The sequence below is a fragment of the Lonchura striata genome, chromosome 6, assembly GCF_050655825.1.
Source record: "Lonchura striata isolate lonStrDom1 chromosome 6, ASM5065582v1, whole genome shotgun sequence".
Taxonomy (NCBI): domain Eukaryota; kingdom Metazoa; phylum Chordata; class Aves; order Passeriformes; family Estrildidae; genus Lonchura; species Lonchura striata.
This window is the reverse complement of record NC_140708.1, coordinates 28902677-29461690: the sequence shown is the minus strand read 5'-3', so window position 1 is coordinate 29461690 and position 559014 is coordinate 28902677. Positions and strand designations below refer to the sequence as shown.

The 559014-nt window shown below is 43.1% G+C and overlaps 5 protein-coding genes and 1 long non-coding RNA gene across 30 annotated transcripts; 3 read left to right on the top strand and 3 right to left on the bottom strand.

Annotated features, from left to right (window-relative positions):
• The first annotated feature begins 17107 nt into the window (after nucleotides 1–17107).
• On the top strand, nucleotides 17108–56426 carry COL17A1 (collagen type XVII alpha 1 chain). Of its 2 annotated transcripts, none has more exons than XM_085583661.1 (57): nucleotides 17108–17248; nucleotides 21639–21704; nucleotides 22392–22436; nucleotides 23263–23361; nucleotides 25283–25420; nucleotides 25791–25838; nucleotides 26761–26796; nucleotides 28384–28431; nucleotides 28749–28892; nucleotides 30066–30209; nucleotides 30927–30998; nucleotides 31411–31482; nucleotides 31819–31884; nucleotides 33144–33305; nucleotides 33673–33762; nucleotides 33902–33946; nucleotides 34518–34667; nucleotides 35113–35328; nucleotides 35638–35676; nucleotides 36601–36627; nucleotides 37113–37139; nucleotides 37629–37691; nucleotides 37865–37969; nucleotides 38457–38519; nucleotides 38901–38936; nucleotides 39070–39123; nucleotides 39504–39539; nucleotides 39739–39774; nucleotides 40150–40212; nucleotides 40566–40601; nucleotides 40970–41041; nucleotides 41394–41420; nucleotides 42077–42112; nucleotides 42652–42687; nucleotides 42915–42995; nucleotides 43670–43705; nucleotides 44433–44513; nucleotides 45755–45808; nucleotides 45929–45970; nucleotides 46666–46728; nucleotides 46883–46942; nucleotides 47444–47470; nucleotides 47547–47588; nucleotides 47750–47806; nucleotides 48154–48201; nucleotides 48709–48822; nucleotides 49096–49233; nucleotides 49827–49910; nucleotides 50588–50716; nucleotides 51743–51832; nucleotides 52365–52478; nucleotides 52743–52895; nucleotides 53683–54090; nucleotides 54279–54419; nucleotides 54994–55056; nucleotides 55280–55351; nucleotides 55518–56426. In XM_085583661.1, the coding sequence occupies exons 2-57, from the start codon at nucleotides 21650–21652 to the stop codon at nucleotides 55565–55567; spliced, it is 4533 nt and encodes a 1510-aa protein (XP_085439787.1). In that variant the 5' UTR covers nucleotides 17108–17248; nucleotides 21639–21649; the 3' UTR covers nucleotides 55568–56426. The 2 variants fall into 2 exon arrangements, with proteins under 2 accessions (XP_085439787.1, XP_085439785.1); XM_085583659.1 differs by having other exon boundaries at nucleotides 31411–31494.
• Nucleotides 56412–105786, bottom strand: SLK (STE20 like kinase). 6 transcript variants are annotated; one of them, XM_085583662.1, is made up of 20 exons: nucleotides 105106–105786; nucleotides 84854–85018; nucleotides 82504–82552; nucleotides 81938–82087; nucleotides 79373–79445; nucleotides 78970–79164; nucleotides 78227–78308; nucleotides 77118–77246; nucleotides 73911–75293; nucleotides 72496–72626; nucleotides 72108–72231; nucleotides 71658–71837; nucleotides 69612–69704; nucleotides 68442–68513; nucleotides 66418–66547; nucleotides 66053–66177; nucleotides 64924–65112; nucleotides 63670–63795; nucleotides 62027–62140; nucleotides 56412–61523 (listed from the first exon to the last, which is right to left on the bottom strand). In XM_085583662.1, exons 1-20 carry the CDS (start codon nucleotides 105253–105255, stop codon nucleotides 61377–61379), a joined length of 3807 nt encoding a protein of 1268 aa, XP_085439788.1. In that variant the 5' UTR covers nucleotides 105256–105786; the 3' UTR covers nucleotides 56412–61376. The 6 variants fall into 6 exon arrangements, with proteins under 6 accessions (XP_085439788.1, XP_085439789.1, XP_085439790.1 ...); XM_085583663.1 differs by having other exon boundaries at nucleotides 73911–75290; XM_085583664.1 differs by lacking the exon at nucleotides 68442–68513.
• A 205-nt stretch (nucleotides 105787–105991) lies between these two features.
• STN1 (STN1 subunit of CST complex) lies at nucleotides 105992–144354 on the top strand. Of its 4 annotated transcripts, none has more exons than XM_021536302.3 (10): nucleotides 105992–106123; nucleotides 119021–119160; nucleotides 123663–123758; nucleotides 127991–128062; nucleotides 129857–130018; nucleotides 131261–131372; nucleotides 132108–132270; nucleotides 138823–138945; nucleotides 139475–139547; nucleotides 143391–144354. In XM_021536302.3, the coding sequence occupies exons 2-10, from the start codon at nucleotides 119028–119030 to the stop codon at nucleotides 143546–143548; spliced, it is 1092 nt and encodes a 363-aa protein (XP_021391977.3). In that variant the 5' UTR covers nucleotides 105992–106123; nucleotides 119021–119027; the 3' UTR covers nucleotides 143549–144354. The 4 variants fall into 4 exon arrangements, with proteins under 4 accessions (XP_021391977.3, XP_021391978.3, XP_085439811.1 ...); XM_021536303.3 differs by lacking the exon at nucleotides 105992–106123 and adding an exon at nucleotides 107028–107051; XM_085583685.1 differs by lacking the exon at nucleotides 105992–106123 and adding an exon at nucleotides 110882–111088.
• A 625-nt stretch (nucleotides 144355–144979) lies between these two features.
• Nucleotides 144980–148036, bottom strand: LOC146767066 (uncharacterized). Its single transcript, XR_014956323.1, has 3 exons — nucleotides 147901–148036; nucleotides 146036–146153; nucleotides 144980–145118 (listed from the first exon to the last, which is right to left on the bottom strand). It is a non-coding gene; the product is annotated as an uncharacterized LOC146767066 (long non-coding RNA).
• Nucleotides 148037–156169: 8133 nt separating this feature from the next.
• SH3PXD2A (SH3 and PX domains 2A) lies at nucleotides 156170–392703 on the top strand. 12 transcript variants are annotated; one of them, XM_077784680.2, is made up of 16 exons: nucleotides 156201–156341; nucleotides 158544–158611; nucleotides 197921–198001; nucleotides 224598–224673; nucleotides 255157–255233; nucleotides 262559–262650; nucleotides 308503–308531; nucleotides 323070–323117; nucleotides 331996–332127; nucleotides 365137–365250; nucleotides 369399–369482; nucleotides 380586–380703; nucleotides 384806–385140; nucleotides 386007–386056; nucleotides 388126–388245; nucleotides 388378–391463. In XM_077784680.2, the coding sequence occupies exons 4-16, from the start codon at nucleotides 224598–224600 to the stop codon at nucleotides 390271–390273; spliced, it is 3171 nt and encodes a 1056-aa protein (XP_077640806.2). In that variant the 5' UTR covers nucleotides 156201–156341; nucleotides 158544–158611; nucleotides 197921–198001; the 3' UTR covers nucleotides 390274–391463. The 12 variants fall into 12 exon arrangements, with proteins under 12 accessions (XP_021391979.3, XP_021391980.3, XP_085439792.1 ...); XM_021536304.3 differs by lacking the exon at nucleotides 158544–158611 and having other exon boundaries at nucleotides 156170–156341; XM_021536305.3 differs by lacking the exon at nucleotides 158544–158611 and having other exon boundaries at nucleotides 156171–156341; nucleotides 388135–388245; nucleotides 388378–392703.
• Nucleotides 392704–404690: 11987 nt separating this feature from the next.
• Nucleotides 404691–549826, bottom strand: NEURL1 (neuralized E3 ubiquitin protein ligase 1). 5 transcript variants are annotated; one of them, XM_085583672.1, is made up of 7 exons: nucleotides 549132–549826; nucleotides 544291–544373; nucleotides 466070–466311; nucleotides 461331–461652; nucleotides 421464–422144; nucleotides 408387–408533; nucleotides 404691–407645 (listed from the first exon to the last, which is right to left on the bottom strand). In XM_085583672.1, exons 1-7 carry the CDS (start codon nucleotides 549809–549811, stop codon nucleotides 407404–407406), a joined length of 2397 nt encoding a protein of 798 aa, XP_085439798.1. In that variant the 5' UTR covers nucleotides 549812–549826; the 3' UTR covers nucleotides 404691–407403. The 5 variants fall into 5 exon arrangements, with proteins under 5 accessions (XP_085439798.1, XP_021391986.2, XP_085439799.1 ...); XM_021536311.4 differs by lacking the exon at nucleotides 544291–544373 and having other exon boundaries at nucleotides 549132–549350; XM_085583673.1 differs by lacking the exons at nucleotides 544291–544373; nucleotides 549132–549826 and adding an exon at nucleotides 501554–501665.
• Between the last annotated feature and the right edge of the window lie 9188 nt (nucleotides 549827–559014).

Sequence of the window (559014 nt, the reverse complement as noted above, 5' to 3'; positions counted from 1 at the left end):
TGAGTTTAGAAACTCCAGTTTAAGCTTTATGGGTTCTTGTCTTCCAGAGTGTCAGGAGCATCATAAAACTTCCATTTAACAGTTTGCTGGGCACAACAACCAGGCCTTTTCCCCCTAAACATTGCCACTGAGTATCTGGGATGTTAGTTAGCATACTGTTTTAAGGCATATATGTATTACCCCCTTCTCTCATTTTTCTGAAATCTGTTGACCTCGTTTAAAGCCAAGCGATGTATCCTGATGCATGAAGTACACTCTGCAATGTCTGAGTATTCTCTCTTGCCTGGGGCACGAGGGTGGGGTGCTTTTATGTGCCTAAACACTAACTGCTGCAGAAAGTTTAAAAACCCTACCCACTTCTGCATCAGCCTAGGGCTGTGATTTGGCTGTCTGCAATTCACTTCTCTGGAAGGTGTTCTGACTTGCTAATGGCCGTGTAAATACACCAAGGGTAGGACTTTATAAACCAGCTGGAGTAAAACCAGTTTACTACAACAAAACCTGTCCTTGGGAGATGGATTCTGCTCTGATAATGGTGCAAGTGCCCAGTAACTAAAAGTGAAGTCTCTAGAATGACATCAGCATAAACTACACCAAAAGTAATTTTTTTTTGCCTTTGTCTGCTTTATATCTCTGGCTTGCAATTTTTGAGGTAGCTGTCTTGAAAATAAAACCTTCCGGGATTTATTGTAGCTGAGGGGCACTGCAATTTGCCATTACAAAAGATAATGTAAGAGCCAGGTGAGATGAGCAGTGTAGTTCTCACTGCTGCATGTGTGAATAACCAAGGGGGTGAGGCACGGTGCTAATAAAAGGGGTTGGCATACAATTGCCTCTTATTTCTGTGTCTGTGGGATTTTCTCTAACATAACAAGTCAAAGATTACAGTATAAAGTCTTTATGAGACTGTAGCAGATAAAGGAAACATAAACAGACCTTCAATGTTCTTGTCTATGCTGGAGAACTGGTTATTATTTTAAGAAAATTGAAGCCTTTTAAATCTAAGCCCTTGCCCAAACTAGTCCCTGGTACAGCTTTTGTCATCTCTGATGTCCTGAGTATATTTTCCTGTTAAAAGTATTTGAATTGTAGCAGAGCTTGAAGAGTTGTTTCATTTTCTCACATACTTGCTATCAGGTGCTGTGCACATAACTCTTTGGTTGCTCACATTTATCTGTACTGCTGGAATTGGTGAAGCCGAAAAAGTGAGTGTGGATTATTTGCAAGTGCAGACAAGCTGGTTTTAGCAGCTACCTATAGTTTGGAGGCCTTGGCGGGACCCAGTGGATTAAACTGGTGTACCAAACAAGTCATCCAGTGAGCATGTAAGCAGAGATGGAGGCTTCTCCTGTTTCCTGAGCTTATGGGGGTTTCCCTGTTGCTCTGAGTGCAGACATGAGTGACTAGTGTTTATCATCACCTCAGCACTGGTTATTTTTTTGGTTTAGAGCAAATAACCATTCTACTGAGCACACCCTACCAAACTGCAGCATCAGCAGGCAAGGTTTAAAAATACACTTCCTCCCTGGAAATGAATTAGATCATTTACCTGAGGCTAGAGAAAGCCTTATAAAGTAAAATTTTAGAAGTCTTTTCCTAAGGATGAAATATTAAAGTGTTCATGGCAGTTTTCCATCTCTTATACTGCTGAGAATAAAGCCATATCTAGAGGGCTGGGATTTCAGTGTGGCAGTGTTATCAGGCACTGCCACCGCCTTATGTGGCAAATCAGGCTCACAAGTGAGTGAGAGCTGGCTTAAAGCTCTCTCCTGGTTTCTGTACAGTTAATAACTGATGTCACATTTCAAGTGTGCATGATTGTTGTGAGATGGGGGATATGTCTGTGGAATATTTATGCAAACCGATTCACATGTCTAAGGAGATCTGCCTCAGAATTGTGAGGCTGGCAATTCACCAAAATATGAACAGATATGAAACTGTCACTTCTTTATGTAAAGGTTGAGGCAAATTCTTAAAATTCAAAAGATTTAAGATACTCAAAACCAATGGAAACTCAATAAATACTCTTTTAGCACCTCATCTCCCAAAATACTCAGCTAAAGGGAAGACAACATGATTGTCTTCAGTGCCATTTCCTTTAGCAAGTAAAAGGAAATGGGCAGTGAAGCTTCTTTCACTTCTTCATTTTTCTTGAGTGAAATATACTGTTTAAGCTAGTCATGGCTCATTAAAAAATAAATTTTTCAGTGTTTATAACCTGTATTGCTTTTGTTCCAATTATTTCTAAAGCAATTTCAGTGCAAATTTTCTAATAATATTTCTATCTGAAATAACTGTGTTTTGAGTCTTTCTCTGTGCAGAAGTGTACAGAAAGTGTACAGAAATATACAGAAAGCTTTACTGACGAGTGTGTAATATTTTCTTACAACCTCTGTGGTTTCAAGTGATTACTGTTACATTATTTTTACTGTTGTTGTGTTGTCTTCCTCCAGAAGGGCAGCTTAGCCCTTGTGACATTGAGAAAGTTCCTGCTGAACCGAAGGGAAGCAGAACTCTGCTGTCCTGATGGAACTTTAGTGGAAGTGTGGCATATGGAGTCAGCTAATGGTATTATTTCATGTGGTGCTGAGGATACTGGAATTGCAGCTCCCTGCATTACTGTGTTTCACACTGTGTGGGGAAGCCACCAGTCTCCCACTCAACACATTAAGGCAACTGTATTTTGGGTGAAGAACATTTGTCTTAAGTGGAGTGCAGAAACACTGAACTGTTGCTAAGTGAACCAAGCTGGCAAATGCCAACTGCTTTAGGTGATGGGATGTTTTCCCTCCAGTAACCCTGGTGACTTCAAGTCTGTGGTCCTGGCTGCAGTGACCTCCACCACACACATCAACAGACACTGAACAAGCTCTTTTTGTCATCAACCCCTTTGATGACAGCCATGCCATACCATATTACATGACACTCCTGAAATGAGAAGTCTTGCAGTTCATTCACAGCTGAAAGGGTTATTCTGGTTTTGATGCTTTAAAGTTTAGTGCATTTTTTCCCTTGAGTTAATTACAAGTATTTCATGGGTAACATATGCCAAAATAAGCAATTTCATCACTGTTAAATGCATGGTGGTAACTCAGCACATGGGTATTCACTGACAAGTTTTCTCTTGAAAGGCTCCTCAGGATTTAGATCAGCAGATAGACCACTCTTAAATTTTACATGGTGTATACCCTGCCTATTCTTAAGACTGTGAAACTGGGCATGGATAGTCTTAAAACTGTTGACATGATGTCTGTATAGGAAGTCTTATGTGGGATTCATTTTTCTAGGATCAACAGTGCACAAATGAGTGTACACGACTTACCCATGTGTGACATGTGGGTGCAAAGATTAATCACGCATATCATCTACTTCCTACAGTTTACTCTGTGACATGTTTCTTTTCCATCTCAGTGAGGAATTCTGGGTCAGACATTTTTTTTCCTTAAAGCAGGACTCTTAACTAGGCAAAATCAAGCCTAGAAGCTGTGAAACTCTCTGGTTTAACACTTCCTAGTCCTGAGGTTTTCTCTCCAACCTAGAAACCTGCTTTCTCACAAATACCACTATAATGCAAGAACTACTTCTGCTTTGTTTAACCAGTTAATGTGCCTAGCTGTAACTGCTGATTTTCAAAAGATCTGTTTAACTACACAGCAGGAAAAAAAAAAAAGAAAAACCAACCAAACAAAGGGCAATAGGCAGAGGTGAGAAATGACAATGAGAGGAGGATCTCCAGAGAGAATGTTTGTGCCAGTATCTGTTACTGAAAGGTCTTGGTGTTCTACCTTCTCAAGGAGTTTCAGGTTCCATTAAGTACAACTAATTAGCTCTCCTTACCTATGTCCATCTTCTCAGGTAAACATGGGTACATCTTGCAGGCAAGAAGTATAAATACATCTCAAAAGCCAACACTGAGAGATGCTGCAAGCTTAACCTGGCAGAGTCCCTGCATAGCAGTGCCAGTGAAATTGCAAATGAAGAAATTACCCTTTCTGCTCAGTGCTGCAGCCAGATCTCCATCAGCTCTGCCAGCCTCTTTATGCTAGAGTTTTCATTCAAACCTGTAGTCTGATTTTGACAGCAGACAGCCAAACTGAGGTACAGCACTCTGAAGGGCCCACCAGGCAGTGGAGAGGCTGAAAGAACCTCAAGAAGCTAAATAATCAATATTTTTTCCTTTTATTATAAATTCCAGTCCACCAAAGATTGATTGCCATGCATATTGCCAAGCCTCAGGAGCAAGCCAGAGAAGTGAAGTCATTTTAAGACTTGGGTGTGTTACCAGGAGAATGGGAGCAATACCACTGAGGAGGAACAAAAAAGGAAAGATTTACTTCTTTAAGTAAATCTATGTGCAATAACCATCCCCACAGATATGATGGAGAAGTTGCCATGATTTACCATCCAAATGTGGAGGATCAAACCTCACACTCTGAGATTACCATGACAAATGCCATTGCAGCTGTTAACTATTGCTGCATTTATTTTTTAAATAGGAAAACCACATGGGCCAATTTCATCTTTAGCTTAGGTGATTTCATGGGAATTGATGATTTTATACCAACAACTAATTTAATTTAATTAATTAGTAAGAATTTTGTTCATCTGCATAATTTGGGTGGAAGAAAAGTAAGTAAAGTGAGATAAGACTGAATGCTCACGTGCTTTCGTTGTGGGAAGTAGCTATATAGGAGATGCAGCCTTCTCCAGTGTTTTGGTCTGTTAAAGCCATTACTAGAATTAATGCAACTACTCCAAGATTCCCTTTACATTTATGCCCCACAGACATGTTCAAACTGGTGCTGTAGGTAATTAAACTATGAATTCATCAGCTTAGGTGAAGGAATCCCAAGGGGTGGTTACCAGATCAGGAAGTTTTTTGTGAAAAGATGGGTGTGTGTTCAGAGCATCTTTAGAATATATTCCACACAGGAATGTTGAGTGTGTTTTTCCACTGATTTTGAAAAATACAAATCCTAAGTAAAGTATTAAAAAAATGCATTGAAAGCACACTCTTAGTACATTCTTCCTAATTCTTTAAAATACTGTTTGCATTTGTCCCTGACAGTTCCTGAACACTTGACACATATTCTATGAATATTGCACATTCACACAATGCACAGCAAACAATTGTCTTGTATTGGATCATACACTTGCTTATTGCTAAGTTGTTTATGTGTTGGGAACTGTAGATTTTTATCATGCACTTGACTTGTATTGCTTCTAGATGCTGGTCTTTTTTTACTAATTTGTTATTCTTTCATTGTGCAAACACTATGCATTAGTTTTAGGAAAAGCTGAAGGATTCTACTGATGCTGCAAATAGTTAAGTAAACAGAGGAGAAGTAGCAGCATGTAATTCCAATAGCACCTTTAACACCAGCCCAGCCATGGTTCACTGCCCTCCCACCTGGGAGCTAGTTGCTCTTGACTCTGGCAGTTGCTTAGTCTCTGTTTCCATTCCATTTTATTCCCACTTGGTCTCTGTCTGCCTAAGTTTTCATTATAATATTTTATGCACATGTATTGGCTTGTTGATTTCTTTATCTTTTGCTTGATTGCATACACTTGGCATATGTCAGCTGCCACAGATGCTGTTCTGCTACATTTTGGGTACTCAGATGGGGGGGATTGAACCTCTTCATGGATGAGGATGGGGATATATTTGTATATCAATGTCTCACTGTGCATTAGGTATTGGGCATGGCTGTCTATTAGCAAATTAATTTGGTTCCAGGCATATTAAGAAGTTAAACACTGCCTGCTGGTCAGGTAGATAAGGTTCACAACAGTTTGGCATGGTTGTTCTTAATTAGCAAAATAGGGTAGTTTTTACCTGCAGTTACAATTTTAAAGTCATTTGCAAATCTGCCAGATTTATCATCAAAACAGTAATTAACTGAAATGTCATGCAGTTAAACCAGAGCAGCATGTGTTTGACAGCCTTGGGCAACACTAGAAATAAAGTCCCCAGCTCAGCACAGTACTTAAATATGTGTGTAGCTTTAAGCACATGGGTACTCCTTGCGAACGCTGGAGATAGTTCCCAGTAGTTGTAAGTCTAGGAAACTCAATGTCTGAGGAAAGCTGCAGGAACAGGAAGAGCTTATTTTTGGTGTTGAAAACTGTCATGGCATATGTTACAACAGCATTCAAATACATGAAAGGTGTCAGCAAGAAAGGAGATGAGTTACACTGAAAAGGGAAAAGAGAAAGTGATTGTCGGCTCAAAATACTTGTCTGGAACTTCAAGACATTTTCTAACAGCAAATATGGGAGTTATGGAGCAGATAACATCAGGAGGCTCTGAAACATCATGGAAAGTTTTAAGAGTGTTTTAAAAAAAAACTTGTGAGGAATGATTAACATAGAGGTAGGCTTTGGACAGAGAGACAGACAAGAAACCTAATTGAGGGCCTTTTCAGCCTTAATTTCCACAGTTGTATGATTTTATGGGCTTAAAATTACGTATGTACCATCAAATTAAGTGTATAAGACTCTTACAGTGTTCTTCTTTATAGGCTTAGAAAAATGCTGTTCTGATTGAAGTGGGAACAGTGGATCAGGGCTCTTATTTGGCCTCATCTTTTAAAATGAAATCGCTTCAGTGAACTCAGTATACTGAATTCCAAAAAATACAAGCACTTGTTAGTGAGGGTACTTCAGATCACCACCTATACTGTGTTTTATCCATTAGTTGTATATTGCCATTGTGCCTAACACAATGATTTCTTAGTACAAATTTTAATATTTGGGGAGGAGGTATAAATATTTTGTTCTGAACTCTTTAATTTATGCTGAAAACTAAAAACACCTTTAGGTATTTTAGTTACAAAGCCTTCAGCTGACAACTTTAATCATGGATATTATTAAAGTAGAATCTAAAAAGCACCTTTGCAGGCACTGGGTAAGGAAGGCAGCCACCATACCATGCATCTGGCAACCCTGTGATAACAATAAAAATATCCAAAAGGCTCCATGCCAGCAAGAACATGTGAAATACACAACATATGGAGTGAGAATGAGCCCAGAATGCCTTGATTTTAATAAGAGAAAGCTGCGTGTTATCACAGGTCTCACAAGACAAATTTCTGATGGAAGCAAATTAATGAGAATCTGAATGGCTGTGAAATGAAAAGTTTGAGTAACAACTAAGTTTCCAGCCAGTCATCTTCCTGAGAAGAAGTGACAAACAACAGACCTGGCTTTTGGAAAAGGCAATACTTTTGTGCTTTGGATAAGAAACAGGATTTTTCAAGCAGAGACATGAAAATTGAGGTGGGCACAGTCAAAACGTTCAGAGCCAAGTCAGAAAACCTGCCAGAAACTGGAAGCAGATGCAACTTAAATAGCTTGGATCCAAGTTTGAGTGTTCACTTGTGAATGTTTTCCTCAGAACTATTTAGAAAAGATAATCTGATAGTCTGAAGTCAGTGATCAAGTCCTGGAAAGGAAAGCTTCCTTTTTCACCAGGGTTCTGCCCTTCCAGCTGAGCAGCTGGAACACAGTGCATTTGCCATCATGCCATCTTTCATCCTTTTACTTTTGATTTTAAATACCCTCTTGGTACTGGAGAAAAGCTGGTTTGTAAAATGGGATCCTCTTACAGGTGACGTTGTAAGAAGGAGTGATAGAACCACTGCTGTCCCTGACTGGGGAGAGCAAGGAATAAAAGAGTCACTTGCAGCTTGGGAACCAGATTATGTAGAGGCTTTCCCAGTAAAGCCAGCTGCTGGTCATTATGTTTCTCTGAATGTTCCTTGTTTATATGTTTGTTGTTTTGATCATTGCAACTGAAATTGTAATACTTGTTTAGCAAAATGTAATACTTGTTTAGCAAAAATAGTGAGCTATTCCAGGAAAATCCCCCTTGTGCAAGGCAATGTGACCCTCAGCCAGCTTGAGATCAAGAGAAATGAGTGAAAGAAGTCAGGAGGGAAAATGAAGAAGTGTTCCTGCCTAACTCCACAGAAATGAGTCCTGATGAAAAGAAAAAAATCTCCATCAGCTCTGGCATATTGGAGAGCTGGTCCTACAGTTGTCACCTTAACATTGTATTTTTAATCATAGCAAAGAGTGACAGCTCAATTCAATTAATTGTTATAGATGCTGCAATTCAGGATTGTCTGAGTTCCTACTACACATGAGCTAACTGTAAGACTGCCATGCATGAAAGAGCTGTATGATTTCTATAAAAATAATATTAGCTCTTATTATTGTTATGTTATTATTACTACTCTTTTTACTACCACTACACCAGCAGACATGGACAGATATTCCACAGACTGCATGGCTGAGAATGTAAGGCTGTGAGATGACTTTAATGATGGCATTCCAGTACCTGAGGCAAGCCCATAAGGGAGCTGGAGAGGGACTTATGACAAGCACAGGCAGTGACAGGACATGAGCTGAATGGCTTCAAACTGAAAGAGGGCAGGCTTTGATCAGATGTTAGGAAGAAATTCTTTACTGTGAGGATGTTGAAGCACTGGCACAGGTTGCCCAGAGAAGTTGTGGATGCCCCAGCCCTGGAAGTGTTCAAGGCCAGGCTGGATGGGGTTTTGAGCAGCCTGGTCTAGCGGGAGGGGTCTCTGCCCATGTCAGAGGGCTGGAACTAGATGGTCTTTAAGGTCTCTTACAACCCAAATCATTCTGTGATTCTAGGATTCTACCTCTGTTCTTACAAGGCAGAAGTAAATAGTATGAGAGAGTTCACACTCATCTGTTTTTTTCTGGGTCACAAATCTTCTCTTTGTTTATTCTTGAGAACACTTTTTTGGGTTGGAGTTAGCATATCACTTGTGGTTTGTATGGCAAAGGTGTGTCTGGCTAGAGATTTGCTTGCAGAAGCATGATCTCTAATGAAAAGTGAGAAATTTGGAAAGGTTCCCATTCTAAGAGAATGGGAGCATAAACAAAATAACTATGATTGGTGCTGAAAACTGCTTTAAACCCACATGAGAAGAAAGCTGCAAACTAAAAGATTGTCCTAGATTAAAGAACAGTGAGAGAACATTAAAAAAATGGAAAATACTTGTTAATGAGCTGTAAGCTATGATTTTTTGCTTCTGTAATATTGCTCAAATATTTATTCTTATTCTAACTATTGATAAATGGTGTGTTTCTAACTGCATTGTAACTCCAGCCACAGTTTCCAGCTTTTACAATTTTCTGTTCTTAACTGACCCAGAGTCAAGGCAAAAAAAGAAAGTATCAGGTCTGGCTCATTTTAACACTTTTATTTTTATTTTTTTTTCCAAATTGTTTCTGAAGGGAAATACTGTGTCTGTGTTGTGACTGTTCTCTGTGGATCTGGTCTGTTCTGTTTCTGCGGTGACATTTGTATGGTCAGGAATTCTGTGTCAGGGTCACAGATGTAGATGAGAAACTTAATCGAGATTGTTGAAGTGCTGCATGTCAAAATAGAAGCAAGTCCACAAATGCTATAATTTTAACACAAGATACAGGTGAAAGAAACTGTGAAAGAGATAATTACTATTTATAAAAATCCATATTTAACAGCAAAATTTGAGACAGATAGACCTGCACCTTTTGGCCAAGATCATAAAAATAAATCCCAGTGTAGAGAAAAAAAGGATTCCAATTTCAGCCTGTGCCAACTTCTTCATGAACAGAGCAAAGTTCTTTGTTATCTCCAGTATAACCATCAGGGAGCAGGCAGCACACTTGACTCTCTCCCAACTTTTTCAATGACCAGTTGAAAAAAGAACACTATGCAAACATCATATAAAGGAGTCTCTTTGTAAACAGCCAATTGACCCAACAAGTCAAGACAGAAGTATGTTCTGGTGAAGACACCTATAACTCCCTTATGGAAATACAGGCACAGTTGAAGTACTAAATTTGAAAAACTCACGAATCTCTGTTTCAATGTGAATTGAAATAAAATCTCTCCTATGACCACAAAACCTAGGAATTAATAAATTCCCATAATTACTTGCTAAAAAGAGAAGATGAGGAAAATTTGTGAAAGAAGTAGAAAGAGGACTGTTAATATTTCTGTCTTGAGGAGGATTCTGAGAAATTCTTGAAGACAGGAAGAGGTAGAAAAGTGTTGGAAACACAATTTTGACAATGTAGGAAAATGTTTCCACTGAAGAGACAGCAGAAGAAATGAGAGCTACTGTCTCAATAATATTGACTCATTCATTACTTCAGTAATTTTTGCAGTGTGAGAGAGAATTGTCTCCAGCCTCAGAACTGACAACACGTCCAAAGCTTCCAGCTGCCACGTGAGGTGTGCTCTGGAGAGCGATTTACCAAGAGTCTCATGTCCCATCTTGTGCTTGCAGTCCTGCAGGAGATCAACAGTCTTCTAGTCATGTGTATTGGATAATAATATTTTATGCCTCTGGAATGTATCCTCTAATAAAGGAGTGCCATTTAAATTGGGGCTTTGCAAGCCTGCACATGGCAGATTGAGCCTGTGTGCCCCAGGAAAAGCAGGTGCAGCATGACAGCAGCTGAGAAGGATTTAAGCCTTTCTGAGTAGAAACAGGAATAAAAGCAGTTTCACACACTTTCTTGACACAAGCAATTATAACAAGTGCTATGTCACCTTCAGAACCAAAATAAGATCCAGACTGCTATTTTATTGTGTGTTATTAATCCAGATCTAAACAAATGTAACAGGAACAAGCCCAATCCAGCTTTATGCTAATGGAAACCAATCTCTTGATTTGAAAATGTTTTGCAATGCTCAGATAAGCATATGTTTGGAAACTGATTTATGGTTATGAAGAACCCAAGAGAACAAAAAGCTGGTGTGAGCTGAAATGCCCATCCCTAATTCTAACACCAGGCTGTACAGTGATAAATTCCAATCCATGATGAATCCATAATGATCAGTGGCAATAAACAGGGCTTACAGCAGAGCATGTTCCCTTAGAGGGAGCACTGTAGTAACTCAGCAGGGACTTTTCATTCTGATGTTTACATTGGCTGTGAAAAGTGAGCACCACCCTGAAATGCTTGAGAGCCTAATCACAGGAAGTACCTTCCTAGCAAAGAAGAAGGATGATGTTGACAGAGACCATCTCTGAACAGAAATCTTGCAGAACTCTGCAGCCTTCCATTCAAAGTCTGACTAAGGAAATTTGCTGAATGGCTTCAGTCTGTATTTTTCATGGAGGATAGCAAGAACTTCCCAGGATATACAGAGAACATCTGTTCTAACATGTTTGTACAGCAACTCTCCCCTCTATGCCCCAGAAACTTTGCACCTAAGCTTGACAATTCCCTCAAAAACCTCATTATTTTAAAGGAAGTATTTTCTCAAAGCCCCTTCAGCTCAGGACAGACTGTCTAATCACAAGGTTGGAGAGAACAATGTGAAAATCACTGGCTTAAATCACTGTACAGTTCATGTTTGCAAGTCCCAAGTGACTATATTCACCATTGGGTTGACCTTCTCTTGGTTCTCCACAAAAAATCAGTGTTTTGATTTCATTTTGTTGTAGGTTTCAGACTAAGGTTGCAGTTCAACTGTCCCTGCAGCAGCAGGCCTGGGTGCTTTTCTTCACTTATTCCCAAGCAGTGATCCCAAATGCTTGTCCAGATTCCTTGCACTGGGTATGAGCTGTGGGCTTTAAGCACAATCTTGTGTTTAATTTCTTCTCAGTGCCCAGGTACTTCCAGGAGATATTCTTATTCTATGCACAAACTCACCTGGGCGACACAGCATCAGTTGCACTTCTGTTCCTAAAGATTCCTGGATTGTGAAATAATCCTTGATCCAAAAATGACACTTTGAAACTTAGCAGGGAAAAGAACTTGCAGGGCAGGAATGTAGAGGACTGGAAAAGGGAAAAGCAAAAGAAAACTGCCCTTGGAGACCCTTCAGGCACGGTCCCCTGCATTTGCCTTCCTGCTAATGAGAATCCATCTCTCTGTATAGGAGGTGAGCTGCTACAAACTCTAGCTGAGCCTGCCTGAGATTTTTCATCAGGATTTTTTTGCCATATGTGCTTTGAATTTTCTGTTAAGATTGCAGACAGAAATCACGCTTATTTGCCAACACCCATAATTTTCTGAGGCAGATCTCCAAGATAAGCAGAGCTTTTGTCCAGCTTTTATCTCCAGCTTTTGTCCTGTATGCAGTTTGCACTGCAATTCTCCCTGTGTTGCTTTTTGTAAGGGTGCTTAACTTGTAGGCTTTGGACTGGCACAGGTGGAACTGGTAGATTTGTTTGAAGTACTAATTGCTTGAAATTTCAGCCATGGATGTGCTGGTGAGGTGTTCACAAATCATATCTTATTTTCTTTGGAGCTGCCAGAAAGACTTTTTTAAAGTATTTTGTTTCTGGTGGGTTTTTTTTGTTTGTTTGTTTTTTTTGTTTGTTTGTGTTTTTTGGGGTTTTTTTTGGGTTTTTTTGTTGGTTTGTTTTGTTGTTGTTTTTTTTTTTCCATGGAGAGAGACAGTTTTTTGTAAACAGCTTGCTTTGACTTTTCTCCACTATGTGTATTGGCAGCACCACAGCCGGGTTATCTGGCACTGGTTGTGTCCCTTTGCTGTCTGCCTGAAACATTTGATATGTGAGGTTAGCACACACAGTTTTTGTCTGAAAGGCACTGGTTCTAAAACTGTTTTAAGGGTTCAGAGGTGGACTTTGAAACAGGCAGGAATTCTCTAAAAGCCAGGGGACAGGAAATTATTTGATTCTGTGAATGCAACTTGCATAGTATGGTAAGTAAAATAGTCAAGGACTGGTTCGTTTTGAACAAGCAGATTGGGCAGTGGGCTCATTTGGAATACCCACCAGCATCAAACCAGCTCATAGCTGTGCTGCCATATGCAGCATGTGTTGCAGGCAACTCTTACCTAGAGGACAAAGTGGAAGGGATTATTCATCATGACAGCACTGTGAAGGAGAAGAATCTTATGGATGCAAATTGCTTCACTTAAACTCACAGTGAAACCCCTGAAAAAGGCAGAGATCAGGCTCATCTGCTTCACAGCCCTGTTCTGTGGCAGATGTTGTGGTGTGCTGGACAGCTCGAGGAGTTCCCTAATTTCTATGGGGACAGTGGGGTGGGGTGTGGAGAGAGGGGGAGGGAAAGATAACAGCAGGTTACCTTTGCACACAGATCTGTTTACATCGCAGCCTTGATGCCATTAGAGGTGAGTCTGACATGGATGATAACTCCTGGTTCTGCCAGCCAACTCCTGCTGTACAGCCTGACCTGTACTGAGATGTAAAATGTGCTCAAGCACTGATGTGCATAAAAAGCAGCATGGGGGACAAGGGGGCCTCTAGGAGATGTGTTTTGTTTGGATCTATCTGTCACCAAAAATTACATTATCAGGAGCAGTCCCAGACACAATAAAATGCACATGTCCTTGGACTGGGCTGCTTGCTAGTAACTATTAGGGAGTTGTATTGCAGAGCACCATGGCAGCACCAGGGCCCTGTTGTCTGTACAGACTTTTCTCTAAGCAGAGGTACACAGCTGTCTTCAGCTGCTGAAAAGATCCACTCCTCCTGTCTACATGGTGATAATAAGAGCAGCAAGCCCAGGTCTTCAGCAACTTCCTCCCAGTTGCTGTGCTCCAGCAGAACATTCCAGCCCCACCTCTGGGCCAGTATTCAGTTTGTCCTACACTGTTGAGGAGCTGTGTTTTGTAATACTCCATAATATGAAGGTATAACCTTATTATAAATATTATTGTTTATTGTTTGCACTAAGAGGCTATGTGGAATGCTATATAAAGCCAGAAGGAGAGAGAAAAGGCAGTCCTTAGCTGTACAATCTTTGTATTAATGAGTACAAACAGACTATTGATCACTGAAGTGTCCTGGGACCTGAGAGATGGAGTTAGCAAAGTTTTTTTGCATCCTGACATTACTCACCTCCCTGCACCCCAGAAAAGATGATCCATTCCCAAAAAGGTTTTTATTCATGCCTGAGGTTACTCATGGTGAGTTTCCCAAGTGATGTGCAAACCATGGACTCAGGGCATTGAGTCAAGGTGTGACTCAAGAGGCTCTGGTTGGTTCAGTGGCTGCCTGGCTGCCTTGTGTAAAACCAAGGCATGGAGGCAGCTACAGTTGCTATACAGAAATAGGTGTGGTTTCTTCTTCCTTGTGCAAACCATCCTTGTGTGGGCCTGTGCTATTCCAATCAACTTCTTGGCTGATTCACAAGTTGTGTAATTTATGTTCCAATCAAGACAGAATTATGAGACCAATGTGCACCTTATTAATTCCTCCACAGCTTCCTTTGAAGGTGACAAGTTATCATAACTTGTCTGCTTCTAAACCATGAACATACCTTAAGCTTTTAGAGAATGGCCATGACAAAACAAGCTGGTTCAGCTTTGAGAACCTTTATATTTGGACTTCCCTTGAAGAATAAGGAGTGATTCAGATGTGCTGTAGCACAGCCCAGATCCAAAAGCAGTGAATGGGCAGAGTTCTGCCTCATCTTCTCAGTTTTTTCAGAGCAAGCATCAGGTGCCATAAACTCTTGGAGCATCATTCACCAGGAAAATGGTCTTCAACTGTGACTTGATGTCTCTAACTGCCAGACCAAGGCATTGATGAAAGCTCAGTGTCTCTGAAGCTTTTTCTTGAGATGGGAGCAGGAAAAGCAGCAAACTCTGCATCTGGTAGAGCATTCCCAGCTACATCCAACAGGAGTGTGTCTCTACCTCAGCAGACTTCTGGGGCTTCTACAATCAAAATTGAGCAGGACAGATGGGGGATGGGATGATGGTGATTGTTACTCCAAAAGGAGCTCACTGTGCCTCCCCTGCTCTAACCACCAGTCCACACACCACTGTTAGTGCAGGAGTGGCAGCTGATGATCTGAAGCTAGGTTTGCTGCAATTCTTTGCACTCTGCCACTAGACACCTGACTTACAGTGACTCTGAGTATCTGAGGCAAACATTGACTTCAGTAAAAGCTGTGGAACAGCTCAGGACCTTTCTAAACTATGTCATTGATGTTGACACTTGCCCAGCAGGGACCTGAGTGAACTAATCAATGTGTTTCAGCAGGCAGCACTCTCAACTCCATCTTGTCTTATATTGTCCCTTTGAAATGCAAAGTCAGTTCTCAAGAGGCTCTCAAGATGTGTTTTATTTTCAGTTTCCTTATAAATCACCTTCATTTTATACCCTCCCTCCACCTTCTTTACCTTTCCAGTGAGAAATTGGCAAAATGTCTCATGAAGAGATGTTCCTTGAGCACTTTGTTCTTAATAAACTTTAAACCAGGATCTTTGTCACAACATTGCAGGGATTAAAATACTGTAATTTTCTTATTTTATTAAAATTGTGATGGCTTCATTTTGTTTAGAAGTTAAAAAAAACCTGGTAGACAGAGTTAAAGGAGGGTGGAAATTTCTCCAATCCTGAGAACTTTGTCTGAAAATGTGAGGTCCTGTCATTTGCTCCAGTGAAGTCTGGGTGTCATTCCAGGAAGTCTCCTTCATACTGTAGATTTTACAGAGCTAGAATATCCCAGTGCATTCAGTGCTGTGTTTCCTTGAACAACGTGTGTCTGAAGCACACGCTGGATTGTGCTGAAAGTGAATGTAAAATGAGGTGAATGAACTGCAGGTTTTAGGTGCAGTTGATGACAAGAGGGACAGTTTTGTGTCATGTTCAAAGAGCATGAAGTTCAGAAAGCTATAGCCACCTCTATCCTTTTGTTCAAGGCATAATGCCAAGTGCAGTTTGACCGGGTCTTGGGCTGAGTTCTGCACCTCTTAATGACTTAATTACCACATGCAGCTTGTTTAGACAACTAAATGTTCTTTGATTAGTGTTCTAAAAGCAGAGTAATAGATGCTTCCTGAATGCAGGGAAGAGATTATGTTGCATAAATACCTGACTAAAGATAAATATAAATACAAGGTCTTGGCTTTAGGAGATGCATTGATCATTTCTGAAGAGGTCCTGATCCCCATCAAAAACACAGGGCATAGCCTTTAGAGTGGAGTGCAGTGCTGTAGAGCATCCATGTCCCTGCACACCTTTGGAAATTTCCAATATGGAACTTAAAAGAATAGGGTACCATCTTGACAGTACAAGGCTATATCTCCTCAAAAGGTCTGAGCAAAAATCCACATGAAGTGTTAGCTTCTTTCCTGTTCAGCAGAACAAACTGTCAAAATCTGTGTAGGGTGGGAAAATACAAGGTGAATTCTGATTCTTCCAAAGAAGAACGGGGCTCTGAATAGCACTGTTATGTTCAGTAGGAGGGAAAATATTTACACAAGGTATAGTTAAGCTATTAAAATCTTTGCTGTAGGACACTGTACATATAAAATGTACAGTTCAAAAACTAATTGAACAAACAAATGGAAAACCATCTGTCAAAAAAATGACTGCAGTGCTGTCACTTTTGACTCTGTACGCCAGGAAGATATCTGCATGTGCTTGTCCTGTTCAGCTGGTGTTCCCAGAGCTGTTACAAAGAGCTGTGGTAAGAAAGCAGGGTTCTGAGCTGGATGGAGGTTTGATTTAACCCACCATGGCTGCCCTTCTGCTTTAGTTCCTATGCAGTGAGAAGTTTGCAGATAGTATGCATGGAAGAAATTTTGTTTCTTACTTAATTTGGTGTATTTTTATTTATTAATATTGCTGTCTTCTGAACAGAGATAAATATCTGTGGCGTTGGCAAAACACTTCAGATCCCTGACCTGAGTAGTTTTCAGCCAGTTTGTAGTAGGTGGTAGTTCAGCCTGTTGTATTTGCAAGCAGCAGAATATGCTTAACTTACAGGCAGCTTTGCAGTGGCATCAGCAAGTGCTGTGTAATTTCCTGCAAAAAAATTCCCAAACAGATCTCAGATCATGTATCAGAAAGTACTGCTATACGTATTCATGTTCCCTGACATAAGCCTTTATGGCTTTGGTATCTTAATAGTTAATCTACCTGAGTGAATAGGAAGGAGCATTTTTGCTTTCAATAAACTTTGATTCCTGGAGGCAGATCTTTTTTTTTCACTGAGTGTCAGATAATTTGAAGGTTAGGGTGAGGCAGGAAACAAACGACACGCCTTTGTTGGGACTTGTATAAGAGCTCAGGAATAGAAAAGCAAAAGAAGGGCAAGAATAAAACAGGAGAAACAAAGAAGAGGTGAACATTTTTGGATGATCACTTGGGTTCCACACACCTTTGGAAGGACATGATATAAAGTGTAGGTGGCAAATTTTTGGTAGAAGGGAAGCAGTTGAAGAGAAAAAAAGATTTTCATTTCAGTAACCAAAGCACTCCAGGTAAGTTACATTACTTTAAAAAAAAGGCAGAAAAAGGTATCCTTTATTTTCTGTATTCCAGATTCCTTTGAGAAAAAGGCTGACTTTTCAGGCAGGATAAAGCAGGTGTTACATTTTCCTATGGGGAATACAATATAAAACCAAATTTGCTTAAGGGCTGGATCATTTTGGATTTCTGTTTGTCAGTGAATACTACTCGTTTGAAGCGAGTATCCATTGAGAAGTATTTACCAGCTGGGAGAAACGAAATGTGAAGCCAAGTTATGGGTACATTTTTAATGCCTTTTGTGAAACGACCACAAAATTGATAAAGTTTAGCTAAATTTCTCTGTTTCATAAGCGTATTGGCATGGTGAAATGCAGATCATCTGTTGGCTGTTTTTAAAAGTGAGCAGAGCTAGAATATGCTGAAGGAGTACCGATTGTAAATTGGAGCTTCAGATGTTGGGTGCAGGGTGTAATATTAAGGAATAAATCTCTAGTTGTGAGAATGCCTAAAACTGCTTCTGAGTTAAAGTTTGCGTTGCCATGGACAAACTGCTTTGTCTCAAAGAAGTGAGTTTGTTATCAGCAGTGACTCACTGATCATGTATTTTGTGCTGTATTTTTTTCATAGGAGATTATGAGGTGTTTTGGTCACAGTAAGTCAGAAGACTGTGAGTTGAGAATCAGTTTGAATCCTTTCTACAGCAAGTCCAGCAATTTGACCATAGTGGCATAAAGTAAAATATTTGCCTTTTCCTGTCTTTAGACTGACATGAGTGACTTTAGAGAAGGTACTTTTCCATGACTAGTTGCTTCATTAGTGAAATGGTGACAGCAGATCTTTCCCATTCTGCAAACACTTTTTCATTAATACCAGATTGTTTGTCTCCTTTTCTGTGCCACAACCAAGAAGTTTGTGCTGGTCAGAACAGCCTATTTCTTTTTGAGTAGCATACTTGAGATGGGGAAGACATATTTTTGAAAGGAAGGTGTCTGGCTGAGCAGAGTGAAGTCTGGGCAGTGCTGCTGCTTGTGCTCTGAGATTGGAGCACATATTGGTATCAAAGAAACCAGGACAGGCTGTAGGCAGGGAAGAGTTTGGTTCCTACAGCATATCCAAGCTTTGGCTGGGCATCTAACCTGCTTTCCAGACATTTGCTTCATTTCAGCCTACAAAATTAGCAGATTTGGAAATATTATTTGGTTTATTAAATTCTCACTGTGTTGGTTTTGATAAAGTGACTTGAAAGTAACAGCTTTTAGAGCAGAATGAGAAGATCGAATTCTTAGTCTGTGGGATCAAAAGAAATAAGGGATCATTTTTTAACCAGTTCTTTTAATTTCAGGCCAGTGGCAGCTGAAAGGCTTGGTTAAGAGGAAGGGGCACCTAAAAGACAGGTAATATGATGGGAGGTATAGTCAGTGGTATCATTTGGAGACATCTGCTGATTATCAGAGCATTCATGATCAAAAGATTCTGCTGACATTAAATATTATTAATCTCAGCACCTGCAGGTGCCTCTTTCTCCTAATGGAGTGTTTCACAGCAGGAATCACTGGAGAGAGAAGAGAGCTAAAAGGATGTGCTGTGAGTGCAACAGCATTGTGAGATGAAAACTGGGAGAACATTGTGAAGGGATAAAAGTCTCTGAAATGTGCTTGCTTTTATTTTTCCACCAAAGGACACCCTTAGGGCTATTCTACTCCCCTTTGAAAAATACCAGTAAAAATCTTTATTACCATTGCATACAATACCTAGATTCTAAAATGGTAAGAGGGGATTAAATGTCCCATCTCAGAATGGCTTAGTGTCCTTGCCAGTGTTGCACTGCAGTGAAGTGGAACAGGGGATGCAAGAGTTACCCTGCATTGTCAGGCTTTTGTGGAAAGCACAGATCTGAGCACAGTGCTGGGCAGTTTTACCATCCTCCAGCTTTCAATGCTGTACAGAGCAGAAGCAGCCTGCACAAGTGTGGCGGTACCACACCTCTCCTGGTTCCTAGTGCCAATAATGGCGGCAAGTTCTCAGTTTCTGTGGGTGCCACAAGCACACTACAGCCCCTGAGTTATGTAGAAAGGGTCATAGTGCTGATCACCTTTCTGCACTGTTTGAGTGACCCCACTTCACAAGCTGCTGCTTGTTGCTCCGAGATGACTGCAGATGACTTCTCTGATTCAACCACACTGTGGCTGTGCCACAGACATAGCCCACAGCTATGCCTTTGTGACTCCAGATAGGAGCTGGGGAGATGAGTCAGGCCTGGTAGGTAATGCAAATGCAGCACAGTCAGCCTGCTGGCATCCATGTACCAAGCACACATACACAGGCACTGTCTGCTGGGTCATGGCTCCAAAGATGGACTTTAACTTTTTTTTTCCTAATATCACAGCAAGATACTTCCCTTTCTCAAGGGAAGGCAAAGATGCAGAAGATGCATTCACTCCATGGTGGTGCTAGCCTCTTCCAACACTCCTAACCAGCACCACCTCCCTATGGCAGAGAGAAAGCAGTAGGAAAGCAGTTTCCAAATACAATTAGTGCTCCTTGCCAAAAACACTGATAAAACCAACAGTGCTGACATCTAGACAACAGCTTCCAGCATCTGTTTTTAGGGAGAGAGCTTGAAAGAGGCTTCCATTGTTGATGCAGTAAGAAGAGTTGCAGAGATAGTTCCTTTCCTTGGAGTGAATGACCAGAAACCCTTGTGTTGCAGGGGAGTTACCCAGCTGGGGAGGAGAAACTCTCCTAATGCATGTAGCTCAAGTCTTGCTTGTATGTTGTAATCAACACCCTGGAAAATCCCTTAGAAATCCCTAATGTTAGTGAGCATCATAAGGCTTGAACAGCATCCTGCTGCTACCAAGTTGTGTAAGGGTTGGATGTGGCCTCAGGAGCTCCACTTACAGGGAAGCTTAGACAAGCTCAGGGTCAGCAGTGCAGAGTGAGGGCTGTGGGCACTGTGGTGTTAAGTGCAGATGAGTCTGTCATGGGGGCTAAAGTGGCATGCCTAGTACTGTGCCTTCTCCACTCAAATTGTTCCTGTCCAGCTCTGGGAATAGCAGTTAAAGACAGAATTAATCTGGTTAAAAACAGAATTAATCTGAATGTTGGATATTCCTGCAGACTCTCTGATGTATCTTGCCTTGTGTCAGTGTTTATACCTGGGCAGTACAAGTGTAACATCAAGGGAGCTGCAGTTTACAGAAGAGTAAAAGGAATCATGAGAATCAAACTCAAATTTAGCAGAACTGGGGGACATGGTCTTGGGTTCTCCATCAAGCTGAGCTTTAAAACTTGAAAGGGATTTTGCCCAAAGCTTTTTTAAGACTCAGTATCTTAAATGTGTTGGTTTTGGTACAGCTGGGCCTTCAGTTTAAAGGCAAACACTTCAAATCCAGTGAAAAGTTTTGGCCTATGGTGAGCTTGTGTGTAAATTAAAATCTCTTCCTTCTCATTGTCTGTGGCTGCACAAGATGAAATGTTATCTTAGCAAGACTAGGAGTGAGCAGTTGTGTGGTTCCTTCTGACAGAAGTGTTTTCTCTTCTAGATGAAGTCTCTTTTCCACAATTATGTCTTTTTGTGATATTCCTGCCTTGGCAGACAGTCATACCTCTAGTAGAGATTATAATTTTGACTAGAGAGGGATCCAAGTAATGAAAAAGAATGTTCACAGCATCCACAGTATCAATTCCAGCACTGTGTAGACTGACCTGGCGTTAAAGTAGATAAGATTCCAAAGCCACAGACAGGGTCTCCAAACTGTTGCTGCACTATCTGTAAAACAAGGTAAAGGTTAAGCTCCTTGCTGTCAAAAATAGCAAAGGTACCCCCGGTAGTTTTTCTGCTTTGCTGAAGTCAGTGCTGTGGCTTTAGCATCAGTGTACCCTGAGAATGCCCTATTACTGTTAGAAGTATTTCTGCTGAGGTTTATCTGGCAGTACTGGCAGGGTGCAGGGAGCCCTGCAGCTTTGCCTGCACAGTTAATCCTGCACTGTTTAGTCTTGCCCAGAACAGATGTGTGGGAGTAGTGTTTTGATCCACTGGTTTTCATCAAACCTTTATAGGGGCACAGCTAGAGACCATAGTAGTCTGGATATAAATCCAGGTCTAAAATCTATCACTGCATGGATTTGCTTCAACTGCCTCTATCTCACCTGTTGGCTTTACAGACCCTCCTGGTGTTTCAGCTCTGCTGCCTTGTGCAGCATCCAGTGTTGTAGGTGGCAGTCCATCAGTAGTATTCACATGGCTCTGGAAGGGCTCTGTAAATTCCCTGGTACAGACATCTTCCAGGCAGTCTGGTCCCCATCCAAAGTGAGCAGAGTGGTGGGACTTGTGGGGGGCTATTGTCATTTCTTACTCTTCACAGAACTCTGAGTGCAATCCCTCTGTTTTCCTTGCAGGTGGCAATGATATGGATTCTGTTACAAAGAAAACGAGGCAGGATGGATCAGAAGTTACTGAAAGACGTAAGGAGGAGATTTTTCATTTTTATAGCACATCCCAAAAATCCCAGAAATGAATGGCCATTTCTGTAAGGGATTAAATGTTGACCAGAGGTCCAGACTAAATTCTGCTCCTGGCCCTGGTCTCTGTGTTGAAATCAGAATAAGGAATGGAATGGACCAAGATCAGACATTTAGAGATGTGTATCATTACCTGATTGTTTAACCAGATGATTGCCCTGTGATAGCATTTCTAACGAGTAGTGTAGACATTGGGATGCTGCTCCTACCTCTGGTATCAATGCCCTGAGTGTCCTAGAAATTGTCTGGTGGCTTTGTGTAAAACTGGTTGATTTTCTGCTGACTTTATGAGAATTGACTAGTAGGAAGCTGCTACCGTGGGCTTTGCTGTTACAGCAATGGCTGTGGTTCAGAAGTGCCCAGAAATTTTACAGGAATCTTGTACAGAAAAAAATCTTTCATGGCAGTAATATTCTTATTTAGATCTAGAAAGACCAGCAAAGAAACATAGCATTGTGTGATAATGAGCCTACAGCTACAGCCCCAGGCAGTGTTATCTTAAGGGACTTTTATTTAAATGAGTCAATCTTCTTTGAACAAGTCATACTTTTGCATGGAGAATAGGTAGAACATTGATCCACTTTGGCTATATTAACATGCCATTAATTCTGCACCCTTTTCTTCCCTCAGTTATTACAGAGACTGTAACCACAAGACTGACATCCTTGCCACCCAGTAAGTAATTGTTAGTCATTGCATTGCTTCTGCTTGGTGTTCTGTGCCTATCCATGCTATTATTTGTCTGCATTGTTTCCATTATTTTCCCTTGGTGCAGCAGAGCTCAGTGCATAAAGATCTACACCCAAAGGACAGCAATTTTCAGAAATGCCTTTCTCCCAGAAAACTTGTTATTGGAGAGGTGTAGCATTTGAGGACCTGTCTGGGTCAGAAACAAAGCCACATACTCTACTAAGACTAGAAGACCAGACTCTGCAAAGATTTAAGTCCATATATAGGGTCTCCAGTGGTGACTCTCTGTTGGGAACAAGGATCAAAAGTGATGGGTTTGCAGGTTCCACTGCTGGGGCTGCAGTGTATTATTTCCCTGTCATCTTACCCAACTGGCAACAGTGGGTGAATCTTTTCAGTAATATCAAAGGTCACAGGACATTTCTACCTCTGCAGAGAAGTACAAGCTCCAAATAGGGAAGAATCCTCCACACTCTTTATCCCAACATATCCTTGATTAGTTTGCTGCAGCTGAGTTGGCAAGGAAATGCATTATCATCTCATTTATGATGAGGGTTAACAGGAGTATCCTTCAGTCTGTGCATGAAGCAAAACTTGTCTACAAACCTGCTGGCTGTGGAGTGTGAATACATGTCTGCTCTGCCAAGATACTTCTCTGTACCTCTGATCTCTCACCAGATATAAAGCTGTACTTGTAAGAGTGTGGGGAACTTTGGGTCCCTCCTGCCTTCTCTTGCAGTGTCCTTGCTCTTCCTATCTCTCCTATCTCCTGCCTAGAGAGACTGTCTCATTTTGTGCTCATCTCTTTCAGAAGGAGGGAGCAGCAGTGGGCTCAAAACATCATCCCACACCGGAGGGAGTGGAGTGGAAAAGCGGTCGTACACCCATGGAAGCAGCTATGTGACCTCAAGTAAGGAAGGAAAGCATTGCCCAGTTGGAAACAGAGAGCAAAGGCAGCAGAAATGGGCTGAGGAGAGATTCAAGGCAGGGAAGTAATGTGAGCCAGGGGTAAGGAAAACAGGATTTATGAAAGTAGAAGTGCCAAATGCATACATAAAGCAAAGATATTCCTTCCCGAAAGCTGGGTTTGAGAATGGGTGAGTTAATGGCAAAATCCCATTTTCCACAGGGAGAACTTAATTTCAGGAGAACAACAACAAAAAATATCATTCCTACTATTTTTGAGAAGTCATTCAGAAACTGAATTTCCTTTCTTTCAGGTTTTCCAAATCACAGTCTTTCTGACCATTTTTGTTCTAAAGACAGTTTTGATCAATATTTTTGTTGATCTTGCTACCGGTAGAATATTATTAAAGAAATTCCTAGAAAATATTTTCTTATATTTGTGTGCCCATGGCTTTAGCACTTTGAGCACTTTGCCAGATTTTCTGGATGTGTTAAATTAGTGTGTGCTGCCTACTCCGTAAAACCAGGATTCTTTTTTAACAGCATTCTTTGCCCAGCTGTTAGATTGTCATACCAAAGACTTCTAAAGACTAAGCTTCCTAGCCAGGTACCTGGCACACTTCTCTGTCCCTAGTGAGACTGACAACTCTCCTTATGGAAAACATTCTGTGCTCCAAGGGAGCTGACAAACAAAAGGGAGTGAAGTGCACTTTGGAGGGAGAGTTAGCTGTACCGAAGAGATCTGACAGGCACCTGCATGCCGGTTAAAGGCCAGAGTGTGGAATCACCTTGCCTCAGGCCACATGTGAAGTAACTTCACTGCAGACGTTGGTCTATTTGTCTGGACTGGCACCAGTGCTGCTGAACCCAGTCCTGCAAACTCAGAGGACCATGGAGGATTACTGTCTTACTTTTTTCAGTCTGGAAAAAGAGAAAAAAATCTGAACTTCAGATATACTGAGTTCTTGAAGTTTCACAGAACATTCTGTAGTTTCTTCTTTCCCACTTTCTTGCAGAATGCCTGTAACAGAGGCCTACTTGGCACAGTAGTTCTTTCTGCTGAATTAAATGGAAAAGTTACAGAACAAAATGAGTCCTTTTAGAGGGGAAGTTGGCATAAAAACACTCTTGCAATCAGAAGGACATACTTTTTGTTTGTAGGGATGGGTAAACAATATCCAGTTTGATCCTGATAATCAGCATAGATAGGTTGCAGTTTATCACAGGACTCCTTTTGTGCTGCATCCTGATCATATTCCATCATTATATTTTGTGCAAGAGTATGAACACAATAATTATGGCTGCTCTCAGTTCTTTCTCCACAGCACTGATGTGAATTAGAAGGGAAATTGTTTCTTCTGTCTACATATAACAGGTACTAATAATGTCCAGACTGTCTTGGGCCTGGCACACACCTCAATCACTTCTCCAGAAAATGGACTAAGTGGGAGTGTGGATAGCTGCTTTATGGGAAAGTGCACTCATCTCTGCTTTCCATTATATCATAAACTGCATCCTTCAGCACGTTGAGTTTGGTTTAATAGTGTCCTAGTTTTTGTAGCCTATGTCATGTAACACTTGAGTTTACAAGTGAATCTATATCCTAACCAAAACTCAGCATCATCCAGAGCTAGATTTTTTCCCGCTCAGGGGAGATGGTTCACTATTGCCCTAGAACCTGGTTTCATGCATATCATTGACAAATCTGTTTTGAAGCCATAGTGATAACAAATACTCCTCTCTGCCCTGAATGCTGAGGACAGCCAGAATTAGATGCTGATATTGTTCTTGTCCATCTCTCAGTGTGAAACATCAGTGCAAAATTTTCCAGCTCAGAAGATAGTAACATAAAGCGCGCAGGGCATCCAGAATGTACTGCCAGGACTTCTCTTCCATTTGCTGATGGTGTTTTGTTTTAACCATAGGTGGAAGTGGTAGATTGCATTCAACATCATCATCCTCCAGCTACAGACAAGCACAGTCTCCCAGCTCTACTCTCACCAAATCACCTGGCTCAACATTTGAAAGAAAAACCTATGTCAACCGCCATGCAACATATGAAGGTATCACAGAACATTCCATAGAAGGGAGGCAATGTGCAGTGGAGGCAATCTGCAGTGCACTCTGAGGTCACTTTAGTGCAGAATTGTCCCCATTCCCATTGTGGTTTTCCTAGGAAATAAACCATCAGGGACAGAATTTCATTATTAAGTCCTACTTATCCTAAGAATAATGCTCATTCCTAAAAGGAGTTGTGGCATATATTTGTTGAAGGACATTAGCAGCTCTTTCATGTGAAACCTGAAGAGCTCTTTTTTTTTTTGTAAATGGAAATGTTTTCTGGGAGATTAAACAGTTGCCAGGAAGACATGTTTTGAAAACTTTTAATGATCTTATACAAAGTATTAATGTACATCTTTCTGTTCTTTGCAGGGAGCTCCAGTGCCAACTCTTCTCCTGAATTTCCCAGAAAAGATTTTGGTATGTCCTTTTTAGAGCCGTTCCTCTGAACATTATGGCAAGGTCATGTGAGTTGCTGACCATAATGGCTTTTTGCACATTGCTGCGTCCTGATTTACCTATGCTACCTCTGTATTGGGCCATCATGCAACTCCCTCAGAGGAGTTATTTGGGATTTACATTAACAGCTGAAAGTCAGGTTTCTGGCTGATCATGTTCAAACAGAGGGTGGATACTGTGTATCTGCTGCTCTCAGCTGCATTTGTGATATTCCCTGTATGATAGAGGACATGGACAGGAGAAGACAGACATGGGATACTTCATAGCATTTACTTCACCCTTCCAGAATAGCTCGGAGAACAGCTGCAAGCAAGAAAGTCCAGACTCTTAGGATTTTGAGTAATTGCTGGATATACTTTTCCAGTAGCTCATTTCTAGACTTCATCAAGTATATATGGAAAAATGAAGTGGCTATCAAATTATATATTTACACTAAACATTGTCAGCAGTTATTGTCTTGCCCTGTCCAAACTCTGAGCTGCTGATTTTACTCAGTGAAGACAGTGGAACGTTATGATCAGGTCTCCTTTTGGCTCATAGAGGAGGCAGGGTTTCACAATATCCAGCATTGGTCAGTAGGGTCAACAGGCCTCTTTACTTCCTTTTGGTCATTTGAAATGGGACATCACCATCTACAAACAACATTATATAAAAAGAAACAGTATCTGGTTCAGAAAGGCTAAAGGTGCTACTGATTCTTTGGAATACCTTATGGTCTAAAGGGGGCCTGATAAAATCTCTTAATGGTTCAATTCTCCCAGCTGTACTCCAAGAAGAATTACTGTCTGAATATAAGCACCCTGAGTAAGATCAGTGTGCTGATTTTCAGAGATGCCACAGCCAGTAAAGATTATTACAGATTTTCTCTTATTATTGTTCACAGCATCTGCCTCTACGAGAGGGAGAAGCCAAAGTCGAGGTGAGTGACACTGTTCTTTGAGAAGCCTCCTTTTTTCAGTTCAGCATAATTCAGGTGTGTTAAATAGACCTATTCTTTAGCTGGAATCCAGTTTAAGTGTAGAGCAATCAGATGAGGTACGTGGATCTGCACAACTTCAGATGTGAACCATGCATCTGTAAGCAGTTGTTTAAACAAGTTAGGTGTAAAAGTTTACCTTAGTGAACGCCATGGTAGTTTGGGACTGTGTCAGAAAGAAGATATTCTTGGAAACCTGGATGTCTAAGGGTACAGAACATAGTCTTCCAATTTGTCTGTTCACTACAATAACCTTAGTCCATCCGTGCTCTGGGACCAGCCTCTGACATTTTCACAGTAATTGCATTTATGCTTCTCCTACTGTGATCTGTCTTGCAAACCATAAAGCAAACCCTGAAATAATCTCATGCTGATAGTAAAAAGATGGTGAGGAAATTTCAGACTTACTCTGGTCTGTAGCCAGCTCACTGTAAAGTTCTGCATTGTTTAAATCATTCAGTTCTTCTAATAATTTATTAACGGTGTTGGGGAAAGAAGGATTATCTTGGTCTCCAAGAATGTAGTATCTGTTTCCAGTTTTTTGAAGAGGAAACTATAATGTCACTTTATTCAAGTTAATTTTAGCAGTAGTTATAAATCACAGCATGGTCTTGCACAGTCCTCCTGGAGAGTGTCACATTCCCAATTATTCTGCCTCAGATCGTCATAGTCTCCTCTAGCACACTACATACCTGAGCTCCCAGCAGAACTAAGCCATGCATAATAAAGTAGACACCAGAGAATCAGGTCCAGCTTCTCATATTACTTCAGAAAATAATTCCAATCCATCATCTTCTCCACATGAATGCCAAGATAGTATTTCTTTTCTAGTGCATGCACTGTCAGATTTCATCATGAGGAGCATGTATCACATGTTCTGGCTGGCCACTTTGCTTGTGGGAGGCAAGTTTAAAGGCTCACCCCAGACAAATCACATTAACTTTGCAGTTTCTTGTGCTGGACAGTAAAGGTCCAGTAAAAATAAGGTAATAGCAATTGAGTACCTGGTGAGAATGTTGACTGAAAACTGGACTGGTTACATTCAGTGAGCCAAAAGAGAAGTCAGTAACTAGTAAGAGACTGAATCATACAGCCCACTGTAGAGATGTCAGTTGTACCCAAGAAGTAGTAGGGAATTTGTGTATTTAGTAAACTTCTTTTGGCTCTCTAATTTTTTTGTTCAGAAGGACAGTAAAAAATAATATTTGTGATGAATGAGGACTGCATAATTAGACCTTCTGTATATCCAACAGCAGCAGCATTATTGACTTCAGCAGAGGCCATCAATGAGTGAAATATAATTCCCTGGAATTTAAAGTAACAAAATATGACCCCAAAACAAAAAGTCACCCAGGCCCATTTGCTACCAATTCACATGGGCCATGAGTACTGCTCAGACTAAACAGTCAGACAGCAAGGTGAAACAGACAGCAAGAAGGAAGGAATTCACTTCAGCCTGAAGTTTCATTCCCAGCCCAGGGCACAAATGAATCTCTCTCCATATTCATGATCTGCTTTTTATCTTCCCAGAGAGTGAAATACGTGTCCGACTGCAGAGCGCATCTCCCTCTGGCAGATGTAAGTTATTCCAGGGGTATCAGGGATAAGGTAGAGGGTGTTGCTGCTAGGATTATGTCTTTTCCTGTTAAGATCATTAATTTGAGTCCCTTTTCTGGACAAAGAAACATTCTGTGGGTTAGGTGGTGCTCTTGCAAATATGTAAAATGGTTCTCCCAAAAACATCCTCTGGAGCTTTGTCATTAAGTGGCACTCCCAGGAAGTAACAACTTCATAGATATGCAGATAAATTCCACTGAATTATTTAGATCCAGAGCAAGATTACAGATCAGTGAAACATGGCTTTTGGGTGACTCTGGACTTGCTTTTCCTGCTAGGGACGGAGTTGGATGATGTGAAACGTTTGCTGAAAGGAAGTCGATCTGCCAGCTGCAGCCCTACTCGGTCACCATCCGGTACACTCCCGATACCGAAAAAGGCTGTGGTGGAGACAAAGATGGTCACTGAGAGCTCTCAGTCAGGTACTTGGCACTAGCAATGTTGCAGTCATTCCAAACAGCATTTGCCATAAAAAGTACTCAGATGTTAAGAACATGCAGATAAGAATACATGGTGTTCCTGTACTAAAAAGGGGTCAGAATGCTGAAAAACTGTCCAGGTGTTGCTGTAACAAGAGCCATCTTGGGTATCTTTCTAGTGACTAGTCTAATTTCAAAAAAAATGAGTCCATTCTTTCTGCCACTAGTTTCAATTCAGAGGTATTTCTAGCAGAGATAAGAGCTCTAAACAAATGTGTCTGAGAGTAATTTGATCTCTTATCTCCAAGTGAGACAGAGAGATAGGACTGAAGACAACATTTCAGTGAGTGATTTATTAACCTTACCGTTTGATAATGACTCATCAGGAACTGTATGAGAAGACAAGGGGGAATGGCTTCAAACTGAAAGAGGGAAGGCTTTGCTCAGATATTAGGAAGAAATTCTTTGAGAGTGGTGAGGCACTGGCACAGGTTGCCCAGAGATGTTGTGGATGGCTCATCCCTGGAAGTATTCCAGGCCAGAATGGATGAGACTTTCAGCAACTCGGTCTAGTGCAAGGTGTCCCTTCCTATGGCAGGAGGTTGAAACTAGATGATCTTTAAGGTCCCTTTAATCCCAAATCATTCTGTGATTCTATGATTCTGTGATTCTATAACTGAAGTGGTACTTAAAATACTACAACCTTTTTTAGTTTTTTATACACCTCATGACAGGGTTTGAGGAAGTGGTATTGACATTGACTCCATTGTCTTCCATAAATATCTAAAACCAGTATCTTTTATCTTACTCAGAGTTCCAATCCTGTCTAAAACAGAATTTTAGTCTAGTACATTGGTGAACCAATCAGAGACGTATGTGGGAAGCAAAAGCCATATATCCCATAGCCCAGGGTGATTTATTAATGGAATGGCAGACTGGGGTGGTTTATTGTGAATGATCATGCTATCAGGTCAATCTATACTCCATTGGTTAAAATTTGTGGGGGCTGTAATCAGCTGATGTTTGAGGTCAGTTATACCATACTAAACTGGAGTCATTGGGTTGACTCTAATTGGTAATTGAAATGTAAGTTGTTTGCCTTATAAACCTGCAGGGCATGCTGAGCCACAAGCCTGGCCTTGTTGAAAGCCACTTCTGTCTGCTTGGTTTTTGCAGTGTCAGGGACATATGACACAACCATACTGAATACTGCCCTCCCTTCATACATGTGGTCCTCCACTTTGCCTGCTGGGTCTTCCCTTGGTGGATACCATAACAGCTCTTCCTTGATCAATGCCATGTCTCACTCTACAGGATCAGGTATGCTCACTGGATTGCCCAGGTTTGAAGGATGGAACTGTCCTAAAACTGGGTCAAAAGCAGGTTTTTTTTGCACAGCACAAACTAAAATGATGAAATAATCAAAATGGCAAGGGATAGGCTTGAATTTTCTCTGGTTTTCTGTAATTTGGTGCTTTCTGCTTCTCCACTGAATGTATCTTAAAATCCTTCTTTGTGAGGATTTATTGTCCTGACTCTCGGACTGTCACTAAATTTTGATGACATCTTTGTCAATGAGGTCTAGCTCACATTCCCTGTAAAAACTAGTTTAGACTCAAACTAATATTGGATTATCCTGTCCCATTGTAAGAATGGCTCATATACTAAAAATGAGTAACTTTTGTGTGTTCTTATACCTGGTGAGGCCCATTTCTAAATGCCAGAGATTCTGCATTCCCTAGTTGCAGAGAAAAACCACAAGAAGCTTTATGATGAAATACTATTTAAAGCTTTACTTTCTCTCACTGTCATATGATCTCATCTTGTCTGAGGTAGGAATTTTTTGCCTTTGTCAGTTCAATAAAAGGGTGGTTTGTTGTCACAATTGTCAAGATTTTTCGTCTGTGCAATAATTGTGCATTATTATTAGTTGCATTTCCAAGCTGACTCTTGATTTCTAGGATTATGCCACTGACCTTTGGATATTAGATTTATGATTTGAGAGGAGTAATAACATTTCACTTCCTCTTTTTGCAGTTTTTGGTGTTCCAAATAACCTGGCTCCCAGCAATCATACTCTGAATGCGGGCCTCAGCTCTTCCTCTACAGGTCAGATTTTCCTTCCCTTCACATTTTGACAGCACTGCATTTCTGGCAGACAACTACAGTGAAATAATACCAATATAACAGTTTCTCTCCTATGCCTTATCTGAGTGTCAGCACCTCTTTGCCCCACCTGCAGAAATGTCCATGCAGCCATGAGACCTCACAATGTGACTCAATATAATGTTTTAAAATATTATTATCATCATTATTGTCCTGGGCCAACAATAACAATACAGCAAGGTGAACTAAGTTACAAAACATTTTGTTGTAAGTCCTGTGGTGCCTCCAGAAAGCTGGTGAAATTCATTTGAAGAGGTCATTATTTTTGTGTCACTGGTTTTGTTTGGGTTTTAGCCAGAATGCCAGCTGCACTGCAGGACTCACATAACCCTCATTGCAATGCTTTTCTTTGCAGTATTTGGAGTTCAAAACAACCTGTCTCCAAGCTCTTCTTCTGCAACCCAGAATGCTACAGCAGCTTCTGCAGGTCAGCAGCAAAGTAAGCCTAGAGAAAGTGTGAGAGTCACCAAGTCTCCCACCTTTTCTGTAGTGACTAGAAGGTTCTTCTTGACAGAGGCCTCCTCATCACCTTCTTCTTGTGTAGCACAGTGTGGTATGAAGGGATATTGAGGAACATTTCCTCTGCTATGCATGTGCAGGAACAGCTCCCAGTGCTGATGCACTAGAAATTTGCTTGCTGGGGAAATCCTTGGTTGTTTGAGTTGTCCAAGGAAAAAAATAAAAAAAGATTTTTGAAATGTTTGCTGTGTGTAGATCCCTTGTTATTCTTCATCTCTGTCATTGTTGAATTTCTTCTTTGCAGCATATGGGATGAAGAACACTTCTCAGAGCAACACCATGGCAAGTACTGGTGTGTCTGCCTCAGCAGGTGAGTGTGTTATTCACAGGTGTTTGGGCATGGCCTCATACAGGCATATCATAGAAATGAGTTAGAGACTCAGTGAGTCACACTCAGATGCATAACTTGTCACTAGCCAGTACCTTTCTGAAAAGAAAGAGAGTCAGAATCTAAGAACAAGCAAATGAGCTAGTCTGATTCAGTTCTCTACAATCATTTGGATTGTTTAATTCTGAGCTATTTCTGCTCAGCACGCAGGAAGCTGGATAGAAGAGCACACGTGAAATTGTACTTCATTTGAAGCCAAAACATTTGCAATGTTGCTCTTAAAAATAATTTTTCAATTGTACCAGCTTCAACCACTCAAAAATTAAGGAATTTGCTTATACATGATCAGAATACATTTTTTTAATGAGAGAAGCCCTTTGTCCTTGAACAGTCAGGATTCATCCTTTCCAGCTCTTTTCTGCAACTCTGAGAGTTATAAATTACACTTTCTTCTGTGTATGTAAAGAAAGCCAAGTTTGCCTTGTAATCCAAGGACTCCCAAAGACAAAGCTTAAAAATAGATGTAAAGACCACAGAAGTTATGATAACATTTCTAATAAAGGTTTATTCCATGTTCTGCTAGAGTAATGGAATAATAACATCCTGTTTATGTTGATTTTCAGTATTGTGTCAGTATACAAATTCATGTTTGTACATTATTCCAGACATAGTTCATAATGTCGAGTGGCACAGGAGTCACCACAGTGATGATTTTGAACCTTGTTTGGTCTGTGCCAAACCTCAGTAAAGGGCAGTTCAATGTCTCCTAACCCTGCCTGGCTCCCAGGATATGCAGTGGTTTGGAGTAGCTTGAATAGTGCTTGACAGAGGAGCTTGGCAGTGCTTGATGGGCTCCTCAGCTTGAGCTGTGCTGGTTCTGCTGACTCCTGAATATGTCTCTCAGGCTGAGTTTCTTTGACTCCACAGGAAGTGTGTTTGAGGAGCAAAGAGCTCATTGAGCAAATCACTTCTACATATGATTGAATTCCAGATGTTCTCAATTTCTGGCAGCAGGGCCTCCTCTGCTAGTGAAATGCACATCTCCAAAGAAACCTAATGACATGCACATCTCTCCTGTTACCTTTAGTGACCAGTATATCTCTTACAGGACTCTTATTGTAGTTGCAACCCCAATCACAATGTGACTACCTGTTTTTATGAACAAAAGTGATGTGGCTTGTAGTTATGGACTCAATGGCCCACATTCATCTCCTCTTCACCATCTTTTACAAATATTCCAGGAGGAACTGTTTTGAGCTCCCAGGGAGACGACATTCTGCGCAAAGACTGCAAGTTCCTGCTGGTGGAGAAGGAGAAGGCACCTGCAAAGGAGATGGAGCTCTTGGTCATGACAAAGGACACTGGCAAAGTCTTTAGTGGTTCTAACACTGGACTTAATGGAGGTAACATCCCTTTCTCAGGACATGTGGTTATTCTGAGGGTAGAGAAATGGAGACTGACCATAAGGGAAGTTCAACATTCAGGGCACTACACCTAACTTGTAAATCATACAAGAACCTCTGACAGGCAGGCAGCTTTTAACCATGCCAGCTGAAACCTGGGTCTAGCTTTTGCATTTGAAGCTCCAGAGTGTGCCTCAGGATATTTCACAAAGCTCAGGAGCTTTGAGAGAAAAAAAGCCCTAGATCTGGTTTAGACAAGCAGAGCTATTGTGTCTTCCCAAGAAAAATACACCTTTGCCAATGAAAGAAGATTAGCCTGGTTTAACTTCTGGAGTAATGTTTCTAATTATATTTGGTTCCTGTTCAGGATCTTTTGTAGAAGACACCTTGAAGAAAGAGAAGCAGGGATTTTCCTCCTCTTATGCTACAGATACTGGCCTAAAATCAGATGCAAATGGTAAGAATTTGTTCCCATGGAAATGCAACACAACTTTCTCGTTCTGCCTCCATTACTATCTTTCCCTTTCAAGCCCACACTCTAAACTTTATCCTGCACAGAAAGACTGGTAAAATATCTTTTACTGTTGTTAAAACAGGAGGGCTGAAATCCATGCCAAAAAGGGACAAAGAAACTTATGCAGGTAAGTGATACCACTCAGACTTTCATTGGAAGAAGCACCAAAGCACAATACACAAAAAAGCAATTGCTCTTGAGGGACATGAGTGGTCTCTGAGCAATGAATCAGAGCAGGGGAATGTTCAGGAGGCTACCAGAGAAATGGGTACCAGTGATTTGATTGTAGATAAGTGGACAGTTGGGTTATTTTTTCATGGCTAGAGAAAATCACATAGCTGACAGGCCAGCTGCATCCTGCTACTTGGACAGATTTATGGGGAAGAGAGGGCTCAGACAGACCATGCTGGCTATTGCTGTCATTTATGGTGCAGATCTGTACAAAAAACTTACCCTCTTGTGATCATGTTTTACAGCTGTTATTTTTTTTTGTCCCCTGTTTGAATTCCCTTTGGAAATTTTTCCCAAATTCTACAGGGACTAGAATTACACTCACCATGTGCACAGAGTGGCATAAAGATTTTTCCACAGCCCTTTGTATAATGGATCAGGCCCTGATGTCCTTATTGTAAGAGATTCTTAACTCCAAAGTCAAGGAACTCTTCAGTAACCAGGATATTCTTCTTTCCCTCTTCCAGAAATACGAAGTGGTGATGCAGGGGGTGCAATTGGATCAGCACCATCCTGGTGTCCCTGTGGTTCCTGCTGTAGCTGGTGGAAATGGCTCCTGGGTTTGCTTCTAGCCTGGTTGTTTCTCCTTGGATTGCTTTTTGGACTGATTGCTCTGGGTAAGAAATAACGGAGAAAAAAATGTTGAATGGTATAGAATGACAAAGAGTTGTTGGGAACAAGCCCAAGCACCAGAGATACTAAGCCAGAGAACTGAGTAAAACATTTAGCTTAATGGTGACTTGCTACTGAGATATTATAAATGGACAGAAAGAATAGATAAGGAATACAGTCTTTTTTGAGGAGTTATATAGTCTTGGGGTGAGTAGGATAGAAAGCTCCTGAGATCTGAGGTCTACTGCTCCAAGACTAACAGATTCCAAAGCTGTCATTTAAATTCCAGATATCCCTTCTGGGAGAAAAAAAAAAGATGCAAAGAATTCTGCAAAACTCAGTGGCCATAGCCATTTGACACAGTGTTGCCATGTTCCTGTGATAGCATTAGATATTTCAGGCATGCATATCTGGGAGCATGTTCCCTAGCATTTTCCTTTAATCTTCCAGCTGAAGAAGTGAGAAAGCTGAAATCTCGTGTGGAAGACCTGGAAAAAATCAATGGTGGCCTCCTGGCAATTAACCAAGGGAATTCAAAAATAGAAAAGGATGTTTCAAGAGTAGACTTCCTTCATGGTAACTCACCCTCCTTGACCTTTCCATATGAAAATGAAGAGTCAGTCTGGTTGATGGTGAAGAGCAGACTGAATAAGGAAATAGAACGAGGTGAGCAGAGTCAGAAAATGAATACTTTATACCTTATACCTTATTTCTCATGCTACTTTTGTTAGCAAGGAAAAGGTGATTTACTTCTATTTAGTGCATGATGGAAAGAGATTAACAACAGAGGAGCCAACATTCTCCCATCTTTACAAATTTCATGTATTTGTGAAAACAAATTTACAGCGGAAACTCACAAAACTATACTGTGCTGCCTGTAGCCTCAAATCCAAATAGCTGGATTTTTTGTTCTGGAAATAAGTATTTACTCTGCTGTATAATGAACTCTAACAGCCCCTTCACTTCCTGTTACAGGCTACTTCCGAGGGGAGAAAGGAGAACGTGGTGAGAAAGGTACAGCCATATAGTTCTTCTCTTCCCCTGTCCAGCTCCTTGGCTCTGGCAATACACAATTTTGTGGTGGTTGTTGCTTCAAGGGGCAATTAGCAATGAGAAAGATGAAGATGATTTATACTTCAACAAAAAGAATCAGAATTGTTTTGATTGAAAAAGATCTTGAAGATTATGGAGTCCAACCATAAGTGTAACACTGTCCATGTCCATCACTAAAGCAGCTTCCTAAGAGCCACATCTACATGTCTTTTCAATACCTCCAGGGACAACTCTTCCCCTGGACAGCCTGTTCCAATTCCCCATAACCCCTTTGGTGAAGAAATTTTTCCTAATATCCAATCTAAACCTCTCTGGTGTAGCTTAAGGCCATTTCTTCTTGTCCTGTCGCTTGTTACTTGGGAGAAGTGGCTGACCCCCAGCTCACTGTCCTCCTTTCGGGCAGTTGTAGAGAGCAATAAGGTCCCCCCCCGAGTCTTCTCTGCTCCAGGCTAAACATCCCCTGCTCCCTCAGCCACTCCTCACAGGACTTGTGTTCCAGACCCTTCACCAGCTCTGTTGCTCCTCTCTGGACTCACTTCAGTACCTCAAGACCTTGTAGTGAGGGATCAGAACTGGATACAGCAGTGAGGTGCAGCCTCACCAGTGCTGAGTGCAGGGGCACAATCACTGTCCTGCTCCTGCCAGTTTGCCATGTAAACTGTAGAGACCCTGATCCCACACAGAACAATACAGGAGGCTCAGTCTTGTATTGTGCCAGTGTGAAAGGCCAGACTGTGTCTGGTCTTGTACTATTCCAGTGTGAAGTGTCCTGTTTGGCCATAATTCCTTTGTATTTAATTAAAAGTGGGAAAGCAACTAGAAGACAAAATTAATGAGTAATCATAGGATGTCTCTTGATTCAACTTTTTTTTCCACTTTTCTCAGGTGACATGGGAATACAAGGTCCCAAAGGTAAGTTTGTAGTTACCTGCTTTCTCAGGAAGATTGGTAGCCTGTTGTAGGGCCTGGGTAGCAAATGGTTATTTGTTACTCCAGAATTTGGAGAAGCTGATGCTAGTTATCTGTTAGTTCAGATAGTGTTGTGAAGGTTGGGGTTTTTCCTCTCGTTTTCTGGTCAAAGAAAATTTTAGAGTTCATAGTAGAAGAGATAGCACATCTCACTTTGAATCTAGAAGCTCCTTTTGCCTGGATGAAAGTAATTCCTGAAGCCAGGCTCTATGTGTTTTAATCACAAAGTGCTACAGTGCCCAGAGGATTTTGCATGGTGTGAACGATGCAATTATTTGCATGAATACAAGGGAGACAATTGCTGGAGACACTGGAACTTGTAAATATTCCAGGAACATAAACTTCTTTTTATGACGGTGAGGGTTAGCCAAAAGGACAAAAAGAGAAGACTTATTCTCCACTGACTGTCTTTTTGTTTCTGTCTACAGGTGATCAAGGACTTCCTGGTGCTCCAGGTGAGCTATAGTTCAGTTCCTCTTTGAGGGAGGACATGTACTTACATTACTGTGGGCAAGAACAAATTTTGCACTTTCTTGAAAAATTCCTTGAACTTAGCTCAAGGTGGTTCTCTGAAGAGTCAATATTTAGTATAGACTAAGTCACTTGATTAATATCTTGACCTACAGACACAGCTCAGAGATTTGGTTACAAGCAAAGTCTTTGCCAGACTTCCCCTTAGTTGAACATGCTGAATTTGGGTTTGTGAAGATTCTAGTCTAGCACTGAAAGAGTCCTACAGATGCATAAATACTTGGTTCAGATTTCTTGTGCTTTTATATGTATTGTGTTCTTCTAAAGACATCAAGTACCCACCTTATGAGTAATATATTCTTTACCCCATAGAATTAATCTCTCCAGGCTTGAAGTTCCCCTAAGTTGAATGTTATTCTTTTATGGTACATAGTCAAGAACTTTACTGAACGTTTACTGTGTTTTCTTTCCAGGCATTCCTGGTCCAATTGGGCATGCAGGACCAGAAGGACCAAAAGGCCAGAAGGGAAGCATGGGTGAGCATCTCTGTCAGTGCTGAGTCATTCACAACTGACTGGCACATGGCATGGGAATACAGACACTTGGCTGATGTGAGCATTGCCTTTCCCGGTGGAGCTGGCCATGGATCCTTTCGTCCAAGCCTCCCTCCTACAGACACCTGGTTTTACAAGGCATTTCTTTCCTGTAGGTGAGCCTGGCATGGAAGGTCCCATGGGACAAAGAGGTAGAGAAGGGATGCCAGGGCCTCGAGGGGAGCCAGGACCACCTGGATTTGGAGAAAAAGGAGACAGAGGTAGGAACCAAGTGTCTTGTTGGATAAACCAGAGATGGACAAAAGCAAGAGTTTGGTTCGGATTAATAAAACACCTCAGTGATAAAATTTTATTTCAGTGTTCAAATCCAGATTTCATATCTATACATTTCCCAGTACAGATTAATATTAAAGGGGTTTTTTGGGCAGACTTATAATGGGTAAATAAGGATTACTTTGGTTTCCCAGACCTTACGGTCAAGTTTGAGTCTGACAAACCAAAATCACTTCACTACTAAGGTTATCTTCTTCCCTGTTATCCAGATCATCAAAGCTGGGGAATTCATCTTGCTAAAGCCCAGTGAGCTCATATTCTTTTCTTGGACAATGAATATCTATTTGGGTGTTTTGAACTGATGAGCAGATTATTCATGGCACTTACCAGAGGAAGAATAACAATAGATGGAATAATGGAAAAATGGGATCATGGCTGTATTCTACCATGTCTATTCTTGCTCTTATTTTGCAGGTGCTGTTGGTGAGCCAGGTCCTCCAGGGCCACCTGGACCCCCAGGTTCTACTGGCCTAAAAGGTAAATGTGAAGATGGAGAGAGAGTACCTAACAGAGAGGTTAGGAGTAAATGGGCACCCCAGCTGTCCCGTTGAGTTTCTCTGCAGTAACTAGAAAAGTGAACTGATGGTCTGAAGCACATATCCCAGCATCTCAGCAGAGATGGATGGCTTGGGTCTCTTTACTTAAGTGAAAAGCATTTCCTCAATGTCACAAGGACTAAGTTCTCTAAATTTGTTGTCCTGGTTTTGAGCATGCCAGTAATGCAAATCTTTCTAATGGCTGGGGAAATTCCAATCCACTAAACACCTGTTGGGTTGTGGATGCTGATGGGCAAACTGAAAGAAATTTGATCATTTTGTAATTGTGGTGTTACTAAAATAAAATCCATGTTCCTTACAGGCCTGATGGGTTCTCCAGGCCCACAAGGTCCTCCAGGTGAGTGCTGCATCCCTTTTTCCTTTGCTGTGGCATCTAGATACTGAGGAGAACAAAAACAGAGTGACAGCTTGTCATGGTTTTTCTGAGTGAGTGGGATGAATGAAACCCCCCCCATATAATTTTTCTGCAGGTCCTCCCGGCCTACAAGGATTTAGAGGTGAAGCAGGACTCCCAGGTGCTAAAGGTAACTTTCTCTTCCCCCTGGCAATTAAAGCACTAGTTGAGGTGCTTTTCTATCACTGCTCTGAGCAGCAGATATGTGACCATGTCACATTTTGTTTCTATGGGCAAAGAAAAGCATAAGACTGAAGAAAATGAGGCAACCCAAAACTTAGTCAGTGATTGCTAGCAAATATTGAGAAATGCAGGAGACATAGAGGTAATAGAGCAGTCTAAGAGAGGAAAAAGGGATGCATGGAGCTGTGTTACAGGAAAAGAATTTCCAGTTTGAGTTTGTCTGGTAGCACAGAATCTGTGTTTCCCTTATGATTTGTTGTGATGCATTAAATGCCTTTTCCTTATGATTTGTTATTTCTATTGTTCAATCATCCACATATCTTTCAGGTGAAAAAGGAGCCAGTGGACCCCCTGGACCCAAAGGTATGTTGACCAATTAGGTATATTTTGTGGTTATTTACTTTAGATTCCTTTAGATATGGATACTGTCCATGGGTTTTACCCTTATCCATCTTTGGCTTTTTCTTCTGTACTTTTGTCAGAAAGCAGACTTTATTTTCTCTGATGGAAACATTTTACAATGAAGCAATCTCACAGAATGCATCCCTTTTTTGTACCACAGGTGATCAGGGTGAGAAGGGTGCTCGTGGAATGACAGGTCAGTGGATTGAAATACTGGAGTAACAGCCAACCTAATAAAAGTATAGCCCAGCCAGTCCCAGTTAGATTTCTGAAACACTATAATGATGTTAGAGGTTATAGGAGTTTTATTTTTGCACCAAAATTATAAACAAATGGATCCCATTCTGGATTCCAGTAATTTTGGTAGCAATCTGTGTATTTAGCTTTAGGAAAATCCTCTCTCACATGCCCTGTATTCACATCACTTGAGCATTTCTAATGCTTGGAGACAGTCATGAATCATGAGGCCTGTACATCCTGTCAATGCTGGTTTTTGGTTGCAAAGCAGCAAATGTTGCTGACAGAATTGTCCCAGAGTTGTTTGATTCATTTTAATACTATTTTGCTACAGGTGAACAAGGCTCAAGAGGAATACCTGGACCTCCAGGAGAGCCAGGGGCTAAAGGACCTGTAGGTGGGTACCAGAAAGCAGCTGTATTTATATGTGAGGCAATGTCATTGCCACCCAGATTGTGTTTCTGTGAGCACAGACAAAGAAACAACACGGGAGTGGAATCATGCTTGTTGTGGTCCTAGATCTTTCCTTTAGACAGCTGTGATTAGTCTGTACACTCAGAAAAAAAATGTCCTACAGTTAAGTTTTGAATGAATGCTTCCTGGACCTTCAATAACTGCAGCTAAGGTTTCTCTCAGATTCAATGTGATAGAAAGCCACTCCTAGACTTAGGGCTGTGCTCCACTTTGGAGGAAGAGAGGATAACTGTGGTACTGTTTCAGAAGTCCCTGACAATCTCTTTCTTTGGACAGGACAAGCTGGTCGTGATGGACAGCCAGGTGAAAAAGGTAAGGGCTTCCTTTGAGGTAGAAGTGCAGGTACATTCTGAATTAACAGGAGGTTGATTTGTAAAAGGGGTGGGATAAAGATGGCAGCAGATTCGTGTTCTGGGATCTTCTGTCTCAGAACTCTAGAGTCAGCCTGTAAACATGGAACTGAGACATATAATGGAGCAGGCTGTAAACTTGTGACAGAGATACCTCTCTACAGAACTCTTCTGTCATTAATGTTCCCCTCCCAGGCACTGATGCTGGAGATGGCCACTTGGCTGTGAGAATACAATAGGTAGAAAGTGCTGCAGGAATGTTGTGTTTGAAGGGCTTGGTAGATTGTATGTCAGTGACTTCTGTCTCATTAGTGGTGATTGTGTCCCTAGGTGAACCAGGTCTTATGGGAATGCCAGGTGCCAGAGGCCCTCCAGGACCCACTGGAGATGCTGGAGAGCCAGGTAAGAACGTACAGAGAACAACAATGCTTTTTGCTCAGTCAGGAACACAGATGTATGTGTCAATTTCCAGTCTTAATTTGAATTTAAGTCTGGCAGAGGATCTCTGTATTCTTAAGGTGGTAATGAAAGGAAAATACATAGAGAATCTAGACCCTTTATGATCCCAAAATTGCCCATAGTGCAAGCGTCAGCTGCTGTGAGCTGATTTACATACCAGTTGCTAAGCCAGTTTCCACCACTTGAGAATTGTGTGCTATAATTTCACAAAAATGTAATATTTTTCTCCCTGTCTATCCTTTTCCCACATGAAATTTTTTTAGAGATCTTAACAGTTTTTGCCTTTTTCTAACAGGTCTTACAGGACCTCAAGGACCGCCAGGTAGGCTTTTCCATATTCCAATGTATCAATGGCACACTTTGATATGGGTTCAAAAAACCCTTGTAATTTTCCCTCTATGGTGCTCAGAGTTTCCAAAGTGATATCCCAAGGTTTCCACATCTCCTTTGGCTTTTGAGACAGGTTTTGTGTAAGATGTGTGATTTTTGAGCAGTACAAGGCTTTTGAGTGTTGAAATTTTGCCTTTCCCCAAAACACAACATTTCCCTATGTATCATTGAAAAGTCCTTCTAATCAGCAGCAGAAACAGAAGGGAGAGGATGTAGCAATAGAGATGTAAACAGAGGATGTGACATCTCTAAGCAGAGGTAGTTATGGGGGGACAGTTCATTAGGAATTCATCCAGGAGCCTCAGGACAGGTAGCAGTACCTAGAAGAAGCTACAGGTAAATCTGTGAAGCAGTGTCATCGGCCAGTGAGCAGTGGGATCAGGGAAGCCTAGGGACACAACCAACTCAGTCTGTTCCTCCACTTGCTTATAAAGTCCTCAGGGACTTGCTTATAAAGGCTGAAAACTGGCTCTTGAGTAGGGAGCTCCTTCTATAAACCCTCAAGTGAAACAGCTGGGGTGCCTGAAAAACATACAGCAAACACTATTTGCACTAACTATTTTTAATTATTGATCTACCTCGTATCAGGACTTCCAGGCAACCCAGGCCGACCAGGGGCTAAAGGTGAGTTTTGTTTTTTCTCTAATGCTCATTTTCTCTTTAGTGATTTAATTTTAGCAGGGATTAGCTGCTCCACTGAGCAGTCCCTGGATCAACAGTGGCATCTAGTGGCTTTGGGAAGGGAAGGTTTGAGAAGCACGCTAGGCAGAGCTTCCCTGAATGTACACGGAGGGCAGTGAGGGCATCTGCTGAGGGAGTTGGCATGACAGCTCTCCTCTGAGCAAGCCTTTGAAGCCCGGTTCTGCCCTGAGCATAAGATGCCTGGTGACTGCAGTGGAAGCTATGTGCCTGCCTCAGATAAATCAAGCTATTGCCTATGCTGGCAGATGTAGTGCTTGGAAAGCTGATCAGAGGGCATCTCTGGATTAGCACAGCACTCTTGCTTCTCCCCTGACCTTCTAGTGCTGTGACTTCTCAGACAAGAGATCAAGAGCAGAAAGAGCAGAAACTACATGCTCAATAGTACAATGTTATTGAGCTTATTATAGCTCTTACCTGTCCCCCTAAAAAGAAGCTCAACTTTTGTACCTTTATTTTCCTAGGAGAACCTGGAGCTCCAGGAAAAGTAGTAAATGCAGGTATGTAGTGCTGTGAGGGGTCACACTTCTGATTTAGGAGAGTTTTCTCTGGGGTTTTTTTGTGCCTCCTCAATTCATCTTGACTGTGTGTCAGACCTGTACTGGGGCTCCCTGTGCTGGGAGAATATGTATGTCATAGATGTGGTATTCCTTAAGCACAGATTTGTGCACGTTCACTGGGTGTGTGAATATGTGTCTGTGTGCAAATCTATGTCCTTGTTTTTCAGAGGGTTCATCAACTATTACTCTGCCAGGCCCACCAGGTCCTCCAGGCCCACCTGGCCCCACTGGTCCCCCAGGTGTTCCAGGTGAGTACTGATGAGTACAAAATAGTGATAGGTCAAATCCAGGGACTAGAATCAAGCTCTTTCACTGCTCAGGAAGGCAGCCTTGTGTCTAATCCCTTTCCCAGCACTGTTGCTGAAATTAGGAAGTGCTTGTTTTTCAGTCTCAGCTTTATGCTCAAGGCAGCAGAACTCCCACTCACACATCTGTAAATCTTTCTCACACACACACACTGGCTGTACATGGGCTCAGGCCTCAGACTCCTCTGTCCCAGTCAGACACTGCCCTCCAGCATGCTGGCGTCAGGCAGCAGAGTTCCCGAGCCCTGATTCTCATGGCACTTCTGTGCCTGGAGCTAGTCCTGGAGCTGGTTTGGCAGAGACAGTCTCAGTTTGCAGTATGGAATGTGAGATAAGAGTTAGGCCTTTTGCATTCCTTTTCTGTTGTGGTCAGTGCCATTCTGGTTATTACCCCACTCCAAGAGGCACCAAGCATTTTAATTGCCAGGTGGTGGAAATTTAAGTAATATATGGGGCATTGATTAATTCATACCCCATAGCAATTCCATTTAGTTGTGTAGAAAAATGCTTTTTTTATAGTCTTAGTTCTTGTAAAAGTCCTATTTATTATTTTCTGCTATTGTAAAATACAGCCAGTAAAATCTAATGAAATTTGGGGTTTTTTCCTTTGAAACTAGGTCCTGTTGGACCAGCTGGTCTCCCTGGACAGCAAGGTACCATTTTCCTTCAGCTTTGATTATGCTTCTTAAAAAAGGAATTAATTAGGCTTTTTTTTGTTTCTAATTCTCTAAGCCCTTGGCACATTCCTTCTTCCTTTTGTTTGCAGATTTCTTCCTTTCAGTTCATTTTGTTGCATTATTTGGATTAATTAATCTAGTAAAGAATTTTTATAATTATTTGTTTTCCTGGGGAAGAAGGAGGGTGGTAAGAGGGTGATAAGAGCCAGTGTAATGTGGATGCTGCTAATGTCTTTTTTTTTCTTATTCCATTTTTCCAGAAGGCTGGTATTTCTAAGGCACTTCTCAAGTGCTGTTGCCTTTCTGTGACAGGGGATATAGCCCAGCTGGATACCTCCTGCCATTTTGAAAGGCAGCAGAATAAGCTAGAGTCAAATTGGGATTAATGTGACTGTGAAGGCACTGCCAGTTGGGCAGACATCTCTTAGAAAGGGCCTGAACAGAACTGACCCCTAAGAACCTTTCTTAGCTCGTTTTCTGTGATCCTGTTAGAGCAAACTGAGCATAATTTGAACATTTGAATGCAGTGTCCCTCAGATCTGTGGACTGAGTTCATGCTCCCAGTTCTCATAAGAAAAGTCTGAATCTCTGAATCTCTTGCAAGAGTAGGCACAGAATGTCACCCTCTCTCAGTTACATAACTCCCTTTCTCTTTTGCCTTTTTTTTTTTTTTTTTTTTTTTTTTTTTTTTTCCTGTAAAAAGGTCCACGGGGTGAGAAAGGATCCCCAGGTGAAGCTGTGATAGAAACCATCAGAACAGAAGTCTCATCATTAGCATCTCAAAGTAAGTGGCCCTGCCTTTCCACTCCTTTGCCTGGAAATTTGACAGAGCTTCAAGGCCTGCTCACAGCTACCAAGAGATGCCTCTAACTCTTTCTTCTCAATGTGACATGGGGCAAGTGTGTGTGTGTGTAGTGGTGTGTCTGCAATGCCAGCTACCTCTTCTTCCCTCCTCATCTGTGCATCCCAAAGTGCTTTCAAAAGGAAGCAGATGGCATCAGGCCCACATCATAGAGAATGAAGCTGAGGAATGGTGCCTGGTAAGCAGGCACTAACAGGGGAGATAATCACAGAGCTGAGAGCTTTCAGCCACTGAGCTCACACAGGGCAGTTCCCTGTGCAATATGAGCATGGAGCCCTCTGTAAAATGAGAACCAATTTGAAAAGGCATGTTAATCTAAGCAGCAGAATAATCTCACTTCAAATTAAAGGATGAATTCACAGGTGAGTCAACAAATAAATAAAGAATAATAAAAATAATTAAAATAAATAATAATAAACCTTAGAATAAATTTAATTATTTAAAATGTAATATTTTGTAAAAATTTTAAATTTTTAAAATGAAAATAAGTGGAGCAGAACAGAATGGTTTAACAACATTCCAAGAAGAGTGCTTGCTCTGTGCAACACTAGATGTGTGATGCACTTAGAGTTGCTATTCCTAGGATCTGGGACCTCTGCAAGTTTGCAGCAAGGTAGAAGAGGGCATAAAATTATAAATTATCCTTACCTGATCACCATCTGAATGAAGCTGTGTAGATTCAGACCATTAGTTCCCCATTCAGGCACCCTGGATCACAGCATCACTGAACTTTGAGCTTGTGCCTCAGCTTGGAGGTGAGGATACATCACACAGTACAATCAAGACAACACAGTGCAGCTACTTGTAAAACAACATCTGTGTTATGTTCTCCTCCCAAAACTTGCATCTTTTAAAGAATCTTTCCTCTCCTTGAAGTTCTTTCCTTCCTTCTTTAGCCTTTAAGTCCTTTGCTCTTTCTCTCAACAACCATCTCTCCTTCCTGTTCCCAGTATCCTGCTCAGAGCTGTATTTTGCTTCATGTCCTAATCAAACACATCTCTCCTCTCCTTCCTCTACTTCATCTTGGGCTTAGGTCACCCAGGTCCCATCGTAGTCCACCTTTGATCGTAAGAGCTTCTATCAGCAATATATTGACAGTTTCCATAGCAGCAGTCGCTCCATAGCAACGATTTTCCCTTGTTTGTGTTTTTTCTTTTACTCAGTGCTGGGAGATTTACATGGGCGAGCAGGACCCCCAGGTCCCCCTGGACCACCAGGTATGTAACATACAGAGCTCAGTGCCTAAGCAAGGAATGCTGACACAACATGGCACGTTTCTGGGCCATGCAGTTGGCTGAGTAAATGTTCCCTAATATCCCTGTTTCTTTTGTCATCAGGTGAATCTGTACAGGGACCTCCTGGACCTCGTGGTCCCCCAGGTAAGAGCTTGTTCCTCTGAAACCCAACTGGAAAGTGGGAGGTTTTTTCCAAGGCCTAGAGTTGGAAGCAGAATGTCACATAGCGAGTTTCTACCAACACAATTTCAGTGCAGCAAGATGCTGCCCAACGAAGAACATTTGCTTTTGCAGAGGGTTCTAGCCAGAGTATTAATTAGTAAAATCCATACTTTTTGGGAAGACACTCAAAGTTTTCAAAGTTGCCAAAGGAAGTAACTGCATTCAATTCCATATTTACTTCTTGCTTGTCCAGCCTTAACTTTCAGCTGTGGACATATGGGGAGGTTTTATCACAAGGCACATATCCCCATGCCCCACCCTGTAACATAGATCTCCCTTTCTCAATCAGAACAGGGAAGGTGTTGGAGGACATGTGACAGGAACAGAACCCCACTCCTTGCTCTCTGCTCAGTAGGAAAAGGGAGCAGGTTAGGTGTGTGATGGGATAGGCACCCAGTACCACAAAGAAAGGAATTTGTCTGTCCTTTTCTGCTGTGGCAAATGATAGTGAAAAGTAACTACCAGGGATAGATGTGTGAAGGAAACAGTGATAAGGGCCTCCACTGGGAAATACTCAAGCTAAGGCCATGGCTGGAGATGTAGCGGCTCTTATGTTCATTTACTTACACTGCTGAGGCTGATCCTTCCTGAAGTCTTTCTGTGTACCTTTTGCCTAGGAGAAGGATTGCCAGGACCTCCAGGCCCACCAGGGAGACCAGGATCATCCATGTCCACCTCAGGTAGGTTCTTGCCCCTCATTCTATCACCTGGTCCTGGGAATGTCCTGTTGGGGCTCCAGAAAGCACATATGTGGCTTGGACCAAGTAGAGCCAGAGAAACCTTGTTTCATGTTCTGTTGGATGCCATGAAGAAATCTCTTTGTTTGAATTGCAGAAGCATTCTTCACAGGCCCACCAGGTCCACCAGGTCCACCAGGCCCTAAGGGAGACCAAGGTGGGTATATTGTGCTGCCTCACCAAAGTGCTAGAGGGATCTCAGCACCTTGACTGAAAAGAAGGAAGGGCTTAGGAGCAGAAAATCCTGCCTTTCTCTGTTTGTAAGAAAGCAAGCACAGTTGTCATTAAGTAGGACTGCTGTAAAGCAAATCAGTCTTTGTCAAAGAAATTTATTAGTCTCCAGTACTGGTGTCAAGGCAGTCACTGTATTCAGATCCCAACTTTGCAAGCCCACTACACTCAAGAACATTCAGAACTTCAGATTTGTCATTGAAGGGGACAGCCTTTTGCAAAATGCACTGTGGACTAAGTCAGTGCAAGGAGGTGGCCCTGTGAAGTGTAGCTCAACTCAGCTGTCAAGAAAACATGGACCTGCTCCCTTTACCCATTTCTCCCCTACAAACTGAAGGCCAAGATGATATGCTGCAGTGTGGGCTGGGAAGTTGCTGAGGAGAATAAAGCAAATCCTAACACTGTTCCTCTCCTTCCCTGTTCACAGGCGAACGAGGTCCCCGGGGATTCACAGGTAAGGAGATATCAGTGGGTTTCAGGGTAGCTTGCCTGGGTGTATGAGTGCTCCTTCATTTCTTTGTCTCATGCAGGAGAACCGGGTGACCCTGGCCTTTCAGCGTTCTCCTCCCATGGTTAGTCTGTGTCCCCCTTTCCTCTTTTGAATTCATCATCCCTGGGCTGAAATCAGGCCAAAATCCTGCTCTAGTCATTCTAGCTTAATTTTACTGGAGCTGGGATTTTGTCTACATACTTTATTCCTGTGAATCTCTGACTCTCTTTCTGCAACTGGCAGGTGAAAGAGTCACCATACAGGGACCCCCAGGTCCACCTGGCCCACCTGGACCAAAAGGTGAAGTTAAAAATCTTCTTTATTTTATTGGGGGTGGTCTCACACATCCAAGCATGGTTGAGACTAAAGGATGGAACAACCCAGTCCTTTGGGAACTAGAGCTGTGCTCACCCCTGCCTTTTCAGAAAAAGCAGGACCACAGCAATAGAATTGGCACTTGACAAGGTCACAGAAGGCTCAGGAAAGCTGCCATGGTCTCTTATGCTCTTTCCCAACAATGGCATTTCAAGACACTCATTGCAAGGGCTGGGTAGTTGCTTCTCTGTAGCTCAACTATTTCACATGACCAAGTATGCAGCATGCAATCACACCCATTACAAGTGTCTGTCTCCATCACTCTTTTCCAGGTGATGCAGGTGTCCCAGGTGCACCTGGCATCCCAGGAGCATCTCGAGGTAAGAGACCATCATTGCTCTGATATTAAGAAGGAATGTTGATATCCTGGTGGAGGCTTTTACAAATCTCCTTTGACTTTTACCAGTGTGGGTGCCAACGTAATGCTGATGGGATTTGTGTTCAAAACCTTTTTTTGCACAGCTTGCCTTAAGTCAGAAAATTTAAGAATTGAGAGGGAGTTTTTTGCCAACTTACTGAGACTCGTTTAGGCCAGAATTTTGCCTCTGTGTGGATAGGTTCTTGAACTGGTGCTGCCCGGGCTGACTGGGATTGGGAGCAGCAGGGCAAAGGTGTTAGACTAATGAGCCTGAGCTGTATGATCTCCATCTATATTCAGCACAGCACTGCACTCTAGTGCATATTCATATAGTGCAATATCTTCATATTCAATTTCCAAAGGTCTTTCCAGGCCTGTGGGAAGGGCTTAATGCAAATACACTTCACTATCACTTGGTCTAATGCAACTGTGCCACAAACACTCCTTCTCCTTACAATGCTTTCTGTAGGTGGCTCCAGACAAATTCAGGGACCCCCAGGACCTCCTGGGCCACCTGGTCCTCCTGGCCCAAGTGGAGGTTCATCTCAGGAGATTCAGCAGTATGTGACTGACTACCTGAAGAGTGAGTATAATGAGATTTTTGCTGTGGGTCAACAGTTTCATGCCTATCTCTGTTTTGCTCTCTAGGGCCTTGTCTCTCTCTATTAGAAATAACAGCCCTGCTACTCTGGGCTTATTTCTGCTGAATACTGTGAGGTGCTGTTGTCCACTGTGGCCTCTGTAGAACTGTCCTTCTGTTGTCCCATTCTTTGTCAGAGGAAGAGGGTCTGGTAATTGTGCATATGGTCAGTCTTCCCTCTTAGTGACGTGGGCATATCTTGGGTTTTCTACACAGGTGACAACGTCAGACATTATTTCACTGGTGCCCAAGGCCCACCAGGCCCTCCAGGTCCACCTGGACTTATCACCACTGCAGATGGGATGACCTTGGATTATGCAGAGCTGGCTACCCGTGTCATGAGCTATATGACAAGTAAGCACCATGCTGGTAAACTCTGTACTGAGTCATTCCCTCAGCTGAGCTTGTGCAGCACCTAGGAGGTGAGAACCAGAGGAAAAGTCTTTCAATAGCTGCACTCCAACCAGATAATTCATCTTCAGCAGTCTAGGCCCAGGACTCTACATAGCTGAGGTGTTCTCTGAGCTTTGTCCTTTTTTAATGGTTAGATTAATTAGCAGTTGCTGCTGTTTAAAAAGTCTTACATTAAACATTTATTGTTAGACTCTTTGACACCCCAAAGACCCCAAACAGAGATGGCTTTATTTAGTATATGTAGTCTCAAGTATTTGGGGTTGTCTTGTGTGCTTGGGGCTCTCCTAAAGTAGGTGAAGTCCCCAGAACTTTTGGACGTAGCCTGGAATCTCAACCAGAAATGCACAGAGCGCACAGCTGTGTATGATGACCAGGAGATGACCAGGATGTATGAGAGAGCAGCTGTTTCATAGCTGGGGGCATGAGAAGCCCATTCTACCAGTTAATTAATTCATCATTCCTTTGTTCCTTCCTGACACCCCCCTCACCTTCTGTCTCATACCAGCAAATGTAAAACCTTTTCATTTCCACAGGCTCTTCAGGTCGCTACGAGTCGTTGTCTAGCTCAGTATCCACTACATCCATTTTGTACCAAGAACTTCTGGACCTGCTGCAAAGTAAGTGACCCTCAAGGGAAACATGGGATTGAGGGTAAAGCATCCTGGAGATCTCCCTTTCCTTTCCAGTCTCCAGTCTGCAACTGGAGTTATCTGCAGCTGTTTCAGAGTGTTTTACTTTCCAGCTCCCCCACTCTCAGTGTTCCCCCCCATAGCCTTGATATGTTGTTCTTAATGTGAAGAGGATCTCCAACTCTGTATTCTTTTCTATATATACTGTTACTGTGGGCTGACAGGTAAATCTCCAGGATGTAATTTGGCTGACCCTGAAGGTATTGATGATGCTGGCCAGCACTGTGCTCCAAATGGCTCCAAAGTGACACAAAGCTCAGCATGGTCTTTCCCAGCTGAGTTGCTTTTCATTGCCTTTACCCAAAAAGTTGTCCAAGGTGTCCTGAAAAAAACAGAGGAAAAAAAAAAAAAACAAAACCGTAAGCAATCCAAATTCTCATCCTCCTCATACCCTTATATAGGAGGTTCCCAGCCTTGTCACAAATGTTTCTGGCACCATATACAGGACAATTCACTCAGAAAAGAGGGAGGAAAGGAGCTTTGCATCCATAGATTTTGATGGTTTACCTGGTGGAGGGGGCTCAGCTCACAGGCTGGGAACTCCTCACACTTGGTGTCTGTGCAGCAGCTGGACAGCCTTAAAAGATGCTTTTCTTCATTTCTAGGAGAAGAAATTCGTCAGTATCTCATTGGACCTCAGGGCCCACCGGGACCTCCTGGGCCAGGGGGAGATGGAATGTCTCTGTCACTGGATTATGATGAGCTGACGAGGCGGTTTATCAGCTACTTGTCAAGTAATGGTTTTATTAGTGTGTGTTTCCCTCTGTTCCTTTGGGAGCCCAGCACAAAGCTCATGCTGTCTAGTCAGTAGAAATTATTCCAGTGCTAGTTGTGTGAATCCCTGTGTAGAGAGATCTCCTCACAGGGACTGTGAGACTTGGAAGAGAACAAAGTTACCCTGTAGCTAAGATACCACTGGCAGACTAGTAATGAATCCTTTTTTTGTTAAAATTGAGCTCAGGAACAAAATTTCATCTTAGCCATCTTAGAAGTCACATTAACACTTTTAAGTGCCTTTCTAACCTTTAACTCTATGGTTAAGACATATTTTCCTGTAAAACAGTTGGTCTATGCCCACTTTGTGTCAAGCAGCTCAGGCAACAAAGTCTTAGAAGTTAGTTGAAACAATTTCTATGTCGCTGCTTCATTTTCCCATCTGTAAAGGGGTGATACGGCATACAAGAGCTGTTTGACAGAGAATACTCTTTGAGCATCCCAGCAGCAGTGCTAAAATACCTAATCCTGGTAGCTGCAACTGTCTGCTTAAAAACACAGCCTGGTCCACGCTCAGTTTCTCTGAACTGCTCTTTGAGACCAGATGTCACTAGTGAGTACTCCTAAGATGGGGAGAATTTTCAGTAGGAAACTGCAGTATAATGGCAGAACTTCAATGGCTCAGGCAGGACAGCTGCCTTTTGTCAGCAGGGACATTTAATTAACACAAATCACAAAGTGCAGAGTGTTGCCCCAGAGTGTTGCAGCTGAGCTGCAAGTCCAGGGGTGCCCCCACCATGTAACAGGTTCATGAGTTGCAGAGCTTTTGCCAGGAGTAGAAGTCTGCTGCCTGCTTGTCTGTGGGTGTCCTTGGGATTGTCAGGGCAAAGTCACAAGTCCAGAGCAAGGTTTGAGCTCTGGCTCCTGGCACAGCTTGCTGATGGGGCCACTCCACTCTGCAGGAGCCCCTCCAGACAAGCCCTGTGGCCTGTCTACTTACACTGTAACAGCCTGTTCTTATAACGTGAATCTGTTTGATTTTGCAGGTTCTGGGATGAGCATTGGACTGCCTGGACCACCTGGGCCTCCAGGATCACCTGGTATATCTTACAGTGACCTGACAGCTTACCTGCGAAGTAAGACAACTTCTTCACTCCCTGCCACGGAGCTCTACATTCCCCCAGGATCCTTTTTACTGTCTTAGTCACAGAATTTCCCTTTTTGACTCTGATCATGAATGACCCTCAGATGGTCCTTTGTCCTTAGCAGCATTCCAGGCCTCTGTTGGCACCTGGACACTCCACAGGGGGCTGCAGCTTCATCACCATGCTCCTGTGAGGAGCAACAGCAGTGGTGCTGTCTTGGAGATGGGCATGAAGGAGCCCTTTGTTGTGTCCAAACTCTGCAGCATAAAGGCATCATTTCTTACGCCTCTTTAAAAGTATATTTTAAAAATAGGGACTTTACACTCTTTGGAATCACCTGACTGTCCAGTGTGATATCTAAATGCAGGGAAGTGGGGTGCACCAAGAAGGCTGCAACCAGGAGGTACTAGAGAGAAAGCAAAACTTCTGCTTGGCTATATCTGGCATAACCTGTATTGTCAAGGAACATTCATTAGGGTTGTGGCTGTTTGGGTGACTTCTTTTCTTCCCTTGTGTCTTACAGACTCTGAATTCAGTGGCATTGTTGGGCCCCCTGGTCCTACAGGCCCTCCAGGACCTCCAGGGATCCCTGGATCACCAGGCACCTCTCTGGAGGACATCTCTGCCTACCTTCAAAGTAAAGCATTTGTGTTTCTCACAAATGCCAGGGTGATTTTTTTTTTTTAGCTGCTGGGGGGATTTGAGGCTGAGATTTAGCTTAGCAGGGATGTGACTGCCCACTGGAAGCAAAGTCACTATAAAGAAAATATTTTTGTCAGTGTTGTCCATAAAGGGATGGAAGTTGGGGTTAGAGCCTCTAAACTTTCAAGACCCCCAAATATGTGAAATTTTCTTATCTTCTCTTTCCTCTGATGGAAAATAATTCTTTTTCTCTCTCAAGATGTTGGATACTCTTCCCTTTCTGGAGTTCGGGGCCCACCTGGCCCTCCTGGCCCTCCAGGACCACCAGGTTTCTCTGGAACCGGCCTCCTGTCCTATGCTGACATCACCAACAATGACGAGTTCAGGAGTGAGCTGATCCAGTACCTGAAGAGTAAGGGAATACCATCCATCCCTCCTACACACATCCCAAGACATGCTTTACCTTGTGTAGGTCACTGGCTCTGCCACAGCTGAGACATTCCTGTAGGAGCCTTCCCTGAACTGGGGCTACAGCAACACCTTCCCTCTACAGCCAGGTCTACAGGAGTGTGCTGCACCCTGTAGGCTTTTCTCCTCTCAGTCCAACTGCCAGCCAAAGTCTGTGTTGTGAGACAAAAGGGACAAGCACTGGGTAGTTACAGTTGGCCTGTGTTGAAAATGGGTCCCTAGAAGGTCACCAGCAGAGTTTTAGCAAGGGAAAAGCATTTTCTTTGGCAAACACCTGCCCAGAGAGCCATGGATAATGGAGGGGTTGGAAGGCAGCTCTGAGCTGGCTGTGAAACACCAATGGTCTGAGCTCATCCTGGCAAGTCGTCCAGGGCAGGCTTTGAAAAACATTTCAGTTTTGGCAAACTGGTCACAGAAGGGCTCTTCTGGCAGAAGTGCTGAAATTGGCCTAAGGAGTGCAGCCTTCTGAAAAATCATTGGGCATTTTCCTAAGATTGGGTACACAAAATTGTTGGAGAGATGGGAAGGAGGAGGGTGTCTTGCCATCTGTGAAATACAATGTTGACATGTGCATGCTGCCTGAGAAATGGCACTGGATGAGGGTCACTGATAGTTGGGTTGGTGGGATGGATTGGTGGGACAGAACTTCACACTCCAGTCTTCATTCGGGTGGTAGCACAGGATCTCTGTCAAGCCCAGTGTCCCTGAAGTTCCCTCCTTGTATTTTGTAGGTGATGAAGTTCGAAGCTACATCTCAGGACCCCCTGGGCCTCCTGGGCCACCAGGACCCAAGGGAGACAGTGGCTTTGTGTCTGGGTCTATGTCTTCATCATACCAAGGCTTACGAGCTTCTGAGCACTTGCATGGAGGATCCCTTGGTGCTGAGGGCTCCCACGGGGGCTCACTGGGCACAGGCAGCTCGTATGGCAGCTCCATGAGCAGCAGATCCTCTTACCATGCCTCCATGGGCAGCGATGGCGCTTACGATGCCTCCATGGGCACAGACAGGTCCTTTGATGGGCTGCTGACAGAGGAGGAAACACTCAGATCAGCGGGGTCGAGCAGATCCTACAGCAACTCCTTCACTGGTTCCCTGGATTACAACGAGCTGGCACTCCGTGTGTCAGAGAGCCTGCAGAGTGAGTGCAATGCCTGCTCATCCTGACCCTCCCTATCCCAGCCTCCAACTCCAAACCCCCTCTGCCTGGACATGCTGTTCACTTCCTTCTCCTTCCTGCTGCCTACATGTCTCCCTTACACCTTCTGCCTCAGCATGCAGCCACAGCTCTCCCAGAGCTCCTTTCAAATGACATCTTTCATTCCACAGGCCGAGGTATTCTCCAGGACCTGATGTCTTACACAGCACAGGGACCTGCAGGTCCCCCAGGCCCTCCTGGTCCCCCTGGCATCAGCAAGATCTTTGCAGCCTATGGCAATGTCACCGCAGATCTCATGGACTTCTTTAGAAGTGAGTGACATTTTGGTTTGGCATTTCTAGCTCATGCATATTAGATCTCCTAAGCCTCTCACAAACCTATTGATCTTCTCACACTGCAAAAGTCAAGGTGCAGAGTTGAAGGTGGATGGTCTTTACATCTCCTTCCTTCCTTGCTGGGGAGGTGCAGTCTTATCATTAGGAAGGACATTAGTTTTTCCCACTGTTGGTAGGAAACTCATCCCAAACCCTGAAGGCCTCTGTGCTTACAAGCTCTGTGGCCCATTTTAACATGGCTAGGCTGCCACACATACAGAAAAATGAGCCAGCTGCTCGCTCTGCTCTCAGATTCTCCACCCTGAGCATGGGCCAGCTCCAGCCCTAGTGACAGCCAGGACATCCAGAGAGAATGACTGAGCACTGCTGGTGAAATGACATTACAGCCTGTCCTTGAAACTTTGTTGGGACCAAAACCCTGTTTGAAAACCTTGCTGTCAGTCTAATCCCATCTAACCAAGACAAATGTCCTTCAGTGTGACTCACAGCTTCTCTGAATGGGCAGTGGTTTCTCCTATTCATTCACTCTCTCCTTCATCTCCCTCTCCAGCACATGGTGCCATCCAGGGGCCACCCGGTGAAAAGGGAGAGAGAGGTTATCCTGGACCCAAAGGTAAGGCTTGCCATCCTTTCCCTCTTCAGCCTTGTGATGCTCAGGAAGAAGCAGTGTGACCCAGAGGTCAGCACTGCTCGAGGTCACACCCTCTCACAGTAAAGGTGGCACCTTCAGGATCTCAGCCAAAACACTGTCCTGATTTGGTGTCCCTTCCTGTGGCCTGTCCCTGCCTGTGGATCACTTGTACTCAAGGGCAAACTCGGTCTTCTCATTCCTTCAGGTGACCCTGGGCCAATGGGCCCACCAGGACGACACGGGCAAAGGGGACCAAAAGGAGAAAAGGGAGAGAAAGGTAGGAACGCCTGCCACCCAATGGAGAGCAGGATTTGACTGCCACAAATTGCTTCAGCCCATCCCTGGGAATAGCTGGAGAACACAGCCTGAGTTTTTTGGTTTGGATCTTTTCTTTTTACATGGTCTTTTCAACTAACCCTCCTTTTGATTTTTCTGGTCTCCAGGTGAACAACTGTATGTTGGCAGAAGAAAAAGAAGAACTGTTGGTGTTTAAAGAAAGAGGTAGCTCAGTTCTGCACAGCGCAGCATTCCCAGCAGCCTGAGTCTTCACTACCTTAATGCTAAAACATTCTCACTGCTCAGCTGACCCCTTAGAGTTGATAGCTCAGATCTGAATGTCGCTTGTGTGTGTCCAGCATGGCCCTAGTGTGGGTGTTTGCTCCTGTTACTGATGTTTGGCTTTGTGCCCCTGAGCTCTCAGGCTGATGTCCTTGGGCTGACAAGGGCTTTCTGTCTCACCTAGTCCAGGCTTCTTGTACTGCTCCCAGATATACAAAAACCTGGGGTTTTTAACAACTAGCCAGCTATGCAAGGAAAATAAAACAGTCCTATCCCCACCAAATGTATGGTTTGTCAGGGATCAGATGCAGCCCACAAGGTCCCCTGAAAAACCCTGGACTTGCACCACGCTGGGATTCCCTCTCCACAAGCTCTGCCAACCCCAAGTGGACCCCATTTACAGCAGCACAGCAAGACAGGACATATGGGGCTGAACCAAAGCACTTTTAAACATAATTTGTTTATATTTTGAAAATATTTTTGTATTTTTTTCTGGTTTTTAAATACTGGTGAAAAATAATCTTTAATGTAAACAGCCCAATTAAAGTGTGTTTTTAACCTCATCCCTGAACTATTGAGGATGGCCATTCTGTGCTTTCAGGTTGTTGTGGGGCAGGGTGAGGCAACTGAGATGGGTCTGAGGTACAATGGTAAATACAATGGCACAGCATTAAATACTTCTATACTCCATCATTTTAAACATTGTAAATTATCCCCTTCACTCAAACGCTTGTACAAACCACTTGTATTTCCTGCAAGTTTTCCATCAACAAAACTGAGGCGATCTCAGCAAACTGATTTTATTGTATTTACAGCAGAATTATTACAATATTCTACAGAAAGCCATGAAATCAAATTACTTTGAAAAACAAGACAAAAAAACTCTCAAAACTGTTGTATGGCTGCTACTGCAAGTTTGCTTCCACAAGCTGTACAGAGACCCTTAGCCAATTATTCATCTCATGATTTTTGGTTGCTTTTTGTAAGGCAAAAATAACTTGGTTTGCAGTTAACACAAAACATTCAACAAACTGCTGGGAGAACACGAGGCCAGCAGTGCCTCAGGCGCATTTTGTCACGGGATACTCCTGCTCTGCTTGGCTTCCTACAGAAAATGGGATGACAGCTCAACATTAGATGCCACTCCATGTCCCTTCATAGTTTCTGTTCTTTCCACCATTTTAGGACTGATTCTCATTACCAAAGAAGCTTTACCACCTAACTGTGAGTGTGGAAGACTCTGTTAAATCATGGTAACCCTAGACTCAGCCATTTCCTTCTGTTTTCAGTACAGGGAAAGCACACAAGCCCTTTCTCATGGGTTGGGCATGAGCATGTTTTTGTTTAAGGGGTTTTCCTCTGGCACCACTGCCTGCCCACACACCAGATATGCAAAGGAGCTACAGGAAACAAAGCATGTGAGGACTGAGCTGGAGAAAGGGAATGCAGAACAAGTAAAAGTTCTGTAAAAGAAACACTATAATTTCCTTTGTCTTCTACCCTTTATCTGTTCTCATCTTTGGCAAGACTGAGAAATGATGGGGCATCCTGGCCTTAGCTTGCCTGTGAACAAGGAAGGTTAATTCTCTTTAATCCTACTTAAACTGCTGTGAAGATGGCAGAAGTAGCCTTGGAATGGGAAATTTGCATGGACACATCAATGGAAGGAAGTTTCAGAAATCCAGAAGAACAGATTTTGATGTAAAATGACCTGAGCATAAATGCTAACATAGAACTTCCTAACACACTGATGGTCCTAAACACTCCACCCTGCCTTTGCCTCCAACAACCAGAGAGTCACTGTCATCAAACTTGCCCCTCTTCCCCACAGCAGATGAACCAAGAAGCAGTAGATCAGTGGAAACAACTAGTACCAAGCTTAATTGTACATTTCAGTTTTCAGCAATGATGAATTTCTGAGGTCCTGGGAGTTATAGCTGTACAACAGCTCTGAAAATCAGGCTGCCTAAAAGTGGACTCAAGTGCCTGAATTTAAACCACCTATTTGAATCTTTCCTATACCAAAGCAAGCTTGAAATACGTGCAAGGCAGATACTATTTCAACTGGAGAATTAACTTAAATTTCCTATGTGATACTACTGTCACAAAAGACATGGTGTGACAAAAGTGATTTCATTGCTGCTTTGCTTAGCTTTTAGTTAAGGTGCTATGTTTCCAATTTTTAAGGAAAATAATTCAGTAGAATAGAGTTATCATAAAGTCCTCTATGACAGAAGAATTATTTCTTTAACTGTGTGATACATCAGATATTGATATCTGATATTGATATTGAATGCAATTTTAAAAGAATATTAGCTTAAAAGATTTCCTGGAAAAAAGGATGCAGATCAGACTGAACATCAGTTTTTAATGTGATGTAAAAAATCTGAGTGAATGCTGATGGTCAAGACAGTGCAGCCCTAACAGCAGGGAATCTGAATTCAGGTGCCAATTCAAATAAAGGTTTTCCTTCAGAAGGTGTTTATACATCAGGACTTAAATAATCAATCATATGAATAACAACTCCAGTTATCATACCTTTACATGCTGTATACAGTTCTCACGTATACACCAGCAACAGCAGAGTGCCTGAAGAAAGAAAATGTGTTTTATGGGGATCAGAGAGGATCAAATGCTGGAGTATTTCTTCTTCATAAAACAAGCAGCAAAGTTCCCCTGGAACTTCAGAAAATCAAGAGCTGCCACAGCCCATTTTCCCCTGGGTTGGTAACCCCTCAACCAGAATCTCCTAAAAAACAGGTAGCAGGTGCACCCGAAGACCTTTAGCCCCGATCTCCTGGATGCCTTAAGCAGTGCACAATGCACTTTCAGAGCTTGGGAAGCACATGGTGTGAGGCTGAGGCCCTGCAGGCAAGTTTTCCATGAGGATCAGTTGTAAACACAGGAGGACAACCCACACACAGTACTGCAATCCAGGGATTTATTGCCTTTTCTCCTTTTCCTGTGGACAGAAATTACAATGTAGTAAAACACAATGGTGAGCAATTACTGATTTGTGGTCAGCTTTGGAAGAGCATGTGGGGACAATGAGATCTGCCAAACTAAGAATTTTAAATACATTGTTTAGGCTGCAGAAAACACACCTTGCCACCTGGAGATGGAGCTGCTAGCATTCATTAGGGAGGTGACGTGTGATAGTACCAAGATTGGATTTCACATCTCAGGAGATGTCTTTTAGGTCTATGTGAGACAAAATTTAATTTGAATCGAATTTTCTGACACTGATACAATACTGTAACACCTGTCTCACATTCTGCAACGCTTAAACCAATTTTATCAGTCTAGATGTGTAAGTACCCATGCTAGTTCTTGTTATCACTCAGTAAACATATTTTTGTGCTTGGTATCAATTCTCAGCCCAGTTCACAAGGCTGCAAGTGCTTCACAGGGCTCCACACCTGGAGACCTGAGCAAGGCTTCCATCACCACATCTGATCCCTCCTTCATCCCAGAGCTCAGTTACAGTTATTTGTGCAATTTACAATGAGATCAGATTGCAGGGCCTGTGTGAAAAGGATCTTCAAATAAAAGATGTAAGAGATTCAGACAGAGGTAAACAGAATGCCAATACATATTAGTAATGTATCACTGAAACCTCAAAAATGTAAGGAGAAGATTATTAACATTTCCCTGTGAGGATTTACTGGGGATGAACGTTGACATAATCCAGAAGAGGAAATCTGCCTGCACTGCCTATTCCCCAGGTAAAGCACTGAGCCTACTTCATATGAAATTGCAAATAAATTCTGTTAAATAGAGATGAAGATTATTTAATGTTATCTTAGTAACAGTCAATTTATGAAGGTGGAGCTTAAAAAGCAAAAGGTCTTCAAAGACTTGTTTCTCCCTACTAAACAAACAATTCAAAAAACTTTGCATTTAGCAACAAAGAACATTCTAGAGATACGGTGTGTGAATTTACAACAGTACACAATACACATTTAAAATAATAAAATGCCAGAAATTAAGGCTAGCTATTAAAGTAATTATGCTATCAAAAAGTTACAGAATTTAAATTAAAACATGCATTTTCCAATTTTCTTTTTACTGTGCTGTAAATTAAGTGTCTTCATTGAGAAGATACTGGTTCAATGTCCAAGGATTTCAGCATCCAAGGTTTCAACCACAGCTGATTAAAGTCCTATGTTAATTTCTGAGTTCACTGCCATGCAGCAACACTGTTCCCATGAAATGAATGCCATGGAATGGGCACCAGTTGCATGGTCAAAGCAAGCAAACAAATGGGTGCAGTTGATGCTCAAAGATAACAGAGGAAGTCAGGCCTCAAAAGACAGAAAGCAAATACTATTTTACAAATGAAGCTCCAACATACCCAAGTACAGCTTGTAACACTGTCTTGATATGACTCAACCCCCACCCAGCAAAAGGAGTGACTTAATACAGCTGTATTTCCCTACCCCCCTATAGGAGACACAGTTCAGATTTCCCACTACAGATCAGTCAGGCAAATAACTTATGGTACATCTAGGAACTCAAAAAATAAAAACTGCCTATGTTAGTAGGTGGCAACACAAAAGAAAAACACCCAGTTTCATAAAGGAGTTTGTCTGTATATTTAACTTAAATCTTTCCTTAAAATAAAATGACTTAAAAAAAAAAAAAAGGAATCTAACACTTCTAGTGAAATCAGACTTTAGCCATGGTTATTTATAAATATGACCATCCACCTCTACTTCTGTGATGGAGTTCAAATGAACAGGCTTTGGTAAGAACAGAACAATGGCTCTACCCATTCCAGGTACAGTTAGAGAAACCACGTGCATTTTGCACACTGTTTTCTAAAAAATACATTCTACAGTTTTTCAATTTGTAGAACTAACCACCTGTATGTAATAGCTAAAGAAAATAATACACTGTGCATTTTAAAATTAGCATTTCTTTTCACCTCTACATATTTTAGTGCAAAATATTTTAGGGTGAGGATTTACAATAAAAATGGCAGTAGCAGCAAGAAATCTTGTTTTGTACAGTAACAGCAACGCTAAGGAGTTTTGTGTTTTTAAATGACAAAACAGTATCCTGTTGCCAGGATCAGCATATCTAAGTGTTTCAGGCACTGTATTAATTAAACTAGCACCCCATTTCATTATGGAACTAATGGACAAAACATGTCATGGAGATCAGCTCAGTTTAATTTATGCCAGAGGTTTCTTTCGAAATAAGTTGCAAAGGCTTTTGCTAATTGTGTTTAAACATAAGGGTTTGTTTTTCTGATAACTGACATGTTCTTAGTTTCAGTCTTTGCCATGAAGACACTACTCACATTATAAAATTTTAAACCTCTCATGGCAGTTTCAATTGTGGAATTCTCTCATGGAGAAATCTGATGCTTAAAAACACAGCAGCAGAACTAATATTACACCATTTAAATGTTCAGATGAGAAACCATTTTTTTGTGATGAGAAAGAGCATAATTAATATTTCAGGCTTAAAGTCAAAACTGTAGGTAACATACTTTTAGAGACTGGGATAAAAAGCCCACTTAGTCTTGAAACATCTGAAGGACGTAACAATACCACTGTACACCAACACTTGGTTTGTTTCTTCTGTTCAGGGGAGTGAAGAAACCGCTCCTGACACTGATTGTCTCCACTGAAAACAAGACACGCGAGGTCCCCGATGTTCATACACCATGGGTAAGTCGGGTTAGGCCGTAAGGAGGGAGAATTCCAAACACCAAAAACCTACAGAAGTTCCCAGAGTTATGACCCAGTGGAGTGAAGGCTGGGGATTGGGTAGAATTTGGAAATCCGGCTTTGTGTTGAAGGATTAAGGCATTCAGATTCCCCAGTCATTTTAAAGAAAACTTCCTGTTCCTGCAGTTTTCTGGCGAATTCTTCTTCCAGCATCTAAAACCAAAATCAGATTGTCACAGGATTAACAAGGCAAAGTACAAGAAACCCATTATTGTGGAGACATTTTGTCTGATCGATCTCTGAACTGTGTGAAACTCTACTATGCTCCTTCCCATTTAAAATAAAATAATCCCCCAAGACCAACCTCCACCACAAGCTGTATGTCTGCTATATATCACTCAATTTTTGTAGTAACCTACTGGGTTCTGAAATAAAATCCTAGCCCCAGATTGACCTCCAGCTAAGTTTTCCATGCAAACCTGTACACACGTGCTGCAGGTGGGAGCCCTGCAAAGAGACTGGTAACATCCAACCTGTTTTGGTGCACCTGCCTTTGCTCAGCTTATGCAATTTTTTAAACATCTTTTATTAGACAGTGAACTCCAACAGCTTTGTACAGCAGCTTGACTGTCCTCCTCTGCAATACTTTTGTACTGTCTGTATTTTCTAGATCAAACCCTTGATAACTTCCTGATTCATTAACTGCTCCCATTTACCTTTTTTCTCGGTCTCAGTTTCTCTCTCCATTCCTTCAGTTCTTGGCTGTGCTCTTCATCCAGCTCTTTCAGCTTCTGAGTCTCATGCTCAACCAGTAGATGGCATTTTTCATTCTTAAAACAAGATAATCCTTATGTAAAACTAATTCAGATTAGGCAACTCAACATTTGTACAGTGACATATGTTGTCCTAATTCTTTCTAATTAGCTTATTCCGTGTAAATAGTGACGTGAATAATTACAAGATGAAAGTATGTTACAAGGCTGTGTTTTCAAAAGCTGATCTTTCCATCTGAGCCAATTGAGATAAGAAACACTCATAAATCCAAATACACTGCTGAGTATCATTAAGGCAGCTGCTGAGAGTGTTACTCAAAACTGTGTTTCACTGCCTAATGATGCTTTTCAAGGTCATGCAGCATTTCTGCTTTGCTTTTTAAAGACAGTCTGTATAATTTTTTAAAACCAATTACATTAAAAAGGAAGCTGTTTTTTGGAAATATTTCAACTCTTGATGCCAAGAGCTGAGACAAACAAATGGAGCTTAGAGAAGAGACAAAGGTGGTTGCAGAAGCAGCCTCAGGATTGCCCTATGAAAAGGCTCAAACCACACCTCAGCTTCACATTTCTCTCAGTAAGGTACCTAGGCATCTGCCTCACTTTCAGAGGACTTTTGAAGCATGGCAAGAAAAAAATAAAATATTTGGCTTCAATTCCCTGCACTTTTTTAAGAGCAGTTGGCAATGGCTGTATTTCTAGGGTTCCAGTCCCAAATGGGTCTGATGCAGAGTACAGAACCACAGCAACACAAACAACAAGCACTTGGTTAGACTTGAGCGCAGCAAAGAGCCAGTTTTCCTTGTGAAGCTCAGAGCAGCCCTAATCTGCCCTACTTTACTGGAGCTGAAACTCTCACAAGGCTCCCACGGTACTTGGGGATTTACTGGGGCATATTAGTGGCACAGGCAGAGACTGTTTTTGCAGGATGTAAGAAAGTGAATAGAGTAGCATGAGCTTAACTGGTCACTGCATGATTCCTCTAAGCAAAGGTTATCAGCAGATGATCATTTAATGCTTAAAAACTGCCTTGTGTCCCTGAAACTGGCAAAAGCTGATTTAACAGAAAAGGAGATCTGGCCTCTGGTATCCAGCAGAAACTTTTACAAAATGCATACCAAAAGAGACAAATCAGAGCTCCTTATCACAAGAAGAGAATTCCTTCTAAGTACCTTCCAGAAGCTCACACGCAAGTGGCAGCTCTTGGTAAAAATCTCTTCATTCCTGTATTGCTGCAAATTACTAGTGAGTAATGCCTGGTGCTCCCTACCTCTGTTCTGATTAATGACATTCCAACAAAACCAAGTTAAAAGGAAATGCTGCCCACAGAAAATAGCCCCAGGAACTTGACAAATATTCCAGAAGTGATCGTCTGCTTCTGGTTCATGCTCTTCTTCATTTAAAATGATTCTTCATTAATTGATGGGAACATATGAATCTGGAAAGCAGTGCACTGCAGGCCTTTGAAAACAAAGTTGAAAAAACTATACAGTAAAAATTAAGGAAAGGTGTTTCTGCTTTGCCTGCATCTTGTATTAACTTAAGTCTTCTCACTGAATGGTTATTTCATATCATCTATTTTTAACCTGTAACTGATGCAGTTCCCTGATGTTTGCTTCACACTGCAACTGAAGGTCCCGCATTTGGTTTTCGTGTTTTTGATGCTGCGCCAGTCTCTCATTCTTCTGCCTCTTTTCTTCTTGAATAGCAAACTAAAATTAAAAATAAGAGATTATTTATATTGTGCCTCTGAATAAAACAGTTTGCATTAGTCAAATAACTGTATCTAACAGAATGAACACATAATGATAAGAACAGTTCTAGAAGATTTAAGTAGCAATTTTCTCTATTTTTTCCTTTTTAAATTCTTACAAAGGAAGTTCCCTACAGTTTTAATTCCATTTCTCTGTCTGCACTCTGATTTTTCCTTAAAATGCAGCACATTTCACTTCCAGATTCCTGAAATTACCTCCCTCTGCAGCTGTGACACAGCAGTGCAGCTGCAAGCATTGGTTTAGGCTAGTGTTAAACAGCTACAGGAGACCATATTTTCCACATTTTTCATCCTTCCAGTGCTCACCATATAAAACCATGATTTGTGACTGTAGTGCATTAGAAAGCAAACCTCTCAACCTCTGCACAGCATTCCTTTTTAAAGAATGAGGGAATACCTACAGCTTTAGTTCAAAAACTCACAAAAATCAAGCATCCTTAAAAATGTTTCACAGAATCACAGAACAGCTGAGGTTGGAAGGGACCTGCAAAGATCAACCTCCCTACTCAAAGCAGGTTCACCAGGAGGAGGGCACAGGCCTGTGTCCTGTTGGGCTCTGAGCATCTCTACAAGCTCTCTGGACAGCCTGCACCAGTGTTTGACCATCTTCCCACTACAGAAATGTTTTCTCATGTTGAAGTTGGATTTTCTATATCCACTGGGCACCACTGAAAAAAGTCTGGCTCCACCTTCTTTGCTCCCTCTGTCGGGTACATATACACATGGATAAAACTCTCCTGAGCCTATTCTCCTCCAGGCTGAAGCAGCCCAGGTACCCCAGGTGACTCCTCGTGTCACAAGACACTTGAGTCTCTCAGCCATCTTCAAGGCCCTTTGCACGACTCGCTCCAATAAATCCGTGTCTGACTTGTACTGGGAAGCCCAGGACTGGACCCAGCACTTCAGAAGAGCAGCAGGGAAGGATGATTTCCTCTGCCCCCATCCAGTGCATCAACCCGGTCTGGTACCATCTGAGAACTCAGGAGAGTGCACTCTATTCCATCCTCACATTTACATCACATTCAGCATTTACATTAAAACTATTAAATAATAATTTATTCATTACCTGCTTAATTTTTTCACGATCTTGGTCTGGAGAGGCAAATGAATTGATTCTTAAACTTTTCTTAAACATGGCCATCCTAGTCTTTGCTTCACTTCGCTGGATTTTAGGCAGTCTGGCTCTTTCCTGAGTTTGCTTGTTCTTTAACTCCTCTATAAGGCGTTGATTATACCTCTGCATTTGTTCTGTTTCCTGAAATGTTAACCATGTGTTAGCTGTGATGTTATGCAGTGTGCATCTCTTTTCATTAATAAGTCCCTGGTGTGAGTCAGTGCCTCCCAGCAGAAACCATTCCCAGCCCCTAGAGTGACAGCAGGGAGGAGAGGCTGCTTCTAGAGAGCTCTGGATCTTGCCCAACCCAAAGAAAATTCCCTAATAAATGCAAATACACATATGTTTTACCAGTGCTTACTCAACTCCTGCACTGCCTTTTACAAAGACTGTTATTCAAAAGGAAAAACTCCTTTTTGTTTAACAGAACTTCTGAGCTACAGCTATGGATGGGCAGTTTGCTGAAAAAAGCTGGGGAAAGCAACAGCCCACATGGTATAAACCAGAGTGGACAGAACAAGCCTTCAGTGAAGGCTGCTCATGCCTTGATCCCCAAGAAATCCTCAAACACCTACCTACTGGTTTACATTTTCAGAAATTGAACTATTTGCTTTCAGGTATTCTATTAAAACCAAAATGCCTTGTAGAAAATAAGGATTTAGCTATAAAGGGACAGTTGTCAGCTACTTGCCCAGAAGTTAATCCAGTACATTCTGCTCATTTAATTCCAGGATTATTTACTTCTGAACAGATTTGTTTAAACACAAATCAAAATCGGTTTTGCTGGATAAGCAGAATTTGGTATTTTTTATAGTAAAAGACTGATGTTGTGGTCAGTTGGTGTTTCTTTTTAAGAATCAAAAGGGTAAATATAATAATTTATACTTCTATATATTACTACGGTATTCAAGTAAGGTGAGTAAGATTTTTTTAAAATTTCAATAGGGCACATAACATCTTCAAAATACTTGTCTGGGTCTTGCCTGTGCAAACATACAGCACCAGGAGCAATCCTAAGATTACTTGATTAAAAAAATGGATATTATAATGCACAAGAGAAAGTGCCAAAGTCAACACTAACTTTTTCATGCCTCTTAAGCAGCTGGTGCCTCTGCATGAAGTACTGATCCTTGAGCTGCTGCTTGAGGAGCTGGTGTTTCTCCTGTAGGTGCCGCTCCTCCAGCTCCCAGAATGCAGCTTCACGAGCTGGAAAAAAGAGAAAGGTTGGTTCAGGAATTGCAATCCCATCCCATACTTCCCAGCCACCTGGTCTATATTCAGGAGTGGCTTAAAAATGCATTTTAAAAACAATGCTGTTTCATACCAAATGTTTTTGTTACAGTTCTAGATTAGTAATGAAGGTTTTTGATTCCATAAAGTGAAGAAAGACCATTGCTTTACTGAACACCAGTGCCTGTTTTGAAGGGAGAGCCTGGTGCTGGGTACCTCTCATGAGCTGCTGTTTGTTGTTGAGGCAATCTCGTTCGATGGTGGCCAGTTCTGTCTTCTGCTGCTGAATTATTTTCTTCAGAGATGCATCCAGTTCTTGTTGCTGCTTCTGCACAAACTCCTGCTCCTGGTAAAAACCAATAGAAGTAAATTAATTTGAGTTCTTCTAACCACATTACATGTTATTGAAACTCCCAGTTCTCTCAGCATTAGCTATATATGAAAACAAATACATCTATGAAATTTGAGCTAGCATGCCTTGGCTGTCAAATTATCCATCTTTTGTATTTTTTGTGTACTGAGTAGGTAAGAGCATATTCATGTTTAAATAATACCTTCAGAAATAAGACCAAAGGTAACAATCTAGCCAGTTATCTGCAACTCATTCCATCTCTTGTCTCACCTCAGAACAAGTTGCAGATTCAAAGATAGCAAAGACAATACTCAATATGAAGTTGATCTCATTCTAAAAAGGGTTAATTATTCATGTATGTAAGAAAATAAAGGTATGTATGGTTATTCCGCTTTGGGTGATTAACTAAGGCCTATTTATTTATACAGCTGGGTTTCAGATCTGTGTGGTTCATCTTGTCCTTAGGGCAGGGCTGTTGAAGCTGGGAGTTCTGCAGGACCACTGCATAGACACCCCATGGTTCTGCAGAGCCATAACCTGCTCACACCTGAGCTGAGCTGGCTCCTGACAAAGGGATTTATCACCTGCATCTTTCCCATTATCCAGGCTATCACTGTTACATCCCATTATGAAAAGCAGACAGCATTGAGTCCCCCCTCCCATGCCCCAAGACCTACTGCTGCCTTTCTTCTTTGCAACTATTAAAAACCACAGGTATGAGCATGCAAGCATGCACATACACACACACACACACACACACACTCACACCTGCCTTAAAACAAGAAATTGAATCAGATGCTTCTAGCATGACATCAAGGGCAAAAGAAAGGACAATGGCCATGGTCTTATCAGAGCCAAGGTGGGCTGCTCAAGTCCATAACAAATGGAATTAAATGTTCATTAAAAGTACTTTATATTTTGACCATAAAAATCCTGGTTTTCATCTTCACATAAAGTTATTCATAGATGAGGCTTTCATGTCTCATAGTGGACAGCAGTTACACTGAGACAGGTAACATAAAACCAGAGGTGAATTAAGCTGACAGTAACAGACCTCAGGGTACAAAAAGAACTGGAAGGTGATGTCTCTAAATTAAGTCAGACACACCTAACCGAATTTATAGAGGGACAAAAAAATCCTGTTTTTTCCCTTTATACCTGAAAAGGTTAAAAAGACTACTACAAGTTGAATATTCTGAGGGTGCAGACACATAATTAACACTATGTTTAATCTGCTGGGAGATTTTTGATTTGGAGGGAGTGGGGGAAAGCTGTTCTAGAGTAGTCATGGTCAAAAAGTGATTATGCTTGAGCTTTACACATTTAATCATTTAAATATCATTGCTGCTCTCTACAGAGTAAGTCTTATGAAGTTTTATACCTGCTAGTGCTGTAAGATAAACTAGGCAATCTCAGGAAACACAGTGGCCTTTCCACTTCTCACAGCTACTCAAGTATCACATAAAATAAATGTCACTGACTTTACTGAAGAATGTGTTGGGTGGTTTAAAGGCAGACAGTTCCAGGCAGCCAACCTTTTTCAAAGTACCACTTGGTTATGCCCAGTACGTATCTTAAAATAAACTCGGACATCTTTAAAATACATGGTTTCACGGCACACACAGCATACAAATCACACAATGTTTCTCACATGTGCTGAACAAATATCATGTTGCATGTGTGAACTCTCAGTGTTTTGCTCAGACTGAGTAACTACTACTATTTTTTGGAACTTTTGACAATGGATAGTGCGCTATTACCTAAATTGGTGCTAATCAGTTTGGAGACAGCAGTGACATTGATCAGCACATATGAACAAAAGAAGAGAAAACACACATCTGAAAAATTAGGAAGATAAACTTGCACTGTGTTGCATTTTAAGACTTACATCCTGCATTTGTGCGTTGAAAAGCGTACATGAAGACAACTGAAAAGACTGAATCATAACCTGAGCAACACCCTGTGGGACACAATGTAATTCTGTGTCACAATATAGTGAAATGTATTTCTATTCTTAAAAAAGGGAAGAAATGAGATCTGCAGTACATTAGTAATAAACATTTGAAATGTCAAGGCTAATCACGCAGGTAGATGCTGATGGAAGTTCTAGATATTCTAAAACGAAAGAGCTGCACCTTGTTTAGTACTTGTCATTCCAAGTAAGGATATTTCACATTTAAAATCTTCTTTCATCTCTCTTCAATGAATTGAAAGCAGCAAAGGAAATTAACCACGTCTCTACAAACACTATGAAAAATTAAGATTTTTAATTTCAAACTTAAAAAGTTTAAAGACAGGTATCTTTGGTATGGGGGAAGTGCTGCAACTCAATCACCTTCTATCCTGAGAAATCTCCTCTTAAATTAAACACAGAATAAAGTTGCTATTATTTTCTACTAGGTCACTCACAAAAACTTTTAATCTTTAGGTTACTCAATCCAAACCTGATGTGCTGTGTTTCAAATTCACAATGTACAAGCTGTGGCCATCACAAAGCCAGTATTTTTCTAAAATACTAGCCCTCTTTCTAGCTAGGTCATAGAAAAGCAGCAAGTCTGAAGACATAAAATCACAGATGATGTTTTGTAAAGTTACTATACACCTACACTTTGACATTTAAATAACATTCTACCTAATCTGTTCTGCTCCTATAAACAAGATGTCTCATGCTTTCATATTAGATAAATTTTCCTCCTCTGCACTTGTGTAGTTCAAAACTTTCTCCTCACTATAACCTTTAAAAACTGAAGGACCCATGGAGTACTTACCACTCATAAGAATAGTGTAAATAAACTTGCTGTAGAAAAATACCATTCTTTTTCAGTAGAGCACACAAAATCCTACACTTGACAGTACAAACCTGGCAACCGCTGCTCTTACATTTCTACCCATTTAAGTCAAAGATGTGACATGGGAGTACTTGAAGAAAGAGAGCAGTTTGTAGGGTTAGTTTGAGTTAAGTTCCATATTCACTCAACAACAACAAGAAGTGAAACCATCAAGCTGTGTGAATACTGCTGCCTTTTGTATTTTAGTAGCTTGAAGCTGCCGTTGTTACCTGAGCATGCTGGCTTTGTGCAAGCTCCTCTTTCTTGCGTTTCATGAGCTCTTTTCTCAGCTCTTTTGGTGCTTTCTCCACTTCACATAAAACCTACAGTGTATATAAGCATGCAGAAGGTGGCAAAAAGAACACTTTGTCTCCACAGCAAGCACTACTGTGAACATAGGGACATGCAGGTCAAGCACTAAAGATAGTGGGAAGCATGCATTACTTCAGTGGCAGGGATGTTAGTTTAGTGAAAGAGCTTAATGAAAAGAGAAAGAACAATAGGTGCTTTATGCATGCCAGCAGTGCAGAGAGGAGGGATGTGCCATTGCTTTTTGCATGCAAATGCTGCCCGGTGCCCTCAGAAATGGCAGTGCCTCACTTGTGCTTCCATGCAGCTGCCAGAAGAGTCAATAGTTAAGAAAACCACCACCTGCAAAAGTGGTATTTTCTTGAATCACTACGGCAAAAGGACTACAGAGTATGTTACTTCACACAAAGCTGTGAAAAACGGTTGGAAGCTTAAAATAACTTCCATTGAAAACCAGCTATTTCTGACACTGTCTCTAACTTGAATTTACAAGATGTCATTATTAGTGTCTCTGACCATAAATGACATCTACACAACTGGTGTCTCAAAATAATCATACAAGCAAACAAAACATTATTTTGTAGTGTTTGGTCCTGAAGAATTTAAAGCAAAACCCACCAATAAATAAGGGTGTTTTCAATAAACTTTTTGTGACACGTATGCTGGGATGGAACGTGTTTCAGTACACGGTGAGTTAGACAAGATTAGCAGAAAGATTCTAAATATAACCTGGCTAAATCAACTGACTATTAATCTGTTAATTTGCTGATGAGTTTTCTTGTTCACAATTACAAAAATGTAGCATTGTACACTCCAATATAACATGGATAGCTTTAGAGCAGCAGCTGCATTTTCCTTTAACCTGTGCATCGCCTTTTTAAGCTTTAAACACAAAACTATGCACCCAGAGACAAATGCCTGTTTGTTTAATAGTGGAAGCATCATCAGAAAACAGAGTCCAAATCACCACATGCTATTCCTGTGTCCATGAAAGAACTGCTTTTAGCTCAGAGCAATATGTAAAATTCTCCCAATTTCCCACGTAGGACCCAATCACCAGTGAACAGAGAGAGACTCAAAATGCAAGAGGTACCGCAAAAGAAGAAAAATTGTTATTTACATATGGGCATACAGTTCAAACTGAATACAACTTATTTATCAATGTAATTCTGTGCTACAGGATCATTCTATGCAAAAGCATTGACAGTTCAGCTTTCTAAAGAAATCTGAGTCTAGTAACTATCAGAGCAAACACCAGAGACATTTATATACAAATGGGCACTACGCAATTGAACCAAAAATGAAATAAAATAGCTTTTAAGATGCAAAATCCATATGGAAACATATCACCTTTTCTTAATCCAATGCAAGTAAATTAATTGCACCAGTTGTCAGTGTCAGTCTTTTTGCCTAAACTGTATGATATTGATGAAATTAACTGTAAAAGATTTTAGGTTATCCAGACCTCTCTCTCTTGGCTTTCCTTTTTAAGCTAACAAACCAAATTCATATAATTGCTATCACTTCATATAAAGAAATTCTAAACAATTACAGCACATATTCAATTAAAGAAATCTAACAAATTAACAAGAACAAAACAAAACTGAAATTAATTGTCTTCAAAATTCCAATCTGTTAAGTATTTACTAACTAATTATAGCTGTGGGTTTTTTTCATAATCTTTATGAAAATACTTTTTCTTGATTTAGTATTTGAGAGGAATTATTTTATTAGATATTCTGTGAAAAACAAAATCTTCTAACTTGATGATCTTTTCTAGATTAAATCAACACCTGTCAGCTGTTTCTATTTCACTTTAGGCAGCTAAACAAGAAAAACAATTCTGACTGGTAGTGACACTTCTAAACCTCAGTACAGCACAGGTTTGACAAGGCTTCTGGGAGACCTAATCTCAACTGTTTGCTATGCCCATTCTCCTTATTTTCTATATCAGCATTGTCTCTTACCTCTTTTTTTTTGTTTTTCAGCACATTCTGGAATTTGGACAACTCCTTCTCCTGCTCAGCTTTGATGCGCTTTGCTTCATCCCGTAAGCGATTTGTGTGCTCCTGCTCCAGGCGCTCGATCGTCTGCTTCTGCTGCTTTTCCAAGTTCTCTATCTCTTGATCATACTGTCGCTTTTTACTCTGTAAAAATTATTTGACACCTTTTTTTAGAAAGCTAAGTCCTGTTAAGTGAAGTGCTGTAGCACAGCAGGGAAAGGCCTTGATGGACTGTTGTGGCAGGCAAACCCCAGCACAAGCTGGGCACCCCACAATGGCAAATATTGCCTTTTATTTAAGAATGAAGGCTAAGCTAGAGCCACCATGGCAGGAAACACCTGAGTGCTGTTAGCACTATTCTGCCTACTCCATCAAGATGCCATATTTTAAGAGCAGCAAAATGCAGAAACTCACTGTCATTTCCTGTTCAAAACGTCTGTACATCTGCTCTCGCTGCTGCAGAAGCTTATTGCTGAGCTGCTGTTGAGCTCTCTGCTCCTCTTTCTGAAGAAGTCTCAGCTCTCTGAGCTCTTGACGTCTAATAATGACAAAGAACAATTAATACTGATGGGAAAACAAAAGAAGTGGAAAATAACAAAAGCCAAAAAGGACCATTGACAACTTGAGCCCAGTAAAACTAATTTTGAACTGATTGTCTTATTAAAAAACACTTTACATTCACGTCTACTAAAAAAAAAAATTAATTAATCCCCAAATATAACTGAAATAAGAACATTAGCCACCTTGTTTTATTAAAAGAAAAAAAAAACCTCCTGAAAATTTTACTTTTAGAAACACTTACCGTAAAAATCGCATTTCTTCACTTTTTGAATCATTTTCAGTAACTATTTTTGATGTGGTCACACTCACTTCTACTCCATCAACAACAAACTTCCGAGTTTTCTTTAATGTTTTCTTCTGCCTTCTCGTTTCCTAAATTAAGCATTGGTAAGTTGTTACGTATTTATTTAGGTTATATTCTTTTTTCCTCCTTTTTCTTAATGTTGAATTATATCAAATATATCTGGGAATGTCTTCTATACAGTAAGAGTCCTTCTCATTTACCAGGTGCCTCACTAATCAAGTGAGAATTTGAAAAATTCCAATAAATGGAAACCTTCTAGTAAGGAAAGGAAAACTGCAATTATTGATTATCCAAAGTACCAGAAGAAAAAAAATTAAGCCAGAAATTCTGAAGAGAACTGATGAAGTTTTATTTTCAAGAGCTGAAGACAGCTACATTTACTGTTTGCTTTTGCCCATGATTTCCCCAGACGTCAACAGGTATTTAATTCTGAAACAGGGTAACAATTTACTCACCTACTTCCTCCTGCTTTGGACATAAAACAAGTGAGTTTATTTTTTTATTGATACATATTAGCTAAAAACCATATAACGATTTGCTGGCAACTGGAGAAGTCTCAGTTGTCAGAGCTGCTGCTGTTTCATTGCAAGACGAGAGGGACCCCAGCTGAAACTGCACCATCTCCATTGTGTCAGGGCAACTGCAAATACCCTCGTGTTTAGCACAGCTATGCCAATCTATGATTTTTTTGTTTGGTTGTTTTTCTAGCTTTGTTTTTCCTCCACTCAAGCCCACATTACACAGTTAATACCCTGATATGGCTATATTCATTTTAATACAAAGACTACAAATAAAGTTCATAGTCTGGAATTTGCTTCCTCCAAGTAAACTCATTCATAGTGACATAACTGCATGGACAAAGTACAACCACAGGAACACTGACTGGAATAAACAAATCCAGCAGAATGTCTGCCTTAGGTGTCCCAAATCCAAACAGAGAGACAGAAGATGGAAGCAATAGGAATTCAGTATAAGATCAGATGTTCCATGAGATTTTTCCCTTGGAAAAATGCACAAGAATTCTGTGCATTTAGCTGGCCTTCTTGAGTATCAGCTCTGACCTACAACCTTCACAAATCTTCATTTTTAGTATTACTACACTTCCTTTTATGGGCTATATTATTATGCAATACAGCACTTAACTAATTAGCCATAATACTAATAACTGCACATAATCCAGACATTGTTGTATGGTGCAATTTAGAATACTTTGGTTTCTACAAAGCTTTGTATATGTGTCATACTGGTTTCTCCCTCAATATTTTATTTTGTAGTAAAGGTAACACTTGGAGATAATTTCAGGGTTACACTCACATGAGATTTTATATTAAAAAATATATGCTTACACTTACCTGTAAAGATATTGATCCTGTCTCTTTGTTTTTACTAAGGAAACTAGAAATGGACAAGTTCAAATCAATGCTGCTGTTATCAGCTGTAGACCCAGTGCCTGAATCCGCATCATTTTCCTTCAAATTCTCCGATTCCAGTTGCTGCAAAGTCTCAGTATTGCCTTGATTATCTGTTTTGACCTTCTCATTTTCTTCAGTGCTAATACTAATACTGGGGACTGGAGTGACTTCAGAGTCATCAGCTTGTTCACTGACAGCATCTTGAAGTTTATTCTTCATTATTTCATCTGAGGTAACGGCCGGATGTTCTTTGTCTACCTGGATGTTGTTTTCCTCTATATTCTCAGGTCCATGCTCTCCTGAATTTTGGTCCATATCAGTCAGTTTATCCACCAGTTTATCAGGAATATCCTCAGGTTTAGTCTGTAATGCCTTCTGGTCTACAATATCTTTTCCAGAGTCTTTGATTGTTGTTTCCTCTGTGCTGTTTATAATACTGACACCCTCATTTTCACTTTCTGCCAGTTTCTTGTCTACCTCGATCACTGTATCTTGGCTTTCTGGTAGAGTTTCTTCAGAGCTGATAATCTCATGGACCTGCTTAGCCTGACTTTCCACTGGCTTATCCTCCACCTCAGGTATTTTATCCCCATCACTGATGGGTGTTTCAGCAATAGCACCTATCTCTTTAATGTTGTCAGTTCCATGCTTTATTAGTTCCTTTTCTTCATCAGACACTTTAACTGTAGCATTAGGCAGAGCGTCTGCAGTGGTATCTATTACTGCCTCTTTCTGAGCTTCACCTTTATCTTCCTTTTGCTCCTTATCTCTATTTTCTGCAGGGACTTTTTCTTCCTCACCATCCAAGAGATCCATTCTCTTATCCTCTTCTTTTTCACCAGTTTCCTTAGAAATGCCTTCTTCAGTTTCTACCCTATCTTCAGTTACAGTTACAGGTACTACTTTCAGTTTGTCATCTTCTATCTGTTCATCTGCCATGGAATTTTCTTTCTCTAAGTTAGGTTCATTCTTTATTTCCACATCAAGTTCTTTACCTCCTTTATGGGGTTCTATATCCTCAAGCACTTTTTCCAGGCTCTCTGTATTCTTTTCTGCTGGCACCATTTTGCCTTGTTCATCTTCACCAGTTGGCAAAGAACCGTTCTGCACTTTCACTACACTAACGGGAGCATCATGTATGTTCTCAGCTGTTTTCCTAAATTTAATGTCCTCAGATTCATCTCCAGTTGTTTTGTCCTCAATTGCATTACTTTCTGTTTTCTCAGAGAGAGATTCCAGGACAGAAGCATTCTGTGAAAGTTTATCCTCTTCAGAGCTGGCAATACTAAGGTCAGAGGATGCACGTTTCTCTGCAGGTAACTGCTAAAAAATTAAAGCAAGAAAAACATTCAATTATTTTGATTTTGTAACTTAAATCAAAGCACAGTTTTAAGGAAGAATATGTAAACAGAGATCAATATTGTATTCACATGCAGTTATATGAATTTGATAACCTCAGAGTCCTTCCCTTGGACTATCACAGAACAAGCACATGAACTGCAGACAGGCTCTGAACAGAAAGATTCCCTGTAATCAAGGGAGAGGGATTGTGGTCATCAGCTACTCTTCAAGGCTCTTTTTCTTTTCACATCTCTTTTTTTTTTAATCAGTTCAGCTCCTCAACAGTCTCAGCTACAGCTGGATTTGAAAGACTTAACTTTGTGCCAGCTGGGCAAGGAAGAAACTGTAGCTTTAGTTAGCACAGCACTGATAAAATGCAGTATTAAGTTCTTCTTCTGCTTTACTTTGTGTTCTTGGCTAAGAATGCCTGAAAACTTTTCATCTGGTTTTAATAATGTTGAAACCCCATTAAAATGGTGAAACCTCTAGCAGATCTGATTAAGTGGCAGTAGAGAACTAGAACAGAAACAGTTACCTCACTGTAGAAACTGCCACTGCCAGAATATGAATAAATGTTATCAGATTCCATAGAAACATCCAAAAGAATATAGTAATAAAGCATCATTTTAACCACAATTGCCCTTTCACTCTTCAAAGTGACTGTGATATCTGTCTGTCTGTATCTACTGCTAGAACCCTGTAATTTGCAGGGTAATCAGCCTGTGAAAAAAAAAAAAAAAAAGCCTGTAATCAGGCTTTTGATTTGCCATAGGGAGCATCCTAGGTTAGCTGTTGCAGCAAGCACAGGTTTGATTGTGCAGTTCCTACCTTAAGTACTTCCCAAGCATACAGACTTTTCTGTTTTAAGTCAAAACTGCATTTAAGATATTTATTTGTGTAACTGCTCAAGGAGTTTAGTGTTGATCTCCCAGGAGTGTTTAACACTACCCCAAGGAAATACCGTGAAGGGCTCTACCTCACACTTTGCTACAATGCCACTTGTGAGACACTTGACTGAGTCCCAGGGTGGACTTTACTCCAGCCCTCCTGGGTGGATGGCTTGGCAGCTCATCCATGGGAGGGGAGCTGCTGGGGATGCACGTTTGGAGCCTGTGGATGGACTGGGAAATGCAGTGAGAAGCCCAGGGGCAGTGAGGAACGTGCAGATGGGTGAGGGGGGAATGGAGGCACCTGCTTGAGTTCTTGGCTTCTCCAGCAGTGCAGGAACAGCAGCTCTGGGAGGCACAGGGAGCACACAGCCTGGGCACTTTCCAACCTGCACCCCCTCCCTGGACATCACAGCTTTCCCTCTCAGCAACCATACTCACACTCTAAGATTCTTAAAGCATCTTTAGAACTACATTCATTATAAAATATGTGGTTTTTCCTATTCTTTGATAGTCACACTGTAAAATCACAAATTTAGTTTCCAGCATAATAGTCAAATACTTTTCTTAATCTTTTAAACACTTTACGAAATACAAACACACATTTCCTCATTCACCCAATCATTATGACTTAAAACCATTTACATAAAAATCAGTATTCCATTTTTTAAATATCACATATACATGTAAAAAATTTAAGATGTTTGTCTTTATTAGCTATTCTTTATCAGTAGTTTTTAAGGAGTTCAAACATGCTAATTTTGAAATTGTTGGCTACCTATTTTGTAATAAGTTTAGAGTATGCTTATGATGTTACTCCTAGAAGATCTGATGTCAAGGTTGGGCTAATACACCTGAAACTGAATTCTCCATGGGAAATTTGTGATGGCATATTGAAAAAAGTAAATTTTAAACTAACCAGAGAATTTTCTGTTTCTTCTTCTTCATCCTCATCTTTACCATCTTCAACTTCTTCTGTAACTTCAGCCTTAGCTTCTGCAATCAATTCTCTTATTGGTTTATTTGAAGTAACAGTAACAAATGGATGCTTGTGAAAACAAAAAAAATAAGCACAATTTTAAGTGGTGGCTTCATAGTATACAGTGGGAAAATCATAATCTGAAAGAAATATTAACTTCAGAGACGTGTTACTTTGGTTGCCTCACATTTGAAGAGTCACAATTAACATAAGTGTTCCAATGTGTTATTTCTGCAGAAGTCTTAAAACAAAACATTTGTATTCAAATATACTGTATAAGTAGTCTAACAAACTTGCTAAAAATACAAATGATACATTTATACTGACCTTTTTCACGATCCAAAGAACAGAAGTAGAAATATTTTTAAAAAGGTTATTTTTCTTGGAATTAGGTTTCATTTCAGTTCCACAGTTAAATTACTTCTTGAGAAACTTTATCTAGAAAATATATTTCCAGGAAAAACAGTGCTTTGTCTCCACTACAACTTTCCTTAACGTGAACTAGAATTCTACCTTTTTCTTTAGGAACAAGCAGCTACCTGTTCTTCTCCTACTGTCTGAATCTTCTTTCTCTGCTTGGCCCTGCTACTTAAATCTATTCAGCACATGCCAGATGGATTGTGGATAAAGCAAATGGGTGCTGACGTAAAACACAATCAAATGTACCTGGTCACATCTATTCCTGTTCAGCTGTTCTGCAGTGACAGCATTACAGAGGAGGGCTGAGCACTAAAGCTTTTAAAACACCTGTCAGCAACTGGCCACAGACCTAAACAACTCCTTCACCATTGTAAGTATCAAAGTATAGTTACTTACACAAAGCAATTAGTTGAACATATTTTGCTGTAATATAACTAACAATCTCACCTGTGCTTGGTATCATGCAATCAAATTTTACCAAAATTTTACCAAATTTTATAAACGGATTGTGGACAAATACCTTATTTGAAAATATTTAAGCAGTTATTATAATACCACTCTACTTAAAAAAAAAAATACAAACTATGCTTGCCTTTAAACAACAGTTCTGAACAATTAACTCTTCCTACCTGTAAAAGCTGAGTTGCACTCCACCTTGCATCTACATTCTTTTCCAAACATTTCTTCAGAAAATCTTTAAAATCTGATGACCTACACAACAAACAAACAGGCAGTGGTTGTTCTTCTATCTTAACATCAGACTAGCATATAAACTGAAATATTATTTAGGTTCACATGAATCTACACTGAAACTCCAAGTCCTGCTATTGACTCAGGAAAACACAAAGGGAATACCAAGAAATGCCAAGACCAATTCAGCACAAAGACAATCTTTACAAGGTTTGTCCATTATCAAAAGAATTTACTTTTTGCTCTGGATTATTAACACCTGATCTGCTATATCATTAACTGAATCTTGTGAAGATATTAAATTGACCAAATAGATAATGGCTTTTAAAAATACTTTCTTAGTATAAAAATACTTTAGTTTCCTTTCACTCAATCTTTTTGAGATGGCCTTCAGATCTCCTACTACATTTGTAAAAAAGCTATTTCACATACATTTTAAGGCAAAGCCTGTAAAATACTTCTGTATAAAAGCTTCTATACAGAACTATGACCAAAAAAAAGTTCAAATTGTGTCAGAAGATGTATACACACATGTACAAACATATATTGGGATTGTATGGGCCTGCCTCAATGCCTAAAACTACACCACAAAGTTCCACAGGGCTGTGCTCATCAAATTTAGCAAACAAATGACTTGGAATGCCTTACATGGGGGTGGGAAAGCTGTCAGTAAAATACAAACCACTTTGAAGGCTGTGCCAATGTTGGCGGATCAGATTTTGCGATTTTCAGCAGCACTCGCATGGGATTTAGTTCATGATGAGGTGGCTCTATCTGAGCCATTTCTATTAAAGTAATGCCAAGAGACCAGATATCAGCCTTGTAATCATACGGTCTGTCTTTAGAGGTCTCACACATCACTACTTCTGGAGCCATCCTGCAAAGAACAACAAAGTTCCAGATGAGAAAATGCATTTTGATCTGTTCTGAGAACAGTTCTAAACACAGACATTCACTGAAGCATTGCTAAAGCACATTGCACCATCAGTATGTTTACACAGTATCTATCAAGCTTCTAGTATCAAATTAAAAGTAACATTAAGATACTAGTTCATACAAAAAAGTCAAGAAAAGAGTGCACTTACCAATATGGTGTGCCAATAAAGGAGTCTCTTCTTTGTATTGTTCTGGTGTTTTTAGCTGATACTCCAAAATCCGCTTAAAGCAAGCAGTAAAATACCATTAATGTGGTGGTGGAAAACATACTATATATTTTTTGCTTTACAATTGTCTTTTAAAATGGTGTATGTTCCAGAGCAAACATTCTTCAGTATTAAAAATTCAAAGTGAGGTAAAAATATTTGTGTTCTGATAGCCGAGTGCCAGAGTTTTATAGTATTTATAATAAAAGATCCCGTATAAAACATATTCTACATTTTTTTAAAAAAACCCCAAACCATAATGCTACTGTTGAGCTGTATGGGGCAAAAGCAAAATATGTATTTACTGCAGGAAAAAGTGTATTAAATTCTTTTAAGTAGAAATTAATTTATTTAACCTATGAAGTCTGAATTCATCAAATATGACATCAGCTATTCTTGTTAATTCAACAACTCATTCAGTTTTTAATTTCAGGACTCAAATTTTCACAAAGTTACATTTCCTCTTCCATGTGATTTTTCACTTTATAGTAAATATCTGAATGCTTGCATATGTACTTGTCATGGAATATCTACCCAAAAACCCCCTCTACCTCTTTGCAATTAGCTATCTATAAAGCACTACGTCTCTCACTTTAAAAAAAAGAGGACATTTAAATAAGTGTCATATGCTTGTAACAGAAATAATTTTGTTAATGAAGATCAAGAGATTAGAGCAAAGGGACAAAGACCCATATGTTGCCATCTTTAATCTGTACAAAATTACTTGATGGGCTCAATACTTCAGAAGTCTAATTTTGCTCTGTGAAAAAAAATCAGGACTAAAATCTATTGGCTCAAAGGTAAAAAACTGAAATTTTGAGGGACTACAGGTGTTGAAATAATAAAACTCATATCTATATAAAAACAAAATGAAATAAAAGAAATTTACTTGCCATTCACACATCTGTAAAACAAGGAACTACCCATTTCTTTGTATAACACAATCCAAATACAAATAGTTTATAAGGAGTAAAACTCTCCTTCAAAGAATGCTGTACATTTTTCATAATTACATCAAGTCTTTTTTTAGAAATCTTAATTAGCAAACCTGAACGCATCACCAAATGCACGTGTGGAAGAAGTCTCCTGTGGTCTGAACTGTTAAGTAGTATCTTGACAGCCTGCAAGGTGCTGTGTACCAGCTAAGCTTGACAAAATCTTAAAATAGTTCCAAGTCTGTGTGAGGAGAAGCCAGGTCATGTGAGGAGATGAACTGAAACAAATTACTCCCTCTGACCATGAGACTCCTGCTATGATCTGTGGTTTCTTTTACAGCAGTGCCAAGAAACAAAGACAGTGGTTTAGACATCAGGCCTATGACCCTGAGTGCATCACTAAATGTTCAGGCTCCAAAGAAAAGCTACACCAGTAAAATTACATGTATTCTGCAGACTAAAAGAAAGCCAGATGCAAGGATTGTGTGTTCAAGAAATCTTGTACAGAAGGGATCCATGGAAAATCACCATCACACTGAACTGATCAATGCAGCAAAGCTGGTTCTTAAATATTCTCAGTTTTCCAATAGAAAAGGTGCACAATACATTGCTGAGACTGTGATCAATACGAGTTAGGCAGGAGATATATTCCTGAATTTGGACATATCTTGATTACATTTAAAAGGAAAGTCTGTATCAAGGCTGCAAATTTAGAGCCCCAGTTCCCTGTGGCAATATTCTAATTTTCCTTACCTCTGCCCTCTGTGCATCCAAAGAAATGATCACACTGATCCCGTGCACAGGGAAGGCTTTGAAACCTGAGCGTGGGTGGGGATGTCATGGAACTATGCCATGGGTAGAGCCACTGTAAAGGCTCTCAGCTTATACACATTTCCCCCTAAAACAAAGTGGATCCAGATAATTCCTGCTCTTTCCTGGCTGAATGAAGGGATGCTATTCACCACGAGCAGCCCTTTGTCAGTTCTGCATGGAGGAATCCTCATCAGACTAAAAATGGGGATGACTGCTTAAACTGAGATTTAAAAAAACCCAGAAATCAATAGTAAGCTGTATTTTGTTCCAGACTGTTCTGTCTCACTTTCAGTGCAACAAACAAATGAAAAAGGAATAGAAAATTAAGGTGGGTAATTCAGATTATTACATCTCTCAAAGAAAGAGACAACAGTACAATGTACTGTTTTTTGGTGATTGTGAAGAATGTTCCCTTTCTAAACTACAACTTCAAAGGGAAGTTCTGATGTTATCACAGTGAAGGTAAGTATAATCAGGAACTTTATACCAAGGAACAGTAAGACCTATGATGACAACTTGTGCTAATTTTGAAGTATGAAAGATGTGATAAGTGTAGTCAGGATATTTGCTCAAGTTTTCTTTGTTTTTTTTTTTTTTTTTCCTTGATAGTAACAAACCACTTGCTTCTGAAAAACCTCTCATTATTAGATTGGTATTTCAATAGGTAAATATTGAACCCTGACAAACCACAGCTAAAGCAAAATACAATTACAAGACCATGCCAAGTTCCAGGAAAGAGTTTTATTTGCTACAGGCTTACCTAGTTTAATGTCTCCATCTAATGTGAAAAGAATATTGCCAGCTTTTAGATCTCTGTGGATGATCTTATTCTCATGCAAGTAGTTCAGTGCTTCCAGTGTCTGCCTGCACACCACTTTGATCTGTGGCTCTGTTAATGGCCTTTCAAGCTCTACAAGAGAGAGATAGAAATAATCACAACATTTTTGCATTGTACGTTACATGTTCATAGCAAACACTGTAGTAATATATGGGGAAACTAATTAATCTGACAGATTCTAAGCATCACACGTCAGAAAAAAATTCTGTCTTAGAATATTTGCTCCTTCCAGTAAAGATTTTATTCCTTGAACCCAACCCCCTTCTTATTATGAATTATGTATACCTACCTATCTGAACTGTGAAAAAACTAGATAGCTTAGAGACTGGTTCTTTTGTGTTGTACATAGAGATGCTAAAGACCAGATCTTTTACATAAATATTTGCATATCAAAACAACAGACATGTGAAATAAGTCTTACAGTATATATTATCACTTTCAGGTATTAGGATGATTACTATTATTATTAGTTGGAATAACTTATTTACCCAACATTACTGCATCTACTGCTCCTCCTGCACAAAATTCAATCAGGATCTGTATATAAACAAATAAAAAAATACAGAAATTAGAAATTAAATAGTTCTACTGAACTGAATCATTGATTAAGGGAGCATTACTGGGAGATCAGAGTTTCAGACTATTTGGCCTCAACAAGTTATTTTACTAACCCACAAAATACTGGTACTGTTACCAAGCTAAAAGTAGGGCTGTGCTGCTCAAGCAAATTATTTGAAAAATGCCTCGAGACCTTCAGACAAAAGTTTTAATCCTATAAAATAGCATAATAAAACTTATAAAACATAATGACACAGTCATCTTAAATCTATTCCTTATAATGTGATTTACATAATCCCTGCAAACTCATTTCTCAGTTATTAAGCTCTACTTCTAGACTATAATTTCTCTGACTGAAAAGTCCAAGAGCTAAATGGTTTTCCAGTAGCTGATGTTATCTCCTATATTGTTTCAGATGAGATGAAAATACAGAAAATTGCTCTTAAAAGCTACATAAAATTGCTAAATTCAGCTGTTTACATTAATTTTCCTTTATTTTCATTAATGCCTACAATACTTCAAGGCCTTTATGCCAGAATGTAATAAAACCAGAACAAGTCCATCCCCAGTTGAGTTCCCATGTGAAATAAAAATATACTGCAATTATTTTTGAGCATAAACTATGCTGCTATGAAGGACAGAAAGAATATATACAAAGGAGAAAGAGGGGAGCAAATAGAGTGAAGAGATCAAGAAAGAGGAAATCTCATCCAAGACTGACACCCCACTCATCCTTATGTGTTTTTTCTTTCTTTAATTTGAACTTTAAATATTATAAATTATAATCTTCTGCCTGAGACCTAAGAAGCATTTCTTGTCAGAATCTCAACAGTCGAAATGCTTGGAAATAGTATGTTATTTTTTTAAATCAGCGTATAATTGCCCATAAAAGAGGAAACCTCAAAGTATACCTTTACCACAACACTTATACATGCACCACTTATGTCACATATGCTTCAAATTATTATTGCAATTAATCCCCACAACAATGGTACCAACAAATATATTATATAATGCAATTCTTTGTAAATCCTGTAAACATTATTCCATTTACATGCTTCTCTGTGCCAAGTAGGTAAGTGTGGGAAATTGTACATAAAGAATTTATTTCTCAAAAATTTGTAGTTGGGTCTGACAAAGGTCTCTTTGCAAGCGAAATAATGTTTCTAATCTTGGAAAGCGAATGTGTATTTAATATCCAATTTCTATTCCTCTCTTTTTTTGCCCTCACTAAATTCTGTTTATTTACCACATCATTAGCCTTGTGGCTTATAAGCCCCTGTATTTTACCGTAACTATGTAACTCCAATTTTATTTTCAAAGTGTTTACTTCTATCTTTATTCTGCCAGTGAAGCCTACCCACTCAGTTTCAGATTGTGCCTCTATGCCTACTTGCTTTCCTGCTGACCTTTATGCATAGAAATTTTTTCACTATTCCACTGTTTTATATAATAATTTACTCTTCACTGACACCAACAACTTTTGAGCTTAGCAAAACAAATGTGCATCAGGAAACATGGTATTACACTTCCACCATTTGTTCAAAGAGTAAAGCTTATTTATGAGACTCCCAGGAAATCATCTTTTACTTGATTTAGGTATCTTTTTGAAGTATAAGCTCTTAAAAAAAACCCCAACCCATGTATTCTTTGTACCATTCCAAAAGCACCTATAAATATTGGACTGGACTACCTACAAGTGCCAAGTGTTTTGTCACAGCTAAAGCTGTGCAAGCAAACACCCAGGATCCAGCACCCAGGGACGTGCAGCCCCATGGACGCTCTCTGCACATCAAGGTACAAATAGCCAGGCTTAAGTAAACTAATTATTGTTCAAGTCCTGGTAAACTGTCCTTCCTGGGAGTGCCAATAAATTTGCTGGCATCTAAAAGTATGTACTTCACAGGCTGACCTTTCCAGCACTTTAATTATTTTTCGGGTGTAGATTCTGAATTTCACTTAAAATCATGTTAATGTAATTGAAATCTGAGTCCTGCTGTTACAAATAAGCACCAGCTGAGAACTATCTCAATACACAAAATGAACTGTTAATTTCCACATTTTAGATTCAAACCCCTGACCAAATGACTCAGGGTAGCACAATTCTGCAGTGACAATTTCCTAAGTCACAGTTTACAAATTAGTTTTGAAACTGAGCAATCATCCCAACAGTGACAACCCAGATGAAATTTGACAAATATTTTTATAAAGAAAACAGTGTAATTTCAAAAACCTTTTGAAATAAGAAAAAAAAACATTTAGAAAATGAAAAATACCTACCCAGAGATTGTTTTCATAGTAGAAAGCATCTAGGAGCTTGACAATATTAGGATGATCACAGGATGCTAAAATATCAATCTCCACCATGTAATCTTCAAGTTCTTCTTCTGATTTAGTATCTATCACCTTTGCAGCAGCCAGAACTTTCGTTTCTTTGTTCTGAGCCTGTAAAAGAAAATTCACAGCAAACATAAATGAATTTCACCAGAAAACTGGCACCAGCAAAAAACACCAGAAATAAAGCAACTCTCTCTCAACACTTCTCTATAATTTTCCTGCCTCCAGTTTCCTCCTCTACAAAAAGAGAACCTTGGCATATTAAAGAGGAGATAAAATCTAGCAGAAAAAGAGTTTAATAACTTTTCTCAAGGCGAAGAAACAATGAAAGACAAGAATGTAAAAATACTTAATTCTCATCAATATGAGATTAAAAAAAAATTATCATCATCAACAGCTCATGATAATTGCTGCCTTACTAAGATAAAGTTTTGTGCTGCTCCTCAAGCCCCATCTATGAACAAGTGGCCTTCTGACTCTCCCCACGCTGTGGCAGCAGCGCTGTTCCCAAAGCCAGGCAGAGAACCAGATCCTCGCCAGGAGCCAGCTGCATGGAGCTCCTCTCCAGCCAGGGGCTCTGTGCAAGCTCCCAGCTCCAAGAGCTGCCAGGCCATCGTTGCTCTGTCTGGCATTTGGCTCCCTCTGCTTCAGCCTGGGAGGACTCCCACAGGTGGGACCCATGGCAGGTGGGGCACTGCAGATGCTGCAGCCTCTGCTGCATTACTCCTCACCCTCTACTGCTGCAGTGCTAGGGACAAGTACAGAACGAGTAAAACAAGCAATGGGAAAACAAGATTTTGGGTACCCAAGGGAAAAAAAAAAAAGGCATTTCTGCTGTGCATTTAAATATTCTTTGGCTCTTTTTCAAACATAAGAAATTACAGACAAGTCGGGTGACTTATTTAAATAGCAAAACATTCAGAAAACAGGAAATAATACTTATTAACAGAACGCTGCTGAAACGTAATCACAAAAAAATATATAAACTCTCTAAAAATTCTCTTTTAAGTTATGTTTGAAGGAATGCTGAATTTCAAGCTGCAGCAAGCTTGAAACAAGTGCATTTTTCTCAAGCCATCATAAAACCACTATTTTGTCAAGTAGTGACATTTCCAGTGGTTACCTCTGGCTAAAGGAAGTGCAGGACTGAAGTCCACTTCACCCATTGTATGTGAAGACCATGAAGCAAAGTCCTACATTTACACCATTGAGTTTTTGACATTCAAATGAAATTAAATGGCAAAGCAGGGCACAGGCTCTCTCTAAAGCAGCAACAGACAAGGACCTACAAGGGGAATTACAACTTCTGATGTGAAGCGTCACAAGGTGGCTCATCCTGTCTCTGCTGGATTGTGCATGGCCCCAAACCTATCTGGGATGATCCCAGGAGAGGACACAGCAAAAATCCCAAAACCTAAACTTCATCATCTAATGACTTTATATCAACATCCGACAAAAGCTGGTATCAGAAAGCAAGTAAGAATTCTTAAGAATAGGTCTGAAGGTATAAATATTATTACTCGCACAGCTATAAATAATTCTCTCAATGTGGCAAAAGATAATAAAATATTTAAAGATAAACATTTATATTAACATTCAGTAAAACAGCAGTAACAGCAAAACATACTTATAAAGCATAGTCCCAGCTGATTCATCTCATGTTGAAGGGAAAGGTTTTCCATTACATTTCTTTTTATCTCAATATTCTTTCCAAAACAAAAAACAACCAAATCTTCCCAACCTCAATATTTGCCCTCCCATGTTTAACAACAAAGATAAGTAATCTGTATAACATCATTTGAAAACCAACTACTGAGAAGTTTTCCAACAGACATTCTAATAATAAAAAGGAAAAGGTCTGCTTAGTAGCACAAACAACATTTGTTTTGGTTTCATGCTTTGTAGCAAGAATGAAAGACCAACCTTCCTATTCTAGAGCTGCACCATAAATTGAACACAAAAAGTGAAACAGATGTCTGACCACAACAGAATTACACTTGGTAGCTTTACTTGTGCAGAAAAATGATTTTTAAAGCACCTAGCTAAAGAACTCAAATTTTAACTGTAAATGTATTTTTTGAAGCATGCATGGCCCCACACTCTTCACTGCACCCTAACGAATACTTAAAAAAATAAATCTGAAATTAATTTTTACATAGATTTGCTTACAAACTATATAATGGCAATAATATTTTGTTTAAATAAAACCATCTACATCAGGTAACAGATGTTACTGCTTCCAGATTTAGTTTCACCTTTGAACAAGAAAGGCATTGCTAAGTTAGTGTGAATGATTACATGCTAAGGAGTTTGCTGTATTTACAGCATATATTGTTTTCTTCTATTGACAGAACACTTTGTATTTTGATTTTTCCCAGATTCTTTTGCTTAAAGTAATTTGGAATCTGCTTTGAGTAAGCTTCTATAATTTCCTCCTTGTGGCAGCTCTATTAAAATACCTCATTACAAACCATGAATTATTATAGACAGTGTGATTATCTTTATGAGCATCTTAACAATTATAAACAAAACAAATGTTTGCCTTTGTTCTGATTTAAAATAGTAAAATTTTGTAGGTCTAGATCCAAACTTCTTTTCCAGCTCTTAAAAGAAAAAAGCTTTAGAATTAGCATATTTCCACTGGCTATTTCTGTGGAATGATGAAACATTTTAAGTATACGCATCTACTTACACCTGAAAAAAAATAGATATCTTTTAAAGTTCTTTTTGAATAAGACATTAGTCATGTCCACCCCACAATGCACTCTACGAAAAATACCCATCTATTTCACTTACTGTAAGTAATGTGCTCTTTTGAACTGTGTAGGAAAGGGTTTTACTGTTCATGCACAGGATTTATGAATCACTGTACTGTACAGTGGAAAAAAACCTCTTTGGATTAGGAGGAACAAAAAGCACTTGCAACTTCATGTGGGTATGTTTGTTTTTTTTTAACTTGGCTGAAGTCTTTCTCCTTCCACAAAATATTCTCCAAAGGTCAGAGCCAAAGCAAAAATGATTGTGTAGAAGCAGTCTTGATTTGCACATGGAAATTCTGCACTTGGGTACACCACTTAAAGTCAACCTGCCATTTATGTTACAGGACATATTTTGAAAGGGCAGAACTTCTGAGTAGCTGTAGCCCAGCAGTTTCTTCCTGATTTTAGTTCTCAACTACTAATTCAATTTATTCCAAATGCTCTGCTTAAATACATTTGATTCTGCATCTATGATTAAGTGACTTAAACCTCAGTCCTATGCTAAGAAATCCAAACTGGCATTTTCAATGGTTATGTGCAGACATGAAAGAAAGGAGTAGAAGGATTCATTAACAAAATTTGATCTTTTCCAAAGATGCATACATAATAGATGAAAACCAAGTTGGAATAACTCATTCCCTCAAGATGTGACTAATGCAAGATGACATGGATATTATTAACTGTTACATGCAACAACACACAAATATTGCAATCCTTTCAGTAAAACTCCTACTTGGATTATGTATTGAAGGTTACTACAGCAAACATTTTAATTTAAGGAGAGAGAATGCACAAGGAAATAACCAGCTGAACATGGCAGCATGGTTCTTGCAAGGGAGGGCACAGTCTCATCAGCTGTCAATGCACAGAAAAACACAATTCTAATACTTTGAAAAAGATGGATTGAAGGCTTGTATAGAATAATTCATCTTAAAAACTACAACTTGCAAATTAATTTCTCTGAACCTACATCCCTTACACTGGAATGGCAATGTACATCTAATGCACAAAAGTGTTGCAGAAATCTGAAAACGTCTCAAGAAAGAAAAATAACTATGCCACACAAAACCAAGGCTTACAAGTATATGAAATTAGTGACTCCTCCCTAACAATGCTGGATTTTTGCATGGTATCATATAACTAAATGCAAGTTCTAGAGGCAGAAGCTTCGTGAAGAGACTGACAGCAGAATATTAAAAGGTAGTTTACTATCTGGGCACTAGGCCAAGAAGTTGCCTATTCCCGGCCCTGGACAGCAGGGAGAGCAGAGCTACTGCTCCAGAGTAATAGGATTACAGCTCAGAGATAACACATAGCCTTTCATCTTCTGATGACCAATATGAAGTTTCAGTCTGGCTTGTGAGGAGCTGTTCCAGTTTTGGATCGCCAGCAAACACTGCCTTCCCAGCTGTGCATCTCCTCTGCAATGCAGCTTTGAAAATTAAACAGTATTTACAACTGAAAAAAGTTAAGTACACCTTTCACCTCTTGTTCAGCCAGCCAGGAACAAAGCTGAGATATGAGATAGAAAATTGTTTATCACCTTTCCTCCTGATGCCTGATCTCTTGTGAGATGTTACATAACCCACTGCATGTTTTGCAGGCAGCAAAACAAATCAATTAAGAAGCTTTTCCTTTCTGACTCATTCTTCTCAACAAAACCATATAGTCATAATCATGGATCATCAAAGTTGTCAAAAGGGGAAAAATACACACATCCCCATTCAGCAGAAGATGTTTTTCCCACATAAAAAAGCTCCACTTTTGTGTAAAATTTGGATTGTCAGATCTAGCTCCACATAAATTTTCTGACAGTACTGAAAGGCTGGCCTTGTACAGCACAAAGGCAGGAGCTGTTACTCTGAGCTACTGCAAAGCAAAGATTTCAATCTTTCTTAAAACATATGAATTAAGGGGGAAAATTGCTCTCATTTTAAATTTTAGTGGCTCTATCAAATTAAAATAACAGAAGTAGTGTTATCTACTGAAAAAACTCCAGTGGACTTTTGTTTTGTCACCGTTTCCTATAATATATTTAACACTGTCCTGTACATTTCATAAGTAAAAAAATCCTGCATGATTGACCAGGATCAAGTGTTCAAAGTTCATTTCAAAAACATGGAAAGGTGTTCTTCATCAGTGAATTTTACAAAAGAAATCTACCTTAGTCAGATAAAAGGAAGCATTAATTATAACACTAAATGTTAAAAAATATAATTAAAATTATCAGTTTGAATTCAAGAGCAAATAGCTACTCTTGCAATATTAAACTACAATTTTAACAATAAACCATAAGTTTAGCCAATGAAGAAGACAGCAACCTCCACAGATTTCGGGAAATTAAGATGAGTCAGTCATTTCAAAGAAATTGTTTTTTGCAATATTCACTGCATGATGTTTGAAAATATAGTAGCAATAAATTTTTGAAAGGAGATCATTCCAATTTTTTGTTCAATTATAGCTATGGTTGGCCAAGGAATTAAAGAACAGATAACTTCAGTTATACCTGCTGAAATTTGTTGAAATGATGGATACAGAAGATTTACTCCAAAGATAATGAAAGGAAGTATCTCCCACAGAAGATGCTACACCCTTGAACTACAGCTGATCAACCAAACATTTTCCCAGCCTGCAAAATGTATCACAGCTACTCTACTATACAGTTTCTTCTACTTAAAAAGAACTTAATTAAATTCAGTTTCCCTGTTTAATGCTGGGGCGGGAGGGAAGAAAATACAACAACCCTGAAATAGAAATACAGATAAAAGTGCCTCTATTTCCTACAAGCAAATGCTATTCCTATGAAAGTGGAGGCCAGGGTTCAACCCCTGCTGCTGAAGCATCTTTATGATCCTGTGGTCTGGTGCTGCCTTTGTGGCCACGCTCGTTTGGGAGCTGTTTCCATGACAACTTCACTCTTTTAACATTATCCTCGTACTTCGTACTTACTGTGGTTCTTCTGCTTCCCCCACAGTTGGTTTCTGAGGATTCCACAAGTTATTTTTGGGAGTGGTATGAAATATAATTTTCATGTTTAACCTCATGTTTCCCACTAAGTATTCTCATTAATTCTGTGGTGTTTTGTGTACTAGTTAAGTAGAGTTCCCATCCTGATTGCACATGCTTTGTGCCATTGAAATTAGAAGGAATACTTATATTCATCTTTGAAAAGTACATGAGCTGAACTGGCAAATATGTGCAAAATAACTGAAACAATTCTTTAAAGCAAACTTACCAGATTTCAGCATAATTCTTATTTAAGCAAATACATTTAAAACACAGAGTAAAAAATAAGAAAAAAGTGCTAAATACTGGCAAGAAAAAAACAGCTATGCTGTTCTATAATAACATGTTATTCTCCCTTATCTTGCTGCACGATGGCCTTCATAAAAGCAACAGGGAAAACCAGCTGACAATATTGGGAATGTATTTGTAACTAAAGCGTTAGCGGTATGAGAGGTGTATGTGCAAAGGAGTGGCATTTTTTCCCTAAATTTAGTTATAATAACTGTACATCCTACTTGCTAAAGCAGCACTAAAGCACACAATACTGCTTTACAATCAACTCCTAAACTTGAGAAGGGAGAGGTGTGACAAATTGAGATTTATCCCCACAGTGCTAAGCTGCTTTGCCAGTATCTTTCCCCTGCAGAGGACACTAACAGTTGCTGGCAGAGGTTCTCTGTTTTATCCAGCACCAATGACAGCCTCAAAATTACTTAAAACCTCCCAAAAAGACAGTAACACAGTGGATCTTCATCTTGGATTACAAACATCCTACAGCTATTTATTTGGGTTTGTGGCATTAGGAAAAAACCCAACATAATGCTTAATGATTACCAATTTATTTTAGTGACTACAGCTTAAAATTCAGTGTATTCCAATAATAAACACACCTTTATTCCAAATGATATAATTAGGAGTGCTTCCAAGAAATAATGCTACCAAGAAATAATTTTTAATCAAACCATAATTACTAACTTCAGCTGTTCCCTAGAATTAAGACAAACAACAAGTCAGAGTTGAAGCTGTGTACAGACTGTTTTATCAGAAAATTACCCCATTACCAGGCTGAGAATTTTATTTTATAATTTGTCTGAACAGAGGACTTAAAAAAATTCCAAGTCCTTCACCTGGGAAGTTTTTGCTGTAATCTTGCTTCTGATCATTAACATCTGTAACGAGCTTTAGTTCACTGGAGCTCAGAGCCAGCATTCCCTCCTGCTAACCCTTTTCCCAAGGAGAATCTGGAGCAGCTCAAGCTCACTCTGGAGCCTTCCACAGACACAGACACCTCTGAGTCTTTTGGCTTCACGCAGCACCAAGTCACTTTGTTTACTCACACTTTGCAGACTAGTGTACATCCACAGATGTACAAGTACAGATCTAGTATACTCTTTTTCTTCCTTTTTTTTAATAGAGTGGTTCAGTCAACCCACAGCTCCTCAGAGTTATGTTACAAAACAAAACTGGGATCTGCTTTGCCCCAGAGCTTTTTAGCCAGATCAGCTGCAAGATGGCTACAGCTGTTTGCTGACCCAGCACAGCCATTCATTATGACAAAACAAGAAAAAAACAGTGCATCTGACTTGAGCATGGAAAATTCTGTCCTTCCTAACTGGATATCAACAAGTCAACAAAATAATAAAGAAAGAAAAATGACAATCTCTTTGGGCTTTAAGAACCCTTCAACAAAGGCCTTCTGACATGTTACTAGGGAAACTACATAGTCCCAGAAATGCATAGTCATTAAGTTAAAAAAACTTGCTGTCAAAAAAGTAAAGAATATCATTAAAAACTCTACATTTCTTATAGCATAAGGAAGGCATTAAAAGACCTGCACTAAGAGAATTTATTTAATGTATTTATTACAGAAAATTATGACCTATAATAGATGTAAGTTAACTGTCATTTAAAGTGGAAACATCTTACTAGCTCAAATATATGGCCAATTTGAGAAAAGGTTCTGTATAATTTGATACTCCAATGTGAGCCATATTTAAATTTCACAATAAGCACAGCTAAATAGCCAGAGGGGAAAGATGAAATTAAACAAGATTAATGAAGCATCATCACCCCTTTTAATTCTTTGCCCTCCTAAAATGAACAACAAATGCAGAATATTTCATACATTTTAAGGGGAAAATCTAAACTATATAGGCAGTTTAAGATCCAGTGTTTTACAAAGAGATACAGTTGTAGCAGCAGGAAAGGAAATGAGACAATGCATGAATACCACACTAAAACTGGCAACAGCTCTTGCAAAACTATCAAAGCATATATTCTGTTGCTTCATGCTAACTAGTCTGTTAAAATGAAACTTCCTCTATTTCTAAAGGGGTAAAATAAAGAAGTAGAGTAGCTTTAGAAAGTTTTAACAAAAAAAGCTGCACATCATTATCCCTCACTTTTAAGTAAAATTGTTATAGAAACGAATTCATATTCTATTTATGGTATTAATATATTTTTTAAATAAAATTTAGAATTCTAGCAGGGAGTCATTCATTCCTTACATACCATCTCTAAGACAATCTAACAGAAACCAACTGCAAAGACAGTAACAACTTCAAAGAAATCGACACTTAAGCCAGTGTCATTCACCAATCTGTAATGTAAACAAGTTATTTTCAAGTCAGTCCTACCATAATAAACTTTATTAATAATAAAATTCACTCTGCTGGTATAAGCTATTTAATGCCAGTACATTCTATGACTTGCCAGTATCTTCTCTTGTGCTGTAAATCCTGACCCTAAAGTTACACAGCACCTCACAAGAACAAAATGAAATTTCAAAAGGTGCCTCACAGTTTAGATGAGGTGGCTACCTTTGTGCTGCAAGTACGGTATCTCAGGAGATGAGAAAGAGCCTTCTCAATAAACATTTGGTATTCCTTGACAACTGGCTATTCAAGTACCACAAAAATAGCATCCTGGGTTCTGTAAATGAACTTCATTCATATTCAACACAGTAGTGGAATATGCTGCTTTCTGATGCTGCCTTCCAGATTAACTATTTTGTTTGTTGGGGTTTTTTTAATTGTTGAATTTAAATAACTAACCAATTATGAAAACTGACTACTCTGAGAAACTATATGAATGCAAATCCTATTACTTATCGCAATTCTCAAAGGAAATTTTAATTTAGAAGCATGCTACTGATGATATTTTTCAAATTCTCACATTTTATGCACTTGCTGTTTGACATTTTACTGATTAGTGCAATTTGTTCAGAATTTACCTAGAATGCTACTGATAAACAATATGGCCATAGGAATAATTGCATAACTTGATAAAATTATTTTTTAAAAATCCAGATAAATCAAGACAGATGAATCAAGACAAAATTCTTCAAGTCTTTGAAAAGCTCAATGCACAAAATATGCAAAAGAAAACCTACTGCTTTACTCAGACATTTGCAACTAACAAACATCAATATAAGGTTTTCACATAATGTTGGAACAACGTTCATCTCTGACAGACCTGTTGAGAGTTTGGTAACACTGAACAGTTAAGCACACAAGATGTTCAGGAGGAAGCATTGTTCTTGCCTCATAACAGTGAGGCAATGTTACTTTTCATGGAATTATGGAAGCTTTATTTTGTCCATGTCCCCAAAAGTGATGTTGCATGGCCCCTAGGAGGAGCTTAGGGGCACCTTCTTGTTAAGGGAAAACTACTTCATTTCCTTATTCTTCTTCTCCCTGTTTCTCTCTCTTATGTTTGGTGTTTTTTCTAATTATTAAGCTGAAAGCTTTTTGAAGCAGAGGACTATCTTTTGTTGTATATTTGTACAGTGAGAGGGAATGAAGAATTCCATTCCCTCTGGAAAATTATCAAAGCCACTTCTTGCTTCGAAACACCTTACTCACTCTGAAAGTCAATTCAGTTTCTGTACTTTCCTCATACAAGGTACATTTAGTGCCAAAGAAGTCTTAGAAAATTTTCAACCTTTTTTGGCAGGTATTGAGCATACCCTAAGTAGAAAAGAGCACCACCACCTGAACTAAACCTGAGATCATAGGCTTATAGTCAATTTGCAGTTAAAGATACGCCTAAATAATAAAATACACCTAGCATGAACATCAGTGGCGTTAAGGGACAGAACCACTGACTGATAAAAACACCACCAGCATTTCCCACAAGTACCTTTTTATTACTAGTTGCTAACAGCAAATGGCCCCTACAACAAGAACAAGTCTATTTTTTTTTTTTTGTCCTGACAAAATGCATTCATCTGATATATTTTAACAACTCCAGAATATTAACATGCAACCCTCTGACAGCTACTGGAGCCAACGCTGACACTGTGCTGACAATTTTCCCTCACATTAGCAGCGTCACTTGTCTGGCCCTCTCGTGAGCTGGTCGGGGCAGCCAAGAAGATTACATGGACAATCAGCTTTTGCCTGGCTTAGTCCTTGAACCAGATCAACACGGGGTTGGCAAGCACCAGGCCTGTCACAAGGAAGGATGTGGGAAGGACAACACGCTGCCAGAACCCTGCCCGCACTGTCGGAAACTGCTGTGGAAAAGAGTCACGGTAAGACCCTGACACTCATCATTTCAATGCCACTCCTGGACTTACTAAAACACACTATTTTGGACAGCAATGTGTTGTTGACTGTTTCACTTAGTAAATATCACAGTTCCACACTGTTTTAGTGCTTTTTAGGGATTCAGAATGATCTTCTTTATATTGCACTGGCTAAAAGTGAGGTCCTCTGTTGGGCCACTAAGGCCACAAATTTACAACAGCATCAGTAAGCAATGAAACAGACACCACAAATAGTAGAGGCAAACAAGCCTCTACATAACCTCCCTTTTTATATTACACTTTTAAGTGCTAAGGCCAGTGTGTGGGTTTTTTGTTTGTTTTTATTCAAATGGAACATGAAAATCAATAACCAGCTTACTGGGTTCTTAAACTGGCAAGAACACCTATATTTGCTACCAAGAGACAGTTTGAAATTCGAGCTACAGCCAAGAGCAAAGGGGACATTGTCAGGTGGCCCAGCTATCCCTGTAAACAGGAAACACTTGTCAATATTGTTTAAATGGTGATTTTTAAGCTTTCACACTTTCCTTCCCACAGAGATGAAAAATAGAAGACAGGTTACTTTTAAATTTGGCTAGTACATCTCCACTAAGAGCAAAAACTAGTTAGGAAGAGTGAAAGAGTAAAAAAGCTCGGGTTAACTCTGAGAGTATCCATTTCTTCACATTACCGGGATGATTTGAGATTGTTTTGGGGATAATTCTTGTTCCAACTATTCTGACTGTATTTCCCCATGATGATCACAGCTCACAGTGTGCTGTAGCTGCACAGACCTGAGCTTCTGACCCTTGACTATCCAGCAACAAAAATCAGAATTCTTTGCCTGAATAGTGAACTCAAAGATTCATGGCACCCACAGAAGTTAATCAAGTATGAGAAGGACAATCAAAATTATTTAAGGGTCAAGCAGTTGTCTTATAGTACGCAGATTAAAAAAGTTGGGCCTCAAACAGGAAAAGCTGAAGGTGGGGCAGGAACATGACTGAACTCTACAAAATAAAAATAAGGCAACATATGAATTGAATAAATCCTGATTGAGACAATGGTTGTGAAGGAGATGAGGGTTAACTGCAACATTTTAACTTTTGCTGAGGCACTCAATTAACATTTCTCCATTAATGTTTTACTGCCTTTTGATTACAAAGGTATTAATTCTTTTCCTGGTAAAATACTATTTAGAAATACAAGTGAAAAGTTCTTCTATAAGGCACAGTGTAGATGTGTTCTAGAAAACCATTGTTTTTACAGCATAAACCTGTTTCAGGAGAACCATGACCTAGGAGATAAAGAAATAATAAAATCCTGCCTAGGTCTTGCCAAGTTATTACACTATCAATGACAGAGTTACAGTAACTTTCCTCAGAACACTTTCTGAATCGCAGCTATGACAAAACATTTCTAGAGACAAAACCCAGTTTCTTAAAGTCCTCCTGAAACAAGGAAGTCTCAGATCTAAAAGGCCATTTAAAGAGCTATGAAGAAAGCAAAGGGACCATTTCCAACTCATTACTAAATTGGATGGATTAAAACCCAATTCTGCCTTAGGATGGGGATTCACCATTGCTTCCATACCAAGTAAACCAATTGTGATATAGGCACAATTTCAGTTCTGGGGTAATGGTTCCCCCACAAAAAACTTTACTTTCATTCACCCACTCATTTTAAATAACTCCATAACTGCAACTTCAGAAAAAAAAAATCATCCTGAAAATAATAAAGTTTATTTATTCATGATGGCATTCTTCGTTTTCAAATTTTCTAAACAGACCAATTTTCAGGATGGACATGGAAGGTAACAGTCAGTCCTCTGTAGTAACAAGAGAATTAGAAAATTTTAAACACTAATCAATACATTGACTTGACTATTGCAATATGGTCCAAACTTTTTACTTCTTCATGTTCTTCTCCAAAGAAAATAAAGTAAAATTTGAAAATCTTATCATAGAATAGCATGCCTTCGGTAGTCAGAATATTCTTAAAGTTACATTTTATGTGGAACTTGATTCAAGCATGACTCTAGGTTTGAGCAATTTCTTGCTCTAGGCTATAGGCAATCATCTAATTAGAAAATGGCTAAAAGATATAAACATGGAAGGCAGATGGGAAATACTTTGTGTCTCACTCAGCTTCCAAATTAACCATTCATATTCAGCTGCCTTACATTAACCTCTCTATATACACACATGAAATCCCACAAAAAACTGAAAAACCCAGTCTTAATCCAAAATACTTAAAAAAACCTGCAACACCAGGGACAAATCTATAACTTTAATATTTTAACTTGCTTTTACATACATTGAAAACTCCTTCAAGAAACACCATATCCTCCTAAAACCAAGTTGGTAGTTTAAGCAGGTGAATTAAATATGAAAAGAATCTTACATCAACATTTTATTGCAATTTTTTTGCTTCAGGTAAATCTTCTGCAGCATATACTTCATTTGGTTTGTCTCATGAATGCAGAGCATGTTCTACAGAAAATCTGAAATGTCAGTAGAAATGAGCATTTCCAGGAAAGCCTTCATTTTCTGTTGATGTGTGAATACCATTACAAAGTGGTTTGGGGTAGCGTACTGGCTTTTATTGAATATTAGGCAACTTTTATTGCCTGACATACTTCAAACCTATTCCATAAATTTTGGGTCTTCCTTCTCTCTAATAAAAATTCCTTCCCAGTTGTGAGTGAAGAAACTGTATTTCCACATTACATATTTGTTATATCTGAGACTTGAAATTTCTTTCAAGCATTCCATACTGTAATCATGTTATAAAGTCATTAAATATGAATTAGAGTGGATATTTTATATGATTTTGGAGAAAAATTATAAAACATCACTTTTTTTTTACTCTTTGCTCTTAAATCCACAGATTTCTTTGCTATTAATTCCATCTGCTTTGTTTTCTAACTGTAAATTTCATGGCTTTTCCATCACTAAACACAGAAGACTGGAACAATCCAAACAGTATCAAAAGAAAAGATAGCACAAGCACTGTAGTTGAGTAACTTGGCAGCTACTGTAAAATAATAGGCAAAAGAGGTGAGACACTGAATTTGTCAACTGTGTGTATAATCTGACTATAATTAAAGGTTATTGGGGAAGTACAAAGAAGCAAAGACTGAAAAAGTATTTATAAATGACACATCAGCCACCAGGGTCTCAAGGAATGTATTTAAAATCTCAAATCAGAGAGTTTAATTACAGAGTTCTCTTGAACACAGACGCAACTGTCATTGAAGGAAAATGATGTTTACAATCTTAGGAGATTCTCAAAACGTGGGTCATGGCCAATGAAACATGGAATTATAAGTGTGTTCAATTTAAACAATGACAAAATCAAAAAAAGAAATCTCAGACTGGGAATTGGGATATTTGCAAATACAAACAAAACAAATTATTTCTAAAATATTGTTTACAGGGTGGTCAAAACTATAATTTGAGTCATTACCAACAGAAACCTTTCAACTACTGCTCTGCAACACTGGTGTGTGTCACTACTTGAGGGATTGTAGTTCTGGAGGACCCTGCCAATGACTACAAGTTTAATCACATTGTCTACAAAACCATTAACAAACCCCAGAAACCAACAAAACCCCCCAAAAAACCCAGAGCAGAAATATTTCATTAAAAGGACTGCATGTGATTTGAGATAGAAGAATTATTTCACTAAATCAGAACAGCTTAAAGAAGCTTCATGCTGCAATCTTTTTGACTTGAAACAGTCACATTTAGCTTATGCCTGAAATCTGATGTTTTACTTTCCAGATAACAAACCACAGTCCAAACAGTTACACAAACAGTTAGCTAAGAAATATATCAGATGACATGAAAAAAACAAAAGGGAACTTAATATGAATAAAATCAAAGAATGAGTTCCTATTTACTTAAGAGTTTTAAACAGTTTACATAACTATGCTCACACCTTGGAAAAGATGACTGACTACCTTACCAAGAACTGATCAAAAGCATTCTATAATTATCCTCCACAAACTGTCTGCAGTTTTAGTTCCAAATGCAGCAGACAGACAATACATTACTCATAAGTTAAGTATTGTGATGCTGATTTGAAGCCAAGTGATGCAAATAAGTCCAAAATATGAGGCACGTGCTTTGCTCCTTTTGAATATTTCCTTGCTACAGACAAAAAGGAAAAGTAAGTAACAAGTAGCCATTTCAGTCAAAAAGTTATCTCAGTCCACAATTTACAGATGGCTTTCTGGCACTACCATTGCTTCAGAAAACTTAGCTGGAGTGACAGTAGGTGTAAAGAGCTCTGTAAAGCTTTCCCTTTGACAGATTCCCAGAGTTTAAAACAGCGATACTGCCTTTTCCTTATCTGCTATCTTCTCATCAGGCTAAAACTGCAATAGTGTGAAAATAAAGATAACATTGTAGGGCAAGTCACCAAGCTGATCAGCAAGATTACAATCCTTTGCCTTCTATGAACTGTCGTACATCTTTTTTCATCATTCACGGCAGCCCTACAAGACTCAGGCTACTTTTACAGAGATTACTGTTCATAGCAAGCTTTAAGTAAAGTTTAGTTCTATTTCACTTAGACTAAATATTTAAAACGTCATATTGGCACCTTATCCATTACTCTCTTGAGAGTAAATCAACTCTCATATGCCCTCTATCTACTAATGCCTCAACAGCTAAACAAAGCAACACAGCACTTTAGAGAATATTATTAATTCAGATCTCCTGAGGGAAATTGCTCCACTTTAATGAGAGGTCAACTTATATAGTCAATTATGAATGAAAATAAATTAGAAGAAAACATATTTGGTATAGCAAACAATTTTAATCAAAGTTGCCAAGAGTTCTACACCACTACGATCCATTCTTCTGTATTGAACTTCAATTTAGAACATTTTCACCTGCTATTTTTTCCAGGTCTGGGCTCATGGCAGAGTCATGTAAAACTCGTTTGTGAAATACCGTGTTTGACTGGAAACTTTCAAATACGAGTTTATCTTCCAACTAGTACCAAACATGTAGGACTTCAACAAACTCAAGCAACATCCTTCCACAGGGAACTACATCATTCATAAAGGAAGGTCTGCAAAGTTTCAACAGCTCTAAGAAATTCTTCTAAATAGTTAGTGCAACTAATGACACCACGTAAGTAAAAAGATAAAGAGTAGAAGAAACAAAATCTATCTGTGCTTCAAGCTTAGACATTAAGTAAGTGGTCAAAATCTCTTCCTGGCATTCCTAGGTTACAGATGTAAAAGATATCTGCCCTAGGAAGCAGCTACACATTACTATAATCTGGTAACTGTCAAATTGAAATTTGTAGGAATTTAGAACATAGAGCTGTAAGACAAAAGAAATTAGAAAGTGTAAATTCTTTTTGCTCTGTCCTTAATTTGTTTATAGGTCAGACTAATTAATGCATTTTCTAGGATTAGAAAATAAGTTATTATGTTAGTGGTACATGAAAAAGTACTTCTAAGCAGCTAACAGCAGTCAGTTCATATTTAAATATTAAAAGGAATTAAGAACACATAGTAATAAAATTATATAATTGGTCCAGTCTTATTAAATCACTACTTTAAAATTCTATTTGTTTCTACCTGCTGTAAAAGACATTAAAACAAAACCAAGCTGTCCTGTAAGTTATATAGGTACATTACAGAGAAGACGGTTTCAAATACAGATACAAAAACTTAAATGAAGCAACACCATTGGGTTATTTGACTTGAAGAAACACTGTTGTCAAAAGTCCACCATGACCAGCCAGAGATGAGTTGGTACTGGCCACAACTACCAATAGAATTAAACATGATCACTTAATGTAGTCATAATTTTCAGAAGATAGTGCAATTGGTTAATGCTGTTCACCATGATTACGGTTATCAGCTTGCATAACAGTTCTTCTCTAAACCTAAAGAAAAAACAGATTTTTTTTTTTTTTTAACAAAGCACCAGTTAATTGCTCAGAGCTGGAAAACTTGTGCTAGTAACTTTGTATCAAGTTTACATTTTATTTTCTGAACTCTTATGACAATTTTGTATACAGAATGCTTCCAACATTTTAGATTTAGTGTAATGGATGAGATATTATAAAGGGGCACAACACTTCAGTTCAAACAAAGAAGGCTGAATGAAATTTCAAACCAGACAAGTTCAAGGGATTCCTTAGTAATAATTAAAATATATATACGCTATACTGTCTCTATATACACATACCATATATAGTCTGTCTTATATTGTATAGTGCCACATATGTTTTACCTTTATAGAATGTTCCCATAGAAGACACAGTTTTGCAGATGGTACCCATAATAATCATAATCATGGCTGAAAGTATATTACTTTCTTGAAGAAGTATCCTCTAGTAAAGGGCTCAGAGATGCCAACAACTAGACACTATGAAAATGCCTTTCTGCAATCTAAATCTTCAATCTGAGTGTACAATGTTCTTACTGCCAAAAGAGGCTGGCAGATTTTACTGAAATATAGGCCCAATACTTTATTTAATTCAAAAGGTTAACTGAGGAAGATAAACATCATTAATTAAAATGCAGATATCTGCAGCAAGAAAGAGGCACACATCACATCAGGCATTTGAAAGGTCTGTTTCCACATCATCTGAATATTTACTTCTGGGAATTCAGAAAATAGTTTAAAGCTGATGAAAGTCATGAACACACTGATCTACCTTACAGCGATGTTTATAATGTTCACAGGACTGCGATTTGACACAATAGGGTACTAGAACACACAATACAGCAACATGATATAATAATGTAACTACTTTCTAAAGCAAACTGATTATAATTACAATAAGAGCCCATGTTTTCTCAGGGCACTTAACCTAATCAAATCAAGAGCAGTTTCAAACTGTCCCTTTGTTTTAGGAGTTTTTTTGTGTCTGACTGCCAAATTTCAAAGTTAAAATCAGCCTCCAGTGCTAATATTATGTATCTCCAGTCTGTCAGAACTCTAGCAGTCCACTCAGTAATCCTGAATAATCCATGAAAAGCACATGAAAGAGATTGGAAAAAAATTCTATCATCAGGAAGCTCGAAATTCTCTTCAAGGGCCATCACCTGACACTGAAGTACTGCAAGGATCTATAAATTGTAAAAGAACAGAAAACCACACCATTATTCATTAGCCAGAGCAAAAAGAAAACAGCCTAAAAGTGGCCTCTCTGAAGAGCCTGAAAAGGGCCAGAATAAAAAGTCCTACATGTCTATAAACCTTTGCCATCAGTAATCTGCAATTACCGAGCTCCTCTGATCACAAGAGACTTGCAACAGCAGTTAAAACAGAGTATTTCTAAACATTACTTACAAGTCCGTGAATACAAATGTATGAATTGTCAGAACTCAAAAAGCCTTAGAATGCTGCAACAAACAGCTTCAAAGGAAACAAACTCTTCTAGAAGTTTGGCTAAGGTATTAAAAAAATAAGCAAGATCTTTGTACTTGATTGCAAAGAAAGAGAGTGAATCACAAGCTTTCAATGACCTTAAGACTTCTGTACACAAAACTAATTATCACTGGACAGCATTTTTAAGTAAATCATGTAATCAGGAAGTCTTCCCAGTACTGACAGAATCATTTAAGAATTGGTTTTTGAATTTTTACTTGAATATTTGACACTTTGTTCAGAAGATAAGTTACACAACTAAACCAATTACCCCTCTATGGGAAATCATAGCATGCAACCAATCTAACCTACTTTTTAGAAATTCGAAGTACACAAAGATTTATTTATATGGCAATTCCATTTTAACATGCATCTGCCAAAACACTGTCACACACAGATCCCAAGATCTTAAACAAAGGCAAATGTACTTTTGGCAAATGTAACTGACACTAGGGTAGGTAATGGGGGATTGGCAAATAAAACAAAATCCATTACACAAAATGAAAACCCCAACCCCCACGCTTCCATTACTTAAAGACAGTGTCTTCAAGCATTTTTGAGAGCTTTGTTCTGGCTTATAGTTTTAAATTCATTCTTTGAGAAGGAATTGAATGTCTGCTCCTGCAGCTTCTCATTTGAGGTGTATATCCATGAAAGAACAACCTAACCTTTCCTGCTTTCCACACTGTTTCTTGGGAAGCACGCTCAGGTGCAGGAACACAAGTACAGTTTGCATCTGAGTGTAAGCTTCCTTCTCAAACTAGATGGAAACAAAAAGAATGCTGATGAACACATGCAGTAACCTACTTTTTTTTTTAATGGGGATTCTTTTTTCCAGGAATACTACCCGTTAATTCTCATTAGTTGAGCAGAGAGTTGATCAGAGTAATCACATCTGTAATTCTGCCTACGATCAATTTCAACAGTGAACTCTATCATTTCAGTCAGAAATAAATCTCGAAGTGAAAAATGACATCCAAGTGAAAAACATTCTCCTGTTTGTGTAGAGTACACTGAAATGCCGATTTTACCAGCTGCCTTGCTCAGACACCTTACTCAACTACTATTGCTAATACAGACATGCCTACAGATGAAGTGAGAAGAGGTTTGAGGATGGGAGGACAAGTGCACGTGGGGGAAGAGGAAAACACATTCAGTATTCTGAGGTATATTTTCAGAAAATGGGAATCAAAACTCCACTATGAAGCTCAAACTAAAAGTTCAATACTCTGGAAGCGCTGTTAGAGATATTATGTTTTTGTGGTGAGAAAGTTTTATAAAGAGCAACTTCAGACATATTCATAGCCATTTAAGAAAAAAAACCCAGAACTCTTAATCTTCAAAAATGACATAAGAACCACCATCTAGACCATGTATTACACCAGCACCTAAATAAACTAGACGTTCTTAATATAGAACATTGACACGAATTCCTCGGGTGAAATGACCCCACCTAAAATTCTGACTGCACTGTGGCACTTCTGCTCAAATATACAAATAGGTGATACCAGCACAGTACAACAGAACCTAAAATAACTTCTACCAAAAGTAACACAAGTTTCATGAGTGCCCAGATTTCATAAACTCTCGCATGCAGTACTCTAAATATGTTTCTTGACCGAATTAGCTCTCAGAAACACTGTAAATGCCATCCTCTTGTGCTGTTTTTTCTTAGTCTCCAGAACCTGCTCCAGAGCTTCAGTTCATGTCAGTTCCCAATTCTCTCACGCTTATCCATCAGGATGTTTTTTCCACCCTATCCAAACCAAACATGGTGCATTAATACTTTTTAAGAAAGGGGCAACTGTAGCTGAAGATTTGCCTGAAAGTTGAACTCTTGTCAAACACTAGCAGGGCTGTATCTATGTCATTGTAGTCTACTTGGCTTGATAAATTCTAGATAAGCATCCTTAAAAACCCTACTTGTACAAGAACACTTGAAGATTTAAAAAGCAAACAACTGAGGGAATTTGGGAGATCCAACACATGGATTCCACCACACAGGGAAAGCAAAGAGAACACAGCTGTTTAATTCGACTCCACATGGAACAAGATGGGAGAACGCCCATTAAAGCGACGACACACATGAAGCACAGAAGTCCGCTTTACTGTTCATGGGGTTCCTTCCGTACAGGCGGAAAAAAAAAAAAAAGTATGAACTTCGGATCTAAGAAAATACAGTCTTGGTAAGGTTAGGAGCTACACTGTACACGAGTCCCAGAAAAACCCAAAACACAGAGAGAAGTGAGCAATCCAGCAGCGGGCAGGGTGGAGCAGAAGGCGGGACAATGACCTAATAGGTCTTTTCTATCTTTAGTTTCACGAGGCTCCGTGGCCAAGAGGCGCCGGGATGCCCCGCTCTGCCTCCGGCCCCGCACTCGGCGCTGCCGGCAGGAATGCCGGGGCGCGGAGCCGGCACCGGGCGCCCGAGGCGGCGCCGCGGGCAGCAGCAGCGCTCCGAGTCACCTCTCAGCTATGGGAACACGAGCCCGCCCTTACCTTGAACACTTTACCGAAAGCACCATCGCCCAGCTCTCCTATGATTTCCCAGAACTCCTCAGGGTTCAAATCCCTCTTGACGTGCTCGTATTGTTTCTTCTTCTTCTCGCCGCCCAGCTTGAAGATCTTACGAAAGTTGAAGAAGGACATTTTGGCTGCCGCCGAGGGACGGGGCGGGCGGCGGTGCCCCCTGCGCCCGCCGGGACCACCTGGCGCGGGCGGGGATGCCGGGCGCGATCCCCACGCGGAGACCAAAGTCTTGGCGTCGCCCGGGAAGCGCCGTCAGCGCCGGGCGCTGCGGGAGACAACACCCGCGATGCCCCGTACGGGGCCGGGCTCGGCGCTGCTCTCCCCGACGGGCTCGGCGGTCCCTACGCGGCCGGGCCGGTCACCATCGCGGCAGCAACAAGTGCCGGGCTCCCTCCTCGGGACGGGCGGCGGCGGAGGGGTCAGGGCTCCGCTGGGAGGGCGCCGGGCAGCGGGGAGCGGTCGCGTCCCGCCTCGCAGGACGCGTTGGATGCAGGGAGGGGCGGAGGCTGCCCCGCTCCAGGCTCCCGGCCGGTGTCCTCGCGGAGCGGCGTCCCGGGGTGGCACAGCGGCCGAAAACGACGCTTCGCGGCCGGCCTCTCTCCCGCTCGCTCGCTCCCTCGCCGTGCCGCGGAGCGGGGCCCGGGCGGCTCCGCTTCCTACGGGGCGGCACCGGCGGCGCCCCCGCCCCCTCCGCCCTCGCTCCCGCCCGCCGCCGGCGCGTGCGCCCCGCGCTCCCGCCCCTCTTCCCGCGCTCCCGGAACCGCCTCGCGCCCCTCCCGCCGCTCCGCCGCCGGCGCACGCGCGGCAGCGCGCGCCCCACCGCTCCCCCCCCTTCCCCCTCCCCTCCCCCGCGCGTGCGCACGCGCCGCACCGGCAGCACGCGCGGCCCTCCCCGCCAACGGCGAGGGGAAGAGGCGGGGCTTGCCCTGCCCACGTGACGCGGCCGCGGCGGCCTCAGCCAATAGGAGCGCACGGAGGCTCCGGGCGGGTAAGTCGGTGTGGGGCTCAAGATGGAGGGGCCGCCCTCGCTCCCCCCGGCTCGGAGCAGCGCTGGCGCGGGGATCCGGTGCTCCTCCCGCCCTCTGTCCCTTTAGCCCGCTGCGAGCCCTCACGGAGTGGGCGTGCGGCAGGGGGACCCTTTTTCCTCTGGTCGCGGAGGACACCCCTCGCCTCTCTCCGTGCCGTTGTCCGTGCAGGGAGGTGTCCCCAGCCTGTGGCGCAGGGCGGCGTTCCGCAGCGGGGCACAGCTTCCCTCAGGGCTGCCCGGGTGCCCTGGGCCGAGGGGCCCTAAGGGGCTCCCCCTGTGTGTCAGGAGCCGTAAGGGGCAGGTGGTGCCTCCTGCGGGGCTGGGGCTTGGACGTGGGGCCCTGAGGAAAGCGTTGATAGCAACAGACGATGTTTGAAGACTTTTGTTTGTTTGTGGTCCGGTGATGTCCCTAGACCTGCTACTTGTTTGTCTTCTGTTTTAGCAGGGTGTGATGTTCTTGTGCTGCCCACTTAGTATCTTCTGTATCTTATTTAATCACTGGGACAGGCCTGGATTTCCTTATCTCACAACCTTCTCTTGCCACAAGTGATTCCTTCCTCACCCTGAAGTGTAATTGTATTTTAATAGTTGTGTTGTGTACACACCACGCCGTGTGGGGCGTTTCCTCACTTGAAAGCAAGAGGCGTTCCCGTTGCCTGGATTAGGGGCAATTAGCAGGCAGAGGCAGTAACCGGGACAGAGTTTGGGCTGTGACAGGCTGGAAATCCATCCAGCAGCAGCTTGGGCGATGCTGAGACCTCAGTGACATCTGACAGTGAGACAAACACCCAGGGAAAATCGTGTAATGCCGTATCCTCGTCTGAACCCGAGTGCCTGCAATTGCCATTAACTTAAGCTGCATGATGAGCTTCTGAAGATCAAGCCTCTGGTGCGCATCATTCCCCAGACCATTTTATTAGCGTGACAGTAGCTTCCTATATAAGGAGAGTAGTCCGTGTGTAAATTCAGTAATAATAATGAGGCATTGAGATGCCCCTGACACAAAGCGTTTATGAATCGAACAACAGTGTTCTGTCATGAGTCAATTTCTTTAAACTGTATAAAATCAGTTTCACGGGTAGTCCCACCCCATGAATAGAGAGCCTTTCGAGTACTCTTGCTGAACTGATTTGTTGTAATAATCAGCGTTTGTTTTTCAAAAATTATATTTGGCTTTATGGGTTCCTTGTACTGACTGCTTGGCCACAAAAGGTAAAACTGTTCAGGAGGGTGTTAAGACCAAGACTCTTTATATGTGTGAGGGCAAAACCAAGAAACAACTGCAATCCAAAGGAGCTGTTTTATCTTCTGTGATCTGGCTGGCTGGCTCCACCTATTAATTTCATATGCAAGTTTCATTCAGATAGCTTGAATTAAATACAATAATAGAGTGTTACCAGCAGCAATTTAGTTTCTCATATCTTAAAGTTCAGTTTCTTTTTCTTCTCTAATTTTTCTTTTGCCACTTCAGGTGGAATGATAGCTTTGATTTGGATATTAAAATACAATTATGACTTAAATAATATTTTTCATTAATATTTGTAAATTAATATTTTGATTTTAACTTGCTTTCTGTTGGATAAAAAGTGCTTTTTAAAAGGGACTAATTTCTGCAGGTTTATTTAAACTGACTGGTTGATAGAGGATGGGGGAATAAAGGAATCCAAAGCCATAGCATGAATTCCTTGTATTGAGGCAAGATTATATTTTCTTTAGCCTCAGAGTTAATGGAGGTGGAGTGGGAGGGGCGCAGGGGGGTGTGTACATGTGAATGTTAGAGTTTATAATAACTGGAAAGAAATGCAAAACTAAAAGAAAATTTGATAAGTTATATGTGAAGAAGAGAAATTGAGCTGGCAGTTGTGGGATGGGGCAGCAGGGCCTGGTTGTGCCTCAGCTCAGCTACAAACGCTGGGCTGCGTGGAGTTCACATGCAGCAGCTCTGCCCTGCGTGGGTTCTGTGTGACAGAAGAGGCAGAACCTCGGTGCCATCCTGCCAAGGGCTCAACCTTAGCAGGTACTGCATGTCGGCTGCTTTAGACTTGTATAAACAGTCTTCCTGTTCCAGAGAGCTTTTACTTCACCTAACGTTGAAAATATAAGGTGAAAGTCTGGTAGGAGAAAGGAGCGCTTTATCTAGTGATAAGGCTTTGCTTTTAACTTCTTTCTTACTCTTGAACACGTAATTTAAGATAAAACCAGGATATATGAAAAGGAAAACTATGACTCCATCTCATTCTTTTTCTTACTCTTTCACTCTGGAGTTACAGCTTACCACTCAATCCTGAAAATAAACTCCATAAGGTAAAGTGCTACTAGTAAATCCTTCCCAATTTGCTGTGACTTCCTGGTTTGGAGGAGCCTGTATGAAGCCTGGATTTTGTGTGTATGGGTTTTTTTTGTTCCTGATAGCATTTCTTAGGGATTGTAAATGTTTCCAGATGGTAAGGATAAAAAGGTAAAAGTGAATTATATTAAAATTTCTCCTTTAGGAATTTAAAGCAATGCTTTTTGAAAATTCATTGCTTCCTTTAAATGTCAGAGGAAGATGATAAAGTGAAGATGTTAAGGAGCTATCTTGATTGTGCATCAAATATATGGGCTTAAAATAGCTGTAAACTCTTTTTGGCAATCTTTTTCATCTCTTTGTGAATTAGAAATCTCCTTTATACTTTCTGCTGCTTAATATCACCATCCTTTCTCATTGACTTAATCACTTACACTTGCCACTGTTCCTAACTCCCTCTTTAAGTTGTTTCTTTTAAACTGCTCCAATTTCTCTTAATTGAAAGTAAACACTTCAGAAATTGAATTTGAAATGTGTTCTTCACAAGATTTATTGCCCTTTTGCTGCAGTCCTACAGTCTGTCTTCAGTTCTTTCAAAATATTTAATGGTATATTTTTATACTGTCTTGACTTTCTGTCCACCCACACTTTCACTGATCTCCAAAATTCTTTCTGGTGATTGAGCTCATTGAACTGCTGTAAGGTCACAGGTGGCTTGTTTGTGGTTAAATCTGGAGTGTTTCATCCATCTTAATCTGTCTGTCACCTTTGGCACTCAGCACTGTCCTTTCTGTTTTGTTTAATCGATGTATCCCATGCTTTTATTGATGTTTTGTAGTAATGTGGTGGCATCTTTTCATAAGCTCTGCCATTTCTCCTCTGATCTCTTTGCAAAATTAACATTTTGGGCTCATTTCAGTTCTAAGCACCAATGTAGCTTCCAGATCAGTGTAGTAATCCCCAGTGCAGGGGCATGATCGCTGTCCTGGTCCTGTGGCCACACTGTTTCTGATGAAGGCCAGGATGCCACTTGCCTTCTTGGCCACCTGGGCAACTCCTGGCTCATGATAAACTGCTGTTGACCAGTGCCCCTTGGTTCTTTTCCTCTGGGCCACATTCCAGCCACTCTGTCTCAGCCTGTAGCCCCTGCATGGGGCTGTTGTGACCCAAGTGCAGGACCTGGCACTTCCCCTCCTTCAGCCTCACACCCCTGGCCTCAGCTGATTGATCCAAGCTGCCCAGACCCCTCTGCAGAGCCTCCCTGGCCTCCAGCAGATCAACACTCCTGCCCAGCTTAGTGTTGCTTGTGAGCTTGGTGAGGGTGCACTTGATCCCCCATCCAGACGATGGATGCAAATATTAAACATATTACAAGATATTAAACAGGGCTGTACCCAGCTCTGATCCCTGGGCACAGCCCTTGTGGCACCGCTCACCACCACGCTCTGGGCCTGACCCCTTTGCTGTCCTGTACATGCTACATATACAGCACTCCTAAAGCCTTTCTAATAAATGTGCCATTGACAGAGCTGTGTCCTAGGGACTTCTCTTTCTGTTATGCAGGGCAAAAAGAGACTTAGTTTTGTACTCAGTATTTTATAAGCATTTATGATACAAGTAACTGGAATAGTTCAGTTATAAATAATACAAAAAGGAAAAAATTAGAATACCAGAGGTTGGACACTCAAGAGCTTGCCCATATCTTAGCCAGAATCAATACTCAAGCTCCTATCAATAACCTGGGTATACCACTATTTATTATATAGTTTGGGTATTTTTACTGCCTGACTCCAGGACCAGTTAATCCAAGAATTGCCAAAGAAAGATGTGGCATTTGGAAGCTTCAATATATGAGGATATTACTCGATGTTTGAAGTAAAAAGCATTGAATATTAAAATGTTTAGGAATAGGATTAGTCTAATTTTGGCTTCAGAAAAGTCTGTGTGTTTAAATTTGCCGTAATTTTCAGCAGTCAGTAGGGAAATGTATCTTCACAGGGCAATTCACCTTTCCCATTTTAGATGCTTATCTTTATCACAGTATTTATCTGTGTAAGGTGAATTTTCCTGGTAACATATAATGGGAGTTCTTCCTACCTATAGAGACTCCACTGCCAGCAGAACTCTTGGAATTCATTTCTCTTGTTGTCAGCAACACTTCTGGGAATGATGACAGAGCAGATATAAAAATTGCCAAATTACCTGAATGTTTCCAAGTAAATATGTGATTGTTTATTGAATACACTTTATCTGAAATTAAGTGGCAGAAGAAAAAAACAATCATGTAAATATCAAAGTCTGAATAAGGATCAGATATTTCAACAAAAAATACAAGAATATTTCTTGGAAACATAGAATGTCAAAAGCATTGAAGTTTTAACATGTTGACTTTATTGAGGCTATAGCAAAAGTTTTTTTCTTATTGCTTCTAGTTGATCTACAAGAAAACCCTCTTCAAGACTGATATTCAGAAATAGTCATATGTCTTTGTAAGGGAGTGAGAAGCAAACCTCAGATTTAATGGAATGCATCAACAACTTGAAACTTACATAGCTGATTCTCTTTGATTAATTGACTACTGCAATTAAGAACTTCAGATCCTCATGATAAAGCTTTTCAAGAAGACTGCACGCTTTTTGGTTTGTATTTAACTCAAAAAGCTCCTTTTATAGGAATTTTCAGTTAATATTAAAATACTGTGCTGCACTGGTAGATATTTCCATTTTTTTCATACAGTAGTTCAATAAAAGTTCTCTCCATATTGTGATGACTAGTAATGAGTTCCATCTAGAACAGTCTTTTTTTTAAATAATAATAATAATATCCTTTTAAATACTACTACTCTTAGCTACATTGCAGTATTCCTTCTAACCATTTTAATAATTTGAGGTTATATTTCATTTGAAATGGGATTTATTTGATCAAAACTGTACATGAATGCAAAGCAAATTATTTAGAACTTGTGGAGCCCCCTCCATCTGATAGCTGTTAGAAGCTTTAGTTAAATCACATGAAAGCATGTCTTGCACACAGTGCACCATGATTGCCTTTCCTCCAGATGGTAATTAGACATTTTCCTCTTGCATAGCAGTCACGAGCTGATTTGCTCTTTTTGTTTGTGGCTTTCAAATTTGCATTAGTTCACATAGTAGCTAGGATTAGAAATTTATTAAGGGATAAAGATAGCTTTGCATCTCAGTATTGCTCTCAGTCAATACTGGCACAAAAAACGTCTGAACAGAAAGCCCACATGTATTGCTGCTTTTCTTTCTGTAAATCCTGATTTTCTTTTCTTTTACTGTTTCCCAGGAGCCTTTTTTTTCCAGAATGGACTTTGTGTTCTCTTGTGATCCTGATCAGCTCTGGAATCTTGAGACCAAATAACTTGTTCTGTAATATGAAAATTAATTATGTTTTAATATTTTTTTTTAATTATGGCTGGCTGGCTGGCCAGCCATCAAACCCAATCCTGGTTATGTGGTAAGGATAACCAGGAAGTTTATTATGCCTTCTACAATTATTTAATAATATATCATCGTGTCAAATAGGGAACATTTCCTACATGCACAATAAAGGAAAATTTGACAATACTAAAGACTTGATTTCTTAGTAATATCCCAAAAAGAGACATTTCAGGGGGATAATATTGCAGATATGTCTACTAGCAAAGAAGGGAAAAAACATAGAATATGAGATTATTAATGTAAACTATTAAATTATTTTACTGAAAAAAGCGAAGTTTTTCATTGCATAATGTTATTTTTGTATTACAACCATGTCTGTAATAATTTCTGTGTGTGCAATGTTCTTTTTACCTAGAAAATGAGGCAAAAAAATAGTGGACTGTTGTACAGTAGAATTTGGTCTCCTGTGGATCTCATCTTGATGCAGCAGCAGTGAGTGGAGCTGCAATAATGTGGCAATTGTTAAGGCAAACAGCAGCTGCTGTTTGTCCAACAATAGTCTGTGCAAACTTTGGCCACTAGCACTTGCTTATGACAGAACAGAGTATTGTGATGTGATGCACTTTTTGTCTCAAGTGCCCTGAAATGTTTATTTTTTGACAGAAGGGATCTTTAATAGCTAATCCTCAAAATTATATTTTATAGTACACTGTGTGAGATTTATGGATTAAGCCAAAAAAAAAAAGCTCATTACATTACTTGGACTGAATTGTATCAGGAAATAAAATTTTACATGAAAAAATAATTCCTGTGACTTCTGACTGAGTACTAATACAATTTTCTGGATAGAGTATACAGCAGTGACTTCTTTTAAGAGCATGAGGTAGGAAATGGCATTTATTCAAATTGAAATGCAATTAAGGAGACAATTTAGTTTATGAAAGGCTGTTGCTTTCTTTACATACCAAGAAGTCAGAAATAGTAATGAGTTTATCATGTTAACTGTGACAGTGACTCATGGAAGAAGTTACAGCCACAGGGAGGTATTTTCAAGTATCTAAATAATGTTCTGTCCATTTCGTGCCTTTCAGTGGGATTTGGAACAAGGTTTTAAAGATGGGAGAAAACCAAGTCATAGGTTAGTTATTTTGAAATCTCAGGTTGTAATGGAGTGCTCTGTAGTGCAATGAATGTTCATATAAATTCTGACTTATTCCAGAAGCTGTTCTAATTTAAACCAGATGCATAAACCAGTTTAAAGGGGAGGGAGGGAAATGAACAGGAATGCTTGCCTCTAGAAATTTAGTCAATCTTGTGGAGTTCACAGGCACAGTAGCCTCAGAAAGCTATTAAGAAATGCTAGTCACTTCTATGCAAATTTCTAAAAATTGAAAATGTTCATTCAGGAGGTGATGCTAAATCTATGTTACACTGCTAAAACAGAGTAGGAAAGGTAACTTTTTATAATCTTTTCTCTGTTAGTTAATTCCTGTGTATTATACCAGTAAATTACAGAATCACAGAATGGATAAGGTTGGAAGGGTCCAACCTCCTGCTCAAGCAGGGCCCCTTAGACCACATTAGTGAGAATTCTGTCCAGACAGTTGTGGAATGTCTCCCGTGAGGGAGACTCCACATCCTCTCTGGGCAATCTGTTCCAGTGCATGTTCTCCCACACAAATTTCTTGATCCCTGGGAAATTGTATCTAATGCATGGTACAAGGACCAGAAAGAGCTACTTCTACTGGTTTTTTTGTTACACACTTCACTGTTAGTTTTTTCAGAATCATGCTTTTGGAAAATTGAGTTCCAAAACCTTGTTACAAGGTTTAGCTTGCATATAAAACAAGTCTCAATGCCAAAATGAGGTAATCTAGGACTGTAAGCTTTGTCCCCTTCCTTCCATGGCTGTGGATGTTGGAGGAGCCAGTTTGGGAAACACGTTACAAGTTATGACATGGAGAAATTAACTCCACTGGAAGACTGTTACACAACAACCATGTCAGTTTATTGATAAAACAAGGCTTTTTTGCCCCTACCTGTATTCTGCCTTATGGGCATTGTGGGCAATGCCTTTCTGGGTTGTTAGATTCCCCACTGGCTAAAGGTTGCAGTGATGGCCCTCTTGTCTTGCTCTTCACTTACCAGTATTGTGATAAAAACTAATGTAAGTAAAAGACATACAATGTTTGGAATTTCAAGGAGTATCTTTAAGAAAAAATCTATAGTTCATTCTTTGGTAAATTGTTATCTGAACAGCGTACACAAATGTTAAACCCTTCTACAAATAACATTTCAGGAAGTGCTAAACTTCTGGAAGTTCAGAGGAGTTCTAGATTTCTTAATGTTGTTTTGAAACTATGTCTTTAAATTGGACTTGTATTTACATATAAGAACTACAAGACATGCAGCATGTAGCATCACACCTGACAGGACTTAACATGACCGAAGTAGAAGGTGGTTTGTTATGAAAGACTGAAAGTGCTTGCCCCATCTTGATTTGTAATAGAATAACCAGGAAGGAGGTGTATCCAAACTGGCCTTACCTTACTGTTTGATAGTTTTCCAACAGCTGTTTTCCAGGAGACTTTTTTTTTTGTCTTTCAGTAAGTCACTGATGGTGTTCATCTTGTAACTGGTGTTGGAAACTTTCTTTTAATTATGTATTTTTTAAAAACCTCTGGGTGAATTTCATGTCTAGAAGCTTTGTTCCATATTAACTCTAACCAAAAGCTTTACTTCACAGTTCAGTAAGATTTACTTGTATAATAATACAATGGGTTTGTTTGGTTTTAATTTAAAATGTTGTATGTGGCTGTAGGTAATTAAAAACATTTCCTGAAAAATTGTGGATTTGACTGTACCATGCTGGAATTGCCTCTGCTGATCATGAAGAGTTGAATAATAGTCATTTGTCACATAGGGTGTTGACTCAGACACAGATGATTTCAATTCAGATGATAGAGGGTGTTACAAAACCCAGCTGTTGACTCTGCTCCTCTTTCCACAAGTTGCTTTGTCTGTGGCAGGAATGACTGACCTGTGGAGCAGTTTTTGACAGCCACAGTTTCTGGCCTAATTTATTCAAGTAAACCAGTGATGACTTTTAAGTTGTTTTAATGCACTGGGTTGGCAACTCCAACAGTTTAGGAGCTGTTTCTAATGTACATTGTGAGTGCTAGCATGGTAGTGGCAGCCTTTGGAGAAGAGTGAAAGGCTGGTAGGATGTTTAAGTTGCCTGTATTAGTGCAGAAATTCTCTGTTTCTGATTCACATTCACACTCTTTTTCTGATTGAAAAAGAGTTTTTGCAGCAGTGTGCCAGCACTTACACAGCAGTTGCAGACAGCCACTGGCAAGACATTTTCTTGGCTCAAAATTATTAATCTCAAACTAAGGCAATTTCTCCAAGAGCTTTGGTTGTTAATCAAATTTGGAGAAAAGACAACAAGAAACATTAAAACAGATACTCTTCTTTGAGGTTTAAATTGCATTGAGATTGGAAGAAGAATGTTTACTTTTTTAGAAAAGGTACATGGTGGATTCTATTGAATAAATCAATAGGGTGTTAAATAGGAAACTCTTGAGACAAAACTACCAGGTAGGCTGCTTAGAAGGGAAGAATGAAAATAGGTTTTTGGTTGGGAAGGGTGCCAATTTTCCTTGCTATCCTTCTAGGATAATACCTTGCTGAGCTTACAAGGGAGCTCTGGTGGTTAAGGACTTGGTTGACTTCTCAGTAGAGTCAGGAAAGCTAACTTCGATAGCAGTAGGTGGAAGAGACAGCCCAATTTTAATGTTAGAAAAATATCAAATAGAGGCTTCTTGTTTATTTGTATCTAGATACCTACTATATAAACTTTAGATTTCTGCCCTTCAAACAGAGTTGTTTTCCCAAGAAGAACTTAATTCTTCTTTTGGTTTTGATTATGCCTTCATAGCCTTTTTCTGGAGTTAAAAATAGAATACTGATATCTTCTGTCTAATTAACTTGTGGACTAGATGCCTCTGTTGCCTTTTTTTCTCCTGTAACATGATTGAATTCCTTGCACTGCAGCAACCCTGAAGTCATTACACTGCACTTAAAACAAAATGCAGCAAGGAATGACCTTTTGCTAGGACTCTGTGTTGTTTATATTGCGAAGCCTGATCACCATCTCCCAGCAAAAGCCAGTTTAATCCTTAAACATTAATTAGATAGTATCTGTTCAGAATTGTCTATTGTTTGCTGTCTGCTTCTCATTGATTATAACGTTGTGCATCTCCACAATGCCCCTATTTGCCCCTTGGCTCTTCATTGTACAGGGCAGCTCTTATCTTCCTTGCTGATAGCATATCACCAATGGTACCAGTTAAGAGCTGAAAACACTTGTAGCATAATGGAAAGTTCCACTTTTGCCAGGATGACTCACTAATTAACCCCGGGATGGGGAGGCTTCCTGTGCCAACTTAGGAAAAAGTTACGGGAAGATACTATTATATATCAAAAGATAAATGATTGGAAGAGTTTTGTCAGCATTATAGGAATTACATTTTTTAACTCTCAATCTTAGAATTGAGAGCTTGGAAACTCACTGAATAGATACTTTGGAAATAATTTACATCTTGCTTTGCTTTAGGAGCAGATAGACAACTGCTGAGAAGAGTGGACTGGTACTAACAGTATTGGAGGCAAGCTGTACATCCATGAGGCACTAAATACCTTTTCTTTCCAACTGAACACAAGCTTTTGGCTTTAAATAGGCCACTGTTGTAATGAAGCTACCAAGCTGACCGCTTGGGAGGGAAGGAAGAAAATAGGCTTGGTTTTGGGTGATGTCAGGGCTTGGGAGGGTTCTTGGGACTGTGAGGAGGCCAGGGAAGACTGGCTGCTGTGCAGAATGCTCTCGTGTGCCTGTCAGACATTGCTGAAAGTGAGTGGGTGGCTGGGGTACGGTTTCACTGTCCCAGCCTGGTGTGGATGGAATGTCTGTAATTCAGGACTTCAGCAAATTTGTCTTGTGGACTTCAAGGAATCCTGTGATGCCTTCATAGTGCTGGGGGCACAATTTAGTTTTCGTCAAGGAATCTTTGCCAGATCTGAAAGATAAAACATTGTGTGTCCATAGTAGGCTTGAACCAAACAGTGTGGTCACTACATAAAGACATATGATGGGTGTAAATATCTCTAAAAGTGTGCTTGGACTTGTTCTATTAACATTTGGGGATTTCAGGCTTGACAAGTGGCTATAAAATGCCAGAATACAGATATTTTTAATCTCCAGTGGAGCTGCTTCATTGATTTCCCCTCAGATGCATACATGTGCAGAGGTGACTTCTGCTTTTTGCCCCAAGGAGCATCTGTTGTTTATCCAAAATACAAAAGATTAGACAGACTTGTTACCTGATTGTCTCTTTTTGGCTGGTTATCTCAGTCTGCTGCCTGTCTAGAAGGAAAAACAGGTGCTGAGCTGTGACAGGCTTTGTAACCATGCAGAGCAAATTGAGGGGCATGAAGCAGAAAAGAATGGAACTTTGTACTATAGACTGAAAGCAAAAAGAGATGAGGAAACTAATTTTGTTAAGAAAATGAGCATGCCAAGTAAAATACAGGTTCAAACCATTTGTTCTCTTGAGAAACTTTATGGTCTAAATTTGACATAGACTGTAGCAAGTATCCAAAGAACTGCCATATGGAAGAATAGCAGCTTGTGTTAAAATCATACACTTAACAGCTTAATTTCTAAATCTCTATTGAGCAGTGTCTCAATTCAGCAGTAGAAAAAGGGTGCTTCATGGGGAGACTGGAGTGAGAAAGGAATGGTGTGACTTTTTGAGTAGATCTTGCAGGTGAAAAAGGAAAGACTGGGAAGAACTGTCTGTAGTGAGGAGCGAGACATGAATCCAGGTGTAATCAAAACAATTTCAGTTTATTACTCAATAGTGACGTTACTGCTGGAACTGACTAAATCAAATATTTTCAACATCTCACCAAAGAAATGACCAGTCCAGGGAAGGGTAAATAACACTGCCTTTTTTCTTTTTTTTTTTCACTTAAGTAATTTTTTTTTAAAGTTGGACATGAATTATCAACTGCAGTTCCGTACACAGTATAGAGTAAATGTCAGCAACACTCTGTTGTGCTAAACCCTTTTTCATTTCCCTTGCCTCAAATTAAAGCTTAAGCATTAGAACAGAAACCAGATAGAATCCAAGCTCTGTAATTTCTCATGAGGCAAAGTGCTTTTGTGATGGTCATGATGTGTTGTCATTACATCAGTAGCTCCCAGTGCTTCTCCCAGAGCGCAGAGATCCCTGGGAGCTGCTCCCTCTCAGGGGGCTGGAGCTGCCAAATCTCAGCCCTATAGCAAGCACGCTATTCAAAATCAGTCCACTTAGCACCTTTGACTTAGAGCTGCAAGGGGCTGACACCCACTGGAAGGTGACCTGGAAAGCCTTTCTGGAACAGTGTACCTGTCCATACAGGAGAAGCTGATGGAAAGTATTTTCAGCTTTCAAATCTTTATGAGGATCTTTCTGAATCGAGTGCTGGGGTTTTTGACATCAACACTGTGATAAGCAGAACTGGATCTGTAATGGCAGAAGATGGCAGGTATTAAACTGTGAAATCTGAAAGGGTAAAAGTAACAATTCAAAGTTAGTGGAGACTACATGCCCAAAATAAAAAAGGGATGGCTGCTTTTGTTTTAAATAAAGTCATCCTCCCTCAACTCCACAATAAAGCACAGGACAAACAATGAGCATGTTGGGGGAGGGAAGGAGAATGATGGGAGAATAATAATCATCTGTAGAGAAAGTAACCACTTAGGATCCCAGAGTCCTGCTCTTTTAAACAAATGTTGACTTTAGTTCTCTGTTTATGGATTTGGAGAGGAAAAGTCTCTGAAGTTCTATTTCATTTGAAGTTACTGGGGGAAATGTTGCTGGATTCTCAGTACTTCAAACAAATCACGAGTATTGATACTTTGAATATTTCATGTGGTAACACATGAAATATTGATAGATAAATATAAAATTTTATTTGATAAACTCCAGTGTCTCATCCTCAGCTCTGCTGTATTATTGTGTGTATACTCATGAGCTGTTTTTACATTTATGTGAAAAATAATATATGTGAACAGTTCTTCACCTTTGTAGAAAACAATTTCAGGTCTTTCTGTGTTCACAGGTTTCGGATGCAGTCTGAGTCTGAGAAGTATGAAGAAGAGATGCCTTCTCTGCACTGGGGCATAGATCCTGTATTTTCTGCATTTGCAAGACTTTATATAAAAGATATTACAGAAATGAGAGAATCTATACAGGTGCCAGGTATGTATTTATATGTGCTGATTATGATGCACACAGTATTATAATTGATTTATGTTGTGCTTTTTTATGAAGGGATTGAAGAATACTTCACAAACATCAGTAAAGTAGTATTCCATTATCTTAAGCTAAGTGATTTTAGTATCTTTTAGCAGTTCTAAGAACATGTGTGTATGTGAAATGTATGTGAAAAATAAAATATATTTGTTAAAATGGTTTTCTTTTTTCTCCAGAACCTCTTTTACATTAAGGTAATGTTGTGTTTCCTCTGTGTGGTGGTGCTTGTTATATTCTGATAAGGTTAATTCTAAAATATGCTTGTCCTTTCTGGCTATATGCATTGTTATCTCTCCACTGTCTCTACATTTTTTGCACGATTTTGACAGCTGATGACATTGCTGGATATGTGATTTTACTTTTTCCTATGGATATTAATACATTATAAGACAGATACAAGTTTTGAGGTTTTGTCTCCTTCATTTCTAGATATCCTGATAAATTACATTCTTCATACATTGGAACAGCCTTATTGTAAACTCTGGCCTCCGTGCTGGACCTCACCCCACAAGTGTCTGCTTTGCAGTCTGTGTCCTGCTGGTCTGCAGTGTCACCCACGTGTGAGCTTGGGCTGAAGCAGCACAGCTCTGACCTTGAGCTGCTGTTTTCTTTACCCAGGCTGTAAATAGACTGCAGTGTGTCTTCTGCTGTGGAAGGGTTCATTACTCCCAACTGAAGCCTGACACAGTGCAAGATTATTAGGGAGGAACCCAGAGAACTTAGAATTAATGAGGAAAAGCAATAAGCTCTAAGCACAGTGTATGTCTTTGGTTTGGTTTTGATGTTTTATTTGTGGTTTTTTTTTTTTTCTGTCCACAGAGACTAAGTACCCATGTTTGGCTTTTTGAATATGCTTTGCCTTGTAGGTTTTGTTATTATTTTTCAGTTTTGTTTAACAGCAAGGATAGCAGCAATGCTGTTTTTGGAGAAATGAAGGACTGACAGGTTTTTTTTCTCTTGTTGCAGCCATTTTTATGTACATAAGGACTTCATAAACCACAAATACCAGTCTATCTTGGTTATTTAACATAGCGAGAGATTTTGTCTTGAATCCAATAATTAGGCTACATCAACTGTTGTTGATGTTTGTCCTACAGTAAGTTTTATTTACAGGCCTTTTTCAACTGTCTTATAAATGTCTTCTAGTAGTGCTGCTGTGGGAAATGCATCTGGTAAAAACTGTTCTTCATCAGTTACAGATATTTTAATTGTTTTCAAACAAAATACAACACAATTCAATGCCAGCAGAATTGGGCTGTAGTTTGGACTTGAACATTAGTACATACACATGCTAAATTCAGAATAATTAACCTTATAAACACCAATAAACATTTCATGATAGCAGGAACAGTCCTAGAAAGTACAGTCGTGCTCTTTTTTTCCCCCTCCAAAATACCTGAATTTCCCTTCTTACTTCTCTTCCTGTTCTTTTACTTAAATGAGTTTGCTTCTGCTTCAGGAACTTTTTCAGTTTTATTATTACCTGTGGGGTTTTTTTTCCTAAGATCATCTTAAGGAGGTGGTATCTGTCATGTCAAGATATCAGCTTTACAGTTGGAACATTTGAGCTTTCTCCACTTCCTGTGCATCTGTCACTCTGCTTGCTTGCAATCCTGCCTCATTTTCTAAACCACACTTCAAATAAAATGGAATTTTCTACAATCAACATCCTGAATTGTGTTCATTCTCCTGGTGCTGTGTATACACCAAAGCAGACATTTTTCAGTGTATTTTATTTGTTGGCAACAAATGATAGCACAACAAAAACACTAAAATTAATACCTTTTGGGGAGGGAAGGATGTAGGTGTTTGTTGTCAATGCTTCCTGCCTTTAATGGGCTTTTAAAGACCAGCTGAAGCTAAGTATATGGTTGATTATAAATCAGTCATTAAGTAATGGTAATTAAGAATGAATGAGTGCAAAACAAAAAGTTGTAACTAGGAAGAATGGAAAGAAACACAGTCTGAATGTCAGGAAAAACATCCCTAGAATGACATCTGTTAGACCATGGCACAGCCTTCCCAGGAAAAAGGGGGGATGCCCTTCACTGGGGTTGTTTATATTCTGACTGTACAGATTGCCAGGAATTTACTGTACAAAATGGTCTTGTATTGGCCCTGAGGAAATGGACTGAATGACCTAATGAGTTTTTTCTTTCCACTTTTAAACATTAGGATTTGATGCCACAGTGACTAATCCCTTAAAACAACAAAGAGGGAAGCAGCAAACCTGGCCAATTACTCTGCTGCTATAAATGGTGACAAGAAGGCTGGAAAACCTCCCAGATAAAAACAGCAATTGTGTTGTCTTAGCAGCCTTGCAATGAGAGTGGGTGTCAAACTCAGTTGTAACACATAATCACATCATGGAAATGAGCTTTTCTCAGAGTTATCATGCACCACTGCTTTGTGACAGTTTATCAACAAGGAAGGGAAGCCACAAATAGCATAAAAGGAGGTAATAATAATTAAAGGAATGGCAGACAGCACAGTAATGCTGGTACAGACATGACCAGCACTTGCCCTAGAGAGCTCTGTATCTGTAGCCCCCTGTAGCACTGCTGTGCCTGTTGTGGTAGTGGCATTTTACTCTCTGTGTTGATTACTGGGGTATTAGGAACCTCACTGAATGTGTTTGACTACAGCTTCAAATATTTAGTATATATTTATTGCTATCAATATGGACTTAATTTGAACAAATGAACTGGCAGGAAGAGTAATTTACACCTTGAAGTCATCAAGTCCAACAACTTTTAATAGGTTAAATATAATTTCATTCTTCAAATTAATTTGGGTAGTTTCTCTGAGAGTAAGGGTGGAGTTCTGCGTGAATTTATGGGGATGGAGAGAACCAGTTTTATTTGGTCTCTGTCATCTGCCAAAACTCAGCTTGCTAACTGGGAAACAAACATAATAACATGTTGCTTATTTGCATAATTAGGAGCTTGGAGTCTCTGCTCCACAGCCTTCTCTGAAACTATCCCAGACCTTTTACATAGATGTTGTAAGATTCAGTGAGTGATTACATACACTGGGAGCATCTCCACTGGGGGTTTCTGTAGCAGTGTTTATTTGTGCCCTGGTAAATGAAGTGAGGGACAAGTGGACAGACCTGCTAAACATTGTCTATGCCAGACCTGACCAGTGACTGCACAATTAGTATAGCCAGATCTGAGATGATAGCCATAGATGCATCCTCAAAACACTGCAGTGGATTTTTATGAGCAGAAATTCTGCTCATGAGCTGTTTGGCTGATCACCTCTGATTTCATCTGAAACTTTTGTGTTTCCTCTCTGCCTTGCGTGAAGAAAGTTAATTCTAGGCTCATTTAAGGATGCTAGCTATGTAGGACAAGTTATTTTTGGATTTTGGATTTAGGTTTTTTTTATAGAGAACATTTTTCTGACTCCCTTGCTGCTGTGTTTCCCTTTGTAAGAATAACACTTGCCACGGTGTATGGATCCAAATGTTCCCTTCTGAATCCCTCGAGTTATCTAGTTTTCAGAAGACAGTTATTGAACATCCCAGATGGCTTATTTCAGTAAAGCAGCAGTATTTGAAAACTGAAGAAAACACATTCACTGAAAACTAGCCAGCCCAGGGAATATTTGGAGCTTATTGCCCTATTTTCCTCCTGCTGTTGGACTGTGAAGCCTCAGTATATGATGTTTACACTAGTGTTTGTTAACAACATTTGTCACTCTCTTGAAAAGGGTGACAGAGCAAGGCAACCTCAGTGCTGTCAGAGTCCACTGGGCTGTGATTTCTCACTGTTTCCTGGACATGTTTCTAAGTGTTATTTAAGTTATCTTTATGGATGCACAAAAATAGCTTTGAAGGGATGCTTTTAGAGCATGTGTTTTCAGAAACTGAAGTTCAGGATGCAGTCCACAAGGACTGCAGTAGTTTACTCTGCAGTCTGAGAGGACTGTTGCTCTCCCCCTGCCCCCACGGCTCCTGTTCTTCTAGAAATGAAAGACAGAATTATGTTAGTTTTCCTTTCGGAGGCTCTGCCTTAATCAGGAACAGCTGCATTGTGAGAAGCTCAAACTGCTTCCTTTGTGTTCTATTATTTATTCTGAAGCCTTATGAAGATATAAAAAAACCCCAAAGCAAAGCAAAACAAAAACCCAAATGAAACAACAAAACAAACAAACAAAAACCCCCTAATGCTTGCAGCATTCAAACTCTTTTTCGATGTGCAGGAAAACAAGAGGTTAATAAGATTCTGACACTCTACAAAAGCAAGCTTTTGTATCCAGCTGATACTTTCTCCTTTTAGTGTCCCTAGTCTTCAGTGATACAGGGGATTTTTCCTGTGCAGGCACTGTATAATTTAAGATATATTAAATATGTAAGAAAGTATGTTTTTTATTGACAAATGTGACTGTGTAGGGTAAGTTGTTGAAAGAAATAGTTACACTAATCCAGCATGTTTTGTTTCTAGGTGTATTCTTTTATAATGGACATCCAATAAGACAGGTGGATGTTGTTGGGATAGTGGTTCAAACAAAGGAGCGAGATGCCTTTTATAATTGTGGAGGTAAGGAAAATGTCTTTCTTTCTTCTTGCACTTCTCAGCCTTTTATCTTAGTTACTGTTACAACTGAAAGGTTTCCTAACATGGTCATTGTGGAGTCTTGAAACAAATGTGCTCTTTTCCTAAGATATATATCTGTGTGTATATATATATATCTGTGTATATATATAAAATATATATATATATATATATATATATATATATATAAAATATATATATATGTAATGTATATATCCATATATATACATATATATACATATATATACATATATATACATACATATATATAGTTGTAGATATACATTATATATATACAATGTATATCTACAGCTGAGATTACTTAGCAAATGTAGGGAAGCTGCTGTTTATCTCTGCTTCAAAAATAGAGAATTAAATAGCACAGAGTAATTGATTAATGTTGGGTCATGCAGCAAATCTTAATTTTGGGTGTTGCTCTGTCACTGGACTCTGCCACCTTCCTCTCCTATTTGCAGTACCTTTGGTTAGAAGCAAACATATTTAACAGTGGCCACAAATGGGAAATCACTTCTTCCATATTTGAACCTTAGAAATCCCTTCTTACTTTTTGTATGTCTTGTCACAACTTGGAGCCAACTTCTAATAGCAGTAAGGAGCTTGTTTATGTTTAGATGCACAAGAGTTTTAACAAATGAACTCAAGCATCATAGTACCAGTCCTTCCAACACCAGCTGGGAGTTGTCTCCTCCATACTGCTTTTCCCAGTATTCAGTTTTATTAACATGGAAACATCTGATTGTCATTTTGTTCAGCTGTCTTTTACATCTGGAGAAAAAGCAGAGTGGAGCAGTGGTGATGTGGCAAGTTTCAAAAGGTGGGGGGAGGTCACCTCACAGTAGGAAGAGGGAGCCAAATGCACAGATCCTATTGAAGCCCTTATGGGCAGTGTTTTCTTCTGCCATGGATTTTCACCTGGTGGAGGTGAGTCACAGGGTGCCTCTCCTTCCCAGTTCCCTTGCCTGTAAGATTGCAGTTCCCTGAGCCTCAGGAGTACTGTGAAGATACAGCTGATGAATTAACCAGGTCCCAGGTTCCACAGCATCAAACTGCTGCAGGGTGGCAATGACTGCAAATGCATTTATCACTTCATGAGAAGTGAGGAAGACAGAATCAAAATGACCAAGACAAAACCAGTTCTATGGGTAAGGGTTTTCCATGCTGTTCTCAGCATCAGTTTAACAACTAAACTTGTTGAAAATGTTTGACTGGAGCAGAAAGTGGAGGAATAGAATTAAAAGGAACTGCCGAGTAGTGGAATTAAGGCCTTAGATCAGCCGACCTTCAAGTGCAGCTCACAGTAAGCCTGGCTTTCTTTCCTGCTGTCCTTTCACATCCAACTCCACTCTTTGTTCCAGCAGTTCCTGGTCTGAGTTTTCAGGCTACCTGCCAGGGTGTCCCTCCCCTGCCTGCCCTCCCTTTCAGGCAGGCCAACTCTGCCAGCACAAAGCTGTAACTTCTTAGACAGTTTCCTGCTTGTAACTTCTTGCATCTCTCGGTTCAACAGACTCTGGTGAGTCACAGGGGTTGCATCAGTTGGAGCGACACACACTGCTCAGGGCTTGCTCACTCTCCATCTGCTTAAAAGTGACTTACAAAGCAATTCCCCCTTTGTACTTTCCCTCTGATAGGGAACTGAAATGTCTTTGTGTCCCTGCCGTGATCCTCCCCCCTCATTTCCTATTTGTCTGTTTCAGAATACACTTCACTCACTTTAAAGATTCTTAGGTCCTCTGCTGAAAACTACAGCCAGAACTGATGACAAAATTATAATTGTAAAAAAAAGAGTTAATATACTCTTTCCTGGCTTAAAAAATAAAAATTACATGCTGTGTAATTTCTGATTTTGACACTTTGTTTTGTTTGTTTCTTGCTATTATTATGATAAGTTAGGAGAAAGCTAATTAAAACATAGCTTTGATCAAGTTCATATTTTACCTAATGCACCTTTCTGACCTCTCTTGTCCCCTTTCCTTTTTAATGAAACCAAACATCACATGTAGTTTTCTTTGTACTCCAAAACTGACTTGAAAAGCTGAATGGCAGTTGACTTAAAAAAAATAATTTTCCAGCATCTCAGTAGGTTCATGCAGACCTGACAAGACCCACACCCTTTTTGTCATAAAGAAATAAAAATTTAGACAATTATCTCATTTAGCAGGTAGCTTTGAGCTACCCCTCAAATAATTAAGCAAGAATCAAAGAAATCAAAGTCAAACAAACAAACAAAAACCAGGGAAAAAATGCAACAAACAAAAAGTAAACCCACAAAAAACCCAAATAAACAAAAGTTAAACCAAAAGAGATGAGGAAGGGCGGCACAGGGAGCACAGGAAGTTTTCAAAAGTTTGTAGACCCCTTGTGCATTTAAAATAGATCAACATTCTCATGTCTAATTAGAATACAATTGCAAGGGTTCTCATTCATCTGTACTTCAGGAGTTACTTGTCTTTTTACTCAAAGCTTTCATCCATGAAATTGCAAAACTTTGTTTCAGAACCTTGCTCTGCTACCAGATCCCTTCTGTGGTCAAGTACAGGTCAGTCTGTTTTCAGCTGTTACATTGAGGAGGAGGAGTCTGGCCTCCTAATCCTTCAGTCTTACTTGGTTTGTTTCCAAGCCCTTGGTAGGAAGCCTGTCTGTCTTGGTTGGTGCAAGCTGGAACATCTAGAAACTGCGGGAATGCAAGAGTGAAATGTTATCTGCCCTGCTTCTTGTTGCCATTGCTGGCTTGCATGGATGGCTTGGCCAGGGCTTATGAGGGTTCTGCCTCCGACTAAAATAGTTGCTGTCTGTCTGTACCAAGGAGAGGAAATCCTACCAGCAGATCATTATCTGTGCTCTGGTACAAAATTAAAGCTGCTGAAATAGTTGCAGACACAGCAGCTCAAAACAGAGAGAAGAGAGGAGCATATTTTTGTGATGGAATTTGGAATTGCCTGCATTTTATAAGTGCTGTTAGTTTTCTAATAGGAATGTGCAGCTAAACTGCTTGGAAACAGGAAGGCAAAACAATAATTTGCAATTAGACCCCCCCCATATAGGGAGATTGTTTTAAAGCATGTGAGACAATGCAAAGGAATTTTGCTTTGATACTATGGTTCCCAGAGGAAATTACTGCAGGTATCAATCAGCACCTTCGTGTAAACATTGCTGATACTTTTTTAGTCATGGACCTGGTTTAAGGAGCAGAAGAAAATTGCAGGTTTCCATTTGTGAGGAGTGGAATCTCAGTCTTGGAGATGTTACATTCAAGAAGCAAGGTGCATTGGCTGGATGATCCTTGACAGACATTTAGTGTCTTTCTATTTAGAGTGTTTGTTGCACAGGCCATCTATATACAGTCCCTTGATTGACAGAAAATTGATTCTTCAGACAGACTTTAGTTTCCTTTGAGTTTTGTCTTTTCCTGCTGCCATCAACACTGCAGTGCCTGGAGCAGAAATCGTCAAACTTATTTTCATTGGACACTGGCCGAACAGGAAGAGCAGCTCGGTGCTCAGGAGAAGATGTTGAGCCTTTTCAGCAGAGGAAGTGGCATGCATGCCACCAGCACCTACACTCTGAACTAGGAATTCCTTGCTTAGAGTAGAACCACAAGTATGCAAGTCTTCTGTCCTTCCTGCCTAGAGGAGCTGCCTTTCTGCTCCCTGGACATCATCCTATATTGCAAAGACCAGCAGACTTTGAGCATAATATTGGCATGGAAAACAATGCAGCTGCAGGTAGCTGCACTCCTGGTTTATTCACATGGTTTTATCCTCAAATGTTGAAGTTATGTTTTCTCACTGTAACAGTAATGCTTCTGTAGTTTGTGCCTGGTTTCCTGTTTTAATTTGTCTGACTTCAAAACTGATTCTTCTCCTGGCCTTATCAACAAGATTGAAACCCCTTAGTATCCAATATATGTACTGAAGCCTCATCATTTAAATTATTATATGATCTTTCTTTGAGAATATACCTGTTATTTTGCTGACTATGCACATAAGCACATCTGGTGCTGAGCTACTTCCATGTCTGAAACAACTGTGGAAATTATTTCAAATATGCAAGTAGAGTTTGGACATACACTTTACCTTCCAAACTAGTTGGAATGAGATGTCCTTGACAGTTATCTCCCTACATATTTATATATCTTCACTTCTTGGAACATGACTGCCTTCTTTCCTAGTCTGTAATTCTTGAATTTTTTTTTGCAGTGGATGATAGTACTGGAGTTATAAATTGTGTCTGCTGGAAAAATCCCATGGTAGCAGAAACACCTTTATCAGGTAATTTATCAAATAAATAAGCCTTCTTTTGACTGTATGTTTTTACTTATGTCTATCTTAAGTAATTTAGTAAGTGATCAAACATGCAGAAGAGCAAATTCAACTGTTCTTTTCTTTTTTTTTTTTTTTTAATTTTAACCCACCACATCATACTCCCTGGGCCATTTTGGGAATTTTCTATTAGTTTTTGTGCTGTGTTCAAGGGTGATGCCAATACAAGCATTACATTATGTCCTGTCCCTGCCTTTTCCTTATTTGAGTAATATGATATTTCAGTTCTGTGCTGTGACATTGTTGAGAGAATTTGCCTGTTAAGGTTCTTTCTGTGACTTCATCTAGTAAGGAACTAGGCTGGAAACGTGCCACAACTTCTGTTTCCAAAGGCAGCCCATTGACCTGTCCTTGTGATTATGGTTTCAGGATTTATCCTTGCTTTGTTTGTATTCACATATTCCTGCTCATACAGACACTGTACCAATGAACTTGAAAGTAGCTTCAAACACAGTGGGAGGATGCCAGCTGTCTTTTACAATTTGGGCAAGGCCTAAATGTGCAGCAATTGTGCATTTGAAATTAATGTAATATTGCATTCACTAGCAGAACAACTCACTAGTGTCTGGCTGTCTCTTTGCTTTTTCTCCCACTGATTCTTGTAGATCAAAGTCCAGAATTCTTTCTACTTTGAATCTTCTTGGAAGCCCTTGTAGTGGATTGACAACCCTAATATGGAACTGATCAAATCCTACCAAAATAAATCTTACTGGTGTCATCTGCAGTGTTAGGGATACATATTAATAGAATGGAGAAAGGAAAGCTTGATGAAAAAGTTAAAAACTCTGATATCTGTGGAATAAGCCCATTTGTACAGACAGATAATTCATACTTATATTTAATGATCCTATGACAGGTGGTACAAATGGTCCCAACTGTAATGTAGAAGACAGTTCTCACTTTAGAGAGGTGATGATCTGGCACAGCTCTCAAAAAAAAAAATAGGAGACACGCAATCAAATCAGTTTTAAGGAACTTAAATGAGGAACTTAGATGCATTAAAAGGAATTGCATGAAATACTGCTTGAAATAGAATGAGGGTCAAGAATGCTTTTCAGCCTTGTGTTCTTATTTTACACATACATCAGTAGTGCTTGGATGGACACTATGCTAAGAATGGCAATTCATTCATTTGTACCTGCTAAAGAAAGCTCTTGGGGGGAACAAGAAACTTTCTTCCAGCCTTTTGTAATTGTGATCAGGGATACTTGGAGCAATAATTAGGTTTTAAATTATGAAGGATTTACTGTCCTACATAGCTGTGTTATGTAAACCCTGAAGTTCTGTCAAGTTGCATTCACCTCACTTGCATTCCCCTCAGTGTAGACATCAAATTGCATCACATGAATGCTTTGGCCCCACCTCAGATGACTCATTCTTCTTTTGTATAAAAAGTTCAGCTAACTTTTCTTTTCCCCTCTCATCCATCTTAGCATGATAAAATCAAAAAATGACAAAAACTATTTCAAATTTATGTTTCAATTTTGCAACCTATCTATGACATTTTCAGTGGTAAATCAGTACCTTCTCCCTTTTGTATTTTCCCCAGATGAACAATTTAAATAAGTATAATACAGTAATCTAATTTTGTCACCCAGAAATTTTCCTACCCAGGACACATGGTGCCTGGGACCTTACCCTTTTTTAGTGATAAGACTCCTCTGGTGCTTAGGTGTATACATGCAAAAGGATAATTAATGCATTGACTTTAGTGTCTGACTCCCTTTCCCTCACTTCTTGCAGGTCATCCAAGCACACCCAGCAGTCTCAGTGTGTTTGAACAGCTGAAGAAACTCCAAGAAACAGTAAGCCAGAGAACCAAGCTGGAGATTGGAGATGTTGTCAGGGTCAGAGGTCACATCCGAACCTATAGGCAAAAAAGAGAAATTCAGGCTTCATGTTTTTGTGAGTGTTATGAATCTGTGATATAGGTAACTGAGATGTCTGAATCTGTGAAAACATATGAGCTGTATGTAATTAATTGAATGTTTTTCACATTATTTTCTGGGATTTCATTTTTCTAAGGATTTTCATCTGTATATCTTTATTTCAATTGTAGCAGCATAAGGTTAGAAGACACACTATGTAATGTGTGAGATTAGATTGCCTGTAAACGAAGCATTCCTGGAAAAACTGTAGAAGCTGATTAGCATGCATACAAGAACACCACACAGATAGTGTGGTTGGGTGTCTGCAAGAGTGATTTGCTCTTCAGATTTCTCTGTGTTGAAGCAGAGCAGCCACAGCCTGTGGAGAGGGCGCTGGTGACCATCTGTGTCCCACTTCACTGAGGGCTTTGGAGAAGTGGCTGCTGTTTGTCACAGCCTGTACAATCCATTCCATGGGCAGGCAGCAGCATATGGGTAGTGTCCCACTGAAGCCTGGCTTCCCTCAGCTCCCTGGCTCTGCAGGATGAGGGAGAAGTGTTCCTCAGTCACAGATCTGCATGCAGGTGCTGCCTCTGTGTCTGACAGCTCTTGGAGCAGCAAGGCTCTACAGCCCACAGCTCTGGGAGCTTCCAGTTACATAACTTCTTCTCAGCTCCATGTCTGTGCTGTTGTGTAAGAGTTGGTTTTCTCCAGTGAGATCTTACAGAGATAATACTGAAATTATTTCTTTAGTGAAGAAAATCCCGTCTTTTAAAAACCCTGTGTAAATCAGATAAAAAGTCTAGATTTTTCAGCTCTAGCTTAAATTTGCAAGGGAGTTCAACCCTCCTTTCCAGACAGAAGATTTATGAGTATATACAACCCATTCATGGGTTGGTAATAATACCAAAGAGAGCCATGCAAGTCAAATAGCCTCTAAATTGCTTTCACTTTGGCCCAAATAAAGCTCCTTACTATGTGTTAACTTCATTTAATGGATAAAGGCTGCTGAAAGGTAAAATAGAGATCATAAATTCTGGTTAAATAAGTTTTCAGACAAAAGCATAATCTGTAATGCACCACAACAGGCTATTTTACCTCCTTGTAAACTGTAAAAGAAGGATTGGCGTTTGTGGTTTGTTTTTATAAAAACCACAGTGAACAAATTTTGCCAACTTAATACTGGCTGTGAAGCTTTGTTGTGCTGCCTCAGGTTTGCTTGCTTAAGAAATTGTATGGCAGTCCTGGCCAGGTCTACATGTTCTCATTGCTTCTCCAGATAAAGTGGATGATCCTGTGTGTGATGTCCAGATTTCAAGAATGCTGGAGCTCCCCTGTCTCTATAGAGAAGTTTATGATAAACCTTTCAAGGGCCCTGAGGAAATACAGAGGTAAATGCAGTATGCAGAACTGCTCCTGGGGCAAAGTATGGGATATTATTATTGTTTACTTGTAATAACTCTGGAAAAAAAGAGAACAGGGCCTGGCTGTGATTTAGACTGCATTAATATACAGTGTGCTTTTCTCCCAAATAATTGATTATACATAGAGATGAGATACTTGTCCATAATCTGAGGAAAGAAATATAATGCTGAACTAAAGTGAATATTAGGAAGAAAACAAAATACAATAAAAGTGTACAGACCTATTTCATCTAGTGAGAAAAGTTGGGATTTAGAGCAAGATTTGGGGCTGAGGTCAGAGAGGATGGAGAAGTATCCTTGACTGATGCTGTTTTATGTGTAAGATTGAGGAGCTATCCACTGAAATGCTCTCCTGCCCTTGTCATTGTCAAATCACAAATACATAACCTCAATAAGCTGAGTTAAACACCCACTCCTGTATTCAGTTTCAGGGAAGCTGGATGCTTATTGGGAGGCTTGGTGCATGTAGTGTTGTTTCAGAGACTGCAGATCTTAAATTCACAGAACTGTAATAGCAAATGATTGAAGAAGAACAGTTGAATGTTTATACTTATAAAAATTATCTGGCTTAATTAAGGAATTAAATTCTTTAAGGACAGTAAAATATCCTTTGACCTTTGAAACCTGTCCAGTGAATTGACTTTATGTGATTGTTCTAAAACCCATTTCTTACATTTTGGCATGTTCTGTGTATGCTTGTAGTGACTTGGAGGGTCAGAATTTCTCAGTTCATATGCTGCAGGAGAAAGTGCAAGGCTTTCTATTAGAAAACAAAATTCAGACCTTTTACCAGCAGGAGTTGGAGACAGTTGATTCTCTGGTGTCTCTGATGGGTGTGCATCTACCCAGCCCCACCTGTGAGGAGGTGAGTGAATGCACATGTTCCTTGCTTTTAGTGGGGGGAAATAATACCATGTACTTTTTTAAAGCATAAACAGATAAGAGATTGGTGTCTTCAGAGGATTCAAAGAACACTAGTGCTTTAGCTTTACACATTAATTATTTACAGAGCTTGAGGAAATCTTGTTACTTTAGACATAAAACTGGGCTGGAAAAAGTAATGTAAGAACATTCTGTTATTAGGGGTAATCTTGTGTTAGGGCTGAGCAATCTTACAGCCTGCAACAGTCACTACTTTATTTAGATTTGAAGTAGTAGCAGTGTCAGAAAAAGAGATTCCTTTAAGGTGCTTGAGTTTTTTCAGACAGAGGTTGGAGACCCTGAATCTGATCAGGAGAAGGGAGCACAAAATCTTTGTCTTGTTTCTCATTTAAAGCTCAATATATTAATAGAGGTGCAGCTTTCAAGAGGAGGTTATGATCATGAGTGGATGAACAGTGTTCCCTGCTACATGTTTCTCACATTAGAAATGCCTAACTGTGAAAGGCCATGATTGAAAGGATGAGAAGGTGGGATTAAATTAAAATCAGTTTACAGGCAGTTGCATGTAATGAAACTATTAAGAAACTTTCCAATGAGTTTATAACCTTTTGATCAGCTGCAGAATGGGAAACAGAACAAAACTTGTTTTGTAAAATGGCATTATATTATTCTGTATTAGTTGGACAAATTATAAACCAAATTCTGAACTGGCATGAAGCGATAAATTTCTGCAAAGCTTACAGTTACATCTTTTACCATGAAAGCAATGGCAGTTGGAACTTAAACTGGACTGTTGTGATTCATTTGTTTACTTTTTGCTTTTCTGCAGAGGAATAAATCCCTGGCAGTCATTTTCACCCTGATTTTGATGTGCACTGTAATGTTAAGTGCTATGTTCTGTTGACTTCTAATATTTGCTTAATTCTTAAGAAACCCCGCAAAAATAACACAAAAGCCAGTCTCTTGCAGATGAGGTCAAATAAGAATGAAAAGTAGCTCTTTTCTTGTTGGCCTTGTTTAACTGCTGCTGATAGCTGTTCTTGATAGCTGGGTTGGGGTGGTTTGTTTGTTTGTTTGTTTTTATTTAAAGCATTTTTTCCTGGTTTGCTTTAAAACAAACATAGATATTAGCACTAGCAGGAGCTATTCTCATTTTAGACAGAAAAGTTTGCTAGTAGATTATCCAACATGGCACCTGGTACTTTCTAAACCAGCTGGAACAGTATGAAAAGTTCCCAAATACTTTACATTAAAGGAAGTAGTGGCCATTGTGTCCAATACTGGAAACTTAAACGCTTCAGCATTTATAGAAAGACCAAAATAAATAATTTACAAAGCCATTTAAAGTAGCAACTAGTGCAGAACAAACATAGAAAGACCGAAAAAATCCCCCAAGATAACTCAAACCAAACAAAACATCAACCAACCAAAAGAAAAACAACTCAAAAACGCCAAACCAAGAAAAATACTGTAGCATCAGTGTTGTTGGCAGTCATGAAGAGCTATCATAGTAATTAATAGTTGCTCCTGACCCTGATACAAGGATGTGAGTGTATGTCCCAGGAATTGGGGCACACAGATGCTTATTTAGAAATTGCAGTTCTCCTTATTGTCCTTTACTATTAATTTCTTGCAAATAAGGTTATCTGTTCTTGCACAAGAAAGGACCTGTAGTTGTCAAGTGGCATGAATGCCTTAGGAGTGCCTAGTAATGCTCTGGAAATGTATTTCCTTGTTCAGCTACTCTGTCTCTAGAAGGTGTCACTTTTAATAATTGGCAAAGGGTCAAGTACCCAGTTCTGTCCACAAAAGGAAGTGTAATAGATCAGATTTCTGTCCCTCTTCCTTTCTTTTCTCTTCAGTAGTCTTTTGTTTTGCACTGCCCTCAAACCAAGAGGATAAATGGTGCTGGTGATGTGGAACAATGCTATTTTGGGCCTGTTTGGCAAGGCAGGAGTTACAGAGCCTACTCAGCTAATTAGGCTATGCCAAAATATACACACTTGTTCACTTCTTGCACTTTTCCTGGATCTAAAAGGAGGAGTTATTTGGATGTATAGGTAATTTTTAAATCCAGATTCCAGTGTTCTAGAGCACAAGTTGCTGTTAAACTGTTTGTTTCCTTTCTGTTCCTCTCCCCCTTTCCCCCTTCATCTCTTTCCCAACTTTTAAAGCACTTGCACGGTATTCACCATAGTGGGAGGATTCTCCCTGTGGAATATTTTCTCCAGGGAGGTGATGAGCTGCTGTGGAGTGGAGCAGAGGGTGAAAATGGAAGGAGTTAGCTGGGATAGTTTGAGGTAGGCAGCATCTCTGTGCTGCTTTTCAGCATTTTTGTGTAGCTGAGCCCTTTCCACAACCCATACATGTCCTACAATAAATACTTTGTTCCAGTCCTGATGCCTCCCTGGCACTGCAATCTTCTGTCTATCCAGAATAAATTTCCCTCTGGCAAATGCATCTGGCAGAACTGAAATAATTTCCTCTTCTCAGACATATACTAGGGAAAATTTAATTTTATAGTCTACAGATGATGAGGAAGAGGATTTAACTGCTTTTAAAAATAGTTAAAAATTAACAAATCTTTTATGAGTTTTAAAGCCACTGGACCTTTAATTTGCATAACCAGTTCCCCATCTATCCTAAAGGTGTAGACTTTTCCCTGCTCCTTAAAACAAGTGACTTTTGAGTCTGGTGGGGTGGGTGCCCGAAGGAAGACTACAAGTAAAACAAGAAAAAGTAATTTTGTGCTTAGAGAACCTCCAGACTATATTTGCTGGACTTAGGCAATTATGTTTGGCAAACAGACAAGCCTTTGGTCCCTCTTTTAAAGAAAGCTACGTTAAGTGGATCCATCCAATTTCTCAACTGAAATGCTTTAAACCAGCCAGTCTTGATTAACAATATTTCTGCCCTTCTGCCATGCATAAGCTATAGTGTGTGCTATTTTAGTGCTGCCATTCCAGTTCATGAATGTCACTGGCTTGGACACGTAACTTGAGTTGTGCTTTCCAGAGGGTGCTCTTTGTACTCCTCTTGATTTGAGTATTATCTCAAGGTCACCAACAAGAAGTAGTTAAAGCAGGAAGTTTTGCAGTGTTGCTCACACTGTCTGTGTCTACCCTGTACATTGTACTGTAGGTGTAACACGGTTCATTGTAAGTTCTTGATGCAGTGTCTTTGTCTTTCTGCCTCTTGAGGAAGTGTCACCACTGCTTTAAATATGTATATTGCAAGGCTTATTATAGGACTTCAGGATTGACATGTCCAGGATCACTATTACTAAAACTGTCACATGCCTAAGCCCAGGATTAAACATTGCATTAGAAACTGCAAAAGGTGATTCCATGAGTAGAATCAAATGTGTAGTTATACCAGGAAACTTTAACACCACCAGGGTGTGATTAATAATGAGTCAAAGGTTACATAGTTCCAGTGTTTTGAACAGACTCACTGACTCCTCTGCCACTTCATTTCTTTGACCTATTATTGATTGTGCAGAGAATTTGTCTTGTTTTAAAGATCTGAGAATAACTGGTTGCACAGCACCAGCCCACTGAGCTATCAGTGAGGCCTGTCAGTTGGAACATATTGATTAAAGTACCAACTTAATTCTGGATACATAGATTCTTCTGTTGGCTGTGCCACAGAGCCCTTGGCCATTTTTGGGAGTGAGGGTAATGATAGTAAAATTATTATTTAATAGCTGCTTCTTTGTCAGGTTACACACATACACACACACAATGTGTTTTACAAAAGGGATGACTGATCTTTGAATGCTCCTGTTTTTTGGATGTACAGTTTTAATTTATTTGAAAAGGACCTGATTTGGAAGACAGGGGGAAGACTCTGCTGTCACTGCTTCAGAGAATCTGAAATGGTGCACCCTGAAACTAAGGCATGCCCAAGGGGGGCACTTTGCAAAAGGAGCTGTGAACACTGTGAGAGATGCTGGGGAGAAGTGCTATTGACCTGTGCATCTGCAGGATGAGATGCTGGATTTATTTCGGGTGGACCAAAAGAGAGACTAAGCAATTTTAGACTGTGTTGACAAAGAAACTTAAGTGCTGTTTTACCCAGAGGAATGGAGAGGATGATGCAGGTTCTAGAGCACACTAAGAAAAAAACCCAAATTTTTCCTGTCATTTTATGGTACTATTAAACACCAATAGTACATAATATTTTTGTATTAATATACAAAAATATGGTATTAATAAAGTAGGCAGGAGCCTTATTTTGGTTTTCAGAAACAGTCCTTCTGCCATGAAGCCCTTTTCTGTGGATTCTGCAGCACATACAAGAGCGCTGATATGGAGCAGCTGCTTACTTATATTAAGGCCTCGCTGCTTTCACTCTGTCAATGCCTTGACTTGAATTCTTAGTGATTCTGTTTCAGTATCCATCCAGGCTGAGCTGTGTGTCAGTTCACACAGAGTCTGTTTTTAATTATCTCCCTTTTCTGACAGTATTTCAGTGGTAAGCCAAACTGAATAATTATTGTGCTTCTTTGGAAATATTTTTATCTTTTTTTCTCCCCAAATGTTTGCTTTCACATTAAAAATTGATCAGAGTCTTGAGTTGGTTGCTTTGCTAGCAATTTCTTACATTCTTGAGGATTTATTTACTGCATTGAGTGAAAGGCAAAGTCTCTTCATTTTACATATGGCTGTGAGAGTGTGCGTTTCTGTGAGCAAATATTCACTCTTCACTTAATCCTTCCTGGTGCATTTTATGTTTATTTCTTCAGTTCATCAGAAGAGGCACAATGAAGAGAAATACCTTAGTGCTATTAATGCTGTGTCTGGAACAGTGTCCAGATGCATGGCCAAGTTTGTAATTAGAAGTAGAGTCTGTTGTTATCCAGATTGATGCTGTGGTGGACAGGAGGACAGACAAGGTTCAGGCACTGAATCATTCAGTCTGAAACAGAGGAAACTAAACTGAGAATAACAGCCATTGTTCTGTGTTAATTATCTTGAAGTATTCAGCAATTATTTTTACTAGTGATTTGAGAGGAAAAAGAGAGCTGTTGTGGGACAGAGAGATGTGATTATGGCCTGTTGAAATCCTGAGGGTTATCTGGAGGAACAGGAGGGAGAAACTTGTGATGCATGTTAACACCAATATCCCTTTTGGATCCCAGTACTATTCCCAGTTATGAACATCAGCTTCCAGGCTGTTGGAGTGTCACTTGAGAACAAATGGATTGAATGAATGTTTTGTGAGGAGATATTCTTCCTTTGCTCCTGTGGTGTCCATTTTGCATATTCATGGACTTCCTTTCTGGTTCATGATGATTGCCTGCTTCACTCCCGAGGCTCTGAGCTGCTTCTGGTGAGTGAAGTAGGATATGTGAAGTCTGATATTTTTGTTCAGAACAGGGTGGGAGCATTTATGGTGATAGTTGAAGGAATGGCTTGGCAAATCTTGCTCTGGTTGCTCTGGTGTGGTTCTAGTTATCTCATGGTGGTTTGTGGGAAGGAGTTTAGCTCCCTTCTCAAAGAAAACCACAGGGAGCACAGTGTGCTCCCAACAGATGAGAAAACAGCAATTGGGAAACTGAAGCAGTGTGTGTAGATAAATGGGAGGTTGAAGGACACAGTAGGACAGATGGAGATGGAGAAAAGTAAATTACAGTCTTGGTCTTATCTACACATACTTTCCCTTCTCCACAAGGAATTATTTCCTTCTACTTCCCTAGCTGTCCTTCCACTCTCTTAGCGCTGCTCTACTTCCAAACAAACACTACTTTTCCCTAGTTTTTTTTCCCCTTCCTTCCTTCTACTCTGTTAGGTGTGTGGCAAACACAGAACCCTGTGTTCTAAATAACCTCAGTTATGGACTTCCAGACACATTATTCTCCTTTCACAAAAACTGATTTCCCACCTGCCCTCAAAACTGAATCCTTTGTTTCCTTATTTTGTATACTTGTCTTAATTTCTTGCATGCTTTTTATCCTTTCACTTAATTAGGCTATGGAGAAGCTCCTGAGAGCATGACGAGAATGTTTGTAAAAATTTGGAACAAGGGTGGCAAGAAACAGATACTGGTTTTGTCAGTTTTCTCCTTTTCCTGAAATCAGGAGATGGGATTCCTCCTGAATATCATCCTACAAAATACTGATTTCCCTACCTTCCTACCTTTATTACCAGGAAAACTCTAAAGTGAACAAAGCTTGATTAACAAAAAAGTCAAATGATCTGCAAGCATCACAAGTATATTCCAAAAAAAAAGATTTCTCTGTGCATCACCAAATAGCTGCTAATCACAAAGAAGGCAGTTTAGAGGTTGTGGTTCCTTAAGATTGGTAAAAGTTTCTGCTGTTTGGGTTTTATTTAAAGCTCAGAGATACTGGTTATTTCATACATAACAGATAGGATTTGTAAATTACTAAATGAAGAAAAATGTGTAACAAAATTAATGTTAAAGATAATCTGAAGTTATCTTCTTCTTGAAAGCATCTGTAGCTTTTGCTGGTAACTTTGGTTGATCTGAGATTTCTCACCATCTGCTTCATTCCTTTTTTTCTATCCAGGTGAAGTCAGAAAGTAACTCCAGTTCCAAAAGGATTCATAGTGTTTTTAAGGAAGCAATAAAGATGCTACAAGAAAAAGGAGTGGTTTTCCAGAAACCTAGCAGCTCCAAGGACTTATACTATGTAAGGAATTGAGCTGTTGTTGCAAACAAGTTCAGTAGTATGACTTTCATAATCAGTAAAAACAGTAAAAATATTACAGAAATAGTGGAAATGTTTCAGAAAGAGAAGCTAGACATCCAGGTGCTCTCAGTTTACTCAGAAGTATTTTCTGCAGCTTACTTCACTGTTGGTTGTACCTCTGTATCACCCACTGAGTTGTTCCAGGTTCTGCCTGTGTTCACTGGGCTGCCAAACTGCTCTGATCCAGCTGAGCCAACTGAAACCTGGAGCCCAGGGCAGTTCTCCTTATCAAAGTGGGTTCAAGCTTGCTGTTCTGCTAAGTCAGTCACCCTCCTTTGGGTCAAACTTAGTTGTATTATGTTCTTCACCTAACTCATGGATGCTGCTAATAGTAGTAAAAATATTGCCTGGAGATTTGACATTCATTATTAGTCTTGGAGGCAGCATGAAATGCAGAGTGTAATTATGAATACACTGTGGCATTGGATTGTTTTTCAACAGCAAGGCCAGTTTCTCCTTTTTTCTTCAGGTGACTGAGCATGATAAGGAGCTGTTTAAAGTGACCCTTGATGTGATTAAAGAAGACTGTCGAAAACCCAAGCGTAAGTAGAGTGATCAAGCTCTGTTGAGCTGGTGCTGATATACTGATGACAATATCTCCTCCTGCTGCTGGATTGGATATGCTGCTTGTCCTCACCCTCTAACTCAATCTGTTGCTGGTGTAGCTAATCAGTATAGCTAAAAGCAGGAGTGCAGGAGCAGCCTCCTGTGAGCATGGAACGAGAAAGAGCAGGTGTGCCCAGCAGGAAGCAAACTTCTGCTGCAGGAAGCAGCCATTATCTTAGATCTGTATCTTTTGAGAATACTTGGATTTTGGGAGGAACCAAATGTAATGAAGTCAGGTCACCACCTAGCAGGTGTTGCTTTGCACTCTGGAGAAGTAGCAAATCTTGCTGGTTCAGTTTCTACAGGGGAGTTGACACAAAAGTGACCATGCAGAAAGGTAAAATCCCCGCCTCCTTTAAATCAACAATAAAACTTGCTTAAGTCAGGAGGGTATTCTCTGGAGATTTTAAGCTCAAGTAGAGCTCAGATGGTATTTCTTTGTAGTTAAGGATTTCAGTTGAACAAAGTTTATTTCTTTTCAGATAAGGTGCCTCAGGTGGCTGAGTTATCCCTGTTCCTCAAACTACTGTGTCTTATTGCCAGAGAGATAACTTGTGCCTGACTTGAATGTGTTCTAATTACACAGGTACATTGCTACAGTGTCTTTCAGTTCATGGGATAGAATGTGCCAGCAGGGATCACTTGCTGCCGGAGTGCAGCTATTTGTGGGACAGAATGTGCTTTAGTACAGAATAAATGACTGGCTGGAACATAAGGCATAAAATCTTAAATTGCTCATATCCCTATACTATCATAACTACAATAGCACTTGCAAGACCTGGAGTATGATGGTTATCCTGCAGTGAAAAAAAGGCTAAGTCAGGAAAAATCAAGTTTGAGTTTTAACTGTCTCTCATAAGAAGTCACACAATTGTAGACAAGGTCTTGGGGTTACTACTGGGCATGCAGGTTAGTATGGGCTTGTTTGCCTGAGGGTGTTTCAGTGCAACAAATTGCTGTATCACATTGTTTTATTGTCTTTTATCCAGTTAACAAACATAATTTCTCTAAGAGTCAAATCATTCCTTTGCTCATTTTATACATCAGCCAGTTCTCCTGGTAACCTGATTTTTTTAATATAACTATACCACTATCAAGGCCAGAACCTCTATACAGCTGACAGAGGCACTGAGTGACTGCCTCCCGTTTGTTCCCTTGTGCATTGTCACACTGGTCAAGTACTCTGTGATCCATGACAAGTTGGGAAGTTCTTTCGGTCAGGAAAGTCAACAGCAGAGAGTAATTTGTAGATCAGCCACAGAAAAGACTTTGAAGAGACCTGAGCCCTCAAAGCCATGTTTTCCATAATAAGCAGTTTAAAATTAGCAACTGTTTTACAAACCCTCTTGTTCTCCTCGAAGCTTTCCTCCTACTTAGTTTCCCGCTGTAAAGAGGACAACTTCCAGGTCAGGGTCCCTTTGCTGGTTTCCAGAAGGACCATTTCGATGTCCTGGTGGTTGGCAATAGACGCAAAGGCAAGAGGCTGCGCTGGAGCCCAGCCGGCGGGGCGGGATTTGTCGTGCGGGGCTGATGCAGGAGCGCGGAGCTCGGCGCGGTGTCCGCCCCCTCTGCCGGCGGCTCCAGCGGCACAGCAGCGCACGGGCATTCACCTCCAGGGCTGCTTCTTGTGTCTGCGAGAAATTCCTACCCGCTTTCCTCCAAGAGTAATAGCAATCTTCCACGACAAGAAGGATGATTTATGGCAATTCAAACTCTTCTCTCCGATGAGTTACTTCTCTGCCAGTTTTCCAGGCAACGCCTTGCCCCATTGCTGTAGTCGTGACACATTCCCAGGCCCAACCCAGCTGTCTGAAACTATTGTACAAATTTAAAAAAAAAATTTGCCTGCTTACTCAGAGCTGCACAAGCCCTGATCTGTAATGTGCCTACATGACAATCCTAGTCCTTGGCTCCACTTATAATACCTGATCTTAAATGCACTCATGAAAGACCACTGTGGGTCCATCTAGAAACTTAATATAGCCAGATAGCACATTTCTACTCCAGACTGAATTGCAAAATGGATTTGGGTCTTGGTTTGTTTCTTTGTTATATAAATTGGCCCTGTTTCTCTGTTTTATGAATTTTAGGCTTAGATCAGGCTAATGGAAGAGAGGACAAAAACCAGAACCACTTGACATTAAATTTAATATGTCAGAATGCACCCTGTGTGAGATGTCTGCAGTGAGCAAATGGTAGTTGTTCTAAAAACTCTGTCCCCTCTGATGTTGGTTGTCAGGCAGGACAGTTAATGACAGCCTGGCTTCCCTCAGCTGCTGGACAAAAGCAAGAACCCAGGATGTCAGTGAAAGAGGGACAGGAGTGTTTTGGGTCTACTTAATCATTGTACACATCTGCAGCTTCCCCAAAGTGCTGTCTTCGACCAGCATCTAGGGGGTAGGTACACATTGTACTGTTAGGTAACACTTGAGTCATTAGTGTAATTCACTGAGATTTAAATTACTGTATATCAGGGATGGGCAATTTGACTTTCTTATGACAAACCTATGACAAATGCAAAGTGCAGCTACCTATTTTGTTTGCAACAACAATCACTATGACCAGGTAGAGGCATTGTTCTGTTCTCTGCAGTTATCTCTCCCAGGGTAGTGGACACATTTTTGGCTACTGGCCACAAAGGTCTTTTTATCATGCTGGATACTTCTGAGGAAGTATTTCTGCCTGATTCACAGCCTAATCAGAATTAGGTTGAACTGTTTATTTACTGTTATCTACCAGTGACTTTTCTCAGCAGGTTCTAAGGCAGCTCTGGAGCTTAGCAGATTCTAGAGTAGAGAATTAACTAAAAAAATAAAAAACCCAACAAAATATAGACCCCCTTCCTGGCCCATGGCAGTTTCTCAGTACCCTTATCAAACTTGCCTTGCATCATGTGAACTAAGGTGAAGGAAAATAATTTGTCCTGATAAATCTGATTTATGTCTGTTTTCCATTGTCAGCTGATGTGGAAAAATAGGTTGTGGACCTCAGCATATGGGGGACTGAGAGCTTGCTTGTATTGGGTTACAGGCTGTGTTGGAGGAAATGATGCCTGGGACAGCTTGAAACAATGCCCCACCTGGCAGAGAAGAGATGTGTTCAGTCATGAAAGACCTCTGTGCTTGCCCCTAGCAAAGGGGGTTATTTTAAACTTCTGTTCTCTTGTACATTGCAGGGATAATTCCACTTAAAAGGAGACAAAATCTGATACTGATGGTTCCATGACTTTCTACTCCCATAATTGCCTGGGTGGTCTGCAGGGTAGGGGTAGGATAGCATTGTGAGGTGAATGCAGTTGCAGTGCAGCAAATTTTCCACAAGATGCCAGCGTTGGGCCAGCGGTTACAGGCCCTGGCAACGCACCTCCCTGCTGTGCTAGAGGTTGTGAAGGTGGGTCTCAGTAAAATGACTTCCATTTGGTTCCTTCTGAAGTTGAAAAAACTGGATGGCCTGCATAGGTGGACAGTAGAGGTACCCTTACATTATTAAACTCCTCACCAAGTTCTACTGAACCTTGTATGTTAAGAGTTGTCAAGACTGAGCTATCTTTTCCCCTCATTACTACTGTTACAGCCCTGATACTTCCCAGAAAAGTCACTGGGAACAGTTGATAATTGGAGAACTCTAGGCACAGAGAGGATCTCTTTCTTCTGAATACACACCTGTTTCTGTATCTAGGGCTCTGGTATTTTTCATGATTGATCTGTATTATGATAGCTCAAAAGAGGCAGACTGAAATACTTCCTCCATGCCTGGCTGTATTTTCCTTTTTCCTGCAGATGCTGAAAAAGGCTGCCATTTCCTTCATGTCCTGAGTTGTGTTCGGCAGAGCTACAGCCCCTCGCTGCCTGAAGTGGTGATGCACCGTGTCTTGGAACTACTGGAGAGTAACAGTGATGTTGTCAGCACTATGGAAGGATATTTCATGGTATTTTAAAGAGAAAAGATAAGAAAGAGAGGTTGAGAGACTGTGAGAAGCTGTAATTATCTGGTGTGATCTAGATAGTGGATAAAAAGAGCCTTTTGATTCTCCAAATGTTATTTTTGTCCAGCTTCAGAGAAATTGTTCAAATACTTGTTTTAATGTTCTTCCTGACAGCCTTGCTATTCCTAGTGAAAGTGATTCTGGATATTCTAATCTAGCAGGGAAACTGGAAAAGAAACTGTTCTCTTGGAGTAGTATGAGACATTCACCATCCTCACATCTGCATCCAATGGGCCTAAAGAAAAGTTTCTGCTAAAGATCACTGTTTACAGCAGTGGTCATCTCAGGAGATATTTTTCTGGCTTAAAGACTGATCTTGCTAGGTTTCATATGGTAATAGCTGTGGATCTTTCTTTTTATGTGAACTTGTGACACCTAGAGAAAGGACACACAAACAGAGGGATTTGCCTGTCCTTCCTGGCAGTGCTGGTGCATCTTTGTCTGTGAATATGTGTTCCTCAGTCTGGACAGCTTTCCCACTACTAAAGCAATCCTTACCATTCTTTGTAAAGTAATGTTCAGGAATGGGGTCCTGCATCCCTTCCCAATCCTGCATCCCTTGCCCACTGGTTGTCAAGCATGTGTGTGTTCCTCTGCATTCTCATCTGTGCCACTGATACCTGTTGTGGTTTCTCTTCAGACAAGAATTCTCAAAATCAGCTACAGTTTTCCTGTTTCAGTTGCTTCCTAGATCACAAATGGTAAAGCATAAATTAGATTGTAAAAGAAAATACAGAAGCCAATGAGACCCACTGTAATTGCCTCCGCCTGCTATTTTTTGTGTCTTTTATTCTTTGGCACTTTTGTGGTAAAATACTGCCCATATCTGTGCTTGCAGAACACAAGGCACAGATGAAAGAACACTGGCCTAAAGAAGGTTACCATGCAAGATGTTTGATCTGGAATAATAACTCTGTTATGTGCAACAGTTAAAAAACAAAGTTCAATATTTATGCTTAGAGAGGGCTTGCTACTGCAGGGACTTGTCTGTTTAATTAATCTGTTTAATTTATGGCGTGGAGGTGAGATCTTTAACTTGAAAAGAGTACAAAAAGATTGAATTTATCCTTTCTTCCTCTGCACCTTCCCTGTAACAGTTGAAACAGCAGACTCCCAGGAGACAGCTGTAGTGGTAAAGCCCTATATAAGGATTGACATAGCAGGGAAAAATAAACCATATGCATGAGGAAAGCCAGTGAGTAGCCCCATGTGTGCCAGCTCTCTGGTTTGTTATATTATCTGCCTCACTCCAAGCCCTGGCTGCAGTGAGATATAGGCTAAGAGAAAGGCTTGACAAAATATTTGGCATTTGCATTCAGAGGCCCATGGAAAACTCTGGCCTTAAAGAGACAGTAAGTTTGTTCATGGTAGAGAACTACGGATAAATCATTCATTTGCTGTGTGTTCCCTACTTGCTGCAGGACTCAGTAGTTGGTTTCCTCACATTGCTGGTCTGGTCTGAGTCAGGTACCTTATAGTCAGATCTTAATATGGGCCCTGAATGGATGCTGAAGGGATGTACCTGTGCAGAAGGAAATAGAAAAGGATTAAGGAAAAGCTGTAGAGTGTTTGTTCCCCACTCCTTCCCCACGCCCTGGATAGCTCTATAAATCAGAGAGAGAAGGCAGATGCTGAGTGAAGTGCTACTGAGGGGAATTGAAACTTTAATTTATGCCTATGAGAAGATCTGGTTGGCCACTGGGGAGATTTGCTTTTAAATTCCTGCTCTGTTGTTGATGAGTTTGAAGTGATGCTTTAAAAAAGGCTGTCTATGGAAGAAGTAGCTTGGAATATTGATCCCTAAATTCAAATTCACTTCAGGAATTGCCCATAGTTAAACAGTACATATGGTTAAGTTGCTTATTTGGAATTAATTTTAGGATATTTTAAAGGAAAGTATGATGTGTTTCAGACCATTTGGAAGAGCATGGCATCTAATTTACAAGACTGTCTTGGCCACTTTCTTGAAATGTTCTATATTAGCAGAAGCTTATTTTGCTGGGAAAGGGTTAAAGGAACAGTGCTAGCTCAATGGGAAAGGTGATCTCCTCTCTTAAGTTAGAAGAAAGGCCCTGGTTCTCCTGAGGATGACAGCTGAGTGTGTGGGCTGGATGAGTTCAGGGAGAAAGAGAGTTTGGAGATCATGTTGCTCTTCAGGATCTCTTTAAAATAAATTCATACCAAAATAGGATTAAATCTTCAGCTTTGCAGTTTGTATAGTTACATGTGCAAATTATGTTGCCTCCAACTCTGAGGCTGCACTTACTGTGTTTTGGATGTGTTTCTTTGTGTAAAGTTTGCCTAAAATCCCTGTCCAGTGATTTTCTATGCTTGGAGGTAGAAAGGGCAGACACTTATATCTGCATCAGTCTTGCCCTGTTGCAGTTCAAAAGCAGTGAACATCTGCAAAGCCTTGGAGATGAGGTGGAAGAAACTTACCTCAGGAAACATGGTAAATTATTCTGGAAAGAACCTGTCCCTGGAAGTTTTTAAGTTGATCCTTGCTGGGAGTACTCAACTCTTGTGATGGAGGGTGTGTTCTGATGGTATTTGTTACCTAAGAACAGGAAAAAGGGATTTTTCTCAGATGAGTTGTCTCAGGGAAATAAGATGAATAAACACCAGGGAGCCTATAGTTTTTACAAGAGTGAAAGGTTAAGCTAAAGTTAATGGAGGAGGCTAGGTTTAAGCTACACAGATTTCCGACTGTCTCTACAGAATAGTTGTGTCTTAAGCTTGCATGCTTTATTTTTTCCACAGTAGCCACCCAGCCCAGGTTAGCAATTACTCTGGTTGAGAGCATTCCCTCTTGCACCTACAGGGAATACAGGATGCATATGCCTGCACAGCAGTGCCCTGAGGAGCTGTGGGAGCACAGAGCTCACTGTAGGCTGATTTACCCATTCACTCAGTATCTCTACAGTGTGCTTCTGTGACAGCAGTCTAGACATACCCATGTTGGTATAAGTCACCTTTATGTAAGTCAGACTACACACACTAGGGCTTTTACTGCAAATAAACTGTCTCTCTGTTTAAATATCATATCCTTAACCAACAGAGTCATATCATGCACACTGTTAAAATTCTTAGACCACACCTACGAAATATTGTGCAGACCATTCAGTGAAAGCATGTTTTCTTGTTTTGTTTAATTTGAAAACTCATTAGGCAACGCAATTATTACTGGTTTATTAAAGAACTTAGAAGGTGGCACTTTAAAGTAAGACTGACAAGTGAGAATTCATGTTGTAGAACTGCTTCATGGCCAGTTCCAGTTTCCATAGTAACAGTTATGGCAGTAAATGGTAGGTAAGGAAAATGGAATTTTTAAAAGCAGTTGGCATTTCTACGTTATCTCAAAAAAGTAAGTTTCTGTAGAAATTCAGCACCTGAGAACAAAAATTACCTAAGAATCTCAATATTCTAGGAAAATGCATGGTGATTGCTTTTTTGGTGAGGAAACAAAGAAACAGATTTACCTTTAGTCCCTGCCCCCTGCTTATGTGAGAGAAGAGATGAGGTTGCTTCATACCTCAGTTTCCTCCTTCTGTAAATTGTGAATAATACAACTCCCTGTGTAGGTCATAAGCCTCAATTTTTTTTTTAGTCCAAGTCATTAAAAGCTCTATGGGAGCTATTAGAGAAAAACTGTATGGCTGTGGGGGAGAGAGTGAATGGATAGGTGTTGGAGTGGGACTTAGGAAGAGTTGTTCTTCTATTAGTACTAATAGCTTTGTATTTTTGTGCCTCTTTTTCCATGCATATTGCTTTGCTTGTCTTGTCATCTTTCCAACGCCTATGAGGCAATGATGATCTCCGTTTTTATTTGTATCATATTTTTTCTGGAATCTTGTTTCCTCTTATGACTTCTTAGATGACTTCATAAAAATAGAAATCCAGATAAATTAGTTCTGAGTATTCTTGTTCTGAAATTGTTGGATTGTAAATTTGGACCCATGAGGACATGCATTTTACACAACCTGCCTGGGAAATGAAGATTTACTTTCAAAATAATAAATGACCAAGTTAAATATTGGTGACATGACTAAAAGCTGTTACTGTTTTCAATCTATGTATACTTGTGTATTCCAGTGATGAACAACATAAATAGGACTTGCTAATTCATTATTCAAAGTGGGAATTCATCAATGAGCAGCCAGTGAGGCATGGAGCCACACAGAGAATTACGAGACAAAGTACTGGAAATCTGTTTGTCAAAGAAATGCTGTTTGGTTTACTTTGAGAGTAAGCTGATCCTGTGGGGAAAAGATGTGCCTAGCAAAGATTTGTATCTTTATACTTACCTCTAAATGGGAAAGGGAGCAAGTTCAGATCCCATGGGCACCCTGAATTTTGAAACTTCCTGTCAGTGCAGCGCTATGTTCTTTATTGCTGTCTTTCAGCACAGTCTCCAGTCCTCCTGCCCCAACCCTCCAGGCTAGAGCAGAAAAAGTTCAGCCACAAAGATAAAAGAATAGTTACAATAATTGGTTACCATTCTCCAGGAGTCCCAGCATTACAGCAACATTTTTGTGGATCCTTGTGGGCAGCAGGGAAATGCTGAGCCAAGGATCTTGGGTTTCATTCCCAGCAGTATACCCTGTCAGGAACAGAAGACTTTCTCCCTAATTTCTTTCATCTATTCCTGAACTCCACTCTCCCCTCTGACTTGATTCTCAGGCCCTTCGTTTCATTCACAGTCACAGATCCTGTCAAAATCCCTTCCTCTATTTTGTTTCCTTTATCTTTCCTAACTCAAATATCCTTGTCAGCATTTGGCAATTGAAACTCTCAGAATAATTCCCTTGCCTAACTGACTTGACACTGTTCAGAGCCCATTCTGATTCCAGCAGTCTGTCCTTTGCTCCTTGTCTAGGCACCAGAAGAGGCAACTTTCTTCCCAGCAGGAAAGAGCTGCAATTTCAGGAAAACAGCACTCCTTCCACCCCACCCTCCTGAAGATTTAGTAGCACCCTAAATATTCTAGTGGTGGTTTTTTTTTGCAGGTATCCAAGCACAAAAAAATTATAATTAAAAAATAAGAGTCATGTCTTGCCCAAACCTGAACAAGCGGAAGTCACGCCCCTGATAGAAGCTATCTGCCTCTCCCTGCCACTTTCATGTCCTTGCAGATCTCATTGCAGACATGATTTGTAAAGTTGATGTGGACTTCTAGTTTGTATGTCTCCCAGTTAGTGTGTCTCTTTTTAGCCTGTTTTTTTCTGAGAAACTGTGACTCTATTCTGATGTGATTATACTATGTGTCTGGGCATTGGTCAACTTCTGTCCCACCACCCCAAGTGACTTTGGCTAGTTAAGAGGTGTGAAGGACCCTGACCTGTTATGGTCTGGCACATTTGTAGGAAATGGATGCACTGATAGAATAGGGAAGCCCAAATCAGTGCCTCCCTGAAAGGGAAGGAAGAAAGTCAGACAACACCAGAGAAACCACACATGGGACAATCCCAAAGAACCTGTTCCTGTAACTTAAGCTGCCACAAGAAGTACTTGCTCTGCAAGTCCTCTTTTAAGAAATGATTGGACAGTTTTTTGCAGAAGTTTCCCCACAGAGATTGCTCTAAGACAGTCATGGTGGCAAACTGCAAATCCATTAAAATCTGGTAAAGCTGCATTGGGGTGCAAAGTTGAGCAACTGATTGTTAATGATGCCACCAGCCCATTTCCACTAATATCTTTTAATGTGCAATGGAGGCTATACTAATCTAGTCACAGCAATTTAAAGCTGAAACCAGCCCAGATCAACAAGATTGCCTGAGAATAACACAGCCAAGAATCTGCCAGTGAAAGAAATTACCTAAAGGAACGATTTTCAGTAAGTGTTAACTACTGAACACTGCAGTGCCAATTAACCTGGCACAGCATGTCTTACAGCTCTTGTTTTAGCTTGCTTTTTTGTTATTCACTGGAAGAAGGCACACTTCCCTACCAGCTAGAACTGGAGCTCTCTGCCACCTTCACATCGCTTTGCTGGAAACAAGGTAAGATAAATAGCAAATGTATGTTACTGCATAGCAACATGATTATAGACAGTATGTGCCAAGTCTGTTATTGGCCTAGAAAGTTCATGGTTCCTCCCGGGAGTAGAGACTTCAGCCAAATATTCATGATACTTGAAAATAGGAGGGAGGAATCTATTCCCTCAAATGGCTTCCCCAACAATGGAGTCCTCCAAGTCCTGCAGGCCTAACAGATTTTAACATGTGTTCTTCTTGGCAAGGAACAAAGGTGGTACAAAAATGAAAAAAGTGCTTGGGGCTGGGATTTTCTTTTGTTAAAAATATTGGTAATTTGCTTTGAGAGTGTAGGGTCTGTCCTTGTGTTCACGTAAAACTCTTTGCTATATTGTCCACAAAAGAACCTCTGAGCTGTTACAAGCCAGCTGGTGTTCTGAACTACTGCCTACACCACTGACTAATCCCTCTCATTGTTTTCTGTTCTCACCTTGTCTTTTTTCCCCTCAATAAAATCTCTTGAACTTAATTCCTGATTCAAAGAAGTTATGGTCTCTGTCCTCTTGTGAGTACAGCGATCCAGGACAAACATAACAAGAGCAAACTGATATAGAGAAGAGTTTTTGTTGGAACCCTGAATTTAGGAAAGGATGAGAAATACAGAGGAAGCTGAAGGAGGATTTAGCACAAAGACATTTGAAATTAGTCCTACTGAAAAAGGCTAAAGAAATACTTGCCTGATTCTGTAGACATCTGTTTCAGAACAAGCAGCAGGTGTTGCATGTAATGAAAGCAAGGTCTTGTACTGTTTTATTTTCTGCAATTAGAAAGCAGAAGAGGAAATGAGGTCAGGAAAATGGAGTAAGAGAACATTTAGCATAAACAGCTGGGCAAATTTACATAGAGCACAGAAGTATTTATATGCTTTTTCTCTGCTTTCCTTACACTATCCTTGAACAGGTCTGTTCTGCAGAGTATTTTGTCCTTCCTAAAAGACCAATGCCTTGGGTGCTCAAAGTTAGATGCTAAAATGAAAGTTGGTCACCAATATGCCTTTGAGGACCAAAATGTTCAGGATAATGTAATTGTCACACAGATGTTGTCATTAACTGATGAGAATGATCCTGAAGGTAAAGCTGCCCTTGTCTGACAGGTGGTTTGTGTGCCTCAGTCACCAGAAAAGTGGCTGAGAAAGCATCCATTAGTGAAATGGTTCTTTCAGTTTGCATTCCTGGTGCTGCACGGCCAGAGCTTAACACATGTCTGGATCCAAATAAACACCTGGAATTATGTGGATGGTGTGTCCACTGCTCTAAGCTGAAAAGCACACCTGCATCAGGCCCTGCTAGAGAAACTGTAACTTCACTTTCCACAGGCCATTTTTTGTTTTGGATGATCTCATTTCTTGTTACAAGTAATTAACATCCTACAGGACATTTTATTTTTCAAGCATTTCCACCACTGCTCTATGAAGTCTAATGACTGGGTGGAAAAACCAAACTCTTTGTGTCTACCCATGGGATGATGTCTCTGTTGAGGAGATCCAAAGTGCTTTTACTACAGAAGTCTCTCAGTTGGGAAAACCACTCTGCTTTTGTATGAAGATAACAAAACAAAAAGTTAATGCACGCCACTGCTGAGTGGTAGGGGTTGGATGTTACAGATTCTTCTTACAGTGCCAAGCTTGTGTGCTCATCACCTGTGTTCAAACTGCAGTTCCATGAGCAACCTTTCATAAGGTTTTATTTATATGTTTTTATAGTTCACAATCTGCCAGTCAAATATTTTCTGGTTTGGATGCTGGCAGATAAATTCTCCTACTTTCTCCAGGGACTGTGCAGCCAAATAAAATTACTGTTTGGTTTCAGAAAGGGTTGAATGAGTAAAAAGAGTGAACAAAGAAATTCAAATTTCAAAAAGGGTTGGCAGAAATTTTAAATCTCAGTGTCCATTAATGTATCCATAGAAGTAACATGGGAAGAAAATGCAAAGGAACACTATTTCTTCCTAGGCTGACTTAATTTTAACAAGCCCATGTTATCAATAATGGAGATTACCATGTTTTTTTGCATAGGATAAAGCAGAAACCAGTCTCAAAATGTGCTATTTTGAGAACAGTGAGCATACTGAAGTCAGGGATAGCATCTGGGAAGAAACCTGAGGAATCTCAATCCAAATCTGTGATCAGTTTGGTAAACGTCAGCTGTCTCAAATGTAAGCCTGGCAGGTATATCATAAATAAAGAAAAGTGTGGCTTGGGCTTTCTTTATTTTTTTAAGTGCTTCAGGAGATATCTACAAAGCCTCTGTAAAAATGGAAAAGTACAAGGTGTACATGGATGAAAAGCAGTGTGCAATGTGCTGCTACCACCCTAAATACTGTGCAGGGCACACACCACAGTGGGAAATCCTCCATCCACAACTGCTAAGAGAGGACTGAAAATTAATGTTAGTCATGAAAGGGTTAAACTGTAAGATAGCTGCTTCAAGGAAAGGATATCTATAATTTAAGTCCAGAGGGTGAAGCAGCTCTTTCATAATGTAAGTAAAAGCTGTTATGCCGTTGGAAAAGCATGTACACTGCCTGCAGAAGGAAAGATTATTTTGGTTTTTCCATTATATTGGATTGCACAGAGGGGCTGACAAAGCAGCACTCTCTGCTGAGGAGGCTGGGAGGGGAAGGGGCACAAGATACTGTGCTAGAGGAGAGGGGATTTGCCCTGCCAGCACTGCTGCTGGTCCCTTTGGCTGCCTTCTACCATATTAGCTGAGCCTATTTATCTCCAGAGTGAATTTCATTTGAAGAGCAGTAATCCCCCAAGAAGATGAAATGCAATTGGCTTTTAAAAAAATAAGAAAAAAAGATCACACCATGCTTTGTTTCAGAGTTTGAGATTTGAATGCCAGACAGGCTCTACCATTCCTGTCATTCCTATCAAAAGCTGTGTATGTTGAAATGCTGAAGTGGAAGGACTTATGGAAAGCAGCCTTTTTAAGAAGCTGAGGTTTTGTAAGTACAGAAGCTGAGATGGGAGTGTAACAAAGGCTCTGTGTTGTGCAGTTGCACATCAGAGCCAATAAAACCCTAAGGGGCACATCTCTAGTACCATGTCTAGCAGATTATGCATGCAACTCCAGTTGCCAGTAATGAGTTGTGTGGCTAATCTGTCATGCACAGCACTGCACAGTTCCCCTTCCCCCAAGGGGTTGAGCTCATGGCATTTTACTTCCCCCCAGGGTGCTGAGCACCATTAGAGTCTCTTCAGTTAGTGGGACAGGAAAACACTGTGTTCCACCTGGCTGCTCAGTCAGAAAACAGAAAGGAAAATCATCTTTAACAACAACTCTAGCCAGCACAGACAGAGCTGTTAGACCCCAGCATGGTTAACATTCAGGGGCAGTCACCTATCTACAGTGACATGCCATGAATTAATAAGAGGCATTAGAAATGGCCCTAATGGAGCACAGAAAAGCCTGACCCTTGTTTTATTTTCTCACTGATTTAACGTTCCAAGTGTTTTCAATTTATAACTCAAATGCTTATTTACAAAAAAACTGCCAGCATGACAGAGTCCTCTTGAAATATGAAAACTCAAGTCATGCTCCAGCTCTGACAACATCACACACACACATTCTGTCACGCATCAGCTTTTGCTGTAATTGGAGCAGAGTCCAGGCTGCTGGGCTGTAGCTGCACTAGGTCTGTGAGGCTAATGTGATTACCTGCTTCTTCAAAAAAAAGTGAAAGAAGAATCTTTACCCCAATACTCACCTAGCAAAAGAGGAGGAAAAAAGGTTTGAAAAATGGCTGGTTTATTTCAACCTTCAGAAGCTAATTTCCCAGGATGCTCCTCAGGTGAATTTTATCAGAAGCATGAGTCTGTATATAAATGAATGAGTTATTAAATCAGCAGTTAATATTTATACTAATATGTGTGTTAAAACTGTTGTAACAGCACTGATATTCCCATGAAATGATAGGACTTTGGTAATGGGACCTTTAAGGAAAAAAAAAAATATATAAATACTACTAAAATCTCCAGAGTTATTTTCCTACAAATGAACAGTGTCTCAGCCTCATGCTCATGGCCTTGGTCAGGTACATTCTGCACGTGGGGCTGGGCAGGCACCCAGCCTGCTGTGCTCCTCACTGGCTACCCAGGCTCCCTTTCACTCAGCCCCAGCAGCTGGAGCCCAGCTCTCCAACACAAGGCTGGGAAGTGCCATCAGCTTCTATTTCCCAGCTGCTGCCTAAGACAGGAGCAGAGAGCAGATTTTCCCAAGCCTGCAGCATAATAAGAGGTTTTGGTTATTTTTCTGCCAGCTTTGCAATACTTGGAGATTGGACTCCCACTAGACTGGGTGTTGTACATGTTTTAAAAGAACTATCCATGCCTCTGGCAATGCACATTTTTCCTACATGCATGGACAGATGCAGCAAGCAAACAAGGAGAGCAGGAGGTGGCTGTGAGCACAAACCCATCAGATAATAGAGGAGGAGGGGGACAGAGGTGAAAAGTTGGCCAGGCTGCACAGGTGGCATGGGTTGTGTGCAGCAGAGGAGAATCAAATTGTGTTGAATAAAGGGAAGGGGAACAGTGCAGCAGATGTGTAAAAGAACAGGGTAGACACCAAAGGGCACAAACCCAAGGCACCGGCCTCAGGTTTGGTTGAAAACAGAAGCTCCTTCCTTAGAAGAGCAGATGAGAAGGGTATCAGGAAAAAGATGCCAATCAGTAAGAATGTCAGGTTGGGGGAGGGTGTTTGGAGAATGATGTATTCTGTCTCTCCCTCACAATGACATGTTTTGAAGGCTGTTTTAAAACAGACTCTGAGTGTTTTCAACAATGGAGGGAACCCTTTTTTTTTTTTTTTTTTTTTTTAGACAGGGTGATAGGAGAAGGGAATGGAATGTGTGATGTGTATTGATAATGGTTCACAGGGAAGAAACATCCAAGACATGAAACACTGGCCACATTAGGAATTTTTTAATCAATGGATTATTTGAATATTTATATTTTGAAGAAAGAATCTTCTTTGTTTGCTCTGCACACCAGGGACTTCTTGGCCAGTCTAAACAGCAAAGGTTTCTAATGTAAATAATTGTTCTTCTGTGTTGTGTCATGCATGAGGATTAAAGGTGGGAAGTTCCTCGAAGAGAAGAGGGTGCCTTTAAGAAGATAAGCCTCAAAAGTGCCGATGGAAGTGGGTACATGAGGTTTTCCCCTCTGTCACCCTCCTTGTCTCATGTATGCTTGTGCACCTCCTTGGGAGGGATGCTAGCTAGGATTTTAGCATTTTATATCAGGTCATTTATTTTGGTAAACTGTGTATATTAGCTGAGGAGAGAGGAGAAGGCTGGCTCAAAGCATCTGTCCTTGTCACTATGCCAGCGGATACCTGGTTTCCACCTGGCATTTGTGCACTAATGGGCTGCTCCTGCTTCTTTTTTTTTTTTTTTTTTTTTTTTCTTAAGCTCCTTTTGGAAACCTGCTATGTTTTGAAAACAGATACTTTTTTATGCCAGCCTTCTGGCCCAAATACCTAAGGTTTTGTGACTCTGGTGTCTGTTTCATGATTATTGTTTCAGGGCTAGTAACATTGTAAAAGTTCTGTTTCAGAAATTGTGACTAGAGCACATCAAAGGAAATCACACTGAGATGGACTGTTCTGACTGTAAACGAGAAGCTTATTTTGCCAGGAGCTGGTCCTCTTTGTACTCCTGGGCTGGCAGGTCTTAAGTGGTCAGCAGCATTCTGGAATCTTACTGGAAAAATGCACGGGCTGATCTTCAAGAGACTTCAGAGGAAGGAGAGATCTTAGTAACTTCAGTTAACTTGGTGAATAGCCAATGAATGTCATAAAACAAGCTCAGGGCTGGAAGAGCACACTGAAGTTCCCATTTCTGATGTAACTTTAAAATAATCATATGCAAAGTAATGATGCACTGTTGAAAATAAAATAAAATAAACAACCTGAAATTTCTGGGGCAAGCTCTTCGTGGCGCAGGACTGAGAAAGATGATACCCATTTACCAGTGCATGTATGTACAAAGAGCTGAAATAGGTTTACAGCTCTAAAAACCCCTCATAATAAAGGGTCTGTGCAAGCTTCCTCCAGCCGTGATACCTGTGTGTCCCTGAGGGTCGGGGCACCGGGGACCTTCCCAGGCGGTGGCCGGCCTTGAGCTCGCCGCTGGAGCGCGGTGCCAGCGGGCCCGGCCGTTCACCCGCGGGCTCCGGGTGGCCTCGGCCGCTCGGGGACGGCATTTCGGACCTTTCTGCGGAGATGGAGGCCCGGGCTTCCCTGCCGCGGGCTCCCCTCCAGCCCGGGCCGCGGTGTCTCGGCAGGGAGCGGGGAGCCCCGGGACAGCCGCCCGCCCTCTCCGGCGCTGGGGGCGGCGGCTCCCGTCCCGCCAGAGCCCCGCGCTGCCGCCCGGGGGCGGAGCCGCCGGCCCGGCCCGGCCCTCCCGCCGCCGCAGTGGCCGCGCAGCCCCGGGGCAGTGGGCAGGGAGCGGAGCCGGGCTGGGCAGGGCTGCTGTGAGCGGGGAGCCGCCGCCGCGGCAGGGGCGGAGCCGGCACCGGGGCATCCTCCCCTGCCTGTCTCCCTGCCGCCCGCCCGGCATCGCCGCGGCGGGCAGCGCGGCGGAGGGTGCTGCCAGCGCCGGCAGGGAGCGGCGGAGCCCCGCCGGGGTGCGCGAAGATGCTGTCCTACAGCGTGCTGGACGCCAACGTGGTGGACGTGGAGAAGCGGAGGAACCCCTCGAAGCACTACGTGAGTGCCGGCGGGGCCCGGGGTGCGCACGTGTGCGGGGGGACGGGCCGGGCGGGGAGCGGTGCCCGGAGCCGTGCCCGCAGCCGTGCCCGGAGCGGAGCCTGGATCCGTTCCCGGTGCGGTGCCCGGAGCGGTGCCCGCAGCCGTGCCCGGAGCCGTCCCTCGCCTCCCTGTGGGCGAGACGCCGGCTCCAGGTGAGGCGCCCGCGGGGCTGCCCGCGGCTTCTTGCTCTGGAGGTGCGGCTGTTCTTCCTCACCCTCTTTCACCCCGTTTGGTTCTTGGCTCGTTTTAAGGTTACCATTCTGAAGTTTCCTTCCCTTCCTCCTCACTCGTCCCAGGGCAGGATGGCGCAGGTCTCCCGCAGGTCTTGGCCAGGGTGCTCGGTGGGGAGCGGAGCAAGGTTCGGCTGCGGCGGTGCTGAGCGCATCTTTGCTCCTTCTCACCCCTAAGTTACATTCAGACCTTTTTTGAAGGGGCAGCCTGTCTGCATGCTTACCAAGGCAGACTCAGCTTTTGGATCTCTTTTATCTCTCTTTCACCTTCTTCCTTTCACACCTTACTGTCAATAGCACAGCATTAGAGGAGTTTTTAACAGTTTTCCCAGACTCCTGTGTTGCAGGCTGTCATGTGGAGGTGTCTTTGCCTGAAGGAGTTTGCAGCATACAGTCAAGTAGCTTTCCTCTTTCCACATTAGTAGAGAAGTATCTTTGCTTCTCTCTCTCGCTGTTTCTGGGTTTTAGTTGCACCAAATCCTTTAACTTTTTCTCAAGATTCAACATGTATTTTAAAACACAGAAAGCTGGATTTTGTCTATAGAGATGGTAAATCTTCCAGCTTTGGTAAGGAAAAGCTTGAGGGAGTATTGCATCTGGTGTGAAATTGCTCTGAGTATACTGTGTTTCCTGGCATTGTGTGTCTGCCAGATTTCTCTGGGCTGATCAGCAGCTGAATGGATTGTTGAAAAGATAAGGCCAAAGATTGGACATAAACCTTTATGTTAGTGTTACATATCACTGAGGTTTTTCCTCTGAGGCTTAAACCATAACCCCGTTTAAGGCTAGAGGGCACTATGTTGCTGGGAGATGCAGTCTTCTAAAGCTGAAGCGCTCATCTACCATGGAATTAAGCATCTTGCAACCAGTTCATAAACTGGAAGTTTTAGGTCTTCTATCCTCTCAGGTTGCAGCTGTTCTGTGCGTTCAGTCTGTCATGCCCTCACTGCTTCCAGGTGGGAAAGGCTTCTGTGGCTGACACAGCTGCAGGGTGTTACCTCACATGAAAGGTGGTGGCAATTCAGCATCAGAAAAGTACATCTGCCAAGCACCAAAATATGCAAAAGAACTGGTAACAATATCTTCCAGTCTCTTGGATTGCTGAGAGAAATTGCCACTCATTTCTTGTTTGCTGGAAAATGACCACAAAACAAGGATTTAAACCCTGTGTTTACAGAACTTGAAAGAAAATATTTCCTATGCTTACCTGTAAAATACATATTTTTCCTTGATGGTTGTTGTCATTGCATTTTAATAAACAGTAACCTAGACTATTGCAAGAAGGTCTCTTCAATGCTTCTAGAGGCAAATTTGTTTCTTTCCCATCACCCTTCTCACTTCTCACCTTAGCTGATATGCTCTTCTGCACAATAGTTCCACACTTCCGTGTGCCCAGTTCTCAGCCAAAACCCCACAAATGAAATGGTTTGTTTGGATGATGTTATGTGTAGTATAACAGTGATGAATGGTGTTTTCTTTGTCCCACTTAGTTTCCATCTGTGGCTGTACAGTATTCAGCACAGTGGGGTAATCTCTCTTTGGCTGGAGTAACTCACTGAGTGTGAACCCATGCTTTCAAAGAATTTAATTCCCTGGGTCTGACCCATTGGTTGCTGTTACTTTGGTTCTGTGCTCTTTTTTTTAATGAGTATTTTCTTCTAAGGTTAATATAAGCATCACTTAGGATTTAGCTCTCTCCATTGCCTGTGGATGGTTTGGAGAGTGCAAAGCTTTATGTTCTTTGCTCTATGTGGCTTTGAAATATCAAAAAGCTTTTCTATCTCCAGCATCCATAAATGTCTTAATTCCAAGCCTTCAGGCCATGCAAACGTGCCTTGGCATCAGATTAATGATGTGTTTCTCTGGTAGATGGTGACCTAAGTATTGCAGGTGTTTTAACATGACTCTCCTTTTAATTGTGATCTTTCAGGACCATAGTGGAACCTGGAGAGATGAAAGCACACCTTAGGCATTGTCAGCACGTGGAGAGGGCTAAATGTGAGTAGCACATAAGCCCCTGCATTGCTTGGCTTAGCTGCCAGGAGTCATTGCCTGCAGCAGGTGTCTTTCGTGACATGAGCACAGCTTTTGTGGCTTTGACTAAAGCAAGTTAAAGAAAGAGACAGCTTTACGTATCCTCTGCTATGACCCCGTGTGTGTGAAATCTCTGGAGAGTTTAATACCTCACTGGAAGCTGAATAGGGCTCTGCCTGTGGGAATAGATTAAAATCTTGGCTCCAATGCTACTTGATAGGAACCCAGCCAGCTCTCTACCCTCTTCTGGGAAATCCTTGCTGGGAAGGAGTCTGCAGTGCTTCCCTCTGCATCTTTCTCAGCAACTGGGTAGCACAACACCACCTGGCTGGCTGGGGGCCCTGGCTGGCAGCCTGTGAAAGGATAAACAGAAGGTTGGATCAATAACCACATGCCTTTGTATGGTGTATCCCCAACACAAGCTACTGCTGCTCTTAGAGCTTTTGACTTCCTAAATTAATCTCCTATTTCTCCATACTGATAATCTTTTAAAACTTTATTTTCACTTGCTAATAATTTAAAAAAATGTTAATTCTCCTTGCTTTCTCCCTTCCCTTTTCTTTTAACAAGAACAATATCAGGAAGGTCAAGTCTGGGTTTGTTGGAAAGACCCCTGATGCAATGGGGGTCACACATTGGCTGAGCAGTGCTGCAGTGAAGCTGGGTGGATTAAGATAGTGCTGTTAGTGGTTGAAGGTGCCAGTTAATCATTCTGAAGAGAAAAAGCTGGTAGCAAAATCTAAATCCCCTTTTCCGGCCCCTGCTAAGCATTAAATAGTCAGAAACCCTCTTTTCTCACTTGATGAGGTTTGATCTGTTTATGGAGTAGCTTCTTTGGCTTTTGGTCTGAAATTGTGCTTGTTTGAACTAAGCATGAAATGATCCCAAACCAGAAGTGCATTCTGTATTTCAAAGGATCCACTGTTGATGCTTACCTCCTTCAGCCATCCATCGTGGAGTTTAAGGAGGACATCTCCCCCTCTCTCTGCTCCCAGCTTATCTTCAGGCAGATAGCTTACCCTTTACCCAAATGTCTATCTCCTTAGCAGCCCTGCAGGGAGCCTCTGCCTACCAGATGTGCTTGATCTTGCTCCCAGGGAGATGAGATTGGCTTTGCACCTTCACCTGTTCACTGCTTTGCAGACCTGGGTGATGGCAAACATTCATTAGGAGCCAGATAAAGAGGATCCCCCACCCCCTCTCTTACCACTTGCTTTTCTGCTGGGGATTGAGCACTTACTGAAGTGCATTATCTCACCAGACATTTATATGCTTGAGGTAATTTCTGAGGTCTCTTAAGTGTGCCTGTGTTATCCCAAGGGCAAGGATGGATGCATCAGTAGAGATTTTCTCTTTCAGCACTGCTCTACTCCTGTTGCATTTGGGCTCTGTGTGTTTTTCAACTTTGTCTAGCACAGAAGTAAGGTCAAATGCTCTTGGCTTACAAGTGGCTGTTCTGCCTCCTTCCAGATAGACTGAGGTGCACTGCTGATTTGATCAGTCATCTGAGATGCCGGTATACTGTCCCAGTTCCTCCCCAGGGTAATTGTTTCCTAATGCCACCTCTGAATGCCTCGAGATCTCTTGCAGGAGTGTCCCTGCTGCCGTGGATATGGTTGCTGACCCCCTCGGGGTAGTGGCATTGCTGACTTTTAAGGGACTGAGTTCTGCTGTGTAGGGTTTCAGCACTGTTCCCAGGAGAACTTGAGTGTGCTTGTCACAAATGACCTGTTGTAAAATGTCAGCATGCTTTGAAGAAAAATCTTGTACTGCTAGGGTCAAGCTCTGCTCCTTGTCTCTTGGCTGCTCCTGCTTTTACTGCTCAGACCCAAGCAACTCTGACACAATCAGGCATTTTCGTGGCTTTATTCTCTTTGTTGCAAGCTGCTGTTTATACAGTGGCCAGCACTGATGGGGAGGGTCTGGACATGGTTTGGTGGCAAGGATCTTTGTTCCTGTGTTAGTATACCTTGGAGAAGGAATTGCTGCTCTGGAAGAAGGAACTGCATTCCCCCTGCTTGGCTCAAATGAGTTGTCCTGTGCAACTTGAGGCTGCTTCAACGCAGTCAGGGAGCCCAGCAGATCAAGGAGCACTCCCAGTTCTTTCCTCCAGCAGAGCCAAGAGACAGTGGTATCTAAATTCAACAGTTTGCAAAGCAAATGGCTGTCTCCAGCCTTTGGAATAGATTATCTACTATAGAGAGACAAGGTAGTTATCCTGATGTGTTATGGTCAAGGCAGGATGAAATAATCCAGAGGCTTAATGTCCCAGCAGGCTGCCTGCACAAGCTCCCCTGTGGCTGAGTGTGCTGGGAAGGCAGCTACATGAAAGTTCAAGGAAAAGCTTTTAGCAAGTCCATGAGCTGGGGACAACAGCTTCAAAGTCCAAGTTCCATTTTAAAAATTATAAAGATGCTACTGTTGACTTTCACTAGGACTTGGTTGCCAGGGAGATGATGTCCTAGAGACAGCACAAGTGCTGTTGGCTGCTGACAGCTGCAAGTGACCTCTGGCTTCATGAGAGCCCTGCCTGGGGTCAGTGTGTGGGTGCTGGAGCCCACTGGTGCAATTCAGCTTGATGGGTTGTAGTCAAAATTACACCAGTCTCACTGCTTTGATAAAAGTGAGAGGAACTGAGACACCAAATCATGGAGAGAGAAGTGCACAGACATCCTAAGGAAGCAATTGTTGGAATAGGAAAGGGAGCCCAGACTTCCTGCATCCCAGAGCAGCTTGTGTGTTCATCTCACCCACACCCCTAGCCCTCAGAGAGCCAGCTCCAAGGCATTGCCTCCTCCTGTCCCTGCAAGGTAGGATATGTGCTGGTACCCTCACTGGAAACACGAGGGAAGAAGTTAGTAAAGTGGTTGACCCCAAGCCACCCATGAAGTGTGTGTAGCATTTCATGTTATTTTCTTTGGCTTTCAAAGCAGTCTTGCAATTACCTGATAAAAAGTGCACAATCTGAAAAAATACTACTCTCATATTCAATCATTGTCTTCCTCAAAACCCATTTCCCATTTTATATGGATTAAACAGGAAGAGGGATTCAATGTGATCCTACCTGAGGCAGGAGGTGACGTACAAGCTCTCTAATTTAGTCATTTGGGAGGAAGCAGCTGGACCTTCTAATGTGAAATAGTTTTCTTTTTTTTTGGTCTTCCTTTTTCATGCTGTATCCTCTTAATCTGTGCCTGCTCACGCAAAGGGAGCTGGTCCCCAGAAACCACGGGGAAGAGCAGGAGCATGAGAGGGGCTGGCAGCACCGTGTGCTGTGTGACACTGTGAGGCTGAAGGCTTTCATGTAGCCAGAGCAGACACCTCTCCTGGAGTGTGCTGTGTAAATATTGCATGGAGAAGGCAGAGAGCAGCACAGTAGCATACTGTTTGCAATTGGTGCTGTCTGCTGTTTAATCAGGTAGTGTCAAAGCCAAATACACTCAAGCTGATGGAAAAAGCCCTCCTAGTAACTTTCCTGGGCTTTGGTTCACACCTCTAGAGAGGCTTTATTGAAGCTTTTACTGAGAAGTTTGTAATTACTAAATTTTTTAATATAGTGCATTTTCCTTTGTCTTTACTTTAAAAGCAAAAATTCAGTCTCCAGGATCTGTTTGTTATTCTCATCTGGGCAGGGACATTTCCACATTTGGGGTGTGGGGTGGTAAAGCAAAAGGGAATCAGGTGATTTTCTTCACCTCAGAGGACTTTTAAGTGGAGTATCTTTCAGTTAGTTAGAGCCTTCCCACTTTAGTGCTCTCACTCTTTGCTCCACTAAAAGATAAATATTACAGTAATAATAATAATAATTTACTCCTTCAAACTCACATTCTTTAGATGTTGGTTATATGATATTCTGATTATATGTATTTATAAATACATACAATGGGGTAAGGGTGGGAATGCATAAGAGTATTTATTACAAAGCAAGGATGCTTTTGCACTAAAACATGTGCAGACAGACCTGAAAGGTGGTGTCTGCACTGGGCTGTTAGGGACAGGTGATGACACCCAGGGACAGGCAGGTGAGGGCAGTGAGACAACCTCAACCAGCTGAGCAGGTGTGATTGTCTGGGCATACTGGTAGCCCCAGCTACTGTCTGGTCAGCATTTAGGCCTTGTTGCAAAAAATGGGCATAAGAAAGGATAATAACCTTTAGATTACCCTGGGGTGAAGGCAGAGCAAAGAAATACTCTATTCATTGTAGTAGTACCTGTAAGTGCTTGAGTGTAGTGATGGTCTTAATTGGTGCTCTCATGCTTTTTGATTTTGACAAAGCTCCTTCTTATTCCAGTTTTTGGAAGAGGAACTCAATGTGTAGATAGCCAACCAAGTCCTTGGAATGGGAGCATTCTATGGGCAGAATACACATCCCCAACTTTGTGTCTCCATCAGAATATCCCAGCTTGCACTAGTTTGCTGCAGTGGATTCCTACTTGGTCATAGCACTGCTCCGGGTGTACCATGGCTTCACAACAAAGCTCCAATTCTATATTGTCATAATGCAACTTCTTCAGTTTCTTAGCGTTGACTGACTGGATAGAATAAAATAAAATATTCCCAGACTCTTAAGTGTCCCTAAATGCATGTGTGGTCCCACACCTACGGCGTTTGAAACCTGACTGGCAGCAATAATGTTTTGATACGTTGCTGGCACTGTGTCTCTGACCGATGGGGTGTGTTTTGTTTTCCCTGTAAACCACGCTGGCTGAACGCAGGGATGCACTGGGCTCTGATGCTCTCAGTAGTCAGTAGCATGGTTTTATGGGCTTGATGCAAACTTGTTTACAAGGAAAACACCCCTATCTCTGTTCAGAGGGAGAAACATGCCAAATCTCTGCTAACCATAGCTGTGTTTAAGCAGGAGCTCCACACTGCCATTCTGTCTCCTTTATAGAAGTCTTCCAAGCTGCCCCAGAAATACTGGAAGCCTGGTTCTCCACTGTCCAGGACCTGCCTATGAATGCAAACTTTAATGCATGGACTTCATAAATCACCCAGAAAAGTTTGAACAAACATCCAGTGTGATACACACAGGACATTGTGCAGTGTGGTAGAAGAGCCTTTAACCAGTGTGGCCTTTAGGCTCTCTGGATCTCAGTGTGCTCTGCTGCAAAGCCAACAAGGTTTACTCACCTTTATAAAGTGTAGGGATGCAGATGTTACCTCAGGGCTGACTTCTGGCATCAATTTTGGAACCCCCAAGTTTGGGCCATGTTCCTCCCCAGGCACGGCTGCTGGAGCAGAGGCTGTGGGATGGCCAAGGAAATGGGAGCAAGGCTGAGCTTCCCTGACAGCGCTCGGGTCCAGAATGGGATGATCTAAGAGTCACATTCCCTCAGGAAACACACATCTAGGATGGCAGCCATGCTTGTCGACTCTGAGCCTTTCCCCATGGGCTTTCCTGCCTGTCTTGGAGTCCCAGGGTCTGTGGAAGCAGTTGAGGTGAAGCATGGAGTATTCTCTTTCTGGGAGCAGCCCTTGGCAGTGGGCTGCTGCTGCTGCTGTCTGCTCTCTCTGGTGTCTCCACATTACCTGTCAGAAAAGCTCCCTGGCACAGGTGAAGTCTTCTTTGCAAGCATTCTTGTACCCTCGGGGCTTGCTGCAACAGAGAACATCTCAATTACTGCTTTCCTAGCTCTGTGAAGATGAGATTTCTAATTGCTCCCTCAGCATCCTGTGAGATTTTTTTACTCTTTGACTAAGGTTATTTATTATTTATACATTAATTCTTGCGTGTATTTTTTGGTGCCTAGAAGGTTATTCCTGATTTTCCCCTCTCCAGCAAGATTGCCAGTAAACCCCTCTGACCCCAAGCAAAATACTTTGAAAATCAGTTTTAAGTATTTTTCAGTTCCCATGCCCTGCAAGTGCTCTGCTGCTTTGAGCTCAGTATATATTTCCTTTGTCCTATATTTTCCTTTGAAAATTTGATGCTTTGACACCTGCGTCATCTTGAGCAGCCTGAGCTGAGGGATGTTTTTTCCTGTGGTGGATGGTAGAAGAGGCAGCGAGCTCCTGGACTTCTGCAGAATCAGGGCAGCTGGCACAGCCCCTGCTAATGCCTAAGTGGGAGGCCTGCAGTTTCCCAGAGCTTTCACTCCAGCAACTTTCACTGGCATTAAAATCACATAGAATTTAAAAACAAACAAACAAGGATATGTGAAGTATTTTTCTGGAAGAAAGCCATGGAGAGCAGATTAAGTGCATGTCCCTCCTCCCATCTCCCAGACGTGTCACAGGAAGACAGTTCAGCATTTTCCTCAGTGGGATGAAAACAGGCTCTGGAGATGGCTTTTGGGATGGGGCAGAGGAGAGCCAGCAAGAGGAAGGAAGCTCTGTGTGTGTGTTTTATAAATATGTCTATATCAGGTGAAACTGTCTAGAAACCCTGAAGCAACACTGATGGTAATACGGCTTTTTATGAACCAAAAGGCTGCTTATTTTCACTTAATAACAATATATTGTTAGAGAAGAATAAAAAGTGACTGGTTCTAGAGGAACATCCATGCTGGTTTTCCATGTACCAGAAGGTAGCAATCCTTTACCTTATGCACTTTACAAGCCCTGGATGTCCTTAACAAGTTTTTTTCCCCACCCCTCCCAAATTCAGCTAAGTTTTCCCCTAACCTTTCAGCAAAAAGTGTTTTATAAAGACAACCCAGGATGTTTTACTCAAGAGAAATCTAGCAGTAGCCACCTCTGAATACTGTCACTTGAAGCATATGGAGGAGTGTTTTGGCTGTTACTGTTCAGGAAGAAATTTTCTGTTTAAACTTTTGCTGTTGTCTTTGTGAATATAACAGTCTGTGTCAAAACTCTGGGCTGTTTTAAAGAAGCAGCTTTCCACCTGTTTTTGAGCTGGGCAGCTGTAGCTTGCATTTCATCCTTTAATACAGACATCCCCAGTATAAATAGTTCAATTTAAACTAAAAATATTGTCAGTGAATTTTCCATGGGTAAGAACCCTTGGAGACTGCAGGCGTAGTCTGTGCAGGAGAGTCTATCTGTCTGTCCTTAGGCATCCATCTGTCCTCTGGCTGTAAGGACCAGGGGCCTTCTGAACAGCAATTTGCTGGTGGCACTGGAGGGTGACTGTGTACAGGTGTGTCAGGCACTGCTGTCCTGGTGTGATCTCCTGTGGTGAAATACCTGGGCCCTGGCCTGAGGGTTCTGAGGACTCGCAGCTGATGGTGTTGGCCAAACTGCTTGGCTGCGATGGTGTTGGGTTTTCTATCAGCCCCTGAGCTGTAAGACTGTACATCTGCGTGCTCTGGTGTTGCCCAGAACCACTGGGGTTTCTGTTTCACAGAATTCTTCTCTTGGTACGCTGAGGGAGTGTGCAGGTGTTTGGTAGGGATTGGGGTTTTGATGTGAGATCTTTGTGTGTGCAGATGTGCGCTTTGCTATGTTTTGATTTCTGTACTGCTCTGCACTGGAGCAAGAGGAGGACATGGTCAAAGAAATGAGGTGGAAGGAGAGGTTTGCAATTGGTTCCATTAGAGCTGATGCCACAGTCCTAGCCAGACACTAAGAATATTCTTTTATTCTTCCAATTTTTTTCCTCTCCTTCTGGCAAGCTCTAAGAGTGCCCACAGCATGGGGTTATTTCCCATTGTCTTAATTTTGGAGTTTTAGCTGCTCTGCTAAATGCAGTAGTGCTGGACTGAAGAGCATCTTATGGGCAATCACCAGATCCTTCCTCTGGGATTTGAGGGTCTGTGGAAGACTGAGAGCATGGCACTGAGGTTTTTACCACTCCTGAGGAAAGGTTACCCAATGCTTTCCCTGTGTGCCAAGGGCTCTGTGGGACTCTGCCCATCATGTTATCCCTACAGTGATTCTGAGCCATCAGGAACCTGATTCATCTGGTAACAGTGAGATTGATCTCTACCCAGCACTGGCATTTATGGGGTTTCAGGTATCCTTAGTTGGGATCATGTGTGGAGCTAAAACTTCTTGGCTGTTGTCTTACTGTGTGTGAGAGGCGTTGGCTGGGTTACGATAAAGGCTTTGACTCAGATGAAGGTGAGGGTGCAGCTGGCCATGTGATTTGGTTCACAGGTGACTTGAAATGATCCTAAGGAGTCAAATGAAGAAATAATGTCCACTGTTTGTATTCATGGAAAGAGAGAGACTTTAGTTAGTACTAGCAAAGGTCTGACAGCCAAATGTGTGTTTTATCTGCCAGCAGCCTGTCCTGCCTGGCCCTTCATCGACCTTCTGCATCTGGGCAATGTGAGCTGTAGCAGTCTTTGTCAAACTTCTGCTTCCTAAAGGCTGATATGTTCCCTACTGTAGATTGTGGCAGAAAGGGTTAAACAGAAGTGGTGGTTTCAGGCAGTAGCACTGCAGTAAATGCTGAGCTGACATGGGAACGCTCTTCAGCTGACGTCCTTGTGAGCCTCTCAGTGACATCAAACTCCTGGACCATTTCCAGTGGAGTTTGGCCTTGCCCCAGTGACAATAGATGTTAATCTGTTGGCTTGTCAAAAAAAGTGTTAGTGGTTTTTTACAGATCCATTTCCAACCCTCAGATTTCCCTGCTAGTAAACACAGCATTATGTCATTGTTTTACCAGGAGCCAAGCACCAAAGCCAACTTTGCAGTGCTCTCATCAGCAAGGTCCATTCACTTTGGGGCTTTATCTGAGTTCCCAGGCTTTTTTCCCACTGTTGCCCATGTTCTGGTCTCTGTGTCCATCAAACACCTATGAGGGTTTATGGGAAATGTATAGGACCTAGAGTTATGGGTAGCCCTTTCCAGTGCATTTGTGTCAGATGAAGCTCCTGTGCCTGCTTAGCAAAAATGCCTTGGTTTGTAAACCTTCATCTTCTGGTTATGTTAGCCAAGACAAACTCTTGGATTCTACATGTAAAACAAGGTGAAGGGTTTTGCAGCCCAGCCTTGCTTCTAGTTGATAAAATAATAGCCAAGTCACAGGCAAGGCCCTGCCCATGCTAGATCCTGTTTGTTTCAAAGCACAATAGCCGAGTTCCTACTAAAAGACTGGTTGTCAAATTGCTAACACTATAAATTAACTTCCATAGCTTTCAGAAACAACACTCACCACAGATCAAATAAAATAATTTATTATATTCTTGTAACTCTTGTTACTTGGTTTGCTTCTAGATTTATTTCCAGGTGTTTCTGTGAAGGATGTGGAAGAAGAGATTTGTAAAGTTATCTTCAGTGATCAGGAGCCAATCTGCTTAAAACAGACAAGCCTCCCTCTGTATCTCTGCTTGGTCTTTCTGGGGCTGGGAACACTCAAATTTTTTCATACCAAACCTGTCTGAATTCATATCCCACATCAGCTGAAGTATAGAAGCAGAGGAAAGAGGAGAAAGAGTTGCTCATCTGAATGCAGAGCATGAATTTTTCTCATACAGGCACAGGTAGATGATGAACAGGTTCGGGCTCTTGACAATAGTGAGGAATTACAGCATTCTTGTGTACAATGTGGAATACAATTAAATTTTATTTATGTGATTAGGTTTTTAACACTTTGTTGACAAGTGATACTAAGACTGAAAGGATGTGTGGTTCAAACAAGGAATTGACAAATTTCTGGGCTAAAGACTGCTATTAAAACAGCAGTCAAGTGTTTGGGTCAGAAAGTCTGTTACCTGCCATCTGCTTAAGACTAAGCACACTGAGTTATCTGTGCTGCTGTTAAGCAGTTACCATATAAGTGTGTTAAAAACATTATGCTGAGCTTATGTACACCTTCGTTCTGGCTCAGCCAGTATTTTCTGCTGCCCTCCCAGATGTCCCTTAGGTGTAGGGCAGCAGCTCAGGCTGCTGAGCCTTGCTTTATGTTCATAGCAGTGAGAGCTGTTGAGTCTTGACCAGATGAAGTCAGGAAGCACAGTGCATGCTGTGAGGAAGAGACCCTGCTATCATCACTTCCAGCTCCCTCCTCTGCTCCATGCACTTCTTTCTGGATCCCATCACATGTTTATGGGCTAGTGTTACACATCTGGGCTTGGCAGATCACTTTCTGTTTCCCAGCTCTGGGTCAAGTGGCAGTTGATTTTGTAGAGATACCATGTCTGGTATTACTATTAATATATATTCAGGCTTTGTACTTATCTAATGCCTTTCATCCAAGCGTCCTCCAACACTGTACATCAGCACCTCTTTGCAAGGTGGGCAGATCAGACAGAGAGAGCATTGTGTTTGCAGCAGTGTGTCTGTCTCCTGCAGAAGTGACTTCTCAGAGCTGTCACAAGACTAGTGGATAATATGGGCTGATGGAAGAAAGTGTGTCTTTTATGGCTGAAAGTACTGAGTGGGTCATGGAACTGTGGAACACAGACCTGGGACAGATCTAGGCCATTAATGCTGTACAAGCATATTGCATTCCCACATAAGAACCTTCAGGATTGGGTTAGCTTGAGTGGAAGCTTCAAGAAACCGAGCTAGTCCCAAATCCTTGCAAGTGGCACTCCACTTACAAAAGCAAAGGAGAGAAAATGTGGTGGATTATGTTCTCACGTTAGCTTTAATGAAGGTAATTTTAAGCAGATGGTGTCTATTTAATGTTCTGATAGCACCGATAAACTTTTTCAGCAGGTCTTGGGAACAGAGTGGGAGAGAAGGGCATGGTTGTAGAGGGCAGCAGGTTGCCTGATGACACTTTTGGCAGGGTTTCTGAGCACTTGGGTGAAGCCCCCTCTCACTTGGACAAGCTCTGCATGTCCTGCTTGGGTGAGATGAGAGGTGGCCTGTGGTTTCTGTCTGCGCTTCAACAACTGTAAATAATTCCAGATTGACGCTGTGGAAGCGTGCTGTTTTTGTGGAGGGAGGACAAGGGGGGAGCCAAACATAACATGGATTGCTCAGTGCTTGGGGAAGGGAGCCAGGGTCACATTTGGAGCTTGTAGTGTTGGCAGACACAGAAATGATGTGCCACATCTTACGTGTATCAGCAGAGATAGCTGGGGCGATTACCAGCAAGCTCCTTTGTAGGCTGGTTTGTGATGCTGATAAACCAAAAATGATGCTGGGATGTTTCATACAAACACACTTTTTTCAGCTTTCATATCTGCTACTTTTTAATATTTTTGGCATTTGTCTCTGGGTAAGGACAAGGCCATAGAAACCCCTGGGATTTCAGTCCTCGTGAGTTTTAGCTGTGAGTTGTAGACCTACTGCCATTAAATTTAGCATCACTTGAAGCTGTCCCCTGAGCAAAGCTGGGTGCTGACTCTATTCCAAAGTAATGAGCTCCTTGTCCAAAGCTGTCCTTGACCCTGGCTGTTTGGTCAGCTATCTTGCTGGCTGGTGTCTCTCCATCCCCCTGTGCTGGGGAACATTCCCAGGACCTGACATGAAGATTACTCAGTGTCCTCTCTGGCACTCTTAGTGCCTGTTTTTTTAACAAATCAGTCCTACAAGATGTGTCAGTGAACTAAGGAGGCTTTAGGATGGCTGCAGCCTATTTCATCAAAGCAGCCTGAGACGTGTTTGCCCTTCAGATGTTGAACTCTGTCGTAGAGGCTGTTTTCTTTGGGAGACCCGAGAGGGGAACATGGTCCCTTATGTTTTAAGGCAGTTTTCACACTGAGCTTTGTGGTCTGTTTCAGAAGTGCTGGTAGAAGTAACATAGGCTTTCTTGGATTTAAATTCACTGTTCAGTGGAGGAAAACTGTGCAGAGACCACTTGTTAAAATGATAGTTGGTACCTTTTCACTTTTCCACAAACATCAGTGAAACTAAGGAAGCACTTAGGAGCCTGTGCTTACTGTGACAGTGTCACTAATAGGTAGCAGCTGGGGGATCAGAAGTGAAGCTCTTGCAGTTCTTGAATGTAATTTGCTAAAGGCAAAACCAGAAGGTTACAAACCATCCTTCTGCATTGAGGGGAGCATTTGAGCCGGGATAGTGATGATTGTTTGTTGTTAAGTTTCTGTCAAAAGGGTTCATGTGTAGAGAGACGAAAAATGGGTGGTAGGGAGGAACCAGGGCTGGTGAGAGTGCAGTGATGCTTTGTGCTTCCAGCTAACTGCTTCTGCAAGACTTGTGAAACACTCATAGACCACTGGTGAAACCCATGCAGTCCTGCATGGAAATGGTGTGGATCTTAGTGGGTGTTTTTTATTCCTGCAAGGTGGGAGATCTGGTGCAGCTTGCCTGTTGTCACTGAGCAGATCTTAGGAAAAAGTGGCCCCAAGAGAGTGGATTTGGGATTTGTGTGGGGTTTTGTAGGCCTTCCTGAGGCCGTTTTCTCAGGAGATAATGAGTACCTGTGTATTAGAAATTGCACTGTTTCTGGAAGTTTTTGAGCTGCCCATGCCAGCATCCCCTCAGCTGGTGCTGGCCAGTGCCAGGTGTGGCTCTGGATTTCCACTGCTGCTCCAGCTGCTTGAATATGTTCTGGGGCAATATAAAGAATTGTCCTTAGTAGTGTTTTAGTTGATTGCTGAATACATGAAGGAGCTCTTTGTTTTAACTGCTGGCCGAGGAACTGGGGTCAGCACTGTGCACTGACCATGGAGGCAAAAAAGCATCTCCTGGGCAGTTGCATGGTTGGGACCCTTGAGTGTAGAATGAGCCATTTTGTGTCAGGTGCAGCTGCAAGCACCTGAGTCAAACAGCAGATGCCTGGCTCCCTCTCCAGCCTCCCCAGAGATTCTGTGTGAAGGCACAGGAACAAATTGTAAAGTAGGAAGGTGGGACAATGTTAATGATAACATGCCTGAGACACTGGGCCTGTTTCCTGAGGTCATATTGCCTCGTGGGCAGATGGGGATTAGCAGGAGTTGGGCCAGAGGGATTGCCAACAGCTGTCACTCATCTTAGATAAAGGGATGCTAACACTCAGCGGTGCTACTCTAGCTATAAAATGCTTACTAGATTTTTTGTTACCCTAATACTTAAAGATTATACAAGGGGCATTAAAATTAAGAACATTTATTGCAAAACTTTCCTCTGAAGTTTTTTCTCTGATGTGAGTTTCCAAAAAGTGGCTAATTCTCTTTCATTGGGAGTGTGCAGCAGAGGAAGAAAACCAATTGACTCTCAACAGGTAACTCTGCCACATCTGAGTTCCTCTTTGTGTCCATGGAGGTTTGCTGGGCAGAGGAATTGAGGTGCCTCATGCTTGAGCAGTGAACTGATAATAATGATTTTGACTCCACATGCTCAAAACTGATCTTGCAAAGAGATGCCGTTGCCAAAATTGCAGGGGCAGGATTTGGTCTCCCTTTGATCTCTGTTTAAATCTCATGGGCCATTTACTGCAACTTAATAAGTAACAGTGCATGAGGAGTGGGGTGCTCACCCTGCCTCAAACTCACTCTCCTCAAATACATGGTAGAGCAAACTTGCTTTCTTTGTAGATAAACTGAGCCAAATGGTCTTGCCGTGCAGGTCAAGGTTTATGCAAAGATGCCATGAATTAACTAATGCATGTAATAAGGTAAATCACAGCACTTTGGCAATGTGTGTGATCAATGTTGTGTGGTTTAGTGAGCCAGCTGAAGTGGCTTCAGCGATTGGGAGGTTTTGCTTGTATCTCTTCAGTGTGGTTTGATGTTTGCTCAATAAGAAATTATTCATCTGGTGAATTAAGGGTGAATCAAAGGCCTCTTTTGCAACTCCCACTGATTCACTGTTTTTTGTGGTGGGGAAATCTTTTCATTTCTGTCCTGGTTTAATAGATCTTTGTAAAGTAACATGCTAATGATAAATCTGGCCATGGAGTGCTATGGATTTGCCAGCAGGAGAGTCTGTTATCACAATGTGAGATGCCCCCCCCTCTCAAATTATGTCTTCTAATTTGATTTATTTTGAATGTCTTCATATTTCTACAATATGTGGTTTCATTATCCTGTGTTAGTTGCTGTTGTCTTAAGACTGCAAGTTTTCCTTCATGCTGGCAGGAGGAGAAACAGGATATAAAAACTGTTATCATTACTGTTGCTGAAAATAGGCCAAATTACAAACATACTAAGTGTCTTTCAATCTTATTTAGAGATACAGTAATATTCCTTGGGATGCCCTAAAACTCCTGTAGTGAAACATATCGTTAACCCACTAGAAATCTGATTTCCTAACAAATAAGAATTTTTAAATCAGACTTCAGCTGCATGCTTAGCATTCCCTAGGTAGCACAAACCCCTGGTGATAGAAATCACTTGGGCTGTGCTGTGCTGGGGGAGAGTTGTAGGTGTAGGGGCAAGAAACTGAAGTTGCTGCAGCAGCTGTTTCTGACATTTTTGCAGAATGCACTGGCTCAGTTTTCCATGGTCTCTCAGCTGGCCTTGCAGCCATGAGGGCTCCTTTGGCACATCCCAGCTCCTGGGTGGCTCAGCTGTCAGGGCACAGCAAGAGACAGGGAGTAGCCCCTTACTGCCTCTGTGAATATAGGGGGCTGCCCCAGCAACGAAATTCAGTCTATTTTTATTTTTGGAAACTGGCTGGGTACAATTCTGCCCCGTGCAGGGCTAAATTAGAGAATGAAACTGTGGCTGAGGGGTGTGTGTCTCTTTTCTCCTGGCAAGGAGGACAGCAGAAGGCTGTGTCTGTGTCTGCCCACCATTCCTCTAAGGGCAGGAGGAGTGTGGCCACCCCCAGGCCGTGCCTTCCCCTGCCTCCCACTGGCTTGGCTGGCATGAATGCTGATCCCTGCCTTTCTCCACTCTTGGCACCTCACTGGAGAAAGGCCCAGTACAGCATGGGAGGCCTCTGTCACCTGGGCAGGAATCTGGGCTGGCTTTTGGGCTGCCCTCCCACTGGGTCTGCCTCTGCAGCACCCTAACGTGAACAGAAAGGTTCTTTTGAATAGGAAAGTGAGCAGCTTTTGGAAGCTGCTCTGCAGTGGGGCGAGTACACGGACAGGGGTGTTTGGGAAGGTGTTTGTGTCCCTGTTCTTTCCCATGTGCTGATGGTATGAGTGGCTCCAGGTTGTTACTGTGTGTAACATGTACACCATGGGTACATGGTGTACATCCCCTTTTCTAATAGCCCATGCAGCTCCCACCAGAGGACCAGATGGGTCTGGGTCCCAGAGCCACTCAGGCTCCTGCTGTGTAGGGTGACAATGCTGCTGAACCAGGGGCAGCCCTGATCCTCTTCCCTGCAACCTCTTTGTCTTGGTGCTCCTCTGAGACTGTGGTTAGCCAATTTTGGGAGCCAAAAGGGTTCCAAATTATTTCCTTTTTTGGAAAAGTAGCTCTGATGTCAGTTGGAAGGCAGGAGCTGTGGTCAGGGATGCTATCCTGTGCTGGGGTGAAGTGTCATCTCTTCCAGCTACTCCCAACCACAGGTCACATCCTCCTCCCAAACCAGTGGGGATTAACTAGAGCCCATTTCCTGTAGGGTTTTCCTCTTCTGTACTTTCAAGGGGTGGCACACCTGGTTCTTCTGGCAGATGTGTGGTGGTGGGAAGCACAGGAGGGAAGGGGCAGCACCAAGCCATGGTGAGCAGTGAGCCTCCCACATCTGCCCAGCTGCAGCTCGAAGCAGATCTGACCCCCTCAGCTGGGCAGTGGCTGTGCCTCTGACTCACCAGTCTCTGACACACACGATGTTCAAAGTGCTTTTGTATATAGGAAATAGTTTGACCATAGCTTTGCTCACTGTTTCAGCAAATTTGACCAGAGTCTGCATTGTAAAGTGTAAATGTCACACATGCAAATATAAAAACATCTGGTTTCAAGTGAAAAGAGTGAGGAAATGGGTGTTGTGCTTAAAGTCAAGTCTGCATCCTGAAGCTACTCCTCCACAGCTAGGTTTTGTTTAGATAGATTCAGTGTAACCTGTAATATCAAGACTTAGATCGTACATAGAGATATAGAGCAAAGGCTGAGTTTTTGCCATAACCCTGAACTTTCTGCCCAGGTCATGAGCATCTTGGAGACATTTTTCCTGTCTCTGAACATCTTTGTAGCGAGTTCACTACCTCTTACTCTGGTGTGCAGCCTGTTGGGGATATCCCTACTGAATTCAGATTCTGATTTACAGTTAGGATAAATTTAATCTCAGCCCACACTGAATGGGGCCCATTTACTAACGAAAGACCTTCTGCAGGCAGCTGTAGAAAGCTGCTGTCCCAGCCCTGGTGGCCAGCTGCCTCTCGAGGAATTCGGTGCTGTGTATGTGTACTGGGTCATCCTCCAGCTTTTCCTTTTACTGTAGCACTGTGTGAAGGAACATGCAAATAGATTTTCTGCAGATCACCGCAACTCTCACAGAACTCCATCCTGTTCTTGGCAGCTTTCAAAACTGTGTGCTTGCTCCAGATTTTTGGCCCTCTGTGGTGTCTGTGGGAAGTGAGAGTTTTTGATTATGTATTCTCTGCAACAGTGGATATGCTGTCACACTGTGTGAAGGATTAATGTCATTTTCATATGGCCTAGAAATTTTAACTTTGAAAACTAAAATGAGAAACAAGTAAACTTCATTTTCGTGCCTTTAGGACAAGAAAGTTTTGGGTGCTTGCATCTTTCTTATTAAAAACCATTTGATATCACTTTAAAGGATGCTGGACACGTACACCGATTACATATTTATCATTTGATAGAAGCTTTGCACTGCCCTGCAGGCCTTTTAAACTCAGCATTAGTTTGAAGACACAATATATGAAGCCCTATCAGTGCAGCCTATCAGGATAACTAAATATTATGCATGGAGCAAAATATTTCCCTTTCATTATGAAAATAAGTTTCTCTGCAGTGTTATGCTTCAAGGGTGTTGTTCAAAAGATGTGATCACGACATCAAAGAGAGGAAAATGATTAAAATAGCAGGAACTGAACCAGCTGCCTTTCGTTTGGTAATTAACAGACCATCTCATGCATTGCCCTGCTGAAATTGCAAACTTTCTTTTTTTCCCCCTGAGAGCTGTGTTCTGAAGTGGGAGTAATTTTATTGCTTTTAAAATGAGCTGTTTAATTTTATATTCAGAATAAGAAATTATTAGCAAGAAATAAGAGTCAGCTTCAGCACTGTGCTAGAACTTGGCTCTCTAGCCATCAGAACAATTGCAAGGGTCACTACTGTTTTCTCCTCAGTTTTAGATGGGAGGATGGGACAGGTGATTGGTGCCCTTGGTCTGTCTGACACGGCCGAGCTGTGCACGCAGGTTTGTCCCACTGGCTGCTCTGAGCCTGTGAGAGATGTGTAGTGCCAAAAGTGTGATTGCAGCTCTCACCTGGCAGTCCCCACATGCTCCCTGGTTAGGAGAGCTGAGCTGCCAGAGGTGCTGAACTCTCCTGTCATGGTTCTCAGTGTGACTGCAGTGCAAAGGTGTCTGCCTAGGAGCCTCTTCTTTATAGCTCGCCTTCTTCTGCACTGCACCTGCTACAAACTCCATAGATGTGGTCCATGAGGCAAGAAAAGAATGTGCAAGTCCTGCAAGGACAGAAATTCAGGGCATCCGTCAGGTTTGGAGGTCTCTGCCTTGGCACATTTGTGGGGTGACCTTAAGCAGCTTTTTGGACTCTCACATTTCACTTTGTGAATGCTAAGTGTTAAAAATCATAGTAAAGACAAGAAAACAATCTGCTTTCATTTTTAAAAAAAAATTTTTATTGTCCCTACCTTTTTTCTTATAAAGAAAGTGGGTCTGTGTCATCAAAGGACCTTGTGCAGGTGTGCTGGAGCTGCCTGTAGCCCTTGGTTTGTGTAGCTGGGACAGCACAGAGCTTGGGATATTTACTTAACTTCTCATGTTGGGGTTTGCACTGCAGTATCTACCCGGCCCCTTCAAAGCCAGCTGGGATCTGCCTGTCTGTCTCTGAGTGTCAGGGCTGTCTGTCCCCATGCCATGTCACTAAGGTATTACAGTCCTTCTTTCTCCAGGATACATAAACTGGTCCAGAGAACCAGAACACTCTGCTCAAAGCCTGCAGTTGGGCCAGCAAGCCAAAATATGTTGGCTTTTCCAGAGTTTGGTCTGCTATGGGCACATGAGACTGGCTCAAAGCCAACGTCTTTGGTTTGTTCATGTCCCCGTTAAGATAGGAGCAGCACCATCTCCTTCAGGCAGCAAGGAGAGCAACGTGAGGATGGGGTTTCATGGAAGGGCTCATCTGCTTTGAAATTTCAGCCCCTTGAAGTGAGGGATATTTGAACTGCAGCTTCAGTGAGAGCAGTTTCTCAAGGGAAAAAGCTGTAGTGAAACATCTCAGAGCAACTTGAGTATCAGGAGACACAGCTTCTGTCCTCACCCTTGCTGCACACTGCTGTTGGCAAATCAATCACTGTCTGAGGTTTTTCTCCCTCCTTTTTTTCCCCTATCTTTTTAAAATCAGAGTTGCAGAATTACCTTAATGAAGGCCATGGTGGCCACTGGTGCTTTTTACCTTGATGCAAGCTCTTGTCTTTTCCCTACTTCAGTTTTGGGGGATATAGGGATGTTTTTCCATCTCTGTCAATTTTTTTCAGCTTAGCAAATGCCAGGTGTCTCTGTAGGATGGTAAAAGTGATCTGTGCAGTCACAAGGAGAGACGGTGCTTGCAAGTTTAGTTCTGTTCCCTGCTCAGCTGTCCTTGACTGGGGATGTGACAGCAGTGACACCAGCGTTCTGGAGTCATGTGTTAAACAGCCTTGTGATTTACTAGATATGAAGTATATTTAAAGTATATTCTGGGGTAAGGCTACGCCTCCTTTTTGGAGTGTGGTCAGACCTGTGTTCTTCCTGCTGATACCAGTTTCAGATAAGTAAGAAGGTCAGAAAAATCTTGGTGGTTTTTGTTTTTTAATTGTTTCATCAGACAAGTTGTAGCTGTAAACAAAGAAATTATTGCATATGCTGTTTGTGGCAGGTTGCTGATTTATTCCTGGAAAAAAGTTCCTCTTCGCGTTTTCTTCTCCAGAATTCTCTCAGCTTTTGTGCAAAGTCGTGATACAACCCCATCCTCTCTCACAAAGAGAAATTGCATCAGAAGAGATGTGTTATTGTATGATGTTCTTTGAGTCTGGCCCCAGCCAAGCCTGGCAGGTCAGACAGTGTCAGGAAGGAGGCAAGACAACACCGTTAACTCTTTAACAATCTGATGAAGGGGGCAGATAGATCAAAAGAAAAATTTGAGTGGGAGCTAAGACTGCTTGGGGGAGCTAGAAATTCTTCTTTAATCAAAATTACAGCTTGCCCGGGGCAGTCTAGAAGTGATGTTTGGTGCCATCTCACTGTGTTTTTGGGGCTGAGTGGCAGCCCCAAATCCACCCAGCCTTGATGATGGAGAAAGGTGTGTGGGAGTAGAGCATGCTCAGCAGTTTGTAGGATGAGAGCTTTTTGTCAGCTTGTGTGAAATAAAGTCAAAGCTTAGGAGCAGAAGTGATGGGTGGTAGACAGCTTGAACAAGGGAGATCAGGCTTTTCTCTTTCTGTTCACAGTCATTTCCTCCCTCTGTGCATTCCTCCAGCTGTAATTTTGTCATTGTGTACAAATTGGTAACAATGACATGTACTTACCAAAAACCTCCATTGTGCATACGTAGACCCCAAATTGTCTTTCATTCCTGTTGTAAGAGAGCTTCTGTCTGCAATGGAAGCAATGGGCTAGAATTGTGTGTTTTAAACTGTCGTTTCAGTGAAATAACACAAACTTGAGAATTGTCATTGCAGTTAGTGCTCAATAAAAAAGAATGTTTTTCTTGGTGAAAGGTGGAAAAAGGCTTTTATTTGAATTTTCATCCTCTGGAATAAAATATTGCATCTTGTGCAGAAACTAAAAGCACTGTTGAAAAATGCTGAATGCCATAAATGAGTAATTTTATTTAGTTAAAAAGTTTTTGAAAGGAAATTGCTTCCAGTTTTGCCCTAGAAAAGCAGGAATTATCTCTATGTGTAACATAAAAGGGAGGCTAACCAGTGGACAAAATAACCAAGCCATCCAGTGTTTAAAGCAAACAACCCAAGCTTTAAGCTTCTCTCTGATTCATTACATTAAAATTCACTCTTGGAGATGATTCGATAGGGAAGCCTCCTGTCTCCTTGGATAAAAGAGAAATTCAGCTGGAAGTTAAAACCTCTGTTGGATGCCCTGGCTCCCCGGCCATGCAGAAGGAGCTGCAGTGGGGGGATGTGGCACCATGTCCTGCCAGATCCCTTCAGCTCCTGCCAGCACCCCAGTGCCCCATCCCTCTCCTGGCTCATTCCTTACCAGGACAAGGGTGAGCCAGGCACAGAGTACTGACACCCACAGGGTGAGAAGGTGTCTCTGAGGGGAATTCAAACCCCATTTCAGCTCAGAGCTGCTGCAAACCCTTTGTTCTCTGAGCTGCAGCAGTGCCAGCAAGTAGCACAGGTGTATAACCATCTTGGAGCTCTGGAGTGACCGTGCTGGCAGCAGCTCCCAAGTGACTCCTTCAGTCTCAGCTGCTGGCAGTCATGGACAGTTTCCATGGGCTGGGAGCTCCTGCTCTGCAATGAATTCCCTTTCTCAATGTAGAGTTTTTGGTATAGCATGAAAGGATCCTTTGGTCTTTCAGAATCTCTGATGCAGCTTCTTCTGTGAAATCCCTTAGCACAAGTTGGCAGATTCCTTATTCTGAATAAATTAAAAATATCTAGTCCTCCTTTTAACAACTTGAGGTCTACTCAGATGGGAACCCTGCTCTTCTGATGCTTGCAGGCTTCATCTCTGAGCTTGTCATACCATTAGTGCCTAATGCAGGCATATTTGGAAATATTCCACTGCTGTGGGGGGCAGTCCTGAGAGGGGCAAGTGTCTGCACTAGAGGACTGAAATAGCAACGAGAGAAGGGCCTGGACAGTGTGCTCTGCTGGGGGATGTACGTGACTGGAGACAGCTGCAGGCTCTGCTGCTGCTTGTTGGTGGGGATGGTTTAGAGATTTTGCACAAAGCCCTCCCCACCTGAACGGGCTGAAGGAGAGGAATTTGGCACACAGGTTTCAGGCATGACTGCTGTCCATCTAAAAAACAGACGTGTTTTAAGTGATCAGAGGATCCTGTTCAGACCTGGTATTGTGTATTCACTTCAGCTGGTTACTAATCCTGGCACTGAGTTTGACCCTTAAGCTTTTTGTTTTTATCATGTACTTTGATACAGTCATAAAAATACTGACTGGCTGGCAGAGCTCCAGGGCTTGGCTTTATATTCAAGCAACTGCGAAACGAATGTGCTTATCGTGGTTTTATGCTTCAGGATATTGGCCTTTCCCCCTGCCTGCCCCCTCAAGATTATTTTAAACATCACATTCCTTGTTCTGAGGACAACTATGTTGCCCTCTGCACGTTGTGCAGGGCAGGTTCATCCCAGGATTGCTTTTGCTCTAGACCTCAGACCTGGGTCTGTGGAAACACAGGACTTCAGTGGAATTACTGCCCCAGGCACCATGGGAGAGGAGATAGAGTTGGAGGTGGGCTGGGGCCTTGGAGACCCTCCTTCCCCATGATGCTGAAGCCTGTGCTCTTTCCCCGCCAGCTGTGCCTGGTGTTTGAACTTTCTGAAGCATTTGGTGCTGGGATATCCCATCCCCACTGGGCTGGGGGGCTGTGTATGTCTGTGTGCCTGCACATGGAGTGAGACGAGAAGTGTTCCAAGAGAAAATCCCTGTGCGTGACTGAGCTGCTGTGCCCCCCTGCCAACGAGTCAGCAGGCTTTTTGTATCCCACAGGAATATCCCACAGGACTTGAGTGTGCCCCAGAGAGACTCCAGGGAGTTTATTCTGCTGCTGGGAGGTGCAGCTTTGGTAGCATGGGGTGCACTGTACTGCTGCATTTCAGCAACATGCCCTCTGTATTAGTTGTGAATTTAAATATAAATGTGCACTTAATTCTTGCTTCACAAAGGTGTTCCCTTAATTTCTGGGAATAATTGCCTTACAGCTCCTGAATTTTAATCTCTGCTCTACAGTGTCCTTAGAATGGGTTTTATCTGAGTTTAACTAGACATTTCCTTACCGTGCTGCTTCCCTATGGGCTGCAGAGCAGTTCAGTCTCCCAGGTACTGCATCCAGATTATATCTTCAGTTGATGAAAAAGAAATGGAAGGAATATACTTTTTGTTTGCTTTGTATAGGGAAAGTACAGTACTCTTCCCCATCCCTGCCAAAGGGTAATTTCATCATTGCAGAGGGATGTTGCCCCCTGTAAGAGCAAACTTACCTGTGCTGACGTGGATAGACAGGACTACTCCTTGAAGCCAAGTACCCAAGAGAGCATCTTTCCTAGGCCAAGGTAGGACATAAAGTTGAGTCAGATGTTACTGTCCTTGGGATACATCATTCCTTAGAGCAAGCATTCCCCAGCATGCTCCCAGTAGACTTCAGCTTATTCCAGGGTGGGGAGCTGAGATTGGGACCTCAGTCCTGGTCTGTCTCAGGCAGTGCACAAACAGCTGCTGGGCAGGGACTGAATCCTCTTGGATTCTGCCTGTGCTGATTTGTTCCAAGTGCTGCTAATAATTAGTCAAATAAAATGATTACTAAGAAAAGGAATTTGTTTTATTGGAAGAATATTCCAGGAGGGTTTTATAGCTCTGGAATAGTATTTTGCCAATCAAATAAGTATCACAGAGTGAAGAGAAACACAGTAGCCAGCTTGGCAGTCAGTAGGCCAGCACTGCCTGTAGCAGTAGTGCTTGAAATAAACTTGGTATGAAAATGTATTATTTTATAGCTATGTTTCTCTTTTTTCCTGGAAAAAAAATCATTGCCTCCAAAATATTTTTTTCTTCTGTCTTGTGTCTGGCACTGTCAAGTTTGTGTCCCAGCTGTGTGTGCAGGTACTGGTATTCTCAAACTTGTGAATTCCTTCTGCATTTCACCTTCTTGTTTCACGGGTCTTTAAAACCAAAGTGCAAGATTTTCTCAAATAATGTTTCTTCCCTTGTTGGAAAAGCCTCTCCTACTGCTCTCACCTCCAGATGCCATCCCCTCAGCTTTGAGCCAGTGACAAGGTTGAGTTGGTTCTTGGATTGAAGCTTCCAAACAAGGCTCCCTTTCACTCATGTAGCTTCAATTCTATTTTCCTCTGGAAACACTGTGGTTCTTTTTAAGGCCATGTTCTAATGTTTGGGAAACAACTCTTCAGTGCTTCACAGTTCAGATTGGGCTTCTCACAAGCTCCGGCTTCACATCAGTCCCACTGGCATCAGTGGTCCTTGGCCCTGTGCTCACTTGAGCGTAGGAGCTAAAGTTGTTTGGCTTGGTCAGAGTCCTACCTGGTTTTGTCATGGGGAGTTTGATCAGGTTGTTGGAGCTGTGATAGATATCCAAGCCCATTTCCACAGTTCCTTCTGGTGAAAAGATGGTTTCTTGGCAGCTGAAAAAATTCACAAGAACATGAAGCTGGAAGAGAATTTCAGCTCATGTCAGCTAAAAAACAGGAGAGGCTGCACAAATATTTTCTACTGTTACCGGGTTTGTTGTCTGCTAGAACAGAACAGTTGTTGGGAGCACAAGACCTGCACACTACAAATCAGAGTTTGCTTCACCACAGCAGTCCTGAAATTGCTTTTCTAAAGGGATTACAAAGGTACATGTAAGAGCCTGGGTGTGGAGGAAGCTTTGCTTGAGTTAGTTTTAGGAAAAGATCTACAAACTGTTACTATAGATAGATATGTCCAGTCTGAGCCACTTGTTTCTGGAGGGTTTTTCTATGTCAGATAAGAGAGATGTTTTACCTTCTTAAAGAGGGTTGTAGGTTCATTGCAATCTATCACTGTCAGCTGCTGATTATTTTATGCAGCAGGGACAGGAATGGTATTTCCATCCCCTTCCCAGCTACAGGCTGATTATAGCAGCTGTGTTCCTCCATGGGAGAAGAGAATGGGAGTCCAACCAGCTCATTGGAAAAATGTTAGGAGCCATGCATTAACTGACTACATCCCTTCCACTCCCTGGGTAGGGAAAAGAGAACTCTGGAAAATGTGGCTGTTGGTTTTTCTGGGATGAGGGAAAACCCAAGACTTGCATGCCAAATGTCCTTTCAAGGGGGAAAAAAAGAATAAAGTGACATGGCTGGGATATTATTTGGGTTGTTTTTTAATGTCACACCTCGATGGAGTCTGAGGTTGTTAACTAGGGGATTGACTCTCAATATTGTGGCCAGATGCAGGGGTTGGCTGAGCTCCCTCACTTCAGAGCTCACTTTTAAATCATGCTCGATAATTTACCCTGCCAAGGAGATTTGTAGTTCAGTGGTGCTCTGGAGTTAGTTTTTGAGCTAAGGAAGGCTCCCATGTCAGTGAGAAGGTAGCTGGGTCTCCAATCAACCTCTCAGGTGTTTTCAAGTGTGCTGTTTGATTTGCCACATCTGCACGTGGGAATTAGTACCTCTTTCCCATAGATGGGATTTCTCTGAACTTCTTAAAAAAACTTCAGCCTGTTTTGCCTGTCCTGCTTCTTAAATCCATCAGCCTGCAATGGGTCTAATCAGGTAGAAGTGTGACATTTTTCTGTTTTCTGTGATTTCTCACTGTGATAGTGCTTTGCTGACTTGGGGAGCTGGTGACACGCTTGCTGACTGTGGCTTTTCATGGTTTCAAGCTCAGAGGCACTGCATTGACACCAAAGCCATATGGCAGCTTCTCCACAGAGTCCTGGCTGCTGAGTGACTGCAGTCATGGCTTGGCTTTCTTGCCACCATGGAGGGGCTGCTTCAGATCCCTCCCCAGGCTGCACTGCTGTCAGGATGGCATCCACAGCTGATGTTTAACAAGGGCTGGAAGCTTGTGTAGGCTGCTGCAGCTGTGGCAAGAAGTGAGCCAATGTGGAGAGGACTCAGTCATCTCCAGCTGAAACTTGGCATGTTGTAAGGGATGTGTGCAAATAGGGTATGGGGGCAATTTGTGCATGCTGGAATTGTGGAGATGTTGGGCTGGAGGGTTCCTGCTCATCTCTGCAAGGCTGCAAAAGCCTTGTTGGTCAGGGTTGTGCACCAACTGCATGGACTGCCTTTGGGAAAGCACAGAATTATAGTACAAGGATGATACTCAGCAAGTTAGGATTTTCACTGAACCCCCAAATCAACAGTTGTAGAAGTCCAGGCACTGTAATTTGTCACTTCTTGGGACAGTGGGACAGAGAGGAAGGCCTTGATGGTCACAGGCTGCAAATCAGTGATGAGAGTTAAGTGCAGGCTTAAATCCCACTGAAATCTCTGGAATTAAGGCACTCTCTTGAAGTTTACTGTGTCCTTCAGTGCCCTGGCAGGCTGAGTCTCCAAGGGATTGCTTTTGTGATCTCCACAAGCTGTTCAGTCTCTGCTCTATTCTTTCTAGGAAGATTTCCTCTCCTGAGAAGATGACATTTATCCATGGGACCAAAGCAAATCACTCATCTCAGTATTCAGAAACAGGGTTTTTTGTCACCATGGAGAACAGAAAAAATCTCACCATCAAGTGAGGTGTGCCTCCTTATTTACAAGCCTTGTGGAACATTCTGGATGTCTTTGTGTGGCTGGTGGAGAAGCCTCACGGCAGCTGGGGGAGCAGAAATTGTGTCCTCTGGGACACAGCCACGCAGCCCAAGCTGTGCTCTTGTCTGATCCATCCCGGGCAGTCCTGGGCTGTCTGAGACACTCCTGGAGAATGCTGATGGGGCTGTGGTTTTGCCCTGTGGTCAGCCATGTCTCAGGGCTGGTGATTATCCCCCACTGAAACTACCAGTCTGTTCTCCAACTGGCCTCCTTTGCTCACCCTCAAGAACAGTTTGGGTGGTTAACAGGGAGGACAGACTGTGGGAGCCTAGTGGTGTCTCTCTGGCACCCAAGCCTGTGGCTTTCTCGTCTGGTAGAGCTCCTGCCATCATTTTGTCTGACTTTGTCCCTTCTGTCAAGTGAGGGCAGCCACAGCAGCTGTGTCAGACAGGATTTGGGATGCCTTGTGGAACACTTCCTCCATGTTTGCTGCTTCCAGTGGAATTTGGTTGACTTGTGAGCAGATTTTTGCCCCAGATTTTCTTTTTTTTTCCCTATTTTTTTAACCATGGAATCTATCCTCCTGGCCCCTGGGGTGATGAACCACCCTGCTGCTCCAGCTGGGGGATATCCAGGATGTCCATTCCTTTTTCCTGAGGCAGACCAGGGCAAATCCTGGAGCTAGTGGCCCAGTGGAATTGCTGAGGGCAGGCCCTCACATTTGACAGTCTACATCTGCTGGTGTGTGGGCAAGGATTTATTTTTACCTGTGAGCCTGCAGGTGGAGGGGCAGCTCCCATCAGCAGCCTGCCAGCAGAGCTGGGCCATGGAGGGCCCTGGCTCCGAGAGCTTTCCCTGAACCTCGTGGAGCCCATCTGTTCCTGCCAGAGGGGCGTGGAAGATGGAAAAGGAGGCATTCTGCTAGAGCACAGGGTGCTTTCCCTGTCAGCACAGCCCACCCATAGCACCCACCTGGGAACCCAGTGGTTCTACGTCCACCTTTGTGTTGTTCCAAGGCAACAAGTGTCCAAGTGTTTTATATTTAGAGTATTAATTTAATATTACTGAAACCTTAAGAAAAGACACAGTGGGCCAAGTCCTGCTAGTTTTGCTTGCATTTCACAGGGCTGAGGAGGGTGAGATTTGATCCTCTTTGGATGAACCTCTACTGGAGGGGTGGTTGTGGGGGAGAGGGAAAAGACAGGGGAATTACAACATTGGAAATAAAAAATCCTACCTCTGCCAGAAGCCGTTTTGCAATAAGACACTTCAGGGTGTGAGTTAAGATGCTGTAATTCACACCTCTTGCATTTTGTGGCATTCAGCCCACTGCTTCATGCCCTGCACAGGAGGGTGAGGGATTTCAGCTCAGCTTGCCCTGGCCAGCCAGCCCTGGAGCAGAGATGGCTGCAGGGCTTGTCTGTCCCTCCACTTTGCCTATCTACCTAATGGTAAATTATAGTGGTGCCTCCAGCTCCTTCCTGTTTAGCACTTCATAAATTAGAATTTAGAATCACTCTAGGGACCCAGGTTAAAAACTTTAAATCTTTTGAATGAGGATTGGAGTCAAATCCTCATTATTTTAAAAGGGTCAGGCACGTGGAAGTGTCACATCACTATCAGTGATGCTGGGCCAGAGCTCATGTGCCCAGCAAAGATCTGGGGCTCTTCGTGGGAGTGAGCTGACTCAGCCAAGCTCTGTTGACCACCATGGACTGATAGTGCTGCATCATGGAGGAGACACAGGTTGGTGTCAGTCTGGGCATCTCTGCACCACGTAGTCCTTTCCTTACTGTACACCCACCTTCAGCCTTGTAGGCATTCGATGTCTGCTTGGATTTGTCTCTTCCTGCAGGCAGAGGAAGAGGCACCTCTGGAGATGGATGTGTACCCTTGCCACCTGACTAGAGAACAACCTGAGATGAAATTTTGGCCAGTTTGAGATCCCAATGTAGGGTTACATAAAGCTATGACTTTTTCTCTAAATTCTGTCTAGCAAATTCCTGCTGTCTCCAGATGCTGATGTGTTGAGAGCAGCTGTATTAGTTCTTGAAAGCCTGCTGTTATAGTCAGTGATCTTTCTGGGCTTTGGGTGGACACTTTAGCAGATTTAATAGAGTTTCTGTCTGTGCAATATACATAATGCCCTTTAAGTGGTTAAGAGTGGGAGAGCATTCAGGCTTGGGGAATGAAAGGAAGAGATTTGTTTATTGTTCTAAAGCACTGGAAGTCCTGAATTTGACAGAAATGTAAACTTTTAAGTAATTTTGCTGATTCATGTTTTATTAGTGATTTTGATAGAATGTGTAATATGGGCATGGCCCTAAAAAGCATTTTTCTAATGAGGCACATGCTGACTTGCAGCCAGATACCTCTCTTCCAAAAATGAGTAATTGCCAGGGTATGTGAGGCTTGTGCCTGAGCTGTGAAACAAGGAGGAATTAGTGTAACCACTGCCACCCTGGCATCTCTGACAGAAGCTGCATTGCCAAACAGCAGTGCACGTCTCCAGAGACGATGGGGAGAAGCCGTGCAAGTGACAAAGCCCAGCTTAGAGTGACTGAAAACCCCTGGGAGTGTTCTTCACTCCTGCACTGAAAGAGTCCAGGCTCACAGCAGGAGCTCAGGTGGTGGCTTGTGCCAGGACATGAGCCAGGTGTGGGATTGGATTGAGTAATCAGGTCCTTTGGCAGTATGGTCACAACTGCTGATAATCACCACCTGATAATCACCACTCACCCTAATTTAGCAGTCTTTTAGGGGCCAATCTCCTTTGTACCTCATGTACAAACTGCAGAGAAGCAGGCTGGGTTGGTGGCCACTGCAGGTCAGTAGGACAGCTTTCTCCTCTGTCTGCAGTACAGCCTGGAGACTCAGCTCCCAGTTCCTCAGCTGGGGATGAAGTAAGATGGTGAGACTGTCCTGTCCAGCAGCCATCCCTGTGCCCAGCAGGTAAACAGCTATTCCTGCCATCAGATCCTTATATTTGCAGGGTTTAAGGGAGTGGCATTTTGAGCAGAAATACCCAAAGCAGAGTATTGCTCCGGGCTGAGCAAAGCATCTCTCCCATCTCTGTGCATGCTGGCAGGGCAGAGCAGTGCTGGATAAAGGCGCTCTGGAAGCTACTGGGGCTGGCTCAGTGTCCCTGTGCCCATGTTGGCCCAGGTTGCCACTGGAGGGGTGGAGAGGGATGGGTTTGTGCTGCCTGTGATGGTCCTGCATGGCTGGGGTGGGAGAGGGTGTTCCTGCGAGTGGGAAGGCAGGAAGCCAAGCGTGGGAAAAGGAGGGAGAAGGAGGATGATTGTGAGAAGAGTAGGAGGGAAGGAAAGGGCAGAGACAATAGTTCAGCTTAGCAAAGAGGCAGTGATTGAGGGTGTGAGGATTTGGCACAGTATCTTCCTGTAAACCCTGAAGGTCCACAGGAAGAAGGTAATTTTGTGTTTAATTGAGTGCCGTGCCCTGCCGGGAGGGAATCCATTCTGCACTGACTCTTGCATCAGTTTTCCTGGTTTGGCCAGAAGGCCAGGGGGTGAGGGCTGGAATAAGGAGGGTGCTCCATGTTTGCCTCTCAGGCATTTTGCAGTGCAATTCAGACATTGTTTGCAAGACTAGGACACAAAATCATTTTCTTCTTTCACTCTTCTCCCCACAAGAAACATAGATTTCTCTAAAGCCTGAAGTCAAAGGTCACTACAGTGAAAGACATTTTTCCAGTGACTTCAGCATTGCATCTTCCAAGGGCTGTGGAAATTTGTTCCCTTTTTTCCAGGAATTGGTTTTACTTTGTCAGGATTGTTCTGTAGAGAACAAGTACATTCATTCTTTTATATTTTTGTAGATATATAGATATATATATAGCCATGCAGTATAATTAAGGATCTATGTGCACTGAACGTTTGCAGAATGGTATTTATGTTTTGAGGATAGCTCCTTTTTTCAGTTGCTCTTCTATCATTTTGCATTTAAAGTGCAAATACAGTTTCCCTGCCCATGGCAGGGGGGGGTTGCAACTAGATAATCTTCAAGGTTTTTTCCAATCCACACCATTCTATGATCTGTCAGCATGTTATGCTGGCAGTTCTGGAATGCTTTGCTGGTTGATTTCACCTGAAGTTTTATTCTTTAGTCATGCATGAAAAACATAGTTGCATAAATATGATGGAAACTAGAAGAGTTTGTTTCTGAGTTGGTTTTTTTTTTTCCACACTTAGAGTACTGTGCCCCTCAGGTCTGGCTTTGTGAATCTGAGGGTCTCTTGGTTTACATGAACTTTTTGTTTCCCTCTACTCAAAATGAAAAGAAAAAAAATCCCACTATTCTATGGCAAAATCCCAGGAGATTTCCATTATTTGGACTAAGAATGTCCCAGAGCTTTGTCATTGTTCTGGAAGGGCCTGGAGGAGTTTTGCTCGTTTTCCCAGGCCCTTGCTTTGCTTTTCCAACCGCTGCATCTGGGGGTCATACGTAAGGTTACGAATCAAAGCCGGAAGATTTGCATGCTAATATAAACTACATGCAAGTGTTGCTGCAGAGCAGGAATCCTGGGTGTTGGGAGCCAAAAGGGAGGCTGGGTTGTAGCAACAACGCCTGTTTGTGACCACGGGGCAGGCTGGGCAGGGAGCATTTGCCATGGTGGCACTGAGGGTCTGTAGCTGAAGCAGAGCCGCGCTGGGGCCGAGTGTGGGATGGGCTGGGCAGCTCCGTGTGTGCTGTGCCTGCTCCAGCACTGTGCCTGAGCTCCACAGCTGGGGAAATGCATCAGTCCAGCCTGCTGGTACAATGTAGGAAGGCCCTTGTTCTCAGAGCAGAAAGGTGCTCCAAGAGAACTCCCACAGGCGCAGGGGTGGTTGAGACATGTAGAAAACAGCAATTTCCAGGTTGTATTTTGTCTCTGTCTTGTTGATCTTGATGCACTTAACAGTAGCAAGCAGGTTTTGATAGTTCTCATTTGACCAAGCTATTCCTGTATCCCTGGCCCCAGGGCATTTGATGACAAAGATCCCTTTGCCTGAAATATGAGCACAGCTTTCTACTTGTCCTATTTTGAACATCCCTCAAGTCAATTCCTCTTGTGCCAAAACTAATTCAGCTGCTTCTCTCATAAGCCTCTTCAGTTTGGCAGCATCCTTCTGATACTTCACCAATCTTGCTTTCATGTGAGGTTTGATCCAGCACCATGAAGGGAATTAAACTCTTCCTGTTGGCTTCTGTGAGTCTAATGATACTGTAATGGCTGTCAAAATCAGATGCAGGTTGTACCCATTTGGACCAGGATTAGATTAAATATACAAACATTGCCCTCATCTGAATGATCATCATTGCTGATGACAGCAGAGTGATCTCTTACAGCTGAACATTGCAAGATGTTTTGTAAACTATAAAGTGATTTTGAAAATGCTCATGTCTGCCTCATTACTTCCCTGTTAAAACTCATTTCACTTGAAGGAAGATGAAGCCAGTTTTGAGTCAGTTTTTAAGATTTATTCCTTTGTAGAAAAGATGGACAGGGGAATTAAGTAATTTCATTTTGGAAAGTAATTTTTTTTAAAAGTGTTGTTTCCCCTTGGTGTCTGTCCTTTTCCTTGCAACTGACATGATGATGTAGGACCTGGGAAGTGATTGGCTTAGAAGGATTTCCACCTCACTTCCCCATCCAGCACTGGCACCGAGGACTTCCACATTAAGCTGTACTCTTTGGGGGTGTTATGTTTTATTTTAGAACAACTTCAATTGCAAACCAATCTCTAAAATGAGTTTAATGAAGTTGATGTAAGTCCTGTATTCAAAATTGCTTAGTGAAACTTGGAAGGTTTAAAATTCAAGAGTCTACTTTGTCTGTTGATTGTTTCTTTTTCCAATTCTCTTTTCTTGAATGGAGATTCTCTTCTTCCAGCAGGACATGCTCATATTTTAGGGTTGTCATGGAACACCAACCATCTGCAAGGAGAAGGACACATTGAGTTAAAATAGTTTAAAAGTTAGATGGCATCCAGATTTAAGAGACGGTAAGCTGAAAAATGTTTACCTCCAAATGCAGCTGTATTATTTTTGTTTGCTTGCCTTGCACAGCCTCTTTCAGACTTGGGTAGGGTATTTGAGAAGGCCATGAGGGAGGCAGGTTTCAAGGAGAGCTTGTATGTTCTTGTTTCCATTTTACATTTGTCACTCTAAGATTCTAATGCTCTGTAGGCATAGATGTTCTGTTTTCTAATAACCTGACAACTGCTTCACAAATAGTTCCATCACACATGGAAAGTAAATGTAGGTGGATTGAGACAGAATGGAAACAGAAATATGAGTCCACATTGTGCTCTGCACAGGTGCTCCCTCTCCCTCATGCACGCATATAAATGTAATGGGTGGATCTTGTCCACTTCCTTTGTCCCCTTCCCTTGCAGGGAAGCTGCTCATCTGCTTCCAGAAGCTGGGAAGTGGTAGTGGAGATGTGACCAGTCATTACTAGTTCTGTTTCTTTTTTTCTTTCCATAAACTGTAGTTGTTGGATATGCTGGAGTTAAGATAGCCTTGACAGTTCTTTGATATGACTCAGGATATCAGTTAAGAACAAACAAAACCCTGCTAATGCAGCACAGATACTGCATGTCTGCAAGAATCAGACACATCATATTCTGCTCACACACCCCCAAGAATGAACTTAAATGAAGTAATCAAACAAGCCTGGCAAGAGGCTTGGAGGTGGTTTGTAACCAAGCTGCAGAGCTCCCAGCTGTTCCAGTTCTGCAGCTCTCTGGTCAAGTTATTGCCACAAACCATGGGTGCAGATTCCACTTTTTACCTTTTTGTGCCTCTCATGGCCATGTGCTTGGCTGAACAGAGAAATACAGCAGGCAGGTTTTCTGCTTTTGGCTTATTGCTCTGACTGTGTGGGACAACTTAGCATCTTCTTATCAGGAAGATGCTGGAAAGGCCTGAAGACTGTTTAGAAACTCAAGCTGGCAAATGTCAAAAATCTGAGGGGTGAAGTGGAGCCTAAATCAGAATTTGAACTGTGGGCTTTAAAACCTCATCCATGTATGAGAAAAATATGAGTGGCTAACTACTGTCTCACTCTGCCTGGGTAAACACGAGGAGCTGGATTCGTCATTCAGACACAGCCCTGTTCTGTCTGGTCTGTCCCCCTGGGGCTGGGAAACCAGCAAAGTCATCCAGCCAGGTGCCTCCATCCTCGATTGAGTTCCTCTTCCTGTGTTCCAGGGATGTCTGCTGGCTGCCTTGGGGCAGTTGATTGCTATTCTCATTTGGTTTGAAGTACTGAGATTTGGCAAAGAGAAACAGATCTCACCCTGTACTGCTCCACCAAGAGGAAGATCTGTGCTCATATAGGTTGCAGTAGGGCTGTGGTTTTCTAACTCAGATGGACCCAGTTTGAGTTTTGAGAATATGATTAGATTAGGAGCTAGAAAGGAGTTTATTTTCTGTGTACTCGCAACAGATTTGGTATGATATGGGTGAAAAGAGAAGCAGCATTAATCCAGCATTAATCCTTTTACGCTGTAGTTTAGAGATGAAACAAGAGCCACAAAAGAAATGCAGAGAAAAGAAAACTCTCTTATCCGTCCTCCCTGTTTTTTTTCTTCCCCTCACTTCTATGTTTATTTTGACTGTAAATTAGCTTGCAAATTATGATGGAAACTGGAATTGCTATGTCCTGCTTTAGTTGCCTGTGTGGTGGCTGCTCATGGATGAGAACTGGCAAATGCTAGAGCTGTTCAGTTTATTCTCTCCCAGCATACTGTAACTCTGCTTTGCTTCCAAGACTTAGGTACGTGCAACATTTGTCCATGAGACCCCTGGGTCATTTTGTCTTTTTCTCAGTTACATTTTCCCCACTGGTAATGGAAACATGAGCTGGGTAGAGGGGTGTCAGTGAAAGCACATCTGGTGCATGAGAAAGCCAGATGCCCCACACCTGCGTGCAGCCCCCTCCTTGGGACTGCTCTGAGGCATCCTGCCCTGGCAGCAGCCACCCTGCAAGGACCTTTCCTGTCTGGGGCTCCCTGGGTCTCATATTTCTTCCAAGTCTCATCTCTGTTTCTCAGCTCAGTCTTCAAAATCCTGGAGTGAGAACAGCTCTGGAGTGGGTTTGAAAATAGCTCTTCCTTGGCCCTGCCCTGGCTGAGCTGCTGTACCTCAGAGACCATCGTGCTGAAAGGTGACCTCATTGCATGGCACCAGTGATGGACTTACCACTGGCTTGGGGCTGAGGGTCTGACTTCACCTCTGTGGGAATTTCCCAGGTCTCACAGTGCTGTTCTGTGCCTTTTGGATGTTAGTGAGCTGGGCAAGAAGCCCGTGCTGTGCTCACTGAATCCAGAGCCAGATGTGATCCAAGCCGAGTGAAGGCACAGGTGATGTGTGCATGAGAAGGGCTTACAGTCTCTCTGCTTATTCCTGGAGCATTCCACTCTTCCTGTTGCCACACTGGCTCTTGTATAGGGCAGAAATTGAGGACACTAGGGCCTCTCATCCTGGGGAAACCCCAGCTGCTGCTGCCAGTGTCTTATGGGGTGGAAAAAGATACCTAAGATCAACCAAACCGCATCAGGATGCTGAATAGCTTTGCTACTTTGGTCTTGTGGGTACCAAAATTGCTGTCTCGAGGCTGATATCACTTCAAATTTGGATCTGGGCCAGCACCAATTTGTGCTCATCAGCACATCTTTGACGTTAAAATGGTTATGCAAACAGTGAGTTGGTGCAGTGGCTGTATTCTGGTAATTTAGGGCACAGATCTATGTTGACTTTGTTGCAGTTTAAGTTGTTTTAATGCAAACTCTGCCAGGTAAATGAAGCAGCTGAAATTGCTGCAAGCCTTGCAGGAGCTGAATTGACTTTGCATGGAAGTGGAGCAGGGAGCATTCACATTCTGACCTGTGCTGCTGGAAAGCTTCCAGCTCACAGGCAGTGATCACATCTGAATACCAGGGAGAAGGCATATCTTTTCCAACTCAAACCTGATTCATAGGAGGACAAACATCCAACACTTCAATAGAAATCTTTGAAGAAGCTGACAGTTTCCAGGATAAAAAGGGGTATCGTACGCAAACTGCACACAAACTGGTATCTGCACACAAACTGCACCACAGTGTTGTCTTTTGTATTCACAGAACTCCTAATGGCTGGTGTTTTCTGTAATTACTTATTAGAGGTTAACAACACCCTTTCTAATGTGTGCAGGGATATTTCTGGTTTCTGCTTTTCCATCTTCCCTTTGCCAATAGCTCTTGTATTTGTGTAGGTTCTAATCTTGGTCTCATCAGATGACCAGTTTCAGACATTTGTCTTCCACTCCAGCTCATCTGGCTGTAGACAACAAGACATTAACCTCTAAAAAACAATTGAAAAATAGGTCACATGAGAATAACCTGAATTTGTTACCTCTGGGTTTGTGCTGGCTAGAACTGGATATTTTCCATTGAAAACAAGACAGTTAGCAATAAGGTCATGCCCAGTGACATTGGAGTGGATGTATTTTGTAGTAGGAAGTCATCTTTCCTTGTTGCTTGTGTAGGCAATAAAGGGAGATCAATGCCTTCAGTTTACAATTAATTTTCTGCTCTGTGGTAAAGAAGACATTTCCCAGTGCTAGAATTAAACAACAATAATTAGTAGCTGATAAAACCCCCCTGGTACCCTGTAGGCACACAGTTTGTGGTGATTGGGAGTGGGGCTGTAGCTGAGCCCCATCCCCATGGGCACAGCTGTGAGCAGCACTGACAGCAATGAGCCATGGAGTGCCCAGGGGCACTGAGCACCCACCAAAGGGACAGAGGGCACACAGGGGCACTGCATCAACATGAGGGGATAAAAGGTTGGGCTGAAGGACAAGAAAGGAAGATGCTTGCAGCCTTCTGAAGTGACATGGTGTTACTCTGTATGGGCAGACATCCTTCTGGAGTGGTGTGGTGTTACTCTGTATGGGTTGAAGCCTTCTGAAATTGAATGATGCTACTCCGTGTATCGTGGCCATCTCAACTGTGACACATGCTGGAACAGTGCCCTGCAGCTTCCATAAGCATGAATATTATGAGCTACTTTTCAAGCTCAGTTCCTGATTAATATTCTACAGTCTTTAAAGTTGGCTTCTTGTTTCTCTGAAGAAGGATTTATTTTAAAATACAATAATACATCAAAAAAAGGCTGGATTTGGGAAATTAAAATGTGAACGTTCTCAGTGGCTGGAGCACCCAGTGATTGTGCAGTGAGTTGTCATTTCTGCTTCAATTTCCATTCATTGTTAAGGACCTTTTGTTAAATATTTTTAAAGTGAAGCATTTGAATAGCATCTGTGTTTTGACTCCTTTATGGGTATAAACATGGCAGATACATAAAGCAGGTCTCTTTGCCTTTAGTAATTAATTACTGTAGTAATTTGAAACAGTTTAGTTGTGTGTAGGAAAATACTGTACTTACATGAAAGAGCTTGCTCCAAGACATGCAAGGTACTTTGATTTTGTCTTCTTTTATCAAGGCAGACTGTGCCAAGGAGCCAGGACTCCCATGGGCAGGACCAACTGCATGTTGGAGTGGTGGCTTGTGTGGCTCAGTTTTGGGGAGTTGCTGGATGCCACAGAAAGCCTTCCCTTGGCTCTGCAGGTGGCTGTGAGAGTGATGCTGGCTCTGCTGGGTTCCAGCGTGGGATGACTCTCCCTGTGTACCCCTATGTATCCAATATTTCCTGCTGCCTCCTTGTCCCATTGCATTTGCACGACCCTGGGCTCCCCCAGGACTGCTTTTCTCCCTCTCTCAGGACATTGTTGATCACTTTCACAGCAACCCATTTTAAGATCTGAGGGGAAAAAAAAAAAAAAAAACCCAGTGATGTAAGCTGATGTAATGTTCACTGCTCATGAAAAGGTTATGCGTCTCATCAAGGCAGCAGAAGCAAATAGCTTCCAAACTCAGATCTCTAAGGGAGAGAAATATGATATATAAGGCTTCTGAAACCTCTAAACCTTGCATTTATAATATGTCATTTTACAAATCTTTTTCAACCAAACCCCATTATTTTAAATGGTGGCCTTCGGGAAGCAATTTGATTTGGGCAAACAAGCAAAAAAAATCAATAGCTGTTTTAGGTTTTGCACCTGTCTCCCAGCAAGCAGATTTTGAGCCCACTGGTTTCTCACTTCACATAGCACCAGGTTATGATTAAAGGCTTTTCTTGCTTCTGCTGTAATCTATTTTTGAAATAGAAATATGTGTATCTGCATGCTGCCTCATCCATCACTAACTGAGCTTGAGGAGACCTTAGGCTCAAAAAGATTTAGTTGCTGTCCTAAATGTGCAGCAAAATCCTGGCTTGACTGAAGTCAGTGGCAGCTTCATTCCCACAGAGCCTGAATTTCAGATCTGGGAATGTATCTGCACCATGCAGTGGGGTGCTGCTCCTACATCTGTTCCCTGCACCAAATAAATCCAACCTCTTGCCCAGAATATCCCTGTGCACCCAACTCTGCCCCTCCTTGTGTCATGGAGGTGTTGTGCCACTTACTGCACCACCAAACTAGAATCTTAAAGCAGGATTGACTTCTGTCTGGATTAGATTTTGAACAAGCAGACTTGTAGGCTGTTAAAAATTTCAGGAACTCACAGTTTTTGTGGGTTCTGAAGAGCAGCATGGAGAAGCCCGAAGTGCTGTGAAATTCAAAGTGCCTGGATGTCTGTGGCATATGTGTTTTGTTTCTAGTTTCTGAAGAAAATATGCATAATGAAAGAAAAATTATAATCTTTATTTACATGTGCAATATGTTTCTCCTCCTGTCTCATTCCCTTTGTGAGAACTCAGGGCCAGAATTACACTATCTGAAGTTGCTTTTGGATCCTATTCAGCTCCCATCTGTCAAGATCTGTTTTTAATTGAATGGGTTTTCCATCTGAAAGTAGCTGTTGGATAGAGGATGAGTAGAAATATTTGTGTGTGAATTAGCTCAGAGTGAAGCTACAAAGTTTTTTTTTTCCCACAACAAACACATGGAAAAATATTCTTCAGTGTAGTGTGGCTGGCCTGAAAATTGGCAACAGCAGCTTCCTTCCCAGGCTTTGACTCCTCTGCCTTGACTGCATGGGTGAGATCTTTAAAGGGGACCCGAAGTCTTGGTGTTACACAGGCTGATCTCCCCCCCCATGCAGCAGGGCAGTGCTGATGTCACCCTTGTGCATATGGGCATCGCAGGCAGGAGGTGGGGTAGTTTGGTTTTCCAGGAGAATTATGAGATGCAGCAGAGTAACCTGGGTTTGCTGAGAGCCAGGCTCTTGCCCTGGGCAATCTTCCCTTTGTCAGCGTGATCTCTGCCCTGCAGTTGTGCTTGATGCAATCATGAGAAAGGCCCCAGATCTCCTTAACAGCTTGTGCTCAGCATCTGCAGTTATTGAATGCCATGAAACTGGGCTGCAGGAGATGGGAGGCAGACTGCCTTGGGGATTAAATGTGGTTGTAACAAGCAGAGAGGAAAGTATGGCTGCAGGATCTCTGTGGTTTCTGGGAGGACACCTCTCCTACTGGGAAGGAAGAAGAAGAAAAAAAGTCTTGGTGGTCCTTGCAAAAGTGTTGTTGAGCCAAATATTCAACACCCCTTCAGGGATTTTCCTGCAATAACTTTTATTTGTAAAAGTGCTGAAGCATTTGAATCAGCAGCTTGGAGGATGGTCTGGTGTCTTAGGGGAAGTGGAGAAGAGGGTGATGCTTATCCATCTCCCACTGCTGGAGACAGAGAGCTTCACTTCTGCATCTTCACTTCTGGCAAAAGGGAGAGCTCCTGCTGCAGTGCTGTGGCTGAGGGAGGAGGAATTCTTTCCTGTTTCCTCTGCCAGATTGTTATCTCAGTCCATATGTAAAACCTGGAAATTGCTTTAAAGGCCCAGGAGCTGTCCTAGCTGTGATTTTCATTATATTGATGTCCATGGTCACCCTTGATAGCTCCATCCTGTGTTTGTTGAAGTCTTGTTGCAGATCTGTCATCAAGGCAGCATTGCCAGCATTGGCCTGAGGGCAAGTGTATGAGAGAGCAGAACCTGACCCATTTTTAACTTTTTAAAAAAATATTTTGGAGGTACCAGGGTCAAAAGGCAACATGTTTGTTTTTACATATATATATATATATATATATATATATATATATATATATATATATATGGAGAAGTTTGTGTATGCGTGCATGCAAATAATTTTTATCACAGCTTCTGGCAAAAGGGTATTTCCATAAGAGGATTGTTTTGGGAATGGAGTAGGGTTGGGCAAGGGAAATCCTGGGCTTATTCCAGGTTTCTGTTGCTGTTTCCATCAATGCAAGGAAGCAGTGTTGCTCTCACTGTCCAGCTTTACATCCCCCAATGTGACTCAGCAAGAGCTGTGTGCCATGACAGTGTTTGGTTTCTGTCACACGTGTGCAATGGTGCTGCATGGCTGTAATTCAACAACACCTGGGGAGCTGTGTTTCCTTTGGATTTCCTGCTGAACCAGAGCCACTCCTTGCTTGGGAAGGGTGACAGCCACGGCTCCATGCACAAAGACAATCTGGAGCCTGGGGTTGGAGATCAGCACCCCATGAGGGGCTGTTGCTGCAGGGGTGGAATAGCTCACCCAGCCGTGCCTGTAGCTGAGCACAGAAGGCAGGGTGTGCTACCACAGACCAGAAAATGTGGCGTCACTCAGTTAGAGCTTTTATCCCAGAGCAAAGTCGGTGGGAGCTGCTGATGGGGATGTGTGGGAGAACACTGAGTGCTCCCCCAAGACTTCTGTTGAAGGCTGCAGTAGGCTTTAATTTAGGCTAGTCCTGCTCCCAGGGCTATATTCCTGACTGTAAGTGGGAACAGCCAGTGAGAGCTGAAATTAGCCTATGTTGAGTGTTCTGCCTTTGCATGTGTCCTGTGCTTCCTGGCCCAGGCTGATTTGTGTTTTCTTTTCCCTGAACAGGTCTATATCATCAACGTAACATGGTCTGACCTGACTTCCCAGATCATCTACCGGAGATACAGCAAGTTCTTTGACCTGCAGGTAAGTCTGTCCTGTCTAACATTAAATATTATTTCTACTCATGCTTCTAGTCATGTTTCCAGATGGGTTCATAGTGCCTTTAAATAAGGCTTTGTGCTTGTTTGGTCTGTTACATGTCATGATCTTGAAACTTTTCAGACTCTGCCCTTGTAGGGTATAAGATAAGTGGGTGGTATGCTCACAGTGAGTAACTTGCACTGTAAAGACATTTAAAGCTGACATTTTCATGAATAGTTCCTATTAAAGAGGGGATCTAATTTTAAATACTTCAGATGCACTTAAAACAGAGAGAGCGCTACATTTTGGGCCCCCAGAAACTACTTACCCAAGGAACTGAAAACAACAGAGCTTTTGCACGCTCCCACAGCAGCTCAGTAACAGAGATTGCAGGGGAAACTTTCCAGTCTCTCTTCCTAACCATCTACCTAGCCAGCAGTGTCCTGGCTCCTGCTGCTTCGTACAGCTCCTTTCCTCCATTCTGTGCCTGTACGTTTCGATTTCATCAAAAGCTTTCTTGCTGGATAGCTGCTGACTAAACTTTGAAACCAGGAATCAGTTGCTTCATTTCTGGTAGTGCTCCCAGGCACCTGCAAGGGTAGGGGGAGCTTTGGGGTTGATGTTCTGCTTGGCAATGATCCAGATGCACTGATATTTTTGTACCACTGTAGCTTTGTAGGCAGCAAAACTAATTGCCTGGGGTAAAAGTAAAAGCTGTGGTTTGAGACTCTTGAACTCTGGGGAAAATGTTCATTTTTGGACTGGAGCTTGTGTTTGGAGCTAGGTTGATGTTGCAGTACTAAGTGAGTCCTCACGGCCAGTATTGAGGAGGTAGCTGACTGTGCTGTGTCCTGAAAAGTAACACTGAGCCTTTTCATATGATATGTTAGGAAAAAAAGGGTTCTTGTTTGGGGTATCTTAAAAAGCTCTAGTTTCATCTTTGCTCCTCTTTATGTTTCATTTCTTGTACTTGGAAACCTGAAGTCTCTAGGCTGTTTTGTAAGCTGCATCAGTTTTTATGGCCTCCTGGCCCTCTGGGTGAAATGTGACCATTTCTACAACCAGTCCTAATTTCTGTTTGCTGTGTGGCAGGAAGACAATAAATGGATGTTCTTAAGCTTCCTCTTGTGCCCATCTCCATTTCTAACTGGGCTAAAGTGCTAGGCCTGTCAGTCCCACTGCTGTTAGAGAATGCAAACATCTTCTCCGTGTCTGCTGTACCTGCTAAAGATGCACAGCTCTGTAGTCACAATCATTCCTTGTCAGCATGCGAATTGTGGCCAAAACAGTTTCTTTCTTTTTCTCTCTTCTTTCTCTTTTCATCCCAGTTCTGTTTTCATGTATATGTTGTTCTGGGTCTCCTGGCCTTTCCTGGTAGGTTTGAAAAGTTCCCATCAAGTGTGGAGTTATCAATGGGGTTAGTGTGTTGGACAGGAAATGATGTCTCAATCAGGGAGTGAGTCCTGAAAGGTCCCATTGATAAGTGCAAGGGGGCCTAGCCAGTGGAAAACTCCTGCTTGCATGACGCTTCTCCCCCCACGAGAAAATATGACAAGAAAGTAACAAATTCCCTTCTTTAACCCTTTTTCCTCCCAGGGATCTCTGTCCGGGCCACCACTGCATGAGCAGTGTCAGCCCCCTACAACAGCCTCTTTAGCTCTTGCAGTGTGAGGTGCAGAGTTACAGAAATTGAGGTCTTCACTTGAGATTTCCACAGTCCTGCCATGTCTCTGTGCTGTGTCACTGTGTCCATCTGTGCCTCAGTTTCCCAGCTGTGAGATGGGGACGAGGCTCTGTGTGCTCAGGCTGCCATAACATGCTTTTAGACTGCCAAAAGTGATAGATGGTTTTTTATTTATCCCCTCCCATTACTCTTTCTGGATTTTTGATTATGCCTGAGCATCTCTTAGGTGAGGCAAAGGAAACTGCTTTGGGTCTTGAATAGACATTTGTATTTCCAGCTCTAATGAAGCCTGCAAATAGTAAAAGTAAATGGATACTAAGGGGGACTTCAGGTAATCCTTGCATTTTTGGAGATCTGTGGCTTGATGTGCAGAGATTCTTGCTCAAAGAGAAATTGGCTCCACATCTTGGGATGACTTGTGCTTTCCAGATTTTTGCTGGAAGCTTGAACTTCTAACCTAGCACTGGTTGAACATGGGGTTTGCAATCTGATACCATGCATGGTAAGGTGGTCTTAGCATAATCAGTCCTCTTTGATAATATCCCTGCTTATCCCCATGTGGCACTTCTAGGAGAAAACCAAGCAAATTCTCAGGGAGTAATGCTCAGCCAACTCACGGGCACCACTCATGTCCAAAACAGCTGGAGTCCACAGGTCTCTGCCAGCTCCACTCACCCTGCTGTGTCAATGACAGAGCTGCACTTCAGGGCTTCCGAAGCCTGCACGTGTCTCATTTGCTCTTGAGTGGAAGTGGAGGAACAAGGGCTGACTTGTAATGACTTAATCAGGGCTGCAGTGGCTGGCATTGACAGTGACACTGGATACGACCCGTGGGGAAACCCGGGGGGCTGCCCAGGAGCAAGGAGTAGGAACACAGATAATTAATTTTGCTACTCCATTTTCATGTTTCTTTAAAAAAGAGCCCAGCCTTCCCCAAACGGCTGTCTCTGTGGGAAGTGGCTCAGTGGTTTTGAGAGCTGTAGCATTAGTAGAAACTGCATTTTTAAAAATACTTATTTGCAAATTCTATTACACACTGCAGGCGGTAAGAGGCTGCTCTGTCCCAAGGACTCAAATCTGAGGAGAGCTTGGCTGTGCTATTTCAGCAGTGCATATGGTTGAATTGGGAGTCTGGTTGGTTTTCAGTTCAGTAATAGGGCAGTAAGGGTAGTCATAGCATAGGATTTGTTTGCCCCACAAAGGTGTAAGAAGTACAGCAAACAGAGCTCAAAGCAGCAAGCCAAGTGTCAGCCCTGTGCTGCTTCAGTGAGAGCTGGATATTTGTAAACACAGATTTTAAATTAGGGTATTGCCTCATCATGTAATTGTGCAACCAATCATATCTGCTCCTGAGCATGGGTCAAATGATGGCAGCAGAATACATGTGAGTGCCGGTGTTTCAGTAAATAGGATTGAAAAGATTGAATTAACTCTGCATAGATGAAAGCATTATTATAAATTGCTTGTCAAATACAATTATCTGTTGTCTTTCACCCTGGGGACACATTTGCACCTGAGCACCACATGGGGTCGAAGCTAGCTCCTAATGTAATATTTGGAATGCAGTTTTCTTGCTCTTGCCTGCCCTGCAGGATGGAGGAGCATGAGGAGAGTGATGTGAACATCACCTGTCAGGAGTGCTGACCCTTGTGGCAGGCTGGTGGCTCACTGGGACACGTTCCCTGGATGCTGAGGTCTTCCATCATTATTGATAGATTTGATGGTGGTGGTTGCAAAATCCTGTCCCTAGGTGATAGTTCAGTAATGCTGCTGCTGTCCCCAAAGGAGCTGAGAAAGGACACTCCTTTTTTGGGATAGCAGGGATAACTCCTGGCATTTCCACTGTGCAGTAAAAGACACCTACAGATGTAAGGTCCGTGTTTTTCTTGCTGGAAAGTTCTTTAGGAGGCTGTTAGCAGAATAGGGCTTTGCAGCTGAGTGTGTGCATAAATAATTGCCCAAAGCATCAGGTGGAAAAGTGTGGAGACGCAGACAGCTCTCACCCTCCCAGTGGCCATGCTGGGCTGGAAAACAGCCACAAAGTTTGCAGCTGACAAGCATGAAGGATATGTTTTTCCCCTCTCCCCATATCACCCTTGCAGTTGCCCAGTACCACCTTGGGCTTTTTACAGCTTTTATGACCCCAGCTGGGGACCAAGTATCTATGCCTGGTGTCTCAGCTTCAATCACCAGTAGTCATCTGCTGCATTTTATCCAGGGACCCTCCTCTGATTCCATGGTGTGTTATTCTGTTATTCAGTGCCTGCATAAACAGGACCAGCACCTAAGCAGAGGGACCAGACCCTCTGTTCTGTGAGGATGGCTGGCTCTCTGTGTGGGGAGCTGGGGGAGGATCCTCTCTTATAGCAGGTGGAATGCAGGTTTCTCCAAGATTTCTCCAATCCACAGCAGCTGGATTTAGCAGCATGCCACCATCCCACGTTGTGTGTTTGGCTGTGCAGGAGCAGCATCACCAGAGCCATGTTGGGTAAGCAGATCTAAGCCTCCCCACACAATGACACACTCAGACAATTTGGCTGCAAGGAGATGTCTGAAATGTCACAATATTGAAAAGGCAAATAAACAAGGCTCTGTTCAAGCACTGGCTCTGTGTATCAGCAAAATATTATCTGCCCAACATGGTTTGCTGGTCTAAGCAGGTTTTCTTAAAAGTGGCACGGAAAGAACTCACTAGCAGCCAATTAGAACATTAAAAAAGTAAAGACTATTAAGAATTTTATTAGGAAGAGGAAAGACATGTAAGTTGTTTTCATTCAGATGATAAAACATCAAGAGCTTCATTTGTTATTGCTAGGATCATCCTAATTGTTTATAGTGCTATAATGGAGTAACAGAGCACTGAAGATGACATTAAACAAAAATGGTAGTCTAAAAACTAGTAATTGCAGTCTGTATCTCTGCTTTTCTTACTTAGACTGGAATTCATGTAAACGCTGCTGCTCCCAATTGTTCTCCTGTTACACTATTCTGTAATACCATCCCTTTCTCCATTACCCCAAGCTGTATCAAATAGGGTAATGTCCACTCTCATTCCCAGCTTGGTTGTAACCGTGCCTCATGCCTGACCCTGGATTTCACTGGGTCACTATGATTTGAAACAGGACCTGGTGGCTTTGGCATGTAGGCTTTCTGGGGCAGAGCAAAGAGAATTCTGTGATCCTGATGGGATTGTGTCTATTCACTCCAGTAGTTAGTCTGGGCTAATTGCCCAGGTGGAGACCTACAGCCCTAATTCTGGTGGTCCAGTGCAGTCTTAACTCAGTAATGATGTTTTTGTAGGGCCTCTGATATTTCATATTCGTGCTTTTAGCTCTGCAGGAGTGGTGAATGGACAAGTTCAAGCATGCACTAAGTTTAGCAGTGGTGAAGAGTGTAGGTAACAATGCAATGGGGCAAGTATTCTCCTGTGTTTGCAAATGCTGACTCCTAACCCTCAACCCACCAGGCCTCTCCAGCAGGATGAGCAGTCACTCACTGGTCTTCCCAGCCATCCAGAGCAGCAGTGTCACTCTGTAGTGGGTGACCCTCTCTTCTGTAGGTGCCACCCATGCCGAGCTCCTGCTGGCACTGCAGGGAGGGCAGGAGGGCTGCGGCTCCGGCGAGATGCAGCTTGCCCCTCTCACAGCGTGGGAGGTTTGTGCTGAAAGGATTCCCAGCCTCTGACGGGCTCAGGGAGTGTTTGTTGGGCTGTGTGTGTGCATCTGAGGGTGCCCAAGGAAATGGGCAGGGAAGCTGGGGGAGAGGGTGGGGTTGAACAGGGCAGGGGTGGAACAGCATGGCAGATGTTACTGCATCAACCTGCGGTGCAAGTGCACAGTGAAATTGGTGTTTGTCCTGCTGGGCTCTGCATGTGCCTCCCTCTGCTCTGGGCTGTGCTGGCCTTAGCCAGCATGGTCTGGGTTGCAAGGATCACGTTTCCCTTGTTCCCATTCCCTTGGTGTTCAGCATCCTGGCCCTGCTGTAGATGTTGAGAACTGCTGTGAAATCCTTCTCCAGACCAGGGGCCTGGATCCATATTTGACCCATCAGGTTCAGACCCATTGCTTGGCTTCAGGGACATCCCTGATTATCTTGGAAGTGTGGGGATAGAGTTACTTCAGCTGTAGCTATAGGGTTTCAGTTATAAACAGTTCCTTAAGAGCATTACTGAAACTGAAACAAGACTGGGAAAATTCAGAGGAAATATGAACATGGGTCTGTCAACACGTCTGTTCCCAAAGGTCAGTGCTGGCTCCTTGGGGAGAAATGGCACATCCTTTCTTCTGACTAAACACAGGCCAGTTGTTTGCTGTTGTTATCCCAGACAGTGCATGGACAAACGTGCAGTGCAAGGTTTGCAGGGGATGCAGAAAACCAGATTTCCAGGAGGAGACCTGCACTGTCTGTGAGGGCTGACTGTGCCTCCTGGGTTTTGGCAGCTGTGCTGGAGCTCCTGGTGCAGCCATGCTTGCAAGACTTGGCTTCAGTAGGAGACCCCTCAATGCCTGCTCTCAGAAAAATAGCCCAGCAGAAAGCTTGTAACAGGCCTTTCCAGGGGAACTGAGATGCCCCTGGGAAAAAATTAATGGCTGACATGGTTATTGAGCTCAGAGTGGCTGTCTCCGCTGATTTAAAAGCTATCTAAATACCATTTGTCCTTTTAACCCTCAGTGCCTTAGGATACCAGCTGGCTTGGGGCAGTATCTTTGTGTTCAATGAATAAATAGAATTGTTATAATTCTAATTTCCATCATTATTTAAAAGCTTGCTTGGCAAAACAATCTGTTCAGCTTCCAGTATTTGTTTTTAAAGAGACTTTACATATGAAAGATGAGGCCATGATGAGGAAATGGCAAAGTGCCTGCCAGCCTACAAAAGAGGTGCACTGAATGACCATGGCAAAGAACCCACAGCTGAGGAGGTGACCCAGCCTATGGGAACCCTCCTTTTTGTACTTCTTCACTTGGGTTCTGTTGGAGCATAAAGCTGATACTTGAATATTGTCCCTAATCTGCAGCAGGGAATCTCCTGCAGGGTGGCTACAGGGAAATATTTGCTGCTCAGCACCAATCCACCTCTATGGCCAGGATATGGGTGACCTTAGAAAGTGAGGTGGTGGCTTAGCCAATTCCTCAGGATGTGACAGCAGCAAGGCAAGAACAGAGGTGATACCCATGCCACTCTGTCTTGGTGGTCTGGGCTCTATATGTAGTTAGGGTAATGAGTTTTGTTTGTTTGGGTTTTTTTAAAGAAATATTGGGAGCTCATGAAGAGGTTGTTGACTTCTTATCTGTGTCGTTTTAACTGTATGTGATCTGCCTCTAGCAGGCACTGAAAACAGTAAAATTGGTCAAAAGTGTTATTTTCTGGAATTATTCCCTTGCTTTCAGAAGTTTTGGTGTATGTAAGTTGTTCTTACCATCCCCCACTTATTGCTGGCTGGGAAGCTGTGAGGATGTTGGAGGACCTGTGCTGTGGTAAGGGCTCTTCTGGATACAGTGACAGAGAGGGAGAGCAACAAGTTCTTCCTAATGAACTGAATTGACTTGTACCAGCTGTGGAGGACTCAGACTTATTTTCATAGCTGTTGGTTGCTTTACATGTTGAAAATCCATGAGTCCCTGCAAGGTTGTGGTGCTAATGGAAATTTAAAAATATGCCTGAAATTGCCAGAAATTCTGAAGCATGGTGGAATGCTTTGGTATGGAGCCCAGACATGCTGGTTTTGTGCTTGGACAGTATCTCATACAAGGCATTATGCAGAATCATGATAAAAACTGGGCTAAAAGCCTTTCTTCATCAGAGTGCATGCAGGCTCAGTGTATATCTCCTGTGTTACCCCTCCTCCATCTCCATCATTTTGGTGTTGGAAGCTCTCCTCATAGATCTCCACAGCAAGACTTTAAGCTCAGCCTTGGGAGCAGCCCACTTGTTTCTACTCCTGTTCCAGGTTTTGTTTGCTGGAACAATAAAACACAGGAGAGTGGCTTGGCTATGGGACCAGGCCCTGCCAAAGCTACAGCTCGGGCTGCTGGCCTCACACAGGCAGCAAATTCTCCAAGTGCCACTTTATTAGCATGTTTCCTCTTACCAGAGATCAAGATCAACCTTTTAAGTTTTTTTCTGGAACATCTGTGTAAAAAATAAATTCCTGGGTGGAATTTTTCCATGGCCTTTTTTTCTCTGAAGCACTGCAACCCCGAAAGTTCGTTCATGACAATTCTACCCCCTGCACTATGTTGTCGCTCTCCCCTAATCATACTCAGCTTTCAATTATTTATACTGCCAGAAAATTGCATGGAGTTCACACCCCTGGCCCCGAAACACAATTCTGCTTTTGTGCAGGGAATACAATCCTTCACTTTCATTAAGTGTGTGGAGACCAAGATGAGAAGTGCCTGTTGTGTTCGCATCCCTTGGCTCGCGATGAGAGGAGCTGCTTGTTTTCGCAAACGTCCTAAATAGCCCTGGAAGGGTTACGGGGAGTTTATTTACATTATTGCATTTAAGTGCAAATAGAAAATTGCCCAGCCATAATGGAAAGTTTATGCAGGGCTCTGTCAGGGCTCTTTTCCATGTCACCTCACCCTTCCCAGCTCTGCTCTGATAGGCTCAGATGTGGGAAGGCCCTGCCTGGAAGGAGCAGTAGCTCTTGGTCCTGTCACACCATGGTTTGCTTACAGGACACAGAAAAGCATCAGCTGGCGTCTCTTTAAGTGTGGACTCTGTCCAGTCCTGCCTGCCATAGGGAAGGCTCCTGAGCAGGCTCACCCCAGCCTTATGTATGAGTGCTGGGTGCTATTTGTTTCTTCCCCATAGCATCTGAATGACTGATCTTTTTACCATCAATGTTTGGAGCGTGAAGTTGGGAGTTTGTTTTCCCCCTATTCCCTTCCTGCTTGCCTCGAGTCACAGCATGGTTCTCCTTTTCTGCAACCAGAGCAGTTTCAGGTCTCATGCAAATGCAAGTATTCCCACTGCAGAACTGCCTTTTGCAATTTCCACTTCCCTCTCTTCGGGGGAAGCATTGAAGTGGAGCGGTCAGGGCAGTAAAACCCACAGAGCTGAGAAGATACATGGTGAAGTCACGCAAAAAGCAGGAATAGTGATGCTCTGGGGAAGCACAGCTTTGTGCACACTCCTTCCTGGGTGCCCTGTTTGAACAGCATTCAGCCAAGGGGCTGAGAGATTTTTTCTCCACCTTTTGCTTTTTCATTTAAAAAGAGAGTTCTGGTCTGTTGGATCTGTGCAGGAAAGGAAGAACTTGAATTTTTACAGCACATTAGATCCTTTGGCACTGACCTGGCTGGCAGCCTGCTGAGTCCACACCTGTCATTGAGCATCGACCCAAGTGGCCATAACTAAAGTTTAAGCTATCCCATCTGAGACCTTATGAGGGTGCAAAGATAGCAGAGCAAGGAGTTGTAGTCCAGTGAGGAGGTTTGCACTTCAACAGGTTGCTGACAAGTTCTTGATTTCAGGAGCTGTGAACAAGCTCACAAAGGACTAAGCAGAGACTGAGAAAAGCATTACAGTGTGTTTAAGATAATTTCTGTAATTCTATAGTACAAGCAGAGCTCTATATTAAAGCCATTCTTAAGGCATTAGTGTCAATGCAGGAGTGTCTCTGATTCACCAGGTCAGTCAAGGGCAGATCCTAATCGATTTAGTGGTGCTTTTACAAACAGAGGTAACATCAGAACCATGTGTCTGGGTCTTGATGCATTTATTTTTTAAAGGGTGTGTTAAGAAAACCAGTGAGACTTGCTGAGCTGCTCCCTTCAGCCAGGTGTTTTGAGAGAGGTGAAGGACAAACCACAAAAACATTGTGAAAGAGAGGGGAAAATGCCAAATGGGAAGAAGTTAAAAAGCAAACCAGGAAAGGACTAAGTAATATGATAATAGGGAAAAAATATTTCAAAGGGCTAGGTTGAATTTAATGATCTAAGTTTTATCTTAGAAGGGAATACACCTTATCCACCTGGACCAAAATATTATTTCACAGACTTTTCCTTTTATCTGGCAAAACTCTGGCTTTTGACAGTGAGTTGGAATGTTGTGGCCTCTCTGTCATCTGGGAATGTTTGATATCCAAGTCCAGGCTTTTCCTGGTCACTACAGTGATGTGCTGCTGCGTGAACAAAGCTGGCATGTGTCTTCCTGGTGAAGAAAGTACATTGTGGGATGGCACATGCTGAACACCTGTGTCCTTGTAATTAGTCCAGGTTGCCTGGTAGTTTTCTGGTGTGTTGGTAACTGTTGGTGCAGCTGTGCAAAAACCTCTGTTGCCTTGTGCTCAGAGGCTGTGTTACCTCGTGTTACCATGCTGAGGGTTAGAGGGTGCTGGTTGCTTGCACGTAAGGATTTAGCATTTGGTGCTTCAGGAGGTGGTAGAGATTCATTTGCCATTGGGTTCTGGGAATAAGGTAGATGGAGCAAGTGATGTACTCCATAAAGGTGGTCCCTGGCTATCCTTATGTCAAGGGAAAAGTTTGCTAAAAGGTGCTTCCAGGGTAGACAGGAGTCCTACAAAGTTTCAGGTTGGTTCTGGGTGTAGGAGAGCCCTGGATTATCCAGCTGAGCAGGGGTGTGCTGTGAGCTGCAGGAGCACTGGGCTATCAGTTCCTGTCTGTTATGGTTAGGAAACCTCATGCTGAATCCTGTTCCACTCTTAGGTCAAAATATATTTCATTGCCTTAATGTGGAAATGTTTTTTGTGTAATTAGGAGCTTGGAGTCTGTGGTGTGGAAGAGCGCGAGGGGAACTTCTGGTGTGGCAGGAAGGTTATCTGGAAATATCCACCCATAAAATGGGGGCTATAATCAGCCCTCCTGGAGAAAGTTTATTCATTAATATTTGTGAAATGCTTTGAAGTCTATGGTTTGGAGTGTTTTTAACAGAGCCCAATGTTAGCTATATTGCAGTAGCTAAGCCAGACCGTAATGACCACGTTCCCTCTCCTCCCCTTGAGCCCCCAGCCATTTCTGACAGGATTTGGTGAAGAAGTGAAACATCAGCAGAGTAACCAAACAGAAGTTAAGTGCTCAGCAGAAATATAAATAGTGCTTTTCGTTCTTGGAATTATGTCCTGGTTCTATGGAGTCTTGTGGTTGGAAATGGAATTTGTGAAAGGGATGAGGAATTTATTTCTAAGCTTGTACCATGCTATCCCAGTTGGTAACTGGTTTAGTGTCCCCCTGAGTTAGGATGCACTGGTGGCCTTTGGATGATTACAGTTATCCCATCCTGTCTCTGTGGGAAGTCACCTGGGTGAGACTGGAATGTTGGAATGGGAGGGAGATGTGGCAAAACAAGGAGGTCCCAGAGCAGGATGCAGGAAGAGCTGGTTTGATGGGCTGCTCAGCTCTGGCTGCCTCTAAATGCCTCTTGCTCCACGCCTGTCCATTTCTTAACAGCCCTTTGTCTGCCCTGTCAACAGCATTTGCCTTTTGTTTTGCTTGATTTCTGGTCTCTGGAGGTGAAACTCCATGTGAAGGAACTGGGGGGGATTCAGTCCATGCTGTGTCCCCAGAGTACCTTGTGGATGAGATTGCAACACAGAGGCAGCAGGTAAATGGATGTGCCAGGAGTCATGGGCTAAGGAAACATCCCAAAGAGTGAGTTACTCTTACAAAATTGTTCTCTGGACTTGCAGGCATTTGCTCTGGGTGGCAACTGGGAACTTCTCATTAGCATGACCTGGTGTGTCATGTGTTCAGACACAACCCATAGCTCTCCTGGCCAGCTCTGACACTGGCTTGTGATGCATCCATTCCCTAGCCTCACCCAGGGCTAGGCTGGGATGGCTTCCTGCCTCAGGGACTGCATTGCTAATCTTTGCTTGAAGATTTGAGGTGCCCAGACATGCCTTGGCATGGGGAGGCTGCTCTGCATTGTTACGATGGTTCTCAGCTGGGAGAAAGGAGATGTCTCTGTCCCAGAGGCAGAGCATGCTCTGTTGTGTGCACCCTGTGCTAGCAGGGATGCTGGAAAGGTGGCTTGGCTAAACAGAGGTGCCAGCTCGGAGCCCTGATGTTTCTAGTGATCTGTTGTCCTTCGAAAGCACCCTCTAATCATGGAGCTCACAGCCAGAGACTGACCCAGCCCTCGCCTCTAATCTCATCTTTCCTCCAAGAGCCCGGTCCCTGGAAAGATGCAGCTCTCCAAGAAGACATTCCAGGGGGGTTTAATCACTGCCCTCGCTCCAGCCCTGCTGCACTTGTGGCTTAAGCACCTGCTATTTCATTTAATTAGCAACAAATGGGAGGCATGGGCTGGGGGAAGAGAGCAGTGCCCTGGTGAAGTATTTGCTGCAATGTAATGCATTTTATTTTGGGTCCGGAATGGAGACCATGAGGAACATTTTCCAGAGGGCTCCATAAACCATTTCTGTTCACAAGGTGATTATTTGAGGAGGGAGGAGAGTGTGCATTTAAATTGGTGCTGCTAATTTCTGCAAACAACCACATTATTTTTACTTCATACTCCAGACTCCCTCCACCCATGGCTTGATGTTGGGAGCTGTGAATTTTCCACATCATTACAAAGTCCCTCTATAAAAGAGAGCCCTTTAAATATATTTCAAAAAATTGATTTCAAATACACCAGGCTCTCAGATAAGTCAATATTCAGAATGGAAAACTAACTCTTTCCTTCCCTCATAGTGGCCTGCTCATTTATTTGTATTTCAGTAGCACACAGCAGCTCTGAGCAGAGCTACATCTGTCTGGTGTTAGGGGCTAGAAAAGGCACAAGAAGCTGCAAGATAAGTTGAAAGATATAACACTATAGCACCTTTGTTCACCATGATGGTTAAGTTTGGGATCTCTGTTGAAATCAGGGTATTGTTACATTGCCAGCAGTATTTTACCAATGTAAGGAAGGGAGATGGGGACAACTGGGAAGGCAGACTTCAAGATTGAACCACTTGTGCTGAACAGTGGCTGTGTCCTGCCTTTGGGAGGTCGGGTGCTACAGCTCCATGCAGGGAAGGTTTCAGGCACAGCTTCCAGTGCTCCAGCCCACCAGCACTGGGGCTCTTTTTTTCCACGGGGGTGGCAAGTTTAAGAATGATTTCTCCTACTTCCACTGGTACAAACTATAATTCTTAGTCTAAAGACACAAAATATATATTGGCCTTTTGTCTGATTTTCTTCAGGCAGTGCAAGCACCATAAGAGCTGCAAGACAGGATACTCTGATTTTTCCCTGCCCTGACTAAAACAGGAGAGTTGGGTTTTAGATATTGTTCCTTTGGATTCCATGTTCTAAAAGAGTTCATCTCCCATGGATTTGAGAGAATAAGTTAACTTGTGGCCGTCAGGTATCCAGATGCAATGATAGCTGTGGTCATGTCAAGAACTTAGACTGATAAATTTAAAATTCCATGTGGAATTTTAAATTCAATCCTGGGTATTGGGTTCTGCTCCAAGGACAGTAAAAGTTCACAGAAAATTCTCATCTTCTGAGATTGTCATAATCTTGAAATAAAGAAACTCTTGCTCTATGTCCATGCTATAGGCCTTCATTATTAGAACAGAATATTCCAGTTGGAAGGGACATAAATTACCATGTAGTCCAGCTGCCTGGGCACTTCTGGGCTGACTAAAAATTAAATTAAGGGCATTGTCTAAATACCTCTTAACTCCTGAGAGGCTTAGGGCATCAACCATACCTCTAGGTAGCCAGTTCCAGTGTTTGACCACCCTCTCAGTAAAGAATAAGCCAGTTTGTAGGTACTCCTTAACTACATAATCATTGTATGCTCACTGCTATCAGTGGGGAGCCATAATGGCCCCTGGAGACTCCCCAGCTGGGGAGGCAAGTGTAAGAGAGGGTTTCTTGGGAAGGGAATTCAGTTTGCCTGAAAATTCAGTGGCATCATAAAAAAATCCCTCACCTTCACATGAGTGCCAAAGCATGGAAAAGTGGCCTCTGCAGATTTTGCAGAAATTGGCTCTTTCTCTTGCTTTTTGGAATAGTTACATTGATTTTTTTTTTTTTTTAATCTGCTTGTAGGCACACAGGGCTCCTGCATGTGTCCCAGAACTGTCAGACTCCTGCAAGTCAGCATTATACTCAGAATCAACCCCATAATTCTCTAGCAGTATCTCTTCCTCATCTCATTTTTTCCTTCTTTCTCAGTGCTCCGATCTGATGATAGAAATAGGTTCTTTCTGCATGGATCAAATATGGAAGCAATACCTTAGAGTCAGAGCAATACTTCAGAGTCAGGATATGAAGTCTGGACTTCTTTTTCTACCTCTGACATTTGAGAGATGCTTTTAAGAAGATGAGATACTATTACAGTGTCAGCCCATCTGTTAGCAGAATTGGTGTTTGAATCCTATCCCTTTGCTCAGTTTTAACAGAAAGGCAAATGAAACTGTCTGGCAGTTTACCTTGTTGCAATGTCTCAGTATGGTTAGGAAGGGAAATCTGTTTTTGTTTTCAAGTCTCTATTGTACTCGCAGTGTTTAATGCTGTTCAGTCCCACATTCAGGCAGGGCAGCACCTGCCCAAGTGCTGTTGCAGTTTCCCTTGTAATGGAGAACAGTCCCTTTGCCTCCCCTTTCCCCTGCTGGTGCTTGCTTTCGAAACATGAGCATCTTCCTCTGGCTTCAAATCCTTCTCCAGGTTGATACTGATCTGCAGGGTTCAAAGCAGGGGTGGGATTTCAAAGCCTCCTTGACCATTTCAAATCTGCAGTGTGGCACTCGGGCCGTGTTGAAAGCCTGAGTTTTGAGGCACATTTAATCACATCTCTGCACCTGTTAGGATGGAAAAAATTTCTTCTGAGTTTTGTTTCTGCTGTTCCTTAGCCACTCTCAGGTTTTCCTTTGTTCTTGGCCAGCACAATGTTCTCTAGCGTCTGACCTCATGTTGAGACATGCATCAGTTCCAGATGAAGGGCTAGAAGCAATTGTCTGCACCTGGCTCAGCAAAATAGTTATTTGTGTCTATGTGTGTGTCTGGTAGTGTAATTTATTTGGTCAGTTACTTGAGCCAAAGGAAGCCCTAATTAAGCAAGATAACTTTGCATCTGTGTGCTGGCAAAGAGCATTCTCTGTGCTGGCCGTGGGAGTGATGCCCTCCCATGTCTTTTCTGCCCATGTTTGATGACAAAGGGAGGTTTGCAGTAGCTGTGCTTTGATGAGGCTGGTGTCTTGCTTTCTGATGGAAAATGGACCATTCTGTGCTCTGATATTTTTCTTACTCTCAGCAGGGTGCATACATGGAACTCAGTTTTTGAAGTTGCTTGTGCCCAGTAGAAAGCAGTTGATGTGTCACTCCTCTTCCCACCTCCTCCTTACTTCACTTCTTTCTCAGTATCTTTTTATTTATTTAATTGAGTTTCTAGTGCTGGGTTCTGCAGATGGCAGTTCTCTAGAACTGATTCCTTACAGCCATAATGCTGAAGTGCTAAAGATAGATAACCCTATGGAGTACACAAGGATCATGTGGGCTTTCAAAACCAGCAGCCAGGTGTCATAAGGCAGTGTCATCAGACAGATTGACTGCTGCTCATGGGGGAATTACAGGCTTGGATGTGGCTTGAATCTCTTTGATTCAAGTTAGTGTCTTCCTGGATACTTTCAGTGACAAAATATCCAAGAGGAGTCTGTGCTGTTTTAATTTCCTGTCTGAGCCAGGGGCTAGGGCAGAAGAGAGCTATGTGGTACCTGCAGCTTGTTGGCTAGGCTTGGACTTTTCAGCACATTTTTGAAGATGTTTCCACAGTCTGGACATCTTTCTGATGTTCCTTTATTGTGGCTTTGTGTGATGGAGAGGAGGAGAGAACAGACAAGTGCAAATCCACAAGGAGGGGGAGAAATAGTCCTGGGTGTCTGCACAGTGTCCAGCAGAGCACAAATGACTGTCATGCTTGTTTTTCCTGCCTGTCTGCCCCATCCAGCTTCTAAAGCTGGTCACAAGATATGGAAAGGCATAGAAATCTGCATTATCACTGCTGGATGTCCTGGATGGTCATTAGCTTGCCCATCAAAGTAGTTTGTAGGTCACCTTCCCCTCAGAAATACTTGGGAACGAGCTGCTGGATGTGATGAGTTGTGGCTACAATTTCCTGTGACTAGCTTTGCCCAGCACCCTTTCCTTGAATCACCCAAGCACATCTTGCATCAGTGCACGTGCAGTGTGCACCCTTCAGCTGGCCACCATGGTTTGCATGTGTGGCCAGGCAGGCTGGAGAATACTTGTGTTTTTGTTTTATGACAGAGCACATGCCTAGTTAAGTACAAGTGTTCCTGGTGCTGCACTGCTCCTCGTGTTACTGGAAGAGCATCTGCCAGAGGAGAGGTCACTGATGAGCTGGATATGTACCTGACTGCCTATGAACCCATGGGTACTGGTGATCAGCCCACATGGCCCTGTGGCCTCCCTTGGCTTAAAACTGCTGCTGCCCTGACAGGGGTGGGCACAACAGTTCTGGCTTTCAAGGCAGCAGTGTGCTGCTTGTGGTGGCCAACAATGTGCTGGGTGCCTCTTGCACCTGGTACTGCTGACCCTGCTCTCACCATCAGGTCATGCAAATGCCACTAGGCAGGAAACCTCCTGTGGAAGGACAGAGCTGGAAGGAGTCTTATCTCCTCCTGGATGCAAGCATCTGCCTCCATCTGCTCTTTATCCTTCACAACTTGTAGCAGTTTTCTCATCTGCAAGTTTGGAAAAGTCACAGCCCTGACAGTATTTTTTGACAACATGCCTGTGCCACTTAAAAGCTACTGAGATAAAAAAAGACCAAAATAACCCCTACTGTTGTCAGAGACCTCCATCGATGCTTTTCATACTCTGCCAAGAAGTACATGTGATTAGTTGGTATGATACACAGAACAGCATCTGGTCCACAAGGAATGCATCCAGAGATGGATGATTTTTATCTGAATGGAAGTCCCAGGGTAGGGCTGGGGCGTGCAGAGCGTAACACGGAGCCCTGTAAACACTGGGAGTGCCCACCCGGCTCTGAGCAGCACACGCAGCCGCCGTGGCCGCTGGCCAAGCCCGTCTCCTTTCCCAGGGTTTGCTTTTGTTCTCAATTAAATTAATGAAAGTCCTCAGGCAGACTGGTAGTTACAAAAATAAGATTTCAGTCGTTGCCTCCCTTTGTAGAGTGCTGAGCCCTTTGGGACAGCTCTAATCCTGAGTCCCCTGGGATTCTCTTTCTGGGCATGGACGTTATGAACTCGGATGTCACCCAAATTCCCCTTTTGCTTTTAAAGGGAGAAAGTTGTCCGTGTGGGGCAGGGATCAGAAGGAGCTGGTGTGGGTCTGACTGTGCAGCTCAGGTGCCTGTATTGTGTGGTTGTGCTAGTGATGGGAGGGCTTATTAAAACAGATACCCATGAACTTTGTCCTCCCTGTCCAGAAATAAATCTACAGAGAGAAACCAATCTCTGAGATGGCATTACAGTAGGCACCAGTAAAGACAGATTGTTTGTTCTCACATTGTATTCCAGTGTGTAAATCCTTTCCTCCCTGCATTGCAAGCCCAACTGGCCAGCCAGTGCTTTTGGAATCTGCCCTTCCCATGCACTGACCACCCCTGCTGTCCTCATGTGCCACGTGAGCATCCTGGGGAGATGCCAGCACGGCACCCAAGCCTGGGCAGTGCCTGAGCTGAAGGGCCTGTGCTGGGGCTGGGGTGTAAAGCTGTCAGCTGCCTCTGAGCTCTCGGAGACCTCCTGTCCTGCTGGCTGCTTGGTACCTCTGTGGAGGCCTGCAGCAAGGTATCTGTTACATCTGTGCAGCTCCCTCTGCCTGCTCAGGTGGTGGGATTTGTTGTCTGTACTCCTTTCTAAATCCCGTCAAAGAGGGGATACAGATGTGTTTGGAACCAGATACGCAGGCAAAACATCTTGGGGTTTGGAGGTGGGGAGAGAGGAAGAAAAGAAGACAAAGGAGTCTCTTCCCAGCATGGAGTTAAAACCTGTGGTTATGTTGTGCTTGGCACGAATTCCTCATTGTACTGCGCTGGGCGGTCGCTCTCTGGCAGATGCTCTCCCCAGAGCTATGAGAAGTGTCCTACAGAGATGAGCAGATACCATTTCAGATGGGGTTTGTGAAGTAAAATGTGCCATTGTGTTCAGAGCTATTGTTTCTGTTTTCAATATTGAAGTTACTCATGGTTTCCAGGGGACAATATATCAAGCAAAACTAACAGGCTGTAGAGAAGATGTAGATTATGAAAACAGAGGGATTAAGTTTCATACATTTGGAGCTAAAGTCTCCTCTCTCTTAGCAGTAAGAGCAGGGAAGCACTCTTGCAGACTCATAAAATTCTACCAATTTAAATGAGGGTGTGTTTTTAACAGGGTTTAGTTAAAACTGTGGTCAGCACTATGTGAGCAACTTAGAAGACTCTCTCTGGATTCTGTGGGTACAAGTTCAGTGACCATCCAGGGTATAAATTTGGTTTCAGAGAATTTCTACGTTAGGCTTTGCACCAGTTCAAACAAAATCAGTTTGCAAAGATGGGGTCTGGCTATCTGGTAGTCACCACTTTAAACACCCATGAAAATCCACTGTTATCTCTTTAAGAGAGAGGAGTAAGGAAGGGTAGAAGAGGGCATTGCATGACCAATGTGATTCTCCAGCTCCTGACATCCCTTTTGGGGACTGCCTGAACCCAGGTGATACGTTGGCGAACAAGGGGACCCATTAATGAAGGGCCAGCCCCCATTCCCACAAGATGCCATCCTAAATCTGTCATGTTACAGAGCAGGAGTTTGGTTCCCTGGATGATCTGACAGCACTGAACAAAACAGTGGTAAACCCAAAACAGCCTGGAAATCATGCGACAATATTTGGTGTGTGTCCTAACAGTAAGGATGCAGTTGATACCACTCTGCTGATGGCCCTTGTGCTGCTTTTGGGATGCCTCCTCAAGCACCCTGCTTGCAGCTGCAATGCAGTGTTTGATGCTGCTGCTTGGTTTTTTTTTTTAAAGACCTGGGGGTTTTTCAAACCCCTGCAGCATTCTACCAATCCTTCCAGCCTTTGTGCTGGACTAAGCTGAGTTGAGCTGCTTCTACTTGCACAAATTTAGGGCAGGCACTCTCGGATTTTGCATTTTGAGGCCTTTAGAGCAGCCTAGCAAGGTCTGTGAACTGATAAACTCTAAAGGCTTAGTGGGGCTACACTGTATTTCCATCATTGTCTTGAAAGGGTTGAAATTTAAAGGATGGAGAGTAAACGCTTTTTAAAATGCTCAAGTGACGTAGGAAGCAGTGATTAATGGAAGCGACCTTGGTGCTTTGCTCCCTTTCAATGAAGCTCTTAGACTTGCCATTGTGTTTAAAACTGGAACCTCTGCTCTGACAGTGCTATCAGATGCAGTTCTGCTGTCTGAAGGCCAGAGCTGAGTGTCCAAGGGCACTATTACTGCAGTGTCTCTCACTGGGACACACTGGTCTCTTCCTGCTTATGTGCAGTCTGAAAGAACACTTAAAGCCTTGGGTTTTGTAAGGATAAAAAATTACAGGATGTAAGGAAAGATGCTCTTCTTTTGAAGTTAGCTCTTCTTCCAGAAAGGATTTTTAATGTGACCTGCAGTGAGCTTTTTAGAACATGCCTAAGGTGTGCAGCCTGAGTATCTGGGCTTGCTGTGGATGTGCCAGCTCTGGAAAAAAAAATCCAACAAATTGCTTGCATCCCATCACAAAATTATGAGTCTTCCCCAGAAGCAAATTGACCTGATGGGACAGGGCATCATCATGGCTCTCACATCTCTGCATGACCCTGTGGTGCCACATAGCTGCAGCATTCATCTCTAAAACAGGCATTGGGGTATGGCCTCACTTCCCAAGGATACTGTTGGGACAAATCCTCTGTAGATACCAGAGTAACAGGGGACATATAATCACCATGGATAGATGGAAAAGTATGAAGTAGCCTTTGTCCAAGCATCTTCCAGTGTGGTTAAGTTGCATGAGGCCAGTTTAATTTAGCACTGGGGAAAGAAAATGCTTCTGGCAGGAGACTTCAATAGCTGCTCTGTGAAAGGACACTGTGGGCTTTCTGAGAAGCTCCTCAGAGATGCACCAAGTGCCTCTGTCATCCCAAACCAGCACCTCAGAATGTTTTGCCAGGCTGTGTTAGCCACAAACGCTGGGCTCGTTCTGCAGAGCCTTTAGAGAAAGCTGCATTTCTTTATGGAAAGTACCAACTGTCTCAGCTGAGAAACAGCATTCCCTCTTTTGATGGATCATGTTGGGGAGAGACCCCCAGTCTCTGCTCCCTGCCTTTTCCTCTCCTGGCTGTTTTATTTGGATACTAAGAGGTTTGTAAGATTTCCAACATTTCTTGTGGAAATTTTCAGACCCCAGAAAGGCATTTTCCCTTTGAGGATTATACCATGCTGTAAATGTCTGTTCTCTTTATTTTATATGCATTTCCCTGCTTTTGTTTGACTTTTTCACAGGTTGCATTATATTTAATTCAGAGCATATCCCATAATGTTGTAATTGTCAGGCATGTCAGCTGGTTATCCGGATGACTTTTTGCTGTAATTTTTTTTCTTTAAAAATAAAAGGAAAGCAGTTGCTGCTGCTTCTCAGGGATTAAATTATTGCACTTCTCTTGCATGCTGTGGCATCATGTAGCACCACAAGGGAGCCAGTGTCACTGGCTGCCTGATATAGTTACTCCTGCTGCATTGTGGAACCTGTTACTGCTTTAGGAGGAGATGGAGTTCCACCTTCTTCTGATGTGTAAGATGTCAGTTCTGTGTGTGAGTGGCTAACAGACGAGCTCCCCTGGGCTCAGTCTGTTCCATGTCCTCACCCAAAGATCTTTTGCAAACTTTTCCTAGTTGGTGTTATGCTCAGGAACAGCTCTGCTCTGGCCAGTTTTGAAGGGATGGGTGTTAAGCAGGCCTCCTGATGTCTTGTGTCTGTGACAGTGAACTGGTTTGTTGTTCCTATGAGAGGGTGAAGCAGGGGAGAAATAAAAAGAAGCTCAGAGAAATCTATAGAAAGTTCTCTAACAGCTGTTTGCTGTGGAGGGATCTGCCCCAGCAGCAGAGGTTTCATTCCCTGCCATGTATCTCCTGTCATTGATCTCAGCAGGTATGGTCCTGTGCTGGAGTAAATGAGGTCCTTTCACTTACACCATGGATGCTCCACTGATTAACCTTAGCAGAACACCTATTCTAAAACCAAACAGTTGAAGAAATTCTCTTCTCTAGGCCAGTATGTAGAAGGTGAATCTGTGGAGATAGTCTCTTGTGTTCTCCACTCTCTTGCTTGTTTTCACCTGCTGACATTTAAATGTTGATATGTCACCTAGCATTTCCAGAGATTCATTCTCTGGAACTGGGGGCCAACCATCTTCCTTAAGTGAAAGACACCTTTGGATTCCCTGGTTAACCAGAATTTTGAATATGCTATAGATAGACAAGCCCACAAATGAGAGGATAATTGTATCTGAAAACCACCAATAATATTTCTTCCATTTGCTTCTGTCCTGCTGGGTTTAGGTGAGTGTAGTTCCTCTGAATTCAGTCTCTGTCCCCTGCTCTGCAGTATAAGGCTCAGAGCCTTTGATGGTTCTTGATTGAATCTCGTGCCACCTACCTGAAATCTGTCTCACTTTTTGCAGGTGCAAAACCAGAGACAGGACCAGAGATGTTTACCAACGAGAAAACTGGTTTATAATTCAAAATGTAGCTGGTGGTGCTGAAACCATCAATCCTGTCAGCGAGCAGCACAGCTGGTTTCCAGCTTCAAAATGAAAGGAAATTACTGCAGCTCCTCAGGGGTTTAATTAATAGCTCCTATTCTGGTATCTTACCTTTTCTTCTCATCTAAACCTGTGTTATCTGCATTGGAAACTTTCAGTCTTTTTTGATTTGCAGATGCTCTTAACCCCTCTTGCTGAGGTGTGAGTTCCATCATCACTAGTTTCAGATCTGCTAGAATCTCTGCTTTTCTTCCAGTTTCTTTGGCAGACTCTCTCAGAAGTGTGCACACAACCCCATACATGCACAGATGCCTCCTCTCCTCTTCCTTGTCTCCCAGCTGGCTGTAGCCCTTCTTTCCTTCTTGGGACTCTGAGATCAGATCAACCATGTGAGAAGGGATGTGCCTGATGCCTGACTGTCCTCTAATACTTTACCTTTCAAGTTCTCTTATACTTTACTTTTCAAGTCTAATTTAATGTTATTATCAGCTTAAATAATTTTTGATGAAAAAGGGAAGCTGATAATGTCTCTTGGCATTCAGTGTAGGAAGAAATGTCATCTTGGGACCAGTTGAGTGGCCAAGAGTAAGGTGGCAAGCTTGGATTTCTAGGGGCACCTTGCAAAAACTCTGCTGCTCTTGATCATGGTTTGATTTTCAACTGCTCTTTCTCTGGGACACAAGTAAATTATACCCTGGAAAGGGAGAGAGGCCTCATATCTCTCTATAGAAGGTCAGAGTCCTTTATCATTTTGCAGTGGTGAATGTAATTTTGCTTGCCAAAGTAAGGGGCTTGCATGAAAGTCACCTTCAGGATCTTTGTCTTATAAATAAATCTCCCCATGACTGCAGCACTGACCTCCTGCAGAGCTTTGATTTTTATCTGTGCACATGGCAAACCTGCATCCACTTGAAAAAGAACCAGAAAGATTTCCACACTAAGAGGTTATGTGGGTGTCCTTATTTGCTTGTTTTAAGAGGAGAAAATTCTTCTAACTAGGGGAATTAAAACTGGTGCAAGGAAGGAAGGGGAGGAACCAACAGCCCAGCAGGAACCCATCTGTAGTTTGTGGTATAAGGCATAGGTGGAGGTCAGGTGATTGTCTCAGTGGATTAATTTTAGGGAGTTGGATTTGGACATAAACCTCTGAAACCTCAAAACCAAACCAGGAACAAAGGCAAATGCCACACACACTGCCATTGAACAGTTTATATGTTCATGTCCCCTGCACTGGTTGGCTCGTAGCAGAGTAAAAGCCTCTCCTTCAATAGAGAAGTTGCCTCTTAGTCTAGGGTGCTCTAAGTCCTTATGTGTGCAGCAGAAAGAAGTGTTGTTTCATGAAAATTTAACCAAGATAGGTAAAATAGTGAGTAAATTATCAGGAAGCTGCTTGGCTTCTCATCCTCAGAAATGCTACCTGAAGCATCTCAAAGGGTGCTTGTTTTTCTTTGTTAAACTTTTTAACTAGGTATTACCATTGCAAGGCAGACAGTGGCCGAATCTTATTTTCACAGCACAGCTGAAGTGACCAGAAGTGCTGACAAACACAAATGGTTCTTGTGTGCAGGAGAGGCTCTTTCTTTGTTATATGTTTGCATTTTAAGTAAAGATGGCTTGAAGCAGAAGACCTGAGAAGAAAGATGCGTGGGGAAGTGGTTGAGTTGATACTCTGAAATCTCCCTATTTCATTCTTGCAACTCAGGTGATTTCATGCTTATGTACAGATAGAAAGGAGTGGAGTAGGCCAGTGCTCTTGAGTCTGCTCTCTTTTTAGTAAGCAGCAACTTGCATGAGTAATTCCCTTGATTTTTAATGAGATTAATTGATGATCATTTGGTGACCGCTGCAAGAAAAAGTCATAATCTGGACCACAAGGTTTTATAGCAGGTCTTCTAAAGGAGTTTTGGGCAGAAGCAAGAAGGAAGGTGCTTGGAACAGAAGGCAGGACTGTGCAGGACTTCAGTCGGAAAGATGTAGCAAACCCAGAGCAGTTTGGAGAGGCAGTTTTGGTGGTGAGTTATTCATGCATCTGTTGTGCCTAAAGTGAGAGTGAGATGTGTTTGTTCAGCCTGAGCCCAGTCATGCTGCCTGATGAATGGAAAGCTCACTTCCTGGTTTCCATATACCCTCCCTGTTTCCAAAGGGATCCTCCACCCTGTAATACAGGGACATGGTAACATGTTTCTTTCTGCTCCCTGCACTAGCCATGCAATTGGAGGCTCCTCCTCATTGTAAGCAGATGAACTGAGCTCCTCCAGTTTTGCCAAAGTGCTGCCCAGCTGTTTTCCTGTCTGCCCAAAGCCAACTACATCCCTAATTCAATTCTTAAGCCAACTACATCCCTAATTCAGTTCTTTGGGACTCTGCATCCAGACATCCCTTCTTTGCCTTCATACTGGGATGATTTTACTCCAGGTGACAGAATTTCTTTTTGATTAACAAATTTTGTCCCTAAGTAAACTGTCACACATCAAAAATGTGAGCAACAACTTGTGGAGACTGCCCATGTCTGAGCAGAATAACCTGGGGCGTTAAGTGAAGGGTTTTTTCCATCAATCATATGTGCATTTGCAGTTATAACAAGAATAACTTCCTTTAATGGAACAACATTTGTCACAGACAAAAGGGTTTTCGACTTTCAGATGCTCTGCAGACATCTAATTAAGAGAACTGAAAATCTGTTTATTGGTCTTTGTCTGTTAATCATGTGAGGAAAGGGCTGTGCCTACCAGGAGGAGTTTTGGTAGTTCAGCCTGTAACTTTTTTCATTCCCAGCTACTTCCTTTGTTTCCTCTTACCATAGGTGGGCTGAGTGGAGATGTTAGGCATTGGCTTGGGACACTCCATCATCTTTGGAAGATTTGGAATGTTTAATTCGAGCCCACTGATGCTTTTTTTCTCCTGTATACATCTCCTCTTCATCTTCCACTTCGCATCCCTCTCTGTGGGTGGGAGGGAACTCTGCTTTTCTAGGACTTTAGCTCTAACATGCATTGGCTTTGAATGGCAGAACTGTGTGCAGGAAAGTGCTGAGGAAGGCTCCCTGCTTCTGCTGCACTTTATTTGACTTTTAACATTCTGAAGGTTCCATGGCTTCGGAGTGCTCCCCAGACCTTCCCAGTGGAGGCAAGAGCTGGGGTGGAAAGTGTAGTCTAGGAAAGTTTAGCCAAACTCTTCCAGCTTCAGTTTATTATATCTATTTTGCTGATATCCACCCTTTAGATAAATACCACTAAATTATACATGTTGTGGCTCTCTTGATGTGGTTTAAAAGGCTTGTATTAGCCAAGCTAATCTAACTCCAAGAATAACCCTGGGAATTTGACTGTATCAGTTCCAGCTTCAGTCAGCCACCACGTAGTAAAGTGAGAATTGCCTTGCTAGCTAAAAGTGTAGCAACAGTGAAACTTCAAGTCAGTAGGTGGGGATTCCCTCCTCCTCTTTTTTTTTTTTTTTTTTTTTTTCCTCTTTGAAGGAAGCTCCTGCCCATGCCTGACCTCAGACACCCAGAGCTCTACCTACAAGAAAACAAAGTTTCCCATTTTCAATTAAAAAATCTGTCTCTGTAGGCAGAAAAATGGGTTAGCTAACAATCCGCAAAGCTATGGTCTATTTATTTACCAGGCTGACTCCCTGATGGGGAAACATGTGGGATCTTTTAAGTCCTTCTTCTGCACAGATGTTGCTTCTACTGCTGAGTTTCCTCTTGATCTTTGGTTTGCTGTGCCATATGGTGAAAACTCTGGAGATGTTGTGTGTGGTGGAAGACAAGAAGGATTCTGCGTGCTTAAAACAAAACCAGTAAAAAAAAATCTGACTGTTTTTCCCCAACTTAGCAAAAAAATATTTTTAAAAGGAAATCTGTTGAGCTAGCAAAACCCTTTTAACTTGCACAGCCTCCCTTTGGACATGTAGCACTGATGAGATTAAATGCTGATTGACGAGTATCCCCTCCCTTCCCCCAGCTCTTGCTGCCACTTTGTGTGTTTGTATTGAACTGTAGATCCAGTTGAGGTGAGGAGATAGGGGTTCTGCAAGGGCAAGTAACACTACTGCTTGCTTTTCCTTCCTTACCTTCCTCAGAGATCACAGGAGCTGTGGACTGTGAGTTGAAGGATGTCTCTCCTGGTCTGTTGGAAAGGAGCCCTGGGGCAGGCAGGAGCTCAGGAGTTCCCCCTGCCTGAGGGAGCCAGGGCTTCTAAGTAGGGAAGGGACATGGAACATCATAGAGACGTCATGCATAGGAAACACGGGGAGAAAGGAAACAGAATGTGAAGATTTGGGTCTCTGTCTTGGTAGCACCGTGTGCTGAATGAGAGCGAAATGTTGCAGAGGGTGAAGGGGAGAGAAGAGAGGCCCTGGCATTTTTCAGGGCTGGAGTTGGTCGTCTTTGGGCAAATCCATTAAGCTGTCACTAGGGCAGATGCATCTTTCTGTCTGAGGCCTTTCAGCTGTCTTCAGCCTCAGTGGCACTTGTCCATCAGTCTCATCATCCAAGGATACATTGTAGGGCTCCTTTAGGAATGTCAGATCAGCATGCAGCTTTCCTAGGCTAGAAAACCATATGCTAAAGGCTCCTGGGCTGAGAGCACACCCACCTTGAGCTGCGCTTTCAGGCCATTCGTGGGGCTGCTGTTCTGTGGGATGCTTTGCTCTCTGGGGCCTGCTTGCCTGCTGTCCTCCATGTAGGGACTGCAGTGGAAGATATTCCCCAAAACCCCGTCTCTGTCTCCCTGGGAGAACAGGAGCTCTTTCTTACTGGGCCAGGGCAGTAGGTCATTCTGCCTCTGCCATAAAAGCAGATCAGGTGTTTTATTAGATATGCTTTAATCTGGTTTCTTGAACAGTATTTTTGGCCAGGAGGGTGGTCTTTCAGATGGACAGGTAAAACCTCTTGCTACACCAGCACAGGCAGGCTGTGTATTAGAGACAAGGCATCTGTGTAGCAAAAACTGGGAGCCTAATTTTAGAATGACAGCAAGACCAGGCTCAGCTGTCTGCCTGGGCCCTATCCCAGCTCCTTTGTGCTGCCAGAAACTTGCCCTCCCTTTCTTGGAGTGAACTGTATCATACCTTTTTTAAGTACAGGCTTCCCTCCAACAAGACAAGTAATTCCTGCAGTTGCTTTTGTCTTAAACCACACACAAACCAAGAGGTCCCTTGGTCCCTATGCAAATGGTCCATGTTTCCCTCTAAGATGTTTGTTGTGCTTCCTTTGCAGATGCAGCTTCTGGACAAGTTCCCTATTGAAGGAGGCCAGAAGGATCCCAAGCAAAGAATCATTCCTTTTCTACCAGGTAATGCTGTGGGGAAAGCCCTAAATAAAATGGCTGAGAGCAGCTGGAGGCTGCAATTCCTCAGCTACTGTCCCTGGTACTTTTTGTGACCATTCTTATAAATGCCTTTTCCCTGGGAGCTCATACACCCAGCCTTGTGGTACCAGATTTGCACCTCCTCCTAAAATAGCTGGCATGGTGTTTAGGGCCCTCAGGGGATCTTTCATCAGCTGTTCAGATTCACGTTGGCTCATGCTCTGTTACACAAAGGGATTTGATGGCTTCTGGGGGGCTGTGTCTTTGGGGTGCAACCAGGCACCAGCTCCAGCGAGACCGCTGGGGACCAGAGTCAGTCTTTGTCATTTCTGGATGCTCTAGCTCTGCAGACACTGTTACTGTACAATAAGGAATGAATAACTGGAATTGCCCCTGTGATAGAAAGGAAACTGAAGGAAGGTTAAATGCAAATAGGGATTTCTCCAATGCTGGCTAAAAAGATATTTACTTATCTTTTTAGCCTGAGCCACTGTCCATGTGACACCTTTCGTATAAGGTGTGAACACGATGGATATCCTGTCCTCAGGCTACCAACACTCACTTCTACATAGTTTCTTCCAGCAGCAGCTGCAGGGATGGCAGGGGGGAGATGAGCCAGACCACAGCATGCTCTTGGCAGTGCAGGCTCTGGCCAGCTCCCTATTGTCTGACTGCATGATTCTGGCTGTTGGCTTTAAGTTTGGCTCACTGCAGTGCCTACCAGGATAAATGGAGTATTTTCAGCTTGTTAAAAGGTCTCTTCTGTCTATTGCTATAAAAAGGAGATCCCAGCTCTTCCCTTAAGGTCTGTGAAGAGAAGCTGGGATGCTCCCCAGGAGCATGCAGGAGCATGTCTCTAATGCTATTTGCAGGCAAAGCAGCTGCTCCAGATGTGCGGTGAGCACAGCTCCAAGGTTACTGGGGAGTAAGGACTTAAAAATGAGCAGCACAAATACATGATACCAGCATCAGAGCCACAGCAGGGCAGCACAGCCTCCAGAGACCTTGTGGAAGGCAGTCCCAGGCTCAGGGTTTGCTTTCTGCAGTGTTCTGTGCTGCATCCAGACTCTGTAGCCAGAGGAAGGTGGTGTTGCCATCCATTTCCTATCTGGGATGAGGAGAAAAGTCTAAGAGCGGGCTGTCTTTGTAGCTGTACCACCAACAAACTCATAGCCAAATCGTCTTTTGAAACCTCGTTGTGATGAGAATGGATACTGCTGGCCTGCTTTTCTTACTGGAAAGCATTTTAAGGTCCTTGAAAGCACTGTACAGGCGTGCAGATGACTTCACATGAGGTGCTGTAGGAAAATCATGTCTGCGGGTAGCATTTGTTCCTCCTATATTGACTGTCACTGGCCTGTTTTATTTTCTCCTAGAAGAATGTTGGCTGACTGCAGGTGGCTGCTCCTCAGCCTTTGTGCAGATCTTAGTGATTGGATGTCCTGATACAAGTGTGTGTGATATTTGCAGAGGGTGAGATAAACCCCATATGCCCATTACAACACTTCCTACCCTTCCCACCCTCCAGGAATATGAGGGAGATGGTAGTGCCACATGTCCCCGAGGGGAAGAGTTATATCTGGAAAACATTTGTGTTGACTTAGTGTCCCAAAGAGAGAAGCAGCCAGAACAGAATAGACCTCAGCTGTATTTAATTTAAAATTTCTGTGATATATGTACTACTTTTGATATTGAATCTCTGTCTCTTTCTTGTTGAACTGGTGAACAGTCCTTGTTGCTTTACCCAGGAACAAGGTGACTCAGCTAAATGTCAAACAATGTCAAACTCTGTTAAATAAACTAGCTGCCAAAATTAGAATACGCATGGCATTTCTGCAGCTGGAACCATGGATTATGGAAACTAATATCTAGCTATAAATTCCTTTAATTAAAAAATGGCAAGGCAGATGTTTGTATTTAAATCCTACTTTGTGAAGATGTTATGGTCCTGCTCGCTTATTGTGGGCCTGATTCAGCCAAGCTGGAGTGGCTGTGCATGCTGTGTTCTGAATGCCCAGGGCTTGCTGTGCCACTTGCAGGGTAGGACAAATCTCCCCATCAGCTCTGGCTTAGGAAGTTGGCATATTCCATCCTGGAACTGCTGTTTGTTGATGCTCTCCTGAAATAATAATTAGTGCTTGACTGTGCTGGAAACCTTTTACCTGGAAAACCAAGGAAAATGTAATGGGGTTCAGAGCCTTGCCCCCTAAGGAGAGACCATACTGAGTTAAGCAGCAGGAAAGTGCAGTTCATCTTTCCTCCAGCCACCTTTGTCTTATTTTCATCAATTTCTTTCTTCAAATATATTTACCCTCACTTCTCCCTTACACAAGTAAGAACTCTGTGGCTTTCAGTGCCATGAAAAGGTGCAAAGAAATTATAAACAGTGCCAGGTAGTCCTGTAGAAAATGTCCTGTGGACAATTTTGTAGTTTTGTTTTACTTTATGAATGACTTCCTTGCCTTCAGTTTTTTGTGATTTTTTTTAACCATACTGAGAAGCAAAAGTGATATTTTTGTCTCCTTTCCTAATTTTATCTTCTTCCCATGAGTTTTTTCATTCTTCTCTCTGACCTTTTTATGTTGGAAAATCCTGCACTGGGAGGGGTTGTGCAAAAGAAAACTGCATTAGAAACTCTGTGGATTGGCCAGAGAGCATTTTTGTAGGTGGTGGTAGGAATTTTTTTTCTTTGGAGGGAGACTGTGGAAGAGTCAGAATAAAATTTGCAGCAAAAAAACCTCTGTAGAGCAAAGACAGTTAGTTGCTCTAAGAAGACATGGATGGAAAGTGCTGTTTGAATGTACCAGTGTGGCTGTTGGTTGAGCCCATTTGCAGTACACTGATTTCTCCATGACCTCTCCTGCTACATATCTGAAGAACGATCTTTGGAGTGTGGATGAGTAGTTTTTCTCCCTTCCTGTCAGGTACCTTTACATCTGTGTCAGCAGAAAAAGGGGATCTGGATTTGGGCTCCCTTTTCCAGGGATCTTGAGGTAATTAATGAAGGAACTGGAAGGAGAGGACTCATCTGCTGAGCTTCTGGAAACCACAGTGGCAAATGAAATGGCAGAGACAGGGCGATGCAACTCTGGGATTAACAGTTTTGCAGTGGTTGACCCAAGATTTCAGGGCTTGCATTGTTTTTCATTTCTCTTGGCACAAAGTGGAAGGGCCATCTGGAGACAAAGCTGGAGGGATGTCAGCTCTTTTTGCTCCACTGTGTCTTCCGAAGTGCAGCCCTGGGGAAAACACGCTGCATGGCATGAAATCATTGTGTCATGCTGGCTGCTGGGCTGCAGATCCCTGCCTTGGATAGAGGCTTGGGCTTGCCATGGCATGGAGGGCTGGCAATTGGTGATGGCAGCCCCTTGCACTTCTAACACATTCCAGTTTGTTCCCTGCTGGATTTCAAACCGCTTTTGACCCGCACTGAAGAATCAGGAGGTTTTTGCATAGGATGGGCCAGAAGGGGAAAATCCTCAGTGGGTGTCTGCTCTGCAACTTCCATGCTGCCTGGAGAGGAAGACATCCTGTTCGAGGAGCCTGCTTTGTGTGCCTGGTTTTCCTAACTCTTGGGAAGCTGAGTCCTATCCCAGGGGAGCAGGATGAACAGTTCAGGCTGCCCTACCAGCTTGGTCAGGCAGCTGGAGGAACAAGGCACCAGTCCCTGCCTCCAGTGCTTGGAGCCTCTACCAGAGAGGCACCTTCTCTCTTCCTTTTTTTCCCACTCAGGTTTTCCTTCTCCCTTGACTAGGATGAGGAAAGATGAAATTATCCATTTTGAGCTGTGTGCTGCCAGTGTAGCTTGGTGGCTGTGTCCCAGGGCACTGGGAGGGATGCCAGCATGGGGGATGAGATGTCACCCAGCTGCTGTCACCTCGCTGTGCCCTGCTGACCTGTTTTACCCCCGAGAAGAGAAACGCTCTGGTACCATCTCAGAGGTTCTCCTTTGTGGGTAGTGAGAGCACACCGCCTACCTGCTGGGGCGTTTTATTTACAGGCAGCACATTCAGGGCGGCAGAGATCCCTGCTGGTAGTGCGAGTTCAGCCCTGTGCTCTGCTCCAGGGCTGTGGCGAGCTGCTCCTGCCGGGAACAGTGGGTGGGAGTGGGATGAGCCGACACCTGCCCGGAGGGCTTCGCCCGGCTCCCTAATCCCTGGGCAAGGCTCCCGGTTCCCCAGAGAAGCGCCAGCGTCTGCCAGCCAGGTGTGCTGGCGGCTGTTCCTGCAGCCCAGGGGAGTGGCAGGAGCGATCCCCGGCCGAGGCAGAGCGGGGTGTGAGTCAGGAGCGCTGCGCGGGGAGAGGCCGGCCGCGCCGCCAGGCACCCGGGCTGCCGCCGGGACATGGGGAGCGGCCCCTCGCCGCGGCCGGCTGGGACCTTCCTCACCTCTGCTCCCGCCGCTCCCGGCCTGCAGTGGGCAAGGAGATCTGCCGATGAGCTGCATCCCAGGTGCTTATGTCTGCTTCTTGGGTTCGGTCTGAGGTGTGGGGTTTTGGTTTTTTTTCCCCTCCCCTTTCCAGCGCTGAATTTGCGGAGAAGGGATTCAGTAGGTTTGCAACACAGAGTTTTGTTCACGGTGATGAGAGCAGGGTTGGTTTGTTTGCTTGTTTTGTTTTTTTTTTTTCCTCTCACCTTTGTATATTCCAGCTTTTTGCCTTTTGTTTTGCTGCGGGCTGGAGGAGAAGCAGTTTTGTTGAGAGATCGTGTGTGGAGCAGAGATGATGGGTTCATCCTCACACAGCCAGCACGGCAGGGACCCTCGGATCCAGCCATTCGTGTTCTACCTGTGTAAACCAGCAGCAGCGAAATTAGGATTTGGCCATGTGTGGTTTTGTCAAAAGAGCTGCATTTCAGCAGGGTACAGTGCATGGAAAGTGTTTTCAGCATTTATTCTGCCCACCTTGGGAGGCAGTGCAATGATACTGTAATGCACACGCTGGCCAAGGAATTTTATAACTTCTAGAGATATTTTTATTGCAGGCTCTTTTCTCCCTTGGAGAGCTGGTTGCTAACAGAGCATTTAAGAGGAAATACATTCCTTGTCCTAATTCTTAGCTGTATTTTATGTGCAAATTTCAGATTTGTTTTTAATTTTTGTTTATTCTGTCCTTCATCAGTCTGAGCCAGGGCAGCAAGTTATTAATAGGTGATTCAAACTTTTTTTTGAGTGATTTTGAATTCCTTAGTATTTTATCTCGGACCTACTCAGAAATTAACAGCGTTGCAGCAGTTCAAAACCAGTCAAAAAGTAGCATAAAGATTAAAAAACCCAAGAGGGATCAGATAAAATTCTCTTTATCAATGCACATATTATGTTTTAGATTAAAATATGAATTAAGTTATTTGAAACAGTGCTCCTTTAATATGCAGGGGTAGTCTTATAGGCATGATAAGCATACACATACATACACTACAGAGTCTCAGATGACTGGTTTGCTGAGACTTACCTGTGTAACATCAATAAATGAGATTTTCTACTGTGCTTTTCTGAATATGAGGCAACAAACTCCCAGAAGAGGGTCTCTGCCGCCATCCCCTTTTACCACCTGCAATAAGGTGGCATTATTGTCTCCTGTCCCCATCTCTGAGGAGCTGCCAGAGGGTGCAGAGGTGACCCATAGCACTGTGGTGTGAGATGCTGTGGGCTTAAAGAGCTATGGAAATCTCTTTGAGGGCCATTCCATAATGCAGCGCAGTTTCATTTTAATATACATATTTTAAGTTTTCCTGCCTGTTCTTTGAAAGGGGAGAGTGCTTCCAGGTTTAAAACCAGCTTACTTTTGAGCCTGGATATTGAGTTAGCAAGACAGCTAACAGGTCCTTGGCTTCTTTCCACTCCAGCTTATTTAGGGCTTGGGTGATGCTGCGCTTCTGGTGAGCTGCCCTTCAGCAGCTCCTATTGTTTGAGTTCACAGTTTCTATTGTGTCTTTCTATTTTCTGCCTTGCTAGGAGAGCTATTGTGGAAAATCCATCTCCTGTCTCTCACAAGAGGAGAATGGATTTCCTGTCGGCTCTGGGCTTGAAGGGAAAGCAGGGGCTGCCGGGAGGAAGCGGCTGTTCCTCAGCCGGGCGGCGAGAGGATTGATGGTTTTGAGGGGAACAGGCATATTCTTTTCTTTAGGCTCTGTGGAGATATTTTTAGGGTTTAAGTGTTTTCTGGTTGAAAGACAAGTCGTGAAGTATGAGGTCATAGGATGCCCTAAGGCTGCTGCCTATTGAAAAAGCTGTGGAAAAGGCCGAGCTGCCCACTGAGGAGGGAGTTGTAAGGAGTGCCCCAGCCTGGAGTGCAGGGGGCTGCTGGCTTTGCATGCTGAGTTGGGCTTTCTGAAGGTCTTTGAGCATTAATTGAGCATGAATCAAGGGTCTGATTCCATTGCAAAAGGAAGAAAAAGTGGAAAAAAATAATGCTGGTATCTGCCCAAGTACCTGGTCCTCTTCTCTCAGTCTCTTCTGAGTCCCTTCTCAGCATACAAGTCCAAAATCCACAAGCTGACAGTTGAAATGAAGGGCTGGAATAGAAAAGAGCTACGGAATCTTTATCTGGGGCTTGTAAACCCACTCTTCTCACACAGATTAAGAACTCATGTTTTGCTCAACCAAAAACTCCTCTGGGCATAAATCAGCATATGCAAAACATGATGTGCCTCTCATTAGACTACTTGAATCTCCTGATGAGGATTTTGTAACGATCAAGCCACAGTTTCTAGGGAAAACAAAGAATGAAAAGGGATTTGGGTCTGAGATTCCTTGAAGCCAGAGCTTATGGGGTTTTTTTTTTTGGGAGGGGGGGGGTTTGGGTTTGGGTTTTTTTGTTTGTTTGTTTGGGTTTTGTTGGGGTTTTTTTGGGGTTTTTTTTTGGTTTGTTTTTTTTTGTAGCTCTGGATGCAAGACTGAAAGGCCAGGGAAGGTTTTTACTATAGTCTAGCTGCCTGGACTCCTTGGGGAAATCTACAGACGTTTTTACTCAGAAATTAGTTGGATTTTGATTCTTGTTTTAAAAGGCAATAAATAAACACGATTATAGACTTGAAAAGCAGTTTGAGCTGCATTGGGCTCGTCATTTCCTCAGGCAGCCGTTCCATATGAGTGTGCCCTCTACTACTATAATTACTTTTTAAAAATAACTCTGCAAGTCTGTAATCTAAAGTGGGTGGTATGTAGCAAGTCTGAGAGCATTCTGCATTCAACCCACAGACTGGGGAGAGGGTGACTTTATATAAGGGCTTGCTTGTCTTCTTTTCTGGTCTGAAATCTCACTTTTTCCCACAATCCATCAACAAATGGCCCATACAATGAAAGTGCTTTTTAACACAGTAGTCAAGCTTGCCAGGGACTCAGATGGCTTTGCAGCCCCACAGGCTCTAGAATTCCCTCTGGATATTACTTATCTACCTAATCTTGTCTTTGTTGTGTTCAAATTTAAGTTGCCTAGGCAATACAGGAGAGAAGAGCCCAGCTGAGGTTCACAACTAAGTAATAGTCTAGACCTATGTTTGAATCTGTTTTCAGCCCACTTCGTCTTTTGGCTGGGCCAGCTGATTTATTTATATACTCACATGCTTAAAATAGGTTGTGATTATTTTTTTTTTCCTGTAGATTGGAAACAAAGGACCTGGGAATTTGCTGCTTGATTCCTTCTACTTTATTTTCTGTATCTATTGAGCTGTTCAGGTGGTGATGTTCTCTGGTGTGGTGTGTTTGTAGACCTCCCTGCTCCACAATGCAGCTTTTTCCAGGCTCCCATGAACATTGTCGTTACTCATAAGGGGATCTTTATACTCGGGAGCAGAGTGAGGGGATACTGCAGGCAAGGATTTGCCAAAATTAATCTATTTTCACTTATAATGAAATAACCCATGGCCATGTCTACTCCCCTGTGGGGTTTCTTTTTAGAGTTTAGGCCCATTGAAAGGGAAAGCTGAGGTAGAGAGAAGGAAATAATGTGGGAATAAGAAAGGAAACCAGGGGTAGGTAGATGAGGAAAGTAAATCCTAGAAGTGGGAAATTCAATCGTCTTGAGCTTCTTCCATTCAGAGAGGTGCTAATACAGGCCCCAGGCTTGTACGCAGGATTGAGGTAATTAATGTTTCCCTCAAATTTCCGTAGGTCTGAAGTTAAGCACTTGCACCATGTCGTTTTCTATCAGGGTTTTGCTACCTCTAAATAAAGGCCAGAAAATTACATTCCTTCTGCTCTTACATCCTAAGCATCGGCAAGTTCAAGCTTGCAGGGTGCTTCTTGTAGTCAGGGCTCTGAACAGCACAGGGCTGACCTGGAATAAGCAAAACATTTACAATCTGGCTTGCCCATGATGGGATTTTACTGGTGCTCAGGCTGGTGGACACACTTCACTTTTTCACTGAGTGCACTGTTAGATGTGATTCCCACCAAATTCTTCCAACTCTTCTCACCAAATGCTGGGTCCTTTGGTATTGTCTTGGGCAAGAAGTAAAACGATCAGACTGAAGTACAGGAGAAAGGCATTTGGGCCTATTCCCAGTGGGCAGTGTCGTCATGGCTGGTCTATTTAAATCGTTAGATGTGGAGAGCAGAAGGAAGAATGTTCCTGTATTAATCCCGCCTCCTACAAAACACAGCAAATGCAGATTTGTGTGTTTAGCAGATTTCCTCTTGGGAAAAGAAGTCTTTTACAGATAATAATCCTTTTAGCAACATCTCCAGTGAACGAGGCTTTGTCTGGAGAACAAAGAAGAAGTCGCAAGCTTGAAATGTGCCTGAATTTCCTGAGTGTGCTCGCCGCTGTGTGCAGGCAGGAAACTCCGATAGTCTGGTTTGGATGTTTGCTCTGAAGCAGCATAAACAGAGTGTCGGGTCTCCCGGGATCCTGATCTGACCCGTGGACCAGGGAATAGGGGTTCCTCTAAGCTCCTGTGAGAAGGACTGCCACAGTCACAGGCAGATCCCAGACTGTCCCATTTCCCCTCTGGCCATATCCTCCAAAGATTCTGGGTGGATGCAGGGGCCAGCAGCAGAGGTGAGTGGTGCAGCTACAGTAGACCCAGCACATGTGAGTGTTAAGCTGCCAGCCAGCAGGGAACTAATTTCCTGCACAATTATGGAAACAGCTGATCTGTGACATTTTAAGAAGGGGAGAAAATACAAGGCAGGGGAAGGAAGGCCCTGGCTACGTAAATATTTACTCTTGCACAATGCCCCAGCCATTGTCTTCTTTCAGGGTCTGGGAGGAGAAGGGGTTGCTTGCTGCTGGCTCTGGCACATGGTGACAGGGGCTGCGGGAGCCACCAGTGGGCTGCCTGCAGCTGGAAGGAGGACACTGTCTGCCAAGCAAAAACTTCTCTGCTGGAGTGTGATGCTGCCCTGCTTGACCCATCAGCTCCCTGCTGTCTCCCACAGCCAGGGATGTGCTGCTGGACCAGTAAGAGCTTGCTTGAATCACCTACCTTGGGCCTCTTTTCCCATTTCTTGGTCCAACAAAGTCTAACAAAGCCAAGGTAATGAGATAACCCTGCTGGTGAGGTAACTGGTACCCCTGCTCCTTCCCAGAGAGCTGAGCCATGGAAAGGGTGTTTGGGAAATGAGGGCACAAAGCATTCCAGGGTAATGCTGCTGCAGGCGGTTGAGGTGTCCAGGATCCAGGGACTACAGCATCTTGTGTGATGCTGTCCCACGTCACGTGCCCACCACCAGCCAGGTCTGAAGCAGACATGAGCCACGTTGTGAGCAGAGGAGGCACTCAGAGGCACATTGGAGGCACATCTCTAGAACTGATTGAAAACGCCCTTGGACACAAGTCAAAAAAAGACCCTCAGAGACAGGAAAAGGCTTTTCTTGTGGTCATGGCATTGTTCAACCTGCTGTAATACCTGTTTTCATTTTCTTTCCCTCACCCTAGACAAAAATGTTATTTTTTCCATTCCTGTCAGAGGGTGAATTAACTCTCTTTGGTCTTTAAATACTGATGAGTTGTCTTTGCTTTAGCCCCCCTTGGCTGTAGTGGTGGCTGCAGTGGTATCTGACCACTGGGGCACTTCTGAAGTCCCTCCTGTGTGTACCCAGCAGGTGAAGGGAAGGCTGTGGTGTGTTTTGTTTTGTCCATTTTGTGTTTATAGCCAGGATTGCATAGTCTAAGCCATGTTTCCGCAGTGCAGCAGCCTGAGGTGACTGTCAGCATGGCACCCCAACGTGTGTGATGTGATTCAGTGAATCCCAGTAGGAGTGACACCAGTCCACTGGTGGGTCTTGCTGTAGTCTGCTCTCTCACAGCTGTCTGTGAAACCAGAAGAGCTGGAATAGGTGAGATTCAGAGATTTGTTTCATGGAAGTGATTGATGTGGTAGGAGAGGTAACTCCAGCCTGTTGCCCTCCACCCCTTTCATCAAGGAAATACTGGCTAAGCTCACTCCCCAGAACATGCACCGTCACTCAGTGAATAAACACAAGGGATTTGTTGTGGGTTAATTCTGCTGCTGGAAATCAAACCCTGTTCGTGGTCAAATGACATCTTTTCTCTTGGAAAGGGACCAAGGTTAAGAAGACAAGGAAGGCAGGTTAGTTAAAATATGTCAAAGTCTCTTGGGTGTAAGTAAAAACTATAAATAAAAACCTTTTAACTTGGAAAAGAACTTTAGAGTGATATGATCAGGCTCAATTTAGTCCAAATATTGCTTTATGCCATTAAGCTGTTATCAGGTTTTGGTTCAACTGCAATAGTTTTACAGCTTCACTTCAGTGGGAACAGTTGCAGCCTTTATGCAAGTGAAGCATTTCCCCTGAAACGTTTGCAGGGAAGACTGCTGTATTGTGCAGGAGCCTGGGAGTGAAACTGCCTGGAAACGAATAGCTGGGAAGGTCACCTCCTCTAAAGCTTTTATTTTTTTTCTCTCATTCCAGTGTAGCTACACAATCTAGGGATTTACATGGTGAACAACTAGGGGATTTAAATGAGGTTTCATTTTACATTCCTGTAAATGAATCTTCAAACTTAGTAATAGAAGCTGAACATTTTTACTTATTTCCTCTTAAGCTGCAAACATGTCTGATTCAGCAGTGTCTTGAGATGATTTGTCAGGATGAGAAAATAAGTCACACCACTCTTCCTCTTGGATTAATAGAGAACAAGAATAATCCTGTACCCACAATATTATTTCAGTTGGGCTTGCATAATAGCCTGGAAATGGTTATACTCAATGCATTGCTTTGTAATAACGATGTTTCATCCTTTGAAGTTAGGTTAGTTCATGTCACAATGTCAGATCTGCACAAATAATAAAACATACACACCCCTCCAGTTTTTCTTGACTAGCCTTCATTTTCTGGTCTGAGTTTTGCTACAGCCAATTAGGAGATAGTGGATTTTAATGCTGTTATCCAGCACCATCACAGCCCAAAACACACGTTTGGTGTGTTTGCATGTCAGTGTGAGGCTGAGGGTTTAGAAAGATCATGGTGTTTCTAAGTCTTGCTTTGTGCATGCCTGTGCTCAGTCTCTGCAGAGCATGAGTAATTCCACCAAAATCATTGTAACTGACCCTCTCCATGAGCCAAGGTTTTCCACGCATCTGGGCCCTTATTCCTGGCTTTCATTAAAGAAAGTGAGAGAAATCAGGCCTCCCATAATTACTTACAATCTGTGAGCTAGGCACATATGTAAATATTTTCAGGGTCACAACTTAGCTCTTTACTTTTAATATACTGTGTTATTAGTAATGGGGTTTGAAGAGATTGAAAATCCCACCCATAAGTTTCTGTAGTGTCAAGCCTGCTCAGCCTTGACCTCTGCTCCCAGTGGTATCATTGGATTTACTGTTGACTTCAGGAAGAGCAGTCACAGCAGGTCTGAGTGCTTTTGAAAACCTTTTCCTTATGTTTTTCTGTGTAAAATCCATCACTGTAGCTGCCAGATTATATGATACTAGGGTTTAAAATGACTTAAGAATGAAATCAAACTGATAAAAAGGCTAAGTTGTAATAAAGCTAAGCAAAGTAAACTTGCTTTCTTTCTAAGACAAAGCAGCTTTCAGAAGGTTTTAATTTTCTCTGGCCCAAGTGGAAAAGCAATTGAGTTTGGTTCATGGTGTGCACGCGTGTGTCAACACCACTGCAGCAAAGCCCAACATGCCATCCAGCACCCGCTACCATGCAGCCTTAGCTGGGCATGTGTGACCACTTTTGGGGCTTGGTTTCAATTTCTCTCTGCCCCACTGCTACAGGGTGTGAACTTGGGAATCACCAGTTAAGCCCATATTTAGTTATTCATTCTGCCCAAGATGTGTCACTAGTTTTCCCCACTGCCAAAAGTTCTTTGCAAATAGGAAATAGAATATCTGGGGACTCAAGTAAAGTAAATGGGGTTCAAATCTACCCCCAGGCTCTCTGACATATTGTACTGGGGAAGAAGAGAGACAAACAAGAATTGCCATGTCTCCCCGTGTAACAGAATAATAAATCCATAAGACATTATATAGCATTCAAATACTGCAGCAGTAAAGTCCTTCTGTAGTTACCTATGCCATGACTGGTGGTGTTGCTGTGTTAAAATCTTCCTTGCTCACATTTGTTTGCAGAGGTCCTCTGGAGCAGGGTGGTCTCTTGCTGTAAGAGTGATGATAAATACTTAGCTTTTATGATTAGATTATTCCTCACAACTTGTTCTCTGTTTCACTGGAGGTTGACTATACTCATCATCTATTTTGATTTTCTCCCCTGGGCCCACTTTGTTTTTTTGCAATTAAACTTTTTTCTATGGTGTCAGCAGATAGGAGTGTTCCTCCAGGCAGCCATGAAGACAGAAATGTGTGGGCAAGGCTGTTGCCTTTCTGTAGCTTTCTGCTCCTCTTCTCCCATCAACAGCTCCCTGTGCATGATACTTACTTCAAGGGGTGGTTGTGTCCTCTCTACACCATCCATTTCTCAGTTCACCTCCCCTTGAAAAGAGAGTCCAGATGTTATAATCCTCTGGTAAGCCCTAAAACTGGCAGGATTTTCATGTTTGTTTCCATCCTCCTTGGGTTTTATTTTCATAAGCCTATAGATTGACTTTATTTCTCTTAAAGGTCTCTGGGCTGAGAGATTGCTATTCATCCACTTTTAATTAAAGCAATATAGGGAATTAGGCCTTTCACAGGGGTGGTTCTGGTGATGCCTCTGACTGTTTTTGTTAGTTTTTCTTCCATCTGAGCAAATGCTTGGAAGTGTGAGTTGGAGCTTAAGCTTTTCAATTACCAGAGAGTGAAATTGCTACATTATGGTGAATCGGTTCCTCTGCAAAGGAAAATCTGTTTCTTAGCTGCTGCTGTATGCACTAGTGTAACAAAGAGAGGAGGATTCACTGCTGCAGCCTCAGAGGATGGGAGGGTGGTGGGTGCAAGAAGGGAGTAAGGACTTGGGCATTAGAGCACTGAGGAATTTGGTGGCCTGTGGTTTTTGCAGTAGGATTTTGAAGAGGTGGAAGTGGTGGGAGCCCAGTCCCTCACCCTGGCAGTATGAAGCTGTTTCCCACAGGAGTCTGTTTTAGATTGGCTGCCAAAGGCACAGTTTCTCTTGACATTGGTACCACTAGAAGAGTATGGGTGTCCGGAGAGCCAAGTACTTCTTTTCCCAAGTGATTTATAGTACATTGATTCCCATTCTGTCCTCCTTCAAAGCAATGCTCTCAGGCTCAGAAAACAGAGCTTCATGCAGTCAGAGGCTAGTGCAGGCAGGGAACTTCCCACTGGCATATGGGAGTCACAAACTGGTCTTTTTCTGTATCTTGGAGAAGGCAGTGAAATCATCCTCCCCAAGAACATGATTATTTTGGGTGAGCAAGTGAAAGATCTCAAGAGCAGGTCTCAGGCTGACCTAGGGAAGCAGCTGGCTTTTCCGCCTGGAGTGTTCAAATTATTGCAGAGTAGTTTTACAGTGTGAAAGGCTCCAGCAGGAAATTTTCAGAAGAGCCCAAGTGTCATCTGACCCCGACTCCTGTTTGTGAAGTGTCAGTGTGTTCCTGGTGTGTGTTTGTGCATGTGTTTGGAAATTTGACTTCTGTTTCAAATTGGTTAGCTATTTTAATACAATGGAAGGAAAGCTATCACCCCAAGTGGCAGTAGGCTTGCAGGAAAAGCTGTATTTACCCATGGACCCTTGGGGAGAGGGGATAATCCTCTTCAGTCTCATTAACTTCTGTCTCTTGCTTCTGTCCTTGCACGTAGCTTGTTTCCGGCAGCTTCTCTTGGCTTCCTCAGCCCCACAAGCCACACTCAGGTTCTTGTGGTGTTGCAGAGTAGCCAGTGCAGGTGTTTGTGTCCCTTTCTGGGAGTCCTTTGGGTCCATCTCAATGCCAGCACGTGATGAAGGGGCTGTCAGACTGTCCCTTCCACACTTATCTCTTTTTTTTGCTCTCCGCTGTGGCTGGGAATGGTAGCTGTCCCCCGGGCTCACTGATGCTCCATGTGTTTCTAATCTGGCGGTGCAGCCGGGCTGGTTTCTCACTGGCAGCAATGAGACGCCAGCTCTGATGTCTCTGACTTCGGTTCTGGTCCGTACGAGTCCTAGGGGCCAGACTCTGTTCTCATTAATGGCTTTTCCATTTGGAAATACGTCCTTCCCTTTCCACAGTGTTTCCCTATTGCAATGTCTGGAAAGGGCCAAGAAAAAATTTTTTTCTTTTTCCCATTTGCAATGCCTGGGGGCTCTGGGTGTATGCTGGGGTTCGTTACTGCTGCAGGTTTCCTGGGGGTTATAAGATGATCTAAAGCAAGCTGACTGGTTGATCTGATTCAGAAGTGACCCTCCTGAATCACTCCCAGGGAGCTGAGCTGTCTCAAGATCTGACTGCAGGAGACTGATCTGCTTGTCATTAAAAAGAAAATATTCTGTATGTCCTCAAATTATCAGAAATTTGTTAAATTCTTTGGTTTTGTATTTCCAAAAAGCTCATGTCAGTGCCCTCTTTTTCAAGTAGTAGTTACTAAATTAATCTCCAGTGCAGTATCTGAAATGCACCTGTTTTTCCCTCTTGGCACATGAACAAAAATTTATAAAATATGAGCTAAAATAAGCAGTGTGGAAAACAATCATCCAGAGAAAAATTTTAAAAACCTGACTCCTGCACAAGACAAACACCTGTGAAAAAGATCCATTTGGTACTTTTTGTGGATAAATAGCATAAAAAATGAAGTGGTAAGTAAGACCTAAACTTTTCTTCATGTCATAAACGTACTGAATATGCATCCTCCTTTCTTGTCATAGTGCATTGGAGAGGTGATTGTGGATGGTCAGAGAAGGTGAGGAGACTCTGCTTTGGAGGTCTGTAACTACAGGTTAAACAGACATCCCCATTAGTGCCATAGATAGAGATGATTGTACCATGAATCAAGGCAATGGATTTGCTGGTCTCTTTGAGTTCTCATGCTGTGTTTCTGTGATTTGGTTCTTTGGAGCCACACACTGAAAAGGTCATGATGAAGATTAATTCAGAGTGTATAGCAACTGGACGTGAAAGGGTTGTAAGACTTAAGTTGTGGATGTAAGATCTCAGCCTCAAAAAGAGGGATTTTAGTCTACCCAGTAATAGAAACTTGTCAAAATGTAATTTTTTTCCTAAGCTGCTTCTGGTTTTTAATCAAAACTTCATGATTTCTGGACAACACCACTCTGATTTGTAAGTGGCACCAGTATAATTTGTGTCACCACAACACCAGTCCCTCAGCTGCATGTGCTCTTTCAAGTGCACATGTATGAATACTGCATTCAGAAAGCCTCCTCTCACAGAGCAATCATTGTAGCAATTGCAAGAAATAGTTTTATTTCTTCCTTCTTGTATGTCTAAAGGAAAAAGCCCAATCTTTCAAATCCATTTGCAGCCACATGGTTTTATGTAACTCAACAGGAAATACTCTTTTGTCTGTCTTGTGGATGAATGTAGGGGAAGGTTCTGCTGCATCCTGTGGGCTTTTGGGTGCCTGAGAAATTTCTCTGCTGGTCTCCACTGGTCCCACTTTCTTTCTCTTTCCATACCCATCCCTGCATTCACAGGACCTTAGTAACAGTTGAAACTGGCCCACCATTGCTGTTGCAAGTGTAGCATCAGCAAGCTGCTGAGCAGGCAGCCTTTGATGCTCTGTATTTCTTTCAGTCAGGTAATTTTGTGATATGACCTGGACTTTGTTTTGCACAGGTACCCAGTGTTAATTCAGGTGCTTGTCACTTCCCTGCTATTTATTAACCTGTTCAAAAGTCACAGAGGCATTTGGTTTTGAAAAAACAGATCTCAGGGACTGTCTTGTATTTGTACTGTGGCTGGGACACTGGGTTTCTTCTCTGGGAATAAATACTTTGGAAAATACCTTCTGATTCTTTGCAAGATAACCACTCCTCTTCAGCTGTCTCTTCTGCCCTCATGCTTCTAGTTGGGAAGTGGCATTTCCACCATGTTGATCTCCAAGAAGAGAACCCACTCTTACCTTGTACAGGGAAAAAGTGAGGGCTGGTTCTCCCTAAATCAGCATGGAAAAATATTATGCGGGGTGAGGCTGAATTCCATCCAAACATAAATAGAGTAGCATGCCCCAGAATATCTTCTTGGCCTAAATCTTGCTCAGAAGTCGAAAGTCCCAAGTACCAATAAAGTCACTGACTAATGAACATTACTCAGTTCCTTTGGGTGCTTGGCTAGGGGCACTCATAGTTTCCAGTCATACGATTACTCCTTTTTTTACTTTAAGCCATCCTGTTTTTCTTTAGTCTTTCAGCCTTAAAGAAATACTGAGTAACTCTGTTTCTGCTTCTTAATGGCAAAGTCAAGGTATTTCAGAGACATGGATCTTTTCCTGCTACCTGGAAACACCTTCTTTATCTCAGTGCCAGCTGATGTGTTAGTTTCCTGGTTTGTTTTTCATCACCTTTTCCGAGTCTCTCTTTCTCACCCCCTTTTCCACTGGAACCATAAATAAGTTGGGATTTTCCAAGAAGTGGAGATGAATCGGCACCAGGACATCTGCTCAGCACAATTGTGAGACAGAGAGGGATTAAAATCTAAACCTGAAGTTTGGCAAATGATTTCAGTAAAAGCTTTAGGGAAGGCCAGCCCCAGTTTCTGGACAGCTCCTTCTTCACTGCCAATGGAGGTACAAAGAACATCCAGCTTCCAGACGAGTCATTAGCCTGGCACATGAGGAACCTTCAATTCTTTGTGATGTCTTGCAGGAGTTTACCTGCAGGAATAAATGTCTACATGGTACGTGAGACCTGTGAGTCCTTGAGCTGCCATTGACTCCTTGTCCTGGGTCATTCAGAGCTGCAGCCCTGCACCAGCATTTAGTTCTTGCAGCATCCAGTGTTGTCTCCCTGCACCTCCTGCCCGGGGTTGTCTTTGGATGGGCAGTGACTCTGCTGAGAGGTCTTGCACTTCTGTAGCAAATGGAACTTCTGGTATTGTGATTTCAAGTGTGCAAACATTGCATCAGCTAAATTCACTCCTGTTGTACCTGAGATGCAGGTTACATCTAAGGACCACGACTCTTTTAGGAAGTTGTGTGGCTTGGAAACTTGTTTCTCACATTCAAATCAGAATGTGGGTTCATGGTGGCTTGAACTGGATCTCTGAGAGCAGTCCTGAGTGGCAGATGAACCATTTCACCTGACATGGGTCCAGGTGATCTGTGTTGGCAGGTGAAGGGATATGTGCTGCCTGCTTCCTAAATAAAATAATTTATTTTTCACGGAACTAACACCAAAGTATCTGTGGACTGTACAGCAGCTGCCACTGAAATTTATGGGGATGTAGTTTCTGCAATAATAATCTACAATTCCTGACACCTGCCAAAATCCCATTCTGTGGCTGTGCCATGTTGATATATTTGACTTTATGTCATTGTGGGAATTGCATACAAGTATCACCCACCAGTGACATACCTTCATCTGTGGAATCTAGCACAGTGAATCTTGTATGGCAGCACTACACCTCAGATTGTGAGTAGGGATAAAGAAGAATCCCACATCCAATTGACCATGGCAAATCCAATTGAAACTGAAAAGGGATATTTTTCCTCCCATTAGGCAGAATGTGATTAATTTCCCATGTGGAAAATTGTTCAAGACAGACGTACTCGTAAATTATGGCTTAAGAGATCCTATTACTTCCAGATCCATCAAAACCTACTGTGCCTCCCAAAATAGCAGTAAGAAGATAATTTTATTAACAGCCTTTCTTGTTATTTGATGTATGACTGACATAGGTTGTAACGTTATTTTCTGCCAGTTTGGAGCCTTCATTTAAGGATGGATGCTTTGGCATTTGTGGAGATTAACAACAATCCTTGGTTTCTGACATATGAAATAAAAATGTTACAGAAAAGTTTTTAAAATAGGGGATTGAAAGCTAATAGGTGTCAATGAGCCCACATTTTAAAACAATGCATCCTCTAGGGATGAGGACTTAAAAACTTCCTATCTGAAAAGATACACAGATTTACTGGCAGGGATTCTTGTATGACCTGGTCTAGGAGGTGCTAGAGGCATAACTAACTTGGCTAATCATTAAATTAACTATGCTAGATAGTTAAATTTGGAGCTGACTGAAAAACATTGGAGGTGGATCTCATAATATACATGGTAAAAAGGCAGGTTGGTGGTGGTAAGCACAAAGCAGTGGAGAGGGCAGAGGGGAGAAGAACCATTGCAATCTAGGAAGGAGATTTCTGTAGCTCTGAGGGTATTTCCATGAAAACTGCAGCTCAACAGTCAGCAGCAGTCAAAAAGCCGAAAGTGGTGCTAAAAAGAATTAGGCAAAGAATGGGGAACAAAACACAGAGCTTCAGTTGTGAAAATCCAAGATTTCCCCAGATTGTGAATATTGTGCGCAGGTCTGTGTTGCCTCTCAGAAAATGTACACAAAGTAAGTGCTGAGAAGGATGACAGAGGTGATTACAGAGGGGAATTGGGTTTTGTAGAACAGGAGTAAATAGACTAAAAGTCTTCAGTCTGAACAATGTGATGGTTGGGGTAGAGTAGAAGTTTGTGAAATCACCAAAAAAATTGAGAGTGAGGAAAACAGGATTTATTTTATTTCTCAGAATGCAAAAACCAGGTGCAGCCTGTGAAATCTGAAAAGCAAGCTTAAAGTGAACAAAAGGAAGTATGAAATCACAAGCTGTGTGATTAAATTATGAAATTCATTTCCAGAGGACTCTATAGGGACCACAAAATCTGTAGGTTCAAAATGCACTAGAGCAGTTTCTGTAGGATGAAGCCAGCATTGGTTGCTAAAAGTTATTTTCTACTTCCCAAAATGTCTAAGCTCTGCTGTGCAGGAGCAAAAAGTGTGTATCAGGAGAAGGATCCCATTACATATACCTTCTTCTTGTCTGTCTTCTACTGTCCAATCTTGTAGACAGGGAGCTGGATTACAGAGTAATCCAGTTTGCTTAACCAAATGCAGCACCCCTACGCCTCTGCAACAAAGTGAATTAAATCTTCCGTCCCTTTTTAGTGTGTAATAAACACTAGGGGAGCTGCATTCTTGAATTGAGCTGAACACATAGATAGTGATCTTCCATGTAGAGCTGGAAGAGATGGCATCTGTCCATTCTTGACCTTCTACTGGGAGACCACAAGTCTGCAGGCTGGACCACCTCAGAGGGGTTACCTGAGGTACCCAATAGTGTGACTTTATAACTCCATCCAGACCTGAATAGCACTGCACACCAGGACACAAAGGACGACAGCATTTGGGGAGCTGCCATTCCTGTGCGGTGGCACAGGGAGAGAAAGACAGGTTTGTTTGTGGGGTGGATTTTGTTAGCAGCCAGTCCTGTTTGGCGGCTCAGTGTCTCTGTGGCTTCAAATGCAATTAATCAGGGCCCAAAAGGGTAATTGCCAGTTCACATTCCTAATTCAGATTTCTGTACCTATTCATGTTAATGTTTTTTTTTTAATTTAGCAATAAAGTTGGGGTTGTTTTCATGTTTTCATGCTGCTGGCCAAGCGATCCTCATTAAAAATAAAAAAACAGCAAAACATTAGTTTCCAGTTCACCTTTTTTTCTTTTCCCTGGGAAATGAGAAACCCATATTAAATGTGAAAGGGAAACAAAAGTGTGCATGGTCCTAGGGTCCTGGTGTCACCTTGGCTGAAGACACTTATCCTTTCACGGGGTGAGTAATTGCTCAGAGTATAAATCTCTGAAAGAGGCTTTTTATTCTGCAGTGGGCAAAGCTGTTGACATCTGACAGTGCTGTTTCCTCCTTTGATCACACATAAGCACCTTGCTGAACCCAGGCGAAGGCAGCTGGGGAAAGCTGGGGTTGATCAGCATCCTGAGGTCCAGGGCAGCAGCTCTGTCCTCTTGCAGCCTTAACACTGCATTTACTTGCACGTGGAGGAACTGAGAGGAATTTTTCAGATTGTCCTCCACTGTCTTCTGGCAGCAGCAGGCACTGCTGGTGCCAAGTCACACTTGAGTGTAGTTTGCATTAAGTGGCCTGAGCTGGGAGCAGCTGACGTGCTCATGCACGAGGAGCTGGGTGTGAAGGAGGCTGGTTATCAGATAAGTAATTATAAAATCATTTCCCTGTTCCTGTGCATCGGCTGAGCTGTGATAAGTGCTGGTGTGAGCGCTCGGAGTCGTGCAGCCGAGGTGGAGCAGCATCAGTGAGCTTTGCTGTCCCCAGGAAGCCAAGTGACCAACGCTGGCTCATGTTGGTGCAGTCTCCTTGTGCCATGTGGACCATCGTGTCCCTCCCTGCCTGCCACAGGGGTGGGTTAGCCTGTGTGCATCAGCTGGGAGGCAGGGGCAGTAGGGGCGGCTCCGTGGTCAGGAGTTGGGGAGGAGGTGCTGCTGGGTGGCCTGGCCACAGACCTGACCCAAAGGCTGTTTCATCAGGCAGTGTGATGTGCTGGGTTGACCTTGGCTGGACATCAGGTGCCCATAAAGCTGCTGTATCACTCTGCTTCTCAGCAGGACAGGCCTGGGGAAATAAGATGGGAAAAAACAACTTGTGGGTCAAGATAAAGGCAGTTTGATAAACTGAAAGCAAAGGCCACATGTGGAAGCAAAGGAAAATGAAAGATTTATTCTCTACTTCCCATCAACAGGCCATGTCTGGCCGCTTCCCTGGAAGTGGAGTTTGATTATGTGTAATGGTTACTCTGGAAGACAAGTGTCATAACTTAATGAATGCCCCTCCTTTCTCCTCCTTTCTCTCAGCTCTTACTGCTGAGTTGATGTCATACAGTTTGGAATATCCCTTTGGTCAGTTTGGGTCAGCTGTCCTGGCTATGTTTCCTCCCAAGATTTTGCCCACCCCAGCCTTCTGGTGGTGGTGATGGCAATGTTAGACAGCTGTGAGGCTGTGTGAGTGCTGCTTCTGGAGCAGCCAAAACACTGGGGTGTTATAACGCCTTTCTAGCCACAGGTACAAAGCACAGCACCGTGCTCTGCTGCTATGGGAAAAACCATCTCCAACTTAGCCAGGTCCCATGAATACCTGTGGGCACAAGTCCCAGGTGGGTTATTGCACTGCAGGCTCAGAGGAGGCAGGACAAAGGGTGCAGGTCTGGCTTTGAAGTTAGCACAGGTTGGTGCAAAGGTGACTGCGCCGGTCAGAGCCCCAGTGTGTGCCTATTTCCCTTCTAAAGCACAGAAACTGTGCTTTGAAGTGCATGCTTTGTGAGCCTTTGAAACAGCAATAGCTTTATCAGGGATCAGACCAGGCAGAGAGAAAATCCCTACCAGAGATTGTCTTAATAACACTTAAAAGTAAGACATATTGAAGAGATGTGTCTGGAACCAGAGGATGATGTCTGTGGTTTGAGCTTCTTGATGAGATTCTTGACTCAAGGGCCAGCCAGTTTTGGTCTGGCTGTTGTTCAGCAGCTTCTTCTGTACCAGCTGTCATCTAGTGAAAATTCAGCTTAAAACTAGTCAGCAGTTTCACCTGAAGGAATCCAGGAGAGCACTTTGATTTAGGAAACAAGAACAGTGCTCTGTTTCGCGAAGCATTGGGGATTTCATTTCTTACTAAAGCTCTCTGAAATCCTAGCTGCTGAGTTCCAGTCTCTGACAAGCACAGACATCTAGTTTGTTTGCTGACATATTGTTTCTTTGTTTAATTTCTGTGTTAATTGGTGCCTTCCAAATACCACAGCTGCTTTGTGGAGCAGTGCCTATCTGACTGCTGAATTTCACCTCCTGCAGTACGGAACACGTGTAAACTGGCAGCTGACTTAATCAAGGTCTTCTACTGGAAAGAGTTTTGCCTCTTTTGTGGCAGAAATGTAGCATTTGTTTTCAATTAAAATAAATGAACAGGAAGATTTTTCTGGCCCTAGATAGCAAGGTAGATGTATTTTCATTCTATGTGTGATCAGCAGAGGGATCTAGGGACTGCCTCTATGGCTTTCATTAGGGTGTGCTCATTTTGTGACCTTGTGAAGCCACCTTTGCATCCCTACCCCTCAATTTCCACTTGCAATGTTCCTGTAAGAACACACGCTGTGGCACCGCGTTATTGCATGGCCAGCCTCCCTGTAATAATAACTTTGATCTACGTGGTATGAGTGCAAATATTGTTTTATTCACAGCTCCAGTTCTCAACCAGCTTTAGGGTGGAGTCTCCCAAGCACTATTATTGCCCATCACGCCAGAGGATGTGGCTGGGACCTTACTGTGCTTTTCCAGTGTAGTTTGGCAGGGGTGTGGAGCACATCCAACTCCCTGCAGTGACCCTGCTGTAGGGTCTCTTACCCCAGTGGATGTAGCCCAAAGGCTCCCTGTTGGCAAGGCTGGAGCTGGCCCAGGGCCTCTGAAGTAGTCTCAGGCTTAGTGTCACACCAACTCCTGCATGAATGACAGGTCTCACCAGGCAGTGTAAATGTTTTAATAGGCTCTGTTCCTTAAGGCTCCTGCTTTAAAAGACTGAGGTGGGACCATATGGTTCTTTCCTGAAGGTCTATACCACTTAGTGTCAGTAAGAAGACACCTAGTGACTTTACCAGACCCCAGTGAGCAAGGTGATACTTGATGTGGGTTTGGAAAGAGCAGAGGCAGAGTTTTGTTAGTGTAGTTGCAGGGACATGGTCTTGTCCTTTAGGAAGAGTATTTTTTATGGTTAAAGTGGAACAAAGGCACTTGAGAGTCTCTTTCCTTGTCCTTCTCAGGAGTCAGGCACTGAAGTAGCTCAGATGAAACAACTGTTTGCACCAGCAAATGTGTAATACCCACAGGAACTGCTCCTTCCCAAAACTGTTGGGCCAACATACAGTGACCCACATCACCACAACACTGCCCAGGATGTGAAAGGTATCCTGGAACATGGCTTTGCAGACTGTGGAGCCCTAATGATTTGGAAATCACAGGTTAGGAGCCACTAACTACCTTTGCCAAGGTAGGACAATGGCGCCAGCTGATACAGGAGGAAAACCAAATATTTCAGCAGTGAGATGTAGTGGTTGATGCTTCTCTGTTTCTCAGTTTGGTGCAGTGTTTAGATAGTTTGATTATTATTTAAGCCTCAGTGGTTTTGCACATTAAGTGACTTAATCCTGGGTATTTGGAAATGGATCTTTTTGGAGTATGTTCAACAAAATGAAACAAAGAGTGCAGTGGATGTGATTCTTAGGGGAGAAGCATGCATAAATAAGGATGATGCTTTGGATCTGCAGAGGCTTTCCTGGTTTTCTGTGCCTTTTGCTCACAGCGTAGCACAGATTATGTGGGGAGCAGGACACTCCTGCATCCTGTGTGTGAGAAAGCCCTCCTGTTTTCCTAAGGCATCATTTCTCAGGTGTTTTGAAAATTTGACCCTCTTTTGGCTCCTTGTCTATACTGGACTGGGAATTATCATGGGGTTGGTTCCTCCAGGTGAGGGTGTGCTAGCTGCTGGCTGCAGGTGTGAGCACACTCCTCCCTCTGCCCTCAGACACACCGACTGCTTTCTGCAATTAAGAGCTCTTGGCTGTTTGCAGGATAATGCAGCTCTTGCAACCAGCAATTACACACAAGTCCACTTTCTCCCTTGGAGAAGCTGAGCTGTGTAGTTCAAGGAGGCACCGATTTCACTGCAGAAATTGAAGACTTGGCCCACTGAATCAACACTTGCAACATTTTACAACCACCCACAGACTGGGAAGTTCAGTTTTAAGGGTTCTGGGGACTAGTGCTTGTACTGAGATCATCTTGTGTGGTGTAGATGCTTTACTTTGCTGTTTTCTGGTGGTAAAGTTTTACTGATGGGTCTCTGTGTTTGCTGGTGCTCACAGACCAATGCACAGGGAACTGCCCCACAGTGAAAAAATGGAAAGGATAATTTTGTTTAACTGCTGCCTCCCCTTTCCAGACCAAACTCTATCATTTGCCTACACCATGATTCCTGCTTTGCTTTGGAGAGGTGTGAGATTTGCAGCTGGGATATCTGAAGAGATGATTACAGCAGCAATGGGTTGTTTGGGTCATAGCAGCAGGACACAGAGCAAAATGAAGTAGCTCTTAGTTTATGCAAAAATATTCTACAAACATAGCTTGAGATCTGCACCCCATGGCCCCCATCTGTCACTGCTGAATTTCAGTGTCAGTGCTCATGGTTTTTCTCCTTCCAGCTGTGCCTGATGCTTAAATTCACAAAGTGTGTACTAGCAAAGCTGCTCTGGAGCTGATGCTGTTGTCCCTGGAGGATAATAGCCACCCCTCCGACACCAAACCAGCCAGGTTCAGAGGTGGGAGCTCTTTGGAAGGGAATGCAGCCTCGCCACTTGCCTGGTTTTGGTTTCCCTTTCTAATTATTCATGTAAGGGCATATTCTGCTTATCACTTCTAATGGAGGAAGATTTCTCTTCCTGGTGATACTCTTTTATACCAACCATGTTACTTCTCATGCTTTATTGCTTCTCAGGGATTTTCTTTAACATTGCAGCTTATGCACATTAACAACAGGATCCAAGGGCAGGAGGACACTGTCCCCACCATCCCCCACATCTCAGGGCAATATTGTTGTTGTTGTGTGGCTTTCCTGGCTGCCCCATCTGTCTCCATCACCTCTTGTCACCTTCCATAGTAATTCCTGCTGATTAGCAAAGGCCTTTATCAGCTGAGGCTCTTTGGCAAAACAAGTTCAGCCAACAGTTCTGACTCTGTCACAAGTTTCTACTTATTAAAAAAGTCCTTCCCCCTCCCACTGGTGGAAACACTATGAATCATTTCCCTCCCCTTTCTTTGTCAGGAGCAAATGCCATCAGTGTTAGAACCCTGGCATTGACTTTCTGACTCCAGGAAATCATGGGTGAAACAATCCATGGAAACTGGAATCCCCATTTAAAAGTAAGATATTATTTTGTAAGGAACACACCTCCCTTCAGGCTGCTCTCAGATTGCCATCTGATTGACAATCACACGTACTTCCATGAGAAAAATAAATGTTCTGTTCTATTCCATAGCATTGTGCTATTGATTTGTCTATTTTACAGTGCAAGGTGGCAGTGCATGTTTAAATGCCCCATTTGGGAGATAGATTGTGTGTCAGGTGCCTGAGAGTTTTGGCAGGACCCTGAGGTGGATGTCACAGCTTAAATGGGTTGAAGGGAATTTGTGTCATATTTGATTGCAGGCCTGTGCTTATTTGGTGTATAAAAATAATTCAAACAGCCATGTGTAAGAATTAGAAGCCTTCATAAAAATACATGAACAGCAAAATAGTTTTAGTTACACAAGAAGAAGCTTCTTAGCTCAAAAGGAGAAGCTGTAACTGCACGAGCGGTAAATTTTTTATTTTTGTTTACTGCAACTGATGCAGTGGAACTGCCAGAAGAGTCTGACCTCACCTCCCAAGTACCTCTGAGAAGCTGATCTTGGGTTACACATATTGCTTGGCAATACATACAGACTTCATGCCTCCCAGGTTTGCAGGTAACAAAGGCAGAGAATCAACAGCCCAGTAACAAGAACAACACGAAGAGGCAGAAGTAGGAGCTCTTTCCTGCTCCTGGGAGACAGAACTGACAGAACCTCTACAGCTGCATCTTCTGTAGTCAAGGCATCACATGTCTCTTTTAAACGTAAATCAGATGAGACATCAGAGTACTTTTAATGCTCCCATTAGTCTTCAGGCTGTCCACTGTAGAACGTTTATCATATGGCTTGCTTCATGTGCTGCATTCTGAAGTGTAGTGTTCTGAAGTGTGGTGATGGTGCTTGAAATTCAAGATTAAATGTCAGTATGCATTTGTCCATCCTGTCTTTGATAGTGTGTTTGGTCTCTTCTCAGTCTCTGGCAGAGGCTCTTTGCATCAAACAACCAATCCATCACCCAGACATACCTGGAAATGAGACTTGAGCTCAGCAATCAGAGAGTAAGACCAAGAGACGAATCTGTCCTCTGTCAGATTTGGAAGGGAGCTAAAAACAATTTCCCTGCTCCCTGTTGGCTGTGCAGCAGCTGCTGCTCACTGTCGGGCTCCAAGGGAGCAGCAGAGCTGGCAGCTCGGGACTGAGCCACTGGCACAAAGCTGGGCAGATCACAAAGGCATCCCTAGAAGGTCTCAAGGCCTGGATATGCAGCACCTCTCCTTGGCAGTGAAAGGTGTGATCAGGAGATTTGTTTTAGAGACTGTCTTAGAGCTTACAAATCACCAGTCAAGGTCAGTGGCTGCTGACAGCTGGCATCTGCTGTGATTGCAGGGACTATGTTCCATATGTCCCCCTTCCTGAAGAGGAAAGACAGGATTCTCTTGCTAGGCATCCCCTCAGGGACTTGCAGTGTTTCTTTGCCTGGTGGTGCCTGGTGCTGTCCTGCCTCAAGACCATGCTCCACAGTGTCACCAAGCTCCACAGGAGCTGGCCTTCTTCCCTGTACAAACCACATCCTTGGCTATTACAAACCATTAGGCTGTGGACCTGGTGTACCCGGCACAGGTCTGTGGGCTAATGGGAGCACCAGAGTGTTTGGATGCATTTAAACCACTTTGTTCTTGGGCCTCATGGCACTTGTTAAAAGTCTGTATTACTCCAAGTATGAGGTGATGCAGGAATAAAGTGATATTCTGAGGATACTTTTAAGCTTACAGAATCAGAAGCTGCCAGATAGACAATCTCCTGTATAGCTTTATTCTTCCCACTTTGTGCACCCATTGTGTATACAGGAGGAAACTTAGATCTTACAAGGGAAGAGGTGTGTGGTCGTGAAATTAAAGACTGCATATATATATATACACAGACACACACACAGATGAAGGGATTGCTTAGGATGTCCTCTACTATGTTAAACCTGATACTTTGCCTCTTATCCATATTAATTTCCTAGGAATAATATTTTCTTTAGAGAAAAAATGATAAAAATAAATACTGTTATCCTACATGAGCAGCAGGGCTGGAGCCCTGTCTTTCCCACGTCTTTCTTCCCAATTGCTGCTGTCTTCAGAGACTTTCCTAACGTATGCCAGACCTCCCTTGGCCCTGTCCAAGCCTGGCACACCAGTGAATGAAATATTTGCATGAGGCAGCGTCATCTCATGTAACCTTTGACTTCCCATCTGAATGGACACAGACTTCCTGTTCACTTCCTAGCTGGGCTGCAGCATGTTTAAAAGCCACTTATCCTTCTGTAAAATGGGGCTGTAGTGTCTGAGGAGGCTTAAAAGAGCTGCAGTAAAATTCAGGAGAGAGGAAGCAGCACTCTATGTACTCACAGAAAATAGGTCCCTTCCTTATATTCCCAGAGGAAAAGCCAAGTGGCACATAAACCACTGCTCCACCCTCACAAGGAATTGTCTGGGCTGTTCTGCATTTACCAGCCACCCTGGATCTTTTCCACTTGATGTTGGTGCTGGGCAAAATGTTCCCTTCCAGTGCTGTCCAGAGGGCTTCTTGCTGGCTGATGTGCTCCTGCTGCCCAGCTCTTTGCCTTCCCTGTATTTATGGTGACCCTATCTCCCTTGTTAGGCAAAGCTTTCCATTGATGGGGTCTGCACTCACTTGGAGAAGGTAAAGCATGTACAACCTGTGTCTCTCACAATTCCTTCCTTTTCCAGTTCTGTGGGACCTCCCTTGCTTTCAGAGGAAGAGCAGGAGAAAAGGGGGAGCTGGAGAGAGCAGTAGTAACTCACACTGGGTCTGCAGTGGTTCCTGCTGGTTGATTGTGGTGGCTTTGACTGAGCCCCTATCAGCACAGTCTGTCTTCCCAGACATAGGAAGAAGCTGGGCACTGGGGAAGCTGTCCCTCCTTAGAGGTACTTTGGTGACCCTGTCAGTGAGACTGCTCTGCCTGAAGACCTCCAGAATTTGTGAGGAGATCCCCTCCTTGCTGCTCATCAGAACTGGATATGTTTGCAGGGTGTCCTTGTTTTTCTTCTTGTTTCTTCTTTGTTGACTGACATTCCATGGTGCTCTAAAGTACCCAGTCTTCTCCAGATCTCAGCTTTGAATGCCATACTGGACTGGGCAGCTACAGATCTTTCCCACTGGCTTTGTCGAGCCTTTTCCAGTTTCCAGTAGTAGAAGGAGAATCTTCCTTTTGCTGATGGGATTAAAGTGGAAGCACCTTCTGGGCTTTGTTTTGTCCTAGCACCACAGTTGCCTTGATATTTTCCATCTCCATTTAAGGACTGAATTAAGATTCATCATATCCTGGGGTCTTTTTTGTACTCTGTTTAATATAACATTCTTTATTATTACTTTTAGGAAAGCTGAGTTGCATTTACAGATCTTTGATGTGTTTAAATCTTTGCTTCCTTAATGTTTTTATATGGTCACCCGTTCAACTTTCGACTCATGGCTTGAACTGAAAACAGGAAAGCCAGAAAGTGAGAATGTTTCCAAAATTTAGTTTTCTCTTTGCAGTGTATTTATAAAAGTTGCAAAAAAAATTACCAAGATCTCCCACACCAGCATTTCTGGAACACTGAGAAAGGACCTATTCCTTTCTCTGTAGCTAGCCCTACCTCTTTCTGCCCCGAAAAAGCAGTTTATTGCAATTTTGCAGGATAAGTGAAGTGTGATCCTCAAGGCAGGTAATTTTCACCATTTACCAGACAGAGAAGCAGGAAAACAAGAATCTTTCAGTGTCCCGAGTAGGTCAGTGCAGTAGGATGGAAGTGTCACTTTCCTTCTCCAGCTGCTTTTGACTAAATTGCTCAAGCTGATGCAATTTGACTAAATTGCCCAAGATGATGCAATGTCTCAGACATCCATTGAAGACTTCCCATGACCACGAGGCATCACATCCTACAGGGATGGTTCAACATCAGCATAGTAATGAGATAACCACAGGCAACCCAGAGAGAGAAATTGATGGCACCAGGAAATGGCTTTACCTCGCAGCACAAACTGTTTTGTTGCCAGAACTGGGAATAAAGATAAACCACTTTCTCCTGTCTGAAACAAAAGGCTTTAACACCTTCCAGATTAGCAGCTATGGAGGAAAAGGCAACCAAAAGGGGCAGTGTCTGGGGGAGATTTAGAGCCTTTGCTACTGGCCTGTCAAAGGCTGCCATTTCATTAACCTCTCAGATTGTGTAATCAGATGAAGTCAAAGCCACATACTCAGATTTTGGATTTGATTTCATAGTCCAGTTTCTTATCTCACAATCTATGGATGAGTATCTTATTTGCCTGTTGGCAGAAGTTTGGAGCAGGGTGTGGTATAAATGTCGTGGTTTTTTATAGATGTTTCATGGACTAAATAATGCTGGCAGATACTGTTTTCCTCTACCACAAGGAGAACATACAATTTATTCTTGTCTCATTATATTAAAAGAAATACAGTACAAAAGGAAAAGGGAACCACCGAAAAAGGATATAAAGATACAATCCCTTCTAGCCAAAAAAATACCAACTCTATGACATCCTTGTGTGTGGGGAAACTCAGTTCCTAGATTATTTTGATAAACTTTGTTACAATCAGTTTCACACAAAACCCGGTTGTTTATTTAATCTTAACTGCTTGCAGAAATGTCATCCAGTAAGGACATGGAGGTTATTTTTTTTGTTTGTTTGTTTTAAAAAAAAGAGCTTGTGTATTTTTCTTCTGTTATTTGGTTTCTCTGTGTAGATTTATAAGGGCTCTGTCACCAACACTCTTGTATCTGCTTGTGAGCTGGGTGTGTGGTTTGTCTGCCTGGAAGGGCAGGAGCATCCACAGTGGGAGGCAGCTGAGTGGGGAGCAGATGGAGCCCAGTGGTGCTTCCTGCACAGCCAGCATGAACATGCCAAAGTGACCCTCAATTAGGAGCAAGTCATAACATAGTGTCAGTCCATTCCAGGATAGTGCCATCACTATAAGGGAACCAAAACCTTTTGTGTTACCTACAGGATGAAATCGGAACTTCCCCCCCTTCCATAAGTCCCTGGGTCCCCTTCTGGAAGCTCACACAGGCAGGACTGTGGTGGCAGTCATCCAGATTTCATGCTGACAGCCATGGTTGGAGCCAGGGATGAAGTTCTCTCTGCCTGGTGCTGCTGTGTTGTCCCACATGGCAGGTGACACCCCTGACCCTCCCCTTTCATGTGTTCTCTCCTTAGGCAAGATCCTGTTCCGGAGGAGCCATGTCCGAGACGTGGCAGTGAAGAGGCTGAAGCCCATCGACGAGTACTGCAGGGTAAGGGCTCTGGGCAGGGCAGCCCTCCTGCCTGCTCAGGGGGGCTCAGGGCACCACCAGCACTGGCATTTCCCTGCTGGACAGTGCTGACATCCATCACAGGGAAGGATGGTCCTCCCAGTCACCACCAAGACTGCCAGGGCAGGTGGGAACAGGCTGCTGTTTGCTCCCACGGTCCTCACAGCATTTTCCTTGGCAAACCTTATGTACTGGTTTGGTGCCTCATCCACTCAGTAAAGGCTCTAAGCCTTGCCTGCCTAAAATGTGGATTTTATTTCTGCATCAGCCTCGATGATTCAGAAGCTAAGCAGGCAGAGTGGCACAACTAAGGTGGTGTTTTCTTCTGTTTTGTCTGTCTGTCCTCTGGTGCCACATGAGGGACAGTGGTGGCTGGTGCAGCACTGAGGGTGGACCTGTGTCTTCCAGGAGTGCTTCTCCTCATAAGTGAAAGCCTCGAAATGTATTGCTGCACAGAAAAGCATGACTCTGTTGAGAAGACTGTTAAGCCACCTTATCTTTTCTTTCTAAACTAGAGTTTATGATTTGATGATAATTCATTCTCTGTCAATAGAATAAATTCATTTCCTTAGGCAAGTAGGATTCCCAGTTTTTGCAGATGTATTGAGTCCATCAGCACATTATTTAAACCCCAGACTTCCTCTCTTATTTCCCTTGAGGTTTTCTTTCCATTTTTAGAAAGTCAGAGGAGCAGGTGGAGGGGTGAAAAAAGCATTCCCAAGAACTTCTCCAGTCAGACATTTGCTCATCCAAAATTGGAAGCAGATTGCCAAAGTGCCTGAGGCGTGCTGGGGGTGGTGGTGGTGGTGGTGAAACCCATGCCATCTGCACCCCCGGGGTGAGGAAGCTGCAATTAAAGTCTTCTCTCATGAGATCAGGCTTTTTTGTGTGACAATTAGTGTACTGTCTTCCTGCTGGCAGCCAAATGGCTCTTTCTGAAATATGTAGGGTCTCACTGGGTCCCCAGGCACCCTCCTTCAGACAGGAACTGCCGGCGACAGGAGCGGCGAGGGCTGGCTGACGTCAGGGTTCGCCCAGCAGATGCAAAGTGGGGAGAGCAGGGACTTTGTCACCCAGCAGTGAAAGCAGTGACCAGGGGCAGCTGGTTCTGTGGGACCCCATTGTCTATGCCCCAGACAGACCTGACCTGACCCAGCCAGGCCTGCTGGGGCTCCACTGGTCACGGCCAAGGGATGTGTTGTGGCTGAGGGCACATTCTCTGACACCGTGGTGCTGTGATTCCTGCTCTCCTTATTTCCTTTTTTCTCTCTTGGAGAAGTCTGGCTCAGGTCATAGAATCATAGAATGGTTTCACTTTGGTTCAGATCTTCTGCTGCTGCCCAGACATGGTTGGATACGTCCCTGAAGCCAAGCTGTTTACTTAATCCATATATTGATAGCTGCTGCTTTTGTGATCAGAGACCCTGCAGTGTTGGGTTAGCCCAGTTTCCCCCAGCCCAGTGTTTCCTGTCTCCAGTAGCAGCCACAGTGGTTCTCAGCACTGAGTATCACAAACCTTTAGTGACATCTCCAGAAAATTATTCCAGTAGTCTCTGGCACATACGTTTCTTGTGCTTGATGTAGTGTCTTTGTATTTCATTTGCAGTTTACTGTAATTTGTATTTAATTTGTCTTTGTATCCATTTTCTGCTTTTTCTACCTCTATCCAGTGGATGTGTTGACTCTTTAGAGAATTGTATGGAACTGTAGAGCAAAAGCATAAGTTTTGCATGTTCAGTCCTGCTTCTATAAGAGCGTAAAGCTTATGCCCCATGTTACTCCTGAAATGGGTAGGCTGACAAATTTGAAAAAATTAGAGAATTTTGCTGGAATAATGTGGGTGAAGCTGATGGAATGAATGTGACGTGGGTTAATAAAATGAATAAATAGAACAATAGACCTCTGTCCACTGGAATCTATGTGGCAGCAGAGGAGGGAGGCAGGTTCAAATGCAAAGTTCATAGCATTTTTTGTTTGCAGGATAAGAGTTTTCCATCCATTTTACCTGTCCTGGAAAGCTGAAGCACAAATGGGGGATGCAAATGTTTGACCATTTGTTGTCTTGTTTTTGCTGACTGTCTGTCAGTGTGGAAATTTGCATGGCTGACAAGCAGGTCTTACTCCTGCTGTGTGGATGTGTTTGTGGTTTCTGTGCCAGGAATAAGCAGAGGCTGTCTTAGAGTTTGTAGGGATACTTGGCAGTAAGGAGAGGTCTGCAGAAGATTCTGTATCAGAGGCATGATCCCTCTGGACCCTACGGCTTCGGGCTCTGTACCCCTCATGCCTGGGTTATTCCCAGTGCATTGTAGCAGCTTAGAGAAATGCCATCACAAAGGTAACTAAGCCAGTAGTTTTGCTAAGACTGCAAGAAACTTTGAAGTTGCAATAAAAACGAGAGGAGTGGGATACATGGGAAGATTTCCAGGAGTTTTCTCCATAAAAGTGCAGAGTCTGGATGTCCTTACTGGTAACCTGAGTGAGTTACCAAACAAACAGTGTTTTGCCAGTAAATGTGTGCTGCCCACTGGAATTAGTCTCTCTGGATGATTTCCCTCTTAACTGTAGGCTTGGAATTAGTTTAGTGTGATTTAAGGTCTTCTGGGCTCATTGGGCCTGATTTTCTAAATTTGTTTAGGAATTTTTGCCAATGTGAAAGAAAGAGCAACTTCATAGAGCTCCCTTCCCCAGAGGCATTTTATTTATGAGGCTTTTGATCTCTCAAACACACCTCTGGTGAGTGTTTGTCCAGTATGTACCATCCTGTCTTCAAGAAAGACCTTTCAGGTCAGTGGTTCACAAAACTGTCACTCTGTCCTTTCACAGCCCTCTGGGAAGACACAGGCCAGAATTTGCTGGCTCCCATATTTTTGTGTGCTGATCCTAATTGAGGGAAGCATCTTTGTGTAGGGAAGACCTTAAGATGCAACATCTTTGTCATAAACACTAACCTAGCCAGAAGCTCTTACATGTTCCAGTTACTTCCAAAACTGCACCCTCTTTCTTCCTTTACTCAACTCTTTATTTATTTCAACTTCTTCTCCAGTCTGAACCACCACCATGCATTCTTTATCCACTTCTCTGCCTGACTGTCAGTGTTTGCCATCCACCACTTCAGTGCTTTAGTTCAAGCTTGAGGTTGTCAGCCAAACAGAAAGTGTTTTTGTATAGATTAAACCATTTATTTATTTGTTCTCAGAAATTATCTGTTTTAATTGCACCTTTCCCCTTGCTGGGCTCATGAGCATTCCCAAACATCTGGCTCTAGTGACTAATGTTAATGAAATTATAAACAATTAGAGGAAAAGTAAGGGAGTCATAACTGTGCAGTATTGTGAACTGTGTACATGTATGCAGAGCTGGGAATAAACCCACTGGATATTAGGGATTTAAAAGCTGTGCATCTGAAGTGTCTCTAGAGGCTGTGTGGAGACAATGATTCACCCCTTCCACAGCTAGACACCCATGGCAGGTGGTAGAAAAAGCACCTTCTGAAGATGCTGCTCTTTCTCTAGCAATGATACAAGTTGATAGACAAGTGTGACCACTCTCCCATTTAAGACACATGAAGTTCAGTGGGGTGAATACCATTCTGTGCACATATGTGCTGTGCATCTCTACACATACACATCTCTGTATCAGTTTTTTATAAATGTATCTGCAAAAATGCAACCCACAGGACTCAACACCTCGTTAGGAGTGCCTGCAGGGTTTTATACCATGTGTTCCATGAAGCCTTTGAGCTGTGACACAGTCCCACGGAGCAGTTGCCAGTTCATGTAACCTTAAGCAATGAACCCCTGTTTGCACTTGGTGCTCTGCTGCCTTTGATTGCTGTGTGTGGCACACAGCAGCTTTGCACAGCAGCTTTCCACAGGTGGGCTGGTGCTCTGAGAGTAGCTGGCCATCCCCAGTACCAAGGGCTGCCTGCTCACACCCTGCCTAATGTTACAGCTTTTCAACAGCCTTTTGAGTCACCTGCTCAGCAAGACTGTAAGCTGTAATGTAGAGACAGACATCATCCCAGGCTGGAATGACACATAAAAGCCTATCTCCTGAGGATGTGTGAGGGCTGAGCAGTGCACGTCCGCCTGTGCACGCCAAGCAAGGAAACATGCTGTTACTGATAGTACTTGATGCTTGTGCAAGGCTGAGTTCTGCTTGCTGGCACTTTTTATCTCTCACCTTTCCTGTGCAAGTTCCTTGCTGTTCCTGGATGCTGTTTGTGTTTAGCTCTGGTTTTTACATCCCCAGAAGAATGTCACTCCCCTGTCCTTTCTGTCCTTTGGGTTCCTCCTGTCTTTACACTTCTTCCCTTGACCTTGCAGTCTTTCCTTCAGGCTGTTGCAGCTCTGCCCTGGAACTGTCTTGCTGGAAATGCCAGAAGCTTCCATTTTCCCCTTGCAAAGTGACAGTGATGTCCCTGATCTCCTCAGTACACTTTTTGTTTGCTCACCGGAATTGTGTTGGCTTTGATTTGTTCGTGTGAGAAGAGACATTTGTCTTGCTAAACAATGTCACTGCTCCCTCCTGCTATTCAAAATTTAATAGAAGGATCCTGATTGATTTTATACCCTTGGTTGCACTTTTTAAAACCATTTCTTAGAATTTTTTACTACTTCTTTGGGTTTTGTTCCCCCCCCAAAAAAAAAAAAAAGTAAAAATTGACTGGTTCGACTTTACACCTGAGCTTCCCAAAAAACATGCAATGGCAAGTCACTGTGGAGTGTATTTCAGTCCATCCCTGTGCATAGGGCTGGAAATTGCAGTACGTTGGGAAATGATTCAGAAGTAGAAGAGCCAGCCCTGCCCCAGGGTGGGAAGATGGATGGCTGGGTGTGGAAATGACTGATTGATTTTTATCCAGTCCCTGCAAAAGCCTGGAGTCAGAGAGGTGCTTTTCAGTTATCCCCCTTCAGCTCGGCAGGACCACAGTGCTTCTGGGGATTTCCAGGCAGCCAGCCACTGATTCAGGGGGTTCAGATTTCCCAAAGCTTTCCAAAGGGTGACTCTGCAGGGAAGTGGTGACTCTTTGGGAAGGCGTCTGATGTCCAAGACCCCCCGCACTGGGTGTAACTTTGTGTTTCCCTAGTAATGATACGTATCATTTGCACTGCTTGTTCTTGCCCCATTGACTGTGCAAGACTGAGCCCTTTGGGATTTCAAAACACACTGTAGATATTGAATATCTGAGCCTCCTAACCTTTCTGCAGATTAAGTAAGTGTTATTGCTCAGCATTGTAAGGGGGGAACTGAAGATATATCCCAGATGAATTTGATGAAAGGAGGTTAAGTAACCTGCCCTAACCAAAAAGGGTGTGAGTAGTAGAGCCAGTGCTAAATATCAGCTCCATCCACTGTTGATTAGACAGCGTTGCTTTGCTGTCTCTTGCTTGGAGTGCAGATGAATAAATGTTGTTTATGCTCTTGTTAGCCCATGCTGGTGAGGCATTTCTCTTTCAACATGCTGTGATCATTACTATTCCTGGGCACTTCCTGACTTCCCAGTGTTATTCCTGGTTTGCCAGCTGGATGCATGTATTTATGTACAGTAGGAAAAAAGGCAGAGCTCACACCTTTGTTACACTTCTAGACAAGTTTGAACAAACAGAGGTGGAGACCAGGGCATCTTTTGTTCCTGTAAAAGTGCTTGAGTTTTTCAGCTGTTGCATTTCATCCTACCTTGGTACAGCAGCCAGTGGTGCTTACCCTGGCACTTGGACCCACCAAACTGTTGCCCAGCTTCTGCATCTGATGCTGCTTCCTTTGCAAGGCATCTTTTTCAGCTCTATAGTGCAGTTCCACATGACCAAAGGCCAGAGTCTCATTTTTTACAGGCCTAGTGATACCAAATGGATTTTCCTATTGTTCTTCTAACATCCCTTCACAAAGGAAAGGAAAGCTGTAGGTGTGGAAGCATTTGACTGTGAATTTCTGAACACCTCAAAACAAGACCTCCATCATCTAATCTGCAGTTTCATTGCAGGCTTTTTTCAGCTCTTTTCCTTCACATCCTCAAGCAAATGTAGTCTTGGAAATAAATCTGGCCACTTCTAAAGCCTGGTTAAAAACAGCTGTGATGGTAACCAACTGCCCTGTCCTGCCTTTGTGCTTTGATTGGACCTTCTGGCGTGTCTGACCAAGATCAGTCAGATGTCTCATGGTTAATATAACCTGTTCACCCTAATGCATCTTCATTTAGTTCTGGTGCAATTCTTCATCCATCTTTCAAGATTGTTTGTCCTACTTTCAACTAGGAGAAGAGCCAGACAATCTCATTTTGTCAAACAGGTTTACAGCAACTCTAAGAAGCTTGGTCTATATTTAACCTGTGGCCTATTTTCAGCATAACTTAGCACAGGAGGAGGTGAAGTCCAGCCTCTTTTCTTCTCCTAGTTGTCATTTCTGGAGGCAGTCTCAGAGTCACGTCACTGAGATCTGCTGCCCCATCTCTGTGGGCTGGGGACAGCTCCTTAACTTCTTTTGGCACCATAAAGCTCTAGATTCTGAACAGCAAATTCATAGCATGTTTCTGCCTTGTATGCTTGTCTTATTTTAGGTCTTGCTTTCCAGTACACTTCAGCATAATGTGGTTAATGCCCAGACTGTACTTAGCTATTGCTGACTGTGACAAGTGCCATGTCCCACTGCCAAGGTGAGCACACAGACACTGTTAGCCAGGATGTACTGTGCAACCTTCTTCATGCAGAAAAAGCCTCTCTGTGTTTTGGTTGGGTTTGATTTGTTTTTTTCAGACACGTAATCAAACTTCCTTTCCTGTTAATTTAGGAGCAAATTGTTGTTTGGTTTGGTTTGGTTATGGGGGTTTTTTTAGCGAATTCTGCTTTTTGTGTGGACAGTGCTGAATGGAAAGCTTTCTGGAGCACATTAATCTGTTGTCTCAGTAGGTGTTGGATTTGTGTGCATTGACCTAACCTCAGCGTTTGAGATGCTGTGAAAGCCCATGTCACAGACTGTCCCGGCCACAGAGCACTTACTTGTGCAGTGTCATGGTTTTGCACTTATGGACCAAATTCTGCTCTTGAGCACATGGCAAAATAAATTACATTGGATGATTCTAAGAACTGTTGCTTGTCTGAATTCATTACTTCCTACCTGACATTTGCAGTCAAGGCTTGCTGTTTCCTTTCTTTTCAGGTAAGTAGCCAGGTATGCTGCTGTCCTTCAGTATTCCTTTCCCCCTGCCAGGACTGTTTTGCCTCCTTGTGCTTGGTAGTTTAGATGTTTGAGGCCATGTTTCAAACGTGGCTCATGTCTAAGTGCTTCTCACTCTCTGTTTTGTTTTGCAGGCACTGGTTCGGCTTCCTCCCCATATTTCACAGTGCGATGAAGTCTTCAGGTTCTTCGAGGCTCGCCCAGAGGACCTTAACCCTCCAAAAGAGTAAGTGTTGTGATGGTTTTCCAGTGCTGCTGGTACATTTTGATTAGCTGGAAGGAAAAGGTCATTTGTTTTCATTAGTGCTGTAGACATGGGAAGAGATTTTGTAGCTTTCAAGTACTACCTAGAAAATGCCCAGCAGTTGCACACAACCACTTTGGGTGAGTGGAGGACAGGGAATTCAAGCAACTGTCAGACATAATTTTCAGCCATCCTCCACCCACTTTTGCATTGTTTCTTGCTCATGGTTCTAATGTGGGAACCTCCCCTGGTTTGTAGGTTTTACCTGATAGTTATCACCGAGTCATTTAGTTCCCAAAAAGCATTGGCTCAGTAGCAGGGGGAAATCCTGCCAGTAAGCACTTGGCTCATAATTACCAGCTGCTTCTTTAAATGTACTCCTGCCCAGAGATACTTAGTTATCGGTAGGGAGCAAGATTGTGGTCCAGATCCAAAACTGTCTCTGGAGAGTCTATTCTTTCTAAGCAGGAAGCCAAGAAAAGGAGGAGGGAAAGAGTTCCCATTAAACACGAGAGAGAATTGTAGCCTTTACCTTGGAGCAGACAGGCTGATTCATGCTGATGGAGTTAGGGTTCATAGGACTAATTCATCCAGGGAAAGCACTGGAGGAGGGTATTTACAAGGAGCAGTGCTGCCTTGCCTGGTATTTCCTTTTCTCTTTCATCCCAAACAGGATATGTTTTATTGTATTCTGCAATAAGATTTTGACTTTTTTTTCCCCATTGTGCTTTGTGCTGCTTTGTTGCATGATTTGAAACCTGATTGCAGGCTGTGTTACTGGAATTTGCTTTCTCCCATGTTTGCACAGCCCACTGGATAAGGAGAAATGGATGCCAATCTTACGGGCTTTAGGCACTTCAGCACATGCAAACTTGTAGTTATCAGAAAGACTTGTATTGGCTTCAGTTGTCTGCTTCCATTCTGGGGAAAAAGAGAGGAGGACTTTTTCAATTTGATTTCCCATACATTGTTCCTTGCACATGCGTGGGTTTGTACAAGGAGATGTATTAACATGTACTGAAGAAATCACTACTAGCATCGCCGAGAGCAAAGTCTTTTTTTGTTTCATGAATGAAGGAAAAAGCAGTTTTAAATCAAAAGTCTGGATAAAGAGCTGCTTTTTTATTTCCTATCTAGCCTTGTTTTAGGAAAATGTCTGGTGAGAATAAATATAGTTGCTTGTTCATTGTTAAATGCATGCTGTAAACATCAAAAAGATTGAAACAAAATAAGCCTGTTACACTCTGAGACCTGCTGATTATCACAGTTTCCATTTAGGGTCTGCAAGTAGGTTTGCAAAGGTTGCTTGATCCCACAACACCACATTTGCGTTGCAAATCCCCTTGTGCCAGGCAGAAACAGACAGCCAGAAGAGGAGTTGGGTCCTAAGAGTTATGGAAGAGTTCACATGGAGGATCTCAAATAGAGGTTATGAGTCTGCTTTCTGTACTGATGCACACCATACAGTACCTCTGCAAGGCAGGGGACTGGGACCCAGGCCCACCCCCAGATGTACATAACCATTATGGCTTACATCCCTTGTCCCTACTCAAAGTTGTAGAGGGCCTGTTTGACAGCCTTGCAGGAATTTTCAAGTTATCCCTTCACTCCCCTCTGGAAAGACAAAAAAGACTAAATGTTCTCAGCCCAAGCCTTGCATCCTATTCCAACCTAGTAATAAGTGTGATTTATTTCCCTGGAAAATGTAGAGCAATAACCTGATTAAATCTCACTTCACTAATGTCTGCAAGACATTAATCTAGAGGGGTTAAAACAAATCCTACCTCGTCTTCTGTAAGCAAACAGATCTTAAGGAAGGTGTCTAAGGTTTCTGCTGGGAGTGCTTCACAAAAGATGTATTGTTGAAACTGAAGATTAGTCTCTACAAAAAGATGATGTAAAAGCCAACGGAAACATCTTAGTGTTTTTCTTCTGTGAACTGAGGGGGAAGGGAGGAGATCTGAGGCTCACTGGACCACTGTGTAGGGTCTGGGGGAAGGACACCTCCAGGGCGATTCTGAACCTCTAAAGGCACTGCAGGAAGGAGCATGATTCCAGAGAAATCCCAATTTATTCCCTTGTTTTCTTACTCTGCCAAGCCCCTTCAGAAACAGTGAGCCAGTAGTGTCCAAGCCCTGTGAATTCAGTCTTCTCTGGACCTCATGGTTCATCATTCCTCTCACTGGAGGTAGGGCTGTAGCCTGGAGGCATCATCTAGACTGTCCTGTTATCTATTTCTTCAGCTGCTTCTTTTAGCCCTCAGCACAGAGGTGGTTTGTATGTTGATCTGTCAGCATTGGCATTCAACTTGCTGAATTAACGAACAGTAAGCAAGTGACTCGGCCACCAAGGGGCAGCGAACAGAATTGCTTGTGCTGCCTTCATCTCTCTCTGTGCACAATGAGATGATCTTTAATTTCATGTTGACCTGCTCAGTTTTTCTGCAGCAGCTTGGCCTCATAAAACAAAGCCTGACCTAGGGTTTAATTAACTAACTAATTTTCAGGAGCGTAGCCATAATCCCATGGGCATTTGGGCTGTTGAGCCCAGAGAGTCAATTGAGTTATTGTGTGTCAGTGACTAAACCTGTGCTTCCAGACAGAAATACGTGGAAGCTTAAACTTCAAGGGAGGAGACACAAAAATGTCTAGTTTACCTTGCAGCTGGGATGTGCAGACAGGTATCCATGCCTTTAATTGCTGAGCATGGCTTGCAATGGTGCATTAATCTATGTAGTGCTGCATTAATTCAGCCGCAGAGCTGAGCTCTTCGCTTCTGTTCCTATTGTCCTGAAAGACACCGAAATTTCCCTGCAGATCCTTAGGCACTTTTACAAATGTGTTGCTGGCTTCTTCCTTACAACCCTTCCTCTGCCCTACCCTTGCCTCCTGCCGTCTTTGTGCGGTGCTGTCCGGGTTATGCCGTGTTTGGCTGCTCCCCACAGAGACATTTCCGACTGCTGCCGCGCTCGGGCCGCCCGCAGCGCTGAGCCGCACGCGGCCCCGCTGCAGCAGAGGCTGGCCTTTCCCACTGCTCTCATCATCTGGCCAATTTGTTCGGCTGAATTCACAGCTTAGGTTTGCTGTTTCCTGTTTTGGTGATGGTCCAGGCTTTCGAGTCCTGTGACAAGAGGCAGAAGGTATTTCTTCCAGACCATTAAATCTCTCCTGCGTACAGCAGCTCACAGGCAGAGAGCTGGAGAGATGTCTCAAGAAATCTCAGCATTTGTACTGGCTGACAGTCTCCTCTGAGCCTGCTCCTGCTGGTGGATATAGCTCCAGGCCAGATAGCTCCCAACAACACCTTTTCTTCATGTGGCATGGGAGACACCACAGGAGGACAGTAAATTCCTGCGTGGAATGGTGAGGGACATTCTCAGGCTGTTTCACATGGCTTTTGCAGGGAGCTGGTGGGCCATGGGAGCAGTGCTGTGCCAGGCAAGGCTGGGAGCTCCAGTGACAGTGTTCCTGGGGCAGCTGTTTGACTGCTCTCACTCCATCCCCTGGATTAGCTGCAGGGAAAGCTTCAAACCATCAGCTTGGGTACAGGAGGAGCAGTTCTCAACTGCCTCTGTTTGCAGTATGTGACATCTCAGTGTTTGGGCAAACTCCTGTGTCTGTAGGCACGTGGCTGGGCTTGTGTCCTTTACCATGCCCGGGTAAGGGCCAGATCCTGCACTGCCATGGGAAAAGACACTGTGAAGAAGGAAGTGTGTTTTTATTTATCCTTTGTTCTAGGTAAACACCATGTCACTAAAACCCCATTCATTTACTGGATACTCCTGTTAATAATTATAATTAGTGATAACTAAACCAGAGGTAGATTAATTTCAGATTTCTGCTGGGGATTTAAATTCAAGGCTGAGGTCAGGCCAGGGCTCACAGTCAACAAACAAAATCTCAGAAACCAATTTTTTTAATGATTCTATTTTACTAGAAATAACAGAAATACCCAAAAAGTAGGATTAATCAATTAGACATTTCATATGGTTTACTGGTCTTATGGCTTTTTTTGCAGTGAGTTTCAAAATATCACTGCCAGACCACTCTTGTGAGAGTTTGTTTTTTCTTTGTGTCTAGATCCAGTCTAAAGAGCAGATCAAAAGCCAAAGATTCAGTTCTCCAATACATAACCTCTATATAAATGCATGCAGTCTCACATGAGATTTCTGCTTAAACCACCACTAATAATATTATCAGTTGAATTTAAAGCAGTGTTCAGTATCTGAGAATAATTTTCCTCTGAGAATTACAAAGCAATTTTCAAACAATATGCAAATCCAGAAAAGCTAGGGAACTTACAGGTATATGACATACTATGAGGGTTCATGCAGAAAATTAAGTTAATGCTGCAAGTACCTTTACTAAAGAACAGAAATGCTCTATTGTGGTCTGTAGCCATGAGCTTTACTGATCATATCTCTATCAAATAAATATTGGTATAACACTCAGATGCTCTGATGCCAGGCAGCCACTGTGAAATGGAAGCTGGATTCTCCTCTTATTCTTCATGTATTACAAATTCCTGATAAGGATCCTGAACAGAAATAGCCAGGATAATGGAGGGACACTGTTAAAGAAGCTGCTTTAGTTTATGAGTGTATTGGTGCTAAAGCACAGCTCCCTAATACACCATTTTTTATCCATAAACATGACTGTGTCTATATACAATTATTTTTGTTTCCCAGATCTGCTCTGTAATAACAATTACCTATTGGTAGAGGATGCAAACTTTCCATGTGCCAAATATGTGTATTTTTTCTGATTTGTTTGATATTACGAAAATATTTTCACTTACATTTCATCCCTTATATTTCATTGCTTATATTTCATTTATATTTTATCACTTTTGAATTGTATTTCCCAATACTTTGGACAGCTGAGTCTCTGCGCAGATATGCTATGAGGAAAGCTGACTTTTTTTTTGTGATTGCTCTTTCTTACAGGACTTGCAGTACAGATAATTTTGATGACAATTGGCATTAGAGTCTGAACTTGGCACTGTTACTGTGACTGCTCAATGCACACATTTTATTTGGGGAATTTGTTCCACTTGAGAGAGGCAGAATGGAAACTAATTTCTCTAAGAAATGCAAAATCAGAAGAGAGATAGAGCTTTCATTTTTCTTTGATTTTTTTTACCTGGGAAGTAAATTATGAAACACAGAGTGGAAAAAGTTCTCATTAAAGATTGTGATAGAAGGCAGTTAAAACTCACTGTTTTGATGGGAAGAAAAATTTAAAATTCTCAAAGAATTATTTATTCACTGAGGTTTAGGTAGCTAAGGATGCAGTAATGCTTTAGGGCTGTTATTGCCAAGAGCCTTGCTTGGCTACTCCTGATTAGTCACCCAGCTCTCACCAATTTCACTGGGAATTAGGTACCACAGCTCTTTGAGCATCTCCAGTGTAGTAGAGCACCTGTGTTTATTTTTTGAAATATACTTGGTTTGGAGCTGTATTTATTAGTAATATTTGCCCTCAGCACCTAAATTTGTGGAAAAAATGTCTCTTTGGCTTTTAGATCTCAGAAGTGCTTTACAGTATCCTGCTCACAGCATGGAACTGTCACAGGAGCTCAATCTCTGGGCCACAGTCAGGTGAGGCTGTGGTTCCCCCTGTGTGTGCTGCCTTTCATCAGTGCTCCTGATCTTTGGAAGGCTTGGAGATCATTATCTTAAATAAACTAAGCCAAGCAGGAGTGGAAAAAAAGGAAACAACAGATTCATTACTCGTTTTCTTCTTTAGTTTCACATGGGACTTTCCCTTTTGTTTGTAGCATATAAACTGATTTGGGCTGGAGTATCAAGTGCAGGGTATTGAAATTTGCTACTGGCTGCAGCACTGGTGATACCAGCAAGTAACTCAGCCTTCCTGAGAAAAGATTGAAATTTTTTTTGCTACTCTTTCAGAAAATGAAAAAAGAAATTACACATAGATAAATATAAAATAATAAACCTGGGGGGAAATGGAAAGCATGCTAAATGAAATATGTTCAGCAACCAGAAAAAAAACCTATAGAAAAATGGCAGCTGGAGCAACATAAGCCTTTATCCTTTGCCTTGGGTATCACATTTGGGTTGTCTCATGCTTTTAGGCCTGACTGTGAAAGGACACAGAGCTGAGAGAAGCAAAGACAGTTTAATGTACTGACACTCAGCACTGGCAGCCAAGTGTACAGAAATAGCTTTTGCCTGGATTGGTTATAAGCAGGCTGCAGGGTTTAAAAGTGGGATGCTGTCATGGGCACAGGATGGATTAAAAATAAACAGACTTACTCAAAATTCATCAGTATGAGAATGAGATTAGAGCTCTGCCAACACCCAGCAGCTTCAGCAGTGGCACTGGATGCTGCCTTGCTGGGGCAAAACACAAAGAGAGTGTCCGTGCTAGTTAGAGCTCACTTTTGATGAGCACAAATCAAAAAAACCACAACTTTTCTTTCACTGTAGAAGAGTAGTGACTGAGAGGTGTTTTGAAATGCAGAGATGTTGCCTTTAGAAAAACTAAATGCCAAACCTGTTGGCTCAAGATCTTTCTTCCTGTCCAGTAATTTTACTCATATCCTAAAGGAGTAATCACTGCTGATAATTTGCCAATGCCTATTTTGTAGATTAGAAAGTAAAAGCTTGCTTACTGTTTAATTTAAACTATAAAATTTCTTCTTTCTGGAGAAGCTGAGTGGTAAATGCAGGGCACTGAGAAATTTGTTCCTTATTGTCTCATTGATTTATTTTGTGATGTTAGAAAGGCCTCTTACATCTCCTGGTTCTACCTGCAGAATGATTGCGGAGTTTTGGTTTCAGAGATTTGCTAAGAGGATTTGATTCTGGTAAGGACACCCCATTCTTTCCATAATACAGTTTTAGAGATGATCAGTTTCAAAAAGAATTTGTTTTGAAAAATCATCACTGAGTGTTGGAAGAAACATTACTTCCAAAATCTGTCAGGAAAGCTTGTTCTGCTGGTGTTCCTAGATGCAAAACCAGTTAGAAAGTCAAAACAGTAAATGTATTTGTTTATGGAAGTGGGGGAAACCTGGCTTAATGAGGCAGGATTGGATCAGAACCAAAATAACTGGATTCAGAGACTATCAAGTTGTTAAGGATTTGAGGTGCCAGTTATCCTTGAGCACACACTTCTAGAGAGGTTTGGCTCAATGTCATGGGATCTTCTGAAATTCTGTGTTTAAAGGCAGGTGATGCTTGGTTTGGAGTCCACAGGGTTGAATTGCCCATGCTGAAAGACACAAAAGAGATCTTTATCTCCATACAGAAAAGAAATGTCTGGTCCTCATCTCTTTGTGGATAAGTCTAGAACTGAGGAGAGGATGAGGGATGGGGACTTCCTTTTCTTGTCTGGGTTTTGCTCTGGTGAGCTCCTGCTGGCAGGTTAATTGCTCACTGTCACCATTGACTCATCACCTGCCGGGCAGGAGGAGCTGGGGTGGAGTTTTCTACTCCCTAACACGACAGAGCTGAGTATAGCCTGTCCTGTCCTCTGTGTGTCACATCTCTGGAAAGCAAGAATAGGCAGCTCACATTGCAGATTATACCAGAGATTCTATCACAGAGGGATTATATCACAGAGAAGAGCACAGCTGTCATTGCTGTGTCTATAATATGGTTGCACTGTTGTTTAATGAAGATCTTTCACTCTGAAGAGGAGGGCTCTATGGACAGACATGCTTAACAGGGTGGTTGCTGCCAGGGTGATAAGTTATCCCCCAGTGCTGCCTAGGATCAGACAGGATTTTTCAGTGGTCTGCTCTTTCTGTTGTTGATTGCTGTGTAATTTTGACATTGCTCGTCTGGAGAGTCTCTTTGTTTTTAGCACTATTGAGGATCAGTAGCCTCACATGTACACATGCCTAGTGTGACCCTGTGTGTGATTGTGAACTGTTTGGGGGCAAGGTAAGACATCCCATTACATTTGATGGGATTTTATCAGGCTGTACTATATGTGACAAGGGAAGGTGTTGCTTACAATGTATTTTAGTGTTGTTTACCACTACAGGCCAGGTGTAGTTGAAATCCCACGCTTATTTAAGGTGAAGCATTGCTGTCTAAACACTGCTAAGCAGAGGTGATATTCCTCATAAACAGGACTTTGAGAGTCTCTGGCACTGCCCTTGTCATCCAGCAGTTGCCTCTGAAGACAGAGGAGGAAACCTTAAAAATCAAAGGGTGCTGAACAACAGGTAAAGCAAATCATGTCTCTCTGGAGAACTGCTGCCTCTCCTGCATTTTATTGAGATGAGAACTAGGTTTTGGTGCTGGCTTGGTTGAATCATACTATTATTTTTGATTGTACCTGTCTTTACCTGTTCATCTCAGGCCACCAAAGTTTGTGCTAGAAATCCATTCCATTACATACACAGGGCTCAGTGCTTTGTGTCTGTCACAGAGATTTGCATTCGGCTCCCAATGCTGTTGCAGGTAAAAATCTTGTTTATAACAAGCCTGGGAAAACAACCCAACTTTTGTGGCAGTAGGGAACCATCCCCTGGAGTGCTGCACATGTCCCAGGTGATCTCTTTTGCTCTCTGTTCTGTCTCTTGAGAAATGGGGTACCTTTAAGACTCTGTATATATAAAAATTATCAGACCTCAAGTGGCTCTGGCTGAAAGAGACACAGTGATCTATTAGTAGATTCATTTCCACCCTTTCCATCTTCCTGACTGGTCTGCTGCTGACTGTCTTTCATGCATGCTGTTCCCAGGAACACAAGCAGAGGATCAAATAACAATGTGTTTTGACTCCAAGCTCTGGAATGACTTATCATGCTATCAAAGCTTTTGATTTAATTGAAATTTCACAGATAACCCTAGACCTGCTTTTAAGTGCAGACTCAAGAGGCAGTGGGAATTCAATTAACCACCCCCTTCCCCACCCCCCATCACACCATTGCCCTCTCTTTTAATGCTTGCATCTTGTTGGGGAGTTTTATGGAAGGGATTTGTTACTGCTTATCTCCAGCTAGGGCTGTGTGTCTGGGTTCAAAGGTACCCTTTGTTTTTGGGCCTCTTTCTTTTCCCAGTTATGCAGAGTTTGATTGGAATGACCCTGCTGACAGTGATGGACAATTTGAGATGGAGAGTGATGCAAGAATTACAGAATTTGCTGTGTTATAAGTCAAATTCTTTCCTTCTTTCCTTGTTCATGTCTTAAAACAATTGGCCTAAGCTCAGGAAGATGTTCATTTAAACAGACCTTAGATATATAGTGAACAGAGGATTGACTGTGGCTTTGCAATACTTTAATATAATCTAATATTTTGGTTATTTGCTGGATTCTTGCAAGCTGTATTTCTTCCCAATTCCAAGGAGTTTTAATAGCCACTCCAGTAATGCTGACTGCAGTGCACTGTGGCGAACCTCAGAACATTGTGTATGTCTGATTACATTTGCTTTCAATTACAGTCTTGTGGGTCTGAAAAATCACAGCAGTTCAGGCTCGTTTGGGAACCACCACAAAAAATCACCAGTAACCTGAGATAGCTAGTACTTGAAAATATAAAAGAAGAATAAAATGTTGACCAAAAAAGTATATTTTGCTTTATGAGGAGTCAACCATGGCAATAGCTGTAGGATTAGAACAGCTGGGGCATCATATCTAAAAGATAAACCTTTTCCAAACCTTTTCCTTTCCCATTCAAGCGTGCCAGGAGTGAAGTGTGAGTGACTCATGCCAGAGACAGTGTTCATCAGAGGCTTGAAATTCTCTAGTGAATTAGCTATGCTGCTGTCTCTGCTGCTCCCCATTGGATAGATTGCTGATACTTTTCCTGAGGATTAGAATCTCACCAACATCATCCTCCCTTTCTAGGGAAGCTGCATAGTTCTTGAGGATGCTAAAATTAAATTAATCTTATTTCAAAATACACTATTTTATGGAGATGTTGATTATCCTCTAAATCGGACTAAAAGAGGAGCTTTCTTTTCATGAGAATATTTAACCAAAAAGGAACCTCTCAGTTTCTGTTGAAATGTGGTCCCAAATCCCTGAAATCAAACAGTTTTCATTGGCCCTCCTGAGCAGCAGGATCACTGTGGAATGAGCAAACATGGACAGAGACATCTGGCAGACAGCTTTGCAGGTGACCCCTTCTGCAGTGGTGCCCAGGTCTCTGGGCTGGGACTTGATCAGCCTCTGGCAGTGCTGAGGTGTGTTTGGTGCTGAATTCCTCAGCTCTGGGACAGCATCACCCACGTGCACGATCCCTTTCTCCTGTGCCAGCATCTGGCAAGCAGAAAAAGAACTCAGGAATGCATTAAAGTGTAAGCCCTGGTGCAACCCTTGGTTGGGGCATTGAGAATATTTGGGAAGTAAAAGATGAGCAGGAAGAGTTTTGCTGTGTAAAAGCCCAGCCACAGCACCATGGCACTGAATTTTCACCCCAAGCAAGGAGAATTAGTTCAGCTATTCACAACACAGGAGCAGAAAGTGAAGTGTAAGGCAGTCATCAGCCCCTGAAAGTAAGGGCAAATGCAAAATGAGTAGTAACTGGGGCAGCTTTTACTCTTGTAGTGGGAGCTGGTACACCTTGCTAGTGTTCTCCATTTCTTCCTACAAGATGGGACATTTAAGCAACAGCTTCTAAATTTGGGTGGCACATGAGTAAGAGAACTGAGCACTTTTTGTAGTCCCAATGACAAGGTTCTTCAGCTTGCACATAACCTCTGCAGTGCCCACAGCTGACCTGGATGCTGAGGCATCTTGCAGGGTCTGGCTTGGTTCCTTCACCTCCACACATATCCCTGCAGTGGAGCTAAGGGCCAGGCTGCTGCCAAAACGCTGCATACAGCTGTGAACCTTGCAGCCAGAGATCAGTGGAAAGCTCCCTTATTGTTTGTCTCAATGCACAAAGCAGGCCTCTGTGGGATGGGTCAGCGATGCTCCTGATGCATCAGTGTCATCCCCCGGGGGAGGAGCAGCCCCTGGCCGAGCTGCACGGGCCATCCCAGCTAATGAGAGGCTTTTCTTGCCAGCCCTGATAAATAAGCTTCTGTCCATGTTCATTGTTGTCGTGCTCATGCTCATCGCAGTGTGCAGGAGGGGGTTGTGTTACAGATGCTTGGCGGAGGGAGGACAGGGTGACCTGTGCTGGCGAGTGAGAGAGAGCCAAAGGTGAGCCTGGGTTTTAATGAGAGGCAGACATTCAGCAGATGAGCAGAAAGCCTTGAATCCCTTCAATAAAGTAGTATGTCAGAGTGAGCGAGTTGCAAGAAGTAGGAGTTCTGAGGAGAATGGAGATAAAAGGAGGCTTTCAGGCAGGAGAGAGGATTACTGCTTTTTCCAGATGTAGCATTTGCATTTGGAGAAGGAGAACAGCCAAAAGGCCAGGCTGATGAAGGATGCTTTGTGGTGCTTCCAGCCTGTTAAAAAATGCAGTTCTTTGAAAGTTATGTGCTTTTGGATTGTTAGGCAAGGGATGAAGTAGACATCATAGGAGCAGTCCCTTTCCCCCTCTCCTTATGGCAGGCCAGTCTCCAGTGAGTTACATAATTAGTACTCTCTTTTCTTCCTTTTTTGCCTGCTTTCTCATAATACCTTTTTTTTTTTTTTTAAATACAATCTTGGTTCAATCATTCAGCATCCTCATAAATCAGAAAATTTTGTCCTTGCAGATTCCTGACAAGTAGTTTATATTTAGTTTTTCTGTGGACAGGCATATGAACTACTGAGCCCTGGTTTATTGCCCAATACATCCTGATCTCTGGCAGGATAAAGCAGTGTTTGAGAGAAGATTGAATTAATATCAGCAAACAGAGAATTTTGGGCTTTAACAAACAAACGTGGCTTTCTGACATGATTTTGTCTATCTGAATATATGCTCAGAAAATCTCTGGCCTTATCTCCACTTTAGATTCATTGAGCTCAGATATACTCATATGCCACAGAACCATGTAAGTAGAATATATGGTGATAAGTTTAAGAGAGGACTTACCCAAAACAGACAAAAATAAACCCATTTAACATCTTACGGCTCTATGGTCCTTTGCAAGTTTCCTGAAAAAGTTTTGCCAGTCACGTCTGTTTCTTCTTTTAAGGCTTTATTTTCAAAACATCAAAGTAAATTCCTGATTTTGAATGAAGTAGGACACAGCACAACAGAGGGACATGTCAAAAACATTTCACCTCAAGAGTAATGCAGCTAGATAACATTAAACTTGCTGTCAGCCTTATCCCCAGAGCAGCCTCCTCCTCCCCCAGACATTAATGCATGTGGGTATTTCCTACACAGTGAGTAACTGTATTGAATTCAACAGGAGCACACGTGCACCCAGAGTTATTTGTGTGTCTATGTGTGTAAGTTTGTTTGATGGGGATAAAAATTCTGGAGAGGGTTGGGATACAAAGGAGGTTCATTCATCAATAACCCCCTCTAAAACCATGTTAATTCTTCTTCCTTGCCTGGAGATGGGCACGTGTGGAGTATGTGCACACAGGCTTTGGGGCCAACACAATAATTTTAACTGGAATAAGTAACCAGCTTTCAAGGGAGGAGGGTAGGTAACATGTACTCTTGTAGACTCCTAAACACAGGTAACACAAAGCAGCAGAAAGGCTTAATTGGCCTGATCATTTAGAGGTTTGATATAGCAAATAATCTGTGTGTGCCCTGGATGCTCTTTTTATGCATTTATTTTTACAACCTTTTCATTTAAAAAAATGCCAAAACCCAGCTAAAAAGGGTGTGAAAGCAATTAGATATATATCTTCATTTGTATCCTTGAGGGGGCCTTTTAATTCTGTAGCTGTAAAATCAATGAAGCATCAATACAGGCTCCACAAGGGAAGGCAGCCACTCTGGGAGAAAGCAATAAGCACAAGGCTATGTAGAGTATCTTTGTTTGGCTGTGCTTGCTGTAACATCCTGTCAGATACCATTTTCAGTGTGGTCTGTTCACTTAAGCCAGCATTTGCTCCGTGAGCAGAGGGAATTCATCCATCAAACAGGGCTTGGCAGGTCTCATTCCAGTATAATGGACTATATCACTGGAAGGTGTCTAGTGTGTGTTGTAGGCACTTTGCTTATTGCCTCCTATTCTACATATGTACCTAAATCTTTTACATGACATTTTACATTGTGCTTTGTTCTTATATCCTGCTTTCTTCTTGCTTTATCCCTGACTGCATCAGCTTCTCTGCCTCATGCTGGCTTATCTTTTCTTGTGTCATTTTTAGCGGTCTCTGTTTTGTTTTGGTTTTTTCACTACCCTTACATCCCTTGGATATTGTTTTCTTCTTTCTCAATATGTTCTGTCATGTTTCCCCCAGCATTGCTACACTTTCTTCTATTTGTCCCACTGGTACTCTGTTCATTGGTTTTATTTGCTCTCTGATCTATTTCTTCTATCACTTTCTCCCTTCCCCATATCTTTCAACCCCAATACCACATATGAAATAACAGAGGGATGACAGAAGGTACACAAGTTGCCTCATTGCTGGGTTAGCTGTTTGCATAGAGTACAGCCAGGATGAGCTAGTCTGGGGCTGGAATAGAAACTGGGAGCAAACCCTGTGCACCCCCATATGTGTTAGTGGCCCTGATGACTGACCTCAGCAATATGGGGAAACCTGCTCTTTTGCCTTGCTAAAAGGCAACTCTTAGGGAGGAAAGGAGAAGTCATGGAAAACTAACTTGGCAGAAATAAAATCGACAAGGTTTTTTGCTGTTTTGTAACCTGTAATTTTTGTTGAAGTTGTCTCTGTGGTCTGCCATACAGAAATTCATCATCACCAGCCTGGAGTTCCTGGGTAATTAATCTTCTGTGGTGGATAAGGCAGGCTGGATTTTCAGTCTGCAGGCATGGAGAGCTGCAAGCTAACCTGCAGCACTGCCGAACCTTCTCTCTCTCTCCTACTTCTCCATTTTCCCATGACCTTAGGAAAAAAAAAAAGAGAAATCCCCACTTCATAGCTCTTTTTTTTTTACTAAATCACACTTTATGGAACACAGTTTTAATGCTGTATGGTGCGTGTTTAATGATGTCCATATGGGTTTGTGGGTACAGGAATTAAATACATAACAGTTCACGATGACATAACACGGAAATGCAACTCCCGCAGTGCTGGTGTGTAGGCTGTAAAGGGTTATTAATAAAAATGAAGGTTTTAAATAGAAAACAAGCTTAGCAGCACCGTTTTGGCCTCAGGCCCATCTCTGAGTGATGGAAAAAAAAAAGAGACTGGAATATATGGTCTTTCCTCAATACATGAAAATAAATACATTTTACCACCATCCCCTGCTAAACATTTCAGAGAGAAAGCTGCAGGCCTGATGCATGGCATCTCTCTTCAATCAGAGCCTGAGCTCAGGGAGGTCTGGAGGGGATATTTCAGCAGGGTGCAGGACACATCAAACAAATACTAAAGGGGAGATTGATGCCTTAGATTATTAAAACGGGGTAAGGCCACAATGTTTTGATTGGCAAAACCTTTCAACAGTTGGACATTAGTATTTCAGAAGAGCAAACCATTCTGTTTGTGGGTGAGCCAGGAAAATAACAACTCACACAGTTTGGGGGAATGACCTCAAGGAAATCCCATCCTGTCTTGTAACGAGAATTGCTGGATCAGTAAGCCAAGGAAATTACACAATATGCCTATTAATATTAGAGACAAAGAAAAGCAAGTTTACTTTTCTATGTTCAGCCTTGTTTCTCTGTAGTGGCCCCAACATTTTGTTTTAAGTATTCAGAATAAATGAGACAGCAGTGGATGATGTGCTGAGCATCTCCCTCTGAATGCTGTGTCTGAGACACATCTCACTGATTTTCCACTGGTTGTTAGTGACAGGAACTGTATGGGCAGCACCAGCACAAATTGAATATGTCCTTCTGTCTTTACCAATGTTTTTGCTGCAGTTTCAGCTGGTCCCAGAGCAAAACACAAAGATTTAACTTAACACAAACTAGCTCTAGAGTCTGTGGCTTGGGATTTTCCACTTTGTGGACATCTCTAAATTACCTCCAGGTTGTAGACTAGGACAAGATCAATGCTTCACAACAGTTGCATAAGGGTCAGGACATGTCTGAACCAAAAGTGATCCTGCCCTGGTTCCCATTTTGGGAAATTCATGTACTCACAGCTGTGTCCCCCTGATCATTCTGCTCACATTCTTCAGCTCCAGCCCCATGCTCACCTCAGCCCATCGTTGCACCCCTGGATTCCAGCAGACAGCTTTCTCCAGCAGATGGCCATGGAGGATGCAGAAGGAATGCAGGAGGAATAAGACTTTCTTGCTTTATCTTGTGCTCTCTGGGGCAAATTCCCACTCTCTGCCAGTTTCTTGGTGCCTCCAGCTGTTGTATATTGTGAGGCACAGATGTTGTTAGCTCAGTGGCTTCTGTCCAACTGCCAGATACTTCAGCAGAAGAGAACTCAGCCCATTATATGGAATTGCAATTCAGGCTGGACAGACGGCAGCACTTTTTTCCCCACCTGACTGTAACTGGGACAGTGAACAGAAATGTGGGAATATGGCTCAAAATACTCTCCCTATGCACCAAGCCCTGTGCTGCTCTGTTCACCCTTCAACCTCCTGGCTTGAAACCAAGATCCTCCTCTAAAAATTGGTTAGAAAAACTACTCCCTGCTTGTGTTCTAACAGAAGAGATGGCTGGGCTCTGTCGCACAGGGCATGCTTCCACCCGCTTGCTGCTGTACTGTGGGTCATCTCAGGCACAGTTAAAGCTTCTGGAAAATGGTTTTAAATCTATTTATCTAAATTTCTTTATGCTGACAGATGTCAGTTGTTTGTGTTCTGAAACTGGCCTTTTCAAGAATAGGTACCATGTCCCTTTAAATAGCACAAACCACATGGGAACACATTATTTTTGTCCCTAGCTGTCTATAATCTATCTTATTTCTTTTTTTAGTGAAACTAAAATCTTCCCAGGGATTGTTCCTAATAATAATACTGAAAAGAAAGCATCATGTAAGTCATCCAGTATTAGCAATGGCAATAGTGCTGCATTGCCCTTCTATAGACTTATCTCACTCTACGCTTCAAGGTATGGCCTAAACATGAACCCTCTCAGCTAGACTGTGAAATACAGGTTTTATTTTAGAACCAGGGAAGCAAAAGTATGAAAGTGGTTTTGAAAGGTCACCAAGGATAGAACAGGAGCCAGAAGGTCTGGATTTTAGCCTCGTGTTGAGACTGTTGGCATACTTTCTGCCATTTGCCTCTGCAGACACCCCTAGCATGCCAGCAGTTTGACTTGCTGATATATAACTTCAGGATCTACCAGAGTGGGTCAGCGTCAATGTCAATTTTTGCAAAATACTATATTTGAGGAAAATGTGCTAAAGAAACATTGAACTAGTTTGCCCTAGGTTACAGTGGGACTAGTCTTCAGGGTGCCCTTGAATTCTCTGCTTCAACCACTGGTCTCACAATCCTCTAAAAAACCACACACTCACCCCCTGCTTGTCAGCATGTGAAGGGGGATCTTTAGCTCAAGATTGACCTCACCCTGTTGTCTTCTTCCCCAAACTGTGGTGAATTGCCTCATCTGAAGTCCCGTGCAGAAGCAGCAGCAACCAGTCCAACTTCTCTATATGCCAGGACAGCCCAGAGAGCAGGCTGGGCTGTAGCTGTGATGTGGAAGAAGAACCTGCATTTGTGCCCAGATGCCCATGGCAGTTCTGGAAGGAATCGTATGAGCATGGAGGAAAGCAGGAGTGCTGATAGTTATCTACATCTCCCTCTTCTTCCTCAACCAAATCTCTGTAAGAACTGGGAGCACAGTCTGCTGTAGAAGATAAATTGCTTAGGAGCCTACACTTTGTTGAAATCTGTCTGTGTAGGGCTGCAGGCTTGGCTCGCTGTGATTATTCCATTTGCAGCTCCTTGTCCAGAACCAGCCCTTGGTGTCCCTTGGTGTCCTCTGCTCTCTGCTTCAGCTGCCTGCTCCACTGTTTGTCCTTTGTGTCCCTTCCTACAGTCCTTGCTGATGACAGCCTGTGCTGAAGGTACCCCCAGCTCCTGTTTGTGCAGGGAGGTTTGGCTGGGGCTGTTCAAGTTCTCAGGCAGATGTGTACTTTGGAGCTTGAGCAGAGCTTTCCTTCCCAAGGGGGTGAAAGAGGGATGTGTCAACAGTGTATTGCTCTTCCCCTGGCTTTGTTCTCTCCCTGTATGTCCCGTGTTTCCCATCCCTTCCTCTTGTGCGAGTTGTCCTGCAGGCTAACATGAGCACAGCCGCCTTGCACGGATCTTTAACTGCCAGTCCTCCCTCCCAGGACCTACTAAAACATTCCCTTGGCACATACTCCGTTTACCCACTCCATTTACCATGTGGCCCTTGCTTCAGCACATCTTTTCCTCCCACAGGACCCTTTACTAGTCTGTGCCTTCTCCCTAATTCTCTGGTCACCAAATGTGTGACCTTCCTAGCAGCTGGCACCCTGCAGCATTCCGACCAGAGCCCCACTGCTCTGTCCTCTGTGGCCACTGGTGCTGCAGACAGACCTTGTCCTAAGCAAAGCTGTCCCTGACTGTGCCCGTGCCAGTGGGTGAGAGAATGTGCCCTTGCATGTGGCTTTTGTTCTCAGTGCACACCCACCTCCCAGAGCAGCAGATAAACACAAAAAGCCTTTTTCTGCTGTTTAATGAGCAAAGCTGAGCACTGCTTCTGAGCTGCTCCTTTAACAGCGAGGGCATCATCACGTTCTGAGCCTTATGTGAGTAAATCTGTCATCAAATTTTAGTCTTTCTTTTGTATAACTTTATGTAGCAGCTCATCTTAAACTTGTAAAAACATTTTGTGGGAAATTATGTGTGGGAGGTGGGCAACTCCTTCCATTTATTGCCAGCTAATCCGTAATGCTCTTCTTTATCATAACAAATGAGGCAGGTTTCTCAAAAGCAGTATCTTGTGCTGTTCTTTTATCTCTTTCCTTTTGCTTTGAGTCTGGGGATGGGGTTCTGCCCTGGGCAAGGGCACAGAACATGGCTCCAAGACTCCTGGTTTCTGTCTTGAACACTGGATGCTCATGATTGTGCTAAATCCTGCTTGTGAAGCATCTCTGTGAGCTGGAAGGGGGTGTAGGTACTCAAAATACTGTGTTTAGCCATAGATGTTAGTAAATACAAAAGAGGTAAAAAACTCCAGTACCATAAAATGCCAAAAAGCCAGGAAACTGGAGCTCTTTCATCTGTTCTTAAGCTTGGTAAATAGAGAAACTTCTATATCCTGCTGGTGCCTTGCTCTCCCACTATCCCAAAGTCATTTGTACACAAAGCTCCAGGTTTTTGCAGTTCCTTGGGTAAAAATGTTTCGCACGCCCTGGGATCTGTCATCATTTCACACATCTTCTGTTCTGCTGAGCCATCACCCCCTTCCTCCAAACTGGTAGGTGGCACAGGAGGTATCACATCATCCCCGTGGAGGAAACTTTGTACAAAAGTATCTTGGAATTTGGCAAAGAGCAGCTCTTTTTTACAGCAGGACTCATCTCCCTTTCAGTCGAAATTAAGTGTCTAAATCTTTTTGTCTTTCCCTCTTTGTCAGTTTTACAGTGTGCTCTGGGGTGAACTTTTGTTGTGCTACATTTATTTCTCCTTGCCAAGACCTTCTTTATGGCTTTGATTTAAACAAAGTCCAATCAGACACAGTGAAAGGCCGTCATGTTCCAGTGCTGGGGATGGGCTTTGGGGGCTGTTTATCTTTTTCTCCAAGGATAACAGCACATTTTTGTTTGTGTTGTGTGTATGTCTTGGACTTACACAAAAACTTAAGGATCTGATTCTGGTGGGTCATGCTGGAAGGTATCCAAACCCGTAAATCTGGTCACTGTGCTTTTCCAAATGTTTATTGTGCTGTTTAAGCTTTTATGGGCTCTTGTGTGTATTACATATGGTCTGAATAAATGTAATGCAGTATTACTGTGCTTAGCTGAGAGGCAGAAGAGCTCCAAGGGGATCATTAGAGCTGGGGCAGCCATTGCCAGCATTTGGAGATGAGTTTCCTGGTTGAGCTTTGCAGGTTGCAAGGACCTTCAGCCCTGTTCTGTTGGTTTCTAAATGCCACTTGATCTAAGGTTGCAGATGTAGAAATAAGAAGCAGAGAGTTGCAATTTCTTGGATTCAGCATAGGATTTTTGCAGCAATTCTCCTCTTTCTAAAGCACTAATAGAAAGGACTGGACTTCTCATGTATTTCCTCTGTGCTGCTGCTGGTGCTGCCTGTGGCAAGGTCTGCTCAGATTGCCAGTGGGACTCGAGACAAGACTTTAAGGAATCAGTGGATGAATAGCAGGGCAGAAGTCAGCTGGGTTGCTGTAAGTGAGGAATCACCTGCAGACTCTGTCTAAGAGTCAAGGCTGCATTGCTCCTTCAGACAGATGGCAAAGAGGATCTATTCCCTGTCCCTCCAAGCCTACAGCTCCTCTGTGATCCTGGAGATCACCCATGAGACAGCCAGACTGAGCCAGCCAGACTCCAGCTGGTGGGAGCAGGGGCAGGACGTTTGTTTGAGGGCCAGCAGTGTGAAAGTGGTACCTGGCCCAGGCCACCTCTGGTGCCATAGTCCCAGCAGCTCACTCGGGGAGTGTGCCATGGTCCTGTTGCTTCACATCCTTACTCTATTTCATCCTGATTGGATTGAGGGAAGAAACTGCAGATTAAAATCAGCCAAACTGCAGCCAGCTCTAACAGCTGTAAAGCAGCCAAGCCAAGACCTTTGGTCCCTCAGAGAACGGCCTGCAGTTCAGCTCTGGGCTTCCCTCCACTGGGCCAGGTTGCCTTCTGCTCCAGGCAGTCCTTCCAGGACCATCACTTCACTTCCACCTCTAACCCCACTAACCCAAGGAAGAGAGAGGCTCACAGCTGAGCTTGCTGCCAACGCTGTCCTTCTTCAGCTTGGGCTTTCTGCTCCCTCGCCTCTGCCCTTTCTGGCTACTCCAAGTGCAAGTTTGGGGCAGAAACAGGTTTGTGTTTCTGCAGCAGACATGCTGGTCCCTGCTAGGGTTGGCCATTAGGGCTGATGTACCATCAATAATTACTATTTGCTGAAATAGTGGAGGTTTCACAGAGGCATTGGGAGATGGAGATGAGACTGGAAAGAGTGGGGAAGACTGGAAGCACTGGGAATCTGAGTTGATCCTTTGCCTCTGGAGAGCTGAATTTGACACTGCAAAACCTACTCTTATTACTTTTTATTTATTTTATTTTTATCAAGAACTAAAACTCATATATCCACTCTGTGTCAGCTCAAAGGTTGCACCATTGGAAAACCTATTTAAAAAGAAAGAATTGGAGAAAATATGTGCTTGTAGCTGGATTGAGAATGCTCCTGGCTGCAGAAATTGATATTTTTCTCTTCCTTCCCTGTTGCTTCAGGCTGAGAATTAAAATGTGGGTTACTTCTGGCTGTGCTGAGATAGAAGCAAAACCCCAGGTAACTGCTGCAACCATATTTAGGGAATTGCTTATGCCAGGTCCCTGATGCTGGATGTGTGCTGGGAGAAGGAGTGACAGCACACAGCTGCAACCCACTTAGGTATAAATGTGTTTGTGCTGTGGATCCTCAGGAGTATGGGAACACTGAGTGATACCCTAGTGTTTGGACACCTAAAAGAAGCAAGGCAAGGAAAGACAGCATCTTTTGGTCCTCACAAAACCTTTAGAACCATTTTTCTCTGGATAGAGATTTTCCTGTGACCTGTGGAACATGAATACATTTGGTGCAAGCTCATTTACAGAAGAATCTCTTCCGTTGCGTTCTCCTCTCTTTGACCTTGAGGCTGTTGACACCCCTTGGGTCAAAAAGCAACGTGGGAAGGATAAATGTAAATAATGGGTAGCATTAACACACTGGTTGTGGTGGGCTTGCATGATGCCAACAGCTTCACCCAGCCCTTGCTGGTTGAATTGGGGAAATAATAATAGAAAATAAATAGGAAGGTAATAATTCTAACTTGCAAATGGCTTCCCAAACCCAGCAAGCACCTGAAGTTCTCCCATTCCTTAAACTGCAATGAGGGAGAGAGAGGCTGGGAACCACCACCCCACAGGTTGCCAGAAAAGTCCAGCACTTGGGGAAGATCCTGCAACAAACTCTTGGTTCTTGCTGCAAGGGCAGACATGGTGTTTGGCTCAGGGAGCAGCCTTGTAGGGGTTGTATAACATTGCTGGGCAGACACCATGTGTGATAATGCTGTTGTATCACTGAGTTACCCTGGGATACATCAGTCCCTAGGCATTTTTTGGAGGTATGAGGTGGGGCACTTCATTACTCAGATCTGCACCATTGTGCATCCTGCTTCTGCTGCTGCACCTGGTGCATTCTGCTGCTTTAACCTGGAGGAAGGTTTGAACCTGCCTGTGTAGACCTCACAGAAACAGAGGCATTGCAGAGTGCTGACTTGGGAGCTGGGAATCATTCTCACTCCTCTCATTCAACCCAGTGGCCCATAGGAGAAAGAATGGAAGAATTAATTTGTTGCTCTTCAGCATGGAGAGGAGTGAGCATGAGGGGATGCAGAGGATGCATTTTGTGGGGAGATGTGCTTGCAGAGGAGCTCTCTTCAGTGGAGAGAAGTTATTTTTGCCAGCAGAGTCCTGTGTCAAGCACAGGCAGCTCTGGGGCTCCCACCTCTTCCCCTCTATTGCTGGATGTTGAATCAGCTGTTTGTACTGCCCAGCACAGTGCCAGGGACAAACCCTCTGGCAGAAGGGTGGGGAAACACAACGGAATAAATAAAGGATTTATAAAGGGGATGGCTTGTTTGTCCACAAACAGCCTGCTGCAGGCCTGTGCTCAGAAGGCAACCAAACCCCCAGAGCTGCTCTTAGGCTTTCCTCTCTGTAAGCACATTGCTGCAGGGTCCTGCCACAGGCACTGGGGGCCGGCTAGGGAGAGGGTGGCAGAGACAGCCTGCTCCTGTGTCCCTTCTTCCTCTGCACATTCCAGGGCTGTGACCTCCTCAACCTGCAGAGAGAGGGGAGGGAGGTGGGAAATGGGGTGACAGGAGCAAACTTCCTGCAGCAGAGCTGAGCTGAGGGATGGTTCTTATCACAGGAGAACAGCCCTGCTGGGGGCAGCTGGAGAGGACCCATCCCATTTTCCTGAGCCCCCCACCCTGCTCACCCTGCAGCTCACCCCCAGCACAGGAACATCCCTAACCCCAGCACAGAGCCTGCCTGCCCTGCCTGCAGAAACTCATGTGTCCCAGAAAGACGAGGGCTCACGGCTTGGCAGCACTGAGAAATGCCAGCTAAGCCACATGAGAGGGAGAGGCAAGTTAGCACCAGGCTGCCTGGCAGCATGGTTGCATTTGAGCAGCTCCTGCTGCAGGCGCTGCAGGGGAAGGCTGACCCGTGCCCATCAGTGAAGTGCCAGGCTGCCTTTGTGTCCTGCCTGGGCTCCGGCCGCCACACACTGGTCAGGTTTTGGCTCATGGCAGCTTTTTGGGCAGGACCCTGCTCTCCTCCACAAACCAGAGGCCAACATGTAGGGCCAACCCTTCTCAGAGTTTGTCTCAACCCAGTTCAGTCCTCATTTATGTCTCCACTGTGAGGTGGAAGGAGATGGGAGAGAGAGCCCAGCACATGTCCCTTTGCCCCCCTGCCTGAAGAGAAGGTTACATGGGAGCTGGAAAGAGAATTGTGCTGGCCTGGAAGTTTCTGCTGAAGGCAGAGTAGTCCTTTCACAGCACAGTCCTGTGTCACTGATCTAGGGATGGACTCCCAAAAGCCTCCTTAGCTCTAAAACCAGAGCAGGGTGCCACAGGTAAAGCATGTGGGAGCAACCTCAGTGTGAGACTGGCAACTCCTGGGACACCTGGGCAGGGGAGTGGTGTTGCTCCCTGAATGTCACTGCTACCCAAGCCTGAGGAGGAATTGTCCATAGGTCCTCTGAACCTTGCTGGCTGAAAATGGCTTGTGAATCCAAGGTCTGTAACATTTATTGATCCTTTGTGTCAGCAGAAGGACTCACCAGTACGGAGGGAACAGCTTCCTATCCCAAGCTTGCACAAGCTTTTCCTATGTGTCCTGTCCTTCATTCTTGCAGACTACAGTGAGACTGCTGTGAAACTGGGTTGGTGTCCAGTGTTTCCCTCCCATTGCTGGCATCTGTTTTACAAAGAGCTTCACCTGGGAGAGGCCACTTCAGTCTGACATCTCTCACCAGCAATAGGTGGTACAACAAACAGCTCCCCGCAGGGCAGGCAGGGTTTCACCTGCCCTGTGTCCTCCCATTCCCAGAAAGCCAGGAGAGGGACTTCCCCAGCTGGAGGGCAGCCAGGGACATTAACAGGCACATCTATCCCCTGTCCACAAAATGCTCTGTGTTCAACATTGCCCCAGAGGGCAGGGACTTCTGGCAGGTTTTTCACAACAAAGCTTAGCCAAAAGTCCTTTATATGTCAAGAGCTGTTTGATGCAGGAAATAATATTTTGCTCTCATATGCATGTGTGTGTATGTGGAGATGTGTACAGTCCTTCTACCATGGCCATGGTTCACTATCCCTGTGTCTGATGATAAAATTATTAAGATTTGCACTTGCTGTTTTTTGCAGAACTCTCTAACCCTCTTGCAAAGCCGTATTTGTTGCATAGCTTGTAGCATCCAGTAAAAACAGCTCCACTTGATGGAAAGTGTCAGATATGGGAAGGCTCTGAGTTACAGACTCTGCAGGCAGCTACTGCCACATGGTGGGGAGATGATGTTTTACATGTATTTATTGTGCAGCAAAAAACACTAGCTGAGTTGGAAAAAAATGCATTTGGTTTGCTTGGATTTTGGATTTGGTGGTGTATGTGTTCTGCTCTCTCCAGGGATATGCTCTGCCTCATCCCCTTGCCATGCTCACCTGGTGAAGCTGACTCTCTCTTGGCTCTCATGTCCTGGAGAGCAGAAATTCCTCTAGACAGCAGTGGGAAAGCTGTGACATATTTCTGTGAACAGATATGAAATAGCTTTTCCACCTGGCTTCTTATTAGGTGTTACAGCTCTATCTTTTTCCATCAGTCGCATGATAGTAATTTTTTGGTATTTAATACCATTACATCTAAGACTTGGTGAGGGAATGAGAAAGAAGCAGACCTGCAGTCTTGGATATCAATACCAACAACTCCAGAACCACACCTGGATCAGACATTTGTAAGCATATGGAAGAGATTGAAGACCATCTAATTGTCTCCTTGATACTTGGTACTAGACTGAATCATCTCTGCAGGCCTGGGAAGCTGTGCAGATCACCAGGCTCTCCTTGCTCCTGCTCCACTAAGCTAAAGAGCCAACTTGGAAAGGAAAAACCTTTCGCATCCCCAGCTTTGGCTGTGCCAGGCCATTCGGCACGGCTTCAGTATGGAAGGTGTCACTGGCTTGCTTGTGTTTTTGGCTGTGAAAGTCAGTGACAGCTCCTCTGGCCAGATTTCCTGTATGTTAGGGGAGTTGTCAGCACCTAATCTGGGTGTTTGTTTCCAAATAGTATTGCCAGGGCATTGCATGTGCAGCCTGACACACTGTCCATTAATCTAGGTTTTGGCCTCCTTGCTTGACCCAGGAAGGATTAAACCCCACCCCACATCTGCTGCAGCTCCCTTGGACTGCTGCCTCATCACACTGATGCTCCTTAGCAAAGCTCAGGGCTGGTCTTTCCCTCCACAGCTTCCCAGGCACAGCTCTTTCCTAGGTGGCAGGGACTGTTTCTTCTGCTTTCCCTCCCTCCCTTCCCTCCTTCTTCCCTCTCCAGCACACTGGTACCTGCAGACCACATACAGTCCTTACAGGAATTTGTCAGCCAGGCCCTGCTCCTGCCTTGCACTAAGACCATTATCCATGTTGCTGCATTTAACCTGAAGCAAGGAGCAGGCTGGAACACAAAACTTTTGAAAAATTATGGAACAAGGGCAAATTTCCAGTCAAAGCTCTCCAAATGCTGCACTGAAGGAAAATTACTCTTCATTTGCGGGTGAAATGGAAGACTCTGTGCAAGAGCAGGAGCTGTGCAGAGTAGAGATTTAAACAACAGAGTAAAGGAAAGAATGACTACGACTGGGGGAGTGGGAAAGGGGCCTGGGACCTCACTAACCTGATTTAATCCAGCAACTTCTGATGTTTTACAATTGCAAGCAACAATCTGACCCAGAGCTGGGCAATCTGTATGCCACAGAGTCCTTAACTGTTTGTAAAATAGTCTTAAGGGGAAAATATATTTGTAATTATGAACTGAAAAAACTGAGCAGCAGCACTCTTGGCTTTGGAGCCATGTCCAGCTGCTGTTGGGGTCTCCAACCTTCCTATGTCCTCCCACCATCCAGCAGCACCCAGAGCAGTTCCCAGCTGAGCTCTTGTGGGCAGCAGTTTACCTTGGCCACAGGATCTCTCCTCACAGGAGAGGCTGCACCTGAGCAAAGTGCCTCCTTGCTCTGCACAGGGGAGTCAGTGTCCTAGGAAGGGAGGGAAAAGCTGGGAATACTCCCCAGCAGTGGAGATGCTGACCCAGCCTGCAGAGCTATGGGCTGACAAGGCTCTGATTTGAGCCGGCTGCCTGTGGTCCCCTGGGTCTGGGAAGAGAAATTTCCTCAAAGCTTCTGAGAAGAGGCACCAGCCTCAGTCCACTGACTTGAATTGATGAAATTTGTACCAACTGGTGTGTCCTCTCACATGCCAGTCATTCCTGGCTGTGGCAGTGCCAGCTTCCAATGGGATGTCCCTGGGCTAATTGTTGCTGGATTTGGACAAGTGAGGTTTTCTTCTTTTCTGGGAAATGGACTGTTTTTGTGCCCATGGTGTTTGTCAGGTGCTGACAAACCCCTCTCTTAGTCTCAATACTGCCTGTCTGCTTAAGGTGGTGTTCCTTGGAGATGTGCTTTTCCCTTTTCAAGGCTTTTGATGTCTTTTCCCGTTAGAAAACTCAAGAAGGCAGCATGTTAAGCTGGCTGGGGCCAGTGAGTGTTGCTGGGGGCAGCAGCTTTGATCCTTGGTGGGAGCTTTGCCATAAACTTTGATCATGCATTTTTCATCCCTTGCTCTGTGTGTGCATGTGCTGTGCAGGGGATTCAGGCACTAATCCTGAAGCTGCACTCAGCACACGATAAGACTCATTTGCAGTTCATCGTTGATGCAAATACTTCCCATCCCCAGGGTAACTCCACCATGAGTTACCCTACATGAAATTTGACCCTGACATCTAATAGCTAGGGAGCTGATCCTGTCTTTAATCTCTCTGACAGTGACTAGTCAGGGCTTTTTGAAGATTTTTGTTGGTCTTTTCTATCACTTGAACATTAGTTTTCTTTATCTGGAATTTTGTACTGCTATCTGACCCATTTACTTGGAAGCCTCCAAGGAGAGCTTGAGTTGAAAGAGAGTTGGGTTTGTGATCCAAGTATGAGTCTTTCACTGTTAATTGTATTAGCATTCATAATTACATGCACATTTCTAAACTGTCAGGATTGCCACATCCTTTTAAAACATGGATGGAACATCAAAAGGGCTATGACTGCTCAGAGATTAGCAAGAAATTAAATTGCCTGATACCTCAAAAACAATGGATGTGAGCTGTTTTGTCCCCATTATATTAAAAGTGACATAGGAAAAATAAGTCAGGAATTAGGCTTTTAAAGCCCATTAGCTGTCACAATGTAATTAGCAGGAACAGGCTATGTGATGCAGGTTTGAGGTGCCCTGTGCCTGCTGTTGCTGTTGGATGGCCAGGGTCTCTGCCTAGTGGGAGCCTTGTTGGATAGGGCTGTGTGTGACAGGACTCATGGGATGAATGGGAGGAATGGGTGCAGAATGTGGTGTTGCTTTTTGCAACAGGGGAAGTCCTGAATTCACATCCTCTCTTTGCTGCAGATTTGCTTTAAGGGAGCTGCTTGGTCTCCCTGTTCATGGGTTAGGCTGTGTTTTAGCTCTCAAGGCAATCCCCAGTAGAGGTCACTTGTGGCTGATGGGTCACACAATGACTCTGGGCCCTCTCATTTGGACTTCTCAAAGTTCTGCTGGGAGCCTGTCCTTTGGAAATACATATTTTGCAAACACGAAATATGTGAGCATACGTACATGCATGCACCATCCCAGATCCTTGCCAGCTGCATGTATCTGAATACATTTGTATTTGCAGGTATCAACAGTTTTGCCATGTCATCATGAAGGGTATTGAGACAAATACATTTCACCTGAAGGCTTTTTGGAAGGCAGATGGCTTTTGCTCTTATGGAGCCTTGCTTGTCCAGGGATATTGGAGAAATGTTGTCAGGGCAAGGGAAATGAAGGTGTTGTTGCCTGTAACAGAAATACAAACCTTTCGGTTCTCAGACTGTTCCCCACCCACCGAACCCAACGTGCCTTGTTGCATGCTTTGTGCATGGTGATGGACTGTGTCTCACGGAGGTGACAGCAGTGACTTCTCAGTCCCAGCTGGGAAGTTTCTCCACGGCCCTGGGCCAGCCACAGCCACAGCACCTCTCACACAGGCGCTGTCACCTTTATCCTTCATCAGTGTAGATCCTGACAGAGCTGGTCTCGCTTCACGGGCGGTGCCTGCACAGACGTTGCCGCCGTGCAAGAAGGAGTTGATGGTGCCTGGTCCCCGTGGGAGTGAGCAGCATCCCGGCGGCCGTGCAAGAAGGAATTGATGGTGCAGCATCCCGGCGGCCGTGCAAGAAGGAATTGATGGTGCAGCATCCCGGCGGCCGTGCAAGAAGGAATTGATGGTGCAGCATCCCGGCGGCCGTGCAAGAAGGAGCTGATGGTGCCTGGTCCCCGTGGGAGCGAGCAGCGTCCCGGCGGCTCGGGGCGCAGCCGGCAGATGGAGCGCGGCTCCTCCGCGCCTGCCCCGCCGCGCTGCGCGGCAGCGGAGCGACGCGAGGACGGGCTGCTCGTCACGGAAACACACCGCTTTTAGCTGATTTACAAGCAGCTTTGTGGAGCTCCTGATGGCCCCGTGTTTTTGTTTTCAGTCCGGGACTCATCGTACATCGTTGGTAGATGTCTAAGCAGGGCTGTAAAAGGCGCTCGTGGGGACACGGTGGGGCCAAAGCACGGGGATGGAAAGCAGCTGTCAGGCAGCGTTTCTGCCAGGGGTTTGAGGAGTACCAGCAGGCTGTGTCAGCCCGGCAGTGACTACTCCCAGTGCTGCCTTTACAGTCAGACTCTTCTGTAGTTCCGTCAAGGCCCCGTGGCTAAGCAGCTGCACTGATGGCTGCCGTGCGTTTAGAGCAAAGTGAAATAACACTAGTTCCTTCCATCTCTGCTGCCTCACCCTGAGAAATTAGCAGCCTCTTTTGGGAGCTACTAGTCAATATTCCAGATCCAAACACCTCCGGACTTTCAGCAAAGTTTGAAACAAGCTCAGGAGCTGAGTTTCAAGTCCACTTTTCCTGTGCCAAAATCCACAGAGCCAGAGCTGAATACCTGGGAACTATGGAGGTGGGTTAAGTCACGGACCAAATACACTCTGAGCTTTTCATTGTCTACTTCTAATGCATCAGCTCTCCCAAAATAATATGTCTAGCATGGTTCATACCACAATCACTACTGTAATCACCACTGAAGCTTGCATAGGTTAGAAATCCATATGTGGTTCTGTGTCTGGGTGAATTTGGCAGACATAAAGCAGTCCCCAAAAGGCAATTTCTTCCTATCAAATCATCTGCCAATTTTACACAGTTTTGATTTATGCTTTTTAAGGTTATTGAGCTCTTTGCTGAAAGAGTTGAAGGCCTTCTGCACTGACAGGGAATGAGCCTCCTCAGGATAAAGGCTCAGGATAAAGGCTGGCTTCCAGATGACAGAGTAGCTGGGAGCTTGTATCTTTTACACATGAGGCTTCTCTGCCTGTCTTGTTGGTCCCCTGCACCTCCTTAGCTACAGTAAGTGCTTCCTATTACAGAAGAGTATATGTGACATACATCAGGCAGGTTTTGTGCATTGTAGTTTTAAGGGAGGTAGAGGTGTTACACTTCTACCTGCTCCTTTACCTGCTATTCCAACCAAGGGTAGAGAAGAAATGTGCCTTGAGGGTATGTAGCTCTCCTGGTTTCTCTAATGAAACTTTGTTTTGGAGGGGTTGCTTTTTCTGTCTTTTTCCATTTGTCCCTGAAAAGGGAAATTAATTAGGCCAGTTGGAAGTATATGAGAGCCGTTTTGCACGGGGAAAAACAGAGCAGGTGAGCAGTTGTTGGAATTACTTGGACAGGAGACAAGAGCATGGAATAAGAGACCGACAGGAGGGTAGTTAATTTAGTTAGAAAGACTGGCTGAGCATAGCAGTCTGGAAAACAGATCATCTTTCTGAAAGGCACAAAGAAGAAAAATAATGGCTCCAGATTCATCCCTTGTGTAAATCTTTTGAAGTTGGTGACTTACACCAGGATGATTTAACCCCATTAATTTTAATGGGTCACTGCAGTGTCCCAAGAGTTGTTTTTTGCTGTGCTCTGTTCTGAGGCAGAGATAAAGCAGAGCCTTGGTGTCTAGGCTTCAACCCAAGCTTGGTGTCCCCATGGGGCTGGCTTGGGCCTCTCCACACTGTGGCTGACTCCAGTTGGAGAGGGAAAAGGATGCAGGAGATGATGATGTGTCTGAGCCCTTGTCCCGTGACAGCTGGGTGCTGCCAGGACTTTGTTGTGAGCCATAACATGCCTGGAAAATGATATCTGGTCTGAAAAGCAAGGATAGGCAGGCTAAGAGGGTTCACTGGAGTCAGCACCTACCCTCACCCTGCTCTGGGTCTGCTGATCCAAAGTGATAACAGCACATTAACCAGAGACAAGGAACTGTGGAGAAGTGTGGCAAAGAAAGGAGCCTGAAATCGAGCATAAATGGGCACCAGATGAGTTCTGTTGGGACTCACTGGGCAGAGAGCAAAGGTCAGAGACTCAGGGCCATGGCTGTGGACAGGGATAAAGCACATTTACCATGTATCATTCAAAGCAATCGGGTCATAGCAGGAGTTGGCCACACATAGTTAAAAGCCTGTGTATCACAGCAGGGAAAATTTAATCTAGTGCCAGGAGGGGGGATGCATCTTTGTCACCAGTTGTCAAACAGCTGAAAACGTGGTGGCAGACACAGCTGTAGTGCTTGGGCAGAAATAGTGATCGAGCCCCAGTCTCATGGGGCAGCAGCATGTCATGAGCTGTGCTCTGCCCCTGCTCTTTGGGGACCTCGGGGCTCACCTTGTGCCTCAGCTCTGTTTTCTGTGTGCCTCTCCTCGTGTGCCGTGCTCCTGGGGCCTGACTCACTGTCCTTCCTTTTACAAATGACTCAAGTTGTTCTGTAGTACTGACCAGACAACAGGAAATGAGCCAGGAGGAACAGATGGATCAAAATAAAATGAAGCGATAAATCTGAATGCAAATGTTCTGTGTGATACCAAGGAGGGGAAAGCTGCCTTTGGTGAAGTTTGGGTGTGAAGTCATCCCTGAGCAGCCTGTGTTTGTCAAGGCATCAGCTGCTCTCTAGCACCATGCAGAAGGAAGGGAAGACGAGCTTCAATATGTCTCTGGGCATTTATCTCTTGACAGACTTAGCATGACTGCACGATGAGTCCAGGGGGAGAGCCCAGACATGGACCCCAGGAGGAAAGGATGTAATGCATTCTGAAATAAAAGTTTCTCAACAAACTTTGTTGCTTAACTTCTTCTAATACTGCCATTTAATCTTGTTGGTCTGTAGTCTTCTCCCAGTCACATGCTGTAAGGCAAACTCTGCTAAATCACTCCATAGCTAAAGCAGATCAGAAAATCCATCTGGATTGGCAAGCTGATCTGTAAAATGCTTTATAAAGCTTCTATCAGCAATAGCAGGGCCAGGCCAGTGATCGTCCCCCTGTGCTGGGCTCTGGTGAAATTGCACCTCAAATGTTATGTCCAGTTTTGGGCCTCTTACTACAAGAAAGACATTGAGATGGTGAGTTAAATCCAGGTAAGGATAATGGAGCTCTTTAAAAGACAGGTAGATGTGGTGCTTATGGACATGGTTTACTGGTGCCTTGGCAGTGCTTGGCTAACAGTGTAACAGTGCTTGATGATCTTAAGGGTCTTTTCTGACCTAAATGATTCTGTGATTCTATGAATATCAAAAGTTGTTTTTGCAAGCATGTGAGCCTTGAAAGGACATGTGTGCTGGTACTCAACATATCACAGTGTAATATTTAAATGTGAATGCACCCAGTACATCTGTATTTATATCTTTTTGTGAGAGAAGTTTCAAATGTAAAGGGTAAAACTCAATTTGCCTAAGCCCAAGATATGGTCACAATTCACCCCAAGTGCTGCTGCTGCTCTGTAGGACACGATGAGGAGGAGGAGAAGGAATTTTAACCATGCCCATCTACAGACAGGTGAAAGAGTCCCAGCAGAGCCTCATTTCTGTGTCAGGATTTTTTCAGTAACAAGCAATTCCCTTCACATCACACAGGGCTGCCTGCATGGTCCTTGTGCAGCCTCTTCAAGGGTAGCACAGGCTGGCAACATGAGGGAGTCTGACTGCCACAGGGTTCTCTGAGAAATTAATTCTTTTCCTTAGCAAAGGAAATTATTGAAAAGTTCAGGTGCTGCTTAAATCCTGCCTGCATGTCCTTATCCATGGGGCAGCATCACCAGCCCAAGTCTGCCCTGCAGTGATCCAGTACTGTTTGCTACCACACACACCTCTGAGCTCCTGCAATTGCATCCTCAGAGTACAATCTGGTTTATTTCCCCAGAATATGTAGCAAACTTTTTAAGCGGGAACTCTGAAAAATTTGCAACTTTTATTAAATGAAGGAATATAAGAAAAGTATTTGTTACTACTCAACATTAAATGTGAACAGACCCCAGCAGGTGTGAAGAGATGTGATGCAGGCTTGGAAACCCTGGAGCAAGCCAAGGGAAGGCCTGTGAAAAGAAGAGAAAAATGCAACATGATGATGAAATGCAAATTTTTCTGTGATTGTGTTTAAATGCAGGATCGGGGGCCATCCTGCTGTCTGTTGGCTGTTTTCAGCCAGAAGACAACAGAAGGCAATGGATGATCCCATCCTGCCCCTCCAAAATTGACAAATCTCCTCTACAGTTGCTTAAGTATCAATTTTTCTAAGGTTATTCTTTGCCAGCTGTTTGGCAAAGCCTGATGTGGACTGAACATTTTCTTCTCTTTCACTGCTCCCTCATATGGAGGAAAAAGCTCAGGTGGTTGAGGTGGCCATGGCTGGGAGGTGGGACAGCCCAGGTGGATTTCAGAGGTTTGAAAGTGCAGCAGAAAAGCCTTCAGTGTGAGGGCAGCTTTTGGGATGATTGTGTCGATATTTGGCTTGTGGAGATGAAAGCCCAGGAGAAACTCAATCAGGACTGTCTTTGAAATGCTGGATCCTGCAGGTATAATGTGGTGGTTTTTTCTGACCTGTGAACATCTCTGATAAGGCATCAGATCATTAGTCTTGTGATTGTTATTGTACCATTTGCTGGGATGAAACACTACCATTTTTAAATCACTGCTATCAAAGCATATCATAAATTGTAAGCAGTTTCTTTTCCTTGGAGTATATCCCTCTGCCAAATCTTTCAGTGCTCATATCTTTCAAACCGGGTGTGGCATTACCAGTGAAGAGCTGTGACTGAGCATAAAATAATTATTTTTTAGGAAAGCTGAGCTGTAAAAAGAAGTGTGTTTCCTAAAAAAATTAATAGAAAATGACCCCTGCCTCTTAAAACAATTTTACTTCCAGCCTCTGATAATAACAGTGCATTCCACTCCTGAAGTGCTAAAAGTCTGTTTTCTGCAAAGTGGAATTTTAAAGACTGTTACTCAGAAGAGTGTATATAGATATATATATAGAGAGATAGATAGATATATATAGATATATGTACACACAGTGCAGATATACTGTGGAGTTACTCCTACCCACAACCTGGTTTTCATGCTTCCAAGAGCTGTGACACACTTTCAGGAGGAGCGATGTATTTTTAAACTCGCACCATGGCATAGGATGAAGGTCAGCACAACTGAGTGTGAGTCTTTGAGGGATGCAGAAGTTAAACCCCAGCCTCCACTCTTCGTGACTTTCAGCCACGAGTTCTTTGCTCAGCTTTCCTCGTGTGAAATGCTGTGGTGTCTTGTCCCTGCTGGAGAACTGGAGTTCCTGGGTGCTCAGCTGTGAAGGTATCACGAGACCTTTGGAGACCCTCAGGGCAGGGAAAGGAGGGATGAGGGGCAGGGTGTTATGTTTGCATTTTGGACTGTTTCACTGCTGATTAGAGCAGTTCAAGGACCTGTTGGGCATGATATGACCTGCAGACTCTAGGGTAGTGGAGGCAGAGAGGTAGGCAAAAAAATCTCTTCCTTCTCATCACCACCCCAGATTTGCTTTGCACATAGGGCTCCAAGATTTTCTCAGCACTGTTTAAAAAATGTTTCTTCTTGTGAAAAACTAGAACACTTTTCCCTTTTCTGTGTCTTTACTGAGAAAAGGATCTTGGTAGTGTTACCACAATAAATAAATTAAGCAACTTACTTCCTACAACAAAACCTTGCATTTCTTAGTGTACAATGAATATACATAAATAACCAGCAGAGGGGATGTGCCTGGCCTCTAATCTGCATGGAATTCACTCTTTCAGACCATTTTTCCTTCTGTACAATGATTTAGAAGGAAAAGCTTTTATCTAACCATGAGGTAGGTCTCTGCAGAGCTCCACAGGCACTGCTAATGGATGGGATGCACAGCAGAGCTTGAAGGCTTGAAGCTGGATTTTTGGTGCTGCACATGCTGTTGCTGAGTAGGTCAGAGCTGGGTTTTGTGGGCCCTTGGAGAGCCCAGAGCGTTCATGTAGTGATCAGAACCATTTTGCATTAGAGTGAGGTGTGTGCTGTCAGCAGGGGAGGGAGGCAATTGCTGCCCAGGAGACAGCAGGTGGAGGCCAGAAGTGGCAAGGCAAGGATGGGTGGGAAGCTGGTGCTGCAGAGGGAGCAGAGGCAAAGCAGAAGGCTCCAGGAATTAGCTTCATCCCAGAGGATGACTGGGGAAGAAATTAGTTAGTAAGTAGGTTATTGGCAGTAGGACACTCCGTTTCATGCTCTGATTCCTTATCCCCACAGCTGCATCTCGTGGCTGGCGTGCCTAGATTCTAGTTTAAAAGCTCACAGTATTTTACTGTAATGAGAGATTATTCAAAATAGCACCGAATGCAGACTTGGAACTGGACACACAGGGTGAACTTCAGAATACAGAAACCTCTCAGGACCTCAGGGATGCTCTTGTCATCCTGTGGTAGATGCTACTGCTAGGCATAGCATGGCCTGCCCTGGTAGGAAAGGCAGTGTTCCTGCTGAGTGTGGTTTCTTATTGTGCAGCTTCTGGCATTTCAGGTAGCAATGGGAGAAAATAGTGCACAAAGACTGATTGCAGGGCATGACATTTCCAGAACCTCATTGACATTCCAAGCTTGGGATACTACTGAGCAAGTGAGATCAACAACTGAAAAGGAGGGAGTGTAATGCCTGACAATCAATGGCATTCCCTTCACCCACATGTGATATGTATATATCAGATAAAATGAACAGTTAAAGCAGGAATAAGCTGCCAGTGGCTATTTAGCTCTGCAAAATAGAGATCCCTCAGATCCGCAGGCCAGAAAAGCTCCCTGAATCATCATTCATTTTGAAGGAACAAATAATTACTCTTTCAGCTGAATTTAAAGGTCTGATCCTATAAGCAGCTCAATGGATGGAAGTAATTACATTCATTCATTATGCCTTTTCACTTTTATGAACATAGAACATGGAAAAAGATATTGGAAATGCCACACACACTCTTTGGAGATGTACGAGGTGAATTAAAAGTTAATGTCTGCATGGAGAATTGGACAGGAGTTACATAAAAAGAACAAGAAGAAACTGACTGTTTCCTGCATAAGCGAGTCAGAAAAACTTCCAAATTTGTATCTGAACTGGACAGCAAAATTTTTGTCTATTCAGACATTGCACTTTTTCATGGTGTGTGCAGTCAGCCTATGTTGTAAATGCATATAAAAAGATATTTTCTTCTTTTTCCAGAGTTATTTAATATTTAATGCTGGTCACCTTAGAAAGTCAGTTGACATGATTTGAGGTTTTTTGAGGCAAGTATGCAAGCATATATTTGAGGGTAACATGATTTTTTAAATTTACACTTTTAATTGAGTAAGTCTCAAAATAAAGTATTAGGATGGAAACGTACATGTAATAGCAAAACCATCTTCTGCATCTGCAAAGTTAATTTTAAGTTCAGTATTATAATCTATCAAATACCAGTCAAGCAAAATTCTTTGGAAGTTTTGATGATTTGGGATATAGGACTACATACCCTAAGAGGTATATCTGTCTATCTTTAGTCTCAGGAATCTTACAGTATAGATAGCCACAGTATATCCAGGGTGAAATAGCTGTTTTCTTTGTTTCCTTCCTAAAATGAACTGAGCATTGAGACTGAAACAATCTCTTACACCATCTTGATGTAATGGCTTTTTAAATTTATTATTTCATACCCTGTTACAAAAAAGGAGCATATCCATTCACTCCTGGAATGTTCAATAATCCTTTCTCAGTGGGTCTGATACTTCCCAGGGTGGAATACTCTGGAAACTTTGTGATGCTTCTTTGCAAGTATCATGTAATTTAGCTCTTTTACTTTTTAGAGAGCATAAAAGAGTTGGACCTCCTCTCAGAACTGGAAATTTGGAAACGGTTTGGTCACCTTGAAAAGTAACTCTAGTGTTTGAAAGGTTTTATCTTTGGGAAGGTGTCTCTATTTTTCTCCCACAATTGGTGCCTGTCACTGATAACTTGGAATAATTTAATGAATCTCAACAGTTATATTGGGCAAGACAAATTCAGGACTTCTTTTTTCTTTTATGTTTTAATGTTAGAATCACAGAGAATGCTTTAAGACTGTCTGATCCTGGTAGGTTATCAGGGAAGACAAGTCTGCTTTTAGTAGTTGCCAATCCAGCAAAATTTACTAGCTATGTTTTGGAGTTTTACAGTGCCTGAAAAAAGCTCCATTCAAAGGATAGTGATTAGAGAAATTTCCTAGAGTTCATGAACTTGCAGTAGATCTTACATGCCACGATTTATGTCTCTTGACTAGTAAATTAAAGAACCCAATGACTTGAAAGATATTTCCATGTGCTGCTTTGTAGAAACAGGCAGAAAACAATTCCAAGTAATATAAAATTGGTGTCTTATAGAGAACTACACTGCTTAGTATGTTGAAAAGACATTTGATGTTGCAAGACAGTTAACTGAGGACATGCTGCTGAGGCACATTTGGGAAGAAGCCCTGCTTTAATCTCCCTGCTCTAAATGAAGGAAATGTAAAGAGGAAAGGAAAGACTACAGTCACCAGATGAAGTCAGAGTTCATACTGTGGTCTTGATCTTGTCTTCCCACATGCATCATAAGTTTTTGCCTCTCTTGGAAAAAATATTTACCATTCTTAGGGCCATATGTGCAACAGATGATTTTAAAAATTCAGAGGAGAGATCTCCCACTAAAAGGGGATGTAAAATTAGGTAGGGCAATAGGGTATTTAGCAGTACAAAGTAAGTACAGATGCAACAGCCATCTGCTGTCTAATCTGTGCACACTGCAGTCCTAATCTTTCAGGTCCAACTGCCCTTGGACATGTAGCAGGAGCAGCAAGACAGAGAGGTGCAAGCATCATGTTGCTAAAAAGCCAGTTGAGTATTCAGAAGTACTACACATCAGAAAAACACCACCAGAGAAATAAATGCAAAATTGTCCAACACCAAGCATCTGGCACACTCTCCTTTGTACTGTGAGCCCAGAGGTCTAGCAGGGCTGGGGGCCATGTCTGGAAATGCCTGTACATAATTTCTTACTTTGCCAAGTTAGAGATTTTAGAATGTCAAAAATGCCAGTGGCAGCCTGGGATTTCCCTATGTGAGCCTCCAGCATGAGAGCTGCTGCCAGCAATTGCACCAAGCACTGGGATGGGCTGTGGGGAATCCCAGGGAGAGATGAGGAAACCCAGCACACACAGTGGGGCTTGTGAGGCTGCCACGGGGCAAAGGAGGGTGTGCAGAGGTGTCTGTGAGTGGGTATCCGCATGCCTTGGGCAGTCAGAAAGAAAAGGGCAGACAGGAAATTCTTCTGCTTTGTATTTCTGTGAAAGGGTCCTGGGCCTGTGGATCTTCCAAGGGCTTGATGTCACCAGCCCCGTTGATCATGGGGAGTTGTATTCACAGGTGGGATGTGTGTGTGAGGACTGAGGGGAATTGCATGTCCCAAGGGCTTTCTCTCAAGAGCAGGAGGGGAGAGCAGGAGGAAGGCAGCCCAAACCACTGTTGTTTGGGTCACTTCTCCTTTCTCAGGTCTCTCTGGCCAAGATGAGGAGTGAGAAGAACTGGGAATGTCTTTGCTCAGCAACTCCATAAGCAAAGCAGCAGCTGCTGCAGCACTCACATCACTGGCCACAGGCACTTGCAATGGCTCCTGCTGGCATCTGTCCCCTGGTGTGAAGAGACCTGCTCTAACCTGTGCCCTAGGGCTTGTTGGATGCCACTGGCAGCTCAGGTCAAGCCATCAAAACCTTTGGGTTGCTTTGCACCCCTGCCTGACCAGATGAGCTTGCTGAGTCACCCCTTCTACATTCCTCACCTCTGAACATGTGATGAGGTGCTCAGTCCTGTTGAACACACACCTAATTTTATAAGATAGTCATCAATATGTTTCATATGCTCTCTATTAAAGAATTGCATGCTTGTTTCCTTGAATATCTGCTGGAAACAGCTTAGGTAAACAGCTTAAACGAGGGAATCTCAGTACCCTTTATAAAAAAAATATCCTATAGGTTGCCTCTTTAAGTCCTGGATGCACATATGGGAGAATTGGGGATGATGAAGTATTCACTCAGATTGCTGATTTCCGCTGCATTGAAGTCAGAGACATTGAAGGCACTACAGCATTTATAACTGATTTCCTGAACAGTGTAGCAAATAGAGATGAGAGCCCTTTTCTTGTAACTCACATGTGCAACAGAAATCACTTAGCTAACATAAATCAGGACTAAATTGCTTTTAAAGGCTCACAAAACATTTCTGAAAGAGACAGGATGAGGAAACCATTTGCCACAGTTGAGTATGTCCCCATGATGAGTCCTATTAAAGCTTGATCAAAGAGCCTTATTGGCTTTTCATTAGAGCCTGGTTATGTACAGTTGAAATTCACCAGTGATTTCAACAGAATAGGCACAGAAATATGCACAAGAGGTAAATTTAAGCAGAATTCTAGACCATTAAAGTACGTGATTAAGGACAATTTAATGTGCTGAGTAATGCAGTGTGATTTGGATGTAATTTATCCTAATCCAGTCTGATCTTTTACAGGAGAATATATTATAAGGCCACAATTAGGTGAGACCTGGGCCCCATCTGGCCTCCTGTCTCCTACAGTGGCTTACAGCCAATACAAGAAACAAAGCAAATACACAGTGAACTTCCCTTGTGTATCCTCTCTGTTTCTGGCATTCAGCCGCTATGGGACTCTTCGGGTCAAAACATCCAGAGCATGGAGTACGATAGCCACCATTTAGCCTTGCTTCATGAATTTATCTCATTGCTTTTTGAACCCGTGCCTGGTTTTGGTGATTGCAAAGTCTAACGCCAGTGAATACCATGATTTAGCTGCGTTACATGCAGAAGCTCTTCTCTTACTTTGATTTAAACTGCAGTGCTCCAACCATTCTTCCTGGGGTGGTAATTCAGGGGCAAAAGCCTTTTTGGACAAGCTGTGTCTGGAGCTGGAGTTGAGTCTTGGTAGTCTGCCACTTGGGAGTTTTCTCCTCTTCCTTCCCTCTGTCCATATCCAAGGACTTTCTGGGAAGAGCATTTTGGGGGTGGCATTGTTAGTTCCATGCATGCAGTGGTGGAGGGGATGGTGTCCTGCCTCTCAGGAGCAGGCACAGCCCAGCGGGTCATGGGTGATGCCTCCTTTGGGGAGGTCACCCATAGGGACAGGGAGGTGGAGACAGGGGCCAGGCACTGCACACACAGCTCTGGGCAGAGGTAGTCTGACACAGCAGATGTCCCCAGAGAGGGACAGCAGTAGGACTCTTTGGGCTGCAGTTTAGAAACCCAAATGGACAATGCGCTTGCTAACCAGAGACTGGACCCACATCTACAGAAATGAGAATTTGAGGCGCTCACTCTCAGGGAGGGCTCAAGAAAATGAAGTAAAGATTCAAAGCCGGTGCAGACTTCTTAAGCTCTTAATCAGATTCATATGATGTATATACAAGCTCATTAGCCTGACCAGTTTATAAGGTACATTTGAATTTATTACTCTGATACTCAATACTTAATTTGTAACTGTGATTAGATGCATCTTTTAAACATGTTGTATCTGCATGTAGCTGTTTGTAATAAAATTCCCAAGTGAATGGCATAACTGAAAAACCTGCATATGAGAATGATTAATTTTTATTAACTTGTTTTTATCACTCAGCATTTATGCTATAAAGGCTATAATAAAGTGACACATGCTTGGTCATTGTAAGACAGAGATAAATTTGGCCTCCCCACAAGGGACAAGCAGGGTCAGGTTAGAGGAGGTGAAGAACACCTCCACCCAGAGTTCTTGCTAAGGTAAATAAGTTTTTCTGTCCTGTGGTGAAATTTGCCAACTGTAAGAATAAACAAGGTAAACCAGAAACAGATGAGGATGTGACTCTTAGGCTAGACCTTGTTTTTATACTTCTTTCCAGGAAAAACTTGCTATAAACATTTGTGCTGTCTTTTTCAAGGCTGCTGAGGCCTTGCAGTAGAGGATCACATGGCGTTAGCTCATTGCTCCAGTGCTCTGCAGCTCCCAGCCTGTGCTGAACCATCTCTCCCTGGTGCCGGAGAGGCTGGGCTTTGTGTCAGAGCACCCTGCCCTGTATCTCACAGCCTGGTGAAATGCTGAATGGGCATTTTCAAAGCTCTGTCTTCTTCCAGGAGGATAATTTCATCATAAAAATGTAATTGTGAAAAATGCAAGAGGCTAATTCTGCATTTCTTTAGCCTGAGCCAAATACTAAAGTTGCTCTCTGGAGCCAAGCAATCAACTTCACTGCTGAGGAATCTTGGGACAGAAATCTGTGGCATTTCTTCCTCATTTAGGGAAAGGGTTCGGTGCCTCATACCCATCTCTTGTCCTTCTAACTTCCATTCTACATAAAGAGAGCTCAAGTTGTGCTGTGTGGGGCTAATCTCCAGGATAAGTGCAGAACAGAGGATACTGCCTTTCCTTGTCCTGCATCTCTGCCTCATAATAGAAATCCATGGGTTCAGGTGTAGGGAGCATTGCTGGAGAGGAGACAACATCCATCTCCTTCCAACCTTGGCTTTTTCGTGCAAGCTAAGGTTACTGGTATAGGGCAGATCTCTTCTGCACTTAATAAATAAGTTTTCTAGTGTTGTGCTTGGAACTTCACAGGGAGAACTTTGGTTGAATTTTAAGTTGCTGGGTTCAAGCAAGCTGTCAGAAGTCACTAAAGCACTAAATCAGGATCTCCATTTGGGTCCTGATCAGCCAAACTGGGCTACTTTTGTTATGGAATGCAGAGAAAGTCACTGCAGCCTAAGCAGAAGTATATAGTAACAAAGTTGGGCTGTTTGCTCTGCAAACATGCTATAAAGACAAAAGAAAGGTGACAGAAAGGCAAAATCCTCTCTTTTGTTTTGTCCCTGTGTCTTAAGGATGTGATTGCACAACAGTGGCTTACCCCTCTTAGCAGCAGCAGAGGACAGATCCAGCCAGTGAGAAATGCCTGGTTGGATTCTCTTCTTGCCCCACAAGTCCCTTTTGCTCGCGGGAAGGAATTCTGGAGTCTTGGGACCACCACAATGGGGCCCTTTCTCACAGGGCTGGAAAGCTCGACCTCTGCTCAGAAAGGACAGATTCATGTTGGAGAGGGCTCCACAATGCAACAATTTATATCAGGAAATGAACAGAATACTTTCAAAAAAAATGAAGAAGAAAGAGGGAGAAAAGCCTTCATCTGTTTCTTTGGCTCAGGGAGGAGATCAGCTGTGGTTTCATGATATCAGAGGATGGAATGCTGTAGGGGGAGAATGTATAGCTGTGTGCATCCATCTGTTTGAGTTTCTATTCCCAATGCATAACATACAGAGTTAATTTTGCTTAATTACATGTCATATGGGTCTCAGATCTCAGGGGAATGGAGATGCCTTCATGCACATGGTTCAGCTTTTGCACTCTGAGTATCATGAGTACAAATTTCAACCCTGCACTCTCCATATAGCTCCAGTGTGTTTGGATAATATTAAGGTGTTAGGTGCTCCTCCAACCATAGTCCTTGGTGACAGGCAGGTGCCAGTTTTCAGTCACACTTGGTTTTGGGCCTTGTCTCAAACAGAAGATGTCAGTCTGGCTGTTGATGAAAATCAGGAGCATTTCAAGACACATATGTATTCTCAAGGCTCTAATTTCTGTGAACGTAAAGAGTAGTAGCAAAGTATTTTTGTATTGGCTTACTTTAAAAATAGTCTCACGGAATCTGACAGCAGTGCTAAGAAAAATAGTTTGTGAAAAAGCCGTCTTCATTGCTGACTGCAAACTTAAGTGTTGGGAAGGAGAGAGTGGACTTCCTTGTAAAAATATTTCTGTACTTTTAATCTGCCTGGCAAATCATTGGTGATTAAATGATAATCTGAGTTGTTTGCTTGAAATGTCATATATCTCCACCACAGTCTGCCCACACCACTAGAGACTTTGAGGAATTAAGGAGCCTGGGAAATAAATGACTACAATGTATTTAAACATGAATTAGCAAAAGCCAACAAATACAGAACAATTTCAATTTATGTATTAAAATACTCTCGAGGATACAGGCTGACCTCCATTACTCAGGGTTTGTCACTGTCTCATCTCCTTTGGACAGCAAAGACTGAGAAAGAGACAGAAAGATTATTTACTCTCCCTTTAGCTTCTGTCTTGTCTGCTGCAATGTCTGCAGTGCAGCTCCCCCAGCCCTGCTGCTCCGTGGGTCTGACAGCTCTCATGTTTTGCAGGCACTGTTTTCCCTCATAGTTGAAACTCATGGTTGTCTGAAATCTCTACTAAATGAGTTGAAGCCAAGCCTTGCTTTACTGACAGGCAGAGGCCCTGGGCAAAAGTGTGACATATCTGGGAAAGGAGGAATCCCACAGAGTGAACTTGCTGGGTCTGCTGTCCCATAGCAAGGGGAGAAGCTTTCAAAAGATCTTTTGCACCATGGGACCCACAGGGATGAGGTCCCCTGACTGAACCCATCCATCCCTCCAAGGAAAGCTGCAAGAGGCTTCTGCAGACTTGCCAGATCTCCACAGGCGATACAGGAGAAACCTCCTGGGACACATGCAAATCAAAGTGAATTAGAAAATAGATAGGCACAACTCTTGCCAATGCACCTAGTCACCTCCAGTCACCTCCACTTGGAACATTTCTTAGTCTCTATTGAACAAATGTCAGGATACTCCTCACTTTTTAAAAAACTTTCTGATTGAGCCACTGTTTGTGTGTATCTTGTATGTATTTAGATAGATCAAAGCACATGTGCACACACATCAGTGCTTATTAATTCTCACTGAATACAGCAGCAAAGTCAGTCCCTAAAGATGTGCCATAAAACTTTTCCATAACATTAATACAACCATCATATTTAAATTAGATTGCAAGTGACATATTAATTAAACATAAGATCTTTTTATTATTCAGAAATTTCCAGACTGACTGTGGATAGCTTAATGTGCTAACAAGGCACTCAGCTTTATAGCAATGTTCGTGGTCCTCCTTTCACATTCATTGCTAGATTTCAAATTAGTAATGTTACCCTGGGGTAATGCTGATGGGAAAGGAGATCCAGCTTCCCTCTCCTTTGTCATTGAAGGAGAGTGTATCCAGCTTGGCACCAGCTATGTTTTAATACCATTAACAGCAGGAAATATTTTCCTTGCCAGTAATGAGGCTCAGCATCAGCTAAAGGTAGTGCCTCACAGAAAGACTTTAAACAAAATTGCTAGATTCTAACTCAGAAAAGGCTAGAAATATGCTATTTTTGAGATAGGTGTTTGTTCAGTATAGAGTGATCCTGGATGATGAAGAGACCTGCCAGAGCTACTTTTAGTTCCACCCGCTGCTTTCATTATTATTCTTGTAGCTGTGGTTGGCAGTGGAGTTAGGATGGTGGTGTCTGTTCTCATATAGAAATGGAAGAAGAATGGAAATATGTGTGTGTATAAAGATGAAAAGATAAAAAGAGCAAGAGCTGAAAAGAAAGTGAGCTTCCCTGCATAGCTACAGATATGGCATTGATTGTACCTTTCCTTGGAAGGTTTTTCTTCCGCAAGACCACATTTTTTGTCTGATCTAAGGGTTAATGGTGTGCCAGGTGCAGTCTGGGCTGCAGGAGATCAGAGTTTCTACTTAGAAATTGTTACAGTTAAGAGAAACCATTAAATAATTTCCCTTATTGGTTTGGAGACAAACCAATACTTCAGCCTCACACTAATGCTTCACTGGAAACAGTGAGACTGAGAGGTATTAACCTTATATATCATCACTTGGGAGAAGGAAGATACATCAATGAATCACATGCAGGATAGTAAGACATTAAAAAAATTAAACATGGAGTCAGGCAGGGCTCCTTGCTGCTGCTGCTATTGCAAAGCAGCAACGCAGGATTTCTTCTTTAGCAGAAAAGAGGGGAAACAGTGAGACTGAGAGGTATTAACCTTATATATCATCACTTGGGAGAAGGAAGATACATCAATGAATCACATGCAGGATAGTAAGACATTAAAAAAATTAAACATGGAGTCAGGCAGGGCTCCTTGCTGCTGCTGCTATTGCAAAGCAGCAACGCAGGATTTCTTCTTTAGCAGAAAAGAGGTGAAGAATATGTACACAAAGAGCACTTTACATAGCCAGAAAGATTATTTGCTATATCTTCTTTGCTTTCTATTTCTTTTACTCTCCTTGCTGGGAGGAACAAGTTTTGGATTTCAGAATTTTACTGTGGAGATGAAGATTTTATTTCAGTCTTCATTTTGTTTGATACTGCTTTTCCCTGAGTTAATGAGTGAAATATGGATTTACAAAAAAGTAACAAGACAGGGAGACATGGGGTACCTGGGTTTTTTCAGGAACTCCAAAATTAGAACCCAATTAAAACTTACTGAAACTTACAGAAAGACTAAATGAAAAGAGAAAGCTAGCCCCACAGGTTGTTTGGCTTTTCTTTTTTTTTTTTTTTTTTTTTTATTATTATTATTAAGCCTTGTGAATTGAGTGATAGTAGCGATGCAAATAACTGTTTTATATTGATAAATTAATTTCTTCTAATTAACTATCAATCAATCATTACCTCATTTCTAATCACGTGAATTGAGTTCTGCATGACAGGAGAGATGTATTGACAGCTCCACAAAGCTCCAGACTGCTGTGGGAGCCAAGCTGGGGGAGAGGACTTCATTTTGGGGATTGTACCATCCCTGGCTTGGTCTGAGTGATCTCTGTTTCAGGCACCATATAGCAGGAATTATATTTGTATATGGTATCACTACTGTAGAAGAAGCAACTTATTCATGAGCAGTAGCATCATCACATCAAATACAGCTGCAGATATGGCTAAGAAAACAACCATTTAATTGAAGGAGAAATGGCACTGGGAAATTAAAGGAGGGTGCAAAAAGTTCCCAATTATTACTCACTGGAAGCAAAGCCTAGACATGTAAGGCATGGGGATGCACACGAAATTCTGGGAGAAACAGAATTTACAGGTAGACATAACTCTAGCCTCAAGACAGCTTTGGGGGCTCTTCAGCTGAGCCCCCAAACTCTCTTTAAATAAACAGTTTGGGACAATCCCTCTCTGATCCTCTGGAGGATGGAGCAAGAGACAAAAACCCCACTTCTGACAGCCCAGCCCCAAAAAATGCAGAGGCTATTTCCCGCCCCTGTGGTGGGATTGCTGCCAAGAGAACCTGCCATGGGGCTGCCCTGCCCTTGGCTCGGCCGGCTCCTGCCTGCGGACCCCGCCGGGCTGCGGCTCACGGGCTCCGCAGCGCACCGCGGGGAAGCACGGCCATAAACCAAGTATTTTTGTCCTCAGTTTTGCTTATCCCGAACCAGTTCTTGCCGTTCCTTCTGTAATTCCTTCCCCTCCCATAGCAGCTGTCTGGGGTTTCAGCTGTTCTGCATAAGTAAAGGTGCCAGCATCCTTTAAATCACTATGGAAAAGTAAGGGTGCGTGTTCTATCCTGGAAGAAGGAAGAAACTACAAAGTTTGGGGTTTGCTTTGATTTTGTGGTGTTCTTTTTTTTTTTTTCCCCTTTTTTCTCCTTGTGCTTTCCAAGTGCTTGTCAGAGATTACTAGGAGAGGACCGGAGGTTATTCACAAATTAATTAGCCCCGGGACTGCCAGCCACGCCAGCTCAGCCTGGAGCAGCCGCATCCCTGCAGCAAAGAGTTCACATTCCCCTTCCCCTCCGGGGGCACGCCAAGGGTTAATCCAGTAGCTGTGCATTTAATAGCACAATTTAAAGGGGGAGGAATGACACCCCTCTCCCCTGCCTTGCTGGCTGTGGATGGTTCGCTCTGCCGGGCTGATCACATGCTCGCCAGCCCCCGGTGCTGCGGCAGCCCCGCCGGAGCCGCCGGGCCGGTGCTGCCCGGGCCGCCCCGGCCCCCGCCCGCCCATGCCCGGCCGCCCTCACCTCCGCTCCGAGCGAGGCAGGGCGCAGGACCGGCCCCGGAGCGTATGGGTGGGAATCTGGGAGGCACCCGTTCTCTCACCACCGTTCCCAGCTCTAACCATGTCTATTTGTTGTTGTCTTTTTTTCAGGGACTATGGATCTTCAAAGAGAAAATCAGGTAAGACACCGGGCTTTTTTGTGTGCTGCATGATTCTAGAGAGGACCTTACCCCCTGCTTTTCTCCTTTTGTGGCATTAAATTGTGTAGCAGATTAACTTTTTATTGCTGAATCCTGCTGGAGATAAGCATCAGTTTCTTTCCTTTGCACTGGATAGAAGAAATATATCTGTATGCTATATAGATATTTATGTATATATATACACCATATATCTTATATAGTATTGCAGTTAAAATTACTGCTCTTCTCTAACTGTATTTATACAGTTCCATCTCCAATGTGAGATGAGAATTGTATTACATTTCTTTCTTTTTCATTGCAAATGGTCAAAATGCAGAGTCAGAGTTGGGGTTCTTTTCTGGAAGGGAAGGATATCTTTTTCTGTGCTGATTTGAATCTTTTGTCATGCCTTTCCAAAAGGCTCTGGTGAGGCTTATGATGCAAAATGTTCTCAATGCTTGTTCCTGGGTTTGGGCTGCCTTGAAGGCTGTATAGCTCAGTGTTTGTTCTTAAAATCCTGGATTGAAATGTTCTATAAAACCCTGATCTGAAACTATATAAATCAAATTTTTCCTGTCCCCATGTAGCTCTTAGTGATTTTTACAGATGTGTTTTCAATAGCGATGTGCAATTATGGGCCTCTGGGTTTGGCTGCTCTGAGCTGGATGTGTCAGGCTTTCAATTTTTTAATTTTTTTTTTCCTAAGCACCATTGAGCACCTGCAACTCCCATTGACTTTGTTTGGAACCTTGGATGCTTCAAATTGCATTCAGGGCATCCAGAGAAAAGCCTTTCAAACCAATACTAACTCCTGGAAAACTCTGGCCTGTATGCAGGGAGAGGATGATTTTTTTTTTTCTTCCTGCTTTTTAAGATGATAAAGAAACACTGCAGTGGTTTATTCTCTGGGAGGGAAGATGAATGTAATATACTGGACTGCAATGAATATCACTGTCTAGATTGATTTGTTGGATAATTATGAGGGCTTTTAAGCTGCCATCCTGTAATAAGCTAAGTGATGCACTAAAGAGAAGCTGTTGCTTAACCCTGATGGCCTGTGTATCAACTGGCAGCTGCCTTTGCAGGTCAATACTTTTGGTACCTTTCCTTGAATCCCCCTGAGGTGGGGATTGTAGTGAAGAGGCAAGCATGGTACAAGGTGCTGGTCCCACAAATAAGCTAGGGTCTCCTTAATCTCCTGCAAAGCTTCTGTCTGGGTTGCACTTCTAGGATTTCTTAAATGCACTATTAAGGAAAGCATGTGTTCACAACAGCCTGTGAATTAAATTGGCAGCAGCACCTTCTCTAGAGGGGCTGACCATAAATAAAAAGGTCCCAGTGACTTGGTAGAAGGCAGAGGTGAGTGTAGGAGTTCCTGGCTCAGTGACACATTCTGAGCACTGGGGGTTTTGTGCCACGTAAAAATCTTTGAAAAACGTTGCTGAAGTCTCTGGGGCAAGCTGATTTAGCACTGTCCTGGAACAGCAGTAGGAGACTCAGAGAGCTTTGGGCTCAGTGCACCAGTTTACATAAAAGAGTTGCAATTCATGTGCAAGAGATGCGAGGAACTGCTTTGGAATTGGAAGGAAACTGCTGCCTCTCCATTCCTGTGGCTCTGGGGGCAAGTTGGAGCTGATCTGCTGTGACATCATGAGAAAAGCAATTGAGTCAGTGTAGCTGAGATGCCATTTGTGGATGCTCTCCACTGCTGGACTCTTTGGCCCTCTGCCCCGAGGACCTCAAGGGACATGGTCATTCATCCCTGCCAGGGGCACTCAGGTTGGGCTCCCCTCTTTGGCTGTCCCAGCTCCTCATGCTGCCAGATCTCCTTCTGCAACTTTGTTTTGGTGCTGGGCCATTTGTGCAGCCAGGGCTTGGAAACAGTGGAGCTGAAGGACACTCTTTCTCCACTTACCCTGTACAAAGAGGAATGTGAAGCAGTGCTACAAACAAATTGAGCTGCATAAAGGGACTCTGTTCTCAGCCATCTTCTTGCTTGGTTTCCAAATAGCAGAGGAATGCTTCCTTCTATTTGGTGCTGGATGTTGTGGGAGTGTGCATGCAATGAGCAAAGGAATATGCCAAGGGCATCACCAGTTACAGCCTCTAACAAAGATCAGCTTTATGGCACTTGAAAAAGGGATGGGGTAAATAAGCACAGATTTTCAGGATTGCTGTGATGGTCTTTTAAGATAACAAATAGCTTTGAAACGCAGTTTCCTCCATAGGTGCAGATCATGGAACTACTGCATCTTTAAACAAGAGACAAATAGGTATTTTTAAATGGAAACACCTCCCAGCAAATGAGGCTGTTGGGTGTGAGCACAGCTGTCCCACACTGTCCAGGAATCCCACAGCTGCTGTGTCTCAGGCATGTGCAGGCATGACACGAGCATGGCCGATTGCAGAAACATTCAGAGAATGCCTCAGACAGCCAACATCACCTCTACCCTGACCTCTGCCTTGCCAAAGTGAGTGTCTAGCCAGTCCTCTGCTCACCCCTTAGAGCAGGGAGAAACTGGATAAGTTCAGAGTTTAATAGAGTTATGGAAACATTTACCGCTGCAGTTGATGCTGGTTGTAAACATTTGAGACCTTCTGAACCAAATGCAATAGCGTGGCATGTCCTTAGCTAAACAAAAGGGAGTCTTGTGCTGATCTGGGGCATCTCTGCATGCCAGCCCTGAGCCAGGCTTCCTCTTGTGCAAAGGGTTGTGTAAACACACAGCCTTTTGCTTGGATGTGATCTAATTATATATGCTTTAACCTGCAGCCAGCTCAGAGACCTGGGGCTCTGTGAAGGCACAGATGTTTGCTGTGGCCTGAAATGCCACATGTGCTGTTACCTTGGACTTGGGGGGCTTTATTTGACACACTGCAGAGCTTCTCAGAAAGCTGCCTTCGTGTTTCCAGGCAATTGAATTGTAGCTCTGTGACCATCTGTCATGCTGGAGAGCCCTCAGTACAACTGTGAGGAGTGGATACCATGGGCATATCGTGTACACTTGCAACAAATGGCCTCTTCTTGGTGCACCCAAAGACCCTCTGCAGCAAAATGGGAAGGAATTACTTTTCAAACTCCAATTTGTCAGTTGCATTAGCCAAATGAACAGCTACTCATTTGTCACTCAAAATAGGCATTACTTCTATGCTGGCATCCATTGTGTGATTTTTCTGTCCTCAAATAAAAATAAGGGTAGAATTGCTACAAATCTACAAATGGATATTTGTATGATACATTACAAGGCACAGATTAGGTTAATCCATTCTGCAAACCCTACCAGCTACCATCTGTGCATGGTGAACTAATTAAACCTTGAGATATCTGCTAATCCTGATGTGACTTATAAAACCAGTTGCAGTATGTTTCTCCCCAAAAATATCATTGTGTCAACCACCTTACAAACCCCCTTGCTGACTAGAGAAAGCTGCAGACTCCTAGAGTAAGAACTTGCCCCCTCCCCTTTCTTGGATCTTTCTTGGCTGGTTTCATGCCAAAGCAGTCAGATCTCAGTCACGAAGCTGAAGCAAGCATCTGGGACCTGCTGTTTGGTGGCAACAGGGAGCTGGTGTGGCCTTCACAACTTTTCTACACCGAGTCTCAGTGCTCCTCAACTACTGAGAGGATTTTCTTTGCAAACTGTGAGGTCAGATCCAGCACAAGAGGTGCTTTCAAAGTGGTCTCTGCCACCTGCCTTGTAGGTGACCAAGCCCTTTTGGTCACAGCTATCGATGTGCCTGGGCAGGAGCACTGCTGGCCATCCCCTTCTGAAACCATAACCAAACTGCCCCTGCTCTGACTGCCCACCTTGCTGCTGGGAGCACAGCTGGCTTCAAGCCTTTGCTTGGTGGCTTCCTCTGGCACCTTGTGGCTGTGCTGTAGGATGCTCCTCCAAGTGAAGAGGAATAAGCTTTAATAATATGGAAGTTATGGCTGCATCAGTCCTGCAGTGTTTCCTTTCTGTCAGTGTTCGGATCCTGCCTGCATCGAGCTGGCTGTGCTTTGGCCGAGTCTGGCAGCTGAAGTCTATTTTAAGTAGTAATTGGGCACTTAGAATATTAAGTTAATGATTTGGTTCAAGCCAGTCTTGCCTCGGGATGCTGATGAGGCTTCCTAGAATGAGTAAACTATCTTTCAGCTGGGTTTCCCTGTCCAATTTTTGCACTAGCAAGATCATGGCTACACACAGCCAACAATCACTATTTCCTTTCCCTCCTGTAATCTAAAACTAGGAAGGATATATCAGCTGGCAAGTAAATAAAAACTTCAGAGTCCATTGGAAGATGCTTCACAAACTTTTTATAGAAACATCTGTAATGCTGTCTTTTCCCTCAGTGGGGAAATTACTAAGCAGAGCTGAGAGTTTCAGCCATGACAGAAGTGGGGCCTCAAGTGAGAAACAAGCAGATTGTTGTACAAACACCACGGATCCTCGTGGCTGATCACTTTGTGGGATGCTGCCTAGGAATTATGCGTGGAGCTGATGGCTAAAGTTGCTTCCTTGGCCTATTTCTTCATTGCTAGAAAGACTTTCTTTCTTGCCCACAAGCTTTAAGGATGTGCACTCTGTCAGCTTCAGGGACAGAAATTGCTATTTCTTTGCATTATTTGGGATAGGTTTTTTTCCTGCTTCATTTGTAATTACCAAGGGAAATGGCTGAACTTGTGGCTTTTTCTGTCCTTACAGCTGAGCTATGCTCATCACTTCAGAGCTTAACCTTTCTAACCCTGTCACTCTGCATGTGTCTAGCTTGCACTTAGAGTTCCATGGCATGTCTTGCTCTCCCTTTTTTTTTTTTCTTTTAATAAATGAACTTTATTTTCTTGGCTTAGTGTGAGCTGCCTCCTTTAAGACAATGTGCAGAAAATTAATAGTGTGTGCCACCCCTTCTGTGCTTAATCATTCAATGGGGTCACAAACGTGTGAGCTTCCAGCTGGACAGCAGGGCTGTGTGGCTGGAGCTGGTTTTACCTGTTTCAGGACTGAGGTGGTGGCCCTGGGAACAAAGCTCAGTTAAAAACAATTGAATGTGCAGATCTCTGCCAGCTTCCCAGGCCTGTAGCAAGCATTTAGCTACACAAAGGTACAGGGCAAGCAGGGAATGTACAGCCTCCAGCCCTGGCAGATGTTTTGTAGTATTTGTGGAAAATGGCTGCAGTAGAGGGAGAAGGAAGGACTGCTCCAAAAGACATATAGTGTTGCCTTTCCTTTGCTTTAAGGTTGCTGCAGTATTGATGTCATCTGGAGTCATGTTTAGTATTAGAACTGGGGGATGCCTTAACTAATCCAGCTGACTGTGACATCTGTCTCAGTTCTACCTTCTCAGTCAGAAGAACTCTTAAGCCTTTTAACTGAGTTCTCAAAGAAGCCAAATCTAAGTGTGTTACTAAAGAGGCTGAAAAACCCAATTAACTACTGTGGGCAATGCATCTTCTTTCAGGGTAGTGACTGCAGCAAATGCTGGGGGCTCCCTGCCCCAAGCAGGGATTTGGTCATTGCTCAGTGCATCTGAGCCCAGGTGGTAGCAACAAAGTTAGAATGTATTTTTTAACTCCAATGTTACTTTGAGTCATTCTGCTCTTATGGTGTTTGTCTCTGAAGTCTGTCTCCCTAAAGCTCTGAAAGCTTTAGCTTGGAAGGTTCTTTTTTAAGGTGGTGAATAGAGATGCGAATCTCTCCAAGCCCATGGCAAGGTCCCAGGAACATCTTAAATCATGTAACTTGGTGTCTTAATCCTTGTAAGAAATCTGTGGTATGACATGATCCCTGCAGACTGAGGCATGTGCACTTGTTTGTATCCTGATGAATCACACGTGTGCACTGTGCTCCTTGCATTGTTTCCTACAATTAGGGCAGAAGCAGGGATGGTGGACTGGCTCCTTGGTGCCATTTGGCCTGTTTATGTGGATGGCTGGGTGAGATAGTTTGCCAGTCAGTATTTTATAACTTCAGAAGCATGCACTGACAAGATTGCAAGATTGCTCTTGATCCGAAATCGTGATCTGTTCCCTCATCATACGATTAATCTTCTTGGCTGTATGTGCTAATTACTGCACGGAATTTAAAAACAGCGGATTCTGGCAGAACATTTTGGTTCTCATAGCTGCTGCTTTTTTTTTTTTTTTTAGGAAGATAAAGGATTTAGTAATAAAAGAAGGATAGAATAGGCAAAAGCATAGCAGTTAAGGACCAAACAAACGTTTTCATTTAATTATTGGGGATATACATCTTGGGCCTGGCTCTGGAAGAAGTTAGTAGTTAATGATCTCAATGTGCATCTTTAATTCAGTCATCAATGACAGAGCTTCCTCTTCTCATGACTGAGAATTATTTCTCCTCAGGTAGTGAATTTGCTAAACTTCTGATACATTTATTGGCTTTTGCTTGATGCAGTTATTCCCTAAAGACCTATTTTTTTTTTCCTGATTTTTTTTTTTTTAACAAGACTGTAAATCTTTTTTTAAAAAACAAGTTTTTAATATAATTAGAGGAGCATCAATTCTGTCGGTTTGGGTTTTTTTCCAAGGCAAGACTGCTGATGCTGTGCTCAGGTGCACCAGAAGAGAGCAGAATTTGAGGAGGAGCTGCCGCTAAGTCAGGCAGATTTCATGTCCTTGCAGCATCTGTGCGTGTGTGACCCAATTCTGCATCTTCAGTCAAGATGTGAATCTGTCCACTCCAATCCCACGCTCCAAATCCAGTCTGCAGTGTTCTGGCAGAAGGAAGCTGATCTCACACTTCTGCTTGTACACCATATTTTTAAAGTCACTGCTTAAACTGAAGTGCTTTGGACTTCTGCCTGAGGCTACTGACGAGGAGAGCAGATAGGAGACTTTATTCTGCACTGCTTCAGTTTTCTGCTGACAGGACATGTGGCCCATTAGATGCATAGGGTCACTGTCATCTTCTGGGTGGCCCATATGCTGGGGTGGGAGGAAAATGGGATAAGAGAGAAAGAGATGTTTGTATGTTGTGTGGGTTTTTGTTTTGCTCCTTGGCTTTTAATCTGAAGTGTGGGGACAGGGTGCAGGATTAGGGAAAAGAATGTGTTTGTGTTCTTTGCCGTTCCCAGTTCAGCATCAGTGCTGCAGAGAGTCCAGGAGAGAGGGCAGGGAGACTGGGTGCAGGCAGGGCTGGAAAAATGAGGTGTGGTTTGAGCACAGCCATGGTGGAACAGTTTGAACTCTGCAAATACCTCAGAGACTTCAGCCAAGCTCAGAGTGCTTTGGGTACCTTAGAGGATATAATGTCATTTCTCTTGGTTTTAAGAAATTCTCTGTTCTCCATCTGCTCCTGTTCTGCCTCCATCTTCTGTCTGTCAGTGGCAGATGGTATTAACGCTGCCTGCGTGGGTTTTTCCTCTCTTGCACAGAGAGTACTGGTATTTTGATTTTGGCACACTGGATAAGGCAGGTGAGAAGTACATTTGGGAGCTGGAGCAGAGGGTGATGCTCCTCAGCCACTGCAGGAATCTGTATGGGGCACAGATGGGTCTGGCTGGCTCAGAGGAGCAGACAAAATCTTCCCTGGGCATTTTGGGTAAATTAATCTAATGCTGGTGAACACTGTCCTCAGATTCTGAAAACCTGGATGTAGGGTGTGCGTCCTTTGCCCGTTGAGAGCACTCACCCCTAAAATAGCACTCACTCTCTACGTGCATCCAGCTTTGTGTGTGGCTTCACACCTGTCCCATTCTAGCTGGCCTGTGTCCAGGCTGCGTGACAGCACAAATCCTCTCTCTGGCTCACTCTGGATGGAGTGGCTCACCCAACCAGAAATGGCTGGAAGCATTACTTCCAGAGGTGTCCAGCAGGAGTTACAATGTGTGCACTGATTATTGGCCAGCTCTGCCTGGACACGCCAGTGCTGCTGAGTGTTCTGTGCCTGGCACTATGGCTCCTTGACAGCTGGGACTTGACTCTTGCACCATTTTTTTGAGTCACACATGAATCCCAGCATGTGTACGTACCTGTGAGTTTCCAAGTGCAACGTCTGGGGCTTTTTTGCCCTCCTCCTTGGCAGTGCTGGAGGCTGGCTTTTTCTCAGAGGGGTGATGCTCTCAGTTTGTACAGCTGTAGATGTGGATTAGCATTCAGATATTCTAGGCACTTCCCAGCAAAACTTGGAACTGGTACAAAACTGTATGTGCAGGGGCTGTACCACAGGGATCATGTGAGAAACAATCCCCACTTGCCATGTGGAAAGAGTTAATGTGAGCAATGGCTGCCAGAACAAAAACGAAACAGTCCTGGATACTTCTGGGTCTGCACATGGGATTAAAATGGGGTTTTACAGAAGTAAACAGAGTGGAAAATGGGACTAAGTTTTCTTTGTGTTTGTACTTTTAGAAAGGATGAAGGACTGGATGAGGCTGTGAAAATGCAGCTGTGAGCGTGTCACTGTGCAGTTTGTCAAGCACACGATCCTCTGGCCCCACTCCTCCGTTCCAACTCAGGAAAGGGCTCCCTGGTTGTGGATTTCTCCCCTGCAGGAGTGAGTTATCCAGATGATGAATTTCTGAGGCACGCTCGAGTCACGTGAAAGCCAGATGTGAGCGTTTTCCAAGCAGTGTGTGTGGGTCTAGCATGCGCCAGGCTACGTGGCAAGTGGACGTGGTCTGAGGTTGGTCTGCAGCGTGGAGGTGCCGGGGAGGTGCCGAGCCTGACAGCTCCCAGTGGGATCATTTCTGCCAGGGAAAGAGGAAGGTGCTGGCTGTGCTCATCACTGCAGCCCAGCACCTCTGCCCCCACCCCCCACAATGACAGGCCCTCCCCTGGCTGCTCGTGATGAAGCTGAACTTGGTGAAGAAGACTAAAATTAAGGGCCTTGTTTAATGTCTGCTGCCAATCCTCTTACTCAGATACTTTAGCTGGATTTGAATGTTTGATATTCTACTAGTCAAATATTTTTTCAAGATACAGCCCTCTTGAACAGATGGCATGGGGAGTGGAGGTGATATTCAAGTGCATAGAAGAGGAGATATCTCTGCAGGGATGAGAGGTTTACTTTAAAATACAGTCTCCTATTGGGGAGAAAAATAATAGATGTGTATTCCCTCAAAGACTATCTTAAAATACTTGCTTTAAACATGATGCATCAGCTTCCCATGGACATAAGAGCAAGGAAAGTTTATTTAAGCTACCCTGGTGTGGAACAGCTGCTTGCCCAGCAATTACAGTAACAAATGAATCTGTTATTGTGGTGGCACCTAAGAAGTTTAATGTCTGACCAGGCTCACACTGAGCCAGGCACTGGACACAAATGTTGGTTTTGTTTAGGTCTCTCTGGAGTCTGAGGGGAGAAGAATCAATGGCACAATTCAACAGGGTGCCCTGAGTAGGACTGTGTGAGATAGATCAAAACACTTGCAACCTTTCTGTGCCATCCTCCTGTTTCTCTGACTATCTGTTGTTCTGTGCCTAATTGAATGAATTAATTGTGTGAGCCCAGAATGTGTGGAAATGGTTTCAGTTTGGATGAAGGCTCATCTGCCATTTTCCTCTTTGCAGCCATGTTGTAAAGCTACACATAGACTCTGTATCAAGAATAATTCTCTGGTAGAAGTACTTCAATATCTGGGGGGACCTTAGCAGCACTAAGTATTTCTGTCTTCCTCCCCTAGTCTAATACTGTTGCATTTTATTGCCTCCCCATTTAACTGAAGTGTCAAGCCCCAGCTGAAGGGGAAGGGACTAGAGGAGAGAAACCTGGAGACAGGCTGACAAAGGATGGTCAGTGGGTCTGGGGGATGGAGATTTTGGAGAGGGTCACAAGGGTATGAGCATGGTGCACTGTCTGCAGATGGAAGCAGAAACAAGCCCCACAGTTTTGGGGTTTCTCACTGAGCTTTCTGCTCTTGACTAGGCAGCCTCACTTTGTTAGGAGGAGGAAGTTGTTCCTTTGCTTGTCTGAAGAATGCAGAGAGGAAGCAAGGAAGGGGAAAGTGGAGACAAAATCCCAGCAAGAAGCCCTGGTCTGAGTAGACTGAGACTGGCTTTTGGGTTCTTTACCTGCTTGGGGCAGTAAGGTGTCCCACCTGAGCCCCCAGGACAACAACATAGTGCTTCATGTATACCAACTCCTTGGCAGGCTTGTCTTCCAAAATGTAAACTGAAATACAGGCTCAACTTCTGTTTTCTGTTCTGCCACGTGTGATGAACATTGCAGCCAACAAGGCTCTAGGCCAATTCTAAAAAGTGGACACATCTAAGGAACACTGTGGTCAGCCCACTTCTTGCTGACTTGTCAGATACCATTATTGGCATGAGAACACACCCATTCCTCATTCCCCCAGCTCCAGTCTGAGGAATTACTGATTGCATTGCTTATTTTCTTTTCACTCCTCCAATTAAGACAGGAAGGGTATAAGTCTACAAAATGAGTCTGCAAAACACTCAACTGCACTCATGGAACAGAGCACTATTGGAAAGGGACCAGATGTCATTATCTCTTCAGCGTGGCCACTTGTTCTTATAATCCCTTTTTCAGTAATTTAAGTTATACTGTAACAGCTGGGAGATTTTGGTGTTACCAGTTGATGTAAAAGGTATGGCTTCATGAGAACAAAATAGTTTTATTAGTTAAATTGCCCTGAGACTGTTGTCTTCCATGGAAGGCCATTTCCCAAGAACAGGCCATACCTGTATAAATAAACTTCTTGCCCTCCAAAGCAAGGTAGCCACATCCAGATCACTTGTAGGAGCCTGTCTTTGGCCCCTGCTAATTTCTCAGCTATGCACAGAAACCATTTGGGGCAAGGGTAACATCACCAGAACTACAACCATACTGAAACTCATGACCAGCATGATCCAATTGCCCACAATTAATGCAGGACAGTTGTTGGGAAATATGTAGCTTAACAAGCTAGACAGCTTTTTGTTTTAAAAAAAGCTGGTTATAAAGGTCCTTGATAGCCCCAGCAACTGTGATCCTGCAGGAGAGTGTCCCTCATGTGCTGGCAGCAGTGTTAAGTCATGGATGCTGGGCTCAACACTGAACTGAACTGATTTCAGACAGTGTTGCTAACAAGAGGAACCTGCATCAGTAGCTGCTGCAAAAATGCCCATGGAGGAGGGGTTCCTCTGCACCTGCTGGGCCAGGGGCCCACCTGGATGTGCAGTACTGATGAACATGGATGATGCCATGAACGTGGTATCTGCATTTTGGTAGCATTGAGCTCATGCATTTGATTCTAGACTGACTCCAGCTATTGTAGGTTTTTGTGGAAGCTTACTCTGCTCTAACTGTACAAAAGACAAATAGTCTGCTGCTAAAATGAGATGAGTGGAGCTGTATCACAAGCATAAAGCATTAGTCCCCAGCAGTCTGGCGCCTGCTCTCTTGCCAGAGGTGGGAGGAGCAGCAATCAAACCAGTCTCACTGGCAGCACAAAAGCTTCTGCTGAAATCTAGAATAATATGTTTCATGTTCACCACAGCAACCAACTTAATTCTGTCTTCAAAGCTTTTTGCCCCTTCAACTCCTTCCTTTTCTTTCACACCTAAGGGCCCCCCTTGACCTGTCGGAGGGTTGCCCAACTCCATCTTGGCAGCTGGAAAGCGATGGGACGGGGTTCTGCAGCCACTTCCAGTGACGTGACTGCTGTGCTGCTATTTCTGTGCAGTGTGGCTCTGAAGGAGAGCCTCCTCTGTGCTCTTCACAACTGCCTTGGCCTCGTGACTTAGCTGTAATTTATGGATTCGTGTTCCTTTTGAGTTTTTAAAAATAATTCCGGTAGGAGGAGTTTGTTCTGGCTCCAATTGAAGTCGGCAGCAGGGGCTGTGGGGAGTGGTGTTAAGAGCAGAATTGGGATGCCGTTGCCCTAGGAGTGGCCTACTTTGAGCAGGCAGCTTTAATTTTCCTTCCAGATACTGAGATTTCCCCCCCTGCACTTCCAAGTGATCCAAGTATTCAGCCTTGTGGCAGTGGGGGAGAGGAGTGGCAGGAAGCGAAGGTTTGTTCGTTTACTGTTACCAGTCCCATTGGAAACCAGGTCCAATCCTCATGCAGAATTCCAGTAAAACCCTGTCCTAAAGGGGAAACCTGGGGCTGTTCAAAGCTTGTGTTTTGTTGGCTCAGGCACAGCATGTTTCTGAGGCCTCTGACCTCCTCCCCGTACGCTGGCTCCCGCCGCGGCTCTTCGTTTGAGCTCTCTGTGAAGTGGAATCTATCACTAATGTCTGATATTTTTATTATTTGTAGGGGGGACTCTTAAAAGCTGGTAGCAATTAGAGCTTAAATGTCTTGGAATAAAAAAAAAAAAAAAATCCCCAAGAAGGAAGTTTAATGCTAAGCAGATGTGCAGGAGCAGCTGAAATATTCTGGCTGTCTTCTGCTTCAGAAGCAACCTCATCCACTTCTAGCTGCTGTCAGGCTGGGGCAGCTCAGAAGTGCTGCTGCTTTTATGCTGCTTCCTGGGCTGGGAAGCCCACATTGGCAACCTGTGGGATTGTTTACCAGTTCATACTTATTTTCTCCTTCTTTTCTGGCTTAAGCCAATAGTTTTGACAAGGAGAAAAAAATACTTTGTTTAAAAAGAAGGTTTTTGAGAAATTGATAATTGCTAACAGAATTGCTTTATTTGTGGTGAGATCTCACATGAGTGTCTTACAATATGGCTACTGTTGATCTAGGTTTAAACTCTCTCTCTTCTTGGGTAAATATGTCCACAGTAGCCCTAAACTTGTGTTAAGTGCAGCATATTTCCTCTAACTTCGGGTGTTTCTGTCTTTTGCTGCAGCTTGGGTGGGGGCAAACTTTGAAATTTTCTCAGTTACTCCTGCAATACATCATCTGCTTGATTTATCATTGTTGTATTCAGGTTCTTCTGTCTGGAAAAAGTTCTGACAGCTGACTGAAGTTCATAATCATGCTCTGAAGGCAGTGGAAGACTATTCAAAAGCTAATAGACAAGCTGCTGACAACAACTCCTTCACACCCTTTGCCATGCGTGCCCCCAGTCTGTAACAGAAACATGCTGTATATTCCCTCCATGAGCTACAGCACAAGTTACTCTGCCAGATTATTTCCTGTTGCACTCCACCAATGCAAAGCTTTTTCCATTTTTTCTTAAATGGTAGTCCAAAGTAAATCATTGTTATTTACCACTCTGTATTTTGTAGTGTATTGTGACAGTGCAGCACATGGGTTTGAGAGGCAGATGGTTGAAAGCATTTTCTCCAAGCTGCCACTATAGAGAGTTTACTGCAAAGTAGTCAAAACTCTGAATCCATTTGAATTGCAGTGCAACTACACAATGAAAATTGTGTCCCTAATTTAAAGAAAGGATTTCAAAACCTCAGCATTCCCTTAGTGCTGAGAAAACAGCAATGTGTTTCTTGGACCTCTGGTTTCCATTGGGAAAGTTTCAAAGCTGTTTCTTAACATTTGTATCGTGCTAGCAATTCCTCAGTTACATATGTACTGTGAATCTATTACATTACTATCTATTAATCTTTTTATGTCTTGGAGATACTCTGCAGTTCAAAAGACAGTAACAAATAGACAAGGCCACCAGTACAGCCTGCTTTTCCCTCCAGTTGGTTGATGGTTGCATCTTCTCTGTTGTTAAACTGCTGGGCCCAGAACAGGGTTCCCCAGTGCAAACAGGTTTTTCAAATTGCGTTTTGTAGTTGTCAGAATATAGCAACTTCTTAGATTGTCATATAAACATCTCTTGCTAGATGTCTCTTCTCACAGGCAAGGAGAGAATAACAGCTGCCCTTCTGCTCCTTCATCCCAGAGAAGGGGAATGTTTGTTATTTAGAAATGAGGGGAAATCCGTTAACTTTCAAAACATACTTCCAGTGTATTCAAGAAAAAATTAACACTTAACATTTGAAGATTATTCCCAAATTCCCAGGCCAAGTATTTCCACCACATTTCATGGAGGGGGAGGGAAACCTTTTGACCTTGTTAACAGCAACTCCTATCAGCTTTCTCCTTAACCTGATCTCTGTCTCATTCATTGGTTAAAAAATTGAATTTCTAGTTATACTCTGAATGTACCTTAATTGGAGGTTTGTACTCTTTTCAGTGGAGCATTATTTGTCTATTGTTATTTTCCTTAATGCAATTCCAGAGTAACAAGATGCTTGTTGAAACTAATATGTGTTTGCTAAGCTCAATCTCTGTGAGTTGTCTATGTATCTTTTGGGTATGATTAACAGCTGCAAAGATAAATAGTTTTGCAGGTCTGAGGCTTAGTAAGTCAAACTGTCTCTTGGTATGTGTCTTCTGAGCTATTGGGAATAAGCTCAGGGCGTATATTTTTCTTAGAGCTCAAAACTGAATCACCTACAGATCAGTTTCATAAGTTCTGCAAATCCACTAAAACATAAAAATTAATTGGGTGCTTCTTATGACGTGACCTTCCTCTGAGTCCCCATAATGCCAATACTACTCTTAAGAAAAACTTTGTCTCTTTCAAAGCTGTCTTTACTGACTTTCAGACTTTCTGATATGACTGGTTTTGACTGTTTTCTTGTGTTTCTAATTATTTTCTTTTTTCATGGCTGCCCTATGATTGGATTTCAAGTTTGGATGTCCAGTTTGTCTGAGACTCCAAAAAAGAGTGTCGCTCCAGGTAAATTCTTGTGTCTTGGTGTTCTGCATGCTATTAAAACCAGAATTCTCTAGTTCAAGCTGTGTGTGGTTTTGGAGTTGTCTTGAATGTGAATCTCTGGCAGTGAATACCCAGGATCTGTTGTCTGCTTGTGTATTAATGTTTCATGATGCACAGTTTCTGGTAAGGAAGAGCTTTGCTTTTCTGATGACTGCCTCACCTTGATGTTGCTGCTAGCAGGGTTAGTAGTTTGCAGGGTTTTATTTTCATTGCCCAACACAAAGCCTCAGTCCAAGGCAGCTTCCCTCTTGCACTGGGTTGAGCCTGGCCACAGCTGAGTACCTGCACAGCTGTGCTCTCACTATTCTTTGTGGGAGAAACTTTACGGGTTGGGATAAGGCAGAGAAACATGACTGTGTGCTCCCTATCCCTCTGAAATGCTCTTTGCGTTCCCCCAGTAAACAGAAGTGGTTTCACATGAAAAATCAAACTCTGATAAAGATGCAAAATTTTCAAGGGAGCATCAGCCTTCTTGTTGCAATGAGTCAGGAAGGAGGAGGAGGCAGGGGAGCAGCTTCTAGGTGAGGTGTCAGGGGCTAGGGAGCAGTCCTATACAAGGCAAAAACTAAGCTTTATAGTATTATAAGGAATCAGGACTTCTGCTGTGTAACCAGTTGATTTCTTCTGCAAACATTTGTCACTTGACATGGAATATCAAAGAAGAATTCTTTTCTCCTTCAGACTTAGAAGGAAAGATCACAAGTGATAGATCCTGTGTCTGTACAGGATGCTGGGCTGGTCACTCAAGCAGTTAAGGCTACATATAGGTCCTGTGGCAAGGAAAGATGGAAACACTCCTGCTGATTTCCATACCAGATTTGGTAGAATATTCAAGTTCATGCCCTGTTAAAAGTATGTGAACAAAATCCCACCATCCTTGATGGATGAATCTTGTCTGAAGTGTTTAGTGAGCAAGACTGCTGTGATTCCAGAAATGCTGTTCTTGACAGAAGTTGAATATTTTCTTGGGGGGTTCTGCCTCATGTTTGCAGAATAGGTCTAATTTGAGGGTGGTAACTGGATATAAAAGTGCAGAAATATCTGAAGTATTCAGTCACAGGAGCCTGCTGTTTCATAGGTCATGGGGGAGTTGGGACAGAAAAGCAGAATGAGACTGAGCAGGAGTGAAACATGTTGAGGGGGAGACAGAAGAGGTGGTGTCCCTCGGGAAAAATGACAAGAACCCCTCGGGTTACATGGCTGGGGGGTGAGATTGGATTTCTTTGAGTCAATAGATCTGTTGGGACTATTTCATGTTGTCATTTATAAAATGGCAAACTATTGCCATTTATAAAATGGCAAAGTTTTTAGCCTTCTCAAAGGGCAAGGAAGCAAAGCCTTTAATACAATTTTTTCCCTTCTGCTTACTGTTTTGAGCTAAATGCATGTTGCTAGATTGGCAAAAAGAAGTGCATGATGAGTGTGCAAATGTAAGTGATTAATTGCCTTGCATGGTGCTTGAGAAGGTGAATGTTGATACATAGTGATGCTCAAAAGTCTTATGTACATTTGGCAAGTTCTTAGCTCTCCGTGCTGTTGTAGTTTATGTGGCTACTCAGTTTCTCTCCAGTTTCCAAAATAGCTGTTCTTCAGTTCACATCTGCCATAGGCTGTATCCTGATACGTCAAGCTGGTAGATCAGACTTGAATTTGGATGTGCTCTTTACTATGTAGTACATTTATGTGTCCTAGCTAGGCTGTGGCTTGGAGATGAGAACAGAATCCAGTTTCATGCTGCCCTAGTTCTGAGGTTATGAACCTGCTCCATGAAGTGGAGACTCTAACTAAGGCTTCAAAGTGGTTTCATTTTGTACTTTAGAAGAAGATGGGTGCCACACAGCCACACCCTGGGAGGTGCTGTGGTGGGACTCTAGTTTAGTCACCCTGACTGCTGTTAAAATCCTTGGCTGGTCCACTTTGTGCCGTGTGGAGGGATTGGCATTGCACCACTGAGCAGGACTAGGACAAATGCCAGAGTATATTGGTGACTTCAGCCTGGTGGAAGACCCACTTTGGCAGCTGTGTGAAAATCTCCAAGCAGTTTAACAGATTTGTGTGCAAAATACTACTTAAGTATTTTTAACTGTTGCTACCTGTAACCTAGTTGGTTGGAATCACTGTTAAGAGAGCCAACTTTCCAAGAAGGAGTGGAAAGAGGACTCAACTTTTTACTTTCACCCTCCCGCCTCTAATTTTTCTTGGCTCTATTTTAAAACCTAGCAGATCAAAAATAAAAAATAAAAATCGCGAGACCAACAGGCTCCACTTGGCAAAGGTCAGCACTGAATTTTTCTGTTGGTCGGGATTTTGTTGGAAGTGCTGCTGAGGGCTGTAAAGAGGGAAGAACTGAACTGGAGAGAGCTCCTGCCATTTACCTGGGCCAGGCTCATTGCTGAGGCTCTGCCTGTGGGGGCTGTGTTGTGCTGCTGGTTTTAGCTGTCTGTCACACATACTCCACGGTTGGAAGCCACAGTCTACAGGTAAAGCTGACGCTTGTCCCAGACTCTTGAAGACTCACCCAGGTCTTGGTTCTTGAAAGTGATAAAAAGTACTATGTGTGTCTTATGGTGGGGAATGAATCCAGATAATTTTTTGCTGCTATGATTGCTGATCATAGTCTTTTCTTGGTGGCACTGTGTGCTATTGGCATGAGCCCCCTATAGCTGCTTGCAGCAGCAAGCCAAGAGGTTAGGAGAGACTTAGTGCAGCTCACAGAGTTACCATCTAGGTATGTTTAACCAAAAAGATAGCAAGAAAGGCTAGAGCTTTGGCTACTATTGCCCAATGTCCTGAAAATCTTGCAGAGCACATTAGCAAGGAAGGTGGATGGTTGGATGGATGCTCACTTAGAGAGAAACTTCTCATACATCAGTCAAGGCTGCCAGCCTGTGGTGAGAGGGTTTATGTACTGACCTAGACATTGCTGCGTGCATGATGCTCAATTTTGTTTTATTCTTGGGCATTCTTCAGGATTTGGAGAAGGTTTTAGCCTAAACTTCTCTGGCTTTGGGTCTTCTGCATTACCTACGTGGCCAGATCCAAACCATTCCCTTTCTGCTTTCCACCCATCTCTATCTAATTGCAGCGTGTCACCTACTTTTGAAAGTCTCTTCTAAAAAGGCAATAGAGTGTCTTTGTGCTTTGTAAAAGAGCTACCTGGCCAGGCTCAGGGAAGAACTACAGAAATCACAGTGTATTAATAACCCATTTGATGAACTTGCCCAAGTGTTTTTCTTCTATAATTGGCAATAATCCAGACCTTGAGACTGGATTTGTACTGAATTTCCAAAGTAACTGTGGAAGGTGATAAACTTTTGTCTCTGTCCCTAAAGCTTTGTGGCTCAGGGCTGCTACACCAAGAGCCTCTGAGCTCTGAGGTTAAACACTATTAGGATTGGGAGGATTGCTATCTGGTGGGAGGGATGAAGATAAATCCCCTTCACTCACAGCTTGTGGCAGTAGTAGTCTTACCTCCAGGAATAATTGATGTATAAATACAGTCTGAATTTTGGTAAGTGGCAACAGGGCTGAAGTGTGACAGGCTGTAGTGCAGGAATATTTAGGAGATGAGTCAAAGCCCTGATTGTTTAGGTCACACAAGGAATAAAAAAATGAACAGAAATCCAAAATACAAAGACAAAACAAAGACCCTCTCACTGAATAGAAGAGCGATCCTAGACTGGGAAACACAGTTTTGATCTGAATCCATGTTGTTCCCATAGAGATTTGTAACAGGCTTCATTTGTCTCATTTCACTGCTTACTTTAGGAACTGGTTATTTTAAGAACTATTTTTCTAACACTGCTGCAATATGATGAACTCTTGTGTACTTTCACATGTGTTACATGGCAGTCTGTTTTATCTTGTGTACAGTACACATTTAACCCAATTTTTAGATGGAACTAAGCTCTCTATCTTAACCCAGCTCAGGATAAATCATGGGTAGAAGGCTTAAAGAAAACATGCAATTTTAATGTTTATTTATTATAGTCATGTGGTCCTTCTGATAAGAAAGAAAAGAGGTGAAGTTTTTAGGGGAAGGAATTCCATGTGTCTAGATCTGGGTATATGATTGTGGTAAGGGGTTAGACTGATCTGATTTTAAGTAGGCTTGCTGCTCTTTGGGCTTTTTTTTTTCCCCCCTTTGTCCTTCTCTGAAAGGAGTTTTCCAGAGACACATGAAAGTTCACCCTTCAAGAACTGTCTTTAACAAGAAACCGCAGCTCCAGATCCAAGCTGCCGCGGTTACTCCTCCCTGCGCGTGGAAAGGGCAGAGCTCTGCCATTATTGATGGAATGCCAGGACCCCGGGGCCGTGTCCGCCGGGCAGCCGAGCGTGCGGGCTCCACGCGTGTCCCCGGCAGCCGTGCCCATGCGGAAGGGCTGGACTGCCTGCCAGCTGCTGGTGCAGCTGTGACTCGCCCTGCTGGCGCTCACCGGCCGTTTCTGTGGGCTTGGCTGCTTCTGCGGGACTTCCACTGACCAGCCCAGTACTAATTCATTTAGTCCTAATCTGTAAACATTCGATTGATAATCATGAAAGAGCAATATAAAAGCCTGCGCACTGTATGGATTAAAAGAGCAGACATGTTTATGGCCTGATAACAACAGAGTAATCTGGCAAAGATCAGGAGTCTCACATTCCCGTATCCAGATGATTTTATTTTTGGAGTCCAGTTGGTGGTTTTCATTTTTGGCTATTGCAAAACCATCGTAGGTCTTAGCTGTTGCAACACAGGAGGAGGAGGATGATGTTGTTGGAACAGGCGTTCTGCGCTCTTATTTAGGAGGCTTTCACAGTAGCTGCTGGTCTCCGAGTGCAGCAGGAGGAATGATGCTCCCTCCTCGCTGCCTGGTGAGGGGGACAGGGTGCAACTGTTGTCACTTAATAGTGCCAGCTGTGAGGGGCATGGACAAGCTCCAATGACATTTCTGCTCCGCCCCAGGAAGAGAAGTGCTGAGGTGAGGAGCGGGAGGATTGTAAAGTGGAGCCCTATGGAGAGGAGGAGGGGTATCCTCAAGACTTTTACCAGGAAACGGACTCGAGGCAAAAAGAAATGGAGAGGCAAGCAAACTCTTATTTCAGCCAGCAATCTGTGCTCTGCTCTGGGGAGGGCTTGCAAGTTGGAGCTTAACCAAAACACTAATTCTGCTTTTTTGGAGGGAGAGGAGGGGGGACCTCTACCTGGCACATCAGTGTTATCCTATCCTCTGCTCTCCATTTCTCCTGCCTTGGCTGAAGACGCTTTTTAAAAAGTAGGGCTGTTGTGTCAGGGTGGCATTGCAGCTGCATGTGAGCTTGCTGGGGAACTCATGCCACGCTGCATCCCTGTCCCCTGGCGTGCTCACACTGAGTAGGCTGTTACTCTTCAATGCATGCTGTGTCCTGTGTTACAAATTAGACCTGAACTAATTGGCAGGGACGCGGAACTGCCCAGGGCAGCGGGTGTAATTGGTGCTGTGCTGCCTGTGGTGTTGCCTGTCTTGTTCTTTTGAATCCCCTTTGGAGAGTCTGACATAGTATAGCAGCAATGTTGTGGGCATCCTGAGTGTCACTGAGCAGTAATTCATCTAAAGCTTGTGGATGATGGAAAGCTGAGGAGGATTAGTCACTTGCTCTACTGACTGTGCCTGAAGGGAATGTAGTAACAACCCAAACCAGGCTACCTAGAAAATGGTTAAGGCTTTTGGTTACTGAAAGGAGCTATTTCTCTGTCTTTTCCTCCTCCTTTTCTTCCTTTTTTTTTTGCTCTTACTGAAATCTTCCCCATTGTGCAGTACCTAATCTTGGATGACCATCATTCCAGGAGCCACAGGGACCCCACGCCTCGAAAGGGGGATATCCTCTAGCCATGATCTGCTGCAGCTGTAAATGAACAAGTTTGTTTGACCTTGGTTACTTCCTAGAACAAGGAATTTATCACCCTATTTTTTTTTTTGTCTTAATAGGAGCCCTGTAGTTCTTAATTGTATGTGTTCCTCCAGCCACTGTAGTGACAAAAAAATTCTCCTGCAGTGACTACCTTATCCAAGGCAGGACAGAGTAACCCAGAGAAACCCTGCTGGATTTCAGATATGAGAATGCAGATAAAACCTATCTTGCAAAACTGGTGGTGGGGTGGTTTTTTAGGTTTTTTGGGGTGTTTTTTTGGATTTTGTTTTGTTTTGTTTTTTGGGGTTTTTTTTGTTTATTTGGTTGTTTGGTTTTTTGGTTTTGTTTTTTTTTTTTGTTTGTTTGTTTGGTTGGGGTTTTTTTTTGTTTGTTTGGTTTTTTTTTGTTTTGTTTTTTTTTTTTAAGCAGAGTTGTGGAGGTGGATTTCAAGTGCTGATTCGCTGATTCTCCATGTTTCCTGGCAAGGGCATTCCTCTGGCACATGGTCCCTGGCAGGGCCTCTGTGGCTGCTGGTGGGGTGTTTGCCAGCCTGTGCTCCAGCCTGGTCCTCTCTTTGTTCCCAGCAGGGACACATGCATCACATGAACACTGCTCCCGCCAGCAAGCCAATGCAGTCTTCTGGATTTTTTTTCCTTACTCCAGTCCCATGAAAACTGCCTACTAGGTTGGAGGAAAGAAGGCATTTGAGTTGTTGGTTTAGCAATTAGCTTCCTGCATGTCCCCTGCTCCCCCTGCCACTGTTTGATCCCTGTTGCCTTTCTACACACTGAATTCTCTGCTGGTGCACGTGCATAGACAGACAGTCCATGACAGCTTTTGTTTCTGGTTAAAAAACTTGTATTTATCTCAAGACTAAAATGAAGTAAGGTTTATAAGTATTACTTGCCTAAGCAGGTTGAAGGAAGATTATAGAGCTGCTAGATTCTGGACTGGAGAAAAACTGTGTGGGAAACAGTGTGAAACAGGGGAGAGCATCTCATTGTACTCTAGATAGCCCAAATAGCACTGGTTAAACCAGAGTGCATGAGTCGGGTTGATTGATCATGAAGAGAAACATGATGCTTATTAGGAAGGGACAGCTATGGTGAAAATTTGCATTATAAATTTCCATGTTGTCAGTTCATGGTCTTCTCCTATTCCTGCTACTGGCTGTGGTTCAATTATCTATAGAAAAGCTAAATCTCTTAAACACAAGCTTCTAGAGGAGATGGCTCTTCTTTAAAGAAAATTAACTCACATAATTTGAGGAGAGGCCAAGGCATGCTTAGGGAGCAAGGAAGTCTTCTAACTTTCTGGATTTCTTAAACCTGGTCCAAAGGGAGGCATTGTGATAGTGTTTCCTTTCAGGAAACAGTTTAATTAATTGCTTTTTTTCTAGGATTTTCATTTCACAGGATGCTGTTTTAATGACTGATGCATTCTTTACCTCTTTCTTGGCAGGGATGCTAATTACTTGTCTGTAGAATCACTTTGCATCTCCAGTCCAAACACATGAACATGCTGAGTTTGGAAATACCCAGCATCCTGTGCTTGGCTGTCAGTCCCTTGACTTTTCTGGTGGACAGTTTCAGACCATGCTACTTCCTTCCCGTCTCTTGTAGCCAATTTGTCATCAGAAATTCAGGAAAACCTGGAGTCTGCTCCTGGCTGTGTCCCTGTTGTGTCAAGTGGTTCATTCAGCAAGTTGTAGATCTGCTTCTGTCCTCCCGTTCAATCCACATCTTAATCCAGAGCAGCAGGAACTGCCTCTTAATATGTAAAAAGTATAATAATGCCAGTGCCCCAAACTGCCGTAATTGAGAAAACCTGTAAGATAGTTTTGCATTAAGGCACGTTGGCTCTCACAAAGTGGAGACCTGAACGGAGAGGTTCTCGGGGCGGTCTCGGAGCCGGGCTCAGCCCGTGCTGGTTTGGAGCGCCGAGGCCCCAGCGGCGCAGCCCGAGGGCTCCTCCACATCTGGCACCGCGCTGGGCCTGCCTCGTGGCTCCACCTCGCTAAATCCATCATTTCGCTTTGGGGGTGAAAAAGTCAGAAATAATAATAATTTTACAAAGAGCAGTAGTGTGGGGGAAGGGAGGGAGGGGAGCGTTATTTTGCACCTTTCGTGGCCCCCCGGTTGGCGTGAGCGCCTGCTCTCATTCATAAATGGCTCTGACAGCCGAAAGCCCTTGCTCCGAAGAGAAATCAAGAAGTGGGGGCTGGCTCCGAGGGCTGCAGAAAGGCGATGGAGAAGGGGAGCGGAGCCCCGTCCCGCCGGGGGAATGCGGAACCGCGGGGCAGGCGGGGGGCGGCCGCGTTTGAGCAGCGATCTGGCGCTGCAACTTTTTTCTTCTGTTTCAAGTAAACACTCTTCCCCGCCCTCCCCTCCCCTCCCTCCACCCCACCTCCCTCTCTTTCAGCCCCGCTCATGTGTTTCTATTTAAGGGCTGCAGTGCAGACGAATATGATTGGCATCTACAGCCCCCTCTTGACTTTCAGCTCAAGCCTTTAGAGTGGAGAAGGAGCTGAGCCGCCAAGGGGAGAGCTGTTTCTTCTTTGGGTTTACTGGGGGGATGGCTCAGCTGTGGATTTATACTGCTTCTGCCCAGGATTTTTTTCTCTGAATGGGAGCAAGCATTGTGCAAACCATGTTGGGAAGAGGTTTATTTTCAGAATCCATCATGAAACTGTGCAACTAATTCACTTTTTTGGCTCCTTTTTATATTTTTTTTTCTCCCCTTTTTTCTTCTTCTTCTCTCCAATGTCCCTCTGTGCTGCTGGGTTGTGGGCCAGAGGAGGCTGTTTCTATATGGCCAGCCATTTGGGGATATGCTGCGAGCCAGGGTTGTTTGCTGATTCGCTTGGCTCTGGTGACAAGTTGGCCTGTTGTGAATCGGATGGACGGAGGTCGCTCTCAAGGAGCCATGGCTGGAAGCTGGCTTACGGCTTGCTTTTTCCCTTCCCCAGGTGCTGATGCTAGCTCTGAACCCATGATCCTGGAGCAATATGTGGTGGTGTCCAACTATGAGAAGCAGGAGAACTCTGAGATCAGTCTCCAGGCTGGAGAGGTTGTGGATGTCATAGAGAAAAATGAAAGCGGTAAGTTATATTTGCTGCTTTTCCCTCTTTTAATGGTCTGATTTTTGCATTTGTTCCTCTGCTTTCAGTTTCCTCATCACTACTTGTTAGCTGTACGTTTGCTCCATCTGGTGCAGTTACTATGTCTGGCAGAGGATGTTGAAGTTTTTCGATGTTGATTTGGGCTGGGGGCCAAATGTTGCCTTCTACTGTAAGAATGTTTCATAGGTTTTGTGTGTTAATTAGCCAAGGTATGCTAATGGAAAACGAAGGTGATGGAGACAAGGATCTGCAGCTAATGAAGCTCATGTATAGTAGGCTGCTATAGTTGCCCTGCTGTCTCTTCAAGTTTCTGTCAGTATTTCCATTACTAACTCCCTTTGCAGAGGATTTATAGGATGAGTGTTTAAAAATTGCTTGGGATGAAACTTGGCTTGACAGCTTCGCCCGTGGCCCAGAGCTCAGTAGGGAGGGGAGAGAATGTGCGTAGATAAATACGTGGCCATGCACAGTTTCAAAACTTCTTGCAGAAGTGTTAATTGGGGAATTTTGAGGCATAGAGGCAGAGGCTGTCCTGTAAAAGCAAGCTGAAATCCCCTTCTGCCATGTGTGGAATAACCAGCTTGCACTCGGAAAATGAGATTTTTTGGCAAAAGTTTGTATAGATTTCTTTTCGTACTCTAACTTTTGGATGCCTGGTAGCTTTGAGTTGGGCAGAACACATGCAGGAGACTGTGTACGTGTGAGTGGTTGGAGTGGCTTAGCAGCTGGTTTGAATAACTGCCTGTCTTCAGCAGCTCCCCCTCCTCCTCTCCAGCACTCCTTGTGTATTAATCCAGAGCTGTTGTCCAGGACTGGTTTCCAGCCCACTCATGACTTGTGTGTCCTCATCCAGAGGAGCTGCTGACATTTGGATCTGTTCAAGCCAGGGCTCACGCTGTGGTACCTCCACATTCAGGGCTCTCACCACTGGCAGGCTCTGGAGTCTGTTGGGCACAGCAGAGCTCGGGGACACTGGGGCACTCTGATCCGAGGTTCAAATTCAGCTTCCAGAGCCTTGAGCCAGCTTATCCGCAGAGATGACCGTGCATTGTATTTTTTTCCCTTCTTTTAATGGAGTGGTAATTTCACTCTTGTATGAGAACCTCATGCTTGCTTGGCTCAAAGTGATGCACTCATTTGCTGGCTGGTGATTTAGTTTGGAGTCCAAAAGGACTGTGTGTGGAAAGGCACTGGCTAGTGTGAGCAGAAATACCCATCTCCTGCAAACTGACTGCATCACTTGCAAAACTAATAGAAACTAAACTGCTCATCTGCTCCACTTAACAGCAGTAGTTATGACTGAAGAGGGAAAAATGTCTTTACTTCTTGAACTGTGTCTGGCCTAGTGGAGAAGCATCCTCCCTTCCAAGCCTGAGGCTTCTCATTGTCAATAGTGGGTGTCCCTGTCATCAGAGCGAGAAGCCTGGTTATATTGTAGCAACTTATATTCATAATCATGATATCCCTATCTTGGAAAATGTCTTATGGAGCCAAGGAAATTAATTGGGCTGTTAAATAATACAAGAAATGTCTGAATTCCAGTTACAGTTCCTTTGTGTTTTCATTTAGTGTGGCCTCTCCGCCTTGCAGAGTTCAGACCACATTGTATTGAACCACATGGTATGCAGAGATAGAAATGGAGAATGTCAGGGTTTGAATTAATTAGTAGGTCCTGGAATGGGACTCTTCTCAGGGAACATCCTTGAATTTGGATTATACTTCTTAAAACCATATTCTGATGCTTGGCAGTCAGATTCCTTAATGTCCATGCAAACAAGAAAGGAAATTTGAAGCCTAGAATTCCATGCTGTGATTTTGCCCTTTATATTTATATATGTACAAAATAAAGATATCTATATCCTTACAAAAAACCTGCAGAAACCAACAGATAAGCTCATAAGTCGCAGATTGGTGATGGAGAGTGCATCACTTGCTTGGATGCCTTTTTAAACTGTTCTTGTAGGAAGCTCATGATTTAATTCTTCCAATAACAAGACTTCAAACAGTCTCTCAATTCTTCCCTAGGTTAGGGATACCACAGGAATGACTTCCATACTGTATCTTGTCTCTTGAGCTACAGCTGAAACTTTGGATGGCATGTAATAAAACTAGCAAAATTTTGTCAAGAGTCAACATTCAGAACTCAGGAATTTTGGCTTGAATTTGAATATCTACTTAGTGTAAGCAAGCAAACCTAGAAGATGTGGTTATGACCTCTAAGAACAGGGGTGTGTGTATGTGTATATATATATATATATATATATATATATATATATATATATATAAAATTTCCAAGAAAATAAAATCATTGGGCTATGCACATGCAAGGTGATTTGGATGTCACTTGCAGCAGGGACAGTGTCTTCAGTGAAAGGAAGGAAAAGTGGCTGGACAGCTTGTTACCTGACAACTGAAAAATCCTGTCAGACTGGACAGTGTGTGTTGGATGTGATGTTGGGCCAATATTTTGAACTTCCTTATATGTACAGACATGTATATAGCATATCATGTCTGCTTTGGGTATTTAACTGTACTTTGGGGAGGTTAGATGTGTAAAGGCACAGATGACTTTCATTTTAAAACCTTGCCTGAACAGGGTTCCCTGCTGATGCCAAGGATACTTAAATGGTTCTTTTGTTTTCTGGAGCAGAAAAAACTTTAGCTTGGCTTTGTTGCATGGCTTTCATAGGAAAGAAACACCTCTTTTCTGGTCAAATGTCCCTGTGTTTTTTACACAAGGAACCTCACAATCAGTTTCCAAATGATGGTTCACATCCTGTTGGATGTTTTCTTCTGCACACTTCTAGGGCCTGAGCTAGAGTTACCATATTTTCTGATGTTTGTTTCCAAATTGTGTGCTTTCCTGAAAGGACATAAGCTGTGCTTGTTCAGAGCTCAGTGTATAGGGCAAAGGTAGAAGGAGGGGGGAAATATCTAGTATTTGATTTATTGAAGCCTTATCTGGTATTTCATGGAGCTTCTTTAGCTTCACCTTAAGTGTGTCATGCTTACTGTATAGTATTACTCAGTGTTAATTTTTTTATATAAGAGATGGGCCTTGTCTCATTTGGTTTCCTCTTTCACTGAAAGAGTTGGATAAGTTGTCTCCATTATTTTTCCAGTGAAAGTTACTACTTGGACATTATTTGAAGTTCAAACTTCTGACCAGTATTATGACTTAAGAGCAATCAGTGTAGTATATGTGGTGAATAACTTCCAAAACCCTTAATCTGAGTTGTAAAGCCTTTGGGTCACTCTAACCTGGTTGTTGATGCAATTGCTGTGGAAGCAAACCTTGCTAGACTTAAATCAAGCTGGTAGCTTTAAATAAAGCTTCAGAACAAATTATTTAGTAGTGTATCAGGCTCCAGCTTTTGGTTTTTGCAGCAAACGTCTATCTTGGCTCAATGAAAGTTGTCCTTCAGACCTTAATTCTGTTTATAAGAGCAAAATACCCAGTGTGCCTGTTGTATCTGATGAATACTTATCTCTTTCCTTTTTTCCTTAGCTGGGAGGAAAATCTGCATATAGCAATGGTCACAAATGCATCAGGAGAAAAAAGGAGGTTTAAAGTTTCTACAGATGTTGTCTGGAAAGGGGCTGCAGTTACAGAGCTTGTGTTTCTTGCTAGAAGTGACTGTGATTTGTTTAAAGGCATGGTGTAATCAACCTGCTCTGTCCAACACTATCTAAACATTTCTGAGTTGTTTCAGAAAAGCTATGTGAGTAGTTGATGTAAGTCCTGTCTGTTGACTACATAGGCTTCTTTTAAACCTTAACTAAAAAAAAAACCTTATGGAATTACTTTAAAATGTATTTTTGTTGAAGAAAAGAAATGTTGTGACTTTAAAGCAGGAATCTGACAGATTTCTTTAAGGTGGAAGGTGGTGGGGGCAGAGCAGTGCCCTCTCTGCCAAGTTTTGCATGGATGTGGCTTGAAATGGTCAAGCTATAAACGGTGTCGGCAGTGTTTGCAATGGAAAACCTGACAGACACTGGAGCATGAGCGCAGTCCCGAGCACCTCTGCTGCTGCTGCTCTGCTTGCAGGCAGGATGGAGCTCTCTCCTTGCAGCCCTGGGAGCGGTGCCTGCGGTGGAGCTGTCGTGGGATGGCGTTTTCAGCTGGGCTGAGCAGGGCTGTAGCCATTTCCTCTGCAATTACATAACTGCAGACCAATTTTCAATGGTACTGTACACGTAATACATAAAACAAGGCTATTATGGTTAGTGTAACTTTATCAGGACCCAAAGGAGTCTCTGGGAAGGGAGGCCGCTTTTCTTTATTTGGGATGTGGACTTGGCGGTGAAGTATCCATGAGGAAGATCTTTGCTCATCTGGGAGTCCTGGCTTAAAGATCCTCAGGCTTGCTGGTTGTCCACTCAGGAGATAAGTGTGTGCCTGGTAATGTTCTCTGCTACACCATTTGGTTTCACTGGTGCTGCTCACTGGCTGCAGTCATAGCCTAAGAGAGGGACACAGGCCACAACTCTCAATTCCTGGGGATGCACTGGCTTCTGTATTGGAAGCTCCCTGTTTCTTAGATTGAGGCCTTTTGGAGTTGGGCTTCTGCCTCTTCATGGGGAACAGAGCACTCTTATTTGAAGGTGTTGCTTTCCAGGGTTAAGTAAGTGGATTTATTTGGTACCAGAAGGGGCCAAGGTTACTTTCATGGTTAATTGCTGCATCTTGGCTAAAGGTACACTCTTAAAGTGTTCTAAGTTGAAAGAGAAAAATAGCGCTTCTTGCAACTCATGGACCAATCTTGCATTTTTATATCCCTTCTGCTCTGCCTGTTTTTGCAAGTAGTATTGATTTTTAGTCACCTTTCTTTAGTGTTGGTAGGGCTTTTGTTCCAAATTTTGTAAAGATCATTGTTTCTATCTTGCATCTGCTTTTTGCTGCTCTACCTCTGTTTTTAGGTCTTTGTCTTCCTGATCCCCCCTCTACACACAGAAGGGGCTGTGTGCACTGCTAGAAAGTATCTCTGAGCATTAGTATTATCATGTAGAAGCTGGCCAAACCCAGTACATTCCTCCTTATTCTAACAGATAAGTGGCAGTCTAGCAGCTTTCTGGGTTTCAAATGTGGCTCTAGACCAAATTGCAAATGCAGTTTCCTAGTTTGCTTGTGAATTGCCAATAGCTTAGCATCCACTGGTCAGATGTGCTACGAGACACAGGAATTGCCAACACTGTGCTTTATTTCAGGTGCAGTTGGTGTGTGTTGGGTTCCTTTAGAAAGTGAGCTTTTTTCCCCCCCTTCATGTAGCATTTCAAGAGAGTATAATTTATCGGATATGATGCAGGACTTGATTTCTGTTTGTACACCCAGCTTTGCCCTGCTGTTTGTTCTGAGAAACTACTTCAGTTCTCTGTGTTTCCACTTCTTTCCAGTGTGTCTGTGTATTTGAATTTTAAGACTTGTAAGAAACCAAGGTCATGATATAAAAGGTAAATACTCCCTCATAGAGCAGCCCCCTTCCCTTCTTGGTCAGTCCTTGAGCTGTGCCTGGAATTTGAGAAGAAACAAACACTTCTGTAAGTTGAACACTTTTCCTCTAGCACTGTTGGCTTTATTCCAGAGGACAGGTTTAGGTGAGTGGCCATTATTAAGGATCTGGGACAGCTTGTCCTGCTGTTTCTGTATGTGCCAGTGTTTGTAACTCTCTAGGGAGAGCCAAGTTCGAGGAAGGACCACCCCAAGCCCCTTTTTAGAAAACAAAGGTGTGTAGCCTTCAGTGTCCATTCTGAATGCAGCGGTGCCTTGCCATGTGTCCTGCCTTTCTGGCACCAGCCCAGCAGCAGAGGATACTTGATCCACTTATGAATCAGTTCCTGTCCTGCTGCAGTTTCTGTCCAATGTACGAACTAATACAGTCAAACACGGGCCATCTGAGGAGGCAGGGTGGGTGATTTGGAATTTTTGGCTAGGAGTTACTGGAAAGTTGTTTAATGTCATAAAAAACAGTGTTTGTAGAAGTTTTCTCTCCAAACAGGGACAATGCTGGCAAAGCAGAGATGCTTTTCTCCTTCAAATGTTTGCAGCTGGGGGCTGGAGAAGGGCTGCTCTGGGCAGGCATAGGTTCAGAGCTGTGAGTAAGGATGCTCAATGGCACTCGCTTGTCTCACTGCAGCAGTGTCTTTGTCTTCAGGCTTTTTGGAGGCAGTGATCAAGGCTGGTTGTTTTTTTTTTGCTTTGTTCTGCAACAGTATAAGCAAAGCATCCTGTTGGTACATCTGGTTGCAAAGGATGGGTTTTATTTTTAATTTTAGCTATCTTGGAATCTGCTGTCTCCAGAAGGAGCCTGGGTGCCTTGTTTTAAAGTAGTCAATGGAAATGGAATATTGATAGCAGGAGCAGGGACATCTATACTAACCCAGGTTCTGTACTGGCTCCAAGAGAAGCTTGAGACAAACTTAGAGCAGAGAGGTAAAAGTGGATGTGATTATTTGCTCTAGCCAAGTTCTCCTGGAAGTCAGCTCCTTTCTGGGAATGCAGTGCCTGACCAACCCTGCAAACAGGCACTCCCTCTTCCAGTGGCCTGTTTGCAAAATGTTGAATGGATGGAGAGAATTTACACTCACACCAGAAACAGCCGGGTCAGGAGGAGATGAGGAGGAGCCCTCCCTCCTCTGCTCTTGCCCTTGGGAGCCCAAGGGTGGGGTGACACTGTCTAATGACTTTAGCAGATGTAGTAAGCTGGAAACAGCCCTTGACAGCCTACCCTGAGCTCTCTGGTGATTGTTTTGTAAGCTATTTTCTGAAGACCTTTTTTCTTGCCTTTTTCCTAATCTGGTTGAATTTTTAATTCTGTGCCTGTCCAAGGATAAGGAGAATGGTAGCTGCTTTCTTTTTCTGGCTCTTTTACTTTCAGCAGTCAAAACATCTTGGTATGGCTGAAGCTCTTGTTTGATTTTCCACAATTAAACTTGAATTTACTGTGCCCAGAAAGGAATCATGGCACCACACTTCTGCAGTAGTTAGCTCTGAGCTGCAGTTCAAGGCTGCCCTGTGCATAGGTTTGAATGATAAGGGGTTGGGACTGAAGTTCCTAGGCTTGCCTATTGCTTGAGCATCACGACACCAACACCTCAGCTGAGCTTGGGATGTTGTTGCATAAAAGAAAATTCTTGAATTATGAATGTTTTGTGATATTTATGTTGCTATCTTGTGATGTCTAAATGGCTTCCTCTGCCCCACTTAGTAACTTCCATGGCAGTTGACGTTTGTTTCTGTTTAAGAGCTTGGCAGGCAATTCTGTGTTGGAACCAAAGCAGGGTTGTTACTACTCTGTTTGTTTTGTACTGGTCCTCTATCACTGTGGAAAATGAGGCTGTTCTCCGCTGCCACCTCTGAAATGCCTATTGTTTTGTGACTGTGCCAAGGGATTAAGGTGGGCTCCTACTTTTCTGCTGGTGCTATTTGTTTCAACCCTGTGACAAGGGGAAACTGTCCCTTTAATTGTGCTGTGACATTTCCATCTCTTCTGGGAAGCTCTTCTGCATTTCAAATACATCCTTGCTTGGTTTGCCTTTGCCCAGCTTCAAATTGCAGTTGGTATTTTCTCTGCCTCCTTGATGACAAGTTCATTAAGAACATTTGAAATAATGTCTGTCTGCTAAAACTCTGCCTTTTGAAGTGCCTCCTTCTGCTGCAGCTTTCCTGGGACGCCTTCTGGCTGTTCTGGAGCTCTGCTCCTGGCGGTGTTTTGCCTGTTGGGATGGAGCTGTTGACTGTGGCTTGTGTTATCGGGGTTCCCACTTGATTTGGGAGCAGCTCAATGTCATAGTAAGGTGACCTTTGGTGCGTTTATAAAGCCTTTTAAAAGTTAACTGGTACTGATGTTCTCTTGGGTTCATAGCTGAAGGTTTCAGAGTAGTAAGAAATTAATTACTATTTTTCAAGCAACATTGCCTCGTTTCGTTCCCCTGTAGAGGGAATAGAGTGATTAACATGTCATAGGGACACAAAAGATGTAATGGGGCCGTGTTTCTCTAAAGCATTCTCCTTTTTGACTACCTATCAGATCCCTTTTGTGTAGTGTTTGCTTTTAAAGAGTTTTAAAGAAACATCTCTCCAGATTAAGACATAAAACAGCTTCCAATTTGAAACTGTCCCTCTAGAACATATTTTTTCAAATGTTTTGGGCTATAATGTGTGGTTTATAGTAATTTTTCTAGTCTTTCTCCCATTGTTTGTCTTAGTCTTGGGCAACTGGTGTTCTGACAGGGCTAGTTCAATTATGTGGGGTTTTTTCCATTTTGTGGAGACATCTAAAGTCCAACCACTTTGACTTTTGCATTTATTTGTCTTTTCTTTAGCTGATAACATGCCTCTGTGGGACAGCTCTCCCACCTCTAAATTTCTCACAGCTCAGGAGAAGGGTAATTGCTGTGATGAGGAGGTCACCAAGTATATTAAATATTTATCTCTAAGGCTGGGTTTTTTCCATGCTGTCTCCTAAGCATACCACTGAAGTAACCAGGTTCCCTTTTCAACTTCTGTCCACCTGGCTTGACATAGAACAATATAGTACTCATTTAATTGTGGTTAGATCTCCAATGTAATTTGTAGGTTACAGGACTTCTACATTTCTCTAATTTCTCAAGAAATGGGAATTGGAGGCCCAAGAGAGGAATTCCCCTGCCTCACAAGTGCCAGCAGAGCAAGCGCACTTGCTGGGGCCAAACCTTCACACAGGCAGGACTGAAAGAGATCCTGGTTGCCAAGTCAGCATGTGTGGAAATTTTTCTTGTCTTCAGACCACAAGAAGTGTATTTCAAAGGGGAAGAAAGATCAGCCCTTGCAAAGATTGTTTCTCATCTGCATCTGTTTTGATTTCTCCATATCCGAGGTGCTGAGACCCCTCAGACCTCCTCCAGGAGCAGGAGAGGGAGCAAGCCTGTCTGGGCTTTGTATTTGCTAGCTGAGGGCCTAAAATCTGTTCCAGGATTTCTGAGACTGCCCTGTTAGTCTGTCTGCTGGGGAGAGGGTGGGATGTGACCACTGAAACCACAGGCTTGAAGACTTAGTTGTGCATAAAGACACAGGGCACGTTGGTAAGAGTGGAGACGCAGTGGCACATGGGCTTTGCTGCCTTTGCCATACAGCACATCCAGCTACTCCTGAATAGTAGGATATCCACCAGGCCTCTGAAAACTTCAATTCTGAAGTTTAGAGCTGCTTGCAAGTTTCTTCCTCTCTCCATTCTCATTTAATGCTCCTCTGCTGAGACTTCATGCTCAGGCAGATAGCTAAATTCCCTATTTCTCCTGCATACCCTGTTTGGAGCCCAGTATGGCAGGCTGAAAAGGAAAAAAAATTACATAGCATCCCCTGTTGGAGCCTTTACTCATTACCTACTCTGTTTATGCAGTCACTGCCAGTTTCAGGACCCTGAAACCTGCCCCAAGAAAATCTTTCCAAGGAAAATCTGCTTTTTATATTAGAATGCATAAACTTTCTAATGACTGAGTTTTCTATATCAGCCAAATAGGTCACCAGCTCAGCACTGCTGCAAGAAATTACCTGGGGCCAAGAAGATACAGGTATTATTGCTGATGCCTTCCAATGAGTCCCATAGTTACCCTGTGAGCTACATTCCTTTGGATGTGACTGCTTTTAAAAAAAGACCAACCAAAAAAAACAACCCTTTAAAAATAATTTATTTTGAATTATTTCATGTTCTTTTGCTATATTAAAATTTATTTTAAGAAAGCAGGTCAATGAAATGTCTTTAAATAAGCCCCCAAAATACTAAATTAATGCATAATGACTGCTGTTTTCTGCCCTTTGTTCTAGTTAATCAAGAGAGTAATTATCCACAAATACTTTGGCTCTTGGAGTGACTTTCAGGCCTATTTTTCCAAGTAAGCAAAAGACTGATGGTGCATTTTTGTTGTGTCAGATGAGGACAAGATTAATAAAGGATGGAAGAGATTTTTTTTTTTCCCCAAGCTGCACAGCAAATAAGCAGTTCCAATAATACTTTGGCAGCAAAATGGAAGCTTTAATCATTAGCAGACGCATTTCAGTTACAAGCAACATAACTCCATGCTTTTGGTTTTACTGTTAAAAAGAGTTCAGTTTTGCCACAAACCAGTTTCTTGTCCATCTTTGGATTTAGCAAAACCTATAGGAGTAATTGCCTTGCTTAGGATTGCCATAATACAATGAGCTTTAGGGGGTGGCGTGACAGAGGTGCATGCTGGCTCTTCCCATCCACCCCCTCAGGCTGAGACGTCAGACTTTCTGGCATTCTTGGTGGAGAATTTAATTATTTTTTTGGTAGTAAGATGTTGCCTTGTGGCTGGATTAACCAGAGCAGTTCTAGAAGAGGCAGCAGATGAGATGGGCTCTCTTGGAGCTCTGTTTTACTGTCTGGCTTGTTACTACATTTACTGGCAAGTTCAGTTTTTTGTATCTTGTTACAGTGTGACTTCATCTGAAAGTTGCACATGCACTGGGACATCACTTTATTTCAAATGAAGCTGGACTGCAGTTTTATTGGCAATGTAGTCAAACTTCATCTTGGTGATAACAGCAAGCGTTTCCCAGACCTCTCTTGAGTCTGTATCTCCTGTTTTTCCTGCAGTGTGAATGTGTGCTGGGATGCCCTAACGTGTTGCTTTGAAAAGCTGTTGTGATTCAGCTACAGAACTGTCTCCAGCTGATCTCTTTGTCCCATCACATGGCCACCTTTCTGGTCAGTATGCTGGTGAGATTGACTGTAATGCAATCCTGTCTCCCAGCCCCTGGAGAGTAAGGGCAGTGCTGGGTGCACTCAGGCTGCAGGCTGAGCTTCACTTTGCTCCTTTATTAACACACCTGCAATATGTTTGTTTAAGAATCACAGACTGGTTTGATAGTTGGATAAAAGAGAAAGTCGTGATTAGCAGCAGCCTGACTAGCCGGACCAATGCTGTCAGGCACACATCTGTGCTGAGGGTAAGGTGACACTTTCATGATCATGTCCAGGTCTTGAGGCTCTGTGCTGGCTCTCAAGCCATGATCATGTGTGCAGGTGAAATGTATCCTTCTTAAAGGATGAGAGCTCTTAGAGACCAAACCTGGAATGGAGTTGGAATGATGAATTCCAGTGGGCTGAAACTGAAGTTATGAAAGCCCTAAACATGATTCTTACTCAAACACAATGGAAGTGATGGGGAAGGGCATAAGAGGGTAAATCTCCATGCAGTGGTGACCCTCAGGTTGGATGAACAGCATCTAACATTAAACCTGAATTGTTGGCGTGAACATTGGCAAGTTCAGAAATTACACTTTATTTTCCCACATGGACTTTCATAGCTTTTGGATGTTATTGGAGGCTTCCATGCATGAGGAAGAGCAGAACTGCTTGGAGAGGCTCAACCCATTTGTCTTAATTGAATATTGCTGGAGATTTAGGATGGGTAATGTGGACTTGGTAAGATCCATCACTGACCATTGAAACCCTAGGATTAAACTCAAGGCCAGTTTATTCAGTGTCCTGACAACAACTTTGAAGACTGCACACACTGGCTCATGGGAGAGAAGGTGAAACTTCCTTGTTTGTCTGAAAACAGGATCAGGAGTCTGAGGGACAGTTTCCTTGATGTTTTGTTCTTAATTCTGACTAAAATTCCTAGGTGTTACTGAGAAGGAAATGCTCTGCAGAGTACGAAGAATTAAAATTACAGGGTGGCTGTGTGCTTAGAGTGAGTTTGCAAGTTATTCCCTTGCTTCAAGTAGTCTGTGACCAAAATGTCCTTGAATAAAAGTAGAGTGGCCAGAAATAGGATGTTATTTTCATTGCTGGGCAAATGGGATAACTGAGTCCTGTAGAAAAATGCCTCTTTTGCTTCTCCTGAACACAGCAAGCAAAACTGGTTCCTGTACCAGCTACAAGTTAAATTACATACTTGGTCATTCCAGATGTCTTTGTATTTTTAGAGCTGACTCTACACTTCCTGGACTGTTAGCCTGTTGGTTTTAAAATAAGAAGTGAGCTTCTGGGGCTGGCGTGTGAACCTTTCCACTTCACTGAGAACTGGGAATTTAAGTATCTCTTTCACAGAAGTATCCAGGTTTGAGTCAGCCACATGAAAGGGCGTTGCTTTCCCTGTGCCACCCCAGAGACTCCCCAGCGAACAAACTGAAACAGAAACCAACATCCCACAGTAAGGACACTGTCTGCAGAATGTGCATGTGGGATCTCAGGATCTGAATGGTTCTGGGGATGTCTTGCAAGATCCCCTACTGACACTGGTTTAAATTTGGCTCTGGATACCGGGAATTGTTGTGTAGAGACATTTGAGGGAAAACGTTGGTGGTTTCAGAGAAACTTCCATTACAGATGAAATGTAGCCACCCTGTGTAATGCTGTGCCAAATGCCAGTGTAGTCACCTCCTTGCATGGTGCACTTGAGTTGCACAAGGGCCTTTTTTCCACCAATTATGTGCAGATGTTGTAGAGGCTGAGTGCTTGGGCACACACTTGCCCTCAGCAAGTGTGTATTGGAGGCACTGCAGTGACAGGAATTGAAATAGTGGCTGGGCCAAAATCACCTGTACCTTAGCAATGGCTGCAGGCTGCCAGATGAGCTACTCTGGCTCCTGTAAACAAACCATGCCAGTCCTTGGTACATCAGGAAAACCATCTGCTACAGCTGAAACTTGCCAAACCTACTATTTTTCTCCATATTCTCAAATCTTGTAATCTTTCCTCTGTTTCTTTTTTGCCTCTTATTTGAGCAGACTCCTGAATGGACCACTTGAGTGGCCCCAGGTAAATTTGGTGGAAGCTTAAATGCACACAGGGGGAAGATGTGAAAGGAGGATAACTGTGTGCAGGTGGAGATTAGCGACTTCCTTCCTGGGTATCATTTATTCTGCTGTGTCTCTAGCTCCTTTTCACTGATCTCCTATACCTTTTGTCAAGAACCTAATGTGATTCATGCTTTTTTGTGAAAGCTAAATCCTCTAATTTCTCCTATCAAGAGCATATCATAATATAAGGAAATGTAACCCAGCATGTTCCTCAGTTTAAGGAAATCAAAATCCTGTGTTTCTTTGGGACTGAAGTTTTACTTTACCCTTGTCAGTGTCATGCTGAGGCATTTTTCTGTAGCTGTAAAGCTGTGTCACCATCAGGTCTTGGTGGATAGACTAGAATTGCACTTACAAGGCAGAGCTCTGGAGTCAAACCATCCGTTGGTACTTCGTGTTTTTCTTTTGAGTTGGCAGGAAGGAGCCTCAGTTGCTGTAGTGAAGCCTGACCTAGATTGATAAAAACAGCCATCACTTCAGAAAGCAAATTTCACAACTTTAGTCACAGCTGTTCAACTGAAGCTGTAACTGAGGTCAGAACTACTTATCTTTGACTTCTGAAGGTGAGCGTCCTTTCTGGGAGAAAATGACCCAGTAAAGCAAGTTCCCCTGAATGCTCACCAGTGGCCAGCTCACACTTGAGATAGACAGCTTCTATTTCTAATACAACAAATAGCTATAGAATAGCAGAAGACAGTAAATTATGTAAAGTAACTTCACTAATGATGTAAAGTAACTTAAGAGCTTTTATTTTGGTGCTGCATACTCCCTTGGAATGTATCTGTAGTCCTCGCATATCCAATTGGTAACAAGTCCTTTGCATGTTTTTGGAGAGTGGAGAGAGAAAATGTTATGAGCAAGCCACTGTTTTCTTCCTTTTGAGATTTTAATGTGGGATAAAAAAAGAAAGATGTATGAATGATTCATCCACAGGCTGTAGTGTTAATCCCTTGAAGTTTATGTGAGCGGTGTGTGGCCAGTATCCTTGAAAATGGTCCAGGTGCATTAGCTGTGGGAGGTGCTGTGTGGCCTGAAATGCAAAGGATAGTTAAAATCTACTTCTTTCTTGATGTCTGCTACTCAGATGTATCCTTCTGTCAGGCCTTCTTCTCTGTTCCTTAATTTTTCCTTCTTGTGCTCTCTGCTGTCTGTGTTAAGTTCTAGTATGGAGGAGGAAAATGAGTTGCATTGCTGGTCATGTTTTCCATCCACCTTTCTCTACTCTTTTGCTGCTTTCCATTCAAGAATGCCAGCACTGAGACAGTGACAGATTGACTGGACTTTGTACAGTTTTGCCAGTGAATTGGTCTGGATATCAGCTTTGTTCAAGTCGATAAGTGATCCCTGATCATTCTAGTTCTTAGAATTGGGTGCCCAGCTGGCCATGATATTTGTGTGTGCCTCTCCATCTCTCAGTATGGACCAGATCAGGCTTTTGTTTAGTTGGGTGTTTATACAGCTTCATAATCTTCCCTGAAATGACTGAGCCGTGCCTCCTGTCCCATGTACAGGACAGGATATTGCATTGGCATGGCACGTGGTGACCCAGGCCATGCAGCTCAGAACCAGCAGGTGGGCCCAGCTCCGTTTGCCAGCTCACAGAATTCACCAGTAGCCAGGAAGCTCCGGCACGTAGGAGGCTGACGGCTGTCACGCAGCTATCCTGCTTTGTTTTGATTCTCTGCTGTCCAGGGCTGGAGAACTTGGAAGTGGATGCTGGCAGAAGCGAAGCCTTCTCACAAGACTCTTACTCTGTGCTTGGAGAAGTGAAGTCACGTTATGAAGTCTAAATCCGTAGTGGAATTTGATGATGTTGGTTTAAAGGATCCAAGAACCATGGAAGAAGTAGGTTTTAAAAATAAAAATGTAAGGTGTTGACTAGTCAAGGACTGTTGAGATACTAGTGGAGTCTTTTGAGCAGGTGCTTTCAATTTGTATTTGGCTGTTTGTCTGTCCTCTTATGTTTCAAAGCAGTAGTATTTTGTGTTGGTGGAATTTTGCCCAAAAGTATTCAGAAATTACCATTTGAAGGCTGGTAGAAGGTATTTCAGAGGCAGAGGACTTTACAGCATGACCAAGCAGGGGCTGAAGAACTGGCAGCAGTGCAGCCTTGCTGTTTCTGCTCAAGACCGGTTTCTGAATAGGTGGCAGCCACTCTGGAAAATCCAAGTACAGTTCCTTATGAAAATGAAGAGCAGCCTTGGGAGGTTGGGAGGAGAATACCCAGCCTCCCTTCAAAAAACTGAATTTTTCAAACTCTCAACTTGTCATGAAGTTGCTGTTTCCCAAAACTGTATCTCTTCTGTGCCGCACAAGGTCCTTGGTGGGCAGCAGTGGTATGAAATGATCAGTGTTTGCTCCAGTTTACTCTGTTTGCATTTTGTAATACATTCTACTGATGATTCTCACTCTTTTATTAGCTTTCTATAGCATTCAGTGGGATAAACTGTAAAAGTCATGTGGCTCCTGAACTGCACTTGAACAGCTACACATGGGTTCAAGATGAGAAATTACATTTCCAATCCAGACTTTCCCAAAATAGGAATGTGGGTTGTGTTCTGTCTAGCGTTTTGTTTTGAATAGGAGACTTTTGGTTAATGTCAGTCTTGGAGGAGAGGAAAAGTGTCAGATGTCTCAAGATCCCAACTGCTCTTCGTAGGCTTTGTCTTTGACTACACTACACTGGAGTGTTGGGTTTCTGCTGAATTTGAAGGGCTTCTTAATCATGTGATGGCAGCATCAGGGTTTCCTGGAGAAAAAAAAAAAAAGGATATTAAGCAAAAACAAATGTGTCCTAACAGTAATTTACAAAAACAAATAAGATTTCCTCAGGTGAATGCAGCTATTGAAAAGTTAACTTGTGGCTATCCTTCAGCTTTCAGTTTCCAAACCCCTACTGAAACACTTTTCACTGATATTTTGGGGATTCCACCATCCTCTTTCCCATCAGCTTCTTCTCCCTTCTGCTTTTTTGCAGGGTTTCTACTATTTTAGCCAATAGTAATCCATATTGAATATCATGGGTTTGATGCATTTCTGAGAAATGTGACAATTTGTGGCCTCAGTCCCCAAGGCTGACTGATGGCTGTATGGGTAGGGGCAGTATGTGTGCACACATAGAGGTTGGGGCTCTCTCTAGTGAAGGGAAGTAGCCCTTTCTCCCTGAAGCTGAATGATCTGGAGTGTGTTCCCTAAGGACAGCTCACTGTGAAGTGGCTTCTTTTACTGTGGCACATATCCAAGCCACTGTGGAAGATCCAGGCATTTCTACATCTGGCTTTGGCATGCCAAGAGTGAAATTTTTTGGGCTCAGAAGCTTCATCTGCATCCCTCTCCTCTTCAAAGATTGCAAAATGAAAAAAACAGCCCAAAACCAAACCTGTGAGTGCATATAGGTGTTATCGCTGGTTCCTTTACTGTAACTGGGATGTGTGATATTCTGAAAAGAACCCCTACCTATTTGATATGCTGCCTCTCTATCCCTTCAAAAACTTGAATGTTTAGTATAATGGCTTCTGGCTGAAATTTCCCTTGTAGGACAACCTGGGCTCAAGCTATTCTTGCACAATTCCCTTTTCAAAATTCCCCAAAAAGATGGAGTAGCTGTGTGCTAGCAGGCCTCCTCTCAGCTGCAGCTCCAAGCCCAAGGAGCAGATGGCAGCTGGATGGTTTGCTGGCACAGGTACTGCTCAAGCAGCAGCCTCCTGTCTTCAGCCTTGCAGGGGCTGTGGTTACGCTCTTGGGCTGCACAGCCAAAGAAAAATTAAGATCCTGATGGAAAACTTCTTGGAAGACTGAAACTACTCCTGCACATCTGTCGTTCCTTGGAAAAGGTATTACGTGCTGAAGTTATGAAATATTGTTGGAGGGTAAAGTGCTCTCTGCTTGCCAAAGATCCAGGAGTGTCTAAAGTGACTGTGCTTGGGACAGCAGTGAATCACAGGATTCAAGGAGCTAAGTACCATTTTCTCTGTGCAGACAACACAGCAGCAGGACTTTGCCAAAGACAGTAAGTTGATACTTACTGGCCAAGGAATCCCAAGGAATTGATATCACTGGCCAACCTCATCTAATTTCATATTAATGTGAAAAACAAAGATTTATTCAGATTTAGTGTGCCTGCTCTCACAGAATGAAGTGGCACATAAAGACATCTAATTTAGTGTACACCTCTCCGTAGTCCAAGTTTCTGTGCACTTCCAATTAATTTATTATTGTAGATGGTATGTACCCATTTGGAATCCCCCTCTGTTCATATTTAAAATTTGATTGTATTGTTAAAGCACTGAGAACGTCAAGGGTTTTGGGGAGGATTTTTGTACTGACTAGCCTAGCTTTGATGTACTTGCCAAACATCTGTGTGCTTTCTATATATTTTCCTCTTGCCTTCAGAAAAAGGATGGTTGTGTTTATTTGTGGATGAAATACTTTGCTAGGAATGGCTGTAAATCTGAAGAGCTGAAAATTGTCAAGTGAGCTTATAGACAATAGTAACAGAGAATAAGGACTTAAACCTGGTATGCAGTCTGGAAAAACTAAAATTCTTCAGAATTTTTTTTTTTTTTTCCTTTCCTCCTGCTGGCATGGGGAAGCCTAAAAATTGAAAATCCAGCAAAGGTTCTGATTTGGAAACTTGAAACCACTGCGAAGTGTGAACATTCTGGCAAGAGTAGCACAGTGGGGACTGAAAGGTGCTGGTATTTCAGGAAATGGATAATAAGGGAACTCCATATTGTGTATCTTTTTATTTTCTCATTAGATGACGCCATCACTATAATAACAATTTATAATATTTCTGGTCCCTTAAAAAAAAAAAAAAAAAAGACACACTTTAAAAGAAATTGAAAACTACCAAAGCAACCTCTTTGAGAAATGGGTTGTTTGCCCTGTGTCTCTGGAGAACAGACCCTCTAGAGAGTTACCATGTCTGGAGTGGCAACAGCTTGATTCCAGATGTGCAGCATGACTGAATTATTGCACTTAGAGGTGGGAACTGGACTTGCACATGCAGTTTTAGCTGTTGATCTGAGTAGACTCCTCAGGACGCTGTGACACTGATGACAAAGGACTGTCTTTGCTTGCAGCTGGCTTTCTGTAAATCCAGCCTCTTGTTGAGCATTATAATCTGAGTGCAAATATCAGAGGTTCAGGGCTGTTTCACAAGTCTCACTCCCAGGGATTTCCATCTGCCATCCTGGGGAGCTGCTGGAAGTGCTGTATCAGTACTCCAGAGATGAGCATCACTGGTGCCTGCAGTGGTGCTCAAAGAGCATCAGCTCAGCCAAGGAATGTGCCCTTAACGTGGCCAGGGTGCCCCAGATGTATTTCATGTACTGGTACAAAGAAGAGCTGTCTCATCTGCTGTGAGTCTCTCCAGCCACGTGTGTGTTTGGCTTGGACACCATCGTTCCTGCTCTCGGAGCCGGAGTGTGTGTTGGCAGCAGGGAATCGTTGTCGCAGAGTAATTTCAGGCACAGAGGAGTCAAACCAAAGTTCATTTTGTTCCTTTTCTTCAAACTTAACAGCTTGCTTGAGCGAGCAGGGGGTGCATCAGCTGCTCTTCTTTTTAATCAATACCTCATCTCTTTTGCAAGAAGTCCTTTGCAATATCTGAATGAAATGCCACGCTCCTGAGACTTTTGGCTCTGGCTAAAGACAGGCATCTCATTTGCTTTGATTGATCTCATTTAAAATGCTCTAGCTACAGGCACAGAAACAGTGATCTGAGGTAACACTTTGCTCATGCTTCTGCATATTTATTTTTGTTTTAGAAATAAATATAGGAAAATCACCGGTCTGCCCTAATGATGCTTCTCAGAAGTTAAAGGCCAAAAATATTCTGATGACCTAATGCAGCACTTACTGTGCAGCAAAGAGACATAAACTTTAAGGTATGCTAGCAGTACTTGAAGGAAGAACTGTGAGGGTCCTTCATGCTTGACTTCTATTGCTGCTTGTGGATAGAACTGGATAGAATTACCATTGTTTCATCAAAGATACAGTGGCTTTAAGGAGCAGGTAAGAAATCCCTTGAACTTCAATCTGAAACCATTCCCTGACCCCAGCCTAATGTTTAGGCTGGGTAAGTAAGGTATATTTTAAATTTCTTTGGGCCTGAAGTGCCTTTTGTAATTTCTCCTGCTTCATCTTGTTTTTTTCTTTCTTACATACCATGCAACATCTGTGCCCTTTGCACATTCTCATTGAGTTTGGTGAGGAAGCAAATACAGTGCTGTTACCTTGCAGTTTTGAAGCCTGTGGAGCTAATTTCTAGGACTTCATCTGGAGAAGCTGGTTTTCTCTGTTCTGGCTCAGAATTTGAAAACTGAGCTGCTAAGAAATAAGCATAGGCTTATTCATAGGCCAGAGACATAGTTGGAAGGGAAAAGGGAGGGAGACTGGAAGTGACAGTGCAGAGCTGTGATGAGTTAAAGGCCTGATGGCATCATGATGAAGAAGTGTCTCCTCACAGATGGGGATTTTGCCTGTTAAAGGTGTTGCTCACTCCTTGGTTCTGCTCTTCAACTGATCAAAGTGCTTAACCCTGCAGTTGACTAGAACATGCGGCTTGGGGCATTTCACTGTTTTCCTGCACTACAGCCTACTCAGACAATCCAGGTCAGAAAAAGTTTCCTGTTCTTATAAATAGGTGAACTGTTGGGGGGAACTTCTTTAAAATTGTAATACTAGAGGTGGAAATAGCATGAATGATGGCAAACTCCATTTGTAGTTGTGAGGACCAGCTCTGGACAGAAGACAGATTAGAAACAAGGAGACAACCTCCACTTGAAGACAGATTCAATTTCCATTGGCTCCTTCATTGTAAGGACATGCCCTGATGATGGAGAGGCAAAAAGTGAAGCTGAAGTGGCAGCAAAAAATTAGAAAAAATAACACTAATGAGACAAGTGTCATGAGGTTGAATCTTTCTACCTTCCTGTCACATACTTTTTCAACAAGTATCTTGAGAAGCAGTTGCCTGTAATTCCTGGGGTAATTCAGGGTGATACATTCAGAGTAATTCCTGAGATATGGATGGCCAGTGCCTGTGTTTCTGGAATAGCCTCTCTATGTAACTTCAGCTACAGAAAAAAACCTGTGTTCTTCAGAGTGGGTAATCTGGTAAAGGTTATTAGCACAGCGTTGGTGAGCCAGGTGATGTGGTATTAGTGGCCTGGGAGATGCAAGAGGACAGACCAGATGTTGAATCTCCTTTAAGTTTTCATTTTCCTTCAGCTTATGTGCGGACTAGCAAGTAGATGCATACCTTAGCATTGAGGTGGTATATGCTGGTAGGTGGTCAACAAATCTAACCACTTGTATAACAGAGAATTAAATTTTAATGTTAGTACCGTGTAAAGCTTGACTTCCAAATTTTGTTAAAACAGTTCCTGTTATTGTTTGGTATCTGGATTAACCTGATTATTAGCAGGGCAGTTGGAAGGCTACATGTGTTGGTGCTGGGCAACCCCACTCACTGACTTGGATTAGCAATCAATGACAAATGGCTCAGCCAGAGAAAGCATGATCTTCATGAAAATGGTTTGTGAGCACAGGAGAGCCATGCTATAACTTAACATGGGAGGGAGGAACATCAGGATGGTGTTGAACCTTCAGGTGGTGTCAGTTGCTAGCCAGGATATTGACCAAGAAATTCATGCATCATCTTAGAAATCTGTGCATAAGTGGAAGTGATAGTTGTCCTTCTCAAAAATGTGTGATCTTGTCCTTCTGCAAGCTGCATGGCATGGTGTATTGCTGAGCTGCACTCTGAGGATTTTAGGGGTGTGTGTGTGTTCAAACAGCCCATGCAAACAAGGGAGGGGGGTAAACATCCCTGAAATGCAATGGGAAACCTCTTCCCCAAGAGGGATTTAATGGCTACAAGAGTACACACTTCTCCCCAGGTTGGGTTCTTTCCACTCTGTAATCCTTGCCCACATGTCCAGGGAGGGAAGCATGCCAAGGAAACTTCAATTCATTAGTCATCCTGAAGTGTGCTAGAAATCTCCTTGGTCTTGCTGGAGGTACAGTGTTGCATATACTTTGTTAGCATTGCAGTGAACTCCAGCTCCCTTTCCAAATGCACTCATAATCACTAAATGGGATGTTTTGGAATAAACTTTCAGACCATACAAGCTTTTGTGAAAGCATAGCATTCCAACAGTGTAATTAGTATGTCAGCTAACAGACCTATCCAAAGACTTATTTGCTATCCAGGCTGTTTTACAATGCAAGAGCCATGCTTCTGTGATCTCTGTTTGTTTTTTATGGCAGTGCCTAAGGCCCAGCTGAGATCAGGGTCCTGTTGTGCTAGACATTTAGGCCCCGTCTCCAGAGAATGGAAGCCTACATAGGGAACAGACAAAGGAAACGCTGTTCAGATCTGGGTGGTGGAGGAGGGGAAGGGAAATAAGTAAGACTTGGAAACTGGGGAGGGAAAAACTCCTCCCACGTCAAGAATTGGTCTGGTTCTCAGCTCTCTTATGGAGAGCTCCCCAAAGCTGGGCCAGATCCCCAGCTGCAGGACCATCCTCTTTCTCAGTTCGCAGTGAATGTGCAGCCTCTGTGCTCCATCACTGACCTTTTGTAATGCAAGAAGGGGAAATCAATGTGCTTTGAGAGAAGGGGAAAGAAACTTTTTTAAAAATCCTCAAAATGACCCCTCAAAAAAGCTATCAATCTGCCAAGAGTGAGATCCTGAAAAATACAAGTTTGCAAAATGCCTGAATTGAAGGTTTTCTGTTGAAGGTTTTCAGAACAATTGGGTAATAGAAGGAGATACAAAGTATAGCACTTTTAGCAGGCTCTGGCCAGGTGTAGTTACAAGCAGTCAGCATTTCCTCTTCTGTTAGCCTTGTGGTGGGAGAGGGAAGGGTTTAACCTAGCATTCACTCATAGGGTAAACTTAAGTGACTCCCTGTTGAAAAGATAAACACTGTGCCTCTATATCATCTGTCTAACAGGTTTAGGTAATCCCTTACTTTGCTGCTTATTTAGTTTAAATGGTGCTGTATTGTGTAATGCATGTGTGTTTGTAATGGAGGGTCTGCAAATCTCAGCTTTTTGCCCAAGGACAGCATTACTCTTGCCCTTGTTTCATGGTTGATTTATTCCTAATGGAAAGGAATAAGTCTCACAATGATCTATTTGTCTTTTCTCAGCTCTGTGAAACGTATGGAGATTGACAACTCTTCTGTGTCTCACGTCATTAATTTGCCTTGCTAACCTTTATTTAGCATCAGAAGATCAGCTTCCCTGATTGTTGCCAGCAAATCTGTGCTTAGTGCCTGCTCTGGCTTTGTTTAAGCTTCAGGAGACAGAAAGGAGAGTCAGAAAATGAAAATATTTATGTACTGGGACTTTGACTTATTGTGCACTTAACAGTACCTTCTTGGAGGCAGACCAGCATCTGAAGCTGCCACAGCGTGGCCTTTTTCCATCAGAAAGGTGTTAATAGAAACATTGCTGTTGATGTTCCCATAGTGCAAGACTAACTCAGTGAGGTGTTTCTGGTTTCTTGGGACAGTGATTCTCTGCTCTGAGTCTAGATTGCCTTTCCAGTCTGTAGGGAGCAACCAAAACATAATCAGTCTTTAAAGTCAGGATCTAAGGTGAGACAACCAAGGAAGCTGCAGGGAAATCGTGTGTTTACTGCCATGTGGGGAAACTCCTGCAAAAGTGTGTAGCCTTTGTATCCAGAGGCTAAGCCAGAATGAGTAGAAATTAATGTTTAGTTACTTGGCTGTATGGAGAGCATTTTCTGCAATATGGGAGTGGTTTTGAGCTGTGGGGGGAAGCCTTACCTGAGCTTTTTACCTCAGTAACTTTCCTGTATTTACCTTATTTTCTTATACTGCTGATACACCTTTTTGTTAGAGCTGATGGACACGGATACCCCAGTTATTCCTACTTTTTTTTTTAAAGTCTGCATGGATGATCTCACTTACCCCTTCCTTAAAGATCAATACCTCCTTCTGTTTCACCTGCACAAGCTCTCATCATTGTCTGGGACTTCATGACAAGTGGAGATAAAAGGCAAATCTTTTTCTCCTTTTTTTATTTTTTCCAGCTTTCCATAATCTGCTCCAAATGGGACTAGTTCAGCTTCGCACTGAACAAAATATAGTAACAAGTCTAAGTTTCTAAATTTTAGAGAAGCCTGGAAAAACCCTTCAGAAAATAGTGCATTGGGTTTGTAATCTGTGCTGGGGCGTGTCAGTGATACTCTTGCCCATGTATGTCCCTGCTGAGTACAGTGTAGGTTATGAATTGGCAGCACTGACGCACTGGCTGCTCCTGTTGCCAGCTGTTCAGCACTCTGGTGCTCATTTCCGAAGCTGTCATTTCCTGCGGCCGTGTGCAGGCAGCTCTTGGAGGCTCAGCTCCCGGCTCGCTGCAGAAACACGGCTTGAATGGAGCTCAGGGGAGAGGCAATGCAGCGGTGTCAGAGAGAGAGAGCAGAGCCTGGGATGTGGCTTACATCAGTGCTTGTGATAACATGCCATCTGGGCTAGGATCTAGCTAATAAATAGAGCTGGACAGGAGTTGTATTTGGACAGCAGAGCTTCAAGGAACAGCCAGGACATGGAAACGGCCATTTGTGAGATGCTTATCCGGGTGCTGCACAGTGGTGCTGCAGCAAACCAAGGTGTCCCTGCTCTTTTAGCAGGAGTATTGTGGTTCAGAAGGATCCCAAAAAAGCTATTTGTAAAAGGTAGCATTTTTAACAGACTGAGCTAATATCACTGTTTGATTGCTTTATCCACAGACTTCTGCTGGATATTCTGTAGCCTTTGTTCATTGCTTCAAGCTCTTGTGTAGCGTTGCTCTGTTCTGTCGTGACATAACCAAAGTGTGCCTCAGAGGCAGCAAATGTGTTTTTAAATTAAATATGGAATTCCTGTATGATCTTGACTCTAGCACCTGCAGTGCTCTTCTGTACTCTGCTAGGTTTGTTCCTAGTTCTCAGGCTCTTTGTTATGATTCTGTGTGATTATCAGGAATTCCCCAGAAGCAACTGACACCCCACTCTCTACAGACTTCAGAATAAGAAATTTAAACAGCAACTTTTGTCAATCTGTGTGGGAAGTAAATATTGGCCATTCTTTGCTGCCTGTGAAGGCCATTTCCTATCAGCTGGGGTTAGGGGTCTGTAACTTTTTAAACCACTAGGAAGTAATTTGTAATCTTTGGACAAGATTACTATGAAGCCCATTTGAAAGCTTATTCATGTTTTCCTAAAGAAAGCTTGGACACAAAATGTGTTTTCTTTAAGATTAAGTCCTGTGAATGTAAAGGAAATTACTTGTGAGCTTGATGGTTGCACCCCGTTGGCTGACCACAAAAAATACAACGCCACAACTGGTCATGACTAATAAAGTCTCCCTTGGCTTCCAGTGCCCTTGGGGTGGAAAGCCATCTGTTTGCATGCCTTTACTATAATCAGTTGTTCATGGCTGTGGAAAACTTGCTGCAGGCACTGACTATGCTGGTGTAGCCTTTCTGAAGGCAATGGATTATCTTTCTGCCATGGGTTGGGTTTGCCCACCAAATTTCTGTATATTTTGCCCTCTCCCAGCCAAACTCACTTGGCTGGGAGCTTTTGTAAATTACTGATTTATGTAAACATGGTGACAGCAGCATCAATTTGGCAGGTTCATTAAAGCCTCATGTCTATAGATTTCAACCTTTAAATGATGAGCTGCTGGAGAGGAGATGGGGGACGGGCTTTGAGGAGGGTGGCACATGGATTTTTTGCTTAACTTTCCTTCTTGAGCAGCATCTTCATAACAATAGCAATACAAAAGGAAATCTAGGACAGAATTCCTTTTGAAGGAGAAAATTAATGGTTCTGGGCTGTAACTGAACATGAATGAAGGAAGGTACCCCAGGAACTTCCCATGATCAGGAAGGTTGTACTGGAAGATGTTAGTAGCAGACATATCCTTGCTGCTTAACTTCTGGGATCAGCTAAAGTAAACAAGACTTTAGGGAAAGAAGAAAGGAAGAGACCCTCCAGTACCACTTGTTGCCCACAGAGACTTAATGCAGAGCTTTCTGTACTAGCTATTCAGTCTGTGTGATCTCCACAATCTTGCCTTGCCTTGTGGCTACTGAAATCACAAAGACTTCATTTTTGAATGATCAGGGTAAACCTGTCACTTCCTAAGAGAAAAGAACTGAAGTGATGGTGAAAATAGATGTATAGTATGACTAGAACTTGAGGTCAGACAGGAAATGTGGTATCCAAATGGATCAGATGGAAAAAAAGGAAAATCTGTGATCAGTAACCAGGTATTTTCTGTAATGATTGAGTTGGTACTGTGGGTTGGATGTACACAGATTCGTTGGACTATGTGGAATGCAGCTGACATTGCAGAGAGAGTTTCACCATTAGGTGTTCATGAAAATAAAGTCAGAAGGGAAAGATTATTTAAAATTTATGTTTAGAAGGCATTAGGATGTTTGAGCCTTGGAAATATTTTTTTTTCCATCTTCTTGGGTGCTGACTGACCTGGAGAGCTGGCGAGCTGGCTGACGTGATTGCTCTGTGCATCCCCTAAAGTGAGGGGTCTGGGGATGCTGGCCAACACCCTGGGCATGTTGGCTGTGTGTTTTTTGGAGTTGGACATGAGCAGACTTAGCAAGTGATACTTTCATCTTCTCCTGTCTTGGGGAGACCAGAGTACTTCACTGTTTAAGAGAAGCTGGTGACATGGAATGTGGTGGGACTTGATCTGGCATTTACAGGCAATGTCAAAGACTTTTCCATATCTGTTAATGTAGGTAGTGTGTTGATTCCCTTGCTTTAAGAACACAATGTGTAATTTGTACTGGATTATGTGATGGCTTTGTGGATGTACGTGCCAATTCTAGAAAACGTGTTTGGCAGATTGCTTTGTTCCAGCTGTGTCAATACACAAATCTGAGGCCATTTTTTAAACAGGGAGGGGAAGCCCCTGGGTAACAATTGGGCCCTAGCAAATAGCTGCAGATATAGCACTTAGAGTCTGTAACTATCAGTTTGTATTATCAGAATACAAAGATAAACTGTGTGCTGTACTTGAACAACTCCCTATACACATAGACACACATAGTGTGTGTCACTCTAATGAGAGATAAATATATAAGTATTTTGCCAAATGTGCACCTCTGGAAGGCTTGTTGCCTACTAGCTTAGAAGATTTGAATAAATACAGTAATGTGGTATTTTCTAGTTGTCTAATACTCAGAATATCCATCGTCTCTGCTAGTGATGTAACTCATAAAGTATTAGAGCTGAGTTGTATATTATCCAGTTTTCTCTTTTCCCATGAATTTTTCCCATGTTCTGATCACTGTTTTTTCCAAAAGTACTAGGAAACACAATTCCAATCCTAGCAGAAGACAAGGATAATATGTGTTTGAGAGCAGAGGTCAGGGTGTGAATCTCCACATAGATACATGTGTATTTGTGCATATAATGTGATGTGAAACCAACTCGAGCAAGCTAGATATTTCAGCCAGAATCTGTGATGCACTTTGGGACTCTCTGTCAAACACTTATGTACACATCTAGTCAGCTGGTTTGGACCCAGGAGGAACCTGTGTGGCACCATTAACTAGCATGTTAATTCACATGCAGTGGGCTCTCTGTGGCAGCCATAGGAGCAGCAGCAATGGGATTTGCTAGCAGCACAGCTGAGAAGGCTCTGTCTACAAATGTCACAAGATTGGCAGTAGACATATAGGAAGACAGACTATGGAAGGATTAGGACAGCAAATCCAGCTAGTTATCTTAACAACAAGTCACTGCAGGAAGGGTGTGTTACAGCACCCAAACTCTGGGATTCACTTCTGTTTTCCTTGTGCTTAGCAACACCTGAAGCAGTGCAAGGACTGTGATTCCCTGTGCTGCTGCTGAGCCCTAAGCATCTGCAGTTACTCTCAAATATTAGTGGAGAAAGCAAGCTGTGGTCTCAGCTCTTGGCCTTTTGTTCCAACTTTTAGCTCCATAAGGCAAAATGCTGTCCTGTTAATAGCCAAAAAATGATATCAACAAATTTCAGCTTTCCAGAAGTCTCCACCTCCCCCTGCTCCTCATCTTCGCCCTCTCCTCAGGAAGCTCTCAAGTGTTGTTTCAATCAACAAATTAAGCAAAAACTGCTGCATCCTGTACTCTGATGAGAACATAACTCAGCTTTCAGACCCTCCCTAAGGAGGGAAAGAAAAGTGTTTCCAGGGCAGTCCATGTGTGCATTGGGTTGTTAGGGTTCCAGAGTGATACTCTTTAGGTCAGGTTTCTATTACATTTTTGTAGGGACACCTGTAAATTTTTTTAGTTGAACACAAGGCACAGGAGTGTGCAGCCTCTCATCATCTTTCAATGTGTACACTTCACTAAATAGTAAAACTATTACTCAGTTTTAAATACTGAAGGTAGCTTGCTGGGCAGACTGTAGCCTGTGGCTGTGTGGCCACTGTTGAACAGGTGTGTGGTTTCTAAGGTATATCCTTCAGATGTTGGGATTATTGGTACCAGGAGCAAAATGTTTCCTTATTATCTTCTAAATCTTAATTGTCTTCTTTAAAAAAATAAAAAGGCAGAGTTTCTGTGTTTGTATTTCTTCATTATTTTTTTTTAATGCTGTGGTCACAGGCCTTCTTTCATAACCCCATATAGAATTTCCAAATTCCGGTGGCAGGCTACCAGGAAAGGAGGGACAGCTGTGATCCTTTTTTCACTTTTCTCTTACAGGAAATAAAAAGCCAACAGGTCTGCCCTATCAGAGCACTGTGGGCTCTTGGGGTATTTCAGCAGCAAATTAAAAAACCTCTTGGTGTTAAGCATTAACTTGGGGTGCTGAATTTTATTCCCAAGTTCCTAAAGCAAGATTTAGTACCTAGAGTGCAAACACAGTAGTTGCAAGGCAGCAGCCTTCACTCTTGAATGTAGAGCAGTCAGTCACAGACATTTGGGGTGGCAACACTTCCTGTTGGAAGTTGGATTTCCCTTGTGAAGCACACTCCCAGCATGTAGCTCTAGGACATGAACTGGCTGGAAGGATCATAATAGGTAGTTGATCTGGAATCCTAATCGATGGCCTATAAATAAGTGGCACATAAAAGACTATGAACCTGTGCTGTGGATCTTACTTGTATTGGAGCAGGATGTCTTCCACAAATACCTTTTTGCATGGGGCATGTCTTTGGGCCCCACTTTCATCTCTAAAACAAGACAAGCATTGCTTCATGGTTGAGTGGTGGCTGCAGTGAAGTCTGCAGTGCACACAGGCTGGGAAACATTATGTGCTTTGAGGTGAAAGCTGCCTTTAATATTTCACCAGCTTTAAAAATTCATCTTAAGATGACAGCCTTAGTCTACCTTGCCAAGCCAGTCACAGACTTCTGTACCCTCAACTGCAGTCGGCTCTGTGCTAGAAAGACCTCTTGCATGTATCTCCATATTTAAAAGAAAGATGCCTCATCTGTGAATTGTTAGAATAAAACTCTCAGCAATCAGCCACTGGCCTTCATATGAATTCAGTGGTTTCAACCTTGTGCCTTTTCCAAGTGTATGGGACTGAGAAAGCCTTTTACAGAGAGCAGAGCCAGCATGGACAATGAGAGTGTCTAACAGCACACAGACACAGGAGTGAGCGTGAGAATAAGCTTACTGCAGAAATTCCCTCTTGTTAAAGCTACTTCTGGTGCCTTTATGCATCTGCTTCTATATATTCATCAGAGGTCTGTCAGAGGCAATTACTGACACTGCCTTATGTGTATCAAATATGTATGTACTGTGTGGCAAGAGCTTTGGAGGGGTGGAAAAAGCAAGTGCCTTCAACTGTGCAGCAGCACCCTTATCTTAGCGGTCTTTAATGAAGCAGATCATATCTCAGAAGGGAAATAATCAGCTGTTGGCATAAAAAGGTCTGTTTGACTGGTCTGGAAGTGACCTAATTGCACCTAGTACTGTTTTGTAGGATAATTTATGTTGTTGGATCAAAAAAACCTTGAGAGAGAGTTCCAAGGCAGAAGGACTTAAAAATGAGCAGCTCTCTGCAGCCCATAGACCATGTGTCAAATGTACCAGACTGCTGCTTGAGTGGGATTTTTTCAAGACTCTTGAGAGGTGGAGTGTTACTTAAGTATTTGTTTAGAAGAATGTGTAGTCTACTCATGCTGGAGAAATAGCCATGCCTTTTACAGTGGTGCTATCAGTCCTGTTTACTTTAGTTAAGCTCATAAAAAGACAGTCAAAGTCTACAGAGAAATTAATGGTTGAGGAGAGAATTACAAAGCAAAGTTTATCATGATCCTGCAATTTTATGTATTCAAAGTGGTTTGTAACATCTTGTGGTCAGACAGGCTTCAATGGGAATAGCTTGTTCTCCTGTTGATGTGTATCATCCATCAAAGTATGGATGAGTAAGGATGCATGCAAACATGAGCAAAACTGGCATAAAATATACTCCTTTAACTATGCTACACTAGTTTTCCATGGTACGTGTTGTGGCTAACATTTGCTTAATTGTTTTGCTTTTGCAAAAGCCTTTCGGGAAGAGGACTGGGAATACAATTAGGAGCAAAACCATGATTTTTTCAAGTACAAGTATTTTTGCCATTTAGTCATTCTCCAGTGTGACCAATCCATTTTGCAATCACCATCTTGCCACGTGCATTATATGCCTGTCAAGTGGAACTGGTTGTTTCTTGGTAACTTGTGAAATGCCTGGGAGTTACCTGAACCTAGGTGGACTCTGAATGGGGAGATATCTTGGCTGTTGCAGCTTAGGGATGCTGGCAGATGCCAAAGCAAAGCAGCAACATACGTGGGGACAAAATTACACTCCTACCTTAAAAATTTGCGTTCTTGGGTTAGTGTTAAGGCAGTTGGAGTAATGCAACAAAGCTCCAGTTGAACTTGGATTGGCTACAACTCCCTTTGTGCCTCTGCGAACCTCAAACTCTCTTTAAATCCTCATCAGAGACAAGGGTTTGGGAGTCTCAGTCTAGACATCCATGCCACATGAGTGTTACAGTTGTTTTGGTGCCTGAGAGATAGGGGCACCTCTAAGGGTTAACTCAAGCTGTAAAGCACTGCCTAATTTTTACAGATGGTGTGAGTGCAAGAATGAACCTCAGTCTGGCTTGGCAGTGCACAGAGATAACTTTACTTAATTCCCTGCAGATGTTGCTGCAGAATGGTTTTAATAATGAATTGTGAAGTCAAGCTAAACTCCAGCATAGAAGGAGAACTCAAAATAAATGCAATGTTTTGTTCTGTGTTTGAAAAGCAAGTTTTCTGTGATGCTCTGGGTTGGGAAAGATGGCAATTGACAGGACAAGGGATTCTTTGCAAAAACTTTGGGCTATAATGGTGCAAACTCAGACCAATCTGTCTAATTTGTCTGCAAACCATGAATACCCATGAACCTGAGGGTGAGAGGGGGAAGGGATGCTGGTACCAAACAGCAGCTGCCCTAATGCTTCTGATGAGGGGATGGTGCAGAGCAAGTACTTCATGATCTGCCTGGCAGAGTTCTGCAGTTTGTGGCTGTCATGCACAGGCTGTGTTGAGGAGCTTGTCTGCACTGCAGCCATTTTCTGCTAGGAGTCAATTCTTGTAATGTGCTGTAATTTCCTTTCTCTAGGGTTATGGCTTGAATGTGCCATTATAATTTAGGTTTTGGTCTCATAAGGGACATGCTGCCTCAACAGTGGTTGTTTGGCCACTCTGAGACTTTGCACATCATGCTTCTCTGCTGTCAGAGGGTATTGCTGGAAGCTTCTTAGTCTTCTCAGTTGTTGAATCTGTTTAATCAAAACACACATTTTTCTGTTGACATGCTATTTCAATGGGCTATACTAAAGCCTTTCTTCTGTCCTTCTGAGAAGCAAGCTTGAAATTGGGAAAGAAAATTTCAGAGTGAGGGTCTGGTTTTCCCTGAACTTGGACATGTGCTGCGATTTCTCAGTAGCTGCAGAGGTTTCTTATTTATACTTTGCCCTTGCAGAGAGTTTATAAGGGAAATCTTTAGAAAGAAATTATAGCTTTCATGAGTTCTGTGGTGATTAGGAGCTTTAGCCTGAGTCATGTGTAGATGGATGGAGGTTCAGCTACACTCTGGCCCCAAGCAAGAGATCTAACCTTGGCTCTGAGGCTAATGAGCCAAACCAGAGGAGCTGTATTGTGAAATAGGCTAGCACGGGGTTGGTGTCAAGGAAGTGACATCCAGCCCTCCAGAGATGGTTTTACCATGGTTTGAATTTGGCCCAAATGTACATTTTTAAGTGTAGGCAAATCCTTTTTGTGCTTGTATTTAATTTATTTCTGAGGAAGAATTTAGGTATACTATTCCAGTCTAATTAATATCAGCTGGAAGCTAGCTTCTCCCATTTTGTGCCTAATTATAAGTGCCTGTTAAACTGTGTTAGCTACCCATGCCGATATGTTACTGTGAAATAAGGAACAACCATGAAGACGTGTTTCTGAAACGGTCTGGCAGATCCTGCGTGTTCACTGCTGTGGGCTTCGTGGCAGGAGAATCCACCTCCTGCTGAGGGAGGATAACTAAATTTAAACTTTCCAACCATGAGCCTTGTGAAGCAAAGTTTCCAAACCTCTGCTGGGCCAGAAGATGGAAATCTGTGTCTGAATTTGGAGAGTAAATAAATAGAACTGCCTAGGAGCTGCCCAGGGGCATGTGAGGGGTTGCTGCTTGGGGTGCATTGTCTCCCAGCCACATGCCCCAGGGAGGAAAGCAAGGGTTTGTAGCTACTGTTCTCTGGTAAAATCTTCCGTGACAGGATTTGGAATGAACTTGGGTGACTTTTAGCACGAACACTTGAGCATTGTTTCAGCAGGGTGGTTTTTCTCTTACAGACAGTTGCATGTGGCATGGCAGCAGAGCCCAGACCTTCCTTTCCCCCTGGCTGGGCTGGGCTGTGGGATCCCAACTGTGGGAGGGATGTGTGGCACCTCACAGCTCACTGCTGTCAGTGCCCATCTCTTTACAGCCCAGGCTGGCACCTTTGCTCTTCACAGGCAGGCTTGTGTGAAATTTGCTGTGTTTATGACAGCCATCAAAGTGTGTAAACTGTTCTGAGGTGCATGTACAGAAATAGCTTCCCTTTGGGGAAGCTGGAAGGGTGGTAATGGACAACAGTTTGCATGGTCCTGACAAAGCAGCTTATGTGTTCTGGGGAAACTGGGGCATCACAGACAACAGCAGAAGTGGTTTGCTTACCTATTAGACTTATTTTCCTGCTGTCTTAATCCAGACTTCATTTGAATGGAGGGGAATCTAGTTGTGCTTGTATCTGAGAGCAGCAAGTTCTTGGGTGAATGAGTCTATGTCAAAATCATTGGAGGATTCAATAAAACCATGTAAGCAAGCAAGAAAAGAAGCAAGGATAGTCATAGTTGGAATACGTTTAATCTGAAACTGGCATGCATATAATTTTATTCATCTGTCCACAGATATGACCTAAAGGTTATATTCATATATGTTGCTGAATTTTTGTAGGCACTGTTGAAACTTGGATGTTCAGGTGGGAAGACAAATAACTGGTGCTTATGGCCTGAAGTCAGATTTCAGTTGGCTTTTCAGTCTTTATTTCTGTTCTGTGCAGTACTTTCCAGCTTCCCAGGGTATTGAATTCAGGTCATGTTTGTTAAACACCAGCTGTGGTTACAAGTGCTCTAGAAGCACTTTTGTATCCTGTCCTGAGGTCTGTGCTCTTCTATGAATGTCTTTGCTGTTTCCCTCCTTTGCCTTTTGTAATACTTCATATTAGGATTTGGGCAGTGTTTGTGCTGTTTCACATACGTGCACATGTACATATTTACACATACAAAGTGTTTTGATACCGTAGTTGTGCTTATAGCAAGACCAGCTTGGAGCAACTGAATTAGAGAATTTCAGTCAAAGTTCTCATGGATGGACTTTGAATTTCATAAAATTAATTGGTATTTGCTTCATTGACCCCTTTTTGTAGCAAGCCTACACACTACCACTGGGAGAGGATCTGATAGAAATGGTATAACAGCACTAAACCCTCTCTTGTTCTAGGAAGCTGCAGAATACCTCAAACATGCACCAAAGCTGCTGACTCTGTCATCTTCCCTGTAGCATTTTATTGTTCTTGTTCCTCTAAATGTTGACTGAGAAACTTTTGCTTCTTTTTTGTAGGTTGGTGGTTTGTGAGCACAGCAGAGGAGCAGGGATGGGTCCCTGCTACATACCTGGAATCCCAAAATGGAACCAGAGATGATTCTGACATCAACACATCTAAATTTGGGGAAGGTATGGAAAGCTTTTACTTACCAAGAGAAACTTGGTATTCACTTGCTTTATGCTTTTTCCCCCAAGTGAAAACTTCTGATTGGAAGAAGATGCATGATAGAGCCACAGGCCAGTGAAAGGAGTGAGATTTAACTTTAATGGTTACTTCTCATTAATTTCCTTTAAATTAATCTTTGAAACTAGTTTCACTGCTGTTTGCTGTGGTCTGTGATTTTGTGGAAAGGTAATTTTATTTGGTATGGTCTCATTCTGTTAAAAGCGAGATGCCATTTGTCATGTATATGTATTTAGCTGCACTGCATTTTTTTTTCTTTTTTGTCTATTTTTTCCCCCTAAAGATGCTTAATTCAGGTTCCAGAAATTGAATAGTTCAGCACTGCATGTTCCTCAGTTCCATTATGAAAGACTAACCACATCTTAATGGGCTTCTCATCTAGCAGCTGTGTACAAAGGACACTTTTATTATGATTTGCTGCATTCTTGTGAATCTGTTGCTAAATCTAGGTGCTCTTGATGTGACACTTATGTAAAATGTATGTGGAAACTCAGCTGACCTTTCCTTAGCACAGGCAGGAGGCTTAGAGATGTGTTGGGGTGACCATCTGCCCATTAAAACAGCACACAGGCAGAACCAGACTTTGTGCTGGGCTCCAAGGGTGACATCTGTGGCTCATTGAAGTCTTGGTCTCTGTAGCTCATTTTTCCCTGCTCAAGTCTCCCCATATCCTGGTTTAGAGACAGACTGGCTGTAGACTGGTAGGCCAGGAACCAGACTGGTATGATGCAACATCTTAGTGGATAAAAAAGCAATGAGTAAAGCTTCCCTGTTATTAAAGAATGGAATTTTACTGCTCTGGTCTGCAAGCACTGAAGAATGCCTTGTCTGTTGGTTTGTAGCTTCCTTCCTTTTCCTGACTCTTAAATACAGTGTGTGCTTGACAGCCTTATAGCTTAAGCTGCTTTCATTTCATGCTCTCCTCCTCTTTCATGTTGCCTTCTGGAGTGTACTCTGCACAGGGATGCTGCCACCCAGCAGTCTGTTCTGGGTAATAGAAAATCTGTCAAATATTCCTTACTTCCTTCCTCTCGGTCCCTTTTAATCCATTACACTACTCTCTTCAGCTGTGGTCAGCAGTCCTGCTCCCTGCCTTACTCCTAATCCAGATATGATGAAACCTGAGACTGCCCTTCCCTTTCTGCTCAGTTCCATCTCAGTGACAGATCGAATTGCATAACCTCTGCAGCTGCTTTGATGCGCCCCAGATTTTGCTTGCTGGCTTTTTAGTAACTTTGGTTTATGTTATTAGCCATCTAAACTGAGGCTTCCTACAGTCTTTGTTTCTTCCCCTCCAGTTCTTCTTTACTTGGGACTGTTTTTCTCCATATAATTACTTCATAGGAGAAGAAACAATGACTTGGATTCACTGTCTTTAAAAAGGTGTATCAAAGTGACTGTACTTAGACAGAAAACTTGCCAGCTCTCTCCAGGTAGGCAGGAGAAAGGGGCTCTGAAGTAACTGAGGAGGAAGGCACTTCTAGTGGATTAAGTGCCTTAGCCCCACAATTTAGAGCTTACACAAGTTTCAGAGTGACTCCAGGAGACATTGACTTCCTGCAACTGTGCAATCTCTGCTCCCCCAACTTGGAAAGCACAGAAACACTGACGTAGGGAGCTTCGTGTATTTGCCCCTTGTCCCTCCCCATTTGAACAGGCCTGGAACAAGTCGATAAGACAGGCAAACCTTGAAGTCTGCTCTGCTATGGCAGGCTCAGTACAGATAGCGAGGTGCTGAACACATCTTGCTAATAATTCTGGCTCTAATAATATGGCAGTAATTTTGTCATATATCTCTTTAAATAGTCCATTCCCTGAGAAAGAAAGAAGTGTTTCCTCCCTGCACAGAACCTGCACAACATTTTTGTCTGGATGAAGGCAGACTGATTGTCTGTGTTTAGACCAACACATCTTGTAAGGCTTGGAAAACAATCAGAAAGCAATCTAAAGAAACATTTAACAGCTACAGAAGCTGATAAGGTAAACATGTTAAAATAATCTCTGGAAAGGTGTAGACACTTGTTAATAAGCAACCTTTCTGGTGACTGTGGCATGACCAACCAAGTCCAAGTCTGGGCAAAATGGCAAAATTCAGTATTTTTAAGGAAAAAACGCTGGCTCATACAAAAGCATCACTGTGGTATAAAAGGGCTGTCACTGGGGATGACCATATGTTGTGAGATGGATCTGTGTGACTCACTGCTTTCAAGGGGTGTTCCTGGATGGCTAAATCCTCCAAACTCCCAGTGTGAGAAGGAGCAAGCTGACTGCTCTGTATTGGTGCCTTAGGGCTGCTTCTACCCCTTCTGCACCTCTCCATCCTGCGAGCCTTTACATTCAGCATTTCATTTCCTTCCTTGTGTAGAAACTCCTAACACAGGCAGCCTTGTTGTAACTTAACTTCTCTCTCTGCTATGATCTGTGTGTCTAGCGAGGTGTCCTGTGTTGTGTCCCTGTGTAGCATGTGTGTAACTGGCAGTCTCATGTCCTGTTGATTTGGGCAAGGTCACCAGGTTAAATCTGCTCGTCTTTTGTCCCTCCATGGACTTCCAAGAGGATCACTGATTTCCATAAACCAAAACCACAGCTATTTATAATCCTGAGATTTGGCTCATCTGAAAATTTGTGGTTGATTTTTGACCAACATGGGATCAAAGGGGAAGTACAGAGTACCAGAGACTAGGTAATGTACCTGTTCAACACCATCCACCACACCTCCACTTAGAGTGGTGTGGAAAGGTTTGGGCCTTACAGTAAAGGAGAAATTGAGGAGAGTGGGCTGGATGTAAAAGTCTGGTCTAAGTCCCTGACAGATATAAAGGACAAAAAGTCAAAAGCCACTCTTTGGTGAAGTGTTTTGCTTGTCCAGCTAATGATTTCCCAATCAAATAAGTTTGCTGTGCCTGATTGCCAACAGAGCAACAGTTCTAGAAGACAACAGTGCCTACTCCAGTATAAGGATATAATCCCTAAATAAGTGCACATATACAGAATTGAATTATTATTAATGATGTGATATCAAAGGTTATGAACAGCTTCCCAGCTCCCACTGGTAAAATGATTGTGTTTGCACTTCAGCTATCACTACATTGTGATATGTTGCATTGCTTTGCAGCAGCACCTAGCACCCTTGCAGTAGTTGCCAAATTGGGATGGAAGCCCTTGGATGGAAAAAATTGAAGTGTTTAGCTGTGTTTCTGTGCCAGTCTAATGGTTCCAGTGTCTTTCACACCTGTACAGGCAAAATAAGACTCTGACTAGAGATCTAATGTGGTCCAGAAAACAAGTGGTGTCCTCTGTGCACAGCTGCTCTCACAGTGCTATTTCCATAAGTGTCTTGTCTTTGTTTATACTTTAAGCATAAGTTATTGTTTGAGTATTAACTAACACTCAGTCCTGGATTGTTAGCTTCTTGAGCCTGCTGATTAATTGCAAGGTTAGTTTTTTCCTTATATCATAATCTGTATATTAGAAGTTTTGATCATGGGAACCAGCTGTGACAATGAATGCAAGTCATGTCTTGCAAGCACATCAGATACTTTTTACTCGGGTTCAGTTCCCGAGTGCTACTGTTATGAGGAAACTTACATAAGAGTTTGTGGGTTTGTTTATAGTTGATAATTTTTCTTAAGAGAGGTTTTGAGCCCTGTTGGATTTAATGTCATGTGCATTAGACTGAATTCCCCAAAGATCATGCAGCTGAATTAGGAGATGCAACAATAATGATGATGTGTCCTGCCACTGCACTCTCCTTGGACAAGTTGTCTTTAGTTGTGCAGCTTGTTTTGGAGCATGTATATGTTTTTGATTTTTTAAAATTATAATTACTGCTTTTTAAAAAATGCCAATAGCAAGAGTGGCAATTTGTGACAGTTCTGGATGGCTCACATTGCTCAAGCTCAAGAAGCTAACTTGTTCCACTGTACTGTATAAACTAAACCAAAACATCTGCATCCCACCTAACCCATTCCCACTAACAAGACAAGTGCTTGTAAATACCATGTTTTGTTTTTATTCCTCACCCTCCCATCACTTTTTTTTTTCTTCTTTTTTTTTCTCCCTTTGTTTTGTTTCCATCCGTGTTCCAAACTAGTTTCTAAGCGACGCAAGGCTCACCTGAGGCGCCTGGACCGGCGATGGACGCTGGGCGGGATAGTCAACAGGCAGCAGAGTCGAGGTGAATTCATAGTTCCTCCTGCACCAGCCACTCAGGGGCCACCAACAGCTTCAGCTGCTGTGTGTTGGGACCTGCATCTTTGACACTTTGGTAGCGAGGGGCCAAAGCTCCAGAGTTCAGATGTGGATTTCGTACATGACAGCTTGAGGGTGGCTCGGAGCCAGGATTAGGCACCCCAGGAGTTGGAGGCTGGTAACCAAGGGTAGCTCTGCAGTCTGACTTTGTGCTGCTGGGGAGGCTCACATCTGTTGTGTTTTAACTTGGGCATATTTGTGCTCAGTCTTTCCTGCCTCAGTAAGGACAAGTGATACTTTAAAGGCTATTAAAATGAGTTGAATGCCAAAAAAACCATGGTCGGAGATGTGCACACTGGAACAGTGTGTGGTGTGGAAAGATGAAAATCATTCCAGTTGCAGTCCCCTCTCTTCCTTGCAAGTAGTGCTTGATACTAAAGAGAGACTTGAGAACTTTTGGGAGTTTTTGTCATCATTCGTAGGTATTTAAAATGCCACTGGCAGCAGCATTTTAGTTGTTTTGTGTTCTTTTAGCTTTTGCTGGTCTAACAGTGAGTATGGCAGGGTCAGAGGGAACACCTTGTGTTTGGGTGAAGCTGTATTTGGGTGAAGTCTGAGGAGCCCTATAACCAAAGTATTTCCTGAGAGCAAGTGAATCATCTTTCCCAGAGCACAGGTATTCCTATCTATCTCCTGCTGCACTTGGAAAATCATCCAGATGTGTTCATTGCCCTTTGGAAAGGAAAGGGGCAACAAAGCACCATTTGCACCTCTGTAACTTTCAGACAATCTTACTGAGGGAATGGATCCAAATGTAGGCACAAGAGGAGATGATTAATGGAAAGGTGCCTTTTCCTATTTAGGAATTTATTTTTAAAGTGGCAAATTTACCTTCTGGATTTGATTATGATACTGTGTGCAAACTCCTGTCTCAAGCTTACCCAGCTTTTCAGTGAGTCTTTAACTTTGTTTCAAATTATTAAGCAAACAAGAGCAACAATAGCTGTGTTCTACCTGCCATAGCTTGACCCTGCAGAAATTGAAACTACCTTCAGAAGACAAGGTCTTGCTTCTCAGCCACCAAATGCACTCTGAAGGCACCAAAAAATCCTCATAAGCACACATGCTGTCTTGGGGGACGTGGAAAAAGTGTGCTTATTTCCCTGCCCCAGCTGTTTGGGAGCTACTGACTTTGCTTTGTCAAACTCTACTAGATGGCTCCTGACAATTTAACTGGGAGAATTTATGGGAATCAGTTTTCTAAACAATTTATTTAGTGGTGAAAACAAATGCATTCTTTTATATTTGTACAATATTGCAAACAAAGCTCTATAAAATATTAAGGCTGCGTAACCAGTCCCTTAGCAGTCAGCTGGTGAGACCCAAGGACCTAAGCTGCATTCCCAGATTTTCCCTCTTGCATTCTGATTGCCACCATCTGTGTGCATCTTCTCCAGACCTGCCCTCTGACCAGTGTCACTGTCCTCCCTGGCAGGCTTCCCCAGTACAGGCTCCCCTAATCTCTTCCATCTTTGTCTTTTTCTTGCTTCATTACAGTTTCTTCCCTATTAGGCCCAAGCAGGGCTGGGGTTTTGAGGGTGTTGAAGAATATGTACTTTATCTCAAACTGAATCTTGGCACTTGGACTTGGCACAAACTTCAGCAATCTATGATTTTTGTCCAAGGTTTGGGGCACCCGGTGACTGAGCTGCTTCTATAAGGTCTCTCCAATGTATTTCAGCCACAGCTAGCCAGGCTGGCTAAAAATAAGCTGTTTATTGTCATCAGAAATTATAGGTTAGGGAGTCCTCACAAGAACAGGCTTATTGGAAATAAAGAAAGTGACTTGAATAAATGGGCACAAGTTGGAGACAGTGGCTTCATGATCTGGCACAGCTGCAGCCTGTACAGACATTTACGCCTTCCAGACTGCAGTTGTTGAAAGTATGAGTCTCTCTGGGTGTCCAGCCTGCTGTTCTCTAACAGAACAGTTTATATGAGGTCAGGAGAGATTTTCTCCCATCTTCCCCTCCCATCCCAGCCCAGAAGACTTCTAGCAAGGCCAAATTTGGGTGAATTTGCACTGAAATGACAGAATGCATGAAGTGTACATATGCATTCCCCTGCCAACCTTCAAGTCCGTGCTCCAAAGCACAGAACTCAAGTTGTTCAAACAGGAGGTTGCCAGAATTGTTCAACACAAGCAGAACAGCTTCCCCTTCCCCACTTGGCCTCTTCCTTGGAAACAAACTCAATTAAACATTTTGGCTGAAAATCCTCCCACCCAGCAATATTCTGCTTGAAATGGTCCTTGCTGCTGGAAGGGTGAGCTCCAGGAGGACACTGGAGTTTAAAAGCAAGCTGTGAAGGATGCCTTCCTTTGTATTTATGCTTCCATACCACTAATAAGCGTTTTTATCAGTTAGGCCTGTGATAGAATCACTTTAAGGCCAGAATCAACGGAATTAAGCATTGTTTCTGAAGGGCTGAATTTTCTGTGTGACTTGAATATTAAAAACACAGAGGAAACTGGAGTGCAGAAGGAAGGAGTGTTTGCTTCCCTGTTAGACTGTGCCTGATGGGGGAGAATTATTAGTGATAGCACATGGCTTATTTATTTCTAACCTTTCCAAAGCCATTTGAAGAGGGTAGGCATCTCTGACCTCCAGATATTTAGAAGCAATGTTACTGGGTCTGTGAATAAGAAACATGAAAGACAAATTGTTCAAGATCATGGTAGTGCTCCTTTTTTAAACCTGAAAAAAAAAATCTGCAAAGGGAACAGCTGTAGTCTGTTTCTACAAAGAGAAACAGATTACTTTTGTTGCTGAACTTTTCTCTTTAAAATGGTCTGTGGTGTGCCCAGATCTAAGAGATTACATTGGTTTGTGTTTCTGATGTAACTGCAAAGCTGGCAGTTTTTTTAATGTTAAATGTAGTACATTTTCTAAACTTTTTCTTATGCATTCTGAAACTCCAGTAATATAAATATGGGTTGTGAGGAGAAGCCTGAAAGTTTGTAGTTTTCCTCAGACTTGATACTCATTAGACCTACAAGCAGCAGAGTTCATGTTTTGTACAGGGTTAAATAGTAATTCTACACATGCATTTATCTGGAACTTCCCCTGGAAGGGAGTTTAGGATTATTTACAGGCTTAATTTAATGAAAAGTCATTTGTGCTTTTACAGTTTGATTGGTAAAATTGGGATGTTGCATGCCTGTCTTCTATGCCAGATATCTGACCTAAGTTATTGCTGCTTTGGTTTTGTGCCCAGTACTTTCAACTGGAGCTGCTACAATGCAGGAAAACACTTTAAAAGTTATTCATACTAACTATATAGTGACATATGGGCTGAATTTCTGCCAAATGAGCCAATTATTTAGGAGTAGCTCCTAGTACATAAGCATAAGCTATTCATTGAAAGAGTTAAAGTTTGAACTTCCCACTGCTTGCCATTTTAGGGAGAGAGGGAGCTTGATGGGCAAATGTAGTGTGTAGAGGGAAGGCAGCTTTGTAACCCAGTGATCTTGATATTTGAACTTCATCCTGAGTTGGTCTTAATACTGGAACCCCATGTCCTAGCCCACATGGCTGCTTCTTCAGCCAGTTTTGTAGCTGTGGAAAGAGCACTTGGTCTGTACTGATAATCCAGCCTGGCTGATGTGCTTGTGCACTCTTACCCTTTCCTGCATCTCACCAGAGCTGCTCTGCCCTCTTTGGCAGCCCCTCCATGAGACTTCTCCCCTTGTTTTCACTCTTCCCTGCTTGTGCTTGATGGTGATGAAATGTTTGTCAATCACTGCAGAAGACTGTGAGTGACATTGCTGTGCTAAATCAAGCCAGAGCAGAGCAGCTTCAGACTTAGTTTCTTCTCTCCTTTGGTTGGGTTTCTTTTTTGTTTTTGTTTGGTTGGCTTTTTACTCTGTTCTCCAAGGAAAGTAGTAAATGCTTATTGGTCCTTGCTTGGTTCAAGTAAGAGCATGCACAATACAAAGCTGTTCAGAAGAAATGTCATTATTGTTCTTTTCTATCTGTTGGCACGAGGTTTTCTGTTATTTAAAACAAAAAGCAGGGAAGGGAAGAGGGACAAAGGCTGAAGAGCTTCTGTCTGCAGATGAACACGTTTGATAACTGTGGACAGCCATTCTGTCCCTGCATATTTAGGCAAGTAAAACAAAGTCCATGTTGAATTAATGCATTGCTTTCTGGAACAGAGAGACTTTTTCCAGAGGCAGGTCTGACAAAGGGGGGGTGGAGCGGAGGAGTGGGGGAGGGCGAACACAGACTGCTGACAGAGGGGAAAGTATTTTGAAAGAAAATTCTTCTGTGGTTTGGAAGATGTAGGTTTGGGGCTGTTGCATTTTGCTGAGAAATCATTAATTGGCTAATTTCTAGCCCAGTTCCCCCCTATCGCTTCCCCTACCAGCATATCAAACCAGGAGGGGGTCACAGAAAGTTGGGGGCATGTACAAGCACTAGCCAAGCAAAGGAAATTACTCCCTTATATGGTTGGCTCCTGAAGCACTGCTAATAACTTTCACGCTTATTAATGGAGGCAAAAAAGAGAAAACTTACAAAATAGAGGTGAAGGAGAGGAATGCCGAGCTGGGGCTCTCCGAACTTGGAAGCAGAAATGTCTGAGCACTGGCTGTTTGCCTGGGAAAGATGAGACTGATTGTGCAGGGCTGGAAACGTGTGTGGTGTTTTAGCTGCTTAAAGGCAAGGCTCCTGTCCCATGGAGTTTACAGCCTAAACAAAGAGAAGGAGATCCGTGCATCAAAGGAGCATGGGCAGGTGGCAATTTGGCATGAATCTTCTTGCAACCAAAGGGGTTTTCACAATGAAAAATGATCCTTCTTTTTTAAAAGCTTTTAGAGAAGGACTAAAACTAAGCTTGTTTGGGAAGGCAGGAAGTCAGGGTAGGTAAGGCTTATTTTAGTAAGGATTTGCGAGCTTCAGGTTATTTGATATCATTGAGGAAGGAGCCTGCTCAGGTTGATGAGGCATCATAGAAAGGCATGAGGCTGAGTGGGAAAAGATCACAGAATTTGAAGGAGTGGGAAATCCACATGAACATGTGAGTGTGTGTAGTAGGGCAATAAAGTAATGCACAGCACACAGGCTTGAAAATTCAAGATGGAGCAACTGAATTGGGAGTGCACTTGGTAAGAGTCTGGTTGAAACGCCAGAGTATTGCTGTGCCAAGAGCCTTCTGCAAGAGCAGTGTGTGCTGAAAGGCTGAGAAGCGAGCAAAGCAGCCATGAGGTGGCTCTAGTGGCTGTGCAAAAGAGTCAATGAGGGGCCAGCAATGGTGGAGAACTTGGAAAATGCTGGGGCAAGTCTGTCACTTTGGTGATATAACCAGTGGTGGTGAAATAATCAGTGCAAAGGGAACTGGGAGGACGGCATAAGGAAGAATTTGAAAGAGCTTCTGAAACTCTGTTACAACTCGAGCTGTAAAAGCTAGGTCTGCTTTCCTTGACCTGACAATAAGTATAAATCCAGACAGCCAGAAGAAGGACCAAGCTACCATTTTGAGACACCTCATAACTTCAGTGTAGGGTGTGTGTGTGTGTGTTCACAGTCACACATGCAAAATATGAAATTCTGTTTTGACAGATGGGTTTGGAAAAGCCTCACAGGCTGTCAGGTTCAGTGTCTTGCTTTGTCAGCCAAGTCAGTAAAATTTCTTCAGGAGGGAATGGAGCTTCATCTTAGCTGTCCTGAGGTTTTTCCTGTGGGACAGGTGCCCTAATGGGTTACCTGGTATGGGAAATGCTATAACTAATGCTTAAAAATTCCTCTGAGGATTCCCCTTTACTACTTGACAGAAGTACATCAGGTGAAGCAAAAGAAAACTTATTCAGAAATAGGTTGTTTAAAGGGAATGTGTTGGAATGTACCCAATTGCTCACCATGTGCAATCTGCAATCCTACACAAAAGAGGGGGAAAAAAAGCCCTGTTGTTAAGGTCTGCAATTATCCAAAAATAATTGCCATTGATACTATTAGATTGCACTCTGCAATCCTACACAAAAGGGAAAAAAAAAAGCACAGTTGTTAAGATCTGCAATTATCCAAAAATAATTGTCATTGACATTAAGTCCTCTTAAAATGTACAAAGTCAAATGTCTCATTCCTCATTTTGCTGCAGCCAGTATGTTTTATCACAGCCAGTGAACAGGCTGGGCAAGACAGAATAAGTATTTCAGTCCTCATTACACTGTGGCTGCAGAGGTGACCTGTTGCTACTTGATGAGCATTGCCAAGGTGGTTACAGGTCATCTTGATCTACTGTAAATCATATGATAGTTTAATAGCTGTATTATAAATTATTTTTATGTGAAAAGTTGCACTTCATTAAGCTTTATCTTAAAATGGGTGGGACAAGGAACATGGGTGTGTTAAACTGTCCTGGCCAGGTTTTAGATCAAGTTTTGTATGGGTTATCTTGACTCGGCTCTGTATTCAAAAACTGATTTTAAAGTGGCTTTTTAGTTTTAGAGCTATTACTGTTTATGTATAGAAAAGGCCTCAGCTTGGCAGAACACGGTGGTGGTGCTGGAGGAACACAAAATGGTTGTGTTCTTGTTTTAGTGGGGCTTTTTGTTTTCTTTCCTTTGTGCTTTTTTGTCCTCTTCTAGTGGTTACAGAAGGACATTAGATGTTAACAACTTGCGCAGAAGTGATCCATAACACTCAAATACCAGTGATTTCCTTGTTCCAGGTCTGATTTCCTTGTGTATATCTGTATAGACCATGCAGTGTATGTGGCTGTCATGTAGGGCACTGCACAGCTCAGATCCTTTGTTCTGTATGTGTGCACACCTTCCAGCTGGACAGCCCTACCTGTGCTGCATTTTCTGGGGGAAAATCTTTGTTGCTAGAAAAAGTCCTCTCTGTACTACTGTGGCTGTTCCAAGGACACAGGTACTGTTCTCTGCTGTCCATGCTGTTTTCCCAGTGATCCACCAAGTTCTGTCCCTGTATTTTGGTCCTAGTTCTGTACTGTATTTGTTCAGGAGATTTTAGATAGAACAAGAACAAAATAAAAGTCTGCCTTCTTTTGGGAAGGAGGAAAGGAAAGAGGAGAAAGATACACTGACAGGGAATTGAGGCTTTGGAATGAGTAGTGGGCTGAGCACTGGGTTGCCACAGTGTCTGGGAGGCCTGGGCAGAGCACAGCTACAGCAGCAAGGTATGAGCTGGGTGGTTGAAATAGTGCAAAAAATCTGGTTGTGTATATTTTAAATAGTGTCTGTGTCTGGGCAGGAGAGAGAATGGCACATACTAATCCTTTCCTTCCAGCCTGGGTAGGTTGCAGTTGGATTATGCATGATGTGACAGATGTGTAGCATAGCTCTTTGCCAAACAGGCTTTGCTTCTTCATGCATGCCTTGTTCAGATTTACTGGGACAGCTCAAAATCCAGAGAGGAACCTCCCTCAGCTCAGCTGGGAAAAGTGTCTTTGACCTGCAAATTAGTGATAAAGGAATGGGAGTGAAGTTGGCAATTAATAGATGTCTGGATGTCACTCACTAAGAACAGAGCTGCCTTCTTGCCTATTTTCAGCTCAAAGGGGGTAGGACTTTCATCCTATTGTTTCTAAATGCAGCCTTTCAGCTGGTGTATGTGCTTTGTAGTATGCAGTAAGGTTTATTCTGCACACTTGACCTCAACACTGAGGTTGATGTAACAGAAGCTGCAGCTGGGGAATACGAATTATCCTTTTGTTTGTCTTTTTTTTTTTCCTGGTAATTTTTAAGTCAAAACTTAATGAACCAAAATGATACGCTTTTGTATTCTCTGTAGATCTGGGCATATAACTTCAGTGGTAGGTCTGGGATGGTTCACTGACTTCTGTTTTATACTATTGCCTGTCACAGAAGCTGAATGAAGCCAGCATGATAGATCAGATTTGTCAGAGTAACTCAGCAATGTCATTCTGCTGTCTGACGCTCTGCTGATTCTCTCATGAAACCATTTATCTATGTCAAGTCTTTACAGTAACTTTACATATCAGTCATGAAGTGTCAAATATCTTTTCTTAAAGACTTCTGAATAATAATCTGATATGTTGAATGGTATTATCAGTCCTCTTCAGTGACACATCCACTGAGAGCTCCCTTGCTTCCTTCAGCAAATCTTGGTTTATACAAAGTGTCCACCAGCTAGAGATAATCTTTGAGAAACAAAACAGAATTTACACTTTGGTTACAAGGGGGCCCATATCTCCAGTTTGTTTAAGTTACAAACCTCGTGTATGTTTGTGGTATCTCCTGCAGCATTGACAGAAACCAAATGTGTGTAATCTTGGAAATGTAATTTTTGCTGTCAAAGTACTTTGCAAGGGGAAATTGTAATAGTGGCTTCCTGGCTTTTATCTGTAGGCTTAAAAATAGAGCTGCTAAACAAAAACATTGTGGGACCTTCTTTTCTAGAGTTGATTTTTAACACTTTTAATTGTCTTGCTTCGTGGGAGATCCTTTTTCTCTCTCTTCCCTCCCTATTTCCATGCACTCATATTTTTTGATTTCTTCTGTATAGGGAGGAATCACCTAAAGTAGGAGTACTCTCAAAAAGCAGTAGTCTTGAGTTGACAGCTGCAGGACTGAAGATGTAAGCAGTGAAGGTGCTCATGGACAGAATGAGACAGTGGCAGTTCAGAAGAGCCTTACTGTTTCTCCTGAGTGATCAGCCTCCAGTGCTGTTGGGTTAGATGGGTTACCACTGTCTCAATTCCTCACACACAGGTTTGGAAAGTTGTGTAGGAAGTTAGGAATGAGCACCCTATGCTTGGTTATCTGCAGCACAAGGGAAGCCACATCCCTGAAAAGTGAGACCACTCTGCCCAGCAAGAGGAGCATAGTTGGCTTTAGCTGAAGCAGAGCCTGGTGTTTGTGTGGAGGAAAAATAGAATAAACACAGCAATTTCTGTGGGAGTTCTAGTGGCAAGGGTGACCTCTGACAGCCTGGGTTATAAAGCAGCTTTGGTATGGAGGAAAGGAAAAAGAGGGCCTTCTTCCAAGACTCAGCAAATATATGCTTAGCTCAGTATTACTGTCCTAGAAACATCTCTGGAAGTGTCTGAAACAATGTGTATCTGGACCGAGCAGCTCTGAACTTTCCCTTGGCCCTTACAGGGACAAGATCTAGCTGCCCAGGGGTTTTCTGCAGCTCAGTTTAGTGCTTTGCATGCAGTGGAAACCAGACATGGAACTCCTTCTGCAGCAGACTTGAAAATAGAGGAAAAATTAGTCCAGTTCTACCACCCAGAGCAGAAACCTAGCTAGGAAAACTCTCCTGTTCTGTGATTTGGAAGCTGGGATTTCATTTGTCAGGTTTCATTTTTCATGCCCCATCTTGTAGTGGAATATTTCTGTGGGGAAGGTGTCATATGCTGATGGTGCTAATTACAAACTAGCTGGAATTTCTTACCAGTGATAAGCCAGTAAAGCAGCCCTCCTAGGGGAGAGCAGCAGAGAGTCTCTTCCTCTTGATAGCAAAGGTTTTGACAAATTTTGCCCCATCAGAATTAGAAGGATCCGAATGTGACCAGTCAAGGGAACTTGACTTCAGAGATGGAGCTTTGCTGAATTTGCTCTCATCAGATGCTCTGTCAACATTATTTTCCCTTTTCTGAGGTATTATTTCTTACTCTGTCTCAGTAGGGGCTTTGGTTTATTTTTCATTAAAGTTTCTATGCTTCACCCAGCAACAAAATGCAGTTGAGCCACAAAACCAAACAGCTGCTTGGATCTGTTTTACTCTCCTAAAGAGTGCTCTCTTCAAGCTGCTGCTGCCTTTTCACAGCTCCTTTGTTCTGCAGTGATCAGGAGCTTTGGATTCACTTTATTTCCTGCTCATTCTTCTGCACTGACAGCCCTCCATTTATTCTTTCCCTGCCTTGTTGTGACTGCTGGTAGAAAGTGCTAGGAAGTCTGGCTGGGGTGCACTTCATTGCTTGCCTTCCCTGCCTTTAATCTAGCTACAGAAACTCATGCTGTCTCGTGCACCATAGTTTGGGTTGAGGAGAGGAGTTTTGTGACACTTCCCATGTCTGCTGCTGCAGAGGAAGGATGGTAGTTCAAGTTTTCAATGGCAGGTGTAATTTTTAAGCTCCAGAGGGGAAGGTTGACCTTGGCCGTAATGGGAGTGCTGGCAGTAAATGACTCCTGGGTAGGTGGAAGATGATGTTGACAAGTGTCTGTTCTGCTTATTGGCTTGCTCTCAGCAAGTCTGCTTAAAACCTCTGCCCACCTGGGAAGGGGACAGATGCTGGAGATGAATAGGGATGCTCAATTTTTTGCTCCAACACTGTCCTTCAAATCCAGTCTGTGCTTTTGAAGTGTGTGTCTCAGTTCTGGCCCTCCTTCACCAGTGTCACACGTGCATTTCTCTGGAGTGAGGTTTAGCAAATCTATGTTTGTAAACCACTTCACAACCTATGAAGGCAAATGCTGTATCGCCTCCTGTCATATGCAAACCTCTTTTGTTCTTTTGTCACTATTTTTTTTAACGTTTCAAGCTCGTTGCTGTAGACCTGTGGTGCTTGGGAGGTGCAAGGAGAGCAGCGTGCTGGGCCAGCCCCTCCGGGCTGGGGAGAAGTGTCCCCCTGGGGATGCAGCGCTCGGGTTTCAGGAACACAGTGCTTCGTGCAGCCATGTGTGTGTGCAAAGAGCCAACTGGCTGCAGCTCCCGCCGTGATGCTCGGCTGATTTGGCAGCCGGATTGATTCCGTCGAGTTACAGTATGGGAGTTAAGTCCAGCTTCAAATCCTCTCCCTTACCCGCTCGAGGAACTTGGACGGGGGGAGGGAGGCGGGAAGAAGGAAGGGGGAGCTCTCTGGGGACTTTGTGTCATTATTGGCATGGAAACGTTTTGTGGTTATCAGCAGCAGGGTAGTGGCAAGGGGCTGATTATCTGTCATGTCGTCAGCATAAATAACCAGTGGGCCCCTGAGCAGGGCTCCGCCTTCCGTGATGGCTTCACGTAATCGCTGCAGAACAGTTTAAAAGCAAGAAGTGTGGAAAAACAGCTGGGCTGATCCTGACCCTAACTGATGTTGCCTTTTCTCCCCTCACCAGAAGAGAAATATGTCACTATCCAGCCGTACGCCAGCCAGGGGAAAGACGAGATTGGGTTCGAAAAAGGGGTCACCGTGGAGGTCATCCAGAAGAACCTGGAAGGATGGTGGTACATCAGGTAAAGAAGCTGTGCAACCCACAGAAACTGTGACAATGAGCTTTGCTGATCATTCACTGAATGTTAGCATTTAAATCATTCTGTAGGTGGACAGGGTAGCCCAAATTGTTCATATAATGCCTCTTGAAGAAATGTAAAGAAAAGTCTGGGGTGATAGAATGGTGACTAAAGTAACACTACAGTGTCTGCAAAGGCTGTGGACCATTCCAGTGAGGAAATGCCTTAACTTGCAGTTTTAGAGGTTTTTTTTCCTTACTTCAAGTTAAAAGCCCATATCTGAGTTAAGATCCGTGAGACCTAACAAGGCTTTCTGTTGTATGTAATTTTAATGTGTTTCCAGTATAAGAGTTAGTCTGCAACCTATTTAAATCTATTTATAGCAATGCTGAAAGGCTGATTGTGATCTCTTGAGCTGTTTGGGGCAGGTAGTGCTACTTTCAGGGATATGAGATCAGTTTGCTGGCTATAGCCCTTGTGCAAGCTTACCCATGGTTTCAGCTAATTTGCTTTGATTTTTATCTGTCTACATTGGATATTCCTAATGTAGAGGGGCTGCATTCCAAGGCCAGGTGAAGTTGTTATTGTATAGCAAATTTTGCTATGTGGTTGGAACTGTGATCCTAGCAGAGTTTTAAGAATCTCCTTTGTAAATGCTTATGGGGAGACTGTAAGTTAGATGCTGTCTCAGTGATGTAGGGTGTCAGGATGAGCATTTGATGAGAGCTTTCTTCATCTAGGTTCACACAGCATTTAGGTTTTAGTGCTCTTCTGTTTTTCTGCCCCTCTTCTTGTATCTGCATGTGAACCTCTCAGTGCTGTGACATACCATTTCTCTTCAAACAAGATGTGATACAACGGTGCAGAACATCTCATATAATCATCCTTTTCCATTCAACCTGTAATTATAGTGATTTCTTCCTCTTACCCTCCCCAAGTTATAGCTTGCTTCTGTTTGGATGCTGCTTGATTTATTGGCTATGGATGAGGACTGTGAAAGTGCTGACTGAAGCAGTTGTTTTTCTTGATTTGCCTTACTTAGAAGGAAAAAATATCAGTTTTCTATCTAATGATCCCATGGAACAAATAAGCTAATAAAGATAGCAGTGGAGCCAGGAAGGCACTCTAGATAGGAGGAGCTCAAAAATGCTTGGGTTTGGTCAGGTCACATTTTTTTCTCCTTTAATTTAATTATCTAGAGAAATGGAATCCAAAGTTTCAGATAGGGGAATTGAGCACATAGGTTTTTCTGAGAGGAGAACCATTGCAAGACACCTCTAGTTATTTTTTTTATTTCATTTCTGCAGTGTAGCCTGGTTACTACTGTAGGTTTCCCTCTGCCATACTAGCACTCCTACAATTAGTTGAATTTTTTCCCCCCTTTTTCTCACACACTTCTTGGGAGTCACATTTTTCTACACAACAGTAGTGCCTTCTGGAGCATGATGGCACTTGCTGCAGCGGTTTCCATGACATCTTCATTCATAGCAATCTGCTGGAAGGACAGTGGATACCCCAGCCACCCCATGATAGTTGGGGATTGCAGCATGTGCTTGGCTTTTTTGGAAGAGGCATTTTGATTTGAGAAACCCCTCTTCTTGTTGGAAGATGTTAATTACTCCCTGTATGTGTGACAAGTATACAGACTCCTCTCTGTATGTGTGACAAGCAGCAGACTCCTCTCTGCTGCTTTGGAGCACTGTTCTACTTTCCTCCTGGAGGATTAAACTCTTAGAAACAGAGGTTTTTTCCCATGGGCAGCACTTCCAGAAATGTAGATTATGCTTTCCATCCCTGGAAGCTGGTCCTGTGCAGCCTGGGTGGCTGATCTGCAGCTTGCTGTGCTGTTCATTACATGGGAACTGCCCTGAATGCTGTTAGGTACCCCTCAGAACAGGACAGAAATGTGCTTCTCTGAGTACTGAGTGCCTTGGAAGGAGCAGCTCCTCCTCTTGTGTGTGTGAGGGGAGGGAGCAGGAGGAGAATGCAGTCAAACCCTGGGCTGGAAAACAGACTGAACACATTTCAATTTGTAGAGAGAAAAAAAAAAAAAATCCGGTAGTTTGTAAATGGAATCCACCTTAAAGGCATTAGCTTGTTCCACCTTAAAGATGTAATTTCTCCAAATTCTTGGCCATGTGCTGATCCTCATTTCCTGTCCTTCTTTTTCTTTTCTTTCTTTCTTTTTTTTTTTCTTTTTTTCTTTTTTTTTTTTTTTATTTCCCTAGTTTGCTTCCCTCTGGAGTAATTCCAATACTCTGGAGCTGGAAAGCAGATGTGACTCTCAGACTTACAGAGGCACTTCTGACTTTTTTTAACATTCCTATGGTTTTAATCCATTTTTTCCTTCATGTAATATAAACAGGGAGAGTTTTGGAAGTATGAAGGAGCCAAATCACTGCACCTAATTCTGAGACCCTCCCAATTCAATACTGTACAAGCTAGAGGCAATCACACAGTGGATGCTGTGTATCTTTCCAAAGTCAAATCAAGTTAGTACCAGGTTGCTGCTACTTGTTAGTCTCCATGCATAACAGAAAGCTTAGAGCTCTTGGGATGCTTTGCTTTGACATCAGAATCATTGGAAAAACTTGTCACTAAACTCCCTGAGCAGGAGAGATCCTACACCTTTACCTTCATGTGTGACAGAAGGCAAGTATGTAAGGAGAAGCAGAATCTCTAGTATCCTGCCTGGTCTAGGTGGGTGAGGAGGAAAAGGCAGGATTTTGGACAGAAAGATCCTTGTAGTCATTGACAGAATTGTATTTGCTTTTATACAGGAAGAGTAGTAAAGAAGTCTAGAGAATCAAATCTACAATGCATTTTCCTGTTCTCCCTGTAATGTCCCAGTGCCATTCTCAAGTGTGGGATGTCATGAGGCAGAGCAGATGAGCTTTGATGCAGAAATCTCACTGGAAACCTCAGAATCCAAATGTCATGACAAAGATGCTCACCTGCCAGGAAATTAATTGCTCATTTCCCATGTGCCCCAGATCCTTCCTCTGCTGTCTAATGAGGCTCACTTTTCAATAAAGAGCCTTAGAGTTCTACTGCTTTAACCCTTGTATTTCCTGCAGATTTCCTGAGCACCAGGATTTTAATGATGATGATACTCGGCTTTCTCACAGTTCACGTGCCTGCTTTGGGTATCTTGAGAAATTAGAGAGAATGTTTTCAGTGACTCTCACTGTAGCAAGTTAAGGTTTCATTAGGGAAAGCAGAGTTCATCCACGTGGTCCTCCCTGGAGTCTGATTGTAATCTGAAATCCCTGCTGAGGTGTTAGGAATGGCAAGAGTTAGGAAAAAAAAATCTTCCCTAAAGCCCAGTTTAGAAGAATTACCTCAGTTTGAAGTGTAGCATGATCAGCTCAGGATGGTGTTTCAGGAACACATACTGGATTCAGGTGTCTGTTCACATTTCCCAGTTTATTTCTTCAAATTGCCTGTAGCTTGTTCAGGAAAATGAGTCTCCATCCAAGCCATTTTTCCTCAGACAAATTGTTTCTTGATCTTGCAGTGCTGCTAGAAGAAGCTGCAGTGGTTTAAGGCTCCTACATGCTCCATGGCAGCAAGCTGCTCATGTGGAACTGGGAATTATGGAAGGAGGGCCAGTGTTCTTTGTAGTTTCAGGGGGGGAGACTTGCACAACAATCTTAAACTGCAGGTACAGGTGCTCTGTACAAGGTGCTGTACACCCTTATTTTAGCCCGTTTTCAATCTGAGTTTCCACTAGGAAGTTTAAAAATTATTAAAATATTTTACTTACTAGTTTGCTTTTTTGCTGTGTGAGAAAGCACTAAGTTTGCCTAGCACTGTCTAGGGGAGGCATAATACAAACTCTTTACCTTGTGTGCAACTATTTATTGTCCAGAGAGACTCCTTCCTTAGGATGATTAGTGGCTTTCATCTACGCAGTTCACTGCTGGCTCAACTGGCTTTGATATGTCTAATCAATGCATAATAAATGAGTACAGACTACAAAATTTTGTCAGAGAACTGCAAATTTTGTTTGATGTTTTCATCCATCATTTTTGCTTTAGCTGTTCTACCTGAAATGCATTAGAAAGCTGTGTATGATGTGATGGTGTTTCCTTTGCCTCTCCAGGTATCTGGGCAAAGAAGGCTGGGCCCCAGCTTCATATCTGAAGAAGGCTAAAGATGATCTTCCATCTAGGAAAAAGAACTTAACTGGGCCAGTGGAAATCATAGGAAACATCATGGAGATCAGTAACCTGCTGAACAAGAAATCAGCTACTGACAAGGAAGCTCAAGTAGAAAACGAGTCTGCAGAAACTCACATCACCAAGAAGGAAATCAGTTTGCCCATCCTGTGCAATGACTCTAATGGCAATGCTATGATGACTCCAGACAAGCAGGCTTCCAAACTGGCCCAGGGATCCCCAGCCATAGCAAGGATAGCACCACAAAGAGCTCAAATAAGTAAGGCAGTAAAGTAGTCTTGGTTTTCACAGGCTTGCAATGAATTCTTGTTCTCTACCTTTCAGGGCTGGCATTGCCTGCTAAGGTCCCACATGTCCTGGCCTTACAGCCAAGTCCACACAAACAGACCATTGCATAGCCTGTAGATGCATCAAGAGCGACTCAGAATGTGGTCCTTCACTAGTAGTGATAAAATTTAACTTCACTTTATACACAGGCTGTCTGGTGGTGCTTTATCTTAGCCTGCATGTGTTTACTTTGGTAATTTTTCCATAGAATACTTTTTTTTTTTTTCCTTTTGAACACTCTAAAATGTGCCCTTCTACCCCAGAAATGTAGATGATGTGATAACATGTTCAAGTTGAGGAGATCACCTGTGTCTTGTCTTGCATTTGTTCTGCTGTTTTCCTGGGGACAAGTTGCTATGGTGTTTTTACTACTTCATCTGCAAAATGCAGATGCTGATGCTATTCTGTGAAAGGAATGGCAAAATTATAGGCAAGAGAACAATGTGAGTGTTTAGTGAATTACTTCTACTGCTGGGGGTGGGGAGAAACAGGTATTAGCCAGTCCTTTGTTGGCCAGTCTGCAATGGAGCTGGTGAGTTCCAGTAGAATATACAATGCACTGCTTTCTGGCAGTGATTTTCTCTTAAATTTGCTGGCTTAGCAGAGATGAATAGGTAAGCCTCCTTGGTATTTCTAATATACCCTCATAGTTTCCTTTCTTCTTTCATAGAGATGCCTTAAATATTGCAAATACTCATTTCTATTCTCTCACTGTGTAACAGCAGAGAGCTGCTGCAAAATGTGTTTAGCAGTACTTGTGAAGTTAAATAAACTCTCTTTGTTCCATTTCCTGCTCAGGTTCTCCAAATCTAAGAACAAGGCCACCGCCACGAAGAGAGTCCAGTTTGGTGTGTATTGGTTTATGGTTTATCTTAGCAGTGGGTAGGTGTCTGGGTGCTTTGTGAGACTTCATGCAGCTGTACAAGGTGGGAGGGATCCTTTATTTACATGCCTGTTCATTTCATTGTTTAAGTGTTGAGCAGACCTCAGGGCATCCTAATGATAAATCATGTTTTCTGTTATTCAGAATGTTGCCCCAACTAATCAAGTCTGAAGAGAGAGTAGGATAAAGCTGCTGTGTTCTGAGCATGAACATTAAAACATGTTTGGCTGTCTCAGAAGGTTTAAATATCTTCTGGGTGTCTTTAGCCCAGACTGAAATTTCTGACCTTCTTTTGTCTTAAGCAACTGGGAATGTGTCCCCTTCCTTCCATTGCTGCCCCCTGAGGTGGCTGAGCTTCACTCTTGTGCACGTTTAAACCTTGTAGAAGGATGTGTGCTACAGGAACAAGACCCCTATGATTTCTTATCCCCAAAGCTGGAATCCTGGAAGTTTGTACCAATTTGAGGTTAGAACTGTCATTTTCAATAGGAACTAGTCAGTAGTGTATTTATACAAAAAGTCATGCTAATAGCTTGTTTATCTAGGCAATACATAGTGTTTAATCTTCTGTGTACCCTTTATGAGCCGTATGCGACTTGTAATTTTTCTGTCACCAGAGAGGCTTCTTAACAAACTACATGAATAGCATATTAGCATTTTCTTCCTATTTTTCTTTGCATTATTTTCAAATAGAGCTTGTTTTGGCAAGACTATGACACTTAATCCCATGCTAAAAATAACACTAATATTATATGTGAAACCCTGAGCAAATCTGCTGTTTTCAATTATCTTCTTTTAATCCAAACCATCCTATTATCTGAAGGCATTTTATTATGCTGTGCTTCTGCTGTATTTCAGCATTTATAGTGCAGAAACATCCAATTATAACATTGTTAGACATGGTTCCTAAGGTGCAGAGATGCATTCTCTGTGAAATGCCACATGCTGTGCGTGATGAAACATCAACTGTTAGTTACAGAAAGGATATCATAGAAATATAAGAGCAAGAGAATAAAGCACACTATGTGATATGCCCTTCTCCCATTGATGGCTCAGGATCATTTTGTGTCTTTGTCTGTCCTGTGTTTGCCTGTGGATGCTCTGACCTGTGGTTCTTTCACAGAACTCTAAGTAGTGAAGTGCAGAAGCTGTGCAGCTTCCCCTAGCTGCCCTGCAGATGAGCACTGTGCTCATCTGAAAAGCTTTCAATATTGAAAGTCCTGAAAGGACCCTTTTCCCATTTATCACCTTAAAAAATAATTGTAGCAAATTCTAAAATGTGGCAGCTTAATGTAAAGGCACTTAGCTTTTAGAGGAGTCTGATATGCTGCCAGAATGGCTGTAAATAGCCACATCCCACTCCTCATAGAGCCTTTACTAAGGTTGTGTTGGGACTGAGTAGAGGTGTTCTGGGGAGGAACTGGAATGGTTTTGATCAAGCAGTAAAGTCCTTCCCTTCTAGCACTTTAGTTGGGCAAAGCTAGGGGAATCTATGGTATTATCCTTGTTTCTTGCTACAAGAGATGCCCATTAGCAATATCCTTCACTAATTCAGATTGTTTAAAAAGTCCAGCAGCAGGTATGGAGCGGCAATTCATTTGGATTACATTTTAAGATAGTGTATTTAATGATAGGCAGAATCTGTTAGGGGTCTGTTGCAACGCAATTTTCTGCAATTGCGGCATGTCATCCAGAGCTGGGTCTGAGCATAAATGGGCTGCTCTTAGTGTGACTGCAGTGGCAGTTCACACTTCATCACCCACAAGTACAAAATTTTATTATTCAGGTAAAGATTATTACAGTTTTAATAGTTAGTGAAGGTGGCATGAACAGTGCATATGTTGAAAGGCTTTTCTCTTTTAGTCCAGATCAATACATCAGCTCCTGCTTTGGAGAACTGAGCAGTTAGTGTTAGAAAGTAGCACAGGAAGAAGGAAGAGTCTTAGTGAATGAATAAAAGCAATTCTTTTTCACACTGCTGTTTAGCTGACTGTTTCTTTGGTTTAAATGAACAACGCATCCTATTTGCCATAGGGTTTTCAGTTACCCAAGCCACCAGAGCCACCCTCCGTGGAAGTGGAATATTACACCATTGCTGAATTCCAGTCATGCATCTCTGATGGCATAAGCTTTCGTGGAGGACAAAAAGCAGAGGTGAGCCTTTTCCAGTGTATCTGGGAAAATTGTAATATTTATCTGTTGCATGGGAGTGGATTGGAAGGGGAGGAGTGGGAAGCACTGAGTTGAGATTTTTGCCTAAGTAACATGTTCCTTGTTACCTCTTAGGTTATCGAAAAGAATTCTGGTGGTTGGTGGTATGTGCAGATTGGAGAGAAGGAAGGATGGGCTCCAGCATCTTACATTGACAAGAGAAAGAAACCGAATTTGAACAGAAGAACCAGTACTTTAACCCGCCCAAAGGTTCCTCCCCCGGCACCTCCCAGTAAAGCAAAGGACTCTGAAGAAGGAACAACTCCTGGAGCAGTTTCTTCAGGCGATACCCAGGATTCTCCCCACAAGCTGAAATATGAAGAGCCCGAGTATGATGTACCTGCCTTTGGCTTTGACACGGAGTGTGAAGTGAGTGAAAGTCACCATGAAGAGGGCACTCCTGAAAAACGACTGTTTCAGCCCCTCAAGCCCTCACCTGTGTCATCGCTTCAGAAAGCTAAGTTCAAAGTAGGAGAGTCTTCAGAAGAAGTTGCTCATGAAGAAGAAACCATCTATGAGAACGAGGGGTTCAGGCGTTATGTGGAAGATGCTTTGTCCAACAAGGAATCTAGTGGGGATTCTGATTCTCAGAAAAGCTCGTCTCTGTCCCTGATCCAAAGGAATTCTCCATGTTCCAGCTCTCCTAAATCATCAGTCGCAAAGCTCAAGACAGACAAAAACATCCAACCTGATCTTGGAAAATGTCACTATTCCAGGAGTGAGGAGACAAAACCAAGATCAGCTTCAGATGTCGGCTTACGTAGTGTGCCAAGAACCAGCGTGAAGAAAGATCCTGGGCAGAGTCCTTCCATCAGAGCAAAGCCAATTGTTAGGCCCAAACCCTTCCTGAACAAGGCAGACTCTCAGAGCCAAGAAAAGATGGATATTAGCACTTTAAGGCGTCAGTTGAGGCCAACTGGGCAGCTCAGAGGTGGACTCAAAGGTTCAAGAAGTGAAGAGTCCGCGAGCCCGCCCCGCACAGCTTCTGAGAACCAGGATGACCCTGTTCGGAGAAGCTCGGCTGATCTCATCACAGCTCCTTCCCATGGCGTCTTCTGCTCCAGCCATACTGCCAAAACTGAGCAAGAAAATGACTCCAGATGTTTCTATGTGACCACTGACTCATACCAAAAGGTACAGGATTCTGAAATTTGCTTCCCAGCAGGAGTAGAAGTGGAAGTGCTGGAAAAGCAAGCCAGTGGATGGTGGTACCTGAAGTATGGAGACATGGAAGGCTGGGCTCCTTCCCATTATTTGGCTCTCCCTGATAACCAGCGAGAAACTACATCAGCAGAGACTGATCCATCTTTTGCCAGGAACAGGAAAAATGAAAACAAGTCGAACAGTTTAGAGAAGATAGAGAAGAGGGTTCAGGCTTTGAACACCATCAACCAGAGCAAACGTGCAACACCACCCATCCCAAGCAAACCTCCTGGTGGCTTTTCAAAAGCATCAGGACCAGTTAAAATGAGAAATGGTGTGAGGCAGCTCGCTGTCCGCCCGCAGTCAGTGTTTGTGTCTCCACCACCAAAGGATAACAACCTGTCATGCTCCTTGCGCAGAAACGAGTCTTTAACAACTACAGATCAACTTAGGACCGTCCGTCGGAATTCCTCCTTCAGCAACGCGTGGTCACAGCCTGGTGACACAAAGGGAAAGCAGCCGGAGCGGCTGGGCACAGAGAGCTCTGAGACCACCTCCAACCTCCCCACACAGAGGAATGGGATCCCTGTGTCCACAGTCAGGCCAAAGCCCATTGAGAAATCCCAGTTCATCCACAACAATCTCAAGGACATCTATGTTTCCATTGCAGACTACGAAGGGGATGAGGAGACTGTGGGGTTTCAGGAAGGTGTCTGCATGGAGGTCCTCGAAAGGAACCCAAACGGCTGGTGGTACTGCCAGATAATGAATGGCGTGAAGCCATTCAAAGGCTGGGTGCCCTCAAATTATTTGGAGAAAAAGAACTAATGTTGCAATATCTTTAACCTCCCTAATTTATACTGTTCCTGCTGTGTACATGTGGAAAAAACAATTACTACACAAAAAGATGTTTTCCTGTGCTCCAGTTTGTACAAAGGAGTCTATATGAGGACAAATCTGCCATGTTCTGGAGAGGTTTGTGGGGTTTACATGTAAACAACTACAAGGAAGATGCAGCATAGTCAAATGCCTTTTTGTGAAGTTGTTAATAATCTTGTATGTCTAACAGGGTATGACATCCCATCCTTCCCATTATTGATAAGAAACCAAATGTGTGCCTTTTGTGAGAGAAATACACATGCATCTACCTGGGGAGTTCTGTGCCAAACTGTTTTACAATCTTGGCTCCCTTTCTCCTCATTTTTGTCAATACGTGGAGTACCCAAGAATTTTGAATGCTTTTCCACAACTTACAGTGAGAAGCAAATGAAAGTTTCTGAAAGACAGAGGGACTCTAATCCTTTGGAGATGTTCACTTTTTTTTTTTTAATTATTTTTTTATAACTATACTCAACAGTTGGTAGGTCCAGAGTTGGAGCCTTTTCATCGTGGAGAGTTTTGGTCTCTGACTTCAGTGTTGTTACAGTTAACTCACCGGAAAAGGCCATCAGGTGGTGTGGGTTGAGGGATTTTTGTTTCCTTTCATTCTGTCTTGTTCTTTGAGTTGGGATTTCAGGTGTTCAATGGCAGTGATGCCTACTGGTGCTTCTAAAAACAAACCTACAAACCCCTTGCTTAAACACATCTGTTACTGTGTAGGCTTCATGTTTGCTTCTGTGCCTGACTCCTGCCAAGTGACACTGGTTGATTCTCTTCCCAGAGTTGGGTTTCTCAAAAGTTGTCAAAGTCGACAAAGTCCCTTAAAACACTAAAGACAAAGCTGTCAGGTGTGTTAATTCTTGTTTTGCCCTCTTGTCCAAATCCAAGGGTGCACTGACTGCTGGTAAGACCCACCAAGATATTAATGAGAAAAATTTGTAACCTTCTGCAACATCGGTGTTTACAATGAGTGGGAAAAAAAAAAGCCATCAAACTCAGTCTGCACATAATTTGTATATTTTGGGGGAATTGCTTTTGTGTTTTGTTTTTGTCTTTTCTGTGCATTCTGGGTTTACTGTATTTTCTTTGTGTGTGTCTGGTTTTATGAGAAAAGACTTAAAACTGAAGTAGGAGCCAAATATGTGTTTCTGTTCCCACTTGAATCCAAAGAGTACATTTGTACTGGAAGGTGGGCCTGGGCTTCTCAGGCTCAGAGATTTAATATCAAAGCAATTTGGTCCACAACAGTCTAACCAGGAATCTGCCTCTTCAGTTCTGTTTGCCTTTCGTAACTCACATTTTGAAATGTGGCACATGGTGTGGGTGGTGTGGGAAATTGAAAAGGTACCCATTGGAAGAGGCTAGGAATATGGAGTTATTAGTTAGGTAGCCTTGTACCATAAAGATAACTTACTAAATCCCTACTGTGTTTAAGGAAGTCATGCTTGGGGGTTTTCTTTAATGGCCTTGTTAATCACTCAAGATCAATATCTAATTCCTTTAAATAATAAGCAGCATTGTAAATCTGTTCTAAGGGAGGGTGGGGGGGCCAGAAGACCATTTCACTACTGTTTTACACAAAGCATCACATGTCCTTTTTTCCACCAGAGTTTAATACTGATTAGGTTTGGAAGTTAAAAGTTATAAAGGCTTCAAAATAGCTGGTATCAAGGGGCTGAGTAAAACAGCACAAGTCCATATGTTACTGGGGATGTTTCACTGCCAAAAGAAAATTAAGAAATTTATACGTTGTTCTTGTCTTTTTCCTTTTTTTCCCTTTTCCTTTTTTTTTTCTTTCTGTTTCTGTGTGTGCTTTGGGGGTTTTATTAATTTCCATAATAACACTGAGAGAGTTGCCTACAGCTAATGTGGCTGATGTCCTTTCAGTAGCTGAAACAACATCCAGGTGCCACAACTACAGGCTGCAAACAGTGCTGTGGTTTGAGCAGCTCTCTGCGTGCAGGTAGGGAGGGGAGGCTGTTTGTTTGGGATCCCTTTAAATTGTGGTGGCAGGAGAAGGAGGTGTAACTGCACAACAGCTCATATCCCAGTGCGGGGTCCTCTTTGTACCTTAATGTCTCGCTATACAATGTGTAAGTGTATGTCCAGTTAGCTTCCTCTCACTGGATGTATATCTGAGACATTGTGGCCCTGTCTCTCATACTTCTCCCCATTTTTAGTTGTACTAATATGGTAGCAGCCATAAAAGACTGCTGGAGCTGTTGTGAGATTATAATAGAAGTATTATATTCTTCTGCTGGACAGTATTAAATAGAGCAATACATAGAGTTATCTGCTAGATTGCAGTACTAATAGTAGTGACTTAGTGATTCGTATTAATGTTATGATTTATTTTAACAATAATGATGCGGAAGTGGTTCATTATTTTGAATTAATGCACTTTAACAATAAAAAGAAACCAAAATGGAAGCCAATGCAGAGAACTAAGTGCATTATTTAAAGGTGCAGTATATAATTATCATTTTCTTGAAGCACATATTTATTAAGAATTAACTTATTATTTAAAATATTCTAAAGTTTTGTTTAAAGACATTCCCACTGGGTCATCTCTTTGGGGGGATGTGAAGCACAGCTCCCAGATCTTCTGCATTGAGCCACTGAATTCTCTGAGTATGGTATGGCCTGACACGAGCCCCTGTCCAAGGAGGGAAGAGTAGCAAGGAGACAGAAGAGCCCAGACTACTGGAAATACTCACATTTGCATCCAGCAAAGCCGAGTCCTGGGCACATCTGAATTGAGGAGTTCCTTGCAGGGTGTGAGATGGCACAGGTGTTTTTGGCAGATGGTTCCAGTGCCTGGCTGCCATGTGCCTTGCATAGGGCTGGCCCCTGTGGATGCAAGTTCTCCGTGAGGCTCAGGTTAGGAGGCTTCAGGATCTGCCTGAGACAGACACCAGTCTGTCCCACGGCTCCTGTTCCATCCTGCTGGCTTGCTTCTCCAGCTCTGGCTTTTGCAGGACAGGGTGGCACAGTGAGGCTGCCTGCAGTACTGCCAGGGTTTTCTCCCGCAGCAGCTCCGTGCCTCAGTTGCTTTATCCCATCCCAAAGGCTTCACACCCTCCTGAGGCGAGGGCAGACCCTGTAGATGGGCTGCAGAGTCACACTTGTGGCCTCCCTCTGCCTTCACCTGTACCAGCAAAAAGGATGGGGTGCACGTGGCCTACTTGGTACCAGAAATTATTGTTGGCCACCACTTGGCATTCTGGCTTCCATCCTGGTGGCAAAGCTTCCATTTGGGCTTCCCTTCACTTGGTAGTTGTTTTGGCTGCTTATGTTTAAAAGGGCACTTTTAAAACAAATACTCCCAATGCGATTTTTTCCACTCTTGTCTTACCATCATCATAGCATCTCTCACCGAGGTGTGATATTTTCAACTGAGAGATAATCAGGACAACAATTATGTTTTCCATCAGCGAGCAGCTAGTTTTGGTTAGTTCTACTGATACCTGAAATAGCAAGCCCTTCACTCTTAGCCATGAAACAGAGGGAAAGGCCTTAAGCTACATCAGAAAAGCTGACTGCAGGGCAGGAAAACCTGGCAGAGTACTCAGAGGACAGTGTAGTGCTAGAAGTGTTTTAGCTCTTTTCTAAAAATGTTAACGTCGCCTTTTATTTACTAAATTTGTCAGAACTGACACTGGATCAAGAGCAATATTTAAATGTAATGTACACCTCAGTGAACACTCAATGCAGAAATCAACAGTACTGTTTAAATTTCTCTTTCTGGTTTATTCCTGAACCAGATTGTTAAGAGGAAGAGTCTGCAGGGCTTGAGCAAAGCCATTTGCAGCTGAAGGGGGCCCTCCTCTGGGTGGAGAGGCAGCTGCTCGTGCTGTCTTACTCTCACCCACTCTGTATTTTTCAAAAAGTCTTCAATTTGGACCAGCAGCAATTCCAAACTCCAATGCCAGAGAACAAAATTAAAGAATGTGAAAATTGTGTCTTGCTGTATACTGCAACTTTAATAATAATGAGCACTTCTGAGTTCGTTATTGAGGTTTATATAATGCCTGAAAAGTTTATTTGCTGGTTTCCCTTGTCTCCCCTTTCAAAACACTTTCTCATAACAGCAAGAGTAATGCATTTTGTTAGGAGCCCTTCCCCATGGGAGGCAATTCCTTTTCATTGTTTTAGCTGTCACCCCATGCAATGGGTGAGTGTAGTCCTATGTGCCAGTCCTTTGCAAGCCACACCTCTCAAGATAAGAGATGATGGGCACATGTTGGGGTACTTACCTGATGTGTCAACAGGAAGTTTTTATATTGATGTATTCAATAGTAGCAAATACACAGTAAGGAAAGATTGTTTCACAGCTAGACTCTACAAAATAGAAATTCACATCTGCATGGGTATAGCTAAAAAATGCATTTTTTCCCTCGTGGATATGTACCCCAAAGACCCCTTCCATTATGATGCTATAAAGTTGGACGAAGGCATTATATAATTGTTTTCATCACTTTCAGATCTTAATGAATCATATTTTATTGTAATATATATTCATTGCTTTCCTCAGTTAAAAAGAAAGTTACTGCTTTTATCTTATATGAAAAACAAGGGAATTTGATAAAGCATTCATTATTTTCATATTACTAGTATTAACAGAATAGAACTAGAACTATTTAATTTTAGATCTTCATAGCTAGCTTGTTAATAACTCATATTTTCCTGTGTTGTATCCTACTATTTTTTCTATTTTTTCCCAAATATTCTGCATTCTTGAGAAAAAGCAAATCCAATGAGTGGATAAGTGCAATATTCATAGAATAAACAGGCCCCTCATCCAGGACTTGGAGTGGAACGTGCAGTGTGAAATGTTTGCAATTCTCTATTCATGCACTCTTAGGGAAGGCGAAATGCAGGGGAGGGGGCAACTGGATGAAAACAGGACCCTTGGGTAGGTAGAGACTGACAGCTGGGGTGGCTTGGGTTGGGAAGGGCTGCTTTCCATAAACAAGTATCACCTGTTAAGGATTATGCAGCATGTTGCCAGGATTATGTACAGAATGTGCATTAACATCCTATTCAATACAGGACTTCTGAGCTATGCTTGAAACACTCCGTATGTCACCCATGCATGATTCTGTCTTCTGGCTTGTCTCTGCTGGTTATGTCCTCTGTTGCACTTCGGATTTGGTGGTAGCTTCAGAAGGGAAAATAATTCTGCTGGTGCAGTCCCAAGTTTGGCTACTTTGTTGTTCCTTGTATTTATTGCAAGAGCTATGTGAATATTATTACAGATGCTGACTTTCCTGTCCTTACTTTTAACCTAAGAAGAAAAAGTCTCCCTTTTATCTGGGTTGATTCTCACCTGCAGAATTTTACAGATGTTTTGGAAATTGATTTCATATGTCTTAGCTTGCAAAGGTGGATCTCTCAGGTCCTAAATAAAGTTGGGCAGAAACTTTGCTCTTCAAAAGAGGTATTGTCTTAAATTCTCTTTGAATGGAAGGAGAACTTCCATCTCTCAAAAACAATGTGACTTTACAGGTAGCAGCAAAATCTACCACCTTTGAAAAACTGGACTATTTTTGTAAGGTGCAAGAGAAATGTGAAAACCAGAGCACTTGCCTCTCTGAGCTCTGGAAAGTACATCTCCTGTGGCTCTAGTTCATTACTCTGGAGAGGAGATGTACTTCAGTTTTCTGCTTTATTTTTGTCCTGCTGTTCTTAAGTTTGTCAAAAAGCCTTAATATTACCAGAGACCTTTGCATTCAAACAGAAAAATGGAATTCTGCAGCTGTACCGAAATAGTATCAAACGTGATTTTGGAAAATCTCTAATACTTTCCCAATTAGGAGTCTGGTTTTGAGGAACCAACTTAATTATTTCACACTCTTGTCTAAATTGGCAAGAAGCCCACGAGCATCAGTAGAGTTAACACTGACAGAAAACCCTTGTGGGTGCTCAGCATGGACCGTTCTCAGCACAAGCAAGCTCTGTGCACTCTGTTCCTGCACCTGCAAAGGGTGCACAGGACTGCTTAGCCTTGGTGCTGCTCTGCCATGATCCACTGTGCTGCAAACCTTGCAGCTCTTTCAAACCAGCTGGAGCTTTGCTGCTATTTGCTGGTGCTTTTCCGTCACCAGCAGCTCCTTCTCTGTCAGCTTCAGGTGCTGTTTAGCCACGTAGTGAAGTGCTGTGTATCAGTGCAGTGTTTGATAGCTGCCAACAGTACAAGTATGATGGTTTGAGCATATGTTTGTCTAAGTTATTTTGTTTTCATTTGCTTTTTGTTGCTTGCTAGAAGCAGGGACCAGCACTGCGACGATGCATGGGGAATGTGTCCGCACACTTGAACTGTTTGATGGCCTCTGCTAACGCTGCCCAGTGCTTGTGTTGCTCTTTCTCTCCCTCTCTGCTGCTCAGTAGTCATGTCTGTTGTGTGTGTCTGTAATTTTCAAATAAAGTACTGTACGTAAGGCCGGATCCAGAAGCCCCCAGTCAGCTGACTCTGGGTTGGGATGTGGGTTGCTGTTGCTGCTTTTCCTCCTCCATCTTAGACCCAATTTGGAGCAAAGCACAGGTGTCTGTAAAAAGTCACCCATAACTCTACTTTGGGGTGCCAGTTTTGCAGGGTGTGCCAAGGGTGGAACGAGGAGATCTTTCCTCTTGGGTGCCCTTGCATCAGGGCCGGGACTCCGCAGCAATTCCTGGAGCAGAAGCTGCGCCGCACTGCGTGCGGACATGGCTGGCATAGTCACAACAAATTAGTTTCCCCCATTTTATATTGTCAGGGCTGGGCTGGTCCCATCTACTATGTTCTTCATTTGTTCTTGCATCAAGGTAGTGTTGATTTTTAGTTGGAGAGTGCAATTTTTTTTTTTTTTTGTTTTGTGTTTGGTTTTTTTAATAAATAAATTTGGGTTAAAGCTTCACACTGGCGTTTTACAGACCTGTTCTTGTCAGCATAAGCCACTACTGTCCTGAGTTGAGACTCCTGTTTGTTACTGAATTAAAATTATGGGAATTATGTTGATCATTTGGAAAGAAATTAGAAAAAAAAATTAGAAGTAATAATATTGGCAGGGGGAGAGATAGATAAAATATGAGGAAAAAGATGTTTCTAATATGGCCATGAATTATTTGGTCTGACACTGCAGGTGCTTTCTCTGTATACGTGGTTTAAATACATCACTGCTCTGTGACAGGATTTTTTGTTATTGAGAAAAGTTGGTTTTTTTCAGTCCCTAATATGCTATGATAATCTGCATCCTGAAGCCACCAAAAGAAGAGAATCATAGGTTATATGCCTGTTGTAGTTGAGGCAGTTTGTGTGTCTGGGAGTTTGCATACACAAGGTTCAGTAGGTGGAGTGGGCAGGCATGGCTGTTCCAGACCTGTCCATGTTGGCAGGAACAACCCAGTGCTAGGAGTGCTCCTGGAAAAATGCTGGCTTTGGTGACCTTGCCCTGATGCTCAGAGTTATTTGGTTACAATGGTACTTGTCTTGATCCCTGTTTGGTGGAGGAGAAAAACAGGTGGAAGGGAGAATCACTTGGCATTGTAAGAACTTTTTGAAATAGAAAATTTAATATTTAGGTAAATATTTCAGGTTTCTCCAAATATTCCCCATCAAAGTTGTTATTGACTCTGTATTTGATGACTGAAAAGTAAGCAACATGGCAGCATTCTCTGTGCAAACAGTTCTTTTGTGGTTGGAGGGCTTGTTCTTGAACTGCTTGTGGGTCACCAGGGAAGTAGTAATAAATAAACAAAATCCCATCATCACCCTTGGGTGATGACTAGAGGGGCATTGAATTCTCTCCTGACTCTGGGTCCCCCAAACACATTAATTTTGTTTGTTTCTGTCTCCTTATAGCAGGACACAAAAGAATAGTGCAGTCACTGGAACTTAGCCTGTAGCAATTAGTAAACTGGAACAAATAAAAAAGAGAAGAAAAATAAATGTTTTTTTTTTAATTAAGTATTTCAGTGAATAGCTGATTTAACTACTTCCTATCTTGGACTTTCAGGGAGGGAGGGATTTAGTTCTGTTTCCAGTTGCTAGGAAGAACTTTTCTGTGTCATGCTGAACAGGCTTGCTGAAAAGCCTTGCTCATTACTCGTGATGAGCTCAAACCTGGAATATTGCAAAAGCAAAGCGTGTGTAGCATTACAGTGGCCTTTTTGTACTGAGGGTCTGAAGTGAGTGCTGTGGGGTCAGTAGTGTACAGAGTAAGTGCATTTCTGCTGTCTGGCTGACTGGCACATGACATCAGTGCTGTTCTTTTATTGCAGATTTAATTGCAGACAGCAGTGCTTATTACTCTGCTAGCAGTGTGTAGGGAGAATCATGTAAATGAGCCTACTCACTTAGGGCTCAATATCAAATGTCATGTCAAGAGAAGTCCTGCCAGCAGCTTGATTGATTGCTACTTAGGCTAAAGTTCAGATGCAGGTAACGCCAGGTGGGTGTTGAAAGCAGCTCAGATGGCTGTGTACATCTGTAGCTGTTTCCAGAGCTGTTAATCAGCCCAGATTATCTCTGCAAACCATGGGTAGTGAGTTACTGGGAACCTAAACCTGTTGGTGAAGGAAGGCTGAAATTTGTTGGAGCTGTTGTGCTCTTCTGCATTAGCAGAGCAATGGCACATGTCTGTACTGGAAGCTCCTAGAGAGTTTGCTGTCCCAAAGTTTTAGTTGACCAAAAAAAAAAAAAAAAAGTGGATCTAGGCCTGGTCTAAGTGAAATTTTGCAGTGGATTTCTTGGGTGGTTGATGTTCTTCATGTGACCTTGAAAACTAGATGCTGTTGTCATTTCTGTGTTGGTGTAGAGCTCTGTTTTTTAGTGGCTAGGTGGTGGGAATGTACCTGCTGGGAGCTTGGAATCTTGGGAGAGTATGTCGGTGACCAGAGATAGAGAAATGTGTGGCTGGTCTTAGTGTGTGTGTAGTCAAGTTGGTGACACTTTTTTGTCTTTTTCTTGTTGTGTTTTAAAATTGGGAACCAATTTGTCTGTTCTGCTTTGGAAAAGGTCTAGAAGTTGATGTAGTTTCTGTTGCAGTAAATATGAGAAGGAGTTAGCTGAGAGTTTTTTTGTTTGTTTTTGGGTTTTTTTTAAGAGAGTTTATGGGCAGGAGACCATTTAGTTTGTTTTGGGTTGCAAGTTAAGCTAAGAGAGGAAGAAAATGAGTCTGGGGAAATCCTTTTTTGTCGTAACAGCTTTGGACCATATTTTGTTGTGGCCTCTGATCCAGCTCCACTGAAGGCAGTGGAGTGAATATTGTTGATCATGTAGATGTTAAAGCTTTTGGTCATGAATTAATTCTTAAAGAGGTGACAGGTATCTTGACATTCACAGCATGTCATAACAAATGTGAGCTAGAGACAGAAATACTAACTGACAGAAATACTAGCTCCAAGCATTTTTCAGTTTTTGTTTAATGAACTTGAGATGCTGACCAGTTGGATAAAACTCTACAATGAACAACTCTTGCATGTACAGGTGTGCTCGAGTCTATGAGAGGTTTTCCTAGGAGAGGAAATCATATGCATGATAAAAAAAAATTTAGCTTTCTCAGTCATCCCAGTAAAACTGAAATCCTGGGAAGTGACACTTTCTGTGCTTAACAGTATATTTTGCCATAACTGGCAAGAGTTACTGTTAATGTGGAATTAGATGTCCTAGTCTGTCTGAACTGGAACAAAACAGATCTTTCTGTGACCAGTCCCTGAGTCTGTGTGTAAGCATTTGTAAAGACTGGATGCAGATTACAGTACTAGTTAACAAAATGAGCAACATTTTCTGTGGGCCAACACAAAAGATATATTAGCAGTGAGGAAAACAGATCTCCTTTTTGCCAAATGACTCTCTAAAATTTCCCTCAGCCTTCAGCACAAATCAGCTGGAACCTGTGAAGATTCAGGTGATGCACATGGTACTGGGGGCCTGTTTCTGTGACTGGGACAACAGAAGTGTGGCTTTATCCCAGAAGAATTGATGAAATCATCATAGTACAGTGTTTTCATTTGCTCTGGATATGACAGTGGTGGGGTGAATGAGTTGTGAAAAGCATAAGATCCCCCTTAATCCAGATTCACAGAATTTATTTGATTGCAGTGCCCAGTCCAGTACTATTTCAGAGCTGTCCTCGTGGCTGTGCCCTGTGTGAGATAGGGAATGCACTCAGAGAGGCTGCCCTCCTCTCTGTGCCATGATCAACTGCTTGCTCAGAGAACTGCAAAACAATGTAAAGTCATTGAGGTTTGGGATTTTTCCCTAGAGCAGCATGTTCTAAAGCAGTGCAGTAAAAACAAGTGCTTGTTTTGGAAATTTTAATCATGTCTCTGTCTGTAAAGGTGGAAACTCAGTATGGGTCTCTCAACAGAGAATAAGAAACACCATCTGTCTTGGGCAATTGTGTATGTGAAGATACAGAACAAAGATTTTATTTTACTGTGCCTAAAAGTAGATCTCAGCTTTTCTCTATAGGCATTTGTTAGAACTGTTGTTATTTTGGAACTGAACAGCATTTAATAATTGTTAATCAGGACTGCTCAAAAATTCCAGCAGGAAAGGAAAAGACAATTTGAATTCTGGACACATATTGGAGAGGGAGTTGTAAGAAACATAAAATATTGCTAGGTGCTTTATGAACCTAATATTTCTTCTAGGATTATCACAGATCCTTGTGATTGTGTCCTGGCATACACTCATGCTGTGGTACAGTAACTGGTCAGTGACACCTCTTTGCAAAAATTCAGAATCTTGGGTCTGATGGACATGTGTGTATTGGAAAAGATGAGCCTAAAAAGGCCTTGGAGTAGGCTTCAACTGATAAAAGACCTCCTGATTTGCATGTTCCAGATATGCTGAAATAACTTGCCTCAAGGCTTCAGCTCCTTCCAGGCATCTGCCATCACCCACCCTGGCAGCTCACAGGTGCCACAGTCTGACAGGTGGAGGGGGGTGGAAAATATTAGTGGAAAGGGAAATTCAGGATGCCTGCTGTCACTGGTCTTCCTGCTCCTCAGCCATGCCTGAAGTCAGAGCTCTGCTGGGCCAGAGCAGGACCAGACCCTTGGCACAGTGTTTGCCATGTCCCACAGGGCTCTGCCAAGCACACTGAGTGATCTTTGCTGACCTGGGTGCTGCTGCCCAGCCAGGATGCTCCCCCTCCCTGGGTGCAGGACCCTGGGAGCTTGTGAGGGACTGCCAGAATTTGAGAAGTGTTTTCTCAGAGATATTACAAGTTCTTGCAATATGAACCTCTAATGTTTTCAAAGACTCAGGCAGAAAGGACTTGCTAACCAAACTGTACCTGTCATCTCCCAGTTCATTGATTGCTTGGACCAAAGGTGGTGCTAAATCTGATCTTTATCTGTAATATTTATATTTTGTTGAACTTTTTTTTTTTTAAGTGTTTGATAAAACAGTTGCAGTGTCCTTCATACATGAGAAATTTAGTCCCAGCTTGGGACATGTCAAAACTCCCTGGGCTTTCAGGGCCCGGGATTGTTGCCTGTTACCATTTGAGCAGGCTTGCAGTGTTCGGGGGGAGGTGGGAAAAGGGTACTCTATCTTCAAATGCTTGCAGACTGTAAGAATTGACTTGTGATTTGTTTGTTTGTTTGTTGGTATTTTGTTTACAATGCCTCTTATGCCCTAAGGAAAAATAAATTTTTGACCTTTTTAATTGTGATCCAGTTGGTTTGTTCTGTTGGGGTTTTTTCTTCTAATATTTTCAGTACTGTTTTGATTCCACTTGAATTCCACTGAATTTATCTTTCTCCTAATAACTTGTAATTTGTGTGTTCATGCAATTGCAAATTTCATCTTAGGCTAAATGGATGCAGAACCTTGTCTTGTTCCCTGGCTGAAGTTGTTACTATATGCTGTATTTTTGTATTTTTTCTATTCCACAAAGTTTATGGAAAAGTCACCTGAGCCCTCATGAAGAACTTTAGTCTGTGTTGAGCAAGTTCTTAAGATTTACAGTACTCAAGGAAGGATGTTTTTTGGAGAAGGATAGGATCAAAATAAGAAGAAAAACATACTTTGACAAAAGTAGTCCTTTGGTTCTGTGATTAGAGTTGCTCTGCTAGGTGGGATGAGCTCTGTGTGCAGCCTGCAGAGCAGTGGTGCTTGAACATGGGGTACTAAGGTCTGATCCTGCAAGGCTTCTTGGCACTGCTGACTCCTTTTACCTGTCTTTGGGGGTTGGAGGCCCAAATAGCTCAACAAGTAGAAGGTCATTGCTGTGCAAAACAGCAGATGGGTAAAACTGAAGTTTCTGGTAATGGATCCCCTCTCCTTATGCAGGGACATCACTTGGGGATGCCAAAGGCAGTGGATTAGGGGATATATTGGGTGAGGAGGTTATAACAAGGGATGTAATACAGAGGGCTAACAAGGTTGTTTTTTAGCTCTTCAGTTCCCAGCCTGACTGCAGATGTGCCTCTGTGCTGGCACATTGGTGGGTGGTGCACAAGGAGTCCAGTTTGGGCACTCCAGCTCTCTGAAGGATGCCAGGAATTGAATCTGATGCAGCACACACTCCTGGGCTCAAACAAGTGTGACTGGAAACTGCCCCCTCTTCCTTTGTGCTGAGTGAGCCAACCAGCTTGAAAGGGTTTTTTTGGGCTGGTGCAATCACTATTTACTGATGTGTCCCCTTGTACACTGTAACTTACGGTTAACTGCTCACCTCTTGCCCATTTTTCTCGGAGAACCACTACCAGAATTGTGCTGCACTCGACTGATTTTTTTCTGGTCCTACTTTAGTGTATTTGGGGTTTGTTAAAATCGATCTCGGGAGGAGCGGCGGCTGAGCCGGGCTGGGCACTGGGCACCAGGTGGCGATGCCGGACCAGCGCTGCAGCTCCTGGACCACTTTTGGGCATCCTCCCGCTCATCTTCCTCCGCCTCCTCTCGGCCCCGCAGCCGGGACAGCCCGGCAGCAGCGGCGGGGCTGCCTGGCTCGGGAGGCTCAGTTCTGCACCACAGCCGGTCTTGGTGCACAGCAGTTTGGCGAAATATGGAAATTACAGCTCTGGTTTGGATGTGGTGAGGGAGGGCAGGGCAGGGTGACTCCAGCGATGCTCAGCAGAGGAGGATGCAAAGTCACTGGGGCTGTTGCACGTGGCAGCTGCATGAGGGGCTGCACAGCCTGAGGCTGGCAGGGGGGAAGCCTGGTGGTGTGCCATGGTCCCTCTTGCTGGTGCTGAGCTCACAGCATTAGCACTTAGCCTGTGGCAGTGCTTGGGCTCAGCGTGCTCAGCAGGTCGGTGCTGCCAGTTTCTAGGGCGTTCTGTGTTGTACTATGCTGTCCCTTGCTCCTGAGGGAGTGAGGAGGCTTTCCAGACCCACTAGAGGTCCTCCTGTCCCAGGGAAAGCAGGAGCTGGAACAGCTCTTGGAGGGCAGCATGCAGCTGTGCAGACTTGCCTTGTCCCAACAGCGCATCTCCTCAGGCTGGTGCTGGAGAAAGCTGGGTTGGAGAAGTGGTTTTGCTTTACCCAGCCTGGAATGTTTCAGGCTACTGAGGAATTGTTAGAGTAGAATGGCTTCAACTGGAGAGGCTGAGGACACCACTCCTGGGATGTCCCAGGCCCTTGGCAGATGGAGCACCCACGCTGAGGGAGAAGATGCCACCTCAAATATGTCATGCAAGAGCATGATCCAGATAGTCTCATCTACTGAATAGTTAAACAAAGAAATGAGGAGAAAAATCTCACATTTGTTATATTGTAGGTGTGCTCCTGAGCAGATACCTGCAGCAGAGGATTGGGTTTTGAGGGAACTGGCGTGATCTCTGGAGAATCCAAATTCCCTTTGGGTCCTTGTGTCCCTTGCTACATACTCAGGAAGCATCTGCATCTTACCTCAGCATCTCGCTAGGCCAGAGCTCAGACTGTCAGTGGGCCTTCTCAGCATGTTGCTCACTTCAGGGCTAGGATGTTACTGCCTCCTCCTAGGCTGAGCAGAATGTCCTGGGTTTCCTCACAGCACAAGTTCTTCCTTGTGCTGGTGGAGGATGCTTTTTTGTGGAAGAGACTGTAAACAAGGCAGTGAGAGTAAAGAAGCCTTGACTTCTCTCTAGGGAGGGCTTGAAGAGGCTCAGGAGTGTGGGGCCTAAGCTTTCAGAATGATGTTAGCCCTTGCTTTTACCTCTGTGCCTTCCCTTATTCCTTATGTGTGTGGTGCCTGCCCAAGGGGATATTGATATCCACCTCCCAATGCCCTCCCATCCTCAGGAACTAAAGGAAAGCCTGAATTCTCTCCACCCAGCTCTCCCTAAGCAAGAGGCTCTCATGCCACCCTTGCTTTTTACCTCAGCCTCTCACTGTGCTGGCCATTGTGTTTTGCTGCTTTTATGAAGTGGGAAATACTCAGCCACCCATGCTGTTGCAGGATATCTAAATCAACTTTATTCACGATCACAGTTATCCAATTATTCACAATGAGTTTTTCTTGTCTTTAAACAGAACACAAAACATCTTAAAGTAAAGCAATGAAATGCAGATGACACAACACAGAGGTACATGGGAACCTACACCAGTCAAACAAAACAAAAGATTAGGATTTTTATTAATTTTTATTGGTTTTGCTGGTTTTTTTTCCTCCCTGGAGAGAGCCTTTTTCTCTTCTCTGCTTACAGCTGGAGGTCAGCCTATGCAGGGGTAGGACTGAACCCCAATTTTTGAACTCAGATGCTGGGGGAGCTTTCAGCTTCTCCTAACTCCTAGAGTTTGGTCCACAGTAAAACAAACACAGTTAATATATTAAAACACTCTCAATTCAAAAGGTGAAAAGGGAATTTACACCACTGCACTGGTACCCATGGATGGAATTTCTTGAAAAATAAAATTTACCCCTTGGCTTTCCCTGCATGGAGTGGGACTGGTCCCACTGGTGTGGTGAAGGCTCAGGAGGCTGCTTATTGCACGTTTCCCCACATCCACTATTTCATCAACACCTTCTTAACCCTTGGGTTCCTCCTTTTCAAAGTCTTTGCACTGGAGTTTGTGTAAGTACTGCAAAAAGCTCCCTGTGTGTGCTGGTCACAGTTGGAGCTGGCTGTGTGCCTGAGGACCAGCCATGCTCCTTGCAGGGCTGCTCTGACTCCCCCCAGGTTGTGCCAACAGCCTCCTCCTGCCCCTCGGTGAGGGCATCTGGGAATGGGAGCCACGAGCTCTGGAGCTTTTGACAGCTGGCCCAGGGGACAGGGCTGGGTTTGGGTTACACATCAGAGGTATGCCAAGAAATGACACAAATCCCTGTCACCCAGAGTATCAGCATTCAAGTTAGTGCTGCCCGCAGGGCAGGCTGGGGGGAGCTGCAGGCCCCTGGGTAGGCTGCAGAGATGGTGGCACCTTCAGAGAAAGGCTCTACAATGTGCTCCCCTCTGAGTAGTCTCATTTTACATCTCTTTGAGAGATGTACATCAAGGATGTGTTTTCCAGGTGTTTTTAGGATCAGCCTCTGCCAGTGTGGGTGGTGAAAACCCACCTGCTGCTGGGGGGTGGGGGGGTACATTATGTCTCCTGCAGCAAGTGCATGTGTGCATTAAAGAGCATTATCCCCACACCACACTGTTCCCCCCTATCCCACCAGTGGCCAAGTGCTTGGGTGCAAGGAAGAGCTCAGCAGGAAGGGTGTGACTCCATGGCCTCCCCTGGTCTGGTCAGATGGGTGACTTGGTGAGGGCAAACTCCACTGCCATGGCACCCTAGCCCTGACACCCCCTCAGGACCCAGACACAGTCCCTCCCTCCCCTGCAGGGAAGGCAGCAGGATGGGCTGGGAAGGGAGGCAGACAGCTCCTGCTGCTGCCCAGCCACACAGCCCAGACCCAAGGGCCAGCAGCCCCGGGTCACACCTGCGGCCATGAAAGAGCAGCAGCTGTCTGCACGGGAACCATGGGGCCACCACTGTCCCTGCTGCGCTCAGCTGGGTTCCTGACTCAGGCAGGAGAGAAGGAGATTTGTTTAAATAAACCAAAGCAAACCAAACTACTCAAGTTAGTTTTCCCTCAATCCTTACTTCCTAACACATAAGGACAGCCATGTCCTGCCGGTGTGGCTGTGAAGAGCTGAGTACCACCTGGCTGGTTTTATCTTAAAGCACAGTGATAAAGTCACCAGTAAAGGTAACCCACAGACGTGTGGGTTTATACATTCTTCCCCGGTGAGGCTGGGGTTTTGCCTCACAAGTGCTGTCTGGATGGCAGGGGGAGAAAGGTGAGGGAGCTGTATCTGCCTCTCCCCCAGGCCCACAGGAGCAGAGATGCTGCTGAACCCCTCGTGCTGCGTGGAGCCCACACGCAGCTTGGTGGTGGTGGTGGGTTCGGGAGCCGCTCCTCATGGACGGGGTGGTGATGGGAGGGGGCTGATGCTGCTGGGAGGGAGCAGAGCTGTTGCCAGTGTTTGTTGCCAAAACCACCATGAAAGCCTCTGTCAAGAATGGCAATGGAGGAGTTTGAGACAGCCCTCAAGGGGCTGCCATGGGTCTGCTCTTCTGTCTGCAGGTATGGGGTGGGTGTTGCTTCACAAATCTTGGGATCTTTTCTGCACTGGCTCCGGCCTCTCTGCTGTGAGTGTGCTCACTGCTCCTTCCTCGCTGTGTCAATGCTTGCCTTGCTCCATCCTTTCTAAGGAGCCTCCTCTGGTCAGGCTGGTTGTACACAGAAACACGTTGCTCATTTCTTCTCTTCTGCTAAGTTGTCTCTGCATGTGGGGTGCCTCTGGAAGGAGATGTGTAGCACTGAACCTTTTACCACTTGCTGTCTATGCTGAAGAGTGGAGACTCCCCTCTGCTGTGCATGGTGTAGAAAGGGATGATTGCACCAGCTGGCATTTTTTGAGATAAACTTTAAAATCCACAAGGGACAGTAGTCCATCGCAAATTCCCTAACACTGGAGTTCAGCCCCAGGGCTTGCTTGGGGGGTAGAGGAGCAGCATCTAAGCTTGTCTCATCTGTTGTCCATGGAAGAGGAGGTGAGGATGGCGGTGGGTGATGGGTTTTGAATCTCCTGGGTGATGAATAAAGACCAAGGCCTGTGTTGTTTCACAGCCTCCTCCCCACGTGCCCAGTCCCCACCACGGCATCTGCTGCTGTTCTAAGTGCTGCGGTATGTTTTGATGATATCTTTGATGGCCCTTCTGCAAATGGGGCAGCAGGCATTGGCCATCTTCTTGAGCTTCAGCCCACATGAATAGCAGAGACACATGTGTCCACAGGAGTAAATGACTGTGTCTACCATGTTCTCATAGCAGATGGTGCATTCATCTCCCCAGGGCCCTGAGACGGACGGGGAGATGGGTGACTCAGGCAAGCTGCCTGGAGAGTTGGGAGCTGTGCCTGCAACACAAAAAAAACATGGTCACTCCTCTTGCCGACATCCCAAAGTAATTTCTGCCCTGCAGCCACAGAGGGAGGAACGACACCGCAGCAGAAATGCATGCTCCATGGACCAGGGTTCCTTCTGCAACATCGCTGTGGTCTGCTGCCCACGAGGAGCAAGCCAAGAGAAGCTGCTCCCATGCAACAAGGATTTTGTAAGTTACGTATCCCACCATCAATGCCTTGGGATCGTGCAGGTGTCTGGAGTTTTAAAAGTGCTGCAGAACAGCCTTACACTTTTTTACTGCATGTGCATTCATCTAAATATCACTGTACTTCATTGGCATGTTAGAAATAGCAATACTGTGTTTTACTGAAGGCGTGTGGAAGGAGAAAGGGGAGGCATAGGCAGACCTTTAGCTCCAGCCCAAGCTACTGTGAGACGTGTCAGGGCCACACAGCTCTCCAGAAGGAGCTCTGCGTCACAGGGCCACGTGTGCAGCAGAAAATCCACTGCTTCCCTTGGGACTTTTCACGATGAAAAGGGTGAGAGAAATATTGCTGTCTAGGCATCCAAGCGGCTTCCACATAAAACAGACTGAAAATAGCCCTTGCAGAGGCTCTCCCTTCCTCCCCAGGGGAGCTGATGGGATAATAATAATCTGTTGATTATTGTGGTTTTCGAGCCCTTCTGGGAGACAAGTGTGAGATGATGAAGGGAGGCAAAGGGAAGGCGGCAGGGGATCCCACCATTCTTACCACTGATAGAGCTGCAGAGGGGGCCAGAGCCACACGTAGACAGCAAGGGGCCAGAGACACCACTGCAGAGGACGGTGGGGGAACTGGGTGTTGATGTGGGCGAGCTCGGTGTCGACAATCCCAGCCGCTCCGCTAATATGGTGGAACCTGCGCCGTGAGAGAAGGAATCTATGGTTACTTTTCAAAATTAAGGCTGACAAGGCACTGGGGGATATGTGGCAGGGGTTGCAGCTCTCGGTACTTGTCAGGTTTGGTCTCATCAGCATGTCTAGGGAGGAGATAAAAGAATCCTCATATGCCTTTTTTTAATGCTAGCAGCTGTTCCTGAAGAGATATCAAGCTCCCACAACCCCTGAAATTGGCTGGAGCTCCCTCAGCTACCATAACCCTTTGTTTCTGCCCCTAAATGTGTCTCAAATCATTTAGTGCAGTAACTTTCCAATGTGGTTTCATGCTCATATGTGCCCCCAGTACAAGAGCCCGCCACAGGCTTGTAGCAGTAGCCTGCAGAAGGGTGGGCTGGACTCCAGCTCAAGAACACATCATTTTGTCAAAAGTGCAAAACTGCACAACTCTGGGCTTCAATAAATTCATACAAAGTCACTCAAGGACTTTCCAGAAACAAACATGAGGGTCTGGCAATCAGGAAACCTTAGCTATGCTCACTGCTCTGCCTCTTTCTTGGGTGGCTTCTGTCAGAGGTAGGGAAAGTTGCCAAAATGCATTTGAATCTACAATCAACACGGACAGCTCTCCATCATTCAGGAATGTTTTCGCCACTTGCATGTCTGGATGTGATGGCTCAAGAGTGCAAAGTTTCTTCAAGTCTCTTCTAGATGTCCCCAGCTCCATTTCTTCCTGTTCTCACTGCCCATCATCAACTCTGTATTAGTGTGCTCTCTGCCAGAGAAGCACCTCTGTCCCACAGCCTGTCTGGCACCCTCCTTCTATCTCAGTCTCTTTCTTCTGCTGGTGTAACAACACATCTCTTAAAGCCCCTTCCAGAAGGGGAAAAAACTCTACCTTCTGCAAAGGTTTTGTAGGGGACTTTTATTGCTGCCAATGCAGCCTGGTCTTTGCTAAGCCAGTGGTGAGGCAGCAGCACACACGTGCTTGAACGAAGGGGATGATTTCCTGGTGGTAAAAACCAGCTTGCCTAAGATTTTAAAGTTTCTAGTTCCCCATCTCAGAAGACAACTAGGGTAACTCGAAATCAGAACTAAAATGCTCAGAGTTCTTCATGTTACCATATAAGGAGCCAGAGGCACAGAGGGTTTGGATCCACAGTGTCCTCAATGAGTTGGAGGCTATTCTCCAGAGAAAAAGCAGCAGTGGGAGGTCAGGAAAACCCCATGTGCCAGAAAGGTCCTTCAGTTGCTATCTGCAGGGAGGCTACTGACCAAACCTGGGAGACAGGGACTCCAAGTGCCAGCTGTGGATTGTGCAAAACAGCAAAAACACAGATTCTCCTGTTCTTTTTAGTAGAAAAAGACTGAAAGTGGAACACAGGAACTGGGAAGGGATCATGTTTGAGTCAAAATCTGTTTTGAGGACTGTGTATGATAGAAGAAGCAATTAGCCTAAGCCATCAGTTCCTCAGTTTCACCCCTCTCCAAAAAAAAGGAGCACTTTGCTTCCAGGCACAAGCTGAAGTTAAACTAGACTCTATAAAGGGCTTTGGAGCTCTCACATTTGAGGTACTGTAGAGAGGTACCTCCCTCATCATGCAGATAGGAGCTCAGGCTGGAGTTCAGCTCAGTAAATAATCAGAGAATGATGCAGCCTCTAATGACAGCTACTAGCAAGAGCCCTTCCCCTCCAGTCTGACAGATGACCAAAGCAGAAAACTTGCCCTGTGGTAACACACACTGAACACAGGCCCAGCAGGGGCACAGGGTTCAGCTCGTTCACTGCACACAGATATGAACACTGAGCAGCTGAACAAGTTTTTCAAGCCTTCCCTCTCCTCCCTACAGCCTGGAGGCATTTCTTCCACTCAGCTGACATACAGCACATTGCATTTCTAACACCGACCTGGTCATTTCATTAAAGGCAAAATAAAGGCTGTTAGGAGTGTTTCTCTTCCTGCACTAATAGGAAAATTTGGAGGTGCCCCAAGTATCACAGCGTATGAGCTGATGAAGCATGCTGGCAGCAGGGCAAATGGCCTTTCCACAGTGCAGGGAGAGCTCAGCAGTGCAGGAACCATGGTTTTCTCTGGTTGTAGCTGGTCTGAGTCCCAAAATGGCCTTACCCAAGAGCCAGCAGACACCTTGCCAATTCTTCCTCCTAATACAAGGCGCAGCTCTTGACTTTTCTCCAGCGTCAGTATAGAGCTTTGTTTAAAACAATCTGAGCTCCCTACCAGACAAGACACATTTCTCCCTTGGTGACAGAATAATCAACATAAGACATGTTACTCATGCTTTAATATATTGCTGGATGCTGTGCAGATATCATGACAAGAAGCATGGAATGAGATCATGAGCAGAGTGGAATGAGTGTGGCCAGCCTGGCTTAACTAAAACCAGATACATGTGCTCAAGGCCAAACATACTCATTGTGTGCACAGAGTTCCCACCAAGAGCCAGCTTTCAAACCATGACTTAAAAAACTAAATAATTCTAAGTAAATCAACTTAAAACATTCTTTCTCTCTCTAAAGCCCCCAGATCAATTGTCTCTGCTGCTAACTTGTCTCATGTTTGATCTCAAACACACTAGAATCATCCTTAAATAGATTTTGAATCAATTCCATTTGCTGTTTTATCTTTACAAAGTACAATTATTAGTAATGACCAATGCAGATTGATGCTTTGTCTGCACTTCTGTCATCACTGTGGGAGACGTGCGAATAAATGAACCTCTCTGTCCACCACCAAAGGAGAGTGTTATGTTTTCAGAAGAGTGCTTAATCATGAAATGTACAGACAACATCATGCCAGGAAAGGCTGCTAGTATGCTAAAGATTTGTAATTCAAAATAGTCTGGAAATAGGATCAGAAATAAATGGTATGGTGTTCAATGTGATCAAATGCAAAATGCAGCATTTAAGCAGAGATAATTAGCTACCTAAACACGGGACAGGGAAATAGTCCATTCTATTTGAAATACAGACATCCTACAGAAAAAGGCCTAGAAATTGCTGGAGGTCACCAAGATGATCATAAACTGAGAATACCGTCCTGTTACAAAAAGGTTGAGCCAATTCAGGGTTGTGTGAGGCTAATTAAGGAGGCTGGAGACACTGTGGTATCTTTGTCCCTATAAATACTCAAAACTCAACTGGACAAAGTCTTGTGCTACCTTGGAAGTAAGCCCTGCTATGAGCAGGAGGTTGGATTAGGCAATTCCATGGGGTCCTTTCTGACCTGAAGTATTGTATGATTCTATGATTTTTATATGGCAAAATTTTTCACAGCCTGATGAATGAAGTAAAGAAACAATCTGTTCTTCATGAATGTTCTGGGTAAGACAAGAAATCATGGCTTCGGACTCCTAAGGTGCCAAGGTTTGTCATTATGTAGATAGTGAAGCACTGTAAAGCTATCAGACTTCCCAGAGAGACCATGGCATCTCCATCATTAGAGCTCTTCCAGGACAGGAAGGTGAAGTAAGTAGTCTCTTAGGATCCCATGCAGCATTTAGAATTTTTATGAGAGTAGCTATCTGAATCCCTAATCACCCTTTTATAAAATGTCCTGTGACCAAAATACAGCATCTGTGGCCATCAAGAGATGCTTTTGATTCTCTGTATCTATGGTGGTGAACAGGATGATTTCCCAGAACAATGCAATCCACTCTCTCCAGGGTATCTCTTGAGGGTATCCCAACTTCCAAGCATCTCTCCTAATGGCTGCTGTCTGGGGAGAGCTGTACTGCTGGAGGGCTTATAATGGTAAGAAGACCAGATACAGTCAATGCTTCCTAAAAACACAGTTTTCAATTAACTCTCCCCCTCAATTATTTTATAAAAATATTATTTCTACATACATTTCTTTAACAATAATGCAGAACCAGTTGTCTTCATTCCAGAATCATCCTTTTTCCCCCCGCTTTGAACTGACCCCACTTAAATTTTGTTTTTCCTGGCTTACAGGATACAGTCAGCGAATGTCCACTACTATACAAGTCAGAGTTCACACAGTTTGATGATTTTCAACATTTTAATGGGCTTTCTTTACCCACAATCATCTTGACAAGTATTCCAGAAGCTTAACTAAACATTGTTCTTAAAGGACAAAGTACAGGAGCCTCCTTCCATAGTTTCTAGGGGAGAAAAAAGTCTTATGCAACATAGAAACTTGCCCATATGCTGAGTTTCATGTTGAGCATATTGACAGCCCCTTCTCTTTTATAACACATATGCTGCATGAATACGACAGATAATAAGGATCAGGTAATTATCAATAGCAATCACAGATTTTTCAATGTTGTTCCATCTATCCACAAACAGATCCCCAGAGCTTCCAGCACACAGTGGAAAAGGTTAGTACAGCTGCTCAGGTCTGGCTGCAACACATTTAAGGGAGCTCAAGAGATCTCTGCACTTCTCATACATTTCAGTCTAGTGAGCACTGGTACCTGGCAGTCATAGTCACTTAGATGCCTTTTAAAACTCAACATGATTTCCTTTTGTTAGGAGACAGATTGTTTAAGCATGTCAGCTAAAATTCTTACTCTACCTCAAAAACTGTTCAATACCCTTTCTCATATTTAACACCCTCAGTGTATCATGGCCATTTATTTTGTTATCTAAACAGGATCCAGGTTCTTCCAAAAATCTGGCACAAATGTGGCTTCTAAGCTCATGTGAACATCTCTCTAAGGAGGTCTGTCCTGCAATACATGAGCTGCTCCAGAGTGTGGGCTGTGACATTACTGGGACTGGATACTGGATACTGGAGCATCCATGTTCTCTTCAGATTTTCTTTCTTCCAGCCATGGCTGCAGGAGAGCTATTCTGTCCCCCAGCCCCACTCAGGTCTTGCCCAACAGGGACTTTTGAATCCATTGTGCTAAAACAAAAGAACAAAGCACCTGTGGCTGCCCAGTTATGTGGTAGTTAAAGATCAACGATAATGTTAGGGAAGGATGTGAGCATATCCATCATTTCTGAATGCTGTAAAGTACATGTATTTACACATCCATTTGTTGTGTTCCCACGGTGATGGGAACAATACTACCCTGGCCAGAAACCAGAGCTTCCTTCCCCTTGAGCTCAATGGTTTTTGGTCAACCATGCTTTCAGAACCAGCCTCTGTACTGCAGCTCATCTCTGCCTCTCAGGTACATCAGTACCTGGTGACCCACATCAGCTGGTGACCCATGGGCTGTTTTGCATTCAAGTATTTCCTGAAGGACTTAAAACTGTTCTGAATAGAACAATAACACATTTTGTCCTTCACAGGCCCATGAAAACATAAGGGATTTTGCATTATGCTAAAGAAATGTCCGGAAATAGGTCAAAAAGCAGCCTGGCAGATTTTGCATGCAAAAACCATAAGGTCTGTGTTTGCAGATGGGCGTCAGACAACCACTGTTTAAGGAAGTAAAAGTTAGATCCAAACCACATGGAGAACAACAGTTCAGACTTTCATGAGGAACAGAAAAGGAGTGTATTTTATGGCTTTACTGGAGCCTTGCTGTCTGCTGTGTCCAGAAGGGCAGCGGGGCACCAGCACATCCATTACCCTCCTGCAGTCACAGGCACACTCCAGCTAAGCAGGGGAAACATGAAAGCTCCAAATGCCACTGACATTTTTGATTCAGCAGCACTCACAGCCCAAACCCAGTGTGCTCCCTGGAAGCAAAGAGCAAACTTACAGGGTGTCTGTCTCATCCTGACAGGTTGAAGTTCAGTAGTTACTCAGCACTTATATCCTGCAAAATCCTGAAGGGATGGAAACCATGCAATGAACATTTGGCTGAACTGAAGTGAAAGAGTCATACAGCTGGAGCTCCACCTCTCAACTTGAGAAATTCTAGAGCAACAAAGCACCCAGGCACATGCTTACATCAAGAAGAGGTGAAAAAAAAAGCCTGGATTAAGTAGCTGAAACCACAAAAAAATGAGAAATTGGTGCTTTCATCTTGTTTAAGAAAAACAAATCAAGGGTATTTGGGAGACAACGGCAAAGATAGTTTGGTGAGCAAAAGGAAAATTGCTGCCCAACCCAGCACCTCCAACCCCTGTGCTTTTCCAGGAGGGACAGGTATAAATAGGGTGGTAGGTGCATACAGGAAACAAATACTTTAACTTTTCTTGGCCAGCACTCTCTGGATTTCCATGGGCACTGCAGGATGCAAAGGGATCTGACAAAGAATCAAAGAAAGAGTTTAATCTGCTATGTGATTCTCACAGTAGCCAGAATAACTAACTCACAGCAGTGTTAGATCAAAGAATGGGTATATTTTTTCTGTCCTCACAGACAAGTTGCAAGGCAAAGAGGCTGGTATGGAATCCTATATCCTGTATATTTCCTGTAGGAAGGCAAAGGTGTTATGAGATAAAGGAAATCTATACCTCACTTACTATGAAAATCTCACTGCAACCAGTAATTGTTTCTTATACTAATGATGATAATAGTTCCTGCTCTTGTCAAGAACAACATGCAGAGGACAAGACATTTGGGAGCCCTGTGGCTGTTGCTGGAGGAGGTGTGATTGCTTTACCCAGCCTTTACCCAGACACCAGCTCACACCTCAGAGCACAGGCTGATGTCACTGACCACCTGTGGCAAGTGCAGGTGAATTATATGTCATGTGTGATGAGATCTGTGTGTGCTACAAAGGTGCCATGAACAGGTATTAACATTGATATTGCTGGCATTGACCACAGGGAAGTCAAGCATTTGACTGTATCTGCCTCTCCAGTTTTCCAAGGCCCAAGTAATAACTTGTCCTCTCTCACACAGCAGCTTCCCTTTGTGCTAACTCTCCTTTGAAACAATGAACATAAAAGGTGAATGGAGAGCTCTGTGCAGTGCTAGAATCAAGCCCAGCACTTAAGGATGTTGTATTCTCTTTGCAGATGTTTCAACTTACCACCAATAATGTGTACTTCACTCAGAATGAAAGCAAACCACACATGGTAGGAGTATTTATGATGAGGCACCAATTAATACAAGTGGATTGCCTTCCAGGAAGCACAGAATATTAACTCTCCTCTTTCCCCAGTCTCTAAGACCATAAAATACCCTGTACCCTGCAGTGCATAGGAATTTCAGGCTGTTAAATGACACACACGGGCCCGTTAGATCCCAATCAGTTTAAATGAGGCCATTTTCCATACAAATCAAAACATGGAAGATAGAACTCTGGGGTATGTCTAATTGAAAGTCAGTTAAAGGAAGAGATTCATTATGTGCATTTCTGTGCAACAATGTCTAGGCAGTTATCAGGCTTCTCTTATGCTGTGTTTAAATCAACAGTTTCCACGTCACTTCAATGAACCAAGGTGCAGAAGGATCAAAATTATCCATATGGATAATGTACTGACCCGATCAGAGATGAGGGGGTGTGATTTGCTACTGTCAAGAACTATCTTCTCTCAAGCAGGAAAGGCTTCTAAACTCAGAGCTGGAGAACCAAAATCCTGGATGCTTCTCACTTGTGCGAGATACCTTTCTACAAACTCACCTACAGTCTGTGCTATGGGCTGTGTGTGTAAAAACTGCACATACCAAATGCCATTTAAATCTTTTGTGTGCTCACTGCAGTAATTGCACATGCAAAGTCTCTAAGTGCACCCAGAGAGGAGAAGCTTTTTGGAAGGGACAGAATCTCTGCCATTGGATGCTGGAGTCCTGCGACAGTCAAGGATAAAAATCTTATTCACACAGGAATGGACAAAAGCATGGAAAGATGAGGTAAGATGGGATCATCTCCCAAGGAATCCTACAGATTTTTGGGAGGAACAGGCCAGACAAGTGCCACAGCAGAGACAAGAGAAGAGAGAGAAAGTCTTCCACGGGGATACACTGGAGACAGCAGTTGCAGGAACAGTATCAGCAAGATTAAGTGAGGTATTCTGGGACACAGAGAAAAAATACTGTTTAGAAGGGAGAGGGCAGTCTCCAGTGGCCTGTGAATCATTAGTGGTCTGTGGTGAGCTGGTCATTCACCTTGGATAGAGCAAAAGTCAAGGAAAACCAGACAGGGCAGTGTGATGAACATCACAGAAGGAGACAAATTCTCTCTGGTAAACCATTGCTCCTGACACCTAAGCAAGACACTCCTCTGTTCATCATAAAGTTTCAGGCCTTTCAGTCAGCCCCAGGAAAAAGGCTGTTTCAACAAGGGCATCACTACCAGGACTGCTAAGTTTGACAACCAGTAAGAGTCAAAATGGGCACAGCTCTGAGTTAGCCTGCCTGTAACTGGGACTGCCTGCAGCTGGCAGTCCTTCAGACTGGCACCAAGGCCACTTCAGATCAAATTTCACTGTTGATTTAAAGAGCCCTTTGCCAGCAAATTGTGTGCCACAGTACTCTGCTGAACTAATTTCCAATTTGGTTTGTTGCCCACTGGTGTTGTCAGAAATCCCGAGGACGTGAGGACACAGAGCTGTTTTTTCTGCAAGCCCCATGTCAGATCCTTCTTCCTCACCCCCTCAGTTTTGAGCACATTGTCCAGTTTCAAGAAATTCTGAAAGAAGGATGCAAACCTCAGCAACAATTAATATCTAAGTATTCTTCAATGGGCAGCTAAGCGGGAGCCCCAGCTCATGTCCGTGGTAAAGGAGGGGGGAAGGTGTCCCACATACTGCATTTATCCAGCATGGATGTGAATTCAGACTTACCCACACCAAATGGTGGCTCTTGGGTTGTTTTTTTCATGCCTAGGACTGGCTCTTGGCCAGCATTAGGAGACATCCAGAAAGCTGCTACAACGTGCAGCTGTTCTGGTGGGGCTGGAGTGATTGAAGTGCATGGAAAGAAAGGACACAGATAAGTTGGCAACTTGGCTTCATTAGTGTGACTGTTGATGGAACATGTTGTTTCATTGCTCAAAAGAAAGCTTCAATATTATTGGAAAGGATAAAATCCACAAGGGAAACCAAAACCAAAAAAAAAAAAAAAAAAAAAAAAAAAAAAAAGATTAAGGAAGTTGTTTTACTTGCTAGCAGTTCAACTCTGAGACAAAAGAAAATGAAATAATATCCCCAACCATTTGGATCCTCAAACATTACATATATAAACTTATTGCTGTGATAGCTTCTCCAGACATGAGTCATACATTTTGAAACCTTATGGGGTCAATCAATTTAACTTCCTTCATAAATGAATTACACCACCAAAACCTGACCAAAACCAGACCATTGTATCCAGACTGGCTCATTTCAAACTTTCAGAGCTGTCAATAAAACTGTGTGTGAGCTGAAATGCTTACCAGCAAAAGCTGAAAGCAGTAAATCAAATTTAATAGGTTGGTTTTGTTGACTATACAGGAATGATATCTGAAAAAATAAAACCAAACCTCAACTAATGAAATTCCTAAAGGATACACAAAGACTTTTTCATTTCTACATGCCTAATGATCTGGGTTTCTGTTTGGTTGTTTTTATGTGCATAATCCCCAGAATTACTAAATTAAGACCAGCACTTAACATATAAAATATTTAGAAGGGCTTCCCAGACAAAAAGGATCTATTGCCTCCCTCAATAGCTGGTTCCCATAGTTAATTACCCTCATTTATGTTTAATTTAAATTTGTGTCCATTTCCCAGAGCTTGATATTTTTATGCTATTATCTGCTACATTAAGGTGCCCTTCTCTTTCATTTATCTTTCCTTCATGTAGTCAAGTTGCCTTTTAAACTTTTCTTTTAAACAAATTGATTTTTTTCTGCCTCCTCTACAGATGACTGTGGTCTCTCACTTCATTATACTGGGGCTTGGGTTTAATTTATTTTACTTTTGCTGGGATGGCATGAAGAATAATAGTGTTTCCAACTTCATCTTTATTTTCGACTGTTTTATTTCTCTTACGGCAAATATATTGCCAGTATATGATGCCAGATTGATAAGAGGAAAACAGAAGTCAGAATTCTTTACTATCCAGCAAACCCCACACTGCCCTCCTCTCCTACAGAGTCCTGAAAGATCACCAGCCTGGGTAGAGATGGTCTCCCCTGATATTAGGAAATAAATGTTGTATCTCCAGCACAGTGGAATAACTGGAGTAACTGCAGTCAGCAAATGTCAGCTTCTATGGCCAAGTCACAAGCAAGCCGAGACCTAAGTTTGCTCCTGCTCTGCATCAGGACTAAATAAATAATGTTTAGGCATGAAATACAGAATCCAGTGATCAATACCTGGAGTCATATTGTTCTCCAAGTGAAAAACAAACCTTCTCTAGGGGCAAGAGTGTCCATTCTCCAAACAAAACAGAAAAGCTGGAGAAGAAGCAAACCCAGCAACTTTAATTTCATTTTCTAGTCAGTTGTAGTGCTGACGTTCCTTTAACACTGTATAATGTCACTTTGGTTAATCTCACAATGGTGTGCCCAGAAATAGAATGACATCTGCTATTTAGGATAGGTTTGGTACAATTATGCCTTTTGCAATATTTGTGTCTCATTTCTTTCAAGGATATGTAACTTCACTTTTTCTATTTAAACTAGAAAAGGACGAGTATAAATGTCTTCTGCTGTGATATAAAGTTCAAATTATAAAAGACAGATCTCACAAAATTACTCTTGTTTGCATTCTGAAGATGGAGCATGTCATTAGAAAGATGAACACTTTACATTCTTCTTACATTTTCTAATATTATAATGACACATATTATGCCAAGAACCATAATCTGTTCCACTGCACTGCAAACAGTGCACATCACCTCCCTAATAAAACTGCAATAGTTAGAGATGGGAGTTCATTATTTTCTTTGCCTTCTGTCAGGATATTGCTGGTCCATGTAATTACTGCAGTTGCAGAGATTCACTTAGGGCAGCATCAGTGCTTTTCTCTGGGCAGTGGCACTACACTGATGTTGCACTGATACTGGGACTGCACTGCTCCCAGCATTGTCATACTGGAAATATAGGTATGAAAAGCTCTATTTGTATTTTAATACCTGTTAAAAACTACAGGCAAGCTCCTATTTCATAGCATTTAACTTGGAGATAGCAGCTTGCTGCCCAAGCTGATGTGGATAAAGTTGTACACTCAGCAGGGTCTTATCCTTTCCTTGAGAGAGGCAAGGTCAGTAAGTCCAGCTCTTTGCACTTACATCTCACTAAGGAATAATAGCCCATTATCAGGTTCTTTTCCAGTGACCAAGGCTAGAAAAGCCTGTCATGGTCACAAACACGAGAAGTGAGGTGTTTTCCAACTCTGCACAATTCATTTCATGCATACAAGTGTAGATTTATCTAAAACATGCACTGGGATGTACTGGTTTGGGCTGAACTTGTGATCAAGCAGGGAGGACACTTGCAGGGTATGCACAGCAGGATGTTTACACAGGAGGTCTGTGTTCATGCCCATGCTCTGTCAAATTCAGTGCGAGGATGTGATTCTGTCCCTCTGGGGAGACACATCCTTGCTGCCCTGTTTCAGAGCTCATTGCAAACAGGCTGATTGCTCTGTGCCAAACTGCCAGAATTAGTGATCTCATATGAAAGGAAGCACTGGTTGATGATTTAGTTTTACCAGCAGCTCAATGACCTAAGTATGTTTTCCTTCTAACACACACAGGAGCATTTAATCTCCTGCTTTACTGGGCTCTGTTTGATTTCACCTACCATTATCACAATGGCATGCTGGTAGAGAGCAGAGCTAACCATGGATTATGTACAGTACCCACATCAAATGTAATCAGGCTGAATTAGCAGGGATTGAGTCTTGGGCTCCTGGAAATAAATTGTAGTATTACATTTGTCTTCTGTGAGCCTTTAACAGCCACAAAACACTCACAGCATAGGCCTGTGGTCAAGTTCAAACAAATGATACAAGGCATTTCATATTGTGATTAAGGTGAACTGGACCCTGCAGACAGATATGTGTGTGTTCACAATTTATCTTTAAAGACTGTAAATCCTAAAAAAACGATGTGTTGGTTGGCTTTTGAGTTTGATGGAGAGGTAGGCTATTGGGTTTTTTTTTTTTTTGATGTTAGGTATGGAAAGGATTTGAAGCAAAATTGAATATAAGTATACTTAAAGTTATATAACAGTATAAACAGAAAGGAGCATTTTTAAATATTATTCATTTAGAGGAGTACCAGGAATTGCATGATGTTCTCAGAATCCATCTTTTACTGTCTGACACTGATGCCAGCACAACCATGATATGGTTCAAATTAATGTCCGAACACATCCATTACTTAGTCTAATATACACACAAAAAAAAGTGAATTTGATCCTGAGAAATCCTATTTCAAAGCTTTTCCCTCCAAACCTTCGAACATGACTTACAGCATTTCAATGAAGTATGTCAGCTAAAAGATCTGAAAAAACAGCAAAAATACCAAGAGGTATACCTTCAGAGGTCTATCAACCTGTGTGAGCTACACGGCCTTAAAAAGTCTGGAGGACAAGGAAACCTTTCTCCTGTTGAGACGGTCAGTGCCATGCTCAGTGAACCAGTGTGTTTCCTCTCTGCTTGCTGGCTTGCCTCTCACATATAAGCCTGGGGAAAGCAAGAGCACTCCTCTTTTGGGAGTCCATCATCCCAGATATCTAACACACAGAAAAGGGTATCAGGCCTCTTTTCTCCTGCTGGCCATGCCTTACATTAGCACAGCCCAAAGCCCATCTCCTCTGCCCTCCTTGCTTCTCCTAGGTCAGTGATGACTCATCTGTACTTAATGGAGGTCCCTGAGGCTTAATTCATTATCTGAAAAGATCTTTTGAGACCATCATGTGAAGGGTGTTACAGAAGTGCAAAGAGGTTAAGTCTTGTAAATCACACCCATATATTATGTTTGTGCCTTTGCATATTTCTTTCTTTTTATACAACCAAAATTTGTACCTCATCCTAGAGCAAGGAGGGAGCCTTTCACTCCCTCTCCCATGATGTACTCCCCACTTGCTTTCTTGTGCACAAGGTTTGGAAAAAGGGGGTCCAACATACCCAGCAATCGAATTTGCATGATGGCGCCGTGTAAAACGAAGAACATCCAGAGGGGCTGGGAACAGTCCGCGCAGACCTGCATGCCAACGCCGGCACCGTTGTGGCTCAAGTGCAGCTCACCATCAGAATTCACCATAAATCCCAGGATGTCTCCGCTCTGGAGGGCCACCACCACTCGGCAGATGGCCCAGAACTCCTTTCGGTCGACCAGGGATTCGGGGTTGTAGGGGAGGTCACTGGGGCGCAGGGTGCTGGGGTCGCAGGACGTCACCCCGTAGGAGAGCGTCCCTGTGCGCACGGCGTTGGACTTGTTGATTTTGACGAAAATGGTCTCGTTGATCCGAAGGGGTCTGCTGGTGAACACCAAAGTCCTCTCCTCCCGGGCGTGCTCCAGGCGGGCCACGGTCTGGTCATCGAGGATTTTGACGTGGGGTCCCCGGAGGTGGTGGAAGCGGAGGTCGCTCTCCAGCTGGGACGGGAGGAGGTGGGAGTGCTGGGAGTTGAGCGAGTTCTGCGGGATGGGGCAGGTGGTGGCCGTCACGTGGAAGGCGTCCTCCTGCAGGTTGAGGTCACACAGGCTGACCGAGAGGCGCGTGTCCTCGGTGTCCCGCCGCAGCGAGGCCCGGCGGATGGCTGTGAAGGAGCGGGGCCGCAGGCAGTCGGGGGGGATGATTTCACTGTCTGGGGGAGAAAGAACACAAAAAAGGGGTCACATTCGGAGAAAATTACAATGTCCAGGAGCTTGAGAAAATATGGGTTTGCTCAATATGTTTTCCCCTTTGAAATATGGGAGCAGAGTAACATAAAATACATTTGCAATCAATTGCTGCTCTTGTACTTTCTCCACCAGCAACAACATTTCCAGTTTCCGAGCACGCAGACTCAAAATCAATGGCAAGAATTACCCAAGGGAGGCTCTCCTTGGAGAGGGAAAGCAGAGGATAAATATCTGAAATATATCCTCAACGTACCAATCAATATCTATACAGGCTCTAAGTTTTCATGCCCTCTTTATTGTCTACAGTAATTCCCACAGACTTATGAAATAAATATCTAGCTACAATTTTTTTTTAAAGAAATTGCTATGTTCAGCTCTATAGTATTCATTACCATATGAATTTTAATTAATGTTTCTGTCTATAGCTAATCATTAGTGTCCTGGTTCTCACTGCAGAGTAGTACAGATATAAATTTTATAGTGCAGAATTTGAGAATATGCTGGGTTTTAGAAATACAATACAATAATTTATCATTTCCAACCCAAATAATTAAAATTCAAATCCACAGATATATAACTAAGAAAGATGATGCTCAGACATTCAAATCCACCAGTGGAAACAAAATTGAACCATATCTTCTATGTTAGTATTGCCTGCTGCTTCAAGAACTAATAAATTTATTTGATTATTTTTCCGAGGACGATACTCCTTTGTCTTTAATGCTGAAATTACTTACATTTAACAGACATGCTGTTGTCTTAGAAATTTTAAAGAACAATATACTGAGAAAAAAACCCTTCATTACAAAATTATAAAGAAAGCTGAGATAATGCAAAAATCTATTCTTATGTCCAACTTTCTGACCTCTGAGGAGCATGAGGAGACATTCACTTGTGTGAAAGTTGAGTATGTGGGAAACTCCTTGGACAGTGCAAGAAGCTGTGACCCAACTGGACTGCAGTCTGTTGTGGCTTTGAGTCCAGGTCCAAACAGCAGGAGGTGACACCACCCAGACAAGACAAAGCAACACACCCCAGCGTGGGACGTGCTGCAAACACAGCACAAGAGGGAAAGGCAAAGCTGTCCCTAAAGCACATGCTAGACCCCTGCAGTGGACACCTCTTCCAGCCACATATCCTTGGGATTTTCTTTATGACAACAAAGAGCAGGACATCAGATTATCTAAGGATTTTCCCAATGGGATGTACTCTCTCCCAGTACACCAGAGTAGTAGCTCTGTACTGGTATGCCAAGGAATAATGCCACTACTGAGTAACCAACATCTCCTGCAGTATCTGTGGTCTGACTAACAGCCTTTCCTGTCCTCCTCTTCTGGGAGTCCTGACAAGAGCACACCCACACAAGGTTTGGCTTCAGTAGAACTCTTTGCTTTGCTTAAACTGGATTATTCCAGGCTCCTCTTTAAATAAACTGCTATTACAAGGGAAGCAGAGTCTTAAAATAAAAATGGGCTTTGTTTTTCATATTTGATTTTCTGCATACTGATATTTCAGCCTCTCAGAAGTTAATTGAAGAAAAGGAGGAATAAATAAAATCAGAAATTACCCCAAGTAATCTAGAAGTGGGTCGCATTAATGCTTTGAAATATATGGGCTAACATTTGCATTCCAAGTGCTCCTGCTGGATAGCACTGGACTTATTTTATCCTTCTTTAGCCGGAAACCTACATAGGAGAACAAATTAATACTGGCAGCTGATGACAATTCTTTTGTGTAGGTGAATGGATAGAGACCTTTCTGAATAGGAACAGAAGGTCCTCTCTATTTTATTCCCTGTAACTATGCATGTGCAGCCTGGCTGACAACTGTGATGTGTGGGTAGCTTGCAGCCAGGGTTTGGAAACAGCTTGTTTTCCACCAGGATGCTTGCATTTCCCTTTGGCTGCTGGACTGAATATCTTTTTCCATCTGAAAAGAGGTTAAGAGAGTTGGAGTTCTGCAGACAAGACACATGCCAGTGACAGCAAACCAATTGTTTTACTTAAATCCCTCAGTAGCTCAGATGCATGGCCACCTAAGAAATAAGCCGTCTCTAGCATATAGAAGTGATTGTGACACTTAGTTCATTAATGTTTGCAAATAACCCTGGAAGAAAGAATTGCAGTTTACTGGCTTCTGAAGTATGACTGTAAAAATTTTGAGATGAGTCTCTTAAGAGATGCTGGCCTGCATCACAAAATATCCAGCCAAAGGAAAAAAATCCCATTGAATATAAATCAAAACAAAAGTGGATTCATCTTTTGGGGTAGTAGGTAGGTTGGAAGAAATGTGGAATGCCATTTGCCCACAATAACTGATGATGGCCAAGAGCTGTGAAAGAACAAATCTGGTGAAATGTGGAACAAATGAGGTGACTTTGACCACTTTCTTTCAGAAGAAGATGCCCAGGAATTAGTTGTTTTCTTCCTTTAAAGCTTCAGTTTTCACTTTTTAAACACAGACCAAACTAGTCATGCTGAATACAGATTAAGCTCTTCATGCTGGAGTGGCCCATAACACAGCATTGGCCCTGCAGAACATTTACAAGTGATTTTTAATGCCTACAAAGGAGACTCCTTTGTTCAGGAGCATTTACATTTACAGAGGCAAATCTGGGGGACATGTCAAAAAGATTGAATGACTTCATGGGACAAGACTATAAGACACAAAGTGAGTCCAACAGCCCATTACAAAGGACCACCTGGCTTCATCCCAAAGAATTTAGAAATCATTCATCTCTTCATTAAACGTCCAAGGTTATAAAATTCCTTCTATAAGACAGTTGGCAGTGTTACTTTGGGAAAAGTCAATTGATGAGACATCTCCTTGGGTGAGAATAGATGGGCTTGTGAAGACCACAGCTGTCCCCAAGCCACCAGACCGAGCACTAGCACCACCAGCAAGCTGGCCTTGAGCACGGCAGCTCAGTGCAGCTGGCTGCCCAGGTAGCTTTCCAGAGAGGCTTTGCTGAGCTCTGCAGCAGTGCAGTTACGATGTTATTTCTGGATTTTGAGACTTAAAGTTTCTGGTAGCAGTACAGACAAAGCCAAAGTGGAAATCCTTTCCACTAAATACTAGATTTTCTGCTCCTCAGTTGGAGAATCTGAGACACTGAATTTAAAGGATGTCTATCTTTACAAATGCTTTTGTATTTTTTTCTAGCTTTGTTTAAGAAAAAGGTAAGGAGGAGTAATTAATTTATCTAAGTAGAAATGAAGGTCAGCTGCCTTCTGTTTTCTTCTCCTCTTTAGTGGGGTTCATCTGCAAAATTTAGATTCTCAGCAGGTGATTCCATACAAAGAAAAATAATTTCAAGTATCTTCCTCATATGAGAGGTTTCAAAGCTTTCCATTTTCCTGCTCAGAGGGCATGGAAGAGCTTCCCACTTTGTGCAAGCTCAATGCAACTGCAGCAACACTCTAAAACAGATTTTACAAGGGGCTGATGAGCAGACACATGCAGCTGAAATCACTTCACTCAGATCAAAAGTATTTCACTACCACCTTTCTTTTAAGCTACTGCCAAATGTTGTCTTCTCAAAATAATTTATTTCCTTAAACATGTGTTATGTTAATATGTAGAATACATACATTATTTCTATAATATACAGAGATCACATACATACAAATCAAATACACCAGCACATACAGATCATCTCAGCTCCACACATGTCCAAAGGAAATGTGTTGCTGTCAGACTGTCAAATCATCATTTCCCTCCTCTTTTTCTGTTGCAGTACTGTCTGTTACTGCCCAAAGGCTTGACTTTCCAAGGTCATGAGCAGCCAGTCTTCCTACACCTGTAAAGGATCTAAGACAGCAGAGCAAACTCAGCTGGATGCACACACAGGCTGGAAACTCAGTCCATGTTTAACTGCAGCTCAAGGGACACAGACCTCCTCTTCATCAGTTTCCTGAGACTGGTGCAATCCTGGGACCTCCATGAATTGTAATTCTTCAGAGTATGACGTCTGCAACCAGTCTCCAGAATGAGCTACGAAACACCTAGCGTAAATAAACCAACTTTGAGACTTACTACTACAAAAAAAACCTTATAATTTGGGAAATCAGACAATTCTGTGAGAACCTTAAGAATAAATCCCATTTCTAATGACCCTCCCTCCCTCCCAGGAAAGAGAAATGCTGAGAAGTCAAGAAAGTGCCTAGTGATTCCTTGCATCTGGAGAACATTTCTGACCTCAGCTACTAGGCAAGAGTAAAAAACTGGCAAGGCCAGAATTTTGCTGGTATAATGCCTCTCTTTCCACATGAAAATGCATAGTTTTCCTTCCTTCTGTTCTTTGCTTTAGCTTTCACAAGTGCAATTTTCTTCTGTTAATCCTTCACTTCACTGGGTAAACTGGTGCTCATGGTCTAAATTCCATAACCAAGGAACCTCAGGGGTACTAAGCTACCAAAAGATACATTGAAGTCAGAGGCCCCTGCAAGAATATTCTGTGTAAACCTGCACCTGCAAAAGGATGTATACTGTATTATTCCCACCACCTCGAGTGGCTGCATTCCCACTCAGGAGGGCAGATGAAGGCTCTTTTCCCCCCCATCAGCTCTACCTGTCATAAGGAGTTGCCCAGGGAGGACAGCTGCCCTTCCAACACCTGTAACCTTGCAGTACCTCCTCTGTGGTCTGCAGCAGAATGATGCACCAAACAGTCCATTTGGCAGGATTTTGACATTGCAGAGAGAGGTGTTTGAAATATGAGGCAGGGTACCATGCTGTAAAATAGCATTGCACTCAAGGGTAACTGGGGTAAGCAACCACTCATAAGACAAGAAATAAACCTGTGCTTCTGGCAGCAGGCTCGTCCTGCCCATTGTGGCAGTGCATTATTAATCTCAGCTCAGCTGCCTTGTGCTGTGCTCTGGCAGTCACTGCTCCCTCTCTGGCTTAGCCCTGGCAGGCTGATGTGCACTGCTGGGGGGCTGCCACACTACACTGCAGAAGTGGCCAGAACAATTTCTGTATGTTGTTTATAGCTCAACTTGTTATGTACTTTAAGGTGACAGAGGGTTGAAAATATGGTAAAATGGAAGCAACGTATATTCTCATTTATCCCTCCTAAAGTAAGGATGGAGATCACTGCATCTGGTGGCAAGGAGTAATAGCTGTTCTCAAACTCCTTTAGTTGCCAGCTTGTCTGATGTGTGTATGACATCCAGCCCACAGCATCACCTCCAGTGGAAAGAAGAAAAGCATTTGTGACTGGGTCTGGGAAAAGAAGGACCATTCTGTAGCTCTGGGTTCAAAATCTACCCAAATTAATGGGTGACTGGAAGCAGATCTTCATGCAACCTGCTGTAGTCATGGTGTAAAGACATCCTCATCACCTTGGGATGCTTTGCTCTAGGCTCCCTCAGTCTATCCCATGTGCATCCTAACTGCTTTGTTGTAGCAGGAGGAGCTATGCAAACAGGAGAGTAAAAACCATCCTTACTTAAAATAAACACAGGAGAAAAACTGAGAAGTGAAGAATGCTGAGGCCCTGCTGACAGTTATTAAGAGACAAAGCTCCACTCAGAGAGCATGTCTGAAGTGCTTTTCCCTGCTGGCCATGTGAGAGGAGATACTTATAAAACTATTTGTTTTTTCTTACTCTCCCTGTGAGGTCTGGAGAAAAGACTGGGATGTGCCACACTCAGCATAATGCTGCAGAGACCCATGCTCCTGGATGGGTCTTTCTGCTCTGATGCTGCACACAGGTTCTCCCCTTGCTGCTTGCACTGTTAAATGGTGAATTTATATAACCCCAGACCACTCCATTGTGTTTATTTCTCATAAACCATCAGGCGCCAGAATGCAGCTTCTCGGACCATACAATGAAACCACTTTCAGAGCATCACTGCAGCGTGTGGGAGGCAAATGTTTAAAATCCCTCAAAGGAATGATTCAGACTAAAAACCTCTTTTGCCATATACTTAGGAATTCACTTCTACAGAGTACATTTCTCTTTATGAACAACTGAAAAATCAAACTGCCTGAGTTATTGCCTCTGATCAACCATTCCTCATTGAAAACACCCACATCAAATCAAGGACACAAAATCTACTTACACTATATCTTACTATGTGGATTTCACTGCTTCATTGACAGTATAAATATCCCATTTCAAATGAAGGTGCTCCCATTTGTTCTCACTGTTCTGGCTGCTCTCTTTGCAAACTACAGCCAACAGACAATACCACTTGTACCAGCTACTTATGGAAGATGCCAGGCTGCTCTTTAAGAGAGTAACACCCGCTCTGGGGCAAACTGCATCGGAGATCACAGCCCAGCGGCCGGGCTCTGCAGCAGAACACACTCCTCACCATGTAAACAGAAAGGATACATAAGAGGGGAGTGCAAGGCAGGAAGAATTAATGTTCTTACTTCATAGACTGGAAACTGTGGGATGGATTGAGCACTCCAAAGGGATAGATGGCTCCTCTGACAGAACTCTTAAGTGGAGCCTCTTAAGGTTTTGCTCAGTGCACAACAAAACCACTCCATTTTCTATGGTACACCTTCTGATTTCCTAATACTTCATCAGTGCAATATTCTTGCATTATTCTCTATCTGCTGCTCCTCTGTTTTTGTGTGCAGGTTGCTCTTCTCATCTCAAAAGTCAAGTTCTTGGGATTCCTCATCCACTACAGATCCCAGTGGCCAGCATGGAAACCACTCTTCCAGAATTTCTCCTTTCCCAACACACCAATTTGGTGTCACTGCACAGTCAGTGGAGAGCAAACACACATTTCATGTGCATCAATGTGGTAAAAGCAGGAGTTAATTGCTACATGTAAATATTGGCTTCCTGCTCACTGCAACCTGGAAGGCAAATTACCTGGTATTTTGTATCAGCCATTTTCATAGCAGGAGTGGCAGGTATTTAAATCACCTGAGTCTGTTTGCATGCCTGTGACCAACACAGTCCTGATCAACTTTCTGACGAGATACTCAAATGATTTTTCCTATATTGATGGAAGCATTTGAGAGAATTTCTACAATAACCAAGGGGTAGAAGTTAAAGCTCAAGCCAAGGGTTACAAAGAATCCAAAGCCAAAGTTCTTTTGTAGGAGAAATAATTCATATTTACACTAAAAATTGTCACCAGATTTTAAAGCTGCTTTACAAAAGAAAGCAGATCATTCGTCCTGTGGAACCAATTGCAAGGCTACAAACATCTGCCACTTTACCAGAAATGAGTGAAGATCAACAGTGATTACGTTCATCTCCCTGGACTCATCTTTGCTTTGTGTTTGCATTTACTCAGAAAAAATCAGTATTTCTTTACAGGCATTTTGGGAGATACTAAGCACTAAAAGTATTTATTTTGCATGACTCAGTTTTGGAGACGTGATAAAATATGGGATGGAAGAGAATAAACCTAGTCTTTAGTTGTTACCAACAGCTACATGTTTGATAAATTCATTGTGCAGATCTGGTGGCTCCTGTGGCCATTTAGTACCAAATCCTTTCTTTGAGGTAATGGTGCTTTTATACCATCAGGCAGCTGGTGTCCTGCCAAATGAATCTCAGGAAAACTCTTGGGATCTGTTCAGAGTACTTCTCTAAGAACACAAATATGACCTTGGTTTGCTGTGACTATCACAGACTTCTTGTCACGGGTTGTCAATGTTGTACCAATAGTACAGACAAAATATCATAGCAAAACAAACCAGATAAAAACAAACAAACGATTCGGATTTGAAAAGGATGTGAGCTCATGTGCTGCCAGTTTCCAAGTTGAAATATTCAGAAAGGGAAAATAAAAATCCCTGAGCTTTAGAGAATTGTGGCTGTTTTTAAGCCAGAGTGAGCAACTGCATTTCCCAGGCCAGCTTAGTAATTGTACTGAGCATCTGCATATTCTTCAATAAAATCTAAGGAATGAAAGCATACAGTCTCATACATGGACTGATAAATTGTAATTTTGTGGCATTTATTATCTAAGAAAGTGCTCTGAACCACTCTGGTTTTTACCAAATATTCATACAATTCTGCCTAACATCTGTAAGGATGTCAAATTGATTTGCACATTATGAAACAGCATGAAGAGCATAGCTAGCTTCACAAAACTGAGATAAATTACTGTTCTCCTTAGAAAATATGAATGTTCTGAAAGAGTCTAACAGTAGGTTATGGTGAACAAACTTCCACTGATGTGTTACAGTTATGTATTTGTTTTCCACAAAAGCTGATGTTCAGAGAGAGTCTGCAGGGTGTTGGCAACATCTGTGTTACAAACAACACATCTGAGTTTCATTCAGGCTTTTCATTAGAGGTAAATTCATCCTCCCCAGCCAGCAGTTTTGAAGACTGACAAACATCCTTCAGGTTGAAGATGTGCCTATCCACAGCCACCTCTGGATATTGGCTCCTCCTGGTCTGATTCCCTTTGTTGTGTTCATGGGTTTTTTAACTCCCCTGAAAGTCAGAGAAATATGGTTTTTACAGAAACCACGTGCTCTGGGTTTTGTAGAGACAACCTAAATCCTGTTATTCACCCCTTAATCCATCCCTGATTCACATATGAAGTCTCTGAATTGCATTCCCACCCCAATCAATGATTTTCACCTCCATGCCCCAGGCCTCCTAGACTCCATGAACAATTCTTATTATCCCTTTTGGAAACCACAGCAAAACAATCATCACTTTTAGGACCATACTGTACTATTTTAATCTCAGTCCTCCTGCCTCTCTCTGTAGTGTGACCCACATTTCCCTTCCATTTCCTTTAACTATGTCTATAGATGGAAAGCCTTTTTCACTTGTTTTAATTACCTGTAATAGACTTAATTTTCCCAGGAGACTGCCAATTGTCACTTTATCTTATATTTCCTGATCTTTAACATGTAAATTTCTCTGTAGAAAAGCTCTGGGTTTTTATTTTTAACCTTCTTTATGGGAAATTAGGGCAATAATTGCAAGTTCTTATTGTCTAATACCCTTATAGAGCTGTCTTCTCATAGCTCTGACTCTGTTGCTCTCCTGGCACTATCATCCTTTTTACCCTCCTGTCCTCCTAGCAATTCTGACCTTCTTATTTCACCTATTCAGGTAAGAACACAAGTGCACTGAGTGTTAATCCCAAAACTTTACCTCAATCTGCTCTGCCACAGATTTCTGTGGACCCTCTCACAAGCCTATTTCAAGCCTTATGTTACTGTGCAAACGTTGCCATAGCATCAGTGCTCACAGCCAGTTTCCATGCTGCATCAGACACATTCCCTCACCCCCTGAATCACCTGACAGCAATTTTCTTTAAAAAAAGCACTTTCTTCCTCCTTCCCATCTATCATCCTCCCTTCCTGCATCTTCCCTTTTTCATTCACTTTCATTTACCCCTGTGCCTTCAGGCAGCCATGGAGATGATGGCTCCTTCTGCAGCTTCTCCCCACATTTCCCAGTGCCAGGCTCCTGCCATCACTGATGGCTTTGCAAACAGCTGCTGAGGGAGAACTCAACCCTGCAACAACCACCTCCCACCTGTCAGGGTTCTCCAAGGGCCAGCATTTTACCCAGCACCATTCCTTAGTGAATGATATTATATATATATATATATATATATATATATATATATATATATAATGGCACTGGGGGAAAGCTCAATTCCTTAGGATCTCCAGGATCCTGCAGTCCTGTTTCATTCAGAAAAGCACTGCTAAATGATAAACTGCCTGGACATCACAAGGATTCTGCTTCTAACTCACCTACCAGGCCTAAAAGCACATTTCCTACTAAAGATGCAGCCTGTGAAATGCAGTAATAATACATAATATTTCATAGCCTGCCTGAAGAAAAAACAAAATTAATTGTGAAGATACAGTATTTCAGGCCAATTTGAAGCAGAGTCTTCAGTTTATTTTACTTCCTTTCATAAAATCAAATGAATGTTGGATCAAGAGCTTCTCCAGTTGGTTTCTGAGGCTTGTTTGGAAATCATTGTTGCCAGTGATTTTTTAAGATTAAAATGTTATTTCAAGACTCAACATTGAAATATAGAATTTTGAAAATAGCGAAAGAAAACAGCTAGAGTTTGCCAAAAGTATTTCAATTTTTCAACCATGACTAACTAAGTTTACAGATATCTCTCCTCCTCCAAGCTGGTTCCTCATCTAAAGATCCAACAAACATATATCTTCTGAAAGAATGCACATAATGCTATTTGTCCAGAATATTTTATTTGTTTAAATTCATTTTAATATCTCTTTCTTGGAGAATTTCCACCCATAATTCAACATGAAGGAGCTCTCAAAAAATTTCTGACTCACTTTCCACATGTACAAAATGACATTTTTGCAATGTACAGCCATTAAACACCATGCACCTCACTCCTGTTCCAGAGCTGGTGGAGCCTGCACTCTCACAGCTGTGCATGGAAGCAGTAAACCAAGGCCTTGTTTGATGAGCCTGTTTTAAAATAGCACAATTGCTGCTGTCTGCACCAAATCAGAAAAGTTCTGTATGTGTTTAGGCATGTTCCATGTCACAACAGCACTGCAACTTACACTTCCTCCAAACAAGTATTTATATCCCACTGAAGGCAACAGAATGTGCACATCAGCATATCAGCAGTCCCAAACCAGGAACACAGGGTAAGGTTTAAAAAACACATTCCACAGAACAAAAAGAATTCTTTGCTAAACTATACTTTCCATCTGTTGCCTTGCATTGTGCCAGTGGGGAGAACAGCAAAGGAGATCTGAAACTAAGCCTAGATCCCCCACTCTAGCTGTCCCTGCTGGACAAAATTGTGGGGGAACCAGGGAAAGAGTCCATGCTCACTTCCACCATGGTACACAACTGAAAAGGTCATCTCTTGTACAAATTCTCCATATATTTTGTCATGACAAATGTCCATTGGCCTTTAAAAAAAAAAACTTTAAAAGTTTCCTGATCTAAAGGAACTAAAGAGATTAATTTTGCTACCAGAGCTTCAGCGAATTCCTTAACAAGTAAAAGACAAATTTCACTCTCACCTACCCCAGAGAAAAGTTTCATTGCCTATCAGTAAAGACAATTTGAATGCACAGATCATAGGATCCACTTCATCCACTGATCATTCATCCACTTGTCCAGCTTCAATCTGTTAACAGGGATGGTTACCCAAACTCCAGAATTTCTCATCCCATTAGCAGACTCATTTCTCTTCAGCTTCTGCCTCCTTCAGCATCAACATTTAAAGCAATATTTGGTGAGAATGCTATTGTGAACCTTTCTACACCTACTCTGAAGTGTTGTAGGGAACTATCAAACCCTTGCTACATAATAATAAAAATTGCAGTATGATGTGGTACATCAACTGAAATGTTATTACCAACATCAGCTATGCCTTGCACAAAGAAACCTAGGACTGATCCCAGGTCCCTCTAGAACCTGGATATCAGAGCAAAAAGACTTCTTTTCACTGTGCTCAGTACAGTCCCACTGTTCCTGGCACTGTAATAACTACAACTTTATAAATGTCTTTGTTTCCAAGCACAGATGTAGTCCAGTGATCAGAACAAGAGCCTGGATAATTCACATCAAAACCCATTCCCACCCACCATATTATGATCCTGGGAAGGCACATAGCTAAACCTGTAAAAGCATTTCTGAAGGCAGAAAAAGCAGAGGATGTGGTCAAATTGTCCTGCTATCTAAAACAGAGAAGAAAGGGTTACTACTTGCTGTATTTCTGTTCTGCAACTTCTTTTCATATCAAAGTATGCAAAAGGGAAAAAAAAAAAAAAGTGGAGGGGGGGGGGGGGGAAAGAAGAAATCCCTACAAGGTACAGGGATGATTTATGCTCAGGAAGAAGTCAGTGGCCACATGCAGAAAGAGCCTCAGGAAGCTGTGCACACTCTGCACCAGCCCAGGAGAAGCCATGTCCCCTTTGCTCTGTGCCCACAGAAAACACAGAGCACCCAGACAGTGGTTGCCATAGCCACCCCTTTATGTTCCAGAGTCAAGTTTCCCACTGCACAAAAAGATTATTTATAAGGTGGCTTAGGTGTGCCTTGTGCCTGACAGTTAAAAATGGGAAGTCCCATCCCAGGGGAGTTTATGGCCCTTATTAGACATAACACAGTGAGAGGGTACAATAAACACAGGGAAGAGGGTCAGGGTGAGATGCTGAGATGCTGCCTCTATGTCCTCTCAGCTCTTTATTCTTCCTATTAAGCACTGAGAGGGCTCTACATCCCTGCTCATTTTTTCAAATGTCCTGCTGGTCTGTTACAGTGCAGCTGCTCAGCCCTGGTTAGGATGGGTTCCACAGCTTCTCCAGGCCAAGCTGAGCCCTCCACCCTGGAGCTAGCAGCCCTTCTGAAGAGCTGTGAAGTCCATGAAATCCCTCCTGGCTGCATATCCCTCTCTCCACTAGGCCACGGTGCTGAACATGCAGGTCCTGCTCCATGCTGCCAACAAGGCAAATGGGCTGCTCCTGGCAGTCCAACCATATCCAATGGGGCCTGGCATCTAGGGGAAAATGGGGACAGCATTTAGTCCCAACTGGCATGGAGAAATCATGGAGATCATCAGGACTGCTGGAGTAGGCAAAGAGACACTTGAGTTACAAAGGCTCCAAATCACTACAGCCTTGTCCAGCACACCACACACTGTTGGTAGCAGGGAGACAGAGTGACAGCACTGAGAACAGAAATCATGTCTGTCTGCTGCCTTGCTGACAGGCAGCACAGTGCATCTGGGATGCTGAATCCTGCTGGGGAGGGGTGAGGGTCACCCCGTGCTGCAGGCTCTGCCCTCCAGCTCTGCCACATCAGCTCTGTCTCGCAGCTGGAAAAGCTGCCACAGCAGAAAAACTGCCCTGTCTGCATAGAAGTGAACAGGGACTGCCACCATGGCCCAAATCTGCAGGAACAGTGATAAATGACAACTTTGCTACCCACTGCATTTCAGTGATTTGTCCTGCCAGAAGCATTTCACTCAGGTGTCAAAGCTGCTGCTGTTGCCTGTGGTCTCATAGGCTCAGGCAATGCCAATTCTTTCTTGAGTGAGTTTTGAAGTACTTTGAAAATTCGTATTTGTGAACAACATGAAGCAAACATAATTTAGTAAGGAAACAAATAACAGGATAGATGCTGGGTTCACTATTACATCTACAACAAACAAAACATCTATGGGATTGCCAGAATTTTTAACCATACGAGAAGCTGCTCACACAGTGGCTGCAGCACCTATGGGTGCAATTCAGAGGGACAGGGTGGCTCACGTGCCTGCCTCACCCTGCCCACTGCTACATTAACCCTGCCAGGGGCTCCCTAAAAGCTGTGATTAGAAGACATCACCCTTCATTTCTGCCCCCAGGAGGAGAGCAACCTCTACATTTATGTAAGGATATCAACAGTTGCCCATGCCCCAGAGCCCAGTTTTGGGAGATGAGTCTCAGCTCTGGCTGCCAGGGTGGTCCTTTCCAGAGGCACCAGTGCTGTGTCAGGGTTCATGGTCCATTTGAAATGAGCCATCCCAAAGTAACCTCCAGAGTCTACTTCCTCCACCTCTCAGCCCTCTGGGAAACCCTCTTCTCCCCAGAAATTTGACATTTCTTAATCTTGGCTTGTTTTCCAGGTCAACAGCCTTGTTGCCCAGCACTCCCAGCCGTTCAGCAAAGGCGTGTCAGATGCTGTCACTGTCTCTGTGCCTGTTTGCCATCCTGCTCAGCATGGCTGCTCCATGGGCAGCTGAGGCAGAGCCCGGGAGCCACACACACGCTCAGGGTACGCACCTGCCAAAACACCTCAGAGCCATGACCAGCACACACACACACACCAGCAGGAGGGGAATGATTCAAGGAACAAGGAAACCAGGCATGGCCAGGATTAGCCACTGAGCCCTGCAGGCTCCATCCATTTATCTCCCTGGCCATCCCAGTGCCATGCCCATGGCCATGCCTTGCCTGCCTGTGCTGCACAGACACCTCTGCTTTGCTGCAGACTGCAGCCACCACAGCTGAATTCAAGACTGGGCAATCCAGCACCATCAAGGAAAGGGATCAGCATGGTGCCAGACAACATCCACTGCAAAAAAACTGACACCACTGCTATGAGAGCACCCAAGCCTCAGCCTGCCAGATCTGAGGCATTGCTGCACTGGGCTTGACTGCTGTCTCAAAACTGAAAAAAAATAATTTTTCCCTAAGTTAATTGCTCTTAATTAATTGTCACCATTAGCTCAGGCAAACCTCATTGTGTCAAGACATCTAACTCTGCCCTGTTGTAGATCCAGGGCACTCTCCTGCCTCCAGAACTTCTTAGGTAATTCAAAAAGGGTCATTTTTTTTCCCAAAAATGAACAAGGCATCTGTGAATTAATGTACCTAAGCACTTCCCATCATCAAACTTCATTTCATCCCTAGACTGAAAGCACAGCTTAAGCTGCAATTTAAAGCAAGGACCATTTCTGCCTTGCAGCAGCTCAGCAGCATCATCAGTTTTCCCCATGCATATGGGAGTGTAAATGTTCATAACTATTCAGCTGGTTCTGTGGTTTTACACTGAAAATATGTTGCTATGGAGAGCACAGCATGGGAACGTGCAGCTACCACAAGGCACCATGACACGAGCAGCCCACAGCTTCTGCTGATATTTTCAGGCTGTCCGCTGCCATCCACACAAAGGCTGAAAATAGATTTAAAGCTCAAATGAAGCATCTGTAATACTTCATTTCTGCCCATCCCTCCCCAAGGCACTGAGACTTTTCACAAAAATCCTACCAAGCATCCCACGTACGCTCTGACGTCACCTTGCTGATTTCTAATTCCTCGCTGCACACATGCCTCGAAAAGGAAATTCCCTCCAGCCCCATTCCCATTCTATGTCTGACGTCTGGGAAGCAGGTTTCCCTCTGGAGCCACCCTTCTGCTGGTACCCAGAGGGGCTGCTCAGTCCTTATTCCTTTTAACCACAACATAAAGCAAATCCCTTGTGCTGCTCTACCTTGCTGCTCCGCTGACTGGGAAGGATTTGATTTCTGTCATTTAAAGCTGACCTTGGGAAAGGTCATTTAGTAGCACCAAAGTGATCTGCAAATGCAGTGCAGGGAAGATTTGTCTGTGCTGTTGAAACCCCAGCCTTCACAGTGTCCAGAATGCATGGGCTGGGTCCTGAAGGATGCTGAGCATTTTCTGATATCACTGACTTGATGAGACTTGGGAGAGCTCAGCCAAGGCAGTGCAGATTTGAGCCCACAGCACTGAGAATGAAGGATATCTTTGGGGTTTTTCTTTTTTATGAATTTTTAAAATATCTGAAATACTGTTTGTTTTCTTTCTCATGCTCTGGAGGAATTGATAAATCTTCAACTGCACTATAAACATGCAGTCATCAGCCTTTGATTTCTAAAAATGTGTTTGTATTAAGCCATGAAATTATTTACAGTGGTCATAAACATCCTCCCAGCATCTGGCAGCTGAGAGAGGGCCTTGGAACTCACTAATTTACTTACATTGTAAACCACTTTCTAATAAATAAATAATCTCTTAATATCTCACCCACAAGAAGAGGCACATTGCATACAATACTATATTTAGAGGTCCTTTAGAGGTCAAGGATTCAGCAGCTAAATTTCTCTGAGGAGCTTTCTTTGGTGACTTTTTGTTTATGCCCAAATGAATGTCTTTATTTTGAAATCGGTTTTAAATTCTCACATTACTTTGAATGTTGGAGAAGCAGATGCTTGTTTCTTCTTTTGCCTGACCAAGGGTCAGATTCTGATCCCAGGGGCACAGAGGGGCATTTAAATATCCAAGTAAATCCTTGCTGATCCTTTATAGTGACCTTCCCTGGAGGGACTACGGAGCCTCCAGGGCTGGTTCCTGGCATGGGGATCCTCTCCAGGCCAGGAGGAGTCCCAGTGCCAGAGCTTGTAAAGAAAGGAGGTCAGGACACATTCCCTCCCATATCAGCATTCTACAGCCCACTCACTGCCTGCCAGGTAATATAAAGGGGACAGAAGGGGAAACAAATATCTCACACATCCCATTGGCTGCTGTGCAAAGGAAGAGCCGTGCTAGGGCCCCTAATGGCTGCTGAGAGCATTTAAACTGATGGAAATATGATTTTCAACTCCCGTGAAATCCATTGCAATACATTAAGGACAAAGGAGGGTGAGTGGCTGGTTCAAAGCAATCCTGTATTGAAAAGAATACCGTCAGATCAAAATTAATTTTGTAAAAAATAGTAGTAGTCTTTTTACAAAACTTACCATTAAAAAGGACTGTTTTCACATACTGCTTCACTTATATAAAAATACAAATCAAACTTTCCCCTAGATGCAACCTGTTAAATGAAAACTGGCAAACAGGAGAAAAAAAAAAATTTCATTCACTCCCCTGTCCCAGATATGGAAGAGAGGAAAGAATGAATCAACTATTAAAAATCAATTTTGTTTTAGTCATGTGAGGTTGTACTCAGGGGCAGCAAGAGAACTGAATGAAGACTTTTGTTGCAGGAACTCCAATGTAACCAGGTCCTACTGCAGCACCAGTGCTCTGTGGACAAGCTCTGTGTGAGGGTCTAGTTATTCCATTTATCTACATTTGCAGATGGCCTCAGAGATCTCTGACAAACCGTAGAGTCCCACTCCTCTTCCCTGCAGCCCCCATCTGCTCTGTTGGAAAAGATGAAGCTGCACCAAGACAAATCTGGACCATGCAGAGTCCCCCACCGTGCATGGCATGGGCACTTGGCACCCTTCCTTTTCTTTGGCACAGCCAACCCCTGGGGTGCCCTGAAGAATCTCTGCCTGCAGCAGAGTTCTGATGATCTCTGATGTCTTCCCAAGCACCCAGGAGCAAAAGGAGCTGGTCACATGCTGATAGCAACCCCAGTGGACCAAAAAGACATAACCAGAATTGAAAATTGCTTTTACAGATGTGCCCTGGTTCCTGAGAGTTGTTTCCCCCTATTAAGTCAGTGCAGAAGCTCTGCAGAAACCTTTCTCAAACACAGTGACCTACATCTTGCTACATTTTTTTTTATAGACAGTAATTTCCAGCCAGCAATGGACTCTTTCAGTAAAACTAAGCAGAATCTGCTGTTTTCTTAAGAAAGATAAACAAAAGGCAAATGCAATGGGATTGCTGCTAGTCTTCAACAGAAAACCATGTGATTTTACATGTCCTTATTGTAGGAGTTGAAGCAGAACAGACTGCTCACTGTTGCTCAGACAGATCTGGAGGGGTATGGAATGAAAGGAGGGGCAATGGTCTAAGTTCACCCATGTTATAACACTGTTCCCTTCACCCCAAACAGGAACTTATCCCTACAGTTTTGAAACTACACATGGACAGCCTGAATAAATCTCATCACCAAAGGTTTCCTGACATTCCTGCTGAATATCCAGTCCTATTAGTCAATGTCAGGCCCCAGGCAACATGAAAAATTGCAGAAATCCATTCTGGCTGTCACTGGAAATCAAAGGTCAATCTCAAAAACTCAGAGACTCATTCCAGACTTGGAAAGCATTCACATTTCAAGATTACAAAGTGCAATTGTCAAAGCTCTGCATGTTCATGTGAAACAGGAAGGAAAAATAAGACCCCGGACAATAGGACCCTGGAGGAGTGGTGGAAGGATCAGGCTTTTCCCAGGAAGCAGTTTGCCAAAATGTTAAAATAGAAGTTATTTACACAATACGTTGGAAAATGTTAACAGCCAAAACTGTGTTAGACAACAGGATTTGAGATTACAAACACTGGGCAGCTTGTCCCATGAAGGTGCTCTAACAAAATATATGGATTCTCCAAAATATGCAAAATGAGTGTGTTCTGTAATGGCCCTTTCGGTGGGGTTTCTGCCTCTGCTTTTGCTATTAAGATTCCCTGCACTCCATACCCACAATCATCTACCTCTGTCTCATCCCATTCTCTGCCTCTCACTCCTCCTGATGCCACCCCTGCCCACAGCTCCCCTCCCACTTCTCTCTCACCACACCGACAGTCATCAACTGCACCATGTGAACAGGGTGTGAGGCAATTGTGCCTGAGACCAAGGGGCAGAAAGCCAGGCTCCCCAGTGTCCACTCCTGTCCTTCGTCCTCCCCAAAGAGCCTTCAGAAGGTCTTTTAATCCCTGGGACCTGTGACTTGAGTTCTCCTCCTGCAAGCAGCTTATGATGCTGTGAATACCCTCCAGCGTCTGCAGGGAGTGAGGTCCTGGAGCCCTCAGTGCCAGATCCCACACTTGCCTTGCAAAATTTTGAAAGGCTTTAGGTGTTAAAAGGGAGAAAAGGCCCTTTTAAGCACTTCCCTGGGGAGCAGGTGGCTAACAGCTGACCTTCTCCTGGAAATCTGTGTCATTTTAAATAGGAAACACAGCCTATGAAATTTTAAGTAAATCCATTGTAGTCTGCACAGTCACTGACAGACAATCCACAAATGACAGTCAAAATCCACCCCGCCCTTGCTGTTTCAGCAGCCCTCCTGAGGCTGAGCATGAAAGGCTTTCAAGGTAACTGTGAGACTTCCCAGGGCTGCAGGGGACTCTTAGTTCCTGCTTTTGGAGGAAATCCTTGGATCAGCTCTCCCTCCCCAGCCAGCTCTTTGCTTTGAAGTTTTTACAAGGGCCAAATTTGTCTTCACCATCCAGTGGCTAAGTAAAATCATCAGAGACTTCACGTCTGATGGCTCAAATGCTCAGACTTCAGTCCCAGCTTTCAGCAGAGGTATCTCCTGGCTCCCCAAAGAGAAACACAAAGCACTAAGCACATTACTACTCAGGAAAGAGGATGCTGACAGACAGAGGAGACACTTGGCATAACTTTTAAGTGCTTCTTCATTAAGGGCATCTACCGTTCCATACTGCAACACTGCCAATGTGTTTCCCAACATGAGGCTCTACTATGATCATACCTAAATGTTCTCCTGGCAGCTCAGCTAACAATAAGTGATGGACTTCATGCTGGCAGCCAGAGTTATGGTGCTGAATATTCTGCACTTCTTAAAAATAGAGTAGCTATGATCTACAAAACTCTAGGATGCCTAGAATTCAAGCACATCAGATCCTGCTCTGATTTTTACTCCTTGCATTGGATGTGTTCAGTTGAAAATGTTTCATCCCAAGCCTGAAGGTGAGCAGGGTGAAGGGAGGAAATGGTCTGTAAGATATTAATCTTCACATTTGCTCCTGCTGTAAAAGCCACACAGAGGGGAGCCTCAGTATTTCTGTGTGGCTTCATCCTTGTCCATGCTTTCCTGGCAGTGCTCAGTATCTCTATTCCTGGGGAGGTGGGGAGAAGGAAAGAACCACAAGAACATGCCAATGCATGTCCAAGGGGAGGAATCAAAAGGTATTTAAGTGTCCAAGAGACTTACCACACTTCCTCTTACATAGAATATGCATCTTGTGCTTGTTGCGCAACACTGTAAAGCACAGCACCAAGAGAACAATCCCAAGACAACAGAAACAACAACAAATTCCCTCTTCTCCGTTTTTCAGATCCTCAAAGTGTTTTAAACACATAAACTATGAAAGCTAAACTCCTTCCTTCACAGTCTTACTTCACTTTCAACACAGTAATTCTCTGTTTTCCAGAGAAGCAGAGATGAGGCCCATTCTCCTGTCTTATTTTAATTTTCTGTACATGCTGAAGGTCCCAGCTGACCTCCTCCTCCTCCTTCTTAGAGACTGAGCAGTCCCTTTCAGCTGCAGCATCTCTTCTGAGATGTAATGCCCAGGTGGACAGTGAAGAGTAGAGAGCTTCCCCTCACCAATCTCTGAAGCTTTTCAATAATTCCTCCTTGCTCTCTACATGTGATCTGCAGTCCCAGGTGAATTCCCTTTTCAGGTGGATGCACTGTGTTATTTCACACTATCTAGACAACTGAAAAAGTGCAAATAATTTAATGTATTACTTTCCCCTTATTTTTTATGGAAATTGTGAAAGTCAGGAAGATTTCTAATCTTTGTGCAGTGTTTCATGTGTTTTGTTTGTTTGCTTTTACATTTACACACACATATATATATACACACATAAAGCACTGTAAAAATTTATAGAGAGCTTTAAAAAGCCATTATTTTCAGCTAGTTCAGAGGTTTTGTGTCACCATCATGATTTTTACAAGATTCAGTAATTTATCTTAATTCAGACCATTCTGTGAATAAAATAGTCACTGACTATTTTTCCTGTCCTAGCAGACAGAAAGCAGATACTCTCCCGCCTCCCCTTGTAAAGCAACCAACAACCCTCAGGAACAAGGAGCAGCAGTTTTTAAATGCAACAGAACCATTCCTTTCACCCGCTGAACTCCATCCAGCCTCAACACTTCCCAAAACTGAAAAAAAAGATGACACTGCAAAATGTCTTACATAAATTTTGCTGTTCCAGGAGCCTCCACAGACAACCCAAAGGGTCAAAGTGCTTAAAGAGCCAGATTCTTAAGGGATTTCCAGCTCCCACTTTCAGATCTCAGCGATTACACAGAAAGCAGCCAGCATCACCCTTGACAGATCCTCACCACCACAGCCATTAAATATTCAAATTTTTTTGTGCCTTAGCCTCTTGCAGAAATCTTCGTGAAGTGTGGATAGGTAAAAGCCAGTCAGTAGAACAGCATAAAAACAACCTTAATCTATTCAACTTATATTTTAAATTTTTTAAAGAACATTCTCTATCATTTTCCCACTACATACAGGAGATTAAGTAACCAAAACTTCTTGATGCATACGTATGTGGACAAGAGAGGAAACCCATGTGCATTCCCAAGTCTTGAAGCCACCAGCAAAATATTCAGCACCAACATGAAGCCCTGCTGCTTGGCTGGGTGCTGGCAGCTCAGCAAGGGTCACTCCAAGAAACATACAATGTGGAACAAGGAATTTTTTCCCTCAGCACTTGGCAGAGCAGTATACTAGCTATCTAAACTCAGACAATAAATAAAGAACAAACTAACTGCTCCTGCTCCCCTGGAATTCCAGAGGTCTCCTGGGAGGCCACTGTGCTCTGTGCTGCAGTGCCAGGGCAGGGGGATACACCCTGTGGGGAAGCTGGGTAAGCACCCCAGCACACTGATCCTTTTCTTCTCTGTGCCCACATTGACTTGTGGGTGAGAGCTCCAAAAGTGCATGCTTCCTGCTGATATTTCTGCTTCTCCCAGTTTCTATCAGGGCCAGGAATAACAGGAGAGAGGGCTGTCCCCCAGCCCCTCCTCTTCTGGTCCTGGACATGGCCAGCATTATGAAGAGCAGGGGCTGAGGACTGCACTTCATTTACAGAAGCAAATGTTTTTTTGGTGCCTCTGGATGTTCCAAGTTAAGCTTGGATCACACTGCACTTAGCTTTCATGCTATCCAAATTACTCCAGGAGGGCCTAATCCTGATGAATAGCTGGGTAGCTATTAAAATTGTTTCCCTTGAACAGCTAAATGGAAATGCAAGGGCTTGACGCTTGAGCTAGCATTTAAAATGGGTTCAGGTAATCAAAACACCAGATCAGAGAGCACTGGGGGTTTTGGAGGAGCTGAGATTCAATTCAGCTTTGAACCCTTAGCTTACAGCAAACAATTCCTACCCCCAACAACTAGCCAATTCCCACCCCCAACAACTTACCACAGCTCCTTGGAGAGACTGATTGGGCCTGATCATGTGGGCTCATGCTTGCTGTTTATACCCCTTATGCCAGCAATGCTTCTCGTGCAACCCAACACCATCTGTCATTCTGTTCTGTCACCCTGGGATGCTGCTTGGGAAGAAACATGTCACTGGTCATCTCTCACTGGAGACATCTGAGATGCCAGGATGGCTATCACAGCCTTCTCTCTGTCCAGGCAGCAAACACCCCACACTAATTCAGAGCAACAAACAGCATAAAGGCAGCACCAGCGCCTGCAAATTCTTTTTCTGCTTCCATGGCCAAGCTGCAGACAAGCAGAGAATGACTGGTAAATGTGATGTTCTGTGTAGAGGACATCACTGCCACACTCCACCAGTACAGATACACAGAAGAGCAGTGGATTGAATACATGAAAATTTTCTACTGTGTTAACTTGCTCCAGGAGCTCTGGCATGAGTGATGATGGGAGTATCAGTAAGGAGCTGCTGAGGAGTGGAAGAGCATGCAGGAAGAGCCAGCTTGTGGATGGAGAGCCCGTGGATCCTGCATGCTGCTCCCATTCCCATCCTACGCTTGTGTATGTGGGGACAGGCCCATACAGAGGGAGCCTCCAGCTATTCAGAGAGGGAGGATGAACAGAGGAACGGTGACCTCAGAGCAGCTCACTTCCTGAGCATGGCAGAGCCTCCAGCTCCCCAAGCAGAACTTCTCCTGTATCACCACAGTGCTGGAGCAGCAGGTGGGACAGGCAGCTCCAGCAAGCTAAGCAGGCACCAAGCCATGTACCTGTGCATGTTTCTGTCCAGAGAAACCACAACTCAAAGAATCTGACTTACAATATCCATGAGATGAAGGAAGAACAGAAACTCAGTTTGGGCATCCCAAGCAAGTAAACTGGCCTGAATACCTCCTATGTGCATGGAGGCAGTTGTGCTGCATGAAGAAAAATCATCAGGTATTGAGCCTCACCAGCCTGGTTTCCTAAGCAGGCTGTGAGCAAAGTATAAAGGATTCTTCTCCAAGCCACATCCCTACAAGGAAGCCTGGATTTAAAAAAAAAAAAAAAAAAAAAAAAGTAAGAAGAAACCATGTTTTGAGCATGGAAATGTGCAATGGAAGGCTTGCTTCCATAACCTTAGTCATGTAAAACAATTTGGTATGAACTGTGGCCCGTCAATGCTCATTTCAAAAAACCTGCTCTTGTGTAGCATGAAGCCAGCAGCAGTGCTGCAGGGGCTGGACACCACTAATGTAGGAGTTAACTGAAAGCAAAGGGATAAGAGCCCCAGAAAGAATGTGGATATCATAGACCTGATATGTGAACAAGAGCTGTGACTGAGACTTCACCTAGGGATCAAAGATGATGGAAAGATGCATTAGAAGTTTCTAATTTTTTCTTATTTAACCTTCATTCACTGCATCAAGATAGGGAACACCAGCTAAGGGTGCTCTGTGTGCCCAAGGGAAACAAAGCCCAAGCACTGTGTGGGGCTCTCTGGAATGTATTAGGAAATTTGGAAACCATGTAGGCTTCCCATTAGGTTGCAGAGCACTGTGCAGAAGCCTTTGATACCTAATGCCAGCCATGGGAATGGAGCTCCCCTCTTTCCAGCCAGGTGGCATGAGACACTCCATGCCTCCAAGGGAGCCCCCAAAAGTCCCAAGGGATCCCCGATATTTAGCCACAGGTCAGACATAGTGACGCAAGGAAGGATTTTTCCAAAAATGAGCAGTTTTCTTGAGCAGCTGTCCCTGCTCTAGAGCTGCTGGGGCAGCCCCACAGCACAGCCCATCACCCCACACTCCCTGAGGGCCCTGCTGGCAGCTCCCACGGCAGCGGGGTCACCCAGCTGCGGCACACAGCCACGGCTCGGGGCGAGCGTACGGCACAAGCCACCTGCGTGGCCTGACCTTCAGTGAGCCCTGGCAGGTCCCACCGAGGCCTCAAGAGCCCGGGACCCCGAGCCGGTGACAGCACCTCGGCTCCGCTCGGCCCCAGCGCGCCCGGGGCACCGGGACCGTGCCACAGCCGGTTGGGAACCAGGACCGTGCCACAGCTGGTTCGGCACCAGGACCGTGCCACAGCCAGTTCATGCAACGGCCGGTTCGGCACTGGGATTGTTCCACAGCCGGTTCAGCACTGGGATCGTGCCACAGCCAGTTTGTGCCACAGCCGGTTCGGCACCAGGACCGTGCCACAGCCAGTTTGGCACTGGGATCGTGCCACAGTTGGTTCAGCAGTGGGATTGTGCCACAGCCGGTTCGGCACCAGGACCGTGCCACTGCCAGTTGGGCACTGGGATCGTGCCACAGCCGGTTCGGTACTCGGATCATGCCACAGCCGGTTTGGCACTGGGATCGTGCCACAGCCAGTTGGGCACTGGGATCATGCCACAGCCGGTTTGGCACTGGGATCGTGCCACAGCCAGTTGGGCACTGGGATCGTGCCACAGCCGGTTTGGCACTGGGATCATGCCTCACCCGGTTCGGTACTCGGATCGTGCCACAGCTGGTTCGGTACTCAGATCATGCCACAGCCGGTTGGGCACTGGGATCGTGCCACAGCCGGTTTGGCACTGGGATCGTGCCACAGCCGGTTGGGCACTGGGATTGTGCCACACCCGGTTTGGTACTCGGATCGTGCCACAGCCGGTTGGGCACTGGGACCGGGCCAGAACATCACCCCGTCTGCAGAGCATGGCGCTGCTCCCCCGGCAGGGGGAAGGGCCCTGCGCACGCAGGGACATTCTTCACTTGTCACTCCCAGCCTTAGGCTGTTTCTTTCTCTGCAATCACCTAAGGGTGAGGAGGAGGTGAAAAACATTACACTGACAGTGCTGTCGGAGCTGCGGATATAGGGCCTTCCGCTCCACGCCAAGCAAACCTTCTGGAATGGTTTGAACACGATAGGTAAACAGTGTTGGGCTTGCTCAGCAGGGAGACATTTGTATTTAGATGTTATAGATAAGTGGTGCATATTTGAGACATCTGAAAGTTATTATTCCAGGCACTTTCTAAACAGAGAATCGCAGTCGCATAGCCCCTTAACTCTGAGCTGACAGGCAGGATAATGATTTAAATTATTGTTAAACATAGGCTCTGTTTTAAGTGGATGGAATTCAACAACACGGTAGGTTTAGTGGAGTGGGGGTGTATTACAAAACACAACATTTCCAATTTCTGGAGCACTGATCCACGGGAGCTTCTCCACCAGCACCAAGCATAGCTATTCATGCTATGAAAATGGCAGCTGTAGAGATCCTCAAAAGGCAACATCACTCAGCTTCCTCTGGCTCATTACCACTCCCTCTAATCACAGCAACTTTGATTAAGGGAAATGCCTTTATGAAAGCAAAACATAGCATTTTTCAGACTATAAATCAGAGTTCAGCAGTGAACCAGAAGTATTTTTTTAATAATTCTTTTGATTTATAAGTGATTTATGCTTCCTGGAGTTCAACAGGGTTATGTTTATTATGCGATCACTCTGTTTTTAGCTAATATTATACTGATTTGTTCTCCATTATAAGACATTTGAAGCTCATCTATTAGGTTGTACTAAATCAGTGTCCTACAGTTGTCTCATCTGTGAGGAGTTTGTTTTCCAGTATTTTCAGGTTGGGCTGGTTGGCTCCCTCAGGTCCTCTCTGTGCTCAGATACCACTATCAGAGAAGGCTTTTGGTTTCCACCATAAGCTGCTTTCTGACATACCAAAGGTTGAGTGTGACAGCAAACACTGGCTCCACACTGCAGCCTTTACACAGGCTAAGCTCCAGCAAAAACAAACCCAGTTATTATGGGGAAAGGAGAAAGGGAAGGAGGAATTAATTTCTTGCTTGTTCAGCATCTGATTGTGTCTCCGTGTCACTAGCAAGCTCCCAGGCAGCATCTCCAACCTACAGCATCCTCATTTCCCAGATGGGTAATTCACAATAATGCAGACAAGAGGGTCTCATCTCTGCTCCTTAGCATGAAGATGCAATTGGACCTAAAACAAAAGCAATCTCACCTTGCCACTTAAGGGAAATTACATGGCTGATTAATAATGGATGAGCCTCACAAAGATCACCCATTCTGCTTAGCACTTTAGGGGAAACTGCATTCACTCACCTAAGCTTCAATAACCACTGGGTCCAGCAGGGCAGCAGCAGCCCAGCACAGCCTTTGGCATGCACAACACAATATAAAATCAAATCCTGAAATGATACCTCGGGTCTCTGCCAGAAACACATTCACAAGGCACATCAGTCAAACCAAGATGAAGCACTTCTGTCAAACCAGCAGCTTGGCTTGCCCACTTTAGCTTGTGAGGAGTCCAAAAACTCAGAGGAATTGAAACCCACAGTCCCCTATCATGGAGAAAAGCAGTATCTCCATCCTGCAAAATGAAGGCACTTGTGTGATATGTCTCAAGAAAATGAGTAATCTGAGCCTGAATCAGGAGCTGAATCCTTTACCACTAAAATTAAAACTTTACCACTAAAACTAAGGATGGCTTTTTGTCCTTCCCTGCTAACCACTAGTTACTGATCTGATGTATTCACACCAGTGTGCAGAGGCTTTCTCCTGCAGGCAGTGCTTGGTTGCTTTTCCTGCACAATTAAATCCTGATAAATATTATTCCCTCATAAAAACAGTGGACCTATCTCTCTCTGGGCATTGTTTTTCTCCTCCCATGTTAAAAAAAAAAAAATTCACTGAGCTTGGTAGGAAACAGCCAAGCAAACAAAAACCCCAAGTGGGTATTAAAGCTACCAGTGCCCTATTTGAAGAACCCAAGAGAAACACAAAAGGAAACTGCAGCCATCAATAGAACATATGGAAATGCTTCCTTAGCCCTCAAGCTGGACATTGAATTTGTGCAGTGACAAACCCCACAGGGCCAGCTCAGGGGTCTTGTCTGCTCCTTCCTGCAGCCCTTGCAGCTCCTGCTCACTGACAGCACAGCCTTCAGAACAAGGAGAGGTTCAAAGGCAAGTGGAAGCAGGATTTCCTCCTGCCAGAGGCTCTGTGTAAGGAAAGGGAAGCCTCCTTGTGCCTCCAAACCCCTCCTGGTCACAGCCCAGCCCAACTAAACAGACTGACAGCATTCCACCAAAAATCACCCCTTCAATAGGCAGTCCAAGCAGTCCTGGCCCTATATACGTAACACTGAGAGACAAAGATGTATTGGAGACAATAAATGAATTATAAGGGTCCAAAAGAGAGTATTTCCTACCTGTTTTTCATTCTGATGTGCTTTTAGTAACTTTAGATAAGCTACTAATTTACATAGTTGACTCCAAAAGGATTCCAAACCCATCTATATGGAATATCTTCTTTGGCAGAAGATCTAAGCACAGCAGTGCTTAGATAGGATAGTTTTAAAAATTCATTACCTAATTCTCATGTCCTGGCATATGCTGATAAAGCCACTGTGTCCCATCCCCACCTGTGAGCCTAGATTTCTTAGTTTCCAGAGCAATAAATCCTCACGGGTTCCGTAGTCTTCTTTACACTGTAGAAACACCATGGACTCAACTCCCTAATGATAGGAAACTACAATACTGAAACTGCTGTGGGATATCCTCTGGTGTCACCTTTTGCACCTGGTGTCAAATGCCAGAACAATAAACAGGTCTGCAGACAAAACTACTGCAGCCTCCACTGCTCTGCTCCACCTCAGTCAGAAAAATGATATTAAATATGGAGACAGGGTTGCAATCAGCCTCTCTGAGGAAATAATAACCTGGGAAATTCTGACTCATGCTGATTTGTGATCAAGGACTGTGACTGAGATAGCAAAAAAAGGAATTGAATCATATTTTCATGGCTGTGTCAGAATGAATTAATTCTCATCATACAACTGGAAAAGATTTAACATCACAGAAGGATTTTTAGAATGACAGGAGGATATGGGGGCTGTGGTAAAGAAGAAAACATGATTATTGTTCTGCATAGACTGATGGTGAGGAAAGATAAAAAATAACTAAATATACCATAAAATAATAGCTTGGTCAAAGAGCTGCCAACAGGAACATCCTGAGGAGGGGACAGCAGTTGCAAGCATCTGGCACCGCTGGCTGCAAAAATGTCCCAGACAACCCTTATGACAGAATAACCAGCAGAGACATCTCCAGGAGAGATGGCAAAGTTATCTTTAAGTCTACTCAGAACAGTCTGAGAATTTCCTTGCAGTCATTGCTGATTTTCACCCTTCAGCTGAAGATATAAGAGGTGGCTGCCTGGCCTTCTCCAGTGGCCACCATTCACCCCATGTCTGCTTCAGAGAGGGTTTAAGATTATTTTTTTTTCTCACTTTTGTCGTTGTCAGCAAAACTCCTAAAGTAAATTAGGTGTCAGCTGATCTCACTCTGAATCCAGCTAAACCAGAATCAGGCTATTTCAGTTCTAAATGCTTGCCCATTGCAACTATTCAGGTTAGCATAGCTAGTTCTTTTTAAAGTCACGTTTGCTATTAATTTGAGTTAATTTTCTAGGTTGCCCATTATAACTAAACCCTATGCTAGAAAAATAACTGCATTCAGTACATATTTTAGAGATGGTTGCTTGGGTTTTTTTCTCAGCTAAGCAAGCTAGAGATGCTGCTAAGTGGAAGATTAGACTCTAAAGTCCAAGTCAATAGACAGAAGTTCATCTGGCAGAAAATTCCACAGACACAGATGGAAGAGTGTGAAATCCCCACTGCAAAGCACAAACAAAGGAATATCTCTCATCTCTTTTCCTACAGACTGCTCACCTTCATCCAAATAAACCCTTTGATAGTTAACTCTGCCAATATTTGTTATTAGCAAAAAGACTTCTATAGTAAATTAATTATATGATGAAAGAACCATTTCATGAAGAGGAACAGGTGTTATCAGGAGCAGAACTAAAAGCCATCAATCTAATTCAGCATGTAAGAAATAAGTCTGACGCAGATTCTTTGTCCAGTCTTGTTTTCTCCTGTATCTTCATGATCCCATGATAGAAAGACTGTCAGTATTATGTGCTTGACATGATAAAAGAGCTCACTTATCTTCAGGGAACATGCCAGACATTCATGGTGACCCATACAAAATAATTCAAACATATCTAACACCCTGTGCTGTCAGATAAAGGGAAAAAAAAAAAGGAAAACAAAGCCTGTGGCTTATGAATTGCCAACACAGAGACAAAATGAGCCACTGGTGTCAGTGAAGAAACCAGAACAAGAAAAGGATGGTATCTTGGTCACTGTGCTGTCCCTGCCTTCCCCATCAATATAACCTGATCTCTCTTTGCCAAACCTGTCTTTCCACTGCTTTCAGACAGCAGTTCACCCTGTTTCCATGTTTGCATTTTCCTTCTTCCCTACCTTGGGCATCTGGACCCCTTCTTAAACCTTCCTGCACAGAAACCTGACACATTTTCCAAGAAAATCAAGCACTGCCTGGAGGCAACTTTTCTACTTCCCCTCCAACTTCAACAGTACATTTAGCCTCTCCTACTCTGCTCTCTCTTCCTCCTCCTCCTCCTCCTCCTCCTAAAAGAGTCTTTGCTGCCCAGAAAAACCATTAAGCACAGAGGCTAATCCCTGCATAACCATTGATTACTGATTAACCACAGACCACCTTGCTAGGTTTTGACCTAGCAAGCCCTGCACAGAATCCAGTAACAAGCAGATGGCAAAGAAAAGGATCCAGCAAAGCACTTAAGCACATGGCTATCTTTAGGAATGTGAATTAACATCCTTATTCAAGCATATACCTGATTTCTGGCACACCATGTAACTACATACACACGGAGGTGGCTAGGAAATTTACCATCCTCTTGAATTTGGGCCCTGCAGCCTATGCAGTCTTCTTTTCTGAGCACCTGAGAATGGGTTCTAATTGCCCAGCTGGAATACCTTTAAAAATATAGTATTCTACTTCCCATTGAATTTTCCCTCCACCAGCTTTCATCCCTTAGCCTGCCAACACAAAGCAGCCTTTGTCTCACCATCAGATTGTTACTTTGACTTTTCATATCTTGTCTGGTTTTTGTGGAGCACTTCTCTTTTAGGTATCACACCCAAAACTGAAGCACTAGAAATTATAATAAAAATAGTCATAATACTGATTATAGCTCAAAACCAAAATATTTATGTATTTCTCTTGAGTGCACAATTAGGCTGTGTTGAAACTGTGAGTCCCTGCAGCTCCACAGTGAAATTCTCATTAGTTCAGTTTTCTTTCCTACTACTATCTCTAGCTTTGATCTCCATCATGAGGCCAATTTCCATCCACCTAGCCAGGGGGTGTTATAGAGAAGATCCTAAGACTCTACCATTTCAGGAATGAAGCAATAAAAATACATTTTGACAAACGCAGGCAGTGTCAGGGCTCACCTCTGATGTGAGCATACACATTCCAGTGTATGGGAACATTGAATCAGACCTGGAATAGACAGGGCTACAAACCAAAAGGCCCAGTGTTTTTGTCAAAAAGATGCTTTCACACAAGCTGGGATAACAGAGGGGATTGCTGATGTCTGGGAAGGGCTCAGGAGAGTGATGACTGCTGCCTTCCAACACCAGACAGAACAATGAAAATCAACCAGGGAGACACCACTGCAGAATGAGGAGGAAATGCAAACACCTTCAGAAACACATTGAACAAATTGACAGCAGTCTCCTGGTTCAAGTGAACTCCTTTGGGGCTCAGAGGCACTGGGGTCCTCCAGCCTTGGCCAGACAAAGAGGGAACATTCTGCATTAAAGATTTTAGAAGCTTCAGATCTTTCCTTGCAAGTGGTGCACTATGTATTGGCACAGCACCAGCATGGGAATAGGATTATTGGATTTGAAAGGCTTTTTCCCTGGAGTGGTCTTTATCCTCTTAAAAAGATAGAGCAATTAAACATTTTTTTTCCTGAAGAGAATTAATTGTCTGTGAATAGTCACACTGGTAGCCAGATGCATCACAAGAGATTTTCATCTTCTTAAACACATGGTCAGTGGCTAGCAATCCATTTTATCAATCTTTTATCCCTAGCTACAGAACAAAAATTTACCAATCCCAAATAATTTTAATTTCTAAATCTAATATGAACAGATGGAATAGAATTTTAAAAAAAGTATTTTATAAAAGCCTTTAACATCAAAATGATGCTAATGTTTGAGAATCAAAACTTGTGACTGGACATTCTGTTCTAGCCAATAGACATGGAATGCTTTGTATAAATTTCACAAAGTTCTGCCAACACTACCCTGCTATAATTTCCAAGAAAACAGGAGGAAGCACTTACCTAGTGCATGTCAGTACAATGCAAGGTATTTTCACCAAAAGCCGCAACAGAGGGGAAACATCTAAAAATTATCGTCAGAAGAACATATTTATGAAAAAGTAATTAAAGAGAGCATCACAGACGAAGGCAAGATCAAGATTTTCCTAAATGTCTTAATAGGAGAGTGAAGTCCACTGAGCACAGCACCTTGCAGGATCATCTGCATCACAAGCAGAGTTGATGTAACATCTGCATCAAGCCTGGGAGTGGATTCAACACAATTAGTAAACCATTAGAAAAGAAGTAATAGCTCAGCATGACTAAACATGATCTAGTGAACAGCATCCCTGCCCATGCCAGTGGGATTGGAACTAGGTGATCTTTAAGGTCCCTTCAAACCCAAACCATTGTATGATTCTGTGAAGGAGAACTTCTGGCTTGAATCAGCACAGCTTCAAAAATTGGCACAGTCAAAATGTTTTGTTTTCTTCAAGATAAGCCACACAAGGTCTGGAGGAGCTTCTGCTGCTCAGTGTTTAGCCAAAAAAGAAGGGATGAGTGAGCAAAAACTCACTCATCACTGCTCACAGTGTAAACTCAGAGTACTCCACAGGTAGCCACAAATTTAGGCTGGCAAAACTGAGAGCAAAGTTAGGCTATAGGTAGGGACTGAGCTCAATAACAACAGTTCTGCTTATGCAGCTTAAGGGAAATAAAAAAAAGGAAGAGGAGACTGGACTACAGAGCAACCTCATTTTTAGCTCTGTTGCTGATATGGATGAAAAACCCAATTTTATTTTATTAAAGGTGTCAAACTTTTTTAATAACCCAGACACCTACAAGGATAACAAATTCACATCCTCTGTATGGTAAATTGCATATTCAGCAGCTGTGAGGCCAATTAGACATTGAAATGACAAAGTGCTATCTCAGGCCAGCAGAGACATACTGCACAGAGACAGTGTTGTTTTATCATACTAGCAGTGTTCAGCTGTCATCTGTCACACAGGCTTAGGGCAAAGGGCCTCCACAGCTGGAACAGCTGCAATAGATGGAATTGCAAGATTAGCACAATAAGTTGTTATACTTTTACCAGACCACTCAACTCACATCCAAATTTTAGCCCCAGCTCCAGATGCACTCTTTGTGTCAAGCTATAGCTTTATGAATGAAGAGGAATTAGCTTTCAGCATTACAGCCCAAGGTTGGAACAGTTTAAACAATTTGGCTGAATTTAAAAAGGTATTAAGAAAGCTGCAAAGACTAATTTCATCTCCCAGCATATTCTCTCTCCCTTTTTTCTTAAAGATACCTATTACTTACAGATTTTTTAAAAAGAACTATATTAGACAAACTAAGTAAAATGCAATTATATGTGTCATTAAGTATCAGTTAATAGAGTGCATTTAAAAGAGAAAGCAGCACAGATAGCCTATTGGTTTAAATCAGAAAGCTAAAATCTTTGCTAACATACAGAATTCTTTGAAACTTTTCTCAAAAGAATACACTGCTCCATTAGTGGTGGATTATTATTCTCTAAGGCCCTGTACATGCTAGAAATGTCTGTAACTAACTATAGCTGTGTAATAAATTCAGTATACATACAATTATTCAAGTAGTTTATACCTTTAGTAGAAGTAAAAGAAAGTCAAAAGCTTTTTAACTGGAACCATTGTTTCCAGACTTTACTTTCCATATTTTCAACACATAGCAAAGGCAAGATAAACTTCTTAGTGTAAACCAGCAATGTTTACCTCCTTAGAGCAACAGCTAAATCAATCACCACTACAGATATTTAATATGAAGACTCCATTTTTTTTTTTTAACATAGGGGCCTATCTTTGCAGTGTCAGCATCTGAACGACAACATACCCATAACATAAACGCCACTTACAATTGTCAAAGTTTTCATATTTCCTTGGGTTTTTTATGGGTAAAGTGTCCCTTCTTGACTGTGTTAAGAACAATATTTCAGCTCAACAGAACTAAATAAACTTTATAGCACAGAATGTATTTTTTCACTGGTCTTTTTTTCCTGTAGCAGCCTCCATTTTTCTCAGTCTGGGAAATAAAAGCCAGACTAATCCCTTTTAAATTTATTCCTACCCAGGAACACTTGCAGGATCTGATGCTGATGTGGACATTTTGTGGATATAAAGTGCCCTATAGGACATTATACATCAGATTTTGTCTTTTCTGTGCACCTGTGGCAATGCCTTTCTCTCTAAGAGGTCCTGCAAAGGCAAAGGTGCTTCGGGTGAAAGCAGCAGGTTACCCAACTGCAGTGCTGAGGAAATACCAGCGACCTGCAGAGCCTCTGTGCCACTTGGAAATCCAACACCTCACCCAGACGAGGTGAAGCCTGAAATGCTGATCCCTCAGAGACCTCAATCCACCTGGCACCAGCCTGTTCTCACTTCCTTGGTGTTTGCCACTTGCTGCTCAGCCCAAATGCCCCATGCTGACCCTAAGGGCAGGTGGATCTGCCTTCCCCAGCTCATGGGCACAAAGTCTCCACAGCTGGCAGACAAACACAAAGAGAACAGAAAAATCCCATTGCATTCACACGGCCAAGAGGAGCTCTGGCTTGCTTGAAAGTGCTGTGTCCAGCAGGCTCCTCATCACAACCCAGACAGGCAGACCTGGAGGACAGACAGACAGACCCTGCTGCACTACAACACGAAATAACTCATTCACTCACACTAATATTAAAAGAGTAAAAGGAAGTAATGTTATTTCTGACCTCGCAATATATAGAATTCTAAAGTTGACAGTGAATTGGAGGATGAAATTGGAGGATGAATTGTTCTCCAACCACACTGGTTAAACTAACAGTCCATCAATTCTCTTGTCCCAAGAATAATGTAAAACAGTCATTTATATGAACACTGTGTGAGAACTCTAGTAGAAATATGTAAATATCAGAAGGTATAGAAACCTTTTAAAGGAACTTTAAAACTTTTAAAACAACAGGGTGACAAGACCCTCAAGCACAAGGAGCTGCCTGGGTACATGGGCGAGCTTTTGGGTGCCTACTGCATCTGGAAAAACACTTCCCTCCAGAGGTGCTAAGGCAAAGCAGGGATTTATTAAAATGGCAAGAGATAAGTTATTTATTGAACTGTTTTCACATTTTCAGCTGTGTTAGAGAGCTTCCTGCAGCTGCCATAGAGACAACAGCTACAGACAATAAAACTTTATGAGCGATTTAAATTCTCTCTCCCCTTAGGAGATGGGGAAAAACAAAGACAACTGACTGTTTGCAGGTCTTGTGTATCTTGCCTTCATTAAGTAGGACTCTCTTTATGCACTTATATGCTTTTCCATCAGATAGTCAGACTTCCACAAAAAGGATTAATTGTTTATAGCTTCCACTTTCAACAATACCCTATAAAAATACACTGCAGTCATATCTGATTATCCAATTTTGTTTAATACAAAGCACTCCTGGCACATCAGTCTGCTTATTTGCACGTGTCAGAATAGCACCAAAATGGATTCCCGTGGGCAATGGAAAATAAGCTTTGCACTTGGAAAATAAAATAGTAATAACCACACAGTAAAACTGCAGATGCATGCAATAAATTAGATTTATCAACAGTCTTATACCATTAACACCTGAAATTTGCCCATAAATCTACCTCATTTGAAGCTTATTTAATGTTTCTTCTAGGTAGCTGGGAGCTAGAGATTCAAACTACGTAAGAACTGACAGGCATGAAAAAATAAAAACATTTCTTTCTTTCCCTAAAAAATGAGCAACTTCCTTGTCAAAAAGACACCAGCTTACCCAGTAAGATGGGTACATTTCCATCCAGGATCAGTTCACATTTTGACTTAGATACTTTGCAAATATCAAACAATAAGAAGGTAAAAAGAGGATCTGGTGAGATAAGAGATTTCTCAAATATCTAATACCATATACAGAACTTCCATTTAATTCTCCCAGGATCTGTACATATATTTTGACTGACATATATATTTATGCTGTATATGTTTCTACTTCAGGTAAATCTAATATGCACATTCAATACACCTGCATTTAAAATTTTCCAATCTTGCAAAGTCTTACTAGTTTTCCACATATTTTATATTTACAAGATGTGGTGAGAGTTAGCTTTCAACAGGTGCCTCTCAGTGTGCCAATCGAAATAAAATTATCCTTGATTTTCAAAGCCTGTGCTGGTAAAAGACCAGGAATACTCTGAAATACTGCATGAATGAAAATACTGAAGGATGGGAGAAGAGCATGAACAGAATAATAAACAGTAAAGGGGTGTGATTGCTGATCATCCTAGCAAAGAATGAGACCAAGGAAAATGAGCAGACTGCATCTCCCATTACCTCACTGGAAACACAAGATGAGTAGTGAGGTATGCTGGAATCATAACTGTTTTGCAGCCATATTTTTCTGTACTTTTAGAGCACCTGCATTGTGCCTTGAAAGAAAAGACAGTAGGTGGTAGGACTAGATGATCTTCATAGGGCCTTTCCCATCTTAACCACTCTGCAATGCCGTGCTGCAATGTCACTGCCCAAAAAACAGGGTGATTTTCAAAAAAAGAAAACAAAAGTTGCTATTTTCAAAAAGATACCATATAGAAGAGGCAAAATTGTAATACCCCACCAAAGGTAAAGGAAAATGCTGAGAACACTCATGCTGTACTGCACACATGACTGAGGGAAGTTGCCAACTTCGCTGTCCTGCAGTGAATCCATGGAAAGTGCACATGCCAGGCTCAAGCCCAGTGCTTGAAAGAAGCAGGTTAGTATGAGACAGCACCACTTGGTTCCCATGAGCTGCCATTCTTCCTCCATGACTCTGAATACTCCAGAATTTAAACAGCTGGGCCTTCCCTTTTCTTTTTTTGATGCTTTATTATAGCAGCAAGGCAGCAGATTGCTTATATTCCATTTTTCTCGGACTCTTTTTAAAAGTGTGAATGAGCATGTGTGTATGTTGAAGTGATAACATAAGGACAAGCCACATTTTTAGTAAATATTACTTTAAATTACCCTGGAATGTAAAAGTGCACTTGTGCAAAACTAGCTGCCCAAAAAGGAAAGCAGAGCTGTAAAACACCCTGCCTGCAAGTTGAGCTTGTCAGCAGGAGAGTCACTGTATAAGGGCATGTTTACAGGTCATGTAAGCCTGCACCTACACTGAAACTCATGCCCTACAACACAGAACATGCATGCACTCCATTGCCACAGACTCCTCTATGAGGGCCCTTACATTGCAGCAGAAAATCAGCTGAGACCCTGTGGTCAGAGGACACCAGATTCCTGGGTGAATTTAAGCCTTTTCATCTCTATAATGTAGGTACAGGAGAGCAGGGAACAGCCTCTCACCTGTGACTGTCAGCACTGTGAATCTCATCACTGAAGCCAGCTCAGGGTGGATTTAAACCAGTCCCTGCTTTTGAATCACTCCAGCAGTGACAGGCAAACCATGTTCCCAGCTCAGTTCCAACTCCCCTTGGCTGCGGTGCAGTGGACTGTGCCTTTTTCACCTGGTTCATTTCAAAATCCAGCTGGCAAAGAAGCTGCTTAAAGGGCTGTGCCTTTGAACATACAGCAATGGCAGTCAGACCCAGGAACATCTGTGACAGCCACATACACCTGTGCAGGACAGCAGTTCTGACACATGGGTAACTGTCAGTAAGGCTGATGCTGTCAGTAAAGCCATAAGCAGAAGGAAATGAAAAATTAAGATACAAACCAGCTGGTTTTCAGTGATGCCAGAATGTTGTGCAATGCCTGTGATGCAGATAGAGAGAGAGGTAGGACTGAGCTGGGTAACAAGGATGCTGGCAGGTGACACCTTTTGCTCTGGCAAGTCACTTAACTCTCACAGGCTTTGGGCCTCCCTTCATTCAAGTCTTTCTTTATTAGATATGTAAGACAGGAATGGTGTCAGTAGCCTTAGTGATTACCCTGTTTTACTGAGTCCCTCATTTGGGCTGGAAGTGATTTGCCAGCATAATACGGAAAACCAAGATAAAAATGTGCAGTTTTGGATGTTGTCACTTCTGGGAACAGAAATGCACACTGTCAATTTCCCTGCAGAGCTGGGATCTTACAGTGACACAAGACTTACTACTGCAGGTCTTTCCTTTGGCAAGTCTCATTTTGGAAGTGAAGTTACATTACTGGGAGTGAGAAGGGAATAATTCTGCAATAAACACAAAAACACCAGAAATGGTAAAGTTTCTGGTGAGATTCTAACACATAAAAGCAAATGGAGACTGTGCAGAGGTGCAGTTTGACCTGTAACCCCACAAGCATTGAGAAAATAGTGAGACTTAAGAACAAGGAACATGTTTGGGGTTAGGGGGCAATAATCACTGAACTGGAATCTGAAATGCTAGGCTCTTCTGTTCAACATACTGCTCCAGCATCCCCAGCCTCCATCAGATGCCCTGCATGCCATACCAGGCTGAATTCTACCATATGTTTGTAGCTAAGCTATGAAATTCATTTGTCAAGTCCTGGGAGTTTTTGGCAAGTTGTCCTGTGCTATATGTGTGGTCTGCTACACTAGAGCAGGCATGCAGAGCATAGTAACGGGAATGTCTATAGGATCCAGGGGCAACACAGCTGATGATTTCCCTTCTCTGACTTTTAGTGCTGCTTAATAATGAATGAAAATGGAGAGGACTCGGGTGGAAGCCGTTTCAGCACAGTTTCAGGCTTAAAGCCTGCTGAAGGCTGCTGGAACAAGTTATAAATACATATCTGAGCTCCACGCCAACTGTGTAAACTCAGAAGCTGCTTGCTTCATTCAGGGACTTCATACTCACCCAAGAGTCGGAGCCTCTTGGACTAGAGGTAAGTCAGTGGCTGGCAGAAGTCACATTTTCCTTGTGAAAGGGATGTGGAAGATGCTGGGACAATGCAGGGGCAGATGACAGATAGGAAATGGTTTCTCGATTGTTTTGAAAGGAAACACATAATCCAGAGTTATGGACCCTCATTAATCAGGCAGGGTAGTTCTGAGGAGCCAAATCTCACAAGAATAGCTGTAGGACTTGGCGTCATTTGTAAGCTCTTCCTGACTGAACCCTTGGCATGACATTTGCCCAAATTCTCCAACCCAATTCAAATATCACCACCTTGGCCTATGAACAGTTGCCTAGTGGCTCTGATTCAAGCTGATTCACAGCAAAAGATAAATCTTTCTGCACCTAAATAAAGAAAAAGCTGCTGAGAAATTCTTCAATTCCTCTGCCTTGTGCAATCTCAGGCCAGGAGTTTTTGCAACAAGGTCAGTCTCATTTCTTCATCTCCTGAACATGCCTCTTCCTTGCTATGTTGATTGCTATGGGTAGTCCTGCCACCCTATTTTTTAATAGAGCACAGAATGCAGAAAGGAGGCAGAACTGTCAGAAAGAAGTTTAATTGAAATTTGTGATACACAGCATGAAGCTGTCACTTTAACAGAGATTAACAGGTTGCATGGCAGGAAAAAGCTAGGATCTCTCTCAGCCTAAGACTATCTCATCTTCAGAAGGAACTTCAGCTCCTGAAGTTACCATCTAACCTTTTCTATATGGAGAAGTGCTGCAATTTGCCACCCAGTGACAATGCAAAGCCACCTCTAATGCTGTGTGCTGACATTCCTAGTCCCCCAGCAACCTTGCTGCCCTTCAGTCCTCAGAAATTCTTTTCAGCTCTTCTAAGATGTATAAATTCAAATAGCCCAAACCTTGACAGCCTGAATATCTGGATATGAGTCTTCATGAATGCCAAACTATTTTCATTTCACCTGAGGATGGCAGAAGACACAGGCACTCAGCACTCCTCATCCTCCAACCCCAACTGCATATCCAACCTTCAGGCTCCAGAGGACAAATCAAACTCCTCTGTGAAAGCAACATCCTGGAAAAACCAGCCACAGGTTCTCTCAGGTAATTTGGAAGATAGCCATGTTTCAAATCTGCCCATTAAACCTGACAGAAAATCATAATAGTGCCATCCAGGAGGGATTTAACCACAGTACATAAAATGCACTTCCCCAGTTTGGCACAGGGAAAGCACAAGATGATATAAAAATAAAGTCCTACGAGGTATATGACACACTCCAGGCTATTCTCTGATAGAGCTGTACCTCTGAGCAGAAATCCACTTACCCAGATATGGCTTCTAGTGCTATATTGCAGCAGCTGTTCCCCACCTCCCACTGAGGTTATATTTACGTGCTACGTTTCCAACACCCAGTGATCCAGGCTGAGGTGCTGAGATGCTCTGGGGAGGAAGGACAGCTGTTTCCCTGTACTTGTCCCAGCACTGAGAGGGGACAGGCAGTGTCAGGCTGGCCCTTTCTCAGGGGTGTCTTAGCACCACCTCCGTGCTTGCACCCAGGTACTCACCTAAGAGCTGCACTCCACGGGTGAGCCCGTAGACGTCGATCAAGGCCCACAGGGGCTCTGCCGTCCTCACGCCGCTGAAGAAGAGCATCGCAGCGGAGTCATTCACCCGGTAGAAAACCCGGCCCTTCTTGTCCACCCAGAAGGCGATGATGTTCCCCTCGTTGGCAAACTCTTCCGGCAGAGCCTTGGCCCAAAACCCACTTTGGGAAACCAAGTCAGGGCACGCGTACTTTGGCAGAGTGTCAGGGTTAATCCTCGATGGGTCCTTGGAAGTAAAGCCGAGTCGAAGAGCGCCGCTCCAGCAGCACTGCTTCTTAGTGATCTGCAAAGACAGCAGCAGCAATGACAGCGCTGGGCGCTTCAACACCAGCTTACACACTTCAGGCTTCACACATCCAACACTGGTGGCACAGTGTGCAGACAACCCCACCAGATTTAGGAAACATTTTACCCACCAAACAGTGCTGTAGCTTTTCCAGCTGCACACAGCAATGCTGCTGCACACTTAGGATGCAATGCCCATATTTAAAACCAAATAAATCAAATTAAATCCATGTGGATAGGTGAAATGTAATTACAGCTGCATGATGATTCATTTCTATTTCTAGAGTAATTCCTTTTGGCCTAAGAATAATCCTCACACAAAATGTCCCAAAAATGGGCACAAAACCTTTAATCTCAGCAGAGCTCTTCCCACATGGTGCTCAGATGATGGGGTCTCTCATCTCTCTGACCTGAGACTAAAGCTCCAGAACCACAGTTATCTCCACAGGGTTTTCTGGGTTTCTCAGGCAAGTAAAAGACAATCTTTCCCTTATTTAACTTGTCATATTGGATGACATATTGAAATCACAGCCTCGCAGCAGAGAACTTGTGTGTGGGAAAGCAAAATATAGAGTATTTGACTTTATTAAATACAAAATTTTGAAGCAACAATTTATCTTATGATTTGGAAAACCTACTTATTTCAGCTGTGAATGGTGTTTTTATGAAATACGTTGCGCATAACTAGATCCCAACCTGTCAATATGCAATTACTCAGTGTGTGAGGGGTGAGGAACATCTGCTATGGTTTTTGGAATGGTTCTTGTGTTATACCCATCCTTCTGCACCTGACAGACAGCAGGACAAAGGATCACAGATACCTCCAGAGTCATCAGCTTCTACTCACAAGAACTGAACCCTGGCAGTTGGGGATCTGTGGAGAGCAGGCAGCAGGTCCTAAACACAGCACACTGAAAACACTACCTAGTTATAAGGTCACTGTTTTTTTTTTTCCCATGGGAGCAAAGAGTTTTTCAGAGTTTGTATGTCCTTGGATAATGTCCTTGGTGAAGGTTTTCCTCTCATTTTATTGATTGATTATGAACCTGCTAGGAATTGTTCCTCTCAAATGGGTTCAGCCTGTCAGCATCCAGACTACCACATGTAAGATCTAAGGATGCTGGATCCAACTTTGATATGGGGCCAAGACAGTTCCTGCATGCCAGCTGACCCACAATCACTGTGTCTGTTCACACTTTGAACCTGCAGCAAACACAAGAGCACTTGAGATAGCCATCTTCCATCAATGCCTTGGCAGCCTCAAGCAACTCCACTCCTGGCCAAAGGACAAGAGCAGAAACATGGATAGGTACCACCTACCATATGCCACACGAAACTTGTTGCCTTTCTGTAATTTCATGCTCTGCCAAAGCACTAATGGCCTGGATGAATGGCAGTGAGAGAGAATGAACTGTCCAGGACTGCAGGACTTTGTTCTGAGAAGTCTGGCAGCAGCCCCACATGTCCCAGCTTGGAAGCATAGAATTTTCACCAAGGAATTCTACAAGACATTTTCTTTGTATTTCTGAATCCCCTGATAATCAAATTTGTAAATACTGTGTTTTTGTTTTCCATATTCCTCTCCAAGGCAAATCTGAAACATGTACCCTTGGGGTCACAACACTCTTACAAAAACATTGTTCAAAGCCCATGTAATTTCTGTTTTATAATTAAAGTATCAGAGAAAATAATTCAGAGCTCAGAAAAAAGTAATCAATGGACAATTTTTCAGTTAAGGGAGTGTTGCTCTTTATCCCTACTCAGTCCATCCAGGCACCTGAACTGTTTAGATGGAGCACTTGAGCACTGACCTCAGTCCCAGGAACCATAGGAAGCTCCTGCTTGCAGGGTGGAAACTGGGATGACACTGAAAAGGACTGAAGCAGATTTGCTACTTTATATACCTGGCCAGGGTGGGATGGCATCATGCATGTCCCCAGTAGCAGTGGGGTTAACAGTGTGCACGCGACAAAACATGGGAAACATAATACACTCCAAGAAGCCTGGGTTATTTTTTGCAGCAAATTTACTGCAAGCCCTAAAAGCTTTTGGGTCTAAGATAAATATGGCCTCATTGTCATTTGTACAATTCAGCCTCTTGCCAATACTTCACAGCAATCACAGGCAGGGTGAAGTAAATATTCATATGGTAATTGAGGCTGCAAATGTTCCATGTATTAATCAGCACCTATAAACAGTTCTCAATACAGTCTGACCACAGGCAAACTAATATCCAAATTAAAATCAAGTATAAAGCCTGCCAAGAATTAGACACAGCTGGACAAAGGGCACACAGTTTTGCTAAAAAAGGCAACAATTAATGATGGACCAAATCCTCTTTTCAGCAGCCACTGCTAGCAGAAAAGCTTGGGAGGTCCACCGGGTACCAGAAGGGGAGGAAAATACAGAATCAACATCCAAACTCCTCAATCATTGCTGCTTTTACAGATTCAGGCTCCTGATCTTTATTGCCTTATGCCATCTTTGAGAACTATACTTCCTAGCAATGCCCCAAATCACATGGAAGAAAACATATTGGAACACTTGTCTCTGAGGCTGCTTGATAGCCATATTCCCATATTCCCAGATCTGCAAAATAATGTCAGAATAAAACCTGAGATACAATAGCTAATAAACAGAATGAAATCTCCTTACTTCTTTCCTCAGTTTTCCAGAGGGAGTTTAGACTTTATAGGACCTGAATGACTGGGCTCATGGTCAGCCTGTGGCTGGTAAGAAGGTCCAAGATGCTGTTTTCCTCAAGCACAAACAATAGCGAGCAGTTACAGGATGGACTTACCATACAAAAGCAAGGATGTTTTCACATTTCATCCCTCCCTAGAGTACAAGTTCTGCTAAAGCCTGTTGATTACTCCCATGAGACCTTCCCTTCCCACTGGAGTCAGCAGGAGCTCTGCTCATAAATCTCTTGTGCAGATTTGCATGCATATCCTTCACATACATTATGCAAGCTCAAATCCCCAAATACACAGAGATAAACATGTGTGAATTTCCAGAGATAGCTACTTTGTTACAGAATGAGGAAGAAATAACCCAGAACCTTTGCCTAAACCGCTAAACCCACTCAAATTTTTGATGGTGTCTTCAAAAGTGAAATGCTGCTTTCATCTCCTCCCAGATTATTTGTCGCGGTTGCTTGTCCAAACTGCTGGCCAACGTGGGAAAAATCTCATTAGGCAATGTGGGAGATTCCTGCTGGGCTTCCAGCCTGGATAGAAGCAGTAAGAGCTCCACAGGAAGCGTAACAAACCTGTAGTGGGGATTTTCCATCTCTGGGCCTGAGCCTGAAATCACTGAAATCTACACATATTTCTAAAAGGAAGCATGTCCCTCTTTCCTTGCTCTTTTGCTGGCTGTGAGTGAAAAGGCAGGGAAGGCTGAAATGCTGCTGTAGGACCCAGCATTCCCGGACCTCTAAAAATGGGCAACAGCAAGATCATTCAAACCAGGTATCTACATGCTGACAAACCTTCTGGAAAACTCCTTTTGCACATATGAAGGATTCACAGTCAGATCATTAATGTGTGCCACGAACTAAAGTGGCCAAAGATGACCTTTTTTATTCCAATAAAGGCATGAATTTATCTATGAACAGAACAACGCAGTCCCATAAACTAGAGGGCATAAAGATTGGAAAGCATCTGTGGATGAAGTTGCAAGGGTCCCAAGCTCCTTAAGATGCTGATAACCTGAAAAGTGCTTCAGTTTCTAAGGACATGGAGTTTCTTCACCAGAAAGCAGCTCCTGGTGTTCAAGGCATATTGTCTTAGAGGAGCTGGATTTCTCATGCCACCTGCAGCATGGCATGGTACCAGGGGTACAAACTCCATCCTCCAGGCTACCACAGACACAAAGGAAGTGAAATCAGCCTGTGCCAGTGAGAAAAATGTGATCCCTGCAATGTTCTCTCCTCTGATCTTAATGGTATCAGGTGATTGATTCAACAAAAGAGTCAGCAGACTGCCAGAAAGGTCCTTTTCTTAGAGAGCAACAGCAATCACATTGACTGATCCTTTCATGCTTTCCTTCTTTCCTCCAAACTCTTTTGTTTTTCCTGCTAAGCATGTGCTCTAGGTCCTTTTTGACCTCTTATCTCCTGGCTTTCCAAGTGATTTCAATTTAATCTGTTTGTACTTGTTTAACGTCAATGTAAGTATTTTTGGAAGGTGGATTTCCCTTCTCAGTTTCTACAGCAGTCTGTACCTATGGCTCCAAGAACTACAGTGACAAAAGCAGAAGAACCAATGAAGATTGCAGATCTTTAAGGCCAAAATCTGTCTGCTGCACTTTCCAAGGAAGGGCTAAAGATCTGCTGCAATCACCAAAGCCTGCTACACCCCAGCATTCTCTCCCAGCAGCTCCCATGGCAAAAAGGGAAGGTGTAATTTACTCACCTTAAGCCTGACTTGTTCATAAATAACAATGGGCCTGTTGCTGAAGGTGATGGCATTGCAGAAGCTGGCCTGGCGCTTCACCGCCTTCTGTGTTGTGTCCATGATGATCTGGGATCCCTTTGTGTGAGGGTGGAAAAGCAGAGGGCTGATGGACAGAGTTCCACATTGTGGGATGGGGATACAGTGCTTCTGCTTGTGGTGGCATCGGTGGGAGGAAGCTGAAAATGACCCACCAATGGAATCTGAAAGCAGAATGGGGAAAAAAGGGCTTCAAATATACTGTGAGTAATATAGAAATTTTTAATTTAAAAAAAAAAAAAAAAAGCAGAGGTACTTCGTATAGGTAAAACAAAACAAAGGTAGCCAAATCCTTAAACTGTAAATCACTGAGGGATTTTAGAGCATCTTCTGCAATAAAAGACTGCAAGGATACTGAAGACTCCTGTTTGGACAATCTGACAGTATAGAGCATGACACTGAGACTGAAATCACAGGCCATCTTGAGGCCACAGACCAGGAGAGACCACAAGAATTGGAGCAAAGCACTTGTGAAGTTGCCGTATCAAAGCTGTCACACCCAGAGAACAATCTTCCACTTCCAGAGGACTCCTACACAATTGGACCATTTCTCTCACACCTCGTTTGCAACAGCAACCCCACTGATCTTCATCTCCATGTGCCCGGGTGCCCTATCCACCTGTGCCATGTGCCAGCTCAGGCACACGCATTGCTAATTTATACTCCACCACCACTCAGCAGTGACTCACCTGAATCTCTCCAATTCCCATCCAGTCTCCTCTCTCCTCCACTGCTAAGAACCTCGGCTGAGATCCTACATGTTATAAAGGCATTGACCAGCACACTATTATTCCAGTGAGGAAAAATAAGAGGGAGAACGGCTGTGAAGGATGGAAGAAATATTTTTCTCCACTCAGGACTCTACAGAAAGACTTGACACAGCATCAGCACAGCCACAACAGCAGCTTTGTTCCTGAACAAATGGACAAGCACAATTCTTTTCAACAGGGAGCCTGCAGCAGTTCCAGCTCAAAACAACCACTCTGCTGAACACAACTCATCTGCTTCCTTTTCCTTGTGTACACATACACACCACATCATGCACATATGTTTGGGAGGAAATACTCCTAAACTTGGAATCAGAGTACCAATAGAATACAGGACTATTCTGTAACAGACTGAAGGGCGCTACAAAAGCAAACATGATCTTAAGAATGTGCCAGTTTGTGCTGCAGAGAGGCATGACTAAACAGTACTCTTCAAACACACAAACTATAGAAACTAATTATCTATATTCTTTACACAAATAAATTGCTCATTGATATGTCTTTCTATAGCTATTATAAAATAATGCTTGCACCTCTAATATAACTCTTGGTTTTGCACTATAAAGTCCAGACCCTCTTCCTTCCAGCCTTTTGGGTAGTCTTAGCTTGTAGCTACACAAAGCTGTAACAGCACATCCACAGGCTGAGCGTGATTAGCTATCAGCAGAACTTAAAATGCTGGCTTCTGATGAGAACATTGTCATTCAGCTCCAGCATCTGTCACTGGCCTTCTCATCTCCTTGCTGGGGTTTTTCCTCCCATTTTCAGCAACAGTGGTGTTCCTTCAGAACAGAACAGGGAGGTCATACAGCTGGGCTGTTACCTTTAAACACTTTCATTAATGCTTTATGGGAGAGATGAATCAACTAGGAGTTTTTTGATGCCAAAAAACTGATGTGGAATATGTGAACTTCCTTCTCCTGTTTCTCACCCATGGAGGAGAAATAAGCTGCAGATTATGGAGAAAAAGTAGAGGTTAACCTGAGCAGGCAGGTCATGGAGGGAAACCTTGAGGAGGAATAGACTGCACAAAAGGGAGCTTGACAGGGGAAGGTCAGGATACAGAAGCTCACATGAGCATGACCTTTTCCCTTTGGAAAGGTCACTGCTGACCTGGGGTGGTGTACCCTGGCTTTCCCCACAGACCAGACTGGATGGTCAGAGACAATACAAGCTGCAGCAGGCCCACAAAATCTTCTCAGAGTACTGCCTAGAACCTTTTAATTAGAGACCATCTCACGCCCTAAAGAACAGGAGGTTGAATCCCCTCCAGTATCACCAGACTTCTGCAAACTAGGTGTGCTCTCTACTATCACCCCTTTGAAACTGCTACCTTGTGACAAAAGTCACAAGACAAAGATCTCACCTGTCTGAAAGCCTCTGTGTTGAAGGGCTGCAAACCCAGAGGCACACAGTGGAACCCTGTACAGCTTTCCAGCTTCCATGCTGGGGGTCACAAAGATCAGCAGCTGCTCACTCCTTAGGTTTGACCTCATTTCTCCATTCATGCCCTGCTGTAGATGCTGTTTGAACTATTTCACCCAGCACTGGGTTTCAACACTGAACACCAAGTCCCATAATACCATAAGGTATTATGGGGCATAGCAGAAATGGTAAAGTACCATTTGCTTCCCTGAGCCACAAGGCCATGGAGTGGATCTTCTGAAACCTTTTAGTGAGCCAAGGTGAGGGAGATGCTAACATGAGCCACACCATAACACAGCTGAACTGCTCTGCCTCCAGTGCCCCACTCCCAAGTGTACCCTTTTTGGAGCTGTTTGGTAAAGCAGAGTTTCCCCAAAGGTGGCACACTCCTTCCCTGTGCATTACATGTCCCTGTCCTCCTGGATCTCAAGGCATGAACAACATCCTGTATACAACACACTACACACAAAGCAACACTGGCAGCTCTCAGCTTAGAAAAATGCAGCTCAAAGCCTAAAAGGGGTTTTCAGCAGAAGTGTTCAACTCTGCAAGCATTAGGCATAATCTTAAAGGCTTGGGATTTCTTGAATCCTACAAGAAATGTCTGGATTTATTTTTTAAAAGATACATTTTTGCCAGTTGAAAATATCTCAATAGGCACTTATGAAAATACTGTAAAAATCATTTCAGGTTGAAAACTGACTGCAAGGTATTAAAGATAAATTTCATTCAGAATTGAAAAAAAAGAGAAAATAAGACTTTAAAACAGAGCCCAAAGACTGCCATGCAGTAGCAAATAGAAATGACATATCCTTGTCTACCTGGGGAGAAGGAGAGGTCTGGGGTGGGGACAGAGGTGCTTGTGCAGGCAAGGGAAAGTGAAATGAGCATGCAGGGCAAACACCACACTATGAATGGAGAAGAGTGTTTCAGAATTATTACCTTATCAAGAAAGGCTGACAGCACTTTATCTGGCAGGTGGCCTTACTGGATAAGCACTTAAAAGGGAAGGATTTTGAGGAGGAAGGAAAGGAAACCATGTGTGGGTGTGGGGACAGGGACACTCCACAGCACAGCAGAAAAGGCCTGCCCCTGAAGGACACAGCCTTCCTAAAGCTGGGTAATTAGTAGCAGCACAGGAAGAAAAAATTCAACTGAGATGAATGCTTGTAATCCTTACCATTTCTTAAGATGGACCCATACTTTTGAAAATTATCTGTGAAATACATCATAACTAGTTACATTGATCCTTTGTACCCTTTTATATTTGTTAATAAAAAGCTCTGAAGGATAAAACATATTGAAATTGTTGTGCTAGGCTTTGCAAAAGGATTCTTAAAAGCACAATTTGAAATACAGTTTACTAAAAATAAACATTAGCTTAACACCAGTGGAAACTTGAAAGGGGTTGCAAACCTTGTTTTCTCATATGCAGCCTGACCCAGGGCATGTGCACAGAAGAGAACCATAAATTAATGCAAATCTTCACTGCCTTTAAAAACATGTTTGCTGTTCTTGAGGAGTAAGTAATATATCTCCAGTCTATATTCAACTTGACAATGGATGACAATGACCCTGTCAGATTGCTGTCACCACAGTGAAGTTTGCATGGCAAGATGGCCAAGAAACCAAAGAAAAGCTTTGATTCTCCACAGGAAGAGACTATAGTTTTGGAAGTGTTGGGGTACTCAGTGATAGACATGCAAAGGGTTAATTCTAGAGTGCTAAATCCAAATTAAGGAGCATTTGGGGTTAAACTTTAGTGAATTAGGGAGGTATCTACAAGGTGGATCTCAGCCAGCTGGTCAGATCTAGCATTCCCATCCAAGACTCCAAAAGAAGTCAAAGCCAAAGCATAACTTATTTTCATCTGTGCTATTTTAGAGGTGACAAGATGTATCAAGCCAGTAGGTTCGTTCATAGTGTAAGATTTTCCATTTAAATTGCAAACTGCAACACAAGAGGCAGGTGCAGACAAACCACATGTATATGAAAGGAGATAATACCAGCCTTTTTTTTTTTTTTTTTAACCTGAAATGCAAAGTTGTCTAAGTTGTCTTTAGTAAGAGATATGAAAGACAACAGCATCTGTGAGAAGCCTTCCCCAAGCCAGTATAAAACTTGGGCAACAGAAACTGGAGTTGTTTGCAGGATGATCTGCGATGGATCCATCTTTCCAACCTAATTGACAAGTGGTGGGAAGGGAGTGGTGCATTTGTGTGGAGCCCTCAAAGTAAAGAAGCTGATTTTTCATTTCATAAAGAAAAATTGAATTAATGGAAGAGATGCAAGTGACAGTAAGGACAAAGGGCAGGAAAATAGGTGCAACAGGTGAAACTGGTAATAAGTACAAGCACAGCAAGACTTTTGTTTGTAAATGGCAGAAGAGAGGACTTCAAAGCTTCAGAACAGAAAGGAAAGGAGAAAGGCTGTGTCCTGAAGATGGGCTAGATGCAAGTGGGATCTGCAAGACTCATACTGGTGTGTTTGAGGGCATTTAGGAGGATGAGCTGAGAGACACAAGCATTTCCTCTGTCTCTCTGCTCAGCTGGGATGACCATTTGCTGTCTATCCCTTGCAGTGCTATAGCTGAGCAGCAGAGACATGTCCTGTCCAACTGGATGCACAGAGACAGCAACCCCTGCAGGAGTGCCAGGCAGTGACCTGGGAGTGGGGCTTTTTTAGCAACACAGCTGAACACCTCAGCTTAGGAGTCCCTGGTCAGAACCTGGATGTGAGGTTTTACAAAAGCTTGCTTGAAGACAGTGATGAGGCTCTGACTATCAGTAAGAATCAGGAGTGTGGCAACTTTTGTAAAGCTTGAAAAAAGTAGATAAAAGAGGTGAGGAGTAACAGGAGAATAAGAGCTCTGCTTCAATTATAATAAGCCTGAGTTGTACTGTTTTCTTTTTTTAAAGGCAAAATACTCAGAGGAAAAGTTTAGGCTGGTCAAAGTAGATTTACGTACTACAGATGAGAAGTGAATCTGTTAATTGGCTGCTGGAAGGACAAAGCTGAACTAATGTTTGTTGTTGAAATTACACAGAGAGATGAGAAGATGTCTCTATGCAGAACCTAGAGAAGACTCTGCCAGATGAGGGAAGGAAGATGAGGAAGACCCTTAAAATGCAGGAGAGGCAGAAGGAGAGGACAGCAGGGCAGGACTGATATGGGGAAGAAAACCCTCACACACACCACCTCCAGGAGGAGCAATCCAGCTCTGCAAGCACTTAAAAAATACCAAGGCTGCTCAGGCCCTCTTCTTTGTTGAAGAATATATGATACCAAGAAGAAAAGTGTGAATATAGTTCTATATGCACACAAGGCTGTTGAGCAGGAATCTCTTCCCCTTATAAATTAACTTTTAAATTTCGTATCTTCAGTTGTGATCTTGTGTAATCATTAACCATCTCCTAGTCCCTAATTAGGCACTATTTATTCAATGTCTGTCAGTCATTCCCAAAAATTCTGTTACTCTTGTGACACACCACAGAGACCTCTGGTACCACTCCACTTCCCATGGATGCATCCACCCTTTCCAGGTCCCTCCCTGTCCTCTCCCCATGCAGATCCCCCTGAGCCCCTGCAGACCATAAGCCCACTAAGCACATAAGAACAGCAGAGCATAAGTAAGGAGCCATATGCTCCCTTCTGCCAGGTAAGGAGAGAGGGGGTGAGCAGCCTCCCTGGAAGGTGCTGGGCAGGAGGAATTGCCTCAGGAGCTGCACCTCCAGGCTCCAGACAAATCCAGGAAAAGGGGACTGACACCCCTGCATCAGCAGCAGCCACTCCTCCCTACAGCAGCTTCCAGCAGCCCCTCTGATCCACAGGCAGGAACAACTTGCATGTGCAATAATTATGTTTTTGACAGCAGGGAAGCACCTCTGACCTTATTCTCCTTGCATCTTGGTGATACTGCATCTTTATTTTTCTTACTGTAGCTTACTAACCTATTATTGTAGGTTAATGCTGTGAATAGGAAATGAAAAGATCAAAATGAAAAATCATGCTCTGGAAGCATCTTAGATTTCTTTCTTGATTTTTGCTCTGCTGTGATCAGATAGGCTCTGTCAGCAGAGAAATGTAATAATACATATATAGATATATCTTCCAATAAAAGAAAGCAAGCTAAGTCTAGTCAGGTTTATGGTCAAGAGATGTTTCAAAAATTCTGTTTATCCTCCTCCTGAGATGTGCAGTTTGGTAATCTTCTCCTTTTCTAATATCTGATGCTTCAGGAGGAAGAGAAACAGCTTGCCCAGGGTGGTGGCTGATCTGTCTGTGCTGCAGATGGTGGGACATAAGGAAGAAAAACACCCAGAACTTTCCATGCTCTGTCCTGTTGATAATCCTTATCTTCTCAAAGATAAGCTGATATGCTGTTGGCCATAAGATTACATATAATGTATAAATTATGTTTGCTTTTCTGACTCACTGCATTAACAACCTCTCTTCTTGCCATAGCTCCTTTTCCAGAAACTGCCCAGCTCGGATAAGCCATTGACTTCTCACATCTACTATAACTCCAGTTAATAATTTCCTTAGTAGAGATCAGAACTATGCATAGAACATGTTACACTTACTTTAACATTACAGAATTCCTGCTAATTTATAATCATGTAAACCAAGCCCTAGCAGTCATTGCAGACATTCAGCTTAGAGCTGTGCTGCTGAGATTCATCCCTCTCTACACAGGTCCCAGGCTACACTACAGATACAAAATTTGCACCCACTTTGAACCAAAGCCTCACAGCCACAAGTCGGGTGTTCCCACCGTAGTGCTGCCTGCCCTGCTGCTTTTCCCCTTCCCCTCCTGCAACACTGGGCATGGCTGTGATGAACAGCAAAGCTGCTGCCCCACAGGCTGCCCTGTCTCACTGCACAGCCACAGTCAGCAGAGCAGCCACTCTCAGAGAGTTCATGACAGTTCATACTGAAAAAAAAATAATAAAATAGCGACATAAAAGCAGAGCCCAAGTGCAAATATTTTATGGCTGTGTAGTATTTCCATGCACTACAAATCAATGTAAAAGATGTTTTCTTCAAGGGGCCTCATATAGGCTGTGTTTTTAAAATGCATTCCCTCTGCTAAATATAAATCAGTGAGAGTTTTTGTTCTTCCAAAAGATTAGCTAGCCTCAGTATTTTGGGATCTAATTCTGGAATACTTGTTGAGGTGCCAGCATTCTCTTCCAATTTAAATACAGTTTAATGGAAAGTCTATCCTGGGCACATTTTCCATCTACAGTGTAATAGCTTGAAAGTCTGAATACTGAGAGTTCACCAGACACAGAGGTAACCTATCAAGGTTAAACCTCATTTATTTGTCAGGATTAGAAAGGATGTGGGAGCAATGGAGAGCAGGAGAAAGCAAACGTAAGAGCAGTAGAGACAAGCAAGTGGATCTGTAGAAGCAAAGTCCAAGAAATAGTAGAAATGGTGTAGCCTACTGACAAAGCCATGTAAAGAAAATTAGAGAAGCTGTGGTTCTGAACTGAAGCACTTGAATTTGCTTTGAGTTCTATCTGTGTAAATCAAAGATGTGCCCCTAGATCCAAGATGCTGATTTAGGCCCATATCAGGCTACTCCCACTGCATATTTACAATATAATAGGATGCTTTTCTTTGCATCAGTGGAAAGAGACAGGGTATTTTGTGGAGCACATCTGAATCATACTTATCTCGATGATCAGCTGGAGGATGCTTCCATATCCCAAGTGTCCTGTTTAGCACAGCTCCCTAATCAGAGACCATCTCTAATCAAGAAAGACATGCACTGGGATGAGTGGTAGAGCAGTGGAAGAGCATCTCCTCTTACACAGCTAGAGAGTTTAGATTATGTTCAGTACCACATATCATGAAGCTTTATTTTGTAATGACATTTCTAAAGACTCTCAGAAAGCAGATTTTCTTCTATCATACATGACAATTAGACTTGGAGTGTGCCTTTTTTCTAATGTAAAACATCCATTTAGAGTCACTTCAAGATACTGTAAAGTTGGGTCATTTTGTGTGTGGTCTTGTTTAAAAACACAGTGCTCAAACCATTCTTGTTTCACACCCTTCCTCCTCAAAGTCCCCTGCTGTTTTTCCCTACAGAGTCTCTTGAGAGCATGATTGCCAGGAGCAGCTCCTTACCCCATCCATATTTAAACTCCTGAGGTGCAGTGATCTTTTGCCAAAATTATCTGATGTTGATGTGCCAATGTCCCCAAACTCTGGTCACTGCTCTTTCTTTCCTGTAGACTGGTAGCTATGGAAAGACTGTCGCCCAGTATGTCTTTTCTATGTCTGGGGTTTTTTTTTTGCCTATTTTAATTTCTTTCTGATCAACTGAAAATTCCCTTTTTCAGCATCAGAAAATTGCACTGCTCTCTTTGCTGTTAGTCAGAACAGAGTGCAAACTATTTCCATCCACATCAGTTACCCAAATGTCAAAGATTTCCTTTCAATATGAAGTCCAAAAGCAGTCCTAAAGGGAAGTTCTTTAAATATATTATCTACTCAGGGTCACCTGGCTGCTGTTTATGCAGGGGGTTTTGTAGGGTTTATGTTCCATATGAAAGTGCTTACAAAGGAAAAAGGACCTGAAACTCTAATCTTGTTCCACACCGACTAGACCCAAAAGACATTGATTCCACTGGCTTTATTTCCTGTTTGGCACCAAATAAATCCTTAAAGTAAGGAGTTATTTGAGCTAGCAACTTATCAGGCAGGTCAAAATTTACTACTACCTTTTCTATTTGGCCACATTTAACATCCTCTTAAATATGTCAGAGCACATATTGTTTTAAATTCTTCCTTTCCACTCTCTCTTCTGTCAGTTTCTTCTTCAGGAAAACTCATGTAACATACAACCTTCTTCTCTGATTGCTTTGCCATCCCTTCCTCCTCCTCCCTTGACACAAGTATTGAAGTTTCTCAGCCACTTCTCTCTTTCAAGTCTTCCCCTTCCTTCCCTGGCCTCACTTTATCCAGCATATTTCTCACTTAGGTTTACTCCTTTTTTTTTTTTTTTTTTTTTTTCCAAACCTCTTCTACTATTCTGGTTTGTTCTTCTCATGCTTCATACCTTCTCATTTTAAGAAAAACCCAAACTCCCCATCTCCTAAAGTACAACAGGCCCTTGTGATTAACCAAGGCTCTCCAATCTCGCAAGGTTATAAAGAGATGGATTTATTTTGGCAGACCACTAGTTAATCTGTAACATATTCCTGCAAAGTAACTTGCACTGGGTACTAAATGAGGCAAAAGTTTGCCATCAAAATGGCATTTCTTTAGGTACATTGCTGGGATGAAAGCACAGAGCTCCATGCCTGACTCCCACCATCAACCTCTTAAAGTCCCAGTGCACCTGGCAGAGACAGCACAAGGGCCCAGAGGTAAAGCTCCCAGCCCGGGGCAGGGCACCAGCCCTGCTCTCCAGCAACTTCAATGCACAAATAGAAATTATAAACAAGAACTTTTGCCCAGACCAGGGAGGACTCCAGTAGCATTAGAAGTGTTAACCGCTAGACCTTTAAAATATTATTTTTTTTCCAGGCAAATAATATAAGTACTGCTGAGGCAAAACCAGGAGAAAGGGCAACATTTCTCCCTTTATGCAAGAATTTGGCCCTCTATGCACACATTCCTTCATTAATCTGCACTTTCTGTACCACAGTCACAAGTGGAATCTAAATTACTGACTTTCCCACTCTCAGCTGGCTCTGCAGCACATCACTTGCACCAGTTTCAACACCCTTTACCAGTAAATAACTCTGTTTCTTTAGCAGACCAGAACTTGAACTTGGACCACTGAATTAAAACATGAAACTCCACCAGCCAGTCAGACCATAAAGTTACGGTTTATTCTAACTAAAATAAACACTATCTCTGGTGCTTATTCAAAGAAGGAGTGTGAATACTACTCCACCATCCTTCCTAGCAATTCCCACGCCAGACCCGTGAAGTTTTCACTTCACCTTTTGCTACAAACAGCTGATGGAGCAGTCCACACAGGAACTTGCTTTCCTTAGCATTTGCTGCCATAGGTCAGCCAGCAGAAGACCAAGGGTTTTGAATCCTTATTCCCTGAGGACAAGAGCACACAGATTTGTTTTATTTCTTGAAAAGTCACCCTACCTGCTAGTCACCACCTCATGCTGAATCTCACAAAGACAAAGAGAAGAGATGGGCCCTGCCCAGAACTGTTTACAGGCTGCATATGAGAAAAGAAATAGGAATAAGAGGAACATGACTCTGTAAGTAAGCATATGTTCTATCTAATTTTCTGTTATTTTAATGAATCTGTCAGGACCCATGCTGTTCCATACTCATGGCCAGTGCTATTCCTTGCCCCAGAGGACAGCAGGAGGTGACCACTTCTGTCACCACTACAGCACATGGAAGTTAGTTCTAGTCCTCTCTGATTTGCATAGGCAAAAATACACTTCAAACTAGAAGCTCCAAGCCCTTTCATTATAAGCCCTCACAGAAACCCCTCAAACCTCCATGGTTATTTTCTAATGACTTGGGTAACAGTCAGTTGTTTTGTAGAGGAAGTACCCCAATGTTTCCTGTGAGAACACATCAAGGAAGTTCTGCCACCCCGGCTTTTTAACACCAATGTGTAAAAACAGGAAAAAAACTTCCCAATAATTCAGTTTTCATCAATTTTATTTTGCTGCAAATTTACTTGCATGACCTTTCCTGACACAGATGACCAGTTGCCATCTACTGAAGCTGGGTAATATACAGCAGGTGACACAGGAGGAACATCATGAAGATTAAATATTTCTAAATAGCTGAAGGAGAGAGATGGGCTAGAAAACTAAACCAGCTTGGAATGGGAACAGCACAGTGTTTTACGATTCATGCAGAGGGGCATTTTTGCATCTTGATGTATTGATAAGAGTGAAAAGAGGAAGAAATTTGATGAGTCAGAGCATTATTCCTGATGAAGCCACATTCAGAGTGTGACTGCCTTGAAGATCACGTGTGAACTGGAAACAAGCCTAAAGGGCTCAGGGGACTTTATTCTCTTGGTGAAAAGACACATACACTATTTCAGAAAAACAAGGAGCAATTAAGTGTGGAGACCAACTCAACCGTCCATTTTGCTTGCTGTTTTTAGCTTAAAAAAAAAAGTGTAACATCCTTTAGTCAATGTTCAGATAAGGGGCATTCTTCTGGTAAGAAAGATCAAAGAAGCTTTAATTTTTTTTTCAGGGTTTGTGGTTTTGGTTTTTGTTTTTGGTTTTTGTTTGTTTTTTTTTAAGTACATAAATGCTCCTGTTTTTCTAAGCCACAGCACTAAATTATAATGTAATAAGGACCACACTGCATCCCTGACAGATGCTTTTTCTGACAGCACAGAGAGATGCAGCTGTTGAACTAGAGTCTGTAGATCCAGACCTCCTGGTCATGAAGCATTTCCCTGATTAGTTTTCTGCACCCAAAAGCAGATCACAATTCAGAATCTGAATCTACTGCTGTAAATAGAATACACAGAGGAAAAACACAAAATATTTCTTATCAAACTGAAGTTGCACACATCCCAAACCACTATCAATCTGTATTTTTTTTTCCCAGAGGACACACTTCAAAATCTCTGGAATACCGAAATTATTAATGGTAATTTGCCCATCTCTACACTTTATTACAGCTGCTCACACAGTACTACACACCCCACTCTGCACTAACTGAGCAAGCAGTACCAGCCATGGTATCACAAAATTACTGCTTCAGCTACATCACTAAAGACAAAACTGATAAAGTCTGTCCATAAGGGTTAAAGCATGGATTTTCCAAAGCACAGCATTAAGAGAAGATGGAAAGAACGTATTGTCATGTATATATATAGCAAATAAATCTCAAAATATTCCAGTTATCAAAAGCTAAAGAGTTTCTGAATCTCCAAGCAACTGCTTGTACACTGGTCAGTCTGAAGCTGCAATCAGCTTGGGATGAGGCATGACCTGGAGTCCCCAGGGAACAGCTTTGCTGTATGAGGCTTCAGAGCAGAAACTTCTCTGTGGGATAACTCATGAGTGGGTAAAGAGAGGTCAGGTAGCCACTCTGCAACTAACAGGATAAAACATCTCCCAGCAAAATGGCTAAGGTTCCAGGATCTGTGGTGAAGAGCATTGTGAGAGCTGCAATCAGCTCTCACAAACATGGTGAGTGACTTTAGCACTCTTTCAAATCTATCTGTAGTACACTTGTAGGATATTTCTCTGATTTTTTTTCCCTTTCACCATTGGTACAGAAAGCCTGGATGTTTCATCCTTTGTTTGATAAAGGCCATTGCACACCTGTGTAGGAAGGATGCAGGGAACTGCAATCACTGCATCTCCATTTTCAGGAATTCATTTCTAATGTGATGCAACATCCTTTGTAGCATCCCCAAGACAGCACTACCCACTTTCCTACCAAAGTCTGACTGCTAGGAGCCATGCACAGAATAGCACAGGCCAAAGAGAGTATCACCATTTTACAGTCAGCAACCATCCAAAATCCAAGTGTTGAGATACTGAGACACAATGCCAAGATATTGAATCACCCACCCTTGCTCAAGCAATAGTACCTTGGGCTGGTCAGAAAGGAGACAGGTTTGCCCAGGAACCTTGTCACAGTCATGCTTCTTGATCAAGATCTCTTTAGCCAGTTTTGCAAAGCCACTGATGTGCAGAGAGATTAAGAGAAGAAGAACAGCAACTCGTACCATGCCATAGCTCCTGTTCCATGTGAGATCTGCATGGAACCAGCACCCATCAGGACTCCCAATCTTGTGTTCCTACTAAGCACACAGCTTCACTCAGAATCATAAAATAAGAAGGCAACACAAATGATAGTCTCTTACCCTTCAGAGATGAAAAAACAGAGGGTGGCGAACCAGTTTAAGATAATGAGAAAATAAATTGAGCAATTCTCCTTCGGTAAGTTGCAAGAAATTCATATCATCAGTGATGCCTTTGTAAAAGCAATTAGATTCTTAAAGCTCTATTTTATATTTGATAATCTGATTCTATTTTATGTGCAAAGACAGAAGTCATTTTGATCTGGGATACTTCAGTACATTATAGTCACCCATATATTTCCATCTTCCAGAGACTTTTTTTAAAACTTTCTCTTTTTTATCTCAGTCTCTTTATAAGCTGCCATTTTTTTAACCTTTGAAAAAATACCAATTCTTAACAACCCTTATGTCTTCAATCAGTCTTCAAACAGCCCTGGAAAAAAGTAAGGTTTTATTTAAGTTGAGTCGGTGAATACTACAGATAGGCAGATCAGAGATGAAGCTGCGGCTTTCAAAACTCTCACCCAAAAGCCTTTCCTTTACTCTCCTCCTCCCAAACGCTAAGGAAAGTGAAACATTTCTATCTTTCTTCTGACAAAAAACCTGGTCTGATGAACAGAAAATAAAATCCAGGATTTATTTCATTGCAAAAGAGTATCCCAAACACTCTTGCCACCAAACTGTCATTTGTCAGTTTGTAACATTTAGGTTTTCCAACCAAGGAAAAGATAAAACCATGGAGAAATTTTCCTTAAGAAAAAGATGTTTACCAGAAATCTCCTTTACTTTACAGCAGGAACCAACTCAGAGCAGGGATCGCATTTACACCAGAGCTCTGACAAATGCCTGTTGAGCTGCAGCACTTAAACCACTTGCATTTTAAACAGCAGTTTGTCAAGTGATACTAATTATTTGGGAGGTCTCTGCTCCTAGAAACGTAAACATTTCTTTTCATACCAATCACATTTTCTTTTCCATGTGGTGCTTCCAGCAGAGACTGAAATTAAAATGGCTTCTCTGTGTGCCACAATGTGGTTTATGGCTCAAATCCCCTCTACTTTTGCAAACAGGGGACAGCATTGCCCCGGGGCTCTGCACTGCACCTTCCCATCCCTGCTTTGCAGGCAGAAACCGCCTCTCCACAGGTAGAGAGCTCTCCCAGGATCAACCCATCCACGTTTCTCAAGGCTGCACAGCTTCCCTCTGGCTGGTAACACAGCTCTGGGACTTGCAGTAGCCCGAGGATCACTTGAACTTCATAAAGCTAAGGGCTCAGCTGCTAGGGAGCATTGCAGGGAACTGACACACAGGCTCTTGCAGGAGTCTGAGTCAAAAAACCACAGCCAATTCCCAGACCCGCCATGGTGCAGCTCAAACATAGGCAATTGTTTCCTTCAAACTCCCTCCTGGTTTAACAGGCACTGCCTGGGCTCTGCTTAAGCCAGGCCACAAGCCTCAGAGTTTCTTGAAAAACACAATTTCAGTCCTGCCCCAGTATCTCACAGCAGGCCCTGCTTTTACTGACAAGTCTATTGGCCAAAATCTTCCAGTGTTACATCCGCATGGTGCCACGTGGCTGCACAGCAGGGCCTATCACAGAGAAAATCTGGCGCTGTCAGCCAGGAAAAGTTTCATGAAATCGCAGCAAGTAACCCAAACACTTTACCAGAAGTGAGTCTAAACCAGCATTTTCAGAATCACAGAGTCATCTGCAAGTTACTTGTAGGAACCTTCTTGTTAGGGTAGTCAAAGATGGGATCAGCCTCTGCTATCCAGACAAGCTTTATAGTGAAGTCAAATCCTTCCTCCTTGAGACAAGTGTTGGGTCCTTTTCTGTTTTCCAGACCTCATCAAAGTCTCCTGTGAGCAAGCTGCTGAGCCCTGGGAGCTGACCCAGCATGTCTGGGAAGATCACCTGGCATGGACCTGCATCACAGCCTCTGCGCAGAACCACCGGTGAGGTACAGCGTGATAGGGCAAAGTCAGGCCATGGGTACCAGTGTTACTTGACCCCTCCATGTTCCCTCTCTGTATTAGGATGTGTTTACTGGTATAGGCAGAAAATGTAAATTGAACCACAAAAAGGAGCTGATTTTCATAGCAAGGGGCCTTGGTTTAACACAAAGATTTCTCATGTAAAAAATTATTTTAACTTGATGGAGAGGGCAAGAACTTCAGATTTGTGCTGATGCTGGCTGTTAAGGTAGAGGCAATCAAGAGCGTACTGTATACAGCTTTTATTATATGACCATTTTACTACTTCCCTTCTTCTTTAAAACAGAAGTGCTATCAAGGTGTCTGATGATGGAAGTATGTTCATGCATCCAATCAATTATGTCTCGGAGCCCACCCCCTTTCAGCTATCAGGCCCATGGTAAATCTCAGATGAGCCAAAGGATTCCTCTCCTCAGCACCATCAACTGCAGTCATCTGAAATGTTATTTTTAATGACAACGAATTACAGTGTCCCTTCAAGAGACAATTAAGGACAGAGTCAAGGAACAGAAATACTGGTGAGACTAACTTGACAAGAGCTACAGAGAACGTGGCTCTGACTCATTTTGGACTCAGAGAAAAACATTTTCAAAGTGAAACATTGATTTAACGGTGAATAGACAAGAAGAAAAATGAAAGGACAACAACAGTCATAGGCATCAACCCCAGAGCAAAGCTCAGGGACTCACAGGGCTGAAGCATGTGCACCAACCATGGGCACATGCACTGCAAAGCTTGTGGCTCACAGCCACACTCCTATAGCTCAGCACCCTGCTGTGTCATCACTGACCCTTGACAACTGCTGAGAGCAAACATTATTTCCACCTTTTGGTTTTCTTTCACTTTACAGGAAACTCCCTTTCCTTTAGGGTTAATTTTTAGACTGTTCTTGATGTAACCATCTGCACATATAGGTATCATTAATACAAAATTCTTTATTGAAACTAAAGCAGCCACATCAGTTTGGAGATTGTTCGTATAGACATAGCTTCTTAATTCCTGCTTCTTAATTCCCGCTAATGTCTGCAATGGTAATCAAATTTGTTTGGTAAATTTATTTTATACTATTAACAATATGAATTTTCAGGCTCTGGGAGCACTTGCTTTGATTAAGTATGCAAATGATTCCCTAGAACATGTCAGGAGACCCTATAGACCTTCCTGAAGAGACACCTGCTGCCTCTAAACTAATTGAACGGTAGATTAATATAGCACCCATAATTCTTAAGAAAACAGGAGAAGTAAGGAAGAAGTGAAGAAGGATCAGAGCTAAGAATGCATTCACATAGAAGAGGGAAAGGAGCAGTGTAAGAGGAGACAAATAAGACAACAAAATCTGACAAACATTTGGTCCCAAGGTCCCATCAGAACAGAGCATCAAAACTGACAGAAAAGTTAATGAGAAAATGCCATGAAAGCAAAGGACAAAATGAGAAAAGGAACAGCCTCTGCTTTCAGCCCTGGAGCAAGATCCCTACACCCAAAAACTGCCACAGCTAATGAAAAGCTCATTTGTCTTTCATAAATAAAGCAGTTTTCAAGTATAAACGTGGTTACCCATAAAATCTCCACATACGGAGATCCTACACTTCCTGTCACAAGTGTTGTCAGCACCTGATAATGCTCTGTTATCGGTCACCTTGGGACACTGGCAGGTGACACACAGGTGACACCAAAATAATCTCTGCAAGTTCCACTTTCAGCAAATGCCAACACTGTTTTGGCACCCTGTCCAAGGTCTTCTGCACTAGTTAATCCAACCCTGAACAGGATTAAATGCTCATCACACAGACTCTTTTGCTTTCAGGGCTATATAGCAATTGCTGAAAGCAGATAACCTTTTCTCGTCAGTCCTGTATTACTTCTCAAAAAGCAACTGTCTGAAGGACACAGGAGATTTTCATCTCTTAGTGAGTCTGATATCATCACTAGTCACTCCATCAAATGGCAAGTTATCCCAAAATCTAGGCAATAACTCAGAGATTGTTAGAATATAAATCAACACTAATTTGCAGAGAAATCTCACTAGCAGCTGGTGTTGTAGGTCTTTTTTTTTTTTTTTTTTTTTTTTTTTTGGTGTTGCTGTTTCTTATTTCTTCTAGGATACTCAAAGTTTTAATTAGGTGTAAGAAGATGGAAATTATTAAATTAAAATATAAGTGTGTGTTACAGAGCAATGCTGTTTAGTGATATTAACTGCAAGGGTAAATTGTGGTAGTTAGAATGGTTATTGCAGTACAGGCAATAAATAAACAGCGAGACACAAATGGTGGGGCTGATTTCAGCACGTGCATATAGATACACATTTATCACTCTACAAGGAATTCAAGAGGGAAAATATAGAGCTCTACAGTGCACAGAGGGAAAACAGCTCTACAGTGAGAAGTAAGAGTAAAGAAATTGTATACCATAGGGAAATGGCCTCCATCCTCTGCTCTTCCCCAGAGATCTTCAGCTGCTGCCATGGGGGCTGAGGCTCCCATACAGCACCCAAATGTCCCAGACCTCCCACCAACCTGTGTGAACAAGACCCGGAAATCATCTTCCAGGAGAACAAAATGTGGGGGAAGGATCATGTGAGAGCTTCACACTCTTTTGTACTGGAATAAATGACCAGCCAGGAACAAAAGGAATGTCTGTGGAAAATGAGATCCCGATGAAATGGGAAATGAATCCAGATATCACCCAAAAGCCTGTTGCCATGCAGTATGGACAAAGTCCTGCTATAACCAAATTCCTGCTTCTTTCTTCCATTCTGCAGCACACAAATGTGGCTGCATTGCTCACCAGACCTACATATGGGTGATATAAATGTGGTCATGCATAACCCCTATGTGATCCTCTGTTTACACCACACAAAGATACACGAGCTATTATTTATATTGTATTCACAGCTTACAGAGCACCTTCTGCAAGCAGCTTAAAAACTCAGCCGTTCCAACTGAAAATCACACCTGTCAATCAGCACCACCTCCCGGGCTAAAAACCAGACATACTCTCACTTGGGACTTCTTTGCAATTACATTGATGCCATACAATTACAGTCTGAAAAGCGTGGCATGAGATACCTTTTCCCCTGCTCCTTGTAAAAATGATTCCACAGGAAAACTCTGATGAATGTCAGTGACGTGAGTAATTAAAGTGAAAGTGAAACAAAGCCCTGCAACTAAGGATTTATTGATAATTACCAGTGGTAGTAGGGCAGTTATTGAGTAAATGTGCAGATATGAAGACTCACATACCAGCAAATGCCAACACTGGCACGTGAATCAACCCACAGTGTACACTCTAGCTAGTCAAAGGTCCTCTGTAGAGATGTGTACGTGCCATCACCAACCGCTGCACGCCTACCTACACCGAAACCCTCTCCCACGCACTGCAGCAGCTTCCTTGGCTAAACCATCGTTTTCTGTTACTTTGGTTATTAGTGGAAGAGACATAAATAGTACCCAGGTGTTTGGGGATTTTTCTCCTTTGATTGAATCTCCTAGATTTAGCCCCTAAAATCAAGAATAGGATCTTCTACAAATAGCAGCTCACTCACGGCCATACGGAGGCATGAAAAACTACTGCAGCAGATGAAAGTTGTATCAAACACATAAGAAGAACTTGGGTATTAGGACATATGCATCTATTAGACATTTCTTTCAAGCATGATTAGCTAGCAAGTAGTTTAATATAATTATTTAATACACCCTGACTCTGTGACAGGAAAACTGTAGTATTCAGTCATTCTTGTAGAAACCAGCTTTCTGTGAATCACAAGGAACCACATCAACATTTCCTGTTTAAAACAGCATCAAGCACTGCATATCTAGATATTACATTTTAAATAGCAAGTAAATATCCTGCCCATCAAGGCTGTGTTACCTTTGAACCTCCTATTTTGACTTTTCTTCTTGCTGCATAGAATGCTCTGGAAAACACCACAAAGACTTCTAAGGAGGGTGATGGGAAAGCAAGAGGGAATGGAAAAGAGGAAGAGAAACAGTCACAATGCCAGGCAAAGGAACATAGACGGAGACTGCCTGAGTGGGTTTCAGCACTGCAGAGAGAATAGTCCCATGACCCAACATCTTAAGCCATCAGATGACTCCTTTCAAAAACAAAACTGCTGCTCTTCATGGTACAAGCCATTGGTTTGTTTGGTAGAGGAGAATAAAGTCAGAAGTGGACCTCTCTTAGGAAGTTCAGGTATCCTTAGTGATGCTAGCTAAATGTTTATTTTTCCTCTCAGTCCCATCAGGTGGGAAACTTTCCTTCAGGTTACTCAGGGCCCATTCAGCACCCACTAACTCCACCTCAGGGCAGATGAGCACAGCTCTGCAGCCATGTATCAATGGGAAAGCAGCATTTTCACCCAGGGAGTTGCCTGTGCATGTGAGCCTGTGTGTACCTCACAGTATGGCTCAAATAGGATCAGCAGCACTGGCTTGCAGGATTTCACACAGTAGACCCAAGCAGCAGTGCAGGTCCGGGGACATCCAGTGTCACCACCATGGCCACGCAACCCCATGCATGACATGTCATCCACTCGTGGTTTTTCTTGAGCCAAAGGATGTCGAGTCTCTTCTATCCAGCAGTATTGCTGTGTATCTTTGCTGTTTGAAAGCAGATTTGTGAGTGAAAGGGGGCAAAATTATGCCAGGTGCTCCTCATGATGGTCTGTGTGCAGTTGTACTTGACTACTGTAAACCCAGAATCACAGAATCATTAAGACTGGAAAAGATCTCCAAGATAATGAAGACCAACTCCTAAGCAGCCCTGCCAAATCCACCACTAAACCATGTCCCTAAGCACCACATCTATATGCTTTCTGCACACTTCCAGGGCCAGTGATTCCACCACTTCCCTGAGCAGCCTGTTCCAACACCTGACTCCCCTTTCAAAGAAGAATATTTTTCTAAAATCCAATCAAAACCTCTCCTGGCACAACTTGAGATCATTTCCTCTTGTCTTTATCTCTTGCTGTTTGGAAGATTAGCCTGACCCCCACCTCACTACAACCTCCTTTCAGGCAGTTGTAGAGAGTGTTAAGGTCTCCCCTGAGCCTCTTTTTTTCCAGGCTAAACAACCCCAGCTCCCTTAGCTGGTCCTCAAATGATTAACTCTTCAGACTCTTCAATAGCTCTGTGACCCTTCTCTGGACTCACTTGATTTCCTCAATGTCCTTTCTGGACTGAGGGGCTCAGAACTGGACACAGCACTGGAAGTTCAGCCTTGCCAGTGCCCAGTACAGGGGGACAATCCCTGCCCTGCTAGCCTCACTATTGATCCTGCTAGCCACACTACTGCAGATGAAGGCCAGGATGCCATTAGTCGGGGCACACTGCTGGCTCACATTCAGCTGGCTGGCAGCCACCAAAACTCTGCTCTACATCATGGCACCCACAGTTTTTTAAAACAAACAACCTGATTTTATGGTGTTTTTGACAGGGTGCCTCCCTCAAGAGCCACTTCAGAAGCTTTTATCTCAATTAACTTTTATGACCCTGACAAGGTCAGGGTGTGCCCAGGCAAAGACCCAGCACCCAGCTCTGGGCACACGTCTCAGGAAAACCTGCTGTCTCCCCAGGACCAGCTCAGCAGATCATGTGCAGCACCTCCCCACCTGAGCTAATTTTCACTGAACAGTTAGGTGCTTGTAAAAATCTCGCCTCATCCTTGCAACATGGAGAGGTCACCAGAAATGTCTGGAGGACACTGGTTAATCACCTGTGCTATCTAAAACAAGAATTATCAATCGTAAAGATATCAGTACAACTCCTTTCAGCATCGTTACATTCACTTTCAATTCATGAGAAATGGGTACAGATTCTGTTCTCCTTCCTCAGCTATTTTGAGACACATCTGAAATACAAATTTCAACAGAAAGACGGAACTGGAGGAACAGTAGCCACAGACAAACCACAAGTAGAGATGTAGTCTATTTTTGTTAAATGTGCCTTTGTAGCACAATTTTTTTAATATAATCCGTATTTTTTTTCACGTGTCACTGTGCTGAACAAAGCAGTGCATCACCTCTGTATATAACACAGCCTGTAGCCTTTCTGAAGAGGAAAATTTGAGTTAATTATCCACATCACCTCATTAGTCTCCATCTTCCAAAAAATATAAAATTGAAGAGAAGCATGCTTGCTGGAGTAGAATCGCTAAAAGGCAGAAGTTTCAAGATTGCTGTGCAGTGTGCTGCCAGCTGCGGGCAAAAGGCCCCAACAGGAATGCCAAGCCCCTGGCACACACATGAAACATATATATTTTTTTATTCTTTCACTGACATTTTTTTTTAATTCATTCAAATAATGCTTCAGAGGGGAAAAGGCACTTACAATCACAAGACAACAGCCAAAGCTTTTTTTTTTTTTTTTTTTTGGTGACCCAGCAGTACACTTATTCTGCATACTGCATGAATAGCATGAGGTTAAATAAGAAATAAGGTCAGGCCACAGGAACTTCAGAACAAAAACAATGAACAAATAAAAAAATCTCTATCATCTTGCTAAGTATCTTTGGGGAGAGTAATTTACTTCCTAGCTATGTCCTTAAACTATAGCGTTTGGACTCGGTAGAAAATATGAGAAGAATCAGGGCTGTAATATGAATATTCACAGTGTAAATGTATATACCTCATGTATCTCTATTCAAAGAAAGGATACGAGATACTCCAAACCCACACGGTGCTTTACCTGTGTCTTCCATATCCATGTTTACTATTGTGACAAGGAAGAGTCTCTGAAAACCCCATTCACACCTCACTGAGCACGCAGCACACATCCTACCCTCAGTTTCACACAGAACATCTCAGAGCAAAACACAGGTTTAATACTAAGGACTGCAGTATTCTCACAGTATTTATTGCACGGGATTTGTGCAGTCAGGGATACATCTCACACTGCACACTGTCCATAGATTCACATTCTGCTTTAACGCTGGGCTCTGCAGGGTACTCCAGTCCCTCTCCAGCTCCTCCCTCGCCCCGCTGCACATCACCCAGCAAACCCAGGGAGAGGGCTTCGCTCCACAGCCTCAGCTTCGTCAATTCACGCCGACATTCATTCCAAACCTTATCGATTCAGCTAAGAAGAAACGGCTGGTGGAAAGGAGAAATAAGGTGACTGCTCTGAGAGCCCGCTCAGCTGCCTGGCAGTAACCTTGGCATCGGGGCTGGCGTTTCCCGTGGGGCTGTCAGACAGCGCACACGGATGCACACGGATGCACACGGACACAGTTACTTCTCCTTCCACCCTGACACCTCACTGCGAGCTCGTCAGGGCTGCCCGGGCAGGTACCTACGCCTTATCCCCGTGTTCAGCCTGACGAGCCCCGTCCCAGCCCGGGCTTCCTCCCGGGCCAGCCCCGCTCCTGCAGCGGGATGCTCCGGGAGGACAGAATCCGCATCCGCGGCATCCCCGGCCGCACCTTTCCCAGCCGCCTCCCGCGGTGCGGGGCGGTCGGTCCTTACCGTAGAGCAGGTTTCTCGTCACCTGCCCCCCCATGTCGGCGCAGCCCCCGCCCGGCTCCGGCTCCGCTGCGCAGTGCCCGGCCCACGCGGGACCCGGCTGCCCCGCGCCGGCAGCCTCCGCCCACACCCGCGCCTCCCGCCGCGGCACCGGCGCTCCGAGCTGTCATCTTTATTTACATAGAAGGAGGAGACTTCGCGGCTTCCTGAAATAGCTGCCGGCGTCTCACCGATAGAGCGTGTCCCCCCTCCCCGCGCACGCAGCGCGGAGCGCGGCAGGCGAAGGCATCCCTGCGCGGGGCTGCAAACCCGGCGGCTCCCGGAGCCCTGGCAGTGCTAAGAACAAAGCGGGAGGCACTGACTCCACGGGGCAAAATAAAGAAAACAAAAATTAAGAACTCATTTATAAAACCAAACGACCCTGGCCATGTGAAACTTTTGCCCCCCCACTGTAAAACCCTGGAATAAATTAGAACGGGGAAAAAGAAAAGTTAAACAAAATTTATTACCAGACATTACCACATCAGTCTTCAAACGGCTTTTGCAGGTTAATTATTAATTATTTGTTTTATTAATATTATTATTTGTTAATATTAATAATTATTAATTATTTAATAAAGAAGTGCTCTAAACGCAGAATGGTTTGCCACAGGCTGAAGTTATAAAAACATTACCCCCCGTAAACTCTTTTGTGCGGGGCTCGCATGCTCAGCCCAGATAAAATGCTTCCTGCGCTCCAGCTCATTACCTCTGCTGACAGATAATGGCCAGCGTTAGAAAAAGCAGGGGGATGCCGAGAGTGGTGCAAGGAGGTGCGCAGGGGACCGCAGCCAGGGACGGTCCCTCGGTTGCTCTCTGCATCCCGATGTTCGTGCAGGAGCTTGCTCCTTCCCTCCCCTCCATCTCCAGCACCGCACGCCCCTGCCCACTCACTCCTCTCCCTGCATCTCTCCTGTCCACTGCTCTATGGATAAATTAACACAGCAGGCACCGAGCTGCAGCCAGCCCCGGCAGATCCCAGCTGGCTCGATGAAAACCAGCTCATGCATCTTTATGCTGCGCCGCAGTCGCTCCTCTCTCTGCAAAGGAGCGGGAGTCAAACTTGTGCAGCCGCGAGAGCAGCCCTGCCTCCCAACTCTTACCATGGTGCTGGGCAAATCCTGCCATCCCACTGCCTCGATTCTGCCACCGGAAAAAAAGGAAAATAAGATTTTCTCTTGCCTGTGTTGTAAGGATTATTTGCTTAGGATGTCTGTGCGCTGAGGTCTCAGCACTTCTGGAAAAAAAAAAAAAAAGAAAAACAGAAAAGAAAAAAAAAAAGGCAGTGCAAAAAAAGCCCAAGCCAAAAAGCACAGTCAGGGTGTTTGCACTAGTGCTGCGCGCCTGAGGAAAGCTGTGTCCAGCATTTTCAACCTGCAAGAGGAGCCTCTCCCGAGCCCTCCATCCAGTCACCACTGCCGGCTCACCCTCTACTCCCACCTGCCCAGCCAAGACGTGCACCCGGACTCCAGAGCCAAGCAGCAGCTCTTCCTCTGCTGAGCAGCACGCAGGCAGCACTCTGCTCATCCCTGCCCAAAGTCACACTCTGCAGAGCTCATGGCAGCTTCTTGGCAGAAGAGGAATCTTACTTTTTTTCCCTTCTATTTTTTTTTCCCCTGCCCAGATGATGCTGCATTTACAGCAGCTGCAGGTGGGGTGAGGACTCACCCCCCAAGCACCCTGGTGTGGGTGCAGGACATCTTTCAGGTCACACCAACCCATCACAGCACCATGCTCTGTTCCCTGGCTGCTGGGGACCCACAGATGCCACAAGGATACTGCTGGTTTCATCTTCTGGGGGGCACCTCATCCTCTCAGGCAAAGGGTCCAGAAATTTACAACATCAAATATTACATTTCATTTGGAGGAATGAAGATTGACTTGGACATTCAATCCCAAGTTTTCTCCCTCAGTTTCTCATTTCAGCTCTGCTTTCCATCCTTACCTTAATCTTGCTACAGCTCTGTGAATAATTGACTTCTTGGTTCACTGCCTCAACCAAGAGATTGCTAGAAAAAAAAATATAATTTCATGTTGGCCCAAAAATGAATGCTTTGTGCGTCTCACTGAACAAAATGTTTCTTTAACTCAAAATGAACCATTTTATTTTCAGAGTTATTTTTACCTCATTTTTTCAAGTTATGGTCATTCAATCCAGCTCTGAAATGATGTCTTTAAAAAAAAATTAAGCCCTTTGTTTCCAGAAGGAAAAGTGTGAATTGCTATCTTGTCTGATTATTTTATTTTTTCCATCTTATTGGCTTTGTTTGTTTGTCTGAAGGGGAGGGTGGAGAGGGCAGACTGCCAGAATGAGTCATCCTGTTTGGCAGAAAATTATAAACAATTTCAATTGATTTTAAAATTTGAGTTTTTTTTCCAAAAGAGTCCAGCATCCCCTCCCAACCCTGAGCTTCCCCCGGTGCTGTGGAGCAGCTCCTGGGGGGACACAGACCCTCAGAGCCATCCCCAGCAATAGAATGGCCTGTCTGCCCTGTTCTGTGGTAATTCCTTAAGGATTATTTGCCATATGTCAAATCTTTCCTTCATAGACACATCACACTGAAACTTACTGCTGATTTGTTCTGGTCACCTCCAAGCCCATTTCAGACCTTTATCTATTCCAAATTACTCCTCGGTCTTTCATTTTTCAGGTTCTCCTCTAGGCAAAGGGAAAACCTACCTATTGCCCTGTTCCTGTTTTACAGTTCTCTCTGTCGATACACTCTCGGTCCCCTTGGGCTGTTTCTTTGCCCTTGTCAATAAGGATAAGGCCTCCCATTTTGGCATCAAGTATAAAAATCAATAGCATCACCATTTGCACACCCTTCTAAATCACTGACAAAGGTATTAGGTTGAACCCAACAAAAACCCAGCCCCTAACTCCATTTCCATTCATGAACTGCATCCAGCAAACTCCAGCCAAGCAGCAATGTTGCTGTCCAAGCCAGGAGAAATCTGCTGCAGGAGTATTTTGAGGCAGTGTCTGATCTTGCTGAATATACTTATTAACCACAAGAGTAGGATGCTGAGGCTACAGAGTCCTTCTGAAAATAGATTCACGGACATCAAGCCATGTATTAGCTAAAATCTTGAACCTTTCCAAGCAGCCTTGAGCAGACAATGGGGCACCTCTCCCAGCCCTCCCAGGATAAAATCCCTAGCCCTAGGTACCAGGCAGGGTGGCCAGGAAGGGTTATGACTATCTGCATTGCTTTCCTGGTGTCCTGGTAAGAAGGCTGGCAGATCAGCAAGGAGGATGCCAAAGAACCATCATGGTCTAGGAAAAGACAGGCCAACGCAACCAAACAGCCCATTTAACCCTGACTGAGGGAAAGCAGAAGAGATACCTGCAGGGAACTACAGCAGGGAGAACCAGCTCTGCAGAGACCTGTCTTGCACAGGAGGAAACACAGAAGAAGATACAAAGAGAGAAGAAGAAAAGGATGAAAATTCCATCTCGGGTAAGATCATAGTTATGCATAGGCCAGGCCAAGAAAATGAAAATCCAGTTCATGAAAGCTTCATGCAGCTAGAAGTCCTTTGGAACTGGATTTGGCTCTATGGACAACTGGAGTTTACACTTTGTTAGCGCAACAAAACAAGAAATAAAACCTCTCTTGATGGGGATCACATCTCCTTTAACGGTGCTGCAGGTAGAGACATCCAGCCAAGAAACAGTCCAAGAAGTTTCCTTGAATATCAGCATGGGTAAAAGGTGAGAACTCTGGAAATCAATCACCAGGTACATGGAATCTTCCCTCAATGACTTTCAGGTTTAAAAGCTGCAATCAGTTTCTCTATTACTACTTACACTTGACTCTATGGTAACAAACAGATTGACTAGAAATTGCCCTTTTTTACTCAATGCAGTAGCTCTCAGCTACTGGAGTTCATCTGGGAAGATGGGATAATTTACAGGAACACATTCTAAGGTCTTTTTTCAGCACGAGTCTCTGCTACTAGGGGGAAGCTTCACCTGTACAAAAAACCAGATTTCCTTCAGGAACCTCTGCCATTGTAACTTCAGAGGAAAAATTATGTTCTCAGTAGAAAGCATCCAAGAAAAAAATGTCTCACCAGCATGCACAAGAAACAGCTAGGAAACCTTGCCTTCTATGAATTCTTTTCAAATTAATTTATTGCCATTAACAGAGGTGACTTAGACAAAAGGTGTGTCTCCACCTTCAATCCTTTATCTGCAATACAAAGACACAGATCCTGCTGTAGCAAGCAATATGCTGATTAGTTGACGTTTATGCAGCCATTTGGGAATATAGCAAGTTATGTCATTATTAAACATTATTATAAAAGTGCAGCTCTGGATGAAAGCCAAATCTCATAGTGTAAGTCAAAGGAAATTCAAAATTATTGAATTTTGAAATTCTTACGTTCATTCAATTCTTGAATTCTGAAATTCTTACAATCAAAATTACGACTCATACCTACAAACTACAGCACTGCAACTGCTAACCCAGGTGGCTCAATTACCCCAATACAATTCCCTGCAGGCACAGCAGAAAGGGGAATTTAAGGACAGGAAAAAAATCTTTAGGCTGACTAACCACCTCCCATTTGCACTTAGCTTAAATGAGACATCAGCTGTGTTTGCTTTAGTGACGGGAGCTGCAGCAGCACAGTGGTAAAGGCTGTCTCTGGCAGGGCAATAAAGACATCAGGGAGGTGTTGCAATGGATGTCCAGGTTGTGGACTGATTCGGTGAAGGAGAGCCAAAGCCTCATGCCTCTGCTCAAGGGCTGTCACCCCTGTTTATGTAAAACCAAAGCTGCCACAGGACTTCAAGTCTTAACTCTGACGCTGCCAGCACTCGGTGTTTTATCAGAACCTCCCTGCTTAACTGTCTGCAGGAGGGGAAAAGAGAGAGCAGTGTTGGAGAGGGACAAAAAGCTGAGCAAAAAGAAGGATTTCTATGTAAAGGAACTGAACTGACCTCAGGCCAAATTGCACAACATTTTTCCATCAACATGTACATGCTCACAAGCCCCCACTGGATGGGGGGTTTACCTTTAAAGCGAGTGACTCAGTGCATGAAGGTGTCAGGAAAGAAATCATTGCACCAAAAGCCAAGAGTTCTCCCTCTTCCTTTAATACTTTTGGGATAATATATTGAGAAAACACTGTGGGAAACTAAGAAGGAAGCAAGGACTAAACAGCACAGAATTCAATGTAAGATGAGCTTGGCAATAAAACATTGCACTGAGCTAACCAGGAGCTTTTAAATGATACAGGAAAACTGTGTCTGTCTGGGGCAAGGTCCCCTGCAATCTGCCAGAAGCCCATTCCTGAGGGCAAGTATCATGCTGTGCATGACACCAACCAGGCCTTCAAATGCCTCCAGCTCTGACCTTCATTTCCATGCTAAATTAATAGCTTTGCCTCTCACTGCCATTTCACATTACCTCTTCAAGCACAAGAGTCAAAAGAATCTTAGACTTAACCAAATAAAATGGAAAATGAATATAAAAACATGACAACAGAAGAAACAATGTAATTTTAAAAACCAGAGAAATGCTGATTTATAACACTCACCTGAATTAAGTTATGTTTTCAGAACTAGAGAGAAAATTAAAGTTTATATCTTAAAGCAAATATTTTCTTTAATCTCATGAGAATATCTTTATTTCTACTTCAGCTGGAGGTATAGCACAATTACAACATGGCAGGACTGAGAATTGAGAAATGTGTTATTTCAAGCCCAGTTCTGTGGCTATTAAATATTTGGAAACTTTGAAAAGTATCACATGATAAGGCATTATGGCAGACTTTAGCAACCCAAGTTTAATGTCTTTCAACACAAAGTTACAGGGAATATTGGTATAATATATATACTTCTATATTACATAAGTAGCTCATTCACACTTTACCACAGGCAACATCCAAATTCTGCACTGAAAAACTAAACTACCAGCTAGAATCAACAGCATTTTTATGGCATTTTTGCTTTAACATGTAACTGCAGAGCAAACACTACATTCACTTTCACAATATTCCTGTAGGAAGAGGTGGTGCTTCTATGACTAAGCTAAAGAAGCACATTTTGAGTTTTTTCAAAAGTTTCAATAAGGATCTTTTCAAGCAACAGGTTAATTCATTCTAACAATCTTCATTCACTGCCCTCTAGAAAGGGCACAGGCTGGTCTCCGTGAAACCAAAGAGGTAAATAAGGTAATCAGAAAGCACCGGCACCAAGGTCAGATAGACAACTTCCACTCCACACGTGACAGCTTTTGAGAGCCTGACTTTGTAATCTAAATAATGTTCCCTCATCAAAAGAAATGCAGTTGCTAAAGACTTTTCTTAGCAGATACAATGATAAGAGTGAATAACCTCTCTGTTTCCTGTGCCACCCTTTCTGAGAAAAGCCTCTCACTTACATGCAGGGATGTTTGTAACCAAGCAAAGGCACTGTATGTTTGTGATGTAAATATTAGCCCAGCACAGAAACACCTTTTTATTACCCTGCTGAAAGTCCTCCAGAGAGGACAGTGAAGGGCAGCAGGATCCAAAAGAAACCTTTTGGGCTGGCAAGATGGGCAGGGAGGCTCACACCACATGTCCATGAGAATGTCCCCCACTGCATGTGCCCATAGAAAGTTTTAGCCTGGGCTTTTAAAGGCTTCTGGGGTCACAGAAGACACTCGGTGATCCTCATTCAGGAATAGCTTCTCATGCACCACTTTTCACCCCAAAACTTCCCTGTCTCCTGTGACAGGGCCATCTCAGAGGAAATGTGATTTACTTTCAGAACTTCCCTGTACAGAGCTGCTTTCACAAGCTCTTTTACATTGGTCTCCAGGGAACCAAAGGAGCTGGAGGTCAAATACTTCAAGGACAAAATGCATGGCAAGGGTGAATTTTTCAGCCCTGGTGAAAGGAATCTTGCTAGTATAAATACCAAACAAATCATGTTATGACTGTTACAGGTGTTGTCCCTTTCCACTCCCTCTGTTCATCTTTTACTCACCATTCTCTGGTCTTCTACTTCTCCCTCACCACATACTCATGTTTTGTACCTCCCCATCCTAGACTCTTTGTGGCCTTTAACATTTTACCAGAAATGTACCCTTCCTCCCTTGTTATGTCCTGTAACTCCTTTCTTCTATTATTCAAACTAAAAGACATTTTGACTCTAACTGAATCTCACAGAAGTATCAGGAAAGGTCACAAGCCAGACGCAGTAGACTGGGGGCAGCTATTATTGGAATGAGAAAAGAGTTTTGGCTCTTCAGCTGAGGAAAACAGGACTTAATCAGTCCTGTCTTTAATCAGACAAAAAAAACCCACAGCTTTACCTTTACCAAACGCCACTTGTTTTATAACTACTTTATCAAAGCACAAAGCAGATGAACATAAAGTGCAAATATTGTACTGAGTAGAGCAATGGTCATGTTTCCATCCAGTCCTTTCTCCATCCCACATCTCCATTTCCAGGAGAAGGGATCAGGGCGGGACGTGAGACTCATATTACCAAACACAGAAAAATGTCCATATCCCCAGGATCTAAACCATGCTAATGTATTCACCACTGCAGCATCTAGACTGAGTGTCTCTGACCTACCACAGCCTCTTGTGATCCGCGGCAAACTTCCGCAAACCAAAACAACTCCAACTGCTCCTGCCATTGTGCCTCTTCCTCCCATACACCATGCCTCCAATCCAAAGGTCTTTTTCACTTCTCCTTCCTCCCTCCCCCAATTCTTTGTCTCTGCAACCTCTTCTGTGCCGCCCACACACTTGGAGAGTGGAGAGCAGACCAATCTGGCAAGCTCAAGTAACAACAAAAAAAGGAAAGAAAAGGGGGAAAAAAGTAGTTTTCTGGCCTAGAAAACTCCTCTGTGTTTTTATTTGGAGGGAGCAAGCAAATCTCTTTTCCTTTCACCATGAACCAAAGGGAATGGCAACGGATCCCAAGGCCTCGCATTCTCACAAATCAGCCCTCACAAAAATAAGGGGCTGGTATTTCTTCTGGACACACAGGCACCTTTGAATAGGAACATCAAGCTTCTTTTCAACCTCCTTCCAGCCCCAAGCACCAGTTAAAAATATCAGTTTTTACAAGGTGGGGTTAGATTAGCCAGTTTTCTTGTTAGTTTTTCTTAAAAAGCGCTGAGGACAAGCTTTGCTGCCTGCCTGGAGGCTCCTTAACCAGCCAGGCATTTGTTGGCACTTCAGGGGCTGCTGGGCTGGCTGGGCATGTGCCCACACACACAGCACAAGAAGGTTTGGAAAGATGCAGCACCCCCTCAGTGCCCACATGGCACTGGCAGCATTTACCCATCAAGGTCCCAATCCTGCAATCTCACCAGCACATACAAAAAATCCACTCTGGCATAAAGCATCAAATGACATTAATGGCACACAGCACAGTGATACAGTCCAGGCATGTGGAAATAATCACAGGCCCAGAACCCAGGATGACTGATTTTTTTCCCATTCAACATATGTTTTACTTAGATGTCTGCTTCTTCCCACCCTTCCTTCTCTTGGTCTCCCAAACTATTATTTGGTTTTGCAGGAACAGAGAAAAATATCTTAAAACAGAAACATTAAATCACACCTATCTAAGAAAAAAGAAATGCTTAACTTAGATATAAACAAGATATTTTATTAAATACACACATTCCTAATAATAGGCAGCATTTGACCCCAGCACAACTGGTTTCTTGAGCAGATAAAATACATCTGAATTCTGTTCAGCATGAGGGGCTAAAAATAATGTTTGTGATTAGAATCAAAGTTGAGTTTCAATGATTAATAAACACTGCTTATTAGGACCAAAGTGTATGTTCCACAGAATGACTCAAAAATTCTAAGCTATTCTGTGCAGCTATTTGCTTGTTCAAGGTGACCTGTGAGCCATACCCCAGGCTAGTAAAAATCAGCAGTTACATCATTTACAACACCAATCCAAACAGAGTGTCTCTCCCTCCCTATCAGGTCATCTTAACTCAGCTGTTCTTATGTCCTGGAGACATTTTAGCTGCACAAAAGCATTTTCACTTTTGCAGCTTCGTGCCAACTATGATGACTCCTGTCACTTCAGTCTTATGTAGCCACATGGACAAAATGTCCATCTTCAGTGGCTTTATCAGCACAGTTCAGCCACAGTCATCATCATGCTGACAGTCTCAAACCAGGCTTTCCCCCAGTATCCACCTACACTGCTCTATTGAAAGCAAATACTCACCTGAGCCTCTAAAGCAGATCCGCCACCACACTCTTCACCAGATTTTCTAAACTGGACATTTTCACTAATCTCTTCTTGTGTAGCTTGAGGGGCCAGTACTAGCACCACTTCTTGTGGCAGCAGCATGTCCTTGTCCACAGGAGACACTTGCATATCCCAGGGGAATCCCTACTTGACTCTTACCCAGCTTTTACCTCCAAAGAGAAAACACAGACAACTGATGCTCAGTGCTCCCCAACTTCAAGCAGATCTTTATCAAATTGCACTCTGACATAACTTCTAACTCACACACAATGAATTGAGTCCACGGACTTTCCCAAGACTTCATTCAAGGTCTGACTGTCGTCTCACCCGCACTTCAGAGACTATTTTCCCTTCAAGCTTCAGTGAGAGGACAGAAGAGAATGTTTTTCATTAATGCAGATTAGTTAAAAAGTATAAATCTTTTTCTCTCCATCTAGATTAAGATATGAACATTAGACATGGGCATGACAAGATAAATATCTCTGCATATTCCATGTTAGCAGCACAGGTCTGTACACTACATGTGGATGAGGCTATTTCAGATGATGCTCTTTTTAACAGTTTCAAGTGTATTGAAGATCCATGTCTCAGGAGTTTGTGATCTTCCCAGACATTAGTTTTTGCTTCAAGACAAACCCTAAACCTGCTGCCAAGACAGAGGTTTATTTAAGAGAATATGTACAAGACCCATACCACAGTGCCCCTGAGCAACTCCCCTTTGAACGGGCTGCCCCTGGGGAGTGCAGGGAGCCACCTGAGCCTGGGTGCTCAAACACCAAGCTTGCCTGCTGGCCCTCATGGATATTGTCCATGCTCACCTAAAGCTCAGTAACTACTTTTTTACTCACAGCCTACACTACATTGCTGACACCATTTATCCATCTGCTTCTTTACAAGTCTGCAAAACACTTAACAGGCTCAAAACCCAGGCAATGCAGAAAACACCTTTATTCAATACCTTATTTCACCTAGCAAACAGAAGCAGTGTCCCTCTCCCACAGCAGGGATGGACTCTTTGTTGGGTAAAACCATAGTTTGAGCCAATACTTGTTGGGATTTAGACAACTTGAGCCAAGGAAGGAGACTTGGGAGATGTTGAAATTTGAGTGGGAGAGTTGTGTAAAGACACACAGAATTATTTAAAGGAAATGGGCCCAATGAAGAGGAAATACATTTTGCTGGCTTATGAAAATTAAACATACGCAAGGCTTAATCTGCCACTACTGAAATCAGTAAGAATTTTGCCAGTGAAGCAAAACAAAAGCAGAAATGGAAACAACATATGACATTTGCTTTGTCAGACTCATACAAATTGCTGTAGTTAATTGCCTATGAGATAGATAAATAATACACCATAGGCAGCATATGATTTTAAATTTTCATTTTCACAGTACAAAGGTGTCATAATCTGGAGAGTTTTCATGCTTATAAAAGCTGGTTATGCTGACGCACATTTAAGATGAGATTTTCCATTTGGATAGTCAAGTTAAATCTATAAAGACACCAAGCAAAAGAACATGTGAGAGAAAAATAGATTAAAATACAACACAGAAATAGAAGATAGTTTGGATTAAATTTGTTGCAAGTAATTTATTGTCAAAGTAGCCTTCAAACCTAAGTTCTTGGAATGCAAAAGGCAGAATATTTCTGTAAATTATTGTTTGGGAACTGATCGTATAAGCCTCAGAGGCTTATCCTGTATAAATGAAAGCATCTGGCCTTGTATCTTTAAGACCATAATGATATGACTGCTGAGCAGTCACTATGGAAAGCATGATATTCAGAAATTAATATCTCTTTGAGCACAGAACATATAATGAAGATAACAAGGCAGAACAGAGAAACAGGACTCAGACTATCACATCTGGCATACTCAATGGATTAATCATGCAAGGCAGCAGACCTGCACTGGGGGACAGCAGAAAAATGGGGAAAGGAACTTAACTTTAAACAATTAACCTTTGGGTAAGTAGCAGACCATTATCAAGCCAACAGAACTAGATCCAACAGAACTAGGCCTAGCATTTCAGGGCAGTCAAAGCTGAGGTTACGTCCTATTCTGGGAGCTCTGTTTTTTACGGATATTTCCACAATTTACAGCCTGTGGGATGCAATAGGCTCTGATACCATCATTTTCTAAATCCTATCTGCACAGCAGATGTTTTGTGTGTGCACACGAACCCTCAAGCTCCTACCATCTGGTTTTTTACCTAACAAGTCAGGTGTTCATGTTTTTTAATCAAAAGAATAAAATGTGGTCTTCTAAAGAAGAAAATATGGGGGTTCTTCACTTATTCTCCACACTCTTGAAAAACCTTGTTAGAAATGAAAAAAAAAAATTGGAGCACTGGGTGGAATGATTCCTCTTTAGTCACAGGGAAAATTACAGAGTAGGACTGTAAGAGGGTGAATTAGCAGCACAAACAATGGAACCTGACACCACCTGGCTTTCTTCTCCCTTTTTAAATAAGCAAAGAGTAACATGAAGAGGCACCATGGAGAGAGAGAGCTCCAACACCAAGCAAGATGTGGAGAGGAGAAAGGGCAATGCAGGATGAATGCTGACATCTCAACATGCCAGCAGGGTCAGGGGTGTCACAGCTGGGTCAGACCCCAGGTCCTTTGAGGACCCCAGACTGCCACCCCTGACCAGCTGAGGGTCAGATCCCCAATGAGAGGCAACCAGCATCAGATGCACAGAACTGGGATACATTGCTCGAGAGCTGCCCTCTCCTCTACCCTCTTCTCACAAGGGATGAAAGCCAAGAAACAAAGAACTTTTTAATGGACCATCACTGGTGATGGACCAGCTGTGACACTTGGCAAGCCCCTCATTACGAGCCCCAGAGAAATGACAATCATTGCAAATGCCACAGGGTTTAAGTTCACCATCTATTCTGATTACTCTTTGTGTACAGAAAGCTTCCCTGCTGGAGCAAGTTCTTTTGCTATTCTCCCTATTCAAATATGAATTATATCATTAAATTAAAAAAAAAAAACTGGTTTAAACATATTTTAAAGTTAAAAGATACAACAATCAAACAGCATGAATGTCTCTCCTCATTGCCCAAGTCTTACAACACCACCACAATATCACAGTTCTCCCTCAGCCAGACTGTAGACATTCACAGTGGTCTGAAACACTAATAGCGAACATGAACCCACCATACGTAGAAATAAGTTACATTCATCACTGATTGATGCACAGACAAGCAAAACTGTGCTAAAAGAAATATCTGGAGAAAGTGTATTTCCCCTCCCAAACCAAACAGCTGCAATCATCGTACCACTAAGAAGAGGCATTATCATTAAGAGCGCTCTGTCTTGTGCCAGGGAAATGAGCAGTGAATGAAAACTCATTATTAACAGGTCAGAAGCAATTAATTGTTCAACCAGGAGCAGGGAAACTTTAGTTAACTAACATATGTATAAAAATCATGGATTTACCAAAGTCAGTTAAGGAACTGGGAATGGGACCATTCAAACTGTTCACTACACACAGAGCACCCAGTCCATGGTGCCACTGCAGCCCACAGTGACCTTTCCCCACGTTCCCAGGCCATCTTCACGGGATAATCTTCTGTGCAGCCACCACCATCCTAGGCTCCTCTTCTCATGTTCCCAGCAAAGTGGCAATTTCAAGTGTGATTTTTCTTGCTTGTGATGTGAAAAATTATCAAAAGCAAAAGCTCCATTCCTAGAGGTCACCTACTCAGCCATTTTAGTTGACACATGCTGTCTTCAGTATCCAGGACTCTAGAGGATGACTGACGGTCAACAGCAATGAAATCCGGAAAAAACCCACAGCTGTAACAAGGCTTGCTCCATGCCTGGTTCAGAGGATAATGTCCACAGCACCCTCTTACACTGCAGCTCACTCATTTCACTGTGTTTATGCCATCAGCTGTTGGCAAAACATGACTAAGACACTTTATTGCATTGAGGCTTAAGAACAAAACATCTCATATGGGACAGAACCTGCTCCAATTGTTGCCAGAGTCAGACCAAGGCTGTGGGTGGAGATCAGGATCTCACCAGTCATTCCTCACTCCTCTTCCCATTGGAGCAGTCTCTCCATATGCCTATCTTCTTCCTGGTCAGCAAACCAGTCTTTGCTCATCCACCTGTGGTTCAGGACAGAGGACAACACAGGGATGTCCAAGGTCATCCTTACCACTGCTCTATCCAAATGGGAGCCAAGGAAAAGACAAGGAGAGAAGGATTTTGTCCCCCAAACACAGGATGGGTGGCAGCAGGGCCGCACAGCTGCCACAGCCTTTGCTGCTCCTTTACAGTAGCTCTTTTCTCACAGTCAGCTCCCTTTTGCCACGTGTGGCACAGAGCACTGTTTGCTAAGTTGTATAAAATAGAAGACAAGGGAACTAAATGGAATTCTGAGTGCCTGCATTATGCAGGGTGGGTGTGAGTTGCACTCCTCAACACCACAGTGTGCTCTGTGCTCGTAGGCTTCGCTCTGCCATGGCTCAATAAATAAGTAATTGCAGGGAGCCCCAGAGCCTCTGTTCAGTCCAGGAGCTTTATGAGGCAAATGAGTCATGAGGAATTAGAGGGACAGAAAAGAGAGAAACAGCTCCAATGGAGAACACCAGCCCTCTTTCTATATCAGTGCTGGGATGCCTGACGCATGGGAAGAATGATGTGCAGAACTCCAATGATTTCAGAAGGCTAATTAATTACTTTATTAAACTATATTATACTATAACTATATTACACTAACAAGAACTATCACTAACTAGCTAACTAACTAGAAAAACCTGTGACTCTCTCTGCCAAGAGTCCCAACACACACATGGATCCAATTGGTCAATGAATCCAAACACCATCACCAGAATCCATTCAAGCAATCACCCCGGGTAAACAATCTCCAGAACACATTCCACATGGGCACAAACAGGGAGCAGAAAATGAGATAAGAATTGTTTTGATTCTCTTTTCTCTGCTTCTCTCACAGCTTCTCTCAGGAGAAATCCTGAAAAAGATAACTGTTCAGAGGGCATGTGAATACCACATTTCTACAGCTAGAATAGACCTAGGACATCCTCCAAGTTCATCCCTTCTCTAAACCATTTCTCACACTTACAGCTGAGAAGAACATGTGTGAGAAAGCAAAATATCCATGTGTGTTGTCAAATCCCAGAAATGCTAAGTGTGTTAAGGTTTTAGAGGCCAAGGTACTCAGTACCTTACAAATATATACATGCTTCCATGATTGGAAGTAACTAAATTGAATTATGTAGTTGCAACACCAGAAGTACAACTTCTGTTTAGCATCATCCTAAATTTGTTCATTATTTCTTACATCTATCTTGACACAAGCAGAGCAGCAGTAATAAAACTAGATATAAATATACAAGAGAATAACTGGTCAAGCAGAATGCAACTTTTTCTTATGTTATAGGAGTCCTTCAAAGCTCTCAAGATACCTGTACATCCATCAGGAAAGAAACACCCCAAACTTAAAAAACAAAACAAACCAAAACAAGACAACCTGAAAGAAAGATTTTAGGTTACATGCCATAAATAGAAAAGACAACACAACAGTATGGCCAGCCTTCTACAAGCTGTCTTTAACACAAGTCTGCTGGGACATCTTTTGGAAAAGCAGAGCATGCATCTTCACTTTGGTTTAGAGTTACAGAAATTTGGGAAGTTTTGTCACCTCATCTCAGCAGCAGTTTGCAAAAATTATTTTCAGCATTCAATTAGTTCCCATTTCAGAGTTAGCAAAATACATTCCCAGAGCTATCACAGAGAAAAGGCAAGAGGTGTGTGCTCTCTCAGACTCCTGGCTGCTCTTAGAATGGCTGGACACACTCCTCCCCTGAGGATTTTTAAAGTTGCCTGTTATTTCAGTGTGACACAAGAGCATTTTGTTGTATTATTCCATAAAACCAGAACCCACCACCTCCAATCAGATCAAGGCACTCTCCATTTCAGAGATGACTTGCCCATTTTAACAAAGGGATCCTTTTAAGTTGCAGTCCTCAAGCCCACCAGATCACATGCTAGGGTGAATGTGGAGGGGGAGGCAGGGAACACTTTCTTGTACCATTATACAAATGCCCGGTAACAACAATGGCTAAAAAGGCTGAGAATTTAAATGACTTGACATCTAAGTGGATTCACTGGAAATACTTTCAAATTTTTTTTCCTAGTAGATAGCCCGAAGATATGCAAAGACTAGAAAGTGCATTCAAGATGCTGAATCTGATGTTGCTGTCTATTTATGTCAGTACAGTTTCCAAATCAAAATACTAAAGGAAATAGTCTTCCCCAGGGAGCAGCTGTTTGAATGCAGTGATGGGGACCAATTTAAGAACATAGGTACAAATGAAATGTTCATTCTGTTCCAACCTTCTCTAGTGATGTGAATTGTGATTCACAGAAAGGAGATGACTACACCAGAGACAAAAATGAAAAATTAATTTCATTTTTTCTAACAGTGGACTGATGGAATTTAGGAGAGTGTCTTTCCCAGTGAGATACTACCTCACACAGTAAGACAGTATCTGATGTTTTTAAAAGCAGCAGTAATGTTCTCCAAGTCAGATGCATCCAGAATACAGTCTCTGAAGCTATTCTGCACCAATAATTATTTTTCTCTTCTAATTGGTTGCAAATTAGGTTTAAAAGGGTTTCCCTACTTCAGTGAAAGTTTCACTCCCTAACAGTGAGGGAAACAGTATGTGTGAATGACTTGTGGAAGCAAGAAAGCACAGCAGGTTCACTGATGCTGTAGTGTGTGAGGATTTTCCATTTGCTTCTTACAAGTTCACTGCCTTTGCATCTAAAATACGTTATTATACTATTTATATTTCAGCAACATCCTGAATCAAAGCAAGATGAAGACATCATTTTGTCAGGCTCCGTACATCATTTCAGGTAAATAATCTCCATTCTTTTGGATCCAGTTCCACAGCTGGGGCTGCATTACAGGCCAGCACTGGCCCACACGACCCAGCCCTCCCCAGAGCGTGCAGGGACCTTCCTGAGCAGTGCAACACTTTGCTGCCCCTGTATGCAAAGGCATGGTTTGGGTTACGCTCTGCAAACAGCTTTATATTGTTATTTTGCATGGGTGAATATGAGACCGTGGCAGCTTAGCAACCAAACTGCAACAGAAGATAGATTCAGAAGGAAATTAAGAATCACTTTCCTTTCCCCACTTGCTATCTAGTTTTTAGCAAGATCAGAAATTGCAACTCAAAAAGCTGGATTCTATTTCTAGTGTTGGCAATGGTTTTCTGACCCTGCCTGTCTGTTCCTAGTTTCTAAATTTACAAGCTAAAGATTATAAATTTCCTCCACTTTGGACAGATTTGGAGATCTTCAAATGACAAGTACTATATAAAAGAGTGTAAGTTTCTGCCAGAATACTACTTCAGAGATGGCCTCTTAGACAGCAAAGCAACAGGCAGAGTGAGCAACACCTAAGCAAGTCACATTCACTCTTCACCAAGATCAAACAAGAACTTATCTTTTAGATGAAGTCAAAAAGCCCCAGGCAAGAGGAAAGGACTTCTTTATCTATTTCAGCCTTTTTTACCCCAAGGTTTTGACAAGTGTGGATCCACCAGTAAATATTTTGCTGAGAGCTATTGATTGTTACTGATATCACTGATGCTCTGCCTCAGCACAGCTTTCAGGTTTTCTCCACTGTCATTCTAACATGTAGGCAGTGGCCAGCTTGTCAGTAAGTTGTCTCTGCACCAAGTCTTCCACCACTTTTCAACATCACTGCTTTACTGCTGTATTTACAGCAGTCTGTGCTTGTGCCATAAATGAAGGGGGGATGCAAACTAAAACTAGACACAAGGCTTGAAATTACTTGTAAATTCTCACCAAGGTTATAAAAGGGACAGCTGAATATGAAACAGAGATAGTGAACAAATCCTGGAATAAGCTTTTAAAGAGAGGAGAATCCAGGCCAAATGGAAACATTCTAAGTATAATTTATAATGAGCAATGTGTAAAAAGCTATCCAAATCATGGAGCTCAAAATGAGAATAAACAGTGATCTTCCAATAGGGACAAGTACAGATAAGGTAAGTATCTGCTAAAAGGCTGAACTCTGAGCAACCCTTGGGTGTTACCAACTGCTTGAACAAGTCCTCAGTATGTTTCACTGAAGGCCAAAAAAGACTGTAGCAAAAATACTGCATATTCAGTGTGACTAGCCTGGAATTCAGTACCTGACACTGTGACAGTTGCTCAGCAGTTAATTATGTAAAAAATAGACTTGCAATCCACTTTTGCCTGCAATGAGCACAGCTGATCCTGCAAGATAACTGATCTGCCCAATAAGATGGAACAATGCCTGCAGTCACCCAAACTACAGCAATAAATAACCAACAACCAAAAAAAGCTAAGCCTTGCTCAGAGCACTCATTCCCATCTTGATCTGCAGGGGCACCAGTGGTGGTCAGGAGGATCACTGTGAAATGCATTGGGTCTAAACACCTGGAAGTGTCAGCCCACAACAGAAAACAAAAGAAAAATTCTCTTTAAAAAATTTTACACACTTCCAAGTGTTTTCACATTTGTTAAGGCCCTTTGACAAAGCACATCTCCACTAACTGGTGGAAATAAAAATTAAGTACAGAGCAAAGCTACTCAGGTATTAGAAGTAAAAGTCCTAGGGGGACCCTGGAGCACTGTTGAACAGTGGAGATCACAATGCAGATGGCAAAAAAACTACAGTCCCCAGGTAGAGTTGGGAGCCTCCAACCATGGGTTAAAAGGTTTATTTAAACAATGTGATTTTCACCCATGTTCATTTGCAGGGTGATGACTGCCTTTCAGTAGTTATTTGGTTTGAGAGGATACAGATCCTGCGTCCTTAGCCTAGGACAGGTTTAGATCTTAACTAGGTAGACCCTAAAAATATAAAGTGACAACTGTAAAATGGAAACTTTCCCCCATCCCCGTCCCAGCCTTCCCCAGACCTATGGGAACAGGATCCATCATCCAGCACTTTATATCTTCCCTGAGGTGGGTGAGATATTCACTGAGTGCTGATGACAATGTCTGACTGGCAAGCAGTCACTGTCCCATGGGAATGAGGAAATGTGCAAACACACTGAAACATGGCCATGTGTCTGTCATGCTGGCATCAATCACCTCTCACCACAGACAGCAGGCAGCACGGCAGAGAATGAACCATCCAGGGCAACAGGGCTCTTGCAGTGCTCTGTAATTCCACATTGCTTTTTCCTGAGCCTTCTAGAAGAAAACAAAAGGTGAACCCTAGACAGCCAAAGACACATGAGATCACACAACTGCCCATCACTAAGCATAACAGCAGAACTTGGCCAGCTCAACAAGTATCTCAAGTGTTTCTTGCCAGGTACTTGAGTTTCCAGCAGAGATGCTGCAGATTCTTCCAAAAATGTTGTCTTCTGAAACAAACTGGACAGATTGTTGTGGAGATGCTAAGAAAATGTCAATCTGCTAAATGTCAGAAGGATTTTGACTAGACTAGGAAGAAAAATAGTCAGGAATTACAGCTATATAATTAGTAACGAATCTTTAATTCTGCATGTTTGGATGGCAAGGCTGATTTAGAATCAATTGCTGAAGTGGAGCAGCCAAAAGGACAGATTCAGATCTTCTCTGTTATCAGTAGAAATGCAGAGCAGCTCTACTGAAGCCAAAAAAAAGTATGCAATGCAGCCTCCTCAAAGGCAAGAGCTGAGCCAGGAACAGGTCTCAGAGTGGCCAAATTTCAGGTCAAGTGTTTGTTTCAACATCTGAAAGCTCAGGCCCCAAACTCCTTTCCTTCTTGTAGTCTCTTTTTGTAAACAGAAGTTTCATTGAGGAAAGATATGAAGAGAGCAAAATCCTGGACAGCTTGATCCTGCTTTCATGACTGATCCATGGAGCTGGGCTTCCATGGCTGACACCAGACTTTCAGCAGACTGCTAGGAAACTTAAGTAAGAAGCTCTTTTGAAATGTCTAAGTTTCTTTAAAGTCACAAAAGAGCAAGAAAATCACAGCCTCTATCGGAAAACTGTTTTGTGAAGTGACACATCTTCCATTTTACACATTATTCACATAATCTGTAGAAGAGAGTCAGTAGCTGACTGAGACTAAGATGTTGAACACCTTCCAGCCTAGAAATGCTTGCAGTGTGCCAGCTCTGCGTAAACTGAAACTCGAGTTACAAGGACTAAGTGAGGGTGCTATGTGTCACCACAGAAGGGATGTTGAATTTTATTGGACAAATTGCTATCTTCTCCCCCCCAAAGGAAGTTCTTGCTACCAGCAACTTGAGATACTACAATCACCATCTCTTACAAAGGAAGCAAAGCCAGAAATTTTTGTCTCCTTTCTTATGTCAGGAAGGGTATTTTTATGACAGATGAGCAAGAGTGGTGAAGAAATCAAAAAGAACTCAGAAAACATGGAAATAAAGCTAATACCAGTTGCTTTGGACACACAAAAAATTTATTACAGAAACATACCACATACAGTCTTGTATCCTCTTGATAAAATCTCCTCTTGATGACTTTAACATGGTAGTCTTGGATAAGTCAGTGGGAGATCTGTCCAAGTAAAAACCTCAGAACTGCACCCTCCAAAATTATCTTCACCAAAATCCAGAGAACTTAACAGCCTTAATGTGTCCCCACAATACATTTTGTGTCATTCCAAAGATGAATTCTGGCTTACCAAAATTCTTTGGCTAGTTAAAGCAAGGACAAAAATAGTGGTGTCCACCAAACTGAAAGGAAAACAACAATCTCAAACCCATTTGTCTTCACAGTAATTTCAGAGTTATGCTAAAAATACAAAGGCAGCATATGGCATTCATAGTGGCTCTCATCACTCCCTGTAGCAGCAAATAAGAGGGAGGCAAGTGCAAGGTGCAGATTTTGGTGACTGGTGTGATGCAAAGAAATGTGGGAGGGAAGAAGCTGCTAAAGGGCACCAAGAAAGAAAGCAATGGGATGGGGCTTAGGTTTTGACTTCTAATGAGGGTATGTTTTGTTAAGCATGAAATCATAAAATGGTTGATTACTAGACAATAGCACTTTTTAAAGGACCACTACTGACTGTACAATGACTATCATCTAAGGCAAGTGGGAGAAATGTCAAAGTTTCCAAGTCTTTGTGTCAGACTGTTTGCAGAGTTGGAGTCCCTTCCATGTTCCGGGATGAAATATTTTGTCCAAGGTCACATAGAAAGTCTAAGACATAGCAGGGAAATTACAGCAGGTGTCAGACCACTGTTCTACCTCCTGCTCACTCTCCTTTGCCATCCTAGTCACAATCCAGCCACGAGGAAAAACTTTCCTTTCATCTACACAGGCCAGACACAGGGGTGAAAGCAGTGGCTTTCCCTGGAGAAAGGCAGAGGGAGCTCTAAGATATTCCTAGTGCCAGCTCACCTCACCATTAAGCTTCTCCCATACTATCCTGTTCCTCCCTCGCCTCACAGTCATCCCTTTTTATTCTGGCCAAATATTTTACCACCCTCTAACATACATGACTGCTAGAAAGAGCATTTCTGTAACACCCACAGCTTCCGAGGCCCTAAAGCCCCCCCAGAAGGGCTTAGGTGCACTTGGCCACAGGTGTCACAGCAGCCTGGTGCTGGCTGTCCCCAGGGCTGTGCCCCACACCTGGCAGCAGGGCTCTTTTTGCAGCGGCTTTTCAGCAGCAGCACAGAGATTCCTCAGAGCAAAGCAGCGACAGAAGCTGGGGCCACCTGGCCCAGAGCTGTGCCTAATGCCACAAAGGGGATTTTGCCCAGGCTGTCCTTAAGAGGATTAGGGAATCATCTACTTGCACAAAACAACAGCCACATCTGCTGCTCCAGCGCAAGTTATTCTCACTTGCTCTCACAAAGCTCATTTCTGCTCCGTCCTGACAACGTCCCATTACAGCATCCTGCCATGCAATGCAGACACTTGTGAAGAACTGGGGCTGGGTGCAGGTGGGGCGTGAGCACCACACCAGGTGCATTCAGAGCTCATCCATCCCACAATAGTAAGCAGCATCACACAGAGCGAATAAATAAATAGGCCTGGTTTTCAGAGGCTGGATGTTCACAGCAAGCTGGATATCACTGAGCAGTCAAACTCCTGAGGCTTCAGAGGAGGTTTAGGAGGACTGTGGTGTGTTCAAAATTTATGAAAATGCAACCAATTATATACCAGTTTAGAGAACATTAAAGCAGGTTAAAGAACATTAAACTTCCAAAGTGATATTCCCAATATACTTCCTATATCAGAAACAGAAAAATCTTTGTTGTGTCAGATGTGCAGATATATAAAATGGTACCAAACTGGTACATCTAAAAGGAAGAGGAAAGGAAAGCAAATTCCCTAAGGCAAGACCTAAAACCTGCCTACTTTTTTTAGCTTTTTGCACTCCAAGATACATGCAGACCAGCCACCTTGATTTTTCCTCCTTTCCATTAGCAAGAGATAAGATTATCAAGATGCCTATAAATTGTTTTTATTGATTTTACAAATAGGGATGGGTTTTTTTTCACTTTTTAGATTTTATAACTAGACTTGTAATTTAGATTTCAGCTATGGCTTCCTAAAAGAAATCCAGGCTTGCCCATTTGACCCCTGAGCAAATCAACCCTAATCCTATAATATAACACTCTTCCACAGGACTGAGCACCCTTTCACTCCCAAGGTGATCCCACCAGGTCGGAGTTTAACCATTGTACTTTTCTCATCCTAGAGGTGCCACTGCTGCTGCATGGACTGGTGATGGATTTCCTCTGCCAGGACTCAGCCTGGGATCATCAGCACAACCATCCTGGATGCACAGAGCACATGGATGGATGTGAGGAAGCAGGGACAGAGTGAGCTGCAGCAAGAATAGGGCACAAAGTGTAGTAAGGAACTGGACCTGGTGTCTGTGGCCTGGCTTGTTAACAAAACCTCCTGTGAAACTGGTTTCTTTTGCAGCAACAAGTCCTAGTGCCCACCTACCCTTCCACCTCCAGAAGTTTTTTCAAAAATATTTGATTAAAATATTCCACTGAATTTGGTTGCCCCTTCCCTGCTGCTGAAGGACGAGGAATTGCTCTGCCCTTTCTCACAGCCTTCTCCAACAAAGACTTCATCCCCCTTCACCTCTCTAAAGGGAATTAATTGATTTCTTTATACAGAAATCCCTCTGCCTCATGGCTCTTGTTCATCTCTTTTGGACTCTATCAAGTGTTTCCACACCTTTCTTAAAGCATGCTGACCAAAACTGAACCTGTTATCCCAGCTCAGCCCCCATCATGGAGGGGAATGCCTCCTCCAGTCTAGCTGTGGGGCTTCAGCCAGCTCCCTGAGCACAAAATTTCATTCTTTTGCAGCAGAATGACAAAATTTCTCATGAGTTTTCCTCCAGACCGCCAATGCACTAATGTTTATCTGCACCCTCAAATTCTTCTGTCCAAGAACAGCATTGTCCTGCTGTCTTCATCAAGTCACACCTGACAATTCCAAACAACCTCTTAAACTTTAAAACTGTTTTGAGATTCCAGTAGGTAAAATGCTTCTGAGTCTGGTCTGCTGGTACCACAGATAGTGCATTTATCTTTCTGCAGATTTCACTCAAATGAAGTGACTCCCTTCAAACAATTGTATGAACTTAAGCCTGCCTCAGATATGAAGCTACTAGAAAAACTACACACAGAGGCATTTTTCAGATAATCTTATTTGATAAATTTGCTAGTTACATATTTTTAAATATATAATTAACAATTATATAATAAATATATTTCTTCTCAAAAAAATCACCTCATTTAAGTCTCCAGCAGACATATCTTGTATCTTTGTTTTAGAGCTCAGCTGCTCAGGGCAAGATAAATACCTTAGGCAGGTACTTGATCGATTGAGAGATTTTTCTCTGGCCAACTCATTTGTTTTTAAAAGGATTTATTTCACCTTGAATAAGAAAAATATTCCTTTAACATCACTCTTGACACCAATTCTAAAGGCTGCTCTTAGCTGCCTTCCTGGAGAGACACTAATGAAAAAGTCACAGCCTCTCGGATTGCAGAGAGCCCAGGCTCTCAGTAAAGTTTCATAAAGGAATTAGGAATTGCTCTGCTAGGTCAAGTCATTGATCCAGTTAAAGGATTGAAGACAGACATGGACACATAACCAATTATTTAACTACTTACCCCCTAGCAAGTGAGCCAGACTAACTGGTCATGTCCAGGCTCTCAGTCTGCTGAACACTAGAGAGCTTCTCTCCTCATGCAGGTGAATCTATCCCTGAGGGAAGGTTTGTTAGCAATACTCATTTCAGAAGCATCACCACACCAAGAGCTTGCCCTAAGTGCATCTTATTTATCACACAAAGGACAATCAATACAGAGAGATCGTGACAAGTAGGCTACTTCACCAAATAAACATTTTAAGAATCTCCAGGAGAAGAGGCAGAACATAAAGGAGCTCACTGGCTATTTCTGAGCTACCCTGATGCTGTAAGATCAGCACTGTGCTCTTTGCACTCCTGGTACAGCAGCAAGTGCTCCGCTCCTCACACCCACAGCGAGGATCTTGGATGCTGTCAGCTTGAGAAGCCATGTGAGGAGAGGACAGAGCAAATACTTTTGCAGGACAGATTCCAGTAAGGACAACAAGGAGTGTCCCACTGGGGCTGGGTGCCTGGCTGGCAGCTGTCTGAGGGACAAGGAGCCATAGCAGCAAGGGCCTGACCCAGCAATGCCAGCAGTGATGAGCTCCTGCCCACATCTCCTACGACCCAAGGGTTTAATTGAAGCTAAGCTGTAACTTGAGCGTTCACCCGAGGTCTCCAGTAAGGGGAGAAATGCCACACCAGATCTCATCTCCACACAGAAACAGGAGTTAAAGAATAAAAATAGTAGCAGCCAGGTGCTCCAGTTCCTCAGCTTGATTGAATTTGGCATGTGAAATATAGTAGGTTCAAAACAGTAATTACAGAATAATACATATGAGACAAAGACCCAAGTCACAAAAAGGAAAGCAATTACAAGCAAAATTAGCTGGGAAAGAGAATTAATGGAAAAATATGAGTGATGATGGATATATTTTACCAAATGTTAGAAAGTGACAATTATAGGAAAAAAATTCTCAAAAAGAGACTTATTTCATAAAGTGAATGAAATATTCTGAAATTCAAAATTATATGAAAAGTGGGTAAAAGAATTTGATAGAATTATTAAATAAGTTAATAGTCAGGAATTGTTTTAAAAGCTTATTAAAAGCACTGCACATTCCATCAGTCAAATCCATTAATAGATATAAGTAGCTGAGCTAACAGGAAGAAAGCATGAGGATATTCAGGATAATTCCAGTAATTAGACTCTATGGAACAGATGACTCTGTGCTTGGGAGGAAGTTAGTCAAGGTATCCATAGGATCACTTAATGGACAGATGCACATCCAGTAACAAATCACCCAAAGAGAGACACAGCACAGTAAGTGAAATGAGAGAACACACTAATTAGGAAATGCAATCACTAGGAAGACTTAATAAATAAACAAGAGGCAATAGGAAGGCTGGCAGGAGACAGGAGAGGGCAAGCAGACTTCAAGGATAAAAATTTGGTACATTCTGAAGGAAACACCCCTAATAAATAAATTCCATGGGGAAAGGAAATCTGTCCATTTGAAAAATATTAACAAGTACTGAAAAAAAATGAATTTGATGCAGGTGGAAAGAGATCAGTATGAAAAACTGAGTCATTGCAGAGTATGGTCAGCAAGGACCAGGGAAGGAGAACATCTCACAGGAGCAGGGATCATTGTTGGGTTACAAGGACAGCTGAATGTAGCAGCCAGCAAGACCTGGGGACAGCAGACAGCCAGCATCCAGCCATCCTTCCCTGCAGCACTCTGCATTTATTTTCTTTAAAGATTATTCACACAGCTTTCAAGGCTTTTAAGATTCATGAGACTATCCAGAACTGGCACCAAATTTCCTGCCTTTTTTGCAAGCTTGCTACAGCTGGCCAGGAGTCTGTGATAACCCTGTATCAACACTGCCTGTGAGTGCAGCATGTACCCAGGGAAAAGAGGGTATCCCTGCACTTGCAGTTCACACCTGCACACTGCATACCCTGTACCCACAGCACAATGTTTTATGCACATCAGTCCAGCAGCCATCCAGGTGCCAAATATATGTTCCATCTTCTTTTACCTTCTGCCCTTTCCTTCCTGGCTGTTTCACGGATAAATGTGAGCATTGAAGAGTAGCTTAACAACCACAAAACTGTTTATCAGCACCACCAGAGAGCACACATAGTCCATCCTGCTCCAGGTCACAAGAAAAGACTCCTTGCAACAGCACAGCACTAAACTCAACACTTCCAAGTCTTCAGCAGTTGGAGTTTGAATAAAGAAAATGCCAGAATGCCCAACTCTGCACTGGAGGTGGGATTTGCATGTCTATGGGGATCTCCTCAATAAAGCACAGTTTTGTGAAAATATATCAAGTGTTTCTACAACTAAGGAAGCACTTGAAAGGACAAGCAATGCAACACATGAATATCCATTTTGTGAATGCAAACACCTCTTTTTTTATGTATGTGCAATTTGCTTTCCTGCACATACTAATGGAGAGAACATTAGAAGATGCAGAGCACTACAGGTATGATGGAGCCTCAAGCAGGCTGCACCAAATATTTAGGAGGGTACCTTCTGGACTGAGAGGCAGGAAGTCTGCCTGTGACTGTGACCTGCATGAGATGCTGGTATACAGACTGTGTCTTTTAGTAAACAGCAGGAAAGGAAACCAGGTACCTGGGTATCTGCAAGGTGTTCAAATCCCTAACAGTAGGCTAGGAGCTTCATGTGAAACTGAAAAGCGTTCACTTGTTGAAGGTGGGAAGGAAGTGGTTCTTTTTATCAGGCTTCATCAGCCTCAGTGATAGTGTCACAGTGTTTCAAAGAGAACTTCGTACTTTCGGCAGAGGAGATAAAAACCCAAAGATATTTGATCAGGATAGGTCCTTCAGCTTCCTGGGCTGAAGCTGCCCCTTCAGTGGGGCACGCTGCATACCCAAGCATGGTGCTGCTGCTGGGCACCACTGCACAAGTGGTGCTGCATTTGGGAAGAACACAAAGGCAAACAGTTTTGAAAATTTGTGAAATCTACTTAAGCTTCTAATGAAAGAAGATTTGGAAATCTGTTAAACACTGATAAAAATAATGAGGTAGTTCATAATAGTTGCAAATAGCTGTAATACCTGCAACTCCTAAAAAAAAAAAAAAAAAAAAAAAAAGGCTTAATGCTGTACTGAAAAAAAAAAGGGGGGGGAAGCTTGTATAAGCACTGCAATAGGCAGCATTACAGATAACACCACAGAACTCAAAGTCGCCCAACTGCAGGCTTTGCAAAAAAGTCTGTCAACTAAAGCCACCATAGGAAAAATGAGAAATAAAAGCATTATAAGACAAAGCTGGATTCATTTACTGTTTATGCAATATAGCTTCCCATTTGCACTGGGCTACAAAAGTGGCTGTCCAGCCATAGCTCTACAGTTCACGTGTTGCTACATCAACTCCTTCCCTTCACTCAGACCTAGGTTGCAAAACCTTTGACCAAAATGTTTACATGCCTGGCAGCTCATGAACAGATACAAAATACACCATCTAATGAGCTGTACAGAGTCTGTCCCTCATGGCTACATACTCAGTTCTTGGTAACAACACAGCTCCCAGAAAGCAACACCACGATGCACCCTTCCCATGGATGCAGTAGCATTTTGGAGGACCAGGAGCCTTGGAAGGACTCTGGTGGAAGAAGGCTGGAATTATGTTAAAGGCATTTAACCCTTCACACCACATATTGAACACCCATGCTAGAGAAACTATTCTCTGACTGAGGAATGCTTAAGCCCTTCATGACCCCACCAATGCCATTTTTAATAGGGCCAACACCTCAAAAGGTGTTTATTATCTATCTGGTCACTAATCATACTGCCTCTTCATGGGAAGAGCATAAGATCATGGCCACAGATACATTTTACTCTCCTGGACCCAAATGGGGCACTTGCTCCTGAGGACCTGGATCTAGCAGAGCAGGGTACGTGCCTGACATTCTCCATCAAACATGAGACCAGTCCTTTGCAACTGAGATCTTGCGCACCAAACAAGATGGAGTTTACAGACAGTAACATGCAAAGATGCACCCCAACCCAAGCAGCTGTGAAACACTGTCAGATTTGGCTCACATTTGCCTCCTGAAGGCCCCAGGGCTCTGAGGAGATAACACTTCTCACAGAAGGGTAATGCTGGAGAGCTCAGCTCTGCACAGCCATGCACTGCTAAACCCCTGAGCACCACAGATAGGGTTGATATCACACTCAAGATCACGCTCTGGGAATGTATCCTTGCTCACTGCTGGCTGTTTTCTAGTCACAGTTGCTTTTCTGAAGTCACTTTTACATACCAAAACATTTTTTGTGTATGAATCAGAAACATGCTATAGTAATAGAGGGGAGACAGGGAGTCTGCCCAGCTCCGTTCAGTTTTATCTCTACCAGCTGCTGTACAGAGCACAAGCAATTCAGGAATCATGGCAAAAACATTTTTTCTAAACAGTCCTATGGTCTATTGAGAGGAACGGAAGTTTATTACCACCAGTGACTCACTCCCTGTTGAATCTTTTTCCTGGACGAACTGCATTCTACATTATGATGTTCCAGTAACAATAAATTATTAATAGGCAAGGGAATTCATCATTCGCCTCACAAAAATGTAACCAAAAGCAAGGAAAATATGGACTATGCTATAGAGATCAAGTTAAATATTTCATTTCTCCCTCTCTGATGTGCAAGAATTACAGCCCTTCATAATAAATTTCAGTCATAGTTTGTCAGAGGATATGCACGAACACATATTATTGAAGAGGAATTGTGTTTATAATGTAGCTTAAAAAAGCATTTTTTCCTCTGGCAGTTCCTGTAGTAAGTGTAGAACATTTGCTTTCCCCAACAGAGCAAAAAAGTGAGATCTTAGGATAGCTGGGATTAATTCCTGACCCTACTAACCCTCCTCTATGATACAAATCATTTCACCTCCCTCTGCCTATCCTCCAGCCTGTAAATTAGGAACAACACAACCTCAGCAGAAAGATGTGAAAATAGCCTCTGTTAATGATTTTTAAGGCCACAATTAGCAATAAGGGAGGCAGGAAACATAATCTTAAACTCAACAGCAGCATTTAGTTAGGTGATTGGTACATGGAGTAAGGAGCTGACACCACCTTGGTGTTAAAAACTATTGTTCAGTCTCCTGTTTCTCTGCCATTGGCTGTCTTTGGATTTCAAGCTGTACAAAGAAGATTTCCACACCATCATGCTTGAAGCTTTTGAGTTTTTTTTCCAAGTCTACAGATATGGGGGAAATTCTGCAGATTACCTCCCAATTTTTAAAAATGAAACCTACTTAAACACCTGGGTCACACTCAAAACTCTGGAGCTTCATACTACATTAGCTTGGAATAGAAGAAAAAAAATAAAGGAAAATAAAACCTTTAAATCTGGATATTTTGAGCTTCATGTCAGTCTACATCTGAATCTACCAAAACAAGGTTTCACCCAAAACTGACTCATTCCTAAACTCTACCAGCACTTTGTCTCTTCCATCTACGTTTATCCATTTTATGATCCATTGTGATTCTGTGATTTCAACCAGCATTGTAACACCAAGGCACTTGTGAGGGTGTGTGCACGCTCCCACTCTTGCAGAAACAGTCCCTATTTCACAGGACAGCCCTGAGGACAGCAACCCTCCAGCCTGTGGCCAGCACAGGGGAAGGGCTCTCCCCGGTCCCGGCAGGGAGGGATCCATCTATCCTCTGCCACTGAGGTATGACAGACACGGAGCCTATTTACAGCAATGATCAAGATTCAATAAAGCAACTTCAAAATATGCCAGATGTCAGCTCTTTGTTTACAGAGAGAGCAACGCAATTAGAAGGCATCTGTAACTATTGCTCGCTCTAGAAGGGGGAATGTTAAAGGAAAAGGTGGGTGGAATGGGAGAATAAACTTTTGTGGTTCTGTCAGTTAAGACCAAGCACTAGTAAGGAAAAGATTAAGAAAAAAGAGCAAATGTACAAAAGCTCATCCCACCCATCTGAGTAAGCAGGCAAAAGCAAAGGGCTTGGCTGCTCAAAGATGGTGTGGGATGATGCAGTATGAACAGGACTGAGGAGCTCTTAGAAGCACCCCGCTGCCTCTGCCCCTGAAGCCAGGACAACTCCCACGTTGCTCCATCCTTCAAGCACAGAACATGAGCTAATTGCAGCAGCTCCTCCAAAACTTACTGATTTAACAAATGCTGAACAGACAGAGCGCTGAGTGTATCGGATGTGCTCTGGCTCTTCCAATTCCATCTTAATTCAACTTTGAAGAAATCTTGGAATGACTGTGTGGCTAAAACCCTGGGCAGGCAGCTGCAACACTCACAGGAATGGCTTGAGATCCTCTAGTATAGCTCAAGGGCCAGGGAGTAGGTCTTTCTGGATCTTTTCCTGTTCCTGACATGTGAACTTTGATTCATTCTCTTGTAGCAGGTATAATTCAAATACACACTTAAATGGTTTGTTAAGTAGGGGTGGATTGTTGAACTAGCAAGAGATTTTATAAAACACCTTTTATAATAACTTTTAGGAAAAGCTGTGTGAAAAAGGAACACTTCTTCATGGCAAGGCAGACTGCCATTGTCTGAAAATCATCATTAGGATGTGAAAACAGTCTCTGAAACATTTGAGATGGCATGGAAATAATTTAGACAGTGTTTTAAACACCATTTATGGAAGTTTGGTTAGAAAACTATAAAATGATAAATAGCTACCTATAGAGGCAAGTTTACCTTCCAAATTCATGAGCAAATTTATTAGACATCTGTATTAAAATGAAGTTTATTTATACTGAAAAAAAATCTTGGGAAGAAACAGAATTTGTCTGGGATCTGAACTTGTCACTCATGCTTTACTGAACATATATAAATAAAATAGGCTCTTTCAGTGATTAATGCATATCCAAGTACTATCATGTTCTAAATGTGCTTAGTATCTGCCATAGAACAAGTGTGCAATGGATTTCCAACAAAGAAAGCTAGAGGGAGGGAGGGAGGCAGGCAGGCAGGAAGGCAGGCAGGAAGGAAGGACTCACCAGCAGCAGCAGCTGGGCAAAAGGAAGCTCTTGTACCACAAGTGAATGGAGAAAGATAGCATTAGAGGGGGGTGTAAATTAATAGTTCAGCATAAGGAGCAACTTAAAACTCATATGCAAATGAAATGCACTTTACTTTTTTTTTCTGCTGTTGTCAAAGGTGAATAGTAACCAAGACCTCAAACATGGAGAACATTTCACATTTTGAGCAGAGCCCAGCTCACCAAACCCTAATTCCCAGCACACTTTCAGCAGGAGCTCAGAGAACTCATTTCCCCTTTTGCCAAGGAAAAAGGGGTGTCATTTCAGGCCACAGAAAGTTGCACATTCAAAAGATTTATAAGTTCATGTATTTAGCAAGTAACTGAAATCTGAAGCCTATAGAAAAAGAGAGCTCACTAAGGACAATCTAACATCCAAAAGGGCCATTCCAGGCTCCTTTCTGCAGGATCAAAGTTCTCCTGAGCAGCAGGGTGAGAACAGCTCTGGACAGGAGGAGGAGGAAGGAGAGCAGTGACAGGGAGGTGCTGAGCACATCCAGAGACATCCAGCCACTGCTCCAGCCTGTTCACATCCATGACACATGGATTCTGTTAGGGTGGCATCTGCCCACAAATACCTGACTGGCACAGGACAGCAGCTCTTCCTGGAAGACTTTGTAGGATACTATTATGCCCTACAGAAGAAAAGCAGAAAGTCATACCCATGGAAGGTCTATAAAAAAGTTTGGTTCAACACAAATTTTATTTTCTTCTGCATTTCTCCTTTCCAGACCCCATTCACATCACAACCTGTTCCTACAAACTGGGTGCAAGTAACAGGCAGAGCTTGGGACAAAATCTGACTCATTGTGTTTCCTCAAATGTGTCCATTGCTCCCACAGCTCCCCCAACACAGCTGTGTGATCCATCACAAGAATATCCCAACCCTTCAAGCCCCACCGGGGTGGGGATGTCCCACAGCTGCCACATTACACCAGTGGCTGTTATTCCAAATAAGGGAACTTGTTGCAAACTCCCCTCAAGCTGCCTTGTTCTGGCTGGTTTATGTTAGGGAGACAAGACTAAACAGACCTTCATATTTTCAGAATTAACCACTAAAAATGAAAAATTGATTGTTTGTTTCCAGAGTGCAGATGAAGGGGAGTCCTGCAGCCAGCGGCCTCTTTTGGAAACCGCACCACAGCGAACGCAGCACCGGGTTATCTCTTTTCTCTTTAAGAGTCTTTGGGATGGATTCAGTGAGGAGTAAACACGTGTGAGCTCCGAGTCACATTTTGGTGCAACCACATATCTCCCTCCAGTTTCTCCCAGTGTGAACCACGCTTAGTGGCTTAGTGTGTGGCCCCACAGCAGTTTTTCTGTTGTATTTCCCCCATTATTTTTGCCAGGGTGACAGATAGTCATGTTATTATTTTTTAAGCTGATCTATTAAATGTCAGATTAAGGGAAGTTTCACTGCTTTATGGCAAACTTGCACCACATAGATTCTTTTAACTGCTGTCATGAGTGTAAATCAGAACAGGTCATTTCATTTCCCTCTTGCTATTTAAGTGGCTTCAGTTGTCCTCCTATCAGGACTCCCATTTAGTGCTGCAAGGCTTGAATTAAGTATTTTTAGGCTGTACTCCTTGAACAGATGCATTCTTACTCTATCTGATCACTAATCCACAAGGAAGCTGTATGATCACTTTTTGTGCAACACTGAGCTCAACCTAATATTACCACGTCTCAGCAGAGCTTATTTACTCAGGTTCAGCCTAGGCAAACTGAATTCACCTCAGCCTGCCACATGGACATATGCTCACATCCCAGCTGGCAGGAGCTGAGTATTGCCTACTTAACCCTTCCTGTGCTTTTCCCCATCTCTGCACAGCCACAGGCTGTTTATTCAAACCTGATAAACACAATGAGCTTCAATGTGGCAAAGAAATATGGAAAACAAAGACAATACTGCCCGGGATGTGACATTTATTCAGCAACAGAATTTCAATAGAGTGCTTGCAGCTAAACAAAGAGGGAGAGAGGCAGAAGATAAACAAGGAAAGGTCCTACAAGTCAACAAGGGCACAAACCCCATCATTTACAAAAACCTAGAGGAAACCCATCTTCAGCTCCTCTTGCATAAATCAAGACTAAGTTTCATCAATTCCATCAATACATTATATGACCCATAATTAAGCTATTGAGAAACCTTTTTACTCCCAAAACCCAGCGCAGGGGGCTGCCAGCTCCCCACCCCCCCAGTGGGAAACACTGGGGCTGCAGCAGGCAGAAAAGCAAGGCAGCATCCCAGATAAGGATCCATTCCACAGTTACTGCTATGCAAGGAGCACGCCCGTGTTACTGCTGCTCCCTGGAGACCCAGACAGAAGTCACCACATCAGCAGAAAACAATTAAAAATAGTCTGGAGAAGCACCGAGCAGCAGCAGTGAGCTGCAGGCAGGAGAGGCAGCAGGAGAGCTTGAGAAGACCAAATTCCTTATCAGCCTCCTTCCACGTCTGTAAGTCCAGCCGTGTTTTCAAAGCACACATCAGGACACCCCATTTCTGGTTCTGTTTATTTGAACTGCATGTATAAATACCTCATTAGAGAAAGAAACAACCTTTTTGATCACAAATTGCTTCTTCTTTACCCCCAAGCCTGTGGCTCAGACCCACAGCGAGGGCACAGGCACGCTGCAAGCACAGCTACTCAACTGGCAGCAAACCAGGCCTCTGCACTGCCAAATTAAAAGCAGAAATGCAGATGGGAAAGGTGCCTTTTCTCCCTCTGGCCAAACAGCCACCTGGCACAGGAGGGGTCAGACTGGTACAGTAACATGAATGCAACAGACCCATTTAAAGCTCAATCCAGCTCTGCCCGGGAGACATCCTACGCAGGTCTGGCTGTGCACAGACACATGTACCCACAGCTTCTTCCCCTTTTTATCTGGTGAGGAATTAAGAAAACTATTAAAAAACATCAATTTGCTGTTCTTAACACTTAGCTTCAAGACAGACAACCAACAAGAAACACAGGTTTGAAAGGAGACAGCAGCAAGTACATGAGCACAATGCAGGGACTGGATTTTCCATCTGTCTCTGCCAAGAACTCACTTTCTCCTCTGGATTACGTTTGTACGAGGCAGAATCTAATCTAAATGGATAAAATTGTGTTGATTGGTGCTTGCTTTTACCAGAATTATATTTTAAAGGCCAGATGCCACTCTTTGCTGCAAGTCTGAAGCAGCACTGCTGAAGGACAGCACAACTTCCAGTTTACATCTGTCTCCCACAGCAGAACTTGGTTCAGTAAGTATTGGGACCTCAAATCCAAAACATGGTTACTGGTAAAAAACCACATGATGGGGCATTTTGCTCCTGCATAATCTCCACAAAGTACATCAGTAGTAACTTCAACACTATGCTCCTTTCAAGTGTGAAGTTCTGGGATATCTGAACTCAAACAAAACCTAATTACAATATTGGTATAAGGTCTCTTAAACCATAGAGTAAATGTCAGGCTAATTTCATAGCATCATTAAGGTTAAAAAAAAATCCCTCCACAGTCATCTAATGCAGCACTTCCAGTCATGGCAATTCCACCACTTCCCTGGGCAGCCTGTTCCAATGTCGGACCACCCCTTGAGAGAAGAAGTTCTTTCTGGTGTCCAGTCTACGCCTGCTCAATCAAATTTTGTGGTTTTCAGCTCAGATGGTGAAAGTGCAATACTTGAAGAGATGCTCATTGCATCTAAGAGTAATTTTAGAATAGCCCTCAGCGAACACCTCCATACTTCCATCTGTGAGCCATTTCACACTGGGGAGGCAAAATCCATCTTCTTCACTTTACAAGCACAAGCAGTTCTCATTAATTCAAGGCAAATTTATATGGAATACAAGGTGGAAGAAGTTGAGTGCCTACACACACAGAGACAGATATGTGGGTATCTGTGTGTGTATGCACGCTGCCAAAGCCTGACAGATCCTGCTGTGACCACTTCTCCTAATTTACTATTACTTCCAACCCCTCAGTTTTACAAACCATTGTTTAATCAGAAAAGCACTTTGAGGGAGTTTTAATTCTGCAACAATGCCTCAAAAAAGAAAAAAAATCTAAAACTGTTACAACCAAGGTGGGGGGTGGGGGGGAATGTGCATGGACTAAAATTATCCGCGGAGCTCTCACAGAGCCTTTTAGTAGGCAATAGAGTTGCGGCTTTGGGACCAGGTTGTTAAGGTGCAGATAAACACTCTGACAGCCCGGAGGAGCCGAACAAGCTCTCGGGGCTTCGGGGCAGCTGCAAATCCCGCCGGCCGTCCGGGTGAGCGCAGCAACAGTGACAGCTGGCGGACACGGGAGGAAGGCCCCGCACATTCTCCTCCTCCTCCTCCTAGGCTGAGTCCCGACCCACAAGCCTTGGAGAGAGTCAGATTCAGGTGGTTCCACACGTGGGCACCGCCAGCAAGGCATTTGAGAGAGGAACCAGCACGGCCAGGGCGTGGTTCCCACCTCGGCTCATCCTCGCCTCCTGGCGCACCTGCCTGCCTGTGCCCAGGCTTTGTTCTGTGGGGGAGAAAAGGAGCTGCTGAAGGCACGAAGATGGCTCTTCATACAGTTTTAGCTACTGGCAAAGGTCTCATATTATAAAGGAGAAACGCTGTGACAAGCAGTGGAGATGGATGCCCAAGGCCACACCAAGAAAGCCACTGGCAGTGTGGGACAGAAATCCTGAGGTTTGGAAAAGCCACAAGATAACAAGTACGTGTGGCTGCAGTCAGTCAAGGCACCAGGAGAGGTGGCAGCCATTTACCCCCAGATGGTGAAGAGTCTGAAACCTCATCCTTATTCTTCTTTTCAGGAGAAAATAGCTTTTTAAAATTGTCCATTATTTTCTCTCTCACACCAAGCAGGGAACAGACTGTACTTTTTGCTTCTGATTCGCAAATATTAAATCCCCTCTTCCCACTATTGGTGACTCATGAAAGTGACTCATTCACCTCTAGATAGTTTTATTTTCTACACATTTAAAATACAAAGGGAAAAAAAAATATTGGCCTTTGGGGGCGGGGGGGGGGAAATAGCCTTTTCTCCTACTCATCAGCTTTCCCTTATAACACAGATTAAAAGAGAGTTCATCTCAGACTCCAGACACTAAATCGTTCCTCTGGGTGGTCTACAAAGTCAGCAAAGTGACAGCACAGGACTCCTGCCCCACATTAACTCTCCCCACTAGAGGCTGCTGAAGCAAAAGTAACATGACAGTTCTGCCCCTTGCAGGTGGCCAGGGGCTTTTCAGCCCATCTGCAAGCAAACCTGGAGCCCTAGAAGGAAAATTAGAAAATTGGTGGAAAAGAAGGATTATGTTGCAGGTTGGTTTTGTGGGGGTTTTTATAATGCTGAGAGGCTCTGCAGTGAGCCAGCGACTCACAGGGGCTGTACCTCACCAGGCAGTGGGGTGACAGAGGGTGGTACAGGGGCACTGACACCATCATGCACACAGCCATGTGGGAGCACAAGGGGAAAATACCATGGCACCGTTCTTTAGGAGTTTACAGTGTTTTCTGCTGCACAAAACACCATGCCCCATTGGTACGAAGGGCAGAGAAAGGGGTTCAAGCTGAAAGCACTGAAATCAAAGCAAGATGTTAGGGCAAGAGAAAAGGGAGCAATATTAAAGCCCTGTGAAGACCCCAAGAAGATCAAGACCTGAAGACTTGGTGCATTTTGCAGAATCATTACATGCACTGCCTTGTCAAGCCAATATTTGTGCCTTCATCCTCCTTTCCAGAGTCTCGCATTCAGCTCTCCTTAATACGCAACCTTTGTGTGAAGTGAGAAAAGGATTTTTTTTTCTTTTTGAGAGGATGCTACTATTGAATAGTTATCATTGCTAGTTAGGATAACAAAGAGTTAAAAAATAGAGAAATTACCCACTCTGTAGCAGAGGCAAAGTGACTGATTCTTATTCTTAAGGGAATCAAAGAGAGAACTTGTAGGTAAAGATACCTGTAAATTCATCACCTCTCAGTGTCTTTAGCAAAGAGATTTTTCAGGTCACACATCACACTGAAAAGGAGCAGGAACCACAACCCCAGACACAAAGCTCCAGCACAATTATATAGTTCTTATTCAAGGATCTTATTTCACTGCTACACAAAAAACCCAACACCCTCCAGGCCAGCAGCAACCATTGCTATTTCCCAAGCATAGGTGACACTTGGGGGTTTTTTATTCCAGTCCCCTTTTAAGTTGTAAATCTTCCCTCCAGTCAAGCATCAGAATTCCAACCATCAATAAGCTTATGTTTGCTAATATTCGTGCACTGTGATAAGCATTGAATGGATTATTCTCTATGCAAAAAGGAAAAGAGGCATAAAGGAAAAAAATAACATAACATTTTCCAACAGCACACATCTCTAACTACTGACAGCTGGGGGGCAGGATGCTATTTTCTCACTGCATAGCAGCTACTACTTTCTTTGGTATCCTAGATTTAGAAACCCATTTTTACCACCTGAGACCACATGATTTATTAGCAGAAATGGTACAGTTGGTATCCAACACTTGGCCAGTTGGCACCCCAGGAGGAAACTCAAGAGCTACATCCAAACTCAGAGGCTGAGCCTCATCTCTGCTTACAAACTTGGCTGAAGCCCCAGCTGAAGAGACAATATAGCAGCAGGCACCAGCAGAGACGCTCCAAGCAGACTTAGCACACAGCAATTGTCCACCAGAGAGCCATAGTGAGGCTCATCCTGCGCTACCGTCTGAAAGCACAGACCTTATCATGTGCTCAGGGGAAAAGCAAGAACATGCAATACTGAAACATCTTTAAAATTAAGTGTGACCAGGGGCATTTCTCCCCATGAGTTTGAGTAGTAAGTCCAAGATATCTGTGATTTCTGATTTAATGTAAGATATCCGTGATACAGAGCTGGTTACTACCTTTAATCTTCCAGACTCCAAAAGAGCTGCCAAAGAGCATTATTTTTAATGCACTCTCACACAGGGATAGAGTTTCCAAGGAAGCTGCCAAATCTAGCAAAGGTTTGCACTTTTCATTTCCAACGCTTTCTTAGAAAGCTGGAAATAACATTACCTTACTTAAGTGGCCATTTTAATTAGTTTTGCTTTAAATACAACAACCAAAATGAAAGAAGAATGAAGATGAACTTTTGGGCACTTAAAGCTATCTCTTTAAACACAGAGATCACTGAAAAAGTTTGACAGGCAAATCATAAAGATATATATGAGACCATTTTTAAAAAGAGTACACATTGTCCATATATACATGCACAGCCTATATACTTCTTACTGCACAGAGCACATGGACCATAATCCTAGAGGGGGGTCCTGGCTTGCTATAAGATAAACTCCAACAACACTGATAATTAACACTTTGAAAGCCAGTGCCCATTCTCATCCAAGTAAATGAGAGCTAAGTTAGCTTTTATGTAGTATTCTTTGTCCAAAGAAGCATTATTTAAATGAAAATACAGCTGGCAATTCATCTGGGCTATGGATGAGAAACTACATACTTGCAGTTAAAAGCAGAGCTCCCAATATCTTCTTGTTGCTAAAGGCAGACCTTTCCTGATCTAGTCACACAAGAACATCAGTGTCTCTTCAGGAAAAAATAGAGGTGGGATACTTCAGCAACCAGAGGAGGCAAAAGCAAATCAGATGTGTTAGTGGAAGGCAACATTTCTCAGCAGATACTGCACTGAGGGAAGAGAAGCCAGGTCTCAGAGTTTCAACACCTACCTCTGCCACATAGGCAGCACCAGGCAGCCTCCTCTGCTCTCTGAGCAATGGAAAAGGAAGAAGAGTGTGAGGTGGCATTAATATGCAGATTGAAAGAGATAACTCAGCTGCCCCATTCTACTTAATTCCAATTAATTCAGCAGCCCATTCCAATTAACTCCACCCAAAACAAAACAATTCCAAGCTTTTAATGCCATAAAATATGCTGGGGAGGTGGAGGAAGGCACAGCAATGAACCTGCCATTTCCCACCTGCTCAGAGACAAGCCCTGTCATTCAGTAGTTGATGCTTAGCCAGGTTTATCACCTATCTCTTCTCTTAGTCATTAGATTAAAAACCACAGTAACCATTATTGCTGTCCAGGGCTGCAGGGGTCTCTTAACACTAGCAAATGCTATTAATGTAGTAAAGGAGAAACAGATTACCTGTGCTGTCATCTCCCAGACTGCTAGAGAGGCCATCTCCACATTAAAGATGGGAAGGAGCTGAAATGCATCAAGCACAGATGTTCAGGACATAGAAACAGGGTGTTTTAACAAAGCTTAAAACAGACCCAAAGGTGTGTGTCAGCTGGTCCCATTGCATGGGCCCAAATGTTACCCAATGACATCTACACACATGACAAATAGCAGAAAGGAACATTCTGTGCTGGTGTATTTCTCTCTTCAAGATATATAAAATCACTACATTAGTCATGCTAAAGCTGAACTGTCACAGCTCTTTTATTATTATTATTTACCAAAACAGTTATCAGCTAGATTTGTACTGTTAAATTCCTGTATCACAGAATTACTCTGATATCCAGAAAGTGCAGTATTATTGAAGTGCTGTTACTCCACAGCTTGTCTTTCCTCCTCTCTTTTACAAGATTCTTTCTGTGCTGGCTGCCCTGCAGGAAACCACAGGAGTCAAGTTCTATGCAGGGATCTCACCCTGCTTGGGGGTCTGCTGGCTCTCACAACACTGCTCTCCTGAACCAGCACTCACCCATTTAAACCAACTTATTTTTTGAACCTAAATAATTCAAAGAACATAAGTTTTTATTTAAATGTGGGGGTTTTTTTTCAGCAGCCATTTTATCTCTTACAATAGCCAACCCACACTAGTCCTTTGAGCTGACTCAATGAAGAAAACACTCCTGTTTGCTTTGCAGAATACTACTATGGTCTTGGGAAGCAAGTTCCTAGATTGAAGCTCACAGAGGCGGCACAATCAGGCCTCTGCTGTGAAATTATGAAGAGGCAAAGTACTGTCTTGCAAGTATCCCACTGTTCCACAAACCCAGCATCTTGCCTGGCCTCTGTGCAAGACAGGAGACTGGTTCCAGTGGTGGAGAAACATGGATGGAAGCACTACAACATGGCTGCCTTGTTGGCTCCTCCTGCTGAATCCCCAATGCACAGATACATTCTTCATTCACAAAAATGTGAAGATCACAGCCCTGAGAAACCAGCCTTTAGGAACCTGCAAGGGACTGCCCTGCAAATCAGGCACACGCTGTCATCTCCAGGAGGAACCTGCTTGCACAGAGGGCAGAAGAAGTCTCAGCAGGAGGAGAATCTTCCCTAAATCATTCAAAAGGTCATCAAACCAAGGCAACAAGCTAGTCAAATGGCAACCCACACCCTGAGTTCATACACGCCTTCAGTCTTCAGTACAATCCCCCAAAAGAAGTTTAACTTTCAGCAAAGCCACATGAGACAATCCTCCCTTAGCTTCTCTCCCTGGCCAGACCATCCCACCCCATCCCTCACCTCAGGACACAAGCATGGCACAGCAAGTCCATTCAGGGATGCAAATGAAAACTAAATTTTCAAAATAAGATGTGTGGGGGAAAAGGAATTGTTTTTTCAGTTAACAAGATTTTCTTAAGTGGCTACCAGTTGTAAAATTGGGGCCCACAGCAGACCTAACATTGACCACCTCCAACCGCCTTTGAATTCACACTGAGTCACTAAATTGGGTCTAAATGACAGCAGCAGGAACTGGGAACTGCTGGTTCTTTCCTGCAGCTTGCTTCTGGTTAGAATTATACCATAACAACAACAACGCAGGTCTAAGTCTCTCCTTCCTTTATCCCTACATATAGGTATTTTGAGGTGCAGAGAGGTGAAATGCCTTGGTATCTGCATGGGAGAACTGGGAACATCAAGTACAGGGATTTATCTCCACTAAGCCCTGCTGTGACTAGTAGACCATGCTGTCTCACATTACCAAGCAGATTTCTACAGTGTTCAGACTGTTCTCCTGCAGAGATTGCTGCAAAGGAGATAATGGGGACAGAAAGTGCCTCATGCTATTTGGGAGTGCCCCACCACCATGCACATGTCCAAATCTAGAGTAAAAAACAGAGAGGTGGTTCCTGTCCCTCTGCACTTCACCTGACTGCAGTGGCCCTGGCTCCCACAGGAAATTGGATAAAACCAGCAAGAAAACAGCCCAGATTACCACTTTACTGGCAGTAGAGGAAAGCCATTAGCCAAAAGATTACTTAATTTAATATTTGTTTACAGCTGCTGGGGATTTCCTGAGGTTAGATGTTGGTTAATCAAACCATGGAGCACCATTCAGTACCTGTCCCAGAAGGTTTAAAAGCCATCTTCAAATAAAATATAGGGACCAAAGCAATACTGCAAATCATGCTTCCAACACTACTTCCCATGCTTCTTTTTTTCTTCCTTTCTGGCACATCACCACCCACATGAAAGCCAAAAAGAGATTGTAGTACCTGGTTACACAAGGGGAGCCCATCACAGTAGCAACTCAAAAGCTTCTTCCATAATCCAGCAAAATTTTTCAATCCTGAAGTCTCATTATAGATCGACTGACACATCTACCCATCCCCACAGCCATCCATCCACTACTGCAGCAGCCTCATCAAGTGCAATGAGAACTTTGCTGCTGCATGTCCCTGGTGCATTAGCTGCAGTTATTACATCCAGCTGCACAATAAAGCTGTACATAAAGCCACAGGGAACAATTTCATTACGGTCCCATTAGGCTTAGACTGGGTTGGTCTTTTCACATTCAAGGGTAGAGTAGGGAATGATTTTGGGCAATAATTAGAATGCATTGCTAAAACCATTATCTAAACTACAGATTCATATTTACAGGCACAGGCTTCCACCAGTCCTGGAGCAGCCCGCACAGGCACTTTGGGATCTGATATTTAAAGCATTTGGTGCTGGCAGCAATGCTCCTCCAGGAGCTTTAGGCACCACAGGGACACAAGAGTCATTCAGACAAGTCCACTACTTTCCAAATAACTCCTCGAAGCTGCCACTAGGCTGGGGAAGGGCTCAAAGAAAGAGCATCTCCTGAAAAACTAGTCTTGTTTTGCTTGGTGCTTTGCCCAATTTGCAATTGCCCATGACACTACTGGTGTACCCTTACTCAACAAGAAATGTTTAAGTCACAGGTTGTTTATTGTGCTGATTCAGAGTAAGTCAGTATGCGAGATGTCACAAGTCTAATGATCCAAGCTCAAAAGATATTTCTTTTTTAAAATTATGATTCAGTGTATCCATTCAGCTAAACAGAAAGCTCTGTGTCATCATAAAGCTGTGATGATATTCTGGAAATATGGTCTCACTGGAGGAACACATTGTAATTTTATACCCAGCTATTGAAGAAGATGAGGCCAAGCCCTGAGTGACAGACACTTTGATGAAACAACACATGAATTAAACATAATTGTACTAGAAAAACAGTAAAACAGAACTAATCACTGAGGGCCCTGTGTTGTACCACGAGCAGTGACATTTGCATTGGCACAGGGCATTCCCATCCACAGACCTCCAAATCCTCCATGAATATCAGTAATTAAATAATCTGTCATGCAACCAGAATCAGACAGGTCTTGCCACATCCAGTTTTGCAGAGAGTGAGGCTGAGCCATGACCCATGGGACCCCTGGCTGCCTGCACGGCCCCTTGTGCTCCCCCTGTCCAGGTAGGGAGAGAGGCTTCACCTCCTCTTTGCTCCTTGGAATGGGTACCATGCCCTTTACTTTATTAGGCTATTCCCACTGGAAAAGATACTGCATGCTCCAACTAGATTCCTCCCAAAATTCAAATTTAGGACCTTCAGCCAGTCTTACTAGGGAAGATTCAATGTATTTTCCCTCATAAAATTAAGGTGTAATTCTACACTGGTCTGCCTGCTATGAACATGTCTCTACATGCATGTTGTCCATACCCATACTTAACCTAATAAAGAGAACAAAACTGGGTTCAGGAAACCTGCTTTCTTCTAGGTTTCCATGAAAGCTGGATCTCAAAACCCTTCTTTATGTCAACAGCAGATAACTGCTTCACAGAATTCATCTAGCAGGGTTGGTAACTAACTTAAAAACAGCAGATGGAAGCATTAAATATTTATTGGACTAGAGTGCATTGATTTCAGAAATTAACACTTTGCAAATGACTTCTGTGTGAACAGTAATTAAACAGTCACAGTCCAGCCCAGGTTCTGAGTAAACTGAAACTCTTTTTGTAAAACATATGTATATATAAAAATACTAGCACTTGTCTACTGATTTCCATCTGCACACAGCAAATTGCTCTGTGATTATGAATTAAAATTAATTAAAACTTTGGAATGATTTTCCATATTAAGTTGGAACAGTGGGAGCCCTTGTGATGGGCACTCAGGCATCATGCCAGTTAAGCTTGCAGGGAGCAGGAGTAGCTGATGCATTGCTTTAAAACACCAAGGACTTTGTGACCTCGTGATCCCAGTGCTAGTAATGCTGGGACTGAGTTTATGATAACAATGGGATTGAACTTCAGGGGGAAACCATGAGAAAAATGTAAATGATACTGCCAGGGCCCTTGCAAGCTCCACATGTGATCCAGGAGTACAACTGTAAATAGCAGAAAGCTGCTGTTTGCTTTTGAGCTTGCTTGTCCATGTGGGAATAGATTTGCTCAAGAACTATTGCAGTTTTATTCCTTCAAGAAGAGTATTAGTCTCCCACTTGTGCTATTTCATGAGCAGTAATGAGACTCACAGTCTTTAATAGACTCTCTTAATTTAAAAGAAATTCTCTTTTAATTCTGCTTGAAAAGCAGCTTCTTTTTCCAGAACTACAGGTCTTTCTTTCAAACTCTTTCTTTCAAACACTGTCCAATAGCCTTTCCAAGACTATTTTCCCATTCACTGTACCTTCACACTCAGGATGTCAGAAAGGTAGCATGTCCTGTTCATTAAGGCATTAGCTGAAGCTTCATTAAAGGTAATTGTTGATGGTACATTACTGAATTGGAAGCACTGGGTACCATTCAGCAACCTTCCCTTCTTCAGCACAGACTGCTATACACTGTGTTTTGTTACCAAAACTGGATTTATTCCATGCTCTGACTCCATCACTGCTTTTTCACTTTCTCTCTTCCCCCAAAACATATGTACTTAAAAACCCAGCAGAAATGAACAAACCCACCCACACAGGGATGGCGGGTGTGCAAGGCAGACTCTCAGCTCTCCTTGTGTCTGTGCTGAGGGAATGGCAGCAGCTCCCCACAGACTGCACTGAGCAATAAGGAGCTTATTTTCATTTTACAGGTGCTCAAGGGGCCACAGAAGGGCTGTTTGCCCCAGTAGCTGGGGTTTGATGCTGACCCCGCCACGCTGTGCACCTGGGGATCGTGGAGCTGGCTCCTCAGCAGCAGCAGCACCCTCAGCACAACCCAGCTGAGGCACAGGGGAGCAGAAATCACAGGGCTGCTCTGGCTTAGCCCAGCCAGGTGAGGACAACGCTGCACACTGAGTGTAGAAAAGGGGTCTAGGTGCAGGGGAGCGCTGGTAGCCTGCACAGATGCGGATGGGCTGGCAAGGCTATGCTCTTTTAATTGAGTGCACATGCACACAGGCTTCTTTTGTTTGCTTTGTCCCTTTGTGTTCCATTCCAAGGTGCAAATTGGGTTCATGTCCCCAGGAAATCCTAGGAGTTTGTGGGCGAGTTTGCAGAAGGAGATGAAGAGAAGGCAGCTGCCAGGGGACTTTCATGAGAGCTACTTCTACACCCATGGTACAATTAAGAGCCACATAATGAAACAAAGGCTGGTTTGTTTGTTTTTCAGTGAGCTCTATTTATATTTGACTTTAACTATCCTCATTCATTTTCTCTGAATAAAACCTCCACTGCTGAAATCTTGTGCATCAGAGTTAATAAAGGACAGCTATAATCTGATTTACTGCATCATTCTAAACACAAATGTACTCACAGGAGAGGCTGATAGTTTACAGCAGCAATGTTTAAAGCACAAGAATTGATGGTGAATTGAACATAACTTCTCAGCTACCTTGCAGAAGGCTGAAGTAACTCCACAGACTTGTCTGAGGCATTTTTAACATGTTATTGTAACACTAAGAGGTTAAGTAAGGCTCATGTCAAAGCTAGGTTTATGTCTCACAAACTGGAAACTGGTGAAAAGCAGGTGCCTTATCTGATAGATTTCATCTGGCCGTTAGGGATGCCTGAGTTTCCAGATGTCAGAGAATGAAAAACCAGAGTAATCATATGTGAACCAACTCAAAGAATGCAAGATCCTTGAGCTTTTTGTCTTCAATAATGCAGAAAAGAAAAAAAAAAATTAAAAAAAAAAAAAAAGAACAAACAACAAAATAAACCAAGAGAGTTTATGGGTTACTCCAAGTAGAGGATTAAAACAAAAATCAGCATTATTATTCCCTTGATTAATTCTCTTCCTTAAAACAGAGAAACCACTGACTCCAACATAGCCAGAAATGTGAAATGGAGGTTTTCTTCATAGAGGAAGAAATTTTGTCCCTTTTTCCTTAAGCTTTTAAACAAAGAGAGCTTCATTCTAGAGGAGCAGCTGTGTAATTAAGACGATTTCAGAATGAACAGTGTAATTCAAGTGCCAAATACTATCTTTAATTATATGCATTAATATTCTGCTAAGAAAATGCTTATCAAATAAAAAATAATTCATGTTATTGCACAAGGAAGGCCACTAAAGATATAAAAATAACAGAGAAGGGTGACAGTCCAAGACAGAGCAGGTCACTGCATGCTGTGAAAGCAGCTCCCAGCTGCAGAGGAAGCACTCAGCAAGCAACAGAGAACAGCCCTATCTGAGCAAGCAGAGTGGGCAAAAGTCAGCTGTGCTCAGAGGTGAATACTGAATAAGGGACTTCTGTGTCAAAGGGGGAGCTGCCCTGTGGCTGCTCCAGTTACTTGGGAAGGATTCTTGGTTGTTATCTGTTCTAATTTTTTGTGAAGAAAATCGAAAAGGAGCATTTCCACAGAAACAGGCAGCAAAGCAAGAGCCAGAGATCAGGACAGGCAGGTTAGAGAGAAGAGTCTCTTGGCTGGATTGGGCACTGGGATGCCACCCTGCTGTGGGGACACATTTCAGCCCTTATCTACAGACCACCCCACTGCCAGGAGGAGGGCAAGGAGCCTGTCTGGGCCCTGTGGCTGCCTGGGGGAGCCTGGCTGGCAGACACAAGGCAGCCAGTGCACAGGGAACAGGAGCAGTGCAGGTGAGGAGCTGGGCAGCAATGTCTGTCACTGCCCAGTGGGACTGAGCATCCCTTGTCAGAGCCACAGGGTGATCCCACACTGCACTCCACCCCTAATCAAGGCTGCGTGGCCAAACATCAGCATCCACTGACCAAGAGAGAAAAGAAGGGATTTCCTTTAAGGTTAGGAAGCAGGTGAGACTGGGGGATTTCTGGCTCACAGCCTCACCATGGGGCTCTGCACGCACATCAGCCCAGGGAGAGAGCCAGGCTCCATGTGTGAGTGGAAGATCTCCAAGGAGGAACCCAGGTGCTGCAGGGAACACAAAAGCATCATTCTTTCTGCTTAGTGGGCAAGGAGCTGCATCGTGCAGAGGGGCTGTTCAGGATGAGCCGTAGTGCAAGTGCAGAAATGCCTGAGCTGGCTCAAAGCAAGGCTGCAGTGTGGCTGCAGCAACCATGCAGGGGATGGGCAGGACCAGTGTACCCAGCTGAGAGCCTCACAAAAGGACTGCAAACACCTGGATGAGCTGCTGTGGCCCTACCTGTCATGGACTGAGTCTTAGCTGAACTCCACCCTGGGCTGTGACCAACGAGAAGGTGCTAATGTCCCATATGGTGCATTTTAAATGTCCCATAACATGCATTTTGCATTTTATGGTGGCTTTGGGTACAAAATGCCACTCAGCTCTCCAACTAGACAAAGTTAGAATCAGGTCTAAATCATCACTGAGAGTTTAATCTTTGGCTTTGCAAAAACAGAGCTCAGTGAAGGGCTACAGAGACATGTTTATGTAATGACAAGGAGAGGCTTTAGCTTTGCTCTTGCCACACATACATTTTTACTTGGAGACCCTGAAGTGCCGTGAGAAAGCATGCATAAAAAAATTTAGCCCTCCTGCCTTTTAATTCTCACCAGGAAGCATGAGCTATAAACCTCTCTGCAAGAGAAATAATTTTCCTATCCCAAATTTGTTTAAAACACTATGCCTTACAAATGGTTAAGGACTCCAAATGACATGTGGCAGGAATGCAGTTGTCCTGGGAAGAAATGCTCCATTCTGCATGCAGCAGAGTGAAGGGCAGGATGAGGGCTGAGCTACAATTTAGCAGAGTCATTTGTCCAAATCCTCACATCCTACCAAGCCACAGACCATGGTGGTGAGGAACAGCTACTCACATCCTCTGCTGCAGAACAATTTGGATGCAGAGCCAAACTTCACATCAGTCCTAGGATCCACTGCATAAAGGCTGCTATGCTGCACAGAGAAAGCAGCAATGTTTTGCCTTAGGATTGGAATGGCATCCTGTGGTCCAGTGACTCCAAAGTCTCCTCAAAGCAGAAAACTCACAAGTGCCTTCCACTGGGGTCTCAAGAGCCCAGCACAGGGATGGCATGGCATGGGATGAAATCCATCCATGGATGCCTACATCTATGGGATGCAGGCAATTCAGTAAGCAGACCCCAGAAATTTCATTTTAATCTCCAAAAGGTTTAGGAAACAATTCTCTCACCCATCTTACGAGGGCTTCACCTGCATCTTTTGACACTACAGAGGAGGAGAAGTGTTTCAGACTTTGCCTCTTGCAGCTTGTCTAACAAGGCTAACAGCCCCAGTGCCATCTCTTGGGGAGATGGAAGGGCACCCAACTCACAAACAAACCTGGGATTGTCACTCAGCTACACAGAGGGCCAAGGTCTCATTAATTAGCATTGACATTTACAACAGAGATTGCAAGATATGAGCGATACAAAGATGGATAAATTCCAAGAGGATCAGGGAGCAAAAAAAGGCTTGGGGAATGGTTGTTCTGATTATTCTGGGTTTTTCCTGTAAAAAAAGACTATTGATATTTTAATTCCTTTTTCTATTAGAATGGGGGAAATTGCAGTAGGTCTTCTGCCATGTATCTAAATTGCAAAATGCTGCACACCACTGAAATGAAAAGAGGTTGCTTGGACTGGCCAGTCTCCAGTGAACGTGTTTGTGGGTGGACCTGAAGGTTACAGATCAGGAGGGGTTTTGCTGAAAGGGTGTAGCTTAGCTTTGGTTCAGTGGATTTCCAAGAAAACAATGCAAAAGTTGTCTGCCAGTTGTCTGCCTCTACCAGTTGTCTGCTTCTACTAACACAGGGTCAAGCTCATGATAAAATAAACCATCTGCTCTTTCAGACTTTCATCCCAAACCAGAATAAACCTGTTTTGATGCTCTTGTGAACTTGGCTCCTTCCACTGTCTTTCATGTGCTCCAGTTGACATCACCAGGCATTCATATTCCTTGGATGAGTTCCTCAGGCATTGACCAGTGGGATTCTGCCTCAATTCATGAGTCTTTTCTATATGGCAATGCCAACAGCAGAAACAGCTGCCCTGGTTTTGAGCACTAATTAACCCCCATTTCTCACTTTCATCTCTACTCTGTTGCTGACCCCTAGGAAAGTGTCTTTGGAATTCAACAGAGAAAGGCAAATTTAGTTCTGGAGAGGTAATCCACTGGCAATGACAGTGGAACAGGTCAAGATCAGCAGAAGGGGAGCAGATGCTGCACTTAATCCCAGCCCAGAGGCAGATCCTTCACCACCACCTCAACCTCCACATTCTTTCCAGGGTAACATGGGAGAGTCACACTCACATTGAACTCTCGGGTCTCCTTTCCTCTCCCCTTCCCAACCTGTAGATTCAAAACTCACCCAGACTCGAATGTATCATTAGAGGAAAGAAGTATTAACATCTGCAATCCTGCATTCTGCATCTGCTGGAGAGGCATGAGGACACTTAAGGTATGTCTGTGTCAACTGGGATGGGCAGGAACAACCACCTCCCTTTATTTAAAACCTTTATTTCAAGGTTTTTATTTAAACAGAGTCAGAAAACTCCATCACCATTGGTGTGGCTTTCCAAATCACAACATACAAATGCTCACAAGCGCTATGAGCCCCAGGACAGCTTTCCCCTCTCCTCTTGCCATCCTGCTAATCATAATGTCTGGGGCTATAAAAAGGCACAGCACAAGAGCATGCCTCTCCTTCTGATCTGCTTCCGTGTTTATAACCATGGCTTATCTAATGACACTTAGGGAAGTGTTACCAAGGAGACTATTTGCATCCTGCACGATGTTGCTAAAGCAACACTGCTAAATTAGATGCAGCGCTCTTAGCCTTCACCTACTGTATTTGCATTGCTATTAAAATGGAATAGTCACAGGCTTAAACTATATTTGGGTCATTCACTCATCCACACACCTGAAAATAGTCCAATGACAGCAGCAATGGAGTTTCCCCTAAAAATCTAAAACATCTAGGTCTCCATCTCTTACACGTATTTCAGGCTTGCCCCTCAATGTGACCTGCAGCCAAAACAAGCCATCTTTCATGCTGCAACCTTCCTCCACAGGATATGTTTTCCCTATGTGTTTGGCTTTTATTTGAATGCATCAGGAGATTTTAACTGTCATAAATAATTACAGCATCTTAGCATTTGATGGAGCACAGCAGAAGGCAATTTGTAAGTAGCATTAATTTTTGAGGCACAAGATGGCTCAGAGGCACTGGAAATGCGACAACTTGCCTGGAGTTTATGGGTCAGCTGTTCATCCTCACCCTGAGTCTTGGTTCAGCTGTAAAGAGTCACCATTCGAGGGCTTCAAGATGGCCCATGGAAAGATTAAACAGCTAAACAATAATTATTTGTTTTACCCTAAATAAAATGGTAAAATACTCCTTATGGAGATGATAATAAAACAGAAATAATTTTAAACTATAAATGACTAGCTATAAACAAAAATAAAGACCAGAGGCTATTTTAGGTGATGTTACAGAATAAATTAGATACAGAAGCTCAAAAGACTACTGGCAGGAGGGAGAGTAAGCAAACAAGAGGTGGGGTGGTAATGGTTTCCAAGGCAATTAACAGCTTCTCTAGAGTTTGGACATTTGTCAATATAATAAATAAAAAACATAAAATTCAAATAGCCCCCCTGCACACACACACATTAATGTAGAAATATGGACAACTGTCTGGAACTTTACAAGAAATATTAAAATTGTGTGGCAATGTATTGTATTCATTGTAAATATACAATAAATATAATTTTACTGTGTTCTTCATGATACCAAGCAAAGTCACGAGCAAAGTCACTGGGCTCTCTAGATCCAGTATTCTGATGCAAATCTAGAGCCATGTATTACTGCCAGTTTTCTGTTCTGATGGTCTGAGCAGTACATTTTGGTCAACGACATGTAACAATAAAATACCATCCCACCAACACCCAGATGGAGCTCTCCATCACTATTTAATATGTTTATTCCAACAATAACTCTTGCTTTTAACACATTCAAATTTAAAAGATAAACTCAGGCAAGGACATAAATACTTGGCATCTGTCACTGAATTCAATCAGCTCCCTGAATCAGAGCAAAAGCACCCTGCTCCAGCTCTGCTGCAGTGCGTAATACAGATTGGGTGCCTCTTATTAATAAATCCTTGCTTTAGCCCAGAAGCACCACCAAAAAGCACACCTGGGAGCATTTTACTATATATAAAATCTCTGTTCCAACAACAAATTAGATCTGCCTACAGAATCTAATCACGAGAAGGTAACTCCTTCCTGCTGAACAGGCTACAGCACAAGTAAGCCCATGTCCAGAGAGCATTTCACCTGCTAGTGCTTGTAATTGCTTATGCCTGGGAATTTAAGATGGAATACCAGAATCTGGACTGGTAAAAAAATTCTCAGCACTACCAGGCTCCAGGTCAGGCTATTTCAGGATGAGGGGATGACACAAGCTCTTTCCTTCCTCCCTGCAACAGCTGTGGTGAGGTTCAGTTCCTCAAGTTTTATCATTGCTTTAGCTCCTCCATGAAGTGTGATGAAGGCACAGAAGAAGACTTCTGCAGATGGCCATGGCTGGAGAACACGTGTGCCCACCACCAAGCTCCACTGAGGTGGCTCGACAAGTGGTGGAGAGCTTCCTCCAAGCCACGTGGTGGGGAAGACACCCTGCAGCAGGTGAGCTGTGCTGGGGTCTGAACAAACACTCAAAGTCTTCCTGACTCCTCTCATATAGCAAAAAGGGGATGGTTCAAGTTTCATGGGGCTCCAGATCTACAACAGCCATACTCCTTCATGCATCCTCCTATGGCACACAAGAAAACTTCATGACAGTTCAGAAAGTGATCTTCAGTCCTCCGTGAGAAAGGGCTGTTTGTGTCCACACACAGAGGCTGCAGAAGGTCCTTTTTAGCTGACTCTGTTCCAGGGGAGTTTTCCCAGGACCCAGCGCTCATCAGTGGCTCCAGGTGCCTCACATGAAACAGGCCAGGGGAGTCTCCAAGGAAGGGTCAGAAATGAGGATCTGCATTACCAGCAAGGCACAGAGAGGAGAGGAAAGGAACCTCCCTGTCTACCAACCAGCTCCTCCTTCTCTCATGAGAAATGAGATCAAAAGGGGAAAAGGGTTTTCTCTGTGCTAGCTGTGCCTCTGTGAATTTTTCTAAGGACTTTCTGTTGGTTTTGGATCAGGTCCTAGTCCCATGTGGACAGAGCTCAGTTTGTCTGGATTATTTATTAGCAAAAGGGTTCCCTCTGCAATCAAGCGTGTAGAACACCTTATTAAAGCATGCTCTGCTCTGTATCTGCCCTGATGGAGCTGGCATGAAGAAGTCCTCAGCACCCCCTCAGAAATGCTGCTGGACTGCGGATTGTCATTACTCCCCTCATGTCAGTTCCTCCATGGCCTTATCTAAACTATGCCATAAATCTTCTGGGTTTTCTCTGAACTCTCCTCCTCCTAGTGACATTCTGTACTTCTGAATAATGTTGTCTCCAAATGAATTACAAGGGACACAGTAATAATGCTCCAGCAGGAGCAAGGGAAGCAGTGGGGAAACAGCTAAAAGCTACACTGAACTGTTTTCTTACTTGTAATCTTCTGTCATACACTGAGCTGGAAGATTAGATAACGAGACTATTTATAGCAGCATTGCTGGATGTGTATCACAAAACCTTTATTGTAAGACCACAGCAAGTATAAAATTTTAATTTTGCCTGCTACTTCCCTGTGTCACAGCTTCGTTTGCAGCAAAGCATTTTTGCTTTTGCAGTGGCGTTATTAATAATGGATGCAGCATTAACATTTCCAAATTGGGAGTTCACTCTCAGTCACTGTTCCCACCCATCACTCTGTAATTTCTCCTCCTGGGCTTCATGTTGGACTGCCAATAGGAAACTGACAGTGTCTGCTCAGCCACCAAACACACTTTGAGTGCACAAGAGCAACCAGAGCTCACTGCATTAACTGCCACAGGTCCCACCTGCACCACTTCTCTGCTTGAAACCTGCAGCTATTTTTTAACCTCTCTGCTAAGCCCTCCAGTACACAACCTGTAAGGCCTGAGAACTGTCCAGAGGAAATGCACAGAACACCAGATGATCTCCACCCAGCAGATGGTAAGAGATTTCTTCCACAACTAATGCAAGGCAGATTTCAAGCAGAGGAGCAAAGCTCTCAGCTGTCAGTACTTACCTCTTAGCATCTCAACTCTAAACTTGTAAAAAAAAAAAATTAATTATTTTAATTAGAGAGAACTTCTTGCACCTTTATTTTATCTCATGCTTGTTAAAGATGTGATTGTTGAGGGGTCATACCACTAAAACAAGAACACTAAATTATACACAGAAACAGGAGTAGGAATGTAGAAATCCAGCACTAACACCAGAGGTAACCCAGGTCCTTCATTATGTTTTTACTGCATTTTTAAAAAAGAAAGTAAATTTCAACTACTTCTCCCCTTTCTGTATTTGATGAACATAATCAATTAGTGAGGAACATTTTGTCTTTTCCATTTTCTGTCACATCTATTGAGGTGACTCACTCACGTAAGAAACAGATTCTGTTTGCACCATTTACAGTTATTTGTATCCTGTCTTCTACAATGACTCAGTATTTCTGTGGGAAACCATATCTTCCATTCCTGCCTAGTAAATAAAATATAGGCATTCATCACAGACAATAATGATCTTGCAAGATAGATATTTAGAAACACAATAGCACCATTTACCCAAATCAAAGAAATAATGAGTAATACCAATACATTTAATGCTATATTGAAGAGATAGCACCTAAGGAGGAGATTTTAACTAACCTTCTGATGAAAATATGAAACCTGGATGGTAAATAAGCTCTTTTTTTAAATCTGCTTGCCTTATCTGTCCTTTGTCTCTTCAGAGTCCAGGCTCCCTCTTTGCTAAACCAGAGCTACTTACTGACAGTGGCACCAGTTCCTTACACAGCATCCCAGTCACTGCTCTGATGAACAGATCTTCCCAAGCACTGGCGCTATAGATACAGGACGTGTGGTGGTCAGATCATAAAAATAGTGAGATTAAGTCAATAGTGAATCCATGCCTACATCCATGCAGGAACATCTGGAAAGTGTCAGTGTTACCAGTGTGAAACTCAAATACTAAATACAAAGGAACAACCAAGGACGGAGACTCCACAAGTAATGTCTGTACTTTAGAATAAATTTTTACTAAAATGTTGTTATTGTTTAAAAAAAAAAAAAAAGTTTATATCAAGTGGGTATTTTGAAACTAGAAAACCTGTCATGGAATTTTATCTCTGAGGCTGGCAAAGAACTATTAATATTTACTTTTCAAAATTTTGCATAGAACAGCCCTACAGTTTAACCTGACAGTTTTCTGAGAGCTGAGATTCCTTCCCTATGCTTCAGCAAAAAGTTGAACTGAGGTGGACTAATGGAGGATTGTATAAACATAATAGCAGCTACCATGGCATCCTCTGCCCTATAATTTTAAAACAAAAAACTATTTTAATCCTGTACGTGAAAGGCAAATAACCAATATTGTAAACATGAACCAGCATCTTCTAACAACACACTTTTACCATCTCAAGCTCCCTGCAAACAAATGGAGATGAAAACCAATCCCCACCTCAATTTTAACCACAGTTTTGCAGAAACCCAGATTTTAGTATGGGTAAGCATCCAAATGTCTGTCCTCCTCTCCAGCTACTCAGCTTAGCAATGCCCTGGTCGGCCAGGCCAAAAGATAGCCTCAATTCATGGATATGTCACACTAACAACAAAAGTTTTAACCACTGTTAAACCCTAACTTTCAGTGAAAATTCAAGTTCTAATCCCCAGAACTACTTTGGTATTTGTGGCACAAAAGTGAGCACCTGCATGGTGCTGTGATTAAAGGGAGAAACTACTTTGAAATTTGGCAGTTTGCAGCACAGCACTGAGCACCTGCACACTGCTCTGATTAAGGTTAATCTTAGATCAACCATTTCTAGATGAAGACAATCCTGAAACACAAGTATTGTGGAGCCCACTCCTTGACACAGCTCAGAATTGGATTACTCAGATGTCCTAAACCTTCAAGGCAGACCAAGTCAGAGTACATGTGGATCCCCAGCTTGAAATAAGTAGCCACTGTGAAAGGTACACACTGTAAGTAAAACAACATGTACCCACGTACTTGCCACGGGCAACAATTTCAGCGATGCAGAAGTACCTGGTTCCTGCAATTATCCTAGCAGCAGTAGGTAAGAACAGCTGCCAAATCGGAAATCTTCCAAGCCACTGTATTAGAAATCTTCCCAGATATGGGAATATCCACAAAACCTGCTATTTCAATAGTCTAGGAAACAAAATGAAGCCAGGGCTACTTAGGCTTCTGTCACTAGGAAGTCATTGTAAGCAGAGAGAACCTGCTTTCTCTTACTCAAAAAGAGCCTACAAATGCCCACAAAAAGCAACTGTATTTGTCAAAATCACAGTCTGCAGGAGACAGTCACATCCAAGAAAGCTTGTACAGGGACCTGGTTACAATCTCTTCTGCCTCCCAAATAAAGCCTGGATGTTCTGTGTACGACTTTGACACTAGCATGGCAATGAACTACCCTGTAAATAACCAGGCAGGGATGCTTGTGATAAAGAGGAGGGATCCAGTTAGAGACCAGCCAACAACAGAGCAGGTTCTATCCCTCCATCTACCACTGAAATGTCTGAACAACCCAGCTGCACCTTTCACTGAAGTTTTAAGTTCTCATTTTAGCACTATCCTTATCAGCTAAACACAGGTAGCCTTAGGAAGTTGCCCTTGGGAAGTCAAAATGAGAAGGACAAATGGTCTTTGTCTGTCATAAACTTCAAAGGATTCCTCTTTCATGACTTCTTCCAATCTCCCTTAAAAGTGGACCCATTTTAGCATCTGTAGCACCCACCAATGATGAGCTCTACTGAGCAACTACCTACTGCAGATGGCTACAGTCACCTTTTGTTCATTTTATGTCCTAATTCTTGTACTGGAAGAGACAGTGAACAGTGGAGCTCTGCCCTTTCTTTACTTGCAAGTCATTTCCATTCTAGTGGTCCCTTTTTCCAGAGACAAAAGTCCTAGTTTATTCAATCATTCCTTATATGAAATCAATGCAGACTTATGACCATCCATGTTGCCCACCTCTGAATCTTTTCCAGTTCTTCTGAATCTTTCCTAAGATTTTGGAAGGAGAAAAACCAGAACAACACGTAACATACAAATTTACACAACAATCTACTAATGGCCTCTATTTTCCTCTGTTTGGCTTCCCTTATAATTTATAGTATTTAATTTGCTTTATTTAATTACTGAGCCTGGCACTAATATTTTTAGCTCAATCATCCAACTGAGGTTTTGGCTCTACTGGTTTTCAAAAGTAGACTTTCTTGTACTTGAGAAATATAGAGAATCACCCATGGGCAAGAAACCAACTACATGATTTTGTGGGAAATTTGTGAAAAGCTGCAGCAGTACCTGCTTCACGAACTTCATCACCTTATGAAACAGACAATAGGAAAGGAAAGGTAAGATCAATAAATTGCTGTGTTTGGAACACTGAGCAATTTTAGGCTGTTTAAATGCAATAAATCAAAGTTCAGTAGCTTGGGAAAAAAATCTAGTGCTTTGGAGAAGGTCATACAAACCTGACAACCTCAGGCAGGAAAAAACTTTATACCCACAAGCCAGACAGGTCAGAGGGAGACAAGCATACCCTGGACAGAGTAAAAGCAGAAGGGCAGGCAGCAGGAGGCATCCTTGAAAGCCTTGAATGATGAAACTTCTGACACTGTAAGGCTGGAAGAAAATAATATAATACTTCAAAGAAGAACCAATTATGACAGCAATGGGAGCTGAGGTTATCTCACAGTATCACTGTTGGTATCCCCACAATGCACGGCCTGTGATACCTAAAAATGCTTGTGATGCACCCCAACTTCTAAGCCCTTTGACCATCAGTTGCTGATAACCTTTTACTCCCCCTTTAGTTTTATCTAATGAGTGCACAAAATGGAGCTGGCAGCAGGACAGTCTTTCAACAATATACAATTATTGAAATGCCTACAGCAGCCAGATTACTATCTTCTACATGTATTTCAGAAGCTCATAAAGCATCAGGGAAATGGGGGAAAAGTCTGGCAAGTTTATGTGTCAGTGGGATATAATGCTTGGAACAGCAACTGCAGAAATGCAAGGCTGTGTAATCCTGACTGGTACCCTCCATGGGCGAGGGAAAGCAGGAAAGCCTCTGCCTTCTTGGTCAAGTGCTGCACAACAGGCTGCCAGTCTGGGGGCTGCAGCCAGAGAGGTGGTAACACCCTTCAGCAAACCACTGCTGACCCTGGCTGCAGGTATCCCAGCAAAAGCAAGGACTAAGAACTACTCTCTTGAGGTGCCAGACTGCTTCATTTGATACTCCGAAGATATAAACCCCAAATCATCCTACAGACATCACCCCCAGACCCAGGAGTAAAAGCTATCTCATGGGCCTGGTGAGCAGTAAGTACAGGTAACCATAGGAGCACCCAGCACAACATGACTAAGATCTTGATGGGATGCCACTGTAATACAAATAAAAGAGCCCATGAGTAATCAGCACTGCTGAAAAGAGGGTCCCTGGCAGCTGGGGCTGTTTCTATAATACTGCACATGCATTCTTTCACAAAAATATCGTAGGTGCATTGACCTATGAGAAAATCAACAGGAAGAAATCCTGCTTGCTGCCACTCACTCTTCAAGCCAAGAGGGGCTCAGGAAAGAGTACCAAACCTGAGTAGGAGGCTGGAGGAAAGGATTTAAGAGAGAAGTCAGTAATACTTCTTAGCTTTTACAATGTACTATTGATCTGCTGTCTACAGCAATGGCTAAGCCTTCTTGAAGCAGAGGACACGAGAAGTGAAGATAAAGAGCTACATATCCATGGAGCACAGGAGATGGCATACAAGGCCTGTGTCTCACTTCTGACCCAAGGACTAGAAAAACTTCTTTAACCTGGACGAGCACATATGGGAGCTACACCACAGCCTAAACAGGGCACACAGCCCACACCTCACAGGAGGAAGAGTTAAACACTTCCAGCAAGGTGGAACAGTACCTAAGAAAAGAATGCAAAAGCCAGAGGCTGGGAAGATAGAGGGGAACTTAATGAGCTACACTAGGATTAGAAAAAATAGTTAATAGAGGAGATTGAAAAGACTATCTTGGAAGAATCTTGGGGGAGGGAGAGGGGTTGAACTGAGGATCCATCTCTTCGGAAATAATAGAAGTCTCCTTGGTTGGAACAGCTCAGTGCAGACTGCCCTGACACAACTAAATAAACAGTACACAGAGCCACTGATGAGACAGCTGATCTTTTTAATCAGAATTCAGCAGATTAGATACAGCTGGTGTTTTCTCACTTGGCTCCCCTCCAAACAGCCATATACACCTTGTTTGATAGTTATCACAAACCATATTTCAGAGAGGGTGGACAGCAAAAATTTCCTGGAGTTTATCTGGCTGCATCTTTAAGGAGATTGTTACCAGATAATCATAATCTTTTTCACAGCATTAGGAAAGTACACAAAGGATCACCTTCTGTCACCCCTGACAAACTACATCTGGATTATGGGAAGGGAAATACTCACAGGAATTCTGAAAATAATCTCACCTCAACCTCCCCATCATGATATCACGAAGTGAAAACCTCCTTCCAATCATGGCCAGGACTTCAAGGTTAACAGCCATACCAGGACCATAGCATCGATCACCTGCAGTCCTGGAGGAGTTCAGTTTTCACTGTCTCCAAAACAGCCAAAGCCTGTAGTCACAACTATGGCACCAAAGTCTGGATTCATAATCCAGATGACATACTGCTCTGGAAGAGGTAATTCCAAAGACTCAAGTCTAGTGGTTCCTAGTGAACAGTTATGTGAAGTGCTTTTATAAGCAGCTGGACATAATAGATTTTAAAGTATTACCTTACTCAAAAGCATCTTGAAAATCATCAGCCTGGGCTTCCAGCTTTGCTCTTTCATGTACCTTCATAAAGACCTACTTCAGTTACCTGGTTTTAAAACTGCAGCTTAATTCTGAGAATCAAGTTGTGTGCTTTCCTCCTTTTGCACAACCATCTAAAGCAAAGCAAATATTCTGCCAGCCGTGTCAGTCTTCGTGAGATTTCTGTCTTATGCCTTCAACACCAAAACTATCACATGGTCTTCAGAAGATTTATGTAACTAAAGGTGACCATTTTTAGCAGAACTAAGAGAAAGACATAAAAATTTCCAGCACAAGCGGGCGACAGCTCTACCACGTGCAGAGCTGTTACTTCTTTCTTAAGTGAGATGAACTTGTAAGGTACAGAGACTGAATTCAAAGTCTGCAGACCACCTTAGGAAACAATGAAATCATAGCTTCTTCTCAAGAAAGAATGAGCCACAATCACCCCAGCACCAGGTCAGGAAGAGGTTGTCACAGAGCAAGAAAGTATTAGATGGTGACCAAGTTTTAAAAGTTCTGTATCCCCAACACTAAGCCAGACACTGAAGGAAGAACAACAGGGGACCTTCAACTAAAATATACTTTACAAAATGTTAATGGCAGATATGTAACAGAACTGTGTGACATTCATACTTTCACTGCTATGCCTCGAGTCCATTTTACAGAAACCTGTCAAATGCAATCAGACTTGTTTATTCTCATTTAAATGTAAGACCTGAGGCAGTCTGGTTTCAAGAAAGACAGAAAAGGCACATATTGTCCCTGGCAGTTGCTTAGTTTTTATTACAAAGGCAATGCTTTGTTCACTCTTTATTCCAAATAAAAATTATTTCAATGCTCTGTTGCGTTGCAATCTTGAGAATATTTCTGCTTGCTGCCTTAGCACAGGTAGAAAAATAATTAAAATGTAAATTAAAGGAAGAAATATAGAAACAAAGTGCCATTAACACACAACTCACTGCTTCCCCCACCCCAAATCAGGTGATTCATACACAGCATCCTCCAAACCTCACGTAAGCCACTGTTAATGGATTAAGTGGCAGTGTCCCTTCTGGCTTCAGTTTATAAATTCTTATCTGCTTAAGGTTGCTCCAGAAAGACTTCCAGCTGACAGCATGATTCTTAAAGAGACAAATCCTCCCTGGCAGTTTACAATTGCATACCAACAACTACGGCATTGCGTGTGCCTTCATGTTTGCCCTGATAGAGGATGATGGTTCAGTGTTTCAGATTCAGCATCCCCCTCCTTTCATGTCTAATTTGAAGCACGACCATTGCTTGGGCTGAGTTTCTCACTGACTTTGTCGGCAACAGAGCGATGAGCATTCCTAACATCTCCTTGCATGGCCACTGAAACAGCCATGATAAAACCACCTCAGTTCACACAACTGCTCCAAATCTCCCAAGTACAGACAGAGGGGCCAGAGAGATTCAGCAGAAGAATAATGTAAGTATCAGAAAATCCTTCCCTATAACAACCAGTTGCCCAGCTCATCATTAACCATTTCCACTCCTCTAGACCATGACAAAGAAGTATCCAAAAGCCCAGCAAAAAATGAGCAGCAGCATCCCTATTTTCCATGCTGGTGGCTGCAAATTCTGCAACACATAGAGGAAGCTGCAACAAGTTATAATCTGAAATGGCTGTTAGAGCAGGACCTTCCCTCATTCCCTGCTTAGGGAGAGATGTGTGACATCCTCTGCCCCCATTAGCAAGTGCCTTTGGCTGTGAAAATGACCTTAGAGAGGAGGTACCCAGGTAGTGCTGAACACACACAGCATGTGTGTACTGCTGCCCGAGAAAATTGCATTCATGAATGATGAGCTATTTTCTGCTACCACTCTCCCAACTTACAGCAAAAGGGGGTAAAAAAGAGCAGAGATAGAGGAGACCTTTGACAGGCTCTCCTGGTGCCAACAGGTCCCCAGGAGTTCAGAAAAAGGATGACATCCTTATGAGGAACAGAACAGCCATATAAGCTAGACAAGGAACCCCAAATACTCCCTGCCGTCCTCCAAACAGGACTGACCGTCCCTTGCACACACACATTCATGGAGCCCTCAGAAAGGACACCAAAGCAAAGCCTTCACTCACCAATAAGCACTTGGGGACTCTTAGTGCTTAGTCCCCCATATTTCTGCCTGTTGCTTTCCTGGGGTGCCTTTGCCTGGAAGGACCCGTGTATTCATCAGCCCCCCATGGGGCACTGCTGGGGAAGAAGTGAAAATGCTGCGAGCAGGGCAGGGGGGCTCACACCGCGAGAGGGCTCGGGGTGCCAGGCTTGGATCCATCCTAGCCCGGGGAGCACAGCCTGCCCAGCGTGTCCGGGATGCCTGCCTGGCGCGGATGCCATGTGTACCCAGGGATCTAATCCCAAACCGGGGTCCCTGCGGTACCCAGGATTTGCGTCCTGCCCGGGTGCCCATCCGATCCCGGGGTGTCCGGAGCACCCATCCCGCTCCGGGCTGCCTCAGGTGCCCCGGGATACGGCCTGTGCCGCCCTCAGGGGGATGCTCAGGGTGCTGGGAATGCCGGGGGCGCTCGGGGTGCCGCGGGTGCCGACCGAGCCGTACCTTTGAGGCGGTGGTGGCGGGCGCGGTGCAGGCGGCCCTGGCCGCCGCGGGTCAGCGCGGGGATGCTGGAGAAGCGGCTCCCCATGGCGGCATCCGAGCCGGGCCGGGCCGGGCGGCACCGCGCAAGGTCTCCCTCCCCGGGGGCTGTGGCGGCGAGGGCGGAGGGCAGCGGCGGCTCCGAGGGCGCCGACAGCCGCGGTCCCGCCCGCCGGGCCCCCCGCCCCGCTCGGCTCGGCTCGGCTCGGCTCGGCTCGGCTCGGCTCGGCTCGGCTCGGCCCGGCTCGGCTCGGCTCGGCTCGGCTCCGCTCGGCTCGGCTCGGCTCGGCTCCGCTCCGCTCGGCTCGGCTCCGCTCGGCTCGGCTCCGCTCCGCTCGGCTCGGCTCCGCTCCGCTCGGCTCGGCTCCGGTCGGCTCCGCTCGGTTCGGCTCGGCTCCGCTCGGCTCGGCTCGGCTCGGCTCCGCTCCGCTCGGCGGGCGGGGCGGGGCGGCGGCACCGCGGCCCCCCCGCCGCGCCCGTCGCCATGGAGACACAGCTGTTCCGCCGGGGGCCGCCCCGCCCCGCCCAGATGTGCCACCGCTGGCGCCACAGGTGGGGGGGACACGCGGAGCCCTCCCGACCCCCGCCCCAGCACAGGACGGCCAGGAGCACAAACCCCGGGGGGCAGACAGGGTCAGGGACATTATTCCCTTCCATTACCAGCCCGGGAGTTCCCTCACACCTGCTCGCCCTAAACCCGCTTCCCAGCCTCCTCCTTCCAGAGAGGAAGTTTATGACCAAGCCCGGAATCCAGGCGCTTCCAAGAAGCTGCATCATGTGTGGACACTCACCCAAGCAGACCGGCTGTGGTGGGATGCAACTGTCTTAAAGCAATTGGGAATCTAATAGATACAAATATGTCAGAGCCACACTCGGGAAGGCAAAGAAGATGGGCAACCAGCTCCTTCAATAGTCCTAGGGCAAGTGGACGAGTAGGCAGCTAGTCAGAGATCTCTTTCTTGTCCCTGACCTACGCAGTAAGTTGTGTTCGTGCCTGCAGCCACCACTTTGCTCAACCCAGGGGCTCAAAGCAGAGAAAAGTTCCAGTCAACCTCAGGGAAGTAGGGTAGGGTAGAGGTGGGATGAAGGGAAACGGTTCGCTGGCAGATCTGTGAAGGGTCAGGAGCTCCTACTGGTGAAGCAGCAGCATGGGCCTCTGCCTGAAAGTGTGTCCTCTGAAAGCTACTGTGATACAAACACATCCCATGTGAACTGGGACTGCCCCGTGTGGCTGCAGCCCTCAGATCCCCTGCACAGCTCCAGTGCCACAAACACAAATTATTCACACATGCCCAGGACATGCTCATGTGGTTTATTTTCTTGTCCTTAGAGAGAAGGTCCTGTGTTAATACCACACCTGTCCACTACCACACGTGTGGCTCCTCACTGCCCACCCTGGAGCCAGTGAGGTGCTCCACAAAAGCAGCCGTGGCTATACAGGATGGGGAGGTTCCCCTTGTCCTCACCCCAGCAGCACCTTGGCCACAGGAGAATTTCTCCTGTGACAGTCACAACCCAAGACCTGGAGTTGTTCACTTGGTACCACAGTAAAATCAACTCACAGCTGATGTCTATTGCAAATTACATTACCTTTGTCTTTTAAGAGGACTACGGGCTCTGAAGACATGGTTATAAGCTTCATCTTGAGTTTTAGTGGATGCTGAGGGCCTCTTCCATTCAGCTGTGTCATGGCTTTAAAATGGCTTTGTCCTTCCTTCTGTAGAACAAGAATTTAATTTTCAGCTTTCTTTCAAAAGGTGATTTTGCCGATCTGTCCATCTGCCTCCACACTTCACTTTCCCTCCTGTTAGTAAATGTAAGAAAAACCCTTCCTGGTCAAGAACCACATATGAATATTTTCACCCTTAAAACAGTTACTGCTCCAATTTCCTCAACCAGAGAGCCAAGAGACACCCTGTTCTCTGAAACCACTCAAGTATCTAACTTTCAGAGGAGGTTTATTCTGAAGGTTATTTCTGAGGTTAAATAACAAAACTTTTTAAGACATATTGAGAATCTCAACCAAAATATGATGCTTAAATCCCGATGAGGATTTCTTTTGGTATGTATGATCTACAGAGCCAAGGTGAAGAATCATTACTGAACTGCCCAGCTTTTAGTTGCACTATAGGTGAGGTGTCCACTTTTTTTGCAATCTTTCTCATTCTCTCAGAAGAAGAAAGGAACCAACCACACCAGTCAGAGTGAAGCCATGGTAGAGTGGGGTCGAAGTCTGGCTCAAACATGAGCCCTCTGTCCAGCTCTTCTGGTCTACTGGGTCCCACTCTGGCCCCATGTTGTTGCACCAGCTGCCTCCACATGCAGGAAGCTCAAGAGCAGAGGTGAGACAGACTGAGTCACATCTTTGTTTAGATCCTTTGTGAACATGAACACTATATTTCCAGTGAGCTCATTACAGTGAGCCCAAAAAAACCAAATGACCCTAAGATGAGCTCAGTTAATTAGGGCATGGTGCTATTAATTCTAAGGTTGGGGGTTCAATCCCTGTATTGGCCATTCACTTAAGAATTGGACTTGATGATTTTGTGAGTCCATTTCAACTCAGAATGTTCTGTGATTTATGGCACAAGACTGGAATGGCCCTTAGAGGGGCAATTCCACCTCCCCATAATACAGTACCTTCCATCCTGTTGAACCTAATTGTCTCCAATCAACAAAAGAAAAAAAAAAACCTGTTCTTTCTCTTTTTTTTTCTTCTAATCTCACTCTCTCTGCTTGTCCTTGAATTGCAAGAGATCTTGAGCAAGGACTCACTTTTCTGGGAAGTTTCATGTTTAATGTGGCAGAAAGAGGTGTCAATGTAAGGCAAACTATAATGGAAAGAGGCACCTTTCCATTGTATAAAAGAGATCTTGAAAAAGGAAAGGCACTGGGTTTGGACTGGAGGCATAGAGAACATCCATGTAATAGCACAGGAAAGATTTCTGTGCAGTCATCCATTAAATGACAGGCACTCACACATGTGATGCAGGCTGCTAACTGTGCTTTGTGTGATAGCTCACCTCGTGGGGAACCTGTTCCCAGAAGGACCAAGTGCTTTCTGCTGCTACCAAATCCACCCTGAGTTTTAGACACCAATTTAACCTCGGTGCCATGGTGTGAATATTAATCTATACACCACATGGCTGGTGGGTTTTGTGCTCAATCACCTCCCCTTTCAACATGGATAACCAAGGTGAAGTAGAGTTCCATCAGTGAAAGAAGGAAGCTTTACAGGCCTCCTTTAGCAACATGTTCAGCTACCATGAGGGATGGGCTTTGCTTTGCTGGCACAGCAGCCTGCAGCTGACACCATGGGGACAAATGCAAAACAGCACCAGGGGTTGTTGGGATTGTACCTTGGTTCACTTTATCAGAGTCTCTGAATTTGCTCCTTATCCTGGTTGGAGAAGGAGTGAGAAGGAGGGGCTGCTTGCTGTCCTTGCCAACTTGTGTCAGCTTTTCCTGCAAAAAATGTTGAGCAGGGTGAGAAATATGCTCTGTGATCACAGGGGCCCTTGATAGACAAAACAGGATCACACTGATTCTGGGTTTTTGCCTTTTTCTTGTGCTCTAGCAACAGGGAGCATTGAAACAGCTTGCCAAAACTTCAGGGCTTTCACACCAGCAAGTCAGGACTTTCCTAGTGTGTTAGTGTTATCAGTTGAATTGGCTAATTAGAAACATGCAATTCCTTGGTACCAGCCCTGCCAGGTGGTGGGGACCTGGTGCAGAGCATGCTGTGGGACAGAGCAGGTTGAGTTTACAGTGATGTAAAACTCCTCTCCACTTTCTGAATTTGTGCATGGGCACCTGACTTCCAATTTGCAATTTGTGCTTAGAAGTCAATGGAGACAATGCAGCCACTCCATTAATTTCATCTGAAGTTATTATCAGCTAACATTGTGATCATAATTATGGACAAACACAAGGAGAAAGGATCTGCACAGTTACATCTGCTCATGGAACAAAAGTCACGAAATCACCCATCAGTTCTCCACCCGGGAGCTGGGTGCAAGGATGAGCTGCAGCTGCTCAGCTCAGGCATATGTGAAAGACCACAGAGACAGGATGTGGAGGAGGATTTGTGAGAGGCTGGAGGGTAGGAGCTATGAGCTGGATGATGAGGCAGATAAGCAGCTAGGCTGGGTGCACAGGGGTGCTTTCAGACTGCGACGGGGGCAAGGTCAGATGAGTGCACTTGTATTTAAGGACTCTGGGTATTTTGCAAAGGTCTCTAACTCTGAAGCACTGGGCAGCAATGAAGCAAATTGTGAGTTAAAATAGGACAGGATGACAAGAGACCACTCTCAGTCACAGCTGAACAACTGTGTTTGTGTCTAACAAGACAACAGATTTCACAGCAGCAATCAGAAGAGTATGCGAAGACACTTCTAGAGACAATAGGTTAAAGTGAAGAAGGGAAAAAAGATCTGTAGATATAAAGCCTCATAAGACGCTTAGTCTCAGACAGCATTCAAAAAAAAGCCATCATGACAAGTGATCATCCAATTTCATGCTTTTTCTCTGAGAAAACCAAATCCCATGTAATCTCTTATTTAAGAAATGTAGATACTTGTTTTATATGAGTGGGACAGGAAAGAAGTGTCCATCTTTTGTGATATATTGGCTGTATAGTGTGCAGACTGGGAAAAATGCTTTCTGCAGCCATCTTGATGCTTTAGATTAATTATTTTTATTTTCTGACCTTTACATTTGAGGTTCTCCCATTCATCAGCAATGGATTCACTTGAGAGGAGGTTTTTACATATTTTAGCAGCCCTTTTGCAAAGTGCTACCTAGGTATTTGTTATGAGCTACACTCAAAGACAGTCATATGAAAAAAAAAAAAAAAAAAAAACCAAAAAAAAAAAACAGGGAAGAACAAACAGGTGGTTAGAAAATACTAATTTCTTCCACATACACTGGTCACATTTTTTGAGTTCACACAAGAAAGTACAATTATACTCTTGCAATGCCTTTGTGAGGAGGGTTTAAGTACCTTTTAATTCAAGTCTATTTCCTCCTCATACTGGGAAACTCAGTGAAGCCTGTTGAGCCCCAAGTGCATTTCAGAGCAACCCCAAGTCTTCTTCCTTCCATAGCAGAAAGCTTCAAGAGGCACATTTGTGCCATATCCAGTGGCCCAAATCTCACCACAAAGCTGGGGCTTACTAAAAGGCCAGTACAGGGCAGAGGATATTTCCAGGGGAATCAGCTCCTCCCTATTTAAAGGGTCCTTTGATCTAGAAGAGAAATCTAACAGGAATTTAGTACAGCTAATAGTCAAGCCTTTGATCTTCCCTTTGGAGTTTCACTGCTGTCTGGCAGCCTGAACCCCTACTTCCAGCAATAGGAGCCAGAGATTTCTCCCTAGCACTTTACAGTGAGCTTGCCACCTTCACAGATTGACCAGTGTTGCAAGGTTTTTGTTCCTATTCACTTAACTTTTGGGAAATTTCTCCCTTGAAACTTTTTCTTAGACAATAGACCTTCCTTTCAGTCTCTCTTTCATATCTCTGTCAAGATAGTTGATATTGCTACTGAGGTGGCAGACAGCCCACTGTAGCAAAGCACAGACTCTGGGGGATATTTGCCTTCTAAAAGAGATCCTACATTCTTTCCAGATCTGAATGGCTGTAAGTTAAAGGAGGGATATATCAAGACTTTGATGACAGATGCCAGAGTTAATCTCATATCCTATTTCTGCATCAAAATATTTGCTCTTAATTGAATTTAATGTGCAAATTAACAGTGGAGGCACCCAGATTTCTAAATGGGTCATTGCAAGCCAACTTTACATCATGCTGAGAAGTCAGCATGCTTGAGGAGTATTGGAAAAAAAACCAAATATTTACTAAATATGATGAGTGAGAGAAAGGGGAAGTGTATTAAGGATGTTAAGGATATTAATCTGAACCTCTAAATGTGTTTGACATCCTCAGTACCTTAAATGGTGGATTAGATTACAAAGGCATCCAACAGCCTTGGTGTATTTGTCAGTATTTCCTTTCTCAATGTGGTTTCAGGATAGCAGTGTATCTTCACAGCTGCCAAAGATTACAAACTCCAAATAAACTTAAAGCAATAAGAAAAGTCTGGGCTTTGATTTCCCAGTCTTCCACAGTCCTGCAGAGCCTGCACACAGCCAGCACCACCACACAGACTGACACAAGCAATATCAAAAAGCCAACCAAGACGGTTTTCCCACATCTGACTCGGCCTTAAACTGGCCATAGAAACGGGATGTGTTCAGTACTTGTCCTCCTGACAAGCTCTCATCCTAGTCAGTCAGGCCTTGTGTAGTCCCTGGAGATGAACAGCACCCTCAGAGGTCCCCAGAAAGGCTGAGGCTGCTCATTAATTCCCTCCTGGTCCACACAGGGAATTGCAGGCTGATTGCAAGGAAATTGGCTGAATCTCAAAAAGATGACCTGGAAACTGCAGCAATCGCTCTCTCTACCCATTCTGCAGAGCCCTGCTGGTGGCACTGGATGTGTAGCCTGCTGATAGCATCTAGTCGCCATTCCTCTTTGCTCCTTGATGCAGATGGTGGGAGCCAGCCAGCACAAATTCAGAAATGTCAAGTTTGGTATCATAAAGCTCCACTGACTCTCAATTTGTAGAGCATCATGATGAGGAGCACTTCCCACCAGGAGAATGTCATGAACTGCTGCATTCAGCAAATCAGACACAACTATTTCCTTTTCCAAGGATAAAATCTGGTCCCAGCAGTGAGGATTAATCCCCCAGACAACTATTAGCTTTTATTTTGGTTTAACAACTAGGATCAGCTAGAATGAGTTTCAAAACTGCTCTCCTTAAATGCTCAACTAAACCAGGGAGGAACAGGAGAGAGCACAAATCCCCAACAGCACTTATTTGAATAATCTTGCTGACAGATCTGTTCTTTTCTCAGAATTTTCAGTCTGCATAACAGATCACAATATGAAATCAGATACTGTCACTGGGCTCTGATAAATGGGGATGCAAGGACTAAATACTCCCTTTCCATATGAATAAATACTCCAATTCAAATGGCACCACTCGCATTGTTCATGCTGTCACCAAAATCCTGCAGGCAGCATCACAGCCTAGTAAGTGAGCAGCACCCATCATTATTCACTTCATGAGCAGATATAGATTTTCAGCTCTCATTTACTGACAACATGTTCCTGACATTATTATCTCTTCTAAAAGCTTCTGCATGAGTTATAGCTACTGGATTCAAAAGGAAATTTTGCATCTCTGCCTCTGAATTACTGACAATATTTTCAATGTCTCTGAGACATTTAGGGAACAAATTTCCCTTTAATTTTAAGACTGCAAACAAAGGAAAAGCTATTACACTATTAGGCTAATTTTTGCAATGCTTTAATGACTGTCAGTTAAAATCCTACAACTTCCAGTCTGAATTTGCCAAGTTGCAAGTTCCATGTCAGTGGAGTTTATTAGATACTTTTCTGTTTGATCCAAACAGCAAAGTACATGCTTATGAGTTGTAGTTCCATCATTCATCCTTCTTCTGCACAAAGGCCCTAGTTACAGCCTTGCTAGCAGTAAAGGCATTTTCTTTTATTCTTTTTTTTGTTGTTGTTGCTTTTATTCCTTTTTTCTTTTGCTTTTATTCTTACAGTTCTTTTCTTCACTGTCTCCGCCTCTAGAGTAGTCAAAAACCTTTATGGTGGAAGCTATCCTCATTTTAGGAAGGAATTCTATAGCAAGAGCTGGATCTGCAATGCTTGTCTACTTCCAGAGTGCACGTCTAGCTAACAGAGCACACGGACAATAAAACAGTGAGTATGCCAGAGACTGAGAATGTGATCGTGTGAAATAACCCAAAATGCAGTCCCTGCCTGACACTTACATTGCTTAACTGGTCTGCTCTGCTGCCCAGGGTGGAGAGCCAAGGCTGTAAGCCAGAAAACACACGAGTGAAGTCAGATCCAGGTGCTGCATGTACCCAGGGCCAGAGAAGCCAGTTTGTGGTTGCTTTGCAGCCACTGGGTGCTGACTTGGTTCCCCTCAAAATCATCTTCAATCATGCAGAGATGATTTACTTCTAAGGAGCAAGGGTGGTTCTTGACAATGAGGCTGGGAAGGCCAGATGGCTGGGAAAGTGCAGGTAAACACCAGAAACAGGTCAAAGGCACAGAGCTGGGCTGAAGGTGATGCTTCATGGTTGGGAATTTGGTGGCAATAAAGCCTTTAACTGCTGAGGACTCTGGCTGAGACCAAGCCAGAGAGGGATCAGCACTCTCATGAAGTTCCTCATTCACCTGTGCTGTCACTCCATCGTTGTTTCTGATGTGGATCCCAAGTGTTTTCTGTGCCACTCAGAGTCACTGCAGGATATTACTCTGCAGAGATGAACTCTGCTAAATAAAAGTGAAAATGTAATGAGGTTTAGAGACAAGAAGGGAGTGGAAGACACGAGGGGGGACATGGGGGTCTGGCCATGAGAGATCTTGATGAAGGGACAGGGATTAATTAACAACAGCACATTTAGTCTGTGTACCAAAGCCAAGACACTGAGTTCCCCAGGAGATCTCAACACAGAACAGTTCAGGGGCATTCAGAGCTCTTGGAAAAGGCCCATACCCAAAGCCCTGTTACAGCAGATAAACCCCAAGGAGCAGAGGGGTGGCTGTCACAACACCACAGGATCCCATCATCTCACATGGTGTGATTCTAGCTATTTGCTTTGGAAAGACAGGAGCAGTTAGGGATGTTAGGGATGTTACCAAAGGCAGCATGAGAAATTATTATCCTCTGCAGAACACAAGGCACTGCAGGTAATTACTGTCTGTGCAACCATAAGAATTTAGCTTGGAACAGAGAATATGGAAAATTGTAGTGTACCTTAAAAGACCATTTCTGCTGAGTCCATGATTGTTAGTATTAAGTAAAGTTATAAATTTCAGTCCATAATCTTGTCTTTAAAAGGTATTTCGTGCTCTGCAAGGAGGACCAGGACAGAGAGGACAGAGTCTCTTTTGTGATGAACCATCTGTCTCTGATGATATGCTTTTCTCCTTAGCTCTTTACAAAAGCTTGTTGGGGTGCATTGGGGTGGTAGTGATGGTGGTGAAGCTGGAATGGTTGGTGTGTTTTACCCTGTAAGAGTATAAGTTTCTATAAGATTAACTGCTGTTTTGGAGGAAGTCTTTTTCTCTCTTGGAACTGCCTCTTTTAAGAGCATGCATTAATTACTCCTCACGATTCTGTACCAGGAGGCAATGAGCAGGAACCTGCCAGAGCCCAGCAATGAAGCAGTAAACCCACCTGCAGACACCTCCTCCTCCTATCTTCCCTCTGAAAAGGTGTTAGAGCTTGAGCTTTTAAGCTTGGAAAAAAACTTCCAAAGTCAGAATGTGTGAGAGAGATGAAATGAGAGTTGAACAGAGAAAGGAAAACTGTATCTTCAAGTCTAAACATCCTGAGATTCCTACGATTTGTTAATTTCCCATTTATCATGGTCAAACACAAGTGAGATCTGCCACACAGATCATCCACAAATCTCTTGCCATCACAGAGAATATGTGCTGCTGATGAGAGACCCCCTAAGAAGGTTAAGTCAGGGTGGTATTTTCCTGTGAAAAAGTCAGAATAACTGCAGATAACTGCATTTGTGTTCACAGCATTCTGGAGACATCCAACACCATACAAATATTATAAATATACACAGAGAGGAAGATTAATGATGTGCGGGTGGGTTATAAACACAGATAAAGACGAGCTAGATGACAAGACAATTTGGTGAAACAGGACTCTAATTCTGCTGGAAGATGAATTGCAGCTACTGTGAAGCACCAACTTTCTTCAAATGCTTCAGGGATGTGTGTTT

Coding starts and splice junctions, on each gene's coding strand:
- COL17A1 (XM_085583659.1), top strand. CDS start 21,650: ATGGATTCTGTTACAAAGAAAACGAGGCAGGATGGATCAGAAGTTACT. Junction 21,705..22,391: donor ATCAGAAGTTACTGAAAGAC/GTAAGGAGGAGA, acceptor TTCTTCCCTCAG/TTATTACAGAGACTGTAACC. Junction 37,692..37,864: donor AGGCCAGAAGGGAAGCATGG/GTGAGCATCTCT, acceptor TCTTTCCTGTAG/GTGAGCCTGGCATGGAAGGT.
- SLK (XM_085583662.1), bottom strand. CDS start 105,255: ATGTCCTTCTTCAACTTTCGTAAGATCTTCAAGCTGGGCGGCGAGAAG. Junction 66,548..68,441: donor TCAACGCACAAATGCAGGAT/GTAAGTCTTAAA, acceptor GGTTTTTACCAG/GAGCAGGAGTTTGTGCAGAA. Junction 66,178..66,417: donor CAAACAGCAGCTCATGAGAG/GTACCCAGCACC, acceptor TCTTTTTTCCAG/CTCGTGAAGCTGCATTCTGG.
- STN1 (XM_085583684.1), top strand. Junction 131,373..132,107: donor GGCCCTGAGGAAATACAGAG/GTAAATGCAGTA, acceptor GTATGCTTGTAG/TGACTTGGAGGGTCAGAATT. Junction 138,946..139,474: donor GCTCCAAGGACTTATACTAT/GTAAGGAATTGA, acceptor TTTTTTCTTCAG/GTGACTGAGCATGATAAGGA.
- SH3PXD2A (XM_021536304.3), top strand. CDS start 156,270: ATGCTGTCCTACAGCGTGCTGGACGCCAACGTGGTGGACGTGGAGAAG. Junction 156,342..197,920: donor GGAACCCCTCGAAGCACTAC/GTGAGTGCCGGC, acceptor TTCCCTGAACAG/GTCTATATCATCAACGTAAC. Junction 198,002..224,597: donor GCAAGTTCTTTGACCTGCAG/GTAAGTCTGTCC, acceptor CTTCCTTTGCAG/ATGCAGCTTCTGGACAAGTT.
- NEURL1 (XM_085583672.1), bottom strand. CDS start 549,811: ATGTCCCTGACCCTGTCTGCCCCCCGGGGTTTGTGCTCCTGGCCGTCC. Junction 466,312..544,290: donor CTGCTTTTACTCTGTCCAGG/GTATGCTTGTCT, acceptor TTCTGCTTTCAG/ATTCCATTGGTGGGTCATTT. Junction 422,145..461,330: donor CCGTGGAGTGCAGCTCTTAG/GTGAGTACCTGG, acceptor TTTCTCCCCCAG/ACAGTGAAATCATCCCCCCC.